We start from the raw sequence: 576,716 nt of genomic DNA, 5'->3' as shown, positions 1-576,716 counted from the left end.
TCCACTGGCCTTTCAAATGAAAGCAAGTCAAACTCCATAATGTTATTTAATCACGTCTTTAACAGCCCATCTCTTATAAGTAGAAAAATTATTGTCTGTATACACAGTGGGGATAGAAACAGCGTCATTTGCACCTATATGGTTTGAGTTCAGGTTTGAACTATTATTAATTCAAAGCTGCACTAAACCTCAAACAACCTTTGAAATAAATACAAGCAGGAGCCATTCTTTCTACCTGTGCTATTAACAAATTTAAGGTAAAAGTCTGCGCTTTATATAGTGGAAATTCCTCTTTTAGCAGCAAAGATACTTTGTGAACCAAAGAGAATCAGCCCTTTGGGCAATGACAAGTACTAGGAGACACCTTTGACAAAACTCTCCATTATTATTCATTTCATTAAAATGGACTTTGCATCTTTAGCAGAAGAAACAGCTATTGAAGTAAGTATTGTATACAGCACATAAAAAGAGTTTCTACCTTTCCTGGATAAATATTTATAAACAGGGCAAAAGGAAAGCAACTGCCTTGCCAAAAGTTACATGGGAGGGCACTGGTATAGCAGACATAGAAACACAAGAGTTCTGACTCCTGAATTACCCATGGGTGCTCATGGTGTTCCAAACCCTGTAGTCAAAATTTACATTTTTTGCTGTATCACTCCCACCAATTAATTTCTCAGGTGCAAGAAGGTGGACTCAGCATGAGACCATGAAAATTACAGATTAACAGATTTGACTGTTCATGGCAACATGATGCATTTAGACTCTTTTTGTATCTTTTTCCCTATCAAAATACTTGTACCTCTTACCTGCAGCTATCTCTGACTTGCTTGCTGTCACTAGGCATTTTCACGATACCAAGCCTGATTCTTTGCACCATGACTCAGTGCATGCCAAGCTGCAAGAGAAAGAGATCTCAGTTCTCTATACACTTACAGGGGTACATAGCAAGCTCTCGCCCAGCAGACAGGTCAGTGTCTGACCTTCTGGTGGAGCCAGTCAGTCTCCATTTACTCTTCTTCCAGCCTAATGTGAACAGTTTCACAGTAGACAAAAAACCTCTTCCCTCCACCTAATCTCTTCTTATTTTCCCTAGTGGAGTCCATCTAGCTTACATCAAAGAACTGGTCTCGTTAAGCCATTGTTTTATAAATCTGCTAATATTTTTCCTATCTATAATACAGAAGACACTGCTGATAGAAATATGTCAACAGGAAAACGAACAGGCAGCATTTGACATGCTATTAGTCTAAGTCTGGGTGGATAAATAAATCATAGATCACATATTCATAAAGGGGAAAGCACTGTTTATTTCCACTGGATTTATTACGCACACATCTCCCATACAGCACGGTGATAAAACACACCCCACAAAAAGGGATGTCACAATGTACCCAAGAAAGGACTGGTTGATGCAACCAGGACAATGTATTCTCTCCTCAGAAAGGGCTTCAGTCCCTTGGGAATATATCACACTGGTCATACAAAACAAAGCCAGCTGGAAGTGTCATTTAGCTATATCACTGTATACGGCAGGGTAATTCATCAAGACTGAATCATTCCTAAAGACTGGATGTTTCTCTGAAAGTAATTTGTTGTATAAGTGCAATAAATATCAAGTATTTCACCCCTTTCCTTAAAATATTGAAAATTCCCACACTGTTTTTAGATGAAAACTATATCCTAATCCTAGTTTGATTCTGAATCAGGCCTACCCATCAGTGTATCCCACCATCTCCTAACTGAGAAAATGTAAAATTACTTATAATAACGATGTTGTTAGCCATCTACATATATTTCGGTTCACCATGCTCTCCATAATAAATGATACTGATACAGCAAAACTGAACCCAATTTATTTTGGTGACACTTCCTAATTAAGAACAGCACTAAAGAAACCACCTTGGCAATTGTTTCAGATGCAACCTTAACTAAAAAAAGCCAGGATGCTTAAAAAGGGCACTTTGCAATCAGGTCACCCAAACTCTAAGGAATAAAACACATACAGATGTGGAGCCTTCAGTTAAAAGAACTTCATAGCTGGAGTCTTTACTGGTGTAATGGACCATCAAAAGAGAATACTTTGGGTTAGAAGTTTGTCATTACACAGATGCCTGTAACCCACTGGTGCCATCCACTTTCAGACAGTGGGGAACGATTAAAAAAAAATCAAGAGCTATTTTTTATTTTTTCAGAAGAAGCTACTTCAGAGGAAGTGTCTCAGATAGGTAAAACTTTACCTTGATCTCTAGATAAATGCTGTGGGGAAGTATTCAGAGACAGAAGGTCATTTTGTTTAAAGGGCAAAGGTGCCTCTGTGCCTAATGTACCACGTTCCAAAAGCGACCTACAGCTCAGAGGACCAAGTATCAATAAAATATATTTTCAGTCTGTTTCTTCAGAAAACACAGCCCAGCTAAGCACAGGGCACAAAGATGTTGTGATAGAAGAGGAGAAAATCCCTATTAAATCCATTTTAATTGTGAAAATAAGCTCTCTGGAGTACCTAAGCACAGGACTGGTAGGAAAGCACAAACCTCTCTTCGTCCACTGCTTTCCTAGAGCAAACAAAGACTGATGAAAAGCCAAGCATCCTTCACAATCCTGGCGGAAGAACAACTTTTGTCCTGGTAATTAGGCAACTACAGCCAGAGGCACAGACAGCAGAGCAGCACGGCACAGTCTCATTTGCTCACAGGAGAAAGCCAAGTCATTTCCAGTCAGCACTGCTATGGGGATAAGGAAAGGGGTTTGCCAGCCAGTGCAGCGAATCCCAAGCATTTTCTGTGCAGAGCCTCACTTATGTACAAGGAAGCTCATCTGGTTTCTATGGCACAGTCCCACACTGAGCTGGGTATTGCTACCGAGGCTCGCTGCTGGCTCACCAGGCAGCTCTGGGTGTGTTGGCTTTTTTCCAAAAACGGCAACTTGTGTTCAGCTCTTTCATTATTCAAGGCTGGGTGAGGGAGCACTGCCATGGTGCCATATTTTGCTCTGACCTCCTCTTGCTTACAGGCTGCTGCTGTAACTAGTCAGTGTTCATCACCATACTCATTACAACTTTGGGTTCTCATTAATTGATAAATGGTTCAAAAGCCAGGGCTGCTGATCTCCGAATCCACTCATCACAAGAGTGTATCTAATGAATAACTTTTATGAACTCATCCAGCCCTGGTTTACACCACAGACTGTCTTCCACAGCTTCAGCCTTACTTACCCGTTTTGCCACATAGCTGCAATCACATATTCAGTCAAGCCAACCTTGACTGAATAAATTATTTTAAAAGATCCCACACCACCCCCCTCCAAAAAAAAAAGAAAAGGAAATATAAACCACTAACCTGAACCACAGCCTTCTAGGAAATTTTAATGCTCTTCCAGGAATATTAATGCTAAAATCAATGTAACTTTAGTTGCATAATTATGTCACTCAATGTCTGACCATTAGTAAACTGATGCTTTCTCAGAAGCAGATTAAATGAGACCTTCTCACTTTGGGAAAAGGTATCCCTCATTTGTTTGTTTTGGATATCATTAAACAACCCCGAAACTAAACTTCATCCCTCTAGGGAAAAGTTAAAGGTGATTTTTTATATCTATTACAAGCAAATGCTCACCATTACAAATGAATGTGTGGGTTTTTCCTAAGAAACTCTAGATAAAATAATACATTATGTTATCAGTATCATTCCCTTACTGCAATTCAGTAAAGCCTGCATTCCCAACACAAGATAACATAGCAAATTTTAACAAATTCAGCAAACTTCAAGGAAGATTCAAAGAATGGCTGCTTCATTCCTGCAAAAGGAACCAATTAAAGACCCAGCACAAAAAGAATTTTGAATGTATTGCTCTTGAATGAAACAATGTTTGAAGAAGGAAATGAATTTGTTTATGAGATGCATTGTTGGCTTTGCTGAGTTTTACTGCCACAGTTTTCCTCCAAGAGGAAATACATTATTAAACAAGAAAGAAAAAAGCCTCTATCAATCTCAGTAAAGCAGCCTAGTGTTAATGTCAGCAATGACATGACAAGGCTTCTACCAAAGTTTAATTTGGTATTTTTAATTATAAATTCTCCAGAGTTTCCAAGACCCAATTTATATCCAAATTCCTTCCAAAAGTTGGGATTTTGATGTAAGCTTATTGCATATACTTACCTGATTATTTTTTTTAAACTTGAATTCTTTAGGGTTTGGATTGGCCTTTATTTTGGGTATTTTACAGAGCCTAAAACAACAGAGGCCAAACCTCACAAAAATAAAAATAATAATCTATTTGGTGCCAAAATGTGACCTTTTCATGTACATTTTTGGAAGCTGCATTATCAGGCAGATCTGCCAAGAAACAGAACCCAGAAAATAGGACCTACAAACTGTATACCAGAATCAGATAATTACATTGTATGATAATGAACTAGCACAGTTAAGGAAGCATCAGTACTGCCTTAGTGGTTGCTAAAAGTAAAAAACTGAATTACTGTGCCATCAGAGCTGTGCTATTATACCACAGAAACACAGCACAAAGCTTCCAGCACTTCTCTGTTCCTGGCCTCAGACTCGTTCCAGTAAGAAGACTGTGCCCTGCTGCTGCCTCTGTAGCTCTGACCCATTTTCTCCTTCTCCCTGTAGGGTCTGGAACAAAGTTTTGCTGAGATCAACTCAGAAAAGAGAAGAAAGAATGAAGATAAGAGAAAATAGGGAAAAGTATAAGATAAATAATATGGGAGCCATCAGTGGTCAATGTTAATTATTAATTGATTGAGAAACAGAATGCTGAAGTGCTGTTGCTGCATTAAACCCTGCTTATGCCTCCTTACAGACATAAATCAAGAGCTGTGGGGGATGAAGCCCATAGGAAAGGGGGTGTTGGAGACAACTGCAGCAATTCTGTACCAAGAAAAAGCAGACAAACTATTCACTGACCTAGATGTTGTAAAATATGGATAGTTCTGCTTTCAGAAGCCCTCTCCCTGATGAAATTATTGACCATACCAACTTCATTTGATTCTATCTTATTTTTTCTCTTCTTGATAAGTCAGCATGTACTGGCATAACTGTGTACACAATATTCCTTCAACGTAGAGTTCACCTTACAATTTTGACTTAGGGTATCCTAGAGCACAGCACCGATGAAGAAAAAAACTATGTAGGAAGAAGCCTCCCACTCTCAAACAACTCATCCTCCCATCCTCAAACTCTGCCACAATTTCCTCCCTACTTTTTAATTTCTTCAAAGGGCTCCTGTGCTAACTGGAGATCAGAGCCCAGCATATACACAGTATCATGTCTAACATGCTGCTTAATGTTCTGATATCACTACTATTCCAGTACAAAAACAAAAACTTAAGGTTTGTCTGGCCAAAGCAACATCATATCTTTTAATTACATAATTTTATGTTTAGACATTTCTATGGTTATATTTTCTGAGATGCAAGAAAAATACTTTGATTAAGAGCAGCTTGAAAACTAAATAATCACAGCAAGGAAGGATAACTGCATGTTTACCTGCTGCTTTATTACATCTCAGCTCATTTATTTGAAATTAAGTAAGAAACAACTGATTCTTCAAATCTATGTCTAGCTTCAAAATCAGAATATTCATTCCCCTTTGTTTTACATCAAAGATTCCTACCTGCTGAGGAGAAGACATAACCAGGCAAAATTTGGTGATAGCTTCAGCAGATCTGAAATAGTATGGCAATAGTAGGTCAGGAAAGTTTCAGTTCCTGGAGGTGGCAATGATGCCTGATGGGTTTTTTGTCCTTTTTCTTTATACTTTTTATACCCTTTTATATATTTTACACCCTTTCCCATTCCCTGTACCTATTATTCCCTATATCTCAGCCCTACATGTTTATAACCCTTGCACTCTGATCTTTAGCCCACTTCGGGGTTCTCCAGGGAAGATAAAACATCCCTGCTATCTCAAAACATGAAGCTCCAAACTGTCGGATGGAGCATCCTCTCTGGAACATGTTTTTGTAAACTAGATTGTAGTCTCAGTTGGGGAGGGGCGGTAATTAGAATAGGGGGACAATTACTTCATTTGTTAAGTTTCTTATTGGGGGAATTTTAGATATGCTAATTTGTGAGGTCCATAAAATTGTATATGTGTTGTACCCGGGGGGCTTCATTGGTGTGGTTCCACCTTTGACGAGGGAGCACCTGGGATCCTACCAAACCAAGGGAATACCCTTTTTCCCTATACTTTAGTGTCTGCTTCTTATTTTTACCAGCTTTTAAGGCATCAGCAGAGACAGATGTCTGGTGTGCAAGGGGCTGTGAGGGGAATGTCAGAGCTCAGAGATTTAATATCAGCTTTTCTATTCGTTTGTGCCACAGCAAGATCTTGACTAAAACATTATCCTAACAACATTTCCTAAACTTTGACTGCTTGACTTTGCATTCAGGACTGACCCTTAGCATTGCTATTCCCAGGTCTCAAATATATGCTTTGCTGCACCATTAAGGAAGCTTGGATCTTCCTCATTTTCCAAGCAGGTGTCTTTAATTTATGTAGAAAGTTCCTGAGCTCTTTTGTAGTCTTTTTTTGGAGTCTTTTTGGAGGCCTACAGCATTAGACTGGAAGGAGAGCCCAGGCCCGGCCCGGCCCGGCTCCCCTCACGGCTGTCCCGCACCCAGCGCGGCCCGAGCGCTCCGCTCGCCGCCCAGGCTCGGGAAGGATATCCAGCAGATGGAGCTTTAGGGCAATCCAAAGGCCTCTCTCCTTCCCTGCCGCACACCCATGGAAAGCTGCTCTCGCTCATCCCCTCAGACAGACAGCCGGGCAAGGCTTCCTGCCCGGAGCGCAGAGCGCTCAGCGCCGGGCAGTTCTCTCCCTGGACAGCGCAGCAAAGCCAGGCTGGGCACACACAGCTCCCGGGGCTCCTGTCCTGCGGGACACGGTGACACACCCTGCTGCAGCAGCCCCGGCGGGGCAGAGCTGCTCTGCCGCCCCGTGTGCCACCTGCCCGGGCTCCAGGGCTGTGCAAGAACATCTCCATTTAATACATTCACACCCAAAGCGTAAGAGTCGTGCAAGTTTCCGTTCACTTTCCTAGAGGTGCACTCAAAGCAATAATTCAATTTTTTTTTTAATATATCTTGTAATTCTTTGCAAAACAAGGTTAATTCCTAATGAAACCACTTGTGCTTAGCCCGGAAACTGAGAAATGGAATTAGGAGTTAAGTGAGTAACAACAGGGAAATCCTGTCTTCTACTACCCTTTAGTATTTCCAGCTACATTAAATACATCCACAATTTTATTTGAAGTTGCTCTCACCCGGTAAAGTTTGCCTCTGACTTTTCAAAGAACACATTTAACTAGAAAATTATGTTGTTCTTCATTTTACAGCCTCCTGCTCCAGTACCTCTGCATTTGCTAGTGTTCAGGTACTGGGTGTCTCCAGAAGGTGTTTCCTGTCCCCTACATTACTGGCCAACATCTTGGGCTTACCTGCTTCTTTTAACACACATGCACACACACACTGTAGTCCAAAAGCCTCATCTGCTCTGTGTAATGTGGTTGCTGTGATGCAGCCTTCCCTCTGAATCCTTGCTCTGAACAGCAGTGACACATACAGGTACATGTGAGTGAGCCCTGTGGGTCACCTGTGGTTTCCAGTGATGGATGACTGTAGTTGCATAAATTAACACAGAGGTGGCTAACTGTAATTTTCTGTTTCTCACATAGAAAATGCAACCCCTCCTTCACCTCCCCCAACACTCCCCAGGGTTTTGCTGATTTGGAAATTCATAGCCACTGTACTTAGAGAAAGAAAGTGTCCATAGTCCCTACCATATTTAGGACCTAAAAGTTAACTTGTTTCACCCAGAGTTGCTTTTTTCCAAGTCCACCTTCCTTCAATTCAGCTTCTTGCTTCTAACCTTTCAGCTTATCAGCATTGATTTATTTAATATAAAGTAGTGAGGTTACCTTAGATCAATTATACCTTTTTTTCTGTGCAATTTCCAATGCTTAATACATCTGTTACTGCTCAGCCGCAGGGACAACTTGTCCAGCTGGATCCTAAATTATTTCAATCCTTAATTCAATTGTATTTTTGCCACAGCCCAGCCAATGAGCATAATTCTTTTATGGCTAAGAAGCCTCTTTAGAAATAATCCAATAGCCCATATTAAAATATAGGTCATTGTGAAAACTGCCAAGTGCCTGACTTGTCATAACTTTGAAGACAGGCTCTGAGTCTCCTTTGGCATTGCTGATTCTTTCAGTGCTTGGAGGCTTAATTTTAAAACAATCAGCTCAACAAAAACAATTTACTTAGAACTGTCCAAACTACTCAATGTTAGCTGGGAAGCTAATTTGCTACTTGGTGCTGCACTTGGATAAATGCTACAACTAAGGGCAACTGGAGGTTTCCAAGTACTAAATCAGTTCACAACTTGATGTGCCTGTTGCTATAGAATTGCAAAGGTTTTGGACAGTAAAAGCAAGTAAAACCCATTCAAACCTACACACAAGGTGAAGACACCTGTAAGATGAATGTGTAAACTTTCATGAGGTAACATACAAAAAGTTCTTAAACTTTGAGGAGAAACTATTTTTCAGTCTGCAACTAATACCCATTATGTGACTTGAATCCTTTCAAAAGTTTGTATTTTTAGAGATTCACTTTCTCCTTAAAAGAAAGCTCAGATCGGCTTTGAATGTTCAACGATCAGTATAGCATACAACAGACTCAAGATCAGTAACCTGTATTAAGGTACCCTAATTAAGCAAGATATCAGGCTCCTTCTCAGTCTTTTTTCACAGCCTGCACAATTGGACATATTTTACTTGCTGTACAAGCAGAGATATCAGCAAGAGACTGGCACCAAGAGAAAGGACAGGTCCTCCCAGCAAGCAAGAACAGATTGCTTCTGGCTTTTTTGTTTAATCTTTTCAACAGAAGGAAAATAATACCCAGCACCTTGCCATCAGCAGTGCAGTAAAAAAAAATCATTTTAGGATTATATGAAATTCAGTGAATTTTTTTATTATTAGATATTTTGGGTCATCTCTCAGTCTAGCTTTGGAAATCATGCAAAGTGTCTTTTTTAGGGTCTGCAGATGACAGAAATGATGAAGTATCTTACAAAAACCTTTATTTAGGCAGATGCAAGTAATGCTATGACCACACAGAGTTCCCAAGTTAAAACAGTTTTCATTAATTCTATCCTGAGGTGTATAAGCACAGAAAACTCCTACATGCTAAAGGAGCTTCCCAAAGGAAGACAGATTAATCTGGTACCTTGTTCTCATAACTGCCTTTTATAAAAGCAAGGAAAATGAGGTAGATATTAATCTATCACGACGTTACAAAAGTAACTGTTACAATGACATTTGTAATTGTTAGTCTGAGCAGAAGACATGGAGATAAATAGAACTGTTAAGACAGGAAAGGAACTGACTAAAGAGAATATAATACTATGTTGTGCTATAAGGATAATTACAGGCTTGGAGTGAAATTACCCATCTTGAAAGATCTGTTAGTAGGAATGATCTTATTAAATATTTGCATTAATAATATGCTCCCAAAAGTTTGTGTTTGCTAATGAAATTTGAAGGTAATGAAGTTAGCAAGCAACATTTAATCAGTGAAGAACGGGACTCAAGATAAAAAAGGAAACCTAGCATAACAGAAATGGGATGGAAGCAAACAATAAAATTATAAACCTGGTCTTTAAGAATTGTGTGAGAAGTGAAAGAGCAGAATGACTTAGGCATTTATAACCTGTCTGTGGACAACATTTAGGACAGGTGTGAAAAAGGCAAGTGAGATCCCCTTCTCAATAAAGTCTTGGCTAGTAGCCCTGGGAATTACTACTATTTTACTTCATCTAAAATCTGGGCCATTTTTGCTCAAGAAAGGTTTATTCCAAGAAGAAAAGAGAACGTTTACACGGACAAATGACCTGGTGAACCCAGAGGAAGGACTACAGCACACCCAAGTACACTGGTCCTCCTACTGTTCAAAGTAGAGACAAGGTCAGTGTGTGCCCTTGCTCCCTTTTGGACCTTTTAGACCTTTGCAAGCTTTGGACTATGCACCAACTTCTCTCTTGCACAAGCCAGGGTGAAGGGAGGAAGATGGAGTACACCTCATGCACAGTCTGACTGAAATTGGGAATGCTCCCACTTCCACCCCACTTATGTGCAACTTTGTAAATTGCTCTCATACAACTGTCTCTGAGAAAGAACAAGCCTGATATTAAAGCAACAGCAGGAGCTAGTGATCCAAAACAGGTGGCAAGAAAAAATCTATTGAGGCTGAAACTTAACTACTGTGTGAAGCGTTCCAAAGGAGATTTAAATCTTTAAAAGACACTAAGTGCTAGTAAACTGGAAAGAGGCCAAAGGGAGGTGAAGAGGCTGTGCCTACAGAGAAGGGGCAATGGTGAAAATTGCGAGGGATAAAACTCCTAAACTTCAGCATCATCCTCTCCACACATGCATATTCTATACATTATAAAATTATAAAAATGCCCTGGGATAGCTTGCTTGGGTGACACTCATGGTTCTAATGAAGAAGGTCATCTGATGCCAAAGGTAGCAGATACCAGGTAGAATGAGCTTTGAAGGTGTGTTTTTGTGACAAACTCAAGCAATTTGATAAGGAAGTTACAAAAGCTGCTGTCATGAGAAACAGGGAGAGGCCTTGTCTTCCCCTAGAACTTGGCATTCTTGCATAAACAGAATACTAAACTGTGAAGTGTTTCTGTAATATTTATTTTCAGTCTGAACACAGTTTGTAACGTGACAGACACTGTCAAAATGCAGTGTTGGACCAACCCAAACAGGCCCTTCTCAGTGAAAGAGATGCATTTTTTTAGCTGTAGGGAAGAGATACTCCGAAAACAGCCTGCTAACAACACAATACAGAACTTTTAAATACTAAGTAAACACTACATTTGGAATGGCATTGTGATTTTAGAGACACTATGAAGCAAACCTGCCCAGCCCACTCGTAAAAATCAAGGGAGCTGGGGCTGATATATCTGCTGTCATTGAAAGATGTCCAATACAGTCTATGGCATGGCATCCTTTACCTGCTAACCTAGAAAGATGGGCACCCCAGCCAAAGCCATGTTCCTATCACTGTGAAATCCTTTTAACATTGATTTAGTCAGGAGGCTTTGTTCCCAGTTCCCGCAGCAACTGGCTATTCCCCAAGTTTGTTTTGTCACAGAATAACCAAACCTAACTTCATTCAGCTTATGCACTTTGTTTGAAAAATGTTTAGCCTTTCAGTGCTGGTGAGCCTCAAGGCCAGAATGAGTTTCTGTGGATGTACCAAGACATGAAATTAAATACTTGGTGTATATATCCATTGCCCCTTTTTTTCTCTTTTCTTTGTATCTTGGATTATAATAAGAAACTGATGTCCCAAGTCTTCAAGTCTGAAACAACTTTGTCATACAAACCTACTTATAAAAAAAAATCTGAAACCCCAGGTCTTTAGTTCCCTCTGCATTCACTGCTTTGCTAGTTAGAACTTTTCATTTTCCCACTAAATTTGTCGTGATTCCTTTGGTTTAAATTGTGGTGGGTTTTTCTCTCAGTGACATTTACCTCAATTTACTTATAAAGCAATCATATCCCCTCTCAGTCACTGTTTTGTTTGGCTCAACTGCCAAGCCCTTGCACCACATGTATCAGACACTTCATGAAGCAAGACTCTTTCAGATGCACCAACAGTAAAGTGCAAGTTCTATCAGTATTTGAACACTGATATCACCCTTCTCAGAAGATGTTCACAGGTTCATAGGAAGGATAGTAGGCAGCACCTGTAGTTCTGTGGTATCAGTGGAAGAGGGCTGTGCTGCCAGCACTGGAGAATTCAAACCCTGCCAACAAGCACAGTGAGCCTTCACACCACCAGCAAATGGAGCTCTGAAAGCACACACAGAATTATTGTTCATTGGGTTGTTTTTTTCCTAGACACTAATGTGTGACAGCCTCAGTTTACTGTTACAGCACACGGTATATTCCCCTATACATTGCAAAGAATGACAGACAAGAATTTGAATAATTATGACTAACCTAGCAATACCTGACTATTTTCTGAAGTAAATTACAGCCTATTTCCCAGCCAACAGTGGTATATCACTAACACCCTGCCATCTTGCCTGGCCCCACTGAGATTTTTAAATACAATATTCCCTTCCCTGACTTCAACTCTACCCACTGTCAGGCTCCATTAGGCATAACAAGATCCAGACAGATTCAAGATTAAGCAACTTTTTTATAAAATCCAATTGAGGACTTTCTTACCTTGAGGGTGCAGCAGATATTACATTAACCAGATTGTGCACACTTTCCATGCAAGAACTAAAGGCATATATATATATATGCAGAGTGACTTAATTCTCTTAAGAAATAAGCGGGGGCTTTCTAGATTCCTCCCACCATAGACATCATGATCAAGCTCAGCTAATTGAGACCTTGTGAGGAAAAGGGTGTTCCTTAGCAAGGCCTTATTTTTCCAGAAGCAATATGGGAGTGCCGCTGTCTAGCGTAGGAAGTCTGTGCAGATCATTAAGGCAGTAATAGTCACGTGGAGAGAGGGGAACCAGGTTTAAAAAGCTCTTTACTGGCTAGGCTACATCTTCAGCTCCCAGAGAGACTGCAGCCCCTGAGTGGTGGAACCAAGAAGAAGAAATCCCCCTTCAGTCATCTTCCCCCTCCCCATTGGTACCAGGGAATGGGACAGAGACACCCCCAGTGCTTTCTGGTGAGTTTGTCAACAAGATGCCTTCAGGGCTCTGCAGCTGAGAGCAGAGGCTGCCTTTATGTCTGAAACAGACCGTGTCCTTTATTTGCTGTGGGAGAATGGAGGTGCAGACTCACTGAAACGCAGGAGCACCGGGTGTATTTGGGGGCACTGCGTGGTACACGGTTGGTATTTGGTGTATTTGGTGCATGTGGTGGAGTGACTGATGGGTGGGACGAGGAGGAGGTAGCAGTGCAGCTGCGCACCAGCATGATCCCGTGGGCTGCACTGCACAGCAAAACAGCAACTGCTCTTAGGGCACTGTGGTATGACTAAAGACTTAGAGCACGTATGGCATGGAGTGTCAAAAAGAAGAGAAAAAGGTCTTATGTGGTGTATTTGAAAGAGATGAGGACAGGAAATCACAGAGCGACCAAAAGAGATCATATGAGCTGTGTGGTCTAAGCACTCAAGTGCTCTGGAACAGTATAGCCACTGCTCAAATACTTCACCCAGATGAGGGCTTTAGTATCCAAGTTACAGCTTGGATGTTGGAGCTTGAACCAAGAGTTTTTTTGTGAAGGCATAAAATCTATAAATTTTCAACAGCTGTCTTACTAACATCTTTTTAGTCTTTGGCCTAAACAGAGGAGGGGAGGATGCCAATATGTGAACTTTAACTCTGAGGTGGTATTCTTTTTCACTTTCCAAGTTTGCAGAGAAATCTGTTATTCTTTATGAACTCTGACTTGCACCTCTTTATATATTACAATATATGTAATATCGTTTTATCAGCCCTAGCAGAATGAACAAGAATGGTAGGCTTTAGCACCTTCGAGAATCCTCTCTGGCTTGCCCTGGCTCTTACCAATGCCAGGCAGAAGGGAAGCTATCTAGTGCCGGGGAGGGAGAGCTGGTTTCTGCCTCTGTGGTCAAATTTTGTTCCCTTAACTGACACTGAATGTAGAGTTACTGTTCACAGCTGTAATAAGAAGAGTCCCTGAAAATCCTATTCTGCAGCTGTATTTAGCCAGCTTCTGGCACCAATCACTGTTCTGCCTGATAATTCTTTGCCCATTTTACATGTTAAATACTCAGGTTCCGTTTGGAATAGCAGCAAATAGTTAGTGTCCCACAAACATCTCAACCTGACAACTGAATTCTACCAGCCTCACTCTTGCCATGAAAGAAAAAGCTGGGCATCCATCAGTCCTGGCGTAGGAGCATTAGCAGTGTCCAGCTCTGTCTGCCATCCAGCCTGCATCCCACCGGGCTCTGATGTCAAGAGCCAAATTCTGCTGTCTAACTAAAGCCACACTAGCGGACAGGGGAGATCAGCCGAGAAAGAAGGGAAGTGGGCAATCCAAGCAGGCTCTACCTGTTGCCTGCTAACGGCACTTTCAGCTGGCCGGAGCCGGGATGCGTGCTCTGCCTGGCAGGAAGGAGCCGCTCCGAGCGCGCCGTAGTCTGCGGCAGGACGGAGCCGACCTGTGCAACTCGGCGGGGAGCCGGGGGCGGTGCGGGGCTCGGGGCTGTGCGGACTCCGGGCGCTCCGGGGCTCGGGGCTGTGCGGTTCCCGGCAGCGCGCACTCCGGGCGGGCGAGGTTCGGGGCTGTGCGGGGCTCCCGGCGGTGCGGGGCGCGGGTCGGAGCTGGCGGGGCCGGGGCGGCGGCCCCAGGTGCGGCCGCTCCCCGCGGAGGAAGGCGCGGGCAGCCCCGCTCCCCGGGGGCGCCTCGGCGGGCGCGGGCGCCGCGGTCCCCCCTCTCCCGCCTCATTTGCATGGCTCTTATTACGGCCGTGCCTCGCTCCCGCCGCGCTGACACCGCCGGGCTGAGCGCGGAGTCGCCTCCAGCGGGAAGCGCACTTCCGTTATCTGTGCGCCCGCGCCCCCTCCTCAGCTCGCTCTCTCTGGATGTTTAAGGCGAGGATGAACAAACAGATCCAGCCCGAGCGCAAAGTGTCGGTGGTGGCCCCCTTGCCGGACCGCGCGGGGCCGCCGCCACCGCCGAAGAAGGACGTGGAGCTGATCCTGGTGAAGGAGCACAACGGGGTGCAGTACACCAGCAGCAGCCTCCTGCCCGCCGCCCCCGCGCCGCGCTACGGCACCCAGGACAGGGAGACCTGGGGCAAGAAGATCGACTTCCTCCTCTCCGTCATCGGCTTCGCCGTGGACCTGGCCAACGTCTGGCGATTTCCATACCTCTGCTACAAAAATGGAGGGGGTAAGAGCACCGCTTGCGAGGTCTTTTTCCCCGGCCCCACAGCCCTAAGCCGCACCGCCGCGAGGGCGGCATCCTCCTCTGGTTAGCGGAGTTTCTGGGGAGAAGCCGAGAGCCGGGGCTCAGCCCGCGGTGCCCGGGCGCGGTGCCGGATGGCGAAGGGAGGAGCGGCGGCACCGCCGCGCTGCCCCAGCGCTCCCCGCTGCTCCCTTCGCCTCCCGGGCAGCGGGAACTCGCCGCAGCCCCACGGCACCGGGGACACCGCTCAGCCCCTTCCCGGGAACGATTGCTCGCACACCCCTCGAAGTTTAACTTAGTTTTTGAGTACAGGCGTATTTGCCTTCTGCTGCCACTCCAGGCTGCTTAACGCTTTTTTTCGTTCGCAAAAAATAGCACCAAAAGAGGGGAATAAGAAAAAAAAAGCCCAAACCAGAAACACTCGAGCAGAAAAACAGCATCTAGAAGAGCTAGCGCCAGATTCCTGAAAGGTTTCGTGGGGGCAGCTTTAATGTGGGATCGGGATTTCTGCCCTCTCTTTTGCAGTGTGGGGGTTCTCCCCTCCTCCAAAGTAGGTAGGAGACTTGTTACAAACAAAACCTCACCTCCTGCACAGTTTGGCAATGACAGCAACAAAAAATTACACACAGTAACTATATTTGGCTCAGATTGTCTGGCATGTCTTCAGTAAGACCTTAACTCCATCATCGTCTTTCATCTCCCTGAAGTACGCTGTGTTGTCAGTGATGACTCCAGACTGTGATGGAGTAACACCATCTGCAAGCCGGGCAGGTGCCTGGGGTGCTTTCAAATCACACATAGAAAGAACAGACCCTGCCTGGCAGATGGAGAACTGTGTGTGAACGGTGAACCACACAGATAGAACTGATAGATAGAAAGCACACTCTGTAAGATATGGATGTATACAGTGATAGTGTGGTTGCCTGGTGATAAAGGGTAATGGTTCACACTTGTAGCATAAAATAATTGCTTCCTGTGAAAACAGGAATGCAGGATGGATGGGAAAATCCCTATCAAATAATACGGAATTATACCTGTCCTTGGAACTTAATAGGAGACTGGTGCTAATGAAACAGTAGGTCGAGTTCGGTACCTACAAAACTTCTGACAAGAGTCAGAAAACTTCTCTGCTCACCACCCAGACAGGCTGAAGAAAGTAGTTAGTACTGAAAAATAAATTCCATCTTTATTTCGTTATGTCCAAAAATAGTTCTAGCCATTCACACTACAGCAGCACAATGCATCATGAACCCAGCAGGCTCTCACCATGTCAGGTGCAGGTGTGGCAGCAGCATCATTCATACCACTCAGAACATATGCACCATTGCCACATCTCCAGCTCATCTGGCAATTTTTAGGAAAAGAGATATATTCCCCTATCTCACATTGCACAAGGTGACACCCAGAGTGCCTGAACTCTTTTCTATTGTAATTTGGGTCACTTCATTTCCTAACCTGCTTCCTTTATAATTTATTGCCAGCTCAGGCGGTAACAGTCTGCAACTCTCTTACATTTTGTTTAGCCACCATGTATTATCTCATGTCAGTTCAGCTAGAGAAACCTGGGTCTTCATTAGCATCTTCTGATTCAAATACTTCCAAATGGCAGTGAAGAGAAAGCCAACACAGCTACAAGAGGCACCTTTCAGTGAAAAGTTTGCAGTAATTCTTTGATGTCATCAAAGTAAAATCAGACCTTTACAAGAAAAGGTGGAGAGGCCCTATGATACCAAAAACTACGGAATGACTGAGAACTGTTTACTGGTACAGAGATCAAACACTCTGGTGTCTTAAAAATTTTCTATCCATTGCCTCTCATGTTGGACATACATATCAATTTTATTCAGTAGAAACTCTTGTAAGAGATTCAGGCTCTAAAAGAACTTTACGAAGTTTCAAGCCAACTCAGTCCTTTCTTTCTTTCAAACTGTGTTCGGGAGTTTTGTTTGCTTTTTGAGTAAATTTTCCTACAAGACCAAAAAACATAAGTCAGTGGGCAGAGCTGTGGGATATCATTGGATTTCATTGATATCTTTCCTGTCATAAACCATAGATATTCTTAAATAACTTTTTTTTCCCCCACACTGCTATTGCATGAGGGAAGCTTTCTAGCACTAATTTAACTTTTGCTGCCTCAAAAGGATAACACAATGGGTTTCTTATAATTGCTGTGTATCCCCATGCAGAAGTTGGTACATGGATATCGACATGGGAAACACCTAATTTCACTATCTTAGTAGTTTTTCTGGATTACTGAGCAAATTAAAGGGTTGAAATCAAAAGCTGTTTTTATACTTGTATAGCATGTTCAGACTTACCCTATTAAAAAATTATAGGATGGTCATAATAGGATTACATTTTTGCTTTTTGATATTTACAAGGAACTACTAGGTAAAGAAAAAGCCAACACAACAGATTAAACTTGAATTGGATGGTATGTATAAAGTAAAGCACTGGAAGGTAAAATGTTGCCTTTCCTCTTCCTCCCGCAGTTTCTCTTTATTCTGAAAGCCTCAGCAATTACTCAGCCTCAGTGACTTAACTAGAGCTGACTTTAGACAGTCAGATGTGTGGGTTATGAACATGTATTTCTTCAACAGATTGATACAAAATACTCAGTGAAATGGAAGCACATTGCAATGCCCTAAGTCCTGGGTCAGCATAGCTTGCGCTACATAGCAAAAAGAAATTCTGCTATCCTACCAAAAGCTACACACACAGAGGTTCTACAAACGTTCTTACAAGTTGAACAACAATGTCAAGGACATGGAAGTGGTAGGAAATGGCATCTCCCTTTACACTGGAAAAAGGTTAGGTGGTTGACATATGGACTATGTCCTAAAGCTAACTATGATTAATTCAAGATGCCTGCAGACACACTAAGGGCCATTCCATATCTGTAATAGGAGGTGGCTCTCAAGAAAGCATGGAAATTCACCAGAACTCAGAAGGAAACTATAAATACAGACTGTATTCCCCTATTCAAAGTTGAATTTTACACGGTCAGGGATGTATATACATCCCCTTCTTTTTACTAGCCAAGTTCCTTGAGTTTCTTTATTTGATAAACTCTAGGGAAGTTTTCTAGCAAAAACAGACCTAGAAGCTCTGCGGTTAGAAATGGAAGTTCCATTTATACAAAACTCTGATAGCTTACTTTAGTGAGTTTTCCTTCCACAAGGCATACACCACCCAGTGGCAGCTATACAGACATTTTCTTGTTAGATTACTTCGGAGAAAGCACTGGTGATAACAAAAAGAAACATTTATATTTTAACAAGCTCCCAGTAACAAAAACCCAGAGAGTAGGAAGCCTCCAGCAGAACTAAAACACTGAATGAATAGCCAGAAACATCTGTGTTTTGGGAGTAGCCTGCTGAGAGACCCCAATGGGACTTCTGCACAAAGATAGATGGCAGAATGTAACCCTTCTCTAAACAACTGTAATTTTTGGAATCATTCTCCTGCTATTAAAAAAATCCCCGGTCTTTAGTAAGATCTAAAAATCCAGAGTATTTATTTTTCTATATCAGTTACCTACTTTCATAGGACTTGCCTGCCTTACAAGGGCAGAGACAGATCCAGTGGCTGTATGGTAATATGAAACGGGCCACAGAAAGCTTACAGGACAGTTTAGTATGAACTGACTGGGTGAGTTCTTACCCTCACTGACTTCTTGGAAGCAGGATATATCCACTGAGTGCTCTAAAGTATTTATCAGGTGATAGGTTAGGCTCTGTACAGCTCGGAAAAATCTGCAGGCTCCCATTAAGCAGATAAGGCAATACTCCAAAAGGGGGAATTCTCAAACATCACCTTGTCAGTCCAGTTGATCAAAAAACCCCCACAACTTTCATGTATTTGACTTTGCTCACAGCACAAAGGAAAAGCACTGTTTGCAGCAAATGGAATACTTTTTGTGCAGTACATTTGTGAGAGTTGCAAGGAGCAGGGCTTGTCACTGGAGAAATCATCAACTGTGGTCATTTCTACTAGCTAATCTTACAAGAGCTATATCCTCATTATAACTTACTTCTGGCAAGAGTGCTTTTTTTCCTTTTTTTTTTCTTTTTTTTTTCCTTTAAAAAAAAAGATTGCCTAGCTGTATAACTCTCTCTATAAGTGGTCAACATCAATATACTCCAAAGAATTTTTATAACCCAGCCAACCTTCTAATTGTTCCCCAGCTCTACAAAAGAATATGGTGAATTGAAGAAGAAGACTACTATTAAAATTATACACTCATCAACTTAGGGAAAGATTGACCCTGCTATTTAGATTACATCTAAAATTTTACTGATGCCAAATGAAGTTGAGTAATGCCTACGATGATTAACTGATGTGCTCACAGTGGGGGAGGATGATGCTTAGTCTTAGTTAAGCTATTGTAGTTTTTGTACAGGACACTTTTAGTATTAATATTCATTTTTGTTTCCGGTTCCTGCATATTCATAGGCAGAATTAATACTTCCCCCTTAAATCTGGGGAAAAAGAATTTACCAACATAAAGTACGTTTTGTGAGCCAAAGTATTTGCAAGGTCAGTCATGTTCAGACTACTCATTAGGAAGCATATAATTGTCAGATTAGTCACTGGAGACTTACTGTATCATAAGAATCAGATTAAGTTTTTAATGAATTTAAGAACAGCGGCAGATAAATATTTTAACAGTACTGTAGCTATCATAATACACACTTTTAATCTCCCCTGCAGCATTATTTTTAAGTATTTTTAGACCACAGTATTTCCCAAAGAAGTTGTTTGCTTCAACAGATTGCCAGCAATCAATACACTTCAGAAATATCTTACAATTTGTCCTAATGCTCCCTGTCCTGTTCATACTTCCATCAGCTGTAATGCAGGACTGAGCAATCCACAGCACAGGTACCAAAGACAGCATAAACCAGATCCAAATATCCCTGAACTGGCCCAGCACGAAGTCAGGAGCCAAGAGTTGTCACACATCGAAAATGACACTATGGAGCTGTCACCTCCCACAGAGCTGGGAGCCTGGCCACTGCACCACTTCACTGAGAGCAAACCGTGGTGCTGACAGCACCACCTCATCTTTCTAGTACACCCTGCCTCCTCAGTTTTGCAACATGTCTGCCACCAAATTCAATCACTTATTTTGGAGAAGAATATAACCTGGCACTTTACAGTTCAAAGGTGGATGACCTTTGCCTTACAATGTCAGAGTTTATATTTCAAAATAGCATTGATGATGATAATAATAAATCAACTTTGAAGTAATCTCACTGCAAAGCCTACGCCAAGAGTTTGACTCATCAGTCAATCAAAGCTCAGATGCAAATCTAGTGATTTTGGTTTCCTAAAAAGGGGTTTTCAATTCCCATTAGCACATCAAACCACTGACCTCAGATAGGTTAACCTGTTATGCTCATCTCCTTGCTATGGCCATGAGCTCTGGGTTCTCAGCCATAGTGTGACACTGGGGACAATGTTCAGCTGTGTGGTGTGGCAGCACCTCCTTTCCCAGGGCCAGAGTCAGTGTCCAGCTCTCAGCTGCTCACTTCCCTTTCCCACTTCATCTATTTTCTTTCCCTTCCTTGATCAGCCACTAATCACCTGGTGCATGCAGGCCATGGGGTCAGCCAGGCTCTTCAGCACTGAAGCTCACATGCCAGTTGCCATCTGCTTCTCTGAAATTCCCTATCCTGCTCTACACGTCTTGTTGGCTCCACAAAATAAATCTTCAGAACAGGAACGTCTGCAGGGTTATAAGCTACTGCATCATACACCTACTACCTGTGATGCATTGAGAACAGCTGAGAGGGAAGAACTAAATCTCTCACCCAAATCTTTAATCAATTCTGAAGTTCTTGTTTCTGACTCTGATGTATGATACCATGAAATAGTGTATAAGTGGCACACTGTATAGACTGTCAGCTAAATACCTGCCTGTGCAGAGAAGTTATTTGTCTCTGAACAATTCTAGCAAATCTTAGCTTCACAATTTTACAAAGGTCTAAAGATACACCAGGATAGAAAGGTTCTAGACAGGATCCATAGCATTTAGCTTGCTCTTACACCTTAAGAGGACCATGCTGTGGCTGATGCAGGGCAAGTATTCAGAACTGATCTGAAGGATGCTCCAATCAATCACCAAAACTGATTTTCCAGCATTATTGACAACAAGAGAGGTGGTGTGAACAAGCTGACAAAAGCAAAGATACCTCTTTCTAAGTACAGTGGATGCATATTTTGATTACCACTTGAAGCACTTCCTAAACTAAGAGGCAGAAAAGACATCAAGTACTAAACTTAGTTCTGTTTTTGGAAATTTAAAATCTCTGCTTAAGGTGCTCCCATCCCCTGCCTCCTCCCCCAGCCCCTCTTCATTCCTGTACACCCTTCTCAATTCTGCCAAGGAATGGAAGTACTGAAATATCCCTAGAAAGCCATTCCTGCACAAGTAAATTCTGCAAGTCACATTAGGGAGACTTCAAAGCTCATATTAAGTCCTATTGAAACAAATACAGGACTTTCTTACAGTTTGACTAGGGGTCCTGGGTTTGGATACCCATTCAAGCTGAAATAGTGTCTGCTTTCTCACTCACATTGTCTTAAGCTCTGGGAGCAGTGGAAAATAGAAAGGCCACGTTAGGAGTGTATCAGCCAACAGCCCTTCTTTACTGAAGAAACCAAAATATCTCTAAAGAGATTGAGGCATGGTCTACATGGTTTGGGGGCAGAATTTCCCTTTCATCTTTAGGCCAAATACCACAAACCTGTCTGTTCAGTGAATATGTGAGTACAGCTCCAGCAGTTTCAAGGTATTATTTCCACACAGATACTTCCTCCCCATACTTAGATCAGTATGAAACAGAATGTTAATACAACTACTTAGACAGAAGATCAGGGGGAACATAGGTTTAGTGAGTCTTTAGATATGCTATGAGGGCAATGATGGATTAAAATCAGTCCATAAATTACTGAACTTCTTGCTGTGCATTAAAATGGAAATGAATAGTTTAAAGAAATTTGAGCAGTTCTGAGAAGCAACATCAAATAGCCCATGTCTTCATTTTTGCTATGTCTAATGGTAAGCACATCAGCAACTCCCAGCTGAAGAGCCTTTGTCCCAGTTTAACCAATTGATCAAATATTTAAGAACTGTAGTGTGGTTCTCTGGCATCAGTCTGCACTGAAATGTCCACAGCATTTACATACATTGCAGTTCTTTCATGTAGTTACTAAATGATGTTGTACCTAACTGCTCTCAACATTATTACAAAATAGAAAACCATAACCAGCATATAATTATACTAATATATTGGAGATACAGTTATACTAAAATATTGTAATTCAGAAGTCAAGAGACAAATTTAAATGATGTGTCTTTGTAAAACAGTTCTTTCACTACTACCTCACTCTTAGTACTTTCCATTTTCTTTGTAAAGATAGAATCATTTATTTATTTGGGTTGGGAGGGACCTTAGGGATTGTCCCACCCCCTTGGAATCTTGCAACTGACTCTCAACTTCTTGACTTGAAATGTGACAACAAGAAAAAAATCATTATTGTTGTTGTTACTATTATTATTATCATCATCATCATCATTAAAATTGAAATAAATTGTATTCAGGACAAATCCACTGTCCCAATCCATTTTCAATGAAGAGTATTTAAGGAATCCAGGAATATCACACTGGTTATAAACCCTGAGTTTTCCTTCCTCAGACTTTTGGAGACAAAGGATTCATGTTAGCAGCCCATTACCCATGTCTTGACAACCTGTAATTGCCTCCTCCAACTACAATTCCTTCATCTTCCACTTTCCTTCTCCCTAACTCTGTATTAAGCCTTGAACCTTTGATGGAAAGATTCCATCCCAGTTGTGCAGATCTTATATACTGCTGCAAAGTCACAATACTTTCAAATGAAAGGCTTTATCGACATTCAATACTTGACTTCCTCATTTGACTTGACTTCAGATGGATATCTGAGTCCTTCAGGAAATCAGCACCAAAAATGCCTAAATTCCCAGTACTGCTGAATAATTCTTGTTCTCATGGAAATTCTGGATAAATGTAGTATAATTCAGCATTTTAGCTTCTATATAGATTCAACATACTTAATTTTAGCTACAGAGGTTTTGAAACCTTTAATCCATAAAGAAGGAGACAGGAGGTGGGAGAAATGGAAGGCAAACAGTTAATTTCCTTGCCTTGTGACATATTCTTCAAGAAAACCATAGGCGAGAACCTCTAAACCACTTATCAAAACTATCCTTTGTTTTATTTTCATTCTTCCTTCTCCTTTCCCCTATTCTCTATTCAAACAAGTTTTGCAATCTGTCCTGAAGCATGACAAAGGTGACAGCACAGAGTCTACCATTCAGAAGCAGAAACTGCCAGCATGGAGGTCTGGCTGCATCAGCCACATACTTCTCTGCACTCATATTCATCCAAAGCACAGTACCAACTTTCCAGTGAACAGAATTCTGTGATTACACATTACTAAGCAAAACCCAGGCAGGATTGGGCAGGCAGTTGTCTGTTGCCAGTCCATAAATGTTTTTTACGACGAGCGTTCCGACTGCTGGTATGTAGTAAGACAAGCTGCCCGTGTTATACAATAAGTCTTTTTATAGAAGATGGTAATTTTTCCAGTGCTCCTACTCCTTAAGGCTTTATCAACACAACCACTCACTTCCAAAAGCACAAGTGATTGCAGAAGCTGTGCTTTTAATGTAGGTATTAACTGGTTGCTACAGTTTGGCTATTATAATTGCCTAAGATTATATACTAAGTGTCCAAAATAAGGTCCAACACTCCCAGACTGGTGGTGTTAGACTACAAAAACAGAAAGACTTTTTAAGAATGCTTTGTTATAAATTGCTTTCCTAGAACAAACCCAGCATCAGAAGAGCAGTGCTGGTTTTATCCCACCCCACTGAGGTACATAGGAATTTTGATTTCAACAGCAGAAGACTATTACTCCTTTGCAGTCTTCATTTCAGAGCTGGAGAAAGTTACTGCATGATTTCCAAGCACTTGGGTGTCCTGTCTTGCTACAACATTCTTGCTAGTTTGAGAAGCAGCTTTGTGGCATTGATGTAGAGGAAGGATTGTGGCTGGGCAATTGCACAGCATTCATCTTTACTGAGGACTGCAGGACTGTGGGAATGAGCTGATTTTCCAGCCCATCAGCAGCATGGAAGAATGCACCCTCTGCAATTGCTTCACTGACCAACCAAACAAGTGTTTCCTTGAGCCCAGTGTATGTACAGAACTAAGTGGCTGAGTATTGTGCATCTTCTTTTTTGCTAGCTATTTTTAATTTATTCTGCACCTCCTGAACTATGTGGGTATTTGTGTACAGCACTCTTCACTGGTATTTTAATTTCTATTTTTCTCTTGTGTAATGAAAGACCTCTTGCAATGTCTATCCTGAAGCAAGTCAAAGGTGACAGCACGTTACTTGCCCTTAAGATCCATATCTCAAGGGAAAGTATACTGATTCCAGTCAAATTCCAATTAAATATAAAAGGGGGAAGAGGCTGGACGTTTTTCTGGCACAGCACTCTACAGAATAGAATAACGGGAAGCGTTTTTCAGACCACAAGGTGGAGCAGTAGATCCTCACAGGTCTTGGGAGATGGCAACCTGATAATTAATGTCACAACATTTATGGAAAAAAAAGAATTTCAGGGTGGCTCACTACTTTTATATACAGAGATGCCCAGTACTAACAAAGATTGTTCCAAGCAGACAATTCTTGGATTTCCCAATTTATTTTATTTATTAGTTTGTTATTTAGTGGTGCTAATTTACGTATAGAACCTCACTTGTCAGCATGGCCACAATAACAGCAAGAGACAATCAATTGATAACAAGAGGTTACCCCTGAACGCACCCTTTTTTAATAGAGTGCAACATTAAAATGGAGATACAGTCTCTTCCCCCCAAGGATTGATACAGCAGGAAATAATTTCTCAAATCCTAAATTTAGAAGGTTGTGCTCCAAATACCCTCAAAAGACTTGCCTTTGGAAAAGAAAAACAAGCTCCACACAGACTTTCATGGTTACATTCTACAGCTGAAAGATTTCTTTTTTCTTCTTCAATGTTAATGTAACCCACGTTTCAGGAGGTCTCAACACCTTTCCTTCTTGGCTGAGGAATTTCACAACACAGTAATTTCACAATTAAGTGTATTGGACTTACTATGATATTAGAATAAGTTCAAGGTCAAATGTTACCAAAACATCAAATTCACAGCTTAGAAGCCTCTCAAGAGTATGTTTGCCAAATGACCCGTCATCAGCGTGCAGGGCTGTATCTGCCTGCTGACGAACACCAAGACTGATGCTTGAAGAAAGCTCACAAGTTCACACCCTCAAACTGAGGGGTGATCAGAGCTGTACACAGACATCTGACTTCTACAGTTCATCACAAAACTAAGCACAAAAACACAGTTTGTGCTCTGCAGTGCTTTGTCTCCTTTCGGAAGAGAAATTCAGATGTGTAAATGGGATTATGAGACAGGTGGTGGTGAGATCAAAAACAGTCCAGGACTTTGTTTTGGGGAAGAGTTTGATCATTTGCTCCTTTTCTGAAGTTTGTTTCTCATGTATGTATGGCTCTACAGCCTTAGTTAAAACCAATAGATTCATAAACCACATGGGAGAAATCCTGACCCAGCTGAAGTCAATGGGTGATTTTTTTCCATTGACGTCACCAGAGCCAGGATTTAAACCCAAATAACAGACATCTCTCTCTTAAGGACTCCTAAGTAGACAGAATTTCCAGACTAAGAATTATGTGAGAAGAAAAACAGAGTAAAGTAATAAAAAAATGTTCAGACTAAACTAATATAGAAGACTTCCACTGAGTAGTAACTGATCCTCACTCAGTACAATAGCTCAGTACTTTACCTAATAAGCAAACTGTCAGGATTACATAGATGAAGGTCATTATTGCACAAAATACATTTATTCTGTGAGAGTTATACTATGACCTCAGCATTCTCCTATGTCAGGCTCAAGCAGTGAAAAAAAGTACTATTTTAAGAAGTGCCTTTTACTCTTACAGTTTCATAGGGAGAAATGATTCGGCAAAAGAATATCTTTCTAGCTTTCAAGGCTAAAGAGAAAAGCTGGGAAAGCACAAAGTAAATTCAAAATTAAAAGCCAGTAGGCAAATAAAATTATTGTAGTAGAAGATCATGCATTTTAAAGTATTCTGGGGCCTGCTCCATGGTTTTTGAACTTTTGAAATTGGTGGTTGTAAGGGTACAGCTGGCATCAGTTACTCTCTTGACTCTACCCTAAAAGAAAGAGACAGAAAACAGTTACCAGGCTCTTCCTAAACAGCCAGTTAATCCTCCATTCACTCATACAGAAGCTGATGACACAACCTCTGTCTCTAACCCTAAATTAAGAGATATTGCAATCTTCAACATCACCTACATTTTTCTTTCTAAATACTGTTTTACAGTCATGATGTAGTATGTGTTTAAAACTGTTTAGAAATACAAAAAAACCCCTGCTGTGTGAGAAGCTGAAAACACCAAACCCAGCCGCACTGATTTATCATAAGGTCTGAGTAATCAGTGACCAAAAATGCCCCACAATCTGCCCAAGCAAAAGTTTGCACTGTGATGAAACAAGAAGGATTTTGCTTCAAACTGTTAATAGGCCTCTACTTCATCTTGGCAGGGAGCTATGATGGGCCCTGGGGTAATTTTCACATTCTTCCATGGCATTTCAAGCTAGGAGGCCCTGTGCAGAATGGCAGTGACAAAGTATGTACTGGACAGCTTGGACTGAGGGGAAGATTATATTGCTTGAAGCCTATTAGGCAAACAATCCACTAAGAACAAACATAAGGCTCAAGTTGCAAACTTAAATAAAAACTTCTGTCTTATTAATTCCCACAGAAGGAGATGAGTAGTTGGAGAACAGAAAATGAAAGAAGGGTGTTGCTAGCCAGTACAGGTAGATTTGTGCAGTACTGTTGTGATTTCATAGTGGTCTAAATGAGACTCAGTTTACCCTTTCAAGAAAATTATGTCAAGAGAAGTAGTTCTCACAGTCCTCCTGCTGCAGGAGGGATTATACTGAGAAGTTTCACTTTGTGCTCACAATGCCCAGATCCTCAGAGACCCCACCTAATGGCTGGCACACAAAATATTACCAGCATTACCCTATGGCAAATACAGATTTTTTTTCCAAAAGGAAAACTTTTCGATTAAGAACCCTGTGACAGTTTTTGTGAAATTCCTGTGCTCGGTGCTAACAGAAAGGTACAAAATAAAGAAACCACATCCATTTGGAAATTACCCTTGCTCAGACCTTCCAAAATATTAGCACAATCCAATAGTAACTATAATCTTTGATAAGAGTACAGGATTTTCAATTTTTCTAGGCAATTATGCAAATAGTAGCCATGACTGTAATGGTAAATTTGCCAAAACCATTGTTAATAGCACCATGCACAGCCATTAAAACTTACAAATAAATTAAATTGATGCAACATTTGTCTTCAATATACAAAAATATTCTTTATAGCTAGATAGCATACTATTAATTTCAAATATGTGTGAAATCTGTACTTTGTAGTTTATAAAGCATGTCTAAGAAATACCAGAAAAGTGGACAGAAAGAGTACTTCCCGGTACTACTGACAGAAACCACAGATGGGTTTTACTAAAACATGGAGAATGGCTTTATAGGATGTGTAACTTTTTGCCTTCTGCTTTAAAGCCCTGTTGAACCTGCATTATATGTAGTTTACAGTACAGTTACTGTGCTGCCTTTAGTGGTGTCAGAAAGAACATTCATCTGGAAGGCTTCATGTATAATGACTGAAAGTAAAGGTTAGATTTACTAGAATTCTTATAGATAGGAACAATGACTGTCTCACGCTTCTGTCATAGAAATAACCCTTATTGAGAGGAGGAACTTTGGGAGTCTGTTGGGCAAGAGTTTGTCAAGACTAAGATAGTAAGAAAGTATCACACTATTAAAAATAAATCTCTAATAAAGACTGGAAAGAAAAGGAATGTTTTGCTTTAGTCATTGAGTCCAAAAATCGAAGTTACAAGTTAGAACTGGATTAATCACTAAACGGTAAGGCAAGTTTTAAGAGGACCTCAGATTGTTGTACTTGTTTCTTCTCTAGCAGAATTTCAAGGCATTTACCTCCTATTGGTTTGGACATTAATCCTCTTGAAAGCTGCTTGGCACTTGCCTGGAGCTGATTTAATATGTCTTGGGCACTTTGTTTTACCCTGGCACAGTTATGAATCTCATGCTGCCTAAAATGGGTACTGCATCCTCCCCAGAGGGTGCTTAACTTGGAGGCTAGAGGCTGGTTTTTATTTTGACAGCGTGCAAAAGAAAAGCAGTTCTTAAGAGAAACACCCTCCATCCAAAGTCGTTGAGAACCAGGAATTGCCCTGTTACATGTGCAGAACAAAGCAAGGACTGCCTAAATGAGGGGCTGAACTCCAGAGGATTCATCCTGGGCTCTTTTAATTAAGGTGGAAAAATGTTTCAGGGATATAAACTTGGCATTCCTGAAGTATCAAATGTGCAGCTCAGAAATTGGGTATCGTAACTTAATGTAGGTAGCAAAAGTGTCTACATAGCTCCTCAGCCTGCCAATCTATGAACATGCTGCACCAAGAAATACCTGTAGGGTGGCAATTTCAGCAATTTCAGATAGAAAAGCAGGTATCACTTTTGCACTGTAATTAATTAGTTTAGGTCACTCAGTGTCTAAAGATTATAAAAAGAAGGCTGAAACAATTGATTCAAAAACAAAACACAAAAAAGCCAAACCAAACAGCAACAACAAAAACCACAAAACAAAACAAAACCAACCAAAAAGCAAAGCATCTGCCTAGTACCTTCTGAACAGGTTTGTAGGTTTTTCTCTCTGAAACTCTGATTTATGTTAAACAGCAAGTTAGATCAAAGTATCTAACAAGCCATTCTGGCATCAAAGTCAGATTAATCCATGAATTTTGAAAACATTCATTTTTGTTTACAGCTGACTGAGGAAAAAAAGCCCCAACTCAAATGAACATACAAGTTCTCTGAGAAGGGAAAACAATGACTAACAGTCTGTGTCTGAACCAAAGTAAAACTGTAGTTGCCAAAATCTCCCTGGCACCAAGTCTCCCTACATTTAAGAGACTGCTAAGCTGATAAAGTAGTATTTCCTTTTGTGTACATGATGATATTCTGTGTATCACAGAAAATACCTTTTCAGCACTTAACAATTCAAGGCAAACTTATCACATGAGGCTATCCTATTATGGATCTAGTGCTGGAATCCAGGAAAACTTGATTATCTTGATCCACAAGCTCACAGAAAATAACCTTCTAATGTCTTCATTCAAAAATATTTTTAGCCATGGATGTTCTGCCACCAATAAATCAGGGTACATTTTGACAGGCACCTTGCTCTTGTACATCTGAAGTACAGCCTACACCTTACATGGGTGGTTTTGTTGATATGCAATTGCAGGTGAATATATCCTTGTGTCACCCCCAATAATTGTAAGGCTGGGGGGAAAAACCACGAATAGAACATTCGTGTTAATAAAATGCTAGAATAGTATTTTTTCCTGTTGATTTATTATCTTTTTAGCTTCCAGTCATGTCTGTTGTGAAGCAACAGTGTTCTCCAGGGAGGCATCTGCATGCTGACCAGCAGTCCAGTACTACACATCTCCCCTGACTAGAACCTTCTGAAGAGTTTGTGAACTAGAAAATTTGCTGGTTTGTTCCCAACAGTGTTATCTGTCCAGGAAAGGATACTACTACTCCTACAACCCCTGTCCTATTGAACATTAGCAACAGGGACATCGTAAATAACAGAACAATCTACAAACTGGCTCCACAGTCCAGCTCACTTACTCTCTCTTTTCTTGTTTAAACCAGCCAGGTAGTTAAAAAAGAAGAAGGCACAAAATCAAGATGGTGGATTTGGGCAGGAATGTATGTAGCTAGGCTTTCATATTGTTACAAACTCCAAGTATTTATTTATTTAACTATAGGTAAAACTCGCCTTGTTGCATTGATTTAGAAACAAAAGCTCCAATTCCAATAGTACCTCTGCTATAGAGTCACAATGTTAAAAGCTATCATTGCAACTTGTAAAGCAGATTTTTGGACTTTCTATGGTCACAGTCATGGCAAATTATGGGAATTCTTTTCCTAAGCCAGACACAGCAAGTGTTCTGAAGGTCAGCAGCAGGAAGCCCCTGCAAAATTCCAGAGCTCCCACTGCCACACTGTCCATCTTAGATCAACCTGATTTATATTCACTCAAACCCACCATGTTTTTTCATTTATTCTTTAATTTCCTATCCAATAACACAGGCCAGAGTCCTGTTCTTGTATGTGCCTGCAATTATCTTTAAACTACACATTGTTGTAAATGTGATCGTTTCATTAATTTATGTAAATAGGACCTTGGCCAATGACTTGGCTGTTATTTATGAATGAATCATGCTGCTCTGAGTGGCTGGATATATTTAACTCTCATTAATTTGTTCAAAATAGCTACTAATGGGTTTCTTTAGCTCATGACTCTCGAAACAAAAGGCAAGAGGATGATTGGATTCGCATGGGGAGGGCCTAGGTAACCCTTTCTGTTACTATCCAGTGACCAGATTATAAACACACTGCTCTTCAAGTTACTTCAAGTGATTTTAAGGCAGTAGCAGGTTAACAGCTCAAATGCAGGCTTCAGCTGGCCTCAGCCAACAGCACTGAACCATTTCTGGAAACTATTTGTTTTCACTTTCTTTTGAGTGAAAGGAATGCTGTTAAAATTGCAATTCTGAAAAAACTGAAGGCTCTGAGCCCAAATTGAGAGTAGTAATATAAATAGGTTCAAATCTAGCAACGGTTTGTTAGAGGGAGTAGCTAAATATAAAGGCTTCAAGAGAAACATGCCACTCACCATGGTATAGATCCACTGGTTTTATGATTCAGAAATACTTTCCATGAAAAAGGTTGCATACTTGGAAGATTTTATTGTATACTTAGAGAATTTTATATGTGTAAAGTGCTGCTGACGTTTTTATAGTATGCCATGCAATCTGTTTTGCAGAAAAATGTTATTTTTGACAACTGTAACCTCTTGCTAGCTTTGCTCAACATCATCATACAGCTGCTGTTATCATCATCTTGTCTTTGACCTGAGGTTACATCACGCTCCTTTGTCTCTCTGACTTCTCTTTGCTGTACCCCACAGACCCTTATTGCTTTTAATCTCAGGTCAGTGAGGTCTTAGTGTTTCATGCCCAGGCATCAGCATCAGGCTCAGCTCCCCTCCTTCCTTGGTGGCTGTGCAAGCTTGGTGGCCTTTCTGCTGAAGAGCCAGATAACATCCATGTACTAGATACACCTGCCTTTCCAAGTACCTAGTTTTCTACCCAAGACGGTCTTGTACAATGTAGATTTCAAGATCTCTGCATCAGTGACTTCATTTTTCATTCACAAGAGTGTGCACACATTAGATTTTCCACCCATTTTCCTTGTTGCCCAAGCAAATGTACTACATTCTAGCATCTGTTCATTGATATTGTTTGGGGTATTATTTATTCTGTATGAAAAAAAAGGCAGTGTTGATAGAGATATTACCTTGTATTTCAATTCACCAGTTGGGAGATCTCTGCTTTAAACTTCTCCTGCAAAAATACTGGAAACACTCCTATTGGAAAATATACTGCAATATTTGCTCAAAGTTTGTTGTTTTAGCAGACACCCCTGCCAGTATAACATTTTGACTAGAAATAACCATGGTAACAAATGCAGAAGGCTAACAAGCACAAAGAGTTCAAAATTGTTTCAACTAGCCCTATTCTGGCCTACTTCTTGCATGTGCATAAAAAAATCCTTTTAGGATAACCACAGCTGTTTAAATTATCTTTTTTCAGTCATTAGTAAATTAATGCTTCTTTCTGTCTGGGATTTAAAAGTGAGATGAAACCTCCTGGTAGGATTGTGAGGAATATTTAGAGCTTTTGCTTCCCACCCCTTAGGATGTTGGAAATGCTGATAAAGAGAGGAAACCCCCCATGTGGATTCTGGTATACCAAAATCAAGAAGTTGTTTTGGCACTGAACACAGGAATGTGAAGTGTGTCTTGTATTTTGTCCTTAATTAATGAAATGTAGTAGTTTTTAAAAATACTTCTATGTAAGTTTCCACTTGAAGTTTCACACAGATGGTTCTTGTAGAAGCTGAGGGTTTGACCTAACCTAGTTTTGCATAAGACATAAGGCTGTCTTAACCCCATGTTTGCACTGGTACCCTAAAGGGACATGTATGGATCTTGTGAAATCTGTCAGGAGGGAGATGTAGCAGTTCACAACAGTCTAAGGCCAAGCTGTGGCTTCCGAGCTGCATGTGACTTCTACTGAGTCAAATATGGCTCTTGTGCCAGAGCTGTATTACAGATGTTAATTGCTTCAGATTTCTAGCTGCAGAGGGAAATTAGGAACCATTATGGGTTGCTGAAGCTAGTGTTGCCTTGTGGGATGCAGCTGTGTGCTCACACCGTGGGGGAGTGGAATCCCCTCGAGTGCTATCAGCGTGTTACTGCCAAAGCAGCGATTGCACAGATTGTGTTCCCTCAGCTCGCTGAGGTAGGTAGATCTTGGCAAGCTCGTCTGAAGCGTTAGCCAAGCTCTGCTTCCCAAGAGTTCAGCTGTCTGGCTACAGGAATCTGACACTGGATTCATGCAGTTACAGCACTGCAGTTTCTGTGGCCAGTGGCATGGGCAGGAGTGACAGGGCTGACATCGTGCCACCCTTCCTCGCACACTCTAAATCCCTAGACAGGGCAGGAATTAACAGCCAGTGCTCCTGCAGAGGAGTCTGGTCTGATGCTCCAATTCACACCAGTGGATCTAAAGCAAGAGGCCCACCAGGACTGCTTTGCCTCTTCCCTGGCCAACAGGATCTTCACACATACAAGACTGTAAGAAGTCTTCCAAACAACACCTCTTGCTCACAGGATGCTGTTCCAAAGCAGCCCTTGATGGAGCCCCCGTGCAATCCCAGAGTGACACTGGTTAGCTCTCACACACATGCTGTTTACAAGCATTTGCAGACCATTCTAATCTGTATCTACTTCATGCGGAAATTTGAATGATACTTTGACCATCATGTATTTTTCTTTGAAGTAGTCTTGATCCCAGAAAGTGTTGAGTGAACACCATGAAAATTGATGCTGGATATTGGCGAGGAATATAAGAGCAAATATAAAGATACTTACAAATTACCTGACTTTTTGTTATTTTTTACCTAATCAGAAGCTGCTAAACAAGAAGTTTCCAGAAGACTCCAAAACATTTAGTCAAACTAATATGACTAAGCACCCTTACTTTGGTATTTATCTCAATTTCAAAATACTTCAATCATTTAGCACCTGAAAAGTAACCCAGCTATGAAACCCTGCCATACTGTGTAACTGCTCTTTGATGAAAATTACACCACACCTTATTAATCCCTTGCGGGGGCAGGGCGGGGGAAGAAAAAAAAGAAAGAAACCTCCTTTAACTAAAGCCTGGAATGACTCGCAGCCAAATAGATGACACTTAAGCAAGTATGCCTAAGTACCATACACTTCACAGTTCATCTTGGTATTAGTCATACTTAAAAACTGCGTATTTTAAACGAGCATTTAATACGTATGTCCACTACACATCTCCAGGATTAATCTGCTCACATACAAATTTCCCTGAAGAGGCATCATATTTTCCACAGTCTCATGACATTAATCAAACATCACTCTGTGCAAACTCCATACCTCCCAAATGCAAGCCAGGTTTGTGAGTCAGCTCCACACACTGTAATACTATCAAAGGAAGACAAGTATGGCACTTCAAAAGCTCATTTGCAGGAAATCTGACAGTAAAACCACCTAAAATATTTTTTGCAGATACTAGATATAGCAAAAGCAGTATGTAGTATCCCAGATTGATTTTGCTGAGTATGTTTCAACATTGAACAGAGCTCAGAATTGCAGGGTATCAAATATCTGTTGAATACAAATATTTTTTTCTGTACAGTATTCAAACATAAAACAGTTCAACATGACAATCATAGAAAACAAATTACAAACAGTACTAAAATATTACCAAAACATGTATCACTGATACTGTAGTAGCTTATGCAAATGCAGGTTGCATTTACATTACACTCCATCGTGTAGAAAATTCTTGCCCCCATACTGATACAACCAATATATTTGAGTTTTTAGTATGCATTCTCAAAGGTTTAAGCTGTTCTTTCTTTCTGTTGATATACCTTGTCTCTGTTTCATTGCAAGGTTTCAATTTTCAAATGACTAAACTTATGACTGAATGCTGAATACATTGTCCTTACCATTATGTTACAGCACGTTACTTTTAGAAGTAGATTGGTGGTATGACTAAGAGAGCAGAGTTTGTTTTTCCATTCTTATTCTCCAGTATAGAGTCAAAATTCGCTTTCTGAGCAGTCATTCTAGGCAGCTTACACCAGTAATAGCTGTGAAAAGCAAGCACAAAAGGTAAAGGAACAACTATATGGACTTAAAGCACAACAGTAGTTTCACACATACTTTTTAAATATGCAATTCAGTCTGCTTACTGGTATGTTTTAGAAAGCTACCTTCATGCTTTCAGCTTTTTACCTTCTGTAAGTTTATAAATTTAGAAGCAATACAAACTTACTTCCTTTTGCAAAGGAAGTTTTCAAATTACTAAACCAGAACAGATTTTAAAGGTTTGCAAAAGTTCATACTACTTGCTATTGGGAGAAATAGACAAGCTGCTGTTGTTTTTCCTTTGGCTGAAAAATTGAACCAGGATATTCACAATCTAGTTTCCTTTCATATGTAATTCCTAAGGACAGCAGTCAGTTACTCGGGATGTGTAATTACTGTCAGCTCTCTAGTTATTAAAGCAATCTAATAATGTTTTTAATACAGGCACATTTCATATTAATTGAACTGTTCTTGACCAAGCAAGCTACACAATATAATAAAAGTTACCCTTTGCATGTACCACAAAGCAGAGAACTGACAGAGCACACAGTTATTAAACATGACACCAGCAAGAATTGCTTTATAGTAACACATGTAGTCATGCACTGGGGGAATCTTCTTTCTGTGACCTGGATCATATAAAATAGCTACAAAATTTTCAGATAGTTTCTACGTTAGATGATCATTTTGCATTTCAGTTGGCAATACTTTTTCTGCTACAGTAGCTGTCACACCAGGATTTTTCCCTCAGCACCAGTTTCTCAGTGACAGTACAAACTCACAGGAGATCCTCAGCCTTGTGAAGTGCTGTGTTCCAGGAAGGTGCAGCACTGTCCTGCTGCCATATCAAGATGCTGTACTGGGGCCAAGCAGGGACTGCACATCCTCCACAGCAAGGGCCAGGTTGGAAAGTGCTGTGTTTAACCCATTCCATAAGAATAAGGGAATTTATTATAGCAAAGCCCAAAACACGTCATGGAAGCCCAAATTCTGTGTAAATTAACCAGTAGTAATTAATGTTCATGCCAGAGGTTCCTGCAGACACTTCACACAGTATGGTTTAAGCTGCACTTACAGGATCTCACATTTTTGTCCTCTGTTGCTGGCTCCATGCTTCCTTCTGAACATACTACAGTAAAAAAAACAATAAAATTTTTCATAGTCCCTTTCCCTTTCCGCTGTGCAAGTGTGTTCAGCATCTTTTCTTCTTCAGTTAGGAATAAATTTTCAGGGACACATTTTTCCCTTCAAAGCTAAAAAGCAGAGGAGAAGCATTAGGGGGAAATAGGAGTTACAGCCTACAGCTTTCCTTTAGACAGGAAAAGGATGAGAAAACAAGGGGTTTTCCTTCCTGATGTTTCCTTTCTACTTCCCAAAAGCAGTGGTTTTGTCTTTAGCCAGTAAAAGTAAGCAACAAAGAAAAATGCAACTAATACAAAGACTACAATGTCTACTTACTGTCTTTCCAGGTGCTTTTCTTATTCCCTACATCCTCTTCTTAATCATTGCTGGAATGCCCCTCTTCTATATGGAATTAGCCCTGGGACAATATAACCGAGAAGGGGCTGCCACTGTGTGGAAAATCTGTCCAGTTTTCAAAGGTAAGTGTCCCTCTGCTCTCTTGAACAGCACCTGAGGGTGCCACATGTGTGTGATCACAAACAACACAAAGATCTCTCATCTTTGACTGACAACATGGTATTTGGTGACCTTTCCCCAGCCCTTGAAGTCAGAAGTCTTTTTATTATCACAGGCGAAGCAAAAATTGGGAAAAGTCACAGAAATAATCTTCAGGGTGATTTCTGGGTGAGAGTAACAGAGGGGAATGAGCAGGAGCAGTTCAGCCCTTGCCCTCCCTTTCCCCTGAGTACTAGGGAGTGGGAGGATCTGGGTATCTCTAGGTGGAGGGAGGAGTTTGCCAACTCCAATCCAAACATTGCTAACCAAATCCCATCCAGGTCAGTTCAGCCCTGTCTTCCCCATTGACTAAAATAACCTCTGCACCATTCAGGATGTGGAGCTTCCTCTGCAGAAGTCAGCATACCACAGTGGCTGCAGCACTAAAAAGGAGTTCTAAAGACTGTAGGTTCAGCCACTAGACTTGTAACATCACAGAAGTTTTCTGTGGTGTCTCTGTACCTCAGTTTTCCTGCCTATGAAGTGGAAGCAATGATTCTGCTAGTCTTTGTAAAGTGGTTTTCAGATTTAGCAACGAAAAACACTTATTAAAATCTGAACATTATTATTATTGAGTGTTTTCCACTACGATTAACTCTCCAGCAGCACTGAACAAAAGGCTGTGGAGTGTTGTTTGTGCACTGAGCTACAAGCATTCTTCAGCAAGGAAAAAATAGGTTAGGTGTTTCAGGGTGTTTGGCTTTGATCAGGAAGTGATCAATGTGTGAAAGAAACCATGTGTTCTGCACGTGAAACAAGTATTGGTTAAGGAACCTCAAGAATCTTTCTAAGCACTGCTTGCCAGCAAAAAATGTGAGATCCTTTGTATCTATACCAGATTGTATCTAAAATCTTATGCAAAAGCCTTTTCAACCCAGAGATGTCTGAAATTAAACCAGGCAAGCTCAGCTGACCTTAGAACCTTAAAATTCAGATCATGTTCATCCTGGGACTGACAAAAGCTGAGGAGCTTAACAGTAGCAATCCAAACTTGATGGATCCGCTGCTTGGATATAGGTTACACTGAGTAAATGTTAGTCTTCTTTCTCAAAATACAGCTTTCCTCTTCAAGCAGTCTAGTGCCACACAATAAGAATAGTGAAGGGGGTTTTTCTTACCAGTCAAACCCAAAACTCGCATCAAAATCAGAGATATGACAAAAAATAAATAAGCAAGCTAATAAAATAATGTGCCTCAAAATTTTAAAATCAATTCATATAGCTTTACCTAGCCCTTCTATAATCCTGTCATGGGAGACAAAATTCATCCCAGCACCCAGGAACCTGAATACCCTTGCTCAACCAAATTTCCTGTTGATATTATCTATATACATTTGTATGACAATGAGGATTTTGAAAACCTAAATGGAAAAATTAGACCTTCAGGATCTCAAAGCATTTGAGCCAAATACCACTGTGCTCAGACATACTCTGTGTTGACTTCAGGATTGAAAAGATTATGAGAAAGGAAAATAGAACTTATTTCATGTATATTCTTGTTGACATTCCTGCTGTGTTTCTAAGCTGACATTTTCAAGGTGGACTAAACATACATTACTGTTGGTTTTTAAGGTCTCTTATTACAAGGATATAGTATAGCATAAGTTATTTGATTCTCAAAAAGTAATAAGCATTGAGACGTATTTGCACCTTAGTATAAACACAGAACTTTTAAAGTTTTGACTAAAACTTCTGATGACATGCAAAGACATTTTACTGCTAGTGCTTTGGAGTTGTTTCTGGGACAACTCAAATCTCTCACTCAGAGGAGAGGTACACAGTCTACACAAATTTATAACAGCTTCTCTAAATGAACAGCACTATAGTACTAATTTTAGCTATGAATATTATTGCCATGAACTCTAAGCACTCTACTTCTAATGAGATGCTATCATAACACATGCAATTACAAATATACCCTGTAACCTTTGTAACACAGTCTGTTTTCATCTCTGCATTTTTTTCCAGAGCCTATTTTAGACTGTGGGTGGTGCAGCATTACTTATAAGAAAACCTAGAAACACAAAAGCAAATTCATTCCTGAATATTCTTAAGATTTCAGAGAAGAGACATTTAAAACACATTTGATCCCCTTTTTTTTTTTTTTTAATCTTGATATTCAACATCTGTCATTGTCCTCCTGAATTGGAGGGATTTCAGGAAGAGTTTTTTTAAACAGCAATTTTAGCACTACATATATTATCCATGCTTAGTATTTTAACATTCACCCTAATACTTAAGAATTATCCCTTTGGGGGATTCCTCCCACCACTCCATTTTATTGATCACAGTGTATCACTAGAATTTGAGTGTTCATGTACTAGATTCATTTAAGCACCAAGGATTTGAAAATAAAGTTTCATCTTTACTTTCACAATAATTTCCCCTTTGTTAGGGATGAGCAGACTGGTCTATGGATTAAAAGCCTCCTGCAGAGCAAAGAGTAACTTTTGTACATGCAGCAGTCTTTGAACTGCCAACTCCTTCAGGGTCAGCATCTGTTCCTTATGCAAATTTTAAACCAAGGATTAATACTCTCACTGTTCGCTATTTCTTTTCTTTATAAAGAAATAAGAAAGCCTAATAATCTCCAACTGCTAGGCCTCCAATACAAAAAACAAAGAAAATTAGAAGTAAAGGTCTGTACTAAGTGCTGTGACAGTACAGACATGACATTCATAAAATAGCTGTAGTCTCTACCTGTTATATGCAGTACATACAACTTTGAGGGAGGATTCAGAGAATAAAGCTGCACACACAGTAAAGGAAGAATGATTGAAGTCAAGGCAAAGCAAGCTTCCTGAACAATTCTGCCCACCAGCTTTTGTTGGGTTCTAACATCAGTACCAAACCTTCCTCCCAAACCATTGGAAAATGTCCATTTTCATGAGGAGAACATGCCCTTTCTGGGGCCCTCATGCTAAAGAGACCCTCCATCCACACTTCACAAGATGCAAAAATACAAAGCAAATGTTCAAAGTCAAAAGAGAAAGCTTACACTGGGAATTCTGTGATCCTGGAGAGACGGTAAAAAGGGTTGAATGTCACACACAGTTCAGGCCCAACCTGATATTCACCAAGATTTACTGGCATGCCCAAAAACCACCTGGAAAGCCCCAGTGGAGCAGCACAGACTGTTTCATGCATGATTTGGACCCATTTGCTTGCTGATGAAAGCCAATCTAGGGAGTAGTGATGGGAAAGAAGCAAGAGAGGGTTCAGTGTCTGTTCCAAACTCGTTCAGGGTGGGAACGTGAGGCATAGGGAAACTTCATTTAAGTGCCGAGCTTTACTTTTCCAAGAGAAGTTGCCAAGGTCTCTGACATCATGAAGATGAAGTGAGTTTCGCTCCTAACATGGGCTTGCAGTCTTCTGCATTGGAAGCAAATCAGCAATGGAATTGTACAAGGACAAATTTTGACATTGCACTGCTTAATTTCTTTTTCTGACAAACTACTGGATTTGATAAAAGCCAGTCATTTTCCAAACCATTTCTGTGATTTTGTGTTTAGAGGTCAGGGACATTGTGTCTACATGTGTGTATGCAAATGTCAAAAATTCCTTTTATTGGTGTGAAGACCTAAAATGAATTCGCAATCATGTATGGGCTGAGTTTAACTCCAGTGTTTGTGTATACTGTTCAAGTCAAATGCAATGTATAATCTAGTTTTCCTTTGTCTTTAGGTGTAGGCTATGCAGTGATACTCATAGCTCTTTACGTGGGTTTCTACTACAACGTTATCATAGCTTGGTCTCTGTATTATCTATTTTCATCATTCACATTTGAGCTTCCCTGGACAAACTGCCACAACAGCTGGAACAGCCCAAACTGTACAGATCCCAAACTCTTCAATGCATCAGTGCTTGGCAATGGTACTAAATACTCGAAGTACAAGCTCACGCCTGCAGCTGAATTTTATGAGTAAGTGTTGACTTGCCTTTGCTATTTATTCAAAATTCTATGTCTAAGCGAGTTTCCTCTTGTAGGTAAAATAGTTTGTATCCAGCCTTTAGAATGACCATGAGGTTAAGGTTAAAATGAAATTGTAATGTTGGTCTGTATTCTGAAGTAACTAAAACTTTTGCCTCTGTGAGCTTTGGTTTCTCCTGTACCTAATGCAGTACTTGCTACTGAGCTGAACAGAATTGGACAAGACATAAATCTCCTCTCATGTGCCACTTTTGCTTGCACCAGTTTTGCCAGGGCATGGAAACACAGCAATATTCTGACAGAGATGACTACATGCCAAACTGAGCTGAGTTTAAGGTTTTAAAATAACCATTTGTTCAACAGATTTGGACTGTTTCTCTACTTGCAGAATATTTCAGAGCAGGCAGCAGAGCTCTGTTTGCTCCACTGCTTCAACAGTTCAATGAAGTGAGACGAAACACGGAGCAGGAGGAAAGAGCCAGGTTATAGAAAGACAGGCTTTTACCGATTCCTAAGCAAAAGAGTGTTCTCTGACATGGGCCAAGACAGGCAAAGGTACACTCAAATCAAACAGCTAGAATCAAACCCAAAAAGGTATATGAATTAACAACTGAACTATAAAACAAAGATTTCAATCTCCATTTAAATATTTTCGTTATGGACTTCTAGGGGAAGATGGGATTTGATTAGGAGGAGAAAGAAAGGGCAGTGAGCATCAGACTATTGAATCAGCTGTTGAATTAATCTGAATAATCAATTAATTAATATTTCTGTGTTGGGAATAGAAGGATATCAGGGCACATACCTGCTGAGCAGTTAGTCCAACCCTGTAGAAACAAAGGGAAAACACTGTTACCATAATTAACCTAGTGTGTGTTACACGATGCCTGGCTACAGTAGGGATCTTGGGGTCTCTGTTTATAGCTCTTTAACATTTGTGGCCACCTTTTCTTCTTGGGAGACAGCACAGTGAAAAATCAGCAGTGATACACAAACTGCTGGCAGGGGTTTGGGTAAACTAAACTCAGTGCTCTGAAAACAAGATGGGGGGTTGAGTTCAAAGGAGCTCACTAAAATGGCAAATAATGACAGCTGTGAGATCCACTGCCCTTACAACCTATTATATGTTCACAGCACAAATGCAAAGACAGATCATTCATAGCAAAAGGTTATATATGGATTTAGTCAACGAACCTGATTTTGAAGTGAACTAGAAGAAATTATTCATTCAGCATTTTAAGGCAAAGAACTGCATTTTTACAGAACTTTTATTTGAACAGCATTGTTAAAAGGGTTTCTTTAATTTTCTTGTGCTTAAACCTTAGTAAAGTAACATGCAATTCCTGTAATCTTGCTTTGCCTGTCTATGATTTAAAATGGTTCTGTCTAAATTCTTCCATCACACCACACTTGGGGAATGATTTTGACTTTGTAGTGGGTGAGGTTGTGGTAGAATCAATTCATGGTGTTTTGGTTTAGTTCCACTGATCTGGGGAACAGGTCAATTAATGATTGTCTGTACACTGAAACTTGAAATATGGTTCTTTCCTCACCTTGAAGTAGATTCAAAGTGCAGTGTAGAGAAGGTAAGAATAAAAAGGGAATTTGACATTTCATTATACTTTGATCCCTGAATTTTGGGGCAGTAATTAAGTCACTCGGCTTTGTACTTATTAGTGTCTAGATTACATTGCAAAACTGAGAAGAGTAACCACTTAAGTAAAACAGTCTACAACATCTGTTTTCCCAGCTGTAAAAACAGGGAATCACAAGGGGCATTATGTTCACTTATCCAGTATTTGGATGAGCTCATCAGGTCCAGCTGTACAGCTCAGGTGTGAACCCAAACTTGTACAAAGTCCTAGTGTATTTAGATCCAACCTAATAAACCAAATCAGAAAACAGTTTCTTTTCTTATATCAAATAACCTAGTCCATGCCCATGGTCTTCTTACAACAAGGGAGAGTTGAATCTTCTGATTCTAAAGTTTCATATTTTGTGCCTAGGTGGGAAATGGGAAGTGATACAGCTTAACCTTGGTTCTCGAGGTGGTGTAGTTCCATCAGAACACTCACACACAAACCTTTGGCCTCTGGTGGGCAGGCTGAGGGGGAAGCAGCGAGACCAGAAACACCAAACATTTATTTTGCATTTGGAAAAGTGACTGAAAAGAGGTACTTCCAAGACAGGCCTCAAGCAGAGAGCTGGTGTGATTACCCTGAAAAGAAACAGACACTTCTCTTTGGCACATGATTCCTTCACACTAAGCTGGCCTGACCATGAATTTAGAGTTGATTACTTCCTAAAGCCCTGTAGCTGCCAGAGCTGACTGCCTCAATCTCCACCAGCACAGGAATAAACTGTAGGAGGAAGTGGGAGTACTGTGATGTGACAGTTCATCAAATACTACAAGAAAGGTACCTCAAATCCAGCAGAAATACGCTGGTTGTCACTACTTACATTGAGTGAGAAAAGGGAAAACTTGCAGTCTAGGCCAGACCTATCAGCTGTCCGGTATCTGACCAGGAGGAAAAGCAGAGAAACCTCTAAGCCTCAGACTTAGGAGAAATCATCCCAAGTTACAAATTTCATGCCGAGGAAATGACAGGAGAACTTTGAAAAACATATCTGGCTTTTGTTTTCAAACCTCAAGAGCTGGGCAGAGCTTAAGGTTGAAGTGCTTCTACACTGAAGCCTTCTAGAGAGTTTCACTTTACTGGGTCTGGTTTCAGTTGTTGAGGCTTAATTCAGGCCAAGGTGCCACTGATGTCATGGGCACAGCTTCTTAAACAGCAAGGAGCATGACTTCTACAATCCTTTATTAGAGATGGTTAAAATCAACCATAAAGTATTTGTACACTGTGAACGTAGAAAACCAAGCTAAAATGTAATAACAACTGGTGCCTTTCTGCTAGCAATAGCAAGACATAAGAGAAATCTAGTTAGGAATAAAATGCCAATTCTGCATTTTTTTAAAGACACATATTAATTCTTTCCCTCTTCAGTGGTTTGGAATTAAATACACAAAATCCAAAGAAGCTTTTATCATTTCCACACATGTTAAAATACTTCAATAGAAACCCTTTTCTAGAAGAACAGAAGTACGTCACTGCAAATAAAGTTCCCCTATCTACTCTATATTGCTCCTATTTAAATACTTTATCTGAACACAGGCTTTATATCTGAACAAATACTTTATATTTGTTCTCTCCATTCTTGTGTCTAGGAAAAGTCTGTTACCATCTTGTTTTCATTTATGCTGACAGTGAAAAAAATACCAGTTTGGAGGAACAAAAGCACTATTCTTCTCACAAGGTACTTGCCTGCAAAAAATCACAATCTGTTGTAGGAACAAATCTTGGCAATTTTTTTGACAAAACAGTGAAATTGTCAACAAACATGTTGGGCTACAGCTATTTCCCCCTGACAGTACTTTTTCTCAGGGCTATAATCCATTCTTTCCTCATGAGAAATTTTACAGGGAAATTTTCATGCCAGATTCAGTAAAGGAAATTCACAGAATTCAAAAGTCTGCCCAGCTATGAGCAATTGCAAAAACCTACCTAAGAACAAGGAATAAAACCAAGATTCAGTCATGGCAGTCTACATTTATCATATACATGAATATCATATTTATGAAATTTATGAGGAGTGTGTGAACCAAGAATGTCCTGAAAAAACCCCTCACCCTATACAACAAAAGTCACTTTATAGACCAATAGGTTTGTGCTTTGGGGTACAAGTTTTCACTGAAGTGCCACCCCAGGCAAAGGGTCCACATAGTTCAATATCATGTCAAATGGAGTGATCAATGCTGTGTGCTCCAAAGATGCAGGAACCTGTCCCCATTAAACAATTGTGAAGCAACTTCTCCCAAAAGAGAAAACACCAATTCAAAATCAGCATAAGCAATTCTGCCTATAAATGCTTATAAAAACTGAATCAGGCAACAAGAACTAATGAGAGTGGATAGCCCTATACTCTGCTAATCACATCTGGTCTTTCTATGAAGCTCTTATGAAAAAGTCCAGTTTGGAGAGCCGTGAATGTGCTGAAGTGGGGCACAGCCTGGAGAGGAGGACACTGAGGGGAGACCTCATTGAAGTTACAACTTCCTTGTGAAGGGAAGAGGAGGGGCAGACACTGATCATTTCTCTGTAGTGACTCAAGAAGTGTTGGGACAATGCTCTCAGGCATGGGAGATGTGGACATCTCTTGGAGACGTTCTGTGCAGATGTAACAGTTGGACTCAACAATCCTTCCAGCTCAGTAAATTCTGTGATTCTGTGATCAAGCAGAAATAATAACTTATGTGCCATTTAGGGTGCCACTGGTGAATTATGTGATTTCCAAAATCTGTCTTGCAGTCCATTACACAGCTCCATTCTCCAACACAAGAGGGAGCTGAAATATCTAGAGAAAAAACCAGATTTTTCTGCATCCCCCTGGCATCCACTTGGATTGTACCCAGCACTCCAGGGTGAGGCACCTCAGATGAGTTGTACATATCTCCATGGCATAGGGAAGTGGGACAATCCTGGAACTTGTGTAGGAAACCTAAAATCAGGAATGAATGTTGGCCATGTTGCATTATTCTGCTCTAATATCAAAGAATGAAAATTCAGGTGTTTTCACCTCAGAGCTTCCTGAGCAGAGAATCTTGTAGTATCTCTTACTTCCCATTTTCCTCTTTGCAGCCAATATAAGGGAAGCAACTGAGTAAAATCTACAAGACCCAGTCAGGGATTTGTCACACAACCTGCCTTAACATAGACAGGCTAAAACAGCCTCTGCTGTTCCTGAAATAAGCAATCCTTGATGTGAAATAACTGTAGCATCATTGATGTATGCTAACTTGGAAAAAGACAATGAATGCAAAGTTCTCTTCAAATTTGCAAAGTTCTCAGAAAAAATACTGTTTTTCCAAGAACATTACAGAGCTGTACTCTTTAAGTCAAGAAAGCTTAGTCTATCTTACACTTTGGCCGCTGCTTCTTTCCTGCAGATGTCAGCACATTTTAACCTAAATCACACTCTAGCACTAGATCTTTGATACTTGGTGCTGCTGGAACAGAAATGTAAGTTCTAGCAGGTAAACATTCATGAGCTATTTACCAGCAATCCTCTAAAAGGGCATCTTTTGGAAAGCTTTTATAGCTTATCTTCAGAGGTCACAAAAACAAAGAAGAAAAAATCTGAAAAAGGAAAAGGTAGGAAAATTAGAGCTTCAAAACAGCAGCTGTCTGTAAAGATTTCCTTGTTTATCTGCCCTGTTACACAGCTGTTTTGACTGGCTAAAAGTATTTTTCTCTTCCTATTTTATGATCTCTTACTCTGATTAAGAGAGCAGAAGTCTTCACATGGAGATTCTCCTGAAAATCCTGGGAATCCCACATTTGAAAGGCAGCTCTGACAAGTGTTCCAAACAGTAAGACACATTGCTAGCTGCTTCTTGGAAAGCAAGCACACAAGGAAGCAGCTTCTTTACAAATCCGGAAAAAAAGGGCAAGAAGAATAATATGTTAAATGGGCAGAAAGAATGCAAGTTCAGATTCTGGTTTTCTGAGTAGATTCATCATACTCCAAAGGACTTGGTTTACAATGCCAAGCTCTGATGGCATTCGCAGTGTAACTGTGATAGCACAGATTGCCAAAACCCTCCCAAGATCCTGGCCAGATGTTCTAATCAGACACTTTCCTGGCTGTACTTATCACTGCCCGAGAGGATAAGTTTAGGATGGAATCAAGAATTCCTGCCCAGGATCCATTAATATGTGTGGATTCCCTGTTAATTATACTTTTTAGCAGAAATTCAAGTAGCTTTTTTTCACACTCTAAGCAAAAATTGAGTGCAACTTATCCTTTTTTTTTGCATTTAATTAAAGATAATAGGTTTTTAGATTAAATATCAATAAGTCTGCCTCTATGTTTTACTGCTTCCATGGGTAACAGCTATATTGTTAAATAGCTGTGTTGTTGTATGATAAGAGTTAAACTCACCTCATCTTTTCTATATAGGATCATTCTTAAATACATGTCACAAACACATGGTCACTATCCTGTTAATGCCTCACTTGTTGTTAGCCTCACAAAACAACAGAAACAGATCAGCTGCTTAATTTAGGAGGATGCTTCCTACAAATATCTTTTATCCAACCAGGAATTAGTCACAGAAACAGTTCAAAAATACAGCATTTCCTATTAAATATGAGAAACTACAGAAGCAGGAAGTCAACTGTTTGCTGATCTAGAATCACAAAATAATATCAGTTGAAAGACATCTCTCCAGGTCATCTAATACAACTCCTTAACCAAAATCAAGGCTATCTTAAAAAGCAAATCAGTCTGCTTGAGGCCTTTACTGGCCAGGTTTTAAGATCTCTAAGGACAGAGATCCTTCAGTCCCTCTGGACATCTGCTCAGTGCTCAAGTAAGAATCAAGCAATGGTATTTCCGAACTCCCCAAACACTTCAGGTGAAGGAAAGGGAGTTGTCATGATGGCACTGTGGTGTAAACAGATAGCAATGGGCCTGTGAGACCACCCAGGGAGAGAAGCACCACACAAGGATTCACAAAACCCCTTCACTGCCTGCCAGGGATGCCACAGGGCAGCTATTGCTGCAGTGCAGCACCCCTTCCTGCTGCCCCCAGCATGAGAAGTGCAAAAGCCTTTTTCCCCCAGTGACTTTGCTCTGTTTCTGTGTATCTGGTGTGTAGGCGAGGAGTTCTGCACCTGCACGAAAGCCGTGGGATCCATGACCTTGGCTTGCCTCGCTGGCAACTTTCCCTCTGCCTCTTGGTGGTGGTAATCATTCTTTTCTTTAGTCTGTGGAAAGGCGTGAAGACTTCAGGAAAGGTAGAGCTAATATTGTCCTTCTCTCTCGACTACATTCTTTGCCTACTTTAAGAAGTCTCCTAATTTTAGAAAGCAAGAAGATAAATCACTGATTCTGAGGGATTTTCAGGGACCAAACTATGTGAGAGGCTTTCACATATGTACAATGGAAATACACAGTTCATCCTTTATTTTATTTACAAGTTTTGCTTGTGTGATATTGCAACTGGAAATGTTGTTAATGTAATATTTTCAATTCAATGTTAGTGGTTTTATCCAGAAAATACTTTTAAATAACCAAAATTGTCTTAAATGTGCATCCTATTCTTAGCCAAATGTACTAATGTTTCAATGGTATAAGAGGCTATGGGATTATTGTGTAAACTGCCATGTCATGAGAAATATCTGATGAAAGTAATTTGAAATTATTCTTTGACATCCCTCAGAAAATGCCTCAATAGAAATTCTAGAGTTGGATACATCTGGGATACATCATGAAAGTATCACCTAACATCAGGCAATGACTGCAATTTTTAGTAAACATAGAGATTAAGAGCTAATCAACAGTCTAATCACACTGACAATGTTGTCTGTTTGTCAAAACTGTCTCTGACTGATATCTGTAAACTTATATATTAAAAGATTCATGATACATAACAGCATTTTCTCCCATGTCCTAAAAAGAGCTTCTCCATCAAACTGAATGGACTAAACCAAGAAAATGCCAGCTGTACTTATTACATATTCTTAAATCTTCTGTAACAGCTGATTAACCCTTGGGATCTCTGTTGTCTGCAGGTTGTTTGGATAACAGCCACTTTGCCTTATGTTGTATTATTTGTCTTATTAATACATGGAATAACCCTGCCAGGTGCATACAATGGAATAAATGCATACCTGCACATAGATTTCAGAAGATTAAAAGAAGCCACAGTAAGTGTACTCTTCTGTTCTCATTCCCTAATTATTAAACCTGTTGGCCTTGTTGCTGAAACTGAAAATATTACAGCTAACTTCTGAAATTAAATAGCCACACTTCTCCTTCTGCCTAAGCACTAGTCCACTGTCTCTGACAGTCTAACTTTCCAATACTCTCCAAAACAGGACTATCTGACACTGAACCCGAACAATTCAGATTACAAAACACCTGTGTGAAGGCACTTACAGGGGTGGCAGACCCTTAAAAATCGTCCATGCTTTGTATGTGGACCCAGCAAACTGCAATATCCTTTATACAGGAAAGTGGAGTCATGCAAAAATTTAGTTCTCAAAAGGCTAAGAATTCCCTCAAGAAGAAAATCTTGCTTTCTGAATTGTTAGCTTAAATATTAACCTAGTAAACAAAAATCCTGGCCTATGCAAACCTTGCTAAACATATAAAGTCAGGATTAGCTCACCTAATCAAACCATAGTCCTTCATACAAATAAGATTTTCACTAGTATGGTGTCCTTATCTTACTGCTGAAAGTAATGCACATTTCACTGTATCATTGAACAATATTAACAACATTAAGTATATCCAAACCAACCCAATTTGTGGAGTAACTTGGAACTAAGACTTATTTCATACATCGTAAAGCAAGTATAGTCACTCATACATGAAATTAGCAGCATTTCAGACCTACAAAGAACAAAACCTACAGAGATATTTTACCCCTCTACTATTCTAAGAGTAGCATAAATCATTTTTAAGACAGTAGTATCTCTATGGATGGGACACAAGGCTATTCAAATGGTTATAAATCTGAAAAGAGACAACATCATTTTACTAGAAGGAAATGTATCATCTTGAAAAATTACAGCTTTCAGAAATGTCTGCAGTCTGTCCATAGTTGCACTGTACCTTTCCTATGAATCCTGTCTTGATTTTTCCTGAATGATTAAAAAATACCTCAAGTGTTAGAATACAGACATATTTTTAATATTCTTAACGAAAAATAAATACTTACCTGGCTTTTTAATGCTAAATTTGAAAACGGGCATGTCTTCAAAAAGAGACCCAGACCCCATGTCTATTTTGAAATAGTCAAATCAAGCTTCAGATATGGGATTTTCATCCACCTTTGTCACAAGGCACTATCCACCCTAGTAATTCACATTTATGCATACACATAAATACACAGATGCAAAGATGAACAGAGCAGGTGCTTATATTTTTCTTATATATTTTAAGTGCTGTTTGGAAATAAACATCACAGTTCAAACTAGATGTCTATGGAGCTTGCAATAGCTCAGGATCCAGGCCTCCATAATCGTATCTGCCTTGTGCTTCTCAAAGGATATTCTCTTTGCTGCTCTTTCTTGGCTTAATATTTCTGCAGCTGCTATTTAGATGACCCTAAAGTTATTTGTTTCTAAGAATAAATTTTTCAGACAACAACAACAACAACAAAATTTACTCTAGAATAATAAAAGACTAAAGATCACTTATGCTGAGAAGGGTCACTGACTGCTTTGTCATGTTAGCATTTCCCTTCTTGGAGACTGGGATCCCTGCTGCTGCAATAGCCTTGTGTGTTTAATCTTTGGCCTCAGGCTCCAAAGAATAGAACCTGCTTCATTTCTATCTCAGTGCCCCCCTGGATGTGATTTATGTTTTTTTTGTTTCTTCCAAATGAAGAATCTAACAAAGAAACCTCCTCAGTCACAAACAGTAATGACCCACAGAGGGCTCTACCAATGCTCTTCTAAAAGCCTTTAGAGCACCCTGACCACTGTCAAGGTGGAGCCACAAACTGCTCTGCACTCAATATGCACAAAAGGTAAAATGGTATAAACCCTGAAGAAAGCTGGAAAGACTGGTGACTACCTACTGGAAAATGTTTCTATTTGTTTCATTTTTAATACATATAAAACCAACATCCTATCATAAAATGTATTAGACTTTGCATCAATCAGAAGCTGTGAAAATGAGAAACACAAGTATGAACAGCAGAATGAGCCCTGCTGTCTTACACCCTGCTTGGTTAGAACAAAGGGAATGTTTTGTATTTAATCTTAGTTGTAAAGGAATTTCTGATTTCTGCTCTTCTTTGCCTTCACCTTGATCTTCTTGATTTGTTTCCTAATCAGATGCTATGAGGTTCTTACTCAACAGATACTTCAGCATGTGCTTAAAATCTTTGGCAAATGCTAATCTCTTACTTGAGTCAACAGGACTTAAGCACATGCTTTAGGGTGCTTGAATAGTGAGAAAGGGTGAGTACAACTGCACTGGCAAGATACAAAAGAGACACAGAACCACTAAAAACAAGTGTCTTATGGTGGCAGTATGCAGATCTAGTTAGAGTTTAAATGAAGCTGATGTTAAAAATTTGCAGGAATGTTGTTAACAACAAAAGTTATCTGAATATTTTTAAGAACAAGAACAAATATAAGAGGCTTTGCATCCCTCTTTCTGTATTCTTATCCACATAAATGCTTTTCAGAGAGTTCAACCCTATTTGGTCTCAATCTTTGTGTGAAAATAGAATATTGAGATACTGGTATATATAAGGAATGAGCAAGGAATTAAGGTCATCAGGATTGTTTTGTTATTCATTGAAAGAAATCCATGATACCTAAGAACACCGTATGAACTACAATTTGAGAAAATCATATCCTCCTATCCACTGGTTTGAATAAACACTTCACAGAGTGCTTTTCATATTATCTTTCAAGTAATCAACTCTCCACATAAAATTAAGTTTTTCTAGAAACCCAGAGTACCATAAGTGGTTCACAGTTTCCAGCAGGCAGCAGTTGAAAGCATCTATCATCTATGTAGAGAAAAAAAGTGATCAGCAGTCTAAGTGCTTTCTTTTATCATGTCAGCATGGAATAAGACACCCTCTTCCTTTCCACTAGGCCACATATGAAAGTTTAGTACTAAAATCCCCATGCAGATACGGTTCATAAGCTGCTTAGATCTGCTAACAGATACATTAGATTCACTGCTGAATAGATACGTTAGATCTAATTTTGTAGAGATGGATGAATGATGAAAACCAGTGCTTTTCATAGTTGTTTCACAGATTTTCACAGTTCTTGGCAGATTTAATCAAACACTGCAGATCTCATTTTGAGAAATGTTGAGTATCATTCACACCACTGACTTTACTACCTCTGATGAAGATATTTGTTTAAATATCTCTGTGTAACTTAACAGAAAAGGGGAAACCCTTCTTAACCAAGATAGGCTATTTTCAGGTTTCTGGTTCAGGGAACCAGGACTGTGGCATTGTTCCTGGCTGCTGTCTACCAATCTTGAATGGATGTATGGTATGGAGGGACACTTTAGAAAATGTTATAGCTTTAAAAGCATATTTTCCCTAGTGGACAGTCCTTAAAACTATCAAGCTGCATCTAAACTGAAATTTAATGACTATCACAGAAATAACTCTTTCTCCAAGTGAGTGAGAAAGCTGAGAGATAACCTGCATGGTTCTGTTCACAGCACATCAGTCATGCTTCAGCTCCTGAATCAAGAACGCATCGTATGAAGTGCACTAATAGTCACACAGAGGAGGGTCTCTTATGGGAAAGAAAATGTCCTATAACTCTTGACCCATTAAATATTTTTAGTTTTCTGGTTTTACATTCCAAACTAACTTTGAACAAGAACTATTGGAAGTGTACTTCTGTCAACCAGGAGAAAAACCCTGCAATCCTTTCAGCACTGGCTAAAATCTCAGAAGTGCATGTGCAGCTGCACAGCCCACCAGGGCAGCAGTGTGTGTGCACTGAGGAGCTGCCCACTGCTCCAGCCTCACCACCTCAGGCTAAGCCATCCCAGACCAGGGCCATGCTCCAGGTGACACAGTCCCATTAGCATGAATGCCAATTGTTTTCCAAAACCCAGTTGTCTTGCTTTTCTGCTGCGTATCCTTGTGGACTGAACTGACACTGGCAATGTTGGTGTCATTCTGCAGGTATGGATTGATGCAGCTACTCAGATATTTTACTCCTTAGGAGCTGGGTTTGGAGTTTTAATTGCATTTGCCAGTTACAATAAGTTTGACAACAACTGCTACAGGTAAGAGCCTCTTCTTCCATTACTGCTGCAGAATTTTGCTATTTTACTCTGACCACCTGAAATAAGTATTAAGCTGTTTTTTTATCTTCCATCATATATTAATGATGGTGAGTGTAGACATAGTAACCAACCCAAATCTTGAAACACTGTCTTCCTTACCGAAATTTTAGTAACAGGAACTTGCCAAGATATCTGCTGCACTGCAAAGCAGAACAGGATTAGGTTTGGACTTTAGACAGCTGTGTAAACTGTGCTGATGTTTGCCTTTCAAAAGTACCATTAAGCGCAACAGTGAGCACAGGATGAAATCTCATTGGTCCAGGAACTAAAAGCAGAAAGATTCCAGCTTCCAGAAGGGTTTCTGTGCTTTGGGATTACATTTCTGATATTTTATATTGCACTCCATTTTAGGAATGCACTTTAAATCAAGTCAGTTTGTAAGTGTTTTGCTGAATCACCACCGTGGAAATTCACCCAGAATCACTCTGCGCCTTCTGAGAAATTCCAACATTTAGATGTTTTTGTTAACATTCCATTTTGGAATGAAAACAAGCATCACTTTTCCCATGAAATATAGATTCAGAAAGTAGATGTATTATAAATGCATTGTGAACTGAAGGATGGGGGAGGGGGAAAGTTAAGTGTTAAAGACAATTCCCGTCTAGTTCTTAAAGTTTTTTCTCACTGGCCTGTTCTTCTCTCCATGCTTAGGGATGCTTTGCTGACTAGCACCATTAACTGTGTCACAAGCTTCATCTCTGGATTTGCAATTTTCTCCATATTGGGCTACATGGCTCATGAGCACAAAGTTAAAATTGAGGATGTAGCTACTGAAGGTAGGAAGTTAATTTTATATTAATTTTGCTCCTTTTTGTCCATCATTTCTTTGCAAATATGTTGATGTTTGTTTCCAACAAGTGTGAATGTGTGAAAATCTCTTGGAAGTGAACTGAATTAACTTACTTGGAGCTAGAACTCTGTGTTTGAATGCCTGGTAGAGATGTGAACTCTAAATGGTATTGATTCACCTCATCTCTACTGAATTGAGGTTCCCCAACATCCTCTCCCCACAGCTTTTGCCCATTCAACAAACAGATATTTACCACTGGATTATAAATACCAACCTTACAAAAGTATTGCTGTTCAGTGGCACAGGTGACTGGTTTTGGTGGCTCAGCTCTATAGTCCTTTCTCTGGGAACACCCATGGTCTCAGCTCTGTACCTCTCATCACATCCAAGAGTTCTCTTGCCAAACAGTGGAGTCCACATCTACATAATTCCTTCTCCACTACATAGCTGACAAATCACTAGTAAGATTGCAAATCCCATAAAAGTCTATTTGAAGTGGAAAGAATGAGATAGGGATTTTTTAATACCAAACTATCATGAGTAAATAATTAAAGTATTTTAGATATAATTTGGTATAATGCAAACTTTGTTTTAATAAATACTCAGAGTGTGACAAGGACTGAAGTACAAGTCAACTTAGTCATAATTTATCTTATTAAAATGAACATTTTTGTGAAGATAAGAAACATCATTTGTGACACCTTTTTTCCTCCCTTTCTATTTCAGGAGCTGGTTTAGTTTTCATCCTATACCCAGAGGCAATTTCAACTCTTTCAGGATCTACATTTTGGGCTGTGGTGTTCTTCATCATGCTCCTTACTCTTGGCATCGACAGTTCTGTGAGTATTTTTTCCTTATAGCCTTGACATTGTTCTTTTACTGTTATATTTTGTAACCAGAGAGGCATCAGCCTTAAGCAGGGGGTTACATTTCAAATAAACATTCTGTATATTCCTTAAATCTGTTTTCACAGTCATAGACAACATAGCAATAGTATTACTCCATGTATTAGAAAGAATCTCAATCATTAAGAGGTTTAGAAAAAGATTAAATTTTTTTACAAACCAGTAAATATTTACTCTCTGATACTTTTTCATGACCTTACAGAGGGGCTGTTCATCAACAGCTAATACTATTTAAAGGTAGGACCCAGCAACAGTACTATTAACTATTACCACTATGAACCTTTCTGGAGCCCTGCTGGCAAAAGACAAGACATTGAGTAGAGTAGTTTCTAGAAGGGATTATTATATGTGCTGAAATCCACTAACCTGTTCAGGACAGACAATGTCTGAGGGTAGTCCCATTGTTTTTCTACAAGTCCTGGTACAGAATTTCCTGCAAATTAAATCACAATTTTTAAATCACACCAGAATATTTCCACAGTGATTTCCTTTTGTTATAATCTTACTGTAAAATGTCTAACAAGTGTATTTGCTCTTTCCATGATGTGATAAGCTTTACCACACCATGATATTCAGGATCACAGAAACCATCTCAGAAAATATTCCAAGTCCCCAAAGAATTTTGTACTGCTTTGTCTTCCAAAGAGGCCTCAAGACATTCTGTTATATTTAACTTAAAGGGTGATTCATTTCTGGGAAACCAAATAGAGCCTATAAGGGATAGTGAACCATGGACAAACTTTCATACTCTTTTGTAGGGTAGGGGTTTCTTACTATTCCAAAGCACAGGAGTCTCTTCTGAAGTTCAGAATGTACAAAGTTGATCTAGGAATTTCTTGCTGGAAATGGTAAAATACAGTGTTTCCATTACTTACAACTTCAGGAAAATTCATTCCTTTTCAAGAACAAGAAAGTGAAAGAATGAATTGACATGGAGAAGAGCAAAACTATTAAAAAAATGGGGTTGCAGCAGGAAGCTTGAAAAACCATTGGCAAATAGCTGAATGAGATCTTGTGGAGTGACAGATGAGATGTAAAGGTCAGATTCAGGTCTAAATATTTCTGAAGTGTTTGGATTTTTGGATTCCACCTGAGGTTTAATGAAGTTTGTCTTTATAGACTAAGATCTGGATCCTTAGATAAAAGTTTGAGGGAAGATTATATCTGGGATTGTAGCTTGGCCATTTTTCAACTGTAAGCAAATATGAGGGTTTGAAATGAAAGGTTTAGCACAGTGAAAGATCATGAGTGACCAGTAGGAAAAGGGCAGAATGAAGAAGACAATTCATTCTCAGAAGTGTCTAGATCCAAAACAGTTACCTTTGCAATGACAGTAAATGTAAGGCAATGTAAAGAAACAAGAGTGACAAAGACATGAGGCTTTAGGTTGAATAACACACTTTTCCTACAAGTGAAGAAAAGTCTTTCTTCTGGAGCTAATTAAAATACTGTGAACTAGTGAACTGTGGCCAAGTTTAGTTCTTCCCTTCTAAAAGGGGAAGGATTTACTGGTTCAAGGTTTGCCATAATTTCCCAAAGAAAACTCAGGTCATGAGTACTTTTTATGGTGATCTCAACTCTCCCCCCACATCTGACTGAGGGGAAAATGAAAACTTTTAAAGCTAAAAGTCAAGTGACCCCAGAGCTGGAGAGGAATAATTGTATATGGCTACATTTATTCATGCACATAAGTCTGCACTGGCACAGAAGTACAGATGTCTGTATAAAAATGAAACTGTCACAATGTTTAAGGAAAGGAAAAATCTGACCATACAAGTTTAAGCAAGCAACAATGAAAAGGACAGAAAATGGAACAGAAGTTTGCAAACATTTTTTGGAGTAGATTTCTAGCTTGGTATAGGGAATTAACAAGGGGAATAAATCATGATACATTAAGAAGTGGTCCTTTGCAAAAATAATCCAAGCTGTCTCTGTCCATTTTCAATTTCCCCCAAGTGCCAGCACAGTACCATCTTCTGAGAAAATCAGATATTAACCCATCCTAACTGCAGGGCACTCAGTGAGACCACCCAGACATTAGGATATACAAGTCTACACTGGGTTTTTGGGACATTTTACTTGTAAACATTAGGTACCTTTAAAGAAAAACTAGGTCCACTACCCCCAGCTATATGGCTCTAAACAGGAATAATTCAAATTCTAGACAGATAATTCTATGTTACTGGTTTCAACCAGAAATATTTTAATCAAATGCTTATAGAAAAGGAACAGGCTATGTCAGCACCTGCTAACAAGCTATTGTATTGCACCAAGCACTCCAGATCTTGCCTTGGTCTTTTAGCATCACAAAAAGCATAGAACCAAGCCTGTCCAAAATATTAAATAAATTTATTTACTATGACAAAAGATTGAAATTTATTTTCATAGTTTTTTGTTGGAATGGGGGCAGAATGTTTTCATTAATGGAAAGAAATTAAAATTCATAACCACCTACATAATCCAGAAATTCAAATGAAAACTTGGAAAGTACTTTTCCTGTATTGCAAAACAATGGCTAATGTTGAGCATTAACTTCTTGAAAGCAAGGTAAAATTATTTCATGTTTTCAACAAAAGAAAATTATATCAAACTTCCTTTGTAGTAATTCTTCCAGATCTGTAAAAATTTCTTTCAAACTGGATTTCATTAATTAATGGGTAAAGTGAATCTTTCTTCAGTACATTTCTTTAGATGATTACTGTGCCTGTCTTTATTTAAGAAATATCTTAAGGAGCTTAGTTACTTAAGCTACCTGCCTTTTCCCCAAAGTATATTAAAAATGTATATTATTTTCCTCAAAGTACTGTCTACTTATTGTTCTATTGAGTTGGCAAAGAGTCCTCAGAGGATGTGGCCATAGAGGCAACAACCATCCCTCTAGATGTCCAGTTCCCTGAGTCAGTCCTTTACCACAAAAAAGCCTCATTTCACCAGTGATTTACAGCTGAAATGTCAGAAATCACAGAGTGGTTGGGTATTAATTCCACAAACTGCTTTGCATTCTTCAGTCTGTGTTTCCTCCAGTCAGCAGTGTTTAACCAGAGCTCTTGCCTTGCCTTGCTCAGATGGGTGGGATGGAGGCTGTCATCACCGGCCTGGCAGATGATTTCCACCTTCTGAAGCAGCACAGAAAGCTCTTCACCTTTGGTGTTTCTTTTGGCACTTTCCTACTTGCCCTTTTTTGCATCACCAATGTAAGTACAACTGAAGTTTCCATCAAAATGTTGCCTTAAAAATGCCATTAACCTTTCCAGGGGAAATATTAATGGGTTCAGATTACTATTTTTGTGACAAATTTTAGTTCTTAAACAACTTCTGTTCAGAACATAACTTTTAATCTTATATACATTAAGTTTCTCTGATTTTTGGCACAAGGTCATTAGCTATCAACCAAGCCTACAAGGCTTTGTTCCAAAGAACTGTATTTGCTACTGCTGGGTCTGTTTGGTTCTGTGTGCTTTCTTTTGTGGCTTTTTTTGTTTGGTTTGGTTTTGGAGTTTTTAATCACATTGAATGGAACTGTGTAGAGTGCTTATTCCTCTGTGAGGAACTAAGAATTTCAAGTGACCAGACCCTTAGTCATCTGGCTGTTCTCTTCTTCAAGAATGTAAGAGACTTCTTGTGAAAGAGTGTGGAATAATGATCTCCTCTCCCCACCTTGTTTCTTAATGTTCCATTGTGTACCTAAGTACACAGAAAACTTACCCTGAACATCTAGTAACCTGTATTTATCACTACCATCAGGCTGAGTGTTTTGCCTCATCTGGCTTTTGATAAATACTTAACGAATGAGAATCCCAGTATTCTAGGCTGGAGAGAACTTTCTGTTTTGGTTTTTTTTTTACCATAAAGAAAGCAAAAAGACCAGTTAGTAAAGATGCCAAAACTGTCAGAAAACAACTGAAATTTGAGGTAGCCACAACAAAAGCATATGTGCTGAACCTCTCTGCATCCCTAGAAATGGTTTCCAAATTTATTATTAAGATGATTGAAATGGCATAAGTTTATAAATAGCTAGGTTCTTTTTACATTAAAAGAATACCCCAATATTTTCATTCCAGCTTCCTCCAACTGAGAAACATTTCAGACTCTAAAAATAGCTATATAATTTAAAATACATATTTCTGTGATAACTAAAATTGAACATGCTGTTGTGTGTTTAAGGTTTCAACTGGAAAAAATTTCCTGAACTACAATATCAGAAGAAATTTAGTGTTAAGAAACTGAACAGGTGCCAGTGGGTGCAATTCCACTGCCTCCAAGTGAGCTAAAGCTGCTCTAGATAATGACCTAACTCTAGCTTTTAAATAGTGGCACCTCTTTAGACTTAAGTTCACCCCTCCAGCTGGAATTCACAAAACTGTCCAGACGTGTCCAAATATATTGGTTCACATAACTAAAGAATAATATTTCTAATGTGTAAAAAATATTTTTTTTAAAAAACCTTGTGAAAGCATCACATGAAATTAATATTTGATTTTGCCCTCTGAATTTTTAAGGCTGTATTTTCAAAAGTAGCTGTTTCTGAAACAAATGTGTTTCTTACAAAATCATAACAATAATTCACTTTGCTAAGTTTGTTTGCAATGGCATTCATTTGGAGCAGGTGTAGAGCAAAAACAAGAGGTCAAACTCAAATGTCATTCAATAAGCAACATTTTCTAGCACAACAACCAAAGTTCATTCCATTTCCGGACAAGTCCCTACAGAATTAAAAACCTAGACATGGCCTAAGTACGGCTCTCCCTATTTTTGTAAATATGTGCAGCTGTTTCAGAAAAACATCTTTAAGAAAAAAAAAAAGCAACTCATTACAGAGACTAAAATCACCTACAGATCTAAACAGTACAAGTGATATTTATGCCATTGGAGGTAAAAACACAGAAGATAATTCCTTTGTTCCTCCCCTTCTGAGCAGGCATAACTAGATTAAGTTTGGTTGTGAAAAGATATTTTAACAAAAATATACTGCAACTGCAATCATTTCAGTTGTTTACATGTGACAGAGTTTCCTGAAACACTATCTGGGTTCATTTAGAAACAAATCTGTATCCAATGGTCATCCATTCCTCTTTAGCCCACTCAGTAACATAACCAGTAATTTACACAAATACACACCACATTGTAAAACAAGGCAAAAAGCAGTCAAATTGAAACTAAAAATCTATCAGTGAAGCGAGACTTTAGTAAATGTATTTCCAGTTCTCAGTCATGAACAACTGAAGCACAAAATGTGCTGTTGTGAAGGAAGATGATCTGGTTTGCTCTCTCCACGGAGCAAAGGTTTGCAAATACCTCAGTCCAGAGACTCAACAGGGCACAGCAGCCTCTTGCTGTGCTGGGGACAGACTTAGCATCATCTTCTGCCTTTGGAGGAGCAATGGGCGAGAGAGATGCAGGCAGGCAGGAGAAAGGGGATATCAGAGCAGCACTGCAGCTTCACTGGCCTACAGAGCAAGTGGCCTTAGGAACAAACAGACTGATAATGGCCTGTGGAAATTCTTGGAGTGTTCCATTCCTTGCCATTAATTTAGGAAGTCCTTCATTCACTGCTGTACTCAGGCCCTGCCCTACAAGCTGCTGATCATTTCCCCAAACTTCCACTGAACAGGAGTGTGGAGAGAACTCATTAATCTAAGCTGAGGCTTCTGTGACCCAGTCAAGTGAGGACATGGGTGAAAAGAAGTCTCTTTAGAAGAGTTGCAAGTCTGATTCCACTATTTTGTATGCAAATACAAACTTGTGTTTGCAGCATCTGATCCACATTAAAATACTTGGGTTAAGATAATGCTTCAAGTGAAGCAGATTTCTGTAAAGTAGATACTAAACTACTGAGATGATTCTATTTGTAATTTTGCTTTGTTGCATCTTTTAACTCCCCATTGCAGGGTGGAATTTATGTGCTCACACTTCTGGACACATTTGCAGCTGGGACTTCAATATTGTTTGCTGTTCTCATGGAGGCAATTGGAGTTTCCTGGTTTTATGGTAAGCACTTCCCTTTGCATGTGCAAAAGCTTTTCTGAAATTCCAAGTGTTCTTGACAGTCTTACACATTGTTTTAAGGGAAAACAGCATAGCCTTGTACACATAAAACTATGACAAGCCAGGTTTCATAGAGTGATTTTCACCTGATTTATGAGCAGTGAGAGGAATGCAGACATTCAGTGGGCCAAGCTTTGAAACCCTGCACAAAGCCAAAGCAAACAGCCTTGTGAAAGGGACTGTCATGCGATGAAAAAGTTACTACTTTTCCCAGTATTTTACAACTCTTAATATTGCTGATGACTTGCAGTAGCATGTTTAGACCTGATACTTTCAAAGCAAGTAGATTAGCCTAAATATCACCTGTTCTCCCTTTTCTTTATTCCCCCAGGGACCAATCTCAAGCACTCCTCATACAATACAAATAAAGGCAGTGTTTAGAGAGTTATAATAATTCCTACATTAGTCCCTTTTGTTTGAGAAAATATTCTACTTAACTGTAAAACACTAGTGGTTTATTTATCTTATTTCATAGTATGGCATGAAATGCCCAACATACTAGATACCAGAAATTCTATTAGTACCATTTGATACTAATTTATTCCACAAAAAGGGAGTAATGATTTACTTTATCCCAAATATGGCAAACTTTAGGAGTATTCAGTTGATCTCTGTCACTAGGCTGGAATCACTGTGTGCCAACCAGAGTGCAGTGGTGTGCTACCCTCACCTAAAAAAATACAACCTCTTCTTTTCCTTCCTAATCTCTTCTTTATTCTCATGCTATGCTTCCTGATTGATCACAACTCCTTTCACTATTACCAGGTTTCAATGTCATAGCAGTCTGCAAATCTTGTTCCCTTTAAGTCTGTATTGAATTAGTTGCCCCACTTCCCAATAAGATTGTTCTTCACCTGAAAGCCACCTTCATTTTTATTCAGACATGGTGTTTATAGCTAATATGTGATTCAGAGGCTTCTTAGACATTATGATTCTCATTGCTATTTAGCTCACTCAGTCACATTTATCCATCCATCCTGCCTTACCATGTTCTTCCAATCAAACAAACTTTATTTTGCAGTTAAAAACTGTTGAAGAGTGAATGAAGTGAAAGAATGACATTCATGCATAAAGCTGTTCAGTCTACTAAAGGAATAGTTTCTTGCCTTAATGCACTAATTCTGTCACCCAACATCAGCATGGTGCAAGCAGAACATGCTATTGTCTCTCAAAATACTGGAGGCACTTTGTTTCACAGACAACTGTCTTTAATCCCTGTAAAAGAGCTGAATATGGATGGGTGATCACAGCTTAGCTTGGAAGCAGAGGCTTTTTCAGTTACTAAGGGCAAGTTATCTTCTGCTACTATTAAAACAGGATTTACTGCACTTTACAATAGCTAAGCTTTGTGTGTGATTCACAAACCACAGGCCAAAGTTAGTCAAGTTTTATTTTACACCCGCTGTTCTTGATGATCTTTTCCTTTCTTCATTCTACCTCTCCATAAGCAGGAAAATAACTATTCATTTTTCTTAAGCACCTGACAGATGTTTCTACTGACACAGTATGACCTGTTGCTTTATAAAGAACTTATTACAGCCCCAGGTGCTATTTAAACTTATTAAATGTGGCATGATCTTGTCTGCCTCTTTTTTCTGATAGACCCCAGTTGCCTTAATGACCCAGCTGAATATTAAGCCAGCCTAAAGGCAAGCAGTGACATTTTGGCACAGACTAAAACCATGGAAATTTAGTTCAAATTATACCTATGACTGTTTACTGTGAAGTTTCTTCTTGCAAAGGCTAACTGTATATGTAAGAGAAGGGAGAGCTAGTTTGCTTTACCATGCATACTTTAGTTATGACTGCTAACTTGTTACCAATTTTCCTCATGTGCAACCCTCATATAATCTTTCTGATGAATAGTCTAAAAAAAGTCAGACACCTCTGCCACTGGCACGAAACTGGTCTTTGGTTTCACTTGCAGGAAAATCTCTGTTCAGTCAGATTTTACTGTGAACATCTCCCTGAATGAACAAAGCATGAGCAACTAGAACAACCTCAGTATGAGCTTAGAATTATATTCACCCATACCTGCAATCTTATTGCTTTCATTTATTTAAATAATTTTTTTAAAATCCCCTTAGACTGAAATTTCAGGCCAAAAGCAGAATTTATTTGGGAAAAAACCCAAAACAGCCAAAACCCAAAGAAACCCCAAACAACAAACAAACCAACCACCCCAACCAAAGATCAGCAGCTTGATTTTGCAGAAGGGAAAGAACTTAACCAAGCACTGACTGCTGTTACTCATCTTTGCTCACAGAGGTGTTTATGTGGATGTGTGCCTGGCCTGAGAGAGGATGAATGCTCACATTTCCACAGAATGGAAATACAAATGGGGCAAACCAGCTTAGAGAGCTTATTGCACTGCCATGCTGGGGAAATGTTTTCTACAGTCCTGATTGCTTTCTCACTAGCAGAATGACTTACAAAGCTCCAGCAGGCAGCACATTCAGGACTTAGCAGTGACATGTAGACTTCCATTCTGTCTGAACTCTCATCTCTGCATCAGATGAAAGATAGTTGTCCCAATGTGAGGAGGCTAACTTGTATTTACAGCTAAATCTATTTTTATTTTCTTCCTAATCTGTTCTTTTCTGCATATTGATTTACTTCCCTTGACAAGACATTATGTACAAATTTTCTGTGCCATTTAATAGAACATTACATGATGCAATGGTGACATTCTCAGGCAGTTGCAGTGTTTATTGGTTCAGAAATTACAGTGAAAATCTTTTTGGGTATTTAACTAGGATTTGATAAAAAATTTGAAGCATCTCTCAAACCAACCCCTACAGGTACCATCATCTGTAGCTATAGCTGTGTTCTGCTTAAAGGTTGATCTTGGAACAGTTATTTGAAGGCATCTAGTACTGAAAAAGCACATTGTTGAAAAGTGGAGTCTGAGAGCATGGCCTACTCATTCCCCATTTTCAGCAGAAATTGAATACCAAGCATTGTCTGAGCTCCAAGTGCATCTGTCTGGAAACATATGAATAAAACTTTGATATACGTAGTCCTTGTCTTTGACCTTCTACACAATGATAAATTTCAGTCAGTGTTCATAGCAGTTAAAATTCAGTCACTTTAAAGTTCACAGAAAGCACTGCAAATAGAATCAGATTAAGTTTAAAGAGCATTTGCAGATCCTTTTTGGCTATTTCTCATCACGTGGACATAATATTGGGTCTGGAAATTTTTTTGAGACATTTACACTCAAGTGTTCAGACCCTGAAAATATTTTGCATCCACATTGCATATAATGGACTATATATTAGCTGTCTCAATTATTTACATTAAATAAATTAAATAAATTGTACTGAACTGATCCATATGAAGAGAAATAATCCTTATGGAAATCTATACATCCTCTCTAATAAACAGTCATGGTAAAAAGTTGCATTTCTTCTGTTTACCTAATGGCTTCAGTATTAAAAGTAAACTTCCTGAACACATCAAGTGTGATAAAATGTAAACAGATAATCTGACATAACAGAATGCACAGAGCCAATGTCTCTAAGGTGTAAAGTCACCAATTGTTTTCTTTTTACAGAAAACAGAGAAGAATACTTTCCCCACCCCACCCCCAATTTTATATCAGTGGTAATCATCCCAAAGTGATGCGGTTTTGTACATATTTACACTAAACAGGAGAATAATTGGCTGAGTTTCCTGGAAAAGTGATAAATATCAAATTATATTTGTAATAGCTATGAAGCACATTCTGTGGTATTCAGTGAAGTTGAAAGGTAAATATGCCTTTAAGCGGAACAAAGAAATTTCCTTTAATAAGTTAAGAATCATATTAATCTAATTCATTATCAGCAAGCATCTTGTGTGAGTAAGGTGCAGTGTACTCATAAGAGCATGGAGCTACAATACTGGGTTACAAGAATCCATAATGATTTTAAAAATTGCATCCCATTTACAACTTAAATTCTAGATATTTGTGAAATGCCTCTTTTCAGTGGTGGTGCTCCTGTCTGCAACAGGTTTTAAGTGCTCACAGGCATTCAAGTCTTGGATACAGTGATGTCAAAGACATGTCTAGACATTGAAAGGAGATTCATGTTGTTATTTCTTATGTCTTCTGATTTAGAAGTCATTCATGTCTGCTTTCTGAAAAAGATGTTTTGGGTATGCCAGGTTCTCATCAGTTTAGACTGAAGTCAGTCTCATGTTCACATCTGTTCACATCCATTCTAGGTGTCGACAGATTCAGTGAAGATATCCAACAAATGATGGGCTTCAAACCAGGCCTCTACTGGAGATTGTGCTGGAAATTTGTTAGTCCTGCCTTTTTATTGGTAAGTGTTGAGAATTATTTCATCTTGGAAAGAATACTAGTGGGTTGCTTTCCAGAATATACAGTAGATACCAAGAGCAAGATACCTATTGCTGTGCCAGATATTGTCAGGATTAACAGAAAACACTCCAATTTAATTCTTTTTTCTCCTTGGAATTATATGCTGGTTAGATTTTGTATAATACATTTCAGTTGTGAAAGAAAAGTTAATGGTAGTTATGGTCTTCTTCTGTTCCTTCATTTTAGGATGATTTTAAGAAGGTATCTTTTCTTAGGGAACACTGAACACTTAGGCAGTGTCCTCCCTGTCCCTGCAGCACCTCTGCATATTAAACACAAACCATTCCCTTGTGAAAATAAACTAGCCAGGGGTAAGAGATTGTGTTAGCAAGAATGTGTTTTTCATTCAAGGATGCCAAGGTCCCAGAATTGTGGAATGACACCTTAGAAAAATGAATATACAACTACACCAGTAATTAGCTGTGTGAAACACTGAAGACTTGTATAAAATATATACAAGTCTTGGAAGCTGCCTGTTGGAAAAAACAACTGTTCCATTGCATTAGGGAAAAAAATCCCAAAGTGTGAATTTGGTTGTATTGTGTAAAGGTTAGATTCAGCACTAATCTACAGTTTTATATTGCAATCTCTTCCTATGCATATGTGTAAACCAAAAGGTCAGGAGGATAATAATGTTGAAATCTGACCTTGCTATGATTTTAAGAAAAAATTAATTGCATTAAAGCTGTGTATTCTTAAAGTAGTACTGGTATTGAAAATACACATCGGGTAGGCTTTTAGGACAGGTTCATTTTTTCTTTAAATATAAAAGCTTATGACCCCAGTTCATCCACAAGCATCTACCAAGCCTGTATTAATTATCCATTAAACACAATTCTATAAAGGAAACAAGTTCGTTGTATGTAACTATATCAAGAAGGCTGACTCAAGCAGAATGGAAAAATGCTGGAGCAAGCATCCTTAGGTTTTGCACACAAACAGGCCGCTGAAAATTTAAATTTTGTAATGAGAGTTGTAGCAATCTAGCTAAAGGTGAAGAGCCTATCAGTCTAACCTTCAGGTAGCTTAAGATGGACAGAAGTAGGTAGTACTCCACTCTTTCTTTCTTGCATCTAGCACAGGAAGAAAAAAACAACTTTGTTTTCCAGGCTGTAAGGCTGCTCTGCCTTTACCCAGTAAATGTATCATGCTGGAGTTTGCTTTATGCCTCCCACTGAAAAATGGGTACAAAGTTTCTAAATTAAATCTAATGTCCCTGGAAAACAAAGAAGGTAAAAACAATGAATTCTGCAGAGTTTTTTCTTGACTACAGGATCCCTTTTTTACACCTGAAATGCTTGTTTAAATGAGGCAGTAGCAGACAGTCACCTGATCGGTCCATCAAAATTTCAAGTAATCTGTGTTTAGAGTAGCTAAAATGACCTGTTAATACTAGTAAACACATCAAGAACTTTAACAGCTTAAGCAGTAAGAGGCACAAAGTAAACAGGCTGAAGATAAAGAGGAAAGCTGGTTTGAAATATACCTTAGCATAACAGAACACTTGGAATCAGTTTTCCAGTAAGGTTCTTCATCTTAAAATTGTGGTTCATTTTATACTTTCTTCTCTAGTTTGTCGTGATAGTCAGCATAATAAATTTCAAGCCTCTGACCTATGATGACTACACCTTCCCTCTGTGGGCAAACCGCATTGGCTGGGGAATAGCATTGTCCTCAATGATCCTTGTGCCTGCCTATATCATCTATAAATTTATGAATGTGCGTGGGACCTTTAAAGAAGTAAGTGGAACACTAATCAAATGTCATGAAATGTTGCTGTGAAATGAAATGGCTGGATCTAAGTTGGCAGTTTATTTCTCGAACTCTCGAAACTTATTACTTATGAGTGACCTTTTGAATCTATCTGTCAGGTGGATCAGTGGTTTGAGGTAGGATTACTGCATTCTGTTTGAGTTTCTACATGGAAATTAGCTTTCCAGAAAGCACCATAATAATTGTGAAAAAATCTTTTTGATGCATGTAATTAATCCAATTGATGAGATTAGATTTTTGTTATTAACAAAGAATGTACAAATTATACCTTCATATTCAGTTCTGAGGTGTGGTCTTCACATAGTTCTGTACTTTTCTTTATTTGTCAATTCAAAATGGCACAGGATTAAGGTTCATTAACCATATCATTTTTGCCATCCTATTAATTTTACTTTCACTGCCTATATACCCTTACTATTATCTATAACCTTAAATCCCCTAATGGTGGCCAGAAGCGTGCTCACCATTGTACAGCACCATTTTTTTCCCCATCACATGTCATAATTTTATAACCTAATCTAGACCCACTGATTTACACCTGGTTCTGCTGCTCTCCTTTCCTACACCTACATTCACACAATGGTGTAGCAGGATATTGATGCTCCTAGGCAAATCACTGAACCAACACCACACACAGAATTAAGCAGAAAATAGGATCTCAGCCTTTACATAGATAGATCACATCCTGCTCACATTGACCTGACAGACTCAAAGGAACAAAGCTCTTGTTTCTGAAACATTACAGTCATCTCATGTAATTTTCACCTCAGAAAGACACCCCAAAGTGGGAGCTCCTCTTCAGCTGCGCTGTTTTCATCAGCTCTAGCATCTCAATGTTGTGCACTATTTCTAGATCTCATTCCCAGCAGTTCTATAAGCCTTTTTTTCATTCTGTCCTTGGGGGGTTAAAAATCCATTTTCTAGAAGCATTTAAAACTCAAAGAATAATTTGCTCAAGTTTACTGATAGGGGTATGCAGAAGCCTTTGGCCAAAACCACATTCTCTCATTCATTTCATAGTGTTAGCCAGTTCTGATTTGTCTGTTACTGCTCCTGTAAACAGCAACTCTCCAGTCTCCCCACAAGCATTATGGCAAAAAGCTAATGTATTACATCCAAGTAACTAGCACAAGATATGATGCCCCAAATTATGACTCTTAAAAGTATGGGGAGTGGCATGATCTTAGTCTAATGGGAACTCTTAAAGTTGGCTGAAAGCTCCTAATAAACCAAAATCTACATGTGATCTCAAAGGGCAAAGCATGGGGTAGACAAGGGAGATGAGATGGGAAATACCAATGCCTCCTTCCTCTCCCACTCTGGGACTGGCCAACCCTCTCACAGCACTAACAGAAAAGCATGAACTTAAGGGATGAAAGGTCTGTGATCCCAACTTGTTCCTGATGTTCTGTTCTATATGCACTTGCTAAATATTTGGATTTAGTATTTGCATAAACTTTCTACTGTTGTTTCTTATATTAAAAGCTAACACCCAAGGGCTTATAATAGGCTTCTTCTCTCAGTGACTGAGTAAAGGCACATGATGCAGTGATATTAAAGATTTAAGTTACCATTTTAAATAAAGTTCATGCTACTTCTCCACTATAGATTGGGGATTACATACATAATCCCACTTCATATGCCTGACTTTTTCCTCTTCTTCCTTTCTGATTTAGAGACTAGCTTACTGCATCACACCTGAAAATGAGCACCAACTCGTGGCCCAAGGAAATGTCAGGCAGTTTAAGGTTTGTACAGCTTTCACATACTTCTCTCCTGATACCAACCCTTTCCAGTCTTTAGCAACAATTACAAGTTTGCACCAATCTCCTTATAGTGAATGCCTTTTCAGGTCTGTAGTTCTTTATTTTTGCCAGCATGACAAGACACAGAAGGCTCAGTACCATATGCATCAACTTTTTGGAAGGCTTTTGGGACCTTCCTTTTTTGACTAAGGAGAGCCCTCAATTTTACAGATCACCTGAATCCAGTATTTTAGGTTGTATTTGAATACAGTGAGATCTCACCAAGAAACAGAGGTGTTTCTAAACTATCATGAGCATTTGAAGGTGGCATGGCATCTCACTCAGTTACTGCACAGCAATCTGAAGTCATGTTTCCAAAACTGCAATTATGTCCCACAATACAGGGTAAACAGCAAAACAAATATCCAGTGTCAGAACTTACCTAAAATGTCATGAAATGATGTACCAGGTCACACGGAATTGGCTTTCCCCACAGGTCTAGAGTTGATTGAAAACACTGCTGGAGACTTCATAAGCCATGAAAAATACACTATAGGTTTCCAAATACTGCTTTCCTTTTAGCAAATAAAATGAGCTTATTGAAATAAACTCCTTTCTGTAGAAGATAAAAAGGATGCAAATGTGAAGCTTGTTACATTTATCAGCATTCATGCTGGACCCCTTTCTGTCTGCAAAGTTGAAAGAAACTAGAATTATGCACACCTCCACAAAATGTGACCCAGATTCTGTAGTAGTGGTTTGTATGTTGATATTGAAAAAATAAATCTGGCTTTTGTTTATTCTGAAAGATATTGTTTAAAGTAAATTTTGGCTTTTAAAGGAAATAATCTGTGTAGATTTATGTGATGCAGAATGAAAGCACAAATAGGTTTCCTGTTTCATGACCACAATTTATTTGATGTGGCCAAGAATATGTAATAGCACAGCACCCCTTCCTGCCTTCTCTTTCTCCTGTTTCTGTCCTCAGTTGTCAGATGATTTACTGTTCCTGCTGTAACTCAGTGTTTCCAGGGGCAAATGTTTCTGTGTCAAAGGGCTGTAAGCAGCCATTCCTACACAGGACTGGTCTTCTGAACCCAGATCTATAATGACCAAAAATTTTTAAAAAATGAGAAAAGATTTTCCTCAGAAGTAAACTCCTAAAGTTAACTCAAACCATGCCAAACATGAGAGCATTTTAATTTGTTGCCATCTTCAATGAACAGCTAGGAATGGCTTTGTTAGTGTGAAAGGTTAGTGTTTTGTTCACAGTGTTTAAGTTTGTAAACAAAACACTGCCTACTGTAACCAGTACATCTGGCAGCTCTGAATTTTAAAACTGAATTGAGAGCTGACTAAGTAGCGTTTATATTCAGTGCGTTTCTCACTGCAAAGTGGAATGCACAGAAATTTATAAAGTGGATAATCTATCCATTCTTTTGAAACCTCTTTGTAACTCTAGATTTGTCAAACAATGTATCTATCAGCACTGTCATTTGAATCAATGATGTCATTTAACAACTACTTCTGTTTCCTTACAGCTCCAGCACTGGCTAACAATATGACAACCGAGAGGTCAAGGAAAAAGCCCACGTTCAGCTAAACTGAGAATACAGAAAAGTCAAGTTCAAAGCTCCCTCACTTAATGCTTGGACCAGGCTGGCTCAGAGCTTATCTACTGACTCTTTGAGGGAAGACATGTGCTCTCTGTCGTCAATGCCTCCCTTCTATTACTTGGCTTAAAATGATCTTTAAAGACTCCATTTAATTTTTCTTGCATCCTTTGGTGCCATGAGATCCCTACATGACCAAAACTTGTGAGTTTTGCTATTGGCAGAAGTGGAGGAGGGGGGAGCAGAGGAAAAAAGCAATCAGCATAAGTTAAGTGCTTTTTTATTGTGAAGAAGTGAATTAAACTTTTCTGACAGTAATAATTACTTCAGATATTCATGCCACAACCTATTTTAAACCAACAATACCTGAGTATTCTTAGATCTAAGGAAAGAGTACACCTCAGTTATGACAAAAGAGGAATTTTAACTGTGTACTCATGTTGTTAGCTTTCTTGCCATATTGTCCTTTGGGATGTGAATGTGCATCCTTCTGAAGTGAAGATTTGGTGCTTCATTTTCAGTGGTTTGTTTTTAGTTTCTTCTCTTGGTGAAGAGCATTGTCTTTGCTGTACGTCCATGCTGTTTTCTGACCAGTTTCATTGCACAAGCTGAGGAGCAGCAGGAAGAGAATTCCTGTTACAGTTACTAGTGCAGAACACAGATTAATATCACAGTGTACTTAATAAGAGAGATATTCCCTTATATCAACAATGTAAATGGCTTTATCATAGGATCCACACTCTGCAGACTTTTCCAGCTAAGTATGAAAGTTACATCCAATTAGACAGACTCTCATCTTTTTGTTGTATTTTGTTCCAAAAAAAGAATGTAAAATACGTAGGAAGAGATGATTTTTAGAATTATATAATTACCAAGTGGCACAAAAATACAAACTGGCTTTATTCTCCTGCTGTGAACATGCTATTATTATAATTTAACCAGGATTCACCTACCAAAACGTAGTAAGATTTTGCTGAGTAATTTAAAAGGATATTTTAGGGGCACTCAGATCTCTAAGCCTATTCCAGCTCTATTCTCTAGTAGTATTATGCAAAGTAGAAGATACAGAACAAACTCTGCATTTGGGTGCTGTTCTTATTCTGTGGTCACTTGTCACTGTAGTACCTTTCAAGTGATCACTACAGTCAGTAGCTTTGAGTTAGTTCTTGTAGTTATTTTTCACTAGGTCTATAGTAATTTTCAGAGGCAGTAGCTTCTCAGATGGATCCAACCCAGGGTTTACCTCTGGACATTACCTCTGATTTTTTTTGGTCTCTATACGTTCATTTCGTCTTTTAAATGTATGTAGTGCTTCCTCTTTTTAAAAAATACCTTTTAAATGGATGGGCCTTTTTTATTTATAAAACAATTTTTGTTGAGTTGTTTTCTTTTTTAAAATATCCAAATTTAAATGTGCCAAGTGCTTTTGGGCTTTTTCTATTTAACATTGATTTCTGTTCAAAATAATGAAAGGGAAATTTCTCTCCTTATTCATTCTTTTCCTCCAACATATTCAATACTTCAGAAAGAATCAAGTGTTGTCCTTCTCTTGAAGAGTCTCTGTGACAAACAGTAGTTTTATTTAAACAGGGTTTTAAACCCAAAGAATACTTTCTTCTAATTATAAAGAAAGTCTTGTTTTCTGGCCCAGCTGATGGCCAACAGCTGCTTAAACCCTGTTATTAAATATATTTCAATAATAAAGGAATCCCAAATGTTGCATTTCTAAGGCTGTAATTACACAAGAGGCTAAACAGTGAAAATATGTTGAAGGCTTCAAAAAAGTCATCCCACCAACTTCCCAACTAATCTCATTTTTATTGTCTGCTGAACTACATAAGAATCTTTTCATTGTTTTAAAGCCTACTTTTCAACAATACAGCTGCTTCAGTCACTGGCTTGGCATGGCTCAAAAGCTTCTTAGCATAGATGTAATTACCAAGTTTTGAAACCCCAAGTGGCTGTTTAACGTGGAGCTTTAATAAGTTGTCACGTTACAGATTGTTTGGTTGGCTCATGATTGGAAATGCTAAAAACCTACAGCAATGTTCACTCCTGACACACCCCATCACCACCAACCCTGCAGCAACAAGCCACACAGGAAAAGTTACATTTCCTCACCACTCTGCTCAGAAATAGGAGCAAAGCTACCCATGGGAGTGAAGTCAGCTTTACCCAGCATGTTTGGGTTTGATTGTATTTTTAATACCAACTCCCAAGGCAATTACCAACTGCATTTTTTTTCTGTTACTGTATTACTTCTTAGGTTTAGTGTAGTATTTATAGCTCAGGACTACATTGCACTATTGCCACCTTGTTCTGAGGTTTTATAGGTAAAGAGCTTGCAATCTATACAGAAGACAGAAGTCATATCAAAGAAAGTAGGAATCTTACTACCAGAATAAGCCTGAATGACAAAGACAATACACAGAGCATGACTGCATAGGTAGACTCTAAATTCAAGATGTTCCCCAAAGAAAGTCTCCCCCCCAAATAATATGACTTCTGTCCTAGAGACAAATGTCTTCACTTCTCCACAGAATAAGATGATGAACTACCTCATGCCTCTTGGATGATGAATGATGGCATTAGAAACAAACTAGCATCTATTGAAATGACAAATACTTTTGTGCAGACCAGGTGATGTTCATTTCCTCCACTCAGTCATATGGTACAGACAATCCAATAAGAAGCCATAGCATGGGCACCCACCTCCTCTTAGGCATCTGCTTTGGGCTCCCAAATACATTTTCAATATGGAAAATATCAAATACCACAAAGATATTCATCTCCCTTCAGTTATAACATTTGTAGTTTAAAAAAAAAAAGACCAAAACATCCAGTCAGGTCCTTATCATCCATGTCACTTAACTGCAAGTTTTCCCCTAACTCTGTCTTGACTTTTCAGCCCAGCAGCTCACCCTTTCCCTCACCCTTTCCCTCAGCTGTACCTATTTCAGGAACAGACCCTCTCTGGGAATGCTGCTGTCCCAGATATCCCCGTGGGATGGCAAGCATATGCTGACTGAGTAGGCAGCCCACTTTTAAAAGAAGAAAATTATTTTGGTACAAGCTGACTTTACACACAGAATCATCCGCTTGCTAATTATGTTGGCTGTTTGGGTAACAAGCCCGTGGGAAGAATTCAGTGAAGCAATTAAAGAGCTCATTTGACAGGTCTAGAAAATATTTCCTCGAAAGCCTTTTCTTAATCTTATAAAGGAAGCAGCTGTCATATATCTGTATCTCTCTTCTAACCTTTCTTTTGACCAGGGAAAAAGACCTGCCTGTGATCCATGTTTCATCAATCCCCAGAAAGTTAGTTAGAGAAGAGAGCCTCCTTTATCTCTTTGTACTCCTCCCTGCCATCGTTCAGCCAGATAATTCTTCACATCCATGGAACTATTCTAAAGCTATATTACTAAAACTCCACAGATTTAGAATTCTGGAAGAAACAGTGGGCCTTTCAAGGCAATAGTCCAAAAAGCACTAGTGTTATTATTGGGCCCCTGTTTGACCTGTATCTTTTTTGTCAGTCGTTCTTGTGTTCCATCATGTCCTGAGACACACCCTGGCAACACTTGAAAGACATCTTACCATAGTGAGGGATTCTGCAGGATGTCCAGGATCAAACACAATATTTTAAATATAGAGTGTAGGAGAATGACTTGGCTGTTACTACTGTGCATGTTCTCTAACTGCACGTGCAGTGTATGTTGTACGTACTTTTCCCAGAGGAAATTTCCTGTACTTGGTCATTTCTTCTCAGCAAAATACCATTTAAGTGTTATTATTTAAAAGGGTCAAGGCAAAACATTTTGTATATATATTCACTTCTTATGCTATTGTTTTGACATGAATTAAGTTTATTTTGTACTGTTAGGTGGTAGGAGGCCACATCAAAAGTTCTTTTGCTGTTAATGTCAGTTTTGCAGTTCTTCCCATTCATACAGATTTAATTAGCAGATACTTGCTTTTATGGGAGTAGATAGCTTTCACTCATGTCCTGGACTGCTTCACTAAGTTTCATGAGGAACTGGCAAGTGTTTAAGAATTTCTTTCCTAAGAACCAAATCAAAACTGCAGTTTCAAAAGAAGTGAGACTTAAAAATGCTTTATTTGCAGTGCCATCTTAAAACATTTTAAAATGAGCCTGAAGGAGTCAGACATTAGAAAGCTATCACAGTTCAACAAATGACAATATATACCCCAACCTGCAAAAATTATGTGTGAACTCCAAGCCTCTTGGAGCAGTGAAATAGGATTTTCTCATTTTAACACACTTTATTTTCTCAGTACTAGGAATATTTATTGTCCACAGATCGCCTCGGGTAAGAACTCAGTTTTCTTAATGTAAAGGCTAACATGATGTTTGAACAACTTGGGAGGCTTTTTCAGCCACCTTCCTCTGACTCCTGCCCATGCTCCTGCTGGTAACTGTGGGCTTACCTAGCTAATCAGTGGGAAATTATTCATTTGTACAGTGGTACTGGTCAAACTTAGACTGAATCCAGGTGCATCTAAATTATTAAGAGACTACTATAGAGAGCTACCTGGGCAATAAAAACATTTCAATCGGTAAAAGAGCGTAACAGGGTAATACAGTTGTTTTTAAGTACAGCATTTGATTGGTTTTCCTTCACAGAATGTGCTTAGACAGATTGCAATCCCTGTATGACTGACGAGAAGAAGCAGGCAGAGAAACTGAAGACCACCAGGAGAACATAAATGACACAGATGATTGTGTTCAGTGAAATTGAGCTCTTAGAAGGCCATGGAGAGGTCTAGGTGTGAGTGGTTCAGGAGAGCAGGGGAGAAATGGAGAAGTTTAAGCCTCAGTCCAGCAGTGCAACCCTCGTGTACATTAACCATGACTGCATTCATTTCCATGAGAACAGGAGGCTTTCCTGCACTCACAGCAGGATTGAGTCTCCTGTGTGCTTTGCTTTCCTCCTTTCTTAAGGTGTTTCTTTAGCTGCTGCACTAAACATGAGTTGCCTAATTTCATTATAAAGAAGCAGAATAAATTCAGTGAATTAAGAGAATTACTAAGCCTTAAGCTGGCTTTCTTTTGAAGGTGTCATGTTGTTTCTTGGTCACTGCCAAGAGGCATCAAACTTGCAGGTGACCTGCATTTGTAATTCACCTTGCACTCTCTGTGAACCTTTCTGCAAGACGTAGCTCTCGTTTGCTATGGGCAATATCAGTTACAAAGGGAGAACCTCCAAACAGTACATTTTGAAAATAAATCCTAATAGGTCTGATGAAGATTTGCCTTACAAATAAAAGCTTTACAGTGAGCATTTACTTGGTTTACACCAGTGTTTTACTTAATTTTTAATGCCTTTTTATAGCAGTGACTAGAATTTACCTTAGATAAGGGTACCTCTGTATAGGAAATATTTTAATATTTTTACCAGTTTTTTTAATTTTCATAGAATATATGTATATTGTAAGGCGAGAAATTCAACTTTGATGTAACAAGGTTATCACACAAGACCTATCTCTCCATTATAAGGTTTTGTAGTAAGCCAGTCTAGTTCAATAATATGTTGGCCTTTGATTATAAATGTAAAAACGTGATAAAGGAGAATAGAACATTACCTACAGCTAATGCACATTGTAGCACAATATTCTCCATTGCTGCCTTAATCTCATAAAATGTAGTCATGTGTTTTTCATTTATATTCTTTTAAAAACCAAAAAAATCCAGAGTATCCTTTGGCTGCAATTTTGTGTTTTGAGATGACTCAACATTAAACCAAATGTGTTAGTGTCCAATAGATCTACTTCCAAAGCAAGAGAACACATTGCAGTTTTCAGGAATAAGTCTTCATAGGAGCTCAAAACTTGCCACTAGTAAAAATACTCTCCAAAGTGCCCCAGTGACCAGAAGTGTCCAAATACAGCCACCACGTTTCCATGCCTGATTCCATTAATTGTGCAATCTGCAGGTCAATTTTGCCTTTTTTTTTATTGTTTATTTTTTTAAGTCTTTGGTTATCTGGGGGAAATGGCATTTCAAATTTTTTTCAATAGTTTTTTCTTTTTTTCAAAGGGAGACACCTACATTCCCATGTGTGTAATTAGAAACAACTACATTTCTTATAAATATGGATATGGATGTGTGTGATGTGTGCTGGTTAACTATACTTAAAATGCTGATAAAGATGGTGAATGTAAAGTATTTGTCCTCATACCTCTGTCTTTCTGTGATCAGTGTAAATAAGAACTGTTTTAAGCTGTGCATTAATGTAACAGATTATCCCAATATTGTGTATAAAATTATTTAAATAAAATCTGACAAATATGCACATTAAAAGACCATAAAGAAAAGGCTTATGTACTGAGAATTTACTTCTGACAGTCAATTAAAAGCTGAAATGAAAATTTTGGTTTTTGTCAATACTATCCAAAGCTTCACAGGGGCAGCTGGTCCTTTGGTTGGCAGAGAGCTAAAAACAAAATCTTAAAAGCAGGACACCTATATAGCTCTCAGCCTTCAGCAGGTTGTTCACATCCTTTCAGTGTCCACTGGATGCAGTGAGCAGATTAATTTCTGCATTTGAACTCATTCCAGCAAAGTAATTACAGTAATGCAGTGAAGTTTTCACAACAACACATTGAAAGGAAACAATCAAGACCTTCTAGGAACATGAATCAAAATGCATAGCACAGATGCCCTAATTCCCCAAGGCTACACTGTTCTCCTTTCTACAAGAAATTCCTTTTGCTTTATTAATTTTGCCATAAATAGTAATAGGCATAAGCACATTATTCTTAATTTACAGATCAGCCAGGAAATAGTGACTCTTACCCAACATAAACAAAGAATAGATAACGACTTTATTTTTTTTTACTGTAACATAAACCATTTTTTTATATTTCCACATCAATTTCTTATATTTCCACATCAGTAATGAAAAGCCCTATTTCCAAAGGTATCTTGTGTTAGACTATTACACTTGCCTCCATACAATTTTATACTTGGGATATACAGAAGCTAATGACCTTCCTCAGTGCTTTTGTTTTAAGCAGGTCTCAATATTATTAAGCTACAACCTTCAATTGTTTATATTTCTCTACTGCCTTCAAGTAAGAAAAGCATGGTTTAAATTATTTTAATACATGTGAAAAACTTAATAACAAAATTTTTATGTCAGTTTTTAATAATTTCAAACATTTAAACCAACAAATTAGTATTAAAACAACTAAAAGTCAATTAATTTCAAGATACTTCAAAACAAATTTCTGTGAAACACAGAATCTATTTTGCTGTTCAACAGCAGCCTGTTTACAAAATTTTCATTTTACCACTACTCTTCATTCTCCTATCAACTGTTTTAACCAAGCTTCAGTCAATTGGCAAATCTTTGAGACTCAACATTAACAGATTATTATGGAAGTAAAACTAGGTAGGGATTACTGAAAAAATTGAATCCTTTTGCCCTGCTGTCAGTATTACTGAAACCAAATTTCCTATCTGTTTTTGGATATCTATGACACCTCTTCTGATATCCCTCTACTTTACTCTAAAAGCAGGAATTTAAGTAGCATCCCATTTCAACACCCAAGACAGAAGAGGCAGATGAGGTACAGGATGCTACCAGGAGCACCAACAACTGTGTCAGCATCCCTGATTCTTCAGCATCTCAGATTTGTACAAGTAAACATGGAATTTCAATTTGGTCTCTTACCTAAGCTAATATTTATAACCTAAGTTAATTTATAATGCAGAAGCACAACAAAAAATTATCTTTGAAAAGAAAATTGCTGGTTTGGAAAAGTCAGAAAACATCTGGTTCTTTTTTCATTATAAGACAAATTAACATTGCTGCCATAAAGCTGAAATAGTACAATCTTGTACATGCAAGGAGAACAAAGAGAGAACTGATATGACATGTTTAAAAGTACTAACTAAAGTAACAAGGACCTTTTTTTAAAAGTTCAACAAGAAACCAGTTTTAAAAACTGAGTGAACTGCTAGAATTGAAAGAGATCCAGAAATGCCTACTTGCATAATCCACCAATATGTAATCCCAGCAATAAATCAAAAGCGATTCCTAGAGAACAGAAAGGCCCTCTCCTTTCTCAGCTGTAAAAACAGTGATAATACTGCTTATCTCCACCAAGTTTTGAAATCTCTTGGGCAGACCAGAGCAATGACATTACAAAAGCCAGATATTAGAACCCTTCACTCCTAATGTTATTAAAACTCTTTCAAGCACATACTAAAACAGCTTCTCCTCTTTGTGGGCTTTGCAATAAAGAACTAAAATAATATTCTTCCCAGATGTCTAAAAAGTGTGTATGGAAATATTTACACATTTTAATGAACAGTTGTTCCACATTACGTAAATCATCATCATTGAACCAAACTGGAAAGCTCAACATCTACTGGTCTTAATTTCTCCTTATCCATACATGCAGGCTCAAAGTTCAGCCACCCATTAATTATTTTTCTTCAGTGTCATGTTAAAATCAAATTGTGAAATTTACTGTTGTTTCAGGCAAAAATGTATGGTCAAACCATTGATTTCCATTCCAGCAAATATTTAGTTCTCAAATTACCCAGACAGAAATCTACTTTAACCAAAATATATGACACTGCATACATTTTCAGAAGGGACCAATATCTGGGGTTTATTACTTTAGTCACTGAGACTCAGAAAAAAAAAACCAACATAATTTAAGATACTTACATACCACTGAAACATTTCAAAATGAAAATCCATTTTTTAATTTCCTTTCTCTGCCAAAGCCAGAAAACAATCAAGCAGGGAATATGGTTGGTCAATACTGTTTTTCTAAATCCCTGATCACAAATTTCCCAAGACAGGCTTGGGAAACACTTGAAACTCAAGCTGTCTTACCTAATTGACACACAGTATTCTGATAAATTCATGAGATTAATGTTCAGAATTGTGTGTTCAGTTTTATTAAAAAAAAAAAAAAGCACTTACTTTCCACAAATATCAACATGAACATTATTGTTTCTGTATAAATTTCTGTAAGCAGCACTTGGCAACAATATTAACCTATGTGAGCATGACAGTTCACAGAGAACAAAACTGCCATTTTGGTCTGGGTGATATTTACTTGTTACCTTTTACCAAAGCCTTCCCAAACAGCTACAGCAAAAATAAAGCACATGTAGGCAGCAAAAAAGAAATTATAATTTGTGGCAGAAGAAAAGTTCTACCACCTTTCAAAGAAGAGATACTTGATGCTTCATTCAGTGCTGCTCATGACAGCAAATCTTTGAAGAAATTTGATATTTTTGATATTGAATATGATCAGAAATTATTGCAGTTACAGCTATTGAATTGCAAAATTGAAAGTATCATAATCGATACTCCATATTTTTACCCATTTCTTTAATTTGTAAAAGAAAAAAAAAATCATAGACGGGAAACAGGAAAAACGTCACAAAATGCAGGTGTTTCTAGTCTTTCTATCCCAGCCATAGCAGAATCCCCTGGCAGTGCTGACACAGAATGACTCCTGTGGAAAGGGAGCACAGGGAGTCATCCAGCTGTGTTCAGGTGGAACTTCCTGTCCGTCACTTTCTGTCCATTTCTTCCTGACCTCCTGCTCAGCCCCACCCAGCAGAGACCTCCTGCAGGTCCTGACAGACATCAACAAGGTCCCCTCAGTCACCTCCTAAAATAACTAAGGCTAACTCCTCTCTCCCCAAGAAGGGAAGCTTATCCTAAATCAAGGTTTAAGGTAAATATGGGTGATTTGTTTGCAACCAAATACACATTTATCTAAACTATTTCCTGACTTCTTTCCAGAACACACATTAAAGGAACCACAGACCAGAATTTTGAGCCTGAGGTGAAACAGACACTGACTGCCAGATAATGGATGTTGTCCTGGATTTACTTCCTAGAACTGATTTATCTCTCTGTCACCTACTGTCTTCATTAGAACTCTGGTCCCGAGAGCTGAACAATTTTCAATCTTCCATGTTCTGCTGAGGTCACTGATAGCTTCCCTTAAGCTTCTGCTTTCAAACCTTGAAGTTAATTAAGCCTGATTGTAAAGAGTATATTGACTGAACTTTACAGCCAATTTTGAATTTGTCTCTATCATTAAGCTTTCACCATCAGTAATGACAAATCTGAGGGGAAAAAGGCATTGTTGGGCTGATAGGCAAAGGCATTATTGTGGTGATAAACGGAGATCACCAGGAATTTCACAAAGTGAAAGGAGGGCACTCTAAAGGAGCTCACAGTGTTCATGAAGTGAGGCCATGGCACACGTGGGTTGGCATCAGCTCTGCCAGGTGACTCTAATACTGTCCCCAAGCACACATTCCAGGTCACTGCCTTGCCTCGAGTTTGCCAGCTATGCAACCTGTGCATGGCTTTCTTTCCTGGTCCTCTTTACTCAAAACAATTCAAGTCAGCTACAGTATTGAAACCACCTGCTGCTCATTTGGTCTAGGCTAAATAATAGAAATACAGGAGTTGCATGAGAAATCAGAAACCTGCAATCCTTTTAAAGGAGAATGAAGGAAGCATTACATTTTGCATAAAACCTTCTCTAATCTAAGAAAACATAGATAAGTGTCTGCAGTTGAAGACTGTAAAATTTTAATGTTAGAAAGAGCTGATTTTATTTTATTTTATTTATTTTGCAAATACTACATTTTCCTTCCTGTTTTGCGGGTCTTCAATGGCCCCATTCTTATTGGGATAGCAAATAAGGCTGAGAATTAACAGTATGAGCACTTTGATTTCCCATTTTTGGAAAAGAACAAACTAGCTTTCAATTTATAGTTGTCTCATCCAAAACAATGGCAAGAAAACCTTGGGTGCAACTACCTAGAAGACAGAAGCCCCTATTAGCCTTACTCTGGTTTGAAATACTTAGGCAGCCCAGGAATTTCAAAATCTATTTTTAAATTACTATTTTACTCTTTTGCTTTTTGTTGAGCATGTTGCATTTACCTACTGAACTGACTCTGAAACCCTTGAACTATTTTGTTCTTTGTTTTTAAATCTGTTTTATTTAAAAATTAAACCTGAAATATTAATCTCCCTCCTAGGCATATAGAATACTCTTTGTTATTCAAGAACAAAATGACCTGTTTTCTACTCATCTGATTTGATGTTTTTGTCCTTGTAATATGCCAGTTCAGTAGTTCACATTTTCCATTGACTTTTCAATGCTTTCTGAAGCCAAAATGACATTACCCTTTAAGTACATGAGGCTGTTGTCATCAAGAAAGAGGTAACACAGAAGAGTCACTGTACACAAAGCTAAGATACAATTAAGCAACTAAAAAGAAAAAGAATAATGATCAACCATTTCTGCTCCCATTCACCCTTTCCATGCAGAGCCCACTTGGGGATACATCAGCTCTGACATTCCTCACAATACAAATAAAGGTAGCAGGCAAGTTCAGGTCAGGAAGAGTTCAGTTCAGGCTTCATGCTGTGGTTTGCTCTTTAATTTTGGGGTTTTTAGGTGGAGTGATTGAGACACAGGAATCCCATGTTTGACAAAACCTAAAAGATAAGACACCTCACCACCTCTTCTAGATGTCTTGGTCTAATTAATAGCCTCTGAAAGACCTTTTCAGGCACTCTGCAGGGCCTGACCTAAAGAATTCTGAGACATTTCAGTTTCCAATATTCAAGAAACATGGTTCGTGTTCCCCTGATTTGTGCTCTAGTCCATGACAAATGAATGATCATTTGCAATGGTCTAATGATTGCCATCATTATCACCTGTCAGCAATACCAGCCTGATTTACAAGAATATTTCCAACCCCCCTACACCTACTGTGCCTGCAGTAGACAAAAAAGAACAGACTTTTTCGACTGTTTTGTTAGCAACCTCAGTGTACATAAGATTAATATTAGAATTGACCAAATGAGGATCTCAATCTAACAAAAAGCTTATGAGCTAAATATTTTGTAAAACAGACTGTATTTTTAGGCAAGAAGTTAGAATTTCTGTCAAAAAAACTAAGCTAACTCTCCCAATATTTTGTTTCAGAAGATTTATTTTTACAAAGCAGGGGAGAGATTATTTGCTGCTTTGTTCTTCATAACACTTGCCTACAATTTCAGGAGGAAAATCCTTTTATGTATATTGAATGGCTAACTTTTGTTCAGTTATTTGCTAAGACCAGAATGTGTTTTACAGAATAAATGCAGATGATAGAGAAAGTTAGACAATCCTGACTGGATCCTAAGTAGCAAAGTACTTGGAATAACAATTACCACCCAGTATTTCTTCATTTCCAAGACCTCATTTCCAACACAGCAATTAAAAAAACCTGATGTGAACTAAACACTAAAAATCAGAAAAACATCCCTTAGAATTATTCAAGAGATTTTAAAGATCTTCTGCAGTTTTAATACAATCCATTCTCAATAATGATCATATGCTTGAGCAAATCTGGCTTTTCAACAGTCCTTTAGCCAGCTGATTTCCTTCCAAACACCTGCTGCTATCTGATGTGACAAAAGGTCAAACTTACAAAATTCCTTAAAATTTATTTCAATAATAGAAGTCAGTAAACTTCCCATAAACCACAAAATAATTGCTATGACTATGACAGTTTAATCCAATTCAAGAGGAAAAAAGACACTTTGGTTAGATGTCTGGTAACAAACTCATTCAGACAATTTGGACTCTAATCTAATTCACAAAACATTAATCTGTCTGGTTCCTGATCTAAAAGCTACCATTCTCAAAACCTTCCATCTGCTCTTATTTGAAAGTTTTCAAGATGTATAAAAAACATGTCAAACACCTCCCAGCAGGAAAAATTATGTGCAATCACACTATTTTGACCCTTGTAAAAGTCCTTGCTGTGATTTATAAACATTAAACATTACATACCACACCAAATTAAAGGCAGTTGAGAAATATTCAAGCAAGAAAAGTAATTCCTGATGCTAAAGTTCCAGCTGTGTTTTTCCTTTAGATAATTATTAATAGAGCTTATACAACACACCAAAAAACAAGAGTATCCTGATGTCAAGCACTGCAATGTGCTGATTTATTAAAAACTTCTTTATGAGAGGAATTCCACGAAAAAAACTTTGTAAATAACTCTCAGCTGCTCCTCCAACTATCTCCAGCTCTCAGAAGACATTTTATTCCAATTCTATCTCTATTGTGATTCAAGTGTGTAGAGTAACACATGCCTCTTTAGTTCTTGTTTATTTACTTTCTGTGCCAAACCAGTGCCAATTAGATTGATGCATGTTTATGCCAAGAGAAAACTCTCATATTAAACCTGGCTGAAATAAATTATAAACTCAAATCCATTGATCGTAGTTACTATAATCCCCAGAGAGGACACTTCCATCACACAGCAGCAATAATTTCATTTACTATCACCCCAGGAATATAACTGGATTCAACTGTGTGAGCATACCTGGATATGTCTAGTAAAGGCATTCAGAAAGATCTGCAGAAAATCCTCAGTTTGGCCATTCACCAAACAGCCAATCTCCACTGAAGTGGCCACAAAGACAAATAAAGATGGGCAGAGGAAATCTAGGGAAACATCTTGCATAAATACCCATTGGAATTCAACATGAAAATTTTTGACTGACAAACCTCTGCAAAAATGAAAGCTGGGGGGGCTTTGGCTCAAAGACTGGAAGAAGCTCCTGAGAGTGAATTTCCATTCTCCAATGGCATTTGTGAAACTCCTACAGAAAAAGTTATGACCACCAAAGAAAAAGCACACACAAAATCCCAGAAAATGTCTCCTGGTCTGTATAAGCACCAGGTTATTGACATGTAATTGTGGTAACAAGCAGATGAAAGTTTTTCATTAGTTGCTGCTAGAGTGACTTTTTGTGGGTTTTCCCCCCTTTTTTAAAAATCTAGAACAGCATTATTAGAATTCTAAAAGGAAGATTTCTTTTCCCTATCTTAGTAATATTAGACTGCATTCTCTAAGAAAAAAGCCTCAACCATTTATAAATAAGGTTCACAATGAACAATGCACTTTTCTTGTCAAATATCTATCAAAATTTATTACCAAAACATTATTAATTGCTCCCAAGTCAACAGATTAAAATGTTTAAAGGCTTTAGAAACACAGAAAGAAAATGTCCTCCTGCTATACATGGGCAAAGAATTTCAAGCCTCTGACCTGGCATGCAAATCTGAAACACAAGAACAACTATAACCTGTAAAAGTGACCAATCTCTTCTGGATAAATAAAATTTGTATGCAGACATGAAGACAACTGAACTACTAAGGGCTGCACTGGGCTGCAGAATGGTTTTACTGCCCCAAAAAGGAGCACTGGCAGTGATCCTGTCTTTGAAATCAGACACTGCCACAAGCTCTTGTGGGGCACAGCTGGCATGGCCAGAAGGAAGAAAAGCAGAAACTCAGAACTGCTACTAAAACCAGGTTCACAACACCTCTTTGGCACTTTGTGTTGACATGCAAGGTACACAAATATTGCGACTTCTGCCTGCTGAGACACAGCAGCACAGGTGTGTCAGAGACACATCCACCCAGCAAAAATAACACCAGAGACAGCTTTACTTGAACTCACACTTTTTTCTCCACATTTTGCCAACTATATGTAAGCCAGGCCACATGTTATTTCTTACACAGCAAAATTTTTTTAAAAGTTGCAGCTGCACCACAGAGTAGGATTCCCAAAATACAAACCATTGCTGGAAAGCTGGTGTTTGCTCTTGGTTGTGCTAGCTGATAGGCACATGCTTTTGGTTCATAATGTGACAATAAACAAAGCCTGCTCTATATATTTTCTGGCTCAGAGACAAATACCATGCAATTAAATGTCAAATTAAGTTGTGCAGCAACTGCTAATAGTTTTCACATATTTGGAAAATAGAGCATTGGTTATTTAAGGCTGACTCATTTTCAAGGTTCCTAAGCACCATAGGGCTCCACAGCTTTTTGTGACACTGGCTGGCTTTCATAAAAATAACACCAAAGAAATTTTAGGAGTAATGATAATAAACAAGCCTGACATGACCTACTGGGGTTCTTTATTACAAAAACTATTTAGACAACAATATCTAGAGGCAAAGACTTCTTGAGCAATAAAAAATAAGTACTTTTTGCCCTCAGGAAGCACTCCTTTCTAGCATATCCCACCCATACCAAAATTTGGTGGTAGAGAAGACTCTGAAATATCTAAGAGTACAAAGGGTTTTGTTTTGTTTTTTTCCTTTTTAACATGGAGTAATTATTATACAATTTTTAGTCCACATCACCACAGTCCAAAATGTTACTAGAAGGTACATTCAGACTCATGGTATAGCTTTAGGTAATCCTGCCATGTCTTATTCTTCACTTATGAAGCAAATTTTGTGGTATTTAGATCCCTCACAGATATCAGCTTATTCATAGAAGGTCCATGAAATCTCCAAAGAAAAAACAGTGAATTTAATGCAACTTCTTAGCTTTTCTGATCAATATGCTGTACACAGCTGCTATTCTTGCTTCATTTCAGTTGCAGCCTTCTATTTGGGTAATACTGCTCTTCTCTCACATACAATTGAAGCTGATAAACTTAATATTTTCCATACAATTGCAAATATATTAACCTATATTAAATTTGTTAAGCTCATTCAAATTCCAAAGGTTAAAAAGGAAAAGGATGTACACACTCGATGTCTCAGAACATAGAAGTGTTTAGTAAAGAATTAGTGTATATCACCCCTCCCAGATCTAACATTCCTACAGCACACCACAGCTTCCTCTTCTGTGCACAAACCTCAATTGCTCAGTATTGTCCCGTGGTGAGCCTGAAACAGGGGAGAGTTTGATTTATTTAAAAGATGGAACTATAAATCGTTTCTCCCAGTGATTCAGACATTTCACTTAAGCTATAAATGAGGCACAAAATGTGTGTGTGTGTACAAATAAATAATTCTTTTGTTGAAAGTTGCCATAGAGACACATTGCTTACTGATGACCAGAATGACAGCCCCTGTTGAAGTAAACAGAGCTGAAAAGACAAGAAGATAATGGACCATGAGATTTAAAAACTAAAGTCACATTAATCTACCTCTTTAATAAAACTCGTTAGTTACACAGAAATTAATTTTGTGCTGAATATTCCTGTGGGCTGTTGTAACTCACTGACTTCAATGAAGTCAACTCGTGGATGAATTTGCCTCTCAGTTATACTGAGGTTCTCAACCCCTGATAAAGCTTATCTGCCAGTGTGGAGCTGAACAGGAGGATTGGGTCAATACCAAATTATCTTCCAACTTAAACGATGGTAACAACTCTCCTGGCCTTAACAGGGCCTCAGAATATGTCCCCACAAACCTCATTGTCAGAGCTGCTAAAAAAAGTGGGTGTCAGAGCTCACATGGGTTCTGACATTTTAAATGTCCCTTGCAATTCAGCAGAAAATTTTGTGTTCAAACATACAAGGTTTTTCACAAGCTTTAACCTCCTAGTTCTTCACTATGCCTTCACTGCCAATTCTGATGGTCACCTATTTATCAGGTTATTTACACAGGATTATTCTCATACCTTATTAGTGCCTTTTTGAGATCTTGCTATAGGAATTTCCTCCCATCCCCCAAGATTTTTAAGTCTTCACAGCTAAATGTGTGTTTTATCTATCAGAAAAATTCTCATATTTTGCTGTCATCAAGAAAAGAAGCCACGGCACCAGTCACAAAAGGTCAATATTTAGTTTTGAAAAGAACTTTAAAGCTATATCCGTAAAGGCAGACAAAATCTAATCAAGTGACATTATAAGATTTGCAGACACATGATGTGTTTAAATGGAAACAATCTGTATCCTTCAAATGTTTTGCAATATTTTTTTGAATGAAGAAAATATTTAAAAACAAATAAGGCTAATTTTAATGTGGAGATAAGCACTTTTGCACCAAACAAACAAGATGGCAATAAAAATGCACATAAAACTAAGAAAAAACCTTCCTACTTCAGACTGACTATATTCAAACTGAAGTAAAAAAAGTGAATAATGCAAAAAAAATATAGCTTTAAAGAAGACAGAGGTGTGCTCAGAAATGAAAACTCTTTTTCAGCATTCAGTCCCTTCATACTTTTCCTCAGTTTTATGAGTCTTTATAAGCGAAGTTTGGCTCTAGAGGCTTTGGTCTGAATCAGGTTTTTTGAAAATATAAGAAGAATCCATTACAGCTGCTGTATTCACTTCCTGGCTGGGGGAATAGGTTGATTCTCCCTTTTCCCTGTTATCAGGAGGTCATGTAGGTGTTAATGTCACCAGGAACTTTGCTTCAAGGTCTTTTTGTTCTCCTTCTAGGTTTTAGAACGAGAGACAAAAAGGAGCCTTGCCTGTGTGATCCACCATAGCAGTGGCAATAGTTATCCAACACAAAGTCCCTACTGAAAACTGCCTCAATCGAAGACATTACCATAAAAGGAACCATTTTAGCCCCTCTGCATTGCTGAGAAGTCATTGCACTATTTGCAGGATCCTGCAAGAAGATAATAGCTCATTAAAAACAAGAAAGCTGGAGAACAAGCTTATCTACCAATTCCAAAAGTCATCATGGGGCACTTGAGGTCAGCTTATACCCTTATGTCATGAGTCTCACAGCATTAATCTTTCCATGACACAGACTGAAGCTGCTGGGAAAACCTGCAGGCACCACAGCATCTCCAGCAGCATTTCAAGGCCACTGACACAGCACAGTTTATCAGAGTGTGCAAAAGCACGTTCCATTAATGTTATTCAGCTCCATCTGCATCTGTGCCCCTTATAATGATATACTCACACCACAGCACAGCACAATGGCACTGTCTTCCCAGGAGTTGGGAAAGGTGAGGGATACTATCATCAAGGGAGAAATAGAATTAATAGATAGCTTTTTCCTTGGGAAATGGTTGTGAATGACCTTCCTCCCCAGACATTGTACATCCAGAGCAGAGACAGCCCCTTGCCTGAGTGTCTCTGCCAGCTGCTCTTCCCCTGCAGTGTGTCCAGGGGCCAAGCCACAAGCTCTTCTTTTCCTTTAAGGAAGGGCCAGACTAATTGGGTTTGCCAGAAAGACACACAGAAGTTACACAGCTTTCACTTCAGGGATCCTATGGCCAGTTACAGACAATTTCAACCAGAACTAGAATTATGACATGGCACGAGAATATATCTACAGACTTTTGGGATCATTTTAGAGCCAGAGGCCATAGTGTTTATTGTTGCGTGGAAAGGTAGTGAAGGTACAAACCCTGCTTCCCTTCTCTTCCAAAGAAATTGAAGAATGGATGCCAAGATTTGCTTCTGATGCCTTACACTGATTTCACTCAGAGAGGTGGCTCACCCTCAGTGTATATTCTACCCTGCACATCCAGCTGGCCAAATCAGACTCATCTGCCACTCTCATCTAATGCTCACATAGATCTTCCCAGTAATCCCTTCTGAGGAAGATGGGATACTGGTGCCCCACTTCAGTTCTCACCTCACTTTCCTCAGCCCTTTCAAGATTTGTGTATAAATACCAGCTACTTGCCCACTGCTATACCAATCTTGTTTTCCCATTCAGATCTCTCCATTACATTTTTCATTTCATCTTCCACATTCTACCATACACAGACACTTCTGGTTTGCCTGTCACTTTTAGCACACTTGTGATGCAAAGTCCTGAAATATTCAACTTCCATAGATTCATTTTCTTTCTATTCCCTCTGTCTCAAGACAATAATTCTGGCACCAGAGTACTTCTGCTATGAGATCATTTAGCAAGACCTATGGGACATACCTAGTTTTGATCCCAGTTACGTCAATGGCAAGCTTCACATCACTGAACATGGGATTTTGGTCACCAAAGCATAACATTTCATACTGAACTATTTATATCAGAAAGTCACAAACCCTTTTATATAATTGGTGCTGGGAACCAGCTACATGCCCATTTGTAATAGTACAGCTTCCTATTCCAACAACAGCTAAGACAAAGAATTTTTAACTCTTATCTTGTAATTTACCAGACAAAACCAAGAAGTCTTCAAAACACAGATATTCATCTGTGGATCAAAGCTTGGTAAATACTGCTTTAAAAATATCATCACAGCTGAGTCAGAGATAATAGCCTTTCATGTGGTGTCTCAAGTCATAAAAGATTATTTGAAGAACTATGCCCACAAATATGCACATATATCTAATTAATGCCTACTGAAATTATACTTGGGGAATACAGAGCAGATATTTGAATATTTAATCTTGAATCAAAATTACAATTAATATGTTTAATAAGATTATTTAAAAGAAAATCTTAATGCATTTAATTTCGCAGAACAGTAAAGACAGAAATAAAATACCAAACTGGGTTTTGGTAAGGTCTTTCATTTCACATAGCCGCTGTCTATGTCAGGATAAGATCACAGTGAAGTAAGCCAAACTTTTTCTTGCTCTTTTCATACATAATCCTCACACACCGCAGCTGGTATTTTGCAGGGGCAAAATCCTCAGAAATTATTAATTTTATTAACATTCTGCCATAGACTAGGCATTTGGGTTCAGTAGAATTTTTGTCACTGATGACAGGAAAGAAAAAAAGATCTCAAAACAAATGGGTGGTATTGCTCAGACTAGTCCAGGTTTCAGAAGTACATTTCTTCCACTTTCCTTAGCAGCTCCTCTATGTGGAAGTGGCAGAAGAGAGGAGGCTGACTGAATCTTCCATGGCAATGAATAGAATCAAGGAACTGGTTTGACATTTTGGATTGCAAGAGCTTCTGTTGAGTCTGAGTAGCAAAACAGGCACAGCTGCTGCCCTTCAATATTTCCTCACATTTGCTAGCAGTATTTAAGTAGTGAAATTGAATCAGCATGTTTATTTCATCATTCACACACCTTTTAATTCAAGTTATTCTTGCAATATTTAAGATATGCAATGAACTGATATGACAGAGAATAGAAACCAGGATAAATCCTTCTGTTCATGGAAACAGAGATGATTGGCACAGGCCCCTTACTGAATAGTTTTTACCTCATAGGGAAAAGAGGATCATCTTAAATTTCATGGGGGATTTCCTTCTGAAGATTGAAATATTGCAAGAGCCAATATAAACCTATTTGTTGAGCACAGCTAAAGAACCTTACTCATCTCTGCAGGTACAGAAGCAAGAAAATCCCCACCAAATATTACACTTAGGAGAAGCAAATTAGTTAGTCTGGCAATGTCCCAGTAAGGAATCCCAATGCCTTAGCAAGCTCTGAATAAAACTCTAAATTTTAACAAAAGTGATAAAACCTCCCAAACATGTTTTTAAAAAATCATATATAAGAGAAAACACTAACACTTATATTTAGCATTTTGGAAGTTGTGAGAGGAATCTAATTGTTTTCTTATACTAGTTCTACATCAATGAACTTCAATAGGCATTTTTAAATTAAAGGCAGAGTTGCCATTATCAGCTTTTGTCTAGCTGTAATGATAAATTTTTGAATTAAAAACTCTTCAACACAATGGCATAGGGTCACAAAATACTTTTATAAATAGCAGTAATAGCTTATGTTGTTTCTTTTATGAAGAAAGCCAAGAATAGCAACAACCAAAATATACTATGCATTCACAAAAATTTGTCATTCTACAGAAAAAGCTGCAAGCCAGCAGAATTTCATGGAGAATAAGTATACTTTGGCAAGCCTTGATTTGTAGTTTTCTTCAGCCAAAAAGCATTCACATGTACTTTGCTTCACTTCCCCTGTGAAACTGGGGATGGGGATTCCTCTTACTGTGCATATGGTGGCGATATGAAACTGTGGAATGGATCCTCACAGCAAACATTTCACTTTGTTGAGCTATAAGCACAAAGGTGCCCATGAGATACTGCAGAAACTGTATTAGAAGTATATGCAAAACAAGTATATGCACAGGAAGTGAGAATGGCACCAAATTAATTATTTTAGCGTCTTCCAAACAGAAGTGTTAGTTCAGTGTCAATTACATTAAAAATTATAATACAGAAAAACCTTCAATATGAGTCCTTCATTAGTAGTCATAAAACACTGAATAACTGAGTATAGATTGAGTTCTCAATAGGGAAACCATAACTGTCATATTTTAAAATAGTTTGAGAATCCTCTACAGTCTCCATAAACACCATTAAATTAATTTCTCCCTAACACTGATATCAAAATGCATTTTAAAGATCATTAGAGATCATTAAGGATCATTATGACCTAACTTCTTAAACCTTGAAAACTAAGGCACAGAGAGGGAAGGAATTTGCAAAAGGCAGGCAGCCAGCCAAATTCAGAAAGGAATGGGATCTCCCAAGGCTTAGCCTACTACTTTTGACCATTAAAGAAACATTTTCATTCACATCACATTTTTAGAGGGGGAAAAAAAAGAAAAAAGAAAAAAAATTACCCTTGCTTGCTCATTTCTCCTTCCTGTCTAACGCAAAATGCAAATGCAAGCAGTAGGAAATAAGTGTCCATCTTTGGCTGACCTTTTTTCACTGAGTGTAACCACCAAAATTAAGAGCTCTGCTTCCTCAATAGTTTTAGTCCTAAAAGAGGATGCCATTTTTCAGGGATGACCAGATTACCAATAACTTGCTAAAAGAATTTAAGTGAGGCATTTACAACAAATAAAAGCTCAAATGGTCACTATTAAAATGTCAGAAATCCTTTGGTAAACACCAAAGCTATTGACATTTTAAATGTCAACTATTTTGTATTTCCAACCGTATAGATGAAGTGTCTTCTGCTTATTTCCAGTCTTTTGCAAGTAGTGCTGGATTGTATTCAAAGTGTGGAAGGCTGTGAGTTATGTTTCAAATGTTTCACCTCTCAGAGCTGAGGGATCTACAGCTGAAAGAAGGAAAACTAGCCTTTTTGTGGTCACCAGAAGTAAACCTGCTGTGTTTCAGCAGAAAATATTCAAAAGATCACAGAATCATAGAATGCTTTGGGCTGGAATGGACCTTTGAAGCTCATCTAGCACCAAGCCCCCTGCAATGAGCAGGAATATCTTCAACTAGATCAGTTTGCTCAGAGCCCCATCCAACCTGACTTTGAATTTTTCCAGCTACAACCTGTGGCTAGCAAAGGCTTTTCTCATGAGAATTCTTCTTGTGTTTTATAAATAAAGATAAAGTTTGGATGTTATTGGAACAGTGTCCCAGAACTTGGACGGTGCAAGCCTGGCCAATCAGGCCTGGGGGAAGGCTTCTGACTGACCAATCTGGGTGACTTTTGAAAACTCTATATATATGATGAAATCAAAACAATAAAGGTCATTCCTTCTTGCCACTGAAAACTGGTGCTTTCTTTACTCTGCTAGCTGCTCAACAGCAACAACAACCTCTCTGAAGAGCCTGTAAAGACCCCTTGATGCAAGTCAGCAGGCATTAGTTCTTCTTCCTGGGCACAAGCAGCAATGGTTAATTCCCAAAGAGCTTTCTCTAGGAAGGCAACACAAGTACAGATCTTTTATATTTTTTGATAAATCTCTAAGGAATTTTTATTGAACCTCTTTCAGGCTAACTGTTTCCTATTACAGAGAAACATACAGACAGCTGCAGGATTCTGTGACTATTTTGTGTGTTCCTATAGACAAAATTTGAGTTTTACTTAACTAGCAGGGTCTCGTAAGTAACTTCTGGTTTTCAGTCAAGCAAGGGAACAGTAGGCAAACCTTCATTATTTGCAATAGAATCAGCCATCCCAGTTGCCACCACCCCTGGTCATCATGAAGTTCTGCAGTTTCAAATTAAATACAACACAAATCTTAAATGGAGGCCAAACATGCACAGCCTGACCACATTTGGTACTGGATCTGACAAGGTCTGAAGTGAGTGAAAGGGTAAATTCTCAAGCTTGCAGTGCTGGACTGGCACCAGAGCCAGGAAACACTTTCAGATCTCACTGTCACTGTCCCCTTCTGACCTCCAAATGACTATAAAAGGAGAGCTTTCCAGTAGGCCAGCTTCCATATAGGAACTCCCATTGTAAGAGGACAGATTTTCAAGAGATGATAAACATGATTAGATGCTGGCTCGAAATCTCTGGTTGTCGATCTGCTTGCATAAAATTAAATATCATCTCCCTGTCAAAATACCATTTCCCTGCCAGGTCTGGTTTGTCAGAATGCCTCATGCTGTAAATTTCAGACGTTCTCATTACGCATTTGTAGCTTTGCATAGCACAATGGACCTAAGATTTATTAGGGCTTCTGGTCATAACACACAGAAAGATTCCAAATAAACTCCCTTTCCCCCCTCAAGTGGCTCTTTTACTTCACTCACTGACAATACAACCCCAGGAGAGAGGTAACAGACAAAGGAGAACAAACACAAAAATATTTGCCTTACTCTTTCAAAGCAGTAACCAGTGTCCCACTGTTTTCATAATCTTTGCTATGTCAAAGGCCACTTATGTTTAACTAATTAAAAATAAAGCCAAGAAAGAACAAACCAGCAGGGTAAAAGAAAATGAGAAAAAATAAAATAGATTTGGGAAGTACAAATAAAATAGACTAAATGTGAAAAAGGAAAAGGCTAACATGACTCAACAGTAGAACTCCCAGATGGTCTGAAGAGACATTTTTGGATGTAAACGTATGAATGAAATCACATTAAACAAATACTACCCTTGACATTTTTCACTCATTATTTTACACCTTTTCCTGGAATTTTCCATGGTAGCTACAATTCAGTCTGCAGCCAAAGCATACCAGCATCTGAAAAATATTTAAATTTTTTTAGAAGTAAAATATGCTCCTGGTCAGAGTAACTAATTTCCCAGTTGATTGTTTTTAGTAATTTAATTTCTAAGTAAATATTATTTCTCCATGTCCAAATATGAACTTAAACATTTAAAGAAGTTTGAGAGACTTTTAAAGAACAACCAACTCCTTTGCTGGATCATGATCAGTATTAGAAAATCTATTACTGCCAACAGAAACTATTGATGCCACTTGAGAGAGAGCAGAGAATGCAGGAGATTCATTTATTCCAATAAAATGCTTTCCAGCTGAAATGTTGACAGAGTAGTCAACACAGTAAGTAGTGTCATAGACCAATGCATATAGCCTGCAATGGGAATACACAAAAAAAAAGCTAACACTGCTTGAAATACCACTCTGCAGCAGAAGATGCCAACACTCCTCGTAATTCCAGACATCCCAGCAGTCTGACCCATGGCTAAACCAGCCAGCAACATCTCACAGGCAGTTAGGATTTATTTCTTCCCACTAACCTCTACCATCTTTTATAATCTTTTTGCTGCAAGAGGATTTCTATTTTGTTGTAACCATCTAATTCACAGCTTCTGACCACACTGCAGTTCAGAGGAGTGCTTTCCTCTAAACCAGATTTCTGCACTTTACTGCTTTGAGTTCCACAGACAGGGAAGACTTTAACTCCACTTCCACAGGGAGTTAAAGTATTTGCTTGTTTGGATAGAGAACAAGTGACACCCTTTGGAGGCTTTGCTGTGCCTTCTTGCTATAGCTGCAGTCATAACAAGGATAACCTTATTGAGTGCCTTAGAACAAATGAAAAAGCTGCCCTGCAAGCATCTCCGTCAGTGCCCAGCAGGGAATCCAGGCCACATTCCAGCATTTGTTATTTCTGTAAAGGCAGCTTGCGGGTCATTGTCTCACGCATCCTCCACAGACTGCAGCACTCCAACAATTTCAGGGCTTTTTAACTCTGATGACTTTAGCGATCTGGCTTCAAGGGTGTTTCCAGAAGAATAGCCTCAATGGAAAACTACAGCAGTAGGGACATGCAGGGGTGGGAAATGGCAGCATGTAAGGGGGGTAAGGCACTGCAGTATTTCACCATCTACTTCTCTGAGCTATTGAGACACAACAGGAATTTATGAAAAATTAATCCAAGCCACTAAAAGAAGCTTGTGATTCTTCTGATTAATCTGGTCACTGCGGAAATCACTTTAAAGCACCAAGGATAGCACACTGTAATATAAGCTATTTAATGTAACTCTTTCCCAGCACACAGCTTGTGTTTGAAGCCTTAAGTTTGAATTACTTAATATTTGAAATGAGCCTATCTGGAATTGTTGTGCCATAACAAATGATAGATGAGCTCAACTATTCAAATGTGGTGAAACTTTCAAACCCTGGTATTAGCTAAATAAAGGCCTACAGACAGAAGCCACAAGCTTTGTGCATTGTCAACACACAGAACACATGGGGGCACCCATGTTCAAGCTGACACAAAACGCTCTCCTCAAAGAGCTTCTTTGGTAGCAGAACTTGAGCCTCTCCAACCCTTCTTGAGGGAAACACACATTACTTTGCTTCATTTTGTAATTTTATCACATCTTCAAAGGCTTTATAGTTAAGCAAAGTCACTACAAGGACTTTTTCTATAAAACATAATATTGTCACAATGTCATGCTTAAAACCTTTTAGAGCCAGATTTAAAAGCAATTAAATAGTCAGGAAAATAAGAGCTGAGACCATTAACAGCACCCCCTATACAGTCTTCTTAGGGCAATAAATTAAATAGTTCAAAACAATGTCAAAAAGTCTTATTAGCCAACAACTTCATAGACAACTAGCTATGATTTCAGCAGAGCTCCTTACATTCCAGAAATGGTCGAAGAATGGTTTCAGAAAAGCCACCATGTTGCAATAAATAAAATACCTGATAATTTCATGTTATTGTACTAGTAAAATCATTCAGGCTATCAGAACAGGGCACATAATTGCAAGAAACAAATATTTTTTTTAAAAAGGCATTAAATCCAAGTCACCCTTAAGATTGGTTTCTGTAGTATCAGCTGTAGGTGTTTTATTTGAGTTTTAGGCTTACCTTGATGATGCTTGTTGTAGGAAGTTCCAATTCTGTGAGCTCATAAGATGCTTCTTGAGTAGTCTGAAAATTTTTCTTTGGGCCATTTTGCGAAGTTCTCAGCAGTAAAACTGAAAAAAACCCAAAAAAACAGTTTACATGTCTCATTTTTATGGGTGAACAGCCTATGTAAAAAGATAACAGTCTCAAATACACTATCTCCTAATGGATCATAGGAATTTTAAAAAATACACATGACACACAACTTTTGACTGGAATTATGTAGAAAGTTGGTTCTTGTTCTCACACATAATTTCAAATACAAGGGGGAAAATTATTTCAACCCACTACACAGCCAACATCTTGCTATACCAAGTTTTTAGAATTTACTTGCCCAGGTTCTAATCTCAATGTCTCATCTATTAAAGGTAACATAAGCTATATATGATTTGTTAACTAGAAAGATCTAAAAGGCTTTTTAGAAGTAGAAGTAGAAGTGAGATTTAAAAAAAAAAAAATTCTGTTTCTCTCAAAATAAAAGGCTCTTCTCACTGCAACAGAAAGTAACTGGAGTACTGGCCAGTTCAGTAACAGCTATCAGTAGTTGTAGCTCAAGTCCTATTACATGCCATTGTTTTCCCACCAATTCTCTTTAGTTGCCACAGAAGAATCCTTTGAAGGGCCACAAAGGTGTCCTGATTGAAAATCAAGTCCTTAAATTCTAGTTATTCCTATGAATCTCTATTTAGACAGTATCTGGTTCTTCCCCTCTGACCACCTGTGAAAAGCAATAGTCAGTGAACAAAGGAGAAAAGAGGGCAAAGCATTAAGAGATCCAGGTCCCAGCAGTCAGTGTTGTTTTCCTAAATGTTCCTGTCTAACCAGCTGCCTGAAGTAACTAGAAGTCAATGTCTACCATCCATTTAAATATCTGGAATTAGATTCACAGGTAACATGCCTATAGCAAATGCCATTTGTCAGTGCAAAAGAATACTGAAAGGCAGGAGCAATTGCCTCCACCTTCTCTTTTAATGCCTACAGGCCTGCTTGAGTATCAGCTTTTGAGTATCATTTAAGGTAGAGGGAAGATGAGAAGTAGCCACTTGCTATTGCATATTCATCAGTAACAGTAGCACCATTGTCTAACATTACCTGTTATGTCTATATGAACAAATAGAACTGAGATGGCCTTTGCATTTGCTGGGGAGTTTTGTGCTTAGTCTCAAAATATATTTTGTGATAAAACACGACAGGTGTTCTCAAAGAATGAGCACTGCAAGAAAAATTGAGGTTGTATTTATTCCTACACAAGTACCTTTTAATTTGGTTGTTCTTTAGACAAGGTTTTTAAGAAAGTCTGCAGCCAGCAGAGCCACAGCTACATGCAAGCTGTCAGAGTGATTAAAGCTCAGTGCTCCAAGAGCACCATTTAACACCTACACATGGATAATCCTTTTTACAGTGTCACAAGGATATTTGTACTGACTTGCTCAAGTGAGCTACACCCAAACTCAAACATTGCTTTCTGACACTGACAACTTGTTGTCCTCTTCTGAAACTATGGAACAATTTTACTTTCACAAATCACTGTAGGAAATACTTTGTCAATGCAATAAGCAGCAGAAACAAGGTGAGTGCTCTGGGCATGGCCTGTAGCCTGAATGCACCACATTCAGGAGTCCATAGCTTACCATTTTTATTAATCTTGAGATTAGCTTTCTGATTGCTGGAAAATTTCATAAAGTGTAGTTGTGTTGGATTCTTCTAGAATTTACATTCAGTTGATGAGATTTACTGTGTCGAAGTGTTTAAAATAGAGATTAAAGTCCCTTTAACTCAGCATGAATAGAGAATACGACATCGTAAGAGGAAGTAATACCAAGTTATAACTGATATATTCTCCAGTTTCTCCTTTTCTTGCAGGCTGTACAGCACAGTAAAAAGCTTGAGTCTTCTACCACTGAAGGAGATCCCTCCCTGTGCTTTTCATCTGGTCTGATTCAGCTGAGGGAATTCAGCTACATTTTCTTTTAATCACATGCACAAGGGACAAACAAGACTGTTTATACAGTTTACTCACTGTTGGAAAAACAATTGATGCTTGTTTGTTGTTGCAGTGTTTTTAAGACAAACTAGAAGTTGAGTATTTAACCAGAAGTTGCCGCCTTTTATTTCCTTAGTGTTGCACATGGTCTAACAAGGGAGCAGATTATGCAATAACTGTTTGGAAGTTAGTCAAGCCAAGGACTGCTGGTTACTACATTATCAAATGATAGGGCCTGCTGTAGGAAATTAAACCTGCAATTTTCTGTTCCACGTTTGTTTCCTTCCAGACTTGCTGTTAAATCATCTTTAACTCAGCAGATATTTCTTGTGATCCTGCCTGCTCAACAAGTCACAAAAAAGTCAGCTAGATAACTGACAGCACATCTCTAAGCAGCAGCTGTCAGCTGAAGGCACTGTTAGTAGTATCCAGAGGGCTACCTGGAGGCTGCACTGTGAGCCTTGGTATCCCAGAAAGAGTCCAAACATACAATATGGAGAAGGTGCTGGAGGTCTAACAAGGGATAGTGTGGAGTAAAGTTACTTCATTCCACTCATGAATGGCCAGTACTGTACTGGAGCCAGAGACTTTTTTTGCTAAGAGTAGAAATGAGAAAACTCAGCTTTTCCCTGAGTGTGTGCATGGCTCATCAGGCAATAATGGGGGCAATTTTTATTTCACATTCCTGGTACAGCAACAAACTTAATATATTTTAACTGTTCTTTGAAAAGAATGTTATTTGAACACAGGACTATGGGACCTGCTGACTGAAATATAATATGGGTTTATATACCGTTACTGTCTGCTTTATTTTAAACTGAATATCAAATGTTCTTTTTAAAACCAAACATTTAACTGAAAAATTGGCCCAGACTAGGATGATTACATCTGAGACTTGTTTCCTGAGGAGTTCAACAACTTCTGTGAACTGTCTCTGAGAAATGTACAGATGTCACAGACCAGGTATCCAAATGCAGCAGGTTTGCAGCTGGAGTCTCTCTGTAAGTGTTTGACAGGGGTTTCTTTGATGATGCCAGTATACAAAATGACTTGGTCATCTGGGGTTGAAGAATGTCTAATTCTTTAGTTACAAAGGTGAGATCAATTTCCTGCCTAATTTTGGTACCTCAAAGCGAAAGAAATGTCAGCATCAACAGAAGGTCAACCTTGCTAAAATATGTGAACTTTTTCCTCTGTGCCTTTTATCTGTAGGAATATCGACGTCTCTTTTTTTTTTTTTTAAAGTTGCCTTCTCCTCTTCTTAGAAGATTTGCCACTGTGTGCCCAATTTAAAGACATTATTGAGTTTCCCTAAAAATACTGACAGGCAAGTTGCAGTACCCTGGATTTGATTGTGGGCATATGGTTAGTAATGACATTCTAATTAGATTTTCATACTTAAGCCTGGTGTGAGGAGGGTCAGTCTCTTAATCGTGTTAGACTTTGAAGAGATTATGAGTGACTTTTTCCTCCTTACAGACTCTGCACTAAAAGCTGCCTCTCTTTAACTAGATTGCAACACAAAATATAACTTGATAAAACATTATCACATTGCTGTATTAGCTATAAAATCACACAGGCAAATTTAGTCATTTCATCACCCCACGGCACTGAATTGCTATATGAAAAAGACACCCCACACATAGTCCTGCTGGAATAGTCAGCATAATCACAGATGTCCAATTAAGCAACTACTGTGAAGTCTAACAGGATTTGTTCTCTTTGCAGACTTCACTGACAGAGGTGAATTAACACAGAAATAAGACTGCCTCTAACTTCAGTCTCCCAATAAGTTTTCTGTAATTTGTTCCTTCTGTGTAGCTAAGAAATAATAGTAAAGAGCATCTCTGTCACTTCCACTGTCATTTTTGTTCTAACGCTGTGTAAAATTGGTTTTTCAGGAGAACAAACACCAGTCTTGGTATTAGAGGAAAGATAAAGGGGAGGGGAAAATGTGGGAATATAAATGCAATGCCTTAGAGGGCACATGGTCTAAAACTTATGACTTGGTATTCTCATATCACATACCCATCCTTCCTTCACTTCCTCTCCAGAAGTACTCATCTTTACAGACACATTTCAAGCTGTCTGACGCATTATTCAACAGCAATAAAATGTATTTATGCACATTAAAAGCTAGTATGATCAGAGTCTGTTCTTGGAATTAATCTCCCTGATTTTACACATAAGTTTATACCCATAGGAGTCAAGATGCCTTCAGAGTGAAAAATCTCGTAACTGTTACTGAAACAATAAGCTCTTTTCTCCAAAGCCACCATTCTTGGCTGCCATAGTACCCAAGGTACACCTATACAGGAGGTCAGAAGGAATTTTGTGCATGAAACAGCAGAAGATGCAAACATCAGAATTGGAATTAGCCACCTAAGGATGTACTGGCTTCCAAGGCAATGTTATGCACACTCAGAGTGCATTCTGAGGATGTATGGCCTGACTGAGATATAATACTTCTGTTTTGTCCAGTGATGTGGGGTTTATGCCAGTTTCCTTAATTACTGACCAAACAGCTGGCAGAAAGAAAAAAGTAGATGAAGAGTGGGTTCTGCCTCCAAACACAAGAAGTAAATCAGGCTTATTTGAAGGAGTTGATCTTAAAATCTGAGAACAAATTTAAAAAACCAGCATTGTAGAAATTGTCCGCTGCTCTGGTACTAATATAGTTGCTGAGCTTTGCTCACAGCAAAATTTTAGACAGCTTTAACTTTAGTGTGTGAAAAACTGGGCATGAGAGTTAAACTGAATCACTTGAGACAGGAGTAAAGCCAATCTCTCTCTGTTTCTGCTTTTTATTTTTATTTTCAGTATGTTCATTTTAGTTCACAGGCCTGGATGACCACTTCAGTAGGCTCTTGTGAGAAATATCTCCATAAATGCAAGCAAGTTGTTGAAAATGGTAATGAGTAGAGCCCAACTAAACACACTGTTATGAAAAACAGAGCTGAAACCACTCTGACAAGACAAGGGTTGTTCTAGTTTGAAGTCCATAAACAATAAGCAGGGCCACACTTCACCCCAGCCCAGCTGGCCTCTGAGGAAGCTGATTGTACTTGTCCTTGAAAGAGAAAAGAGCAGATAAGCCACAAAGAGTTATATTGTGGGGACAGCTTGTGTGGATCCTGGTGAAGGACATGAAAGGAGCCAAATAAAAATACATTCAGTCCTGATTGTAGCCAGCTTATTTTGATGGGAACTATTTACATACTCCACTTAGATCTTTAATGTTCCTTTAGCGAATTTCTTTTTCTTTTTTTAAGCTTCAGCAATTGATTCCTTAATAAACAGTTTGGGTTTGGTTGTTTTGGTTTTTTTCATCTAATAGCAAATCAAAATATTTAATCATGACTGTAAATTTACAAGCAGGATCAAATTAATTGCTACACTTAGGAAACAGTTTCAGACATATAACAGGAAAATCCTGTATATTTGGATATGTAGAGGAGGCAAGTTTGACAAATGCTGCATTCCTATGACTTGCTACCTTGTTACCGGTAAAAAGTCTTGAATTCAGAATTTATGTCTCTCAGATTTAAACTGTAATTCTTATAATCTTTGTTGGTTGCAGAATGAAAGTGGATCTTCTGTATAAGAAACTGCCTGACCCAACCAGAACTGAGTTCTCACAAACCAATTACGAGAAAGTGAGGAGCAATAACAGACAGCAGTTCATGAGCTTCTTGACTTTGGTTTCTTTGGTTTTTTCCCATTTCTACAAACTATTTTATATTCACATGCTCTGCTGCCTACTGGCTTTTCCGCTTGTTTACACAGAGTGCAGAGGACTAAGTTGTCAGAGAGGAACCACACATCTCTAGTACTGACAACATCAAATACCTCATAAGCATGTGTGATGTAACTCACAGTCTGTACAGCATGGACACTCCTGTATGAGGTCACATGGAAATCAGCATTTGTTGAGGAAGACTCACCTCAGCTGTTATGCTTCAGTTTCCTGAAGAGAAGACTTTTTCAATGGTATCACTTTTGAAACCCAAATGTCTGGGTTGTGTTAACTTAGATTCACAGCCCTGGCCTCCAGCAGAAGTACCAAGGACAGGCCAATCCCATCTCACAAAATGTGAAGCTGGTGTTTCACTTGAATCCTCCCCCAAAGAGTGAGTTTGATCCATTCCCTCCACTATGACAGCTGTGGCTCAGATCCCTCCAATACTTTGCTGTGTTTGAACCATGGACACTTCCTTATGTCTGGAAGTGTATGGACCATATTTTGTCCTCCTGGCAGTAGTATTTCACTGGCAAGAGAAGAAGCTACATTAAAAGGACATGCCCCAGCTTGGAGCTGGCAGGGGGAAAGAACATCAGGCCTGCCAGGAGTAAGCAGTGTCTGCCCAGCTGGCAGGCATCTTCCCTGGCTGGAGGAAGAGATGTACCCATAATGATGCTGCTCCCAACAGCAAGAGGTCTGTCACATTATTTCAAGAGTGGAGAGAGAATTTTGGACAGATATTGCTAACTGCAGACTCCATTTTAATCAACTGTCCACTGGCAGGGTGTGCTCTGTTCAGAGAGCTTGGAATACAGACTGTGACTCAGATGGGGAATTTTCTTCCAAAACCCACCACCTGCTGTGGGTCTGACTATGCTGTCTGATATGGGAAATCCAGAGCAGTGGGGAAGCACTGCCCAGGGCAAAGCAGCACTTTGTGTTGGCAGCATCTGCCTACAGATGCCCTATTTGACCCGGGCCAGCAACTGTGCGGAGGGATAATTACTCCAGAATGGAATGAGAACTTTCGACCTCCCAAGCACAGCATGAGGCAGTTTTTCCCTTCCCAGGGGAACTACTCAAGAAGCAAACATTGTTATGGATGACGCAGATAAGAAAATGCGAAACTGGGACAGGGGAGGGGTAGGTATTGTTGAAGTGGAAATCTTTTAATTTAGCACTTTCCGTTGGCTATCAGTGCATCTAGAAGGCAGGGAATCTCCGGAGATGAGCAGCGGGAAGGATCCCGGCTGGACAACACTGCCGGCAAGGCGGGAGCGACACAGGAGGGGCGCGGCGCCCCCTGGTGGGCCCGGCGGGCACGGCCGCGAACAGCGGCAAAGCAGCTTCGCATGTCCCCTCGGACTGAGAGCTCTGCGCAGAGCCCTCTCTGTGAAAGAGACAGCAAAGTGAGCTCTGCGCTTCCAGAGGAATAGTTTTTAGTAACTCACTAATTATTAAAAGTGCGCCGTTGATGTTTTAAATGTTATTCTCTATACCCACATGTTAAGCGTTTAATTCAACTCTGTCATACTGTATTTTAGTTGCTATGTACTCATCTCCTCACCAAAAAGGGTCTTAGCATAGGGACAAGAATGGAAGATGACCATTCAGGTACACTCACAGATGACTCAGATAGAAATTACTTTTTTTTCACTGATCTTTTCTTACACAAACTTTGTTTTCAGTGCTGTGAACAAGCAAGTCTCAGAGGAACTTATTAAGAACCTTCTGGATGTACTGAGGGCTTACATAATTGGAACCTATAAAATCCTTAGGGTCCACACAGTGCTGAATTAGGGTGGGGGCTTTTAATCCCCATGGCACATAATCACCTCTGAAAACATAATCCACTGTATCTGTAAAGAGGTTCACTTGGTTGCTTTGATGTTAAAAACACAATAAAGCCACTAACAGGTTACTTGGGTCAGGTCACAGATGGCCCTGAAATCCTTTTATGAGGTGGAGTCATCCTCCAATTACACAGGATTTCATAAGGAGAAAGTGTATGTATTTCTCAGAGTGCTTGAGGTTCTCAGCCTCACATTTGGCAAAAGTGAGGAACAAACATTTTCATAAACTTTTTGTATTACTCCTATAAAAGAATGTTTGCAAATAGGTGTTAACTATCAAAATTGCTGTACACTTGCACTCCATTATTCAGTGCCCTGAAGATGTAAAAATAATCTCTATAAATAGCACATTATTTGCAAATATGAAAGCTTTATTCTTTCCACTGGTTTGAAAGCGTGAGTGACTTTAATTTTGGCTTTCGAAACCGAAAAAGCAAATACTGTTAAAATAAAAAAATACCAAATAGAGAGAGCACATCCCAGAGGTATTTCCTGGCTGTTGTCTTGAAGGGATCTTGGCATAGATTAATACCATCCTGTTTCCATGAGGTATGCCCCTTACAGAGAGAACAACCAGCCTTTAACTATAAAATTCTTATGAACAGCCTTTTTTTTTATTAAGTTATTCAAGATTAAAGCCTGGAATATTTCTCATATTTGTCTCTCTTAGACACATTGTCATACTGTGATCAGTGAAACACTCGGGCATACCACCACAACAGGGATCACAGAACTAGCACACCACCTAGCAAGAGCACATGGGACAGAAATGTGTCAATCCCCACCTTTCTTCCAGTACCACTAATGCATCCCAGGGAGGTTAGTTCTCACCTGTCCATGGCATGGGATTACCACTTTCCCAGACAGCCAGAAATCTTGAGAGGGTATGAGCCTGTGTGTGTTTAATAGTCTGCAGATGCAGAGTTTTACGTGGCTGGTGGCTCTGGCAGTGCTGTACTCCCTCAGACACACACCCAGCTGCTCTGAAGTGTAAGCTGGCAGCTCCCCTGGGCAGGACTGGTGCCATCTGGGTGAACACCAACACACAGCCCCAGCCCCTTGGCCCTCACCTGGTGGGTCCAGCGGTGCTGATGTCAGACCAGGGCAGGGCAGAGGCTCCTGCACAATCCACCCTCACACACAGAACAGAGAGCAGGTTCAAAGTGTATGCAACATTTTATTGAAAAAATACGAATGTTCTGTACATAAAGTACAACTGAATGGGCTTGATAAAATCTCCAGAGACTTATCGGTTAATATAGGTCTTCTTTTTTTCTTTTCCCTCTAAGGGCATAAAGCACAGAATGAAGCAGCAGGTCCCCTGTACTTGTGCAAGTGCAATCCCATCGCTGTGCGTGCAGCATAGCACCTGGCTCTACACGGGACTCCAACATGCTCAAGGTACTTTGATGGATGGTCTGCAAGAAATTTAAAGCATGGAAGAACTGCCCAGGACTGGTCCTTCAATCCACTGGTGATTCAGAATTTATTGTGAGATCTCTGTTCTCCTAAACAGCCTGCATCTGCATATCCAATATTTCTGACAAATAAATACAAAAATAAATAGGGATCTGGCCTCACAGAACCTGAAGTCTCAGAAGCAACAAAACTCATAGCAAGCTACATACATAATTTCAACTATATCAACATAATTTATTTAAATCTCTATCAATAAATGTATTAAAAGTATAAATTCTTACCCAATACTGAGAGTTCTGGAAATAAACCCAGAAAAGGAAAGCTTTTTCAGTCCTCTCTTACAATTTAGTGTGCTCTTAGAAAATGCTTTATAGCTGAACTTCAGCAGAAACTAGCTGCTATATAATGCACTTCTATCCCCCAAACCTAATATAAAAAGCTTTTTAAATCTTTTTACAGTAACTGGCTTTCATGTCCTAACTTTACATACAGTTACTAAAAATACTGCACGTAGCAGTGCTGACTAAAAATAGGTTTAGTGTTAAAACTACATGCACAAATGCTGGGGTACCAAAGCAGAAACTGAATAATGTGGCAGCTTCACAATTAATTTCTGTTGCTAATTGGATGGTGTAACAAATACTGCAATCCCAAAAGATATGTATGTTGCAAATGGAAAAACAATGAACAGGACTGGATGAGCAGAAAGGCAAAAAACCTTTTTTCTTCCCTGTTTAAAACTGGAATGTCCGTTATGGCCAAGAAGGTAACTAAAGACCAGGGTTAGAAGCTTCTAAATCAGGAGTAAATGGTGATGACTTCTCGGCCGCCGCCTCTGACAAGTAATACCCTCTCCAGACCCTCAGTCAAGACTTCGAGAAACTCCATGTCTGTTTCAGTAAAGTCAAGGACAGAAAGTATCAAACCCAAAATGCACAGGGATTAGACCAGGCGAGTTTACAGCCCTCACCTCTGGCCTGACTTAGGGGCAGAGTGCAAGTATCCCTGTAAGTACCAAAATACTGTGAGTTTGTGGCACATTTTCCTTTAAGCAAGTACTACCTTACAGCCACAAGCCAGTACCCTCCACTCAGGGGATACTTTGTCACATATTACAGTTCAACAGCAAAATGAATTCAAGGGAACAGATTAAAGAAAAACCTTCAGTGTGGCCCAGGCTTTGCCTGAAAGGATACAGTTTTCATCTCCATCAGTATTCTTTGGAGGACCAGGCATGTTGAGGAGCACAAGTCTGGCATCATGGGATCTATTTACAATGACTTCATTTAGCTTCACTGCTGTGTGCATCCTTCGGACATTAGAGTGGTTCCTGTAGAAGAAGCACATTCAGATTCACTGTTAGAAACATGCCTCTGAACACTAAAAAGGTCCTTAAAAGCATACTCAAATCTCCTAAATACCCTCTTAAATGTCACCTCAACACACAGTGATTTTTTTCAAAGTTCATGATGAAGAGACAAAAGAGATTTCACAGAGTTACTCAGGTACGCCTAGTCCACTGGTTTTAAGATCTCTGGAGTCAAGTCTCCAGTTTGGAAAGTTACACTGCTCTTCAAAAAGTGTGTTTTATAAAGATGATTCAGTGTTGCATAAGCAATTAAAACACAATTGCATGAGGGGATGTGCTCTTTGACTTGTGCCTGCAGGGCCTTCCCTCATGCCCACAGCAGCACAAGCCTTGTGCCTTTCCAGCCTCCGCACCACAGAACTCTCCCAAAGAGATGGAAACCGAGCAGGACACTGGCACCATCATCCTCAGCCCTCACTTCCCAGGAGCACACTGCCCTCTTTGTGTTGGACAGCAGTTGGCATCTCCAGAGAAAGCCTGCTTTGCAATCACATATGGGGAAATACGGACTGGCGGCCTACAACAGGCTGGGGGAATGGGGCTTTTCTAGAGTGTGATAAGGATGTTAACCTCTCCTTCAGAACACTAACCAACCTCTCTGCCTGGCTATTTACAAGAAACACTTTCACCCAGGTGTCTTTAAAATCTCAATCGCACTTTCAAACTTAAGTAGCCACTTGGCTCAAAATTTATGGGAGAAAAGGGAATAGGGACAGCATAATCTCATAAGCCTCTGCTCCTTAAGAATCCAGGCTAAGAGAGGTAAAAGCATGAATTATTTGGAATATATTAACACAAAATGACATCGATTCATGCAGGAACAAAACTCAAAAGTAACCTCTGGGGATTGCAAGCCAGGGAATGTTTCCTTCTTACAGGAAACCAATCACTATTTTGGTAACATAAAAGGAAATACAGTACTGAAATAAACTTATCAAAAGGAGAATATATTTACACTTCTGAGGCTTTTCCACTTGGGTTTTTGTCCTAATTTTAATATATGAAAAATAAGTATTAGTAGAAACAAAATATGAATCTGTGGTTTCATTGATTCAGCTTTTCATTATATGAGTGGAAGTCTTTAGTAACCTTGCTGCTCTTCTGAGTATACAGATTTGCAAAGAAATAATTAATAAACACAGAAAAAAGAAGATGCAGTGGGAAGAATCATGTTTATTATGCTAACACAATATTTAACCCACTGTGAATTACCTCTGTTACTTCATGTTCTTATTTAATTTGGAGCAAGGACACCCTCTGTCTTCACCACATCAGCTTCAGAAAACAAGGGACAACACTGAGGCCAGATTATGTTTACAAGAAGTGAGGAAGAAACCAGCAGCAGGAACAGACAGTTGTTAGCTATGTATAGTTTTGGAAAGGTAATTGAAAACTAAAGGTTTAGTTTTCTCTAAAGTGATATTTAAAATTGGCATCTCCCCAGTGATTTGAAGGTGTAGGCTACAAGAAAGGGCTTGTTTAGTGCCCAGAAACTGCCAGAAATAACATCCTAGCAGTGTTGTGAATGAGAGCTTCTCCAAATGGGTAATGTTTCCCCCTGCTTGTGTCATACTCCACTTAGGAAAATAAGTTCAGACTGGAATTGTTTTCTATCCTTAGTTCCCGTCAGGACAACTCTTGTAGTTTGTTACATCCTATTTATAATGATACTTAGCTTAAGTAGCTAATCCTGCTCCCTTTAAAACATTGCTAAGACTGCTCAACCCTAGTGCCTTTTCTTCCATGAGTAACCAGAGTTTTTCTACTTTTAGGTGACAAAATTAAGTCTTTCCTCTCAACCATCTTAATGTACTTCTAATTTAAATAACAAACTTACAAGTTTTCCCACTGTCTGAAAGCATGGAAGAGGAAAAAGTACAGGTAGTTAACACCAAATTCAGCAGAATTTCTACAGTATGAATCAGCCTAAAACAGATTTGAACTCTGACTTATGAAGAAGAGAAATCTGGAACTTTGCCAAGTATGCAAAATTGACTGACTGAGCTCTTCATGTGAGATGTAGGACATCAAAGAAGTCACAGGAGACTCACACATTTTTACACAAAGCCAAATTAGACCTTCACTTCTCACTCTTCAGGGGACACACACATGGCAGTACTACAGCTGTTGTTACATGTCAGTGTTCCTGCAGCAGCAAGTCTGTCTCAGAAGGTTTATCACACACAGATGCTATTCCAAGTCATTCATCACCATCTCCATAGCTTCTTGCTTTAAGCGTTAAACATCCACACTACACAGTGAAATTATCATCTGCTTTTTAAAATTCTGATTAGATCAGTGAAATTATCAGTGTGTTTTATTGAGGTATTTGGGAGACAAGGAGGGAAGTTGTCACAGGCAGCTCCAATTTAGAATTTGACTATACCAAGTGAAATACTGAGGGATGTGTGCACATTTAACTGGTTAAAGATTTCTGGGGAGGCTAACTGCTGTCTTTTCATAGCCAGGTCTCAGTGTTTACAGCACAAGTCCAAACCGAGGATTAGCAAACAAAAGATAATACAAGTACAGCACATGTAGAGTTTCAGGAGATGCAAAGTGTAGACTTAGACAAGACTCACGGCTTAATGCTGATGAGATCTCTAAAGCTTCCCACAGCACCGCCTCGGTTCCGCTTCTCAGCATCACATTTTTCTTTCGTCCAGGTCATCTGGATATTCTCAGGAACAGGGTCTCCCTCATCTTCTTCATCTGAGTAGAGGCTCTCCAGACGTGTTATTGAATGTCTGTCCTTTACCAGCTGAGCCTGGAGGGTGCATGAGTGACAAGGTGAACTCAGAGACTTTATTTTATGCTCTCTGGTTCTCTTTAAGCAATGGTAAGATTTTTTGTTCCATTGTATCTTTTATTTTTCTCAGTCAATTTAGCCTTTAGGAGAGCTCTGATACCAGGCATCTGCGCTAGCCAAAAGTCTTACATACCAAACTGACTTTAAACAGTTTTGATGGGTGTAAGCCGAGCAGAATTTGGACTGACAGAGGCCTGTATCTATACAAGAAAAAAAAGTCAGTCTAGCTCACATCATGACATGGTCAGAAACAACAGACAAGACCGACCCAAAACTGACAAATAAAAAAAAAAAGCTTGACAAACACATGCAGCAAAGATGGATCATCTTTCATAGCTACACGTCACAGACACTTTTCATAGCCATGTGTCCTGTTAGTCCAAACTGGAATGACATCTTCAGAAGGAAAACAGGATATGCTATAAATTGAGACAAATACCGGATATCCCATATAAAGAAAAAACAAGAACTACACACTATTTGGGGAAACAAAAATAGCTACACTAAAAGTATTTCCTTACATCTTTAGAACACAGGAGGTGAGTTTAAGCAGCAGCTACATAACACACTACTAGGAAGGCACTTCATGTCACCCCCCTCAGCAGCCCATAGAGAACAACCACAAATGACATACCTCCCTTTCCCTCTCAGTTTTTGTCAGCCTCATTTGCCTCAGCATCTGAGATCTCTGCTCCATCATAAGAGTTCTCTCATAAGTGTATGCTGAGATATCACTATTGTGCTGCAGAAATAAGGACAAATATTGTGCTTGTAATCAAGTCATAACCAAACATTGCCACTTGCATAATGAAGTGAAAAATGGGCTCAATTGCCTTACCATTTCTACCACTTCTACCTCTGCCTCTATTCGGAGTTGATACAGGAAAGTAGCCAAATCCTTCTTCATCTGGATGCTGTTGTCATCCATCTGAGCTACAGTGAAAATTCTCATTTTGCATTTTCTCCAAACCTGGTGAGGGAATACAAACTCTCAGTTATGAGAGCCAATAATATTTTGCACTACAAAATAGAAACGCAGCAACATATCCACTCTCATTTATCGTAACAGGCTCTACAACTGGACCTTGTTTCTATAAACTAATGTATGCAGAAGTAAGTGTGGAGCTGCTTACTTTGTGCTGTTTCAGAAGAAAAGGAAGCAACATCAACATGCCTCCATCATGCACAATCCACCACACATCAATGTTGCCTTCATTGTAACGCTCATGGTTGCTTGGGTAGAAAGAAACATTTTTGGGAACCAGCAGAGCCAGATGAGCTGCAGTTGTGCAGCGAACAGTACCTGCCCAGGAGGGGAAGAACACGGTTACTTCCAATTCTGCAAGAGTCATCTATGGTTAGAAAAATGCTACTCACTGAGCAAATGTCAGCAAACCATAGAAGTCATCATTTAAATAAAGAAAAGTATGTACAACAAGGCTTGCACAGACAGGTCAGTCCAAATGACAAAGCCAGGGTAAAGCAGATTCGCAGGAACACAAGCCCTATTTCACATTTGAAATAAAAGCAGCAACCTTCAAAGCTAAGTATGAGGAGACAGCATCTGCTCTCTTCTAATTTGATTAAGTAACTGGACCATAGGAGGAGAGGGATAGAGGCAAGGAGAGTGTTATCCAGTACTGAAAGATGGGTTAGAAGCAGTGACAAGACAGAGATTATCTAGGAAACAAATTATAGTTTGCCATAAAATCAGCATTTAAGTCCGTAATTTTTTAAACGTTTGTTAGATGCATGAGTTTTAGCTGCTAGATTAATCTTTGAAGATCTTTCTTAAGTCTTTTACCTACAGGAAGTGGTATTTCAAACAGAGCAGTTTTGTAAGAAAATACCTACTTCCCCATCAATGCCTGAAAAACAGACTACAACCCAAACCAAATTTCACAAGGATTCTGTTAAAACCCCGTGTGTACCATGTATGTAATAAACATCTCTGTTCACAATGTCTGATCATACAGAACCTTTAAAGCTCACCTATAAATGTCTTCCAAGACCTTGGATCTTCACTCTGTCTCCAGCCATAGGGCCACCCCAAAACCACAGTGTTGTGCTTCATGCCACCAAGTCCACAGGACTGGATCAAGTGAGCAATTCCTTCTCGAACCTTATTGGCTACAACTACTTGACAAAAGCCTTTCACCTTCTCAATTTCCATCATATTCTTAATAGTCTGCAAGACAGACAAGGAAAAATCTCAGTTTTCCTTTCCAAAAGGAACTCCTAAAATTTCTCTATCATGGCATTACAATGTAAATTCCTGGGTCACATGTCCATAGGTAAAGCACATTTCAATGCAAAGCTCTGTACATCAAATTTCCTTAATAAAACAAAAGAGAAAACACCCACTTGTTTAGAACAGTCTCCTCCCAAACATAATAATTTCTAACAGATTAAGGTAAGGGGTTTTTGGTTTGTGCTATCATCTCTTATTCATAATAGTAGTTAGTGACATCAGTGTTACTATTTCACTTTCCATTTTCTCGTCCTGTAACACTCACCTTTTTAAACCCAAGGCAAACTGACTTCATTTGCATTTCCAGTTTCAGATTCCCATGTTAACATGTTGAGTTATATTAAATTTATAAATATAAGCACCAAATCCCACACACCTATCAAGTATACCTTTTATTTGTTTAAAAACTAAATAAACTTGATCAACACATGGCTCATGAATTAGTTTTCCCTTTGTAATAATTCTCCTATATGTAAAGCCTCTGGGGAAGAAAACAAATATGCTGATGCTCTACAGATATAACCAGGGCTATGATGTCACGTTTACACAATGAGAAAGACTAATTTGAAGGACCATCCTTCAATGCTTTTTGTAATAAATTTATCAATACACTGAAAAAGAACACATTTGCTAAGTTTGACAGTTACTGAAATGCTACTATCAATATTCAGAAAACTAAACAGTCCTCTTCCCTCCATTAAGCAGCATACAGAAAACTTAACAGTAATTCTTTCCTATAAATGAAGACAGTTTCATGCAGCAAGGCTGTTCGCACACGTTGTGAGCATTGATCTTGCATTCCCAAAGGCACAACTGGCAGCTGAAACATGTATGCAAGTCCTTCACTGAACAGCTGTAGTACTGCTCAACTAGTCCTGTATTTCATGGAAGCCTTATTAAGATGCTTTTTCCCATGTATGATTAGGAAACAAAATTTCACATTACCTGCCCACTCACCCCTTTTTATTTCAGGTACTTAAGACACTGACCTGCTCAGCAGCCTGGGCTTCTCCATAAGTTTCCAAGAAATTCCCCTGGATGACTGATCCTATGATAGTCAAACCTTTACCAGCTTTCAGCTGGGATGCAAATGTTAACAGTCTAGGGTATTTTACATGCAAATCTTCATCAAGTTTCAGAAGCACCAGCAACTGAGGCCTGGAGAAAATAAAAAAGACAATGTATTTTTTAACTAAAGCTTTAACAAAAACACATGTAAAAACTGCCTCTCATCACTTATATTGTGCTTGAATATTAACTCTGAAACATTTTTTCTGTATGTCACACATTCGAGGGGTTTTACTTAATATTTTGTTTCTCTTGATTAAAAGCAGAAACTGTGGGAATTCTGCTGCTGCATTGGTTTGACAGTAATAAAACCTGCTGATACACTCAGCTTAAGAGGCTTGCATAAAAACACTTGTTTTTCAAGGTTCTTTTAAGTACTATTAGAGTGCACAGTGTTCATACTGTACTGGATACTTGTGCCAAGAAAGTATCTGTATTCTGTATCCAGAAACCTGGCACATGGAAAACACACATTTTCATCTAAATGCACACCCCACTTGCTTTTTGTTCTTCAAGGTATTGCTACCTATAATTTAGTCATTTTCTGACTGGCTGAGCAAGTATAAAAAGATCTATAAAACTCTGTCTTTGATAGATTCCTAGTCCTCTTATCCAGAGCCCAAGGACTGTACAATGCCCAACCAAGAGGACGGCTCTTGCCCACTTAATCTGTTTTCAACACCAAGAAGGGATGACATCAGATGGAATAATGTTGGCCACTATTCATTTCCTGACCTCTACACCTCTGTACTCACAGACTTTCCATTTCCCTAGGTTCCACTCCTGAATTCACCAATTTGGAGTCCAGTTAAAGACCAAAAGGCACCAAAGGTCTGCCCATACAGGGTCCACACAGCAGGGCTTGGCAGTGGCAGGAAAGCTTACTGCAAACTCAACACTTCTTTTTTTTAATATGCTAGGCATTTAAACTCATTCATACAGATCAAAAGCATCTTGTTCAGAGTCCAGTTTAACTCCTTTAGTGTAAGCAGATAACCATGCCAGTCATTTGATTAGTCCAAGATGAGTACCTCCAGTTCTTGGTGTGTGGAGGGCCCTCCTCCAGCCTGAGTAAGGCGTATCTCGCTGCGCTGAGTGACAGGCCCCGGATGCCATCACCCCATTCCTTCTCTGCACTGTGAAGGACAAACAGTTCAGCCAACATATGGCTCCATGAGCACTTAATTGTGCACTTATAGTGAGCCTATAGAGGTTTGAGCACCTTACAATAAATTTAATAACATGACACATAGCATGGGTCATATCTACATTTATAATTTGTACCTGAATGTCTGTGATATCCCAGACCACATAAGAAAAATGCAAATGTTTCAGACAAACACATGTGATGACACCACCATTCTGGGCTTAATTTGTAATCAACACAACAGAGAAGGCTTCCCAAGCATACACAAACATCTGACATTTCAATATCTGATTCAGTTATTAAGCCAAATTAACTTATACAGCCACACTACAGCCTGACTCCATTCAACGTCAACAATCTCCAGCAATCCATTCTACAGATTCAACTTGTCAAGGACTGTTCTAAACAGGCCTTTATGCCATATAAATTGGAATAACACAGCTGGCATCAGCTGTTCTGGGCCTGAAGTAATCATGTGCAGCACACAGCAGATACACCCCAAAAAGTTTTCTACTTCCTGTGACTCAAATTTCACCAAACACCTTTAGAGGCTCAACAACAAAGCACTTCAGGGGCTTTTGTTTAGCACTGACATAATAAAATAATGCAAATAAATTAACTAATAAGGAAAGCCCTCCAAGTCATCCCTGGACAGTTCCATTTCCAAATGTTAAGACTGGAGATAATTCATTAAAAATAGACCCAACCTCCCTCTTACCCTTTTTTATTCAGTTAATACTTACCCTTGGTATTCGATGTACTTGTAAATCATGCCTGCAATAAGCATAGCTACCAAAGCATAGTACCAAGATGAAATGAACATCAGTGCCAGGCAAATACTCATGCCTAAAAATGAGAGGGCCCTAAAACAAAAAGCAAAGGTTTTAATAAGTAGTGGGGCAGAAAAGCTAAAAAAAACTAGTCGATTACACTCCTGCTCCTTCTTCTCTAAACTGTCTATTCTGACCTGGCAGTGAAAGTAAAGCCTCCAATGGATCTCTCCAGTCCCACCAGTTTTAGTATCCTGTTGTTAAAATGAAACTCCCATGCCATTACATATATGAGTCTAGCTCACTAGGAATATCACATTCATGTACTCTTGTTAGAACTGATACCCAGAGAAGTAAAAGATGGCCCCAGCCCTCATGCAGAGGGTTCTCAAGTGCAGACTGCAGGCTCAGTGAGGTGCCAGCCTTTCACTCACCAGTGGTAGTATTTAAAGCGAGGCCGCCAGTTTGGAGTTCGCAGAAGTGTCTGGACTGCACATGCAAGATTCACAAAGAGGTAACACATCAAGAAAAACCTGCAAAAGCAAAAAAACAACCCCAAAGTGCAAAACCTTTTAGCATGCACATTTATAGATTCTGGCATATATTATAATTACACGATTGATTTCAAGTCAAAATGCCTTGTCACACGTGCACACCCCTCTGATTTTTATTAGCCTGAACTATCAGCATAACGTAGCTAGAACAATTTTTTAATTGGATCGAGTTAGATCTATTCACAACATAATGCTGTCTTTGTTCGGTAATCAAAATGTTTTCCCAAACCAAATAAAAACATAACAAAAATTGCTTATTCACAGAATACTCCAGAGCAGAAACAAATAGATTTATATGTAGAGCCAGAAGTCAGAGGACTCATAGAAATTACAGAAGTGGAATTCAAGCTTCTAGGAATTTCTTTACTTTTAAGATATAGTTCTGAAAGACAATCAAACTAGCAAACTCAAAAAACTCAAGAGTGTTTCTATTCCCTCCCTGGAACAGCAACCAGCCTGTTTCTTACATTGAGAGAATTGGAGCCACCATGTCAAGTGAAGCAATAAGGATTCCCAGCTCAGCAATTAGTGCTGTTAACAGAAGAGCCCATGTCGGTTCACCATTTGCTTTCCCATGACCAAAGATCTGAAGAAACAGAAACATTATGCATACCATACAAGTATTTTATACAGTTGTAATGGGAAAAAAGCAAATTACATTTTTAACAACAAAAGTAATTCTTCTATACACTTCCTTTTCTAGAGCAAGGAGTCAAATTATTCTAATGGCTTTCTGTGCTTCACTGAATTAGATTCGACTTCTTGATAAAATTACCATTTATGTCTAGTTAAACTCCTTGAAGTATTCCTTGTTTTTAACAAAAGAAAAAAAAAATCAAAATAAACAACATTGACCCTCACTTCAGTGCTGGGCAAACTGGGGAGAATACATTTGATTTCAAGAGCATGAAGTCAGAGAGCTGGCTAGGCAGTATGAGCAGAAAGCCTTTTGCAGGCGTACGAACCCAGAGGAAAGGGATGATGTTGTCCTTGGCTATGGCCTGCAGCAGCCGGGGCGCTCCGGTGAGGCTCTGCAGACCTGCTCCACACGTGGAGAAGAAGGAGCCGATGACAATGACCCACGGCGAGGGCCAGGACAGCGTGCCCACCACCAGGTTCTTGCTCACCGCATCACCGTACCTGCAGGCAGCAACACACTCGGGCATTCAGACTCTGAGGACTATTTTGAGACTCACGTTTGGGGTTTTTGGGTCAGTTTTAACATGTCATTTGAATGCTATTATTAATAATACCATATTATTAATATACTAGACTATATTATTAATAATACTATATTATTTTCTTAACTAGAAAACATGGAAAGTAGCAAAAATTCTGAGTTACTTCTGATACACAGACTGGAAGGGTCTGCAACTTGATTTCAACAATTCAAAAACTTTCTTTTCATTATATATATGTTTAAATTCTTGTATTATTATCACAACACAATTTCTCACTATCACCAAAAAAAGGCACGAATTAAGACACAGGATGAAAAATCTGAGGGAGCCATGCCAGAAAATATCAAATCAAATACAAGAAGATTCCAAACCAAATGTTTACAATTCACATACAAATATGGTTCAAAAGGCACCCAGAAGTAAAATAAAAATAAAATAAAATAAAAATTAAAAAAAATAAAATAAAATAAGGGGGAGGAGTGGGGCATGCAGACAAGACGGGCAAGAACACACCTACACTGCAAAAAAAAGAAGAACAAAGGAGAGCATTAAAGCAGTAAAACTTACTTATCTCTCAGGACAACACCTTCTATGCAGGCTCCAAATAATAACACACAGCTGAAGTCTGGAGGACAGAATGTGCTAAGGAAGTAGAACTTATTTAGACATGGCACATCAAAGTATTGCGGGAAGGACAGAACGTGCCTCCATCCCATGGCATTTGCACTCCAGCATCTCCACAAGTATGTGGTAAAGCTGGCAAGTAAATTAATGTCTCACTGCTCACATATACCTTCTAATGTCACAGAGAAAAAGTTTTTCTAAGTTTCAGTTTTTAAAAAATACAGGTTTAAATGTTATGATAAAGAAGAAAAAAATCAAATTAAGTATTTTTACACTGAAATGTCAATTTCATCTTTGGCTAGTACAGGAGCTGATATTAAAATCTTTCTTTTCTCACTCCTTCTCCTGTGTCTGAAGATATTTTGAACATATGGCAAACCATTACCTTGCATGTTATTTTTTTTGTACTCTCTGCTGGCATTCACATCAACAGTAAGTCTTTGACTATCAGGTTTGTTATTAAACTATACTGCTTCTGCACTGGGGAGCACAAAATACCTCAGGCTTTTTGGATCTGGCATTCCAGTAAAGTTTTTGATCTTGTGAATTAAGTTCACACAAATAGTTAAATCTTAAATTCTATCTCTGAAATGCAACTCTAAGTTATGAACTGTAATAAAATGAGAAACATTGCTCCTTAAAGTGACAGTGTCAGCCTCTCCCAGGGTGGCCTATGAACATGGACACATCCAGTGACCCACTGAGTGAGGCCTGAGATGCCAACAGAGATGGGGGTTATGGCTGGGACCTGCTTTAATATTTATTATGTCCACAGCAAATGCTGACTCCTTGATCCAGGGTCAGTTCCCAAAGTGACAGCTGGGAAAGGCTGCGCTCCTGAAGAGCTGGGATCATGATTTACAGCTTGGCAAGTTTTGACAAAAAACAGGAATGAAACAGCAGAATTTCCAGGAGAGTCACCATCTCAGCCAACTGTCCTTTGGGTGAGATTGATTCAGAAAGCTCTTTTGACTGTTTTTTTATCTTTTATGTTGACAAATTGTCCTTTAGGACACCAAGAGCTAGATAACGGTGAAAGATCTTGGCTCATCTCTTCTTTAGCAGAAGAGCAGGGATGAAGAGTCTTTCCTAAGCACAGCTCCTGTCATCTTAAACCCTGAAGAACTGAAAAAACACTTGGGAACATTTAGTCTAGTTTCTAACTCCAGTTAACCTTGTCCTAAAATGTTCAAGAAAACCCATACTCCTTACAGTCACTCTAAATAAAAGGCTTTTTTTTAAAGAAAGGAACTGATGTATGAGCAAATTCAAAAGGAAATCTATGAACTTTCCGATTAAAGCCTCCTCTCATCTTAATGTTTCACTGCAACCCAAAAAAATAAAAATATCTCCAAGTACACCACCAGCCTGAAAAGCTACAGATCACTGTGTGGCAAAGAACAGCAATGGGAATGCAAAAGAACAGAACCCACCACAAAAAGGGGGATGGAAAATAACAGGATAATAATTACAATTCTTTCAGTTCAAGGACTGATGTTCTGCTACTTTTGGCTTTTTTTCCACCAGCCAATCATACTTGCACTGACAATTTGGTGACCCAAAAGCAGTCCCACAAATCAAGCACAATGTACCAGCACTGCAGTCATTTTAAAAGGATACAGACTAATGACGTGGTAACAATGGCAAGAATTGTTCCAACAGGGATGGATTTCTGTGCATCTTTGAGGTCCCCTGATCTGTTTGAACCAGCCATGATACCTGAAAGTACATTTTTGTAAGATCACAGGGTGGGAGGAAGCTCAGAAGCCCAGGAAGCCCCTTCATCCCAGCACTCTCACCAGTCACTGAAGGGAAGAAGATGCCAACCAGCACCATGAACGACGTGGCAATATCTGAAAGCACGTACAGGTGCAGGTTGTTCTTCTGGCCTGCTACATCCACAGAGGGCTGATGTGCTCTCTCCAGTATCTCTCCTTTTTCCAAGTAATTGCTCCATAAGTTGTCTTCAAGGTTATTATCACACCACAGAAAAGAAAAGCATGTTTTCAGTTCAAAACTGTTCTCATTATAATGGGTTTACAACTGAGGATTAAAAATGCAGTTCAGTGATCAACACAAAAAAACCACAAATATCAATAACTTACAGAAGTCTAAGCAACTTACCCTTTATTACTACTAAATGTAACATTCTTTTAACCTCATACCTATTTTAATCCAAGGAAATACACTGAATATTTTATGAGCTACCATGCCACAGAGTAGCTCAAAGAATGCAAAGCAGCAATATTGACCAGATTTCTAGACAGAAATGAGTTTGCTCTTCAGTCAGTGGAAGACTTACAGAATTATATGTTTGGCATTTGAAATTTCACTAACAAATGCTGAGTCTTCTTGTAATCTCAGAAACTAGATTGCTGGTTTCTGTGAAAATGGGAATCTTCAGCACTCAGCACCTGCACGAAGCAGCTGTTCTCTAGTGTTCATTTCAATAATGAACACTTTTCAATTATACTTTATTCAGGAGTGGGCAAAGAAGGAGACACACTATTTCTATGCAAGATAAGCACTCTTATCTTTCAGGGCATAATCTTAACCTGTCTAAAGTGGAGAGCTGTCACCGCAGAGTTCTGAAAAATGTTAATAACTCATTCATGTTAGTATAATTTATAATTATAGCTGACTTCATGCTGAAATTATGAGATGAACAAGGCAAATTTAATCAATTTTACAGCACACAAGTACTATATCAGGACAAAAGTGCCATCTCTTTTTTTTAAAGGTTATATGACTTGACTTTCTTTACTGAAGATAATTTTCTTCACTGTAATTACATTTCTTGAGTCCCCCTTTCTTAACCAGCAGGGAGGAGTTTGACCCATATCAACTGCTCAACATGCCTCCTCTTTAAGGGAAAAAAAATATTCTATCATACCTATTAAAATGCCACTAGCAGCTCCTGGAATTCCTGCTATCTCAGTGACATTGTTCATTAGGAAATATTCATCACAGTGTTCAGTGGTTAAGTTTGTGGTGTGGCAGAAGAGCTCCCAAAGCTTAGAGGCCACAGTTATGTTATCCTTAACTACAGTTTTGGCACAAACGTCAAAGTGCTCTCTTGACAAAGTCCTGTTGCCCAACATGCAAATCCTGGAAGGGAAACATGAACATCAGTGTTATTGGGTTTTACTGAGAAAATGAAATCCACCCTTCCCCATATTTATTCTTTTATACCATGTGAGAACTGCAAGTGGCTCTGGTCTGCTACATCATTTCCCACCTTCAAAAGGATGGTGGTAGCACGACAAAGACTGTACCTGTTCCCTTTAAGGGCCAGAAGTATAAAGCTACTTTTTGGGAGAGGTATAAAAAGCCATGTCAATGTGATTCATGGAATTTGATCAATTTATCTTAAACAATGAAAGGGAAAAATTAGGACACTTTTTTTTTCCTTTTTTGTTGTTTGGGTTTGTTTGGCTTTTTGTTAAAGAGAACTACTGGAGTAGAAGAAATGTGAAGAGTGCTAGAATTCAAATTATTAGATACTTAGAATATCTAAAGATATTTGGAATCTCATTAACCCAGTTTCTACATGGCAACACTTGAATGACCCCTGACATTTTAGCTTCAGAATTAGAAACATATATTTCAAGCACAATAAGCAGATTCTTCTTGTCAGAAGATACTGTGCTTAATTCCTAAAATCCTCCACTGCCTGTTGTGTTTGGTCTAACCACAAACATCATTTATTCCAGCACTTAAAAAAATTTTAATCCACTTGTCCAAAGAGAATTCCACAAGACAGTGATCTAATGTAACAGCTTGCTGCTACTGAAAGTTCATTCAGCTTTTCTTCCCACTGTCAGAAAACACCCACAGGAAAACAAACTTTCTTGCATTTTAATTGTTTCATAGGTCTTACTGATCACTGAAGACAGGAAAATGGAAGACACAGGGCCATTTTTGCAGGGTTTGCAGGCCTGTGAATTTAACTTCCAAGAAGCCTTCCCCTCCAAAATTAAAAATAAATCCACTATCTTGTTACCTCAGAAAGAAAAAAATAAAAAAGAGGAAACAGTCCAAGAAGAAAGATAGGGAAAACATTCAAGAACAACCTAAGAGGTAATGAGTGGGTGTAGAGACATTGCTTTACTGCTGTAAACCTTCACTGTTGTAAATATTATAATCATTGGGCCTTAAATATCCAAAGGGAACACTTGAGGGCTGCAAGTGCTTAGTTATGGTCAGAGCATTCCAAGATGTGAATAATTATGCAGATGCAACTCCTCTATTTCCATTCCATTCATCTCTTGTTGGCAGTATCAGAAAATACAGTTTGCATTCTCGGTAAAACACATGCATCCACATTATTGCTGCTCCAGCTCTGGGTTCAAGAGGCTGATTTCATGTTTGGCTGCCAACATGCCAAGGAGTTTGTTTTGGGTCCAGGGCAGGCTCCTCACAGACCAAGGGAAGGTTTTCTGGAGCCTCAGCACTGCCCCACATCACACTCCCAAGAGGTGCCCAGTTCCTCAGCAAGGAGTTGACCAAACCACAAATTTCCAACCACAAAGGCAGTGTGTCATGTCTGACTGGCCTGGGGAAAAGGGATCTGCCAAACTGCTCCCTGAGAACTGCACAAATAACCAGCACCACTGCCACTCAAACTTTAACAGCCATGGGCCAAGAGATTGGGTTGTCTTTGCAGGAAGCAGAGCAGTGTCAGCCTCCAGCAACCTCACCATGAGACTTCCTTCTACCAAAACAGTTTAAAAAATGTAATTATGTGGTCATTTCACCCTAAGAAACTTCTGTTCCATAAGCTGCACTCACTGTCATTATATACAGCTAAAAATATTTCAAGTAATTCACAAAAAAAGGTAGCTTCAACAATGCGTCAGGCACAAGTTTTAAGTAACCTACATTAAACCCCAACTTCCAGACCCACAAGCAAAGCTATAATCCCATCCAGAAACATTACTCACGGAAAAACAGGTGGATCAAAGATGGACTTGATAGCTCCAGCATAAATGGACAGTATGGATATTACTACGCAGGCCAAGAAGAGGGAAGCAAATTTGTTCACATACTTCACCCCCACGAAAACCACCACTGCCATGAGGATGAGGAACACAGTGCCATATACCCTCATGTTGTTCAGCATGGCACTGGATGCATCGTGGGCACCAGATGGATGAAAAATTGCTGCTTGTGGCACAATGTATGTCTGAAACAAGAGAACGCAAAAGTGAGCAGAGGGAACACCAGCACAGAACTCTGTCTGGAGTCATGTACCCATACAAGAAATGTAAATCACTTTCCATTCTGCAACAAGCTCTTCACTAGGAACCTTTTACAGGAAAAGTCAAGAGGTAACAGCTCATTCTATGTCAACAGTACAACTGAGCCAACCTTATCAAAGATGAGCATGTCTTGGATTAAGTCATACTTTGATATGTTTTGTCAGAAGAGCTCCCAGTCTGGATACTCACAGAGTGTGCAGCTTCCAATGGGAAGCACTAGTGGTAAAGAATTGGACACCAAGGAACTGGAGACCTTCTAGTCTCTTCCTGTAAATGTGTATACAAACATAGGACAAGAACACTGTGGTACTTTCTATGTGTTATTTGTCTTTAAAGCAGGATTACTCTGGTACTACTCACCAATAAAATCTCAATGGCACCAAGGATATACATGGCTCCTGCAAATGTTGTTCCCAAATAAAAACACAGCCCTACAGCTCCACCAAACTCTGGGCCCAATGACCTAGATATCATGAAATAGGAGCCACCAGCTGTGAAACAAGAAAAGTGAGAGTAAAATTAAAATTTATTCTTATTTATTTTTTAATATTCACAAAAAGAATACAACAGAATTATACAGGGTGTATCTGCTACTTTGAGGTTCAGCTGAAGTATCTTTTTTGTTAGCACAGGGGTAAAAACCAAATAAAATTATCTTTGGCCTGACTGATACGAAGAAGAAACACTAGATACGAATTCAGGCTTTGTATCCTGGATTAAGCAAATTTCTCTGGAATAAATCATGCTAACATCTTATAGCAACTTAAGTTTTGGGGTTTTTTATTTCCTTTTTAACACAATTGAGATATTTGCTAACCACACTTACCTGGAACAACACCGTTTGTGGCAATTGCACTCATTGATATGGTTGTCAACATAGTCTGGGGAAAACAGGGGAAAGGAAGAAATTGTGTCAACAACATTTTTTAAAACATAACTTATTTCTTGATAAAATAAAGCTGCCACTGCACATACGATACAGTATTTCTATTTATTCCGCCTGTCATTATCTAAAAGAAAACAAGGGCAGCAGGAATTTAATCACTGAGCTGTTGAGACTTCTGTTTGAGAGATGGCCTCTGCTTTATCAGGTCAAACAGTGGGTGTCTGCAGACAAAGCAAGATAAGAGAATGCAGGTGTCCCTCCATCTGCAGAGCTGCAATTCCAACAAAGGCTGGTGCAGCAGAGTAGGCAGCCCTCACCTGGGGCAGGCACGGAAAACAGCTATTTGCTGAACAAACACTATTTTGAAGATTGTGTTTACACTAGATACAGTTTGCCAGTTTAGAAGTAGCAATAAAAAAAAAATCCCACAGCTACGATCATGGCAGAGTGCCTGGCATAAATCTGACTTTTCTTTACACAAGCACCTACAATGTTGCCTCTCCAAGTGTCTCAGCAGTTTCACAGAGGTTATGTCACATGCATTATTGTACCCAAATACTTACACAACAGCAGCAAAGCAATACAATCAGGAAGGACTGAAGAACTCCAGCCATTCCCACCATCCAGGTCAGCCGAAGAAAGAGAATAACCCCGAAGATATTCTGCATGCATGGCAAATACACCCCCATCAGGGTGCCCATGCTGGGTGACTGAAAAAAACAAAATTGATATTCATTAATTGAAGTTATTCAAAGCAGAGATAACCAAAAAACCTAGAAGTTGATTTCTTTTAATGGCTTTCTACCTGGGAAACATTAGGTAGACATACTCAAAATACTGTTGTGCTGGACTTCCAAAAACACAACAAATTCCAGAATCATGAATTTCTGACCAAAATTATGACCCTGCTACATACTGAAGTAATTATCTTCAGTATTTAACAATTATTACTAAGAACAGGATATATATTTTTTTTGTTTTTTCTAGATCCAGAGAGTTTCTAGTGTGAAACATGTTGAGCGCTGCACACCTCAAATAAGATAGAACCTTACCCTACTGCCTAGAGTTCACAAATTAGTTTCAAGGAAAACATATTTTTGTCATGTTACAACTAGAACAGATTTGGAAGCAATCTGGAGACATGCATAATGTATTTTCTTCCATTTTATATATTCCATGCAAAACTAATGGTTCTACCCTTTCTTATGCTCAATGTCAGCATCAGACGCTGAATTACTTTTGACAGCAACTGAGAAAATACAAGTTATGTGACTTCACAGGCACGTGACTGGCCTTCAACACAGCATCCTGCAGAATAATTATATAAAATAATGGCATCAAAGTGCCACTGGTAAGGGCTTTATTCCAAGGAATATAAAAGTGTTTGCAGCATTGGCACACCTGGCACTAGCAGCATTTCAGAGTCCCAAATCTCTGTGGTTTCCTGCCAAGACATTTCATTGCTTTTGCTTTCTGAGGTTTCCTTTTGCATTTAAAATTATACTGAATTCTAAAACACAAGGGGAATAGAGAGTGTCACTTCTGAAAGGCTCATCCCTTTTCATACTCCCTTCTAAAAATAAACATGAATTCCAAAACACATTAGATAGACAGCATTTAAAGAAACCCTTGAACGATCATTCAAATGAGAAGGATATTAAAGGGAGATGACAAATCTTGTTCAAACTTGACTCCACATAACATTAACTAGATGCAAAAATAGATAGGACCTTTATAGATAAATTAAGTCATGAACCCAAAGCAATAGTACTTAAGACAAGCAATAAAACATCTGCCAAAAACTTTACATAAGGTAATTCAAGAGTATATTTCACTACACAAAGCAAAATCTAGAAGAATCATGTTTGTAAGACCATCAGGTCAAAAGCAACCAAGGAATTTAGTGCTTCAATGTGCAATTACATGTTACAATCCAGAATTTCCTCACCTCCACTAGAAACCTGCCCTGCCAGACATGAAACAAAAATAAATTGTTGTCTTCTGATAGTAACAGAAATGACACTTGTTACGTAAGTGTCCTGATCAGGGCAAGGTACGGATTTTTTACTGAGTTAGTCCAGTGTTGTAGTTGAGGTGGATCTTCATGGAGTATTATTTACAGTGTACTGGTTTCCTCAGGGAAGGGAAGGTTTAGATACTTTTGATTCCAGCTGCCTTTAACTGCACAAACATTAGCTGAGAAAGGACTAAATAATGTTGCCAGGCACTGGGCAGACTGTGCCCAGCACAGGGGCTTCCCACTGTCTCATTAATGCATACTCTGCCTCTCAAGGACACATTCCACATAATTTTATCATCATCTATCTGACCATTCATCCATCAGTCACTCCCTCACAACATCTCTGAACTCACAAAGTGAATTTATCAGACATGTGGGTATCTCAGGATAAAAGAGTTAAAGAATTTGTCAAAACTGGCATCTGGGAAAAGAAAAGAAGCCCAACCTGTTGCTCCTAAACAGGAGAAGCAAGTGGACCACAGTTATTGTGTTTTCTACGTGACAATCCTCCACACACTATGAAAGCAGGTGAGATTTCAGCCTGCCCTTTACACACCTCCCAAAACCTGCTTCCTTTGGATAAGAATCCACTTTAGCTCAGCTCTTTCCTATCTTCTGCCCTATGTGGTCCCTGCAGCTTTGCTCCACTATTCCATCATCTTCTCCCCCTCCCTCCTAAGTGGCCCCTTAAGCCTATCAAGTTACAAGCTCACTTTGACCACAGAGGAAGAGAAATTGTGCATTAGCTGTGCACTTGTGAGACCACTGCAGAGCACAGCAGCCTAGGAAATGCCCAAGTCCTGCCCACAGCCAAAACCCAAGCCACAGTATTACTGAGTGTATCTCAGGCATAACAGTTTAGTCTAGATTTTCTTACTCTGTGGGAAAAAAATACTCATAAGAATATTACCTGAAATATTACTTGAACCAGCTTGTTCACAGAAATATTTAACACCAGTAATCTGCACTGACTTCACCCTTTTTTATAGCATCTAATCATCACTAAGTGATAGTAAACCAGTGCTAAGTCTCAACAGAATGTGACCTGAAACAAGGGTATTATTATGATCAGCCTCAACAGCAACCACATGAAAAAATGTAACATCCCGTGCTGCATAAAGGAAATAAAAGACAGATATTTTGAAGAACACTGTTTTAGAACAACCAAGAAGGGACAGAAAAATCTCGAAAACAGTCTCAATTTCAGGGATGCAGATCATGTTTCTGCTCACTCTCATCAGCTGCAGACACATAATTTATGTAAATATTGATCTGAGTCTGAAGGACACTATTTCCATTGTGCCAGTGTGATGGGTTATTAAAGCACTTGGCTGCAGGGCTCAGGGACATTGATCATCAATGACAGCTCTTACAGTTGCTCCGTAGCATGAGGACAGACAGCAGCAAAGAAACAAACTGCCTTGTTAAAGATACATGAACTAAAACAGTTTATCTAATTTTTTCCATCATGAGAAGGGGATATTTCTACAGCACAGTGACTGTTAAGTGTTTTCTTGAAAGACTGCATGTAGAAAAGAAAAAGCAACCCAATTTCTACTTTATTACATTGGAGTTGTGTCAATTTTACCTGATGTACACCTAACACAGAATGCTACTACCAAAAGTATTTAGTGGGGTTGCTGAAACAAGATAATATGTTCATATTAAGATGTTTTCCACTGAAATGAAATTAATTTGAAAGGATATGATTTGGCAGGCAGGGCTGTGCTAGGTCACAAAAAGGTACTCTCAGTGAGACCTGCCTTACCTGCTCAGAGAATTACAGTCACTTACTGAAAGGTCGCTTTCCTCAGTTCATTTTTGAATTTCAGATCTAGAGCCTCCTCACCTGCCTTGCTCCAGATCCTGTCTATGAGATGGCAATCCCAGCAAGTGACAGGCAGGGCTACTTTTTGTCACACCAGCTGAGCACACCCAGTGCAGCACTCACAAACAGGTGGGTTAACAGTGGTTTAGCCACTTAAAACAGACCTGCTGGTGCTGGGGTAGACTGCCAGCCTTCTGTTCTCATGCTCAGGTGGGAAGGAGAAGGTAACAGCAGCACAGTGATATATGCTTCAAAGATGATTAAAAACAAACATGTAGAAGAATCCCATTTGCACTGTTTCTGAATACCTTCAATCCATGTCCTTGTCCAGTTACTGCTTTTGAATTTCCTTGGTTTGATGGTTATAATTATTGGCCAAGTTTTTCAATCGTCTTATATTCTGCAAGATGTTTAAAATTTTATATTGTTCATGGCAAGACAGGGAGAAGAAATTCAACCTGCAGTTATGATATTGCAGCTGATGTAATTTATCCCAGAGACAGACATGCAAAGGTTGGCTTAAGGAAACTGCAGTGTTTACACAGAAAACACTGAGACATTAATACAGGATGATACTGTCACTTTTGGAAAGGTTACCAAACCCCTTTTACAGAAAACATCTGAGAAGTCTGTGAACACACATTTCTGGGACATGGGAAAGCATAATGGAGGAAAACCCAGTTATTAAGTCTGAACTCCATTTTGCCACAGAAGCAAAGCTTTAATGAAGATAATAGTCCTTTCTAATGGCAGTAAATAACTTAAAAATTCACAAGCATGAATCATACCTGGATGTAGAAATATTACCACCACACCATGCATGGTACTCCACCAGGGATTGAAAACAAATTCTCAGTTTTCTGCTATTTGCCCCATTTTTACCTTGTGAAGTTTTATACACATTTGCTTTAAATAACTTTATACTACAGTCTCATTGCCAAATTCTCCCAATCGTTTTTCCAGCAGGGAAGCAAAGGATTAGCTTCAAGATTGGTCTGCACCTCACGCTGGTATTCTGCTCAGGCAATTAATAAGGAAATAAACAACAAAAGTGATCAGAACTTTCCCAAAAATCACAAGGACTCTATCTATTGTATCCACCACCATTCTACTTTCATTAGGGAAATAATCAATCTGCTTCTGATAGCAAGAGGATAAAAATTGTTTTAGATTATGCAATAATACCATATTAACAGCTGATGCCTAACATTATTCCCACCAAAACCATGCTAAAACAGACATTCCTTATTAGTAATGTGAGGGTAAAAACTTTGGACAAGACTCAGCAATTAGTAAAATAGCAAGTACCACACAAAAGAAAATCATAATTAAAATGTTTAAATTACTTTTTTAATGTCAGCTTACAGGACCAGAATGCAGCTACTTCACCCAGATGACCTTAGCTCAGTCCTGTAATGATGTCACATTAACCACAATGTTGCAGCACTTTAGTGCACGTGGTCTCAAATAAAACTGAATTTTAAGCTTCACACTGACAAAACAACTTTGTTATCCCCAGCACAAAACTGCAGAGTAAGGAACTGGAGTGTGAGCAAGGCTGTTCAGCATGGGATAACAGGCATGCTCCTTGAGAGCACTGCTGGTTTTCAACATTATCACTGCCATCTCTCTGAAATGGCTCAAACTCTGCAGGGCAGTGCTATAAAACCTGCAGAATTCAAGTGCTATCTTAGCTTCTAGGAAGCCTTTCTTTTAACAGAATTTGCAAGCAAAATGACAGGGCTGCAAGCCATAAAATGCACCCAGAGCACTTGCAGGTGCAGCAATAACCAAAGCACCTGCAGCACTGCCAGAGGAGAGTGGAGCAGTTAAACACTGCTCTCCTGATGGAAATCTAACTACCAACAATCAAACCTCACCTGCTACAGTCATTCCAAGGCCAGCCCAAATGGGCTAACCATCTAAATGCAGATCCTTTGGGGCAGAATTCAGTTGCCTAAGTGCCTGACACCAGAATGACTCCTGAGCTGCCCCAGGGTGTCCAATCTGACCTCCACCCATCTCTCTAGACAGATGTTGTCTCCTGCAAACCCTGTGTCATTACCTACCAGGCTTGTAGAGATGTGCCAGATACCACTGGGCAGCTAAAACAGCATTAGGAAAAAGCTGGGGGTTGTTCAGTTTCTATTTGTACCCCACTAAAAGCCTATCCCCTTCTCTAAATCTATACCAAGTGTAAGGAATTGCACTGTAGTGCCCAGTTTTAACCACATCTGCCCCAATTCTCAGGTAACAGCTGGTTCCCTACAGGTTCTATGTCATTTCTTTGCAACATTGTCATGGCTCCTGAGAAAGGCTAAGAAAAAGCAGAAAGGAGGCCAGCTCCCCAAAAGTCACATAAGAGATCATCCCATTCATCAGTTGGCCATGGAGAGAATCTTTACTTACTTTTGATACTTTCTTCTTCGATCCTTCACTATTTTCTGCTTCTTCATGTTCCTTGACACCTTGAGTAAGATTTGTGTAGTTGACCAACTTGCCAAGCAGAGATGACACTTTTGGTCGTATATCAAGTTCTTCCTGTTGAAGAAGACAACAACTCAACTTCTGCAGTTCACAGTATTTCTGACGACTGGCTGGGATCATGCCTTCCTGGGCATGCCTGAGGCTACCAGAGAACACACCAGGAAAATCATCCAGGGAATGACAGAGTATTTCATTGTGCCTGAACTACTGATGAGAGATTTTAATTTTCTTAAAGGAGGGCAACTCTGATAAGAAAAGGCTATGCCAAAATGTCTGCACCATGAAGATTATCCTACTTAGGTGCTGAAAAGTATAATTACAGCAATAATGAAGTCTGAGCCTTGGAACGGTAAGAAAATGAATGTGTACCTTGCATGTATCTCTAATGTCAACTTACATCAACAGATACACTTTTAAAAAGGTCAAGTTGCCAAACAAATCAGAGATTTAGTGATTAAACTCTACTCATTGTAGACATGCATGCACTCTGACAATTTTATTACATTTTTCAAACTGTGTTATCTAATTCATGTGGATCTAGACAAAACTCCCAAAAGCCACACGTATGGAGGGCCTCCCACCTTTATATTCATCCCATCCAATTTCTGTTTCTGAAAGTTCAGGGGCAAGAGGGGAATAAAAAAGCCCGAGAACAAATCTTTCCCTTTCTCTTTGAAATTAGAAAGTTTTACACGTCTGATAGCACAGTAAGGAATGCATGGTAAAGAGTAACAACTTCCACACAGGAAATAAAAACCAATTGAGAAAGACTTCACTGTCTGCATCTTTATAATATCTTTAGGTATCACCTTGAACAGTTTCTGGTAGGATCAGTAGCATATATGCTTTGTACATGATGCAGAAACTGACCCCAAACAGGATCAACCCTAAAGGAATGCCATGAGCCAAGCACTCCTTTTCTTATTCTTTCCTCTGATCTGACCTGCAGTTCACATGTTTAAAAACCTGTTTACAATTCCTTCCAGAAAGGGGTTGAGACAACATGTACCTCCTGTTCAGCAGAGCAGCATGGCCTTTGGGCTTCTCCTCCCTCTACTGAGTCCCACAGAAGAGCCTGCACACCTGGTGTGCTCCTGTGTCATCACTTACAGTAAAGTCCCTCCATACTTTCCAAAGGATACAGTTATAGTTCTGCCTCAGACCCAGCTGCTCACCACATCTGAGCTCTGCCACCACACAGCAGCTCCCTGCCTATGGCACCTCTGACAACAGACAGACACCCACAAAACAGCCACAAAATGTGGGGGAGAAAGATGTGCTCAATCACCCCCATCATGGATGAGCACAAAGCACATTAGAAGTATAAAAAAGCTAGAAATTACCTCAAACAAGGCCAGATTTCTGTCATAGTAATCACCTCCCTTGACAGCTTCTGTACTATTGAGGAAAGGACTGTTTTCTTTATGGTTGCCATGACCTGCAAAGAAAAAAAGAAACAGGTTTTGATAAGCAGAGAAAGAGACTTTGTGACCTTAACAAATACATAGGGAATAAACTAATTTGGTTAATTTAATGTTTCTTTTTAGTATCTCAAGTTATACAATGTAAGCAATATCAAAGGTTTTACACTTAAGGTAGAGTTATTTCTATTTCTACTCCTCCCTTTCATTAAAATAGGATAAAAAGTCACCTCAAAGTAAAATTTACAAGCAGGGTCACAGCTACAATGCCTTTATTCTCTAGTGCTCACTTCTGTAACTGTTTCCTGTATAGGGCAGTGACAAGGACTGGGACAGTTCCTGTGCATTTAGAAATCACTGCTAATGATAACAGCAACTTTTGAGCTGTATATCCAAACCAATTAGATACATATTGTAAGACTGAACACTTCAAAGATTAGGTTCTCTAATGACCATACAGGTAAACAGTCCCCAAAGCACCCCCTCCTTTTTATTTTTAATTGCTTTTTTTTCCACTATGCCCACTAATCCCAGACATTAAAAACCCTCGTGCCTTTACCCACACTGTGTTTTAAACATTTAAGCTGTGCAGTCTTCAGGCTCCTCTTATACTTTTAAATTAAAACCTAATATCAGGTACATTAAAACCAGAGCATTCACATATGCAATGAACAATGTTTAAAATAAGATAGCATGGAAGATCAGTAAAGCTTTCTGCAGCAAGTAGTAACTAAAAAAGAAAAGAGAAAGAAAAAAAAAATGTCAAGGGTACTATAGTTTAAAATAACCTCTGAAGGAAAAAAAAAACTAAAAAAACCCAAGATTAAATTGATTTCCATCTTCAAAAGTTCTTGGACTTATGTCTCCCATTACCCTCTGCTCAACAAACAAAACTTCTTTTCTTTTGTCTGTACCTCTTCACTCCCTGCTCTTTCAGCCAATACAAACGAATGATTTCCAAGAGCATCTCCTTAAGAAAGGATTCATCCAAGGAATACTTTTTTCTATTTACAAAAGAAGTAACCGCTATAGCAATTAAAAATTAAATAAAAATAAATTATTATTTCAAATTAAAATACTCCAAGTTAAAATACTGTACACTGAATGCACCAAAAGCAGGAGATTAAACAGCTGGATTTTTTTGTGCATATTTTCAATGATTAAGGTAATCAATTCAACAAGGCTACACTAAATTACTCTGATATAAGTGAAGTGAAAATATCTCTGCATTTTGAAATTTGAATCAACTTACAAAATGAACCTAACCAGCAAAGAGAAGAGTCCTCCCCTACACACACAGTGATCAGCACATAATGCACTGTTACAAAAGTAATTGTTATAAGCCAAAAAATTATGATAACATTCAGTCCTACTCTTACTGAGGAGAAGGGATGCATGGAAAGCAGCACAGTTTTCTGGAAATTGCTGACAGGTGCTTTGAACAAAACTATTAGAAAGACAATATTCACAGAGAACAGAGGAATTTTAAAGCCTCTGGAAGTAAATACTTAGTTGACCAAACACATATGTAGAGAGCAGTCTGCTGTGTTTATATGCCTACTGCCTTTCTCACAGCTCTGACAACTAACCCCAAAATGTTCATGAGCAGCTGCCTTGAACAAGTGGGCTCAGTTTATCTGCTGGCCCCACCTACACATAAGACATGCTCACATTGCTGTAACTGTATAATTTTTTACACTAGAAATACATCAGTAAGCTTAACAACACAGCATCAAAATCAAATGGTTATTATTAAGCTCAGCAAAGGTAAAAATCTGCAAAAACTGCTAGCTTGCTGTATTTGTTATGCCTATACTGGAATATACCAGATCAATTTTGCTGCAGTGTGTGCTGCAGTCTCCCCATCCTGTTGTGGTTCAAGTAGATTTGCAATTTTTGCTGAGGAAATGGAGTTATCTGCCATATACCTTTTACTCATTAAATTGGACACAAATGATGGTGCAAATTATTACATCAACAGAAATACTGTCTGCTTGATTCTTCAGGACCCTGGTCTCTGCAGTATCTTCTCACCAATACACTTATCAAACACAGCAACTTTGGTCTGTTTCCTCAATTCCTACATACTATTCAGAAAATCCTATATACTAGCTCTGGTGACTGAATGCTTGAAAAATCAGACTGATTTTTTTTTAATCACTGAGTGAGTTTTAAAGTAATTCTTTGCTGTCTTAGTGCTTGTTCTTCCACCAGGAACCCTACCTGATCACTCAAGTCAGTACAATGGACGTTCTTTTACTTGTAATGCTTACAGAAACTCTTAATCTTTTTAGGTATAAAATCCCGCTGTTGCCAAGATAATTCATATATTTAATCTCAGTTTTTTGAACAATAATTGTTTTGTTCTTTCAAAACGCCCTTGTTACCATAATCCACATAATCTATCCTTACTTAAGAAAGATTACTTCAAACTATCTCCCTAAGCCTGACAAAGCCCAGTGACCTAAGATGAATCTTCAACTTAACTGGTATTTTTTAGATGCATCTTCATTTTATCATCAGTGAATTTTTCACAATTGGTCTCTTCAGAAGATCTCTCTCTCTTTCTCTAGGAGCTTCCATCTTCTCTCTCATTCTCCATTTACATGTCCAAGCATCACCCAAATCCTTCCCATTAAACTCTCCTTCCAAATTTGACCCCTTTGCACACTGGCTTTATACATCTCCCTTTGCCCAGGAAATCCAAACAATAGAAAATTCAGTAGAACTAGTGGCTGGAAATATAGGATTGATTTTGCAATTGCTAGGGCACATTTTCCTCTTGTGGCTTTTCAACATATTCACAGCACTAGCTCCATTATCCTGAAATAACATACAGATTAATTACTGCAGACAATGCAAAAATAAAAGTGAACTTTCCTACTGATCTAATGAAGTGCCACCTCAAGTCCCTCTCAAACAGAATATACTTTCAACAGGAAGTGAAGGAGTGTAAATTTATAAGCAAGTTCTTTACAATGACATCTTAGTGCCACTTCATCAATAAGCAGAATTGGCTGCTGCAGAGATGTGTGCTAACTCAAGATTACTACACTGCTAACTTAAATACAGCTAATTAAATCATAGTCAAAAATCACTTTCACCATTGCTGCATGTTCATTGCAATCTCTGCCTTTACAGACATGTTCTAGATAATTTCTCTCACTTTCTCTCTTCTCATATTGTGTCTCCCTTTCATGAGTAAAACCTCCAGCAAATGACCATTTCCTCAACAAGAATCACAACTGTAATTTGACAAAACAGACCAGACTGCAGCACAGGACAGAAACCACACTGCAAGAAAAAATTTGTCTGGTATATTCTGTCTGCCAGTGAGCAACAGCAGCAGCTTCAAAGAGACTTACTTGCATGGGAAGAGTGTGTTATCTCCATCAGTTTTGGAAGAGAGCAGATGTGACCTCGGAAAGCTACCCTGGGGAATTCTTGCCCCAGCTTCACCCGAGGACAGTTTACATTCTGAAGCATGAAGTCTCCTGGGCAAGCACCATCCCGTGACATGCGCACAGTTTTCCACATTCTTAGTTATCAAGTCTTTGGTCCTGGCCAGTAGCTATGTGGTGTTAGTTTTCATCATGCAAGACTGCTTTGCAAGGAACATTTCTTAAAGAGGGAGCTAAATACTCTGCAACAGAGAATAATTTATTTGCCTTAGTCCCTAATTGATCTCAAATTTTGAGGCATTCAAGCTGTATTCCAAGTAGGCTAATGTTTCCTCTTCACTTGTTTCATTGCTTCTCAGTCTTCATTATCTTTCAGTAATTAAGGCATTTTATTTCTGAGTGCTACCAGTTCTCTTCCAAACCAAACCAAAGATAATTCTATTTGCAGCCACCACTTCAACTACACAGTTCATCTAAACATCTCCACCATAGTCCCCTGAACATTCTAGAGCTCCCCAACTCAGATATGGCACTGGTCCATAGAACAAGTTTCTCATCCTGTGGATCACCTGAGTTCCTTAAAACATCAAAGATGTTCCACGGAACAAAACCTAAAAACCTGACATGTGCTTACTCCCACACATGCAAACACACAAACTCAGAAGACAGAACAAAAGCAATAAATGGATGTCCAAACTTTTGCTTCATAGCCAAGAAAAAACACTGTGACTAAACTGTAGCAGATATTCTACTGAATGGTTTTATTTTGATCTTCTCCAAAAGGTTAATTTTGTCTTTATATAAAAAAAATAAAAATAAATGAAGGATTAAGAACATGGAGGACAGTATTCATGTTACTGCTTTCCTTCTGGAAGAGGATTAGGCCAGACAGACACAGTTTCACTGCTTGAGCATGCTGAATGCAAGTCTTTCATGCAAGCCATTGTGTTTTCTTTAGTAACCAAGGGACGAAAACCAGAATTTAGAGAGAATTACAAAAAAAAGACCTATATGGAAGTAACTAAAAGACAGATTAGCAAGGATAAATGAAAGCTGAACAATTAGACACAGTGAGACTATTGTAAAGACCAGGAAGCTTCACAATGATAAGGTCTACTCAGCCAGACTAAGATACCCATTGAGAAGGTGGCATGACTTGACCTGTCAAGGTTTTATTCTTCTCTACTGCCAGTTTCTAAACTCCCTTACAAAAAACCACCACTCCCCTACTCCATCACATTCAGGTAAAGAAGCAGAAATTAGTACATCTTTCTAGAACTACAGATTTTTCCATGAGGACATGACCAACTCAGAGACGCTCACCTACTTCTAAGGGAAACTTTATCCATCTGGCAAGTTAAGACATGCTGAGGGGAGAGACAGAGTCTGACCAGCTTTAGTCTGGCCCACACAGCAAAAGAGAACAGAACAATGCCAATTAAGCTACTGCAAGGTTAAAACATGAAAGAAAAAGCATGTTTTCTTCTGAAGAGGGCTGAGCTTTGATAAGAAACTTCTGCCACTTTGCTTCTACAGGCACACAGCTGAGCACATGCCAGGTGGCAGAGGCACGAACACCTCAGGAGGAGCACAGCCTCAGACATGCCCTGCAAGCAGGCAAGCAGGACAAAGCTCCAGACACTGCTGTGACCTGTGAGGATGGCATGCAGGGCTGCCAGAATCCTCCCTGCCCCAAATACCAAGAGTTAAGTGATAAGGCTAAATTTCTTCAAATAATTTCAGTTGAAATCAGAGTACAAGTCAGAGTTGGAACTGAAATGCTCGGCTTGACAAAGAAACACACCAGTTTATTTACCCCTTTAACTAACAAACAGCAGATATTTCCTAGAAAACCAGCTCAAAGGACTGCCCAACACTCCTCCCCTCCATGTAATTTAATTTCTGGAGCAGCGTAAGAGTTAATATCTCACCTATAATTGTACTATGCATGTACAGACTCCTTCGTGTACACCACAGTAAAAAACATGGTGATGAAACAGCCTGTCTAGCAGCTAACACCACATTTTGCTGTTATTCAGACACTATTTCACAAGTATTACTGGCCACAAAGCCTGTTATAGTTAAGGGCACAAAGTTTCATGTACAGAGAATGCTACTTGATCTGACTTTTTTTTTTAAATTACAAAAACAAAACAAAAAAAACCCCATTCATACTTCTAATATTTCTACCAGTAACACTGGAATCGAAGATGAGAAATCAGAGCTGATACCCAAGGCAGTGCTTTGGGTTTCCCTTAGTAAAAGCAATCTAAACAGCAAGCAGTTATAGCCAACTAATCACACAGGCTCCATTAGCTGATCCCTGGAGTGCCTCTGCTGTACATGCACCCTGACATGCTGCAAATTACCTCTGAAGAGAGTCTAACCTAAATAAAACCCTAGTTTACAGATGTTTAAGGTAGGAAAAATGTATCCCACTTTGGAAAGCAAGTTAGTTCTGTTCTGATTTATTTATGCTTTCTCACATTTTCATGTGTCAGTATGTTCTGCAAATTTCTACACAACTGGTAGTTAACACAGCATTTAGTTTGGTTTTTGACCACAAAATCAAAATAGGTTTGCTACACTTAACTGTTCTCACAAGACCTAGAAGCAAATGAATACACCCAGCTTAGGTATTCTACTGAAAAAAAAAAAAAAAATTAGAGAAACAATGGGATTGCTCCAAACAGAAATTATTGCACAATCAGGTTTTATTAGTCACATTATTTTGAGGGCATTTGTTCACAGCCTTATGGATAAAATTTTAATATAAAAAGCTGTCCATGTCCATTTTTATCACACTTTGGGGTTTTGGTTTGTTTTTAACACAGTTCTTGAGAAAGCACTTTCAAGATGTCAATAACACTCGCACTGTTCCTCCCAAAGGCTGTGTGATGTTCAGAGTGTTCTGCTTATCACCCACAGGCTGTCAAGACCTGCAGCTCTGAGTATTGCTGAGAAACAGAAAAACCTCAACAATCTTCCTGGACTCGGCCAGCAGTCCAAGAACCCTTGTATCTCCACATTTCAGCAGCCAAGCACTCTAGAGTACTGCTGAAGTATATCAAGAGCCTGTCATTTTAGGATAACCTAAGAAACATGCAGATGACAATTTGATTTCAAATACATTCCAAATCTGCTTCTTTTTATGTGGTTCCTTACATGTGGCTGGACTAAACAAAACTCTTATTCATTCCCAGAACTGTTATGGAACATTTCTCTTGGTTCATTCGCAAGACCAAATAATTCAATGCACAATTATACTTTTGCAGATATCATTACCTTGAAATTTCATTAACAGAAATTAGACATTGCTTCTTTTCTTAAATTACTTTCAACAATTTAGCAAAAATCCTAATCCAATGTCAGCAGCAGTCCGAAGTAAAGATAACTTTAAACAACAATAAAAAAAAGACAGCCTATTAGAAATACTTCTTTCTCCATGGACAACACACATACAGTCTTAAGACTCATTACATGCTACACTGCAGTACACATTTATCAATAACAGTTATGGCACCTACAAAAGTGACACAAAGCATAACTGTACCAAAAAAATGAAACAAAAAGCTGTATTATTGATAATACATTCATTCCTCTGAACCAGTTCAGAGTTCAAAAGATGGCATTTGCTTTTGCTCTGCTTGAAAGAGCAAAGAAACAGCAGAAACTTTCCCAGACAACAACTTATGCAATAGTTAGGCTGCATCAGAGTACAAAATTAGGAGTGCAATTAAGCACAGATCTTGGATTTACTAGATCTGGGATTTACACTAGATAAACATGGGTGAAGTTACTATCAGAATTCTACTGTACTTTGCAAAACTAGATTAGAGAACAGTCTCACCAATCGAGTTGGCTGATTCTCTGCAACTCGAAGGATTTAACAATTTAATAATCCAGTGTTTCAGAGCACCTTGACTTTATTCTTCAGTCAAGATACACTGATAGTTTCAGAACACCACAATTCTTTTAGGTGCTAATATCAACACAAAGTACTTACCCTTCAGCAATAGCTCTTTGACATTTTCAGTAACTTGGTTTACCATTATTCTTCTTCCTGCTCTTAGCACATGCTTTAGTAAATCCCTCCTCTGTGAAGTCCTGAGGATTGCACAACTTTAATAAGATTGTATTCCCAAAAGAACTTTTTCTACCTGCTCTGAAAAAGTGCTGGCTGCAATGTTCAATTGGACTGATCTCTTCCAGGAAGCAAGAGTTTCTTACAGAAAGCTAAGCCAACACTGATATAATCCTGACATTACAATCTTTTCAACACCAAGAAAATATACAAATATCAGGATCTTATAGAAAATGCTACTTGTCAAATCCAAGCCCAGCCACGTTTAAGAGGCACACTGCCTGCTGTTTGCACACTTACTCAGAAATGTGCCACAAATCTGCCGCTTGCTGAGTGTGGAATCAGACAGGGATTTAAACCTGCTAATGCCACCAAAAGTGTAGCTCTGTGACGTTAGCCCTGCAGGCATTTCAGCTTTCAAGTGAAAGCAGTGATCTATTTCTTTCCATCTTCAATACGTTAGAATATGATGACCCATTAATGGATGAACCATATACAAGACCACAAAAAATAAAAAGGCAACAGCAGGATGAAGTGGGAGGTTTATATGATACACAAGGAAATACTAACTTAATGATTCTAAGCACTTTGTAATTACCAGCACCCCCATCATTCTGCCCATTCACAGGGAGGTCCTCTGGATAGCAGCACAGACCACACTGAGACTTATCTACATGATGGGGCAGGTGCAGTCACCGGGAATACCTGTGTAATTAAACATGCCAAGTCACTTTTGAGAAATTGGATTTAGGAACTCACATCACCTAAAAGCTTTCATAATATAACTTGTCATTGCCAGATGAGAAAAAACCACTATAAAAACAACCTTTGTATTTCACTGTAATCCACTTCAGAGGTTCTTTCATGTGGAACAACTCCAAACCATTTCTCATGACTATCCTCCCTGAAACTCCATCCCTTCACATGCATGAGGGCACCTCAGATACAGCACACCCTCGACCAAAATATAGGGAGCAGCATTCTGGCATTTTCCTTGCCTCAGGAAACACCTCTTATCTTGCCATAAAACATTCTCACTTTCTCTGAAAGACTGCAACATATACATCTATGAGGCCAGCATGCAGATTCCATGTGATATTCAATTCAAAGTCACCTTTCTCTCTGACACCAAACACAGAAAATTGTTTTCATGGCTTCACAGTACAAAAGAGAAGAAAAAAACCCAAAGAAGTCCAAAAGACACACACTACAATTTTGAACACACCTGCCCCCTGCTCCAGCTCAACAGAGGCCAAAGAAACAACTGCACAGGCACAAATCACGGAGGGAGAGAAGGCAGATGGGAACAGCAAAAAAGCCAGTATTGCCACCAGCTCAAACTTCCTACAGGGAACAAGTGGAAAGAAATAAGGTGAGAGCCAGGATGCTAGATATGCTCCAAACTTACAGAAAATAACAAAAAAAAAAAAAAAAAAAAGAGGTTTAATTACTGTTATGTACATTCTATGCATTGCATACTACACAATGTACATTCACAGACATCTTTCCTGGAAGACTGCAAAAAGACCTTGGTAACCCATTGCAGCTTATTGTGAAACCCTGATTGTCATTAGTTTTCAGTCAGTTAACTCATACAGAAAGTGCTGAATATCAGATATTTCTTAAATTTGAGAAGTACTGTGTTCCATGTGGAAACAAAGTTCATGAGAGATTTTTTTCAAGCCAAGGAAGAAAGAAAAGCATGAGGGTTTTTTAAGGAGGAAGGGGTGGGGGGTGGGGAGAAGAGTTAAGCCTGTATATGGTCCAAGGCTGAAATCCAAGGATGACATTTCAGTATGAAGTGCTATAAACAGTGAAAACTCACTGTAAGCTCTGGTCATAGTACTTACAGAAAGTACAAGTCAGCATGAGACTTCTCCAAGGAAAGGGAGTCACTCCTTCCCACTGCGCTGAACATTTTAGAGGGTGGAGAGAGCTCTGACATTGCACATGATAAACAACCACTGCACTTCTAAAACACAAATACTTTAACACACATTTACAAAGAGTCCACAAGTCTTCCAAAATAGCACAACACGTTTCACACAGTGCAACTCAGCACAGACCAAAATAAAGTCGGATATCTGGAGAAGTCACAGTGGCTTCTATCATCATTTTAGAAAAGGTTCATCTGTTTGCAAGAGCATCAGAGCAAAGTGAGTATAACACATTAGCTTAGAGCAACTCCCCAAGGAGCAGTCGGCAACATTAGATCACTTTTCTGCTCCACCAGTCAGGAATTAGGCAGCTGGAGCACAATCTAAGTCAGAAAAACTCCAAGATGTATAATAGTCAGTTTGCTCCTGCTAAATATATGCTTCTACCACAAAGTCTACAAGACAGTGTCTTAAAAGGGCAAAGGCAAAAAGGAAAGAATAAATCATTCTCTCTGTGTTGCTGTGAGTTACTGCTTTAAAGCTCCTTGCATCTGTGCTAAAAAGCATCTTGACACAAGGCAGAAAATCATCCCACTGTCTAGTTAGATGGAATTGGGATTTACCAAACATGGCCCAACTGTGCCTCCTTTCACGTTTGGCTACCATGTCCCAGAAATTAACACCTGACATTGTCAATGAATTTCCTGCAATACAGAGACACATCAAAAGTGAGTGGTTTGTGTTGACCTAGGCAAAGAGGTCCATGTGGGATCTGAAGCAAGGGTTGGCTTGTGATGCTCTCAAAACAGCTGTGCCCCAATACAGGGTGCAGAACACAAACAGGAATCCAGGGAAAGGAAGAGATCCTTTTGAGGGGAGATGGTCAAGTGGTACTACTGCCGAACACTTCACACTGCAAAATCACAGACTGGACAGTTAAAACCTTAGCATAACAAAGCCAAAAATATCCAGGAGCAGTAGGTTCTAAAATCAGACCTGCAAGACTTTTAACAAACTTCTACCTTTGTGTCAGCTCTGGACACAAATAGATACTACAGCAAGTAGTAGGAAAAGTAAGATCAATTATACTATTTGGAAGAGAATCAGGAAGACAAAGCTCCTGAATGCAAAGGTAGAAGGAGAAAGAGTAATGAGTAATCCACCAGAGACAGCAACAGCTATGTCATCCTCTTGAATTACCCTTAGTCCTGACTCAGATCTGACCTCCTACATGGAAATCCAGAGGTGGACTTCGCACACAGTAACTAAGCTCAGGGCTACTCAGCTTGCAGGCAGAGACAGGGTCATAAAACAAAGTAGCATTGCCATAGATAATTTTATGGAAAACAATTATACTCCAGGGCATTAAAACTGTGTTTTACTGCAGCAATCAGCAATTTAAAGTATGCAAGAGCAAGTCTCAACAAGCTTGCCCTTCTTAACTCAGCAAATGAGCAGCTTCTAATGGCACACCATAAAAATCTTCTTTTCCTTTTGACATGGAAGTGAAAGTCAGAAGTTTGTGTGGTCTAACCTGCTTCATGATAAGAGGGTAAATGCAGTGACTGAATGATGTTCTAAATCCCTCAGATAAACAGAAGAAATTGCTGGCTCCTGGGAGGAGATGAAAATGAAGGTTGGTAATTAGACTGTAGGGAAAAAAACCACGTAGTTTTGTTGAGGCATAATTACCTCAAACCTATCCATAGTGCAGCATGCCTCTGCCCTACACACAGCTCTGCGTCATCCTCCTCTGCCAGCATCTTGTTATACAATCCCTGCCACAGATCCCTGCCAGCCAGCCTCCACCAGCAGCTCACAGCTTTGATTCTCATTTTCAGAGTAATCGATGGATTGCATCCTCATGACAGTACAGACCACGTGCCAATCAATGAAAGACTTGAGCTTCTAGGACAGTGCAGGTCACTCGAGTGGAGTGGAGAGAAAGGGCAAAATTTGGCATTCTGGATTCCAGAGGATGGACCTGTGGAAATGCTGGCACACTTGCTCACAAAGGAGCTCCCAGGCTTCCTGGAGCAGCACTGTGACCACCAATACAGGTGGGATGCTGACCATCCCTTCACCAGCACCAGCCATCTCCTCCCTCACCCTGTGCCCAGCCCTGCCTGGCACTGGCTTCTCATCTGCTCAGCAAAATGCTATTTCATTTACATTTCCAACAAGTCTAAAGCTGTCTCCAGTCAGCAAAGCATAACTGCCAAGTTATCAAACTTCCCCATTCATCCATAAGCTAATTGAGGAAAAGCTTTTTTGGGGCAATTAGCACTTTATTCTGCATGTCAAATTCCATCTCTCTGTCCCACAGAGCACTAAGAAGATCAAAAGATGATTGAGAAAGAACTCTACCAGGTACCTTTAACAGCAACAAAAATTTTTAAAAAAATGCATCCCCAGAACTGTTCTAACATATACCTCTCCTGCTCAGACATGAATTAAGACTGCTGGAAAGTAAACAAACTTCTTTTCCAGGCCATACCTAGAACCCACCACAAAATCTAAAGTCCTATTAAAAGCCTGTTATGAAAAATTGCCACTCCATTAACTCCAGGAACTTCTTTATATGGTTCAGAAGTGACAGGTTGAAACTTGTGAAACAATGTTTAAAATAAAAGCTACTGGAGACAATTAGGCAGTAAACAGGTTACAAAATAACCTCCAGATACAGTTGCATAAGTATATATGTACATATATGTGCAGTTACAGTATACAAAATGCTGTCATATTCAAAATCCAGAGAGGTTTACACTACACGCTTTACAAGAGCTGTATTTTTCCTGGTTGAGTAGACTTTTTAAATTTACAGACAGACATATTAACTGTGAAGTATTTGAGTCTGTGAAAAGGCTAATTTTTTTTGTGTATGTATTTTGTCATTTTGCTTGCTTAAAACAAAGATATTGTTTGCTTGGCAATCGCTACAGCAGCCACTGTGAAAGATGCACAGTCCTCCATGCATGACAAAATCCAAGTATGCTGAAAGAAATCATCCAAAGCAGCTCAACTGAAAGAACAAGAACAGTACTACTCATTGCTAAGGGATCACTTGGCAGCATTTAAACAGTTGCCTATTGAAAACTAATAATTAAGAAAGAGGTTTTACTAAATCAAACAAAAAAAAATGAAACTTTATTATCTGAGAATAAAAATCAGCTTAGTGCAATTAAGAGATAAAAAATTTCTGATTCAGAGGTTACTGAAGACAAAGGAAAAACCCCTAAAATGTAATTCAAATAGGCTTTAAACCATGTCTTAAAATTGTGCGTTTTTTTCTCTCTGTAATTCAGGTCACAGAACAAAGTATTTAAAGAACAACCTTGAACCAACAAGTTGAAGACACAGACCCTTCGATCAAAGAAATCTTGTTCCACATATTGGTGCTAATAGCAATTTTTTTGTAATTTAAAGCAGTCTGCATATCATTTGTTGCATCACAATCAAAACCGGATGTAAATCCTTAGCTTGGTCTAGGAAGGGGAAACTCACCAAATGCAGCTTCCCTCTCCCTGTGGCCCTGGGGATCCCCATCCTGGTACATACACTTAAAAATAAGGCAGTGATCACTAACTCTGATCTTTCTCAAGGTGGCTGGTGCCAACCTCAGCCAACAGCATTTATTATGTTTGGCTACATTTCCAAGTCAAGGAGACTGCAAACTACCTTAATCTTCATTCTACACAGAACTTCACAGCAAAAGCCAAAATTAAATTTTACTTTGAAAAGCATGCAAAAACTTACGCTTTAATTCTGCTGCAGCAGGGAAAAGAAAGCAGATGTCACTATTTGCTTTGAGGAAGTGAAACACTGAAGAAATTTGTAAGGGGAAATTGAATAACACACACATTAATTTTATACATGAGAGAGAGGTGTAATACAAACACAAGACACCCAAAAATGTACTTTAACTCTTTAGAAAAGTTCAGAGATTGTATAGAAGATATAGCTTCAGCATTATTAAAATATTCCCAAACTTAGTCTCAAGTTTGAAATAGCTGCTTAGCAAGCATTGGCAGACAAAATTAGACAGAAAATCCACGTATTTTCACGTACAACTGCTTAGCCTTCTAATGCAGGTGTTCTCCAAAACACAAAACATCTGCAGCTGCAGAAGACCAACAGAGGGTTGTTTGGGATTTTTTTTTTAGCAATCTTCTCTTAGTTTTGTGCAGCAGGCAGACCCACGCACCCACGGGTACGGGAGCTGCTTTCACATCCCTTAGACATATCACAAAGATTCTTCCCAGAGCTTTCTCAAATAACTGAAATACCAGAGAACCCACAAAAAGGCCCATGTTTTCCTATATTTAGCTAAGTCTCCTGTTCACCAGCAGCTGGCACCACGATCCCCTTGGTACTGGACAGCTGCAGCCTCTCCAGCTCTGTCCTAATCACTGAACAAATTAGAAGTATGAGACTTGCTTAGCAAAAGTAGCAGTTTATGCAGCAACAAGAACTTTTTTGTTTTCCTAGACAAGCATTCTAACAAATTAAACCTTACTACACTACAAGCTGATAAAAGAAACTAGGGGTATCAACCATGGCCTCCAGGAAAATGAGCTTCTCAGAAAAATTCCTTTGCTTACAGGGTAAGCAAAGCTTACAGGTGGTAAGTATATACCATGTCCTTCCCCCACCCAGCTATTATAAACAGCTAATTATGTCACAAAGCACTTTTCCACTCTCATTTTTCACATGCCGAACTCTTATCTTTCCTTATCTGAAGTGAGAGTCCACTTCTCTATGCACCTGTATTGTTGAGAAAAGCATTCTGGAATTTAGCACTGCAATCAGTGCTATGCTAATTGCTGATTGCTCAAACAGAAAGAAAAAGAATTTAAAAATAAAAAGAAAAAAGGAAAGAAAAGGAAAAAACCCTAACAAAAAATACCTCCCAGGACTTCTACAGTATGACCTTGCTGCTAAGACCCCTTTCAGGATCTGCACTGAAAACCATAATCATTGCTGTGCATCCCACAAGTACCCTTTATGAAACAGAAACAAATACTGACATATTTAGCACTGACAGGACACCTGCAACTGACAGGAAAGCTGCAACTGCATCGAACAAGATGCAGCCTCCACCCCATTTTCAGCAAGCGAATAGTTAAAAAATCACCAGAAGAGATAGTTCACTGACATCAGTATTGCTATTCTCAGGTTACTTTCTTTTCTCTGAAACAATTCAGAGGTTCTGCCTCAACTCCACCCTAGGCTGCCTCCTCTATGACTTCTTTCTGCACTTTTGAGGCCTGACACAAAAAAAAGGCTGAAGACACTTTTGCTCCAGAGGTTATGCAAAAATATTCCACTATGGCCACCATACCAGTGTTATTTACCCACACTGCTGCCTGCAGCAGTTCTTAAGATAACTTAAACGCTATTTGAACATGTTTCTGTCGGTCCCATTTAGCTGTAGCATCTAATTTATTACATGACTAATTTTATCTTATCTCTGGACTTTGCCAAAACACCTACATGTAGAAATTATGCACTTTGAAGAAGAATTTTTGAATGATTTATGTGTCCCCATTAAAGGTATCTTCAGACACGCTTTATGGGAGTTTAGCTTCTTGCAAAAGACTAATCTTTACTAGTAAGTTACTGCATCTTAAAGCAGAGAACCAGGAAGACACCTGAAGTAAAAGCACACTGCTCTCACACCAGAGCTGTACCCACATTTTCAAAGAGCTCACAAAGAGCTTTCAAATGAGCAGCAAAATCTGCTGCTGCACAAGAGCCCTGAACACACTGATACAGAATGTCAACTTGAGGTAAAGGTCCCAAGTCTAGTTAGAGAACTCTGGGCTTGGAGGAAGCCATGTGATAACTGGAACATAAGCAGAGCAATTCCTTGGCAAAAACCAAGGGTGGCAGCTGACCAAAGCTGGTTAGTGACACCAAGCTGATTAGTGTCTCATTTCCACAAACAAAAGTCAAGGGAAGATAAATAACTTCCCACAGGACACATGACATTGCCACACTTTGGTTAACTGGGTGCACAATCACTGTGGAGCTGAGATTCCTATTAAAGCAAAGTGTATTTGATTTTTAAACACTATTCAGACTCCACTGTCCCTCTTTTTGCCCTGTGTACCCAACCTAACATGCTGGCTTTATTTCAAAGACTGAGGGGATGCCAAATTCACATTTCTCATCCCTGACGATCCATAAAGAAGGGCTCACGTGTTTATCATAGGATCACAGGATAATTCTTTGTACTTCTTTTTCTAAATGAAAGATGTCAAAGTCTATTACAAGCAGTGGCAGTCAGTGGAACCTACTTAGAAATAAAAGGCTGATTTGATTCATAAGCAAGCACTGGAACTATCTGACAAGGCTAAATTATTGCACACTGACTAACGTCTTCTTATGGAAATGGTTGACAAGAAATTCTGTTGCAGAATGGCTTCATGTCTGTAGAGTCTACATGACACCCCATCACTTGATGTCCTAAAAAAAGCAAAATTCAGGGAGAAAAAAAAAAACTTCAAAAACCGAGATATGACAATATGGGGTGGAAAGATCAAACTGAAAAAAGAATCCACCAGAATCATAAGCAACAGCCCTAAGATATTGTGCAAGGAGTACTGGACAACGCAGACACTACTCTGCAGACTGTTAGAGAGCAGCTATAAACAGTTACAGTGCCATGACCACACTCTGGAAGGGCCCTGAGTCACCTTAACCCATCCAATCAGACCGAGCAATCCAAACAAGTCTTGAAATCAGGTTCTGAATAGCAAGCTGACAAAACAAAATCTTCCCAGCAGAGGTTCACCACAACAACTGCAACCAGTTTCTCACACTGACTGTGGTGGAGCTACTTGATGGCACGGAGAGCCTAGACCATGGGCATTGTGAGAATCTGTGCAGGGCCAGCATCAACTGTGAGCATTTCAGTAACACCACAGCCCAAAACTTGAACTCTGCACTCAGGTCAAACAGTTCACCTTATCTGGAATCAGAGGCAACACCAACACCAACAAATCCCTCCATGAGCCCTGTAATCAGCTGCCACAGAAGGCTCTGGAGGGTCCCTCTCTTCCCTCCCTGGTCTGCAGGCTCCAGCCAGAGCTAAACAGCTCTGAGATACTCTGCCTTCAAGAGGAGCTTCCACCTCTGCTGTGTCATATCAACACCCCCTGTATGAGAGGCCAGGGCACTCTGCACAGGATGTAGAAACCAGCACCAAAACCGAAAGGAGTAACACAAGAGAGTTCAGAGTCCCCTCTGCAGAGCTACAAACCCAAGCAACTTAGGAAAAGACAGAAAAGGCTAGTGGGGAAGAACATGCTTGTCAGCACAGGCAGGCAAGACACATATCTTTATATGCACACCCTGAGGATATGAAACAATACTTAATTACTGTGAAAGTAAATTAAAAAATAGAAGGCAGTTAGAGTTCAAACAGAAACAGAACTAGCTACCATATATTAGTAGAGAAGTTACTAGATATTTATCAGCTTTAAAATAAAGCTCAGCTAACTTCCAGCAGCGTGGCTGTGCACTGCAGTTGGGACAGCAGCACATTAGAGACCACAGCTTGCCAGTGACAGATGGACTGTGAGAGGGAGCAGAGTGGGTATCCTGAGGTGTGCTGGTTGCACACATCCTACAAGCAGTCTCATACCCAAATGGGAGGTGGTTTGAGTCGATCTTCCTTTATCCACCATGGCAGCAGCTTCCACAAGCCACACTCACCAACCCATGGCCAAAGCTAGCTACTGGAAAAAGCATTCCATGAGGTCTCCACCTCGACCTGCTGAGATTGGTAAAAAACACCTGTTACTTTCATACACACATGGACCACACGGTAAGTAGCCTGAGAGCAAAACAGACCTATTTTACAAAACAAATTAAAGGCCCTGCACAGCCTAAGGGCTAGTGCCTCAAATTGCCTGTGGTAATAGACAGCTTGGGAAAAGCACCTACCTTTCATCATCCTAAAATACCCACACTAGCTGTGGAAAGAATGGGCACTGGGGCTATGTAAGCTACTTGATACACGAAATCTAAAATTTCTTTGAAAATGATGCAAAGAGAGAAAGAAAAAGAAAGAAAGAAAGAAACTCCCAACGCGCACATATTGGAGATTGAAGCACATATTCTCAGAGAAATGAGCAAGGTAACAAGGCAGGAAATGAACTTTGTTCTTATGACAGTTGAATATCACTTAGCAAAATAATCCTGTTGCCTTCCTTAAGCACAGGCCTGAGCAGTGCAGGTTCCTTTCAGGGATTACTGTACAGTCAATAATATTTGCAGTCTGAAAGTTTGACTGCACGGGCAAGGAAGAACAGGTCAGGTGTTTACTGCTTTTTCTTTTGTTGCCTAGAGTCACGCATGATTCACAGAGGGTAAGTCAGATTCACCAGATGAGCCCATGGGAAGATCCTCTTCCTAAAGGTTACAGAAAGCTAAACATAACCAAGGCAGAAGAAAAAAACAGACTGCACAAAGAGCTAAAATAACCTCGTAGCAGAACTACACTGCTGTCCAAATCTAAGCGTCCTTCACATTCCCACTAGAAACCCGCACTGTATTTAAAGTGATTTATATCTAAAAGTCACAGCAAAACACCAAGAGAAGCTGAGCACTGGTATTAGCTGCCTAGTTAAAGAATGTACTTCTCACCACCCAAAATCCCCTCCTACTTACGTGATCTTCTTCTGTAATTGGAATAAATTAACCCCTAACAAAAAGCAGCTCTGCCTGGCAGGAGCAGTTGTGAGAGGCACACAGGCACAAAGCACTTGCTGTAGTATTCAAGGGCCCGGTTTGCGAGAGAGAGACCTTGCTGGGCAGCGGTTTTTATGATGAAATAAACAAGTAAAGCAGCCACCCAAGATTCGGCTATTTTAACTGAATTTTCTATCACTCGTTTATTCTGGCGGTGGGGCACCGAAAACATCTGAGCCTATCTCCATATTCTCTTATCACCTCTGGAAACGGCAGCGTGTGCGAGCACCGATAAGAGCGGAACCCCGCGGCGGCCCCGCTCCCTCCCGCACCCCGGGCTATCGCCGAGCGCCTGGGGGGGCGGAGGGAAGCCCGGGCTGGCTGCCGGGGAACCCCGCGGCGAGGGCATCCCCGGGGCAGCCGGGCGGGCTGGCCGCCACCGCCCGGCCCGGCGCGGCGGGCTGACATGGGCGACAGCGCTGCCCGGCGCGCTGGACTCCGCGTCCCGGCCCTGGCAACAGCGGAGCCGCCGCCCGCTCGGCACCCGGGGGGCTCCTCCTCCTCCTCCTCCCGGCGCGGCGCCCCGAGCCGCCCCGCCACCGCCGCCCCCGTCTTTGTCTCCGCCGCGGCCGGCGGCAGCGGGGCGGCGAGCCGGGCTCGCCCGAGCCCCCGGAGCGTGGGCACCGCCGCCCCCCGCCCCGGCCGTGCCCGCTCACCGTCCGAGCTGACGGTGTCGTAGGAGTCGCCGGGGGCGGGCGCCGCGGCCGGCTCCCGGTAGTCCACCCAGCTGAGCCCTTCCACGCTGTCATACTCGGCGCGGGGCTTGTCCTCCACCGGCACCACGGTGAAGTGCGGCATGGCTGGCGGGGCGGAGAGGGCTCCCCGCGGCACCGCGGCGAAGCAGGCGGGACGCGGCGCGGAGCCGGCGGCGCATTCCTGCCCCGTGCGGTCACTTCCTCTCAGGAAACCGCGCTCCTCAACTCCACCCATTCCACTGCGAGCGCCGGGGCGGTGCGGATCCCGCCGCCCCCGGGGCCGCCGGGCGAGCACCGGGAGCGGGGGCGGGGGTCGCTCGGCCGGACGGCCGCGCTCAGCAGCGGGGGCGCGGAGGAGGGGCCGGAGGCGGCGAGGCGGCGAGGGGAAGGGGGAGCCTTCCTCCCGCATTCATCGTGACAGGAGCCGGGCCCGGGGGCGGCGGGAGCGGGGCGGGGCGGGGCGGCAGCCCTCCGCCCGCCGCCCTCCCTTGCGGGCTCCGCCGGGCCGCCTCGGGGAGGAAATTTCCCCTCCGCCGTGCCCCGGGCTCCCTCCCCCGCCGTCGCCATTTGCTGGGCAGGAGCGATGCGCGGGGAGCGGCGGCGGGGATGGGGGGCGAGCCCCGGAGATGGGGCAGAGTGGTCCCGAATCGCCCGGAGGAGCGGGGTGGTGCGGGGCAAGCGGCAGCAAGTGAGCCGCGGGCAGGGAGCCCGGGAGCCCCGCCGGGCCGGGGCAGCGAGAGCGCCGGTGATGGATGTCACGGCTCGCAGCAGCTCGCAGCCCGGCGTGGGGCGGCGGAACGGGCGGAAGGCGCTGTGGCACCCGCAGAGCCGGCTGTGGCAGGGTGCCGGTACCGGGCCATGTGCGGCTGTGGCAGGGTGCCGGTACCGGGCCGTGGGCACTGTGGGCAGGGTGCCGGTACCGGGCCGTGGGCACTGTGGGCAGGGTGCCGGTACCGAGCCGTGGGCAGCTGTCCCCGCTTCCCGTGCCTGCGGTGGCAGCGCCGCGGCTTCCCCTGTGCTCGCTCTGGGCTCTGGCGGCACAAGCCCACGGGACACGGGGCCATGGCAGCGCTAAGAAGCGGGAGCAAGGCGCTCTCCTGGGCAGATTTGCATGCGGGCTGGGGCCGAGGGTGCTGTGGCTCTATGCAAAGCGCTCAGTTGCTAAGGCAGCAGCCTGCCCGATGCGCTGTGGCCCTGCTGCTCACACAGGGACCACCATTGTTCGGTGCCACTCACAGAGGCACAGCAGTGACATCCCCTCCGTAAAGCTCGTGGCGCGCCAGCCGCCAGACTTCTTGTCTGCAGGGGAGCAAAATTCGATTTTGCCTTCACATTTGAAAAAGCTGGCGCCAGTGATGGGTATCTTGGCCTTCCTTCCGTGTGTGGTAGCCTTCACAAGGAGTTAATAATGCTATTTATGGTCTGTGTTTGAAAGGTAGCCTTGACAGTAGGATCTCTTTTTAATGTGTTGTGCAATTTTCAGAAAAAAACTCTAGAAAACACTTTCGTATGTATCAAGAAGTCGGTGTACAGTGACAAGACATTCCAGCATGGATGTAAGTTTTGTCTTTGGATCACACAGGATTCTACAGGAGGATACAAAGGTTAGAGCCAAGGAAGAGGCTAAGATTGGACCTTTCCTGTGCTCAGAACCACCTTATCCCCAGCTTTCTGAGTATGTCCTCCCGTTTTGACAAAGCAGCCCACAGGTCACTGGGAGAAAGAAAAATTTGTAATGAGCAGAAGAGGGACAAACATGAGGGAGAATGCTTTGTTCACGAGAACTGAGTAATAAGTCTACTTTTAATTAGTTGGGGTTTGAAATAAGCATGAAGTATCCATGCTGTGGAGTGACTGCTGCCAAGGGGGTAGAGGTCTCTCAGTTCACTTAACACAAAGTTGCTGGTAGACCACCTCTGGGGAAAGTCAGAGCAATTACACCCCTTGTATTGATCAGACAGGTGGAAAGACTTCTAAGACTCCTATGCTTTCATATAACCTACATTTTACTTTTGTCTCTTTGCTCTGTTGGGGGGCACAACAAGTGTCTTCATGTGGCCATGTGTACCTCTATAACATCCTCATCAGTTTTGAAGGAGATTTGAAAAAAAAAGACCACCAGAATGTCCTCAGTTGGAAACTCCTAGTGTCTTGAAGACCTAGGGTGAGATATTTTTTCCAGTAACCCTAAAATGAGCACATTTGTAATTGTGGTCCCCTGAGATTTATAAAGTTTTACTTGCGATTTCTCTGGGCAAGCAATAATTTCTCCCTCTCCAGAGGAAAGTAGAACAATGGGCCAAAAAGTAGTATTTTCTGGTTTACCCTCTATGGTTGAGTTATGTTTCTTTAGTATTCGTTAAAGGTATGGCCTAATAAGCTAAACCCCACCAAGAGAACAAGAAAATTAATTGATAGGGGACAAATAGTTTTATATAGAAAAGGGGGCCTTCCTTCTCATCGCACTTTTGAAAGTGGATGTGGCAAGGAAACACCATTCTTTAGGCACCAAAAATGCATCTATGCCATCACAAAACATTTTAGTATCATAAAATCAGTGGTACCAAAATTGTAACCCATGAGCAGAAAAAGTTAAAAAAAGGAAGGCTCATGCACATCTACCAGCAACTCCCTTCTCTGGAATGGAAACTGAATCCAAATGTCTTAGGAGGGAATTGAGCCCTAGGAAACCATTCAAGTCTACTGAAGCAAAAATATTTCTTTTGTCTAAGTACAATGGTTCTTTGCTGACTTGCAGAATGACCATATTTAAAGCTAAGAAGTTATCTACCCCTATCAACTTTGTTTAGTATCTGGCTTGTAAGAGAACAGAATTTCAACCTGGATGATTAACAATTTTTTCTGAGGATAATAAGTGTTACTCTGCATGGTATCAGTGGCCATCATAAGCTCAGAAGTTGTCTGATATGAATATGATGCTGGAATGAAACTGGATTATCTACAGCATTTGCCTGAGAAAACACTGTTAGCCTCTCATTAAATAACAGGGATGAAAATAACCCATTTTTTTACAAAGCTAACTAGAATTTGGGATGGTGGTTTTACATGGGTACAGACTGGTCAGTGAAAACAAAAAACAGAGACAATAATTTTAAAATCCTCTTTTTTTCATCTCTCTCTACACACCCCAATCCAATATCAACAGAGAAAAACTGCACTTCAGAGAAGAACTGCACTTCTAAGAAAGTCTGGTGGTTTCACAGCAAAAAACTGAGTTCAGCTCAGCAGAATCAAGGCTTATTAGAAAAGGTCTGTATTTTCGGTACTTTAGTGTACCTTTAAAGCATCAGTGAAATCAGCAGCCTAGACATCAGCAAATCCATCGTCTCCCCTCTGATACACAACCAAGAACTGCTTTTTAAATTGTTATTTGCTACAAATCATATAATCAAAGACACAGTTCAGTTCTTAATTAGTAAGCCACTGGGTATTTGTGAAGTACCTTAAGTAGGTAAAACTTCTGGCCGAAAGATCAGTACATTTCCTCAGTAGACAACTATGTTGTTCAACTTAAAGAAAAGACTCTGAGTCTTCCAGAAGGTTTGGTAAACTGCTGTAGAGCCTGACATAAACCCTCAGGGCAGGCAAGTGAGGTCCAGTTTGCCTTGAACACTTTAGTTGCAGGTGACACCTGTGCAGCATTAAAAAAGGAGCTTGGCTTTCAGAGCCCAGCATGAGACAGTGGCTGCACATCCTCAGCTGTCAGACAGGCCTGGCTGACCTGTGCAGGGAGTTTCATCCCTTCCCTGGCAGACAGCACTCAGAGGTGCCCTTGTGGTGCTCATCCAGCCACCCTGGGACAGCATGAGCACAGAATTCCAACCAGTGTTAGTTATCACCTGCAAGGACTCAGCCCTCATGGAGGGATGTGGTGACATGTTGGAAGGACCTGGTACCTGAGCTCTGGAGTACTGTTAGCTTCTGGACTTGCAACATGTGATGTTAACCTCCATCAAACAAAAGCAGCATCATTTCAGCTCCTTCTCAAAGCAAATGATTTGCCATTTAAGGATAGGAAGACCCAGCATCTGAAACTGTGTTTGAGGAGCTTTTCTTATCTTCCCTTATTCCTGAATTTTAGGGGGACATGTCTAATTTTAAATAGCTTGTTTTCTAACTAGGAGAATCAAGGCCAAGTAAAAAGTATCATCTGTAGAAATAAATAAGTGATAATATTGCAATTCAGATAATTTTTTTAAATTCATCTCTAAAGTTATGTTGCCCCTAACATTATTTTGGTGTGTTCTATAATAACATGATACCTCAAAAGATTAGTAGAAAGTTTAAATTAGTTTTCTGTCAATGAAGCTTTGAAATATCTCATTGGTGGAGTAACCTTCCCAGTTATTGCTGTCTTTGTTGACTATAATGTTTATGTCCCCAGGGAGAATGAATAGATATCCTGCTTGGAGGTATAGGCACAGGATGCACTGCCCTAGAAGCCTCAGGGGTAACATCCATTACTCTGTTTTTCCAAAATACGTAGAACTTCTTGAGTGGAATACCTGTATTCTGGCATTTTGCATAATAATCATATTGCATCTCTGTTAACAGAGCAGTATAATGATTACTCTTTGTCAGTGGGGCAATCCATGAAATTATGCTTTAAAACCATTGGAAATTTCTAAACCATATGACTTGAAAAGTATTTATGAAATATCCTGGATCATACATTTAGTAGCAGGGTAGTGACCCAGAAAAGAAAATACATTGTGCTGGAACAGAAATAGGGTGGTTGGCTAAAGGAGAGGTTTGCAGATTTATAGACAGCACAGAAAGAACAGTAAAATAATCTGTGAAAGTGAAAACCTGCTCAGTTAGCTGCCATACAATTGGGAGAAAAGCCCTGATATCTGGAATTATGAAATGCTTGCAAGTTTTGAAGCCAACCTTTTTTTACAAAGCATAGGGATATTTAAAACTGTAAAGGCTGAGATACACACTGCAGGGAATCTGTAACTGTTATTTATTGTTTTGAAAGATTTTTCCTACCAGAGAGGAACCTGGGTGACAAACAGCCAAGAGCTGACCATCAGAAATAAAATAACAAAACAAAATTTGCCACTGCCAAGGTAGTGTTTCCCTGGACATGAGGCTTGGCAGGAGTTCTGCAAGTTCATGGCCAGCATTTCAGCATAGTGAACTTTGGTTTTCAGCACATTCCTGCTTCTCCACATCCGAGGATCACACCAGCCTTGTGGACAGAGCAGGCTGGAACTGGCAAACTGGCTGTAAAGGTTTCTCATTCACAGAGCCAGGATCCAGTTCCCATGGCAAGGACAGGCAGTGGCTGGAAGAGATCCTTTGGAGAGGACCATGACATGTGCATCATGTAGTAATGGGAGATGCAACGTGCAATCCTCCACAGGCCATTTCCAGGAGAAAAGAAAGGCGAGGAAAGAGCACTTTGTAGCAAGATGGGAGCTCTTCTGCTAATGACAATTGAAAATTTTGCTGTTCTGCTAGAAAACATATCACAGTTTAAACATTAAAAGACCACAAGAGGACACTATGGTGCCACTTACCTTCAAAATTTATTTACTTTAAGGAATTTCTGCTTCACTTGTAAAATTACTTATAACTGTATTTGATACATGCAATAGCCATTTCTACAAAGATACCTTGATCTCATCTTTTGAAACTGAAAAGTTACTTGGTCTTTGAGTTACCTTTTTTCTTCCTACTCTACCAGGTTCTGTACATTCAAGTAAGAAGAACTGTATCAAGGTTTTCTACCACAAACTTGTTAAACATAGCAGTAATTTTTAGTGTGGAATTAAGATGCTGGAAAAGTACTACTCAGTGTTTTGGTGTGGTTTTTCCTTTTATCCTTTTTTAAGAGGATCAATTTTCAGATCAGTTACATTTTTAGCATGGGTAGTTTTGTCAGGGTCTATTTAATTTTTAATAAAGGGCTCAGAGAAGAAACAGAGCACAAGCCTAGACAAGATTCTTGAGATGCTGAGTTTAGCTACAGGAGGAAACTCAGGAAGATCAATCCAAATGGACTTTTCAAAGCTGTATTAAACTTTTTTCAAATGTTTGTATTCCAGACTAAAGGGACCCTCTTTTGAATTGTCTGATGAAACTTGTATTAGCTTCAGTTTTAATCCCACTTCATGGGATCTTTATTTTGTTTCTCAGAAGCAGCCCTCAGGGGAATTTGAGTTCTTGTTTCCTGGGCTTTATGCTTTCCTTTCATTGCAGAATTGACAAAATAAATGTTTTATGAAAACAATTAGACCAGATTCTGAGAAAGGGCTTCAGAGGAAAAGAGCCATTATATAGAGGAAAGAATCTTCTTAATGGAGTTTTAAAAACAGTTTGGGGAGAAGCAGCAGCAAAAGAGCAAAATTAAGTGCACTTATTTGAGTTCTGATTGTTGAGGCCAGAGCCTTGATTAGAAGCAGCAACATTTCTCTGTTGTAAGATAAATGGTCAACTTTGTTTACTTTGCTTGCTTTTTTTTCCCCTCTACTATTTGTTGTCTCATGACAGAAGCAACTGAACCAAGTCCAGTATCTCTCTGAGGTCACAGTTTTTGGAAAGATGAGTTGCTTGTTGCTTTTGCTTTGCAAAAAAAAAAAGTTATAATGAAGTTATAAATAAGCATGAAGGTTAGTGAAATCTTTTCCATTTCTCTGGTTTCAGGAGATAAAAAAAAAGAAGATAATTATAGTAACATCAAGTAACAATTCCCATGTCAAGTTGTTCTGTGTAGATGTAAGGCTTGTAGGTAAGATAGCAAGACAAAAATCAAGACCAGTTTAAAAAAAAAAGAAAAAGAAGAGAAAAATATAATTATTATAACACTGAATCAAACCTTCCAGAACAGTCCAAGTAGGGTTATCCAGGATCACAGTCTGTCCTGAAAACAAGTCAGATCAACTAAAATACTGCTCTGGTCTGCAAATTAAATCCAGCAAATCTTATGAGCAAATGACAGCCACTATTAGTGGGAAGACTCTTCTGTTATTTAATATTCTTGTCGTTTACATTATGGTTGCAGAATTTGAAGCAATTTGATCATGTCCATATGGATAAATCCAGAGAAGAGCAAACAAAACTGCTGTTTCCAATAGCAAGTGGAAGAAATCCAAGTTGCAGTGTCACTCTGCTGTTTCACTCCTTCCCTCCCCTAACAGTGAGCATGGTTAACCCAATCACTGACACGATCATCAGGAAACTCATCCCTTGAAGGAGGAAAACAGTTTTGAGCTAGCCCAGCTTCCTGAACAGCTCACACAAACAGCAGTGCTGTCTCAAGGGAGACAAGGTGCAGGACCAGAGCAGTGCAGCAGCCACAGCTGACCCTGCCATGGACTGCTATGGCACTGCTCCTCACTCCAGAACAGGAGGAGGATGCAATCAAACCTGGCTTTTCAAACTTGATTCTGTGGTGCAGGTGCCCACTGAACCTTAGGTGTAAAATCAAACAAAGTTAATAAACATATTATATAGGTGGTTAGACTTTAATGCACAATGTTTGCTGACCGTGAAACAGAGAAATGTGCTGGCATGCTGCTTGAGCAGCTCAATGCCATGCAAGCAGGAATGCAGATGTTCAACACTGGCACAGCTGAGTAGTCTATATCCAATGTAAAACATGCAGGAGTCCTTCCACAGCCCAAACAAGTCACCTGCTGGATGGCAGATGGATTCAGGAATGGAGCTACTCAGATTTTAGGTGGCAGAACTGTTGTGTGTGTCAGAGCAGCAGCAGAATTTGGAGGTTTGGTTTCTAGCATCACTGTTTGCCCAGATGAGACAACTGGGAACTGAAGTTATTTATTTCTGTGGATGCTAAGGTCCATTAGTCTGGAAAAGGATAGTACTGGGGAAGGGCCCTGGCATCAACCTTTTAGAATCAAATCAATAGCCTGCATCAATATTATGCCTGTAGTTTTTGGCTGTTCATATCACACATGTAAAAGCATGAGCCTTCAATTGTTTAAACTGCCTTCAACTTTGGGTCTTTTGCGAATCAACCTGTGGTACTTCACAGTACATAGATTTTGAGTTTTACAGAAATAGTAATAAATATTTTCAGAATTCATGTTAGCACAACTCATTATTTAGAACAGGTAAATCATGACTTGCATTCTTCCATTTGGCAGCCAGCAAAGCTTATTCCAAAGTTTGTATCTCAGTTATATCTGGTACTTCACTGATACCAGCAGCCATAATAGAATCTGTCAGCTGAACTTGAATGCGTTCGAATTACCAATGCAAATGGCTGTTATTAATTGGGGCAGGGCAAAGGCATTCAATTGCAGCATGAATCATCCTCCCATTGGGAGGCAGAAAACAGAGTGCAATCATTTTATGCTTGAGTTGTTACAAATGCAGTGTTGTGACCACTAGTACGAGTTGCTGTCAGGGCTGGAGACACTGGCACCAAAGTGAAGGGTCACTAGTTTTCCTGAGAGCAGTCACAGCTGTATCTTGCATGACTTTACTTTTGAAATTAATTTATAGTGAGATGCCTTTCTGCCATGTTTCTAGCTATGTGCTTCTGATCACTTAAGAAAAACAAATTTAATGCATCTATTAAATAAGCTGGATAACACATATATAACCAGTGCACAAGATTCCATGTGTTGATTTTGCATTCTGGTTTTGTTCCACATGAGCAGCTTATTTGAAGCATTGTGAATTAACATTGTAACTGGTAATGGAAAAGGGACTTCTAGACCATGACACACCTGTGAGAAGGGCTGTGAGGGAGAGGTTATCCTAACTGTGGTGCAGCTGACCCAGCTGGTTCCCCAAATGCCTTTTCTCTGTGCCTTCACAGCCTGACAGGGGATTTGCTGCAGGTAACTCTGTCATCATGAGCTCACTGCAGTGCCTGATCCCTTTCCATGGGCACTTGCTTGGACAGGCTCAGCAGTATCTGAGTTTGGATGAGGCTGACTGCCTACATCCAGGATGCTCTAGGATTAAACCTACTCGAATTTCTCCTGCCTGCCATGGAAAGGGCAACCCTGCCCTCTGATATTGACCCAGAGACCTCAGGATACCCTGGCCTTCTTTCTGCCACAGAGGTGCAGGGTTCTTTCTGGGCCTCACGGCCCTCTGAACATCTGCATTGTTTTGTGAGATCACACCAGTGTCCTTACAAAATTTTAATCAATATTTTATTGAAATTTCATGTCTGTGTTTTGCCACAAGGTTACAAATTACTCATTTGCATAAGCAGTCAACAAATAAGTGCAATACATTATAGATAAGACAAGTCATATAAAAGTATTATCTCTGTCTTTAATAAAAGGAATATATATTTTTAGTCCATTTCTGTAGTATGGGAAAATAAAAAAGTAAGAATTAGCAGGCAGTAAAGTGACAACACAGTACAAAGAAAACAGCTGGAAGGAATAAGGAAGCATCTTACATTTCAAGTATGTAATGAAACAACCATCAGAGTACTAGTTCTGAGAAAAGAGACCATGGATGGCAGTTTTGCAATGACTTATGAGCCTATTAGAAGAAATACTGATGGGAAACAAACATTTGCCCTATTGAATTCATTGTTTTACCAGTAAAACATGTTCTGATGCCAGTCAAGCAAAATCAGGGAGGCAAGACTTCTGAGTCAGTGCAGTAATTCCCTTTTATACAATCATAAATAGGATCAGTATTTTTTGAGAAACTATTCTTAAAAACTTGGCTTGTACACAACTAGATTGTTCCACAGGTTTTCTAAAGTATCTGGTAACATACAGGAGTATAATTAGAATATATTTATCAAGGAGACCATCTTATCAAAAGATAATAATGAAGCTTAATTTAGAAGCTATAAAAGAACAGGGTCCTTCCAGAAACCCTACTTGTACATGGAATACAGAAATTGATGCTAGGAACAGTCTCAAATGGCTCTAGAAAAACATTATCTTGCTTTTTTTCCATTCTGTTCATGCCCAGCCTTCTCTTTCAGTTGTTAAATAATTTGTGTGTTTACAAATGCTTCCCTTAGATCAATTACAGATCTTTTATTCTACACTAAGGCTAAATTCTATAGAAGTCATATCAGTACATAAAAACTGGTATCATAAAATTATCAGCAAGTATCGTGGGAAAGCATTTACAAGCAAGCACTGGGAACTGGCCCTACAAAAATGTAGTGCTGCCATCTTGTAATTTCATCATGAATCTCAGTACATTTCACTAAAATGTCTATTCTGAGCCTATCAGGAACAGGCCTATCTCAATATATGCTATTTTCTGCAAAAGTAGCTTCTAACCTCACAAACCTTGTGTATTTCAAAATGTATTCTAAAGGCCGAAACAGCAGATTTATAATGAAAAGGTCTCTGTCTAATCTCATGTCTATGTCCATTTGCCATGGTCTGACTTTAGCCAGCTAGAACAAAAATGGAATAATAAAACATGTTACTGATGAGGATAACTGTTTAAATGTCAAAAAGATTTCCACAACCCTCTTACCAGCCAGAATTCCTGCTTTGTCCTGGCTTGTTCTTGCTCCCATCTTCATGAATATGCTGCAAACAGCTGTCCCCAAATTATAGAAAACTATCTACAGTGTTGCCTGGTCACCTGCACCTGAATGCAAGAGATCTACCTCCACTCTTGAGTAACTGTTTGGTTGCCCACTGTCCTGGTCAGGGCTCAAAAATAAGATTTAGAACTTCCAGATGGGTCTCTAAAGCTAGTGGTAAACATGCAGTCCAAACTGCAATAGGCTTGTCATCAATCTTGTCATCTTAAAAAAAAACCAAAACTCCAAGAAAACCAAAAAAGCACTCTTCTCCATATGGCAGCCATCAACTATTGATGAAAATTGTGTGATTTAACAGGAGGTAATATTTGAAAATGTATTGGCACAGATGTCTTAACCATAATCTCTAGTTCCTGTGTGGAACTGCTGGTTCTAGACTCCAATATGTATGCCACAATATTAGTACCAAAACCAATATCAAGTATTGCAGAATTTCATTAGATGTGAATATTTTCTTTTAACAATGTTGGTCCTGGTCTACCTGAGACAATACAGATTTTATCACTTCAAATTCTAAAGGCTTTTGCTACATCATTTATAATTTCCATGAATTTTCAAGTATGCAGGTGAATTTATAGAAATTATATTTAAAATTTATTATAGTTTTCCATTAACAAAACACAAAAAGTTAAGTAGTTGCATTGCAGAGTACTTGATAAATCTCTCTCTAGACTCCATAGATGTTATGATACATAATACAGCATTAAACATGATACAAGTGTCAGACTAACAGGTTGTGACACAGAAGGAAATCCAAGGGACCTGGCTGGCTGAAGCTGAGGCTTACGTAGGTCCAGGCGACAGGAATGTTGAACTTCTGGCAGAATTTCACTTTCACCCACGTCCTTGTCTCCAAAACTGTTCCGCACCTACAAAAATTCAGAAGGTTGTCCCTGAAAGGCAGACTGGCACAACAGCCAAAGCTTTATGCAGCTGGCAAATTCAGTGCTATTTCAAGTTACCCAACTCAAACTGTATTGCAAAATCACATCTGAATGTGAGGAAATCAACATCATTATTGTGCTGTTTGCATTCCTATGAACCACTTCCCAGAATTCAGCACAAATGCATTACAGGCGAGAGTCACAGATCTGGCTGTTCTTTGGGCTCTCTCCACATATGGAGCAAACAAAATCATGAGCCTTCTTCCCTGAAGTGAGCTCACACTCTCAAAACAGAATTTTGACATCTCAAATTTAGAAGGAAAAAAATATTACTAAATCCCACAGATTGGTTAGGTGTGATAAATTTGAGCCTCTTCATAATGCCAGCCTGCCACATGATGAAGTTGGCATTTTGCAGGTATTTTGGCAGATTAACTGGAATAGTGCAAATTTCCCTGATTTCTGTTCATCCCACACAGCCAAAAAGGCAAGCAAAAGAAAATGAATGAAGACAGTGAAATTACAGTGAAATATATGTTGTCTATAAGGCTTTGTGTATAATGTCTGCGAATTATCCCTGTAAATAAAAACAGTAGGAGGCAAGCAGTCTGGAAGTTTCAACAGAGGCATTTGTAAAAGTTGCCATTGAGGGGGCCTTACTCTTATACAGTCTCTTCCTCTCCCTCTCCCTCTCCCTCTCCCTCTCCCTCTCCCTCTCCCTCTCCTCTCTCACCCTTCTGGATTAGCTTCTACCATTGACTCTTAAAGCTCGTTGTGATCTCGTTGTTATGTTTATGGCTGGTTAGTGATCTGGTCATGGCAGAAGCCTTTTGAATAGCAGCCCAATCCCATGACAAGAATTAAATTGATTTGCAGGAGTCAACATTCCTTCCTGCCCCAGCGAACACAGCCAGACTGTGATGCTGGTACATCCGCAGTTTCTCCAAACCATGAAGTGATTCCATTTAGAAGTCACTGATGTGTGCTTATCAGATTACTGCAGAGAGAAAAAGTTCCAAAGAGCTTTGTCTGCTCTCTCTCATATTCCTTTATTCTGCTAACACTGTCTTGCCATCTTGGTTTCTTTCCCAGCATTTGGAATTACTGAATTAGGTGCTTACATTCCCTCCTATCTCTCTCATTGAACAAAAAAAGAAACCCCAAAACAAAACACAAAAATCAAAGGAAAAAACCCACCCAAAAAATAAGCAACAAAGCATCAACAGCTCCTCTTTCTCTCTTAGTAATAATCAAGATTCACTTTGGATTTTTGATCTTACATTTTCCACTTCCCTGAAGACACGGAGAAAGTTCTCCCTTAAGATCCCTTTCAGTTCAGTTTCATTCCATCCTCTTCTAAGGAGCTCCTCTATCAATGAAGGGTATTTAGAGACATCTTCCAATCCCTCAGGGAAGCTGTTGGCAAGAGTCACACAAGGTCATTCAACACACATCAGTGAAAAATTGGAAAAAAAGGTTTTTAATTAGTCTTTTGCACATATTGACTTTTGGAGGGAGCTCACTTTAGACCCAGCTCTTCCTCTGGGAATTTGACTGGCAAACAAAAACAGGACTGGGACACAACAAAAGGCTTTTTCTTCACATAGGACCCAATAAACAGAACACAACTGGAATGAAGATGCACTTCTACAGAGGCAAAACAACAGCATGGGAAGATATTAGAACAAAAGGGAAAAAAATAACCAGAAATGCATGTATTTGTTAATCCATGCTTTCCATCTGGCCTTTAGAGTAAGAGGAAACAGCTGCACCACAGACGAAGTTGGTGCAATCCACTCATGTAACTGAGAACAAAAGGAAACCTGCAAACACATGATGAGCTCTGGAGCTGCAGGCAATTTTGTGAACTCTACTGTTTGCAAAGTATTTAAAAAAATACAATTAGAATAATAATATTGGTTTGAATTAAGCCAGTTGTTTAGGCAGTGGAAAGAAACCTATTCAGACACCTCTACTGAAGAAATTAAAATAAGCAAAACTGATCTATGTCTTATACTAATTCTTGTCAGTAGAAAAATAATTTAGAAATAAGAAGCTGCAAAACCTCCATTAAACAGCTGTTTTGAATTGCATTTCTGTGAGACTTTGACGTTGTTTTGAGATAACTAATATGTTTTTCTTTTTCTGTTTCATGAAGGTGTAATGATAAGCATATCTCAAGAAATCTGTGGCATTACTGCCAGGAATTAGGACCTTAACAAGTCTACCACCAACTTAACTGGTGGTCTTTGAGAAAATGCATGTGATGAAATGTGTCCTTCTGCTGCAAACTGTTTTTATTTTGAACATTATAATTTCAGAGCTATGATATCATGGGACCTGACACAGTGGCTCTGTGTTTGTACTTCATAGATGGGAGCCTGATTCTGACTTTCATTCCCAGGCAGGTCTGACTCCAGGAGAAAAAGAAAAAAGAAAAAGGAGGTGATGGTTGAACAGAAAGATAAAATGAAAAAAAAAGTTTAGGGTTACAGCTGCAAATGCCACCTAATCTGCATTTATTTCCTGTGCTGTAACAGCAGTAGCCCAAGAGTGAGAAGAAGTTATGTGCTGGGCTGTTCACCAGGCTCTGCTTGCCTCAAACACTTCCCAAGCCCCAAAAGCAGCAGTGGCTTCACAGCACCAAAACACTTTGGGTTTTCCCCGAGGGTAGTGCAGGAAAGAGTTTTGCAGCTTCTCTCCAGGCTGAACCATTTACCATATCAGGGTTGAGGCAGCATTTCTGTCATTCAGCTGTGGCTTTTGGAGAAGAACAACCCCTATCACTGGTTTTGTATACACAAACCACCATCTACAAAACGTGATTGCAGAGTTCACAGGGCATGAGGAGCCATGTTTACATTTGTAGCACTGCTTCATACAGTTCTAAAAAGAAAACATTGTGCCCCTTTAAATGAATGAAAACCTGCATAATTTAAGAAGCACAGGTCAATGTATGTACACCTTTACTAACCGTTCCACTCCGTCATAGTCACCACCAATTCCTATAGACTCTGAGCCTGCAATTTTCTTTATATGGTCAAAGTGATCTGAAAATAAATACAAAGAGAACAACATCTAAGCATCCAGCAAAAAAGAAATATTACAGTTCACACATATTGGCACTGGGTGACAGCTCTCCTTAACATGGATTCTTGATCAAATCCTTTTTTAAAAAGTCAAAAGACACCTCATCAGGCAGCAATCTTCAATGTAACAACTACGCTGATTAAATGTAAATGAGGAAAGAGACACGATCATCACAGCACATTCATTCCTAGTAAGTAGTCCAATTATACCAATAAAATTTTCATTATCCAATTCATACCTATGTTTTCCACTCTTAATTACATAGGCTTAAGGTGCTCTCCAGAAAGTAACAACTACTTGGGGATTAATGGTTGTTGGCTCCATTTGAGAGCATCATGTCCTCCAGCTACACACACCTTGCACCTTTCGTTATTGTTTAATGAGTGTAATCCCAAAAAGTACCTAGAGCTGGGCGAGGGTGTGGATGGAATAAACAAGCAGTATAACCTACATGACCTTGAAAATGATGCATGGGCCAGGAAATTCATAAAATTTATATAAATTCATAGAACTCACAAAACCTGTAATATATTAACATCAAACCTGCAAGGGTAGAAATATTAACAACTTTTCTGCCACAGGCCAGTACATCTGCATTGAAAGTCACCATGATAATTCCCTTGTTCTTTTTCTGAAAGATATGAAGAGACAGGTGATGAGTGAGCATTTGTGTCCTGCAAACTTCATGGGCATCTTCTACAGAACCTTCTACACCCATCCATCAGTGAGAACAGCAACACTAAGTCAAAGTTCAGACGGCAACACAAGGCTTTGCCTCCCTGTCTTTTCCCCTGGGTTCATTTTACTTTCATGTAGACTGAATCAGCAGAAGTGCAGTGACTACATCAAACAAACTCAACCACAATTTCAAAGTATTTGCAAACACTTCTTTTTTGTAGTCAAAGACTAAACACAACCCAAAGAAAATATCTCAGAAGCAAATGTAAGCTGCTGCTCAGGGATCTGCTTCTAAATTAAATTCAGAGATGAGGAGGTGGAAAGTAAGCATCATGATTTGAATGCACAAGTTTTCTGCAACCTAGGCAAACATTGCCATCAAAACAAAAAACAAAACCCCCAACAAGCAAAACCAACAAATTCTTTCCTCCAAACAACAAACCCAAGGACCACATCACTCACCAGTTGCTGGAGGATATCATCAGGAACATTTCTTGAGTGATTACAAACAGAAAATGCTGACGAGTGGCTGAAAATTACTGGTGCTTTTGAGATATTGAGTGCAGCTTTTACTGTAGAATATGAGGTATGAGATAAATCTATCAGCATACCCAGGCGATTCATCTCCTTTACCACTTCCTGAAACAGATGTACAGACAACAGTGTCAGTATTGAGTTTCCTGAAAGGAAGCTGTTTAATTGATAGATGTAAACAGATAGATTAATTCTGCAACTGTCAGCCACTCATAAACATGCTGTGCCTGTATTGGTTTCCATGTACCTATTAATTTAATAGTAAGTTACTCACTCAAAATTAGCTAGCACACCACAACATGCTCAAAACTTAGAATACTTAGTCAATCTAAGATAAGTAATTTGAAGTGTTATTCTCATCTAACTGCTTGCAAATATGAATTAATACATCTAATCTGTATTAAAACAATTGTAATTAAATCTAACACTTCTTCTACCTTAAGAAACATCACAGGGGATTTGGTTTGACTAAGTCCTGATCACCTCCTAACTATCAAGGACTTCCAGTAATTAATTTTTAATGACAATTTGCTTCTGAGAAGATAAAGCCAGAAGTTATTAGTTGCATGACAGATTGCCCAGGTTAGCATTTGAAAGAGATCCTTACTTGGCCAAATGCAGTCAGACCAATAACATTAGGATAAAAGTTGTGTATTCCTTTAGATGATGATTCAGACCTTAAAAATGGGAGCGAGGGAGGAGAAACATCATATTATTCTGGAGAAGGCATTATCAGCAGCTGAAACCTTTTACACTACACACAATAAAAATTATTATCATGTCACATAGCCAAATGTGGGCATAATGAGCCACACAATAGGTATCTTGTTCAGGCCATGCCTTTTATGTTCATAACTGGTTTTAGGTTCACTTATGTTGATGTTTGTGAAGGAGTTTAAGACAAGCAGAGAGGTGATTGTCAGCAATTTTCTGATTTAGCAAACTTCCATGAGAGAACAGAGGCACTGCAATGTCAGTTCCCTGCCAGGCAAAAAACCTGCTTTTCAGCCCCTTGTACAGAATTCCCTTTCCCCTCTGCCACTGCAAGAAGGTATTTTGTCAGTCCAGCAAAGAGAAGTTGCTAAGATTCTGATACAGGAACTAAATACCCATCTCTGTAGCTCCATATGGGAGCTGCACTTTTGAGCTGGCCAGAGAGGAGTGTTGAAGGCTGCTGACTGCTGAGTTCTTACATAGCCTTTACCCTCTTTTATCTACATCATATGCATTTTCAGTACTTTTCTTTTTGTCTGTTTTGCCCTATGTAGCTTTCTTAATACAGCAAAGGAGATAGCAATTTTACCATCTTTGTGTTGTTAAAGAGTTTTAAAGTGTGCAGATTGTGAATATAACAAGCACTACAAAATAGATGTAGTGTCCCACTGTACACATGGCAAATCATTTACCCCCAAAACCTATCACCTTGACTTAGTCACAGGCTAAGGTTTTGTCTGAATCCATATTTCTCCCATCAAGCAGCTGCCACTCCAGGGCATTAGACAGTCACACAAAAATATTCACATTGGTTACCAAGGAGTGTTGCAGGAATGTGTCAAAGTCATGTAACGAACACCCAGGTCATAGTACATCCTCAGTGTTGCCAAACTGCTGTCAATGGAGTGGCCACCTTCTATTCCAATCAAACATGCAATCCTTCTACTGTCAGAGATACCTGGAAAACACAAAGAAAGGTAATTCCAAAGTAATTCCATGACAGATAGGAAGCCAGCACTACTGAGCAGCAATTGTTTGTGTAAATTGCAAGCAATAATACAGGCATTTTCATAGAATAGGAGCTTACAGAGTACATGTTTATATGGCAAATTTTCTCATGACTGCAGTGGGCCAGGACTCTTCACAGAGTCCGTGGCTGCAGTTCAGAGGAAAAGCTGAAGTTGCTCTTTAAAGCAGGATAAGTTGCCTGCTTGCATCTCTTTCCCGCAATACATTTTTAAAAATTCTTTTACAAGAAGGAGCATCACCTTGGGAAGTCACCACAAGCTCCAGCTCTTCATAACTGTTACACATCCTCTTGACAACATCGATTTGCTCTAAGGTCAGGCGCACAGCATCCTTGTTCTGAGCGCTGCAAAGAACATACACTGACCAAAACTGAAAGAGACATTGACAGGTAAACCAGATAACTTGTGTTTTGGCTCAGAAACTTTCATTTGCTCATAGTTCAGGAGCACAGACCAAAATAACTTCCTGCAGTTTACAAGGGAGTTGCCACTATAGCTTTTCCCCCAAAGAAAGAGTTATGATGCAAGGCAAAAGCACCCATTACAGACATGGTTAAAGCCTCCTGACACACTCAGCTACTCCACAGTACATGCAGGAAAGCAGGTGTAATCTTCCTTTAAATTATATATCAGAAAACAAATGCTTCTGGTTTGACTAAGGGTACCTGAATTATAAAACCCAAACTTTTGAAACACAAATGTTATGAAACAGTGTCTGTGGCTTTTCAGTTTTATTATTTTTTCTTTTTCAACATAAGGAGCAAAAATCAGGGCTAGGAGTACTTTTGTGGTTGGATGTCGCTGTTGAGCAGCTAGCAGAGTAATGAATGCATCAGTTCTCAGTGGCAAGAAGGAATGATCTTTATTGTTTTGATTTCATCACATATATAGAGTTCTCAAAAGTCACCCAGATTGGTCAGTCAGAAGCCTTCCCCCAGGCCTGATTGGCCAGGCCTGCACTGCCCAAGTTCTGGGACACTGTTCCAAAAACATCCAAACTTTATTTATAAAACACAAGAAAATTTCTCATGGGAAAAACCTGTGCTAGCCACAGTTGGGAAGAAAGCAAATGTAAAAATATGGTCTCAGACTCACCACCATGGCAGTACATACCTGAGCTCCCACATAACCAGCCTGAAGTTTCACAAGGTTTGTGTGGGTCTGGTTGAGCTCTCTTAAGTTGACTCTACTGAGTCGATTTTGGTAAAGTATTCTCAGCTGCAGTACAAAGTCATTGTGGCTAGAATGGAAAACAAATTGGGCTTGTAACAGAAGTAATCCATTCCCTTTCTAACCCAAATGTAATTTCTTCCACCATTCATAGTCCCTTAGACCATTAATTGCCAATAATTCTTGCAGCAATAGATGCCTAAAAGTCTCTCTTTTCTGCCTTTTCTGCTTCTCACCCCATCCCACCAGCAAGCAGGTTGGGGGTGTACAATAATTTGGGAGTGGACATAGCTGAGACAGCTGACCCCAGGATATTCCAGACCATATGGGTCATGCTCATAAAGCTGGGGAGAAGAAGGAAGGCGTGGGACATTCATCATGATGTTTGTATTTCCAAGAAAACATTATGTGTGATGAAGCCTTGCTCCCTGGGGGTGGCTGAACAGCTTAGTCATGGAAACTAGTGCATTAATTCCTTATTTTGCTTTGTTTGTGCATGGCTTTTGCTTTCCTTATTAAGCTGTCTTTATCTCAACCCACGTTTTCTCACTTTTCTGGTTCTCTCCCTCATCCCACCAGAGAGACAAGTGAGCAAGGGCTGTGTGAGGACCAGTTGCCAGTCGGGATTGAACCATGACACCTGACCAGAAAATCACAGAGGTGTTTAGAGCAACAGAATCCTACATTAAGTACCCTCTGAACCAAAATTCCTTCCCCATACATCACTGCAGCAGTACCTCAGTGCTGTGTGCTCAGAACAACCTGTGTCTCTGCTAATCTAACACAGTTCAGCATTTCTTCACTCACAGAGAGGGAGTAGTCAAACATATTTTATATACCCATCGATTAAACGTGCATCTTGCATCAGCTCAACAGCTCTTTCTCTCATTGATTTCTCACAGCTGAATGGCACAATACCAGAAAAGAACATCAACAGCCACAACAACTTTGCTGTGTTTCTCTTCATTTCCATTTTCCAGTTTGCTGAAGCAAAGAGATGCCACAATTGTTCTATGATGACAACGAAACTGCAAAATTTCCAGTCTGCAGAGGTTGTAGGCTTAACAGTACAGGAAGCTGAATGCCTCTCCTTCTGATAAGGCTGGCATGAATTCTGTAGGAGAAAAGAAAAAAACCCAAAGAAATAATAGTGAACAGAGGGGAAGGTAGCATTGGAAACTCTGAAAATGCTACATTTTCCCAAAGATTTTAAGGTCCATGGCTATGGTGCTCTTGCCCATCTGACCACTCAAACGCTGCTGCCACCAGCTCACTGCTGAAGAGAACCAAACACTCAGTCCAAGCTGACAGGCTGAGCCTGCCACACCCTGGCCTCACACCTCCCAAAAAGCAGCTTCCAAAACAGCTTAAGAAGATAGCTTTTTCATTATGTCAACAAGATTGGTTTTTTTATGTGGGAAACCTCAAACGAACACTGAAACTGTTTTCTGAGAAAGTCCAGAAATGAACTGCTTCTGAGTCCATTGCCTTGTTAAAACACACAGAACACCAGATTGTTTCCAGAGGAAAGCTATTGAAATCCAGCAATTCTCCAAACCTTGGCAAGCACAATATGTGCCAAGGTTGAAAGAGTCACTTCATGATGGAATGTGTATGACAACAACTTCAAGAGTAACCGGAGCACCTCCTGCACATTTGTAAATGCAGTGCTCAAACACTTGGGCAAATCTTTCACATGTCAATCAAAAAACATTTTTACAAACAGACTAGAAATAACTCCTGCTCTCTGTAAAGTAAATGTAAGATCTACCAGGAGGTAAAAATACCTTTACAGATAAAAGATTGGGTTCACCTACACCCCACCAGAGTTATTGGCAGCATTACCTATAAAGCTGAGGAGCACTGGCTGCCTTACTGCTGGGAGTGACATCCTGGTTGGAGGCACATGGCCTCAGTAGGGACAGAGCCATAGTGCAGCAGCTTGGCCATAGCTGCCACAGAAGGATGCAACAAAATCTTTTAAAATAGACAGATTTAAAAGGAAATTTCACAGTAGAAAAAGGAAGGCTTTCTGTATGCTTCTGTCATTTACCATCTTTGGAAATTTGGGCAAGCTGTCTGGCCCCTCCTCTCCTTTCCAGCAGGCAGACCATGCCTCAGCACAGAAGGTTCAGTAAACAGCTGTTATTTAGGTGAAGCAAATCTCAATTAGGAATGGCATTCCTTTCATCCCATCTGGAGTCCTTATTTTCCATTTTATTTTTTTATAGACACACTTAACGGCCATTACATTAATCCTCGAATCTGTTGAATTGTTGTGCCAAATCAAATATACAAAGTGCATTAAAATAGATCCTGTTGCTCAAAATAGTAACATATCCTGAAAAATTAAGAAGGTTCATCCCCTCCACAGTCCAGTGATACTGAGATCTTGTTTAGATAATCCTGCTTCAGATCATGGCAGCAGCTTAGTTGTAACAGACAACACAAGGTGACCAGAACCTTAGGTAAGAACTTTCTTGCTGACCACTGGCAAAAACATGGATTTTCCTTATTCTTTAAATAATAATTAAATACAATTAGTAAAACATAAATCTTAAGCATGCTTGTAGGAGCAGAACACATGTCGTACTAAGCATGTTTTTAAGAAAAGAGTGATCTCTCTGAAATTCACTTTGTTATCAGGGCAGTCTTTCAAATCTTTCTTAGTTCTTCTTGAAATTCCTTCTGCCATCACCTGCTCTAAGTCATGATTCCTGACATGTCAAGTTTACCTCTTCAGCTTGGTAACCCCCTTAATGCTGTGTTACAATTCATCATTTCCAATCTGCTGTTGCTTCACTGCCCATGCAAAGATGCAATCAAGTTCCACCAAGTTCCACCACAGTGAGAAAACACAGTGCTTATTGCTTAAAAAGGGGATGAAAGGGAATAAATACAGTGATGTTTGGAAGGCATTTCAGGACAGCTTGTCCCAAACCTCTTGGGATAAAGAAATCCACTAGAGGTGATTTCAGTGCTTCCATACACACAGAAAGGGCTCTGCCCACATTTTTCCAATCTAAAGAGAGCACTTTGTGTTATTCTGGTCATGGCATGCAAATGAAAGATTTCGAGGAACAGTAATTCCTAGAAACACAACCATCTTCAAAATCCTTCCTCCAATAGCAGTGTAGTCTCAGAATTGAAGGTTTTTTTCCATAAATATGCACCAGAAATACACATACATCGTGAGACCCAAAATCTTCAGTGGAACAGCACTTCTACAGAACTGTAAAGGTTAGAGAGCAATCAGAAGTTGTTTCTGTGGCAACCATAGAGATTTCCCTCAAATGTCAAAGCACAAATACAGACTTAACATTTTATCACAAATGCAGACTTTGTCACCACAGGGGAAAAAATCTTTGTATCTCTAATCTAGAAAATGTTACATTTGTTTGTGGCAGCTCAGCATGCAAAATGTTAAAAAGAAAAGGTTAAAAAACTGCCCAAGCAGCAGAATTCTGACAACTTAGTACCACAAAGGCATGTTTCTGTAGGCATGTTTTGGTTGCAAATTCCTCAAGCCAAAATACACATCAGATCTGCAGCCTGAATCTCTAGAACTCTGCCAGATTCTGGCAAAATTACTCTACAGGAAAAAACAAAGGTTTTATAGCTTATTTTCTGCTCTGTTCTGATAGACATAGAGAAGTCCATATAATTTGTCAGTTCAAAATGCTTGATGAGAAAGTAGCAAACTTGGTTCACACAATAAAACTGTTCTGATGATATAAAAACTGATACACATTGTGGATTTTGGTCCAAATATTTACTATTTTTTCGTGAAGTCAACAACATTTTTGAGGAAGATTTTTAAGCAGGAACTGTATCTGTGTGTTCCTCAAGTGGTTTGACTGCTAAAATAAATTACTCTTGTCTATTCATTACAAAATCTCCATTCTCCATTTGTATGCGTACAAAAATGCAATTCCTTTTAGCTATAAGAATTTTCTGTAGATTTACTATATCAAAGCATCTTCTCTGTTTCATGCAAAATATTCTTTATGCTTCAATATGAGACTCACTTGTCTTTGAAACTGTTTAGGTTAAAAAAACCCCACATAATTATACCATCATTCAGAGATCAGTTCTTGAAAATTGAAGGGATATTGCAAGCACTACACAAAATTAAGAACATGGCGTATTAGCATCCCTGTTTAAACAACATTTAAAATACAAAACCCACACAGCTTTTCCCCATGCTGACTGAACAGAGTTGAGAAGTGGAAGCTGACGTGAGATTTATAGCTTTTCTTTGGTTTATCTAAAGGCTCCTTGGAGCAGTTACCTTCTTCAGATAATGCAGCAGAGTCGAAATCCACATTCCGCTGTGTTGGACACAACAGCTCAAGCTTGGCACCGGATCTGCTTGGCATCACAGCAGCAGCCAGGAAACATCCCCTATTCCTTTAGCTCGTGTCACAGGCTGCACACACCACAGACATTTGGAAATTACCACTTTGTGAGATGCAAGGTCTGTGAGCAAGCTTGCAGCTCAGCTGCACCCTCGTGGCAGCCAACAAGCCTTTTGCTGTGCCTGGTTGAAAACCCAGCACTTCCTCCCTCTCGTGGCAGCCTGGCTGTGCAGCCCACAGTGCAGATGATGCAGTTCTCTAGCAGATGATGTGTTAAAATCACTGTTTGTATTGTTCAGAAATAAGTTCCTCTCAGCCCAGAATAATTTAGGTTGGAAGGGATTTCTAGTGGGATGTCACCTAGTCCAGCCACCTGATTTGGTGATGTAACCCCAAAGTTGGATCAGGTTGCTCAGGGTCTCATCCAGTGGAAGTTTTGATATCTTCAATGAAAAAGGTTATACAAACTTTCCAGCCTCCTGTTCTAGCACTTTCTTATTCATATTGACTACACTTAAGCCAATTAATATCCACCTCTTGTTACTACACCTGCTGTATTTTTGCGGGACTTACAGTGCCATTGTATTATATTTGTAAAAGCCAAAATAGTCACAAGGTACAGGTGACCTTTCCAAGAATAATTACATCTCTGAACCTGCTGTGACTTTTCACTCCCTTTCTGGGACATGAAAGTTTTGAAGCAAAGAAATTTATGCAAGACCATGATGCTAGAGTTTCACAAAAAGTAAGCTTTGCTTAGTGTGATTTTTATTTCACACCATATTTTGTACTGGAAACCAAAAGGGCATTTTGGTTTTATTTATGATTCCACTGTGGAGAAATTACTAAGTCTCATGATCAAATCTCCCACAGACTTGTTGTGCAAGTCCAGTCTTAAGTGGACATTTGTCATCAATCCTCCAGTTCCTATTAACTGGAAAACTTGAACAGGAATCCCCACATCCCTGGGAATTCTGCTGTACATTGCTAATTTGGTGAACTTCACTTATAAACATTTATCATCCACTTCTGTGGACTAGAGAACCTTAAACAATACAAATGAAGTAACAAGAGAAAAGAAAAATATTTTATCTTTCTAATCTGAAGTTTGATCCAGGCAGAGCCATTATTATGCCTATGACAGGAAATTATCTTTCATCTTTAATTTAAAGCAGCAATTACATAGCCATCATTGCTTGCAATTTATTTTTCCCATTTTATGAATTTTCTCTTATTGCAAAGTCAAGTTTAATCTCTGATCTGATTTCTACCTAAAACTCTGTTTCTGCATGCCTCCAGAAAAACTAAACTCACCAACTCCTTGTTCAACAACAGTTTTTGCTGAGCAATTAAGCACCTTCTTGAGCTTTTAAGAACTCACCTTTTTGCAGATTCAGAACATAACTGATTTTTAAAGCTGCTAAAGGCCAAATGGTTCCTTTGGCTCACAGCGAGATTTCTTCTATAATTTTATTCCAATAGCCCTGGATTACTGTGAGCAGCTGTCTGCGTGTAATTCCTACAATGTGGCATTTGTGATGTACATCCTTCCTGCAGAGTTCATCTGGCAGGACTGGACTCTTAATAAATGTCCCAAGAGCTATCTTTATTGTCCAGAATGTTGTTACACAACTGTCTCTCCCTGATAATAGCTATCTCTATGTTTATATCATGTTATATTCACCTCACACATATTTTGGAGCAAGCTGAGGAGCTATAAAATAACTGCAGCACTTAAATCAGCTGCTGTCAGGAGACAGAGAGATAACATTATGTGTTGGAACTAATTCTCATGCTAGGAAGGCTTATTTCATCCCAGAGCATCTTCATTAATTTCAGTCCTTTCACATCCAAACCACTTGTGCTCTCACTACCAGTACAGATTAAACTATAGATGACTACAGGTGGGAAAGTAGGACTTTGTACCTGCAGATGTCTATTGAAGCAGCCATTTTCAACTGCAATTTGGTTTTCCATAAAAGTCTTCTATTCTACCAGCTCCTGGCATCAACCACACTACATAATAGCACTTCAGCATTTGTCATGGATATAGTTTTGTGTGTGAATCAGCTTTAAAAAGACATTGCAATTGCTTAGGGACAAACCATTTTAACATAGTATTATAAGTCCTGCTTATCAAGTATTCAAACCTGCTGTCTTACTTCTGTGTGAAGATTGCAATCTCCAGGGCTGTCAATTTGGCATTTCTTGAGTGCACATACCATTTTTTAATTAGAAACTGTTACAACATGTTAGGAAGAGGAAATCTTGTGTACCAGGATTTCTGTTTGCATTAAAATAGCAATACAAACAGACTTAACTTTTGCAAACTGAGTTCCATCTGTTTCTTCTACTCATCTCAGCATTAGTTTCAGGCCCTAAAATGAAGTGAATTCACACTTGGAGGGGGTGGTGATGGGAGGTCCTTTGGTAATTTTAATCTGTTTAAATCAGCATGGTTGCAACATATTTCTCAGATAAGACCTTATGAGAAATGTTACTCTAAACATGGGTGGTCAAAGAGGTTAAGAACCGAGTCAGTAAAAAACTTCTTTTTCCCATGTTGCTCTGCTCTGTGGGTGCCTGAAGCTGCCCCAATTTCGTGGCTGATTTGAGCAGCTCTCCCAGGTCAGTTCAGAGGCTGCCATACACTCCCAGGATGTGAACACACAGAACCACATCAACTCACACCAATCACCAAACACAAAAGAAACAGGAAGTACAAAGATAGGTTTTTCTCTCCACGGAGTAAAGATTTCACAAAGCACATCAAGATATCACTAAAGCTCCTGAGAAGGAAGTTAGAGCTGAATGTTGCCTATGGCTGAAAGCAAATAGTTCATGATGAATCCAGCTTCATTTTTGCTACCTAATAATGGCTTGATTTTTTTTTTCTTTGTGTTTCAAAGACTTTGCTTTGAGTTTTGTGGGGATGCCTAAAAATTGTCATCTGTGCCTGATCTGCAGATGGTATCCATGTAATCCTTGAGCAGGGCCTGATTTCCTGTTCATTCCTATACTTATGAGGAGAATATCCCAACCACCTTTAACTACAAGCTTGTCAGCACATGCTAGGATATTGGAAGAATGTAGGTTCATCTACCAGCTTTCTAAATAATCAGATGTGTGCCAGAATCTTCATTAGCTATTCTGAAAGGCTGAAGCAATGGCTTCTCTTTGCTGTGTATCTGCAAACAGCTGTACTGAGCACACATAAAAGTAGTGTTCATTTTCCTACCTCAGAAGCATTATGAACCTGAATGCAGCATGGAAATAAACTTGCTGGTTGTGTCTCTTGTGCAGATTACATTGAACAAACTAGAAACTAAGTAAAAAATTGCTCTTTCAGTCTGTCAGAAACTTTCAGAAAAATCTAGAATTTGCTGCAATTATTTTAAGTTAGCTGCCTCAGAATCTGACACAAAGCACAATCCTGTGCTCTTGAATACCCAGAGCTGTGTGCTAATAAAAAATCCTAAATATAATTTTTTTAACGTAAGTATTAAGAGACTTACAAGTACTTTTGTCTTGGGATGTTTTTGCTAGACCAGAAAATTTATCCACCTAGGATCCATTATTTCTGAGGTACTTTACACAACATATTGTGATGTTTAAGAAGAGGTTTCTTTAACTGAGGAATTTGGCAGTAATTTGAATGAGGCAGTAGATAGAAATTGGCTGTGGTTCTATTGGACAGAGAGCTCCCTTGCAGGAATGAGATCAAATCACCATGGAAACCTTTTGCTAAGATAGTATTAAAGTGCAGCTTGTACACTTACATCTCTCCTTTTGTAATAAGCAGCATTTTGTGATAGAGTCTGGAGTGACAGAGTAAAAGGGTTATTTGTAGAGAGAAGAGACCAGGACTTTCTCAGAACTGTTGCAGAATTTTGTTATGCTCCAGAGCTGGCCAGTTGACAGTACATCTTGTTACAGATAGAAAAGTTATGAGAGGAATGAACAAGTGATCTTCCCCAAACAGTTTGGTAAAGTCAAATTTATACATACACAGGAAAAACAGATTTGCAAATTGGCCTCAAACTAGGTTCTCACCATGACAAACTAACCTTGTGTTCTCATGTTGTCATAGAATGATCTGGTTTTCAAATCAGGGTACATCAAGCTCACACACTCCACTGAAGCTGTAGGATCTTCTAACCTTCTTTCATGCAAACACCAGGTCTGGTATTGAACAGGAGAGCAGTGCCTCTCCAGGGTGAGGTTGTGCTTCTGTCTTTCACAATCTGTCTCAGGCTCTGCACTCTGTTGCCCTTTCTATAGAGGCACATATGTATTAACAAATATATCACATTAGGACCCAGATAAAGACATCTTGCTCTTCTGTGTTAAGGCCAACCTGTGAGAGATCACTCACATCACTTTGTCTCCTGTCCCTTTACAGAAGAGCTGAGCACAAAACCACAGGAGCACACAGGAAGAGATACATTACCTTGACTCTGGTGACATAAGCCAAAACATGTTCCTTATTCTCTACAGAATACTAAACAAATATCAACAAGCATCCTGTTTTGAAATTTATGGTTTTAAAATATTCTTGTCCTAGTTTTATAAGTATCTGCCAACACTGTATGCTGAAGAGTCTTCTCTTGCTGTAGCTTTATTCCAACATAATTTCTGTTAGAGCCAAAATCATGATTTTTTACTCAGTTGGTTATAAATGAATAACAAACTTCATTAAACAACTTTAGCTGCCTTATGAAAACTTAACCTGCAGAAGAAATTTTGCAAACAGTGTGGATATAATGCTTTTCTCTGTTTAAATGATGCTGTTTTATCTTTATTATAAATTGAGGGCATCACAGGAGCTGCCTGAATGCAGCAAAGGAGGCGAAATGTCAGTAGATGGCACTCGGGCTGCAGCACAGCCCCAGAGCTGGCACGGTCCCCACTGAGATCCCAGCAAACAGAAAAAGCATTTGGGAACTGGAGCACTTAAAGGTGTTCGGGGTCCTGTGCCACAGCACGAGAGGCAGCCAGGCCATGGAAGACCCAGAGAGATGCAGGTGGCATCAGGGAGCTGGTTCAGCCATGGTGATCTGCTCACCACGAGGGGAGATCATTTTTTCCACTGCAGCTTAGACATTTTTGCCTCCCTGGTAGCTTCCTGCCTCATGCCATAACTATGGGGGAACACAGGATTTAGCTCCAGCTCAGTTTTTAAGCAAGGGTATAATCAGAGCAGGCTGAGGAAGGCAGTATTGTCACCTTTCAACAAGTTCTTAGAAGAAAATTGCAAGGCAGGACAACTCTCAGTTCTGAACTTGGTTTCTAAAATTAAGGGGCTCCCCCAGCCCAAGCCTCCCATTCAGAGAGCTAGTGGTGCCCCTCTGAAGTGGCTGAAGTTGTACCCACTGAGAATAGAGGTGGGCACTCTTCTCTGCAGGCAGCTGTCCTGCATCCATAAATCACTGTATGCAGGTACTGTTAATGTTTGCCTAAACTTTGTTCCCTCCTCACTGCCTGCAGGGTTTGCAGAATCCCTTAAGAGATGTGAGGAAATAAACCATTAAAACTAACCTGCTTAGTACCTTCTAAAACATATGTTCTGTTTCTATAAGTAAGCATTAAAACCACAGTAAGTAAGCCATTAATCTTTAATAAAACTTTTGTTAAAAAAAGCATATTTCTGTTCCCTGGCAGGGAATATTACAGCTGCTCACAGCTACTGAGACTGAACATTTCCTTTTCCAGTGCAGATGCTGTTGGCACTGCTGGGCTGAGCCCAAAATGTCTTCGAAGCTGGATCAACAAGGTCCATGAATATTCAGGCATTGAGGAATTTGGGCAGATATCCCAGAAGTGGCAGGACCTAGTGCTGAGTTTAAACCTCTCCCAGCTTTTTGTGCTGGAAACACAGCTATTCATATGGCTTTGTGCTCTAATGGGAGCATTGAAGACTGTGAAGCAAATAAACAAATAAAACGCTCCTTTGTTGATTTTAAAAAGGTATTTTAGCTTTTTTCCCTTCTTATGCAGCTAGTAACAGTGCTGCCCCTCACAGAGCCACACACACTATTGTTCAGCAGCTGCTGCTTGTCCATCCCTTTGGATGAGAACTGTTGCTTTGCTCTTCCCCCTCGAGAGTAGTAATGCATGGGGACAAAGCTGGCCAGGGGTTATTTTCTGAAGGGCTCAGGTCACAGCATTTGTTCTCTCTGCCACAGCTCGGCGTGGAGCTGGGAAAGCAGGTATGACAGCCACACATCCAGGGAGTGTGGCAGGGAAGCAGAGGAGGAGGGGCATGAGGAAGCCGAGCTGCTGCTGCTGCTCTGCCGCTGCTCCAAGCTCCCAGGACAGCCTCAACCTCTGCTCTCCTGGCACAGAGTTTTTCTGTGCTACAACAGCATCAACTGCCAAACTGGATGCCACCTCCTGGATGACACAAACTCCTCAACCCCCTTTTTTGCCAGTCCTTGGAATAATCTGCACCAGAGACAGAGAGAACTTGGAAGAATCATCTGAAGAAAATTGCTCCTCAAAGGAAAGACACAGCATTGGAAAAGGCAAAAGTTCACCTCTGGCCACCCCTAACAAGCACAGAAGTATCTGCCAGCAGTCAGGGCTGCAGTGACTGCTCCTTGCCTGGCTCCATGGAGGAGCAGGAAGACAAATTTGTGCTTTCCCTTGGAGCCAACGCCAGCAAGTGCGGCCTTGAGACCAACCAAACAGAGGCCCCAACATTCTGGGCAGGAGCAGCCAGGGGTGGCCCGGAGGTGGTGATTGTACCAGTGCTTTTTGGGTTGATTTTTCTTCTGGGAATGGTGGGAAACACGTTAGTGTTGGTTGTTTTGGGGCGTCTCCGGCCCGGTGGCCGTCCATCGCGCAGTGCCACCAACATCTTCATCCTGAACTTGAGCATTGCAGACTTCTCCTTTCTGCTCTTCTGCGTTCCCTTCCAGGCCACCATCTACTCCCTGCCAGAGTGGATCTTCGGGGCCTTCTTTTGTAAGTGGGTTCACTACTTGGCCATGGCAACCATGCTGGTCAGCATCTTCACCCTGGTGGCCATGTCAGTGGACAGGTACATCGCCGTGGTGCACGCCAGGCGCTCGCCCTGCATCCGCAGCAAGCGCAACGCTGCCCTGGGCGTGGCTGTCATTTGGCTGCTGTCCCTGCTCATTGCTGTCCCCGTGGCTCAGCACCAGGCCCTCATGAGTGGCCATCAGCAGGCACCCAACAGCTCTTTCTGCTGGGAGCACTGGGCAAACGGCTCCACAGCCAAGCAGATGTACAAGATTACAATCCTGCTGGTGGGATACCTCCTGCCCCTGCTGCTCATCACCTGCTGCTACGCCAAGGTGGGTGTGAGGGATGGGAATGAGGTTTAAATGGAGGGAAAGATCCCAGACTCTTGGTGGCTTGTGTGTGTACACAGCTACACAGCCACACAGCCAAATAACTGATCCAACCCTTTGCACATTCTCTCCTGGTGCAGAATAATTTTTTGAGTCAGGGGGAGGGAAGGAAAGCAGAGAATGAAATTACACCAGCTCACATAAAGGATTATAACTACTAAGATGACATCCAGCCTGACACCCAAACCCCCTAAAGACTCTTGCTGTTTTTCATATTTTTCATTTTGTTCTTTCTGAGCAACAAATGTTTGCTCCCAGCCAGAGAAAAAACCTATGGGGGAATAAATATTTCCAGGTTATTGCTGTGCTGTAATCAGGTTTCAAAAGCTAGATCTAGATGTTTTTAAATGAGATTTGCCTTCAGAGCTCCAACACTCCTTATGACTCTCCCTCTGAAGGGTGAGCCCACTCCGCATTTGTCTGTGCTGCCTTCAGGAGCAGCAGGACAGCCCCACCAGGGTCCAGGACTGGCAGCCTGCTCTCTGCCCGTGTATATCATCAGCCTAGGGAATAAATGAAGACAACCTGAGGCACAATATAAAATTCAAAGCCCATGTGAAAACTCCTGTGGGTTTCAGTATAGTGCCAGCTGAGCTCTTAATATGTGCTGAACTACTGGAAGCTTAGCGGTTTTAATGCTCTTTCCAAACCTTGTTTCTTGAAAGAGAAAGTGGAGAGTTTAGAATTAAAAGTCTGAAAGCATCAAATTCATCTTTGAAGTCATGTTAAACAAATTATTTTAAATTTTTGGTGCTTTTTTGAGTAGTTCAAGTATTAATATACTAAATGCAATTTCCCATTCAATATATTGCTCCTTTTTCCCCCCGAGGTTTTATACCATCTCCATACGAAAGTAAAGAACATTTCCAAGAAGTCAGAGAGATCAAAGAAGAAGGTAAGTATCTTTGGTTTACAGTAAATTGACTGTAATATAATAGATATGTCAGTTTTATAAAGCAATCTGCCTGGTCTGTGCTGATTCCAGTTGATTTAGAGCTGTTACAGTTTCTTCCACACTGATGTGGAAAACAAAGTGTCATATTGATATAAAAGAGTATAGTCTGAAACTAAGACCACTCAGTTCCTGCTTCATTCCTGTAATTTCAAGAAAACTTGAGCTATTATCCTCCTCCCATCCCTAGGAGAAGAGTGTTTGGGTTTGCTCTGTTTTGGTTTTCCCACTTGGGGCTTGGGGACTTTTTGCCAGTTTGTTTTGTGGGGCTTTTTTGTTTTTGAACAGGTAAGTAGTAAATTTTGCAAACAGCTGTTTGTTCAGCTCTCACTACACTCATTTAGGCTACATAAGTGAGTAAAGGTCTCAAAAGAATCAAATTGCAGACTCAGAGTCCTTGTTGAACAAGATTTTCCAGTGAAACGGTTGCCAACATTACCACTGCAAACAGTTTGCTTTGCCATTCAGCATTTCAGAAGCTATAAGAACTTTCCTCAAATCTGAACACTTCAAGGTAAAACATAGTTAAGAAAGAAAGAAAATTCCATGGAGCTCAGGGAATGCTCTTGCCATAAGCAGCATCCCACATGCTGGCCAGAAACACATTGTTATTGTTCTCCATAGGCTGCTTCTGAAAAAAATACTGTTACCAGGTAAGAGTTTTAAATGTCAAGACAGACTTATTTCTGGATCTATAGCTTTCATTGACTTTGCTGGAGCCTTGGTGTAGTACCAGTCCCTCCAATCCCAGATCCTGTAACACTGATAACAGGCAGAATAGACATCATTCTTTCTCATATAGTGTGAGCCACAAAACACAGAAATACAGTGGGAAGCATTACTGGGACAAATCCAAATTAAAGCCACCTGAAAGGTCATAGAGAGCTGGAATTTATCTGCTATTAGTACATCCTGGAATCTGGAAACAGCATGTGAACCTCAATAAGACAAACATTTACAGAACAAGTGGGACACTGCTGGATCCAGACCTAGGGTCTGGCCAAATGAACAGTCCCAGTGTTGTGCAAGTATATGCCTGACTTTCCTAGCTGCATTGCTGCAGCAAAGAAAGCAAAATAATCCCGGATTTAACTGACTCTGAGTATGCAATGTGATGTGGAGCCCAGGTACTTGGTACTGCAGTTCAATCTCCCCCCTTAAAGATGGTATTTTATCAGTAATTACCATTACTAGTGATCTTTCTGCTGTCTGTCATAGTCCCATTTGCCACAACATTGTACTCAAAGTCTGTGTTATTTGAAGATATGTGAGGGCTAGAAGGACAGCTTAAGAGAGCCCTGTTTTCTTAGGACAAACTGCTCATGGGTAATGTTTAAATACACTATTGTAAAGTTGGTTACAACCACCTTTTGTTTGAATGGGTCCAGTTCACGAATAATCCAGAGAGCTCTGACAGCTGCCATCCCCCCAAGTCAGTGTTCAAACACCTGCTGAAAAGAACAAGTTTGTCTTTAGCAGAATCCTACGAAGGACAGATAGGCACATATCACCAGAAAAAGGAAGGGTTTGTGCTTGGTTTGTGATCTATAAGCTTTTAAGTTACTGGATGATTATGTTCAAACTACAGCAACCTTTTCAATTTATGCACACATGAAACTGCAAAAATTTCCCTTGTACAAAGTTTGTTGCATCCTGACTACATATTCTGTTATCAAGAGAGTTTGACCTTTATTCAGATTCCCACTTTGAAATTTTTATATAAGTTTGCCATCTACATGCCAAAGTTGGACATGCTCAATTTAATGTGCTTTTCCATTTATATGTAACACTGTGCATTAGATCAAGGAAGACATTTAGAACTTTTTGCAAGCCTAGGCTGAAATTCTGCATGATGAACTAAGACTGTGCCTGCAGAAGAGACACATGCCTGGCTGTTTCCCCATTTAATGCCATACCACCTGCACAAGTTTGCCAGTCTTGGAAATCAGACAGTGTGATGCCACAGGATTCCACTTTGAAGTTTTAGACAATCATTTTTTGAGGCCAGCCAGCAAGACCACATACTAAGAAATTCTGTGCACCCCTTTACCACAAATAAAGTATGTTTTAGTTCTGTTACTTCTTTTCTGAACTATGTACAGCAAGCCCGTAATTTGGCTCAGAGGAAAGTTAACAATTCCCTTCCTGACAGTGTTGCAAAGTGTTTCATAAGAGCCCAGCCCCAGGAACTCTGATTGTACATCTGCCTTAAATAAGGTGATTTAATGATGGAAATTAATGCAAACCAAGATCTATCATGGCCCTGTGGTGTTTCACTGGCCTCCTCACTGGAGCACACCAGGGTTCCCTCAGTGTTTATTCAGTTCTGTTTTGTACATCTTTAAAGAACAAATAAGCCTTGCAAACTTAACAATCTGAAATGCTTTTTCAAGTTTAAGAATATTTCTTGGGGTGTGAATTTCACAGCTGTTTTGCAAGATCACTTGAAAGGACAGTAGGAGTTGTGGGACCTTGAGGCCTAAAGCTTCAATTAACAGACCAAATGAGCCATTTAAAGACAACAAATTATTACTATGCTTTTCTATTGGTTAGCTCCAATAGAAAGGTGAGCTGTGCTCACCTGGTTGGTAAGCAAATCAGCTGTTCATTGCTTCCAGAGCTAAGTAAATACAAAGTCATACAGAGTTTATTTGGGACACTCCCTGGTGTGCAGCATTTTGAAGGTCATTCAACAGCTTGAGGTAAAACACACAGAACTCCTTCAAGGTATATGGTATTCCTGAACATCTTGGCCAAGAGAGGCAGATAAAAGTTGCACTGTAACTGCTTTCCTACATGCTAAACTAATTATTTGGCTATTGTTCATGCAAATTGAAGGTTTTCATGTAGACAATGAATGTGATGTTCAAGGCCTTGGCATTTTAGCAACAGTAAATACAGCAAAGGAGCTTGGAACATCCTGGGACCCACTGTGCAAAAGAATATAATTCAGAAGTGAAATCCTGCACGTTGTTTGGTTAACAGGAGCCCAGGGCAGCAGGAATTAAGAGCATCATTACCAATTAGGGGATAATGGAAAAATCACGATGCTCATACGCATTTATGAATATCAAGTGAATAAGTTTCAAGGGCATCAAGGGTGGAGATTAGTGGCATGATGACAGAATGAGAGATGTACAGATGAGCAGTTTGAACAGTGCAAGCAAGCTGCTGGGAAATGAAGAGTCCCTCTTTGCACATAAAGCAAGTAACCGAAATTAACTGATAATGTCTGAAAATATATTTACTTCGATCCCTCCTCTTCTTCATCTGCTATCTCTGACTCCAAGAAAGAATACACAGAACAATGAAAAAGAATCATTTGAGTGATTTCAGACCACTGAAAAATTACACTCAAGTGTAATAAAAAAAAGACCAAAGGGCAGTGAGAAGTGCTTTAGAAGTAATTAACAGATGTGTGCACTACTTGAGAGTCAGTATGGCATTTTTTGAACCAGCTGGCTGAAACATTCTGCATTTATCATTATAAGCATGTTTCTGGAGATCAGATCATGCTTGGAACCTTTGTGTTAGAACTTTATGGGTAAAAAGGAAAAGAATGTTTGCAAAGGCATCAGGGGGAGTTAGATTTGCAAACAAAGCAAACAAGAATGTGGCACCAGGAGTGGAGAACCTGGCAGTTTTCACTTTGCATGTTGACTCAAAGATGGCCTCAGAGCAAAAGGGATGTTCTTGGTTGAGTATCCTGGAATCTAAAGCCACAAAACTGTTTTCCTCAGAGGTTGGTAAGTACCTCCAGCAGTACAGTGGTATATTGCACTAAGCCACATGTCTTTCCTGGGCACTGACATAGGGTACCTGCAGTATTTAAAACAAAAGCTTTAGGCACCATGGGTCACTACATTTTTTCCACGTCTTCACTACAATAAATTACAATATATAGTGAAGTCTGTAACTCTGTAGCTTACCATAATCAAGTCTGGGGCAGTCAAAACATGTGCCAATTTTCTCTCAAACTTTAAGGAAAAAAGATAAAGTTAGAATGAGCATAACAGGAGAAAATATTTATTAGTAAATCACATAATCAGATATCAGACATCTTCCTACAGAGCAGTAATAAAGGAAGTGTTAGTCGTTATTTGCTGATAAGACTGTGTGGAAGAACAGGCATAGGATTCTTTATGCTTCTTCATTTAGAATTAAGGAAGAAAAAAAGAGGGAACACCATATTCAGGAAACAGCAGGTGCCTCACTAATGAAGCCCAGTTTTTCTGCAAGCCAGTACTGTTTAATAAAAACCTAATTGAATGTTCTTTCCCATTTCTGTGTGGCTGAGGTACACAGTAGAAATGGATGGTCTGATCAGCTCTGAAAAATTATGTGCAGCTGGGCTGTCTCCAACTGGCACTAAATTAGGAAAGTGACAAGCCCTCTACCCCTCTAGACTGTTCTGTCCACTCTATGTTTTAATCTCAGGACTGTTTATTCATCTAACATTCAGGTAGTTCTTCCTAAAATAGGTAAATCCATGGAATACTTGAAGCATTGAACTCATTACAGAACAATCTTAATTTTGCCCTTGACAAGATGCCTGACAATTTGAGGCAACTTCATTAGAAGCTTATCAAGGACAACAGTTCTAAATGCAATTAAATGTTAAAGACTTCATCATCCTCCAGAATGCAGTATCTCTTCCAAAGTGTTTTTTAAACACATTTCCCATTGCTTTTTGAAGGACGGGGCAAGGCTAATAGTGAGAAATAGACTGTCAAGGGCCTGACAAAAAAATAACCAAAGGGCAAAACAGACAAGGAAAGGCAGGAAAGCATAAATAAGAGGCAGACGACCTACAAATGCAACAAAAGAATAAGTAAGTAAATTCAAGACAATCTGCACATGACAGAAACAAGGTGGGGGGAGGAATAAGAGAGAAGCTTATCTCATTATCTGACAAACAAAAATATCTCCTTGTCTTTGTTTGTCACCATGCTATTGATTCATTGTACAGCTTGAACACATTTACTTTGCCTGTTCAACAAATAACACAGTAATTTATTTTCTGGAGCAGCTTGAAAGGCTTCTAGGAGTATTTAGACAGAATTAAAGAACCCAGTAGTAGCCATTGCATATGTCTATTATGGACCCACCAAAACTTGGGAGTTGGAGCTGAAGGTTTGCATTAAGTGGAACAGCTTGACCAACAGTAATGCAGGAACTGTGCAAACTGTCACAGCCTGTGGAAGAAGCTTAAACAGTACACAAGCTATCAGTCCTCCATGGCTGGTCACAGCCTATAGTAACAGTAGTTTAAGCTACAGCAAAGTTACCACATAAAAAGCCAAACAGTGTTTTGTTTCAGTTTCCTCTATCTTAACTAATGTTTCCTAACTTGAAAAAACAGACACAAGTTCCATTTCCAAAACCTGTTTCTTGAGTCATGAATTATGTGCATTATTGTTCTAGTATTGCCTGCGTTTTCCATCTGCAAAACCCCAAAAGCTGGACCCCAGAAACAGCCTTGTGATATTACATAGCAACTGGAAACCCGTTTTGTAATACTCAGCCCTATGTTAAATGCACAGTTTGTTATTTCACAATAAAAAGGAAAAAAAAGCTAGGTATATAAGCCTTATTCAAAAGAGTATTTCAGTGCTTGTAGCCCCCTAATTTAAGCAGATGGATGCTATGAAAGGTTGCCAGGGTAACAAGCCTCAGCTACTTAACATTGCTAGAGGGTAAAGAAGTAGCACCATTATTGCTGGTGAAAGCTAATGATGGGACCTGTTTATTAATCATTTCTTTGGTACCCATCATACCACAGTAGGTAAGCTAGATCCCACAAGACCACTAGGTCTGTGTCTTTCAGTCTCATCAACTTCCAATCATACCAGCCTATTTTTAAGGATATCATCTGGCTCCCAGCATGGTCATTTGAGGATGTTCGGTGCTTTATTTTGCTTAGTCTTAGGGGAACATCTTTGCTGTCAGGCAGCATTCTAGTAGGTGAGACAAGGAAGTACCTGGAGTATGCCAGGTACACAATGAACAGACAAAGTAAATGTGTTTTTTAAAACAAACTTATTTGAGAGACCTATTTGACAGAAATCCCCTTTTTTTCAAACTTATATTGTAGTCTTGATCTGATGCAATAACATCATTCTGAGGGTTAATGGGTGTAACTAAATGCAGCCATGATAACCATTACTGCCTTTACTACTGACAGAGGAAAACAAACTCATTCTTTCCACAGACTCACTTGACCGCTGTGACCATTTAATCCACGATCTTGTCTTTTGCAGACAGCTCAGACAGTGCTTCTCGTGGTTGCTGTGTTCCTGCTCTCCTGGCTGCCACACCACATCATCACCATGTGGGCAGAGTTCGGGCACTTTCCCCTGAACAACATCTCCTTCACCTTCCGCATCATCTCTCACTGCTTGGCCTACGGGAACTCTTGCATCAACCCCATCCTCTACGCTTTCCTCTCGGAGAATTTCCGCAAGGCCTGCCGACAAGTCTTCACCTGCAAGTTCTTCCTGCGGCCGCTCTCCACTGAGAAACTGGCCAGAGTGCGCATGGAGAACTTCTCTACCACACACTCCACCACTAACGTGTAAATCGGGCTCACAAATGTGTGTCAGAAGGAAGAGGAGGGAAGAGGGTCCTGTCTGGGGAGAACATACATACAAATGCATTCCAGGGAGCAGTGGAGTCTGCAAAAATGTGGACTTTGCCAGATTTCTGGAGTGGTAGGAGACATTTCCCTCTGGCAGTGATGACATGTGACAGAGCTAGTCCTAGGGCACCTTGCTAGGCACTGGGCTATGTGCAACAGAAGTACCTGAATGACCATAGGAGAGTGCCCAAATGCAGTTGTAGTTGTGCCCATAGGATATAAAATGAGGTTTACACAGAAGGTGGAATATGCACAGAGAAGAAGAGAGCAGTTAACAGTCTGTAGACAGTCATTTAGATGTGAACAATGAGTGATGCAATGTTCAGAGAATAGTTTGGGAGAAGTCAGACTAAAGTCTTTGGATGTCTTTGTTTCAACAAATTTGACTGTATGTGAGCTACATACACATTTAGCTTACTACCTGGGGTAGGGTCTCTAAATCTCCTTGAAGGCTTTGCTGTAGCATTCACATATTGGGCAGTTACAGCTTTCACATGACGTGTCAGAGACATTGGCTGTCTGCATTTGGTGGCTCTGCATTAGCTCTGTGTCCCAGGCTCTCAACGTCTGCGTGCTCCTGTGTATTAATTACTGCTGCTAATCACTGGCTGCAGCAACTCTCTCTTGGTGAGCAACAGTAGGAAAGTGATATTTCTCAATGTATGCTTAAAAGAACTGTGATTTTGTTTGAAAGTAGTCTGCAAAAAGTTTTGTTGGTAAATATAGTGTTCTCTACCTAGCCAAGGCTTTTATTAGCCACTTTAGTATATAAATGCCTGAAATTTTGTGATGGGGTTTTTTTTGTTTGTGGTTTTTTGACAAACTGTTGTGATCAACAGTGCTCTAGCAACAGTTAAGGGCATTTGTACCAAGTTCAAGGTTACTACTTGTAACTATATAAAGTGTGTATTACTTCAAAAGTAGGGAACAGATGGCTGAAAGAACGTCATTATTTCACTGTGTTGTCTAATTTAGTATTTGTGTGTGCACAATCCAGATTGACCTGTTCATGGATTGTAAAAATGTGACTTACAGGAGTTAGTTAAACTACAAATTAATTGCCATCCATGCAATGAACAGGTTTCCAGTCTCTAAAATGGATCACTCTTTCACTGCATTTCTAAAACTTGGAAGCCTTTGTATTAAACAATTTTACTGCAGTTTGTAACTTCCTTTAAGAGCCCCTTAAGTATGCAATATGAACAGAGGACATGTGTACAACAGGATAAGGTCATATTGCCTATCTTTGGGTGATTATCTGTGCAAGTTTTCGTTCTTTAGCTTTGACACTCAGTGTACTATGAGTAGCTCCAGCACATTATTTCCTCAGGAACTAATGATTTAGATCCAATGCTATGATCTTCTCATTTACCATAATGTAGAAATCTACTATTTCTATATTCCAAATAATAGCACAGCCCAAAGTGGATAGCATGGGGAAAACAGCAGCTAAAAGAAAAGGTTGTGGTTTTCACTGCAAAAGAAATCACAGCTCAAATGCTTATTTGTGTGATTACTTACCATGGAGACAAACTAGCAGCTAGATATGAAATAGCCTCACTTCAATTCTCTAGGTTCGAAGCAAAATAGGACAATGGCACAACATTCAAAAGAAATCCTGCACTCACTGTTACCTGAGAGTCATTAGAACCTCTGAGCCAACACACTTCTTTCATTTAACAGGAGACATGTTTTGGTGTGTGGAGGTTAGGGTTTTTTGGGATTTTTAGTCAGCTCAGAAACTGGATATGTCACTAAAGTATGCAGAAAAAAATGTGCAGGAAACACTTTGGGGCTTTTAAAATTTTATTTAATACAGCATGAAGAAGCAAGATTCCATTTTTCAGTGAAAGGTAACCATAAAATAACAAATTAAGGCCCTAAAAGAGCCTCAAGCATTATTGTGCCTTCTCGTTCCCACTGAACTTTACAGGTATCTGGTCTAGAATTCTCTGAATGAACAGCTACATCACAAGAAAATCAAGCATCATTTGTCCTTTAGTTCTTCTACTTCTATCTCTAACTGGTCAAAGGTATATCAGGGTTTCCTTCCTGCCACAGTAGCAATTTCTAAGTTTTAATAACGCATGTTAGCTGATGGTGGTGGGCAGCAGTGAAACGCAACAGAGCTGTATATCATATAGACATACTTTCTTTTTGATTTGAATTTAAATTATTAAGTCTCAAAATAAGTAAACCAAATCAACTGATGAAGTAATTCTTCAATCTTCTCCAAAAGCATTCTGTTACTCACTTTCTAGTTTCCTTTGGGAAAGCCATGTGTTGTGATGGCCATGGAAATGACTACTGCAGCTTCCAGAACAGTGCACAAAGTTAACCTCATCACCTTGTTCCAAAACTCAACTCTATTCTTTTCACTCTTCCTTACACACAGCACTCATTCCACATATTCACTCTGCCTTAATCACTTCCCGGTAAGCCCCTACCAGGGACTGCCTGGCAACCTGAATCAACCTCCTTTAGGTGGAGGTTTACTAATAGAGGAGTCCATTCCTGGGAGACCTGTCCTTTTCCGGGCTGCAGTCTCTATTTTCCGTACCAGGTCCACATCCCACCGATGGGTGACAAAACTAACCACAGCTCCAGGTGCCTTGCTCCCAACCCGGCCAGCTCTCCCTGCGCGGTGCAGGTAGTCCTGCAGGGTGTCTGGGAAGTCATAGTTGACCACCAGCTGCACACTGCTGGTGTCCAGCCCCCGCGAGGCAAGGTCAGTGCACACCAAGACAGACACATCACCCTTCTGGAAGGAGGCAAAGATGCCAGCTCTTGCAGCTGCCGACATCTGTCCCTGCAGCCTCAGGTGCTTGATTTTGTGGTCGTCCAGGATATAGCCCAGCCAGTTGACAGTGCCGGCACTGTTGCAGAAGATGAGAACAGCCCCACCAGATGAGTGGCGCTCTTAGAGCAGCTGCAGCAGCTCGGGCAGCTTGTCCTGGCCTTTGAGGCGAACAAACTTCTGCTGGACGTGAGGCGGCAGGCGGTGCAGGCTCTGGGTGCTGAGGGTGACAAACCGGCCCACATCGGTGAACCTCGCCAGCGTCTCGCTGAGCCCCGCGGGGAAGGTGGCTCCGACCACCACCACCTGCGTCCTCTCCTCGTCGGGAACGGCGGGACCGGCAGCGCCGGCGGCCAGGGGCGCGTGTGCCAGGATCTCCTCGAGCAGCTCCGTGAAGGACTCGTCCATCAGCGAGTCCGCCTCGTCCAGCACCATCCAGCGCAGCCTCTCCAGGGCCAGGAAGCGCCGGCGCAGCGCCTCCCGCAGCGCTCCGGGGGTGCCCAGCAGCACGGCGGGGCCCGGCGGCGGAGCCCGCAGTTGTCTCCGCAGCCCGCCCGCGGCCCCGCCGCCCGTCACCCCGCGCACCGCCAGCCCCGCGGGCGCGCACAGCGCCGCCGCCACCGCGCCCACCTGCGCCGCCAGCTCCCGCGACGGCAGCACCACCAGCCCGCGGGGCGCCGCCGGCCCCGCCGCCTCCGCTGCCGCCTCGGGGTGGCCGAGCAGCCGCTCCAGCAGCGGCAGCAGGTACGCCAGCGTCTTCCCGCTGCCCGTCTCGGCGGCGCACAGGGCGCTGCGGCCGCGGCGCAACGCGGGGATGGCGAGGCGCTGCACGGCCGTGGGCCGGCCGATGGAGAGCCGCTCCAGGCCGGCCAGCAGCGCCGGCTGCAGCCCCATCTCGGCGAAGGTCGGGCCCTGTCCCGCCTCAGCCGGCGGCGCCTGCAGGGCGGGAGCAGCCTCCTGCGAGGGCTCCAGCTGGAAGTAATCCCCGTACGCCTTCCGGTGCTTCCAGCCCGCCGACACCAGCGGCGGCTGCTCCCAGCGCCCCACCGTCTGCCAGCGGGGCTGGCTCAGCTCCGGCCGCCGGCTCCGCAGCAGCAGCTTCCCGGGACGCGGCGGTGCCGCCTCCCCCTGCCCGCGCCGCCGGCGCTGCGCGCCCCGCTGCAGGCGCAGCCGCAGGGCCCAGGGAACGCGCACCACGGCCTCGGGGGGGTGCGGGCTCCCCGCCGCCGCCGTCCCGCTGCCCGCCGGCCGCCGCGGCAGCAATAGCGGGAGGGCGAGTGCCGGCCCAGCCCGGCCCAGCGCCATCGCGGCTCCCACGTGGGGCGGCGGCGCTGCCCGATGACGCCTGAAACAGGCGCTGGCCCCGTTCTGCCCGCCCCGCCGAGCCGCGGCACAGTCACGCGAGGGGTGAGTGCGGCGGGCGGTGCCGGTCCATGTCCCTGTCCCTGTCCCTGTCCCTTCTCGTTCGCCTTTCCTCGCTGCCGGCTGAGCGCTGTCCCCGCGGGACAGACACGGCCCTGGGGGCTCTGGCAGGGGCGGCCCGGCGCCCCTCGCCCGGGGAAGGAGCCGTGTGGCGGGAAGCATCGCCCGGCGCCCTGGGCTCCCTCACGGCTGGCTCAGCCGGACCGCGCTGCCGGGGAGCTCCGACACACCGCAGGGACACCGCCGCCCCTTCCCGGCACAGGACACGTCTGTGCTTGCGCTAGGAAATGACACTCCACGGCAGTCCCCCTGGGCTTTCTCTTCCAGGTGGTACAGCGACAGGAATGACGGTGAACACCCCGCTGTGTTTCAGAGGAAAGAAGATCCTGGCTCCGATGGTGCGGGTGGGAACACTGCCCATGCGTCTGCTGGCTCTGGACTATGGAGCCGATATCGTGTACTGCGAGGTATGCAGGATGAGCAGATGAAGCGTTTATGTGATAACATTGTTATTAAGAAAAGGACGAATGTACTTTTTTCACTATGTGACTTGTTCTTTTTACACATAGTTTTCCATTAAAAATGAGGAAAGAAGAATCTCTGTGGCTTAAGGCATTTCTCCGGGCAGTTCTCAAGTTATGGCAAATCCATGTTTTAAGGCTGTTCACTAACTTCGAATAATTTACACCATAACAATTTCCTCAACTTGTACTTTCATTTGTGGGTTTTTTTTTTGCGGGGGGGGGATAGTAGTATTTTTCTTTTGGTTTTTTGGGTTTTTTTGGTTGGGTTTTTTGGTTTTTTTGTGGACTCAGAACTTTGAAGGAACTTTGAAGACTGACTGTCTCATCTGATTAGTTCTGCTGTGCATCCATATATTTCTACTCACAACACTGCTGTCCTTGTTTCTTAACCACTCCTTTTAAAGCTGTCTGAAATTGGGGTCTGGGTCCTCAGCACAAGAAAGATGTGGACCTGTTAGAGTGGATCCAGAGGAGGTCACAGTGATGATCATGGTGCTGGAGCACTTCTCTTACAAACACAGGCTGAGAGAACTGGGATTGTTCTCTCTGGAGAAGAGAAGGCTCTGAGGAGAGCTCGTTGGGCTCTTCCTGTACTTAAAGGGGCTTTTAAAAAAGAGGGACAGCAACTTCTTACAAGGACAGATAGTGATAGGACAAGGGGGAAGAGTTTTGAACTAAAGAGAGGAGAGCTTTAGATTAGGTGTTAGTAAGAAGTTCCTTACCCAGAGGGTGCTGAGGTACTGGAACAGGTTGCTCAGAGAAGTTGATGTCTCTAGATAATTATTTAATAAAATGGACAACTGTTGAGAGCTGACTGGGTGAAACAATTCAACTCACTGAGACTTTATCCTTTCTTCTCAGGAGCTGATTGACATAAAGATGCTGCAGTGTAAGAGGGTTATAAATGGCAAGTATGGCATTTCTTTTGATATTCCCTGTAAGCAGTCTCTTTTCTAGTTAAGAAAAAAGGTAATTACTTCTCTGAAGCATTTTTTTAGTGATCATAATGATGTATCAGTACTTATAATCTCACTAAACTGTATCCAGAGACTTACAGTAAGCTTTTTAAGTGCTACCCTAGACCTGTTTGTTGCTATACAGTTTCATACTTTCAGTTTGTATGGACTGCAGTAGAAACAGTTTCCAGTCATAAGTCTTTTTAAATGTAAGCTGTTTGTGACATGATAATATACACACCTTTTAGTCTACTGCAATAAGGAAGCAACACATACAAGATCTCACTGTTTGTCATTCATTTATTAACTTGAGGTCCATGAGCTGGACTTGGTCTAACAGGATTGTCTCTGCCTGTTCTTAAAAAGATATCTTTAAGACCTGGCCCTACCTGAGTGGCATAGAAACAGTTATTTGCAGTGTTCCTGCTGGGAAACAGAAGTTCACTACAAATCTCCTCTCTCCTCCTGCCCCTTCCCAAAAATAGTACTGTTTATTCTGGCTGAGTCATCATTGGACTGGTTCTGGTGTTGATGTCCAAGGAAAAGGTTGTGGGGTTATGAAGGAGCACTGTGGGAGGGAATTAGCAATGTGTAAGAAATGTACTGCAAGGACATACAGAGCCATTAGCTCTGCTGTTTGTGGAAAACTTTGTCAGCATTTCATTTATATACAAATTACAGTCATATTATAGTCATATGACTTTTAAAATTTTTACATCTGTCTAGAATTTTTGTCTGTTCTGTTTTTCATTTCGTACAGAAGTACTTGAAACGGTGGACTTTGTTGCACCTAATGAAAGAGTTGTTTTCAGAACTTGTGAAAGGGAGAGGCACCGTGTTGTCTTCCAAATGGTAAGAAACCAGATACTCTTCTAACAACAGAGTTAAATGAGGTAGCACTGCTAACATGTTGTTGTCAGTCTAAAGCAGCTCTCTGTATTGCAGACTGTCAATTTCTTGGTGCTTCAGGTGGAGGTGAAGTTTCATACCAAATGTGTTGCAGAATTTCGAAGCTGTTGGTAGAAGTCAAGATGCTACATTGTAAGCTCTCCTTACAGCTGTTTTCAGGAGAGGTGATTCAGATGAATTCTGTGCTCACTGATAGCGGCTTGTTTTTGTAATAGGTGTCTTAGATATATTTTGGAACTTATAGATGCCAAAAAGAAATTGTGGTGATGTCTGATCACAAATTGAAGTTTTGCACTGTCCTGTAAACAGTCCCACTAGAAAGACTGAAAGAAATGGCATTGTTTGGTATAGAAAAGAGGTGATTAATGTGTACATGAGCATTGCACAAGTGGATTAAAGGCTGCTGGAGAGAAAAAGGTAGCAATTTGCTCTTAGAGACCACTTTGTGTAGGACAAAAGACAATGGGGCTCGGAGGGAGAGAGTGCATGAGAGCACTGCATTAGATACTGAAAAGACCTTTTGCAGTGGTAATATAGCCCTGAATTAGGTTGCAGGTAGAGGCTGTAGAATTGTTATTAGTAGAGCTTCTTAGAACATTAAAATAGGTATCTGTTGCTGATGGGCTAAGAATATTTGATATTGGTGTAGGTAAAGAGGGCAGACTAACCTCCTTGGATTCCTTTTTGTATCACCTTTTATCATTCAGTGGCTGACTCTAGTACATGCTGTAGCTAAATATTTTAACTATCCACTGCCTCTGAGTGGATCTCTGTCTATACTAAATGTTCAGAGCAAATAAAGTTTTACACACACGCAAGTAAGCACCTTTTTTTAAAATTAATGTGATGATACTTTGTAACTATAAATTCTCTTCTTTTACCAACAGGGTTCATCAGATGCTGAAAGAGCCCTGGCAGTAGCTAAGCTTGTGTAAGTCATCTTCTCTCACCCCCTTTCCACCATGGATTTGTTTGGGGGTTTTGTACAGAGGAATTGTTGTTGAAGACAGTCTTTTGTGATTGAGAAGATCAAGGTAGCTCTTGATAGAACCAGGAAAAGTTCAGCTGCATAAATTCTGGGGTTGATGCATTTTTGCTGGTGCAAGTGTGTGCTTGATCTCTCTAGTTTGAATTTCCCTGGGTATTGCACAGCTGCAAGACCAATGCCCCTGAAAATGTCTCTTACTGTTTGTGGTTTAAAGCCTCCAATAATGTATTGTGCAGAATCTAAAAGTGGCTCTCAGAAGGGTGCTTCTAAACCTCCGCTTAAATAGATGGAAGTTTCCCTAGGACTTGATGCAGTGAGAGTGGTGAATTTAGTGGTGGATATACTTTAATAGAGGATTAAGTATAAATAAGGTGTTTAAGATGAGTACTTGCAGCTTCTGCCCAGCACTGGTTATTGAAACCTGTAGACAGAGTGATCTTCAGACCACCATTAAGATTTATGTATTTAACTTAAATAAGAGAGAAGCTAAACATTCAGAAGTTCAAATAAACTTTACCTTAAGTTTTCATTTAAGCCTTAATGATGATGGAACAAATTACCTGGAAAGATATCTATTTCTTGATTCTTGTTCTAATATGCTAAAAATATTCTAATTTTTCCTTCTCTTTCAGAGAGAGTGATGTGGCTGGTATTGATATCAACATGGGATGCCCAAAAGAATATTCTACTAAGGCAAGTGGATTTTGATTACTGCTAAATGAACATTTTCTGTCTTGGAGGTATGGAATGTGGGATATATGGTCTGGTCTTCAAATTTAAGCAGTAAAATTCTGGTGCAGAGAAAAATTGTAATAGACAGAAGATTCTCAAAAGTGTCATGGCCTTAATACAGTAAAATACCATAGGCTGTTAGAAAAGTAAATTCTATATGGCTGGAAAAAATGAAGTGACTTTTTTAGGGTTTTTTAATGTTTCTCCGAGGTCAATAATTTGTTAGGTGAATGAAATATGTTCTGCCTTGCTTTAAAAAAATTGAAAAAAAAAAGTCATCTGAGCAAGTGAACAGTCACAACTTAGCAATGCTTAATTCACTTATTTGTCAGTTTTAACTGGGAGGACAAGGGATCAGTTAAAACTTGATTTTTTTGCAGTAAAACACATGCAGTTCTAAATTAGTCCTGTATCTGTGGCTAGAACAAATCATGCAAACTGGTTGTGAGGGATGTTAAGCCACTTGGTGTAGAGATAAAGGATCAATATATTGGACCATGGCACTCCATTTTGATGTCAAATGCTCCACAGAACCATAATTAAGAACAAAACACAAAAATATCTACCTTGTACTAGGGTGAAAGATCAAAAGTTCAACTGCTGGTGAATGGTTATTCTCCAACAATAGTTCTGGGTCAAAAAAGTTTGTACAAAAAAGTTGTTGGTCAGTGCATCTATGTCTGAAGATTAAATAGTACAGGAAGAACAACTAAAATATTAAATTGTTCAGAATTATGTTAAATGTTCATTATTTCTGTTCAGTACTGGCACTTACTTTGTCTTAGTCTCTTATTTTAAATGTAGTGTGTAGACAGAAACTACTGACATAAAGACCTCTCAAATGTGGTGTGTAATGTTAAAACAATAAATCTGTTCAGCTGTCACTTAATAAGGAGAAACTGGATGATTATATTTGCTAAAAATAACTGTTTGAAATCCTGTCTGCTCCATAAAGTAATGAGAGCAAGCTGATGCCCTGAATTACTGCTTAATTATTCTGATGTATTTCTAGAAAATGTTGCACCAAAGCGTTCACTAATGCTCCTGTATTTTAAATTTTGCCATTTTTTCCTTAATACAACATTGTGCTTTTTTTGTGGTCTGCTATTAGGCAAAATAGAGTAGAAAAATATGCTTGCCTAGTGCATAATGGCTTCTGTCTATTTTCCCAGGGAGGTATGGGAGCAGCACTGCTGTCTGATCCTGACAAAATAGAGTCTGTAAGTACTGCCTGGTGGGGTTTGAGCTGCCTTGGAAAGAATTGTGCACTGTGCACTACTGAAAGCAGGCATGAGTTGAATAATGACAAATTTGTAATAGCTAGAGTGGAATACTCAGTTTAGAACACTGGAATTAAGGTTATAGATCAATATTCCTAATTTAGTTCTCCTTGCCATTGTCTGGACTATAAAATTGCTACCTTCTTTCATTTCAGTTTAAAAACTTCCAGTGTGATGCTGTATTTGTAAGTTTTACATGCTTATGCATGTAATTTGAAATTGTCAGAGTTCACTGGTCACCTCATATTAAAAGCAGTGTTGGAACTCCAGCAGCAGTTAATTGCTCTGTAAAAATCCAGGTGAAATGAAAAAGAAGTAAAAGTAAAAATGTCTTAGACTAGAAATAGGTTTGTGTATCTACTGGATAAAATTGTATATTCAGTTACAGATTGCATGTGTCTGTCTAGCATGTAAGATTCTTTATAGAGGAATAGTTAACAGTGTTACATTATTCTAATTCATCTTCAGGAGAGAAAGGAGGAGGGTTTTAGTAACCTCACTGTTGTGATCAGGTTTTTGTCTTTTTTTTTTCTTTTTCTAGATCTTGACCACCCTTGTTAAAGGAATTTGTAAACCAGTAACCTGCAAAATCCGCATTTTGCCCTCAGTAAGAGCATAAATCGTTGTGCTGAAGTGTTCAGCTGTTATTTCTCTGATTTACTATCAGTTAAAATATAAGATGTTCTAGGATGTTGTCATTGTATGCCTGTTGCTGTGAAATAGCACTTGGAATTACAATTTCTGCTTGGGATGCTGTCCCAGGCTGAAGGGTTATCTGACCTGCAGGTGCACAGAGATCATGATCGTGGGCTTGTCAGATTCCATGATATGCAAGGACACAGAGGCTTTTTTCCTCTAAATTTCTCAGCTAAGTAATTTTTCTGTCACAGAGGTACAAAAGGGTGTAGGACACCACCCCCTGAGCAGCCAGTTGATGCTGTTAATTTCTAGTTTTCACATGGGGCAGCCAATAGATGATTTCTGTTCTTTGAGACTGATTTTTCTTCCAAACAGTTCTCCTGTTCTTGCAGTTAGAACAGCTAGTGAAGTTACAGGTTCTGTCTTTTTCCAGACTTTTTTTACAGCTGTTGTAGCATCCTTACTGCTTTTTTTTTTTTGCAGATGAATTCTCCACATATTTTTAAACCTCCAAGAGATGATGATGATGTCTCTTTTAAAACTGATTATTTTGCAACTGTGTGTTTAATTACCTGCCTAGATACTGTGATTGCATATTACCTAAATAGATATTTCAGTAGATGAATGAACTTTACCTGAGCCAGCTTTGTTCAGAAGTCATTTATGTGTTCAGATAAACAAGTGAAGCTTGTGTGAAAAGAATCAGTAACCCAATCTAAGATAATTTTGGTTCTGAAGTACTGAAGTATTAAATCAGAGAACTGGCAACTTTCCTTTTTATTTTCTACAAATATCCTAGAGCCTCTTCCTTTTTATTTCAAGCTGGTTTTGCATAATGTCATCCATCAGAACAGCAGGTGAACTTCTGTCTCTGTGTCCATGCCAGCTGGGACATGTTGCAGTTTTCAGAGACTGAATCTGATTTGTTTGGGATGAGCCACAGACCTCCAGCATTTGAAAAGAAAATTAGTCTTATCTTTTTTTCATTCTCCCTTTCCCTAAAGCTGCATAAGACAGGCTAATGCAGCAATGTGTCAGTTTTGTTCCTGCCTTTTAAGAGCATCCTACCTCTTTGAAGATCCACTGGGAGCTTCCCCTTTTTCCTACTGGGCCTTTTGATTCACTGGTCATATATGAATATCCTTAGAATTTTTTAGATGCTGGTTAGCATTTTTAAGACACATCTGAGAGGAATATTTATAGCTGTGTGATTGCATGCTATGTTGATTTCAGAAGGCATCATCTTACTGAAAAGCATTTTAATTATAATTTACAGGATAGTCATTAGAGAGGACTTGCTAATCAAGTGTTTCAATCATTTTCAATTGACAGTCTGAAAACCTGTTGGAAAATATTCTCATGCTACAGAGTATTATGTTACCTGGTTTGAGAAACTTTGCAGTCTATAGTTTCAAGGAAGCATTGAAAATAGATTCTTATTTTTGCCGTAGTATGCTTTAATTGAAGTAGATATGAAATGGTTATACGTGTTGGGCTTTATTGATAAAATACAGGAATCACGTGGACACATGATAGTTATTCCTTTTGCTTTGAATTAAAATCATGTCAGTCTGTCTTATCCCTCAGGTTGAGGATACTGTGAATCTGGTGAAGAGAATAGAAAAAACTGGCATTGCTGCCATTGCAGTCCATGGAAGGTAAATTGATTTTGGGCAAGAAAGACTTAGATTTTTTTAGTTTGTTGATGGAGCGCAGTATGATATGACTGATACAAGTATACTCTATAGTCTAAATGTAATATATGGTTCTGATTTCAACTGTAAACAAAATTGGTGTTCTGGGAAATCCAGCTGGTAATTAGGGAATGGAATTGCTTGCTGCTCTTTTCCTAAATATTTTTTCTCAAAGACCAAGTAAAACAAAAATTATCTTGCATGCTTTGTCTCTAAAAAATCAAACATGTAAAATAAATAAGTGGAAACAAGCATATCCCAATAATCCTTGTGTCATGTCTGCTGTGATTTAGAGATCTATAAATTCCACAGGAAATCTTTGGTCTTGTCTTTTTTTGTTTGTTGGAAAGGAAGAAGGAGGAGAGGCCTCAGCACCCTGTGCACTGTGATGTGATCAAGGCCATATCTGAAGCTGTCTCCATTCCAGTAATAGCAAAGTAAGTTGGACTAATTAGCTCGTTGTGGTCACGTGCCTGTACCTAACTTAGGATTTGCAAGTGCAGGAAAAAGAACTGTGACTAATTATGTTAGTGCTAATTTTTAGTGGAGGATCTCATGACTTCATCAAAGAATATGCAGACATTGAGACCTTCCAGGAAGCAACAGCTGCCTCATCAGTGATGATTGCTCGTGCTGCCATGTGGAACCCCTCTATCTTCAGAAAAGAGGGGTTTTGCCCCTTGAAGGATGTTATGCAAGATTACATCAAATATGTATGTTTTTTTTAAGCTCTTACTTGTCATAAACATTGTTTAAAATTGTTAATCGAAATCTTACTGCAGTATCTTAACTCCTCATTTAAAAGGCTCGGGTCTGGGGATATTTTTAGCATAGTTCATGTGACATGAGTCTTGCATCACAACCACTGCTTCCTCTGTTTGATTTTGTTCAGAAATCTGTATTTGTGCATTTTAGCCCTAGTTTCTTGGGAACATTTATGAGGCTTACAAGGCTATCTAAAAATGTCCAGAAATTAGTCCATTTCTTTCGAAGTCACAGTTATACAAATTGAACAGAGTATTACATACAGTATACAACATTGAATATACCATATTTAACAGAAAAGTGAAGGAATATTAAATAGTTGCTTCTAGATTCCGTTTTAGAAATTAATTACTTTTCACAAGTACTGTCAAGAAGTATTCACAGCAGGGAAGCAAAGGGAACGATTTACCAATAAAGCAATTCTGTGTTTGAAGTACTGTAGCTCCATTAGCTGAGTCATTTAATAATAAAGTTCTATCCATTATTCAAAAGACACAATTTTAATGACAGCATAGGAAATCAGTCAGAAATCTGTAGCTTTGATTATGTCATCAATTAAAATTTGTTTTTTAATTTGATCTTGTTATTAACTAGTTACTTACTAAAATATCAGTGCATTGCTAGTCAATGATGTTAAACTGGTCAACTTTTTCTTCTGAAGTATGTGAGTCAGTTGAACTTTAGTTCATGAAGTCATTCCAAAATAATCAGATTATAGTCACATTCATGAGTAGTGTTGAGTATGTTATTGAGGAAACTGCACTGTGGTTTGCCTTACAAAAATCACTTTGAAAGTCATCAAGAGATATTGCACAGTACATACGATAAATTTATTTGGTGTGTTTTTAATTACTTTTGTCTCTTTCCATCAGGCAGTGAGATATGATAATCACTACACCAACACAAAATACTGTTTGTGTCAGATGTTAAGAGAACAGTTGGAAACTACTCAGGGTAAGAAGCTGCACGCTGCACAGTCCACACAGGAGATCTGGTAAGCATGGACTTCAGGGATTTTACTCTGGCAAACTTGCACAGCACTTCTCTGTCTAGGACTACCTGGTATTTCACACCATCAGAAGAAGTTGCAAAAAACCCCCAAAGCAACCCAAACAAACTCCCAGCTGGGGAGATTTGAAATAACATAGTAACCTTTTCCAGGTTTCCTCCATGCTCAGGTGTTAAATGTTTAACCCTAAAACTTTCTATATTCAGCATACTAATTTGGAGTGGTGCTTTACTGAGTGACAGGAATTTATCCATTATTTGCATGAACTGATTAAGAAAAATTTCAGCTTGTCTGAAATTTTGTGGAGTTTGTCTTCTTCCACAGATATTTATTTAATTTAGCTTTTCCTCTTGCATGTGGGTCTTTTATGTTACTGGAATATTTATAACATATTTGTTTTAAAATGAACACTTACGAATTCAAAACCATGTATCAGGGTTGTATATATGGTACTGAAATACATTTCTTTGTGCTGCTTTTCATACCTGAAATCTCCTGATGCACCAGTTTATCTTCAGACAAAAATGGTACATAATTCTGCTGTCTCCTGGTGGTGAGGACATGTTACAGCTTTAACCTCAGTGCTGGCCTGCTGCTCTTCCCACAAAACATTTACATAGCAGTGCATAATAAATTGCCTTTCCTTAGAAGCATAAGTTAGCACTGTTCAGCTTCACTGCTTTTTTTGCTTAGAGCACTGGAGATGGTTTTGAGCCGTCCCATATCACCCAGCATGCTCATAAGAGAAAGTGAAAGTTTTCTTATGCTGCAGGTTTGATTGTCATTATCATCTGCAGAAAATTAATAGTTTCAGTTTTTCAAAGTAGATCCAGCCTGCCATGGATCTGAAATTTAAAAGGATTTGAGGCTTTGACTAAATTTCTGGTTTCTTTACTTGGGCTTGTGAATAATACTCTGAAGTCAGAAAATCTGAGATTTTGAGGGCTTTGGATGCTATAGTGTTTATTGCATATAGTATTTTTAATCACTATAATTAGAAGAATACTTTTGGCTCATATTGCCCTTGTGGAGCTGATGCACCAGGAGTCACTCAGAGATGTTTTGTCTCTGATTCATCCAACTGCAAGTTATTAAATGAACTAATAACTTGAGCATTTCAGGACCTGTATTTCTGACTGATTCTGCCTGGTCTTCCAGGCTACAAATTGCATATGTAGGGTGGAAATCAGAACATTATTTTTCTACTTGTAGCTCAACAACGTTTGGTAAGAATTGAAAGAGAAACAATATAATGTCACTCTGCAGAATATAGCCACACTTCCACTTTATTCTCTGTACTCTAGCATATACTCTAAACAAAATTGATTTCTAGACTTACTTTCTTTATCACAATGTGATACAAAAGTTTCTAAACTGATCTCTAATACAAAGGAATTCTGTTTGAATAGTGAAGTCTTTGAAATGGGTGACTTCTATGAAGAAACAACAGCTATTTTTGAAGCTAAGAAAACATCTTTAGAAACCAAGACACAAGATGAAGATGACCAGATGGAAGATCCAGATGTAATAAAAATGGCTGTTAGATTTGACAAGTAAGCATGCAAATCAAGTTTTTCACTCTTTTGCATCTCTGAATAATAACTGTGAGGTTGAGAATGTCCTAACAGTTTTTGGGAAATTATGATTTGCAAAACAGCACTTACTGAGTGAATTCTTATGATGCATTAAGTGAATATCATTGCATAATCACCACTCTTCCTGTGCCATTTGGATGTTGTAAGATATTCTTTAGTTCCATGCTTCCTGAGACTGCATGTAGAAAAATGCATTACTGAGATATGGAATTCAGTTATTTTTAGTGAAACCTGACTAAAACATAATAATTTTTCTCTAAAATGTTCTGAACAAATTTCGTTATACTCTTCTAAGCAGATAACATGCTCATCTGAAGCCTTCTAAATGTGTTTCACTCATAAGCTATTCTTTGAAAAATTAATTCATGGAGTTGGGTACATTATTATTTTATATAATGTATAATTATAATCTGTGAAGCCTATGGAATTGCTGTTAACTTTCAATGTGAAACTCACATTTGCTGGTTTTGCTAATAAGCCTATGAAACAGCTCAAGAAGAGTGTGATGTGTAAAATGCTCCATAAATCCAGTCATAGTGCTTTAATATTTACAGGATATTTATTTACCTGACTGCTTGGGAGCTGAATACAGATTTTAAAGTGTGTTTTTGTTTTGCCATATCCAAGGGGCTGCAATTCTGCGTCAGTAACTGAATCAAAGCCTGTATTTCCTACCTTTTTTTCATTTGATAACTCTACTGCTTCATAATGGAAGCATCTTCTCCTTTATTCTACTAGTATTTAATTGGTGCTTATAATAAGCAGCGCCAAACTGTATCTCTTTTCTGTGTCACATATTTAGATAGAATCTCCTTTCTGGTAAGTATCTTTTCTTTAGCTGTGTTAATACAGGATGTGAATGTTTGGGAAGATATAACAGACAAGTTTAGTTTTTATTTAAGATGTTTTGTCAGACCTATTACTTGAGTTACCTAATGACGAACAAACATCTTTCTCATAATTTGAGCTATAAAATTAAACCTTAAATAACTGATAGAAGTAATACAACAAGCAGCATTGTCTGTTTTAAAATAGAACTTTTGCACAGTTGTTGACCACAAATTTTTCTGTCTAGGCGAGAATATCCACCACAGATCACTCCAAAAATGTACCTTCTGGAATGGTGTAGGAAAGAAAAGCATCCTCAGCCTGTTTATGAAACTGTGAGTCAATGAAAAAACCCTTTCAAACCTCTTCCTCTGCCTTGTACATGAAATTAAGTATTTTAGGACTCAAGGTAGAGAAATTCTGCTTCCCAGTCTGGCATAGCTCTTTCAGAAAGCAGCTGCAGGAATGGTAATACACAAAGGTATGAAAATAGCAGCTTATTTCATTAGAAAATAAAAAAATTAAAAGTCAGACCTTCAGTCTGCTTTTGGTTCATGTGTGAAAGAAGTTGCTTTAACTTCTTGGTCATTATATAGGAGCCCATGACTGACTTTCTTTTACTACTTCTGTGAAGTAAACAAGTAACTCCTGGATTGTTGTCTTTGTTGTTGCACGCTGTTATGGATAGGAACTGTATGGCATAGGAGTACCTGTTTGGTTAGATGGGGTCATTATTTGTTTATTTTTTATATTTGTAAAGCAAAAATATTTGCAGGTTGGACAATTCTTTCTTTTTTTTTTTTATGTTAAGTATCTATGGTTACATTTGTGGTATGAAATACAGTAATTTTAAACTTACGTTGTTATTCATGTCCTTACACCTGTCAAGGAATATTGATGATGTTGTTTCTTCTGTAAATTACATGATTGATTTTTGACAGCTCGTTCCCTTTTAATTCTTTTTATTCTACAGGTTCAAAGACCACTGGATAGATTATTCTGTTCGGTAGTGACAGTAGCTGAGCAAAAATACCGATCGACTCTGTGGTAAGCCATCCTTAATGGGTTTTTCAGCTGGATTTTTATTTCTGAAATGTAGCTTAAAAACTTGCATTAAAAGGGTACTCCAGTTTATTCCAGTTGACTTTGATAATGGTCATCTAAAAGCTGCCTCCTAAAGCTACCTCTAGGGGGAAAAAGGATTAAAAATTTCTGAGAATTGAATGTGACAAGAGGAAATCAGCTTTGGCGTATTCAAGTAAATTGTCACAGATTTTAATTCACTTTGTGTTGGTCCATAAGTTGTATGGGAAGGGCAGCAAATAAGTGACCCAATTCCATTCTGTGAGTGATGAGTTCAGAAAGAAGCCAAGAGAGGCAGAGGGGAATGTTGGAGGAGGTTTTGTCTTCAGCCACTACAGTAGATCAATCCCAATAAGAAGTCAGGACTAAGTGTCTATATACGGTGAAGCACAGGAGAGTGCAGTGACTTCTTGGAGATCACAGTTAGTTGGCAGCTACACCCAGGGCTGCTCTAAAGTTTTACTATGGTATTTTATACAATCATCTATTAATACTGGAGTTGACTTGAGGCATTTTCACCTAAGTTGATCTTGATTTAACTGCAAAGCTAGAGCTCAGCATTGAACATTTTAAACAGGACAAGTGCACACAACTGCTTTGCAGCCTTCCTGTTCAGAGACTTTAGGAAGTTATGCTCAGCTGATATGAAATTTTGAGAAGAAAATGTTTTCAAATACTGACTTTCACAAATGTGTGATGTGCACTCTCTCTCAGAAATGACAGAATTTTTATTGTTATGGAACAGTTCCTGCTTTTGTCAGCATCAATGAACTTGTACACCTGCCAGAGACTATATTTAAGTCTGAGTCTCTTTGAAGAAAAGTGATCCTTCATAACTCAGTTTTGTTTAGTGATCAAATTTGTAAAAGTTACTTTCTGAGAATTGCTACCACTTGGGCCAAACACACATTGACTTTGTCCCTTTGAAATGAAGAGTGTTTGAGAGACAAGACCTAATAGAGACAGATTTTCTAGGAATATTGCATCAGGAGTGATGCATCAACACTTGTCACCTAGCAAGATGGAAATAATTTCTGGAACTGGCCTGTTTTGTTCCTCTGCTGTGAGATGACTACAAATGCTGTTTGTTTCATGATGTTGCATCAGAGGCAGGAAATTGTCCCTTGGCAGTGTAGAGACTTCAGTTTCTACTTTTACCTGTGCTCTGTCTGCTTGCTCTTCAGGGACAAGTCCAAGAAACTAGCAGAACAAGCTGCAGCTATTGTCTGCCTGAGAACATTGGGTGTCCCAGAGGGAAAGCTCTGTGAGGGAGAAAATCACCTGATTAACAAACGCAAGAGGGAAGAGCAGGAGCGCTTGATTAACAAAGACCATGGAGAAGACCTTGCTGAGCCTTCCCATAAAAAGGCTAATTTTATTGAAGAAACTTCTGACATGAATCTGCCTAAGATGCCACGATAGCGTGGAAATTAGAGGTTTCATGCCTATGAAGCTACAAGTTCACTTCTATTTGTATATCTTGCTGTTCACATTTCATTTGGATTCTCTCAAAGGTGAATTTCCCAGTTGTGAAAAATGCCACTGAGATGTTTACTGTTCACCACTCACTGTCCCTATGGTGCCTTTCAGATGATAATTAGGAACTTGATTTTAAAGAACGTGGAGAAGATAATCCCAAATAATAAATTTTTTAAAAATATCAGGTATTTTCAAAGCAATTTTGTCATTGGTTTTATTACTTGTTTTTTATTTTTATGAAGCCTACAGTGTGCTGGTAAGAGATGCATTAATACATCATCCACAAGCAGAGGAATTCCTTATGGAATAGTGTAGTTAATCAGAAAAATTAATGTAGAAAAATATTAATAGCTATGTAGACATGATTGTGTCAACTGAGTTTTATGCATGTCTTGCAAGCTTTGCTTACACCCCTCATATATCAAGAAAAAGTTTTTTGCAGAGAGAAGGACCAAAAAATTGTAATACAAGCATTAAAATAGCATTCTTCCATGGTAATTTGTACTATATTTTTCCCTTCAGAAGTATGACAGTAGAATTAACCATCCTTTCCTGGTCTTAGGTATTAACAATTGTGTCTTTCCAGTAATGAATTCCGGGCATGCCAAGCATGGTAGCAATGACTTTGCTGAATGAAAGCACTTTGAGCTGTGTTTTTACTTTTGAACTTGAAAGTCCTTGTAAATGTCTACAAGTAGAATACTTGCAATAATATGCATCCAAATATGGCCTTGTATGTTCTTGAAATGTGACCTTGTTTTTCTCAGTAATCAGCTGTTGGTGATACTGGGGGTCTCAATCAAAGGCTCATGTTTTCTTCTTTGTTTTCCATCATCACAACTTCCTATTAAAGTAAACTGTAAGTAAATGCTATATGGCAAGAGAGGATACAGACCATGTTGGATTCATGGCAATACAGCTGAGTATGATTTAAATTAGAGTTCTGAATCCTCAAAAGAATGCCAAAAGAATTCAGGGATTTCAGTTATTACCAGTTTAATGAAATGGTGGTTTAGTTTCCCTCAACAGTGCAAAGGATCTTGAGATTATCAGCTCTGGTTTGAAACCAAAATGATGGGGATATATCATGCCATGATCTCTAAAGTACTTTGTATGAAGAAGGTACAAGATACAATTAATTTGGTTGTAATTCATAAAAAGTTCCTATTTTAAAATTTTAATATTTTCCTAACATGACAGTGCCAAATTAAACCATCCTTTTAAAAAGGAAGAATAATATCTCACCAGATAATATTCAGGGTTGTGAAGTTAAAATGTCTGCTGTTCAGATTAGTGTAATTTACAGTAGGTCTATATAGTCTAGGAAGAAGGAAGTTTTTCTTGTTCATTCTGTACATTGCAGTAAATGCTGTTAAATATGCTTAGATCTGATATCATTTTAGTGCTACAATTTTACTACAAAGCACTAAAAAAATTGCAGTATTAATCATAAATTTCAGAAGTAGCCCTTTTCCTATTGTCAGTTCTGTCTGGGTATCTTACTTTTGTCAGAACTATTTGGAGTGATAATAATAAAGAAAAAGTCATTTTTAGGTCCTGCTACCAGTGTGGTTTGCAAGGTCTAATGTAATAGAATCATGTGATAATTAAGATTAATATAATAATTTATAATTATAATTTATATTTTATGTATATAATATATAGTATATATAGTATATATAATATAATAATATATAATATGTAATATATATTATATATAATTATATATACTATATATTTTATATAATTATATATAATTATATATAATATATATATAATATATAATATATATATTATAATTTATAATTATAATCCTATAATAATAGGATGTTTGAGTGTGGAAAGGACCTGTGGAGATCATCTGGTCCAAATCTCCTGCTCAAAGCAGGGTGAGCTAGGGCAGGTTACCCAGGACTGTGTCTAACTGGGTTTTGCACATCTTCAGGGATTGAGACTCCACAACCTTTCTTGGCAACCTGTTCCAGTGTTTGAGCACCTTTAAGGTGTAAACAAAAGTGGGGTTTTTCTTTCTTCGTCTACATGGAATATCCTGTATTTCAGTTTGTGCCCATAGCCTCTTGTCCTGCCACATAGAAGGATCTGGCTTAGTCTCTTGTCATTATTGTCTGTCTAAAAGGAAAATTGAACTTTTGGGTAACACAGGTGGTGGTGCCTAAGTACTGTGTGGACTTGTATGGCAGCAGCTACTATGGATCAGTGGAAATTACAGTGGATTGGGATGAGTTTATAGATAAGTCAGTAATGAGAAGCATGTTATTTCTCTTTTAACTCAGAAAAAACCCCAAAAAATTACTCAGGAGAAAGTGTGCCACTGCTGCCTTGAACTTCTTACAGAAGTGAGATAGGATCATTCAATTTAGGAGCCAAGGCCTTCATAACAATATTTGTACCTTGTGGTTTTTTATTTCTGGTATTTTTTCATGTAAATGTGCATTGTCCTGCCTACTTAGTGACGTACAGCCCATGCAGGCTTCTGATATTGTTTCCTTCCAGCCAGTGAGTCCATTCAGTTCAGAGCACAGCTTTGTGGTGAGGGGAGGATGTTCTAGTGGTGCTTGAGAATGTGTAAATCTTGGGTTCATCTGAACAGCTGAGCAGATTTCTGCAGGATGCTGTCAAAAATTCACATGGGACTGTAGTTGGAGATAGATACCTTAAGAAAGGTTGTACGAGTACCAGCCTGGAGGTGCTTTACTACTCATCTTCTATTACAGAATATGTGCCTTGGCCTGGTTGATGGAGAGGGTTGGATAATACTGGCTGCATAGTTTGTTATGAGTGAAACAAACACTATGTTAACACTAGTTTGCAAAGTGTATATATTAAATAAAAGGGGTCCTGAAACTTGGGGGGATGTTTCTCTTTTCTAATAAGTGCAAGTTTTCAAATCCTTCCTGAAATTACTACATTACCAATGTTACACTTGCCCCTCTTAGCTCTCTGCACTGGTTGTACACATTAATGGGGTTGTCTGGGCTGTAGTTATGGATAGGCAAAGCAGAGCCTGTGAAAATGAGAGTGAGGAGTCACTCTGTTGGAATGAGCTTTTAGTGCTAAATATAGAAGGACTGTAATTCTCAGAAATGGCTAGAAAGTGTAACATTTGACACCTTTGATCAGATTCAGAAAGAACCAAAGAAAAGTTGTAGTTGTACGTATATGTGGGTGAATGTCCAAATGTTGTCATTTAATGACTTTCTGGTACATACTTTCATTCCTCATAACTCTGTTACAACTGATGTGTGACAACTTACCCTGCTTGGATTATTAAATTCTTCCAAACCAGTTCTACAGATAGGATGATTGTATTTATCATGTATGTTCCCTTTTTAGCACTGGTGTTAAAGTAGTTACTTCAGTGACCAGTGCTTTCCTCCTAGAAATCACTGCATTCACATTACTTTTAAAGAGCAAACAATACTGGTTAGTCTGAGTTTCTCCTGTGCTTCTCTTCCCTGCTGTACCTTCTAGAAACAGAAGGTGGCAGATTTTTTTCTTGTCTTCAGAAAAATATGCAAACTTCTGCAGTATTTAACAGTCCAGCCATTGCACTTCTGCATTCTTGCATAGGGTGGCAATTGAGACCACAGTTGGGTTGGAGGATATGTAGCCTCACTTTTCAGATTTTTTTTCCTTTTTTTTTAAATTTTAATATGGTGTGAATATGATACTTGGTCCATACTGATAAAAGCTGTGCTCTATTTTAAGTATTTGCTTAGTGAAATGTTTCACTATTAATGCTATGGAAGTCCGTGAAGCAACTGGAGGGATTTTTGTGCCAGGGGTACAGTCAGCCAACAAAAAAACACTTGTATTTTTTTTACTTGACAGTGATGCTGCAGAGAGTATCTGTAATGATACCTGCCAGAGTGTGGTCCATGGGTATGGGGAGATCTGTAACTTCTCCCCACTGTGTTCTGCCTACTAGAAATGTGAATGGGAATGCAGGGATATTTTTACCAGTCTTTGGTGTGGATGCACTCACTGTGGGTCTACCTCCAGGGCCTTGCTGGCTGGAATGCTTTTTGGAATGTCCCAGGCTCTGAGCCCAACCCCGCCCTGGAATGTGAGGTTAAATGTTGGCGGTACAAATACAGAGTTTGAATATCAAAATCCTAGAGCTCCCCAGCACTGCAATTTCTGAAACTGGCAAGTGAGCCACATGTCAGCTCAGCTGCTCTCCAATTCAAAGAATAAGCATGCCTTGGGTTGCTGGGGAAGGAGGGGGAGGTGAGAAGGTTTTTGTTTTGGTTTGATTTTCGCTTACCCATTATGACACACAGAAGAACGTGTTTTTCAAACAATGTCAACTGGCAAAATTGTGAGAGGTCCCAGACAGGTGTTAGCAGTCTTCATTCACAAAAGCATTTTACTGCCATTCTTTAATCAAAACTAGGAGCTCAGCATAATGAGAGCTGTTGCCTTATTAAACAGGAGCCTGCTTATATTTGGACTCTGAGGCAAGAAGTGATGAGGTGGCCTGTAAGGCTTAAGTTCCATCTGTACCACAGTGCGGGAGGCTGACGTTTGAAGCTTTGAGTCAGAGGTGCTGATGACAAACCTGATGAAAAACATTAAAAGCTAAACGTGAAAAGCAAGGCTTTGGTGAGGAGGGAGTGCATCATGTATTGTTAAAAAACAGTTGCCTGGGTCAGTTAGGGAGAACTGCTGAGCTCCAGGGGGAGTCTGGTTCAGCCACCCATATTCCAAGGAGTTTTAATCTCAGGGGGCTTTTTGAGAGGAGGCTTAAAAGTATACTGCACTTGTGGTGTTCACTTAGCTCCCAAATGAAACTGTGTTGCAGGAGCTAATGGAAATCAGCTGTTAAATATCTATTAGTTAAACAAATAAATACTTTTCCCTTGCCCTGGCATGGTGGAAGAGTGTGTTTTCAGAAAATTGTTGTCTGAGAGATATCCTCTTGTGAGAGTTTACAGAGCACTCTAGTACAAATCTGATGCTTTACTCGTTTCAACTTAATTTCGCTTGATAAACTCCATACATTTGCTAATCCTTCAGTATGTAATTGTGTTTGACATGAAAAATTCTTGTTCAACTGCCTTTAAAAATTATTGCTTGGTGATTGGAACAGAAATTGATATAATCCATGGATAGTTGTGAACATGGATTTTTTGATTAGTATTCTGCTGCATAGAGCTGACAGAACTGGATTTGAATACAGATCTTCAACCTACTTTTTAGCTGGTTTAAATCAGTATAAACATGTTTCCTTTTCTAATACAGTTTTTTGTTGATTTGCAAACTTCTCTGTGCAGTGTTAGGCTGCTGTGTGTGCCTGTGTGCTTGCCACTGCCTGTGCACAGGTGTTAGTGAGGATTGTCAGCAGCTGGTCATGGGCCTTTGTGTTAAACTTCTTAAGCAAAAACTGTTAAAGTGGTTTCCATCATTGTGGTCAAAGAAAAGTGAGTGTTATGAAGATATTTAACTAAAGCTAGTACATTTTTACCTTTTCTATCCCAAGTGTTGGAAAATATTACCTTTTTGAGTTAAAAAAAATCAGGCTCTAAATTGAACCTTATTGGGAAACTTCTCAGTGATTTACCTGGTTTCATTCAGTGTATGCTTATTTACTTAAGAAATGGACTATTGCAGTTTTCTTTAAGTTTTTCAGGCAGGAAAAGTGCTTTTGATTTTTTTTTAATGGTTTGCCATTTCATTAGCTCCCCAAATTGCTATAAAATTTAAAGCAAACTGTCTGCCCATCTGTTTATCTGTTTGAGTTACATACTCATACTAAATCCCAAGCCACAAAAGGTTTGAAAGCTGGAACCATTGTTTTCTTTTGTGCTGAAATAGAGTCAAATCCTGGACACCAGACAGAACACAAGTAAACATGCGTGGGTAGAAGTACCTGTAGGAGCCACAAAACCATGAGATCTGAAGAGTGTTAAAAACAGTATGGGGCCATTTCACTTAAGCAGAAGTGTGCATTTATTTTCCATGTATGGCATACAAAAGGGGTGTTTTTAAGTTTTTTTGGGGTTTTTTTTTTAAGTTAATTGAACATTGTGTGTTCAGATCTGTAGGTGGAAGGGAATGGAAGATGGGAGTGTTCACAAGGGCATCAGAATGATATGATTCCAGAGAGGTGCAATATTGAGACTGCAGGATTCAGGCAGTAAATCACTGTACAGTTGGACCATGATGCCTACCTGTCACATCAGTGGCATGGTAATTATAGTTTACTGTCATGCTGCCCTGTGACATTCTCTTATTACAGCTAATAGCAGCTTTCATATTTCACTGTGCCTGAACATGGAAAACAATTGTAGTTCTCAGAAAGTTTATAGCCTGTAGGCCATAGAAATACTGCATTATAAATGCTGAATTAGTAGCTATTTAATAAATTACCTTCTCTCCCATTAACTTTTATCAGCATGCCAAGTGTTGCAGTGTAGACTGTAAATTCAGTGGTAGTTTGCTCACTGGTATGGGTAACATGCATGACCATGCAGCATGACCTCAGTGTGAATATCCCATAATGGCAGCAATGCTGGGTAAAGGGTTAGAGAGAGAGGAAAAAAAAAAATTGTCACTACTGTCTTTCTGCACAGTAGTACTGATACAGCATTTACCCATAGATTCAGTATTTACCCATTTTTCTTGTGTTCATATTCAGTATTTAAACTCTTGTGAGTTTGTTGTAGGTTTCTCCGTTCTTTGTTAGGGACAAAATATGTAATGCAGCACATTTATTTAAAGTGATGCCTTATGCCACAGAAGCAAACACAGCTCATAGTAGGATGGAGGAAAGAGTTTCCATTCAACTTTGTTTGTCTTCAGTGTGTTTCTCTACAGACTTGATCCACCCACACTTTGCTATTTTCTTCATACTTAATTGAAAAAAAATCAATTTAGATGAAAAGGAGATTTTACAGAAAAGGTTGATATATTTTCATGAAAGGAAGAGCTAACCTCATCCTGTTAGAAAACATCTTGTGTCTTCACCTATCACTGCCTGACTGCCACTGTGTACTGTTTTCCTTTCAGCCCAGCCTGTGAATTCACCAGATCACCTGGTTGGAGAGAACATTTCACCCACACAGCTCCCTCCTCTCACTTCCCCTGTGCTTTAGAGCCCCCCGTGCACACTGTCACTGTGCTGGCTCTGCAGACTCACGGAAAGCAGCTAATTGTATTCCTTCTTGCATTAGGAATTTTTATTGGCTCTTCTAGGACTGTGATTTAAACTCCTTTTCTCTAAATACAACTCAGCCCTTAGAGAAGAAGCTGTGTGCAACTTTTTAACAGATTTTGGGACAGTGACAAAAGCTAATCTTAGCATATTGATGCTACTCTTCACTCAGGTCTGTGTGGGTTGGGAAGAAGGTTTTCAAATGGTAATTCAGGATAGTTTCTGCTCAGTTGTTTTCTCAGCCTCACTAAGCTAAAGTTAGCTTTTGTAAACACCTTTCTTTTCTTCTACTTCAGTATTTAGAGTAGGCATGTCAAGCTGACTGGTCTTTTTATCTAAACATAAGTAGTCACCTTGTTAATCCCTAAATTTCCATTGCAAGCCTTTCTCACATCCCTGGGTGAACTAAAATGAATTTGGGATTCAGCTGTTACACCTCAATGGTATTGTGCAGGTATTGACTTCCATTCAAGAAGGTTTTTAGTTGGGGTGACAAAAAAGTGAGTCGGTTGTTTTCTGGTCTTCGGTCTGCAGAGGTTGTTTCTGTAGCAGAGATCATTACACAGCTTTTTCCTTGAGGTTTGTAGGGCACAGTTGGCAGCATTCAACTGGTGCCAGTGTTGGTCTTCCTTACATTATTTACTCAGACTGCAGCTGGGATCCTCAAGAGCATTTGCATACAAAACATCCTGTTGACAACCTCAGCACACACATCAGTGGCAGACAAAGAAAAGGGCAATTAAAATACGTTTTAGTCTTTTCAAGTACAGTATCTCCAGCTCTCTAGGGTCAGTGATAAGGGCATCTGTGGAGTTTGTACAGTTGCTGTCTGTAAAGTAACTGATCTCCTAAGAAAAAGTAATAATTTTCATTCTTCTGTGCAAATTAGCAGAGAAATTAGTGCCAGCAGGAGATACAGACCAACAGATGCACTTTTCTATTATGCTTCCTTGTGATTGAAGAGACAGAACTGGGAAATGCCTGGAATATTTCTATCCAGCATACTTCCCATTTATTGACTGCTCAATATTTTGCAGACAAGTTCATAAGCTTTGCATAGGTATTAAATTTTTTCTGTTCATTTGTATGGATTAACCCATTAATGAAAAATATAGAGTATTGAGCTCTGTCAACAACTTGTGGGTCTATAACAGAAATACACCCCCAGTACATGGTGAAGTTGTAAAGCTGTAGTTTAACACAAAACTCACATCGAGAGGATCTTCCTTGGTAAGTGAGGAAGTGGCATGATCTGTCATTAGTTTCCTTCTAACGAGAAACAGGTATCTGCAACCACATCTTTAGACTCCCACGCCACTGTGGATATCAAGATGTTAAACTTGGTTTATTTTAAAGGTCATCATGTGAGATCTCATGCGCAATTTCTAAGCCATAAACAAAACATAGCTCCACAAAAGGAAAATGCAGATTATCAAAAGTGAGTGAAACTTAACACAGTGTCTAAAAATAGACTCCGACATTAGTTTTCTGACTCAAAAACATTAGCAATTATGCACAGGGTTTGAGTTTTTATGGTTGATATGAGACAAAGTTCAGGTCTGTGTGGAATATAATTTTATTCTCTATGTGATAACAAAATCTGAAATAGGCCAAGTGTTATGAGTACGTGGAGCATCTGCAGTGAAGAATTTACCATCCAAGAGAACAAAGCTGAACAGTAGAGCAGACAGGATATAACTATACAAAGGGTGAAAGGTAAGGAGGAGCACAGAGCTGACTGACCTATTTTTCACAAGAGGAGAGGAGAAGCTGGAGTACATATTTTTAGACTTTTTGTGCTCTCTGTGACAGACAAGGATGGATGTGCTAGAGGAGGGGGAAGCTGAGGGATTCTGAATGGACTCACGGTATCATCAAGACAAAGGAGAGAGAAAAACTTTATACAAAGCAGCTTAAAGAATGTGTTGTGGATGAAATGGTGAGCAGAAAGTTAGAACAGTCAGGATCTGTAACTGGGGGTACATGAAGCAATGTTACTGTCAGGGCAAAATTATTTACCATCTCCATGAGTGCTTTTATTGGTGATTTAGGTATGAATCCAAGATCCCGGATGATGTCCTGAATTGAGATCTACCCACCACATACACGGGAAGTATTGATGTACTTTCTTATATGTGATTGTTGACAAGAGATTGTTCAAAATGGAGATCAGTATTCAAGTTTTCACTAGTTGAGTATAAAGCTTTAGACTGAATTACTTATTCAGACAGCATTTTATCCTTTATTAGATAGATTAAAGCAACATACTTTGGATCTAAGTTCTCACAAACTTAAAAGCTATTTAGCCAAGGAATTTTGCCCCAAGCTCTTTTCTGTTTGAAATTTAATTGTGTGCTTAAGAAGAAGGAACTGATGTCCAATAATTCATAGGGACTGCATGAGATTTCTTGTGAAATGTATTATATTTAACTAAAATGGGAGGTGAACTGAAAAATGCCAAAAAAAGGTATTGAATGACCATCAGCTAAGGAGGTTGCTGCCTCTCTTTGGGTCTCATAAGAGCACTGGAATGACATTGTGTTTGAACTGTGTTGCCAGTATATTCTTGGACGAATTATTCTAGAAACAACACACACTTCTCAGAGATGCTCAAAGCTGCTAAATAAACTAATGTAGCATTGAATTCAAGCATGTTAAACACTTTATTTCTAGAAAGGGGAAGTGAAGATATACCTCAGGCAAAGAAATGTAAAGGCTGATTTGACATCTGTTCTGAGCTCTTTCATTGACCTTTTCACACTCACCAGTAATTTCATCCCTTTACAGTTCCAGATCCTCTGTTGGAATGGACGCACTGTGTTATCAAAGCTCTCATGATAAGCTGCAGTTCGAACGAAGGCATCAAGTCCTTGCCTTCTGCTTCTTGTTGCAGCCTTTTTTGCTTATTACCTCCTCCCTTTTGCCAACACAGATGCTTGTGGTTGCTTTTATTTTTCAGCTGAATCAATTCCCTGATTTAGTGGTGGCACAACAGCAAGGATGACACCTCAGTGAGAAAGGGTACCTGGGAATGGAGGGTGCCTAAGGAGGCAAAATGGGGACTGCTAAAGCCAGTATTAGTCACCTAGGAAAGGTCAGTACAGCCAAAGCCTGATTAGCTTCAGGCCCAGAGAAATACCTCCTGGCAGCCTAACCTTTGCATTTGTGGATCTTGTTTATGGGAAGCATTCATATTAGTCAAATGAGGCGTGTAATTTTTTTGCATTAAATTCTCTCTACAAATAATGAGAGTCATGGCAAAGGAGCCATCCTGAACAAGGATATGGTACATTGGGAGACAGTTTGCTTTGTAAATTCTGTGATTTCTGGGAGCAGTTAAGACAAATGTTATTTCCATGTAATTGAAGTTGTATTGTTAAAATACTAGTTAAAATGACTGGCTACTGGCAGAAAAGCCAGACTGAAACAGATCTTGGAGTTGGCTGAACTTCTCAAGTATTTGTTCAGTTTTGTGGAACATCATGCACCCCTACAATGAAATCTGTGCTGCAAGGGTTCTGCTAACAACAGCAGCTTTACAGCCAGGCTGGCTGTGCTTTCATGAGCTGTAGCTCTAAAAATGCCTATAGTGGCCATACACGCTCAGACACAGTGGGGAATTGTTGGACCGGTATCTGCATTATTGAATGGCTACAGTAGTTGTAATTCAGGTGGGCTTCCCATTGATTTTGATGTATATGGCAGTAATGTGAGTTTGTGATGGAAATGTCCATTTATGAGCCTAGACTATGCTTTTAGAGAAGGCTTTATCTTTTAAGCCCTAGACATTTTATTGCTTCTTGCTAGTTCTCAGTAGGGCTTATGGCAGCTGATAAACAATTCAGTCAGTGTAGAATCCAAAGTTAAATATCGTGTTCTACCTCCTTTATCCTCCCACTATTGTTTCCTGAAAACAAACATTTTGAAATAATTATTGAATCCACAGCCTACTTGTATTTTCCTGGTGTATTAGTCCTATGGAAGAGGTGTGAATTAGTGTCTGTGTCCACTGAATTTCTCTGTCTATGATTTGAATGCACAGTGGTCAAGTCAGTTTTACAACTGTCAAGTGAAGTCATAGTACAGTGGGAATCTTCTCCTGCCCCTGAATCACACCCTGAGCTCTGCAAGTGCAACTGTGTGTACAACTATCTGGCCAACTTGACTGGGGAACTGATGCAGGGTAAAAACAAGCCTGCAGAAGAAAGTGGTTTCGTCAAGGTGTAATTTTTTGATAAACAAGGGCCACTGCTGCCAGAAGAACCACTCAGGAGCCTCTTTTATTCCCATCTAGGATGCCTTTGAACCAGGTTATATAGTTCCTGGGCTACCTAGGGCCCCACAGTTCACATTACCAGATGCTTTGGGCAATGTCTCAGTCCTAAATGAAAGATGAAAACAGATACCTTTTCAACACAGAAGTGGCAGCTGGAAGTGTTTAAAGGATATATATTGGCAACTACAAATGAGCTGAAATGGAAGCTAAGTGGATTCTTGTATGTCTAACAGACAAATAGCATTCTTGTACAAAGTGAGTTGTCTTTTCTGGCAGTAAGGCACTCAGACTTGTTTCTTGACTGGGTAACAGATGCTGTGCCTCTTCTCTGTGTATGCAAGATAACAGCATTTGGAGGGGAGTTAATCTGCAGCAAAGAAAAGTTGTGCCAATTCAAACTGTGGACAAGAGAACAAATATATTTCTTCTTGCAGCAGTTTTTGAGTTAACTGGTTTTAATTGTAAGAGATTATTTTTAAAATAGGACTGCCAGAGGCTAAACTTTGCAGGTCATAAAAATATAAATACTTTTTTCCAAATGGCCATCAGTTCCTCTTTTTAAAGAAACTGCTGTACAGTTGCCTACTCCTATGATATTCCTAGGGTTTCCTAGTGAGATTTAACTCTTTTCTTCTAAATCATGGTATTCATTCACTTTCTATCAGGGTATTAATAGCCATGGTAACCAACTGTCAGTAAGAACCTTGTCCAGTCCCTGGAGTAACAAGAGCCAACAAAAAGCAGTATTTTTCTTTCATTCCTTTCTATGGTTCTCTGATAATTTGCCACAACATGCAGATTATTTTAACAGAACCAGGTTAAGGAGTGGCTCCATGTGTAGTCAGACTGGCAGATCTGAGAGGACTGGTAGCTAGAGGTGGTGTGGAGTTCATCTCTTAATCCAGACCAGCTGCACAAGTCTGACCATGTCCTCAAGTTCAGTAATGCTTTTTCTCAGATCAAAGGAAGAAACTCCATTCTCAAAGTCCCTTGTGATACAGAGGCCAAATAAATGCTTAGCTTATTGTCTGTATGATTTCTGAATGATAAACTTGAAGTTCTGATTGCTCTAGACAGGCAGATGAGTCTGATCCTTTGCTTTACTTGGCTGTGAATGAAGCCAAGGTTTGCAGAGTGATCCTCCATACTGAACTTGTCCCAAAGAGCATAAGGGATGGAAAAAGGCAAGGGGAAGGGAGAGGTCCGGGGGGAAGAACTGCATGAAAAGTTGTTCCAGGATCCACATTTACCTTTCTTCACTCCTCTTTGATGGTGCTCCAGAGAATTTATTATTTTCTAAATGGACAAGGTGATAACATTTTGAACAATATGTCTTCCTGAGGAGTACAGGTATTTCTCACAGCTGCTGGGATAGGTGACAGACAGAAAAGACAGTTATCTGTGAACCATATATATATCTGGGAAAGCATATAAACTTTTGGGACATTATTCCCACTTCAAGGCAGATTGGCAAAAATAATACAGTTGGCTCCAGTCTCCACGTTCCTACCACATCTACATAAGCCTAGATAAGATAGAAGCTCTTTTAAAAGGATTTATGCATTTGAGTTTTCTTCTGACTTCTGGCTCCAGATTTTTGTCTATAGATTAAAAAACCACAAGCATGATGGATTACCAAGCGTCGTTTCTGAAGGAAAAGATTTGGGAGGGAAGGAGCAAAACAAAAATGTGCCTCTGTTCCCTAAAACAAAAGCATATTCTTTGGAATCTCTTTACAGAGGTTCTAAATAGGGAGCATATACCCTGGTCAGTATGTGAAAGGTACTTAGTCTAGTCCCACTGCCCTTCAGAAAATTTACCAGGCCCTAGAAGAACTGGGGAGGCAGATATGACCTGTAAACAGACTAAGTGTTAGGGATTACCTCCTGCCTCATGGCAAAACAAGTACTCTATTATATAGACTAATAACTCAGCCCTCTATTCATAAAAGTGGGGAATGAGCAGCTGCTAAACAGCTCTTTTTTGTGTGTTATAGAGCCTTTAAAATTCTGTCTATGAATTTTTACATACAAATACCTGTATTGTGTGTCTGGTTTGGGGACATGCAAACATACTGGATCTTGGAAGTTTGTGCATTCATGTGGGGTTATAAAATAGTCTGCATATTTTAATTCTTAATTTTCCAATAAACTGCAAGAGTCAAGTAACAACAAGCTTGTTCATACAAAAGCGGTGTGAAATTGCAACCTTATCCAGGGTGGGAGAGAGAAGGAGAGACCCCCATGGAGGGCTGTGTGATCCTTTTTAGGTAGGTATCTCCTTGCTCCTCATAGTGCAAGTCTGGTTTTTAGGTGGATGAGGGAGCTTATGCAGGTTAAAACTTGTATTCTCCACACCACTTCCACCCGCCATCCAAACAGTTCTTTGGGGCAACAAGGCAGAAAGAAAAGGAAGGAACAAGGAGCCTGGAGACAAGGATGGTTTAAGACAGAACTGCTGGCAAAAGCAGCATGTCGTGTAGATGCCAGCTAGATTTGTTGATGTGGATGTCCATGACATTAGAAATAGTAAAGGCTTCCCAGTATAGCTAGTCCAAGAAAATATAAACCAAACCCATTTGTTTCAGGAAAAAAAACCAAAAAAACAACTGTCCAAAGGGAGAATTGCCATTGTGGAAGAGATGTGATGTTTCTTCAGCTGCCCTTGGTGAGGCAGAGCACTCAGAATTTGCACTTACGTGTATTTGTCACATAAAACTGTTGGTAGAAAAATTTCAACAAGTCTAAGTAATTTAAAAGTTCAAGTTTCATTTTCATTACTAATATTAAAAGCTACATCCCACTGCTTAAAATAAAAAATGATAAATTTCTAAGGCATTTTGGAAATGAAATGTAGTTTTTGGAGGTAATTTATCAATGGTAGAGTACTCCATTCATTGCTAAGACCCAAGTTCTACTGCTGTGTATGGTCAAGCTTCATTTCTAGGCACTGTCATAAGAACTTGGTGGATGTCAGAGTTACGGTTCAAGTCAACTGAGAGGCATTTTTGATTTTGAGCCATGTAACAAAAATCAGAACAGAAGTTGTCTTTCTAGTTGTGTATATGGGGACTTTTTATTTAATCTTGTAAAATGAAAACAATTATCTCTTCTTTAACTGCATGCAACTTTTTGGTAATAATAAAAATTTTACATTACTATCCCATTGTCTCTTTTAGGAACAAGAAGCAGAGTGTGTTTACATAGGATAAAAGTCTCACCATAATCTTCTATTTTTAGAACTGAACTTTTTCCCCACAACTCTTGAAGACAAAACACCATGTGCGAGGTTGACTACTCTCATCATATTCCAGCTGAGAGCAGAAATAAAAGTGCCAGCAACATCACAAATAAGCCTTTTTCTCACGAGACTTACAGCACATTTTTTTCTGACAGAAAGCATTCAGATGAATTTCCAAACTCTTAGATGTTTATCTAAACTATACCCACATTTTTTAACCTTTTGTAGCTTTCCTTATATCTGAGACTAAAAAATATATTCATCAGGGCTGAGGCTTAGAACAACAATCATCCCTAGTGGATAGATTGTTTGTTTTTTAGAGTTACTGGTATGAATTGTGGGGAGGGGAAAAATTTATTAATTGTTGTCTAAGTGTTTTAAGGATCCTCTCTTATTTGAAATAAGTTTTAGTCTGTTTTTCCTGGTTTGCTCTTTAATATACTTCTTTCTGACAATGATCCTTTAAAGCGATTATCCTTTTCTTTACTGAATACAAAATGTCTTTAAAACTATGGTTGACAAGAGAAAATACTATAGCAAATAATTCAATAACCCTGTACTTATCATTTGCAATAAGCCTCATTATTCAGAGTCACTTTCTCCAAGTTTCACTACTGATCAGCCTCATCACAGCTTCTCTTCTAAAGTCACTGTACAGCAATGTATTCACAGCATTCATCCTCGAAATCCCATCTGCTCACTCATATGGTCGTTCACAGGGGTTTTTCCCTGCTCGTGGGGTGCGTGGATGTGACTCAGGGCTGGAGTGTTCCTCTCGGGCTGCTGCCTGCCGTGGGCATGCCCAGTGACCAGGGCTGCTCCTGTGGTTTTGTCTCATGACACACAGCACTTGGCAGCACTACTAACTTTAGATATCCTTGGTCTGTGTTCTCTGCAGCCACTGCACCATCCCTGTGTGGCTGTGCTGACACAGCTCTTTGTGGGGCCACGCTGTGGGTCAGACTGGGGGGAGCTCACCGACCTGAACAATCCTCCCCCTCTGCCCCAGATGAAGCTGGGTCAGTTCCCTTGGCCTGGCTCACAGGGTGGTCTCACAAATGGTTCTGCTGAGCCAGCTGAGCAGATGGGAGGCATCCAGGGCACAGAGGGAAGGAGCAAACCATTACGCTGGCATTGCCTAACACCATATTCTTATAAGCCCCACGTACAAAGAGTTGCAAAAATTAAATTTATTTCCTAATACTTGTTGTTATAACTGCAATTTACCTTAATGGCTGAGTTTAAATGTGTAAGGGAGGAGGTTTTGGGACTTAGGTGTTATAACTTATCATGTAGCCTAAATTAATTTATTTATTCAAATTGATTAAAATGTTGTTAGAGAAAAATCTGTACTTAATATACCCCAGTTGGCATTAATGGCAGTCTAAGTAACTGGTACAGATCAAAGTATTGCTTCTTTTCCTAATTATTCTTTAATTGCTAGGTTAATATAATCTTTGATTTGTTATCTGGTGCAGTAAAGATATATGTTTAAAACAGCAACAAAGGTCCTGCAAATGGGGTCAGGTCTGGCTCTGTTCCCTGGATTAGAGTGTGCTCTGGCATTTGGTCAAATTGAACCGATTCCAGTGATTTCTGTACTGTACCTGACTTGGGCTGGGTTTTCCTTCAAGTCTTGTAGGCCAAAAACCTGTGAATGTGCCTTTGCTGCCTTGCATTCATTCATTCTCCACAGATTGTTCTTTGATCCAACCTTCAGCTGTCTCATGGTTTTGAAGCTTCCCCCCCCACTCTCTGCACTTTGTCACAAGGCAAAGCAACTGATAATTTCTGTTGAAGCAACAGGTTGATCCTTATTAGTACCTTATTTTTGAAAGTGGGTGTGTTCAGTTGATACAAATTGCTCTTTTTGTTTTAATTTTATGGAGAAGGTGTGGAGACATGACAGTTGAGGAACAGGAAAGGGTTATATGCAAAGCCCTGTCTTTTACATGTTTGTTGTGGCCTCATTGCAAAATATGTGCATAATGAGAGAGCTCTGGTGCACACCCAGCAAATACCTCTGAGAACTGGCTCTGGGGCATAGGCAGGTGGGCTGCTGGTGAAGAAAACTGAGGTGATAAAGTTATGACCAAGATACAGGTTCCATCCTGGTTTCCACAGGGAAAAGATCTGCTGTTTAAGCTGTGTGGGCTAATGTGGCTTATTTGAACTGTGAGTGGAAGGGAGTGTCACTGCAGGTGCCTGGGAGAGAGGTCACCACTTCCCTGAGCCCAGCAGCCATCCCGGCAGAACATGTATCCCCAGCCTGAGAGGGAGCAGCCACAGGCTGAGCTGAGCTGAAAAAACCTGCTTCCCAAAGAACATGGCTCCATTCCCACCTTGTTCTGCCCCAGGCAGGAAATTAACACAGCAAAAGTGAGACAGACATCTCCATCCAGTTTAGTGAGTTGGGGCAGTTCTCAACCGAGGGGATCATAGGGGAGAAAGCGTTTGGAAATTCCCCTTTCCATGACTGGAGCAGCAATCCCACTGCACCTTTACCTTACAAACGAGGCATGCTGGGCCATTGCTGCTGAAAGATGTTACTGTTCCCATGTTGGAAGTATCAGATCTGGTGAAGTTACCTGTTTAGTTTACTACCTCCCTAAAGCTAACTCTAGTTGCTGTCCCTCTTGGGCTCTGAGGCTCCCAGAAGGGTGGTTAACCACGGAGTGTTGGAACGCTGAGGGTCCCAGGGCTTCTCCAGGACCTCCTATCAAACCAGCCTGAAACCGAGCTGGCTGAGGTCCCTCCCTTGTGCCACTCATGCTACTGTATAATGAGCCAGTTCAGGGAACTGAGACAAAAAGCTGCTTTCTTTGGAGCACGAGTCTTGACCTGGCTCGGGTCCCTGCGCTGCCTCAGTGCGCAGTGCTCACATCAGCACACACCAGCCAAGGGCAGGGTGGAGGGCCAGGCGGTGGCAACTGTAAATTAGCTTGGCTTAAGGTGTTAGAGAAATACACCCTGAATGGAAGCAGAAAAAATAGAAAAACTTCCTTTCCAGAATACTGTTTTTCTTGAGCGATTGAGCCACTACTGGGAAATGCAGGGATATTAAGTACAAAGGAATTTAAATCCTACATAATTCTAATTTGATTTTTAATTGTGACCCATATTTGGGCCAGTTAAGTTATAAATATTGAAGTAGATTTCCCAAAAAAGGAATAATTTCCACCCTTTCCCTTTTGTTTAAATACCTGTCATTCTGGTGATATTATGGGTTAATTAGTTTATTTTCTGAAATGTATTTCTGGATTATTTTCCCTTTAACTACTTCAACCCATAACCTCATGTTCTGAGAGTTACTTAACCTTTGGTCTTGTACAGTTTACTGGCAACCATTCCTTTCCTTTTAGGATTTCTTATTTGTGATTCCCTCAGCAATATAAACCACATATAGCTACTATTTCCGAACATGAAGCCTCACACAGAGAATTGACATTACAGTTAATTAAACAGAAGAGTTTTAGATATTTCACAAAGTTATTGGCACCAGAAATGCTGTACATCAATACCAAACTTTTGACATCATTTACTGTAAGAAGAGATTGTAATTTCAGTTTAAAATCATATTAAAAAGTAGATCAAACTCATTTTCCAACTAAAGGAACTACTATAGGAAAGAGTTAACATTGCTTGGATATCCTATGTGTAGTTCTATGCCTTAAAAAGTTTGGATTTCTTTCAAGTTCTGCTCTGACATTTCTTGGCTTACAAATGTTTTCTACACTAATTTTAAAGCTTAATTTTGAACTCTCACAATCAATTTTATTACAGCCTCAATATAATTTGTTAGGGAATTCCCAAGGAGAAAAAGTCCAAGAAATCCAGTAAGACTGTCTGAAGATATATAAATACCAATGTTGAAACTATTTTTAGTTTGATCTTTTGTCTGATTCACTGGTTCATACCAATTGTTTTGTACCAAGCACAGTCAGAGCCTGGTAGCCAGTTGAACTGGGTTTACAACTTTGGAAGCTGCTTAGACGAATAACTTTCATGTACTGTCTTGACTGGAAAAGATTCATTTTCAGTGTATGGTCATACTGGAGCAGACACACCCCTCCCTTTGAGATAACAAATACAAAACTGCATTCTGTGATATGGATTGTTAATACATTGGCTAGTTTTGGAAGGTGCTACTGTAAAAAATTTTAGAGTATAAAATATAATTTTTCTTAACATAGATAAAACTTGGAGCAAGCAATGTCCCATTTGGTGCCTCTGGTGCTTTAGAAGGCTTTTCATTTTAATGTTTCTTGAACAACTGTATAAACCCAGAGGATTAGAGTCTGCTACAGGAGAGCACCAAGAAGGGCAGCTGTTGTTCTCTTCAGCATTTTTTTGCTGAGCCATCAAGACAGCTTAATGCTACTACATGCTAAAAAAGTCATGCTTTACAATGACTGTGGGTACATACAGTCCTGCTGAATCCCTGCCCAGCTGAAACCACTCCATGGCTGATGGATTGTTTCTTCTTTTTTAATTGTGCAAAACTGGAGAAGATGTGTGTGTTTTAATTCAAGTGGAAATCTAAGTAGCAGATTCCAGACACCATTTCTTGTCTGAGAGTATATTTAGTTCAGCAAAACAGTCTATTAAGTTACAGCAAAAATTCCCATAACATTGCTAGCACCTCCCTGTCTGTATTTTACCCATCATCGTGGAGGTAACCAGTTTCCATTATCTTACATTCTTTGCCTTCCAAATGTTACTACCTGGATGTAACTACTATTATGATATTTTTGCCTAATAATCACAGAAACTAGAAGTAAATGACAAAATTAGAGAGTAGTCTCAACACTGAGCAATTTTCTAATGACAGATTTTGCAATTGTTGTCTGCTTTCTGATTAATCAACAGATTGTGAACCTTGGCATCAAAAAATGCTTTATAAAAGAAGTCAGACTGAATAAAAATAAAACTGAATAGTTAATTGTTTTTCCCAGGAGCCAGTGCAGCCTTGAACACTTTAAATGTTAACTAACCAACAAGTTAAGTGATAAAGGCACATGACATTTTGTACAGATAATCGTATTTTCAGTCTGTCAAAGTCCAGCAATTATAATTCCTCAAAAAAACATTATGCAATGAAATACATGAGAAAAAAGATTTTGATCACTCTACAGTATGTATCACATTCTAGAATGGATGTATTCTATATTTTTACATGAATCACTGTTAATGTCATGGTTTACACAATTATTTTAGACAAATTCCATTTTGAATGGGAAGGTAATCTATATGAGTTTGGTAAGGAGGTCATAGAATTATTTACTGATCGAATAATGTTGTAGTGTTGCATTTAATAAGTTTACCCTTTTCTCTTATTTTCTCTTCTTAATGGAAAAATATTTCTAGTTTATTGGTATTATTTCTTCTTAACATACGGGAGCACCAGATCCTGGTCTCCAAAGGAATAAGCAGCAGGTCAAACATTTTATTTTGTATTTGTGGACAGATGATTTGTGCATATTCAGGCATCTGTTTCCTTTCTGATAATGAAAGCAAATGGACTGATCATATGATTTGATTTTGCTCAATGATTAAGTGACATGAACCCTTGCAATAAGATTTCTAGTTTGAATACGTTAAAAATCCATTTTATGTGAGCATTCATTGAAACTCTGCTGTTTTGTTCAATATAAATTAACAGCCAAACCATTCTTTAGATGCATATCTGGTGAATTAATATATAGGATCTGCAAATACAGCAAAACTAAATTAATTTTAAATGGGTGGACCTTTACTGAGTAATATTCTTCCAGAGCTGACTGGGATCACTTTATTAATTGAATAGCTCATTCTCCAGCTAGGAAAAAACTGAGATAATATTTAATCAGTTATTCCTTTCTGTGTTGTGTCTTTTCTACTTTTCATAATTTTTTAATATACAGCACTACCTTTATCCCAATCCACTCTGCCTAACACATAAGGAGCTAGAGGATGCAGGTAAACTTATTCTTGGGAAGGGGTTGGGGTAGAAAGATAAGGATCAGGACCAGCAGCATAATATCAGATGACTGACTATAATGAGGATTGATTCTGTGACCAAATCGAATAGTTAAAGCTCCCAGCCCTTGCTCTGTCAAAGAAGAATCAACCCTTCTACATGCTGCAATCTGGACATCAAGCCAGGCGGAAACTCAATCAACTGAAAAATGGAGAGGCAAGAGCAGCTAATGAAAACCATCTCTATTCCAATGCAAAGGCAAAAATAAACGTAAACCACCTGGCTGGCCTGTTTGACTTTAGACTGGGATGGATTACAGCAAAAGACACATAAGCACCTGCAACAGCTGGGATATGGCAGTCGTGTTCCACATGTTACCTCTCATTTGAAACCTGTTGTATCCAAATTAAGATCTTGAGTCAAAAAGCTCATTAGGCACAGCCTAAGGAAGCGGTGTGAGCATATGTGATCTAAGGACTGCAAAATGGATCCCCCTCCACAGAGGAAAGGTGGAAGTCCAAGATCCAAACTGCCAGGGAGCCTTTAAAGTTTTCCGCACCATTGGAAGCTATTGTTTTGTGTTGGCTCAGCCTGATCTAAGTCAAGGACATGAGGGTGCTTTGCACAAGGCTGACAGTCCTGCTCACTGAAGAGTGAGCCCATTAGGCTTCCTATGGAAACCTGGCAATAGGCACATCAAGAAAAGTTAAGTAATACATTTATTCTAGTTGCTTATTCAGAATTATGGTGAAAAGCTGTACTGAGGGGAAATACTCTTTTTCTACCCCTGAAGATAATTAAAATACGGATGAAGAAATATTAATTTATTGATAAGCAAAGTCTATGTATCATTTATTAAATTAAAATATATAAGGAGGGATGACTTAAGCTCATGAGATTGTGGTTATACCTAAGCTCATCAAAGGCCATCAAGTGTATATATGAAATACGTAAAAACCATTGCACCTCAAACGGCACATGCATTACACTTGAACAAAACAGAACTGTTCCACAGAAGGACCATAGTATTTATAGATCCTAGGATAGAATAGCTAAAGGGTCAGGGACTCGGGTTCCATTTTGCCACAACAGTTGTGTGATGCATTTTGTCCAGTACAAAGAGAAATACCAGCCCAAATCATCTGGCCAGGCGACTTGACTGCTCCAATGGAGTGTATAAGTATTCCAGACTTGAGAGTCCTTACTCAGATGCATTTGCAATCTAAGTGAAAAGAGGAACAGAAGTTGTATTGCCCTCACCTTAGAGGGAAACTAAGGCAGTGTTTAGTGTCTATGTAAATAGCAAGTTTCTCTGAAGTCTGAAAATTAGACTGCAGGAAAGGGGCAGCTTGGAACAGAGCCCATACTTTCTATATCCCAGCACTGTACAAGAGGACTGTATGCTGGCTAGTGAACAGTGAAAAAAGAAAGTTAAAATATGGAAAAGTAAGTAAAATGCCATTTTAGTCTTTTTATCAAGCCTAAGAGCTTTTATGAAACCTCATTTGAGTTTCCACAAATATTTATCTTATGCAAACATCACTGTGCATTAGAGTTTGTTCTTGTTCTGGTAGAAATCTCGGTTGTCATCTGATTTCACTCAGAAACCACTTTAGGCTTTGTAATAAGACTCTAAGGTATCTGTAAAAGCAATCATTTCAGAAGCAAGTATTTGTGCCTGGAGTGTCCTTATGTACTGGTATCAGTAATAATGCAGCTGATAATTTTACTTTGCTTTCACTTGATGATCTGAGAGCAGAATACTGAATATAAAGTCTGTGAGGAGAGCCATGCAATTCAGTGCCAGATTTCTAGACCCTCTAGTCTTTTTTACAAGTGTGAAGGTAACCTCCCAATGGGAGGATTCCAACCTGCTCTGTAAAACTATAGAAATATAAAGCAGCAGCAAACTTTATGAAGTAATGTCTGCTTTACATGGCATGTTAAACAAACAATAAAGCAAAGCAATGATTGTTTAATGTAAAAGTATATTGAAGAGAAATATATTAAAGTGTATTTTATATGACTGCAGTAGGTTTAGGAGAGTGATGAAACTTCTCGGGAAAAACTGTAAAATGGTTAAATGAGACTGTGACCTCATTAAGTTTTTATGTGGGTATGTTTTTGTCAACACACACCATGTAGGCAATATTTTTTTTTACCTTTGTAATCTCGTTATTACAAATGCTCCATTGATCAAACACTGAGCTCAGGATCTAGATAGGAGTGTTGTAATTAAGTCATGGCATAGCAAATCTTAAAAGGATGACTGTAGATTTTCACTGAGAATTTATCAAAGTTCAGTCAAATTACTGTCTTTTACGCTATTTTTTGCTACCATGTATTCTAATGCCTGAATTAGCACAACTCCTAATTTTGCTATAAAACTTTCCAATGCTATGCAATCTACTTTTGTTTTTGTTTTGCTTTTAATTCCCCAACGGCAGAAGTTTCATATTTCGCCCAGGCACTGGTAATTAGCCAAGGAAATTATTTAAAATGCCAGATGTCACATATTAAATATAAATAACCTATGGCCTTGTGTGCAGAATGCAAGCACCTTTCCTATATGACTGCAGAATTTAACTTTCTTCAGCATAGGCTCTGTACTGAAATATTATCTTCCTCCTACATGACACCATTCTGCCTGCTTAAACAGTGGATGTGCCTTGTTAGCTATAAGAGACATGAAGGCTGTGATAATTTTGTTTGTTTGCCATTTGCAAATGGGTTTAAGAGTATTAAGTATACACATTGATCAAGAAATTTCCCTTGTTGTACTCATACTTTCTTCAATAGCAGCTGTAAAAGGCATAACCATTGCTGCAGCCAAGGAACACTATCTGCTCATTCCAGGAGTCTTTCTCTGTGCTTTCCCATCTGCCCTTTCTATGCCACGCTGGTGTGTGTGGCTGCTAAACAGGTCCAGATTCAACCACAAATGGGAATGAGATCAAGCACTTGAAATGCAACCTTCTGCGTTATATTCCTAATTCGAGGCTGTTTGGTTGATTGAATCATGCAGAACGAATGCCTGACCATGCGTCTTCCAAAGCCTATTCTGGCGACAATTGCACAGCTGGCTTTGATTTGCTGCCCATAGGAAGGGGGGAGGAATCCCTGTTACTCCAACACAAATACAGATCTGGGATGTGGCTGCAGATCCAGAATTCCTAGCTATCCAGCATCGGATGATGTGTGGAAAATAAAACACAGCACAATGTAGCCCTCAGGTTTTTGGAGCCGAAAGTCACAACACGCCTAAAAAATAGCCGCGGTTTGGAAGGGATTCAAATACCACAGGAAGCGCGTTCCTTCCTTCTCAAGGCACATGCAATAACTCCAGCTCCTGACCAGATCAAGGTGTATCCCCATCTGGATGCAATAACGCAGCCTAGAAGCAGCTAGGACAGAAACCACCTATGCATATTAAATAAATGAATAAATAAAAGTAACTTCTCCTCACAAAACCACAAGTGAAATAAAGTTGCTTTTGTTACTGCCACCGTTTCATTTCTCAGTAGCTAACAAAAGCCAAATCAGCCATCCATGCCCTGGACCTCAAGCACAGAGGTTGACATAATTCCCTGGAAATTGATGTGAGCTCACTCACGTCAGTTGTTTTACCAACTCACAGTCACACCCCAATTATTCTTTAGCTGTGTAGAAGAGGTTTGAAGGCGTATTTCTTTTTACAGTTTCATGTGCAGAAACGATGTACTTTTTGGTGCAGTAGAACAGAGTCAGCGAAATGAAAACTGTGGTGAAGACAAGACAAAAAGAAAAGATAATGTTGGCAATGGAATTACTGTACTCAAAGACATGTATCAGCTTTTGAAGTAAAAGGTTTCTAAAGTTTTCTGTAAATGACTCACAACACTACCTTAACTTTTAAATATTCTCTAAATTCTTACCTTCTTGGCTAGGTGGTCGTGTCAAAACCAATTACTCTGTTTTGTTTTAGGACATACAGTCTACTTCCTTTTTCAATTGACAGCAGTGGGTAGGACTAAAAGCACTACCTAATGTCCTGCATGTATTATAGCTTTCTGAATGAATAGTGGAGACAAGAAACATTTTACAGTTAAGGGAAAGGAACAAGTCTTTAATATTAATATCTTTAATTTAGCATATTCATTAGAAATATACTCTGAGCATCTTATCTACAAACATGAATCAAATACTTGTGTTCAAATCCCCCCTCAGGAAGAGAACCAGTTTGATTGTATTTTGTACCAGGGACATGCATAGTGAATAATCTACTGGTATAACAGAACAGGAAACTGCTGTGGTTGCTCCATTTGCTGTAATCTGACACAACAATTATTTAACAATAAGACGAAGTCTAATACAGCTGCTCTGAAAAGCAAAAGATTACCCAAAAGTTTTTAGAGAAAAATTAGCTGTTAAACTTCATTTTATGTATAGTGTGTTTTACTGAATCGTTCCTCTTAGATCTGTTTTCATTCAAGAATGTATGAGGATTTTTCTTAACCACAGTTAATCCAATTACATATACTTTTCCAGCTTGTCTTGCTACGTGACCTTGGATTTAGAGATAAAAAGAGGCTATAGGCCAGCTGGGTGTGATCTCCTTATAGAGGTTTGGGCTTCGTTCAGGAGAGGGAACTGTCTCCCCTAACAAGAGCATCAATCTTTGGTTTAAGTGTTGTAGGAACAGTAGCTGTAGTTGCTCATGTATTTTCAGTAAAGAAGTAGCTAGTGGTGTGTGGGAAGTGACAATGGCAAGGACAGTGCTTTTTACAAGATAAGGAAAAAACATATGTCTGCTTTTGCACTAGAAGCAACTTCCCATTTTGGGCAAACTTGAGCAAACTCCTGCTGTCCCAAGTTCTGCAAAGTATTTTTTAATATTATGCATTCTGTTTCCACTAGAATTGCAATGCCACAAAGTAGCTTTTCATTTAGGCTTTCTTTCTTCAGCATAGATTACTGACCTTCCTCAGAAGTGCACAGAGAGAATTGCCTGCACTCTTTTAAGAGTCACTGGACTGAAGATTATTCACTGTAGCCAATTCCTCTTCACATGAACATTCTTTTCTCACTTCACAGGCTCTAACAAGAACATCCAGGTACAAATGCATGCCTGGGATCACGAAATGCCTGTTTGGATCTGTCTAAACAGCAACAAACACGGAAAGACACTGCACAGAAACAATCAGAATAATTTAAGAATCAAACAATATTCATTTCCAGATGGCCATTGAGTCGCAGCACACTAACTAGTTCAGCTGATTTTTCAACTAAGTAATGAAAACTTAGAGATAGCAATGATATTCCTGGTTCATAAGAATTTCACATTCCATAACAAATTAAACTGTAAATATTACATAACTGTCTGTAAGCAGACTTGGCTACTGGTGAGTTGTAGTTTAAATCCTATCAATGCCCAAGTTACAGCATAAACCTAAAATCTTCCCCAGATCACATGTATTAAGGATTAATATTTTACAAATTCCACAGCACACAGTGACTGTTTCATTAAATTAGAACCATAGAATAGAATCACAGAACCGTTTAGGTTGGAAAAGACCTCCAAGATGATTGAGTCCAACCTTTGACCAATCCCCACCTTGTCAACCAGACCAGAGCACTGAGAGCCATGTCCAGTCATTCCTTGACCACCTCCAGGGCTGGGGACTCCACCATCTCCCTTCCAATGCCTGACACCCCTTCCTGAAGAAGAAATTCTTCCTGATGTCCAACCCGAACCTCCCCAGGCACGGCTGAAGACCATATCATCTCGTGTTGCTGACTGCCTGGGAGAAGAGGCTGATCCACAGCAGGCTACACAGCCTCCTGTCAGTAGAGAGTGAAAAGGTCAGCTCTGAGCCTCCTTTTCTCCAGGCTACACACCCCCAGCTAAATCTTCAGCCGCTCCTCGTAAGACTTGTGCTCCAGACCTTTCACCAGTTCTGTTGCCCTTCTCTGGACATGCTCCAGCACCTCAATGTCTTTATTGAAGTGAGGGACACAGGACTCAAGTACTCATATTAAGCTTCCCTCAAATTGCTCCATGATTTCTTAAGACTGCAAATTCCAGCTACATCAGGACAGTTACAGTTTCCCTACTGCCATCTCCTGCAGGGAACAGATGCTGCTGCTGCAAAAGCAACTTAAATTCTGCATTTTGCCCTTTTGTCTTTCCACCTTAGTACAAGGCAAAACTACAGATTATGGTATATTATCATGCAGGAAGAGTATCCTGAAGCTTCTGTGCTCTTCCTACTGACTGCTGGGCTCCCTTAATTGATTACATACTTTGCTAAGGAATATTTTAATTAGTCTCCGTATGGTTAAAAACTTTTAGATGTGGATCTCACAAGTGCAAGACTGTGAATACACCTTCCATGCTTTAAAATTCTTTCTGGAATTCGTTTCGGAGGGGAATTCCCCACAGTTCTAACCCTTGGTGCAGCAGTTGGAGTGACCAGAGAGTGAAGTGCATGAGAAACTGCCCCAGTGCAAGCCGGGGTTGTGCACTTAACGGGCTCCCTAAGGAAGTGGTCACAGCACCAAACCTGCCAGAGCCTAAGGAATGCTTGGACAACTCTCAGGAACATGGTGGGATTCTTGGGGTGTCCTGTGCAGCCGAGGGGTTGGGGGATCCTTGTGGGTCCCTTCCTGCTCACTATTCTGTGGTTCTGTTTGCTTCATTGCCACTGTTCTCACTGAGCCGGAAGGCAAGTAGCTAACAGCTTAGAGTCCTGGAGCCAGCATTCGTTACCCAAGCGACATTCCTCAGCTTACGCCATCCCACCTAATTACTCGAGTCATTAACTGGTGCCAAGAGCACCACCTATTCACATGGGGTGTTTCAGAAAGTAACCCTGCGCACGCCGCAAGGGGTTCCGCGCCGTTGGTGTCACACGGGAGCGCCGGCGCTCCGCAGGAAGGCTCGCACACCGGGAGCAGCACCAGCATCGGGCTGGGGCTCGCTCGGCGCCGGGCAGCAGCAGGGCCGGAGCCGCTGGGCGGCGGGGCGACACGTGGCACCGCTCCCCGCGCGGCCCCGCCCCCCGCGCGCCGCTGGCCGCGCCCGATTGGCGCGCACAGCCGACTACAACTCCCGGCGGGCCCCGCGGCGCGGGGGGCGGGGCGAGGGGCTGCTCCGTCAGTGCCTCCGCGGCGCGGGCGGCGGTCACGGGGCGCTGTCGGTGACGCGACGTCACGGCGGGAGGGGCGGCCGGGCGGGCAGGGAGGGAGGGAGGCGGTGGGAGGGGCCGGCGGGCCGGGGCGGGCCGGGCGGGGGGCGCTGCCCGGGGCGCGGCGCGGGGGCGGGTCCAGCCGCAGCCCGGGGCAGGCGCCCGCCCCCCTGAGTGACAGAAGCGCCCGGGCACCGGAGCTCGCGCTGGGGCCGCAGCCGCCGCTCCGCCGCCGCCCCCCCTCCGGCCCCTCCGCCGCCCGGTGTTATGCGGCGGCCCTGAGGGGCGAGCGCAGCCCGGCAGGACCCGGCGCGGCCCTCAGGGGCGACGGGGTCTCGCTGCGCCTCGCCGGCCAAACCCATGACTACGGCAAACTGCGGCGCCACCGATGAGTTCGACTTCAGGCTGATCTTCGGCGAGGACGGGCAGCCCGGCCCCGGACCGCCGCTGGGGCCCGCAGGTGCGCCCCGGGGCCGGGGAGGGGGGGCGGTCGGGTTCCTGTTTTCCTCCAGGCGAGGCGGGGAGGGCAGCGGGGGCTGCGCCAGCCCCTCCGCCGCGGGAGGCGGCAGCCCGGGGGGAGCGGCGCCGGCCGGCCGTCTGTCTGTCCCTCAGGCCGCCGCCGCTTCACGGCGCCGCTCCCGTGCCGCCCTCGGCCCGTGGGACCCGGGGGCTCGGGGGGCGACGGGCCGGGCCTCTCCCCGCCGTAACAACTTTCTTTGGGAAAAGAAACCCAAGAACTCGCGTCGTGCGGGAGGAGCCGCCCCGGGCGCGGTGGCTCCCGGGGGAAAAGGCCCCGGGTTGAATCCGGTGGCCCCACGTTCCCCGAGCCCCGGAGCGCGGTGGGGTCCGGTCAGGGACAGGGCAGAGAGCAGCAAGAGTGTTAACAGGGCTGGGCCAGAGCCGTGTTCGAGCTCTTGCGATGAAAAGTTTCAAGCGAAGTGTTCCCCGTATATAAAACATCCCAGTTACTCCAGTGTGTTCCTCCAGACTTTGTGTACGTGTGGATGGGCGAGCACCGCGTGCCGAGATGTGATGGCTCGTTGGGTCTGTGGCTACACATACACGCACGCAGCTCAGAGTGCTTCCATTTTACTCTGTTTTGTTCTATTGGAGCCTTAAAATCCGCTTTTAAAAAGCTCGTATATCTTTAAACTGCAGGGAAAAAGTGTTCCCTGCGAATTACGGAGTGAAGAATCAGTAAGGGCCAGCTGTGCCTTGTGTAGCTGTAGCAGAGTTTGATGGCTGCGTGCTTTATTTTCTAACCTACTTGAAATAAGTATTAATTGGTAATGGGCTGTCTTATGTCTAAGTGTTAGGTGATAAGATAGCTCTGAAACATGACTGTATCCAGGCTAAATGATGCAGCCATGTTGTTTAGTTCCCTGACTCCGTTGTCTGCCTAAGTTAATTACAAAAAAATTTGTTTGATACAGTCTGTGTGCGAACACTCGGGATTAACTTCTTAGAAAATCCCTAACTTTCTTGATGCTCAGATTTAATTTGCAGATTCGTTCACATAAGGGAAGATGTTCTTTGCCTATTTTCCATCTTGGTGGTATAGCAGATGGTGTGCATTGTGAAGGGGGCCTGACTTCTGCCAGCTAGATAAATGCATTACAGTACCATATGAAAACAATGGAAAACATGTTAACAAATGACAACAAAAATAATTATGACACCCCCGTTTCTATTATTTTGACATAAAACTGGTAGTCTAAACTATGTTCCTTTGTTGATGATAGATGAGAAGGAGAAAACAAGTTGCTCAGAAAACTGGAAATACTAGTGTGTATCAATTCCCTGTTATGATATTTGTATTTGGGTAGCATTCCTTAACAAGGAGTTAATATTACTCTGAATACAGAGAATTTTCCATGCTTGGTAAGTCAAAACTATTCTTATGTCAAGTTTGAAAATGTGGTATTTGGACCATGAACTAATTTGTTTGTAGCTTTCAGTAAGAAATTCGGCATTTGAAACTCAAGTAATGTTACTGTTTTGTAGAATTCTGGAGATGATCTCGCCTGCTGTGCACAGATGTGGCCTTCGGGGGAAAGGGTTAGAGTAGGTCTCTGCCTTCATGTGTTCTGTTAAAAGTATTGCCAGAGCTCATCTGTTCATTCTGCCCATGTATTTTACATATGAAGAACTAGAATTCATACGAGAGGTCGCATATTGGAAATCTATTTTTTTTCCTTGCCCCTCTTCCATATATATTAGTTAGATGACCCCTCCCCCCAAAAAAAAACCCACCAAAAAAAACCCACCGAACCAAGTTCTTGGAGCTCCCTGAAGCATCTATTTCATAATCCTGTATCACTTCCTTCAATGGTGGTGTCCGTTGTGGTGCAAAGTAAGAATAAGGGTATTTTTTTTTCAAATGTATGCTGATAATAAAACACGTAGGTCACAGGGAAAGTTGCTTAATTTGAAATAAATAATACTAAAATTACTACATTTTTCACAATCCTGGAGAACACCTAAAAACACATTCTGCTCCTTTATGCTTTATCTCTAGAAGTTTGAGACTGGCATTCTGATGAAAAAGGTGTCTGGTACTAAGTTCTTGTGCAAATAACATGAAAATCTGTGTTAATGCTGTCTTTTATGCTAAGACTGCTGTAGAGTTGTGAGGATTTTGTTCTTTTATATATGTACACATATAACAGTTACATGTTTATATTTAACTGTATTTGTAATCAAAAGCAAGGAAAAGTGAGCTGTTCCTTTATTTCCTTGAAATGCTTTTGATATTTGAACTACTAAGAAAGTGCTAGTGCCAGGCAGTAGATTACCCTTTTTATGATGTTAAAAGAACAGTAAGAGAAATGAAATCAGCTGGGATTTTTGGTTATTGCACAGAAGAATTTCAGTGGGTTGCAGGACAGTAGGAGTAACATTCATATTTTGTGCTAAGTGGCAGGAATTGAGACTTCTGTTCTGCAGTAGTGCTTGTTTGCTTGATCTGAAAGTTGTAGTTGCTGCTGGAGAGGAGAATGCATGAAAGATGCTGTGAAGATGCTTGAAATCCCTGGTGAAATACTGCAATCTTTGCAGCATACTTGGCTTGAAATTAAAGGGGTAGCCCATTTTATGTAGTTTTTGAGTGGAGATAAAAATCTGCTCAGGTAATTGCTGAATTAAAGGTTCTCAAAAGCTCTGCAGCTTCTTTCAAGTGGATGTTAAGGACTGAGCAAAATCTTGCCTTCTGTTTCTCTGATTGTTTAGTGTCCTTGTCCCAAAGAATAAAGAAATTGTCACTTTGGTTTTGTACCATTATGCACTAAAAATATTTGGTACAGTTCTTGGTACTAATGAGCTTCATCTTTTTCTGACCAAGAAATTCAAGTTTCTGGTGTCTAAAAATAATGCTATAGATCACTCTGAAGTGAACCAAATCTCTTTGGTGTGCTCTTTGTTGCAAAATTTTGTGTAGCTGCAGTAGCATCGGATTGCATCGTGCTACCTTACCAGTTGCATTTGAAATGTGTAAGTCAGCGTGTGCATTACAGTATGTTCAGGTCCTCCACAGTCTGCTAAAATAGATTGGCATGCAAATGTCAGTGACAATATTTGATGTGCCACCTTGTTTGGTCTTTTTGGTGAAGAGATTTTTGGGATGTAATATGTGACACTTGAAAAATTGAATGCTTTTCTAATGATGCCCCCATTCCTTTCACCACCACCAATTTTGCAATACTATTCAGTATAATTTTGGAAAGTTTAGAATTCATTAAGCAATTAAGCTGCATTAAGTTTTTCACACTACTGAGGACATGTTATACTGTGTAAATGCCAAACTTTGCAAAATGGAAGCAGATATGAGTTGCTATGATATTTTCTTTAGCTGAAGTTTTATTTTAGGGGTTCATCTTCTCTTTTCAAGAACAAGCTTTTACAAGGTAAAAGCTGTGCTTGGAGTATATAGTACTAAGCTGGGAATTTGGGATCTTGTAAGGTTCTGTATCATGCAAAACTATTTCTTATTGGTACGTGAAATTAGGACTAACCTAAAATTAGAGGCTGCAAACTGTTCAGTATCCAGAAAATAAATTATTTAATTACTTAGAAAATTCTGACAGATGCTGCTGTTCAGAATCCTGTCTAAAACGTTCCTGTTATTTCTGATGAAGTATTCAGAGCTAAAGAGTGGTTCATGTTTTATTATGCAGTGAAACAGAGTAATATGTGAGTTTTCCACCTTTGTTCTTATGAACATGGGTTATGAAGTAGAGAAGAAGAAATTAATAGTTCCATGTAAGTAATCGTTCTTGGTTGATTTTATTTATTTTATTTATTTTCCTCAAGTGCTTTGAAAGAGCTGATCAAACTACCCTACTTGGACTTCAGGTTCATAGTATTTGTTATATTTTCTTGGAGACCATGAAACAAGCTTAAAAGGGGTTCTCCATATTTCCTGTGACTTAACATTTGGTTAAGTTATACAGTTTAGTAATCTTGTTACAAATGAATCTTACAATCTCTTTTACTTTCCTCCTGAAGAATATGAAAAATATCGCAGTTCTGTGATGACTTTAGTGACAGTTCAAAACATCTTTGTGAGCTGCAGCCTCACTCTGGCTAAGGACACTATGTTTGGATTTGGCTCTTTCATTGATTTGAAAAATTTTTCCTCCTGTTCTCCTTTGAGATTTTTTTCCTTTATCTTAGAGCTATTTGATTACTGGTTATTTGATATCATGACTTAAATGCACATTTTACTGTAGTGACCGTCAGAGTAATACCTGATCTTTTCTTTTGAAAGTTTCCATGTCAGGCCTTTCTCTGTGAGCATCCTCGAGCTGCTTAGGCTGCTCAGCAGTTGTGTCCTGCCCACATACCAAGTGCTCTGAAGTGATGATGGGTGCTGAATTTTCCCTCAGCTAGGCAGAGTTCTCTTATAGCAAAAACTGGCACTATGTATGTGTCATTTTTAGATATGCCGTACAAGTCTTAAAACCACTGATTGTACTGAAACACCACACAATACTAGCCTTTATAGCTTTGCCTTGATCATTAATATGTAAAGTATCCTTTTTCTCTTCCCAATTGTGTATTCATGACTGGTATTGCTGTCAGAGATTGTTGGTAGAGAGCAGAAAACAGCCAAAGCTGTTGACGGGAGTTTGCAGCGTGGTTGAACTTTTTGTTCTTTTCCCCAAGATTGTGATTAAGGTAAGTAATCCCAAGAAAGTCAAGTTGTGGTAGAAAAAAAGACTAGTCTTGTAATTAGATTGAGTGGAAAATTAAGGGCTGGATGCTGGCAGTAGCTGTGAACTTGAGGTGTGAATTGACTGAGGATTGCTCTTGATGAAATTTGTTTTCGCATTCACGTAGTGCTGGTCCAGAACTGTTGCAAAGCTTGCTTTCCTTAGCTGAGTCAGAGAAACTTGTGGGACATCCTTGGAAGACTTTTTAACAGGCTGTCTTGCACACCTGTATGGTTCACTTGAAGTGTTATTATTTTTAAAAATATTTTGATTCTTTTCAGATTTGGTTGTCTATGTAAATGGATAGTCTTTGCACAAGATGGTAACTGTGGTTAATATGTATCATTTGAGACATCCGTATAAATACAGCTGTCTGTGCTGGTCTGTTAACATTTGCTATACAAGAGAGGGTTCATGTGGCTTAAGAATAGGATCAGCTGGTGCAACTTTAGCAAAGGAATGAATGGATAAGTTACTTGAATCCATTTTTTTTTTCTCTCTTAAACATAAATGATACTTTCTGACAGAAATATTTGTTTATTTATTAGATAGCTGAGCATTAAATGTATTGTGATAAACCACCACTTGTGGGAAATTGAGTTACTATCGTTTTATTTTACAAGCTAGTGGATGCTGGTATCTGCATGTAAAAGATTGACACACAGGGACACAATGCAAATCAGTCATATAGGCTGTGGTTATATAATCTGCTGATGGGGGGGGAGGAGGGAAAACCAAACAGCTGCATCTGACCAAAAACAGAGTGTCTTGTGACTTCAAGATAACTTAGAGAAACACTGAGGAAGAACGAAAGGAAAATGTGTTCTAAAGTGGTATCAGTGGAGTCAAGAATTGCCTGGCAATTAAGAGTAAGAGATTAAGATGGCAATCCTGGCCAGCTGACATGTTTGTATATATTGTGATTTTTCACAGTATTCTGGTTAAATGAAATCTTGCCTATTTGAATGAAGCTTGACCAGGATGATACCATTCAGGGAAAATGCCAAAGTCTTTTTTGTGTGGTGTTGCAAAGCAGTGGTAGTTGCAGCTAATGTAATTTAATAACTTCACTGTTTTGGCAGTATGGTTCTTTGATAACTACATAGTGCATCGAGAGTCACTACATAGTGAGTCACTATGTAGTGCACGCATTTGAAAAAGGTCCCCAGTTTGACAAAATTGTCACTTATTTTCTTCGTGAATTCATAGTTGCCCATCAGTCTCTGTCCCCTTTCCTCCCATCTGAATTGTGGGCAGAGTGTAAATGAAAACAAATCCTGAGATTTGAGACCTGGGAGATGGTCAGGGTACAAAAGCATTTGGGCTAATGCTTTTGTCTTACATATTTCTGAAAATTAGAAATAAGCTTGTTCTTTCTTCAGAGTAAAAAGTAGCCTTGTGCTTAAAACATGACAGTCTCATTGCTTTGGTCTCTATTGTGCAACTGGAAGCAGTTTGTCTTATCCCACCTGAAGTATAGCCAGCTCAGTAATGTTGCTGTGAATGAGAGAATAAATTTGAGTAGATGGGGCCTGGGTCAATAGTAAGCAGCAGTTTGGCTGTTCACAGCAATAACGTAAATACGGGAGTTGTTGCCTCAAGCTGCCCTAGTGGGCCAGGGAAGTACGTGGAGCAGACTTGGCAGTGAGCCCAGCCAGTAAAACAACATCCAAGTCCTTGCATTTGTCCAGGCATGCCATGTGGGGTTCGAATGACAGTGGAATTTAAGATGAGTGAAATGATCAGTAAGGCTAAGTAAAACTGCAAGGCAGGAGCAAGCTTACTAACAAGCCAGCATTCTCTTCTACCTTTAGTACACCCATCTGTGATTATCCATGTGAAATTCTGGCAAAAGAGAACAAAAAAATCACAGAACTGTTCAAAGTCATTCAGGGAAGATGAATTTGAATCTGAAACACTGCAGGTCTGGTGGAAGGAGAGAAGAATGAACTTTCATGACTACAAACCCATGATCTTTCAGCAGATAATTCATGAAAATAGAACTCTGTATGGTTCGAGTTAGTGTTGCGTGATTATTTTGGTGGTTTCTTTTAAAGCAGAAACAAAAACTTCATTTGAGGTTGCATGAAAGATGTTTGTAGGTGAAAACACGAGCAGATACTTGCCGCTAATTTATTAATACCAGAAATGTAGAGTGATATTATTCATATTAATATTTAGATTAATAGGAATTGCTTGCTTAACGATGTCTTTTCAGGCTGTACTTTGAAGATTAGTCATCACTGCTAAAAATGAGAAGTATTTTTAATATAGAAAAAATTCTTGAATGAAGTTGAATATTTCTGGTAGTTTGTTGGGGTTTTTTAGCAGGTTGGTGGAGAGGGTTAATGAGAGTCTCCATATTTTAGTGGCTGCTAACATTGCTTTTTTGGGAAAAAATGGTGTGAAAAATATTTTTTTAATCCCATATTTTAATTTTTTATGGTTTTAGAAAAAATGGAAAGACGACTTAAACATGCTTTCAGAGAAGCAGTGTTTGTTCTGTGCTGGAGAGAGAATGGAATTATGACTGATTGTAGCAGGGCCAAGGCACAAACTGTTACCTTCTAACTAAAGTTGTTTTACAGTGTAGCCCTCTGTATCCTCATAGCCAGAATGAAAGTGTGACAGAATGACAAACTGCTAATCCAGTCATGTTGCATTTATTAACCGTTGGTGACAATGATTCATTGCTTTGATGGCTGCATAATGGGCTGTAATAATATCTGCAGTGATGTATAGCTACTCATGTGTATCTTTAGATGCTTTCTAGAAGTTGTTCCCTAAGTCAAGGACACAAAGGAAATGAGGAGATGAAGTAACTATAATTACAAAAGTCTTTAATGGAGTCGTTTGGGATAACTGTACTCAAATGACAAGGCCACAAGGAAATACATAGTTTAATCCAAAGAACTACTAAGAAAATCTGTCAACATTTTGTACTTTGCATAGCTTCTTTAAATTAGGTAAGAGTCTCTGTGTTTCATCAGTGGAATTTGTCAAGTTTAGTCTTTTGAGAGTGAATGCTGCTATCTTTCAAATTGCCGAGCTTTTCGTGTTGGGGGCAGGAGGTTAGGCTGATGTACAGTATGTGGTGATACCTCCACTCCTGCTGGAATAAACACAGGCTATTTGGGACTCTGGGAAGAGATGCAAAGTTGTATGTTGCACAGTCATGAGGCATGCTGATATGATCAACTCAGTATTTTGAAGTGTCATTCTGTACCTTGCTGAAAAAAATTGCATTTGTGCTCATCTTCAGACTCCTCTTTTTTGTTTGGCTGATTTCTGTTTCTGCCTTTTACTGTATTGATCTAACAAAGTGAATTCAAGGTGTTTCTGATTCTACATTCATGTGAGCAGGTGGGAAAATAAGGCAATTTCGGTTTATTATTCTGGCTCATTACAGTTCTTTGATGTACAGAGCCTTTTGAGTTTCATGCACCTGAAGTTCACATTTAAGGTGCATTATAAAATAGTAGTGAAAAGCTGTCATAATTAATGGTTTGAAATACTGAGTTAACTATTATGGTGGGATTTCCTGCTGTGGAATGGTTTGCCCTCTGTCATGTAGGCCAGCTGCAGAAGGACAGTGTAATTTGGCTAAGGTGTGAAGAGTTCCCAAACCAGTTTGTTCAGATATTATTGATACCAGTTCTCAGTCTCTGTGTTGTGCTCTGTTTGATAATCAGAAAGGGGATGCCCTATTTCAGTCTCCCCTGTTTATTGTGTAAATGCTCCCCACTTGGCAAGAGTAAGCCACTCTTGCCTTGGCTTACTACTTTCCTTTCCTACCAATTTTCATAAAGTCCCAGGTCTGTGTTACCATACTCTCCTGTAAACTAAAATACGTATTTTCTTGCACACTCCTGTGTGTTTTCTTTGACATGGCCCTACTTATACCTTCTGATCTTGAAATCTTGGCTTCTACTCAGTGCTTGCTTCAGGACTGGAGCAGTAAACTGGCAGTGTCTCTGTATAGTGCAGCAGGTCACTGTGAGCAAGGTCGTTGAGTTAGAAGTCAGTTGGTGGTAAAGGCATCCATATAGGAGTTAGGTGAGGATTTCAGTTCATTCTGTTTCAAAGACTGAAGAGCTTTTTGATGGAATCTGTTGGTTTTGCCACCACAAAGGAATAATTGTGCATGGTAAATTGGCCCACAATACCAAGAATACCAGGCAAACCTGGCCTGCTGGCAACCACAGCACATGATTAATTTCCTTGTTCCCTTCACTCAGTATTTGCTTAATCTTCTCACTTACCTTTTTGCTGAGTCTACTTCCAGTGGGTCAGGCACAGCACACCACTTCTGGAGTGACCAGGCTTCTCAGTTCCCATGTCTACACATATGCTGCAGTCCATTTGCAGACACTAACAGCTGATTATATGGAATAATATAGTTCATCTTCAGAAGAGCAGTATCAAAAGGCTGTTCATACTGTGTGATAGTATCTACTGTGCCAATGTATTGTGCTGTTTCAAGAATCTTCTGAAAGGCTGTACTAATACCTCTGAACTACTGGGTCATGTTAAGCTGACTTTTGACCTGACAGTGAATGACAAATGAGGCTTCATCAAACTGCACGGCAGCAGCTTCTGTTTTGTCTACAAGGCTATTACACAGTGAAATACTGTGTCTTCTCAAATGATATAGCCACAGATTAAAAAAAGGAACCAAAGAGGAGCCCACAGAACTTGGAGGCTTTTAAAGCAAGAAGTAGACTTTTTTTTAAACCTGTTATGAGTATTAATGAATAATCCTTAAATACTGAACCAAAAGCTTTAGAAAACTATCGTTTAAAGACAGGCTTCATAATCAACCAGCAATAGCAGGAGAGCTGGAGAAGGCACAGGTATAAACACTGCTTAGCGCTTCCGGTTCCTATTTTCTGTTTTGTAACTGAACTTAGAATGACTAATTCTTGTTGAATCTTACAGTTACAAGTTGAGTTCTTTACCTGCTCTGTACATCACTTTTTATCAATGTATCTCAAAGCTGTTCTTTCCCTATTTGAAACTTAATTTCATTACTTCAGTGTGAAGCTAGATGTGCACTAAGACAGCAGTTCTAGTTTAAATGTGTACCAGGCTGTGGCCTAAGGGTGTATTTAGTTGCATGTTCCGTTTTTATTTGATAGTGAACACTAGTGAACACCTGCAGTTCCTGTCCTGGTTGCTCGTTTTCCCCCATGTCCTAAAGCTTGCCATTCTGTCAGTTGTGTGTATACAGGTGTCAGTGCAATGTAAATATGATTGCCAAAATCATCTGTGTTAAAAGAATGTCTCTTCTGATTTCCCCTCCCCCTTTGTGTATGAAGGTGTGTGGGAGGGTGGTTGCTGCTGAAAAAACCTTAGTGTAGTTACACCCCAAGAGCCAGAATGTTCTTATTTTAGTCAGTGTCAGTTGTAAACATTTGATATGCTGGATTATTCCCTTGCTTAAACTAATGCAGCTTCTTTATTCTTCTGTATTTCTACCAAGGATAATGAAGTGTTATCCAGACTAGAATTTGGAAAAGACTCACTGATGAGCTTCCACTCTTGAGAAGATTATTTTTCTTCTATATTTCCAGTATTCTTGTTTAACAAAAGAAAATGAGTGAAATTGTGACTGGCACAACAGAGCTGCCTCTGGCATACATGATTGACAAAAGTAAAATTTATTTTTATCCTTTTTTGCATAATCCAATATGACCATGAAACAGCACAAAACCATCGAAGAGAGTGAACTGCTTCGTAAAAAGAGACTTGTCATAAATCATCACTCTCTGAAAGCTTGAACTTGCATTACTGTTTCATGTGTTTCTAAGTTTGGTCTAGAAGGATGTGTTTCCCCTTACTCCACCCTGCTACCTTTAATTTTTTTGCTGTCTATTCTTTTTCAATACCATATTTGGCTTACTAGTCAGTTGTACTCCTTCTAAACTAATATATTGCTGTATTTCAGTTGTGGGGTTTGTTTAAGCTGGTGTTTAAGCTTGTAGGAATTTTTGGAGAACCTATAGCTTGTAATGGAAAACTGGAGTTAAATATGCAATTATAGAGCTTTAGTGTGATAGAGTACCAAGAGGAACTCTGATCAATTGTGTTTTTAAGGGCACAAAAGGAAAACTGATTATTGGTTATTTTGTGTTCTGGGTGAAGATTAAAACTCCTCTTTCATCCCAAGAAATACATAAACTGCTGCAAACCTGCAGAATAATAAAAAAACAGCCGCATATGCTTTTTGTACTTATTTACAAATATTTTTGTAACCATTGTGTTCAGAAAGAGATCATGGTAACTGTCATGACAGAACTGGAAAACTGAAGAGTTTGTCATTCTTTTTAAAGCTCGTCTGTGAGACAGATAATATGACTTGCCTGAGTACACACATGATGTCTGTGTCAATGTTCAGGTCTTTCCTCATGCTATTTAAAGGACTTGATTACTGATCCTGTTTTCACAGTAGTATTTTTATAAGACCTAGGTCATGTTGCACTTTCTTAGTACCTTATAGCAACTCCTTTTGTCAGAAAATGTTTGTTTCTGGGCTTATAAACTTAGAATAATAAAGTAGCTCGGATAATTCTGGCACGGGGCTTGTGTTCAGACATTTGATAGGAACTGACCTTCCTCCTCTGGAGAAATCTGTCTGAGTGCACAGCTGCACACGTGCATGTGCCAGTACACCATTGAGGAGTGAACAACTGGTGGTGGGCAAGCATTACTAGTCCTGAATGTGCAAGCAAAATGTACTTTAGAAGCAGTTGCTCTGGATATTATTTAATTATATTCCCCAGTTAGACAGCTTATGTTGAAGTGTAGTTAGCAGCTTAGTAAGGGATGAGCCAGCGTTGTTTTAATACTGAACAGGAGCTTCTGTACACGAGCCTGTTTCCAGGCAGTAGCAAATGTACATTCAAAATGAGCAACCTTCTGGTTCTCATTGACAATGGATGACACAGACGCCTGATGTAGGACTGCAATGGAAGTCTGCAGCTTTATTTAGCTTATACACTGTGAATATAGAGCATCTGCTCATTTTTGTGATCCCTTAGTAGTGAACCTGATCTCAGCAGGGTGAGGAAGAAGGCTTCAGTAAATTTCTAAAGACTGATGGTTTCTCTGTGCATGGTAGCATTAAAGGTCTTAGTAAGTAAAAACAAAGCTGAGTTTCTTTCTCTGCCATTTATCCAGAAGATCTCCTTTGATCATAAAACAAAATTGGTTTGACGTGGTTTGTTCTTAGCAAACAGTGGCTTGTTTTGTTCCTTTGTCTCCTTTAAAATGCTTACTGGAACAAATAAACTATTAATACTACTTCTAAATCTGAAGCTGAACTTATTGGCCCATAATTATCCAGTATTTTTTAACCTTTTATTAGTCCAGTTTTCTTTACTCTGTATTGCTGTTACCTTTGTTAGCAATTTACTCTGTTGTCCTTGCTAAAAAAAAAGCATTTCACACACCTGTCTTTTCAGGGTTATGAAGGGCTTTTGATGTGAATGGCACTACTTCTCTTGGTCTTTGTGTTTTGCTGTGTCTGTCCTGTGTTAGCATCTTGCCCTCGTGTTTGTGGTGGTTTTTATGCTCTACCTTAGTAATCTGCCCTAGTTTCTGTGTCTTGAGTGCTTTCTTGTATTTTATGGTCAGTGAAGGCCTCATGACTTGGCCAACTTTACTTCTTTATTGTCTTTCCTCCCCCAGTAGGATTGTTTGGATGTAATAGGTCTCCTATTAAATAACCAGATTTCCATAACTCCATTTTTTCCCCTTGGGCTTCTCCATAACTCTTTTTTGCCTCACACTTGCCTATTGTGAGATTTCCCTTTGTTTACCCTCTGCTGCTTGAAGCCCTGTGTTGAATTTTTTTTTGTGCTATTCTCACTGCTTTCCATTTTAAGGGTTATCACTTAAGGTTTTTTCATTCTTTCTTTTTTCTCCAATTTCTTTCACCGAAGTTTGTGTTTGTATGTTTACTAGTTCTTTAAGATGGGTTAGAGGGCTCTTCCAGATTGGGTTCTCCCTGCAATCTTTAATAGGACAAAAATAATCACTGGTAAATAATCCAGTAGAATTAATGACATGATTTGTAAATGTCTTATCCTTTTTTATGAGCAACTAATAGGCTATTTTAACACATGAACTATAAGGGGGAGGATTTGTGTGTTCAGACTGAAATAGATCTACATGTTTATCAATTGTGTCTGAAAATTGAGTGATGTAGTCTTCAAACTCTGTTGTGTTCACAGGGTTAAGTGTGCTTTTGGGATTGGATATTCATTAGGTTTCTGGCTTCCTGGTTTTTGTGTGTGTGTGTGCTGGGGAGGGGTAACGGGAGAGCTCAGTGCCAAACTCGTGAGAGGCTGTTTGTCAGGAGGGGGACCAAAGAAGCCTGAGTCAGAAAACTGCTGTCTCCTGTCTGCTCCAGCTCTTCTCCAGCTCGTCCCAGCTGGTGTTGATAATTCTGTGCTAGTCTGATCTCTGCACCTCAGCCACGTGAAACTTAAATTTTGAATGTACATCTGCTTTTTGTAAATCCCTGTGACACGGAAAGTAGAGAAATTGTCTTAAATATTTTAAGATTTCTTGATTATTGGTGCAAGAGAAATAAGCCTCTCTGCAATGGTGAGAGTTTTGGTCCAAACAATGTGCTGCTACTGTTCCTGAAACCATTAATGACAGTAAATGGTTACACATAGGGCTTGAAGACTTCCAACTGCTGTTTTTCTAAAACGCTCTTCTTATTAAAATTCTGTGGCTGTAACTGTTTTATTTCTAAGTTTTGATAAGCTGGATAATAGCTTTTAACAGGATTACCCTTTTCTTCCCTTGATCTATGCTTTTACTAATACTGGGTTAGGAAACAAAGACAACTGTGATCTTGCACATTAATACCCCACTAGATGTGGAAAACCTGCAACCAACTACTGTCTGCATTTCATGTTCTGTGATGGAAAACAGCAAAAAGAAAGACTCTCCATTAATGTTTTTAAAAATGTTTGTTACCCTAGTGAAGGGACAGGGAAATGCAGTTTTGATAGTGCTCAGCATAGTGAGCTTGTGTTAATTGTTTGTGTGATATGTACAATAGTCCTTCCTGGGAATCCTGTGTGCATATATAGAAATCAACCTATACTGATTTTTTTTGTGCTCTTAACACATAATAGTAGTTAATGATATAATTATATAATATGGATCATTGTCATACATGACCATAATATATATAAAATCACACAGTGTTTATATTATTACTAGGTACTCCTTAAATGCAATTTATGCCTCCTTTAATGGATTTCTTATAGAGTTGTTCCCTGCCCATGAACTTCCAGCCTTTTGTGTCTGGGTTTTTTTTTTTTTAATGAGGTCTGAGGAACATAGTCCATTGCTTGGTAACAATATGCTTTCTCTTCATTTGAAAATGCTTCCCTGTCTCTGAGGAGCTCATGTTTTGTTTTGTTTCTGTTTTAGTTAATTTTAAGCTGATTGCTGTTAATGAAACTGATAATAGACTGACTTCATTAACAAACTAGTTTTTTCATCATGGAAAGGTCTAAAATATATAGCTTCCTGTCTGGATATTTTAACTGATTGTGAGAGAGACTACATTTACTTTAAAACAAATATTAAAAGTCTGAGGATACTCAGGATGAAAATAATTTTTAAAAAAGAGCTAATATCCAGAGATGCAATTAATGTCATCTAGCCTGGATTTATGGAAGATTAAAGAGTGATGGCCCTATTTTACAAGTGGAAAGAAACGAGAGTGGAATCACAATGGCTACAAAACATGAAAAAAAGCTGTGGGTTCTTTTCTACTTTCATTTCAGACAAATGTTCAATATTGAGAAGTAGGCAAGAAAATCTGCTTCAGTTTTGTGAGACAAAATTGCTGATTTTGTTAACAGGACTTGTATTCCCTCTCAATTGCTTGTTTTTCTTTGGAATATTTCCTGTGTTTTGGATAAGTTAGTGAGATCTGAGGATATTTTGTTTTGCCTTATTTTGCTGAACAATTTGTGCTCAAACTTCATGCGACTGCACCAAGAAATGCTGTTTTGTGGGATAGGCATTTGAGAGTTCTAAGCTACAAAAAGAAAATCTTTGAAATATGATTCTTCATAATTTCTTTAGTAATATTCTTTGTTAGGCCTCTTTTGATTGAATGTTTTCAGCGCTTCATAATCTTCATTCAAGTCTGAGTCACTGTGAGGTGCTTTCTACTGTTAAAGTAGATAAATATTATGTGATATTCTGGTGCTTGTAAGTATTGACAGGGCTTGCAGAAAGTACCTTAGTCCTATTTGTGTCAAAAAGATGATTTTTTAATGATTTCTGATTTAAAATGTTTAATTATAAGTGGAATACAATTATGAAACATGAAGTTTGAATTGAGTGTTCAAACTTAGATTCTTTCATGATATCAACCCATTTTTCTGTTCATATTATATTTTCAATGACTGAAGATTTGTATAAACTTTGAGATCTGATTGAAAATGGGATTTATGATAGAAAACCATACTGTAGTCATATTGAGCTGTAAAATTGACTGGGGAAAATTTAAAATTAGGAATTAGATTTATTTTGTGTAACTAGTATAATGGGAAATGTCTAGGATGTTGATAACAGTCCATATCTGGAAAGCAAAAGATTTTGGTTTTGGCATTTTTCCATGTATTGCGTTCTGACTCTTACAACTTTTTTTCTTTTTAAATTTTGTTTCAGATCTTGAGTCAGATGACTGTGCATCCATATACATCTTTAATGTAGATCAGCCATCCTCCTCTGTCAATCAGCCAATTTGTATTCCTCGCCATGGACTGCAGTCTCACTCCTCTCCTCTGACGCCTCCTACAAGACTTCAGAGCCACAAGAACTATGAAGGCACTTGTGAGGTACCAGAATCCAAGTACAGTCCACTAGGTGGACCCAAACCCTTTGAGTGCCCCAGTATTCAAATCACATCGATTTCACCCAACTGTCACCAGGGGATTGAGGCCAGTGAAGATGAATTACACACAAATGGCACAGAAAATGAGTATATGGAAAGGCCTTCCCGGGACCATCTCTATCTTCCTCTTGAGCCATCGTATAGGGAGTCATCCCTTAGTCCAAGCCCTGCCAGCAGCATTTCGTCCAGGAGTTGGTTTTCAGATGCTTCCTCTTGTGAATCCATTTCCCATGTTTATGATGATGTAGACTCAGAGCTAAATGAAGCAGCTGCTCGATTTACCCTTGGCTCTCCTTTGGCATCACCTGGTGGTTCTCCAAGAGGTCCCAGTGATGAGTCGTGGCAGCAGCCTTATGGATTTGGGCATGCCTTGTCACCTAGACAGTCTCCCTGTCATTCTCCTAGAACTAGTATTACAGATGAAAATTGGCTAAGCCCTAGACCAACATCAAGGCCCTCATCCAGACCTACATCCCCCTGTGGGAAACGACGACACTCCAGTGCTGAGATTTGCTATGCTGGTTCTCTCTCCCCTCACCATTCTCCAACTCCATCACCTGGCCATTCTCCCAGAGGAAGCATAACAGAAGACACGTGGCTAAACACTTCCATCCATAATGTACAAGGCCTTAATTCTGGCCTTTCGCCATTTCAGTGTTGTACAGAGACTGATATTCCTCTAAAAACAAGAAAGACCTCAGAGGATCAGACTGCCACTTTATCTGGAAAAATAGATATCTGTCCTGAAGAGCAAGGTAACTTGTCATCATCCCTTGAAACTGCAGTAGATGATTGCTCTGGATCTCAGCACACCTTGAAAAAAGACTTGCCTGGAGACCAATTTCTTTCTGTTCCTTCGCACTTTACTTGGAACAAACCAAAGCCTGGTCACACTCCTATATTCCGGTAAGTGATTAGGAAGTACTTCCTTCCTCTTTTTCCCTTCCTGTGCATCTTAAATAGACATATAAATGTTCTTGTATTTCAGTGATGCATTAAGACTTAAAGAAAACTTGTTGAAGGCAGGTAAATATTATAATTAGGAAAAAACAAGCTGAGATACCAAATACTTATCATCTTTTAAAAATACGGTAATACAATACTGTATTTTTAATACTATATATTGTAATACAATACATTGTAAATAGAATTTGTTTTATTTATTTAAAGTTTGTTTGTGTATATGCACAGTGCCAAGCTGAATTAAATGTCTGTGGATTTTGTACATTTTTGTACAAACTCCTTTGCAGTTCCATCTAATCTGAGAACTTGACATTTTTAATATAGCTAGAGAAACCTGCCTTACATGATTTTATACAACTGGGAGACCACAAAAGAGGTAGGGAGTTTTTTTTTGCTTTTGTGTCTACTTGCTTCTTTGGGCTCATATAATTCTAGAAATAAAGAAAAAAATTGTATGCCATGCTGAAAGTAATCCAGGTGAAGGATGGATGTCTGGGCTGTAGTTCCAAGCTATTTCCACTGTCCATGAGAGAATTAAATAGGTCTTTTCCTTTTGCAGTCCAGGCATGTCTAGCAGGATGATTTGTGGAGACTCAGAAGAGGGAACTGGTTCAACAGGGGGAAAAAGTCCCTGTCCTTTCCAGTCTGTTACTTTTTAGATGGATCAGTTCTGTGATTTTTTTAAGTCATAAAGCTTGTATAAATTCTTCAGAAGTTGTCACCTGGCTTGGCTTGTTAATAGCTAAATATATTTAAATAATACATTTTCAGCCATTTTGTTATTTTTTGCCTAATTGTATAACCACAGATTTTAGTTTCTCTCTACAGAATTGTACTGATTTTACTAAATAGAAGGGATTTTTTTCCCTCCTCCTTTAATGTTCTTCCATATAACTGTTTATGGATGTAAAATTTAACAGTAAAACCACAAAGCTGCTGTCTGGAAAAATCTGTTCTAGCAGGTCTGAAACTACTGTGTTAACAGATAAGTTAACTGTCTTCAAGTCTGGGGTTTTTTTAAATTCCATTGCCATCTGTTAATAATAGGTGTTCAATCTGTCACTAGAATCTTTTCATTTGAACTAAAACAATGATGACTGTTTTAACTTTGTTGTGTATTTTGGAGTTGTATTATATTTCTGTAGGATACTAAGCAGTCCTAACTTGGCATTTTTGTTAGCTTGCAGGCTAACATTATTCATAAAAGGTGAGCATTACTATAGGGTTAGAGGCCGTGAACATACAGGCAGGTGGCAAGATGGGGTGTGGAGCCTCACTTTTGGTGAGGAGTTCACTCTTTGTTCTTCTGTGGGATGAACAAAGTAGTTTAAAAAACAAACAACTCATACCGGTTTCCTCGTGTACTGTGGAGAACTGAGAACAACTGAATAAAAAGCAATTTTAATGTTTTCATTAAAAAGTAAAAATATTTTTTTTAAATGTCAGACTTTATTTACAAGCTAGCACGGAAGAATTTCTGTAAATATAAAGTGGGCAAACAGGCAGAAGACAATGAAGACTACACCTATACACAAGTAAACTACATAAATCTATTAAGCTGTGTACATTTGCTGCCAAAAATGTCAGCTGACTATTGAATTAGTGGAAATGGCTGCACTGGCAGCTGTATCCTCAGTGAAATGTTGAATTACTTAGCAGTTGTAGCCTGTTCAACAGGATCTATGGCAGTGTGCATCTTCAGTATGTTAAACATTCCATTCTGTCATACAATATTTAATAATTTTGATTCTCATAAACCAGGGTAGCTAAGTTGGCCCTTGCATTTTATGAATAAAAATGAAATGCAAGAAGATGCACTGTTTCTAAGTAGTTGATGATGGTGACCAAAAGTGAGCATCTTAGTTGTCATATAGAATTATAGAATTGCTATTTATGTATTTATTTTATGTTGTATGTTCAATTATATTAATGGTAGTATAAATGACAAGGTATAGTAAAAATATTACTCTTTTCAATGTACTGATTGTATTGTCAAGCACAAAGTAGTGCATGAAGTAAACTGGAGTACTGATGCCAAGCAGATGAAGTGCACACCCAACTGCAATAACTGACCCCTGGTAGAAGGGGGGATTATTTGCCTCACATGTTCCATGGTGTGAAATACATAGGTAGCACCTTCTTCTCTGAATGCTCTCTAAAGTTTTGTAAATCTGTTATCTACTTTATTTGTCATGTCCTGACCATGATTCCCTTCTTTCTTCTGTGATCAGTAAGTGAGCAATGCTTAACAAAATCTAAAAATGTAACATGCTTTTGAGCATGTTAGTCATATTTCAGATGCCATCCAAACTGTTTTGTTAGGTGGCAGCTTGTTATTTGGTCACAGAAACCCATGTTCTGCTGGTCTGTGGCATATGAAAAATGTCTGTGTATTACATGCCCTGAGTCCCATTTCTCCTCCCTTGTCAAAGATAAGTGTAGGCAAGTGACTGGGCAGGGCCACTGCAACAATTCCTACAAGGTGAAAGAACTGGGCAGTGCCTTCTGTGCAGGGAACGGTGGAGGTGTCTGTTGCTGATGTCACTCACCAGGTATGATAGCAAATTCCATTGGTCATTTTACGGAATATTCAGCAATTAAGTTACTTGATAATTTTATTCATTGCATAGTTACGCTCGTTACTGTTTAACATACCTTTTTCTTCCACCCCCAGCCTCCCCAGGGTGATGAAAAAGAAATGTTTTCACCTGTGTCTCATGTTTTTCTTTCCCTCCACTTAGAAGAGCCCCTTCTTTTTGGGATCTTAATGCGGTGATAGTAGATCTAACCTCCCCACTTGCATTTAACCTCAACATTCTACTAATAAGCTGATTTTATGACTTTCTTGCACATTTGCTGTTAGAGTTTGAGTTGTAAGGTTTCCAGAAAGTGCAAAAGAGAAAAATCAGGTCTGTTTTACAATACTTTCTTTATTTGAACAGGGGAAATAAAGAGTCTGGAGGTGACCTAGAAATCTGTACTGTGCAGGTGATATAATTCAATACCTTTGGTGAGGACTTCACTCTATAAGTACAATTCATAAAAGATCTGCAGCATTGCTGGTGCTAGCCTTGGTTATGGTGTTATGGAGTTCAGAATCATCACAGACATGGCCAGCACCAGTGTAGATAGCATTTTTTTAGTGTAGAGGCTGTTTTTTAGCAGAGTGGTCGCTGATGATGCAATTGAAAATCATGGGAGTTGTTACTCTTGCTTTTAGGCTTGATTTTTTTTATCTTTTGCTTTAAACTTAGTTTTAATGTGAATGACTAGTGGAACAGTAAGCTTTAGGTTTGGTAAAGTGGATCTTGAGAATGTAATTTGCGTCTCAAGCAATCAGGCACTTTGCAGGGTAGTAAACTTTTTAAAGAGTCATTAATTTTTTCTTTCTTTCTTTAGTGCCACAGGATTTGATGGCAACAAATGGTGTTTTGTGTCTGGAAGATAACCAGGCAGTATTCATTAGTAGTCAAAAATCTTGAAGTAAAACCTAGTTTCTCTTACTTCCCTCATGGAATTCATAAAGACTTACACGTTGATTTAAAAACTGCTACATAAGTTGGTGTTTGTCTCCAGACTGTGTCATAAATTTAATGTATGACACTGAGAAGTGATGGAACATCAAGTAGTTGCTTTGTTCCAGTGATGATAAACAAACAGGCTTTGACAGATGTATTTACAGCTCAGAAGTCTTTTTAGTGGTGGATATGTAAGGGAACTTGAGAGTATTTTACTGCTGAAAACTAGGATGTCTGATAATGTAATTTATTTATTCAGAAAAAAAATAGCTTAAATAAAGTGGTAGATAGTGGAATACTTGGAAAAGTTTCTTCTCCTGTCTGAATCCTTCTCTTGGAAGTCTAAAGAATAGAGAGGAATAGAATTATGTCCTATTTTTACCATAACTATATTGGGACTTTGGTCTTAATTTTAAGAAGTCCACTCACATGGAAAGATTTCTACAGACAAAGTTAGCCTGGTAAGTATTTATCACCTTATTCTGATAAATAGAAATAACACCAGCAATTCTACTAGCAAAACTTTAAAGTGAAAATGTTTGCAAATTACTGACTTTGAAGATAAGGACCCACTTAAGTGCGACAAGCAAAGGAACTTTGAACCTCTTAGGTTTTTAATAAGCGAGGCTATCGCTGTAATGTTTACACATCATTAATGAATCCAGGGAAATTCAGGTAGTGTTTAATACAGGACCTCTGTTCTGTACCTGTTTTTCAGCTCTCCACTTCGTTCTGGGATGATGGAACAGAGATTTCCATGTGGCAATACACTGTGCCAATACTCTGAAAACATCATTAGCTGTGGTTCTGCTAGGAACAGAATGATGGTGGTCTGAATATAAACAGTATTTATAAAGTCTATTGATAAGCCACTGTGGCAACTGGAATGGCTCCAAACTTCTTAACTTCAGAATTCCTCCTCCAGGGAGAATATTGCTTGGTTCTAGGCAGTGAAGAGCAGCCACAGAAGTATTTTGGCTCTACGAGAGTTCTTGAAAACCATAGTATTGGATCATAGTTACGATTTGAGATTCTCAGGGGGTTGCTGCATTGCAACATTGATTTGTCACAGAATATGCTGTGGGTTCATCTCTGCAAAAACTTGGGATGAGTTAAAAATGTGGAATAGCCATTGTATGGTCAGTGAGCTTTTTCCCGTTTGAAGTGTTGGGAGGAGCTGTAAATGGAAAATTATCTTTGCTGCAACTAAAAATAAAAGTATCTCTCTAGGAGATCTTGTTTTCTTCATTGGTTAAGGTTCCCAGAACTTTCACAACTATCTCAAGATACTACTGGGTATCTTGTTGCTAGAATTAGTGGCTGCAAAGAGGCAGGAACATTCATACAGAGTGGCTAAAATGAATTTTTACATCAGTTGCACCTGTATTCAAAACCAGTGCTACAAGTGGAAGGTAACTGGTTTAAGTTTTTAACTGGATTATTTTAATGTGTCCCATAGGCTTTGTTCTTCCTTCTGTCCCACACATACTGCTCTGGGGCCACAGTTAAACGCAAATGAGCAGTCCTGTTTCTGCCCTAAACTTCTTCCTGTGTGAGAGGGGTGTAGTCAGCCCACGAGGTGTGCCCTGGCTTTTACAGGTCTGAATACTGAAGTCTTTATGGACACATTTGGCTGTTCTTATGCTGAACATCAGTTGTTTCCTCATCAATTAGTTCTGTTTTGGAGATAATGTTTGCAGAGAAGAAGGTATCTGTTAAATTAATATTGATAAAATCAATGAAGTGATAGCTTTAAATGCTGTTGCTTCTGTTGAGAATGCTCCCGAAGGGTTCTTTTTTTACCTCTGAGTTCTCTTTAATAGCTGCTGTTCTCTCAAGTCTTTAGTCTTTATGTGATAGGAGTATGAGCTTTTGGAGGCTTGCAATAATAAGATTATAAAGCTTACTTGGTATTTCCAGAACATTTGTAGGTTTACAGATTGGTGCAGTTTCAGCAACGTGCTAAGATTTGATTTAATGAAGGTATTAGAGTGACTCTCACTCATTACTTCCGTATCCTGACATGTGATTTGGTCCTTTACTAGAAGCATTTGTCTCAAAAATGTGTAAGGGTGATGTGGAAGCAAAAATACATAAAACTGATACCCATATAGGTCAGAGAGGTGCTTGACAGAGTACCCTAAAACCTTTGAAGAATCCACTGCTGCTGTGAAGTTCAGGTGATAGAGACAACAAGAAAAATACTCAGAGAGAAACAACAGTTTAGATATTGAACATCAAAAGGGAAGCAGCTGTAACTCTCAAGACACCTACATCCATAAAACATCTGTTTGATGCAGTACAACCTCAAAAGCTGTGTCATTTACTGGGGGATCTGTGTTTTGAAAACAATTTTTTGATGTTTTAGGCATCTGCACGTGCATAGTGCACTTCCTTGCTCTCTCATGCTGTTATTTTCTACTTGTTTTTAAAGAATTACAAAATCTTGAGACTTGGTTATTTTCTTGTCTCCATGTTTGTTCTATAGTATGCCAAATATTTTTTTAAAGATAATGTGAGTCTGATACAACTTGTGCCACGTTATTGTTGGTTAATTGCAGGAGGTATAAATCTCTCTGAGGCACTGTATGGAGAGTGGTAATGAGCAACAAATACTTTCTTCATGACTGAATTTATCATTCAACTTTCAGTTATAACGTCCCAATAATTGGTATGTAACCAATTGCATACCAGTGTGTGTGCATTAACAGAGATTTCTCAGGTACCATATTCAGTGTATACCAGCTATTTTGACACAGAAATTTGGTTATATGTGGGATAAAGATTTTCAGAAACACTATTAAAAATTCTCACATGTTACATTTCTTTTAAAACCCTTTTTAGTATCTTCTAATCCTGACATTTTCTTTCATTTTCAGACTCAAGACTTGAACCCTTCTCCCTCAGTAACTATGAAAGGGAATGGCAAGGTGTAGTTGATAGCCAGTAGTAACATATAGGTAGTACATCTTGGCCTGTGTTGAGTATCTGGAAGGATTGGGCTTATACTGCATTCCTGGCAGTTCCCTCTTCTATTGTTGGCATCACCACCCTCTCCTACCTAGTGAATGCGATTGCTGTGGGAGGACCAATCATCAGACCTCCTTATGGAGGGCAAAAGCCTCTTTGCTGTACACTGAGTGCTTGTGGAGATGATTTATTTCTCACATTTCTGCCTTTCAGTAAGAAGAAAGGGAAATACTCATATTCTTCCTCCCATTGCTCTCAAAGAGGTGCTTCAGGAGAGAAGGTTTATGTTCTAATGCCAGGTCTCTCCTGAAGCGCACAGTACAGGTATCCATGAAACAGCAGATCAATAGCTTGAGGTTGTTCTCCTGATGAGGAGGCCAGCAAGTGGTACCATTTCTTCTCTCACTTTTCCTTTCTTAATGACAGACATTTCTGCAGTAAAATGTAGGTATGTGCTGCTGCAGGCTGAGCCCAAGTCCCTCCAGATACTTCCTAAAGAAAGAGATATCTTTCTTTTTTTGTTCAGTCCAAACATTCATCTTCTTTCTCAGCTGTGGATATGTTTTTATATGCCTTAGCTAAACTCACCAAAAGGTATCGTTTATCTTTCATGAACCTGTCGCTGTTCATGTTTGTGGAAATTTGCACTGATTGGTGATGGGGTTTTACCTGACTTCCTGTAAAGGGGAAAGAAATTTAATTGAGCTTTATCACATGATGATACAAAACAATATTTGTCCATCACTTTAAAACCTATTTACTTTCCTTGTTGGTCAGAGTAAGGTAGTACAAAACTATTTTAATAGAAACTTATCTTTATTATAAATGGTTTTGTTTAATAAACAGTTATGTAAATACTCACTTCCAAACGGTCATAATTTAATTTAACAGATAATTACTGACTTAAATCTGTTCATCTTATTAGAATCTTAAGTTTATAAATCTGTGCAGATTAAAGGGTAGGTATGAAAATATTGGTTTGAGGTTCTTCCATGTTACTTCTATTATTGTATTTTGTTCTTCTTCCCTGGAGTGCCTTTGCTATGGTGTGTAAGGGTGTGTCTGTGGATGAGCTGAACACAACTTTAGGTGTCTGTTGCCTGTTGTAATAAGTCTTTATGCTTAGATAGCACAACTAGCTTTTTAAAACTTGTGATCACGTAGTGTTCATTTTAATGATCGTTAACAGGGTGCAGTGCTTGCCAAAGAAAAACAAAAACAGCAAGCTGGAAGATAATAATGCAGAAAGTTAAACTTAATGACTGGCAGATTGAATTTAGGCTGTTCCCTCCAAACCACATTTGAATTTGCTTGCTGATATACTTAAGGTTAAAAGTTAATATAAAGGCATTGTGGAGTAGCACTGGCAGTGTGGGGCTGGGGGTCATACAGTACCTTTCTTATATTCAGGTGTTGGAAAGAAGAAATTCCATTTTAATTGAAAATTTTAATGCACCAGCAAAACTTTGGAATTTTCCTGTTTTAGGCTAATAGCTATATTCATTTGGTTGTAATTTGTTAGGAAAGTGACATCATTGTCTGTATTTTACAGCGAACACTTTGTTTGTGCTGTGGCCAGATGGCACAGTTCATGTAACCACAGTGTGCTTGTCTTGATTGCAGCACATCTTCATTGCCACCTCTGGACTGGCCTTTACCAAGCCATTATGGGCAGTGTGAACTGAAAATAGAAGTCCAGCCTAAAACTCATCACAGAGCTCACTATGAAACAGAAGGAAGCAGAGGAGCAGTAAAAGCATCTACTGGAGGACACCCTGTAGTGAAGGTAGGAAGCTTGGCTTTCTTGAATAGAAGATAATTTTTTAACTACAGTTATTGCTATTTACACTGCTGTGAGTTGTTACCTTTTGTGAAGCTTACAGCCTTTCCTGAGCAAGATTTTACATTTAAGAATGTAATGATAACTATTTTGAAAACACTGACTGATTACTGTTAAGCTCAGAATTAGATGTAAGGTCCTGGTAAATTAACCTTCACTTCAGCATCATACTCTCTTTGAAGAGAAAGGTATGTGGGTTTGGTCTAGTTGGCGAAACTGTGTGCACGAGATGTGATGTGCCCCTCTCTGACTTCAGACATTCAGGTGTGTACACAAACACCTTGCTTTGTGCTGGGAAGACTTCTGGATTGGTTAGGGATAGTCACTGATGTCTTTGTTAATATCTGTGGGGTCAGCTGGCTCACACAGCTTGAAAGGGAATCCACCCTCATTCTTTGAACGTAGGCAAAGCAGTGCTGAGGAGCTGTGGGACTTCTTAAGATGCCTTGGTTTATGTTTGCTACATCAATAGGTGAAAGCAGTGTCTCTTTACTTACCTCAATATTGCTTAATGGTCTTTATCTTAGTTCAAAGCCAGGTTAAGACAAAATTTAACTGCTTGATTATGAGTCAAATCAGACAAAAGTTGCAAAATCTTTATAAAACAAAGATGGTGGAAAAAATCTGATTACATCAAGGTTACAGCAGAGTTTGTGTTTTCCTCCAAATCCAGGATATTTCATGTTCTTTTCCAATAAAATTAGTCTCTGTTTCAGTCTGAAATGTTTTGCTATAGTCTATACATTAAAAATGTATTTGATATATTTATTCTCTTCCAGTAGTTGGAAGTAACTCATTACTGTTGGAGACCAGAAGCAAAGTGCTAACAGGATTGGCATAATCAGTCCCCATTCTTTCTCCTACTCTTACTGTAGTATAACCATGTTATCATTTTTTCTCCTTATAGTATATTCCTCCACTTTGGCAAGTGAATTCTGTCACACTGTAATTACATCATTACATTTTATCTATATAAATGAAGATATACAGGAGAATTTAAATGTATTGGACTACCTGCTGTTCTTAATTTGTCTAAGCAACTTCCTCTTTCCAGACTCTTCATCTGATGAATTTCTGTGTCAGCTTGACTCCTAATCACATTCCTTGGTTTGTTTATCAAACTGTTTCTTCTCTGATACCTTACCTTGAACTTTTTCATTACATCTGTTTTCCTCTTAAGGCTTTGTACCTTTCCTTTCTCTCCTTCTAAAAAGGGTTGGTTATCTGCATCCCATCTTCTGTCTTGAATGTCTTTGTTTTTCCAGTTCTATTCTTAAGCTGAGCTTTTCATCCAACTTCCATGTACCCTGCAAAGTTGCTCAGTGTTTTTCTTCTCCTCACAATACTGTGGCTTAACCAGCTCCAGCTCTGCTGTCAGACCTACTGGATTTCTTAGCATAGTAGAGGCAAGGATCAAGTGCTTATTAGAGAAATGTATGCTGCAAACTAGAGAAAACTGAGGATGCCTGGACTAGGCTGGAATCTGAAAGCTGGCAAGACACATTCCCTCATGTGGAGTATTGTGTTGCTTTAGTCAGTGGAGGACAAGTAGACACAACTTTCACATGCCAAGGTGCTAGCAGTGGAATTTAACACATCATTAATGAAGGCAGAAACTTAAAAGATTTTAGCTGATAAAATAAATCTTTTTAGCTGATAAATTTTTAGCTGATAAAATAAATCTTTCTTGAACTTCTGTGAGCTGCATTCAATATTTTTTTTTCATTTTTTTGGGTGCTTATGTTTTGCACAAATATTTGCATTAAGGGAATTTATGCTAATATTTGTAAGATTTGACAAATACGTAGGCTTTCTTTTGCTTACAGAGCTAGATGCTTCTAAACTGCAGCACTGGATTCAAGTTAGAGGAAACAGATTTGTAGTGTGTGTGACTTACACCAATGATTTTAAAAGCTATTTATTTGCATTGAAATTGTGAAATACCTTTCTATACAAGAATGCTGTCTTAAAAAAGAGGATTGTATTTGTGTCTGACAGTCTCATGCTTCAACACATGCACTGTACTATGCCTCTCTAAATTAAAATGAATACAAATGCAGATCAATATTCTACTTTGCAATTTGGTCTCTTCAAGCTGGATTGGAAATTAATTGTTGTGTTTGATGGGAGATAGGAAGTTGTTATGAAACAAAGCATTGATTTGTATTTACTTTTTACTCAATGCTGGGAAAAACAGTATGGGAAGGGCCGGGTTTGGAAAAGGTAATACTAAATATATGTAAGCAGGCAAATATTACTTTACTTCAATACAAACGGAAAAGTTTTCCAGTACTTCAGGAAGCTTCTTACACAAATCCATGTCACTGTTTCTGACTTTTCTTTTTGGTGCTCTTAGCTTTAGAGCAGTCACCTTCATGTGTGTAAACATTGCAAAAAAGTACTCAGCATTTTACTGTGTAAAATAACTGTGTGTTAACCAGTGTCAGTGATGAAAAAGGAGGTGGGTAAATAGAATTGAGTCTTTTCATTGGAACAGACCTACAGTGGTTGTCAAGTCCAACTGCTACACCTTTGGGTGCCTGAAGGCCTATATGCTTTTGCTTCTTACACAATTAGTTTTGCTTTTGAAAATTATTTTATAGAAAGCTGGAGTATTTAATTTCCAAACAGTGAAGCCTCTCTAGTTCTGCATGTGCACTTGATGTATTATTTAAAATAAAGATTTTTAAGATAGTACATGGCTTTAAGCCATTAATGTACTAGTGCATGTCATTAATCTATTACTAATACTGTACCATACCTGTTGCTAGGACACAAAGCTTCTGACAAATTTGGCATCATCTGTTGTGAGTACATTTAATCAGCTTATTTCCAAATGGGAGGAAATTAAATAAGTGGAGCATCATGCTTTGCTTTGTGCATCTCTTAACTTTAAGAAAGCTAATTCTGCAATAATGTTCCCTTGTTTTTAGGGTTTTTGTTTTAAAGCAAAATGTTCTAAGTAGCGGATACGTTTCATTTTAAGCTCTGCTTTCTTGGGAGTATGTTCCAGCTAATCCATGTCATCTGGAACAGTTTCTTTTACCTTGGTAGAGAATCTGCAAGATAATGCTGACAGTTTTCACCAGGAAGGAATAAATATAGCAGAATGGTTTGCAAGGAGAAAGGTGGCATGTTGAGCTTTTGTCATCCAAATTATGTGGAAATTTTGTATTGCATTGCCAGGAGACAGCCTCTGAGCACTCCCTACCTTTACCATTCTAATTTGTAGGTTACAGTCTTCAATGCACCCATCTACAAAGCGTTTTAAAGAAGTAGCTGTCACATCCAACTCTAAATGAACAGTCATTATTGCTTGAATTTCCACCTGTCCCATGGGTCCAATTGTACATAAAACAGTGTTTGCACTTAAAATTTGCTAGAACGAGCTTTTACTGCTGTCTAAACTGGTTAGGGTTCTTCATGAGGATTCTTCACTTGGATAATGCCTATGATCAAAAACAGAAACGCCTTAAACGCCTTTTAGAGCAGGTGGGCACATGATAAGAATCTTTCAGAGATAGTTTGGATGTTTTTTACTGTTGTGTCTCAGTTTTCTGATCTAAAATGAATTTTTCTTTTTAATAGAAGCAAACTTGTTTTATATATTGTGTTCCTGCAGCTCGTGTAATTTTCTGCAATTTTCTGAGCTCAAGTATTTTAAATTTAATGACATCTTTTGGTAGTAAATTATAAAGTCTGTGTTGTGCAACCAGAAGTATTTCCTTTTATCTTTTGTCCTGTTTCTAAGGAAGAAGGTGGTCTCCATGATGTTCATCTTGTAACCATGTAGTGTGATGCACTCAGGGACTGTTGAGCTCACAGTTACTCCCTGGCACCATTCTGTATGCGAGGAGTGTCTGTCCTGGGGCCATTGACCACTGTGGGAGTCAATTGTAAATATGAACTATGATAGGGGAAATTTGGTCTGCAATTGTTGATGTGTCTGCAACAGACACTGTATAGAATCCACTTGCACTCCAGGTATGTACGATAGATTTGGAGTGGTGAAAGCTATTAAGAATTTGCCTGGACCAGAAGTGTCTTTTTCCTATACTGTGAAGGGTTTGAGGATAGAATAATTCTGTTTCTCTACCATAAGCAAAATTATTCCTGTAGCTGATTCACAGTAACGGAGAGGAAGCATCATGTAATCCATATGGACAACTCAGCAGTACTGCAGCTGAAAAAATATGTAAGATCAAAAATTAAAGCAATATTAAATAGAAGTCAGTTTATTTAGATGGCTATGCACTGCTACTCACTGACAAGCAAATAGTTATCTTCTGTTGGGGTTTAATGGAGACCTGTAAAAGAGGGACTCAGTGTCAGCTCTGTTTGACGTGATGGCAGAGCTTGAAGTCATGACTGAAGCGCTGCAGTGGAAGAAAAAAGTAAACTAATTGAGCAAAAGTAAACTCACTTTGAACTGCTTTGAAAGTTCTGAGACAGGAATGTGTTCTCAAAAAGCCTATCTAATGCTGCCTCAGTCCTTAGGGAAGAAACTGCAGCTGACAAGAGAAGACCTATCCGAGCAATGTCAGAAATGATCTGATAAAAAAAAATTACAAAGGGTTGTCTAAATGAGTGTATGTTTCCTGGCCTGTAATTCTGTGGCTGTCACCTTTTTCCAGCTGTTCTCTCGCGCCAATGCATGTAACTACTTGAAGAGCAGGTATAATATTGGAATTCTCCCTGTTCTCTATGCCCAATAAACACTTTTTCTGTGTTATGCGACCCTTCCCATTCTTCCTGCCTTTCACTCTTTAATTTTCATTTGTGGCTTGAATTTTTTCCTAGTTTGTCCATCACCAGAAGGCAGGCTGTATCCTAGCTCTAGTTGCCTGCCGCTGATTGGTGACATCATTCTGCCAATAAATCTAAAAGGCAGACAGTAAGTCAGCATGTGTGAACTGTGTAATGGGCTGTACTGGGAAAAACATTGACCTTTGGATGAGATTCTAAAATTATGTATCTTTCAAGAACAATTTGATGACTAAGTTTAGATAGCTTCTGCTTCAGAATCCCAAAAATAGATAGCAAACGTGATGCATCTACTCTAGAAAATGCAGTAATTGATATACAAAACAATAAAAACAGTCATCTGCTTTTTGTATCATAGGTTTACTAATTTTTTTTTACAGGTTATGTGGGAATAACCTCTTCCTATCCCAGCAATGCTTGTCCAAAAACTCTCCATAGCCATAATTAGTATTTGGAGTTGGTATTTCAAGAATAGCACCCATTTTTGTCAAGAGTGTAGTAGAGCTGAGTGCAGATGGATGGTTTGATGGCTGGTTATATGCAACTGGCAATTCTGCACTGTGTGTTAGCCTAACACTATTTTAGCTATCAAATTGCATCCTTTTTTGCACAGTGTAAAATGGGACAGGATTGAGCTAAAACACCTCAGAAATGCCTGAAGTCAGTATTTAAACCACTTTCAATCCTGCCTTCAAGCAGTGAGTGTGTAAAAGTGTGAGGTTTCAGAAATAGAAATCCAAGTCTTTAAACCTTGAAGAATGACCTGTACATGTGTAAACACATGGTACCATGACCAATAATGAACTGATATTTGCCATTACTTGTTTGCTTTAGTCCTTTGAAGGATCTGTGTGTTTTTGTGATGACCTTTAAAATGTTTTTAATTGGACTTGTGTCCCTACCTAATAGTTTATTAAAGTTTGTTCCTTTTATTTGTCACTATTTTGTTTTTTTCAGAATTGCAAAGGTCTGTACTATTTTAAAGTCTTCAAGTCAATCTACTCAATAAGTTTATTTAACAAAAGACAGGTACTTTTTTTGATGTGCATGCTTTTCCTTCTCAGTTGATGGAAAGGTGCATCAAATAATCAAGTAATAGAAAATAGTAGTGCACTCCACGAAGGGATTGAAATAGATGTTTTGCTTTAACATATTTAACTTTAAAATCAGACATTTAACTTTCTGTAATGTTATAACCTCTGCAGAATCAGAATGAAATTGTAAAGAAAATTCTAATGTGCTGTTAGGACTTTCTGAGCCAGTGGTTGGGATATTATATAATAGATCTGAATGGAGTTTTCTTCCATTAATTTCTGCAGTCTCTTTTAAGCAGTCTGTTGGAGATTAAAGGTCAGCACTCATTGCACCCCTGCAAGGGGTGACTGGGGTCAGTCTGACTTTCAGTAGCTTCCCTGAACTTTGGTTGCTTCGTTTCATGCATATGGTTTGCTTCAAGATTCTCAAAATGCAACTGTTGATAAATTCATCATAAATTGCACCACTGGTGTTAGTCACCAGTCAAACTGGTGTTTTTGGTTTCACATTATGTTCATGCCCTTGGATCCTTGTCATCCCTTACTTGTCACCCCAAGTCATGGTTGATAGATGTGCTGTTCAGCTTGGCAGATAGCCCTTCAGCTTTTAAACCCAGCAATCTTCACAGTTCTTTAGGAAGGTCACTGCGCACCACTCAAAAGGGAAATTTTTGTGGAGAAATGTCTGTAGAAAAAAGGGTCTGTTGTTCAAAGCCATGCACTGGTACCTCTCTGATACCACTGTCCAAATGATTCCAGGCTTGTGGGTCACATCTCCCTTTTCCCGGAGGGTAAAACACTTAGAAGGTTCATTTAGATGGTTCATATTTTTCTTTAAGTTAATTTTTTTTAAGAAATAATACTTTACTCTTGAAGTGGACTGAAATTTAAGCAGTGAAGGCTCTTTTGCTTTAGGATTGTTTGGGTTTTGTGGTGAACTATACCATATTTTGCTGAGAGAGTCTTCCAAAGTAAAAGGGAAAAGTACCTGGTTCAAGGGAGCAGCTCTTTCTTTTCACCCTCATTCTTCTCTTTTGCCTGCATTCTTCTCTTTTGCCCTCCTTACCTTGTCACTTTGGGGGGTTTCTGAGGAATACAGAAATCACTGAAATGCATCAAGCTGCTGTGAGTCTGTCAGTGAGGCAATAACTGGTTACAGCATGCTTTTCATATCAAGGTGTTGAAAAGCCTTGGAAATCTACATTTGAAGTAAATGCTTAGTAAATGCTTGTGGTTCTTTACACAGCTGAGTTTCCTTCCCTGTTCTTCATGACTGAATTGAGGATTTTTATATAGACACTGGTGAATTTGTTGAAGATAGATGGTTAACTTTAGGGTCTTGATTATCCCAAACTTGCCTTGTATTTCAAGACTATGCCCTATTTTTAGGGAGGCCTATTTGTATGTAAAAGCTTTCTTTCTAATCAGCCTAATTCACCAATCCAGTAATGCCATAAGCAGTGAATTAATTGCGCAAAGGAGCACTGAAGTGTTGATCAAATCTTCATCTTCAATTAGCAAGCAAGAAAAGGCACATAAAAGATAAAACATGATTATTAAGCCCCAAGTTTGGTTAAGCATGTCAATTTCCTAATAAATGCTGGGAAACTTTCCAGAAAAAATACTTTATAAATACAATCAAATAGTTTTGAAACCATCTGAATGTTGTTGGTATCAATAGTATTGCTTGATAGCTCAGCATGAAACCTAGCTGATGAAATTATCTTTCCCCTACCACCACCACACCACACACACTCACCCCCAGTTCCATATTTCCTCTTAAATTCCAAGACTGAAAGTGTAGGCATGTGAAATGCTGACATTATTTCTGGATTCAGTGACCCTATTAGGTATTTGAGGTTTTGGATACTTTGGTTCAAAAACCCAGACTATTTCCAAGTATACTAGTCTTGTCTGTAAGTACCTGGTTACTGTGAAGTATATATTTTTGTTGCATATTTTTCCCCAAGTCTTATTGTTCATCTTAAGAAATGATACTTTTATGCTTGAGTAGAGAGTGGTAAGACTTAGCCTGCAACAATAAATGCAAAACATTGACAGAACCTTCTTCATTTTAAAAAAAAAAATGGGATGAGGAGGTCAAAATTTTAAGTATTAGAGACTAAAAAGAGTCTTCTCACAAGCTTTTTGAGTGTTGCAAGGTTTTCTTTAGATCAGAGCATGGAACCAGTGACATGTGAGCCAGCTATGGCCTGAATATAATCTGCATGTAATGTGGAAAAATGCTAACTTCTTTTTTCCAGGTTGATGCCTCTTAATTGATGTGACCTCTTTGTTTTCCTTTTCAGCAAGAAAAGGTCCTCACCACTGCCACAAAATTGCAAGTTTAAATACTACTTTCTTCAGTGATCAAATTACTCCCTATACTCTGTCTAGTGTGACACTTTTTTAAAGGATTTTCCATGTGTGTATTAAGAGCATATGAGTGTTTTTTCACATAAAATACAACCTCTTGATGATCCAAAACTTCTCTCATGAACTGCCTGCCTTTGTAGTTGCTTGGTCAAAGCTCTGAACTCGCAGTGCCATGCAGGGGTTTCGTGTGTGCACTGTAGTAATACGGCTGGGACTGCTTTGGCGTGAAGCCCTTGTGGCTTATCCTGTAGTGACCTTCAGTCTTTAGCCTTCCAGCTTTAGTTTAACTTACGCAGGCACTGACCTTTGCTATGGAAACGATATAGAAACACAAAAACAACTTGGCTGAGTTTCCTCGGCAGAGCAGTGGGTGGTGTATCAGGATTCTGTTACAGAGGAGGGTTTCTAGAGGTCAGTAGTGACACAGTGCAGTAACTTACTGCTTGTCTGCCACACGCTGCTGCTCCTGGGAAAGTGCTGTATCTTTTTAAAGTAAAATTAGCGATTTTTTGTTTGTAGTGAGCAGCTCTAGGACTGCACATTAATGGAGTAAGTGCTGGAAGGTGTGCCTGAAAGCCTACCTAGGGCTCAACCGGTAGTTCAGGTTACTGTTCCTCTGTAAGTGACCCATGACTGAATCTTGGGCACACTGATGCTGTGGTGCCTTACTGTAATGCTGCTTCATTGTGCTGATTCTGTAGCACTTGCCAGTAAGTTGTAAAATGCTGTTTATTTAAATACCTATGGTCTGTATAAAGACACCGTGTTCTTATTTGTGTATGTTGTGTATTCTTTACTAAGGTGAACTAAAGGTTCAGATACTCTGGCTTCATTATGTATTTGAACAAAATACAGTATTTTTCTCTCAAGTTAATTATGTAGTTATTTTTGTTGAAGAACAATTAGCAGGTTGGTTTTTTTTTACTGACTTAAATGTTTGGGCTGTTCTATATACAGAATTGTGCATAAAGCAGACGAGGTGGTAACAAAGTGCCACCCTACTGTCAATGAAATTAGGTACAATCAACATTTTTTTGAATGAGAACAAAACTGTATTTAAAAGGAAAGCATTTTAAATGCCTAAATAAGTAATTTTTCCCGATTTTACGTTGATTTGGAGTAGTATGTCTCCTTCATTATTCACACGGTAGATATTACATTAATAATGGCAAGTCAGAATCCAAATACCATCTTTCCTTTGGAGTAGAGATGACAGCATTCCAAGGAGACAGAAGGTGGTGCAGATTCTGTGATAATTCAGTCTCCAGTGGGGACCAAGTGTGGTGGACAGAAAGTTCTGCTTTGCAGAAACCTGGTTCTGTGCAGGTTTCATGTAGGGAGAGACAGCCAAGGCTTGCTTTCACCAGGATTAGCTGTAGAATGGACTCCAGAATACTTTGGTGCTCTTCAGCAAAGTGCTGACTGCACCTGCAGATATGGTGGGGGTCCTTCAACTGAATTAGCAGAGTAATCCAGCATTGTCCCCTGTCCTCAGGGATGCTGTGACATGGGCTGTCTCTACTACGGTGGTGCTGTGCACAGTGTGTTGGTTTCTGTGGGACCTTTGAGTGATTTTGTAACAGAAACTTCAGGGAATGTGCAGCCATCCTCTGCACAAGATAGCAGATCATTTTCTACTGAAACTTTGGCTCACGAGCACCCACAGACTCTTATCTTTGATTACAGACATTGTAAATTTTTCATTGTACTTCTGCAGAATCCATTGCATGCCTGGACTTGCCAGCTTGTTCATTACACAAGATTTACGGGGAAAATGTTCATTCTAAAGCACAGATTTGTATCATAAAGGTTAGGTTTTTTCTATCCACAATCTCTCCAGCTGTCTGAGTTTCGCTAGCACATCAGGCTATCTCATTAGCATCCACAGCCTATTGAGCTTACTGGGTAGGTCTGTTGGGAGCACGGGGACACTGCAGCCTGTCCATTGCTTGCTTAGGCTGGGATGTTTCCTTTTAATGAGACCACTTAGTGCAGTCAGACCCTGAATTACACCCTGTGCTGGGCGAGATGGGGGTTATTCTTTCTTTCCCACTCTCTGGCTTAATTGCCAAAGGCATTGCACACATTGGTTATATTTATGGCTTTACATTGTGGGTTTTTTTTCTCTTTTTTATTTTAACCTTTAATAAAAGCAATAAGCTGTCTGTCAATACCAAATATACATATATGTGTGTATATATATATATATGTCTGCTACCTTGCCAGTGTATATGGCCATAGAGTCTCCCAGGCAGTAGCAGGGTGATGGCTAGCATGGGGGATGTTTTACTCGCCTAAATTGAGCTCCTGCTGTGTGTAGGCTTCTGTAGAAGATGGTCTTCATGGACTGCAGACAGAGCAGCTTAATTTGACAAGCATCCCCCCACCCTTCCTTATCTCTGATATCAGCAGTATCTCTAGAACTGCTGTGTACATGTCCATTGTTTGGGAAGGGAAAGATTAACCTTAATTGGAAATTAGCTTTGTCACAGTGACCGCATTTGGAAGTCAGTCAAATTTTTGAATAGGTCTGGCTTGTAATTTTTATAATTCCCAGTAATAGAGTGAACACATTTAACTAACGTCACATTTTAGGCTAGATTCCATTGTGTTAAGATTTAATTTTAACTCTGAGGAAAATGGATGGTGGAGTCACAGTGTTGAGAACTTGTGACAAGATGGCTGCTGTAAATGCTAAACTAACATGTGTCCTAATTTTCTTTAAACTCCTAAAATAATTTAGACTAATAGAAAAAATTAAAATACCCCTTTGGTATTTAACCAAAATGGAAAGACAGGGGAGTCCTGCATCAAGTATATACAGGAACTTACACATGTGTATCTGTTTAATTGATGTGACAGACCCTGTGCTCCACTGTCATTGCAACACTAAGAGGAAAGTCCCTTGTGGTCCAGTTGTGTTCCTGTAGTTTATAGTTGACTTCTGACAGATGAAGGGTGAGAAACCTGTCAGTGCACTGATTGTCACAGGAGGTTCTTTACTGTAACATTTGTAAATGCCTGTTTATCACATTTATTTACGTGGGAAGCAACTCTGACAATCTAGACTGTCTCTGCTCAGTGGCTGAAGGGATATTTTGGCTTGGTTTGGGTGTTTTTAGCTGGATTTAGCTTTGTACTGAGAATTCCAGGGAGAACAAAAAGACGTTACACATTTAGCAAAACAAAAGACTTTCCAGACTTTCATTGGAACCTAAATTTCTGTTCTTGATTGAGAAAGCTCTGATAAAAGTGACCGGGCTGGTAGGTGCTGCCATAGCTGTGACATGAATAAAGAAACCAGGAGTTCATTTGGTCCATAAAACTCTCTGCCAGGAGTGATGCACTGGCAGTGGGACTTCTGACTGCTGGGTGTGGGTGTGCTTTGGGCTTTTGTGCCGCTGACTACTGGCTTAAATTACTCTTCTAAGTAGGTTAAATTGACATGTTTTGTTTGGTTTTTAAGTGTTAGGTCTGTAAAGAGCTTGGACAATATTGTTGTGTGACCAAATAACTCTCCCTAGAGACAAAAATATTGACGTGACAAAACCACGTTTAAAGAATGACTGTCTGGCCCTCCCTCCCGTTTGAACATAAGTTGATGTCAAAGTCAATGAAACGTAAATTTGCTCCAATGCCGTTTAGCAATTATATAACTTGCAGCCTGCATCAATCTGCCAATTGCAGGAAGGTGAAGGAAAATGGATTTGTAAGAAACACTTCATAGGCTTCACATTTATAATTGCAGTGGTTAAAGGCAACTTTGGTGTTTCTGTTGTATTCATTTTTTCCTTAAGTCTTCTGTTGGTTAATATTACCCATGTACCATGTTTTTCTTTTAGATTCAATTAATTATTTTTTCTGATGTTTCAGTGTGTTGTGCCAGAATTGCTGCAGTTAGCTCAAGCAACAGGTGGTTTTATGACAACTGAGTGCATTGGGGGTTAGATGTGTATTTGAGAAAAGGAAAGATGTGTAAATTAACATTTGCAAAATTTGGGGGTTTGAAGTATTTTCATTGCCAAAAATAAACCACAATTGATTTTCTACATATGAATTGAATCTTCTTGTCCTAACTAGATACATTTGCATTCACAAAATTTATTAAGTTTAATAAAAGTTGCTATTCCATTTGATATTAGAAAAACTAAAGTATTTTAGTACTTCTAGAATCTAGGTGGATCTTAGTAAAATTACTGTTTTGGCTTTGATTGAAAACAATACCAGAAACAGACTTATGGCATAGCATGGCTTTGATGTAGAAGTTCTGTAGATAGAAAAATTCTCTTTGAGAGATTCAAAAATAATAATGCTATCTTGACATCCATTTATTCCAGTAATTGTTGGCTGTACTTGTGTTTGGGGATAGATACCTGTACTCAGTTTTCTGCTTGTTGAATAGTTAGAAGAAGTTTATGATGAAATACTACAGACTGTTAACTCTTTGGCCTAGCTGTGTGTTTGTGCTGTGCACACACAGCTGCAGGAGGACTCAACTAACATGTTCCTATTCATGTGCTGCTCCCTCAGCTGCTGGGCTACAGCGAGAAGCCAGTGAACCTGCAGATGTTCATCGGCACGGCCGACGATCGCTACCTGCGGCCCCACGCCTTCTACCAGGTGCACCGCATCACCGGCAAGACTGTCGCCACCGCCAGCCAGGAGATCATCATTGCCAGCACTAAAGTCTTGGAAATCCCACTTCTTCCCGAAAATAATATGTCAGCCAGGTACATCACAGCATGAGTCAGCCATTCGGTTGCTATGTGTTGTTTCTGTTTCCTTTGTGCAAAAGTGAAAGAAAAATCTTGTAAAATTAGCAAATCTGGGTCATGATGAAGGGAGACATCTCTTAAAGCAAGGCAGTGTGTAGCCAGTCAGAAGTAAAGGAGCAGAGAGGCTGGGAAGGTCTTGTGCATACATGTTATTTGATTGAGGTTGTGTGTCTCATATGAGTAATTGAACACTGTGTGTAATGGCAGCTGTGGTTTGATGGGTACACTTTGTCTTTCTCTAGTCCTTCCTAAGCCAGAACTAAATATTGGTCTCTTGCTTCTTGTAAATGATGTTTACTATGTTAAATAACTCACTTTGGAGGTTAAACAGTGTGAAATAACAAATAATCTTTTAAAGGTTCAAAAAAAGCAGCAGCTGGACATTTACAAGACAAAACGTTTCACCAGTACTTGCTGCTGTTTCCACACTAAGAGTTCTTTTAATCTCAGACATTTAAAATAGCACTTAAAATACCATAATGTGGGGAAAAAATAGAAGAGCTTAATTCTTTAACAAAAGAAAGGCTGTAGATTGTGTACTTTGGCAGTAGTTTGACTGATTTTCATCCATTTCTCTTGTGATCCATCCGTCCATCCTCTCCTATCTCAGTATCGATTGTGCTGGTATTTTGAAACTGCGCAATTCAGACATAGAGCTCCGGAAAGGAGAGACAGATATTGGAAGAAAGAACACCAGAGTGCGCCTTGTGTTCCGTGTTCACATCCCACAGCCCAGTGGAAAAGTCTTATCTCTGCAGACTGCTTCCATACCTGTAGAATGCTGTAAGATTGCTTTAACTATACATCATTTATACTCATGTTGCCTGCATGTGTCAGCAGTAGTGTCATTCTGACAACATTTATTGCCAGAATTATATATAATGTGCGTAAAAAGCATTGTATGTGAAGAGTTCAGTTACTAAAAATTAATGAATCTTTATATAAAGATGTACTTGCCAAGTGGCAGCCTGGAGGTTTAAAGGAAAAACAATGTTTTAGGCTTTAACCTCACAGTGCAGTCACAGAGCAGCTTCAGTAGTGCCTGTGTATGAGCAGAGGCAGCTGATAATATTCATTATAGATAAAGCTAATCAATTTTGTTGACAAGAGTGTGTACCATGACTTGTCTCTCTACAGTATTATCTAGTGAACAGCTGAACTTCTAGGGAGTTCATTTGTTAAATACTGGCACTCAGGAATCAAAACGTGACCTTAATCTCAGTTTCTCCTAGAATTCATTTTGTCTAGAAGCTACTAAATTAATTTTAAAAGCAGTACTCCTAAACTAAAAACTTCATTTGCTGTAACACTAGAGACTGTTGGCATTCATGTCTTCTTGGTGTTTCTTTTCTGTAATTACGTAATTTCAAAATAATTTTAAAAGCAAAGATAAATCATACACAAATATGATTTGTGTATGTAAACAGATGGTCATTTTACTTTCACCCTGATTCTTCAAGTTAGAACCATAAAACAAATGACACTATGATTAAAATTGTGAATAATAATTATTCCCTTAATATTTCTAAAGCTCAGCGATCTGCACAAGAACTTCCTCAGATTGAGAAGTACAGCATCAACAGCTGCTCAGTAAATGGAGGCCATGAAATGGTGGTGACAGGATCCAATTTTCTTCCAGAATCCAAAATTATATTTTTTGAAAAAGGACAAGGTAAATACTGTCTTACTGGGTTTTTTTTCAAAGCAAACACACTACTTGAGCTTGATTTTAAGAAGTAAGGATGTTTTAAAAGGGGAAAAAATAAAATTCCTGGGTAATAATTGGAAAGTTCGTTTGGGTATTGATCTGTGTGCTGGTTGGCAATTGTTAATGAAATAGTACTTCTGGTTCAGGAAGACAGTTAGAGGGTAACTAACTTGGAATTGTGTGTGTTTGAAAGATGCTGTTAACAGGTTATACCATGTAATTTCTCCTTCTTATTATAAAAAAATGAAAACGTGAAAATGGGAACTAATTGAACTGTACTATTTGGCATTGATGCCATGTTACGTCTGATTTAATCATTGTATAGGAACTGACTTCTAAGGTAATGAAATAAATACTAGTTGGAAAACAATAAAACATAAAATTTGAACAGCTTAAATTATCATTGTCATCACTTAAGTGCCTGATTTGCACTTTTGGGAAAACAGTAGCAAAAGAAATTACAAAAAATTTGCAAAGAGGGTCCTATTCTGCATCTTACTACTTCATTACATGTGTAAATAAGAGTTGTGTTATTTTTATTAGCAAATACAGTATATGTTATGTAACAGTGTGTTTTGCCACACAACCTGAACCCCTTTGGAAGAAGCACAGCTGCTGCTGTAGTTCCCTGGTTACCTGCAGCAACTCGCAGAGACAGAGAGAGCCAAGTGCTCAGTTCAGGGCGTGGTTATGGCAGGGCAGAGCTGAGGCTGCCCAGGTGACTGACCTCTCCCAGCACAGCCAGCTCGGCCAGCAATTGCACATGGGGTCTGTGGGTTCAGGGCAGCAAGGCTGTGGGCAGAGTGTGACCCGTGGGGCAGGGCAGGAAGGAGTGGCCTGGGTTATCTCGTGTGCTGACTCAGCCATCAGCATGTTTGTTTGAATAACCACAAGTGGTAGTAGTTTAACTGCCCTTCAGCAATGTTGTCAGAAAAATGAGGGGAAAATCCCTCTGTGCACTTGACAGCACACACAGCCTCCTGTGGAGCTCAGTCTGCCTGCATGGGATCAGCACTCGGGGTTCAAATGCAGAGTCCTGCACAGCAGGCAACTGCCAATGCATGTTGAGTTGAACCTGCTAAAGCATCTCTATCCTTTGTTTACAATGTGTGTCTGTCAGTTTAACAGCCTCTTTGTGACTGAAAATAAATCCAGCTTTATATTAAGTATTTAAGTATGTTTAAGGTGAATTATTAAAGTGTTAAGAAAATGCTTTTTGCTTGAATTATTTTTAAATTTCTCTCAACAGATGGACGACCTCAGTGGGAGGTAGAAGGGAAAATAATTAGGGAAAAGTGTCAAGGGGTGAGAAACAATTTTTCTTACTTTAGAAAGTTTATTTTTTTAAAAATGTGAAAATAGACATTTTCATTGTTGCTCTGAAATTTAGACTTCATTTATTAAAGTAATTAGATGACTAGCTAATTCAGACAGACAATTGTAGTCTTCTAAATTGGCTTAACACTATAAAGTAGCCATTAAGATGATGCTTTGAAGGAACTGGAAATAGCATGCTTGTGGTGAAAGCAATGAAAAAATAACTTTAAAATCAAAAAAAGGAAACTTAAGATAATTTTGCTAACATGACAAACTACTTCCAGTGCATTAATTTTTTTTAAAAAAGCTTAATGATCCAAAATGCATTTCTTTGACTGCTAGAGGGTTTTTTGTGCTCTGGCAGATAAGCAAAGCATCCTTCAGATGATATGTCTAATTAATTAAAGCATTATCTTCAGAGCACTTGTGTTTAAAATAAGATAAAATTCTCCAAGTAAAAGCTTGCATGTAGTACTGTTTTACTGTGTAATGTGCATAAACTTGAAGTTTGCCAATTTCAAAATATTAGGGTGCTTTAGTTTTACAGTAAGTGTTTTAGTTTTTCTGTAATTAATAGTTTAATTTGCATTTCATGTGTAAAACTTCTTTGTTTCAACTTTTCTACAGGCAAACATCATACTTGAAGTTCCTCCATACCATAACAAAACCATCACAGCTGCAGTTCAGGTGCAGTTTTATCTCTGCAATGGCAAGAGGAAAAAAAGCCAATCTCAACGTTTTACTTATACACCAGGTATCAAATTAAAAACACAAAAGTGGCTTTTGTTTTTTTATTTTAATAGATGTACAAAAGTCTATTTGTGTGTCCAGACAGTCTTGTCCCTTTGACAGGTACATAAGATTAGCTTTGAATCGTTTGTAAAACAGTTATTAAAGTTTGGTTAATTCAAAAGCTGAAATATAGAGTAATAAGCTCCAGCACTGTGCCTACAGGCTGTTATTTCATCATTACACTTTCTACTGAGTAATTTTTGCATTCTGCCTTTTTTTGAGAATGATGATGAATCACAGAAACTGCTCTTTAAATGACCCTGGTGATGACACGGAGGATAGTGAGATAGAAGAATAGATTTATGCATTTTTCCCACTCTCAAATGTACAAAAAAGCCCCAAACAAACAGGTTTATATACAAGGAAGCTCAAAATATTTTTTCCCCCACTCTGGACACATTGCAGCTTAGTGAGACAAATCAGTTTGTAGCTTAGGCAGAAGTAAAAATGGGACACTTTAACTGTAGATGTAATTAAAACAGCCTATACCCTCCCATTTGGTGTGAGGGAGAGCTTACCCAAGACATGCAATGCCTGCTCCTTTCCTGCCACTTTCTCTTCCTTTAAGAGCTGCGTGCTCCTTTGGAGCAGTCAGAATTCCCAAGGTACCAGTGACGGTGAAGACCATTTGGTACTGCTTGGAGCATTTGAAGTCAGATATCTGAAGGATTCAGATAGGGATATTAATATAAATTTCTTAAAACTTATGTATATGCTGACAAAGCCAACTTCCATTAGTTAACACAATTTAAAATAAGCTGTGTTCACTTGTTGTGCTCTAAAATTACCTACTTTTTAAATTTAGGCAGTGTTACCGAAGTGTCTGGTATGCCAAGTACACATTAACTGTGTTATCAGATTTCTGTGGTATTTGTCAACTGTTTTTCAAGAATATCAGCTCCTAAGATAGTTACACATCTTAAACTATATTTTCATTTGAAATATTTCTATTTAAATTATTTAAATGGTGGAATGAAGCAATGACAGTTGCTACTTAAATATGAAGCAAGTTTAATTGTAACTGCAGCTGTTATTACACAAGCACTTAAAACACTGTATGTATTACAGCTCATTTGACTGTAGTATTTAGTTAACTGTATTTTATAAAGTAGTAATCAAACATTTAAGTGTTAGCATTTTTCTACTACTTGTACTTAAGATCAGTATCTTTTCCTGAGCCTACCGGTAGTTTAAAAAAATGAACATGTAACTGAAAGTGTGTCAGTTTGTAACTCTGTTATAAGAGCAGTTGTTGCATGACTGAAACTAGGGGATGTGCTTAAAGAGCTGTAATTAAAACAAAGTGCACTACTCAAACTAGTGTATGTGTTGCCAAAGTTCAGCTGTCTTTGTGATCAGAGGCTAAGAAAAGCCTGAAGCTTGCTAAAAATTTCCTTCACCTTTTCCTAGTGGATGATACTGAGCTCATATCTGCCTATTTTCAGTGGAGCCCAGCTGCAGCTCCCCCACTCTGGTGATGAGAACATCCTTTAGATGAACTGGACTTTCTCTGGCTGAGTTGCAAATTGTGTGCTGGAGGGGAAGATACTTGCCCTTGAATACCTGCTGGGAGAGATGTTCTGGCTTTTCAGGGTTGATATACCGGGCATAAAATCAAAGAAGCAGAGCAAAAGAAGGGAAATTGGAACAACACTAACAGTGCCATTGTGGTTGTTAAACAGCAATTGGTGTGTAATTGTCACAGGAGACAGATGGGCTGGAATTGTAAAACTGTTTTATTTTTTCTAGTGATAATGAAGCAAGAGCACAGAGATGAGGTGGATTTGTCTGCTGTTCCATCCTTGGCCCTGCCGCACCCAGGCACCGTGCAGGGCCTGCACTCGATGCGAACCCAGCTGCCTTCGCCAGAGCAAGGCCATCCCCATGACAGTTTGCTCTCCACGTCACCCAGGAGCCTCGTGTGTCCCGTTCAGCCACCCTACACGGCCATGGTGACCTCAGCAGTGTCACACCTGCCACATATGCAGGGCAGAAACCTTAGTCCAAGTGAAGAGTGTCATGTTTTGCCTCCTGCTGTGGCTCAGTCTTTTCAGGTAACATCAGCACCTCCCGTGAGGCCTTCCTACCAGCCTATGCAGTCTAACGATGTGTACAATGGACAGCCTGGTCTTCCTATGAACTCTGCCTCCAGCCAAGCGTTCGATGCGATTTCATTTCCGCAAGACACAGCTGTACCTCATTTGATAAATCTTAACTGCCAAGCTCTACCACCGATGCAGTTCCATTCTTCAAATCCAGGTTCTGTGTCTGCGTCGAGCCCAGCAGGACACCCGCTGGCACACGCAGCTCATTCAGGACAGTCACCCGCTCACCTGCCATCGCTGGGGTACCACTGCCCCGCCGCCGGGCAGGGCTCCATCCCCTCTGCCATCAGTCGCTCCCTCGGCCAGCCTTCTCCCCAGCTGCAGCAGGTCCCGTACCACTCTCCAAACCCAGCGGCCGCTTCCTCCCCGTCCCCGACAGCTTCCCACCCGCTGGGCCACTCGCCGCTGTCCGGCCCCTCTTCCCCGCAGCTCCAGCCTCTGCCTTACCAATCTCCGAGCTCAGGACCCGCCCCGTCGCCGCCGCCCGGGAGCCGCTCCGGGCAGCACTCGCCGCAGGCCGCCAGCCCCGCGCTGGGAGCCCTGGGCACGGTGTCACCCCTGGGGCCTCACCCCGGGTGTGACTCGTCTCCCTTTGCACCTGAGGGGGCAGCTGTTCACATCAAACCAGAGCCTGAAGACCGGGAACTGAATTTTCAAACTATAGGACTACAGGACATCACACTAGATGATGGTAAGTGGATGTAATATTTCAATAGTGGGGTATAATCTGCATTAAACTACAAAGTGGGTGTGGGAAGGTTGTTTTGTTTAGAACACACTGCTCTTCACAGAGGGAAATTTATATCATCGGAATGGAGTCATATTTTTGTGTCCAATGCAACAACTTATTTAAAACTAATTGTATTAACTGTTAATTGGTAGTTATACAATGCAAGCATTATAGTCTAATTTGCCCATGGATTTTGGGTTTGTCATAAAACAAGGCTTGAGGATCAACTCCTCCACATTGACTTCATATATTCAAGAAAGTAATTTGAAGCCCTTTCTGATTGTCTCATTGATGTTTCAGTGAAAATCATAATATCTAAGTTGAACAGATGTACTGTGGAGTCTTGTTTCTTGGAGTTGTCACAGTTTTGAAGGGCAGGCTGGTGTTTTGATAATCTATCACATGCATTTTGGCACTGTCTTGGTCTCCTCACAGACATTCTGTAGACACTTGTCATCATTCAGCACCTCTGCTCACAGTGGCTGTTTGCTTTCTCCACTCTGGCTGCCTTTTTGAGAAATTCACTTGTTTAACATAAACAGAACAAGGGTATTCTAATGCTAAAAGCCAGACTATAAAGGACTGTACTTTAAATACTTAGTGTAATTTATAAAATTTTCCAACCAAGTGAGGAAATAAAAATATCAGATCCTAAACACCAGACTATTTAAGTTGTAGATGAAAAAGCAATTCAAAGAACATGTCAGGCTAATAAGACTGGAAGAACAGAAGGCCTCGCCTTTAAAGTTGTGTAAAATGTGGTTTGTTTTGATGAAGGGAATCGTATCAGTGTCTCTTTTCTAAAGTAGCCTTAAATGTTGTGGTTTGGGGTTTTTTAAACTAACCCTGGTAATTACTTAATTGCATCAGCAGTAGTGTAAAGACTTAAGTGTAGGCCATCTGTTGAATATCCGTGTCAGTCCAGCTCCTTGCATAAATGGAGTTTTGCTATTGTTACCTCCAGACAGTAGTAATAAAAATTAGTAAGAAATGCCTTTAAAGACATGGCATAGTAGGAAGAAAATGAGAAACCAATCTAGTTGGGCTTTCAGTCCAATGGCCACCTTAATTAAACAAAGCTCTCTTTTTAGAAACACTGTTTATCAATCAACTTAAGTTTATTTAGAAAGGAAGGAAGAGACTGATTCTGTCAAGGACTTGCTGAGGGGAGAAAAAAAGAGAGGTTTATGAAACGGTGTGCAGCAAAAAAATAGCATTTTCTACTTCTATATAGAGGAATGAGAAAGAAATCTCATGTTTCAAGAAGTGTCAGGTTAGAACATACCTTTTTCTCATCCTTCTTCCCTCCACACCCACAAAAAAAGATGTAGAAACAAATAAAATGTAACTAAATACTGTAGTTAGATTGTTCACAATGTAGGCAGAGGTGTTTAGCATTTATAAGCATCTTGGCAGTTTGTTTATAATTGTTCAGAAATTAAAATGGATTTACAGTATTAAGAAAGTCAGGGTTTTTCTCTACTTCACAAATATTTGTTGCTTTTCAGTACTATTTCCTTTGCTTAATACTGAAATTACTGACTTGTTTCTGTGCTGACAAAGACATGGAATCACAGGAAAAGCTGTCAGAGCCCCACTGAAAGCATGGCCACTTGCTGATGGCTTAGAGTACAATGGACATGGGAGTCAAATGGCCACAGCTTTATTAACTTCTTTTTTTAAATGATTGTTACAGAAAATTAAAGAAGTTCTGATAACTGCAGATTAAACAACACACTTCATATATGGAAAATTGAACATGGATTTAAATGCTGAACTTGCCCTTGGCAGTAGCACTGGGTTTGGGAGCAGATTCCTGCCTTCCCCTTCCATGTTGCTGCTGTGCAATGATTTCCTGGGGCTTGGGTTTGGGGTTTGTTTGAATTTCCCATCTGCAAATACAAATCAGATGTCGAGCATGAAACCTGCTGTTCCAAAAGTCTGGAAGGGCACAGTGACAAGAAGCAAAGCTGCTCAGTTCTCTCAATGTGAGTGAATACTTCCTTTGCTTAATCAGCTTTCAGGGAAAAAAAAGCCAAAAACATGTTTAGACAGGAACACTTTTTTCAATAATTTAGCTAACATATTCCTCTGGTTTAAAAAACAATTTTAAAATTTCTCTTTCATGTATAATTGAATTTTAGTTTCTGTATAAATAGAGTCAGGCACATATAGCAAATAGGTTATTCTACAATAATGTTATAACAATTAAGGAAAAAATCCAAACATAATTACATACATAAAACGAGTGTTGATACAGTATGTTCTCCTAGCTAATACATCAAACCTGAAAGCTTTTCTTAGTTGGAAAATAGGTTTTTGAGGGTTACCAATTAAGGCAAATAAACCTCTCAAAATAAAACACTAAGGCAAAGCCAATTGAAAATGCTTTAAATCATGTCTGGATTACTGGCCTTAAATATTTAAATTGGTAGTCTTAAAATAAGCAAAAAACTCTGAGAGCATAAATTATCTTCTTTTAAGTAATGTGCACTGTTTCAAAATTAAAATAGTAGATATTTTCTTTGCCAAGAAAATAAAATATTTCAAGAAATATTTTACAGAATTTCAGTGTAGTATAGATGTGCTACCCCATGGCAAAGCTAATCCCGGAATTACTGTGTAGCTTGACAGAATAGAATTTAAAATTCTTTAAAAACAAAATCCCAACTAAAAAAACATCACAGAACTGGGAAATCCCCACCCCACCTGCAAAAGTGGCAGTCTGGATAATAGTTATACAAACTCATTTAAGTAAGACCTCTAGAAGTGAATCTTATTGCCTCTTCAGCCAACATTCAGGTATTTTCTTAAAAACACACTAAAAACCCTCTAAATCCAGTACATAATACAAAACTGCTTCATCCATCAGTGCTCAAGCCAAGAGCATCTGGATTAGTCTTGATCCAGCATCTCCTGGAAAGTGTAACACATTTCCAGCTTCCCAGCAAAGTCCAAGGTGTTTGCCAATGACCAGATGGAGAATCTTTAATTTTGTTGTATTCCTTTGCCCTTAGCTGGACTCTCTTCTGCCTGGGACTGAACACAGGTTACACAATGCAAAGGCAGATTCTGCCCCTGCTTGTCTGAACAAAGGACACTTCTTTCCTTTCCCCCCCCCATACTAAAGTTTGTGTGACTCTTCATTACCTTGGTTTTCAGCAGGATCTTGTTGATATCCTTAGACTTTTCTAATCTCCACCTTAAATTTGCTTTTATGTTTTGTTTTCCCTCTTCCCATCCTTCCTTCCCTGCAGGAAACACTTTCTAATTCACTTGAAACAAGGGATGAAGATGCATGGGGACACATAGATATGAAATTCAAATTATATTACAAAAAATATTTGAAACATAACACAAATTCAAAGTAATATTGTATGCTACTACTTCAAAAGTGTTCTGAAAAATTTCTCTTTTCTGCTTAGGTTTTTGCAATAGTCAGACTGCACAAGCTCCTAAACTTTCAGGCTGGGATTAAGTAAAAGCAACCTCTTGCACTTTTATTTGTCCCTTCTACATTCCCTCCCACCCTGAGGTGTTGGACCCTTTTTTTCCTTAACATCTTTCAGCAAGTCAGCCCTCTGGCCAGCATGTCAGGTTAACATTTCCCTGGATAGACAGTGGAATGTTTAGGGCTGCAAATAGATGTAAACAAGGCTGCTGAAGTGACAGGAAACAGGCAGCTGGTCATTTCTGTCCTTTCCCATATCCATCATCCATACTGTGCTCTGCTGCACACTCATCTAAAAAGTTTCTTCCCCACTTGAAAGAAAAGCTGCTTGAAGGTAGACTCAGTCTGGTTATATGATGAGGCCTTATTAATTTCCACCCCCTCTGTTTTTAATAAGTGCTCCTAATGTGGTGGTTTACCTATTCCCACTGTCAAGTTTTAGGTTTAAAACTGTTCTAATACTGTTGATCTCAAATTTAATCTTTTGTGGTTCGCACTTTAGGAGGGAGTTTACCTTGGATTTCATGGCTTTCTGCAGTAATGAGATTTCTAACACGTACACCTGTATTTAACCATTTTAAAGGTATTATGTTTGGCTGTATTCAGCAAATCAGGATGACCTTCTACTAATCCTCTTACATTTTGTTGCTCATTGCATCTCCATTACATAAAGCTGGAGATTAGAAAATCCAGTGTGTGCATTTACTGTAAATCATAACTAGAAATCCCCTAAGCACTTTGTGTATATAAAGTAATAAATCTGCTTTGTCAGACACATTCCATGTACAATTCTAAGCCATTAGCATTCATTCATTTTAATGGTTCTGTGATAACTCCCTAGCTGATAAATTCTCTTGCTGAGAAGCTCAGATTATTCTGATCTTGGCTAGATGACTTGTACATCTCTGCAGGCAGCTTTTTTAACTGTAGCTTCAGTTTAATTTCTGGAGAATCCAAATAGTGACAAATAAGAAAGCATTGGAGAAAGACTATACTTTGTATTTCTGTCTGTATTTAAAACTTACTCATGAACAGATCAATGTTAAGATCTGCAGAAGCACAGAAAGTACAGAATGTTGGAGTCTGGTGTAGTGTGGAGGAGAGCAGCTCAAAAATCTCTTGTCTTGCTGGTGCAGCTCAAACTTGAGATGTACATCTCAAATCCAAGGTGTTTTTATTGTCTCATGAGTAGAGAACAAAATGTTGCACCTTGCAGTGTGCCCAGCAAGGCTAAGGACTCTAACCTGCATTGCACCTGGAACTCTCAGAACAATCCTGCTGATAAAAGGCATTCTGAAAACTATGCTAGTATAAATTGTTTAGTAAAGCTGTGTTCAAACTCCTCCATCCTTAGTATTCTGATTATTAAATCTGTATTGTCAAGTAGTATAAGACAGCAGTAAAAAGTAGTCCTGCAGTGAGGTGTTGAGGTGATATAGCAGAACCTGAAATGTATTGAAAGAGTATGGAAATCTGCTTTGAGAAATGTGTGTTATGAACGAAATAAATATCCAGACTGAGCAGTAATTTAAAAGCTGAAGAGTGGAGCATTGAGCAAAGGTGAAATGTTATGCATGAAAGGTTGTCAGCATGGCCTGACGTGTGACTGGCTTGGTCTCAAACCAGCACAATCAACTGGCTGCTCCAGCACAGCAGACTGAGGGTTAATTGTAGCCTGGCAGCTTCCTTTTTTTTTTTTTTTTTTAAGGGAAAGTTGACACTGTATTACTTTCTGGTCATGTGGAGTCAAAACCAGGCTAAATATACTAAGCAATGTGAAATGTGACGTATAAATTCAGCTGGTAGAGCTCAGTCTGGAGCTGACAGAAGAAGGTGTGTGTCTGAGGAAGTGTGTGCTGCAGTCTGTCCATAGTGCTCCTTGAGGTTTACTGATCCTTGTTGCCTCTGTCAGGAGAACAATTCACTCATCTGTCCTCTAAAACACACAAATTGTATCAAACTTCTTTTTGAAAAGCATATTAAAACAACTCCCCTCTGTGCTACTCACTGAAGCAACACTGCAGGCAGTCATGCATTCTAGAATATTTTGGGAGATCTACTTTTCTAAAACCAGTTCATCTAGGTTATGTCCCCCAGCCCACACATCCTGCTTCAGTTCAGCAGCAGTAAAGGATACACAGGCTAAACTTTTAATCAGATAGTTCTATAAAAACAGGAAGTTAACTGACTCCTGTAGGAAGAGATCCTGAAAACCAAATTGAATGACTCCAGTAGCTCTCTGGTCTGCCTAATTTTAAGTTGACTTCTTGCTTTCACCCAAACCAGTGCTGATAATTGAGGGTTTAAAGCTTTTCTCAACCTTTCTTTACTTAAAGACGGAGTCAGGACAAAGAGGTCATTCAAAAAAGTATGAATTTTTGATCAGTTAAACAGATCTACTGGGTGTCATTTTTCTTGATTTTTGTTTCAACTGAATGGTTTTCATTTTGGCTTTATATTCTTTGGTTACAAGAATGCATTGTAGTAGTACTTGAGAGAGTAAAAAGCTTTCTCAAATGTTTAGGAACTTACAAAGTAGAAAGGTGTTTTTGATGTATATTTTTCTGGTACCTGAAGTTCTGTCTGATGTGTGTGTTGAACAAAATCTCTCTTCTGTGTCACACACTTGGCAAGGCTGTTGCTTTATGTCCCACATTTCCCAAACAAGAAGCAGTGTGTGCCCGGGGCAGTGCATGCTCTGTCCCAGGAGGTGCTGGCTGCAGACATTGTGTGTGCTGTGCATGACACAGTTTGTCAGGGATTGATAAAAGCAAACACTCACCGCTGTCAGCAGCTTTGGTAGCACATGTGAGAACCGCAGGATCTTGCTAGGTATGAAACTAATTAGAAAGATTGCTCAGAATCATATTTCCCTTCCAGAGTGACATAGAATCCTTACTGTATAAGCTGTGCTATCTTTATGGTGCAGAGGCTGTTGCTTTATGAACTAATGAACTCCACTATTCTCTCTGGAGGCTTTTTGTCAGTGTTTGTTGTCTGGTCTTTTGAAAGCTTCACCTTTTTAAAGAGGGTTGTTGATAAAAATTAATTTGTTTCATCACGAGGCAATTTCCTGCCCATCTCCCTGGATTCAGTAGATCTTTATTTAAATATCACTTTCTTGCTGTTTCTACTACAATTGATGGGTAAGAGTGTTCTTTCCTTATCTCCTATTATTTGACAAGAATTTGTCCTTAATTTACTCCCTTCCTTCACAATGGCAGCAGACATTTTCATTGAAAGCCAGATAATGCTTTCCACTTCCCATTTAAACACATGTAACTTTACACTGTGAACAATTAAGCATAAGAAGTCACCCAAAGAGGTAATTTGAGCTGTTTGAATTTCAGGAGGAAGTAAGAGTAGATTCCATTGTTGTCCCAGGAGTCATCGCTAAGCAGGGCTTAGAAACCATGCTGGCAAAATAAGTGTGTGCCTCTCTCCAGAAGGCACAAATTAGCCAGGGTCCAGAGTGATTTTGTTAATTGTGTTCAAACCCAATTTACTAAACTTGCAACCCTGTCTTTGAGGAAGAAAAGAACCCAAATCCAACCCTGTTGTAAACTCTGCATAGCCAGTGATCCCAACCGAATAAACACACACTTGTTGGTTAAAGTAACGAATACACTGTTTGACATGGATTTTTCCTTCAGGAAAAGCAGTTCCATGAAATGCAGCTCTGCACTACCTGCAGGGCTCCTCACATGGCTTTGGTCTGAGGGAGCCACCTGTGCCAAGGTAGCACTTGGTGCTCTGCCCCTTGGAGCTGTGTGTGGCCTGAGTGCAGAGCAGGGCTTTGGGCAAAGTGCAGGGGGACAGGCCAAGGGGGGAGCAGCTGTGAACAGCAACAGCTCCACTTTGGGGAGAGGGAAAGTGGCAGTCAAGGCTGGTGCAATAGGGACTCTTTTGCCTACCCTGGAGATGCTGTCAAGGGCCACAAGCACTTCTAATTGACCACAGTAAGTAAAGCAAATTCAGAAAACTGCAGGAGGAATGTTCTAAACTAACACAAATACTAAAATTAAATTTAAGTAATGTAAATTCACGATGATACAACTAGGCAGACATGCAAAAATATTAACCATTACCTTTATGGGTCTGGCTGCTAACTGAAAAGTAACTAAATATATAAGATAAGTGATACTGGTTTTAATAGGCACTCTGATAACTTAAAAATAGTTACTTATGTCACATACACAGTCGTCATGAATGAAACTGGGTATTTAAATTTAGTGCTATTAAAAGAAAAATGAAAATCACTTCCTGGTTGAGTGAACTGTAACTTCTTGGTTTAGTCCAGTCAGTAGTTATGTCTGTCTTCTTCTCTGACACAGACAGTTTTATCTCTGACCTGGAATACCAGCCATCAGGTTCAACAGAGAAATGGACTCAACATTCAGCACTCATGTCCAACTCCTATGTGGAAAATCTAGAGGGTGAGTCTGCTTACTGAAATGCTTCAATGTTGGAAATTGGAGCACGAAGGAAAGGGGAAAGTGTTCTAAGAGCTACAAGTGAAAAGCACTGTGTAATACTGAAGTATTGCTATAATTGGACACCTGTGTATTCTGAAATAGTTGGAAATTCAGCATTTGTGAACCAGGTGTACACTCATTCAGTAAAAACCTCCACTGAAAGTATACAGAGCTGCCACAGAACTTCCTGAGTGCTGTAGAATCTAGTAAAACAGCAAAAGAGGATATGAAAATCTTTAGCCAAATATGGGCAAGGTAGAAGAGTGGCCAGATCAGTTAACTGAGAAATTTGGAATGTTTCTCTTTTTTAAAAAGATGAAGCAATGTCAATTTAGATGGAATGCAGTGATGTGCACTAGCAGTCTAAGTATTAGGAATACAGGTTCATAACTAGATTTAGTGTTGAATGTGCACTATAATTGGGAAAGAACATCTGAATTTATTATTTCAGCTTCTTTATTTCACATTATAAGCAAGATAATTATGCACTATGACTCTTCTAAATACTAACGATATTAGAAATTGTTGCATGGTATATTGGTCTTGTTTGTGTTTAGACTTTAGTGGTTTTCACTTTATTACAAACATACCTAAAATGCCACATAAACTATACTGTCCCTTTTTTGCAATATATATATACATATACACATATATTATAAACACTTTTAACACATTTTACTTTCTCCATAGATATTTTAACGGTACTACCTGTAAATGTATGGTAGATTTGGTAACAGTAAAATAACCAAGCTCTTCATAAAACTTTCACACAATTAGTGTGTAGACTGATCTTAAGTTTGCCTGTGAAATTGAAATAAATCACACTGGTCTTTTGCCATCTTCCAAGAAACTTAAATCTGCTTTCCTTACATATCAAAATGTTATTAGTAAGGTAAGTAGGACCTATTCAGAATGGCAAAGCCAGGGAAAGGACTGTACACCAAGCTAACATTCCTGTGTCTTGAAACAGCAAATCAATTAATAAAATACAAGTTATAACTTAGATTATTTCGGTCTTCTACACTATATCCTGTGCAGCTCAGAATCTGGTACATTCAGAATAATTGCTGAAGAGTGGGAGTTCTTGCAAAATGAAAATTCAGGCTAATGATAAAATAACCCCCAAATACCAGTATCAGCAAGTAAAAAATAACACACAGGATGAGAACCCCCAAACTTAGAATTGTGAAATGTACACTGGCAGGTCCCTCTTAAAAAGGGCACATGAACAGAAACCCAGATCCAGGGAGAAACATGCTTACACACAAATGTTAGCATGTGACAAATGCAATTGAGAAGCATGACACTTTTTAAAATTAAAATAATGGATATTTTATGCATTTGGCATAATGGAGTGTGGTATTAATACAAGAGAGGTTTACACAGGAAAGTAGGATGGTTTTGTACCTTGAAGAATGCTTAGTGTCAAATCAGACAAGCTAACTGTATCCACTGCTAGTACAGCAGACTTAAATTAGGAAGAGCACAGCTTCTAAATTATAGTGCTGAAGAGGAGAGCAACTGTGACTGTAGTGTGAGCAGGAGATCAGAGCATCTACAAAGGCAGGAAATAACTAATGGAATACTTGAGTCATCCTTTGTACAAGGGATAAGTGTGATGACTGCTTCGGGGAGTATCAAGCCATGAGGAGAACCCACAAAGGGAAATATCTCTTTATTTGGTTGAAAGGAGCATACAGAAACTGCTTGAAAAAATAAAATCCTTGTTTTGTAGCAGTTTCAGCATTACAGGCTGTGACAAACTTGAAAAGACAAACTGTAGGAAATAATCATGCCTATGAAGATATAATAGGTGGTCAGAAGGGTCAAATAGTTGCAAGCAGTCTGCAGACTATCTGTGAAGGTTCATAGTAAGGTGCAATTCCTCTGCAGTGAGAGTGACTAGAAGCTGCTTCCAAATGCAGAAAACAGAAAAAACCATAAAAGTTATTAAGTTAAATGGGAAATGTGACCAACAGGTGACAAGTCAGTTACAATTAGGTAAGTGATCTTAGAAAGTTCTGAGTATTGATGTTGGCAGTTGAGGAACTAGAGATTCTCATGCTCCAAGTCCTTTAACAGAGAGACATTTTGCAGGACCTGTCCCAAGGAGAGGTGTGAGTAAAAAGGTTTCAAAGCAGATATTGACAGTGTCTGAAAGAGTAAGCAACAGCTAACTATCTAATGTGTAACCTGATGTAGGGCCTGGGTAAATGTGACACTGCTGCTGCTCAGCTATTCAGAAAGGTGAAAACAAAAAACTGTCTAGAAACCTCTACAGGAATATCTTGTGATTAAAGAAAATCAGGTGGTGAAAGAAAAAGTGGAAATTAGAGTAAGGAAAAGAATAAAACCTGCACTCATCATACATACAACAGCCTCTCTGTTAACTATTCTCATTTAAAGCTGCCTTGAATTTAAAATGGACAGTTCTATGAAAATCTGCTCAGTAGTGTTAAAAGTAGTCTTGAAAGGGTGAATAAACTAGGAATGTCTGGGGAACAACAGAGAGTAAGAAAATGCTACTCTATAGATCTGTTTTTGTCCCTGATGCCACAAAAGAATTAGATGAATGCCTGTTGTTGGATCCGCTAAAACTCTGCAGCCAGAGAAAGGAATGAGGAGAAAACACCAAGTATAAAAAAATGAGTGGGGGGCACAGAAAAGGTAATGAGAGATACATCCTGGGAAAGAAACCAGGAAATGACCACCAAGTAATCCTGGGCAAGTTCAGCACATCTAGAAGGCATTGCTGCAAGTATAGGTGTTAAGCTTTGGAATCTGCTGTCACAGAACGTTACAGAATTGACAGAATTTTTCACAGACCTTGAAAGACCCCAGGGACAAAAATCCAAATGGGACCATTTGGTGCAAAAGATACTGTCTGTAACTCAGGAATTCCCTGGGAAAAACACATTTTGGAGGCTGGTGGAACACCCTGGGGAAGCATCCTTGTGTTTTGCATACATGTTCTGCTCTTGTCCATTGCAGACCTAGTGGTCTATAATCTGAACTGATTTGCTTGTAGCTCTTCATGGACGTTTTCAGGCAGTGTTTTTCACTTAGAAAAACCTAAAATGCTTGGTAACTGCCTATTAAAGAGATTTGCTTGTCCTGTAGAAAGTACAGATGCTGACTGTAGATTAGCAGCTTCCTGAAAGGGAGAAGAGATTACTTGCATTATTCCCTGACAGGCCTGTAGGTTCAGGGAATAATTTCCTTTTCTTATGTTCTTATATAAAATATATATATATATACTTAGATATACTTCTATTTTCCTTTGTGCTCCATTACAAAATATTTGTCTCTTAGCACAGTAAGAGGGGAAGTTAAATACAGAGCAATCCAGAAGCATGCTGGTATTTGGTTGGCATATGATTAAAAAAGATAATCCCTTTACTTTTGATATTAGAACTTCAAACACCTTAAAAACACTCTTAAGAGAGCTTGTTATTCTAAATTCATAGTTGGTTTTTTTTTAATTTATTCAAAACAGTTGGGAATTTATTATTAGAAGCACCAGCTTTCATGATGAGATGTCATGCTTTATAATACAAGCTTTGTTCTGTTCAAGTCAGTGAACATGGCTCACTTTCTGTAGGTGGGAGTTTCTCTGGAGGGGTTGGTCAGTACTGGAACAGCTGATAAGATCAGCACCCACAGCTCTGGGTGTCACTCACTGCACAAATGGCTGAGCTGTTCAACCTAATTTTAGTTTATCTGAGAACTCTGGCTTGCAAATTGCAAAGTTTGAAGAGCTCGTCCTGACCAGTCTGGCTGTCAGGCACAAGCAGCTGGAGTGTGGCTTTGTCAGCTGTCCAGTGCAAGCCTTCAGTGGCCCAGAGGCAAAGCCCTCAGCCCCAGGGGTAGGGGAGGCCTCAGAGCTTGGGCTGCTTCCACTTGTGCAGTGAGCAGGGGCTGCAAATAGGCACACAGAGCACAGTGGGAAATGAAAACCATGGGAAGAACCCAGTAAAACAGAATAAGTGGGTGCTCTTATTCTGCAGCTTGACAGCAGGTCCAAAAGTCAGAGCTACTTCTACTCTGTTCCCATATTGATGTTAGAATGCTGCTTCATTTTTTCGCAGTTTTTAATTTTGCAGGCTGAATCCTCCATCTGACATATCATGCTTTCGTAATGCAGTGTGTTTTTCCGTTTTCAATGCAGCACAGAGGAGGAAGAACAAACAAAAAAAAATCACAAAAATGTTTACAATGCAATATTGCAATATCACCAGTATTGATCAGGCCAGTCTAATCTGTCTGTAGCAGATTTTTTCCCCACCAAGTTAACTTCTGTTCTGCGCAGTCTATTTTTATAAACTGTTAGTATAAATTTGCCAGCCAGCTTACATTCTAGATAAATACTAAGGGAGGAAAAGGTGAGACTGTTGCAAATAAAGTAACAGCTGAAATTCCGAAATCTGGGAAAACTGCCAAAGAGGTCAATTAAATAGACAGAGAAAAGTTGTTAAAATAACTTCCATTTCACAGCCCAATTAAAAAAAAAAAACAACAAACTAAAAAGCTATGTCACATTTTGATCTGTGTCATATCTGACAACCAAGTGCAGTTTCAAAGTGCAGTTATCAGTGTTGTATGGAGGAATATGCCATGTGTGTAGTGTGTGCACCCCTCTGTCTTTTCATCTGGTTCAGTCATTATTTCAGGATTAGTGACCTGCAGTGTTAGCATAGGAAACATTTTGTAACATTTTTTATGTCATCCACTCTGTTGACTCTGATCATCCAGAATGATTTTAGGTATCAGTAGGTACCAAATAACTATTAAATATTAGCGAGGCCTCTGTAATGATTTAGTAAGACATTTCTGGTTCCTCAGGACCTGAGGGGTGAGCAGAGGTCCAGGCTGTGGGATTGTCAGTCAACACCTGGCACCACAGGTACCAAACAGGCAGGGATTTAACTGGAGGGGACAGTGGACTGAAATTGGCTCTCCAAAGAGACAACAGAAGTGTAAACTACACAACACACTGGCATGAACCTGGCAGACAGAGCACAGAGCACCTGAAAAACATCCTCAAGATCTGTGTCACTGAATTCCAAACAAGCTCTGCAGCCTTCCCCTGCAAACTTGTGCAGGAGGAAGGAAATGGTATCAAAGCAAGGCTTAACAAAGCTATGCATGCTGCTTTTCCAGTGTCTTAGTTGCTAATGGGATGACTTTAAAAAAGTTAAGCAAAAGGGAATATGCAATCTTCCTAGCTATAATTTTAGGACAGAGTAGCTCTTGCAGCCCACAGTCAAAGCTAGGAGAGGTGGGATAAAGTGTTTATTTAAAAGTAAAGAAATGTTCTTTTGTTTGTAAAGCATCAGCAGTAGAGCCTGAGCTTGTCCTTTCTCAGAATTGTTGAAATTTTTTCCTCTTCCAGTTTGTCACATGAAGAACTTGAGTTTTGCTAGACAATATTACAGAAAACCTGTATTTTCACTCAAGAATTACATTTTCAGTTTTAATCACAGACTAGTACATGTTGTGTGCTTGCCACTCAGTGGAAGAAGGTGACATGTCATGCATTCAAATAGTGACCTTTAGATTTCTGATTTAGTCTTTAATACAAAAAAGAAAATACTGTATGATTTCACCTCCAGCCTTGTACATTTCTGTGCAGGATTTTATCTCTTCTTACCAACTACATGATTTACATTTTAAACTGCTTTAATTTATGCCATTCCCCATCAAAAAGACAAGTTCTGATAATGCTGGTATTACATGAATATTATGTGTGCCATGAAAGATTAGAGACTGATCTGAGCTGCTTCCCTCTGCAAGTTCTGCTTTCTTTGAAGCATTTATTTTTACCATCATCTGTACCTCATCTAATCAATGGATAATCTGCTGGAGTTTGCAAGCTCCCCACATTCCATTTGTTGGATACAGAGTTCCAGACAGCTGAAATGGACATTCCTGGAAAGTACAAAATAGGAAGATGTGTTAGTTGAGGGGCCAAGGTCTGTGAAAAAGCACCTTGGCCAGACACAGCAGGAAAAGCATTTTGGCCTTTTCTTGACGCCTGCAAGGTGCTCTGGCACAACACTGATTTACATACTTATTTTTTTAAACGGCACTTGAATACTGATTGGGTTTATAAATTAGCAATTCCTACAAAGTCACTGGGACAAGTGCGCTATTCTCCACTAGAATTCTCTGTTGGAATGAAGACATGGTCCTGCATTTGTCTAAGAAATGGTAGATGTTTCTAATGAAAATCCATGTAAACCAGATGAATCTGGACTCACCACATGCTAAAAGTGTTGCAAAAAAGAAAAAAGAGCACTGAGCTACAAAACAGCTTATAAATAAATCAATGATTATTTAGAACAAAGCAACACAAACTAACCTGTAGCTTTAATTCTCTACATCTACATAATGACTTATGCAGAAGTTTGCCAAATAAAACCCCATGTGACCAGCTATTGTATTCAGTGTAATGTGTTTTAAGGAAAATGCAGTGCCAATGGCTACGTGCTGTTCAGTTAAACTCCTCTGCCTGTGGGAACTACAAAACATTGCAGGGTAGACCAGTTTGTGCTGATGGTGCTTACTGCAGATACAGATCAGCCATGAAAAGTTAAGGGAAGTAACTGCCTAATAATTTCAAAATACTGAACTTCAAAAAGTCATTTTAAATGTTTTTATTGTACCACTCATGAAAGTTTTAGGCAGTACTGAACAGCTGGGATACTGTTCAGCATTGTGCAGTAGATAGAGCTGTTGGAGGCCCTTTGAGCAAGCTAATGAATGCCCTGACAGAAGCTGGTGGAGCACAGTTCTTATAAATGATCATCTATATTTTGTTTAAAAAATAAAAAATCATGGGTTTTTTTTTAGCAGATGTTTACTTATGCATTGTGTTTGCCTAATTAAAATATTTGGGAAAGTGGCCTCCCTACAGTCACACGATTTTCAGTGTAGTAGTGCAGTTCATTGTTGAATGACAGGTTTTTTTGAAGCCAAATAAATTGCAAATCTTGCAATGTGTGAGGCTTTTCCATAGCAATGCTCAGGCAGTGCTATCAACACAAAGAGCAATTTACACTTACCTGTAAATTGATTTTGTTATGCTTCAACCAGACAGGAATGGTTAGTAGGAAGCTAAATCCTGATATGGAAAAGTAAGGAAGCATTAAGAAGGGTGGTGAAGTGCATGAACACTGTTCTGTAAAGTTACCCAGCAGAGAACAAAGTAGCAAAAGCCCAGGTTCCAAATCTGTTAAGATTTTCAATAGAAGCAGCTTATTAACAGAACAAAACACTCTAAACATAAGAATGATCCTTAGTCAACAAAAGGATCCCATTAAATGGCTGTTTATAGAATGTCCAAGCAAACTCATGCCAATGATTAAGGAAAAGCCTCTGTAATTCAGCACATTCAAAGTCTTGCTGAGTAAGAGATACTGTAACTTATTGCCACTCAGTCCTGGAAAACAACAGGACTGACTGCCTCGGTGAAATAATAATTTAGATTTTGGTCATAATCTAATATTGTTCTAAAATTTGTCATTATTATTTAATGTGATATTTTTCATTGCTATGTAGAATGTTATTCAGTTTTCTTTGATAACATTGCCAAGGTCCATTTTTGTAAAACAGGTATTTCTATCACTGCTTTTACACTTAGCCATTAGAATAATAATATTTGTTGTCTTCCAACCTTGATTGTCCTGCAATCAATTATCTAGGATTTAGAGTAAGACTCCAGAATTGTCATTTATTGATAACTCAGGTTAACTTTAATTCGCAGAGGTGTCCCTCACTTTTAAATAGTGCAAGTTTACTAAACTTGGCTGAAGTTGACAGCCATACACACACAAACCAACCTGCGTATTAGTTCATCCTAAGTCTTTATTATAGAAAAATTGACTGGGAAGATGTAGTTAGTGTGGTTTCAGAAATGTAAGTATTCAGAAAACTGACCCATTATAATAGGTATGTAGTATTTTGAAAGAACATTCTGTTAACCCAAATCCAAGTTCTGAGGAAGTTCTGTAAGTAGCTTGAAAGAGCCAGGAGTTGTTAGAGTTATTTGTTGTGCCTGTAACACTCCTGAACAGAATGAGTTCTGTGGGGAAATCTATATTAACGTGACCTGTGCTGTGCCTTTCAGTTACCTGCTTGTCATGAATACTCATGTGGTTATTTTCTTCAAGGGGCTTAGGGAGTCTCCAGCACGGATTATGGCAGGACTCTTTTCCCCCTCCTCGCTTAACTGTTGCTGAAGCCAGGCTCCTCATTCATCTTCTGTTACGTAACAGTATCAAGGCTTAGCACTGAAAGTGTTTATTTTTAAAAGGGTTATACTGATGAGTTCTGCCTTTTGGAAAGCATAAAAACTGTCACTTTTTAATATTTCTTCTTTTTTTATAGTGAATGAGATCATAGGAAGAGATATGTCACAGATCTCAGTGTCACATGGAGCAGTGGCCAGCCAGTCTGCACGTACGTGTCCTGGATCTCTGGAGACAAGAATATCAGATGGAATCCAGTAACGGATAAGCTAACGACTCAACATCCATGAAAACTTCACCATTTCTCTGAATACTTCATCCTCTTCCTCTTTAGACTTACTGTGCTTCCAACTCTGTGGCCTTTATGAACTGGAACAGTGGATCCTTGCAAAGCCCTTTTAGTGGGTTACATTTTTGATGTAGAGACAGAGCATTTTAATTATAGTTCCTCAGATGCTGTAAAGAGACTTCTTAAAATGGACACACAGAATCTACACCTGCTATTTTAACTGTTTTAAAGTTACAAACAAGCTTTGCTTTTTGCATTTAAATAGAATACTTTTATATTGTAAGTGCTTCAGATGTGTGAAGATGTTAGTTTGCTCTTATAATATTCAAAGTCCTGAATGTGGAAAAAGATTTAATGCACATCTTCAGTGTGCTGCTTTCCCTTAGAGGTAGTATAGTTTGTGACTGATGATTTGTAACACCTTTTGGTCATTTTGGAAAGCCTTTAAAGCTTCTATTGTTTAATTTTTTTCTTAATAAGATCTTCCAGTGGCAAATCCTACCTGTCATCTGAAGCCAATGCCACGGAAGCCATTGTGTATATGAATACTGTAGTGTTTTCTTTCTTAGATTCATAGGAAGCAAAGCCAAATGTAGATCTGCACTTGTTTATAAACTGAAAATGTTACTTGATAGGCTGCAAAAAGACCATTCCATCATGAAAGTGTTGGGATAGAAATGACATTCCAAAATTTAACTTTTATAACTTCGTGGATAATCTTCCTGATCTTTATTAGCACAGGCTCCTTCTTGAAATTGTTTTTTTCTTAGAAAGTTACATTTGTAATCAAATTTGAGCAGTAGGATTTTAGATTAAAGAACAGCAACATCAAAGCCATGTTAGATACAGGAGAAAATTTAATATTTGCTGAGGATCTGAATATTCCCATTATCCCTGCAGAATATGGTTTTGAAATCACCAATTCAGTGGCATTCAAGTTTTCAATGCAATAAATCATTTGATCACATCTGTATCTTTTATATGCTGTACACCTGACCATGCCACTTAGAAGTCCTAAGGAAATGACAGTTACAGTTCCTTCAATTCAGGCTGTTTTTAAATGTCAGTTTGCTGAAAAGTAATTTACTGTGAATTAGTGGTTAGGCAGTTTAATGTGCCCATGTTTAATTGTAAAGGTGTGAGCAAGAGCTACCAAAGAACTAACAAGATTCATTGCAGCAGCAGTGAACTGTGCTGTGCCCTGAGGATGCATCTCCCTTATCCACATAACCTGATGAATTTGAAACAATCTGTTTACATGGTTACATAAAAATCTCTGGCCTTTACAATTAGACACCGTGGAGAGGATCCCACACTGCCTGTGGATGCCACACATTTCCCTCCCCCAGGAATCCCTGGTTTACAGAGCTTCCCTCCATGGAACAGACAGGGTACAACAGTCATGGCAAAGGAGGGTCAGCAGTACCTGGAACCTCAAAAAATCCAAGATGTTCATTTTAGTTGCTCATTTGGGTGAGGCGTGACAGTCTAATGAAAATTAAGAGTGAATTGACTCAAAGAATTAGAAAATTGGAAAATATATTTGCATTGGCTCCAGTTCAGACAAGTGCTCCCCATTTTAGCAGTTTAGCACATGGGGAGCACATGCCTTGTTGTGTAGACTTCAAATGGATGAAGTGGTCTGACAGTTGTAACACCTGGGAGAGTAAACACAGCTTCTGCTGATGTTGCATTTTGGCCAACAGTCATGGGGAAAACTTTCCATTGAGCCTTTTGCAGGCAAAACCTTACACCTGAAATCAGTGCTCAAGCAATACTAATTCAGTAGCTGTAATCTCATCTCTGTAACAGCTGAATCATGAACCTTAAAGACCATATATTAAGTGGGTAAAATTGTAATTTTATCATGTACTTCCTTTTAAGAGTGCAGCCTGAGGCTACTAACTTGATGTTTCATAGTTATTTCAGACAACTTAATGCAAGGCCACTGTGTACCTGCTGGGAATCTTAAGCATCCTTTTTTGTGAATGTACTGTTCAGCGGTGCAAATCTTGACATTTGCAGGAAATAATTGGCAGGGCTGGAATCTGAAAAGTGTGATATTGTAATTGTCCCTCAGCAATGGTGCTTTACTCTGTCCTCTACTCATTTATGTTAAAGATCCTAGAAAGGACTCACATGCTCAGAAATGCATCTACTTATGTTTTTAACACCTTCAAAACAAAACAAACCACACAATGCTGTAAACTATGTAATTGTCTTCAGAGTGTGTGCTGGTGGCAAGGCATGTTCCAGTTTTCATTCATGTATTGGGTCTTTTGCATTAACCATTGTTTGTAGGAGAATTCTGACTTAAAAGCTTTTCATACTGTATGGGATTTTTGCTCCTTTATCCTGCTGGTACAGACTCTCCTTGCAAGTTCTCCAAGTAGCTGGAATTCACACTGTACCTAAAATATAGGAGCCCAAACAATCCGGAGTTGCTATGCACTAAATTTTCTGATGCCTTTAAATACCTTGATGCCTGTAGACATAGAAACGCTTTCCTATTTAAAAATGAAATTTAAAAAATATAGCTTTGGATACTAAAGCAGTTTTGTATTTGCCTTGTAAAAGCTTCAATACAAGGGTCTTAATTTTATTTTAGCTTGTGTGATAACGTAGATAAAGACTGTTAATCTTGTATAATTTTAGTGGTATAAAAAGCACACTATCTCTATTGGACTATGCAAATTTAATTAAACAACAGAACCCGGCAACTGTTAATATTTTGTTGGCATCCACTTCCTTGCCCTTAAGTCCTGTCTTCTCCCTGAGTACTTTTCCAAAAATTTTTAATAACTTAGATTATCCTGAAGGAAAGCCTTAATGATGTGGTAGCTTTTCTATAAGGAGGGTCAAAGATCAATGTTTAGGAAAAGAAGATAAAGGGGTAGCATATTAATCCAGGGGGACAGGGGTGAGTTCTGAAATTACCACAAACTAGCAATCTGAATTTCTGTAGTAAAATTTACCTGTTATCAGGGGAACTGCCACCCTTTTTAAACCAAAGAATGAAAATAACAGTTTTGTTCTGATACAAAGTTTTGAAACTCTATTTTTGATACTCATAATGGATGTCATTCCTTGAGGTTCGGAAATCGTTCAAATTGAAGTTTTATATTTAAAAATGTGGGACAATAAAGATTAAGTTCTAGATGTTTACAGAGCCTTGCATTGTAATTTCATGTACATTTTGTATTTTAAACATTTTTGTAAGTTATGATTGCAGTGCTACTTGCAGAAATAAAGGGAAAAACTTGCATTTAGGCTCTTAAATCATAGTGTTCAAATAAATAAAAATAATGCAAATGCATTGTCATTTATTTAAAATGCAGACCCAGATGTAATGGGAAGAAACTCCCTGTTTGCAATGCAGTGGTAACCAGCTGTGCCAGGTTGTAACACAGGAAGTGAGGGACACTGGATATTTCCCCTGGAAGAGTGGTGATTTTGAACAATCTGATAAAGAGTTTGGGGCTCAGATTAGAGCCAGCAACAGTGAACCTCCACCTACATAAGAAGCGATCAGCAGTGCTGGCAGAGTATCAGTCTGCACAATACTGCTGCTCCCTATTTGCAAATGTCATTGTTTCAATTAGAAAATCACAAGATTATTTTGACAAGTTATTCTAGAAATTATTATTCAAGCGACTTCACCATAAACAGTAATTTCCATTCCTGAAAGGATACTGTCATAGGCAAGATGCAGTTAAACTGTTCCTGAAATAAATGTGAAATTCCTACAAAGTCAAAATTATTTGCCAAATCCTGGCTGATCAAGCAGTACTGAGGAATGTGCCATCGGGCAAAGTCAGGCCTTATAATTTGTATCTCATCTCAGTGATCTTGGTGCAGCTGAAAAGGTTTTTATTTCCCTTACAGTTTTGTTACCGGGCCCTTTACTTACCCGTGGAGCCCCACAGTGACATGTGTGAGCGTTCCAAACTGAACACGGAAGCAAAAGCTCTTGCTTTGGCTGCCGAAGCTCACCTGGCCGGGAGAGAAGAGGAGCAGGATGGCAGGGAGAGTAGGGCCAGGGCGGGATTAGCCTCTCCTTTGAGTGCGTGTCCCAGCCCATTACCTTCAGCGGTGCTTTCAGCTATAAATACACCAGAAAGGGGATGTTAAAGTGCCACCAACTGAATGCACAGTAAATATAGCCGAGGTTTAGTAAAAATAGCACCGGCAGTTTGAAAGCTGTTCACATGTTTTCTAGGGTGATTACCCAGGGTATAATTAGCACACACCGACACCAGCAATAAGCCATTGACTGCGTCTGCTTGACTGTCGGTTCAAGTCGCCTTTCAGATGCAAATAGGCTGGAGGCTGATTCGCTCGGACTGATGAGGTGCGAGAGGAGAGGATCTGCAGTCACGCCAGCGCCGGTAAAGCTGAGCACTGAACACATGCGGCTGTTAGTGCAGAGACGAGACTTTATTCTTGGCAGGGTGAAAACCTCGCTTCTACCTTGCAAAAGTCTGTTTTGGTATTTCAGGTAATCAGAGAGAAGGAATGTCCTGTTAAAGTCAATTCTTTAGAAGAATAACCAGAAGTTTGTTCACAAACCCAAAGGAAATGCTGACAGAAATCAAGGCTTTCTAATTCTCATACTGTAGCCAGTATTTCCTTACAATATTCCACAGCATTACTTGTGCTGTCTCCTTCTGCTGCTTGTTTCTGGACTTCTCTCTCTCCTTCCCTAGCCCAAAATACCACTGTGTGCTCTGCATTCACCATGTGCTCCACTGCACTGAGTAAGGTGAGGATTAAGCTGTTTTCTCCATACTTTTTTTCTTTGCCCTTTGGCTTCAATTAATTTACAATAATAGTATTCAGGAACTAGCCACTGCTGTATTGAATGAAGTATTAAGGCCATGGAAAAGAAAAAGTATTTCCAATGTATTGAAATTCATGCTTAGTTTTGCATACAGGCTCCTCTGCTAAAGAAAGTTAACTCTGAACTGTTATTCTGCCTGGTAAAAAGATAATGTTTATCAATCAATCATTCTTAACACCTAAAAAGCATTGTCATTTGCAGATATCGTCTAAGAAATTATTTTACAATAACCTACTGTCACCTTTGTTAACATCTGCTACATGCAAAAGAGAACAGAAGGAAAAAAATAATCAAACTAAGATACAGAAGTAATATAAACAGGATATTTACTTTGCAAAGACCTGGACGCTCCATGAATCTTGTTTTAGAAGAGATTGATCCACTAGAAAAGCCAGGCTATACAAGTTCTCAAGCTGTTTCTGCAAATTCAAAGGTTTTGTTGATTTTTTTAATTACTAGGAACTGAAAGAAAATACTTACCTTTTCCTTACTGTCATTGCTGTGACACCTGCTGGTAAGAGCTGGAAGAATGTTTGTAGTCGGTGCTTGTTCTTTTCTGTAATTTTTGACCAAAGAAAAGCAATGCATCTAAAGAGGACTCAGTATGAAAATCTTGCTTGGGAATGTAGTGCTGGATAATCAGGGGATCACATAAAATAAGTTGTAGGGGAAATGGAACAACTAGTCTTACCAGCTCTTGTGACAATGGAATGATAAATGACTGATGACTTAGAAAGGTCCTTCTTGTAATAAAAAACAGGAAAGTAAGACAAGGAAGCAACCTGCTGGAAATCCTGACAGTTGGGAAGGGCAAATATTTTCTAGAGAATAGGCAATTTTAAAAAACAATAACCACCCTATACATTAACAACTGCAGCATCTCTCAATAAACACCTCTACACATTAGCAACAACAGAGTCTGGTATCAAAGACACAAGTTCCTAAGCCCAACTTCTCCACATACCAGAGGTGCTGGCTGTAACCAGCATCAAGGATTTAGGCTGGCACAGGGTATTTTTTAGGACAAGGTGTGAAATGGCAGGGTTGCCGTCCTAAATTTACTAGAGCTTGGTACAAAAGGTGTGATGGAGTCTCCTCTGCTAAGGTGTGGCAACAAACACACAGAGTAGCTGAGTGTTGTCCTACGTGCATCATACATTTTTTTCTCACTGCAATAAAAGGATCTGTTTGTAAATGTCCCATGAACTCCCTGGTGTATCCACAAGCCAAGCCATTCTTGCAATGTGTTGGAAAAGGACAAGACAAGCTTTTAGCAGTCAGTTTGTCACTGTTTTGAAGTAGGAAATTCTCTAAGTATGATGCAAGAATAGATTTGTCCAGTCTTCTGTCATTTGAACAAGTGCCTCCAGAGCTGCTGCGCAGCCTGTCCAAAGCACTGGTTTTCTATGATTTAATGAATTAAGGTTTATTTTCAAGGTCTGCCATTGTAAGAATTGCATCATAGTAAAGGTGCAACAGCCATTTACAGGTCAGAAACAGCTGCAGTTGACAGCAGGTGTGCAGATTTCCAGTTTAACTGCTGTTGGTTCAACTTCACCCTGTGTGTTTTCTAGGCAGGGTCTCCATGTGGAAAGGTTGCTCATAGGACATTAATCCTCACAGCTGCCTGTCACAGCAGTTCATGCTCAGCTCTGTGCTGTGTGATCAGGTCCTGCTGGAATTGTTTCTGTCTCTAGCTGCACATGCTGTTTTGCCAATACATGCATTTCTGCATTTCCATATTCCCACCATTTCTTCCCTTACCAGGAATAAAAATTTGCTAATAAAATCTTCAACAGAAAGCAAATATGAGAGGTCAAGGAAAACTTTATTCAAGTAACAGCAAATACCACCCTGTGACATTTGCCTGGCTGTAGTCACAGTAGCTGGAGGAGGAGTACAAGCCATCAAGCCAATAGGACAAATAAGGCAATACTGAAACTGAATTAAGTGCTACTATGGGATTATTTTTTTCTAAGGATATGAAAAAAGAAGCTATGCCAAGAATGTCATCATTGCCATCTGACCTCACCACTGACAAAGTTATAATGGAAAAGTTGCACAAACAATGAAGGATAACAAGCAATCCAACACTGGCCAAATCCTGGGCTGAATGACATCGTGGCTTGGAGAGGCACAGCCATACATTTTGTGCCTGTCAGCAGAGTTTGCCGAGAGACTCAAATGCTGCTTGCCTGAGCCTAAAACCCTTTGGAACTAATCCAGCTGCTAAAATGACACTGGAGACCAATAAGGTTTCCTTAGCTAGAAAAAGGAATACGAAACATACAAAGGACAGAGAAAAGGGGGAAAAGAAAACAGATAAACTATTTTGGTTACCGAGCAGGTCTGTCTCCAATTACAGCTTCCACTGCCACAAAAGGGTGACCTCAACTACTTCATAGCAGAAAGCAGGAAAATCTCTCACAAAGTCGTTTTAGATATACTTTTTAGATAGCAGCAAAGCTGCAAAAAAAATCTTTTAGATAAGCAACAGTTAAAAATATCACTGGCTAAGCAGGGCATGTCCTAATGTTAATCGTTCAGGTTTTTTGTGCCCTCCCTCCCAGACCCTCCCCCACCACAGGGACTGTGCCTTCTTGACTTTGTATCATTTTCACATATATAACACTAAGCTCAATATTTTTTCCAACAGCACATGAACTCTTAGCAGGTCAAACACCATCTGGACCAGATGAGTAAAATGGAATTCTATCACTTATAAGAAAAAAAAATCCTGTTTGGTTGTAAGGACACAGCCTACACAGTACAATTCTGAGTGACATTAAACATTGTATTTAAACAGTGACTCAGTCTTTCATATTCAAATTAGAAAAAATTTAGAAAGTAACTAAATGCTGTCTTTACATTCAGCTTGTAAGATTGTTTTCAAGCTACCTGGTGTTTCTTTCATCCAAAATACACTCAAGTAGCTTATGCATCACTGAAGGCCACTTTGCAGACAGTAGAGTGCTGCAGATGGCCCCAGCAAGTAGAATCAGAACTGGCTCCATGCAACATAAAATATCCTCAGGGGTGAAGTTAGAAAAAAATTACATTATTGAGATCCAAGGATCTCACGTGTTCAGCTGTTCTGCAACTGTCCCCAAAGCTCTCAAATTTGTTTTAACAAGCAAGCAACTCCAAACCTTCATCCAGTGTTACTGGCACTGAGCTGCATAGACACCATCGGGATCCTGCTCTCAAGAGCAAAAAGACAGTTTTTAGGATTACTTTTTTTTTTCAGAAGGCAAATTGCAACTTGGGGGTGGAGCCAGCATTGTTACAGTATTTAATTCATGCAGAGATCCTGCAGTTCTAATTCCCCCCAAGAAAAGTCAGGGGTAAGAAGAAAGCTGACAAAGGACAGTTCTCTGGAGTCTCTTTTTCTGGCAAATGAAGTGCGAATGTCACAAAACACACACCTGAATCCAGGTTAGGCTTTATGAGCTCCCCAAAGGCACAGACATTGGGCTGAAAGCAAGAAGTTAATGGCAAACCAGCTTTAGCTTTCTATTTGCAACTGAGAAGGAAGTTTAAGATCACATGCAGTTTGAATTATTTCTCTCCATTTGTGTATTTTGAGTCACTTTATTCTCAGTAGGACTCCCACAAAACAAACATAAGCAAGCAGGAATAGAAGATGAAATCTTACATGCAGAAAGGTCACTGAGGGAAACAGCTTTGGTCAGCCTGCACTAAACCAAACAGGGCTCGTCAGGAGGTTCACAGCCTCTACAGCATCCCTCTGTGCCAAACTCCAGTGAAGTCCCTGCTGCTTCTACTTGTAATTAATGACGGGACTACCCAGAAGAGGGGAATGGCCGGCAGCTAACCAAACTGGACATTCAGTTCTTGAAAATATACCAAGGCTCACACAGGGCAGAACATCACAGCACTAAACAAGCTTTGGTAAAATACACAAAGATGTCTTAGGATGTACTAATAATTCAGTCTCACTGTATCATAGACAGTTTGTGCTGTTATTTTGTTTTAACCCACTATCTATCATGATGTACTTCAAATAAATGCAAAAAAAAATCATGTTGGTTACCAAGAAGAAGACAGCCTCCACTCATCTGGAATGCAGCAAGCATGTAATATTTATAGTAAAAAAAGTCCAGTTTTAAGAAATATCACTGCCAGCTGAAATAAAGGTGAGTTTCAAGTAGGTATTATGTAATTATCCTGGGGTTGTGCAGGCCACTAAGGTAAATGTTTTCTTAAGCAATCATCATTTGAATTCCGAGTTATTTTCTACTATGTCCCACAGAGATAACATAAAATCTCTGTTAAGTACTGTGATCTCCAGTTCCCAGAACTCAATATATGCTTTGGTGGACATTTCAGGTCACATTTAGAAAGCATTTTTAGAGTTACTGGTTACAAAGTGCACCTTTTAGTCCCCGTCTTTGCAAACATATTGATCGTGAGCTGTTCCATCACCGATCTTTCCCATAACTCAAACTTTCAATAATTCACAGTTTTAGCAGCGATTTCCCTCCCTACCCCCAGAAAAGACTATCTAAAGGCAGCCCCAAACCAAAGGAAATTTAAGGTGCATTGCTTCTTGCCCCCTCCACGCTACTTAGTGAGTCCACATCAGATTCCACTTGGGAGGAGAAGGACCAATTTCCATTTAGGATCAGGTGGGTTTGGGTGCTGCACTCACACCCAGCCCTCCCTGTACACCCAGAGGGAGAAAACATGTGGGGAGGGGGCAGGACAGAGCTATTCAAGGGCTTTTCTTATCTGCACCTCACATCTGCAATGGCAGCAATGCCCCCTGCCAGCTCTTGGTTATCTCACTCCATTCTGCTGCTATTATTTCATATTTATGGTCCTCCTTTCCAGCTCCAGAATTCTGCTGTTATGAAAAGATACTCAGGTTCACCTAATGCCTTATTTATGCCCCAACATCACATTCACTTAACTAACAGATGGTGGTTGATGAGCCCTAGAAATTTTTAGCCCATGCTTCTAGTTTTATTAATTTAAAAGTAATGAATAATTTATATATAAACAATTAATCTGATGTCCCTCTCTTGTTCCAACAGCAGTAGAGAAGCATCCAAACCACATAAAACAATTGCTTCCAACACCAGCTGTGCACAACTCCCCAGAATGTCTTCCATCTGCCCCTGCCACAAAAGGTACTACCTGACAGACAGTATTGCCCACCTGGTGGTTTCCACAAAACAGATGCAAAACTAAAGAAAAGGACACATGAAGGTGTATTTAAGAAAGGCAGCATTAATTCACACAGAACAGATTCCTGCTATCCCACACCAGATGTCTCAATTAAGTGAGAAGAAAAAAAATAGAACAACCCTCTATCGACTTACTTTCTAAAAAGGAGTGCAGAATTTTGCACAGAAAAATGTCCTTTGTAAGAAAGGAGATCCCTGGCAAAAGAGGCTGGATTCACAGGCATGGCCAGGTAGGACTGCTGATCCAGTGAAGGCTTTCAGGCAGAGGAGCCATTTTGGAAGTAAAGAAATGTGTCCTTCAGCAAATAGGTGTTCCTGCTATAGTAGGGTTAAGAGGAAATCTTTGTTGTTTGCTCAGTGTTGGGAACATTTAAATTATTTTCTCTTTTTTGTCTGCATAATTAAGGCTGGCCTTGGTTGGCCTTCCAGCAACTACTGCAGCCACTGCAGTGGCTTCACACAGCTGGAGCAATGTTTACAAGGGTTGCAGAGCCGAGCTGTTCTCAGAACAGGCTGGGTGGGCTGGGAACAGGAGGCACAGAGTGTGCTCACCCTGCACAGCAGAGCTGTCTGCTCACCAGCATCGACACTGAGCTCTGCTCCCTGCTCCCCTTAAAAGCCAAACCATCCACCTCACTTTGTCAGCCACCCCTTGATACTTCCTATAAATACCTTCCCATCAGCCTGTCCTCCCAGAAATGTCCATTAAATTACTTTTACAGCAGTGCAGAAAGGATTATTTATAAAGCTCCACCTTAGCAATCTTTTAGGGAATGCTGCAATATGATAAATGCAAAGGCATTTCTGAAAGAGAGGAATGCTTTCCCATCATGAAGTATTATCAAGAGAACATTATCTTCAATACTTTAATAGAGTTGAGACAAAAGGCTGTATGTGTGGTTTGATTATTGGTCTGAAGTGAACTGCATTTACTGTGTTCACAAAAAATTACTTAAAAGATCCCAACTTTCTTTTTGCTTCAGAGTGAAAGTCTGAACAATGTATGTGAGGGGGAGGGGGTGAGTTAAAAAGAAATCACAAGTTGCTGATCTTATTCACTGTTGAGATACTATGTGGAAAACAAAGATAATTTTAGACTAAATATTAACATGATTCAAATGTACTCACATGTGGCCAAAACCAGATGAGCTCATTCCACAAACAAAATCTATACTTGGGGCATATCAGAGCAAACCGGGGCCATTGCTCTGGGCAGATTGCTGGCCCAGCCTGTGTGTGCAATCCATGCAGGGAGAGGTTCAAGGGAACTCCAGAGCAGATAATGCCCCTGTGCAGAGCTTACAGAGCTTACAGAGTACAGACAAAATCCAGTGTGAGTCCTGCATGTGGAACACAGCCTGGGCCATGCCACAAAGGTGCTCTGGAAGCACAATCTGAGCAGCTGCTCATGAGCATCACAAGGCAGGACAAAAGCTTTCCTTTCACACATATTATTGTGACATCCTTACTATAAATTGCCACTTTGTTTTCATATTTAAAAACCCTGAAAGCCTGCCATGCTTTACTCCTTTTAGCACTACAGAGCTACCACAGTGACAGGTAGCAGTCTGGATTGTTTTCCATATTACTGATGTTTAGTTATTTGCAAACCTCACCATTGGTGGAGAAGTGAAGTTGAGTTTCAGATCTTAGGTTTTGTTTGCCATTCATGAAAAGCATTTTGTTGTAAATCTATCGAGTTCGGAGTGATTGATCAAGAAGGGCAGCAAACATGAGAGGTTTTTATGTAATTTCTAAAGCACAACAGCAGAACCCATTTAGGAGAGAAGAGAGAGTAACTGGTGTCCTCTCCACCATCTCCCAGTGAAGGGGATTGTCACAGCAGTTACCATTCTGCACAGCTGCTCTCTCACACACTATCTTAACAGAGATCTGCAAAGCACTGCATGTTCAAAAGGTACTTAAAACCAAAGGTACTGAAAAACTAATCCCTTGGGTTTTGGTGTTCCACTGTTGATTTAGGGAACTAACGATGGAGTGTTTGTAATACGAAAATTCAAAAAACACCCTATGGTTTATGTGGGTAAAAAATAAAAATGAATTATAAACCACAGAATCTTATTTTTCCTGGGTACACTGAACAATAGAGAAAACCATTCAAGTGGGGGTGGGGATGGCAGTGGTTTTGAGCATTCAGGAAAAAATGCAAGTTCTCTTACACAAAGAGTTTGCAGAGTTCAGTTTTGAGTGGCATAGTCTGCTGAAGTAGTATTTTTTCCCTGTATACTTCTCAAATTTTATATCTAAAGCAAATATGAAACTCAGTATTTCTGAAATCAATAGCAATACATAGGAATGAGAAGAATTTCTGAAGAGACATGCTGTGCTTGCTAAATAGAATTCAAAAGTTACTCTAATTCTATAAGAGCTCCTCTGAAGAATTTCTGACTCAAATGCCAGAGTTACAAATTCAAGAGTTCCAAGAGCCAGGGGTGTCTGCTTCTTTACCAGCTCCATAATTACTACTCAAGTTATGTGCTTTTTACAGTGACATCAACACAAATATTGCATGTCCCCCCTTGCCGAGCCTTGTTTAAAAGGATGAAAATTGAGGTGCTGGCATAGGAAAAATTGTTCCTTGGCTCTTCCTTCTGATTTCAAATCCAATTTCCTATTCTGCATCTAGAGGCTAAACCCTCATTTATGCTCAATGACAGACATGCAATGAACAAACTTCAATTGTATCCAGCAACACCCCCTTTCCCCCAGTTTGGTTTATCCTAATTGTCTCAAAAAATTCTAGAGTCTATAACTTATAATCAGTTGTGACTACAGTTCATGAGCCCAGCAACACGAGCAGAGCTGTGCTGGAAAATGCATTCCTGCTTGTGCAGCATCCTGATGGAGCTGCACTCGGTGCTGAGCCAGCAGTTCTGGAGCTGCCCAGCCCAAAGCTGGTTTAGTGCCATCTACAATGCTCTTTGACTGATTTTTCTGTTTCTGGCTTCCCAGAGTTACCCCAAGAGCAGTCTGCCAGCAGTGCTGTCCTTTGCCTCCAGCTCATCCCAGCCCAGCAGCAGTGTGGGCTGCTGCTGCCTCCTCAGCACATTTGCAACCTGCTTTTCCTGTTCAAAACAGGGCAGAAAATCATCCCATCTCCTAAACCCTTACAAGAGTCATTACAAACCCTCTGAAAACCACAGTATCCAACGCTGAACTTGCCCTGTGACTGGAAGATCTTTAGGCCACTTCAGCAGTCCCTACACTGCAGCAGCACTGTGCTGTTTTCTCTGAGTAGCTGTATCTGAAAAGGAACCACTGGTGGAACTTGGGGCAAGAGAACAGAATAAAAAAAACCCAACAATGTACAAACCCAAAATATTGCCTTTGCTGCATTCTCGATTTCCCCCGTTGCTAGCACACTCTCTGGGATGGATCATCAGTGTCTAGGCCCATGGCCTTACAATTTTCTTTCTTCCCCAAATCATCTCCAAAACAGTCCTCATAAGCTCAAAATTTGGAATCCTTTCTTTTCTTTACTTCTTACAAGGTAAGATCAGGTCACCTAAAAAAAAAACCACTGACATGCTGTTATCAGTCACCAATATCTTTTAGCTGAGAAAAAAGATTAGAGACAGCAGAAGTCACATTTAATTGAAAATACGGAAGCTGCCATTCTCAAAAGCCTTCTCCTCCTCACAAGCAAGACAAATGGCCCATTACTGTCATGAGCACTACCAGGTATAACTCCAATTCTAAATGCTCATGAATTGCAGTTCATTATCCAATCTGTGCTCTAGATCCCATCATGGATATGATGCACTGGACTTCTGATAAAACACTTCAGAACAATTTAAAATATTCTAAAATTTAAAAGGTAAACACCGCACACAAAATACATAGCATTGTAAGCAATCGGATAGTTTGTATTCCCAGGCATAGATTGCTTGTTAGTAAAAACTAAGAAAAATTGATTGTTTTGCTAAGTTTTTGCATTGCTTTTCAAAACAAACAAACAAAGCAAAACAAAAAAAACACCAAACCAAACAAAAAAATCCCACCCCAAAACCAAAAAAAGTCTTGACCTTTTCAAGGATATTTTAATTTAATGCTATTACTACAATAAATATTCAATGTAGCTTGTGTGCACTGTCACAGTAAAGTTCACAGTTGCACAAGGACTGCTTTGCATCAAACAAAAGAAAGACACACCTAATCCAATGGGAATGAGTCCCACATTTTCAGAGCATGTTTAACTAAGAATTCCTTGGGCTAAGTTGTAGTGACAAATGTTCCACTCCAGATAAGGCTCAGACGGTCCTTTCCTCACTTAACCTCTCATGCCCCGAGCAGAGATGAGGAAGCACCTGCTCCTTGCCAACTCCACTCCTGACCGTGCAGTTCCACCGCACCTTTGCATTTCTCCCACAGCTGCCTGCTATCCCTGCTGAAAGCAGTCCCAGAGAGATCCCCAACACTGAATTAGCTCAGAAAGCAGCAGGAAAAGATCTTGTTCTTCCTGGCAAATCCACAAGTTTTTATTCAATGCAGCAAAGAAAACTAAATTGTAATGCTATTCTGTTGCATACAACAGAGATTTTTCCAACAAACCACCTAGAATTTTTTGGAGCTTCTGGCAGAAAATTCCTGTCAGACTCCCCCTCCCCAAAATACTTCATTTTTCTCTCCTCTGTTGTTGTTTTGTTCTTTCCTTCCACCTTTCACCTGTTCTTGTGGATAGTGTTGAAGAGAAATATAACAATATTTCCTTCATTTTCTTCTTGCATATTTTAAAATATTATTATTTTAAATGTACCCAGAGTAAAGATTTGAATATTTTTGCACATGTATACAAATTTTAAAAGTTACGTTTGCATGAAACTCAAACATCTTAAGTTATTTTTAAAAGGAATATTCACACACAAGTAATCCATAGCAGTAGCATATTAACTTTTCCCCTAACTCCAGCAAGCGAAAAATCAAGTGCTGATAATGGGGAATGATTAAAACCAAATAATAACAACAAAAAAACCTTTCAAAAGTTACATGTTGTAACAGCCAAGCTGGAAGGTAGGGACCAGTACAGGAGATTGGTATAAACCAGAACAATTGCATGTTCATCAGGTCTATTGTAAAAGCTTCTTTTCCCAAATGAAAAGCAACACAACATATTCTTCTTATTTTCACTTATTGCTCAATGAGAGAAGAATGTCTTAGAAGGTCTAGGAGCAGTAGAAGACCCTGTTTAATATTCCCAGACTTCAAAGCAATAGAAATTTACAAAGACAATTCCTGTGTTAGAGGGTTAAGTGTTGTGGGTGAGAGTGTTTGTTCATTTTTTAAATAGTGGAACTATTGATAACACAACCCTCCACATGTCCTCAGTCACTGCTAATTTCACAGAATTTTCTCTTGAAAAAGTTAGGTAGTCTCAAAATATGGGGGTACTGGAGCAACTCAAGATCTAATACTAAACATTAAAAACCTCTCCCCATTTTTACACTTCTTTCTAACCCATCTAAACACTATAGTGTGAGTGATTAACATGCACAGGATCCTCTACAAGGAGAATTCCCAAAGACTCTCAGTTTATGGTGCCCAACACAACCAAAGAAAGGACCTGAGAGATGAGGATTAAAACCAACAAGAACAACAAACTTACTCTCTGCCAACAGTAGTTTACAACCCCCAGCAGTGAGGAGCTGAACAAACAGCCTGAGAAAGCCACCACCTCTTTGAGAGGAGCCCTGCCAATATCGAGGCCATTTTACCACACACGGAAACCAGGAGCCAACCACAAGGCCAAGAGCAACTAAATCAATCAGCAGAGCAAAACCACCACCCTGGGCTCTGCCAGCTGGGTGCAGAGAGCCATCACAACCAAAGGCTGGCCCAGCTGAGGCTGCAATCCTGTTTGCTGCTACCAGATTTAATCGAGTGTAAAGCCTTGACATAATGTTGCTGGATTATGGTTTTCTTTCTCAGAGCCAGAAGACTTTATAAAGAGACATTTTGTTTTCATATTTGGCCTAACACAGTATGTTGACATTGGGGTGACAATTAAAGCACTCCTTTTGTCCAGTCATTGCCACTGGACTTCTAGCAAACAATTTATGGATTACTTTTTGTAGGGCAGTTTGTAGAAGTTTATTTTTTCTGACTAAACACAGTCAGATACAACTGTGATTTTCACAGCTTGAAGTCAATTTGTACATTTCAAAGCATTTGTACATTTCAAGCGTATCAAATATCAATGAACACGTAGAAAACATTTAGAATGGAGACAAAGAGTGAAAGAAATCAGGAACAAAATTGAAAAAAAGAAAATAAGAAGAAAAAAAAGAGGAAAAAAACAACGAAAAATTAACACAAGAAACTTAAGTCAATAATTTTATGGGCAGCAGAATGACCTCCGATTTTAAGGCTAAGAGGCCCCAGAGAGCTCCCGGATTTTGAAGCTCTTGCTGCAGTTGGTCACAAGGAACTCCCGGCTCCAAACCACTTGTGTTTCACGCCCTTTCCTTGCCAACTCCGATGGAAAGGGGACATCTACTGGCAGCAAAAGACATTCCCTCAAAGACAAAGCTAACAAATCGACAAAAATAGAGCAGTACCTTGTAATGTTTACAGACAGGAAGGCGCTTTATTTAAACTCTACTTTTATCAGCAAACACACAGAAAGCGACGAACAACTGCTTTTTTTTTAAAATAGAAGTAATGCATTTAAAGTAAAATGAATATAATAACACCAGCACTAGAAGAAATGGCAATTAGCAACTCTAAATTAACATGCTGTCATCTTTATTTGAATATTTGCATTTCAACTGCATATCCAGCTAAACAATACAGTAGCTCTCACCTGATTTTATAAAAAGAAAAAAAAAAGGAAAAAAAATCAGGTTTCTGGTTTAGTTTGGATTTTCTTTTTAAAAAATTTTACAACAAGTAGATCTAGAAAAGCAAAATTTTTAATTGAGTACAGGCAAACCTTGGCACATCATTTTCTGCTTTAGACTATTTCAAGTTATCCTTAGATACAATTGGCTTTTAGAAGACACTCTTAGTGGTAGACTCAAAATATATTATGACAGACTTTGTCAAATGCAGTTCTATATAAGACAGAACCCAACAGGTTAAACTGCCAGCCTCGCAGTTCATTTTAACTGACTGAAATAAAATAAGCACTATTTCAAAAATGAAGGTGCTGGAAAGGTTTTTTTTCTTTAAAAAATGAGGAATTGAATTTCACTAGCAAAATATTTGTTGAAAATAATAAACAAACAACCAAAACTTATAAACCTGTCTTGGGCCAGTGTGCTCTGCAAATAATCAGGAACACCTGATCTGGATGCACAGCTGCAACTATTGAAACAGAGAACGGTAATTTCAAACTCTTCAGTCTTATTTCACCTTAAACAAAAGTAATAAGAATAAACTATCTTCACTCTAAGCTAGGCAGGAACATCCCATGTGATGGGCCAACACAGAAATAATTTCTAAGTAAAATAATCAGTATCAAGAGCACGGGAGCAGAAATGACTACATGAAGCAGCTCTAAAGCAGCACTATCAGAAGTGTGAAACCAGGAGAAATACAAACAATGGTAATTCTGTTCCTCAGTTATACAACATAGCAATGCAAAAGCAGGCAGGGGGTTTGCTGATTGTGAGCATAGAAGATTCTCATTTTGAGAATCAAGTTTTGGGGCTGAGTGTGAGGATCTTTTCTTTAACAACAGTAAAACTCAAATCACGGCTCTTGGCCAAACTTCACTTCTTCTTTGGTGAAACAGTTAAAGCTGGATGCTTTTTAAATTTTTCTGTTAAACTACATGCATGTAAAGACAGCAATTCTTCTGATAAGGCTTTGCAATACAGCATAGCCTAAAACTTCAATCACAAGGAGTAAATGCATTCATCAAAGAGTAAAAAGTACTCAGGCCTTACCGCGCGTTCCCAGCCTTCTCCAGCGATGGAAGCCATCATCCCAACTGTGCTGCAAGGGTTTATCTCCCGTTTGTGAAGGAGAGCTCTTGCACTTGGCCAGCCCAGCAGCTGTAAAGCGTTTGCAGCACAATCCCAGGTGAGCAGCGCCAAAGGGACACGTTGTGGCTCCTGCTGCTGCACAGGTGAGGCTGAGGGTCACTGTGAGCACCGCTGAGCTCCCGGCTGTTCCCTCCTCACCTGAGGCTCGGCACAGCCCCGGCCCGGGACAGCAAACTCCTGAGGCCGAGTGCGGCCCAGCCCAGCCCACCCCGCCCCTCTGCCCCTGGAGCGAGAACAGAGCCGCTCCGGCACAGCCGTGCCGCTTCTCCCGAGCTCAAGCGAACAAAGGGGCGGCTGGCCCGGCAGGACTGTCCCCTGACGGCACGGGTTACCCACAGCGCCCAGGCCGCGGCTGCCATCCCTCACGGGCACTCCACGGAACGCCAGGAGTTGATGATCAGTGTGTGTCCTTCCCTACTCGGAATATTCTGTGATCCTAACAGGCCTGCCCCATCCACCGCCCTGGGCCAGCAGCACTTTGTTTTTTACCGTTTTAGACAAGACCCCACAGTGTTCAGTAGGAGCAATAAAGTTCAAGTTCAGAGCAGATGCAGCCCCAGAGTCAGAGGACTCTGCTTTACCCAAAATGCTGTCACTGCCCTCGCAGCCATTTTACACAGACAACTGCTAACAATTATATGCTGCTCCCACGTCCCACAGATTAGGTCTCACACATTAAACACACAGCCTGAAACGTTCAAGTTCACTTTCTAGAGCTGGTTTCCACCATCTCATGCTAGACAGGGATTAAAAAGTAGTCAGGGACAGACAGGTAGGTACAGGATTGCAGTGTGTGGTGTGGGCATGGGACTGCACTCGAGCAGAACTGTGATTATTGTCAACCAAGCCATAAAGGTGTTAAATGAGCAGCTGCAGTGTTCACATCCAAATCATGGCTGATGAGACTGAGGTTCTCCATCCCAGCCCTGCCTCAGCTTGCCAAGGAAGCAGAAAACCACAAGTTCCATATGGGATTTTTAGGAGGAAAAATAAGAATGTTTCAACAGCCTGCAAAGCCGTGGCCAGGTGGACTGTGGCAGACTGCAAGTGCATAATAAATGGACTACATAGCTACCAAATTTTCCTCCAAGGCACAATGAGAATGGTAATTACCATTGTGCAATCCTTTCTACCGCTCAAATTACTTTGAAAGTAAGATTTTTTGGTAGACTTCATCAAGACAAATCTTGGAAACAGATTAATGCAAACACTCCCACTTCAAAATAATGAAAAATCTTTCCCTCCAGTCCCACCTGATATGCTGAAACTTAATTTGGGAGGTTTTGATGATGAAATGGCATCTGGCATGAGATGCTTCTTACTAGACAGAAACAAACCTTCTTATCTTAGCATGATTTTCTCCCCTTTTTTCATTTTCACTACATGAAAAGGCTGCCTGGCTCTATGCTGACTTAAATGTAGCATTTTGGGTCGCACGGAAAAGCAAGTGACCCATTAGGTCAATTAAACGCAAACACGAACACAATTTCAAGTTCAATACTTTGTTTCCTCTGGCAACAGAAAGAGAACACTAAGCATGTAAACAGTTACATCATGTTGCCTAAGAAGTGTTGCACTACAAGAGAAACATGCATTACACATATTTCTGGCTTACCAGAATATGCAAAAAGACCAAAAAAACCCCAGAAAAGTCACACCACTTGCACAATGTACAAATGCTCATCTAAATCTAGGAGAGGAGAAAAATGTGTAAGGCTATTTATCAAAGACTGATGCTCTGTAAAAATACATGAAACCAAAGCGTAAGTTACTTTCAAAAGGCAATGCACATTGTAAGCATCTCTTATTTATTGTAATATAAAGAAGCATACATCATTCAGTTCTTTAAAGTACAACTCAAATTGTACACTAACAAAAAAGATCAATTCAGACATCCGTGAACATGTCAACAACAGAATTCATTACATTTTGCTCCGCTGGTATTGCACTTGGAATGGTTTTGAAGTAAGGCACAGTAAAAACAAAGTCATTTAGTGCTTCTACAGCAGATGTCTTTTTTTAAACACATGCTACATGACGTAAAAGTACTTCTAGCTTATGTATATACACACAGGGAAAAAGAAAAAAAGCATGCACTAGAGAATTCAGATTTCAATGTATCTTGTTTCACAATATACAAATAAAGTAGTTTAAAGATGTAAACAAATTGCATGCACATAAACTAGAGCAAAATCTTTAATACAGTATCTGAAAGCTATTATGCTTAAATAAAAAAATATAACTTATTAGTACTCAGGTTTATGTGCCATTTTTGTCCTGTAGAGATTAAATGTTTGGGGCTGGGGGCAGGGAGTTACGGGTGGGCAGAGGATTTTTCTGGTTTTGCTGTTGGTTTTGATTTTTTGCTTTACATGTTGGCAGCAGTACACTGAAAAGAAGGTCAAATATGGCTTTTGCAAAATGATGTCTAATGAAAACATGAAAAAGCACTATTGTGTTTGGCATCCAGCATCCTGATATTTTCCAGTCAAGAACAAAACAAAAATCAGTATGATCTACGTGCTGAACTGGGTAAGCCGTGCATTCCAAAAGACCTTTCTAAAGACATTTAAACTCTACAAAAGTGAGACACTTTGTTAAGTGTAAACTCTTAAAAACTAAACACAGAAGAATCTGAATGACTCAAGCATCGCTTTCCACTTCAAATACTACTGAGGAAGTTTTGCCCATGGCTGCAGTAGCTGAAGTGCTATTGGGCTGTCTCCAGAATTAACTACACACTAGTAGTGGGTTGGCTTCTTTTTACACAGGTACAATAGAAATTAAGTAAATTAACTGCATAATTTTTGGTTTTGCTTTATCTTTGGCATAGGATACGCCATTTTGCAAATTAAATACAGGACTTGCACCACTCTGCATTCCAACATGTTATGCTGAAAAGGCACATTTGTTGCTGCCTGGGTGGCAAGGGAAGACTTCTTATTTTCCAAAAGGCATGGTGTTGAGTGCAACATCCTTTCCTCATCCTCCAGAGAGTGTTCAGTTAGACCAGGTGCAATTGTACACAGCGGCTTCCCAGGAGCTGTCCGTTTTTCTCAGCCACTGCTTTCTTAGCTAGATCCAGGCTTGGAAAAGTCACCAATGCCTCGCCACTGGGCTGGCCACTAAAGTTGTAAAGCATGAGGATGGAATCTGCTTGGAGCTGCAATGGTACAAGAAGACAAAAGAAAAAAGTTTTTAAGACCAGAGATCACACCTGGAAATGCTGGTTTTAATGCTGGTCCATTTTTTAGTGCATCTGGTTCACTCCACGCCAGTGTCTGTGGTGAAAATATTCTGGATGTTGAGAATGGGAAGGAGAATGAATCAAAGATTAAAGGAAATCCAGCTTTTAGCTTGGCAAACAGCAGCAGCTCTTATTCTGCTGCTGTGATGAATACAGAAATGTAGACACAATTCTGTGCAACAATTTTGCTAGAGAAGCAATTGAGATTAAAGGCTGGTAAGAAAAGAGAGTTAGATGTTAATTGGAGGTGAATGGAGCAAGAAATCCAGGCATTCAATGAATAATTCTTGTCCTATGTGGACTACTGGCCAAGTGACAAAGGCTATTAAAGCATGTCAATACCCCCATACAAAGCTAAAGAAACCCCAACACATGCAAAAAATAAAAAAGGTGTATGAGTTCTCTCTTGGGAGGATGAGCTGAACTCAATGCAGGTATACAGTGCAAGGAAGATTTTTCAGAGAACTTCAGCAAAATTTGGTGCAGTCCAACTGAATTAAATTAAGGCTAAGAAAAACCACGTTAGCAGATGAGATTATTTAGTCATTGGAGTTGATTTACTTCAGAGGGCATTTGCTCTCATAAAGTCTTAAAAGGCAGTTCCAAAATGCTGAGTTCAAGGCAGACATTACTGTCAGCCCTCTTATACCCCATTCATTTTCCATAACATGCAGGAAATCCTTCCAAGCCAAGTTTGGAACTCCTGTTTGTTGGATAGAAATGAATCTCAGTGAAGTTGCAAAACCAGAGACTGAAGGATCAAAAGCTCAGCATACAAGGTTCTCTTTTTGGAGAAAACATTGTCAGACAGCTATGCTGGAAAACCAACTAGTTTTATGAATATCAACCCAATTCAAGTGTAGCTCATATGACATATGTCCTCTTGAATTTATAAAAGGTTAAAATACTTAAGTGTTTCATTTCTGTAGAATTTAAGCGTGCCTGGTGTACTACAAGAAATAGCAGAGTTCTCAGTTATTACCAATGGCATTTCATTCATATATCATATCATCTATCAGCTTTACATTCAAACATACGAAAATAAAGCAAGTACATGCCAGAGCTTCACTCACCCAAACACTGAGCAGGCAGTGAAAATATTTTTAAGCTATAACCAACAATACACTTTAGAAACTAAAAGCATGCATAAGACTGTTAGTACAACTTTCTATCATTTCTTTTCAGAGAACTAAAGTTAGTAAAGAAACAGCATGCAGAAAGAAATCTTTTTAAAAAATTAAAAAATCATGTCTAAAACCCACTTCAAGTTTGGAAGTAATCTTGGTTGATTTTGGAGTAACACTCTCTCAAAGAGAAAAGCTGTACGCAATTTGGGTTGAGCTCCAAATCTGAGCTAAAAGTTCTGCTCTAAACAGCTCGTTGCTGTTAATCCTTATGGGATCAAGTCATTTACCATCAGTCCAGAGCAGAACTTTATTATTGCAGCTTGGAGTCACCTGAAAACACACATGGAGCACAGTTAGACCTCTGAGCACAAAGGATTGTTTTAAAATCATTTTTTGAATAGCAGTTGGTGTAATACCAATGTAAGCATCTGGAAATTCATGTTTTAAGAGTTGCATAGAAAGCTAGCAGAGAAGTCTACACATTCTGCGAGCAACATAGACTGTTTCCATGTTATACTCAGTAGAAACCTATTGCTGATCTAGTTTTCCAGTTAATCACCAGACCATGCAGCCTCCAGTCTGTCTGCTCCCTACAGATCCAACACAAGAAAACAATTAATTTGAAAACAACTGAGTTGATGGTGTTTAGTGAAAGAAATAATTATCTGAGAAGGTAATTCTCTCGAGGCCCATTATCTGATTGCCATATTTAAACTGAAAGATTGTTCTGTTTTTTTCTTAAGGAAAAAAAAAAGTACTAACTAACCAGTAGCCTTTTGAATCAAATACAGTAGTACTGGGGCATCATGTACTCCAAATAGGCCACAACAAAATTTCTCTAAGAATTAAGCGTTAGTGCCAAAAATGCAAATTTACTGTTAGCAAATCCAGCTGGTTGCGTTAGAAAGTCACTATACCCAAAAAATCTCTTCAGAAAAAAAAAAATATAATCATTCACATTACATTAGGGAGATCAAGAAAGAGAGATACTAATCTCTAGCCAATTATATGGTACAGGAAAGACAAAGCCAGAGGTCTGGGGAGTTTTGCACACACATTGCTTTGTTGCAATATCAGGGGGAAAAAAACATCTTCTACCACTCAACTAAAAGGAAAATATTGGACTAAAAGCTTTCACACAAGAAACAGGCACTAACAAAGCCTTCTGGAAATTTAACACACCATCTGAGCAGAACCAGGCACTGACACTACCACCACCACTGCTGCCCCACATCAGCTACAGATCACAGCTGGCCCATTTCCTTAGGTTAGTTGATTTTTGAAGCAGAAAAACTAACACCAGGATCCCAATGCAAGCTACTACGGGGGAAAAGCCATAAGCAAAGATGTCTGCATCACCAAGCCCTTCCTTCCCTTCCCATGCACTTCTGGAGACCCAGGCTCTGGCAGTCACATCTTACCTTCTTCAGAAGTTACAAAGAGTTACAAACAGACCCACTCTTTCGGTGCTTGTAACACACTCCTGGCTTGATCGCTCAGCTGAATTAGGCCATTGTAGTCATCAGGTGCATACTACAGTACAAGTGTGACATGGGACAATCAGCAAGAGAAGGAACAGTCTGGCACAGCAAGCCACACAGACCATCATTTGAAACCATAAATAAGAGCATCAGTCAGCTATAATAACTGGCAGGAGACACTGAATTGGACAGAAACTATTTTTATGTAAGACGAAAAATACATCAATTGTATTACTGGCTGTAGAAATAGATATACTGTAAATGCTTGTGGGAATATTCTAAACTGTGTATTTGAACTGCTCTTTATCAAAGAAAGGAAATATCTCAGACCATGAAGTGCTCCTTTTTTCCTTCAACTCATGAGATGGCAGCATCAGGTAACCGAAATCTTAAGTTTTCGTAAGCACAATCACACACCCAGCAATGGCTCTCACTGCGACAGATGAGCATCTTCCAGTCTGTGCACTGAAGTGGGGGATTAGAATAAGTGTATGGATCTCATTCAGATAATTTATGCACTCATGGAAATAAGGTGCAGCTTCTCTAGGGCAGACTGACAAACACTTGAGCTGCAGATAACACTTGTACTACACAGACTCCACCAATGTAACGAAAGAAAATCAGTGCCCTGGTACCAATGCATTCACAAGGTAAAATAGCATTTATACTTGCATAGTATATTTCTACATTGGAAAAAGAAATTAACTACACAGTGTAACTGCATCATGATAGATTTGTGGAAGTAGTATATTAAAATTAAAATAGTGACTATAAAGAAATGTCACACCAACAAATCAGAACAAAAACCGCATAGGTGAATCAGATCTAAGAAGTATTTGAGATCCTGAATCTGAACAGTAATCATTCATACTACTGGCCTGGTACAAATATGACATCTATAGTCCAAAAATACATCTTGGGGAATATGAAACATTGTTCTTAGCACATAATCTTTCCAAATCACATACCCTGGAAAGGGACTGAGCATTCTTACATATGCTGCAAAGACTACTTGAGTGGCTCCTGTGATGCAGAAGACAAGAGTGTTTAGCATAACCTGAGTTGTAGAACATGATTTCAGTGGCAAGAAGAGTTTCCTGCGTCCACAAAATGGACCAACACTAATGATTTTGCACTAAACATTTTAGATGATTGCCAAAAGCACACAATGTAGATGTACTGTGCTGACTTTCCTTCGATATTTCTATAATACAAAAAGTCTCCTGCCAGCTTAGGGATAAAAAGGTAAGATATTTGGGCATACAGGACATGTATCCATCCAAAGGGAAGTAGAAAAGAAAAATACCAACCATCACAGTACACACCTTCCACAGAAAACAATAACCAAGAGCACAGAGAACATAAAAGAAAAGAAACCCCCAGAATTTTTACTAGTGAATTCTAGCCACCTTCACATCTAAACCCATGCCATTAAGTAAAAGACAAATATAAGAAGTATTTTCTAGATAGTCTCTGCCAGGGCAACCAGACCGTGCAAATATTAGATTTATCAATTCCCAGACCTGCCCTTGAAACAAATCTACAAAATGTAAGTTTACTCTTTGGAAGGAATGTCTCAAGATAGTACATACTTTAGATTATCAGTAGATGTACAGTAGGCAAAGTTCTACAGTCTTACTCTTGTAAGGGACAGTATTTCAAAGGTTACACTTGAAATGCAAAAACCAGTGTGACAAACACGAAAGTTGGGAAAATACCCTGCGGAGAAATGTCAAAGTTGTCAGAACTTAGGCAAAGACCTAAAGAAAGTGAGAAAGAAAGAAGAAAAATAAATTCATCGAAAGACTTTGGAAATAGTACCTTCTAATCACAAGAAGGATAGGTAAGTGACTGCAGTTAATTGAAACAGAAGCTGTAGAACAGTAAAATCTTCAAATGAAATGAAAACTACTTTAACTTGCCTAAGTACATGATTGTGAATCCTTCTGATTCTGTCTGCGTTTTGGAACCCATAAGAACAAAACAAAAACATCCAACCACACAGAACCAAACCAAGGGCCAACTGGTCAATAAAGATATAGTACACTATACTTCCTTCTTGAATTTTCTTTTTCTTCAAACTATTTTATTTCTTTCTTCTGTGCTGAGAGAAATATGTGACTGCCTTCCCCTCACAGACTGTGCACAGGTTTAACCAGGTCACTAACCAGTAAGTCATTGATTTCCATTTCATTTTTGCAGTTCCTATAGTGAACACTCAAAGCTCAGTCTAAAAACAGCACATACAAAGCAATCTAGAGAAAATAACCCAGTGCTAAAAAAAAACCAACTCAACGTTAAAACTGGAAAGTATATTTAGACATACTCCAACTGGGAAAAAACAGGAGCAAATAAAAGCAAAGGAAAACATAGGCAAAATGTCCACTTCTGGATGGCAGCTACAATTCTAGCCCAAACTACCCATAAACTTTATCGCAGAACAGTTCCCAAAGTAAATTTTTAGACTTTGGAAAAAAGCCTAGCTAGGCTAAGCCTGGAATACAGAATTGGATTTGATGGTAGGTAACTCTAACCTTTAGAACAAGAGTTAGGAGAAATACCCTAAATTGGTTTTGCCCCTCAAAGTACATCCATTGCACCTTAAGACTGCCAATACAAACACCCACAAGCATCTGAATGCTCTGTGCAAGAGATACCACCTGAATGTTTTGTGTGTCTGTGACTGAAACAGGTAATGCCTGTTCCCAAAAATACAGAGGGTGCCACTTTAGTCTTCTGCTTCAAGCGTGGGAGGCAACAGACAGAAACTGTAACCACTAATTTACTAGTCCTAGTCTCACAGATGCTTTCTCCACACAGGCACCATTTCCAGGTGGGAGATAAATTTAGGACTAAAAGCAAAACAAACAGTATGTTCTATTCTGAGAGTGTGGGGGTGAGCATGTAACAGTGTCTGTATTGCCAGCTGACTTCAAATACCAGTAAGTGAGAATTCTTCATCTACCACATCCCCTTTCCCTTCCCTAGTCAGAGAATGCTGTGCCTAGGATTGGCACACAGATGATGGGGTACTCGCCTCTCAGACTACAGAGAATCATATTTCAAAAGGAACCCAAAAGGAAACAGAGACTATTTCTTTGTTCAAACTTGCCTCTCAGGGAAAAAAACCCTAATCCCTAAAAAGTCAGTAACAATGAAGTCTGCTGTCCTGACACAAGAGAGAAATGTCCTTAATGCCCTTGGAATTCAGCCATCCATCCACTTCCCTTCTCTTCCTTACTACTGTTTCAAGCACAGTCACCCTCCTTTCCTCCACCAGCAAGCCTTGAATTCTGCGTCTCTGAAGCCTTGGAGGATTAATATACTGCAAAAGCTCTTTATAGCTGCAGACAAAAGACACTTAAGCCTAGTACAGGTTTAAAGAACGTTATTTATTTTAAGCTTTTCTAATGTAGAGAAACATGTACACAAAAAAGTCTCTACATTTCCATCCTAGCCTTTTTCAGCAAATGCAGGGGGCTTTAAATAAAGTTCATATGGTGACCATGGCCCCTAAATCTTAGTCATCTCCTAGGCTGGTTTTTTTTTACTACTATTCTTACACACAACCTACCTAAATAGCAAGTTTGCCTTCTAAGAACTAATCCACAGGGTCTTTTTCAGGCAGGCATGAGCTCACATTCATGCCAACCTCCAAGAAACTGGGCAAGTACTACTAAATGCAAGCTGAATCCTAGCCAAGACAACAGCTGAGAACTAGTTTTTGGTCAGCTAAAACCGCAGGCACAGCTAAATTGCATCTGCTTTTACATTAACCTAACAGTTCTTGTCATGATTCCAACTCTGTCAGTATTTGCATGCTCATTAAAAAACAAAAAACCCAAACAAACAAGTAAAAAAAAAAAAACCAACCAACCAAAAAAGTAAGAAAGTATTTGGAGACTAAAATATTTCTCATTGATTCATTTAGTGGCTAAATAGTAACTCATAAAGTATTTAGCCACTAAATAAAGAAAAATAAAAATACTTTGGTGGAAAATTTTGTTCTGCTATGCACCATCTTCACATAAATCCATGACAACTACTACCCTTGTTTGTTCATTATTTACTGGAGTTCTCTTGCTGCTTCTTCAACTGCTCAGAGTGAACACTGTCACTAAAGTAACAACTGAGGAGTTTTCCTCTATGTTATTACTATATTTGCACCTCTTCCTCAAACTTTACCCCATAGGAGATCAAATAAGAGTTATTTTTCTGAATTTCTGAAGTCTCCTCACCGTCCCATCCATAGATCCCTTACTTCAACATAATGCCCAGAGACCAGGATCTGCTGAGCAGCTGGTGAACTGAATGGTGATGGTTTTGTTGCTGTTTTGGTTTTTTTGGGTTTTGTTGTTTTTCCAGTGTGGGTTTAGTTGTCTTGGGTTTCGTTGCTGTTTTTTTAGCTACCCTTTATCTATGTAGCCAGTATGTGATTGGACTTAAATCAATGGCCCTATTGCTTTACAATACAACTAAAAAGCAGTTTAACATGAATTACTGAATCAGACAGTATTAATATTAGCTCTTTTGAAGATTATAGTACACTACAGTATTATACAGAAAGGCGATGGTGAAAATCACCATCTCCCTGATTTACTATTAAAATTCTTCCTGAGTTTTTCAATTTCTAAATCCAAGTTATAATAAATACATGCAAGCTGGAAGGAATCTTCAACAATAAACACAAGAAAACAGAACTACAAGAAGAAATCAAGCTGCTGAAACACTAAACAAGTGGCTAATTCTAATAAAATTAAATGAGAATTAAAATGCTGGTCTGCAGACTTTTAAATTATTTGGTTTTAGAAGCATGTACTGATGTTGAGACCAGCTTGTTGAAGGCCATGATAGGCAAAGTCTATCTCTTAAGAGGCAGGTCTGGTATGAAGTGCTTTCACTTAAGCAGCAACATGTGCACACATGCAATGTACAGAGCCCATGAAGACTGAAGGAAAAAACCAGAAAAGAATAAAGCAAGAACAAAAACTTAAACCCTGCTCCTTTCAGACAAGGATGCACACAGACAAAAATCACCCTTCAATCTCAGCATCTCTGATCTGGTTCCCAGAATACCAACACTGAAGTCCATTGAATACCAACATCAATTAGTTCTACAGAGATTAACACCATGCCCAAACCACTGATGATTATTAAGGGCTCACTTTATGAACAAGCAGAAGCATCGTGCAATAAATCCTTGGGCAGCAGCAGAAAACGAAAACACAATGTGAGGAAAGGGAAGGAAAAAAGAAAAAAAAATTAGTTATTGCTCCAGATATGTAATATTGTCCCATTACAGTAAGTCACCATCTCCTTCTCCCCTGAAGGCATGAATGAGTATAAAACTAGCATTACCACATGTGGGATTCCAAGAACAATTCAAAAGAATTCCTTGGCTCCTTTATAGGATTTTGAACCCGATCTCATTTGGACAACATCTTCTAAAGAAATCAAAAAGGTGACCAATTTAATAACAGTAACGGATGATGACAGGAGGTTGCAGCAGCAGAATATAGTTTTCACCTTGTGGCAAAATTTCTGTTCCTCTAACCATTTAATTGTGCAATACAAACACCCAGAACTGCTCTCCAAATGCAGAAATGAGGAAAAGGGCAAACGGAGCACCAGACACAAAGTCCAGATTCACTAAACTGAAGATTTAGTAAAAGGTAGAGATGCTAGAGATTGTCACTGACCTGTTCCATGCACAAACAGGTTCACCTCACATTTTTCAAAGGTGCAGTTACACTTCAAGCTGAATTTCAATTTAGCAAATAAGCTTCCCCACCTAAAGTTTTAATACCTCCACCATCTATCCACCAAAACCCCCAGTCAGTAGAAAAAAACTAAAAGGCAAAATACTGATGCCTAAACAATCAGAAGGATGATTGTTACGGTTTGTCTGGGCATCCTGAAAGCCACAAATAACTGAACTTGGTTTGAACTCTGGAAATATCTGTGGAAGAAAAAGCCCTAAACTACAACAACATTCAGTTTCTTTTTACTGCTTGTCAAAATTCACCGTAGTTTTTATGTGATGATTTTTTTCCACAGAAAAACTGAGTATGCAAAACTGCTTTCAAAACATAAATGTAACCTTCAAAAAGAAGACACAAAAGGTAGAGCACCGCATCTTCCAAATACTGAAAACTTGGAACATGCACATTTAAGCATCTGTTCTTAGTCTACATTCATTTGCATACGAGACATCTGGCTCAACAAATTAAAGCTCATTGTCCTTTAAGACTCTTTAAAAAAAAAAAAAAAATTCGTATCATGCCTGAATGTTTCCTGTTAACTCCAGCAATACCACTATTATCAAACTTACAGAATTTTGAAGGACAAACATGCAAAAACTGTTGTCTTTTGACACAAGTCACTTGCAGTAGTTTGACACTTGCTCACTTGCAGTGGTTTAAGGGTCACAAAGAGGATTTTAGGTCAGGGCTTCCAAGCAGTACTCAAAAAGGCAGAGCTGGTAGCTGTGTAAGTGCTCTTACCCACAGGAGTTCAATACTTACCAGAGTATACCATACTAAATTATCTTTCCTTTTAGCAAACATGTCATGACAAAACATGCATGTAGATACAATATCCTCTGAGACAAAAGGCAGAAGACATGGAAAGAGCCATTCAATGAATTCAAATGAGTGCTACTGGGAAACAATGGTTGTAGACAGTGCCTTTTTTTTTAACTTAGCAAGAAGTTTCTATGGGTTTGCTCACTTGAGAGCATTCCATCAGTCCATACAGACTGAAGCTACGTATAGTATATTTGCTATCAATACAGACAGCTTGGATAATACAGATTTCCTTTAGTTTGCAATGTAATATAGCTTTAATAAAAGATGTTCCTGCCTGTAACCAAAATAATTAGGACTTGAAACAGTGTTTGATGGAGACATCTGTCTCTCTCATTTTGCAAGTCACCACACCCAGCCCACAGCTCTCTGTATTAGCAATTTGCACTCAGCAAACTTTAAGTCGTGAAGGTCAAACACTGACTCTACCAAAAGGCTCCCACCACCAAGTGGCCAGGACTGAAAACTTGTGGCAGTCCCCACTTTCCTGTGGCAGCCTCTTTGCAGCCCCACTCACTCTGGGGCTCTGAGCTTTCTTGCTCTTCAAACTCAAACCCCAAACCTAGACACCAAATCACTGCTTTCAAATTAGGATTTGCTTATTTAATAAGAAATAAGGCAAATCATGTGTTACACTTCAGCCTGCCAGTTAAATACATGGCATGCAGCTTGCACGCTTGTTTGGCAATTTCCTAAAGCACTCACTTGTTCAGTTTGAGCTCCACTGAGGTCCAAATATGATCTCAAGGAGAGGGATTGCACACTAACCTGGTACCCCTGGAAGAAACTGAGTATCTCCTTCATTCCTGTGTTATATGGCAAGCCCTGCATCCGGACCAAGGCTCCAGGCTGGGGCAGAAGCGGAGTGTGGGTGGCAGTGGCAGCAGCAGCCACTGCTCCTGGAGGAGCTGCAATGTACCCCACTGTGGTAGGAGATACTGGAGGGCTGAAAGAGAAAGAGGGAGCAAAATTGTTATGAAAACCAATAATTGATTCTACTACTCAGAGCAGGCAGAGATGAAACTGAAAATTTAGATTTGCAAAGAAACCCAAATGTCACAGGGAAACAAACTGCCCTGATGTGGATTGTTTTGTGGCCTTTCCTAATTTCTCTTTAGCATCTTAAGCTGTTTTTTGAGAAGTGAGGGAAAGGAAGATAGCTAACATTTGTTGTTAGAGACATAAAGAGTGGCATTTGCCATTCCACAGGGGAGTAGAAAAAAAGTAGCTGCAGATGACTTGTTTTAAGATCATTAATAAAAACACAAAGAAATAAAGGAGAGGGGCATGTCATAGAATGAAAAGGAGGAAAACCCCCAAATCTGACATTTCTGAGCCACAAAATAGTGAGTAATTAGCATCTCCATCTCTTGTCAGGGCCTATCTAGCAAATTACCAGCTACTCAAGTTAGCAAGTGTCACAAGCCTAGGAACTATCAGTGAACAAGCTATTCCTTACAACCCAAGGACCAGAGCTCAGTGACTCATGCCGATACCATCTGTGGGAAGGGAAAAGGTGGAGATCTACCTTGCTTTCACATGTAAAAATGTTCTTTGGTCTCATTGATATACAAGATCAAACCTAGTACACACCTATGATGAGTCGTTCAGTATGAAAACAGTATTATAAGTAAAACAACAAACTAAGAGGTGAGGGTAGAGGCATGTATTGACACAGCTTCTCTTTTGGCCATGAAATGGAACTGCCTTGATGACAGTGCCCCAGTGCCAAAAAACCCCTGTTAAATATTAGGCCAACATTATAATGAGATTCAGCAGAACCTGCAGAGATGAACCTCATTAAAAAGCCACAGAGAAACAGTTAAAATGGTTTCTGCCTCTGTTGCTGAACATCAAATTCCCAGGATTACCTACACCAGAAGTACAAATGTAAGAGCTGTTCACAGGTGAGCACACAGTCACCTGCTCCACTGGGATGAAAGGTCAAGAGAAGCAGTTAATTCGGGGTTACCTGGGATAGTAAGCTGTGTAATTCATGTAAAGCTGAGCAGCCTGGGCTGGGTAGTAGGTAACAGCTGGAGGAGCAGCTGCAGAGGCCTGGGGCGTCCTGGTGGTTGGCAAGAGGGCTTGTGGCTGGTAAAGAGCTGCTGCCTCTGCTGGGATCACAGCTGCTGTTTGGAAAGCAGCATAAGCTGGCGGAGAAAGACCTAAAACCAAACCAGAACACAGCAACAAAATGCAATCAGAACGGAGAACTCTAGGATGAGTAATGCCTCTCCTACAGCAATGTGATTAAAACTATCAGGGCCTGATTGATGAACACTTGAGCAAAGACTGCTCTCTAGCCTCTCCCCTGGAGACCTTTGCCACATCGCCAGGAATGACAACTGGGGCGTTCAGAATGAGTAATTCCTAACAGTTCACAACTCCTAGAGCTGAGCAGCCATGTCTATATGTAAATGGAAAGTAGGGAACTTCAGAGTTATTAAAAGAAAGCATAAAGCCATGTGCATAGAGAAAGCAGGCGTGCACAGCAACACACCCTCATGTTTTTCTAACAGAAGTTGTACTCTGTGGGACAAAAGTACCATAATTGTAGCTACACATGGGCATCCATAACTGCTGACCATGAGACTTCATGTATAAGCTTCCTGTGACTTCAAAAAGTATTTTTAGGATACAGCAAATGGAAGGGAGAATACCCCATTAGATCTCTAGTCTGATGCATTTTGATGAAAAAATACCAACACTAAACTTGGCTTGGTGTGCAGTCAAATTGGTTTTATATACTATATTCGGCAGCTTTTTACTATTTTGCAAATACACATCAGTATCTGCACTGTGATTTGGTAGTGAGACTAATGGAATTTTACTGTATTGTTCTAATCATAGTTCCTCAGTAAAGTTCACTGTAATCTTAAAATAAAAAAATTAAAATCCATCTAACTTCACCACTCTATGGTTGGTTAGTAGGTCATCCCAGTGGGTGTTTTCCTTCAAAAATAAGCCCAAAGAGTACCTTCTCAATGCTCTGAGGCAAGATAGCAAGAGCACTCATCGGCAGCTGGAATACAGAACTTCTCCCCATTTTAAAAATCCCTCTCATTCCAAGTAGCTTTCACTACAGGCAAGTCTACTGCAGAGCTCAGAAGAACAGTACACCCATAAAAAGCAAAGTGTGCAACAATTTGACTGGCAAGGCCTTGCTGCCCTCTACTCACCACCGAAAATACAATAAAAATGCCTCTGATCAGCCCCATTATCGCCCAAAGGGAACAATTCCAATCTTAGCATGTACACAGATGGATGATTATTGATCATGGCAAAACCCAAGTCAAAAGGTGAAAGGCCACAAAGCTTCAGCACCTACCACATATCAGCCTTTAGCAGCAGAGAGCAGAAGAATTGGAGACTTACATGGTAACTTACATGGCGGTGGGGATAAGCCACTACGATTTAAAGTGCCACCCATTAAAACAAAGTTCATCTCCTCTCCTGAACACTGGAATACTTCCACATAACGGTCCTTCATCATTTTTTTGTGACATTTTTGAGCCACCATAAAGGCTTTGTCAGCAGATTTCATTTGGATAAAAGCATCACCTGACGGTCGTCCCTAGGGGAGGCAGGGAAATAATTGTAGGTCAATCTGTTATTAAATCACCCAGATCACAAGAAATGCAGAAAGGACTAAGATCAAACATCTACTGAAAGCCTGTATCCTTACTTTTTCTCTGGCACTATTGACTAACAACTCAACAATTCTTTTTAGGAGCAGAAAATTCAAGACTCATGCAACAAGTGCCCAGTTAACACAATGCTACTTCAGTCCTCTGCAGAAAGAAACAGAGAATCATGTAGCATGGAAAAAAATTCGAAGGTCTCATGCAAAAGCTGTTCAAAGCAGGACTAACTTTCAAGTTACATCAGCCCACTCATGGCCTTCTCCACTTGAAACCTGAGCATCTCCAGGGGTGGAGATTCCATGTCATTCTGGGAACCTGTTCAGGTGCTTAGCTAATTTCTCTTTGTGACATTATTTTTCCCTTTTCACCCAACTGGATTTTTTTTTTTAATGCAGTTTATTCACACTATCTCTTATTCTTTTCCTATGAAGCTCTAGGAAGAGCCTGGCTTTGCCTTCCCTGTAACTACTTTTGAGGTAATAGTACGACAGCATAAAGTTCCAAATCCTTTAGTAATCAGAAAGTGGTTTCCAGGTCTGATTTTCTGCAGTCCGACAGATATACCTGTTTGTATAAAATATGAAAAAATTCCTTAACAAACAAAAAAAATTCTAAACAAATATAGATCTCTTTCATTTGTTTTCTTTAATACCTCAGTGTTTCTGTTGTTAAGAGTTTATTTTTAACACAAGACAACAAGGAAAATATGCCTCTATGATCATGTCATTAAAATATACCAAAACATATTTTTTAATTATCAACTTCCTTTAAAGCCTGAGCAACTGATAATCAAGTTAGAAATACCTAATTTTGACACAAAGACCACTCAAATAACACAGCAGGAACCCTGCAGCTGACAGAGCAACTATGCCATCTAACAAGAGGCATTTCTGTCATGTGTATCTCCAGCCTCTGACTGAAACATGAGGGCTTATTTAAACAGCCTCCAGGAAAAGTTATCATTCAAAGAAAAAGCTTCATCTTCCCCAGGCTGATGCATACATACATACACAGAGAGAAAAGCAAGGGTGTATGTAAAAAGGGAAGAGAAATGAGGCAAAGACAGACAAGAGAACATTGTATTTTCCCAAGGTTAGAGAAGACTAAAGCACAGCCAAGATCAGGTAAGCTGCCCTGACTTCCAACCTATTCCATCACTGCAAAGTTACTCCTCCCACGCCAAATGCTGTTACCTGCTGATTAAGGACCATGTGAACTCCATGGGGCTTGATATCCCCGGTGGCATCTCCCATAAATTCCAAGATGTCATCAATGCCAGCAGTGTAAGGAAGACCTCTGAGCCGGACACAGTCCCGGATGCTGCCTGTGGCAATGGTGTATGGTGGAGGTATCACTGGGATGATGGGAGTTGGAAGAGTTGGAATAAGAGGTGTTGACATGTATCGATTAAGTACCTGTTGGCAAAAAACCCACAGCAATGGAGATTAACAACCATCTGTCTGAGCATACAGCAGTTCTCAAAGTACTGTTTCCAACATCAGCGAGAAACCCCCTTTTTACACCAAATTATTGCAGTTAGTTTCCTGTTGGACATTTGAAAGTTTCAAACTCCAAAGGGGAGATGGGAAGGCTAACAAATTCAATTTGCTAGACCCTAATAACAATTTTCTAATGTCAGTATAAAAAAAGTTAAAAGCCAACTACAATTTATAGTATCTCAAAAAGGAACATCTGAAATCACATCTGTGCTAATAAACTGGTATTGCCACATCCAGTTCTTTGTTAAATCAGGGTAAATTAAAAACAGTCATTTTAAAAGAACTGAGACCTGGAATAACTAGTAAGTAAAAGCACTAGTTCTAATTTAGTCAAAAACCTGACTGGTTAAGTGAGGGTCCTTATTTGTTTAACCCAGTGCTCATCTCGAAGTACAGAGTTTCTGAGGAAAAATTAAAGATAAGAATATAGGAGACTTTGATCTCAACATTGTCTCTTGACTCATTTCCAAATGACAAAGGGAACATATGACACATGTTGGGCCTTACTGCTGAAAAATATTTTTAGTGATGATTATCACAAATGAACACATTCTACTGACAGAGGTACTAAAACACAGGTTTAAAAGCTTTAGTTTTGTCAAAACCAATTCGTCTTAGGGAGTTTGTTTCAAGAATCTCCTTGTAATGCATTTCAGGTCAGAAATCTCCCTCAGCTGTGTGGAGAATATTGCAATTACTTTTTACTAACACTAAGTAGATGAGAGCTGGCTTTATTTCTTGTAATTACTCAAACAAGTAGTCTGTAATTCCCTAAGAAATCATCTCTTGTCCAAGCAGCAGAAAAATTAGGGTGTCAGCCTAGACAGCTGTCATAGAGGAAGAAGTAATGACATAATGACATAGTGGTAGAATGTAAGTTTTATCCAGGTCTCCCTAAAAAAAAAAAAAAAAAAAAAAAAAAAAAAAAAAAACAGAGCCTTGGTCACTGTGACACAGTGATTTTTGTTCCTTAGAGGATTTTGCCTCATTCTCTGTCAGGAGGGACATTGTGGGGGAAGAGGAAATGCCATTTCCCAATCTTCACAACATGTATGTGTGCAAGAGTTAGAAGAAATGTTCTAACAGTTAAGTTTTGATTCTCACAACCAAGAGCTACAACCTGTTGGACTTCTGCTGCTGTGCTCCTGAAGAGTTCAATGTAACGTTTTCCAAGTATTTCTTTGTGCTTTTTAAGTGCATTCTGTGCATATTCTTCACAGGAAAATAACACAAATGCATCTCCTGTGGGTCTGCCGTCTGGGTACTTGACAAACAGAAGTCCCTCCTTCCCTCCTGTCACTGGGCACTCCGGGCCCAGGAAGCCCAGGACATCTTCCTGAGTAGCAGTGAATGGAAGGCCTCTCATCCGGATGATAACTTGATTCTCCTTGGATAAGAACTGGGCCACTTCATTGGAGGTGCCTGGTAGAGAGATAACAGCACAAGGTCAGCCAAGAGCATCTGGTCAAAGCTGGGCAGGCAACTCCAGAGGATGCAGCAGAGGCAAAGCACTAAGGAAGAATACGGAGGTGAGTAGCCAGCAGCAAGCCAGAGAAGACTGAGACACTACTAACTCTCAGCAATCTATTTGGAAGGGAAAATCTCTGACTCTGCAAGTGTTTCATAGCATACTGAAACTGGAACAAAGATGAGATTGATGTGAATTTATACAGAAACATGGATGCTTCCACTGCAAAGGCTGGTCTCCTCCCAAGACCTGTCTGTGAACACCACAGCTCAAATGTTCACAGCCCAGTTTCAATCACGTGAAAACAGAACTTGACAGGGTCAAATATTCTTGGAAGGCAAAACAGGAAAAGCTACTTCATTATCCATTTGCATCCTCAGTCAAGGAAAAAAAAAAACCTAGAACAACATTCCTATGAACTTAAGTAATCACACTGAACTCCAGCATCACTTACCTCCTGCAATTTTTAAGAATTCTTCCCCAGTTGCTTTGTAAACCTTAAAAAGAAAGAACAAAAAAACCCACATGAAAATCACAATGTTCAGCTCTAAACCACACACACTTTCACAAGCGAGAGAATTTTATTTTGGTACTTTGAGCAAAACAGAAGTGCAGTTTGGTTTTAAATGACAACACAGCCTGAAACATTCACGTTTCTCTCCAAAGATTTGTTTAAAGTCACAACTTTTTACCTCGATGTATCTGCTGCCCATGTGATGCTTGTGCCTTTCCAGGGCCAGGTCTCTCTGTTCAGAATTGACAAACCGAACCAAAGCCTCCCCGTTTCTTCTTCCTTGAGAATTCAGACAAAGAGCCACACCACCTCTGCAAGGTAACGCCAACAAACATAAGCTTAGTCTGAATCTTTAATACATTTAATAAATAATTCGGTAAGAATGGTATAGGAATCAGGCTTTAACATGAAGGTTATAGATTGAAAAAGAAATTGCTACTAGCCACAATTTAATTTCATTTTTGTCGTAACGAAATTATATTTAAAATCCACTTAATTGAGATTGTGGATTTCATGGTGTTCACCACTTTCTCAATTCCTGTGAAGATACAATTTTGTCCTTAGATTTGAATTTCCTCGTAACTCTAAACAAAAAATTGTATTTTCTCAATGTTGAGGATCTGGAATATATATATATTAAGTGACAGGTATTCTGAATTAAACTCACTCTCTTTTCTTATATATGTGTAGACATACATTTATACAGAGGTATACAAAAAAGTCATATGAAAATTTCTTCCAGTCAGCACTTGGAAGTTTCTGAATGTTGCCTGTTTAGGAGGTATAGAAGAACAGTAAAGAGTTGGCACAAAATTAAAGCTTTTTTAATATCTTGGCCTCTGCTTTGATTAATGCAATAGGAGTTATTCCCTTTAGATACTACCAATAAATGAATGTCTATTGGTTTTCAATTGGTAAGTCTCTTCTTCACACATTTCAAACCTCTTTCTTGCACACCTAAGGCTGGTAAACCTGTTCAGTTGTCATGACCACAGTGTGGGAAGGGGTCAAGTGGGGCAAGGACTCTAGTGGGGAGTGTGGGGGATGTGTGTTAAACAAATATTAAAGGAACTTGCTATTAAAGGCAGAGTGATAAAGCAAGGCAAATTCTCCTTATCTTACTTGGCAATGTTGAGTCCTTTGAAAAAGCGAGCGATATCCTGGTCTGAAGACTGCCATGGCAAACCTCTGGCACGTATTACTGTCTCACTGTCCACAGTTTCAGATTTACTACTGCACAGAAGGAAAAAAAAAAGCAAGTCAAAATGAGCTTTAATCCTTTAATCTAAGTTTTTCAATATTTTACCAAATTTCAGATTGCAACTAATTGAACTGTAAATTGGGAGTATATTTTCTGTTTAGATTCTTCTATCTCCATTATTCCTTTCAATAAAGAAAGGGAAGATAACTTGGACAATTGCTGTGTATCTGCTACGCTGAAGATGCATTATATTGTCACCACACTGCAGTTCTTTAAATGAAAAAATAGGAAAACTCTCTCAGTGTAAAGTAACCAGAAACTGGATAAATTTTATTTGAAAGATCCAACAGTCCAAGCAATACAAATTACTTATGCCTCATATATTTCATTGTCTTGTCACTGAAATGCATTTATAAAAAATGAGCCATCCTGTTCCTTCCTCCCTAAACCCAACACCCTGTTCAGCACATAAACCCACTTTGGGAAGCACCACACAGCTCAGCTCATATAGGGTGCACTGGCCATCAGCCCTGTTGACTTAGGGAAAGTTCACAAATATTTCTTCACCCTGGGTAAGATAAGCCAGCCTCGCTGCCATGCAAAACAGAAGCAAGAGAACAAAGAGCATTTAAGTTGCAGTGACTTTAAAGAGATGGACTAAAGTACAGCATTCAACGTGCCAGCCCCAGTCTGTCTGCACTGAGTGACTGCTGAGCACATTGTTACTGTTCTCAGGAGCCAACCTGCTTTCACATGACCATGGGGAAATATTCACAAGCTTTCCTTGCTGTACACAAGACTCATCTTTGCTTGTAAACAACCGTGACAAGGGCACTTACCAAGGACCTGTTTCATACTTGTATTTCACAGTTTCAGGCTCAGAAAATACGTGATCTGTGACAAAACAGGAAGTTTAAATATAACCAGAGTCAGAGATTACTTAAGAATGACAGTACCACTGCCAATTCTTTCAGAAAAGAAAGATTTCAGCATTTGGTATAAATAGTTAACTTACTACAACCTTCAGAGAGCATGCTGAAAATGATAGCCACCATGGTCTTCACTTGCCACACACCAAAGTCCTCCTCTGCTTCATCTGTCCCTAAGCCTAGATCTAAACAGGTGATTATAGAAAATAACAGACCTGCACAATCATTTGTAAACAAGTCATAAGGCTTTTCTGATATTAACACAGAACTGTAATCAAATGTACTGGTCTTAGTGGGGACATGTGACTATTAGACGTTACTCTGCTCATAAAGTGGTTAATATTCACTTTAACAGTCAACCGTTTGAAAACTATGGAGAGCTTACATAATTTCAGTGTTAACAGTTCAAAAAAGAAACAGCTGAAGAAGTTTCTATCACTTTAAACATAACTGAACTTCAGTCCTATTCAGATGGGCCACAACAATCCTCCCAATGTGCATTTAGATAAAGAGTATTGTTTGGGTTTTGTTTTTGCTTTGTTTTAAACTAAGTTCAGTCAGGATCATGCAAGATAACTACTATTATCTGCAAACAGTAGAAACTTGCAGGCCAGCTGGTGCTAAAAAGGCCCACTGACAACTCAGCTTTTCCTTTAAGAACAAATATCAATGCAAGTGATGTTTTTCTTTGTCAGATTTACTAAATATGGTTTAGAAAACAACTGGACTCAACTTCAGGAAAAAAAATTATAAGCAGAGCCACTCCCCCAACACACACTTAAGTAGATATTCCTTTCATTTTGAGTTTTTAAAACCCACATCTTGTTTTATTCTTCTAAACTCTGTAACTATCACAGAGATAAAATTTAAGGAAGTTTAATTGTTGTGTAAAAGCTGCAGCAAAAGGATACATTCTGCCATGGTCTTGATAGTCTGATCCTTCACGGCGGCTGAACTAGGGTAGCAAGTGTGAAATTCCTTGCGCAGATCAAAAAAGGAATAGAAGCAGTCTGACAGCAAGAAGTTCTATAAGGAAGGCAAAAATGTTTGTTTTGTACACACCATCCCTTTAAATTTCAATTAATACTTTTGAACTGAAAGAGGCACTCTCAAAAATCACATAGCTGCACATCACCAGCTTGTCTGTGATGGAGCAGTTTGGTTCCTTTGTAACACAGTTCAAATTCCATAACTGTACAGAATTGGATCTCTACATGAACGAAGTCAAATAGCCTCTGGGAGGCAGACCCATACAAAACAGCTGGAGAGGATGGCTGGGAAAAAATATTTAAATATATCTAGGTTTTGCTGCTTAATTCCCATTTTGGACATTCTATTTTCTCCTTTGTGGCTACACTGAAAAGCAGAATTATACCAAACCATGGTGACAAATTTTAAATAACTATTGTTACAGAATACAAAATATTTTTCAGCACCTTAAGGATATTTAGTCATTACTACTGTGTATTGGAAAAGAGCTTTGATTGTATAATATTATTAAACAAACAGTTAAGCAACCCTTTACTCAGATATAAGCCTATTTTTTCAAGGAATAAAACAAATAACTTGGTCTAATTCACTACTGTCTCTCCCACACTCTCCAACTGCTTTACTATACAAAAGTTTAACTTCAATCTAGTCAAACAGCACCCACCTTTGTAAATAAAGAATTACAAGAAGTCACAAGGTAATGCTTCCTAGAATGGTGGGAATAGCAAGAGCTAAGGTCTGAAGCTTAGTAACCATTCATGTGCACAGAGAAATAAACTTTCACAAATGAAAAAGTATTGAAGGAAAAAAAAAAAGAACAGAAAAAAATGCAGTATTAAGAGACTGAGCATTTGCTACCAGATTGACACCTTTTGCTCATACCAGATCCATTCCTTGACCTGGTACGGACAATTATTTCTTCCACAACATCAGTTTGTTTTGGTTTAGTCCATTTGTTTCAAGAGGAAAGTATAAAGAATTACCCCCACAAAAAAAAAAATAGTAGTGTGCTTGAATGATAAATATAATTCCTTCCTCCTTATTTATCTCATCCCTACAGAAACATGCACTTTTCACAAAGAGTCACAGTGTTACGTTTTAATAAAACACGAACAGCAAATGAATATTTGTAGAAATTCAGCTCTTGTTCTTGTGGGGCTCCTGCAGACCCTGCTAAGCCAGCAAACTCAAGAGCCACTGCCTTGCACAAAGGCAAGGCTCTCCTCCCTGTGCATGACAGGCTGCTCTGAACCCCCCAGGAACTTGGAGTAGAAACTGCTGCTTCATGTGGGAGTAGCAAATAAGCTGCAGCTCTGCTTCCCACTGAATGAATGCAGATGGGGAACCACTGTCAGGCCACATCACTGCCTGTGTGCTTACCCTCCACAGGACACTGTTTTAACAGCAAAGCAACAGCTCTCCATCACTTCTGCGGAGGTTCAACCTGTACTTCTGTTTCCACTCCAGACACAGAATTCAAAGTACTTGTATTGTTCTTGCCTCTACCCTGTTTTTCCTAATTTTCCTCTTCCTTATGCTCACCTGGGAGTCCAAGTAGTGCGGCTGACTTTCAAAAGCAAGTGCCTAAAATAACTATTCTACTACTCAGGGCTCAGGCAGGGAGGGGATCATCTTCAATAGTCATGGAACACTCCAGTTTCCAAGGTGTCACTCCCCTCCCCAGTGCTGCCCCTCAGCACCAGTTCTGATCTCATACCTTCTTAGATGTTTCTGGGTGGAGAACTTGTCGAATGAGCAATTGGCCATCACTGCAGAGTGTGTAAGAGCTCCTTCCAAGTACTTTCAAGTCACTGGATACCAGCTGACTAAACTGGAAAATAAAGTGATAAATTTCTTTGTACTGACCAATAATTTCATGAAACAAGCACTTAACGTTATTCCAGCACTTTTTTTAAGGAGATAAAGTAACTCAGTATTTTGTGAAAGTTTTTGAAAGAAACACAATGGAGAGCAGACACAGGTTCCTGATAAAAGTAAGCAAATAAACTGTATGCATTTGTGGAATAGAAAACAAGAACACACAGAATATAGTAAAATGACTAATTAGGAAAATATGGCAGAATTAGGAGTTCATATGAAAGGTCACCATATTACACTGGTAATGTACAAAACCTGGACTAATTATAATTTAATTTATTAAATATTTGAAAGAACTTTGAAGATCACTCATAATACTGAATTTGCAATACCCTTTCTTCAACTATGGCACCTTTGACTTTGGTTATTTCCTTAAAATTTTTTTTAAACTTCAAAAAGAAAAAAGCTACCCATCAGGATTTACTAATGTTTCAAAAGCAACATATTAAGAAGAACCAAACAAATACTGATCTAATACCTTCAAAAGTGAACTTATAATCAAGTCACCTCCAAGGTAATTAAATTCTTGGTAGAGATACAGTGTTACAAATACTAAATTAAAAAAATTTATACCCAGCTCTAGGATGGATAACCCCCAAAGGATGATTCTCAAGAGGAAAGAGCTCCAGCTGTTTTGTTCAGTGTTATTTTCCATCCTTAGATAACAGTTTCCAGCCTTTTATCACTCCATACCAGTGTTAAATTCCTAGCTCATAACAGTCAACTAATATATTATAGGACCCACATGTATCATATCAGCAAGCAGCAGTTTGTTAACTAACTTCCAAGGGGAGAAATATAATTATTCTAAGCGTCCCTCTTGATGCTACTCCCTCTCAGGAAAGCATCACCTCACAAACAAAGCAATAATTACAATCACCATGCAGTAGCCACCCACTGCTCTCAGCAACATCTTGTAACTGCAAAACAACCACCCCCAAAGGCAAATTACAAGTTGACTTGAAATTCAGACAATATCTTTGTGCTGCCTTTTAATCTGTGTATGGGGAGAAAAGAGTTGGTTTGTTTTACCGTAACACGTGTGACACTTTACTTCATTGCAGTCTCTGCTCTGGAAAGGTGATGTCCTAATGACCTGATCCCACAGCTACACAGAACTCACAGTGTGAACAAGTGTTGCAGCACCTGCAGCCCAAAGGTAAGGCTCCACAAGGGAGAAATCATGTGTTGAACATAATTTAGAAGGAGAAAGAACATGATTACCCAAGCTTTATTTCAAAATTACTGCTCAAACCAATCCAGGCTCTTTCCTAAGCTTGGGCAGCTGACCAGAGTTCCACTACCATTTTGAGCTCAGAATCCTGTAGTAGTGAGAACTACATATAACAGGGAACTGAGGGGCAGAGCTGGCTAAGGAGAGGCACCTATCTCAGCACCTTGTGTTTTCATTTGCAGATATATTTACAGATATAGATAGGAATTATCTATAAAGTGAAGTTATTTAATAGCTGAGAACATATTCAAAACTATAAGAAGGGTAAATATCCCCTCAAAACAAAAACCTTCATAGTGCAATTCTCCGCACACTACCAAAACACACAAAAAGAGCAAACACACCACGCACAGACATATAAAAATCAACCAACCCAAACTCCTGCAGATTGACAAAGCCCATTTCCTCCAAATTGCTAGTACAGGCTGTGATCCTACCACAAATTGAAGACTTGAAGAATCTGAGGCTTTAAAGCAAGTTATTGTTCAAGGATGATTTAAAGTCAGAAAATTGAGATCTGAGAATGCTCAAAATACCTCAGTTGACGTGTAAACATCAGAAAAAGAGGAAAATTCCAGTGGACTCCAGAGGAACCACTTCAGAAAAGTAGTTCTGTGGACTGCCACAGTCACACATCAACAACAAATATTCTCACCACAATAACACACATGAGGAGAATTGCCTTCTTACTAAATGCAGCAACTTATTTGTTTCTTTTTTAACTACTGGGCACAGTAAAGAGCAAATATTTGTAAAAAGGGATTGGAAATGGTGATAGGAATCAGCCTCCAGAGGGTGCACAGGGATCCTTGCCAAAAGGAAGCAGAGTCTTACTGATGAACAGTAATAAAACACTCCGCAAACTTTCAACTTTGTACCCTGTGCTTCTGAAGATGCTCAAAAGCCAATATAGAGAGTGCAATTAAGGAGCTATTTTGATCAGATACAAGAAGAAATACAACCCACACAATTTGAAGGAAGCAGCAAATATAAGCAGCCTCCTGCTGTACACATAAAACATAAGAGCTGTTGTTCAAAAAGACTTCATCAAGTTAGAAAAGGAGAAAAATGTTTGTACAAGGAAGGAAATACTCATGTCAAATGGTGTAATCAAGTTAGTGAAAATCAAGACTGTTGCACTGAAATATTCACTTTTTTTCCCAGGTGGTGTTTCCCACACAACCTACAGCTGAAAAGACAACACAGATATTTTCAGAAGCCTGTACTGAGAAGCCAGAGGAGTAAAATACTGCATAAGGACACTGATAAGCCCAGTATTCCAAGTGTACTAAGATTTAAAGAACTCCCAAGAATCAGCATATGTTCTTATTTTTTACCAAGCCTAAATATTTGCAGCGCATATTTATTAAAAGTCAGTGATAACACTGAACATTGCAAACTCCTTTCTGATGGAACAATCAACAAGGCAAAACAATTCTCTACTTTTCTTACCAGATGCCAGCAGCTTAAAGTGCCTTAGATAAACTACCACAAGGTTGGCAGCCCTTGCTGAGGAGCTTATTTAGAACCTTCTATTTTAAAAACAGCCTTTTCCAAACTTTGGGGTGTACTGCTCTGGAAGAGGGCAAAAAGACTGTGGGAAGAATAGTCAGGAGACATAAGCAATCCTTCCTTATCCAAAACAGTTTAACTATGGCATGGGTTAACAGAGGAGAGGAGGGGGATAGCAGAGTGTGAATGGGAAGATTCACCCAGGAGCAGAGCATGGCGCAAAACAGACCCAGAGGAATGACAGATACTTGAGATTAGCCTGAAGTAGCTTCTTTCATCCATATGAGATGTCTTCAAATTTTGCAAAGGTTGAGCATGAAAGGCATAGCTGTGGACCAGCTCTTGTTGCTACAGATTACACTGGACCCTCAAGACTTTCCAGCAATAGATACACATAACACATGTGCCAAACATGTGAAAAGAGTCGGGGCAGATGTGTTTGTAAAGCCACACTGTTCAGCATAAGAAGCCACATCAGTTAAGCAATTCCGCATTCCCAAGAAAAAGCCATCTTCAGCCTCCTTTCTTGCACCACAGATTTCAGGCAGCATTTCAAAAGACAGCCTTGAACCAGCACCCACCCAAATGTAGCAAGCTAAGGACAAGTTAAGACCAGCATCAGATTTACATTACGTTTTTCTGCCTCACATGTTGAACAACCTGTCCACAACTCTGTCATTTCGTAAATTCCATCCCCATCTCCCTCACTCCGCCAATAAAAACCATCTCAGCAATTTCCCTCCTGTCACTCACCTCCATGCTGCCCTCCAAGCACGCCCCCACTCCAGCAGGCAAAGCGGCCCCACCTTAATGCTTCCCCCACCAAGCTCACACACCCTGTCTGCCCTGTTCATCTGCTCCTTCCACAGCAGTTACACACTGGTAATTACCTGCTTGCACCTTGCAGACAGCCCTCATTTCGACTGCAAGAACCGGTCTATTAGCATCACCCTCCACCTTTATTGCTTGTTCCACCAGATCAGTCTCTCCCGTAAAGCTCTGATGAGTCATTCCATATTTAAAGGAATATGTTCAATAATTCCACACAGAGATTAAAAACTCAACAGAGAGAAGAGGAAGAATCAAACAAGCCGCTCTGTATATTTGCCTCCACGAAACCTAAAACAGTTCTTGGAGAAAAGGTTGTGAGAGGGAAGGACAGACTTTGAACACGAGTTTGAAAAACTGGCTGAACAGGATTTTAGTCATGTAGCTGAGAGTACAAAGAGACTGAAGAGACATGTTTTGCCAGCAGCAAAGCTGGATGAAAGCCAGCACAAGCTGCTGTGTTTTTTACAAATGAATCCCAAGGGACTAAAATAACAGCCCCCTTCGTGTTGCCTTAAATATAGCTGAACAAAGATGTGGATGTTAGAGAAACAAGAAGATTCTTCATTAAGCTTTTTCTACTGTTATGATGCACGAAACACTAAAATAAACATCTGTCTATTTAGATATTCTCATTTCCCTTACTAAAAATAGCTCTCATCCTTGAGAAAGGCCACTGCATCTGTGCTGTATCTGTGCCTGGCATGGTAATGAAATACTCAGATAATTCAGTCACAGAATACACCCATGCTGTCAAGCAGAACCTGTCAAACAAACTTGGTGTTTCCTAAAACACCAAGGTACTCTGGGGAATTCTCTCTTTAAATCTCCTCTGAGAAATAACAGAAAATTCAGCTACCTCTGACTCATCAGATTTCTAGCAGCTCCCAGTGAATCTGTCAAACAGGACCCTTTCCTTTAGTCATGCACAAAATTTGTTTTGCTTCCTTTGCTTCTTTTGGCCCTACTGACCCATTACAGCTAAGACAAGACAAAATCATTCACAGATATTCAGAATTAAAGGCATACTTGCAGTTTGACCAGGTCTGGGATGTTATGCTAAAGTATAACATAAAAAAAAACCAAAACAAAACAACAGTTTAGCTTGTAGTCCACACTTAAGCTAGATGTGAATCTATTTTCAAGTAGAAAGGTGAATTATTATATTTATCAATGTTTTTTGCACAAAGAATAGTCCTCACAGTGTAGGGATCTGGTTTCAAATCAGTAGTATAAACAGGATGTTACTAAACTGCCCAGAGTTTACAACTTGGTGATTGAAGATCAATACATGGTCTACTTTCTGCCAAATCATCATATCAAAAAGCACTTATTTTTACTTCCATGCCATCTTTATAGTTGAGTGGGGGAATAGATCACATCTGGTCAAGTCAAAACTAGAGACATGAGACAGAGAGCTGATATTTGATTTGGCTTAAAGCCTGTCAAAAGACTTTGAACAGAAACCAGTTCTAGCATTCTACATCAGTGTTTTGCAAAAAGGACCGAAGCAAACAAAACAAAACAAAAGCCACTGAAACAAACCAACCCCACATACTAAAACTTTTTCAGGAGTGATATCTTTTGGTCATTATTAAAAGGAAAACTCTCAGGAAGAAAATTAGAAGAAATGTTGTTTTGTCTCACTTAGGCCCATACCTTTGGATACATTCCCTTGAGCTTAAAAACCTCTCACATTACTAAAATGGAACTGTCATAGAGAAAGTGAAAATAAGACTCCACAGATCTGTAAAGTACCCTGAGATGAAAAAAGTTTTATCTGAGTGCACATAAACGTGCACTGCTTACATCTCCTTTGCGCAAACCTATGACTAATGCCATACTGCTTATAACCATGGATGTTTTCCAGTCTTACTTCTATTAAAAAGAAAAAAATCATCATCACTTATTAGACATTACTGCAATTCACAACATTAGAGCTTTAGACTCTCTTTTAGGCCTTTGGTGTGAGTCATTCTTTGCTTGTAGCACAGACCATGTAACAATGATGAGTGCCCTTTCAGCTAAGAGCAGCATGGAAAACAAAGGATAATCTTCAAAAAGATTTCTCTGAAGGTTTTCTACTCCCAGTTCTGTTTCAACAGGCAAAGGTACTGCAGTTGTTGCCTCAAAACCTGACTTCATGCTAAGTCCTCTACAACTGATTGCCAGAGAACACCCAAACCCAATTATACAGGTGCAGGTGCGGCTCCTGAAAGAAGATTTCCAGGAGTTGAACAATGAAAGAGGCTGCTGAGAGAAGATGTAGATTCTTCATCATTGAAGATACTCAAGACCCAAGGGGACATGGTCCTTGGCAGCCTGCTCAAGTGTCCCTACTTTCAGGGCTCGGGCTAGATAACATCTACAGGTGCCTTCCAGCCTCAGCTGCTGTGTGACTCTCACCTCTCTGGATTCTGTTTTGCCTGCTCTGCTGCTCCACTAAAGGTCAGGACACCAATGCCAGCATGGTGTGTACATGAGGGGCAGGGGGGATGTTTGGGAAAGGACATGTTTCTGGGATGGGAGGAAGTGAAAGAGATCAAGAGATGAGATGCAGCCAAATCTCATTAATAGAACCTGTGTGCCACCAAAACAGAAGCAAGAATGGAGCACCACCGAGAAACAACATCCAACAAACCCTGAAGTCTGTCTGAAGACCTAAAGGATCTAATTCAGCATGAGAAAACTCAAAAGTAACAAGCCATGGCTTTGTATACAAAGCTTGCACACACACAAAACATACCATGACATGTCAGCCTAGGGAAGTATTTTCACTTGGACTTTGTGCCTCAGCTCCTACACCCATGAGGGTTTCACGTTTATTTACAATACTCTCCATGGGCAGTTTTCTGCTCCTTCACTCTTCAAACCCTGGTGATAATGTCAGCCTTATCCATGCAATGGAGGAATTTAAAGCATGTCAATACTACTGGGAGGTGTACAGACTGCATTTCAGCACTATTTACAAGTATGATAACCTTTTATTGTGCTGGGTAACTTTTTAAACAGAGAATCCTATAGTAAGCCCTTGCCTTTGTTCATCTGTTAACTGATATTCCACATGGCTGATAATGGATACATGGTGACCTTGTACTGAAATTGCTGTATGGAAAAAAAAAGTAAAAAGTATAAGTCTCAGTGTAGACACAAGCTACAAATAATTTTTTTCCCCTTCTAGCTAAATAGGGAAAAAAATTACTGTATTTAGACACCATTCACACATAAACATGAAAAAAACATTACCCCTGGGTTTTATTTTTTTGCAGGGCAAACATGCAGGAAATGACAGAGGCAGCCCAGATCCATTCACTAGAAATGTTCAAAAATAATATTGCCAGTTGATTTCTCCAATTAGGAGGAAGGCAATTATTTGCTCTACTGAACACTAATGTCTGAGATTATTTAGTGACTGCAGACTAGGCTGGACAAAAGCATGGGTTTCATTTCCATCTTGCCAGAGAATCTAATTTTGCTGAATATGACCAGTCAAGTTACAGATCACCTTATGCCTCTTAATGGCCTATAACCTGCATTAAATAACAGAATGAGTAATCAGTCACAAAGGCCACCATAAATGTACTCAAGAGACACATCTACATAGTAGCCAAAACCAGTTAAGAGTTTCCATCCATCTTTGGAATTTGCAAGTGTAAGAGCAAGTTTGCCCTACTAAGTCTCAAGGAGGGCAGGATGTGGCACTGAGCTTCAGGCACTGTAGACTGCCTTGTCACCAAGTAAATTACGCTGCTTTTTACTACCTCTTAATCTGCTGTCTCTGCATTCTTTCCTGAACAGAGGTCCAGACCAGGTACTGCACATCCTGCTGCTTCTCTAGATGTTCCAAAGCAGTTTCCTCCACACCAGCTGCTCATATAGACAAATTCCTGTTATTGCCTCTCTCTTAAAGAACAGAACTAATCCTTTTCCACCCATGGCATGAGCCAAAGGTGACAACAGAGTCTCAACTATCCTATGCCTGGAGTTCTGCCATGAAATTCCAATCAGAAATCTTAAAAAGAAGCAGCAGTTGAAAAACACAGAACTGTATTTTTAAATGTATTTCTGATATTCACTTTTATTTTTTACTTTGTTGGGAAGCTGAAGTTACAGGAAATAATACCACCTTGTCCTCCTCTATGCTGTCATCTCCCAGGTTACCACAAGTCTCTCAAGACAGAAAGGCACACAGCCTACAGACACTTCTTATAATTACCTTCTTATACTGCAAGACTTCAAGGGAGAAAAATGGAAGGTATTCTTCAAGTTTATTGCATCCTTCCAATCAACAAAATAAAGTCCTTTAAAATTCATTATACTCCTTCAGAATTAATAGAGGGACTGGAAACTTTAAACTTACATGGTGAGAGTAGCCTACAGCTAATTTCCTGCATAAAAATAGGTTTGTTAAGCGCTGTTCAGCAACAGGTAGAACATGAAATACAGAAACAGAGCAACAATTGCCATGGTTTGTCTGTCCAGTGACCGTCTGTGGGAGCACAGAAAACAGACCATCATGACTCAGGGCTGTGATAAACTGTCTTAAAGATGAAACTTCCACATTATTTCTTTCTGTGGTTCATTTTCTTTGGGACTGGGTCTTTGTGGGACAAAGTAAACAATAGCTAACTAACTGTTTTAATTCTTCCTAGGAAAGAATGCAAACATCTAACCTTCTGCCATGACAAAGATCTGTCCCAGCCATGCCACTTGAGCATTTTATGACCATTTTTGATTAATTATTTCTTAGATGGAAGTTTGCAACATCAGATTATTTGCATGCTTTCCAGCTATGGTATCTACAGCATCTAATTCAGGTAATGCATTAAGCATAGAAGGCAAGACCATGGCTCAGGCCATCTGAATGTCACAGCAATCAGATCACAGGCTTTTATCTTCAAAAGCACAACCTGATTTAATAAGAGAGTGTTGAAATATGCAGAGTACTCCACAAATAAGCTACTTGAAGTAAGCCTTGTGTAAGATAAAGCGCCCCAGTCCAGCAACATAAGAATTTCAGAGTTTGTAGACTTACTTTACTACTACATTTTGTGTCAGGAATCTGCTAAATAAAGAAACACTTACTGAGATAAACTAAGTTTTCACTTTAAATTAATTTGTGTGAAAGAGGCCATAGCTATCAAAACCAATAAAATAATGCAAAAATATGCATATCTTGCAAAACATTTTATCATTTGTTAGCAGAGACTACTCATGAGTCTGAATTTAAACAAAAAGAAAATTGTGAATACTACTAATACAAAAAAAAAATCCCTACTCTGTCAACCTTTTACCTACATTTCAAGCAGGATTACAATGGTGCCTCACACTCCTCACAGACTGCTTGCTATCAGCTCAACTCACAGAGCAAGTCATTACAGCCTGAAAGACAAGGTTGAACATACTTTCCAAACTCTAGGTTTTAATTAATGCCATGACTGCAATATTTCCCAAAGTCTTGATATAAGCACAAGCTCTCTCTCAGTGCTCTATACCTCCCCCACTCCCACTTACCTCTGTTTCAAGGACAAACTTTCATTAGCAATGTGATCTTTAGCACTGGCTCTATTGACTGTAATGCTTGGTACTGTTCTATTTACTCAACACTACCTCATTGTTTGTAGTGCAAGCTTAACCAGTTGTAGGAGAATAGCCAATGCCTGCAAAATTAAAGCTTTTTTTTTCCCAGTAGGTTGTTTCTCAAGTTGTTTTTGTAGTAATATGCAGGGAAAGTAAAAAGATGAGGCAACATCAAAAGAATGAAGAGACACCCATCATCCACAATCCAGTTTCCTGCATGATTTTCTCATACTCCTACCTCTCCATTAAACTTACACTGTAAGAATATCATAGGCATAGACTTTCCTGAATAACAGCCTTGAGATCTATGAAGTATCTTTGCTTATATAAGAATCCAAGTGATTCTTGATCAAATCCTTACAAATATCAGCAAAAGAAAGTCAAACTTTCTTAAATTCACTTTGCTTTGCTCCCTAAATGGGGGAGTGTTCCCTTTCTTGTCACAAATACATAAGGGACAAGTGGAATTAGATCCCTAAATCAGTGTTCCTTCAATCTCTTAAACTTCCAAGTCACAGATTAGGGCAAGCATCAAGAATTGGTTATGACTGATCTAAGGAAAAACGAGAATAAGAAATTAATAGAGAAATTATGATTTTAGCAGTTCACAACTGAGTAAGATCAAAACTTACACTTGGCTTTCCAAGGGATTCAGACCTCCCCAACACAGAACAAGGACATTAATGGCAACACTATTTACATGTTGTTTCCTCTTACAGACCTATGTCCTCCCTTTCAAGTAACTTATTGTTTCCAAAGCAAGTTCATTGTGACAGAAAAGACTTGACATGAGTTTGTCTGAATGTGAAGCAAATTGCAGCTTTGTGTGATCAAACCTTAGCATGAGACTTGTAGAGAAAGGGTGTTGATTTATATTTTCTTTTGTTTCTTTAAGCACACCAGAACAGCACTTTTCTTTTGCACTTCATATTTACAGGATGCCATTTCACATGCCTTACAATAAGCTAGTCCATCCTGTGTAAGTTTAACTCTATTGTAAGAAATACATTAAGACACTCAAGTCATCAATTAAGCAAAGAGCAAAACTCTGTCACAGTCATATTCTTGTGACAACTCTGTCTTTCCAGTTCTAAATCTCAAGATCCCCTTCCTATCCAAGGGTATTTCATTCAAAAGGTTTGGTGTGTTATTTAGTGTCTTGTGTATTTCCTAAGATGCAAAGGAAACTTAAATTAACTTTCAGCTACAATAAGACCTAGCTACACAGCAAAACTTCCACAGGCTTTTTTTTTTTCACTTTTATTTTTCAAATTGCATTGCTATAGTTCTACTTCCCTTTTAGTGCAATTCACTGCAACAGACTTACTTATCAGGAAAACAAACACCTTTACAGAAATTACAGCAGAATTAATTTCACACACTGCCAATGTCTACACAGCTCATTATAATGTTAAAGCAATTCTTATATTTCTCCAGAATAAGAGCCAGAGAATGGAAACCCAGTAGTTAAGTCCTTTCATTTTAAGCTAGCAGGTGTCCAAAATCACCAGAGGAGCCAAGTTTTTGCAAAAAGGAATACAACTGTCCCTTAATCTTAAGTTTCTTACCAATATTTTAGTGCTAACAAAATATCCCTTTCTCAATACCTTTTGCCACACTCTGCCCACTGCACCTCTACAAAGAAAGGTAGCAGGAGGAAAGAGAAACTAAAATATTTTGAAATGGAAGTTTGGGGGAAGTGGGAGAGTTGGTTTTACTTGTTTTGTCACTCATCACAAGGGGTGAGCATTTGAATTTCAATTCCCAATACCTTTTGCATAATATTTATCCCATAATTCACAGCTACCTCCACAGCATGTGGATTTGATGAATGAGGGACAAATTAGTAAAGCAGCTGTTAATAAATGAAGCAAGAACAAAGGCTATTGTATAGAATTACTCTGGAGTAAGTTGTCAACAGTGTAAAGAACATCACCACAGATTTACCAGAGCAAAGCACTGAAATGTGGATTGTAGAACAAACATGACTTCTGACTCAGTACTCTCTTAGGACACTTCAAGTTGTCTTTCAGAGTATCCAATTTTCCCCCCTACTATTGGAATAAGGTTGCAGCTAACAGAAATGGATCAGGCAGGAAAACAACGTGGTATCTCTGGAGGTTTTTTGCAAAGCAGCAACTATTATGAAGAAAAAAGCTTTTCCAGAGCAGACAGGAGATGGAAAGACATGAATGTGAGGGAGAATTACTGTTTATGTTTCTAATTAAGAGACACAACATTTCCAATTTTAACCATAGAAATGATAAAACAAGATAGGGCTGACATGATGCTCCTAAAAAACTAATATTCAATCAGCACTTTTAGTTTTGGCCACAACACTGCTTTACTAGCAGTATCAATTCTAGAATCTGTGCATCACTGTGGAACCCAACTGCTCAGCAAAGTGCTGCAACACTTTGACAGAGACCTTGCCCTCATTTGGCAGCACTCAGCTACCCAAGAACTTCTGCATATAACTTAAGAGCATTGGTTTATGAAAAAGGGGGGAAAAAAATCAAGTAAACCAACATATAGATTGAGGAAGTGTGCAACCCTTTCAAAATGCTACCAGAGGAAGCAAAAAACAGCACAGGTTTGCAGACAATGCAGAGTATCCACAGAGTTTTCTAAGCTGCTTCCATGTTAACAGCAAGAACAGAAACAAGAACTGCAGATATAATTACTGTCAAAATAGTAGAATACAAATCATAAACTCATTTAGGTTGGAGAAGATCTTCAAGATCATTGAGTCCTACCATTAACAGTGCCAAGCTGAACACTAAACCATGTCCCTAAGTGCCACATCTACACATTAAAATCCTTTATGCTTCATTTATTCCTCAGCCATTTTGGAAAACCCTGACAATAACTCATTAACATGTTTCTAGTGATTTTTTTCAGTAGCTACTTAGAGCAAGTTAGAGGAAAGAAGTTCAAAGTCTCTAACGATCATGCAATCCACCAATCTTTGTAATAAAATGCTTCTATCCTCTGTTTTGCTGTCTTTCAAAGACTTAAAAAAAAAAGAAGCTGCAAGAACAATTTCAAGACAAATTAAAGTATTCAGATATAATATTATAGCTGTGGAAATATCCAAATGTGTTAGTGACACAGTGTTCAAACACAGCACAACATCAATCCCTGTGAAGACAGGTACCTCAAGCTATTCTCTAAGGTCATAGTAAAGTTTATTTGTCCATATATGCTAATTCACCCAGACTTGGTAATTTAATGTTACTGTTCAACTTCACCAGGAAAAGTAGCAACACCTGCTATATTAAAAAGCCTACTCATCCTCAAACCACTGGGCCAAATTATTCACTCCTCATGAATATTGGCACTTCTAGTTTTAAGAGAAGACAGCCCAGGTAGCCAATACTACCACATTTTTATACCTATAAGGAAAAAAATATGCAGCTTTAGACCAACTTCTTTATGTAATTCTCAGTTCATTCTCAAGTGAAATGTACCTAAATACTGGAACAAAGCAAAGGAACCTTCCTATTTCCTAAAGAGAATACTTGAGGAATTCAGATAAAAAGTTTTGCAGCCTTTGGAGAAGGTAAGGTTGCTGCTTTTCCACACAACCCAACAGAACATAAAGGTTGCCAGTAACAAATAGATTTACATGATCCACATATGTATATTTCTGTATACATATATACATATATAATATACATAACAGAGGCACTGTTTGTGCTATCAAGTCTTTTCTGGGTTTTTTAGAGGGAACAGATTTGAGTGTTTGAATAATAATGCAGTGGGACACAGAGCTGGGTAGCACTGAGGATTTGCAAAGGGAAAAATAGTTTACCTATACCATCAACAACAGAATTACAACTATGGTTCTGGAACAAGAGTTAGCTATAGCGAAAAAAACCCCAAAAATCTACACTGTAACATCCTACAGCTACAGGAAGCATTAGCACATCCTTAATTCCCCACAGTAAATACTGATGATATTCCAATATTAAGTGTGCCACATAATTTAACCAATGCTCATCTAATTTTGTCAATGAAAATAGGGAGTTATTCCATGTTAATAGATGTAAAAACTCCACATAAGGCAACATGTATACAGGACACTCAGCTGTCCTTTAAGAGCAGGAATTTATCACTTACCTGCCCTGACAACCTGAAGGCCCTTGTGTGTATCAGGAAATCCCCATCACTCACTGCTGATGCCAAACCAAGGCCACAGTTTTACATAAACTGCTCAGTGCCCTAACTGTCTTAAAATGCTACCCTCCTTTCACCCACACCTTAGTGCTACAGCTGCCCTCAGGAAAACTTCCTAATCTGCCACATGTGCATGTGCATGCAGACAGTACCACTCCAAACCAGAGCTGGCTTCAGCTCAGAACAGTGTCCTGCTCCAGTTCAATTTGCAGCCCCAAAAACTTTTGTACTGGCAGAGTGCAGGTGAGGGAGGTCCATGTAGCAGCACCTGCCTAAGTGAAAGGTGCCACTGGAGTTTTCATACAACAGCAGCTTGAGCACAGAAATAGCTTCAGCTGGTATCACCATCAAACATGTTGGATCATGAAAACACAACCAAAGGGTGTAGTTTCACAGGACGTGAGCTTGGACAGCAAAGCAGTTTAGAAGATCCCACCCCACCTGCTCGTTTCAGTGATCCTGTTTACAGCACAGCTTCACAAAGGGTTTTACTGACACAACAAAAGATGGCAAAGTCTGGCGTAGGGGCAGGAGGGAAGCTGGCTTCACTGCTGAAGCCAAATCTTGTGAAATGACACCCCAGGTATTTGTTGTGGAAAGAACAGCCTGTCTAGTAACATTTGCCAAAGGTTTACCAAACACCTGCTCCAAAATGTCAGAACTCATACCCAGCAAATACTCCGAACTACAAACTCTGTTAGGAGTTTTACTGAGGGGATGCAGTCACCAAATAATCTGAAGTTGGAAGACCAACCATAAGACTCAAAAAAAAAACCCAAAATCACCCTGCATGTTCAGGTTTTTTTCTGCATTTTGAAGCCTGAGAAATATATTAAAATTAAATTCAAAAAATCACTCATGCAAAATGAAGGTGTGACAGCTGGCAAGAGAGCCAAGAAGACTTTCTGCTAGCACTTTGTGAAGAAGAAGCTGCAGAACAAGTTTCTCTTAAAAAAAGGCTTGTAACCGGTTTATCAGGTTAGAAGAATTCACGGGTTCTTCCGCCTCTCCCCCCATCCCATTTGTTTCCAAATGCTTATTTAGCCAGCTTGTTTCTTGCTGAATTTGCTGGAAATAAATTGCACCTGCAGCTCAGCTGGATAATCAATAGGCATCCAAACATGCTTGAGGCAACTGGCAATTTGCTATCACCTGATAAAGTGGCAGCCACTCAGTATTTTCAATTTGAACATTATTTATGGGAGTGGGGTGGGGGGAAAGGCCCAGCTTTGTCTTTCTCTATTTAAGAATATGAATCAAAATATTTACTGATATATTTGATCCAATATATTCAATCAGCAAGATTATGACAGTCTTGTAAAGAAATTTTTAATACTTAAATGTGAATCCATAGATTAAATTTGAATGTTTTCAATAGGTCCAAAAGCAAAGCCAGGTCTCACATGACAACCTCTCCCTTTTTATGTATATCATTCAAAGAAAGATGGTAATTACAGCTAAATACTGCAAACAGTTCTCCAAAATTATTAGCTCTTCCTAGACTTATCCTTTGTCAAGAAGACATGCAAATATTGCCTTGCAAAAGGAAAGTAACATGTCTTAAGGCAAGTCATGCTGATTCAGCCAGGTTTTCTGTATGAGAAGAATTAAGAAATCCACAACACTTTCAACTTCATATGGGAGCTTTAGCTTAGAACCCCCATGGCTACAATCATAGAAGCACATGAGGATGTCAGCTTTTTGATGACAGAGTAATGGGGCTGAGAAAAAGGCAAAGTTCATTTTGGTTTTGCTCTTTAAAAGTAAGGTTCCATTACTGCAAGGTTTCAGAGAGCAACCTGAAAATAATTACTCTCCCTTAAATGTTTGGAAACTGGGAAACTACAAAGCTACAGAAGTTAACTAGAAAAATATAAATAACATGCTAAATAAGCCAGTCCTGTGATTTGAGGATCTGAACAATGAAACCTGGCAAAAATGTTCCAGTAATGCAGGAAGAAAACTATTTCCCTTGGTAAGTGGTGTAGCTGATGCATGTTTAGAGGCTTAGATCACAGACTCAAGACAGTTCCAAACACTGGAACAAGAGATCTCCCACTTACTTTGTTAAATAAAAATCCTCACATTTTTGTACTCAGTAGCATTCTACAACATCTCAGTCAGCAGCTGTGAGTTTTCCATTACTGGCCCCACATCAGAGATAAGATTTTAATGCCATTTTGAACTAAATACATCAAGCAGGCTGCTCCCAAAAGATACACGTTTTACGACTTCAGGTAACTATTTCCCTGACATTTGTACGTATTTCCCCCCTGCAAAAGGAAATCACAACATTGCACATCACCTGTCAGAAAATACAGATGGATCCCATTACTGCAGTATTACCTATGGAATCAAATACTTGTAATCCTGGACAAGCACAGTATTTAAACACTTGCAACAAAACATATAGAACATACACTGCAGCAAACAGCTCGGTTACTGGGGGGCACTGTGCTTCAGAACCTTACCTTGTCAAATTACAACAACCAAAACTTATTGATAAGGAACCCTATTTTAGGATCTTTCTTAACACAAACTCAAGTAGTAAGCTGCGCAATATGCAACACTTGAAGAATATGAATTAAAATTGAAATGATGCTTAATTTGTTGAAGTGCCTGGTTAAAAGCAGAGTAAAGACTTGACCACAGATTACAGGCCTTTGGTAGACCCCATCATTGCTGGAAAAGTGAACTACACAGCAAAAGGAGACTCTCTGTGGTCAGGGAAATAACTCCAAACCCACAGTAGCTGATCTACTGTTTACCAGCCACAAATCACTGATTCAGAACCACAAAATGTTTGAAGTTGAAAGAGGCCTCTGAAGCATGGATAAAAGTTACAATGGATTTGTGCTCAGTGATTCTCACTTCCCTCTACGTGTAGAGACTAAGAACCCAAGTCAAAAGCCAGAAGCAGGCACCGAGACTTTCATTTACATGATTGAGATACGTGCTAAAGTGAGCGATTTTCAGCTGCATCATCAATTTTCCACCACAATCCAGGCAGGGTGTGGAAAGCTAATTTCACATGCTCTGTAACATTATCTCAAATCAAGGTACAAGTCTACTTCCTTTTCCTCCTCCTTTTCAAATAACCACTTCACCTACCTGTGCTTTTGCTAATCAAAATGCTTAACTGAAAAGAAAAAGAAAAGCCCTGTATGCGTTGTCACATACCTGACTCATCTTTAAAATACATGACGCAATTAAAATATTCAGTGGACTTGCCTTCAAAAATGCAGAAAAGGATCTACTATTAAAGAATATGGAATTTTTTTTGCAACCATTGCAAGTGGGAAGTTGAATTAATTCTCTTCTAATTCCCACAGGAATCAAGACACAGAGGGGAAGGGAGAAGAGTTTAGGTAAGGTGCGTTCCAAAAGACTTATGATGGAACTGGCCACATCACAACTGGCATCCAACAATTAACAGCAAAATCATTATTTAGTTGCAAAGATATGCAAACAAAAAGGAAAAAAATTGTTGTTTTTCAAGAGTCTCTACCCACCTACACACAAAGGTAGTATTTCTTTTTATTTGCTAAAGCAGACCCACCTACAGTGCAATTTACGGCAATAAGATACAATCTCTCATAAAGTACTGAGTATAATTAAAGTGTGTCTGTTATAAAGGTAAACAGTGTGTACTAGGCTAAGCTGTTCCAGATGTCTTTAGTGCAAGATCTGGGACAAGATCAAACCTGCAGCTGCACATTTTCTCAGGGGTTATTATGGAGCTTTAAAAAAAAAAAAAAAAAAAAAGGAAAAGCAAAGAAAAGAAAGAAAATCACCTCTCGGTCCTGGACTCCAGCAAAACAAATGCAAGTACAACAAATGCCGCTGCACCCAATGGTGACAGATCTTAAACCACACAGAAGTTACATGTTCAAAGATATTCACTCCAGAGTGTAGTGTTAAACATGTAGTATCAAAGAGGGTTAGGACCAAGTCTGCCAAGTTATCTGTGTCACCAGAAGTTACAGCAACATGAACCTGTTCTACTGCCTAAGCAAGTTTCTTGCTGAAACACACCTACGAATGATTCAGACAAGGTGTGGAAAGCCAGGTTTATATGTTACACAAAAATGCACTATTGTATTTTTCCATTCAAGCACATTTTGTGCATAGAAAGGACAATCAAAGCAAGCAAACTTTCGGGAACTGCATTACGTGTACACTATTTGCACTAAATTTTTTTGAAGTAACTTAAATCCTCTTGAGCTGTAAGTATCATACAAACTTATAGATTTACTGTCTCAGTGTCATATTAAATGAGCCAAAGAGCAAAATTACAGAAATCAGAAAAAATTCAAACCAAACCACTTAATAATCCACTAATTAGGCTCATCTGGAAAAGACTGATACACAACAAGCATATCTGATGTTACATGAAAGACTTTGAAGACTTCAGCTGACTTTAAGAATAACAAATGAGAAAAAGCAGTGAACCTGTAGATTAAAACATACCACGTGAAGCTTGAAAATTTGATTAGCTCTGCTTTATTAAGGAGTATTCTTACAGGCCTACACTTTCAAGGTTTAAGTCAAGCTTGGAATAAAAGCAGACCCATCAAAACAACCAGAGGTCAGATCTTCCAAGGATTTACAGCATCAGCTCAAATACTCTGGTATTGTACACAGGCGTTTCAGAATTATGGGAGTCCCATTTCAAATGGTTCAGGTCTCTTTTGGGTTAGCTTAAAAACAAGCTTGAAAACTTACTAGTGACTGTAAAGTGAAAGACAAAATTAAAATCTATTTCCTTTTTCAAATCCATTAAATCTCGTTCACAGGCTTCACCCTGAAGAGCCCCTGCTGCCAAAAGCAGCACCTCACCTGTTGAAGAACCCGGTCCAGTGGTTCAGCTTTGCCCAGTCCCTCTGGTGTTAAGCCACTGACTTCGCGACACTGGTCACTTAAATCCAAGTTGTCTGCTTTCACCAGGGATTTGTGTAGTGTCCCTACCTAAAAACATTTAAGAAATTATGGACAAAAGTGAGGAACAATCGAATTAGCTCTTTACAACAATGTGTTGAGACTGCAGAAAAATCAGAAAGGCGCAGTATCACCTCCCGATAAACGCCAGGAGAAAAGGCATTTGTCTATTTCACAAATCGAAACCTTTGGCCGCGGTTTCTCTCCCTCCCACCCAGGAGAGCCACGCTCTCTGCTTCGGACTATCCGAGTTCATTTTCATGGGAGGCCTTTTGCAGTTAGCACCAACTTTTGTGGGAGTTGTTAACTGCAAAGGGAAGATCACTCAACATTAAGGCAGTTTCATGAATCCACTAATGAAATTCATAGCCCTGGTTGTTTTATCAAAGCCCTTCATCTCTAGGGGGTTATTTATGATAGGGCTTTTGGGGAGAAAAAAAAATTAGAGATGACTTTTAGGTTGGCCCGAAAATTAAAAGAAGTCAATATTCTCTTAAAGGTTATCCAAACATTGGTTAAACAAACAAAAAGCAGGCCCAAAGGGTCCAACGGTGACCATGAGCCGCTCCCAGGGAAGCGAGCACGCTCGGAGCCACCCGGGGCAGCTTTTTCTTTTAAAGCTTCAAAAGTCCGTAGACATCCTCGAAGCTACACATGATTTAAGGCGGACGGGGCAGCGGGGTGTGGAAGCGGCCAAACTTTGTTTAAAAGCGCCTTCTTCCCTCCAGCCGGAACAAAAAGGAGCTTCCCGAGCGAGCGGCCGGGGCAGGCAGTGACCCCCGAGCCCCGCGCCTCCCTCCCTCGGTGCATTTGTGAAATGAACAAACGGCCGCGGGCAGGCGGCGAGTGGCCCGGAGAGCCTGCTCGCCCCGCGCCGGGAACGCGCCCTCGCCCCGGATATCGAAGCCATACCTTCTTGCTGTGTAGATCCACAACTTGCCACACCAAGAGAATTAGTTCCCTCTCATCCGAACCCAGTTTAGCCCCATATGCACCAGCTGTTGCCCCAAACAACACCACCAAAGAGTCACTGTGCGAAGCCGTCATGACCACAGGGGGAAACAACTACAATCAAAAGCAGAGGTCAAAAAAAAAAAAAGGAGAGAAAAAGAAAGACACACTAACAAACGAAAAAAAGAACAAAAAAAATCCCACGAGGCTCACCCCCTACCTCTAAGTAATCAAAGGGGAAAGGAGCGAACGAGGAGTCACAATATAAAGAGGAGAGAAAGAGCTATTTAGGAGGTTGGGTGTTTCAGAAAAAGAAACATGGAGAAAGCTAGCTCCCATCTCTACCTGTTCCCGGTGATTTCCTTCCCGGGGCCGATTGGGAGGTGAAATTAGCAAGCTGTGGGTTTCTTTCCCTCTGACATCATGGCAGAAGCTCAGCCTGGGCTTGGGCTTTTTTTTTTTTTTTTTCCCTCTCTCGTTTTTTTTCCCTTCCCTCTTCCCCTTCCCCTCTCCTGAGTTACCTGCCCTTGGTGCAGCTCATGTGACTCTAGTCAATCTCCCAAAGGGACAAGGCCATTGGGCCTCTGGAAAAGGTGTAGGAGGGACGGAGGGAGAATCAACGCCTGGCTGATCTGGCCTGATTGGTTTTTGAAGGAGATCAGAGGCAAACTCCCTTTCTCTCTTTAATTCTGCCTGCAGGAAGTGCCTGTACCTGCTTTCATTTCTGCGGGATCCGCCCGGCGCTGGGTGCGGGCACTGCGCGCTCCAGCCCGGCGTGCGGGGGCACAGGGCTCTGTGCGAGAGACCCGCTCCCATTGCGGGGGAAACCTGAAGAATATACGTGTACAGTTGCTAAAACAATGTTTGTGACGTAGCATTGAATTCCACGGAAGAAAAGCCTTTACCTGCTTCTCATTAATTGCCTTTTGTGCAAGTTGCCGTGGTGTATCCAGCTACCGATGCCAAGGTTAATGTGTAATGGAAGTGTAGTATTCCTCAGGGATTTTTAAGAGATATTACAGGCAGAGAGTACTTGGCATTTTAGGCCCTGTTCTTCATGTAGTTTGTAAAGGTGGGTCCCAGTAAAACTTTTTTTGTTGTTGTTTTGAGAAAGGAAGCATCAAAGAAGTTATGCAAAATAGCAATATAAAGCCATGCATTTTCTACTCTATAGCTGCTCAGTAAGGAACTGTCTCCTGGGTATTAACTGCAGTCCAAGAGGGACAGCTTTTCTTCACTCTTCTGTTTCACTGAGGAGACTACAATGGGAAATCACCACTTAGTTTAGCTGCTATGAAAACACTCCTCCTGCTCAACAGCAGCAGCACTAATACTTGTAACATTGTGGACTGAGACAATTTGCAGAGATACTGTCGAACTCAAATTGATTTTAAAGCAGAAAAGAAGATCAAAAGGCCTTTAAACTCTGGAAAATTATTATTTTTCCTGTTGCCACCACTGATGAGTTGCTAATGATTTTAAAGGCCAAATGCTGCACATTAGACTAGTCATAATTTTTCTTTTGTTTAATTAAGTCTTCAGTTTATACTTCAATATTAGTGTTGTATTGAAATAGCATTTTCACTGAATGAAAATTGGTGTTGCTATTTAGCTACTAATGTCTATCCTGGGAAAATGCAGAGCTGGGCACTTAGCTGTGAATATCTGATTGCTTAAATTATTAAATCACATTTTCTCATCTTCTTTTAACATTCTAATTTTATAATTGATTAATTATAGCAGTTATTGTGGACCTCCTTCTGGCAAACACTTGGTTCCCATGCTAACATCACCAGCAAGACTAATTCAATTTATTTCAGTGAAAATAAACTACATTTCAAGGATGCTGTCCCATGTGAAGTATCTTAGAATTAATGTGTTACAAGTATTTACCTGACAGAGGCCATACAGGAAATTTTGCACAGCTGCATCTCACTGAATATCACCAGATGGTTGCTAAACCCCTCTCAGCTGTTGTCTCTGCAGCTCAGGCAGCTGCCTGAGAAGCAATCCTGAAAATACATTGTTACAGAAAGGACAAATTCCTGAACATTAGAGATGAAAACTTTAATCTGTAACATGTATATATTAATATATTGAAACATTTTCAGCGTTATATTTTCTAGCATTGGTGAATTTATGCCACAGCTATATTTTCCTCTGCCAATGCATTTCTAGAAGTCCTTGGTAGAATAAAAACCAATTTCTATTCCTTTTGGTTACTTCTATCCTTTGGATATAGTGGTAATGAAACAGTGCAACAGACTGTTACTGAGTATGGGATTATTCTTATCCCTGAAGTCTGTAGTAAGAACCTTAAAAATGCATTTACTGCAACTGTGAGAACTGTTCCTCTTATCCCAACCCATTCCTTCCCTCCCAAACACACACATATATACGGGAGTGTTTGGAGGGAGGCAGTGTTTGCACATATAAGTGTAAACATAGATTTTTACTGTAGCTATGTTCACAGAAGAAAGTACCAGGCTGTTGCAATTCAGCTGCCCTCACGAGGATGCCATTTTGTAGCCCTAACATGTGAGTACTTCACACATAATGGGATTTTAATTAGCAGATTTCTATAGAAGATCATACACATGGTAAATTCTTGGCCAGGCTGACACATATGTTCACAGGTTCCAGTGACTTGGCACAGAGAATGCCAATACATATGTACTTGTCTTTAGGATCTATCTAAAGTGAAAGAAAAAGGATTGTAATTCTCTTAGAACAACATGTCAGATTAAAGTCCTCCTCAAATCAATGCCAAAGACCCTTAAAACTTACTTGAAATCTACACATGTTATCAAAGGTTGGTGAGCCCAAAAGCTTCTACACTTTTTACAATTACATTAGTTCATCTCATAAATTGTAGCCTCTCTGCCTAGAAAGCCCATCTGGTTTCTACTTGTAGACTATCTTGACTTATATAATTCTACTGTAACTAATTTAGCTGAACTGTTACACTAAATGAACTTAAAACATATTCTAAAATTTTTAAAAAAAATCCATAAATGCATGCTGGTCTTCCTGCGATATCACACATTTCAAAGTATCAGATTATGCAACTGGTTCCTCACTCACCTTCCATGCATAACCCTCCCATTCTCTGCCCTGAATTACACCAGCATTGTTATAAATTTAAAAAACATAAAGGAATGACATAATATGTCTCAACAGAACAGCAACAGGATACAGTTCCTGAAAAACACGTGGGACAAGCCCCTATACACTGAGCATAGCAAAGTTAATTTGTAACCAAGATCTTGCTGAAATAAAGAATCATTGCTCACCTTTAGCTTTAATCCTGGCAGGCATATTTATAGAGGTACTTATTTGTAGGCTCCATATGATGATAATGTCTCATAAATGTAACTGGGTGGAGAATAAAAGTTTTAAGATGGACATTCATTGTTATGCAAGCTCAGTACTGTGATTATTTTGTTTGTTTCTCATTAATCAAGCAATTAAAATTGCAAAATAAATCTGTTTTACAGTTAGATCACATGAGAACACTGAAGAGACTCAAAAGCATTTTGCTTTCAATGGATAAATCTGTAATGACATTTTCATTCTTACTATACAGGGAAGGGAAGGGAAGGGAAGGGAAGGGAAGGGAAGGGAAGGGAAGGGAAGGGAAGGGAAGGGAAGGGAAGGGAAGGGAAGGGAAGGGAAGGGAAGGGAAGGGAAGGGAAGGGAAGGGAAGGGAAGGGAAGGGAAGGGAAGGGAAGGGAAGGGAAAAGACAAGACCACCTCTTTTACTACATTATTATTAAAAATTCCTTATCACTGAAGTCCTTTTGTTAAAGCCTTATAAAAGGAGTATGAAACTTTGAGACATGAGATCTGGAGTAAAATCCTGACTGCATTTTAATCACAGAAATACCTCAATTACCTTTCAGGGAACCTAGAAGTCAATCTTCTGTTCTGAACAGATAATATTGAGAAGTTATTTGTCCTCATGAATATTTTACTCATCAGTTAAAAGGAGGGATATTATGATGATATTTAACCCTGCAAAATGGTTTGAAATATCCTGAGAAAAGTGAATTAACTTTGAAGTTGGTTCTAATTTCAAAATTTACCATGGTGGCAGGACAAGGACTTTGGACCAAAAGAGCTCTAGAGGTCTCTTCTAGACAAATTTTTTCTGTGATTCTGAAAAACAGAGATATTAAATTGAATAAGTATGGAGCCTTGGTGTTTATTTCCACAGTAGGGATAGTAGTAAGGTCTCTGCATGCCTCAGCATCTCCAAACTGAACTGGCACTAGAAGTTAAAGATCTGTAAGTGATCTGTAAGCAAATGTGAGAAGACATTTAGATTTCATACCCATTCAGACGTTTGCTCATGCATTGGATTACAAGGTGCTGCAGCAATATTTGCTGAAGGAGGAGTTTAGTGTAACCCCTGAAACATAAACCCATATGTAAAGAATTTTCTGGCATCCTTTCTTTAACAGCAAATGAGTGGGAAAAGGCATGGGAACAAGAGCTTAGCAGTGTTCTTTGATTGCTGTCCAGATGTTTGGAGAGATCTGATTTTTTGGTCTGCCAGGTAGGTCTGCCATGATTAAAATGTGCTGCAGAAGCCTTGAAATAATTTCCATTGAGATATCCACAAAAGCTCAGAAATATGCAGAAGAGCTTCAGAACTGTGGTTCTGATGGATTGTTACCCTGCAGATACCAGCACTATCCAGCCACACCGGCAGCATTCACCTAGAATCCTGTATCAGTTGGAATTTATTTCTGTTGACTTAAAGGTAAGTTAAAGCACAAAATCGGTGACTAGGCAAGATAAATTACTTCCCCTATTATTTTACATAGGTTCTCTTCTTTATGGGATGACAATCAGACCAGTGGTTAATCCTCAAAGGTTTTATACATGCTCAGCTCCTATTGGAGTATAGGTGTGAGCTGTTTAGCCAGTTTTGTCCAGATTACGCTTATTGGGCTTTGGAAAATTTAACCATTACTTTTATATCAAATATGTGAACAGATCAAGCATGCATGCATTGTAGTGTCTTTCATAAATATTATAGATTTACATCAAAGTTAACAGTTTATGAGCGATAAATTGGATTTCATTTTTCTTCCATTGGAAATAATGCTGTCTATCAAATAATTTACTAAAGAATTTTCTGGATTTAGAATCACTGAAATGATTGCTGACAGGGACTTCTGCAGATCCTTTTGTCCAACACCAGATTATTGCCAGCACTACACTGAAACTACCAGCGTTTTGTCCAGCTGTGTCTTGGAAACGTCCATGGATGACCTGTTCCAGTGCTGCACTGCATTGCTGATGAGAAACTTTCTCTCATTGCCAATCTGATCTCACTGCTAAATTTTTAAATAATTCACTGCAACTAGTTGAGACAGGATCTTTAAGCTGTGGTAAGTTAGACAAGCCATGTGATACCATTTATGTTACCTAATGAGATGAATATGCAAGTACTTCCTGACCCTTCCAATCTACCTTACCTGTGATTGAAAATTCACTTTGTGTGAAGCTTTGTTTCCCCTACAACCTGCCCAACTAAATTTTCATTGCAACTTGTTACTTTTTTTACTAGTCTCAGGTATAGTATAATGTAAGAAAGGAAGTTCAATGGAAAATAATCGTTTTGTGGCAGGTTTTTAAGCAAGACTGATGTTCAGTCTTAGCTCAAAACACTTCTATATACTAACCCATCCTCTCTTTGTACATTGAAAGGATACAGCAGTTTACAAGTCTGTCAGTGTGGCAGAATATCCAACAGTAAAAAATCTGCCTTTTAATGATAAAGTTAATTTAGTGAGTTACACAAGCTATAAAGGAAAAAAATTCTATTACTACCATCCTTGCTACCATCACTATCACCCCAGTGAATAGAGTAAAAATAGAAATTGATAACATAATCCACTGCAATAGCTAAAAGCCAAACTGCTCTCTATTATTCACTGGTATTTACATGCAATTAAATAGAATCATCTTCTTCATTAATAAAAAATAAAACTTATAATTACATATTTAAGGTTCAACAGGAAGAAGTTATATCCTCTTGTGAAAAGATCAATAGTTCAAGTCCTTATAATGGTAAATGAGAATGACCCAATGTCTACATAAAGCATTTAATTTGGGCCATTTTATACTTTATATTTAACAGAGCAACTCAGACACTTCCAGTCATAGGAGCAGCAAGCAGGAAATTCAGTGGTCCTTTACCCTTTTAGAAAACTTTTGTAACACTCCTTCAATGAATCTATGATATTCAACCTGCCATATTCCCACACAGGACTGCATTCACACTGTACAGCTAGAAAGTTCTCAGAAGTTCACCAGACCACAAAATCACTGATGTTTCAGAGTGAGAAGTGGCAACAGCCATCTGGAACATGGGATACCCAACTCCAGTCACCTGTGCATGTAAACATAAAAAACAAATAGACAACACAAGAAATGCAAAGGCCATTATCTACATCAAAAGATCTGCATTCTCTACACTGCTCTCACTTACTGAGAGTTGATAATCAGTGCTGCAATACAGCAGTGATGAAAGAACTGATCATCAAATACAAAGGACTGTATATTGGAAGTCCAAGTTATTCAAAGAAAAACAACTGTAAAATGTACACAATTAATGACGAATTTATGCAAGTGATATCTTCTCAAGCTTTCCTGAAAACTGATTGATACTGGCCTCATGAGATCATCTTGGCAGAAATGACTAATCTCTGTCTGTTTATTCAGATTGTACCACAAGCTCTCAGCTGACATAAAAACCTTGATAAAAAAGGAGGGTGTGTTCCTATAATATTTCATTCCCATTTGATTTAACTGTTCTGATATTTAACTTGTTTCTCCATTAGAATTTAATTAAACTTCTTTCACATACAGATATGCTAATATACTTCTTTTTCTCACCACAGTATAAACAGAAGTAAAATACAAATGCAAAATGTAAGCAAAACTTAACCACCTGTTGAAGTACTTAGGCTTTAAAAACATTTCATTGAAGCATTTTGTAAAATCAATTGATGAATGCAATTATGTGCATTCAAAACAGGCATGATAGGACCTATCATTCAATGATTTCCTGACCTTTCATCTTGATTATAATAATTTTGCTCCACTTCACTTCCACCACCAATTGTTACATACCTAGGACCTGACAGGGGGATTTCGAATGCACCCTATTGTCTTATTCTGTCCAACACAATGGTGGGATACTTTCCCCAAAGAAGCAGCAGACCTCTGATACAACTATTTTTTTTATTTTTCTTTTCACTGTTTTGTTTTAAAAGTACAAGTTCTTTAAAAAGTCTTGTCTGACTCATTGTTACCAGCCTCTAGCAGAATTTATATGCTGATTTCTAGGAAGATTAGATGACCTTATTTTCTACTCTACCATTTGTAGCTTGAAAAGACAACTAAAGATTTTGCAAAAATAATCTGATTTTTTCTACAGCACCTTTAGATGCAATTGCTTGCATGGAAGACTCTGGTTTGCACTGCACTGTATTATATAGTTACAGTCATGTCAGTAAAGTCATCAGATCCTTGCTCAAATTTCCCTGTTCTATTCAACAAATGCTCTTTTCACTTTAACCTCTGAGCATGATTAAACAAATACTTTTCTTCCTTTGTCTTGATACTGTATCTTACATGCTGTGGAAAATACAGTGGAAATAAGACAGAAGTAGCATCCTTACAAATGCATCTGGCTGCTACAGGAGAGTGATATGGTTCCCTGAGAATAAACATTCTCAAAGAAGCATATTGCACAGTCAGTAAATGTATTCAGACAGAAAAAGGACAGGTATACCTAGATTATTACTTCTGGCATACTGTAGAAATTTTAAATTTAAGATGCCACATGATGCACTTCAGTGCATTTTACCACTTAACTGCTAGAAAATTGCTTTGTAAACACAGGTAATAACTCAGCACATGGCAAGCAGGTGCAATTCCCTTCTCAGTAAGTTGGAGTTGTGATAATATACCCTGATAGAGCTGCTTCTTAAGTGCCAGTAGTACCTCACCTCCTTTCCACAACCCTCTGCTAATGTGACACACCCTTGTTTGACAGGAAATGTCACCTTATGTTCAGTCATTCCCTGTTTTCCTCAAGTAATTATTTCAATCATGGTGTGACACAGTTAACATACATTAACATACATTAAGATTTTGCCATTTCTACACTGAAATACATGGTGGTGAGGAAAAGAAAAAGAGCCCTGTGGCACACGAGAAAAAGTTGCTTGGCACATTCTGGGAGTGGCCCTGCAGTGACTTGGGTGAATTACCGGTAATGCTCTGGGTGAAGTAGATGTCTAGGACCTGACTTTAGCTTTTAACCATGCTCTAGTGCTCCGCTTTGTGCGAGCAGGGAGACTGAGGAGTCTGATCTGCTCCTCAGTATTCCTTAAAGTGGGGTCATTCCCTCATTTGGTTCAGTTATCCTGGCAAGACACAGTTATCCTGGCAAAACACAGTTATCCGGGCAAAAACGAGTGACTCGTGGGAATGGACCAACAAGAGGTACTTCTGCCTGATAGTGTCGTGAATCCATGGCTTTAGGGCACATCGAGTTCTTCTAGGGCCAGCGAGTTGCTCCCGCTGAACACCTGCAGCCTCAGTAAGGGCAGTCAGGCTGGCTGTCACTGTCACACATGAGTCACGATGGGCAGCATTTACACCTACTTTGTACAGACATAAGATGTAAGACTGTGAGATCAGGTCTTCCTGTCTCCTCAAAACTCCGGATTACATTCTATCTATGCAGGAATCCCTGTCAGAGGATGCATCTGTAATAGGGGGAAAAAAAAAAAGCATGCTTTTGCCATGTAGATTGCTGGCAAGGGGAACACTGTCTATAAATTAAATTGGTGCTAGTTAGATGAAAGTATCAGCAACCTGCTTTACCTTGTACAAGAGTTGAACTTGTCCTGGACTAATTCTGGTAAGAACACATACCTTCCCTTGGGGAAGAGAAGGTAAAAGGACTCAAAAACAAAGGGTGAGGGTTTTTTTCAGTATTATGGGTTCTGCTCTGCACTTCTCAGTGTAAGATAAGCCATTTTATGTAGGGTGATGAGACTTTAATGAGTGATACATCAAAACCATCAAGTTTTTGATAAATGAATGCATAAATGTCTCCTTTTCTCACAACACATCTTGCAAAAATGACTTAGAAAACATTTAATATTTTGCACTGTTTTCAAAAGCACTAGACTTATCTATCCAAACCTTGTGAATCTGTTTGGTTTAGGGGAACAAGGTGGAGCCCATCACTTTCCATCAAAGATTGGCTGCTTTAATCAAAGAGATGTGAACAGCTTGCATTCTCAACTTTTGATTTCCACAAAGCCTATTTGTTTGACTTAAGGCTAGCAGTCCCTGTTGCCAAGGAATTGCTAGGGAGTTAAGCCACACCTTTATGAACATACTTAGCACTTCCTGCTCTGTGCAGCCTTAAAAGCAGTCTCCTATACTCCAGAGAGATAATTGGAGGTTAAAGAAACATAAACATCTACATCTTAAGATCTTGCCTGGCTGGCAAAGCCACCTGTCTTTGTGCTCTTGTTAGATAGTTCACACGAGGTCTTGGGGAAGTGTTTACCATGAGATGTATTTTTCAGAAGAATTCGATGTTTGGGGTGGTGATAATATGTTTCTTACCCTTTCATCTGTTTGAATCCAGAGCTTCCATTGGTGCCTGCTTTGTGACTAGAAGAAAACGAATTGGTGGGTTCCTCTGAAATCCCTCTGGGCTGGTACAGATGCTGCAGGCTGACTGGTAGCTCCAACACAGAGGGTAAGGGTTCATTATTTGTAATATATGTAAACAACCCTCTCAGTGCTCTGAGGCAGCATCATGGTATAATTGCTAGATCACTTGCATCCTCATTTTTCTGCTTCTTAATTATTATATAAAAGGATTTGTCAGTCCTGTTAATGCTCAGTATTTACATGAATCTCAGGAAGTTGTGTTTGCTGTTTGTTTGGGGTTTTTACCATAGTTTACTTAAAGAAACAAATTTTAAACACACACAGTCAGAACTATAAAACAAATTCAAGCACAGAACTCATTGCTGAAACTTAAGGTGTCTAAAAATGCCTAAAGCACACTGAACATTCACATCAGGAACCTTCTTACCGATGAATCAGTCCCATAATTTCATAGATTTGCCCCTTTATCCTGACTTCTGATGCAGAATATAAATTTATCTTTTGTTTTATTGCCACTGCATACTGCAATTAGGACTGCAGGTTAGCACTAGACATTTCTTACAGTTTTTGTGACATGTTACAAATGACAGGAGCTTCTAATGCTTGGGTGGATAGTAGGGATGATTAATAAGATATGGTTACTGGCACAGCAGTGAGGTGGAGTAGGTGTGAAGAATTGTATTCTGTGGGAACTTAATCAGAATCATCTGGTTCACAGCCATGAAAGTATTTTGTATTCTCAGCATTTATAAGAGAGGACAGAAAATCAACAGCATTTTAGTGCAAGTTTCCTTCAGGATTTCTATGCAGAAGAAAGTACAGGCAACTATAAAATATTCAAAATTTGGGATCATTTACTTCATTGTCACTTTTTTTTTTCTGAGAACGAAATCTGCAGCACACATTAGAATGATGTAGACTCAAATGTAATGGAAAAGGATTCACACTTAAAGACTTACAACTTGTTGCACAGGCCTAAAAAGTACAGGGGACATACAGTGCATTTGAGGATGCAGCTTCATTGCTTCATAGGAACACCAGTCTCCGTAATAGTCCCAATATATTACTGAGAGGCAGAGAAGGAGGTTGTGAGCATGCACATAATGAAACAAAACTCGTGGGTGTAAAATAACAGCCAGTTTCATTTATTTGCACAGTTTATCTATAGTAGCAACCAAAGCCCCAGTAGGCAAACAGCCTGGGCAACTAGGGTGGAGGAATGGATTCCACAACTCTGCAAAGATTTCATAAGAAGCAATACCTTCTTGCTGGGATTAGTTGCCTTACTCAAGACCAGGCTCAAAGGGATTTACAAAACCACTATACAGCCTCATTCAGAGTCATACAGTAACTTCTTCATTGTTGTGTGGACAATATACTGCATAAGAGAGACTTGTTTTCTTCTGTTATGTAGAAGAGAAAACACCCCTTCTTTAGAAAAATCATAGAGGGCAGGTAATATGGGGATTAAGCAGGCAGGATTACACAGTCTCAACTGAAAAGGAATAGTGTGTGACAACGAGAAAAAGTGTTAAGTTCCTTACAGGAAAAGGGATTATGAAGCCAAGAGTTCTGCAAGTCAGGCCTACAGTTCCTAGTTCTTGGACAACATATATTCATTGTTAAATGCTGCTCTTTAATATAAAATGTGCTCTCTTCAGTCTTCATTTGCCTTTCCACAGTACAATCAAGGCTAGATGACAAAAACCACTTGTCACATTTCGACAGGGAACTTGGTTTGGCATTGGGCATGCTGGTTTGCACAATGGCTTTGGAATACTGATAGAAAGGATGTGCATTGGAACTCTCTTAAACTCATAAAGCCACAGTTGCTACCTTCATTTTTAATATGAAACCAGAAAATTTATGTATCAAGATGTTGTAGTGTATCAAGAAAAATAAATATGGAGTGAAACACTGGGTTTATGTGATCTACTGTCCTTGAGTGAGACAAAATACAGGAATTTCAAGAGCTTTGTTAATACATGAAGGAAAAACAGAGCTCAGGGATCTATTTTTTTTCTTTAGCCCCTTACAGAATAAAGAAAGACTGCTTGAACTGTTTCAATGACTTCAACATCAAATTTCAAAGAATCAAAATACAAAAGTTCAGTTTCCTAACCAGTTTTGTAAATAAAAATACATCTTTTAAACAAGACAACATTAGCATTTGGATAGCAAGCTCATCAAGACACATGATTCCACATGACAGAAAAATCTGTATGTATGTCTACATGCACATAGACATAGCTCCTTTGTTACATATTCATTTTCATTCCTCACCTTTCTGTTCCCTCAGAGTTTTCATGTTTGGGCCAAAGGCATATACTTGATCTGTTCCCGTTCAGCATTTCTGACTTCTTTAATCTTCTTTTAGTTCATATTTTTCTATCCCTTCTCTCAAGTATCTGAAAATGCAGAACTTTAGCTGAGTATATAGCAATGCAGAATAATCAAATGTCTGTAGAGATCACAGGTTTCCCACAATAGTATTACAAGTATCAATTGAATGTATATTTCACACATCATTCACAACATAGTTATTAATGTCTCCCCCTGCTCCCCAGTGAAAGGAAGCAACATTTCAAAGAAAAACTGCCTAAGTAGTGTGAAATTCACATCTGCTATAAGGCCATTATGCGCTTAATTTCACATTTGATTTGAGTGTGACTCCATCACTTTCCTACCAGCAGTATATATGACCATTTTTAGAAATGACTGCACAGGAGAAATACACTCCTTTCACATAAGTGATTTTATATACCTTTCGTCCACCCCTCCCAGCAGTGCCTTCATGTTTAAGCAGCTTCATTCTGCAGTTACTACAGCTATGCAACTGTTGCTCATTGTGTAGCCCTTTATAATTGCTTTCCATTTGGATAATGCTGTTGTCACATACTCTGCATAAGTCTACACCTTAAACACCTAATAAAATGAAGTTAATGTCAGAACAGCAAGGATTACTTCTGAACTGCTTGACTCAACGCAATTTTATATATGACAAGTAGTGCATAGGTGGGATGTATAAGCTCTTCTCTATTCCTCTTCATTACTCCCTGCTCTATGTACACACATGCCAATATATGGCCACAGCTGCAGTCCATGTGCCTCAGTTTGATATCCTTGATATAACAAAAGGCATGACTGGCAGAATTCTCTCTGAGGATTCAGAAACTCAGGATGTCTGCTCCCATTTGAAAATAGAATGAAATTATATTTTAGCCATAATTCAGAAGACATCTTCTCAACAGGGTCTTTGGAAAGGGATGAGGATTATGCTACCATTGATTAAGAACATACAAACCAATTCAAGTGTACTCCAACATCAAGCTTAAGTCTGAAGCTGGATCATGACTGAACTTTTCCTAGGTCATGCAAAGATTCCAAATGTGATGTAAACTGCATTCCTGCAAAAGACCCTGTATTTCTTAGTAATTGCAGTTTCTCAAGAAGTTTCACTGGGACATGACAGGTATCAAATGTGAAGGCTGCATTCAGCATAGAGCTAACTTGTTTCACTCAAGTTCAGCTATTGCTTCCTGTTAACCAGACTTAATAGAAGTCAGCAAATAAAAGACTCCTGTGGGCCTCGTAAAAATTCAGACTAGTCCTGAGTAGAACATGGGTGAATTCCTGTAGTAAGTTAAAGCAAAATCGTTTTTTGTCATTACTTTTTATATCAATTAGCTATATCATACTTCCTGGTCTCTGGACCCATTCTGAATAAAGACTGCATTGCTAGTGTCACATTTAATGTAACCTACTTCTTTGCAATATTTAGATGTATTTTATTCCACCACAGAACGCTATGCAGTGATTTCAGGTTTTAAGGATATTTGCAATATTTCCCTTCATTTTCATTTTGAACATTCCAAAACTGTGTCTTTTACCCATTGCAAAAGGGGTAGAATTATATTAATGGAACATAACTGTCCTTTAATCTCTGGAAAGCCACACACTGGGTTAGGTATGCAGCCAAATATGCTCTAGAAAGCTGCTTTTCTGTTCAGCTGTGTAACTATGAGCCTCTCACATGAGATTCTGTAGAAGATGGGAGACACAATCTCCCACTGCAGTGCTCTGCAGTTACTGTCTCACCTCCAAATCAAATGGTGCTATCAACTGAACCAACACCTCATAATGAATTTGCTCCTATGTACTCAATTCAAAAAATAATCCTAATCTGTATGTTGTTCAAGAAATAGTAAAGTAACATTAAGCTGTACCTTGATTACTTTTATGGCTGGACCACTGTGCTAACACCATTTGGATTTGCAATCTTATTTGGCTGACTTCATGGGAAGAGACTTTAGCTTTTGTTTGGTTTACAAAGTGTTATAAAAGAAATCTCTGCTCACAGTTGCACAACATTTTTGCCTCCTCTTTCTCTTTGCTTCCTTCAACTTAATTCTCATAATTCTCCTTAATGTCTTGGGAAGATGACAGTCAAATATAACCCAATGATTAGAGTCTTCCCTCCAGATTTGTGTTCTCTGGGCTAATTTGAATTTTTTACCCTGGAGAGAAATATCAAAACAAGTATATGTATCTAAAACGTCCAGTAGGCATGTTCAAACAGTAAGAAGTCTCACACTTCTTTTGCACTACAAAGAAAACCACAGGAAAATAAACTCATCCAATTTTAAGTTTAAAATATGTATGTTTATGTACATATAATAATGACATGTGGGAATCTGATACAAGACTTTCATAATATAGAGGTGATAGACAAAAGCCTCAAAGAGCCCTTGGATATTCTTTCCCTTTCCCTTTTTAAACAGCCATTTTTCTTTATAGCCCACCCAGAACTAGGTCATCATTGAAAATATTCTTGGGCAATGACTGCGAGATAAGCCCAAGGCAAGAGGACAAACACACTCCTGCTGCTGTTGCACTGCTGTACAGTTTTTCTCAACGAGGCAGTTGGAACAAAACAATATTTCAATTTGTTGGAAAAGAAAAAAAAAGGAGGAAAATTTACAGTCCATAAGAACATTCAGCAGTAGCACTATCTGTTAATAAAAACACATCCTGTGTCTTAAATTGTAAATGTCCTTTTATTTGTTCAATTTAGCTTTCATCATCACTACATTAATTCTCACAGCTCAGTAATAGAGCATCCTCTGCTTGAACATTTTCTATTATATAGAGCATGTAGTCAAGCTATGATCCAGAAGGAAAATACAATTCAGCTCTCATGCAGCCTACAGCTAACAATTTTTCATATTTTGTGTGACTTGTAAGTGGCTAACACAGAAGTTTGTTTTAATAGTTGGCCTGGCAAAGACCTATTCAGCCTCAGAACAAGGAAAACATTTCCAAACCTTGTTTTTTATTGATCTACAGGTTATGTGTGACAGCAATATTCAATAGTCTCAGCAGCACTGCTAAGAGAATGCTGTACTAGAGTATATGAAACTGCTAAACTCATAGTAAACTGATGTACCCCTCTGCCACTTTTCCTTTTAGTGGGCATGATGACTGCAAAACTGGCTGGGGGTATTTAAGTCTCTTTGTGTTTTATTTCCTTGTACTGTAGAACCAAGGGAAATTTTAAAAACTTCGTTATTGAGATGAAACATAAATCTAAAACTTTAATGGTCTGAGTAGTTAACAGACAACAGGCTCACATGACCACCTGCAAATCTGAGTTGAATTCAGAACTTGACACATGCCTTTTCAGGTAGACCTTCTGAACACAACTTTTGAAGTTAAACACTACAGCTAAGCTGGTTTAACAGCTTGGCATTGCCAAAAGTGGGAAGCCCTTGTTGTTTCCCCACACTTCTTTTTCCCAGCTTCATGCATCCCATCTCTTTGTACCTGCTGTAGTTGTGGTCAGACTCTAGCTGAGCCAAAACCACTTGTTAATTCACCAGTAAAACCCCTTTTAATCACCAACTAGGCTGACTTAGTTCTATAGAGGCTGTTCCTGCAAGAGCCTATGTAAACACAGGGGCACCCAGTCAGGAGGGAGAAAAAAGTCTCCTTTTGGCAAACCATAGGACTGGCCAAAGCCTTGATACAGCCTCCATCTCGTTACTTACACAACATAAAAAGTTGATTTTATGTTTGTAACAAGGGGTTTAGAACTCGTTTTGGCAAGTAAATTTTTTTGATACTTTTCAGAAGCTTTGACACCCTAGCCATTCTTCAGATAAACGGAGTTGCAGTTTCACAACTTTTTCCTTATGACAGTTGTTTGGGGCCAGAAATTCCATTTGAACTATAAGCTGCTTTCACAAGTACTGCTGTGAAGAGGAATCATCATGATATCATGCCCTTACAGGGTCCTTCAAACAAGTACTTTAGAGTGACAGTAATGTAATCACAGACTTCCTCAAGGAAATTCCTCGACTAAAGTGCTATGGCATACACTCTAGTCAGTTTAGTACAGACCATATTGATCTAAAGACAGAACAGTAATTTACTTCAGATGCATGTACAGAAGGAGGCAAAGCAATAAAGTGACAATAAACCGTAAGCAGCCAAATTCTTCATTAGTTAATGGGTCATGAACTCATAGCTACTTAGTTTTATTTTGAAATACCTGCAGCAACTACTTCAGCCGCTGGGCCTCTCAAATTACTTTTGGAATTTTAACATTTTCAAATCTTTTGAGAGTGACAGCACAGAAGAAAAAAAAAAGCTGAGGAAAAAGAATAGTATAGCACTATCCTTAAACTTTTTATGCCATCAATGCCTGAGATAGGAACTGATCTTGAACAACGTCAGTGTTCGTTTCCCAGAGTATCACAAAAATCTGATGGTATGAAGGACACATCTTTTCAATGCACCAGATGCACAACCATTAGTGTTTTGAGTGCCCCTTTCAGATAGTTCTGAACATGCATCTATGGCAGTATGCACACACATACCCTTTTAAACAGGTCTTTTTTAAAGTATAACTTCAGTCTGCTACGAAGTGGTTCAGGTTTTCAAGAAAAGACTAGAATCTGATGGCTGGAACAGTAATTTGATAAACACACTGTCCCTGTTTGTTAACCAGCTTTGCTCATGAATAAATACCACGCAGCATTTTTCCTCCCCATCCCCACCTTTTAAGAACAAAAGCAGCCTCAGGCCATCGAGTCTTCCCCATCACCTCTTAATCTCTGAGAAACAGCTTCTTTCTCAATTGTTGTTGCTTAAGTAATGCAACATTTAACACCCCAGATGAATCAGCACTGAGCTACAAGTAACCTTCTGACTACTGATCCTCCAGCTCCACGATACTAAATTTACTGATGAAAGCATCTGACTCAGTGAGCTCCATTTTGGGAGCTCATGCTAGAGCCCACATTCGCCTATGATACTTTCTCACCTTTTGTTCCTTAGAGTCTCTAGATTCCAGTATACGTGATTAATTTCTGTGATGTGGTGCATTCTAATTATCAGAACTCGTGACATCTACATAGTTTTTGTTCTTATCTGGACAGATCCAAGATGATGTTTGAGGTTTAGGGGTTCAGGGTTTAGTACAATACTTTCAGAAATTCTTTATATGACCTCGCCAAAGATCAAAAGGAAGCATTGTGTTGGTTGAGCTATTGAAGAAACAGCAGATCCAGTCAGCAAAAAGTTTCTCATCCGAACTAAACAAGAAACTCAAGTGGATGATGGAAACCAGAGGACAGGTTTGTTATGAAATCTTTCCTCAACAACATGAATATGTATTTATATGTACACGCATATTTAAAATGTAAATTATGCACGTATATATTTATACACACCATTTTTTCCCCAGCAGTTATTTATTAGCGTGGGCAAGGACGAAATCCTTCGATATTTTTGCTGGAGTTCTAATTTTTTCCTGTGCATAAATGTTCTGTTTTTCTACCCCTCAGTTTCATTCGAGCAGAATGGCCTATGTGTAATAGAAACAGCATCAGTCAGCAAGATCTTGTCTTCAAGCATTAACCATTTTCACAAGCAAATAAAATGACCCAGAAATCAGAATTTTAAAAAAAAATATTTTCTTTTATCCCATCCAGGAAGGACATGTTGCCTTTTAGGCAAGTGCTCTGTGAATATTTTTCTTCAGTCGTACACATGATCTCATCCACCCTCCCCAAGAGGCGAAGGTGGGGCTGTGTTTATTGAGCAGCCTCTAGTGGTTCCTCAAGGAGCCACCCAAGGCTGTAACTGTGTGTGCTGCAGAGGCAGCAGGTACTGCTCACACCTTGCACAGAGAGTAGCTCAGAGGAATGCTCTGAAATTGTCATCTCGCCTAGAACACTGAGAAAACTGTTGGGCCTTTCTTTCCCCATCTCTAGTTTAACAGAGAAATTCTTCTAGCAATGAAAACTCTTTATTAGAAACCAATAATTGGAATAAAACTTCCTATTACTGAGAGATTCCTGCTTAGGCTAATAAAATCTTTTTCATTCACAAAAGAGGTGGTCTTTGGGCAGCAGCAGTGGAGCCTCCAGCTCCAGGGTTTGGTTCAGGGAGAGGTTGTGGTGGATGGGGAGAGGATGTGGACAGCAGGGGATGGAAGGGATGAAGCTACCACTTATGTTGGCAAAGTTCATCCTGGTCATCTTACACCGTTGTGGAACTGCCCCTGACCCAGCACAGCCCAGGCTACCTGAGAGAGCTGGACCTGACCCAGAGGAAATAGTCATCTGGGGAAGATGGGCATCTCAATCAGTGTCTTACCAAAAAATGAGTCATAGACTATATACAGCACAGTTACTATAATATAAAAGATATTCAGCATATGAAAGACTGCATATATGTTAGTAATACAAAATATAAGATTGATTACAAAGGATTTGAAATTGTTACCATTGTTTATAAGTATAAAATTGATTATAAAGGATTTCTAATTGTTGCCACTGTTTATGTTTAAATCCATAAACGGTGCTCTAATATTCTGTTAGCTTGAAAATGTAATGTAAAGAACCAAACTTACACAGAAATTTTGGGCTCTGAAATTTACATGCCCATATCTAACTACTTTGTGATGATAGACTGATATTGACTTTTTTCCAACATTTAGTACCAGTGTTTTTTCACTAAATATAAAGAAAATAAGATTGAGCACTATAAGTGTTAGTTCACATGTAAAAACTAGCAATTATCACAGTAAAACCCAGAAACTATATTTCAAGTACCCACTTAATAATTCCTCTGACAACCTAAAACTTTAAACTCCAAAAAGCTCCAACCATTCTTTTCAGACTGGTCAGGATTCTGAGATAAGATTTTTCAGCTGATTCTCTCTATTTGCATCCTAAGCTGACACAAAAGGAAGCCCTCATTGCTCCCCTGGCTAAAACTACTGTTGAAGCTCTTCCCGCCAGGAATTAATTACTCACTGCAACGGGCATGTTTTCACTCCCAGCCTGAGATTCACCAGCCCTGCCCCGAGGGGAGAACAGCTGCCCCACCTGTCAGCATGCAAATATGTTTGGTATGCCCAGTCACATTCACGGCAAAACTTTCGATCCCACTAACAGAAAGATTAAGGTTTCCTATTTGAGGCACATTGCCAGCAGATCAAAACAATGGATTGAAGGGATACTCTGAAACTGGGAAACCAAATTTGCGAGATTTCACACTTCTACCAAAGATACTCTGAACCTCTTAAAAAAAAAATCTTCTTTTTTAGTTTATGAAACCCAGTACAGCCTGGGTTTTGATTTCTTTTTTTTTTTTTTTCCTTCAAAATGCAGAATTGCTTTTGGGTGACAAAAGCTTCATGATTTTAGATCATTTAATAATGTTCTGAAATTATATCTCATAAATCCAGAATCATTAAATAATTTCAGAAGTCTTATTTTGCTAAGTTAAAGAATATTTCTGTAGTCATTGCTTTGTTCTTATTTCTTGATATGTCAGGCTGGTAGTCCGGGATATTCCCACAAGGTGGGAAGTGCTAGGAAAGTTTGTCATCCAAGATCTTAGAAACAAAATTATTAAATAGCTGGACTCTCAAGAAATTGTGGGATGCAAATGGGATTGTGGAACAAAAAACTCTTTAATAGTCTCTTCTCTACAAGGTGGTGTCAAGGTTTTGCATCCTTCTAATTTGGGCAACACCAGAGTTCACCCTCTAGAACTTTGCGGTTTGGAGCCAAAACCCAAATGAGCTTGATAAGCTTGATGTTAATTTATCAGTTAGATTTATGATTGAACACCCCTGAAATATCTGCTGCTCTCTAGTGGCTTCCACAGAAACAATAAAGCACATTTTTACACTCAAAAACTGTGAAAAACAAAAATCTGCATTTCAAATACTTGAAGGAAGGGATTGTCTTCCTATTTTGTGTTTTCTGTAGCAAAGTCTGTTTAAGGAGATCCCTCTCCCCATTCTGGGCTTTGATATAATGGTTCATACTACTGCTTGTGGGGGTGCATAATGAAACATGCCAAGTAACTGATCAGTGTTAAAAATCTTAAGATATTAAGGGTTATTAACCCCCAGAAAAAGGTTTCTTTTAAAATCAGATAATTTCCCTGATGTGCTGAAGAGATGCACCATCACCACTAAGGACCATGCAAGAGGATAGAGGTACAAAGTGAGCAAACTTTGTAAACTGTCCTTGTCACTGAGAAGAAAAACTGCACCCGTAGTGCAAATTCCTGATTTCTTAAACATTTCTGCAGAATGGCTGTGCACAATGAGGTCTTGCTTTGGCAGCAATGAGAACACTACCAAAATTAATCAGAATGGTACTAAACCAATTTATACACTAGTCATACACACATTTTAAACTAAACTAAATATTTCAAAAACGCTGTTAAAATCAGTCAGAGGTTCTGCTGACATCTTTCATTTTTGCCCCCACCCCATTCTTACATTTACAGGCCTCAATGAGGTTGGTACTCCACAGTAATTTTTCACCTGTCATCCAATGCTTCCAGCTAGATGCCAGTTTTTGCTGCCTGATTCTTTCAAATCCAACCTCAAGACATGTTTATACTTTGATGTTTACAGTAAACTGCCAGTTAAGGTGGAGAGGAAGGTTGTATGCAGGGAATTCTGATACCATAAACACTGTTTACTTCCAGCTTCAGGAAGTCTACTAAGTATGCAAAAAACCAGACTTGTTTCTCTGTATTATTTCTTATTTCTTTCACTAATAGCTGCTGCAGCTATTGCAATTTACTGACTGAAATAAATCTCCATGCATTGTTTGAAGGTAATGGGACAGAAAACTGACAATTGCTGTATCTCTTCTGTTTGATACCGTGGTTATATTAGGTAATTTCCATGTGTCAGGAGCAAAGCTTCCTAATCAACATTTATACTCAGAGTAGCACTGTGCTCAATTCACCTTTTTTTATTATTTTAGACTCAAACTGATTTTAACAGTATTTAGAAGCAAAGATGTGATTTCCTTAAAGCCTTTAGTAAGATACAGTAAGATTTACATCTATCTGCCTTACTTTGGCAAAGGACTTGAAGGACTAAGGCTTGCTCTCTTACTTCAATCCTCATTCCATATCCCAAGGGAAAAATTCAGTCATCTGTAAAACAGGAAAGGAAATTAAATAGACCAAACTGTATCAGATCAAATAAGCTTCACTGTAACAAACCAATCTGATTCTTTATTATACTGTGGAGAAAAGAAAATCACGAATCCCTGAATTTTGTAAGCAGAAAGTCAGTTTATTCATGATTTCTAATATATTTTCTGTGCATAGACATCCACACACACACACACACACACACACATTGGAAAAGGGCTGCTCCTAGCAGCATTGAATATATGACATTTTTGCATATTTTCTGGGGAATCTGTAGACTTGCAGAGTCTCACACATTGGCAAATGACAGCTCATCTGAGTGTTCATAGACCAAAACAATTCTCTTAGTGTTACTGTGTTAATGATTTACACTGGAAGTATTATCTGTGTACATTGGCCCAGAAGAGAAAGTAACTCTTTATGGCTTGTTATATCAATAATACTTTGATAAATAGTTTGTTGGGAGATGCTTTAGAATTCCTATCTTAGTATGCCAGGGATGTGCAGGGTCAATAGATGTGAAAGCTTCCATAACTTTTCCAAAAGCACTTACAGTCTACTCAGCAAGGGTTAAGAGATAATTTACAAACAACAAACTTCATTATTGCACTAGTAGCTCTCACAATGTTAAAGGGCAATTCACAGACAGTCACAAAATAAATTCATTATGTGTTTAGAAAAACTATTCAATTTGTGCATGATGTCATGCATTTATGAAGACAAGAGTCAAGAAAATAGACATACAAAATACTGAACAGAATCAGCTCTCTCATGGTGTAGCCTCTGTTGTCAAATACCATGTGAGGCTGTTTTCATTTACAAGTTTGAGTTAAGACAAGGAAAATTCCTGGGATAGTTTTACAAGACACAGGGTTAGCAAGACTTGTGTTAATGCCTCACTGATACAGTACCCATCTTTCTTCCAATATTTGGTATTGTGAGTTTCCTTCCTTTAGCACCAATATGACAAAGGTGCTGTAAAACCTCTCGCAGAGGGGACTTGAATGACTGAAAGATGTGGCTAAAGAAACAAGGGAAAAGGGAAACAAGAAGATGGATGTAGGAAGAAAAAGGTTTCAAACCCATTATGAATGTTATAATAGTCAGGAGAGAGATATAAAAAGAACAAGTACACCAAAAATGTCTGAGAAAGACAATCTAATGTGGAAAGAACTGCCTGTGTTTCCAAAAAATCATGCAGAGGTTACTTAATCTACTACATTCTCTGTCTGTAAAATCAGAGAGAATGCTTATCTGATAGGTAATTTGGGTATAGAAAAATCTGTAAGTAATCTTCAGACCTATCAAGTTTCATGCACTAAAAATGAGATTTACACAACTGCTTCCAAACACACATTCCCTACAGCCAGCCCTCCATACCTCTGCTGGGCAGTGCCACAGCTTCCCTTTCCTTCCCACCTCTCAGTCCCAGGCTCCCTCCAGCCTCCAGTCCCAGCACTTTTCCCACACATCTGTTCCAAGGCACCTGTGCTATGTGACCTGTGGGCAGGAAGGCACACAGTTTGTTTCAGGGGGTCTCCTGTTTGTGCAGCTACAGATCTAAGAACTGGAGAGAGTCCAATCCCTTGGGTGATAGAAGCACCTTCTGAAACAAATATTTGGCTAGCTCCATAACACCAGGAAAAAGTCAAACCTCTGACTCAGCCTATTTGACAGGGGTTAAACAAATGGGTGAATAAGTTTGATGTGATAAAAAGTGTTGTCTCTAACATTTCCTGAGGCTTTTTTCCTATTTGCTAGTGAAGTCTTGCTCCTTAAAATTTTGTTTTGTTTTGTTTTCTGGGGAAAAAAACTAAAATAGAAAAGAATACGTAATTGGAAAAATACCCCAAATTAAATGTTACATAGGAAGAAAGCAATTGTAAAGAGAACTATGTTGCCAAATAGCAAGCAGCATTCACAGAAGAAAATTCAAACAGATGTAACCAAAGCAACTACAGAAGAATGCAAACATGATTTTTTAGCTAGAAGAGGACTAATAATGAGAACAAAAGATATCTTGTTAATACAAATGATAGAATGAGAAGGACTATAAACAAAGTCATTCACTGAAAGAAAACATCAAATTAAGTATTGAGTGAATAAGTTAAATAAAAAATAAAACCGATTTTTTACAAAAAAGCCCCACACCTGGAAATGTAAACAAAAAGAGTACTGAGAGAGAGATGCCAAACAGAAAAGATTAACAATGGGGAAAAAAGTAATTGAAAGCCATAGAGTATTCTCTGGCTTGCTGTGAAGGTTGGGCTTAGAGTAAGGAAGATGAAGGCAGGGTATTCATATCACATAAAGTTAAACCTTTAGTTTAAGAAAATAAATTGGGTAAGTATTTTCCTTATTTTTAAGTACAGTTGATAAATAAATAAGACCTTCCCCTAAATTGCTTCAGGAACTACTTACTTCTTTCTACAGGTTAAACAGGGAGTCCAGAGAGTGACAAGTGGCTAAGCCAAATTAACAGTTCTTGGAGGGAACGCATTGAGTCCTGCTCCTCCTTTCCAGCTTCTCTTTCTTTTCTCCCACAGCTTTCTTGCATTGCCTCTGAAGTTTATCTGATTCATCTCAAGGTCAGGCAACAAAACTCACTAACTTGGCAAAAATGTACACTTTGGAAGGTGGGCAAAGGTAACTTGTGTTGTTTTATCAGGTTGAACAACCTGCAGCCAGATGAGCTCCAGAGGTGGTTCAGGGCAAGCAGAGGGATCACGTAGCCAAGAGCAGAGAGGGTTACAGAAGGGCAGAGGGAAAAGGTAAGTGCTTTTTGGACAATTAGCTTTTACCTGAAGTCACAGCCAGTTTTGTAACTTAAACACCTTAGTAAAATACATTCAGTTAGATGGAGGGAACTGTGTCATTTCCATCCTTTATGTGCACAGAGGAGGTGCTATTACTACTCTTGAACTTCTATCTTCACATTCTTACATCTCTCATTCATGGTGTCCAAAGCATCTGCCCAGAAGTTTAATTAAAGCTGAATTAGGAGTATCCTCCACTGCCAACCTCTCCTGTGCTATTTTGCTCCATAGCACTGCTTTTTGATTATAGTACTGGAAGTATGACACTCTTTCAAGAGGAAGCTAGTATTAGATTTACAACACTTGTAGGTTTTATTGCAAATCTCATTATGCTTGTTGGGTTTTATTTTTAGCCTCAAAACCTTACATTGTGGAAATGGATGACAATCTGCATTTTCAAATTTTCTTTTCTCAGTGGTGTTCACTGTTTTCTTGTTTATAAAACTTTGGTTATATATTAAAAAATCCCTGATTCATTAATATACCTTACATATACTTTGATATACCTTAGCCAGGAAGCCTTTACATGGTATTCAGACTAAATTTAGCTAATTTACTATTTTTTTCTATTTCTAATAGCCAGGCTGCTTGCCCCTATTAAATGAAGTTTAAGGAAAAGGTGAAACAAGGATTCTACTGCCTGTAGGCACAGATGTATAAAAAAGCTACTACAGGGCATGCTAGGGTGTGAACACACAGCACATCACATGCTCTGCAGCAGCTCTGCAACCTGTAAGGCGCTCTACGCCTGCAAGGCGCTCGGCTCAGGTAATTAACTAGGGCTAGGGTTAGGGTTACGGCTAGGGTTAGGGTTGAGAGATCTAAAGGGCCTCCAGCTGCAGGCACACTGCCGCTGGAAAGAGCCTCCCAAGGCCATTGCGAGAAGGCCCTAAGGTGGCTGCTCCGCCATCTTTTTCAACTTGCGAACACAGGCGCTCGGCTCAGGTAATTAGCTAGTTCGTTCTCTAGTTTGTTATGTGCTCTCACTGCACAAAACTGGATTTCATGATATCTTGATAGTCAGCAGGAATTTGTGTACAATATATACTTACTCAGGCTAGCTGACCATGCTGGGCCCTTTGTTCTTCATATACAAAATCCTTTTCTTCTAGGAGTTACAACTTTTCAATATCTTTAGATAGCAGATGCATCACATATTTCAATCATGTACATGGTGACCGAATACATGCATAAAGAAACTTTTGTAGACATCAGAAATCTCAACAGGATGGGTAAATACACCTTAGGAAACCTGTCCAAAAGATAAACAACCCTGAAACTAGCTCTCTTTTGGGGAAGATTTTTATACTCTGTTCCTTTGAAAATCTAAACATTCAGCACATACTTCATTTTAAGCTTGGGAGTGGTCATATTAAAGTCAATGAGGGGAAATAATGCGTGCAACAGTTATGCAGCAACAAACTCCTTGCACCATTAGAGATTTTCCTTGCTTTTATAACAAATTTATTTGATCGACTTTAGTAAAACAATCTATTTATACTCTGAAAATTTGACACCCTTAGTATACCAGTCTCTGTCTATATACCCCAGGGTTTGTCCATGCACACAGATGTTTGCACACAAACATAAACTGTTCCTGTGTGCTGACTGGCTCCCTGTGTTGCTTGAGCAAAAGGTTAAATGATGATTTGTTAGCTCATCAAACCTTTTCTGAATAGGTATCATTTTTCTCTGTGTTCTGTGGATATGTAAACATTGTAGATTCTAAAAGAAACAAATGCCAGAGGCACTGAGGTAGATGTGTTACATAAAAGTGAAGCTCAGTGAAAAGTCATGCGTCACATGCAGCACCCGCCCAGCCCAACATGCTGAGTAAGCTGAAGAAATGTTAATTTTTAAATTTTAATGTATTATTTTAATGTAACTTTCTCTTTTATTATTTCTGCCTTATTCCCAATCCAGGGAGCTACTTGGAAAACCCTACTAAGTAAAACTCATGACTAGTTTAAGAAGTCTACCTTCCTTAAGAAGTCTACCCACATACCTACATAAGTAGTGTAAATTCCTAAAGAATTTATATCAATTCGACTAAAAAAATTAGTCTTTTGGTAATAAAAGTTTTGAAGTGTTTTGCCCACCTGTGCTGTGATGGAATATGACTACACTTATCTAACTGTTACCCTGACATTTATTGTGTAGCCTTGGGTACCTTCCTTCACCTTCTGTTTTCCTGACTGTAAGCCAGGAATAATTACAGCACAGCCAGGAGTCACTCACAGCCTCTGTCAGCTGTGCAGAGGGGCTTTGCTGGCAGTCAGGTCATCACAGCAGCACCTCTAACCCATTCTCACCTTTGGCTTTCATTTTTAGCCAGGATGGAATTTCTACAGGAATTTTTTATATTAAATACAAAACTGAACTCCTTGTTCAGTATCACCAACCATCTGATTTTTCTACAATTGTGAGTTCTACTCAGAAAAAAACACAAACAAAATTCTTCTGAGATGCAGGTAATGTTGGGGCATTAAAAGGAGTGCCCTCGTGACCCCTGCTCATATCCTCAGGCAGTAGATTGGGTTACTTGGTGTCATTGCCTTGGCTGGGATAACTGCTCATAAAATTACAGAGTTTTAAAATTCCTGCAACACCACTTATTTCCAGGAACACCTGCAGCTCTGGTTTCTATAGGCCAGTTTTAAATTTAGTAGAAAAATATTTCTTAACTTTTACTGCTTTTGTTACAAAGGCAGCCCCCTAATTTATTGTGGGCTGAATGGAGTCCTACCAATTCTGTTAACCACTGCAAAGAAGCAATTTTCCATTTCCTGAACCTCTTTTTGTACAGATTAAAATACTTCTTCCCTGAATAATAATAAAAAAAAATAATGCTGTATTATTTATCGGCTGTCATGTAATAATTAATTACACATCCAGAGTTAAAGCAACAGATTTCAGAGAAAATTAACTGTTCAAAGCACGATGCTACAGAAAAAGAGGTAAGTCCTTACGTTTTTCTGTCATTGGATTTTTTAGGTATCACTATTCATTTAATACAGCTCTTTGAAAAATAGAATACACTACAATATTAATCAAAATAAAGGAAGTTGCTTAAGAGGCTTATCTCTATCTTCTGATAAGACAAATCAAATGTGGTTTCCTGTGGGATTTTTTTCTTGTTTGTTTGTTCACTTTACAGCAAAGAGCTGATCTAAGGCACCAGTGACCAGAGACACATCATACTTCTCCTTAAACAGGAACGATGGTGAGCTACTTCATGGATGGAAAGGGGAACAAGCAGAAAGAAAAGGAAGTGGTTTTGCCTCAAGCAGGCAAGGTGAAATGTGTGTTTACACTTAGCCTGAAAGTACAAAACCTCACTTCCCAAGCTTAGCAATGCCACATTCTGTGTGTTTATTTTTGCCTGTACACATAGGAAATGAGCAGGGATTTCCTTGGCACACAAAAAGCAGTGGCAAGGTGGGAATCTGGAGGTGTATCTATTCACTGTTGTCTCACTGTGCTGCTCTGACATGCCAAAACAGAGCTGGCAGTCAGCAGACCTGACACGGAACTGCTGTGCGGCTGGCAGGTCTGGCACAGGGAGAAGCCATGAGCACCCAGCTCCTTCGGAAATGGTGTTTCCAAGCTGCCACACACATTTAGGAACTAAGCAACTCTGAAAGGGGTGTTATCTGCCCTACTGTAAGGAAGAAAGTGTTTGTGAGGAAAGCATAGGGCAGACTGCAGTGCCATAGGTCAGCTGGGAAAAACCACAGCAAAATGCTCCTTCAGTTCTTAAACAGTTTCATTCCTTTTAATACATTTTAGTACTTGTGGGTAACACCAGTAATTTAAAAGATTAAATTACACCACCACCCCTCTGTGAAACTATCAGTGTGCCTAAAACTGTTTACCTGTGTTAAATTATATAGCAACAAGGAAACAAGTACTCTCTAGCCAATCCAATATTAATTTGGTGCTTGGGAAATGCATAATTATGTTTTTAAACACATACCAAGCATTTTTCCTTTTTTTGTTGTTGTGCTCAGGATGCTAAATATTTAACTTTATTCAGCCAATGGTATTATCTAAATTAAATGAAAGATCCTATCACATGGCCAATCCAACATTTACACTGGGGTATTTAATTGTCTGGTTAACTCAAGCCAAAGTTCAGTGACCCACAGCAGGTGAAATTCTCAGTGCAGAGTGTGATAATATCTTTGTGATCAGAACACCGTATGCTTTCCTAGCTCCTGTGCTCATAGAATTCCTATGTATTTCCAGTGGTGAAAAGTTAAAGACATAATTTTCCATGTCTTGGAGGGAGCAAAGTATCTTTCTGTGTATCTAAAACAGAAAAACTGTGATGAGACCTGAAGAATTAAGGGAAGAAAAAGGGTTTGATGTAGGAAAAATAGTCTGAAATTCTTATATTATAATCCTTCATTTGTAATATTAAAGTTAAGGGAATGTAAATATAAATGAAAAAGTCCTTAAAATGTTAAAGAGTAAAACAACATTTTTTTTCTAAGAGGCTTCCCCACTTTTTACAAAGTTGCCTAACTTTAGCCATTACACAAAATGGCAGTTGTGGCTTATAACCTGATCTGATTCTGACCTTGATATACAGATTGGTTCCTTGGCTTCATCCTTGGGCCACCCCATCTGCCCAAAACCAAAAAACAGGAGCTTGGGGTGAACCCAGAGACAGAGGATCTTCAATTTTCATTTTAGTTTAGTTGTCACAGAACAAAATAAGGTGTGTAATGTAAAATGGCTGGGTTTTAGTGTAATATACCATGCAAATCTTTGTATTGTAGAGTGAATATTTAGGGAAATGGTTATTGGGTAGAAACCTTTAATTCATGAGCTCTTCTTCTAGAAGTGCAATGAGAAGTTCTTCAGCAAAATCAGTTTCTTCTGATAATTTTAAAAGTAGGATTAATCAATTAGTGCAATACTATTCAACATGACAAATATAAGAGGATTAAGCCAAGCCTTGTTCATAGACACTAAAAGCATTACATACAGAAACTAAACATTGCAATAAAGGGAATTTGAACCCAAGTCCATTGATTCTGTTTTCTGCTTTACTCCTAATACTTCTCTTACTTTCTTAAAGGCAAAGCTTTTTTGATTTCTTGTCATGGACATCTATAGGACTGCATGAGTTTTCCTAATTTTAACTACAAGGAAGTCAAGACCTTTTGAAACTATTTGAGAACATCTCAAAACTACCAACAGCCTAGAAATCAATAATATCACTTGGCAGGAGATATGAGCTACTCAAATTCGAGTCAAGGTCCAGTTCAACGTGCTTATTGATAGTTTTGTTGGGGGTGGGGGGGAAGTTGTTTCCAGTATAGACTTTTTACAAACTGGCATGAGGCTATTATATTCTGTGAAACATTCTCAACTTGCCTAATTTATGCAATATTTGAAACAATGTGGGCTTGAGCTCTTGAAGAGTGAGAAAAAGACCTACTAGATCACTCTGAAATGAATAGAAGTTGAATGCTTAATATATTGTTGTGTTTTTTGTGGACATTTCTGTCTCAATGGCCTGAACCTTAAATATGGTTCACAACTGAAACACTGAACAAAGTACTTCACTACTTGTTTCAGGGACTTCCAGGGTATTAAAAATGAGGCCCAACTTTTTAAAATGGAAAAGCCACACGGTGGCAGGAGAGAACAAGGCATGTCAAAAACCTGCCCTGCTAAATGCTTTCCTCGGTTTTAATTATGTAATGTTCCCTTCTACAGCACAGCTGAAGGTCTGTGGCTGTATTTTTAATTCTAACAGGCACTAATATAATTTGTTAGTTGGAATGTTTAAAAAAGTGTCCAGAACTTCTAAGTTTCTGATACTACTCACCAAGTTCAGCAGGATTTATACAGTCAATGTTAATATTATAGTAACTTTTGAAATTACATAGTAGAGTTAAGATATGAAATCTGCAACTTGTTTTCAGATTGTTGACACTGCCATAGATTCCCATAGCATCAGTGATGCAATGACTAGAAGTGATCTTCACACAGCTATTTTCCTATTGTGGCTATTATGGTGATACTACCAAGTTAATGACAGGCCATAAATAGTGCTTTAAATTTACAATTCTCCAAAAAAGAAATATTTAGCCTTTAATTTTTCATGTAATGTGCTACACCATGAACAGGTCTGCTATGCAAAAATGAAAAGTCTGATTTTTCAGTTTAAGATGTAGTAAGAGCAGTCTAAACTTCTGATCCTCTGATTTAAAACCACCCAGACATACCCTTTAATTACAATACACTGTTTGTAGATTTCTCAGTGCAGTTCACACTGTTTTCTAATTAATAGGCAGGGGAAATAGTGATGCACTTAGCTGCACACACTGTTAGTACGTACACAGCTGCAGCCAAAACTGAAGACTAACCAGTCACTTTTGCAATCAAGATATAGTCCTGATAGCTGACTTCTATTAAAGAATAAGTTGATTTTGCAGTTGAGCTGATGTATAATCAAGATTCCTAATTTAGGAGCTATGACTCTTTAACCTGTATTTGAAGACTTCATGGCATCTTTTTCATTCATTGCATCATTTAAATCACTGACTTGACACATTCCATAAAAATAATTTTCTTCTAATTTTAAGATTTCTTCAACTTAAATCTATTTTAAAATGCTAAATCTTACTAAGACCCATCCACATGATTTTTAGCGTAATTGATTTAAGGGGAAAGAAAACACAAAGGAATCCAATAGTATATGATTCTCTTATCTCCATACCTATCAGTGCAAGAACTTTCTTAGGACTGTAAACAGTGTTGTAAAGTTTCTGAAATCCTGGTGTCCCTCATCATAGTCCTGGTCACACCCAGCTCTTATTGCTAACACAAGCAGCATAAGTTATTCACCCTCTCAGAGGACAGGGTGATGTCTCTCTAAACTCTGTTTTATTGGATTTTTTTGCTTTAACCTATTGACTACCAACAGAGATCACACTGAGAAGTTTTCTAATAAAGAGCTATTTTAGTGATTAACTGATCTGACAAGAAAGCATTTACAAAAATCTGAAACTGTCTTGCAGCTGAATAGTTTTCACTTCCCTGTCTGTTCTCTTTCTATACTCAGCTTTCATAGCTGAACTTCTCAGTTTCATTCTAAGTCCATATGAATCTTAATAACCTTGACTAACTTATTTCTTATGTTTTTCCACTCAAAAAAGCCAATAACTTTTCCTTTGTCTCCCCCTTCCCCAATATATGCAGAAAAGGGAGTCATAAAAGAAGTACAGACTAACCTATAGAGAAAACCTTCACCACTGTTAATATTTGCTAATTCTGCATCTTCTAAAATATTTCTTATTTATCAGACTCTTGCTTGAAAGTGAAAGAATTTGCATTCCTATGTTGTTTCTGTGCCATCTGTTAGCTTCCAGGTTCTTTTATTCCTTTCACCCAAGCACTGCAGGCAACTCTTTCTTTTAGTGCCGTTAATGGTAACTAAGAGTTCCATAACTGCAGCCTTAACTGTTGTTAAAACACCTATTAACTTTTGCTGTACATCTTCCTAGAAAATGTTATGGTGGTTTAAATTTTTTTCTTTAGTATAATGCAGTTGCTCTGTTTCTGCTTGCAAATAAGGATCTCTGGTTTTTCTTGTGCTACTCCTTAAATTATGAGTTGCCTGTAAATATTCACAAAGCTCCATTGTTTTAATCCAGATACCTGTTAAAACTCTTTTACCATGAAACATTTTGATGTCAACAGGCAACAAAAAGTGTAAGGCTGATACTTTCTCTTTATGTTCTTTTCTATCCTTCTTGTATATTGGCTGTATGAACTAAAAATTCATCCTTCAATCCTGTTAATACAGCATGAACTCACTTTGAGCAGTAAATGTGAAAAAATCCTGATGTAACCCATGGAAGGTTCACAGCAAGTTTCAGGCTGGGAAATACTGAAATGTTAAGAGATAAATGTTAGAAGATTATTAATTTTTACAAATGTGAGAAATTCAAACTATCTGGTCACCTCCTAGTACTCAGTGTTCTAAGCAGTGTTGCACTGACTCCACATCATGTTCCCTGTACTTCAGTGTAGTCTGAGGTGATTTGACTCAGGTGACTGAAGTCCCTCTCTCTTAGCTCGGCTTTCTGCCTTGCTGTGTCATGAGAAATAGCTGGATACTGAAACCACAGAGCAGACTTCATAAACAAGGGTAGAAAGGTTAGGAAGTAAAACAAAAAAATAGGAACTCAAACAACACAAAGCCTCAATTTTCTGCGGAGAATCTGAGTGTGTCAAGAGTTACAAGGAAGACTGATCTCACCTCCAAGTCCCTATTTTGAACTAGCTTGAACAGCAGATAGATGTGAGAGCACATTAGCACTGATGAAGTGGTAAAGCTGGCTATATTGCTAGGCCTGCTGTGTACCTGCTCAAGGAAGCAGCAGTCAGCCAAGTCATCAGCTTGTATTTTTTTGTTGACACTTATGGTCCCAGTTACATGACTGTTGTCTTGACAAAATATTAAATCAATGGGGGTTTCCACTCTGCATACCAATATTTGCAAGAATTAACTCTATTTACAAAAAAGTGATATTAGTTAAGGTTGCTGTTTTAGGACATCTTACTACTTCTCAAATAGCCTTCAAAAGAAACACAATTCTTAGAGATGACTGTCTACTGGATGCAGAACCAAGGCCATTAATGATAACTTCAGAGGGACAGCTCTAGCTCCTTGATGGACCCTATGTTTTACAAGGACTTCAGTACTGCAGTTGTGAGTAAAAAGCAGTGTCTCACATGTTTTTAATTTGTTTCACATTTTCTCAAATGTGAAAAATTAATATTGAGGCAGAAGATTCATGTGCAGACTGATATAATGGAAAATACTGGTCAGGCAGCTTGTTCTGAAGTTTGTCTGGGTGTTTTCTCACCCTGCAAGTTGTGAAATACTTGACTCCTTGTGGACTAGAAGTTCAGCTGCAGGGCTCATGTGCTCATGAGATAGTAAATCTCCTCATCTGTTCTGTGTTGTTGTTCAATAGTGAGTGATTCCTATCTCAAGAACATATTGGGAAATACAGCTTCACTTTTTATGAGTAGATAACTGAAGTTGCTGCTTTTTTGTGAGATAATGTCACATTGCTATACTGAATGTGACTATATAGCAATTAAAGGGCTGTTAGGGTAGACAAAGAGTGGTAACTGGGTGGGGTAAAATCTAAAGGGTTTCATCTGTTCCTTACTATGTGCTGCAAAACAAAATCTTGCTAAAGTTTTCTCTAATTTCAGTGAAGGAGTCCTATTGAAGGAAAAAACCCTCTGTGCTGTGGACTTTTCTCCTATTCAGGAGAAAAAAATACTTTTTGATAACAAGCAGTAATAACAAATACATATGCAAAGTTTAGAGAAACATTCTTCTTCCATTAACAGCTAAGGATTTTATTTCCCCATGTTTATTTCAGTTTACAAGCTAAATTAATACAACTCAAATATCCTTCACTGTGACACAATCAGACTTCAAAAATTAACTTCTAGTTAGTATTTGTAATTTCTTTGTAAGGATGTGTAATGTAGCTATTAAGCAGCTGTCCAGAACAAGGAATACAAATTACAATATGCTTCTTAATCAGTAGTTATCTTAATCTTATTACAAATTATTGACTTGAAAAGTAACAAAAGTAAGCATAAAAAATATTAGGCACAATTGAAATAAATTAAACTTCAAAAGCAAACACTTAATGCCATGCAGTTTTTCACAGTGATTTTGCATACACTCACAAACCTAAAGCCCTTGCAAATACTAATTGTATTGGTTTCTTATGGCAAAGTCCACTATTCTATATGAGAAGAAAAAGAAAAATTCTTTTATTTGCAAGGTGAAGTTCTTATGATATTAGACACTTTGCACTGCTACCATAATTTTCTTAGGCATAAAAAATAATATCAAGGATCTCTCCTTTCTTCTCACCTAAGCCTGATCCAATTCTTCCATAATTTAATAGACATCTTGGAAGCTTAACTTCTTTGAATCAAAATTTTTGAGGATATTGCGAATATATATATTTAATACATCAATAATTTAATTGCCACTGGAGTATGCAATGTGTTTGACATCAAATACAGCATGCAGTCTGCAATGGTGTTTGTCACACAACACAGTTCTCATACCTCCTGTTTCTTCTGGAAGGATGTCACACTTCACATTTGACTTGTTCAAACCTATTACCACAGGATAATGCAGCAAATGAGCTTGACTGTGTAAACAACCCTAATTACTTTCAAATCTAAATAAAGTAATGAATAAAAACAGCTTTAGACTTTCCATTGACCCAGAAGAGTTTTGTGTCATTAGTACACTTTAAAAGCATTCTTACCCATATGAAGTATTTAACTTCTTAAAACTTTATGTAATATAACGATTTTTGAACACGTAAATTTTTTTCTGAAGAAAAACTTAGTTTTAAGCTTTCAAAGTCTCTCTTTTCCACATGCAGTTCTTTTCTGTTTTCTGCACACAGACTTTCTAGAAATCAGAAGTAATTTAAATGGAAAATAAAAATGCTGTATTCCTTACAATTTGAGCTTTTAGCCACCTTGCTGAGGTTCTCAGCAACAGTGAAATAGTGCTCATTTCATGATGGGAATATTAACTTACAAATAAAACTAGGTTGTCAATGCCAATTCTTATGAAACACACAAGAAAAAAACTTAAAAAAACTTTTATCTCTCTCTAGCTTTCCCTGGACTGCTCAATAAATGAAACTGAGAGTATGAGGAGAAAAGACTGCTGAGGAATAACACAGATTATTCACTGAGTTCCTTGTTAGAGATTTTCTGTGCCTGCCAAAGGATCTTTGTGCTTAGCTACAACCAGATTTCTTTTCCTGTCTTCCTCTGTTACAGTCTGACTGATCTGTTCAAACAACTTTGACATCTTGGAAAACCTCAGGTGGTTCTGAAACCTTCGTGCAGCAAAAGCATAAAGCAGAGGGTTAATACAGCTGCTGATGAATACAAGTGCTCCAGAGATGTACACTCCTTTGTCTACAATTTCGTCCAGTGCCAAAGATATCTCCTCATTAGAGAGTTCTATCTCAATTGAAATAACATCCAGGATGTTAAAGAGATGGTGAGGGAACCAGCACAGGATGAATGCCACCACAACGCTGGCAATGAGACGTTCCGATCGCTGCTTGGATTGGTAAGTCATTCTGCTTATTCTTTTTGCAACACACACATAACAGGTGCAAATAATGAAGAAAGGAATTACAAAACCTGCAAGGGTCTCCAGCAGAAGATATGACACTTTCTGTCTGTTAGAAGAGTAGTTGCGACATGCGCATAGAAGTCGACCGTTCATTTCTTCTGTCTCTTGAAATGGAATGACAGAAATGCCGAAGGCAATAGACAGGAACCAAATGAGGAACATGATCAAAAAAATTTTTTCTTTACTTTTGTATCTTTGAATTGTGAAAGGGTAAAACACAGCCATTAGCCGCTCCAAGCTGAGTGCTGTAATTAGAAATATACTGGCATACATGCTGCAGTAAATAATGAAAACCAGCGTTTTGCAGAAGACGACTCCAAAAACCCACGAGTCAGCAAAGGAGTAAATCCAAATGGGTAAAGTGATCAGTACAAGGACATCAGCAATGGCCAGGTTCAAGATCAGCAGGACTGAAAGAGACACTTGCTTCATTTTGGTACAAACAATCCAGATGACGATGCAGTTTCCAGGGGTGCCAATAATAAATGACAAGCTCAGTATTATGCAGACTACTGACCTCACAATATTCCATGTTGAGTTGACACTGCTTTCCTCAGCTGGACTCATTCTGGAAATTTTTCAGTTCTTGGTTGCTCTGTGCTGTGCTTTTATTCTGAAGATGTTGGTGAACTACCCGAAAATTCTCCTCTAACTGATGTTCTGAAGGCTGATACAGACTGTGAGCTCACATCCTGATGCTCTACAGATGTCTGACCACATATGGCAGTTCCTGTTGTTTAGGAGGATGGGCATTTTTGCACACAAAGCAAAACCAAAAATACAGTGCTGCACATACTTTGCTTTCAGTTGCACATCCATTGTGCTTCAGCAGATTTTAAAGTATGTTGGTGGTCTTTCTAAAGTGTCCCTATTTAAAGAAATTTGCTACTGTGTTGCTGTTACTGATCTAATCAACAGCTGCCAGGAGAAAGAAACCCTTTTTATACGGTTCTGCTCTTGCTCCTGTGAATTACTCAGCACTTTATTTTATAAAATCTAAAAAAAGTGGGGTGGCAGGTAAACTACAAATGTGCATTAGATGTTTGACATGAATTTTAAAGCCCAAGAAATTGTGCTTACTGCCTTCATATAATCTTTTTTTAATTCAGCAGAAAATAGTCAATCATACTTTAGAAATATGCTGGCATAAAGAAAATCGAGATTTCTCCTATTTGTACTGTACTGGTACAATAAATTGGATGGGAGCTATATTTTTAATTCTCTGGTAAATTGCAGTTCTTTACCAAACAATAACCATCAGAATATTCAGTCTGTATACAGAGTTATAGGAGGAAATGCTCCATGTCAGAGAGAAAATATATGATTACATTATTGTCCTGCTGTGCCAGCAGTGGGCTATGACTTTTATGACTTTTCCTAGGAAACTTGGTAGTCAGTGCAGTATTCAAATCCTAAATGAATCGTAAGTTCTTCAGAGTCTGGCCAAAAAGTATGAAACTATTTTGTTATCCTAATCTCAAAAACATCTTTAAAAGTTCTTTAGTAAAATGTTAAAGGGGGAACTAGAACAGCAGAGCCAACAGAATGTTTAAGAAGTGAAACTGGAAGGGTATTTACCACAAAAAAAGATTCACAGAAACAAAGGACTTATTCATAGCTTTCTTAAATTTAAAAACGTGATACAGACAATTTCCCTAATTTTACAAATCTGGCAAATGTAGTGCATAGTAATAAGTCAAAAGTATTTTTCACCATGGAAAAAGGATTGTAACATCACCACCCCCAAAGCAGCTTAGCTGGTTTTGCTCTCATAAGAGTATAATGAGATCAAAAGCAAATCCAGAATAACCCCGCTGAAGTTAAGTATTATATCTTCAAAATACTATTTGTGTAATAAAGATTTTAATCAGGATTTAATCTGACACATGATTCCAGTTCCTTTCATTTTTAACTACATTTAAGGAAGATTGGGTAGGGGGAAATCCAAAACAAGTTGTTTGTATTCTGAAGGGAATTTCTGAAAACCACTTGTGAAAACTAACTAATGGGAGGAAGTGCTGGGCAGCGTCTCTTCTTCTAATGAAATCACCTCTATAAACATTATTTCTCCAGAAGTACCTTTGAAGACTATTTTTAATTTATTGCCAGTGGCACATCTAGATTGAACTAAGTTGCAGATTTTTATTGGGAAATAGTCAAGAAGAGATGACCAGTACCTCTTGTCACCCAGTGCTACAGGGAGTGCCAGCTTCTTTAGGTAAAGTCAATCTAGATTATTATTATTGTATCACATGCTGATTATCAAGACTTTGACCTGAATTACAGAGGGCCCAGGTGACAAAAAACCTACAGAACCAAAGACTCTAGATAGTATAGAAAGTTACACTGATTACTAGAAATTCTGCTTAACGGAAAGCTGGGCTTTCTAATTGCTAAAATCCTGTAGTAAATTATATATAGTAAATATATATATAGTAAATATATATATAGTAAATATATATATAGTAAATTATATGTAGTAAATTATATTATATATAAAATCCTTAGTAAATTATACTAACTGCTAGAAATTGTAGATAACAAGCTATGCTGATAAGTAAATTTTTATGTCACACTAAAGCTCTAACTGTAGTACAAGCTTGTGGCCAGTCCAGCAATAATCCCTAAAAGGACCTACATGTTCTGTACCATTGTGTGACATGTCTGCAAGATTTTCTTCTGTAAAGCTTTACTTTCGGTGAAAAAGAGCTGTTGTCTGAACAACCATCGCTATGAGTATAGTTCTAATCCAGTGGTGTATGGATCTGGATGAATTTCTGAAGCATCTGGCCATAATTTTTTCAGAAACACATCTCTCCACTTGAGTTGAAGTTTGCTTGCCAGATGGCCTCCGCCTCTGGCTGTCTCTTTCAATTAAACAAGAAAACAGATGAATCTCTGAGTTGTAGGCACAGCCTGGAATTTCAGTTTCAAAAAAGATCCCAGAGAAGTGTTGAAATGCTAAGATTTCCTTGAGTAAGACTCTGAAGCCACGTTACAAGACTAAATATCTCAGACATCAGAGTTAACATTAGCTCAGGAGTACGTTTGTGAGCAGCTCTTAGTGACTGCCGGATCACTATGAAAACTTCAGACTGTAAGCTGTCTTTAATATTCTCTAAAAGTGTCTGACTGTTATTAATCAAATTTATATTAGGAGTACACAAACTTTTTGGGAAGTTCAGCAAATATTTCCATTAACAGGGAGAGCAATGAAGTGTAGTCAACAATATGCCAAACACAACAGTGGCTAAACAATTCAGTATCTTTACTCACTCTAGTCACCACGTGTGGGTAGGACTTCAGTGTGTGACCATGCATTTGGACTTTAGACCAAAGAAGCTCTGGTCTCCCTCATGACAGCAGTGAAATTAGGCTGCACCTGTGTGTTTAAAGAAAAAAAAATTAAGTTTTTTGTGTGCATGCATATTATATGCAGTGCAACAACTCAGCCATCAATACAGGAAATTTTCTGCAAGTCTGTTACACTTAGATTGGCAAATAACTTCTGAAATCTTTCCAAGCTTAAAAAGTCTCTGCCACTGCTATGAAACACTTTGAATAGAATTTGCTTCAGCTTAAGTATCAGGTATGTGCTTCCCTCATCCTTAAAATTATTTACGCTGAATGAGTAAAGCATGAGCTTCCCTCTGGTGGATGCTCTGTAATTTGCACTACCACTGAGCATTTTCAAAGAACGGTGTCTGCACCCCTAAATGTAAATTATAATTGAAATTTCCACCTTTTGTGTATTTATGAGAATCAGAGTTTCACTTCAAAATACTGAGAGTCTGTCAGCTAAGAGCCTCTGCTCAAAGTGTATCCATCCCTCCATGCAGTGAGAGCATCCCTGTAAGGATTTACAGAGCAGCTGATGCATGGCAAATCCAGAATCTTGTAAAACTTGTATCTAGAACTCTACCAAGAAGACTTTCAAAATCCTCTCTAAATTTTGTCTTCAGAAGGATCGCCTGGATGTTTGTCTAGTAAGTGATTGTAGAATAATGATTATCAAGTATCATGTATCTGCTGAGATGCTGCAAATTGATGTTATAACCTCATTTGTCTGTTAATGTGCAAGGGAAGAACTTATTAGCCTGAACCCCTTAGTTCTTCAGCCATTGAATTGAGGTGTATTTGCAGGATTTGTACAAATGTCTTATAACAAACTCAGTTCCATGCTGCTACTGAGGACAGCATGAAAGTGCCTCCCCTTGCCTTGATCAGAGAACTATGGGCTAGTTCTCAGCTGATCTAAAAGTTGCTTTCTTGATTTCAGGAGGGTCTCCTATATAAGTGGGATTTCATAAGGGTATGCAGCAGCCAATAATCTCTCTGCTCTGCAATTACTGCAAAACGAAGTGCAGTGTAGGAAAAGACAGTCACCAGACATTTCTAAGGTCTTGCAAACACTGTTTGTGACAGCAGCCCATGGGGCAGCAAGTACAAATAAGAACACTCCCAGTGCTGCTTTATCAGAGAGAAAATAACTTAGGGAAGAACTTGGGATCAGTTCTAGAATGTAATAAGAGATGTGTACTTTGCATTATAATTCTAATGATATTTAAAAATTGTATTCCTTACCCAGCGCATTGGCAAATAACAATAGTTTTATATGACTGATTAGAGAAAAGATTTCCTGTTATGTTCAGGGGAAACTGCTTTAGGACTTGTGAGAGGGAAGTGCTTCCAAGGCACCTGTTGTGTGTGCATCAGACATGCTTACATATTGGTACCTTTCTTGCCCTAGCAGGCTGATCACTGACAATCAGAGTATGTTTCCATGGTGAAAACCACGGAGAAATATTTTCCTTGTACAGACATAGCAGGTGCATTAAATTAGAGGTGTTAATTAAGATAGTGGAGAACTGCATTCATAATTCTGACTATAAGCAGGAATATGAATAACAATTATGCAGAGATTATGGAAAAACTTACAGATAGCTTTTCTTGACATTATGAATGTATGCATTTTTAGTGTCCTGTTACAGTACAAGCTTTTGAACAGTGAATGTATAGATTGGTTACAATTTAAGGCAAGACTGGCCTGTTCTGTATCAGCTACCACTAAGTAGCTATTTGTCTACAAATTGTTGTTAGCCAAAATCCTTAACTATACAAGCATATCAGGCACCACAGTTGCTGCTGGGTAAATCAAATACACTGTTTGCATGCTCTTTCTTTTGAGTAATAAGTTACTGATGACAAATACTGCTTGGACGATTTGCTGCCAAACTTTTTTTTTTTTTAAATTTTTAATTATTTAGCTAAACCCACTGACATTTCTACCTTGTTTACTGCGATTGCATGTAAATATTATTTTGCTATATGATTAATATCTCTTTTTGTTATTCAGCAGTGGTGAAATAAAGTCTTTCGCAGTGCCTCTCTTAGTGAAGGAGCTGTGATTAAAAACCCACAACAGATACTTTGCAGTGGCTGAGCAGCAGCACCAGACGGCAGCTGTTCTGCCCACGGGGAAGGGGCTGTCCCTGCACTTCTGTGTTTGCAACGCAGGGCGGCACTGGGAAACTATCTCTGGGTTTTTGGCTGAGCCTGCAGGCCGGAGGTGCTGCCTTTCTCTGCACCGGGTACTCGGCGTTCAAAGCCATGGGTCTGCACAGAACTGATTCTTTTGCGTAAGAAGGTCTGGTGATTGTGACTAAAATTTCAATAAATTTATAGAGAAAAACGACAATGTCTTTTTTTTTGTCCTGTACATCACATTATTTTCTAAATACTCATATTTCTAGCTATCTCAGTTCTGTTTTGATACATATACATTTCCAATGCTACATTCTGTTTTAACTGATACAGTAAGGACAGCTCCCTCTGTGGAAAAGAAAAAAGAAAAGCTAATTTTAATCAAATAAATTTAATTTTCTACGCCTCTGAAGGAACAAAGTTTGGAAAGTTTGGTAATTATATAAACAATTGGTCCATCAGTGTAGTTTCCATTAGCGTGTTGTTTTTGAAAAGCAGATCAAACTGCGATTTCGCAGGGTTGTGAAACAACCCCGTTCAGCAGATTTGAGCATCTTTGAAGACTTCTTTAATTCCTTTATTACATAAGCATTAAGCTTAGGTCCTAGTGTGACATGAAGTCTTGATTTTGTGACCTTGTATCAGGGCACTGGTTAATTGTGCTGAAATTAGAAAGACTGTACTGATTTTATGGGGAATACAAAGATCTTTCTCCTGCCCTGTAGCAGCCACCTGTAGCAGTGTGTGTCAGGAATGTCTGTGTCCTCAGCCACTTAGTAATTAACATACCTGACATTCTGTTCTGCATAGCCAGAGAATTGAGCACATTGTGCCATGCTGCTTTTCAGAATGGTCTTGTCCAAACATTCTTAATCTGAAACAAAACATAGTCAGGATTGACTCTGAGATGCTATACAGAACAACACTAACAGATATTTAGTAAATACACACATAATACATTGCATAGAAAAAGTGTAAGATATGCAATCTTCAGGCAAAGATAATTTTTTATCATTCTGTAAGGTGACCCATTGTTTCTGTAGAACTTTTATATAATATTAGAAATTACTGTGAACAATGATAACTACTCCATTAAATGAAGCCAATGTTTTCACTGGCAGAAAGTGGTAGCACCATTTTCTTAGTTAAAAAATATAAATATTTATGGAATTTAATGTACTCTGAAGCTAATAGACTCTGAAATAATCTCATGTCATACTTTTCCTATATTTTACTCTTGAGTCTAATAAAATGATCTGGTTTTACGCAGACTTATTTCTTATGTCCTAGTGTTGAGTCAGATCAAAAAGTACTTTTAGCCCATATCTTGTCTGGTAGCAGCCACAAGCAGGTGCTTAGACAAGAATATAAGGACAAGCCATGTGTGTCTATACTTGCCCCACACATTCTCTGGCATTCATTCAATTACAGCTGAGGAGTTTCCTGAATCAGGGATGGTTTCTGTGTATTTAATAAAGCTTTGTGAACATTTATTCTGTAGACTTCCTAAGCCTATCCTTGAACTCACATGAACTTTTAGCACTGCAGCTTTGATCCATGCTGTGTGAAGAATCACCTCTTTTTGTCTGTTTGCTGGCCTCCTGTTGGCTTCAGCTGGCTCCCCACAGTTCACATGTTGGAAAAACAGCAAGCAGCACATCCACGTTCATCCTTTCCAGAGTCCTTCTTTGATTAACCCTACATCTGTCAGTCATTTTTAGTCATTTGCAGACTGAAGAATTCTTCCATACATGAATGCACCTATACCCTGTGTAGAAATTGTCCCATGCTTTTCATCATCCCTTCATTCTTCTCATTGTTTCTTCATTCAGGTCTTACATGTTTCTTTCAGACTGAGGAACAGACTAGCTCTGAAAGTCAATAGTTCAATTAAACCACAGTGTGCTGATGGGGGAAAATGAAAGAAATCAAAACACACAGAGGTCAAAATACCCTCATCTCCAGTCTGTTTGTCTCACTCTGCTGAAGTAACACGGTTGGCCATACTGCACCCAAACATGTTTGGTTTTTTTTTTTCTAATTGGGGATTAGTTTAGTTTACATTCAAACCACAAAAATAATAATTAGCTTTTGTCTTTCTCAATGTCAGCCTGTGCTCTAGGATTTAGAAGACTTTGTTCCAAAGGTCACTGTGTCATTCTTCCTTCCTTTACTCCAGATGCTCCACAATCATAGAAATCCTCATGTGATGCAATTACCTTGTAATCCTTAAACCATAGGTTATCCTCTTTGTAGCTCTGCTGAGTGTTCTATTCTGTGCTTAAACCACTAAAAGTCAAGTTTATTTTAAAATTGCCATTATTTGGCATTGTACGAAAGGCAGCTTTAATTGCATCTTTTACTTTTTTCTCGGTAGCTTTGTGTCTTGTTATGCCTGGCTGTGTGGGAAACATTTAATCCTTCATGGTATTGAACCGAATGTCTTTAGTATCTCTTTTCTGACACAGCAAATGTGTGACTCCTCTTTCTCTCATGATTGCTGTTTTCCTGTCTTTTGAGTTTGTGACTATTCACCAAGGCTTGTGGTATCTGACCACAGTGTCACTGAAACTCTCGCTAGAGCTCTGCTGCCCTGGGTCCACTCTGTGTTAGCTGCATGTACCTCATGTTGGCCCAGCAAAGTGTTTGCTATCTGCAATATACCCTGATACCCAGGGCTGGGATTTGGCACATTCTGCGATCTGTTAGTGAGTGAAAAACAGACTACAAAGTATGGAAAACATGGCTAAGGCTCCTGGTAGACACTACTGATGAGTATCCATTGATCACATTACTAGGGATGCCCCTTGGCATGACAAATCACAGATCAAGTAACAACCTTCATCCACATTCTAGTCCTCTGATTGAGGTTTTGAACAGTGCTAGGCTGAATTTATAATTAATGAGATCTGTTAGGTTGTTGTCGTCATGTAATGCTAACTTCCATAAAAGTTTATACAGATATCAAGAAGACAACTATAAAGGATATAAAACCAGATTTTAAACACACATTTATAAAGAATTCACATTTAAGACTATTAGTCTCCTGTATTATCTGAAAACAATCATCTTTTGTAAACACAAAAGAAAAAAACAGCACTGTCAAGTAGATTGCCAAAATGAGGAAATATCCAATAAAATAGAGGAAGAGACAAGCTTTGAGAGAACTGTTTTCTGCAGCCAATCAACGCATCTTTGCAGCACACAAACACAGCAGAACTGTTTTCACAAGTTATGTTAGGATGAAGTCCAAGTAGAAGAGTTGAAATTGCCTCATAATCATATAACCTTTTACAGGAAATCATGACCAATTTATCCACCACATGAAAACTCATGTATTTCTTGCTTTCAGCAGAAAACTTGCTTTTATGTCACATGATAGGAGTACACATTTTTTACTGCTTCTTTGGCTTGTAATCTGAGCAGCTTCACTTCCAGCTGCCAAGCACTGATAGTCAAATTAATTTCACCATACCATGAAGAAACTCCTATGTGTGTTAGTCTATTGTCAGCATAGCATGGCAACAATATTGACAACATCTCAAGCTGTCTTTAGCATACTAATTAAAGAAAAAAAAAATTTCCACTAAATCCATCCTTTCAAAGTGCTATGTCTAGATAGCTTGGCAGGCTTCCCCTTTCTAGTATGTCCACAGGTGTCTCTAAAATATCATTATGCAGGTTAAAATATCACAGGTCAGTTTACTGCTGCCTGTTTAAAAGATCTTTCATTCAGTGTTAATACCAGGAATGTGTAAAAGGAAATGGTGGATTTTTACAGAGTTTTCATTTTATATCCACTTACTTGTTCAATAGAAGTATCGGAATAACTGTCCTGATCCAAATTTGATCATAGCTATGATTTGAACACAAGGATTAAAATAATGACCTTCAAAAGTCCCTTCCAACCCTAATTTCCCTGTAACTGTATTTTTGCACTGACATGTTTCACAGAGCCTCACACGATGTTACTCATGCTGCTGATTAAGCCATTTCCTCATGATTAACTGTTCCCAGCTCCTTGTGTCTCTCAGTCTAGAAGGGAACTATGTCCTTACAGGAATCATCAAGCAATACTTCATAACTTCATATACACAAAGGATGGGACAGTAAGTGCCTGTGCATTTGTAGCATATTTGTCTCTTACTCTTTTTGATACCAGCCAAACAGCAGAGGAGGCATTCACTTTCACATTCAGTGACAGCTGAAACTCAGATATGAGCAACTACTTTTATTAATCTTGTTAATTTTGTTTGGTTTTAATGTTAATCAAAAAACTTGGTTAAAATGTTGGTCTGTCCCATTTGGTTCTTACGTGTAGTCAGTTTTCCTACTCATATCTAGTTTTTAATGTGATAATCTGGGTTTAAAGGATAGAAAAAAAAAAGAGTGGGCTATGTACAGATCTTCACATCTAAGGTGACATTTGCTTTACAGATGCATCTTTTAGTGGGATTGCATACCCATTTCGGAGCCAGAGACATAATTATAAAATAAAGGAAAAAATTCTACTTATCCTTTAAACTCAGGTAAACTCTCATTTTTTAATGTACCCACTAAAGAGGAACTTTCGGATTGTTTTTCATAGGTTGAAGGGAAGTCTCTCAACAAATGTGATCAGGATCAGATGTTTTTCCATCCTTCAGTGTTGGAACAATTTAGCACTAAAAATGAGTGAGTGAAACCTTAAGGAGACTAGACAAAGACCAACATCCCCTTCAATACATGACTGAATTACTGACACCAGTTTCAGTTCTTCTGGACACACTTGTGTTTCCAGAGATGGATTCACTTTTTGCAGTAATCCATTGGATTCAGTAGCAGCAGTGTTGTGTCTCTTCAGAAGCAGCTCTGAGCTAGCAGATTTCCTAAGCCCTATATTTCTCTGTGACTTCCCTGGCACCCTGTCCAGCTAGGACACCAAACAGGTGTGACATTGGATGCAACTGCTTATTAAACAGTGGACTCTTGCCTTTTCATTATATGTGGACAAGAATCCTGAAATGCTCTGCTTGACTCGTGTCACCATGTCCTCTCTAACCACCCTCAGTCTTGTAAGACATGCTAAGCCTTACAATGACAGCATGCCGAATTCTGCTTTTTCTCCAAATCTTCTCTTCCCAGAAAAAAGTACCTTGTCTGCAGATTACAACCACCTTGTCAGCTTTCTACCTCAGAGGGCCCAAGTTTCTCTGCACAGCAAAAGGGGTCAGGTTCTACCACTCTCGCAATGTGCTGGGAAGTTGCTGTAATTTGTGGGAACTTGTGCAAGACATAAACTGTCCCTGAGGGTTCAACCTACTCAGTTTTCATCACATCATGCATTACATTTTCAACACTTTTCCCCACATATTCATCCTACACAAAATTGTATCTCCCCATTTAATCTTCCCATGCCACCTTTTATTTTTTAATTGTTTTAAAATTCCATATATTGCCTAGCTTCAATTTCAAAATTTTTCAATGGTGCAACTCAGAATACCAACTCTGAGTAAATCTTGAGTAAAACTTCCACTATTTAAGTCTGAGGATTATTGCTAAAAATTGCTCAGTCCCAGATTCTAACAAAATTCTCTTTGAGCAGGAATTCTGAAATTCAGCTTGTTAGTAATTAAATCCTCACAATTTACTATGAACCTCTTTTACATGGATGGTTTAAACGGACAAATTGTTTTGCTTTAGCAAAACGTGACCCAAGGGAGTAATATGATCTCTATTATATGGACTAAAGGTTTGAAGACAGATGAGATGACAGTGACTGTTAATCTGTTAACTGTGGTTATCCTACCTTGGCTCTGAGTTTGTGGGTTGATGCTTAGTAAGCCTGCATTTCTGTACTCCCACTACCCAACTGCCCACTACCTGTTTTTCCAGTCCCTGTTTGACATTGTAACCAAATTTAGCCTGAAAGACAATGAGGAACACAAGTCTTGTTTACTGTCCTAATGCTACTGAGCAGCACCATGGGGTATGGAAGTGGATGTGAAGTGTGGAGGAAGCAGGGAGAAGTGAAAGAAGTGTCTTTGCGGCCCTGGTTCAAACACATGTCAGACTGTGTCCTGGGACTGTCCCACTGTGCTGAGGTGCAAGGACAGAGTAGATTTGTGACAACACTTTGGTTGTCTTCACATCTTTCTTTGAAAGTGGCTGTCTTCTACTCATGTGTGTAACTCAGCACAATCGTGTTTGAGGGTATTTGAGCCAATGCAAACACCACTTAAATGGCAAGGATCAGAAGCAAACAGAGAATTCTGTTAAATCAAATAAAAGACATTTAAGCAAACAGTAGATTTCTGGAAAGGATTGTTTCTTTAAATAACCAGTGTGCAAACTCATATCCAGTTCACAGTTTTTGTCAAGTTGCCAGTGCAAGTCCTCAAAGCATCTAAAACAAAGATAATGCTACTGACACTGTAGTTTCTGGTGTTTAATATAATGTATTTCTATGGTGTGGGTTTTTTGGAAGAAGTAAAGAATATTTTCTTAGAAGATGGATTATGCACATGAAAATTCTACAGTGGTAACAAACTGGTCTCTGAAGCATAGATAATGATTTTCTTTTCACTTCATACATAAGTGAAAAAGATGTGGTACTTCTTTTATCAGTAGTTCAACTGTAACAATCTAATTTTCCATTTCTAGCCAGTTTTGGATACAAAACATGTGAAGGAAGCACTATATAGCATGTATTTTATAAAATAATAAGCTGGCTGGCATTTTACTGGTAGTTCAGATGTGTAGTTTGTTCTGTTATTTTTTGAATCTGCTTTGGATGATGAGTGGTAGATTTCTGTGTGGCTACACATGGTCATGTTCCTGAACTGCTGTTACTCTACAAATGTCCTGATGTCAACTCATTCTCTGTGAAGAAAGAGCTGGATTGCTCTTGTAACAAAACAGCCCTTGGAAATAGTGACACTGACTCAATTAATAGTAGGGTATCATCAGCTGTAGAGCAATGCCGTGTGTCCAGGTTCCTGGATTTGTTGGTTTGAGTGACAACAGCACCAGGCACTCGGTGTGAAAACAGAAATTTGCTGTGCATATTTACACCTTACAAAGGCAAAGAGGATTATTCACGTTGTGTTTAAAAGCAAATGGTTCTGATCTCACAAAAGGAGACAATAAAAGAAACAACTAATATTCATGACTTGATTCACGAGCTGAAAGACCGTTATCTAAAGAGGCTGGGCTTGCAGGAATAGCAATTACGTGCTTAGAAGACTTTTCCTGGAAGAGAATTAGATGGAAAGTACTTTACTGAAGGGTGAAGACATTCTCAGCTGTCAAAACAGCACAGAGATTTCTAAAGGAAATATTAAGATTAGCTGGAAGACATCTTGAGTAGAATCAATGAGGAAATGGTTACAGAAGTGATACATATGTGATAATCAGTAGGAGTTATACTTGTAAATGCTGACAAATGCAATGTGTACATCGAGCCCAAAAGGCCTTTGCTCTGAGAGGCTTACAGCAAAGGCTGTAGAAAAATCTGTCCCAAAATGATGCTTTGATGCCACCCAAGGGAACCCACAAGATGTAGAGGACTTGACAGGTGTCATTCCTTGAACCTTGCGTCATAGCACAAGTGATCCCAGCCAGGCTATTTGGACATGTGCGTTTTGGGGCTTTTGAGTATGAGAGAAAACTGATTTCAGACAGTCATTCTTTTAAATACTGTTTTACTCTCCCATAAAGTATTTTGCTGCATTTTGTAGCTTTTAATTCGTACACCGGGTTCACTGTTGCAATCAGTTTTAGTCAGTCATACTTGCACACCCTGTAGTTTGTTTTAGTAGGAGGTCATTTCATGTCAACACTTGCACGGTGACTAAGCACCTGCCTTTGATTTTATTGGATGTAAACATGCAAGGTGTGGCTGCTGCCTAGAAAAAGGCAAGTCCAGATTTAGATTTAGCCTTACCTTCCTTGAATGATTTTTCTTCCTCTTTTTAAGGAGGAAGTTGTATCCTTCTCCTTCCATGTCAATGCCAAGACAACGTTTCTTCTAAACTCCTTATAGTAGGCTGCATATCTGATTTACCAGATTCTGCCTTCACACACAAATCTCTAACATGTCGCTCTTCATGAATTACAGAAGTTGTTAAATACTGAATTCAGTGAGGCAAGAAGTTTCAATTTCATACCTTAGTTGGTAGAGCTACCAAGTCACTGAGTAGTTTTCTACTTCTACTTGTCTTTCACTCACATCTTCACTTGCTCATGCTAGTGTATTAACCATTGAAGGTAGGAATATACCTGAAAATTGGTAGATCCACTGGGGGATGTAGGAATCTGTGAAGCAGACACTGTAATGCCCTTGTTGCAAAGTAACCTTATCAGAAATAGCTTCATCCTGAGCACGAATTGATAACATCTGTCTCACAAAGTGTATTTCCACAACAGGAGTAGATATATGAGTGAATCAAGGAACCCTTGTCCTGCCCATCAGCAAAATCATTACTGATCATGAGCTGAGATTAAACTGGTTGCAAGTACCTTTTATTTCTCTTTTTAGTTTCTGCTTGTGTGGCTATCCTTCCTCGTTCCTCTCCACAGACAGACACCCACCAAACGACCGGCACACCGAACACAGCACGTAGCCCCTACTAACTGGCATTGCTGAAGCACAAAGGCTTATAACCCTTCTGGTTCCAAATTACTCTAATTACAGGTCTGCCTGCTGTTGTTACATGTATAAAGGTCTAATGATTTTTTTTTCCTCTCAGTATTGCCAAACGCCTGATCTCAGGGATCCTCTGCACCAATCAGCCCTCACGTTAGTCAGGTGCTGCCCGAAGTGCAGGTATGCCCATGAGCTTCTCTATCAGATGCCCAGTGCTTTGACCGTGTAATATTACAATTCCCAGCTCTTCCAAACACCTTTGCTTTCCCTTGAACCATTCTGACCACGCCCCTTATGCGCTACTTATTTTTAGACATATTTGCAGCAAACGCCCATGACTTCGCTGTTAGGAATTATCACGGCCACACAACCGCAGACGTAGCAATGCGAGACAAACGCGCTCCTCCCTCAGCACGTCTCTCTGCTCAGAGCGTTCTGCCGGCCCGGGGCTCGGGCTGCCCTCCGTACCTGTCCGGGGCAGCGGCCGGGGCTGCCACAGGCACACGCACAGGGCTGTCCGCGGGTCTGCCACAGCCGGGGCTGAGGGCAGCCGCCCGGGCCCTCCGCGCTCGGCGGTGACGCGCTCGGGGGCGGGCCCGGCGGGGCGGGCGGCCCTTTTCTGGCCGTGCCGGGCGGCGGGGCCGCACTCCGGCCGGGCCGCGGCAGCCCCGGCGTAGCGGTGGCGGCTCCCGGCCCCGGGGTTATGCGCTGGGGCGATGTTCCTGCCGGCCGGCGCTAGGCTCCTCCCGTGCTCCGCACGGAGCTCCCTCCTCAGCCTCCTGCTGTTGCTGCTGCTGTGCCCCGGCGGCGGGAGCGCACCGCGCCGCCGGCCCGCCGGCCCGCCCGTGGTGCTGGGTAAGAGCCGGGGGACGGCGGGGCGGGCGCTGCGGGGCCGGGCTGAGCGGAGCCGAGCCCGCTGGCCCCGTTACCCACCCCTGGCGGGACGGCGCGGGGGCTCGGGGCGCTGCGGGCTCGGCACGGCCGCGGGGAGCGCACCCCGGCAGTGCCCAAGCTCCGCGGGGCTGCGGGCAGCGGGGTGCAGAGCTCCGCGGCTGTCCCGGCGCTGGCAGCTCGGCCCGGGCCGCGGCGCAAGGTCCAGGCCGGGGCAGCGCTCGGGACGCGGCGTGCCCGGAGCATTGGCTGCCTTGGCCTGGCAGCGGGCGGGGAGACAGCAGGCTCGCTTTAATATACTTCGAGCTCATTAACTAACGCCAGAGCATCGCTGCTTAAGTCTTTCCTCTGCATGAGCCCTTCGTGAAAGAGGTTGGAGTCAGATGTGGAAAGAGGTGTGATTGGGTGTTCCAGCTGTCGAGCTACAAAACTCAAAAAGAATAGGCTTATTTCATCATATAAGATGAAAAATGAGTATTTGTTACTGGCCCGTGGTTTCACCTGTTAACACAAAATAGTTTGTAGTGAATATGCAGACAATATTCATATAGTAGTTAATGAGTAATATTTTCTAGTTGTTTTTTGTATCCATTTATAAGAAGACATAAATAAATTTTAAGTATTTTAATAACTTGTCTACTGAAACTGTAATTCTTCAGCATCCCTAGACAGCAAGTGCATCTGGTGACAGTAATGTCAGTAGGCAGTCCTGTGAATACATTCAACATGCTGCATGTTCTTATTATTGATTAACCTTGATGGTCACAAGGGAAGAAAAACTAAGAAGATGGGAAAAATGGTGGGAAAAGGATAATCAGTGGCATGTTGTTCATTTCAAGCTCCATTGCTTGATAATAATTTAGACTCTGATAGTGACTTTGTTACTACTGTTACAAACTTCTGACTTAGAAGGGCAAACTCTAACACATCTTTAAAAGTGTTATCTCAGGAACAGTGTGTACAAATCTGCAGGTCTTAAAAGGTTACAGAACTGACTGACAGGCTGTGGATTTGGAAGTAGAACCTGCAAAGGGATGTCCTAAGAGGCAGGAGTTGAAACAGGAACAGAAGTTATTTGAATTCTATCTGGGGAGGCTAGGAACAATCTTTTATGCCATCTTTCCACTCTGTAGTGCTGTGATTTAACAATTGGCCTTGGCACTTGCTGCAGTGCAAGCTTCCTGTTGACAAAGATGTTTTAGTTGCTGGTCCAATATTGAACTCTATCTGGGAAGGAATCAAAGATTTAAAAGCAATTGGGAGAAAGGGTTACTGGTTGCGGAAGTGTGGATTTACTCCTGCTGGATCTACTGTAAGTATATATGTTCCCTAAGGATGGTTTTGAGAACTGTGGCTGACCTACATTTTCTTAAGAGATGTTCCAGTAAATACTGTGTGGCTGAGCACACATTCATCCAGAGTGGTTTACAACAGACTCTCTTGCTGTTACAGTAAATTTTCATCAAACACTACAGAACTTGCATCTCTTACTGTTCTAGTCAGTCTGCATTTTAAAATTTGCTGGACTTTTTGCTGTCCAGTCCTCACCCTTCTTGCGTACATGACATGTTAAGATAAGATTTTAGGAATTACTGTGATGAGGATGGTGGAAGGGCTTAGGAGAATCATTTAGGGAAGCATTCTAAGTGCTGGCTTAACACAGGTGTTTGGGGGAAGGGAGAAAAACCCACATCACCTGGATACCCAAATGCAAAGGAGGTGCAAGACTGCATTATACAGGCCTGTACAAGCCTGAGATGAATTTGGAGCTCATACCAGGGGGGAATGCAGAGCTGATTCTCCTGATTTATAAGACTAGCATCTAGACTTCTAATTCCTCATATAAGTTCAGCTTTGAAATACATTTTTATCTTAGCATAAACAGGGTCTCATGATCAAAGCACTCTTGATCTGTTTGGAAGTTAACACACTTCAGTAGAAAGGGGAATTAAGTTTGGTCTTACACTCTGTGTGGTGAGTTGGCCATCTGATCTAAAGGAATAAAGAAAGAAGAAATGCTGTTTAAAGGAATGTTGTCAACATAATGATCACTTCAGAAATGTTTTAGACCAGGGTCAGTCACAAGACCCAGTGTAGCTTACTCTCAAGCCTTTTGTGTAATGACCCCAGTTTGCAGTTGCACTCTGTGCTTACCCAAGTAACGGAGGGGGAAGTGGAGCAAAATCTTGCAAAATATGGAGTGTTGCTCATATATGGGTAACTTTGGTTCTGCTGCCTAGGTACTGACAAAACTACTGCTTCGAGGAATCTCACATCTGGAAACAGCTGAGCTGCATGACTACAACCTTGTAACTCTCGGCCGTAGTTGTGATGACAGCAGCTCTCAGATTTGGAGAGCCCACAACAGGCTCAGGTGAAAGGTGGTTCTGTGGAGCAGCTGTGCCACTCCCACAGCTCACTAGTGCTCACCCAGCTGTCCTTGTACCTGTTTGTTGCCCACTTCGTGGAGTCCTTTGTCTTGCTAAAGCATGAGAAAATAACCCGGTGAGGAAGTAGTGATTGATTTTGTAGCTGAATTACTTTAATGGAGGAGCTAGCACAAAGAATGTGGAGAGTGGCACCTCACCGTTTGGATTAGATTTTTTAACCAAGTCTTTGCATCCTCAAGGTGCCTTAGTAGCAGGAGCTGCTATGCCTGGAGCTCATTTTTGTTCATACCAAGGGAGCAAGACCCAGGACCAAATTGTCATGGGTAGTAAATGACAACAAAATACTGCAGTGCAATATTTCAGTTTTCTCTCAGATTTAAATAAAAAAGCATTGAAGTGTATTCATATAATAGTCAGACTGGAGAAGAAGAAACAGGTAAAAGTTAAAACCTTGCTTGCAAAGCTTGCTTGAAGGCCTGGTACCTGGCACAAAGCTCATTTAAATCTAAGGTGATTGTCTCAGATTACTTCCCCAAGTGTTTTGGGGGAAAACGATGATGCTGCCTTGCTTTTATGCCTTTTCTAAAATGTTTTCTATTTAGCCAGGACAATATAATCATACAGAAAAATCTCCCACTGAATGCTTCTGTTCTACTGACACTATCTACTAAAAATGTATGTTACATATATTCTGTGCAATTACTTCTGTACATCTGCTTCATATTTAGAAGCATTTTAATTTTTCACGCTTCTCTTATCAGTTTAGCAATGTTCAACAGGCTTGTCTTTAATGCTTGTGGCAAGTAGTTTATACTGTGGTTGTTCTTCCTGCTTTGTTTTCTCATATAGTCCATTGATAATCACTTCATACCATCTTATGTCTTAGAAATTTTTGGAGCTGATAACCCATCCTTATAAGATCAGTGTCAGATGCATTGAACTCTTTACCTTTTAGAGCTGACTCAACACAATTACTATATCAATGTTCTGATACCTTCTGCAAACAATTTGTTAGGTACTTGGCTAAAGTTTTCTAGAAAGACACCTAAATGAAGTTTGTTAATAATTGATTTACATGCAAAAGAGCTTTGCCTGTGAATTCCTGCTGACTGCTAATTGAGCTGTGTGTGTTTGTATGGTCAGCTGGCTAGATGTCAGGAGTGATTTAAATGTTTATGCCTCATGTGATCCAAGGTATCTGGAAGTATCATGTGAGACGTTGTTTGCTTTCTTGTTCCTAATTTTAAACACAGGCCTTTTCTGTGGCAGTCTATGGAGCCTATGAGCTACTTCAAGCATTCTTCTTAGAGAACCGTGGTCAGAGTTTAAAATTAATTTTCCAGGAAAGTGTTTCATTTTGAAGGAAGAGTAATTTATAGAACCAACAGGCAACAGTTATTTGAGGAAATAATACTGGTTAAAAAGTTACGATCGTTGATAAATGCCCAAGGGCATTTGAATTTCAGATAAAAGTAGCAAAAAAGTACCAACTGCTGGCCCTCTTTTTTTCCTGTTTTCCCACATAAAACATATCCTGGCTCTCCAGCCTGTTATTAAATAGGTACTTTTTTTTCTTTAGGATCCTCATATTTGGACGTTTGTTGAATGATCTTTTTTCTTTGTTATCTGAGCAGTCTTAAGGCAAGTCACTTCCAGGGTGCAATTTGCTTATTGTCTCTTAGTGGGAACTCTGAATCAGTCATTAAGACTTAAGGACAGTGATACGCAGGAGTATGAATGTATCCTAAAGCTAATTGCTGCAATTCACACTCTGTTACCTCTCTTAAACTCTAATGATATTTCTAAATGTGCATTTCTATAAAGTTTAATCATACAAAAACATCCCAGAGGGAGCTCTACTAGTTTTATCAGGCAGATGAAACAAAAAAATTAGCCAAGGATACTATAAATATTGGAAGTGAATTGGGCTCATCAATGTATTAGAGTGAGTTCTTTTGGGGTTAGAATCTTTATGAAAAATGAGGATGTGCTAGAACTGATAGAACATGAAGTCTTGTGGAAATACTTTTTTCTGCTGAATAAGAAATCTCAGCTTTCCAAATGTTGCAGTTCTGAAATCAGTAGAGGAATTATACAGCTGCAAATTCGGGAAGCAGGGTATTGCTGAAGATCTCTTCTTGGACATCCTGTCTTAACTAGTGCTGCAAAATACATGCAGAACTTCCTAAGCAAGTTATTTTGGGGTCAGTCTGCAGGCATTGAAAAGTAACAACTCTTTAATATTTCCAGCAAAAAGGCTTAGAAACTACAGATATTGGTAGATGAGAGGATGAGGAGAAAAATTGCATACTGTGCCCACAGGTGCTTTCTATGTATGGCCAGAAAGCAAAGGGAAAGATGTTTTACTACTGCTTTCAAATTCCACCGTAGAAAATTTGGAAAGGTGTGTCTTTAACCTACAGAATTTATCTTCAGTGTGATATTTTTTTAACCTGTTACTTATAAAAAAACACTAGGTAGTTCTCCAGCCAAAATGTAAATCATTAACATTGTTAAACTGGGTGGGTTGAGGACTGAAATCTTGCATGGTTTTTTCCATAATCTCAAAACCGAAATTTGTATTTTGTTCCCTATAGGCTCATCATGAGCCATCTTCAGTTTGCAGATTATACTTTAGAAAATGAAAAACCTCCAAGTTGTGAATGATACTGATTAGCAGTTTCACTCTTAATATGGAAATGTAAACATGACAAAACCATTTGTGTTAATCCCTGCTTTCCGAACAAACAGGCATCATACTTGTATATGAGAATTATTTTTTAACTACAGTGTGTGTCTTGGCACAGGTGGAACTTGTTCCTTATCTTTTGTTTAGAATTGAAAAAATTGCAATTTTTTATCTTGTTCCTTATCATCCCTTTAGTAAAAATCAGTCTGTCCTGTTTCTCATCTGAATTGGGCACAAGAGCACAGCTTGAAGATAAAATATCTTAACTAAATGAAACTTGCAGTTAATCTGAGATCATTCCATTAAATCCAAGTGAGACTTTAAACAGTTTCCCGCTTTCAGCACTTTTGTTGATAAATGTATCTTGATTATAATCTTAAACTTCTACAGTCATGAGTTTTCCTACTCTGAGCAGGAGTGCTTATGATTCAATGCAGTTTGGAAACTCAGCAAGTTCTCCAAACTCTAATACTCCAGATGTTTGTCTAAGTCTTTGAAAAGTATCTTTGCTGGAAGAACTTTATTTTTACCCAAGGAAGTGAGATTCCAAGGTAGAACAAAATGTCACTCTTCTTTGTTTTGCACTGAAACTGAAGACAAAATCAACCTGTTCTGTCCTTGGCGGGTCTGCTGGTGAAACTGGCTGGTCATTAAAGATTGATATAAATAGAATTACGTTCTGTTCCTTTTCCAATTAAAAGCACTGATATGGCAGAGGCAAGAGACTGGAACAAGTTGTTGCCTTAGATTTCTAAGCAATAACTAAGTAAGATTTTGTGAGGTTACAAGACTGAACTTCAGTAAACTCTTTCTAGGGTGTGATGCAACACTGTAATCTCCCTTACTATGCTTTCCAGTATATCAGAGTCCTTGAAATATGACCTAAAATAAACCATGGTCAGCTACTGGGCCTTTTAACGTTTCACTTAAGGCTACAAAAATAAAGCCACTAAAAACCTAATGAGAAAGTAAAGGTAGTTAATAAAGAAATCCTGAGGTATATCTTGTGGTAGGATATAACCTTCAGTGGTTGGAGGTTGTAAGAGTGTGGTTGGCTGAAGTTCTGGACTTTTTCAGTTCTGCAATAAGTGTTTCTGGTTTTTCACTTAAATTAGGCATTCCACTGAAAGATTTTCTCTCTTTCCTTATTGCTAAGTATCAGTGTATTATAGAACTTGAACTCTTTCAATTAAATAGTTTCTGGGGAAGGTGGAGAACAAATATATGGGTGGACCTGCATTAATAAACTTCAAAACTAAACATTAAGTAAATAGGATACAACACACCCTAAAAAGGGGGCTTTGTGGAGCTGAAAGGAATGGAGGGAACCCTTAGGAAGTGCCTAACTTCTAAATTTTTCTAATACTGAAAAGCTTTTCAGTTACTGAAATGTTTTTTGCCTTTCTGGTTCTTGAGGAAAAAATGACTAAGCATAACAGAATGTAGAAGCTTCTGTGAAAACTTGCTGCTGAAGATTATAAAAGTGTTTGGTTAAGCTTAATTCTAGTTTGGAAAAATATTCCTGGTTCCATCTAGGGTTTAAAAAATTCCTTAGTTAAAGGAATACTGGGATTTAGCATATACCTTAAGAAGGTGCAAATACCCAAGACCCTTTCCTCCAAGTATTACTATGTGTGTTGCTATACAGTCTGTTCTTTGAAGTTATAACATGTTGATCCAGAATAATTCTACATGATGTTTCTCAGATAATGGTTTTTGAAAATATATAAATATTTTCAATGGAAAATGTACGTGTAGTACCTTGTTATGTAGAATTTTTTAATCCAGTTACAAAACCTAGTGGTGTCTCTGGATGCAGTGATAATGCATATATTGGCTACAGTATTGAGATGAGTATACTACAATATAAAATGTTATATGCTTTAATTAACTCTCCTTTTTATATCTCTCTCTCTCCTTTTTATGTTTTTCAGTTCCAGGAGACTTAGGTAATCAGCTGGAAGCAAAGTTGGATAAGCCATCAGTGGTGCACTATCTCTGCTCTAAGAAGACAGACAGTTATTTTACACTATGGCTGAATCTAGAATTGCTTCTGCCTGTCATCATTGACTGCTGGATTGATAATATCAGGTAAGATCAGAAACATTGCTCTTTGCAGTTACATCCTTTGCTTAGGCTGACATGCAGAATGGCTGCCTTGAAATTCCTTTTCTGGTTCAAGACCAGTGTGAGAAATGACTTGGAATTCTGCTGGGTAGACTGACAGGATGGGTCTGAAGATGTGGCTCTGTTCCATCTGAGGTTGCTGTTATTGCTAATGAGCAGCAGAGACTCTTTTAATTTCTTCTACTTTCTCTTCTACCAGTTACTCAATGTAGGTTTGAGCACTTTTTAGACACCTCTATGGCCTTATCTGAAGAAGGATGTTTTCTGCTCCATATGGAGCCAGGCTTTTAGTGATGCCAAGCTATAGGACAAGAGGAAATGGGCAGAAACTGATGCACAGGAAGTTCCACCTGAAATATTTTGATTTTAAAAATTGCCTGATTTAAAGCTTTCACGCTATTTCATAATTCAATCTGCTTTATTAATGTTCCTGTAAAAATAATACAAATATCTCTATGAAAACAAGAAATAATTAGCTGGTGCATTTAAAACTATTGTATTGGCATGTTGCTCTTTTATGGATGTACTGAGCTGTTGTAAAGCTGTCTGCTTTGTCTTGCTCTATGCCTTATGGATTAGAGATTTTTATTGAGAGAAGATATGTGCATCAGTTTAGACTCTTAGACTCCATCTAGGGCTAAAAACATGCATTCATAAATGGCAATTGTACTGATATGATATTAAAAACAAACCAACCCTCAACTGTAATAATAGTGATGATTTAAAGAAATAAACATCCGAGTCAATGCTCCAGGTGCTTCACATCCTAAGTTGATTTGAAAAGTTTTTACAAAGCACTCAATACCTCAACATGTTTCCTTAGCTGCCAATCATTATTAATCAAGAAAAAGTATTCCCTTATGCTGGTATGGGTGTTTCTAGTTAAACAGAAATTAATTATTTTTAGATAACGTAGTATTTTTGATGTCTGATTTTATAGGTATTTTATATCCTACTGCAACATTCTTATGCTCTTTAAAAGTTTTCTCCATTATGTGGCTTGATGCAAAGTCAAATGGTACAGAACTATATGAAGTGGCTTTTGTTTTAAAGATGAAGTTCAGCCACAGTTCCATATACTCCGTTTTATAGAGATGAAAATCTTAGATTCTGCACATAAAGCATTGAAGTAATTGTTTGCATTGTATAACCTCTTAGCCATGAGAGTACTCTGATCGTGTCTGCTTGAGTTGGGGTTTTTCCTCCTTCTGAGTAACAGCACTTAAAAGTTCTTGTACTGCACTCAGAACATAAGACCCAATGTAGATGAGGGTTGTCATGTGGCAATATAACATGTTTCATGGTTTTTTTCTTTGTTTGTCTTCCCCTCCTCCCCAGGCTGGTATATAATAGAACAAGTAAGGTTACAGAACCACCAGATGGAGTGGATATCAGAGTCCCAGGATTTGGGCAGACATTTTCCTTGGAATTTCTTGACCCAAGTAAAAGGAGTGTTGGTATGTACAAGCTGTGTCTGAAGTGCTTTGTAACTTGGAGGGTTTTTCTAGTTTGTGTTTATGCAACAAGCTACTGAAATGTGATTTCAAATTATACTTCCATGAGTTCACTTTGCTTTTAAGAGTTTTCATTGCATTGTATTGTTTTGTTTGTTGCATGGCCTGATAGACTGAGACAAGAAGATTCCATGTTATTTAGTGTTGTACCAAATTTAAGCTTGCTGGATGAAATTTGAGTAGGCATATTGAGGACAGACACTTTCTGAAAATGAGGTGGGTTGAGTAGAAAATTCTGTGACTGAAGCTTCACAAGCAAAACTGAAATAAAAGCACTTCAGCTTGGTTCTGAATAGGATGTTCTTTGCCCTTAGGAATGGGTTAATGGGGTTGGGAGATACAGTACCACTATCTGTAGCTCCTTGTATTTTGCTGGTGTTTGCAGGGTTTGGGTTTTTTTTTTTTTTTTGGTGTTTTTCTAGAAGTCATGTTTCCAAAAACACTAAGTTTGATAAGCTTTTGCGAGTCGTTGTTAGCGGTGACTGCAGACTGGAGGAGTTGAATAGTCAGTAATGCACTGAGCTTCACAAGCTGCATAACATGGATCTGTTCTTTAAGGGCAGTGATGTGCTTAATGATCTGCACTAGATCACTCTTAAAATTAGAACAGGGCTGTGATTAAATTCTCCACTTGAGGGACTGTGATAAACATTCAAGACTGAGTGATGTTCTGCTTAAAACTTAAATAGGACTCTGATGTTCAGGAGACTGTTGTGACACTGTCACTGGATGCATTTAGTCGTGGTAATACTTAAATCCTATGTGTCAAACCTCGTAGTGTGTAACATCTTTCAATATACAGTCTGCAGCTGTGTTCTTTCTTTGCTGTTAAAGCTTTATGTTCAGTTAAGACTAAGACTTTAAGTCTTAGTCCACTATCCTATAGATGGAAAAATAGTTTTGAGGTAGTTTCCAGAGTGCTGCCCTGAGATACATGATAAACATTTGTTTCCAAGAATAAATGTTGGTGAGGTCCAGGCCAACCTTTATACCCTACCTGAAGTTAATTTGCAATCAGCAAAAGCTGTGACTCTAACGAAAACACCTCAGAAATTATTATGTTGCAGCAAGAGTAAACTTTCCTCTGCTGCATAAAATTTATCCACTTTGTGTATACTACACTTGGCTGCCAAAATGTTTGAGAAATCAGCCAACTAGTAAGAAGTTTTAATAGTGATATTCTCTCAATTTTGGGGGATAGTGAGCATAACTCATTTTATTTAGTATGCATGCAGCTTTCTAGATTGTTAAAGTAAAACTGCAGGTTTAATGTCTGTATATATGGTGTCAGAGATAATGCCTCTGGAAATTTGTTTTGCAGCAGTGTCTGACAGCTGTTTCTAACACTAATCTTGTTACTGTGCTGTTTCTCTCTTATCTGATGTTTACAGGAAGTTACTTTTATATGTTGGTGCAGAGCTTAGTGGATTGGGGCTACAAACGTGACGAAGATGTAAGAGGAGCACCTTATGACTGGAGAAAGGCACCAAGTAAGTAATATACTGTTACTTAAACAAAATTTTGACTCTCCTAGCCAGCAAATAACGTACTGAGTCTCTTCTCTCGTCCTGTACAATTATACCTAAAAGCTTACTTTTAACTAGGTCATGGGGCTTGGGTACTCCAGGATGCAGATGCAAGCTCAGTTTTGTGGTGTCTTTTTTTTTTTTTTTTTTCTTCTTTAAACAACTTGATACTTAAAACTTGCTTAAAAACAGAACAAAACAGAAAAACCCTATTTTATCAAAGCACGCACATACAAAACCCTCACCCCTCCCATTTAAATTGGAATTTCTAAGCTCTGAATTATTAATTCCCCAGGCAGTTCAACACAATTATTTGAAAGCTTATTTTTTTTAAAGCTTAGCATTCACAATTAATAATTATAACTGTGTATTATGTATGTTTTAGATGAGAATGAAGACTATTTTGTGGCACTTCGCAAGATGATAGAGTTACTGTATGAGCAATATGGAAGTCCTGTTGTCCTAATTGCCCACAGTATGGGTAATATGTACACCCTGTACTTCCTGAACCGACAGACCCAGGATTGGAAAGACAAGTACATCAAGGATTATGTGTCATTAGGTGCTCCCTGGGGAGGAGTGGCTAAAACTCTCCGTGTGCTGGCTTCAGGTAGGTAATTTGAGGGTTTGTGCTGTATTTTGGGTGTAGTGCACAATACCAAGGAGACTCTTGACTGTAAGAGACTGCAGGATGAAACTTTAAGGTACCATGAAGATAAAAATATTTTTTGTAAGTGATGACAACTTGATGTTTCAAGCCTTGCAACCCAACTGTTATTTTTCATCATTGTGGGGGTGGACTGAGTTTTTTCACATCCTGTAACCAGGAGCTTTCCCCTTCTTGACCTCTCCTGACCTCTTCTCAGCAGATTGTTGTGTCATCTACTGTTTGGCCTGATGCCTTCTATTTCTGTCCTTTCTGCCACCAGTCTGATTGCTCTCTGTTCAGTTTTGCAAAGCCACCAAGGACTGCAGAGCATTCAGCAGTTTCCTTTGATTAAAGATCACACAACTGCTTGAGGTTAGCTTTAAAGGAAGTTTGTAGACATGGTGGGGCACCAGTGTGCACAGTGTAAATGTCAGGTGAAAGTTACAACTCTGCAGGTTAGGAAAGCGAATCTTTGACATCTTGGGTGTAGCATACTGAATATGCTAGAGACTACAAACCAAAAAAAATTGAATAGAGCAGCATAAAGTACTTCACTAAGTAACTGAAAATGACTGATGGAAAATGTTCACTTACCCCATCACGTGATACCGTAATTACATCGTGTGCTTTGGCACTTAGTGCATGATGTTTCTGGCTTGGTTTTGTGGCTTGTTTTTCTGACTTGCTAGCTTTCGATATCTACTATCTTCTTCCTAATCAAAGCTGACATAAAAAATTGGACTTCATCAAAATGCAAAACACACAGCAAGAGCTAGCCATGCATGGACAGAGCAAAGAATACTTTGCTTAGCAAAGGCATTTGATTCTGAATAGTAGTGCACTACTCCATTACTAATTAGAAAACTTGACTCAATACAAACATTCAATCTACACAGTGTTAAAGCTGTTGAAATGGCACTGTAAAAATTGATTTCCCTTTTCTCACAGGCTTTGTCTGACATATTTGCATGCTACAGAAATGGCAAGAAGTGAACAATGTCAATATCACTTTCATAAAATTCCACTATCCTATATTTCTGTCAGATTAAACTTTTGTGCTTCATACCTTGTCTACCCTTTATAGTGCATCTCAAGCAAAGTGACTAGTTCTATGAATGCATAATGAATAATTAAATTTCTACTGATATGTAGTCAGTCATATTTTAATCTGTGTATCTGTTGTACTAAACTTCATGTTTTTGAGCAGAAATTTAAGAATAATGTAGGAAAGTTAAAAGAGCAAACATTATATCGGAGTATACAGTTTTAGGCTGTTTCTGTCTCAGGTAGCTGTAGTAAAGCACCTCCATCGGCACTTTGATTGCATTCGTTTATTTAAGAGTTTCTAAAATCATCAGGGTTAGTATACAGCAGAATTGTTGCTTTAAAGAAAAATACTGCATTTCTGCAGGAAAGACAAGGCAGTCTATTAATACATTCTTTCTGCTCCCATTCCTGTTTATAATATGTAATGCCTAGGAGCCTCATGTCAAATCCACGTTGTGTTTTCAAAGTGGGAAACAGTCCATGGGTGGAAGAGTTCTGTGATACTTTCAGCTACTTACACACATGCTTTGCTGGATCCTGCTACAGTGAGCAAAGACACAAAGCTCACAGTGGTGCTTTGTTTCTGTTTTTGAAATGTTGAAAGGTTGAAATGTTGTCAGTATCTTCCTAAGACCTAATGTTTTGTGAGTGAGTGTTGTGTGTACTGACTTAAATGTGCTGTTGGCCCTCCAGTACTTCTTCACTTAAGAAAAACGTAAAGGATTTGATAAGCACTTTGTATGAGTTTTGTAAGAGAAGGCTGGAATAGTCAGGTTCTGTGTTTGATTATTCTACTGGAAATAAATGTTGTACACATTCCTTTCATTGTTCTGGTCAGAACTTGGGCTTTCTTTGCTGAAAACTGCCTGGCAGTATTCAGTAGCTTAGTGGTGAGAGTGCATAGTGAAGTGCTTGCACCACACAGCATCATGAAACCCATTTTTCTGGATCTTTGTGATTCTTGCTGTGCTCTTTTGAGTTTTCTTTACCTGTTTCAGACTAGCAATGTCTCCATGTAGTCCTCCTAAAGCTGGCATTACTGTGCTATGTGTCTCCTTGCTGAAGCAATAGTGCCACCCCATGGAACTGAAATAGCACCAGAGCATCTTTTTCAGGAATAGTGGTTTTGGTTGTGACATTTCAGTTTTTATGGCATGGTTGACCTGGACCCACTACATGCTGTAACAACCTGGGTCTAATAATGGAAAATAAAATTCAAAGTTCAGCTGGCAAAAGAATTGAGGTGTGACAGCCACTGTGATAATGAAAACAAACAGGGGATATAAACTCATGTCTGTCTCAGGATTTTGTTGGTGTGGTTTTTTTTTTAAAGTAATCACTATATCAGCCATTTATTATGCAGCTTTTAATTTTGTGAAGATGCAAGAACAATTGTTAAAATATGGAGAAAGATGCATATAAATTATTTCTTAGTCATGTCAGTTTAGGCCATTTTTGTCAGTCATCCATCAACTCATATTTAAATTTTGGAAGTTATTAAAAGTCAGTTTACAGAAGTTAATTAACAAGACAATCATAAATGAGGGAAAACTTATCAGATTGTCACTGTAAGCCAGGGAGCAAACTTATTATTCATGTTATCACCACGAGCGCTAGTGATTGCTGCTGATCAAGACTGATGCTTTGCTTTATGTACAATGAAATTCCACTTTTTTCCTAAGGTGACAACAACAGAATCCCTGTCATCAGTTCACTCAAGATCAGAGACCAGCAGAGAACAGCAGTTTCCACGAACTGGATGCTGCCCTACAACTACACGTGGCCTCCAGACAAGGTGTTTGTGAGCACCCCTACCGCCAACTACACGCTGCGGGACTACCGGCGCTTCTACAGGGACATTAACTTTGAGGACGGCTGGCTGATGCGGCAGGACACCGAGCACCTGGTGTACCGCATGACGCCGCCGGGCGTGCGCATCCACTGTCTGTATGGCACCGGCGTGGAAACCCCCGACTCCTTCCATTATGAGAGCTTTCCTGACAAAGAACCCAAGATTTTCTACAGTGATGGCGATGGTACAGTGAACTTGCAGAGTGCCTTGCAATGTAAAAAGTGGATGGACGTGCAAAAGCAGGAAGTGGTGATGTTTGAGCTTTCAGGAAATGAGCATATTGAAATGCTGTCCAATGATACTACTATCTCCTATGTGAAAAAGCTGCTCTTTGATTTGTGATAACCTTGTGTTGATAGTTACTTTCCTCACCTGTGATGCCTTCCCTTAAATATGGGGAAATGCCTTTTAATCCCTTGATATTTAGATATTTGAATTATTTATTTTGCTTTTTTTAAAAGGTTGTGTTCAAGTTGCTTGGTGTCCTAAATGATCATTTGTCTCTGATTTGTGTTTATGATGCTTCATGGTATTTTCACATTCTGCAAATTTTGTCAAATATGCGTTTTGGTGCCTCTGGTGTTGTGTCCAATGGTCATACAGACTTTTATTTGGAGATTGTGCAGCCCCTTGCACACACTACATGGAGTCATAAATCCCCAAGTTCCTTTGTGTGGTCTTTGCAGGTTTGGAGTGGGAAGGCAAGGAAGGATGGCAATTTTGGATGCCCAAAGGGATGATATTAACAATTTGGGAAACACAGTAAGCTTTTTAAAGGGTCTTGCATATTCTGATCCACAGTACCCAGTGGATGAGTTTGTCAATGTGCATATCTACTAGGTAAGATAGGGAAGAGGTTTGGCCTGGAACTGTGTGACCATTGTTGTAATCCAGACTTTTTTTATTACAGCCTGGGGGGAAAAAAGATAGATGTGTGAGTTACTTGAAGCTTCTTTATTAGGTACCCTACTGGGTTATTTTAGAAGAGCTTGTTTGCTCATCAACTTCTCGAATCCCTGAGTGCATACAGTCTGGAGTCTGAGGAATTGTCACCCTGTGCTTTATCAATGAGGGAATGAAGCTAAACTGTGGCTGGTGCTAGTAATAACTGTAGCAGTGTGGAGTAGCACATGAATCAAAGCTAATTGAATACTGGCACACAATCTATACAGTGTGAAATTGCATTTCTGGGTGAAAAATAGCCTCCTGTAGTGGAAATTATAATGGATGGTGGGCAATATTTGAAAAAGAAAAGTGATCTTCTGGAATGGGGTGGGGAATGGAAACCAGCATAATGTTGCATGGAGTATAAACCTTGTTCTCAGTCAAATACTTTGACTATGGTCCAGTTACCAACTAAGCAGGGATTAGATCAACATTGCATTCCACTGAAAAGAAATTTTTTGTTTTAAGACTAAAAGTAATTTCCCATAGATTGCAAGTTTCATTTTTGCTGTTTCAAGAAGTTGGGATATGTGGTTCCTTAAATATTTCTATGAATTGCTGAACATGCAATTCTGTTAATTTCCTACAGTGTTGTTTTACTCAATGTTAAAATAGAATAATTTCAACTCTGACCTTCACAGCAGTGCTGGCCTAAAGGCCATCATATTTACCACCTTGATTACAGAAGTCCTGTTGGAGAAATAGTTTTACTCAAAAATCCTTTATTGCTTGCTTCAAAACCAGTCAGCCTGTTAGACTGCACTTAGTTTTCTGAAAACACAGTTTTGAATGCTTTCAAAATGCTAGGTTCTCCAAGAAAAATGTTTTAAGAGTTTGGAAAGTCATCAAACTATTAAGGATTCATTACTTAAGAAACAGAATTTGTCTAAACTGTAAAGTTTTAATTATTTTGGTAGCATGCCTAAAATGTTTGCTGCCATTGGACATATCAATAAGACGTGTTGAACTGATAGCTTGAATTCTTGCTGTTGTAGAATGGAACAGGAGGTAGTTTTAGGCTTTAATTCAGAAATCTCTTGTTAATCCAAAACAACTTGAACGAGGGTCCTCATCTCGAGCTAAACATCTCCCTAGGTTTTAACTTCCTTATGTAGCTTTATTTCCCCCTCTGCATTTTTTCCTGTTATGTTGAGGCAGTGTAGACATTTTCCTCATTTTCAAATGGAACACTAATCTTGTCCTAGCTTGCCCAGGACCCTACAGTTCAGCAGCAATATTGCCTAGAGTTTTCCAGAGTAACTACTGAGTTGCCCACAGCCTTTGTAATGTGTAGTTGTTAAAAAAAAACAACCAAAAAACCACAACCAACCTAAACAATCAGTTCCCCCAAGACAAAGAAACCTACAACAAGGGGGAAAAACCCTAAAAACACCACCAAAAATTGCCCTTTAGCCAAGTGATCTATTTTATTCAGGGCTTGTCAGCTGGATAAGCTTCAGGCTTGTGTTCCAAGACTGCTCAAAGATGATAAAGCTCTTCCTTGGTCTGACTCAATTTTTGAATAAATTGGTATTTGAATAAATTACAGAAAACAGCTAATCAAAATCTGTATTTCTTGCTGAAGGAGAATGCCTGTTAGTAAGCACTGGATTGAGTGGAGCTGGAGGCTGTATTGCAGGATATCAACACAGACATCAAGGGCTGAAAAAAGGAGAAAACAATGTAGGCAAACAATTAACCTGATCTGGAGAATGTTTCTAAGCTTCATTTGTATCCTTACCCATTAATCAGTAGCATTTTCAGTCTCATAGCAAGAATTTAGCTGCAGGGGTTTTTGTGATTTTGAAGTTCCTAAATACATGATTTAAAAAGTGCTTGTTCTTTTCCTCTTCTTTTCTTTTAGTACTTTTTATGACCCAAAAGAAGAAAAAAAGCACAACTTTTATTCTTTCTTAATTTTGGCAACCTACTACTGTGTTTCTGAGATTAGTTGACTGTATCTTTTAGCCTAAGATTTACAAATCAATAGTCGACAAGCCCTAGACTGTCTCCTTAAACTTGTGTTAGTTAATGTGGTAAAACAAAGCTGAAGGTTTTTCAAGGCTTTTGTTTGTTATGTTGTCACTATAAAGCCTTGTTCTGAAGACATGTGTGTACCTGAGTCCTGTGTGAGAGCAAGCACAGTGCTCCTGATTGTTCTTTGATTGGATGTGGTGGATCTGCAGGCCATAGTTTTATGTCCAAAAAGTGTGGGTTTGTGTTTGGTTTGTATTTTTTATTTTTTTCCCTACCAGATGATCATCAGCCCTTTCATTTGCAGTTTCTTGCATGTTAGGGTGCAGTTCTCATTGAAAAGTGAATGCATTATTCCAGTTGCTGAAATGGAACCCCTGCACTCTTTATGTGAGGAATGGCTGCTCACTGCAGCTTGATCCTCTGCAAGGACAGTACTGTGCATTAGTGTTACAGACCTGCTGGAGCCATGTGCATTGAGCTTTCTAGATTCTTGTGGGGAGAGAGGTCTGAAAAAGAAATCTTTAAGGAGAATGTGGCACTTCTATAAGAGGGCTAACTCAGGTGCTTTGCCATGCTGCACAGCTAAAATGTTTGAATTCACTGATGTATCTTCGTTATACCTAATGCATTAATTATGTGTCTCCATAATTTTTACTTAGTTTTTTGTTCCAGGATATTTTTAGAAACCAAAACTAGTCTTGAGGACCAAATGTGTTTCTTATTTTTGACAACATGTATAGAAAATGCTGAAGAAGCTTTCTGCTGTCGTTGTAGTACTTCTGAAGCGGTTCAGAGTCACTATGTGATTCTGTATAAAAACAGAAAGCTTCAATAACTAGCAATAATTGCAAAGGATTTGCAGACCAAAGGAAGGAATGTTTGGTATTAAGGTAGTTCTTGGAGCACAGTGTGTTCAAGGCCCTCTTAAATTCAGGGAATGTTTGGCAATGACTTTGCTGCTCTACACTAACCAGTATTTTGTACAGAACATATTCTGAGACCTGGCATTTTATATGTTCTTGTGTATGAATGTGTTCAACAGATTTTGAATATTTTATTGTCAAATTTGATAATATAATAAAGTTGATCTAATACAGACTGTCTCCTGTTGTGAGTAATGTGCTGTCTCTGTTCTCAGACGGAGTGAAAACTTGGTGCTGTTTTTCTTCCCTAAAGATGCTTGGTGTCTCCCACAGTAATTACTTCTTGGTTGGTTAATCGTCCAAATACTCTTTCTTGTGGTACATGTGGAGTTGGAGTTCCCTGTTAATTGTTCTTGAATGTATGGAGGTGTGGGACTGAGACTACTCAATTTCTCTTTTCTTGCATCTTACTTGCTCACCTGGTGTTTTAAAAAAGTTCTCAGGATGCCTTATATTCTGCTCAGGTAATTATTTTGAAATTAGTTCCTCAATCCTGAAGTGTTTTAAACACCTGCAATTGCCTTTATACTTTTACCACAATCCCTTGCATGGTGACAATACAGTTTTATAGTTGTAAAAAACAGTCTTTTTTTTTTTTCAATTAGAAATAGTGCATTGTGGCTATGAAGAAACTTTTTAATGCTAGGCAGTGATTCTGTTAGCAGCTGGGGTTTTTTGTATATGATAAAGGCTGTAATACAAGTTGAGTGTTAGTGACTGCTGTTCCTCTCTGTGTGCCCTAGATGCCAACTCTTTGGATATCATGTCCCAGTACAGGTCTTGTTCACACCTTCCTCAAGGTTCACTGACCCCACATGATTACAGGAAAAAGGGGAATGTGAACTTCCAGTTCCCTGTTAATATGGGGGAAAGTCCTGGACTAAACCCATGTGCCAGTTCTTGTAAGAAGCTGGGAAGGCTGAGAGCACAGGAAAGCAGAGGACAGAATGATAATACGCCTGGTAGAGTGATGCAAAGCCAGGAGAGAGACCTGTGTGGTCTAATGCTAGAGTAACGATGTAACACTGGTGTTAGCACAGAGTGTGCAACCTTTAAATAACAAAATTACAGTTGCAGATTGTCTGATGCTATTTTGCTGTGCTATCTTAAATGATTTCATCAATGATGGGATTACAGTTTTGAGAAATGATGTTGGCTTTCTCTTGCTTAAGTTGCGGTTTTCTTCCAAAGTTCTAGTAGCTTAATAGTTTGCTTTGGTTTAAGTCTAATGTACTTTGTGGTCATTCAGATCAACAAATGAGTTAAGTGGAATATTTAGCTCCCAAATCAGCATCCTTTAGGCAAAACCAGAATATAGCATGAGCCCAGGAAATGCAAGAAATTAATATGCAATGTTTTAGTAAAAATATTGATGTTAAGTTTGTTTTAATGGTTTGTCTATATACGTATATATGCAGTAGAGGGCAGTAGTATGTAATTTACAGAGGATTTTTAGGTAACGTTTAATGGCATCTGTGTTAATTTCACCTGAGAAATACAGGATTGCAAGGAAATGAAGACCCAAGTTTGATATCCACAAAATGTTTCCTGTCCTGAAGCAATTCTACATATGCAGATTCTGCTATTAGAGGAACTTTTTTTCTATCTGATATAAAAAGCAAGAAACTCCAGTTTCATTCAAACTCTTGAGTAAAACAATCTGAGGCATGAATTAGATATCCACTCCCATTTACATGCTCAGATTAAAGCACAAATTGGACATTACAACTACATGGAGTGGATTGGTGTATAGTACTATAATGTTCAAAAGAGACCATGTATTTTTTCAAAAGTGCTGCAAATGCTGTCAGCTCTATTTTTGTATTGCACTGCTGAATAATGGATAAATCTTGTACCTCAAAATTTTCACTTTTCTTGTAACCACTGACTCACACCTAGTAACCTTTCTGGGAATGCAGATTTATTGACCAAGCTGCACTTCTGTGTATAACTAAAAATGTCACCTTATGTAAGTAAAGTCATCAAGACAGAGGGTAAATTTGACTGCATGAAAATACTGTGCCTACAGATTAAGAATTTTCATCACTATTAGTGTTTTTGAGATTGTGTCATGTCTGAGGTAGTCAAAGAAGGATACTAGTACAGGTGTAAGCAGGTTAAGATTAGCCACTGCTGTTATCTTAGGTGTGCTAGCAGAGCCTTTGTACCTGTATAAAAAAGGCAAGACTACATATAGGAATTTCCAATATAGGAAATCTCACAAAGTACTTATCATGCCTGAATACTATTGTGACCAGAGATTAAAGATGACAGTGGAATCTATAATCAGAGCTGGGAGACAAACTGGTAAGGGGGGTAGTAATGAGGGGTCATTGCCTTTCCACATCATGAGAACATACTTTCAATGACCAAGCCAAAACATGTACCTGCAGGTCCCAAAACAGGGATGGGCAAGCCATGCTTTACACAGTTGAGGTGTCTGGAAGGACCTTTGAAAGGTGAAATTTTGTAGTGAATTGTTTAAGAGGTTTTAGTGGGAGTAAAATCAGAAAGCAAAGAATGATATAATCTCTGATATGTGTGAAATCCTCACTTCTGTTGTAACTGCTTCAGCCTTGAGCTCTTGTGATATTTATGGATGAAGGAAGTACTGTTGTCCCTGTTTGACTCAGACATAGGTAACTTGTTCAAATTCCTTTAGGCAGAATCTAATCATACACCTTTAGCTCCAAAGTTGTGCTCTTGTCATTAAACCATCTGCAGTCTACAGATCATTAGCTAGAGAGTAAGGGCCAAGTAGTCATGCTACTCTTGGACAGAATAAAGAATATTTGAGAAAAGTGTAATGTGTGAATTAATGCACTTTCTGTATAACATCTTCCTTGTTAGTAATTCATCTTGCTGAACTAACTCTAGGTTCCAAAAGCAGTTAATGGCTTATGAAGGTGTATCCTTGTTTTTAATTTACTGGTAAGTATAGGTTGCTTCACATTTTCCATATTTCTATTATGTCCATTAATATTTTTATGCCAGGGTCCAATACCATAAAAAAGCCAGAACTAAAATATGACATACAACATGACAGCACAAGGGGGAACAGCTTCAAACTGAAAGACAGTAGGTTTATGTGGAATATTAGAAATTCTTTACTGTGAGAGTGGTGAGGCACTGGCACAGGTTGCCCAGGGAAGCTGTGGATACCCCATCCCTGGAAGTGTTCAAAGCCAGGTTGGATGCAGCTTTGAACAACTTGGTTTAGTGTAAAGTGTCTTTGCCCATTGCAGGGGAGTTGGACAGAGATGACCTTTAGGGTTCCTTTCAACCCAAACCTTTCCATGAACATAATGGAGTGTTTGGTGTTTGTTTTATCTTTTAGAAACTCCCTCAGCTGAGTTTTGGCTTCTAATCCTGTGACACAAGCTCTTTCCTCTTTGCCTTCAATTCAAGCCTTTCCAACCAGGCTTTTGTCACTGAGCCCAATTTTTTCCCGCTGCTTAAATCTCATCACCTTATGCAAAAACAAACCTTCCAAAGCCAAACACAGCATGAAAATCTTCCACACAGACAGAAGCAAATTGTTAACAATCAAATGTTACGTAGAGTTTCTTTTTGGAGAGAGACCAAATGCTTCAATAATGGCAAATTAGCTTAAAGAAACCCATGTTTTCTTAGCAGGGATGCCTATACAAAGATGGCATTTAGCTCAGAGCTTAAGGATGTCAGGAAATCAGAAAAGAGAACTGAAATGTCAGGCAGCAGGAAGAAGTGAGAGGCTGGGGTGGTAAAATGATGTCTGTCAGGCTATGATGTATTTGTGTTTTTAAAATCTACTTCATGAAAGCAAAAGGAAAACTCTGGCTCCATGGGAGAGAAGGAAAAATCATGTAGCTAGCTGGACTGCAGTTACTGGCATTTGACTGTTCTGCATCAAAATCTACATAGCAAGAGCGAATTTAAAGCTCCCTGGGTTCTCCACTGGCCAGCAGAGACTGTTGTTGGATTACTGAACAGTAAAGACTGCAGCTGTCTGGGAATCCTGAAGTTATCAAATATTTGCACAGGATACATGTATAGATCGTGTGTCTTAAGAGCATGTTTGCTGTGAGAAGCAGCAAAGGATCTGGATTTACATGTGGAGATAGAAGATATTGTCTCCTTTTCTCTATCTCCACATAGCTAAAAGTCATTTAGCAGTGCACATTTCAGAGACCCCTACCCCTCATGGTGACTGACTTGCCTAGCTCTGGTCACTCCTAGCTAAGGAGTTGAGACTCACCTAAGGGACCACATGTCTCACTGTATTTTGCCATTTTTTCATGTCTTCCATTTTAAGAACACAGACAATTGTTTACTTTATCTCCCAGTTCAGACCAGCATGTGCAATAAATTCAAGGTCATCATGTTTTTCATGTTTTTGTTATTAACTTTTCCAGCTGTTTTTGTTATTAACTTTCTGGGGATGATCACTAATTTATTACCACTGAGGCAAGGACATAAACATACCAGACAGTAATATACATCTCTAAAACAGGAGTATCACCTAATTTAAACAAGAATTTTTCTCTTTTGCAGCTTGACAGTAGAACAAGACAAGTTTTATTACCTCTGATTCATATGTTTATGATCAGTGTAGAAGGATTCAATTTGTAAAGTAAAATTTATGCCTTTCATGATGTCATCTCATAGAATTTAGGTAAGGAAATAGTTTGGTCTATAGCAAAAGTTAGAGATAGTTTTACTGAGTTTTTAAAAAATTGCCAGAATTTGTTAATCCATAAAATAACTCAATTTTTTCAATATAATAATGACCTTCGTATGCATGCCCAAGTATAACCAACCAAGCGTTTTTTCAGAAGCATAAAACAGTGAGGTGCACAAGAAGAAATCCTGCTGCTATGATTCTTTACTTCTAGCCCCTGTTGAGTATTTATATTCAAAATTTTATTTGGTTTTTCAGATAAATACAGTTTTGGTAATACTTCTTAAGGTGTAACCTAGCCCTATTTCTGTACCACGAAGCAGCCAGGATTTGGGATCAAATCTACTTGAAAAAGTCTTCTTGGACTTAATGTAAGGCTGTTCTTGGGAATAAGTATTTAGCATCAAGCCCTTAAGAAGCAAGATACATTAATGGAATAGAGTAAGATACTATGCACTTACTTCTTTCAGAAAGGATTTTGTAAATCCTAAGTGTACGTTCAGTAAGTATTTTTTCTTGAATGTTTCAGATCAGTAAACAATTTAATTTGTTACTGTTTGTTGTTTGTTTCTATTTCTGGTACTCCAATTAATAAATTGAGAAATTAAACTGATTTGTCTGGTTTCAGTAATGAATAGAAAGTGAATAGAAAGGGCAGGCTCAGACTGACTTTTCAGAAATGTACCAACACGTGATCTGTAGAAATCCTCTCTTCTTGCAAAGAAGTGACAGGTTGAAAACAGGAAATGCTATATTTTTATCTGCTGAAATTAGTCAAGTTGTGATAAATAATAAGAACAGTAGGGGTTAGACCTGACCTTACATTCCATCTGTTTTACTATAACAGTTCTGAGTTCCAGTTGTAACCAGGACCAGCTGACAGCACCAAAACAGGCTGGGAAGCTCTGGCTGCCTTCAGCAAATAGGAGCAGACCATGGAGCTTCCTGTAGGACAGAAAACTGCCTGAAGCAGCCCAAAGCATGTCATTGAAAGCTCGTGAGACTTATCACAAACTTTTACTGATAAGCTGTTAATTACTTCTTTGGGGCTGTTGTGTCATCTTTACTATAATTCTGTTATGAATTGGTTGCAGAGAAAGAGCTAATTTTCTCCCAAGATCTGTGTGTGTCATCAAGGCAAGCAGTGAGTCAACATCAGAGCAAATTCGGCTTCACTGGTATTGTGATTTAACTCTCTGCAAGGTCCTTGATTCAAGATTCAGCATCTACAGCTTTCCAGTCCTCAGCACAAGACCACCACTCTCCATTATCAACTGCTCAGAGTTGGTGCACAAACTTGTCTAAGTAGCAAAGTTAAAAATTATGAAATGCCTCTTAATTCAAAATGGATGTAATGGGTAATTTTCAACCCACTGCACTTGTAGTTTGGGACATAGCTATACGACTCATTTACTTTTCTAAATAAGGGACCCTATTTCAAAAGGTGTGTGGGAAGCTATGCACAAATGCAGTCAAGTAGGAATTTGTATGCTAAACTCCCACATTACATAAAAATGTCCTGCACCACAGGAGGTGGTATGTAGGAGTGGGTGGGCAAACTTCAGAACAGAAGAAGGTACTGAATCACTCAAAAAATTCTCCTTACTCTTTATTTATGTATTCAATTACTTGTTCCAGTTTTTACCTCCTAAGCACTCTTATTTTACAGGGTTATTTCAAGGCTGAATAGAATGCTACATTCTTGATGCAAACCTGTCTTTACTCCCACTTCCTCTTCTCTTTGAATTTGAGATGCAAAATTTTACTGAAACATGATGAACCACCTCCCAGTGCAAGTTCCAAACCTAGCTTGCAGTTGTCAGTTATTATTCAGGACTCCCAAAGATATACCACAATTCTGCTACAGTTGATTTAAATACATTCATATTTTGTAGACAAACAAGTATTGTTGTGTTACAGTTCACATAAAACAGGAGAGATAATGAAGAGCATGAAAGGCTTATGTATTTGAAAGACAAGCAAAAATGAGAAGGTAAGGACCAATGCAGAAAATGTAATTAAAGTTTAAAAAAACAGACATGGCTTTTTTTGGTGTTAAAGCTGGCTGTAACAACTGGAGCTGGAAAATCTCTAATTCTGATGAAGAGAGTTGAAGCAAGCACTACATCAGGAGTGAGTCTTTGAGATGGTAACAAGGACTTAGATTTTTATCAGGGTGTTTTTCTCAAGTATAGGGGTAGGAATGCCATGCAGAGCTTTAAATATCACACCTTTCTCTTAGAAAAGTAGTAACAAATTATCATCATGTATGAAATAGATTGCTCCACACAGCAGCATTATTACAGCCACTCTTCCCTGCTTGTTCCAACTAGTTGCTATTCATATTAATTTATGATGTAATATACAGAGAAGGCTCCAGGGTAACCTAATTGCAGCCTTTCAGTACCTAAAGGAGGCCTACAAGTGAGATGGAGATTGGCTTTTTACAAGGGCATGAACATGAACTGACAGGACAAGGAGGGATGGCTTTAAACTGAAAGGAAGGAGGTTTAGATTAGATGTTAAGAAATTCTTTCCTGTGAGGGTGGTGAGGCCCTGGCACAGTTTGCCCAAAGATGTTGTGGATTCCCCATCCCTGCAAGAGTTCAAGGCCAGGCTGGACAGGGCTTGGAGCACCTGGTCTAGTGAAGGTGTCCCTGCCCATGGTTCTAGTCATGCAGTGTTTGAATCCTAACACTGCATGGCTACCAAAGGGACAATGGCTAGGTGTCTGCATGATTCTAGAGCAGCAAAAGCATCAGGACCAGCTGCTTGGACAGACACTAGTTACACCCTTGACCAAAGACTGCATTTTTAAATGGTCACAATTGATTCTAAAGCTGTGTGTTTATGCATTTCTCTTTTAACAGAGAATTCAAACCTGAGCTTATTGCATTTAAAACTCTGCTTAGCTTTACCATCAGTCAGCTTTACCATCAGTCTGCTCTCTAAGTTGGACTTGCTCTGAAAAGTCAGCTATGGAAGAATGCACATCTTCTAATTCATTACTGAATTCTCTATTTCTGGTAATCTACAAAACTTCTGCCTGGAAAAACTACATTTAGTCCAGAGACTTATTATGTGATGCTTTAAAATTAGCTAGTGATTTTAACTGCAGTTGTAGAATGGCAGGGTTTCATTAGAGATGTTTCCAAAACTAGTAATTACCCTCTTACTGAGCCCTTGATGATATTGTTTGTATTTGTAATTAGATTTACAGGGGACACTCAATCAATTCAAACACAGCTGGGTGCATGATGCTGGCTGAGACAGTCAATCCACTGGCCTGTCCAGTCAGACACAATTGCCTTTTGACAAAGATCACTGAGCACCAAGAACTGGCACCCTGCAATCTGCAGAGCTAATGAAAATACTGCTGCTTTGCATATTCCACTATAAAAATGGTGATTCTCGGCTAGAGGGAAGTTTTTGATTTTTGAAATTTTTTAATCAAGCTTACTCTCAGTTTTATGCTCCCAATATTTGTGGATACTTGGGATTTTGTGAGGGGGGGAAAGTGGTGTCTCATTCACTGAGATGCTCAGCTCAAGGACAAGGGGGAATGGTTTCAAGCTGAAAGTGAGCAGGTTTAGATTAGATATTAAGATGAATTTTATTTACTCCTATTCCTTAAGTCAGAATTGCTAGAACAAGATATATGAGTACATGATCTCATGGAAACTTTCTTAACCTGCATGTCATGGCTAGTCCAGAAATAATGGGGCACAGCACAGCACCAACTAAACAGAAATCTACAAATCAGAAATTACAGGAATTCCTAATGTTTTATTATGTTGTTTATAACAAGCAATATTTTTTACTCTTTAAAACCCAGAAATGTTAAGAAGAGAAAAATATTTATGTACCTGTCAAGGTGATCTTATGACTTGTAGAAGTATTTACCTGTGAAGTGCCTAATGTTAATTATTCTTTACTGTGTAATTTCTTTCTTCCTCAATATCTTTTTACTTTGCCTTTCTGTGTTCCATTTATTTCAGTGCTTTTTCTACCCACAGTACAGTTCTAACCTACAAACATGCCCATGAAGACTAGAGGAGCTCCATGGAAACTAAGGTATTCCTTTTCAAACTGACTAATTTTCCTTACATAACTTCCAGCTAGAAGATAATCTGGCAGAGCTAATGCATTGATGAAGATGAGTTGAATATACAGGCAATAATGTATTTCCTCAGATTGCTGTTTGCTACTTTGCTTTAAAAATTGTTTTCTGTAGTTAAGTGCTACTATTGACTTCCGCAGTTGCAAACTAAACCAGGAAAGCTGTATATTCCATTTTCTCTATTAGAGTGAACATGCTCCTCAAGCACACCAGCTACAGAATAGAAAGCAAAGTTATAAAGTTGTTAGTAGCATCCTAATTTAGTTTAGAAGTTTACATGGGGCTACTAAGGCTGACTGATGATAAAATTTTCCTCTTAGTTTTCAAATAAAAATTAATTTAAAAATTAGGCTTCATCTCTGTCACCCAGCTGGAGCAGCATGTTCACACTCAATAGTCTCCATTGCCATAGCAACACATGCTTGTCAGATCAGGGCTGAATTGATGCAGGAACCTCCGTACAGATATCTGCTAACCCTTAGATATGCAACTCTAGAATCCATTAGGATTTCTTCTTTCTTTTAGAAAAGTAATATTGTTTTACAATAGAAGATAAACATCTCAACCCATCTGATCTGAGTCTGTGCAACTTGCTTTCTAATAAAGCAAAGTTCTGAAGTGCTTAATGCAGCTAGAAAGGAAAGTAGATGTTTCAAGTGACAGGTTTTTCATGTAGGAAATTGTAAATGAAAATAGAATCATAGCATATGCTGAGTTGGAAGGGACCCACAGAGGTCATTGAGTCCAACTCCTGGCCCTGCACAGGACACCCCAAGAATGACACCATGTGCCTGAGAGCATCATCCAAACACTCCTTGAGCTCTGTCAGGCTTGGTGCTGTGATCACTGCCCTGGGGAGCCTGTATTGGTGCTCAAGCACGCTCCTGGTGAAGAACCTTTTCCTAATATCCAACCTAATTCCCCCTGGCACAACTCCAGCCTCGGTCCTGTCACAGAGAGCAGAGATGGAAGTTGTCCCTCCACTGATCCTTCTGAGCTGCAGCCCACAGTGAGCTCTGCCCTCTGTCTCTTCTGCAGGCTGAACAAGCCAAGTGACCTCAGCAGTCAAGTGACCAGTGACCTCCTCGTATGGTTTCCCCTCTATTTATCACTTAAATAATAGCACAAAAACACTGGATATCATCCCGTTCCCTTTGGAGTGAGCAGAGAATCCTTCCCCCTTTTATTTTTTGCAGAAAAATGTTTATTCACCTTTTACCTACAGTCAGTTGTAAGACACTCAAGTTCCACTGTCATCAAACACAGCTGGATTAAGCAAGGTAGGGGTGCAGAGATGAGTGATTTATGCAAGTTTCCCTAAGAAGCTGGCATGAGAAATACTGTTTTGCAGCTCTGGATCATTATTACTGCATTTGTCATTATTACACATGCTTCCATTTATACTTTCATCATTAGCTGATTAAAAGGACAAAAAAAAGCAATAATAAAATCTCTCAGCCAATGTTGAGCATTTCATCTGGTTCTGGGAATTCACCACATAGATTGCTAGGCTTGGTTTTCACTCCAACAATCTGTGGTTTAGAGCCTTGGTACATTTTTAATCAATCAAGTATTGCTACATTCAAAACCATATGCAGATTGAAATGTTGATGTCCCTATAAACTGAGAACTGGAAAATGCTGAAGTGTAACCACAAGTTATACTCAATGCTGCATTATTCATGCTCTCTGGTTTTACTTTTTTCCACCATAGCTGGGCAGACTCCCTTAGTGCAGGGCAATTAAAGAGATTTCTATGGAAATGTTGCCTCAGACATACAAGTATATCTTGGAGAATTGCTAGAATCAACTTACATGTACTTGTTTATTCTGTATCGGTAGAGTAAATTATTCAGAGGAGCAGGTAATTTATTTCTAATAATTTATGTAGCAATGTGGCTCATGCAGTTAGAGTTCAGACATTGGTAGGTTAAGAAAACCCCACTTCCTGTTGCAGGTTTTTTCTGAACCACCACTGTACATTTGTTGAGAGACAATTACAGTCTAAACCATATTGCATAGAGAGTGGCAAACAGCAAGTAACTCAGTCACAGTGTCTGGTAGGTTCTTTTAACTTCATATTAAATAGTACAGTTTGCTTTCTATAGATTTTAATTATTATAAGGTTCATGATGTGCTTGGATTTAGAATTACTTTAAAAAATTGCCAATGTTTTTTCATATCAGGTGCTTTACAGAGTCTCCTAAGTGTTGGGTACTCAGGGTAATGTTAGATCAAAAAAGATTCTAGAAAGATGAGAGTAATTCCACACATATCCACTGTTTTCTGCATCACACTTCAATAAAATCTGCCAACTGTATATTTTTTTGTTTTTTAAATAAGGCACTAGACAGAAGCAGAATTCAAACCAACCATGCTTTTAAATCTAATTAACTTTCCAAAACTCTAGGATAATATTTAGAATAGCTGCTCTTCAAATATTTCAGCCTGTGACCCAGCTGCAATAACTGAAAATGTCAGATTTACAAATCTAGTTGACAATAACATATTTTTCAGAAAAGCTGATACATTACCTTGAAAAGGTTTTGCAATACATCAATGAGTTTCTCTTCCTTTATTCATATTTCTGATATGTTTCATCTCATGTTTTATTTTTCTTTGTCAATGTCTGGAAAAAAAATTATATATACAGTGAAATACCACTACAGAATTCTTTTGGATCAAGTAATTCTTTCTAGAAAAGAAAAAGTTATTAAAAAATTATTATCTCCCTAATTTGAAGAAAAGCACTATATTACAGAGGAGTATTACATCAGCAGCTATTATGGTCGGCACAAAAGCTAAAGTCTAAAACTGCATTTCAGGAAACATGCCAAAATAATGAAAACCAGGAAAGGGTCAGGAAATATTCCTCTACATTCCATTAGCAATGAAGCTACACCACATCCACCTAAACTATCTGTGACAGTTAATCATGTAATTTGGGGGTTTTAAGCCTATCAGTATAGGTTCTGGTTGTTTAAAAGTCTGTTAAAATGTTTAACTACAAAGACAGAAAAAGCTTTACACCCAACTGATTCCATAATCACCACAGGAGCTGTCTTCTCCTCAGCAGGTCCATAAAACCCAACTCTCTTGCCTTGTACATACCCAAAGAATGTCAGCACATCATCCACAGCTTGAAGCAAAGGACAGTTGTTTCCTACATCACCAGCTTTCTTTGTGTCAGGACAGCTTCTTAAACAATACTGATGATGGGAAAAAAGAGTAGGAGGAGTATTAATCAGGGAGCCCCTTAATCTGCTGAATGTGTATTAGCATGACTGCTATCAATCATAAATCAGCAATGATTAGAACCAGAAAGCCCTAAGACTTAATAAATTTACACATTCCATGATTTTGTAATATTATGTTATCCGTCTACAAATGTAATAGCATATTTCAAAGTTCTGTGGGAAGTATGGAATATTTAAAGCATCCCAAGGTGTTACATAAGATCACCTCAAAGGCACATTAATGATTAGCCAATTACTCCTCTAAGAAGATAATGCACTTTTTCTACTGCAGCTGCTAAAAAACAACTGTCTCTTCTGCATAGTAAAACTGAGAGAGAATTCCTGGGCAGCTGCTCTGCTTCCATGAAAACACTCAGTAGCTTTTTGTAAGAGCTGGAGAAAGATGTAGAAATACAGCTGCACTGTATTCAAGTGAATTCAAGTATGAGATGGCTACAGCACCCAACACTTCCTACTACTGCACACTACCATCATGTCTCCCAACAATAAATGAAGGAAAATTATTTTTCTTCTGGTATTCTTTCTTCTTTCATTCAGCTGGTAAATTATTTTTGTCTTTTAAGACTACGGTCTATTTTATTTTAGTACTTTCTCGCTTGTCAGTTTTGCATCCCAGAATTTGGACCAGGAATTGTTAAATACATTTTGCATTCTCAGTAACACCAAAACCTCTCATTAGAATTCTGGCTCCATAACCCAATCACTCTAATTACCTTCTCAAATACCTAATTTAACTCTCTTAGCTAGGTAAAATGACAATGGTTTCCATATCCACCATAGAAGGAATGCTGATTAGAAACAAGCACAATTAGAGTGTTTTCAAGGCATGATCACAGAGCAGAGCAGTTCTGCATTAAAACAATCCAATGTGTAGAACTGTACAAAGCTGCAACTGGCTTATCATACCATTCCTAATATGTAACATACATACACAACCTAAATGTAAATCTTTAGAACAGATGGAATTTCAGGTTTGCAATTAATAATCTACTTCTACAGAATATTTCCTCTTTTAAAAAGCATGTTTTGAAACCTTTAAAAATACGGAAATAATTATGAACTTATGTATGGTTTTATGTTTTCTAGCCTCAGGGTCTGTGGTATTACTGAAATGTATTTCTTCATTAATTTCTAGTATAAATTTGTATCTGGATCCCAAGCAAGTGTCCTGGGCTCCAAAACATGCACTATGCCATTTGAGTACCCACACAACGTGTGTGTGTTTAGTCAGGCAAGAAAAGGTATGTGCACACATACTAATGTAAATTTAATTTGCCATACTTACATACCTAGGCTGCCATGCCATAGCAATGTTGCTATGGGAACACGTTTTCAAAAAAGTAGGAGATCACACATGACACACATGGATGTTTTTTGTATATATTATGGCAGAGTGGATAGCAAGCATATCAAAGTAAAGGCTAACTTAAAGTCTTATATGCCCTGATCTAAAATGAGATTCCATTGATAATTTTGCATTACATTTTTTTAAGGATTCTACGAACCACTACTTGTTTCCAGGTGTGTAAGAAGTCTTTTCCTTCATCTTTGGATTTATATTTAATTTGTAATTTCCTATCTTCTTACCAAGTCCTCCCCTTTTATTTTGTTTTTCCCTAAATATATTCATAATGTTCATTTGCTCATTCATTATATGCCCATTATATATCTCTTTCCTTCTTCTTTCACTCTTTCTCTCTGGGTATATTTTTTTCAGGACTTTTCAACCTTCTTTTGTGTATTTTGGAGTCTACCTTTACTCACAGTGTTAACCCCAAACAAAACACTCAGCATTTGCTCTGGCACAAAGGCCAACAGACACACAGAGCCACTGTAACAATACTTGGAGTGATATTTTTTCATTCAACAAAACTATATGTGTATTTCTTCCTTCCACTCTCTCAAAAGATAACATAAGAGGAAGAGTCACTTTTGCTTTTTTAAAAATGCATTAAAAGAACTACAGCAAAATAACATATGCTTCATTTGTTCTTTAAAAATCTCTCAATAAATCCCTTTTGCAGTTTATTTCCTACTCTGAATAGTAGCAGGTATGATGTTTTCTGTAAACTGATGATATAACCTTTACATCCTAGTAGAGTTTCAAAAGCTTGTGTCTCCCAAAGCTTTGAAACTGAAAGGTAGCAGCCAACCAGCTGAAGAACAGCTGAAGACAGTGCAAGTGTAGCAGTGTTCAAGAAATCTGTTGCATCAATTCCTTCTTTTTAAATGCCCATGAAAATGTTATTAAAGATTTTTGTAGGTCTTGACATAAAAAATGATATTTTATGTCTTAATGTGACTTAATATGCACCAAAGAAATGTCTAATAACTTGCCTGACTAGCATCCTGTCCCAGGGTATAGAAGCCATATTGTGCTTCATTTGACATTTCGAGCTGTTAGTCAGCCATTGGCAGTGTCAAGAAAACGTCATCTGAAGTGGAAGGTAATATATTCAGATCAGTTCTACTTTTCCAGCTTTCGGATTTCTTCCTGTTCCATGATTATTCTTCGGCATCAACATTTGCAGGAATTTGTAATTCAAATATAGAATTTTTAAACCACCAGCAGCCCAAGTTCCATCTGGGATTTGAACAGTCAAGCTGAGCTCCTTCTGCTGCACACAATACTTACACCACCATTGCCAATAAATATTGTGAAATTAGAATTCTGCAGACAGGCTTTCTAATGAACAGAACAATTTGCTCTTTCACACTCTTACTATGACTCTAATCGAGTCCCATAAAAACTATTTTTGTGAGGTAACATTTTTAAATCTCAGTGAATCAACATGTTTGTAAGACAACCCTAAATTCCTGTGGATACTTAATAAAGTTTTAAAAACTGTGAGTGGCATAGCTATATGAACAAGCACTGAAAGGTGTATAGCACTGATTTCCTTGAGTGATAGTGAATTATGGGAATTGTATGAATCACTTTTTGGCTTTTTTTCTCTTTTTTTCTTTTTTTTGTGGTTTGTTTGTTTGTTTTTTGGCTTCTTGCTGTGTTAGAGAAACAAAGAAAACTCAATATAAGTTTTTACAAAATTTAACATGCAAGAAGAGTAGTGTTATAATTGGCTTATACATATAAAACCAGAAGAGATTTCAGACTCCCTACACTTAATGTATTCAATTTATGAAAAACCCCCAAGATTTACAGTTTTCTCCTGTATTTCAACTGGCATTGATTTTCAAATAAAAATGTGTTGCATTTTTGTAAGAGGTGCCATTTAATCTTTTTCATTTATTGTCTATTACTTCACTGTCTGCTAACTCAGAAATACAGTGATTCTGAAGTTCACCATCATAGTAAAATTACTCACTATAAAAGCCATTTCCCTTCCTCAGCTACAATCAAGAGAAAGTTGTATCTGTCTGGCAAGTACTTTAAATAGTTCCCATTTCAGATGAGATGGCTGCCAGACCACGAAACAAGCTGCTTCTACAGTGCTTTGCTTGAAACTCTTAAAAAATGAGGCTAATTTAGAAAATTGACACAACACAGAAAATAAGTATCAGAAACACAAAGAGCTTGGATATAGTGAGTTTCTCCATTTCTCCTTCTTGTTTTGATGAAAAAGAATGACATATCATTGTGTGAGTTATTGTGTGAGGTGGGAAAAAACCCAGGTATTAATAACTTTGTAAAAGATCTTGAACACCAAAATGGCTTCTAATTATGTTCCAGGATACCAACAGTGGCCTGACATACCCAACTTGCTAAAATTATTTTTTTATCATTGTTCTGAAGATCAGGCCTACTAAGCAAGAAGACATTCCTTTTAAAACACCAAAGCTCTGATTCATTTTCTTAAAATAACAATTTTTGAAAACTTTTTAATTTGTGAATGTTAATAGTATTACTTCAGAAGCTCATTTGAATTAAGTTGTCAACCTAAAAGTTCAAGTTTAATACAGAAACCTTTTTTTCTCAGAAAACCACATTTTTAAGCATGCATAACATACACACTGACTGGATGAAATCCCATCTCTGATTGTAGGATAGAAACAGAGTAAGTCAATACTGACCAATTAAGCTTATTAAAAGAATACATCATTGCATTACAAAACATATTGTATGAGGAATCCTTACAAAATCTCTGTGGCTATTAAAATTTTTCCCTACCCAATTATATGCATTTAGAAGCCCCTGGAAAATTGTTTCTCTTTGTAATTTAATTTCTCTGTAAGTTTAGCATGAAGTGTGCACTCTCCCATAGGATGTTACAGGTATCAACAGTTCCTTAGGCATAAACATCAAAATGTGTGTTTGTAGCTGGGAAAAAGGTTTTAATAGATGTGTATCCACAGACAACAAGGGTTATTGAACAGAGCACTAGGTGGCAAATATTAAATTAAACAGTCAGTAAAAAGAGATGTAAACATTAGCTCTAAAGAGATGTAAACATTAGCTCTTTACTGCTTATACTCAGTATATTCCTGTACACCCAGCATTTTGGAAAATCCACTAACTCTCCATGTGTACTGTTGATGGAGGATTTTGCAGTGTTTTCCTCCTTTTGGGGAATTTGACACTAGATGGCACATCACACCATGAAATGTGCAATGAAGTGTAAGCAAATACTGCACTAGAGCACACCAGGCATTTAAAAAGCTCCTTAAATCAATACAGCAGCACTTCTATATCAGACACGAGGTCTGCTTCTGAAAAAGGTCCTTGAAGGATAAATTTCATACAGTATTCATAGGTAGATGTTTAATTTACTACTAAATTAATCCTAACAGGCTTTATTATATATTAAACTTCTATTACATTAGCTGATGTTAAAATATAATTTAATATCCACAGGAGAGTCATAAGTATTAACTTATGCTTTTCTTTCAAAACCATTTGCAAAATAATACCACCACGGTTTAGTTTCACTGGTGACGCGTTACTGTCTAAACCATTATTTTAATCCACATAGAATTGAGTGTAACTGCCAAAATTGGAATTCAGAACTGATAGCAATTCTCAGAACTCAGAACACAGTGATTTTTTTCATCTTTAAAATTAGTAAGACTATGAAGTTGAGCTGTAGTCTTCCAGACCTTATTTTTTTTGTAAAGTAAGGCTGTATCACTGTGGATCCTATGGTCAAAGCTGTACTGCTCAAGGTCTGGAGCTTTCCAGGCAACCAGAATATTTTATTCATAAGGCAACTATTAAGGGTATTTTTAGACTCGTAAATAAATATCTGTGATTCACCTAGGTATTATATTTGTGATGCATGGTTGCACAAAACCCTTTCAATTAGATCTGTATTTCACATGCCTTGTAACAGCTTGGAAACATTTAAGTAGGAATCTAGCAAGCAGAGTATTTTTAAGCTAGAGTGATGTTTGATGCATGAATCCTGTAACAAAATGCAAAATAATCTCTGAGTAAGAATTGGCATGCACTTCTTCCAAACTCTATGCATAAAAAAAAACAAAGCCTCTCTTTTCAAAATAGGAATAAAGGAAGATCTCATAGGGAAATGATTCAGTCATTGGAAAACAGTGCTTATATTTGCCTTCATATGAAGGCAAGGAAGTGAGAGTTAGAACATAGAACAAAATGTAATTTTTCCTGGAAAAGAAAATAATTTTTAGAACTCACTTTCACATAAACTGAGATCAAAACCTAAAATGTTTTAAATGACAATGTAACTGCAAGACAAAGTTGTTACAGGGTTGCCATGGCCACCTCCAAATGCCTTGATATGCTTTCCTGTCTTTATTTTTCATCCTAACTCTGAACTAACTCGGAATTTATGTCTTTTACTGCCATATCAGCCATTTTTCTTCAGAAGTCTATTCCATTGCCTGGTTTCTTTAACTGGTAAGGCCAGACTAGTCTGGGATAATAAATCCCCCAGTCCAACATTTCAATTCAACATTTTACATGTTAAAAACAAGACAAGAAAAGAATATTTCAATATCTAGTTCCTCTGCATTACAAAAATAACTGTGGTTAAACAGTTACAGCCTTATTTACTTTCTCAGCATGATTTTTCTTGTCTCTGGGTAGATACCCAGCCTAGAATAAGATTCTCTAGCTGTATAATACGATTTGCTCCACTAACATAGGAAAAAGAGCCCGTGCTGCTCTAAGTACAGCTAGGCAACCAGCACACCAACCACAGCTATTTCGGTAGCAACAGCCCTTACAAAGAAGTGGGCTCCACAAAGATAATGTGGTTAAAACTGTATCACTCAAGGTTAAATTGTCAAAAATAGCTTTTCCTCAAACCCAGTAATGAAGCTTGTATTTGTGTGTTGAAATTACAGGCAGTTTTGCATTGCAAACAACTTTGTGGCAAACCAAAAACACAGGGTTTTTTTCCCTTCCCAGGACCCACATGTTGATTTATGTTGTCCATTAGGTAGAACGAAGTTTCCTCTGTCTTTAAAATAAAGCAATCCTTTAATAAAATGAGTTGAGACTTTGAAATGACAAAATAGTAGCTGGGATAATGTAATCTAAAGACAAACTCTCTCCTGTCATAATGCTGTGGCTATAACCACCATAATCCCTTAAATTTCCATTATTTTTGAAGAAAGATGCTGGCTTGTACTACCCATCAATGAGGCTCTGTTTCCAACAGCATTACACTCTAATTCAGAGAGTTTAGAGTATGCCATGCCCTCCCCTGAAACCTAAGGGGCAAAATGGAAGTTGAAGGTCTCAACAATTTCTCCATGAGTAACTGATGCTAACAAATTATTAATGAAAGTACCATGTTTGCTGTTATGCTGTCACAGTGTGAGGGTGCTTCTAACATATTTTATACAGAAATCATGTTTTAATTGCAGCATTATGTAGCACTCTGTCCTAGGATGGATAAATTAAATACAAACAATAAGCATTAGGGAGATCTATATCTAATCTCAGCCTGACAATTATCAGTGGCTTTGGGAAGACTTAATTTTATTTGTGTTATTTTAGTCAGTGATAGTGTAAGAATTAGAAGCAGAAAATCCAAGGATGCAAAAAGATTCAGAGATAATAACACAGCCCTGAACTAATGACATACTCCTGTACTAAGGAGAGCAGTTTAGGCTTTGAGGATAACTACCACTAACTGTTCTAAAGTCACTGCAGGATCATGCAGTATCAGAACCATATGCACAAACTTTATATAGCAAAGAACAAAGAACATGAAACCAAATAACCAGATTAAAAGGCTACTCTTTCAAAAGTCACTGGAACTGCGTGTTTTGTACTTTACCATTTCAAGCCCAGATTTACAGCCTTGTGTTAGCAATCAAAGTCTACAATTAGAGGGAGAGATTCTTCAAAGAAGTCAGCAGTTTCCATTAGTCTCCTAAACTCCTCATCAACCAGCAAGTTCCAATCCGTTTATGTATTTTTAAAATGTCACTGTTTAATTTTGAGGTCTAAATATGAATTCAGAACTTGTTAAATAGGATCCTTGATGCAGTGTGGAGAACAGGTATTTGAAAAACATTTTCCTTTAAAACATAGTTGTGAAAAACCAGAACCACTCTAAGTAAATTGTCATCCAGTCTCTTACTGCAGCCACAGTGTTGCAATGACTGTACTGCAGTGCTATATTATTTGCAGCAACAAAAGCCCTACAGATTTGCCAACATAAAAGCAGAGCTTCGTGGCATGCCAGTTGGGTGCATTCCTTAGCTTTGCATCCTTAATAAACACTAGATAGATAAAAATCTGCTACATTTATCCTGACATTACTGATTTATTTCTTTCGTTGTAAAGGCTATATATTTTTTAACATTCCAAGTCTCTGCATCAGCAAAAAGCAAAAGTTGGAAAGTTGGTTACACTTCAAAGCTGATTAAGGGGGAAATAAAAGAAGACAATGTATATGCTTGGATCAAGAATCTGTTTGCAATGGTAGATAATTTGTACACATCTCCTCTACAGTATCTGAATTTATAGGAAATAAAGCTAAGAGAGAAGACTACTATCACTCAGGAGTGTAGTTCATGAAGCTACAAAATTACTGAGTACTTTCTTTTAGTATTTCAATTTAACTTTACAAATAGCGTTCTTCATTTTTTGCACTCATTGCAAACTACATAATTAAAAGACATCATACTCTGCCACTAAAGAATTCTTTGTTCTCATTCCTCTTCCTAAAATAAATTCAAGTTAAGGTACATTATTATTATGGATGTCTAGGAAAGTAGAACACATCTGAAGCTTTTAAGTGTTCCTTCCCTAATTCAGTTATTCACATTAGGTAAAAAACTTTCACTTAAGAATGTGCAGTTGATATTGCTATGGCAACGTTAGAGGAGTGAATCCAATTTTTGGAAAGATTTGCTATCCAGATTTGTTGCAGTATGACAAGCCATTGGTTCCACTGTGGGATCCAGTGTTTCTCACCACAATCAAGAATGGGGGATTAAAAGAACTAAGCAGGGCCCTCTCCTGGACACTGCAGATGTTCACACATTTAAGGCTGGCCTGGGAAAAAAACTTGAAATCAAAGCTAAAGACTACAACAAGCAGATTACTGATACCTTATCCAAAAAACATCAGTAAATTCCATCAATAACAGACAGCAAGCAATGACAGCAGAAGAGTAAAGTCTTCTAGACATTGAGATGTCACAAATTTATGGCCAACAGAGTAATTCAGGTTGGACTCCTGTTTATTACAAATTGAATTTATTACCAGCAGTAGACATTTGGTATTTTCACTCTGCATAGTAAATTTTCCTAGTAACTCTCTTGAAAGGTTTAAATAAACAGGAACAATTTGTTCAAGAAAAATTATATCTATGACTGTCATAAATGCCCTGTGTCATCTTATCCACAGCATAATGCAAAGGAAGAAATTTAAATACCTAATACCAGAAAGAGACTTTACTTAGACATATGTCAACTATACCAGGCTAAGCCGAATACCATATGCCATGGAGACATGACTTACATCCATATGCATATGCAAGTAATGTGACATTTTGCTCCTATATAAAATTAATATTTTAAAGGATATTGAAGAAATGGTGGAACAAGGGTAAAAATCAGATTATATAGTTAGATTAGCCTTTGGCATGCTCATTGCTTAACTTTAAAATACATTCTTCTTCTATTGGTCTGTATAATTTAAGAATAATTCTTTAAAGAATAGAAGCCAAGATGTATGGAAAATTTTGAAATAGATTCCATTTAATAAAATCTTACCAGATCAAAGCCACCCTAGGCCTAATTTGAAATTCATGTTTAAAATCACTGAATGGAAACTTCCAGTTATATTGAAAGCCATGTCCTGCATATAGCCTTTCCCTTTTGGAAACTGGAACCACAGTCTTGCTCTTTATTTACTGAGCTTTCTCTGTACTTGTTCATCACTGAAGTCTGTCATTACAGACTCTCTGCAGTTCCAGGCCAAAAGGCAAAACTATTTGTGAACCTTCGTAGCAGCAGAGGTTAAATAGGGATACTAATAGGAATTCAAGGCATGTGTTAACATTCAGGATCTTGAGCAGAATTCCTTAGGCAAACAAGAAGGCAAACAAGAATGAACTGCAAATACTGTTTATATTAGTCCTAGGTGAACACATGCAGCAGAATAAAATAAGCTGTCATTCATTCACTTCTATTTTTTTCATTTTCATTTCCACATGGGCACCTAGTTTGAAAAGGATCCTTTTCCCTAATCTTCTCTATGATTTGCCAAAACTAGAAAACTAGCTTGAGGTGTTTTCATGAAGAGAAGTCTAGTTCAGTTTTTTCACTGGTGTTCAGTTTTGAAGGATCAGTGAGTAAAGGGCAACATATATTTGCATATCTATCAATGTGGGGAAAAAATCTGAAATATTTCTTAATGATGACGTAGCTATGCTGATGTAGAGATTAAGACAGAATGATTTTATAGTCTAAAATTTGCATGAACAAACAGAAGCTCAGCAAACAGAAAATTATCACTAAAATATAAAGTCAATCTGGTACATGCTAACTAAAATCAGACATATTTAGCTGTTAATTCTGCCTTATAAAATGCAGTGATTACCTATCCTTACTAAAGCCCTTTTTCAGTTTACTGCTTATTACAACACAGTTTGTTAATGTAATTTTGACATTATAACAGCAATATTTTATTGATGCATGTCTGTGTGGAACAGAATCTACTGGTTAACCATCAGTATGATACTTTGGATTTTTACACACTCACAAGTGTTCACAGACTAACTATTTAATCTAATTTGCTCTTCTAAAGATCTTATCATTAGCTGGAGTTTGATTTGTTAATTCTAAATTTAATTGCAATTGGGAAGATTTATACAGTAGTTGCCCATCAATTGTAAGAGCAACTATCCTCCTTTTGGTGCCACATGTCTTTTTTTTGGTGGTCACCTGAAGACCTTTAACATAAAAATAATTGGGAAATTCGACATGGTTTGAGTAGGATATACCAGCTTTTGTAATTATAAAACACCACAAGGAAGTGCAAATGAACAGTTCTACATATTTTACATGAACAAGCAACCTAAAATAAGTGAAATAACTGTGTAACTATGAAACCATAATCTTATAATTGGCATTCCAAGAACAGCATATGTAACCTACATTTCTTTTTCCTCCATTCCACACAAATTCTCTTGATAATCTTCCTTCCATCTAGATATGAACTGTCAAAGGAGTAGAGAACATACATACTTAAGAATCATCAAAATCAAAATGAAGAATGTAAAGCTAGAGTAACCAGACTTCTCTGTTTTTCAGACCACACTTATCTCACAAATTTAGAAAATGAAGTGTCATTATGTGCCTTAAACAGATTTTTTTTATTCCATTCGTGCTCCAGAAGGGAAGCTGTGTGAGGTTGGACTGTTGCTCTTTTTACATGAAAAAAAGCAGTCTTCTTCATTCTTCCTGTTCTATTTAAGTAGTTTCCTTTCTGGCTCTGATGACAGTAGTGTAATCTCCTAATTCACACGTAATGTAAAATCTGGCTAGTAAGTAGCAAGATTTATTTTCATGTAACTGACTACATATTTAATGTGCAAATCTAGATGCTAGAAATACTCAGCATCTTAACTCTTACTTAACTTTTCTGATTTGCTCAGTTGAATCCCCTTAGAAACGGAGATAATATTAGTTGAATATTTTGGACTTTGAACAGAATGCTTGTTTATCATCTAAAATTAAATTATTTACAGTTTTAAAAGAAAAATTACTGTGTTATCACTACAACTGCCAGTTCAGAGAGGACCTGTTTCTAACACTGGGATGCAAAGAAAAAAAAATTAAAACATCCACATGCATTTAAAAAAATGCAATTTAAATCAGCAATCTGAGCCAGGGCTTAAAAAGAGGCATTAGGATAAAATATGGTGTTGTATTTTATGCTCTACTGCAGTGAAATGAAATTTAAAAATGAGCTGGTGGTTAAAAACTTCTCTAAAACACATGGCTATAGATACCCCTGGAATTATGATAAAGGCCAATAATTTATCTTAATTTAAAACAAAAATCTTATAAGTTCAAGATAACAATTAATTACTGCATCTAAAGAAAGAACACCGAGTGACTGAACAGGATGTTTTAGCAAAGAGTTACAATTAAGTCCTCCTTTCTTTATCTGATTGTCTCTGTTACATGCAAGGAAATTCCACCAGCTATGGATTAGTGTCACACTCTGAAGCTGTAGGTAACCTGAAGAGATATTCCATAATCCTTCATTCATAGCAGAGGATCCCAGCTCCAGAGGGGCTCACAGAAACACTCCATATATTTAGCACATAATGAGGAGAGAGGTTTTGGGTGAGACAGATATGTAGGGAGAGGAAAGCTTGTAATTATTAAATGCTTCAAGAACTATGACTATTACTAAATGACAGCACAGTTAAACATGTCATATATTTCATAAAGGAAGGTGATTTTGAAACAAAGCAATATTAAAACAGGATGCTGAAATCAGTATAAAGAACTCAAGAACTTTTTTCTCTTGACGGGTTTATACCATTATATTAAAAAAGTATCTATAAATATAGATTCTTCAACACCTAGACAAATATTTTGCCACAGCATTCTGCTACTAACAAACAAACAATCTAGGTAAATGGTAGCTTGGATAGGCTTAAGAATGTTGCAATATAATAAACATATCCATGAAGTAATCTCTTACAGAGTGTTGATACTTTGATGTGCTTCTGAGAAAGAAAGAGCAGAATATAAAACTGATTTTCATACAATACTTTATGTCAGAGCAGGTGGCAAAACAATTAGAAAATTCTTACTTGCTAAAGTTCTTGCTTTATTTTCACTTACTCTTGATCTTCTGTAAAACTTTCACTTAAAATTATTTGTAATAAACAGAAAAAGAAGAATCCCCTTCAAGCAGCACAAAATTGGGTATGTCTCTACATAACATAATAAAAGTCTACATTCTACATTCCAACTTGAATTCTACATTCCAACTTGAATCTGTGTTGTGCATCTCTTTGTTACTGGTAAAGTACGTCTTACCTTTATCTTTGCCAATTATGTGCATCATCTTAAACATTATTTTCTCTGAGAACTGCTGCTTCTTGTAAAACTGAAAAAAATAGAAGAAATGGTCACAGTCTACTTTCTTTAAGGTCATAAGATAAATTGTCACTCCTGTTACTATAGAAACAGAGTGGATTTCATCATTTTAATGCATGCAGTGATAATTGTTCTTCTTTCAGTCTATGGATAAGCAGTTAATGGTGCCAGTTGTTGTTAGCACAGACACAGACTATTGTCATCTAAGCACAAAGCTGCTGTCTCCTGTTCTGTCACTGTGAGCTTTCCTAACCATCAGCAATTCATAAGGGAACATTCAGGCAGAATGAAGAGCTGTTCACAGGCCTCCATTCTGTGGCTGAAACAGAATTCCCTGCAGGAATTATGTTTTCAAATGAAAACCAAACAAATATGACACAGCACAGAGTGCTTCTTCAGATTGCCCTGTCACATCATTGCAGAAAAACTGTTTTCTGAGTGGTAGCTTATAAAATTTGCATTGTATTGAGAAAAGCTTCAGTTGACATCCTATCTATAGAGCAGGCTTTCACTGGTACAGCCAAATACCATGAGCCTACAACACACATCTCTGTGCAACTGTGTATTTTAACCTTGAGATTATAAACAGATCAATGGGTACTAAGTAAAACCCAGCAGTTCTGGGACATCACAGCTGTTACAAGGGTGCTCAAATCTAGGCTCACTTAGAATGCGCAATAGAAAGTAATGTAAAGCGAAAGCAATATGGGATAAGACAAACACTGTCTAAGATAAACTCCAGCATTATCTTGTCTCGATCCAAAACTTGGTTGCATCAGTTTTAAAACTGATGCACTCTAAAATAAGCAGATAATGGTCCCACAGAGCCTTATGATAAGTAGAAGTCACTGGTGGCTTGGGATGCCATCTCTCCTAACACACAAACACACAGCACTGAGACACCCCACTCCCTTACACTGGGCACTCTCCAGTAGTTCTATCTCCCTCTTGCAGGGGCAGCCCTGAACTGGCCACAGCACTGCAGTGTTGCCCAGAAGGGAAAGGTCACATCCCTGGGCCTGCTGGTAGCACTCCTGATGGAGCCCTGGGTGCCCTCAGTTAGAATGTGCCCTCTTTGCCACAAGGGCACATTCCCAGCTCATTGCCAATTCATTACCACCGTGCCAGCCTTCAGTATTCCCTGACCCTTTTCTGTAAATCTGCTTTCCAGCCAGTCAGCCCTCAGCATGGGCTGGTGCCTATGTCCGTGTACAGTCAATGAGGAATAATCATCGTAGGTGTTACTAAAATTATTGTTACCACTTTTACTCAGGTTTGGCTTGAAACATGAAATATTTATTCCCAATCAGTCCTTCTCAGTTCATGTTAATTTGCCTATAATTAATGGAAGTTATGGGGAATATTATCTCTTTATAAGAGATGCAGCTAATGTGCAGTTTAAATATTAATGAGCTTATTCTTTATAAGGATAACTGCAATGCTTAATATAGATTAGTCAAGCAGACAGATGCTTTTCTTAAAATTGAGATGCTTCAAATCAATAGGGTTACAGGTTAACTATAAAACACTGTTTTCTGTATTTAGCCTTCCTTGCTCAACACCATGAAATACATATATTGTACACAGGATTGTATTTCCCTCTGACATATGTCTGTGCAATTTGGTTCTGAAAGTCTTTCAGAAACCAATACTATATAAAAAGCAATTGGCTTTTCTTGTCAATTTGCCCAGCCTAGAACTGACAAAAATGCTGTAATGAATGAGAACTGTGTATCATCAGAAATAGACATCTATGCAAAGTACAATGACAACTGAATTATGACGGAATTACCCTTGGAAAGGTCTGTTAGAGATCCCATCTGTGAACACATAAAATTATAACAGACAAAATGTTGATGGTGGTATAATTTGTGAATACCAATAATGACATTAGCTGTTGCTGGACAGGTAAAACCACCAAGGCACATAACTCCTGTACAGTTCTTCTATAAATGATTTCCCTTCAGATCCTGAGAATTGTAACATACAGATTCTTACTTATGAAATTTTACACAGTGTATCCCTGCATGTCTCTGACTCCTGAGGTTTCCCCAGTTCCCCTGGGAATCATCACTCTGTTATTCATACATATCTACATACATACCCTACTTATTTTGTATTTAGGTCACATCAGCTGTGTGCACAGAGCAGCACCAAACAGGTCACCATATGTCCAAAAATTCCACATATAGTTGTTATAGATGCATATTATGATAAGTATTTGATTTACTACATGAGCATATACATTTGTTGCGAAAAACAGTAACCACAATTTGAATTTTGGCAATATATCAGCTACACAGTAAACTCAGTCTTTTGGAGAAACATCAGGGTTACTGCATGAGTACTCCATAGTGCACATACACATACAACTTCCTAGCAAATCTCAGGGAAATTTGATAGCCCTGTGTTTTCTGATTTTTTTTTTTGGCAGGGAGCCAGGCTAAAAAGATTCTGCTGGAGCCCTACAAGCCATATTTGGTAATAACTCACTTCCTAGCAAGCATATATAAAACTATGTGAGAGAAGAAACAAGGTTCTAATCCTCACCCATTTGACAAGAGCCCAGTGGAAAGAAAACCATCAGTGTTCTCTGCAAATATGGCTTGCTGCATAAAGCTGGAAATGGCTGTGACCAGGATTCCTGCCCTTCAAGCCCTGGCACATTTGCCCACAGCCTGGCTCTTTTGCTCAGGACAGGCACTGAGCTGGGACTTGGAACAGAAACAAAGTATGATCAGTGAAGTCTTCTTGCCACTTTTTTAAACAAGTTTGCTTTGAGCAAGTTTGCTTTTTTAAACAAGTTTGCTTTGAGCAAGTATAGCTAAAATAAATAGACCACAATAGGAAGAGAGTAATTTAGGCATATTTCAGTAGCTTATTTGACTCCCATTTGCTGCAGACAATATTAAATACTTCACCTTCATTAATGATACTACAGTGTATCACAATATACTGTTTTCTAACCTAAACTGAACCAGAATGCACTGTGTGGCAAAAAGACATTGAAGACTAAGTAAGAACAAATTACATGCAGCGGTATAAAGAACAGCAGTACAATTAAAATTTGGAGAGCAATAGTCCAGCAAAAGTCGCATTCTTTTCATATTCCAAATATCAGGCAGTGAGATCAGTAACTTGTAAGCAGAACTGAAGCATATAAAAAACCTGTAATATTTCAAGACAAATCACCTATGCAATTACAGCATTTTTTATGATGAACAATACAATCATACAAGGCTGAACAAACTCAAAGACAAACCAGTTGGAAAAAGGTCATTGCAAAATATGTCTACAGCTCATTTGCGAGCTACTTAGATGAGATTGCATCTCTTCTTAATTTCAGGGAAAGCAGGGGAGAGAATCTATGTCTGTGATCCAGGTCTTTTTGAAATACAGAAAGATTTTGCACACAGAAGAAAATCAGCTTGCTTTCTTACAGGCATCTTTTGTATGCAGCTGTTAATTTCCTTGATAGCTTTTGTGCTTTCATTGTATTTCCCTATACTTGGCATGGTGGGCAACACCACAACAAACAGAAATATCCTCACATTTACCAAAATCATTTCCACCCAGAAAAACTGGTAGCCTTTAATTTAGAATCTGCTGCAATAGTACTGCTCCTGCCCTTATATCTCCAATGCCTTCTTTCCAGGTTCATAAAAATATTTATTCCTCATTCCAAGTTTGTGTTTTACAATTTTAACCCATTAACACTTAGTGAAGCAATATGAGAATTATTGAATTCAGTACGTTATAATAAATTTTACAGACATTCAAGTCAAAAGATAAAAGTGAGTATTGGGATCTTTTTCTGTAAGGTTGGCAAAACCCAATTAAGACAAAGTATACCTGTTTATATAATCACTCTACACTTCAAAATGGAGGTGGACATTTTTTCACACCATAGAAATAATTGCACCAAAATTATATTTTACACCTCTAAACTCATGTTCACAGGGCCAAACATGATTTTCTATTTGTTCACAGCTTCTGCACTTACAGTCAATGTTTTCAGAATTCTACTGGCAAATCTTCTAAATTATATGAATGCAGAATTTTACCCCCAGGTAATTAAAAGGATTTTTTTTACAATAAAACTTCTACTTGTAAGTGTTCATAAAGAAGTTAGTCAGGATTACAGCATTCCTGCATCAGGTACTATCCCAATTTCGGTCCCCTGTGCATCACACAATTCAGAGAGACATGCTGTCACTAGTAAAGACCACAAGTAGATGTCTTAGGAGATCAAGAAAGAAGAATGTCTGATGCACTGAAGCTGATCAGCCATCAGCTCACCTGAACATACAACACTACCTGCCACAACTCCAGTGCAGACTGCAGGGAGAAACCTTTTGCTCACAGAACTCCGTGAATGGTTGAGATTGGAAGGGACTTCAGGAGGTCACCTTGTCCAACCATCCTGTTCAAGCAGGGTCACCTATAATTGGTTGCCCAGGACTTTTAAGCATTTCCACAGATGGGGACCTCACCTCTAGTCAACTTTTTCAAGTGCTCAGTCACCCGCACAGTAAGAAATAAAAAAAAAAGGGGGGGGAAAAAGAAGAAGAAAAGAGAAAGAAGAAAAATAAGTGTTTCCTTATGTTCAGACAACCTTCTGTGTTTCAGTTTGCACCCACTGCCTCCTGTCCTGTCACTGGGCACCTTGAAAAGGAGCCTGGTTCCATTTCTTTACCCTCCCTGCAGAGATTTATGCACATTGATGAGGTGCCCCCTGAGCCTTCTCTCCTCTAGGCTAACCAGTCCCAGCTCTGCCTTTCCTCACAGGAGAGATGCTCCAGAGCCTTAACTCTCCTCGTGGCTCTTAGCTGGATTCTCTCCAGTAGCTCAATCTCTGTCCAGTACTGGGCAGACCAGAACTGGACAATGCACGAGGTGCTACCTCACCTGTGCTGACTATAGACACTCAGTCATCACTAATTTCTCAACACACAGTTCAATGGAAGATAATTAGGCTAACATTCTTCATGCATTTCTATCCTGTAAGTAAATTTCTAGAGCTCACAATACACTTAATAGAACTTTTTAGACACTAATATGGAGCACTTCCAGGCCACGTTGCCTTTACAGCTATTAGAGTGAGGATTGAAATAGGAAATTACTTATTAACAACATTTTAATGTAGGCTGCTTTGTTCAGCAAAGCAAATTTGGTCTGGGAAGAAACCTTTCCCCACCAGCTCTTCAAATGATTCAGGTAATATTTTGCCTGATCAAAAGACTAACCAATTTCCTCCTGACCACATCCTTCTCTGCTCTGACCGTGAATGCAATGAAATAAAAGCCTGCAGGCACATGCTGGAGTAAAAATATTTTTAGATTTTTAATCCCCTGGCTGGATACAGCCATATTAAATATAGATTACTTTTTATGACTAGAGATAAAACTGGATGAAAATAGGAAAATTGTCATTGAATAAAAAAGTGTGGCAATGGAGGTATATAATATACTGTAGATAACACAGTATAGAGAAAGCTAATGTATTTGTTCATCATATGAAGCAGAACAATGAAGATAGTATTTCTGGTGTACATAATTTCATATGAATAATTTAAAAATATATTCTTACTCTAATTCCATGACTGAACCATCCTTGAATTTACAGGGTCTTGTTTTAAAATGTCCTCTATACAAAATGAGATTCAAGCCCTGCAACATCCATTTACATAGCCATGTCTTGGGACAGAGATGAAATATAATAATTTTCCATTAAAAAATGTTAAAACTCAGTGATATTTTTACTTAATATGCAAAACTTCATTTCCTTCAGCTAGCCTTGCAAAACAAAAAAGTACCATTGTGATGAAGGATTCAAAATACAACATAGTACTATAAATAGTCTGATAAGCTGATCTTTCAACTAGGTTTTCACTGTATTGTTACAGTCAACAAGTTGAACTTTTCCTGTTATAATTAAAAATATGTTGGCTTTCCATTGAGGTTTCAGGATATCTTCTTTTGTTACGGATAAAATTTATATTTTTCTAGTAATACATCTGCCTTTAATACAGAAGTACCAATCAAGCAAACCAATCAATCCTCTCTGTGTAGTTGACCACTCAAATGTCAGAATTTAAGTGAGATGAAAATGTTCAGCTGTGGTGAGCAGTGAAGAAGTGACTGCAGGGAAGGACTACTGGGAAAATTGTTTGACTACACATTGAACAGCTTAGCAGTAAACAGAGAGAAAATGCTTTAAATACTATGTTTTAAAATATTCCTCCCAGTTTATCCTATTTATTGCAAGATTCATATAGCTAATCTTTTCTGTCTGGAGCTGGGTGCATATAGGATGGATTGGGGGAAATGAAGGTGTTCCAAAGAATGGAACATACCATTCATGGTACCTTCAACGGAAGTAGCAAGACTTTCCTGTAAAAATGCTTCTTTGACTACTCCAGATTCCAAATTTACTGAGTTAATCTGGAAGCTTCCTTCCATTTATACATTTAAATCCTTTCTTTGATACATCTTGAGGACATATATTAAAACCCAAGGGCAAAGGAAAAGCAAAAAAACCAACTCCCTACCCTTTGTGCACATTCTTCTGATCTGGTTACATAAACCAGTCATTTATAACAGGAAAAAGAGAACTAAAACCTTCACTTCCAAGACAGGGGGAATAACAAGGTGCCTAACTAGACAGCCAGTGGGGTGGTAAAAGTACTGCATTTTATTAAAAAGAGCATTCTTTGATTTTTTTTTTTTTCCAAAATAGTATAATTCTGTGGGTGGTTTGGTTTTTGGTTTGCTTTTTTTCAGAACTAGCTCTTTTCCCAAAATGGCATGGCAGACTTCTGAAACACAGATCAACTGGGAGAATGGAAAAGTTCTTACAGGACACAGCTCTGGCTAGAGTTTTCACAGAATAAACACCACAACTTAGCAGTGACTGAATTTAAGGGCTCTGCTCCAAAAATAATGCAGAACTCCAGTTTTGCCTATTGCATAGAAGGAAAAACCATTGGAATTCAACATCTTTCTGCTGATGAAAAAGGGTTGTTTGGGTTGAAACTCCATATTAAAGTGTAATGTCCATTTTTGTAAAGTAAGAATCATTAAATGACACTGAAACATCTATTACTGCACAGTGTTTAAAACATTTTGAACTCATATTTCTATTTCTGGATACTTCTTTGTCCCTGTTTGAAATCTGGAAATTGTTCACAGCTCAAAGAGGAAACTGAAGGCAGCCTTTAAATAATTGTCTATACAGACGAAAGATAACTAAATTTTGAAGATCTGAGGAGTCAAGAAGAGCACAGTAAGCACACAAAGCCAGTTTGACTATAGAGGGTCAGACTAGCTTATGTTTCATCAAGTGTTATACATTCTATTTTTACAAACCCTTTAAACTTGTGGAAACTTTAAATACATTACAGTATGTAGAATAGAGAGCATAATCCTTCACCTCTGATACTGAGCTGCCTTTGCAGAATTCCTCTCTCAAAATGTCTTCTGTTAAGACTTCATATTAGCTAAAACAGCATGTTCATAGAATTCTCCTCTTTTCATCATTCTTCTTGACAAACAGGTGTCAGCACACTAAAATTACTGCTGTTTCCAATGGTCCCTGCCCAGCTCTGAGCTCATGATCCATTTTCCAACTTCTGTTATTTTATTTCTTCTCCTATTGTAAGATCATCTTCTAGCAATGGGTGTCTGAAGGCAGGATCATTTGAAAACCTCGCCAGTTATGAGACATAATTGTGCTCAGATTGGACACTGGTATAACCCAGTAGGAGTCAGTAGACAGGCACTGGCTCATTCCAGAGCTGAATTTGATACTTTGTGTTTACATTAATTGTTTCACCATTTGAAACAAATGTTTATTTAAAGCTGATTGAGGTAAGAGCTGACACAGTGTGCCATTTATATCATCAGTGCCTTTGCCACTTCATCTCAGCAGGTTTTACTTTGAAGAAGCAAAAATAGCTTCATCAGACACTGAAAGAAAATCTTAACGTTCTGGTTAATCAGCAGCAGTCTGTGAAGAAAACAGCAAAGTAATGAAATCTCCACTTCTGAATAATTGTACTTGGGAAGCAGTGAGATTCCAGCATAAATTAATTCTGAGCATCCAACTCAGTTTTCAGCTAGCATCAATCAATCAAGTACTGAAACTAAATTCATAGCTCTTCACAGCATACTTTTTAGGGTAGGATGCAGAAAGATTAAAAAATAAAATAAAATTAAGGCACTAAATTATGTTTTTCCTACACAGGAGATCCATTACTTTTACAATAGAAATCAGTTACTGATGTAGGGAATTTTAATAACCTTATGTTCTCAATGTTCCAAATCCAAGTGGTGGATACATTGGGAGGCACATTGAGGTTTACGCCTCAGAATTCTAACTAAATATGATTTATGATCAGAGAAATGTTAGAAACTCTATCCTAACACCCCAACCCCCCAGTCTACTGTTGGTTTATATCACGTGCAATCTTTGCACAAAGTTCATGAACAACTCAAATTTTGAAGAGGAGTCCACATTAACCATGCTTCTCAGACTGAATTTATCATTCCAACAACTTTATAAAAGTATAATGAAAAGAAAGCAGCTAAAGTGCTATTTAAGATATACCATAAAACTTCAGGCCTGCACCATCTTGAGGTGACAGGGAAGGGAAGGAGGCAGGAAAAATGTTACCCACACTAATATCTTGTACATTCTCAAATACCCAGTCACAGAAAATGAGAATCAGGTAAATACAATGCAAGAGGAAGATGTAAAAATGGTATCCTAAGTTAGAAGTGGGCTGTTATGAGTGAGTCAAATGTAGCTCTAAGATCATTCCACCTTAGCTAATCAGAATTTACAACTTGCTCCAATTTAGGTCTCTGAAGTGCTTGAAAACATCTTTTCGTAATTTTATTCCATCACTGCACACATCTGTGTCAAAGAAAAAGTGTCCTTAAATCCGTGAATATAACATATGCTACTCATTCCATTCCTTTGGGTACTTGACCAGTCTTCCAGAGCCCAGTGAAATTTAAAAGCCATTAAAGAAACAGCAGAAATTCTAGACCAATTACAGAGCTGATAAGGGACAAAATTCCAGTGGAAAAATAACTTTTTGTGACTGGAATTAGTTATAAAATATTTCCATTATTCTGTTGTGTCAAATGCCTAAACCTTTAACATCCCTCACAAAGTTTTAGCAATCAAAAACCTGGAATTCTGAGAAACCTTTCTGAAAAGGAAAAATGAAACTATTTTTTTAGTAAGAAACCCATCACTAATTTAAACTGTAACTTGTGTAATCCCTAGAACCTGTAGCATTTTTGTGAAGGGGGAGACTCACTCTCTCTTTAGATAAAAAAAATTAGATTAAAAAAATTGTATTCTCTCTTCAGACTACAATTGAATGGTTTCTGCTGAAGGCCTTGTGACATGGGTGTTGGTCAGTTTCTGTGGTAAGGAAGAGTTCACCCTTGAGGTCAGTAACAACACCAGAATAATTTCAATATATATAACACCAGCCATTAAAAAAGCACCCTGACAAAGGAGCATAAACTGTTCTTTGCCCATCAGGACCATGCTTTCAGCTAGGTGAGAAAGGAATTGAGAGTAGAAGCGTTTAAGTGTTCTAAAAATGTTGTCCTTAAAATTATCAGTATTAGAAAATGCATTCCCCGATATAATATGTCATTTTATATCAGGAAATCATATTATTTCAAATTCTGATCAATTAAGGAATTGTCACTGAGTAGTAATCTCTGCATCTCAAACAATTCATCTCCTCACCAATTACCGAATTACTGAACTAATCCTCATTTGCTTTACAACTGTAAAACAAAGACCTTTGTAAAACTGCGTGTGCAATGCCTGTAGAATTGGCAACCTTTACTCCAGTCTCTTCTCCACTGAGTGAATTTTGTTAACTTGTGCTGGTGGGAAAATTATCTGTATTTCTTCTACCCTTTACTTAAAGAAGAAAACATGCACAATCTTTTGCTCTCTGATATTTTATTCAGTTAGAGATTGTTTAAATGCTTAAAGATATTTTAGAATCTATCTCGGCAAATTACTGACCTGATGTTACAAGAAATCCTTCATTTGCTCTTTTTCCTGTACCTGCACAAAGAACATGCCCTGCAGATGGCCAAGGTGTGCCATAGAGACAAGAAGAACCATAGGACATGACTGTGTATCATCCAGATAGAGACAAAACATGCAAATACCCAATACTAGACGAGATATACCCTTTACTGTAGGTAAAAGAAACTTCTAGGAGTGCTTCCTGAGCTTCCAGTTACTGACACAAACATGGACACAGAAAACTGAAGGTGCCCTTCCAGGCAATGTTAGAGTATCACATTCCAGCCAACCTTTCTGTAGCACTTCTGGAAGAGAGACAGAAGGCAGACATTTTGATGTTATGAAAATATATAAATAAATATTTAAGTAAATAAAGACATTTGCCCACTTGGTTCTGTAACACCACCTTCATTCCCTACTGGTGCAGTAGCCTCAGCAGGGAAAGACTTGAGTTTTGCTAACAGATCTTCTGCTTATTTACAAAGGCAAAGCACAGGACCTTAAACACAACACAATGGTGTCTTCACATGACTTTCTAACACCTTCAACTAAAAAGGAAATAATTAATTAACCTGGGACCAAATCTGAAATTATCAAATCAAAGAAACCGACCTGAGAGTTAACAGTACATTAAACAGTTGTGTTTTCTGCAAAGATATTTGGAATGACTATCAATAAATAAGCGTCTTCTTATGACTTTGGAGAAATAAACCAACTGGAAGATCACCAATAAATGAATACTGCTGGAAAGACAGAACACATAAATCTAAGTATGATGGTTTTGCATCACTGGAACAAGAGTCACGTATGTAAGCTTTCCTCTGCTTGTCTCAATATTGAAAGTCCTGCTGTAACTGTATCTAAACCACATAAACTTAGAAGTTGACCAAGTATCAACTGAGAGTTTAATGTTGTAAAATGAAGTGTAGTTTCCTCATTTCTCATCATTCTCTGAAGGATGATAATTCTTCTTTCCTCTTGGTTCAGAAGCTGAAAGCTCTCTGTTCATTTGTTATGATTTCCCAGATCAAGAGAGACAGAAATTACACTGTCATGACCACAGCTCTCAGCATTTGCTTTGTGACTACAGAATCTCAGATTTCAGTTTTGTTTTTAATGCTTGCTAGTGACCCACATCACTGCAGTTTGAAGACAACATTATTATATAAAAGTCACTACAGAGTCAAAATTAAAGATCTCATAATTGATCTGAATGATGGGTTCTCTCTATAGCAGAAGGCTTGAATTGCAAGGCTAGATTCTACTTAAACTAATGGTAGACTCCTCTGTGGTCTCAGTTTCACTCTTCTTTGCTTAAATTAGAAGACCAAAATACAGTAGTTAGCAAAGATGTTTTGGACCACATTCATCCCTGAAATTACTCCTGCAACTTGATAAAGTAAGAGTAAGAATTTTTCTTTAAAAAAATCACAGTGAATCTAGTGTTTTCTTATGAGAAATGCTAACTGTTATTATACAGACAGGCAGTAAATAAAATGTAAGCAACAGCAAGAAATTAAGGATGAAAAACACTGTCTAGGTAGCTGCTGGCTGCACTGATGCCACAAACCGAAAAACCCAAGTGGCTTAAATTAGTACTTCATGGTCACTAGGCTTTCATTTCCACGGTTTGGGAAAACTTTTAAACTTATTTCTTTGGGACAAAACTCAATATAACTGCAAAGATGGTGAAAAGCATCATGAGCATGGGGAAAGCAGGGCAGTAAAACTATTTTTGCATACTGCAGTAAAATTCTATAAAGTAATGGAGAAATGTCTTCCTCAGCAGTAGTTAACCACAGGTCAGTTTATTTCAAGTGAGATTTTGGTGCCTTGGGTGCAACTCAGCCACTGCAGTTGCTACTCAAACTCTATCCAACATCATTGTAAAAGTGATTTTACAAGCTGGAATTAATCAATGTCATAAACTAAGCACAACTTTGGCCCTTCTACTTTAATCAATAATGGACCACATATCACAAGAAGAAAGATGTTAGCATATCACAGCTGCTATGAGAACAACTAGCAAAATCCTGGGAATGAGCAAGGTTGGCAGACTGTAGCAGCCAGCCCTGTGATGCTGCTACACCAGACAAGAACACAAACTTCTTACTGAAATACTTGGCATTATCAAAAAATGTAAAAATATTGATTCCACCTTAACAAACCAGCTCAGCAAGAAAATGTCCCCCAGCCGAGGTTATCCATGCCCCTTGATTGATTTCTGACGTCCTCTAGGATTCAAAGCGCATTATATCTACATAAACCAATGCAGTATAATCCTAAAACATCTCATCTATACCAGTTATTTCAAGCTAGGGATGTTTCAGGGATTCTGAAGGAGAATGCCATGGTAATGCAGCTCAACAGCTGTCAGTATCCAGCCAGTGAAACAGACCTAGCACCTGGACCCAAGGAAAGCTGCCTCTCATGTTATGATTTGAACAGAACACAAATGCATAATCCCTGAACTGACAAGGAAATGCACCCTCAGAGTGAGTTACATATGGGCTCCTGCATTCCTGCTTTCTCACTTTTGTAAGGATATTGATTTCACCCTCCTTCCCTTCCATCAGCACAAACATGTACAGTCAACAAATCTGGGAGTGGAAAAACACATTTTCATCAAAGACCTATTTTCTGAAAAGCACAATCACAGCACCACATATGCACCAGTGTCAGACCAGCAGCTGGTTGAAAATTTCTGATCACAGATGGCTGAGCTTGGCTTCAATCTCCTAGGAACTATAGCCTAAGTTCTTACTGGTTTGTGTATTTTGCAGTCCACTTGTAGGTCAGTAAAACTAAAACCCATTTCTATGTAATGCTCTCCACAGTTTTAAAGTGTATTAGTGAATTCCACAGATTCTATGGGAGGAGATCAGTATTGATCCTACCAGAGGGGGGAAAAAAAAAAAAAGCAAGCTTTCAAAAGGTCATGTTTACTATATTTGAAAGGATATGATACTCATTTGCTAAGTGGACAGATCAGGCAAAGTGCTACTATGAAACATAACTGAGCTTTCTTTGGCTACTGAATATTTAGGAACTATCTACAAAAATGCCTTACCATTAACCTCAAGAAAACTGTTACTGCAGTTCTTTCAATCAGAATTCTTGCTAGTACAGCTGCTTCTCTACACATACTTACAGGCCAAGAAATCACTTACTACTGAGTCATTAAAAAGCCTCTTCTGGAAATTACTCTCACTGACAGAAACAAACAAAAGCCTAAACTCAACTCTGTATGTAGTGTCCTCTAAAAAAGAGTCAGCATATAAAGATTAAAAAGTTTCATGTGAATTATGAAAGCTAAGAATTTAATTGATGCCTTATTTTCAGCCTTTTGGTAAACAAAGCTTTCTTCTTTTTATCAAGGATGATTTCATCCTTAGGTCTGTTCTTTGCTATTATATTCAATTTTCATATCAGATACTATATGGAATACACGTCTTCCACCTATAAATTAATCCAGCTAAAGAACTACAACAGTTTTTCATTCTCACATGCAGACAGTTGTGAGATCTAGTTGGTAAAACTGAAAAAATTAAAACAGTCTTGTTATCTTCTGTGGCTTTTTCTAATTTCCATAATATAATGAAAAAGATCCAAATTAGTCCAAGAGATGTAAAGAAAGTGATTCTAATCTCATCCAAAGCCCATACCAATTATGTCTAATACATTTGCTTACAGAGTTCAGAACTGGAAAAAGAAATAGGATGATGCATAGAAATTTTCAACTGGACTTATTCTCTTTCCTTAAGTTATCTTAATCTATTCAGGGTGTCTGATGTTGTAGCAACTTTTATTTTACATTTTTGAGTACTTAAATACTATTAAACTGGTATTTTATACACAGAGGATTGAGTTATCCACTTGAGCAAAATTAGTGCTTTCTGATGATATTTTTACTCTACTGAGCAAGAAGCTAGAAAGACAAAAATTTTTATGTTAGCTTGATTATGCCTATGATTAGCTCAGTCTTGTGCCCAGTGCTGGCCAATATCAGACACTGATTGCAAAAGCATAACAATTTTGAATCCACTTTGTAGGCAAACCAGGGAGTTATTTTGTTAGGCTCTAGGCTTTCTGTACTGGTGAAAGTTGTCTAACAATTCTTAAAACCCCACAACATTGTTGTAGTTAAAAGCATACTTAAGTGTACAAAAAGGCAAAACCTTTTTCTGTATTTAAAACCAGAAAAACTTTAAAAATGCACTTCCTATGTCAGCTTAGAGGTGGCTCTCTTCCAGAGAGCTCTAAAGTCTATTTCTCAACTGTTTAGCAATTCTGCTTCCACATACAGGGAGCAATATTTTGCAGCTCAGAAGATGGCCTGGGACCCTAGTGAAGAGATGAGGTAAAATGCTCTGTTGTATTTTCAGTAGAACAGACTTCACAGGCTCTGCAGAACCCAGTCTGTCAGTAATAATGAACACAGAAATGTCACAGCTGAAAAATAACTAAGGAAGGTTTTAGATAAAACTGTTCAGAGGAAGTACATGTATTAGAAAAGGCAGTCCTTTCTAAACTGAAAGTGAGGATGCAAAACAAAGTCTGAGGTCCTGGGCATGATTTTGATCCTCCTTAGGCTATAACCATGGAGATACAACAGCACCAAGCTCTTGGATTCATCTTATGTGAAAGATATCTACATGATTGTGTTAGTGAAGTCAACACCAGGAGCTTAAATAATGAACTTTTAGAAAAACTGCTCTAAGTGTGAACTTCTGTGAAGACCTTAGGCCTCAGACCTCTTTTTCCATGATTCTTGTAGATTGTTCCCAGTTCCTGCATGTGAATTGCCCAAACCTATGATCCCATTTTAAGACACCAGAGAAACTCAATTTATTTCAGTTTTCTACTTTCAGTTATAGTAAGAGCTAGGCTAGATTTCACATTATGTTGTAGGAACTATACTTGGATATATTTACCATGCTCTATAACTCAGTCTCTCAGCTTGATAAAGCAGGCAGAAGACCACAGAATTGGAGACATGTATTAGTTTGTTATACCAAGTGATTCAGACTGTGTATGAGCAAAGGGAGGGTAAAGAAAAACATGTCAAGGTGAGCATCTTAATAATTTGTAAAAGTTGCTGGTTCTACAAATAATATAACCATTTATGTATTTGAAATTAGGTGTTTCTTGCCAATTCTTGTAGCAGCTGCTAAGATCCCTGCTGCAGGTCATGCATGACAGTACAAGAAGAGTAAACAAAACCAGGCATAGCTTGTCCCAGTGAAAGGAGATGGGAACATTTTGCACAGAAATCGCATTTTTATTTGATTAAAACTTCAGCAGTGCTCATGGCATTAAACCATTTAATTAATTTACTGGAAGATTAGTTTGAATGCTATGCCTTTTAATAGAAACTTACCCTGCAAGCCAGAATTTCTGAAGTGAGTAAGAGAACTAGCATACTTTAAATACCAAGGTAACTCTTATTTAACAAAGTATGTACATAATTCTAAAACAATCCCATAAAGATCTATTGGCAGTAGGAACACTCTGTTTTAGTCAGTGTAAAAAGAGGAGTTGTTGTCAAAAGTGAAGCTGGCAGAGTAATGTTTTTCCTATTCGTCTTCTGACATGAAAAACAAATCCAGTGCAGATCACAATGAAATCAAGGCTTTACGGGTGTTCATGGAAGAGGGGACTGTTGTCCTAGACACGGTATTCACTGTTTAATTCTAATCCAAATCCTTGGTTTAGTTAATTCAAACCTAGCTGCTAGCATCCAAGCTACTGCCCATCCACCCAGACAGCAGTTGCCTCAGTACTTCCTTGTTGAAGGGATTTCATACCTGAACAGATCAACAAAGAAATACTAAGAGCTGCACCGCGAAAGTAAATCATTTAGCAATCAGAGCTCAAACACAAACCAGCAAGTTCAGGAAAGAGATTATATTTCTCAACGTACTGTTGGCAATGGCTGTTATTAATTTTTAGCTTGCAGGTAGTAATTTTCAAGAAATAATGGGAATTTGTTGTGTTCCAGCACAGCTTCTGCACACAGAAGCTATGCAAATACACTGGTGTCAAGTTACACAAAGTAAGATGGAATGAAAAGAAGCATATTTGGCAGAAAGTCACTCTCATTTGCAGGATAAGGTATGTGTCCCCTTCACATTCTCTTTGTTAATAAACACAGATAAAAGGAATTGACAACCATGCAGGGCTCCTTTCCATATGTGGAGAGCATATGAGAACACACATGATTTTTAAATTTCCTGTCTGAAAAAATGTACAGAATATCAAGTATTTGTGCTTGCTAGCTCATTCTTAAATGCAATCCATACCTGGTTATTTTAAAATAGATTGAAAGAAAAAAAAAAGGAAACCACCACCAAACTTTAATGCTGTTCACTACCTGTGACTAAGAAGTGTTTGCAGAGGACTCCAAGAATATTTCAACACTTTTTATATTAGTGTCATGACTGAAAATTTAATTTCTCTTGGTCCTGTGATATCAGACTTAGCAGATGATGCCTAATGGCAACATTCTGATGTTTTAATAACAACACAAATCTTATTCTTATTTTATGACCTGTGATTGGTTCTGCACCTCTTTTGTATTACAGTTAGATTAAATGGTAAGTAAATGTATTTCTTGGCAAGTTTTCATATTAAGTGACACTGGATGGTGCATAAATAAATCCAACAAATGTTAACCAACCAAGCAAACAGTGTTCCAGTGCCACAGCATACAGATATTGGTAATGGTGATTATTATTAATAGTAAAAAAATACAATAATCGATTTCACCAGATTCAGAAAACAGAGAAATGGTTAATGTGTTATGTTTAGTGTCCTAACTGACTGGTTCTTGTAAGAACCACTGTCATTCTCTTGGATGGTAGCTTACCTCAGAAGACCACAGCTCATGTCAGAAGGAAGAGAGAATCAGGTACAAAGAAATTTTTTTTGTTAGATGAGGAAATAAATATAGAAATGAGAATTGATATTGTGTTAAGCTAGTTTAGGTTTGAAATGAAAGTCAGATAATTCAAAGTTATGATTCCCATAATTAGAAATTGCATTTCCCCGTCTCTGCCATGAGACTGCAAAGCAGCTGCTTGCAGGAGCTTCACAGCAAACAGATGAGAATCTTTTGCTCCCAAAACCACTTGTGAACTCCTAAACCAGAAGATAATATTATGACTTTTACTTGCTGAACTTTGCTGGGATGCAGAGGAGACTAAAATGTACTCTTTCAGTATGAGCTGATAGGACTTAACTCAGTTGGAGTATTTACCCCTGTGTAACCTTTTGTTTAGATGAGCTCTTGAAGGCCCAGGCTTCTTTTCTTCCTGGGTGAGTACTGAGCATAAATGTGAAGTGATGGTCTAAAGGAAAGACTGTGGGTGCGTCTGGGATTTGCACAAAGGTCTGTTTGTAGAATGGAAAGGTTCCATACTGCCTTTCTTTTCTCTGAATCTACGCTTTGTTCAGTCCCAAGGAAGTGACCTGGAAAAAATGAACTTGCAAGATGTGGGAAATAAAGTTTTTAAAATGCAAAGCACATTTCATTAACAAAAGCAGAACTGACAGGTGGTAAATAAGCTCAATGAAGAAACCATACATACCTTGACAAAAATCTTCTGGACAAAATGTACAAAAATAAACAATGAAAATCCCAACAGTCGATCCACCTCTTTTGGTTAATACTGAGCCTGCCCTCATTAAGAACAAACTTTTAAGGTAAACCTTACACTAAAAGTTTTAAAGTTTTGTTATATGAGCTAATGCTTTTTTCAGTTCTCGTTTCTTATCCTTTAAATAAATCAAGCGAAATTATCTTCATGCTGCATTCAACAAATATGCATAAGCATGATCAAAAGAGTATATTTTATTTATTTCTACATAAATTGCAGAATTCTCTTGCTTACTTGGGCACTCTAAGCATTTGAAAATGAAAGACATTTCACTCATCTTCCAAAATAGGTGAAAGAACCATTGACACCAACAATCTAGGGGGATGCACAACCTAACTTAGGCAAGCCTGCTGCAATAAACTGACAAATTGCTTTTACTAAACTGCCCAGCCCCAAATGGTCTATAGGAATTAACATAAGAGGTTCTTGGCACCTCATCAACATGTGGAAATCCAACTTTGGATGTCACTGCCCATGGCTGGGGGGTTGGACTAGATGACCTTTAAATGCCCCTTTCAACCCAAACTATTCTATGAGTCTGTAAGTAAACACTTCTTCTAAAATTGCAGTCTTGTATAATAAAAATGTCTACATTTTAAATATACAACTTGACTATTGGAAAGCTTGCTTTTAAAAGAAAATATTCTAATGGCAATGGTGATTAAAAAGCTTAAAATTTCTGGCACTTCTACCATCATATCCCTTGAACTGCTAACTTGCGACTTTTCCAGAGCATCCATCCTTATGGAAGCCATTAGTGATGGATTGGGCAAAATTATCCTTGGAGTAAATTGTGCTCCACTCCTCCTTCCCCTCGCTCCCTCAGCCCCTCAATTCAATTCTTGATTCCAATTTCAGTGAAGATACAATTTTAAAAATGAAAAATTAGTTGAGAAGGAGAAATGAAGAGTTATTTAAATGGCTTTAAACAAAACCACATTTCTGTTCATTCTCAATTTCACATCTAAATGGCTTGTGGCAAATGCTCAGCATAGATAAAAGTTCATAATCCTTTTAATAACAATTTGCCTGCTGTTAAAATCCATTTTATTTTTTGTTTCAGTGAAGATATTTTGGAAAGTATCATAAAATCATAAGAAACCAATCACATTGTTTTGTTGGTACAATCAATTTTTATGCCACAGGGTGTGAAACTGCTAAAATGCTAAAACTGGAAGCTCAAGGACAAAGCCACACAGAAAAAGAACTCTTGAGAAATAAATTAGGGTGTTCAATGTCATCTTCATATTCTTTCAGTTAGCATTGGAGAAAGGAAGTATTTAGCACAGAAATCCAGTCTGAAGCAAGTCTTCAGCCTTCAGTTAGCATCCAACCTGAACAATGTTCTGAGCTGAGATGATCTTGCACCTACCGTACAGTTTGAGGTAGTTCTGCACCTACCACAGTGAAGTTTCAAAAAATGCACTCAAGTGCCTGCCAGAGATAAAGGCAAGGAGCTTGGCAGTCTATCACTTGAAAAACAAATCTCTCTGATAGTAGAGACCAAAAATATTTCACTGGAGAAGAATACTATGTCCTATCAGAAGAAATGTTAACCTCTCTCACATTCTGAGTCAGCAAGTCACCGAGATTTCTACCAAATTAATGTGTTCAGGTTCACTCTCCCTCCTGATTCACTTGTTGAATTGTCCTTAGAAGAATTAAAAATTTAAGCAATCAGTCAGTTTTTAAAAGCAACTATCTATTGGGAATATTTTAAATCAAAAAAATTGTAGAACATATAGCTTTAAATGCTAAAATCTTTCTTTCAAATCCAGAAATAATCATACGATAGAGTCAACTAGCAAGATTACCCCAAGCAGCCACAAATCTCTTCAAATGCTTGTTTGGGGATTTTTTTTTTCTGTTTGGTTTGGTTTTTTGTTTGTTAGATTTTGTTTTCCACTAACAAAATTAGAAGGGCATAGAGAAGCTGTTTAATTCTAGACTTTGGACTGATTTTTTGATTTGTTTTATTATACAATGTGTTAATTTTGTCTCATTTCTCTAATATTATTTTCTCAGAGGTCTTCTGTTTCAGTAGAAAATGAAGTCTGTTTCATAAATCTTGCTAGACTTTTTCCTAACTTTTTATTACAGTAATTTTTTACCAGATAGGCAGTATATACCTTCAGTATGGTCTAATACTTAATGAATGTTGTTTAATCATCTTAATTCTTTCTCTCCTCTCTGTACTACCTAATGATCTATATTCAGATCAAATTTTCTTGAAATAATCTGTTATTCAATGTTAATCTGAGAATCAAAGTCAATTTTTTTACTAGAACTTAATAAGGCGAACTGTTTATGGCAATTATTCAATATCAAACTAATTTGAATTACAAAGCATTCTGAAATTTCCTAACTTGGATGTCCAAATGCAGGCCACTTGATCTATGCTTAGGAATCTAAATTAATGGCTTGGCTTTTCAATATACTAAGCAATTTTTTTTTCCTAATAAGGCTTAACTAATTAAATCTTGCACAAACTTAGTATTTTTGAAGGATTATGAAAGGGGCAAATACTTGGTTTTCATTTCACAAATAGCTTACAAAAAGACCAATGGTATTTTAATGTTTTTATACTAAAAAGTAACATGATAAGTGGCTTTCTACTCCAACATAAATAAAACATTAAACAAAACAGTACAATCATACATAACATCAATGGAGTAGTCTTCTAAAAACCAAAACATCCAATTCAAATGAATAATGAAAGGCTTCAGCACAGTTTTTATGCTTACAGTATTTACTTATAGATCATCTAATTTCCTCCTAAGGCTAATGTGGAAACTGGAAGCTGCTACCATACACAATCAATAATCCTCTTAGAAGCTTAGTGTGAGATACAGGAGACATTGCCAAAAGTAGTCAGCCAGAAATTAAATTCATTTGGGTTTTGTTGTCGCTGTTGTTTTAAGGAGAAAGCAACTCAATCATTTCCCAGCATCTCTCATTTAGCTTACTGACTTTGCCTTGCAAAGGGTGATGTTCAAATCCTCTAAGCTTTGTTTGACTGGTTGCACCTTATTAACACAATTTGAACTTGGAGGAAAAGCAACAAAACATTTTCTAGTTCTTAATTTCTGTGAAATGTTGGACACAACATAGAGGGCAAATTCAGCTAGTCAGTCTTTACTGCTATTAAACATGCCTTGGGTCCTGAAGAAGTCTGAGTCACTTTGTGGGGGAAGAAATTATCTGGTTGCATTAGAAAGTGGAATTCCAATAAAAGATCACATCTGATGAAAGGTACACACATTCTTCCCAGGAACAGCAAGAAGCAGAACCAAGTAAACTCAAATATACAAGATGTTGCACATTTTAACTAATGCTGTTCTCTAACAACATCAAATATCCCAATTCTCTGTGTGGATCAGCCTCTTGCACACCAGGTGAAAGAACCCATTTTAGGCCAACAATATGACAAACATCCAATTATGAAGAGCAACTTAACCGAACCTCTGAAATATTAACTGTAGGGTCCAGCAATATTTCCCAGTTTGTGTTCTTGAAGCCAAGCCTAGAGAGTTACTCCTCTAGAAATGATCCAGCCTAACTCATTAAAATGATAACATTTTTAGCGAATGATCAGAATGGTCCACCATTAAATAGCTGCATCATGCACTCCCAAGGAATAAAGCATTCAAAAGAATTTTCTACTTCCTCTATAGTCACTTAAATTTTTAAGTTATTAGAATATATATCCTAAGTGTTGAGTGATAGATCTGTAGGCACATTTAAGTTTCCCCACCACCGGGCTATCCGGAAAAATAAACATTAAGCATGATTTGGAGAGCTTTCAAGTCAAACATAAGAACAAATTCTTACATTTGCTGACAAATTCTTGCTTTAATGTTATTTTTTCAAGCTTTGAACAGAACCTCTGCAAACCCCTTGTCTCCACAAGGGAAATTCAGACACTAAAAAGTGAAGGGAAATAATCAATACAATGCCAGTTGTAAGGAGAAGGTAGTCTATTATTTTGAAATGTCTACAATCCTCAACAGTTGGCAATACTATGCAATGGGAGAGAACTGCCAAAAATCAAGTTAGGAGATTGCAACTACTACTTGGTATTAACTTCAATTCTGATTAAATGGCAAGCCCAAAAACCAAGAAAGGACAAGCATTTCAAAAAAATCAGCATAAACTAGTAATCACTCAAAGTACAAAGGACTAACCAGAAAAATCCTTAAATTCAGTAACTCAAGTGTAAGAGCATTTTGTGCACTGAGCATGTGCCGACTCTGGTCTGCTTTTGTATTTTAAATAAAGGTCCCCCTTTACTGGGGACCTTTATAAGTTATGAGGGGATATATGTTAATGAAGGGATCTGTCTCCCTTCCCAAGGATGGACTGAACAAGAAGGAATACAGATGAGTGTACAGCTCTGAACAGAAAGATCAAAAATTGGAGACATTTTTATTTGCCCAGAGAAATCAGGTTTGTAGTGTCTATTACATGTCATTAAAACTGTTCACAGGGCAAGCGCTTGAGAAGCCCTGATGTTTCTGGTTATTAGGACAAGACTAAAAGCAATCATCATCTTCTATTGCTCACTTGGAAGCTACAATTATCCCTGGCCAGCAGGACTTGAAAAAGGATACCCATTCTTCCAGAAATCTGAACCATAGTCTACTAGTCTGGATAATTACACTGCTTAAATTGCAGATCCAACCATAATTATTCAATTTGCTGAGCAACAAAGAGATCTGAAGCTGGAAATAAACCTTTGGCTCTTGCTTTACTGTCTTTTGTATATTCTACCTAGGAGCATAATAATGCATTGTGTGCCTTCAACCCAAGCTTATGCATTTTTCTGAGTGACTGTCTAATTTTAATCCTTCTCTTTTAAATTTTTTTTCCACTAGGACCTTTCTAGATCTCAAGATATTTGTCAGATGGGCTTTAAAATAAGATTTCTTAGATTTCTAATGAACAAATAAGTGAAATAAAGGTCAAGAGAGAGAAAAAAAGAGATTTCAGACTGCTTTCCAATCCTGATGAGGTAAAAACAACCTATCTACAAACTTCAGAACATCTTGTTCCCTAAAGGTGTCCAGATACTGGATAAATCACCCACCCTCATTACCTTATATCAAAACCTCTTATGATTTTGAACTCAATAAATGTTTTCAGCACCAGGTATATGATGATAGCTAACTAAGTGCAATGCTGAGGTCTTGAATTTAAACTCTAAGAGTTGAGAGAAATATTAAGTGAAAAAAAGTACATGAAAGTTGCTTTAATTATGCTATTTTTAGCTCTCAACATTTTCTAAATGCAATCTGCTCTATCCAGTTGATTTGACTACAATTTATATTAATGAAACATTTCAACAGCATACTTCTCTGCAATAAAAAGCCTGTAGTTAAGAGCACAACACTGATTAAAATTAAGGTTTTGGTGGTGGTCTGAAGAAAGCTTTGTTGGATTGCACCTAGTAACTGAGTGGGATTGTGGCACCCCCCCCCCCCCCCCGGAAATAGAAATAACCCATCATGGTCAAAAATGCTCTTAGATTAAAAGTATTGCATTTTTTTTCCCTGTTAGAGGAAGATAATTCTCACCCATATCCATATAAAATTCCATCCATAAGTTATGGGCAGCCTTAAGTTAACTCATGTACCATAAATACCAAAAGAGAATACTCACTGTCAGCTACCAGATGTCTTCATGTCTTAACCCATGGTAACTTGCCTTCTGGTTGTGTGGTCCAACAGGCAATTTAAAACCAATTTTGTAAGGCTGCAATAGTGGTTTTGTACACTATAGGCCTTCAGCTCTTGATGGTAAGCTGAATTTAGAAGTAATTGCTACTCTCTTGTCAAGCAAATCCAAGTAATTTTGAAAGCCAGGGATTATGTGCATTATTCTGATTTATTTAGGATGATGAGTTAAATAATTTTATTTTTAAGGATCAATATTTAATGAGCACACACCTCTTACTAAATTCAGTTGTAGAGACATACCATGTTTGCTGGCCTTTTAGAAACTGAGACTTGAAATGCTATTCTGCTAAAGAAGTTAAACTAAAAATGCAGCAGGAGATTAAGCAAACTTGCTTTTGAGGGACCACGTCAGTAAAATATTTTTCATTATCCATACAACACTATTAATGGAAAACCTACCCAACTTTATTCTCTGGATCAACTTTTACTGTCTTCTACCTTCAGATATAGTTCAGTCATTATGAGACCCCTTATCCTTCCTTGTTGACAGCAGGACAGTCAATATAATTCATTCTCTTTTCTTTACACAAAGCACAGCTGCCTTATGATGAACAAGACATAGATTTTTTCCCTCTTGGCAAAAAATATTCCTCCTTCAAGTATTTTTCTCTTCATGTAGGCTCCACAGTGAGGGTGTCAGAAGCCACAGCATAAAGTTAGACTGGAAAAATTCATTTCCCACTGTGGATACTAATAAATGGAAGCATACAATTAAATCATATCATAACTAAAGAATATCTCTTCATAGCAGTAACAGAACAAAACTTGCTGGCAGCAATTCTAATACCTACTCCATTGCCTTGCTGTTCACTATACCTTGCTTTCTCTGCTTTTTTCATTCTCTACTTTTATTCCTTTACCTGACTTGCTCCCAAAAATACAGCCCAATTAGAGGTGGTTCATTGTGCTCCATTTCTTTTCTGCAAACATGACAATGTTGTCACCTTCTGTGAAGCCAACTTGATCACCTCCTTGGATTCTCCAAATCTTGGGGAACTGTGGCAAAAGACTGGACTGTCTAATTAATGTTTTTTAGCATTATTGTCTGACAGTTCCCTGTCATAATTCTGAAGTCTTGCACATTTACAACTATTTCACACTTTTTTTCTCCTGGTTTGTTAACTGATGCTCTAAAATCAACTGCTTTCTCAGTTCAGTCTATTCTGTCTGCACATTTGACATCTACACTTAAGCAGTGATAAACAAGCCATTACAACTCCATACATAGAATATTGTGCCTGGTATTTCTGCCAGATAAAACATTGAACCTCCAACGGCAGAATCATAAAAGACTTATGCAAGATATATCAAATCAGTTTGCAGTACTCTCTATGTGAACTGGAAGGTCTAAAAATAATTTCAAAGCCCTATTTAGACAGTGACTACTTTTGGCCTGATCAAGGCTGTATCTATGAATTTTTTAAATAGTTGTATTTTTGAGCAAATATCTTGAATTTCTTCCTCTATATATCCTTTCAATTCTATGAGACTCTAACTGTGCCATTTATTTTAGCTATAACATTTGGCACAATCTCAACTTTTCTATTCTGTTAACAACTTAAGGCAAATTATTCTTACTTTATTCTAATTTGTCCGTTTATTTCTTTGCAAGGCAAAGAAAATGTTGACCCTGTATGGTCATAATTTACTGCAGATGAGAAAATGGAGGTAGTGAGGGTGAATCATCACATCTGCTGTTCTTTCACTTAATAAGAACAAACCTTCGAAAGCATAATTGGGCAGTCCTTAGACAGAATGATCAGTGATCCTTCAGTCTAATTAAATGTTTACTAAGACCATCAATAAGAATTTGGATGTACAAAACCTGAAAAGAAGAAACACATTGTGGTATGTGTTGAAAATAACAGTAATTTTTTCTTGCTTTCCTTCATAAGATAGATGACCTACTGAGATTAATGCAGGGATTTCATTGAAATTGGGAAGGAATTTAATCTTCTATCTGGGTTTCCCTGAATCTATTTTATGTGTGCAGGAAAATGGGAGTCACTGTCTCCAGGGTAAGCAGATTGGTTGCTGCTGACAACAGCACACTACAGCTGCTGTTAGCAGAAACCAGGATCCATGAATCCAGTGATTCAGCTGTACTTGAATGGCTGATGGCTGCTTGTGTAAGATCTCAAAGAACTTTTCATGTTTGATTTGATGAAGACATTCCACTTTTACTTCTGTCTGGAATCAAGAGTAGCTATAAAATACTCAACCTAGGCAGGCCTAATTCCAGATTCAAAGGTAGTTCTCAGGAATTTCTATGTGAGCTTGGAAGCAAAGCGATATTTGTTCTTCTATTTTGGTGCCCAGAAAATTATAGTTTAGAACTGGGGTATGAAAGAGGAGAGAAGAAATGATGTGAGCTCTGATTAACTTAGTTACCTTGTATTAAAGCAACTTGCATTAAATTGTTCCAGTCACTAAATCCTTTAATTAAAGATAAGTTGAACTGTATTACTGTTGGAATTGATGTATTTAGATTATTCACAACTATTTTAAAAGTATTTTGAATGTGTCTATTTCTCTGCAAAGCAGAAAATTGTTAGTGTTTTAGCAGGACCCTTTCAGCTAACAAAAGAATAAACTTGGCTTCCTTAAGATTAATGGGGTGGGAAAACAAAAAGCAATGAGCAGGGAATACTGGTGTCTGCCCTCCACATTAGCACTAAAAGGTTTGCTTAATTGCAGTCTTGTAATTTGTGAGTGCCCCATAGCTGCCTATGCTCCTGACGGTTTTCCTCAGCCCTCGTGTTTACTTCAGCCAGGCTCTTTGTCAAGGCAGATTTCCCACTGCCTCAGAGTTTCAGGCAGCCTTCTGGAGGGGGAGACCCCATTGCACACTAAAGCCCCAGCCTTGGGGAAGTACATTCTATTGTTGCTTGAATGTGAAGGGAATGACAAATGGGAGAAATTGTTTTTCCCTAATTTGTTCTTTACTATATCAAACCCACATTTTTAATAATCTCAAGAGTCATCATTCAAAGTGAAGCATTTGCCATTATATTTTCATAAATACTTTCCACGTCTACAATGTGTTTCAGTCAAATGAAAGTTGTAATAAGGTAAATGATGCTTTAAACTTGTCTATAATACTTTGCTACAACTTTTTAATGCTGAAAAGTTCAGCAAGGTAGGGAACTGAGAATACATAATTCTGATCTGAGTGAGTCTTGTGAAAACACTGGGGAAGGTACTTCAGGAAGCAATTTAGCAGTCAGCATGTAGCAAAGATGAGAATAATTATCAAACAGCTGTATATATTCCAAAGACTTATGCTGTGATCAGTTAGCATGCTGGTGGCATAGAATGTCATATCATATCAGGCACCCATTACAACACAAATCTGAGAGTACTTCAATTCCATGAACCACTATGCAAAATATAACATCAGTGTCAACTTCTCACATTTTTAGGATAGCTGCAGAAGTGATCTTGCTCAGTAGGGTGTGACTGTGTGATCCAGTTGCTATCTGAGAAACCTATTACATTTAATGGGTATCCAAGAAAGCACACAAAACTGGTTAAGCAATCATTATACTATCTACCTATTGAACAAAAGGCAGTAAATTTAACTTCTGCATCACTAGCTTAGCATAAATCACATGGGGTGAAGACAACCCAAAGGGTTGCCATATTGCTTGAAAGCTGGCAGTACAGTTGCTAAAAACCTTCTAGATGAAGGTAATGTTTGGACAACAGGTTTTCAAAGCATCAAAAGCAAGGACCTTCATGCAGCTGGAACACAGTGGATCCTCCACACAAGCTTTCAGAATCTTTCAACACCACAGAATTCAGGGTGAGATGAGATAGTGCCCAAACACCTGAATTTACTTGTCAACTGCTTTTTTTTAACACTTGAAAGATTCTTCTATTGTTGTCATTAGCAAAAGAATAAATGAACGTCAAATTTAAAACAACACTAAATAATGACTTTTTCTTTTGATGAGCAAGTAAATAGAAAATGCTTGGAAATACTGTACCAGTTCATTTGTCAGTTGACTAATAACACATCCTGCTTCACAAAATGCTTTGTAACTAATGAGAAGCCCTGTATCAACATAGGTATCAGAGACGCCTTTCTAAAAGCCAGCTGCAACTGGATTACAGGGTTTTTTTGCTACATTTTCTGCAGTGTTTTGCTTTTAATGAGGCAGAGTCCTGACTGTTTAGCTGCTCACATGTATCTTCTATCTTCTGAATCTTGGTGGGAGGAAGGGAGACAGCACAGCTTTCAGGACTCTCTCAAAGACCACAAGAACTATACTATCACTTTTTTTTCCTCCCCCAAAAAACCTAACAAAAAAGGACAGTCAGACGTTTTGAAAATGCTCCCCATATTAAACCAGAAAAAGAGTCAGAAAGACAATTGCTGGGAATAGTAAGGCGAGTGTTTAAGTTGATGTGACTTGCATCAGTTTCCATGTTATTAGAGGTTCTCCAGTCTGAATATAATACTTCTTATATTCATCGACCTGGCTTTTCTTTTTTTTTCTTTTTTTTGGTTTTTTTTTTTACTGATGCTTATTGTTCAGGTATGTAATTAATTACCAAGACAGCGTACATTCAATTTGTCCTATGTAGGCTGTGGAGCAACAGATTTTGTGCATTACTGTAATAAAAAGAAGTTTTTTCTCTTCCCTCAAAAACCCCAGAAAATCAAACATTAGGGAAAGTCTGCACACAAAGAGCAGCGCCGCAGTGCCAACACCCCGGTGCGGGGCAGCCGCGGTCCCGCGGGCTCCGGGCGGGCGGAGCTCCCCGCTCGGTGAGGGGATCCCCAGTCCCTCTCCCCGGAGGGCTCCCGGCCGGGCAAAGCAGCTGCGGCCGCCGGGATCAGCCCTCGCTCGGCTCCCGGCACCGCCCAACCGAGCCGGCGCTCTCCGCGCTCCGCCAGCGCCAGGACTACACCTCCCGGCTGTCCCCGGAGCGAAGCCACCGCCTCTCCGCGGGGCGGCTGGGAAGTGTGGTCACCGCCGCCCGTTCCGCTCGGGCGCCGCCCGGGCCGGGTCCCCGCGGAGCGGAGCGGGGCGGGGCGGGGCGGCCGCAGCGCGGCGGGCGGCGGGCGGAGCGCGGCCCCCCCGCGCCCAGGGGCGGGAGCGCGGCGCCGGCCCCGCCCGTGGCGCTCCGTGGAGCTGTTCAGCGCCCAGGTGCTGAGTCTCCCCGCGGCTTACGGAGGCTCCGGCGGCATTCTCTTTCCCCCGCTCCCCGGCGCGGCCATGGCCCCGGCGCTCAGCCGCCTCCGCCAGGCGTTCTGAGCGCCCGCCCGCCCGCCTCGCCCCGGCGTGGATGCAGCAGCTCCAGGCACCCCTGGCTCCGCGGGGGAAGGCGGCAGGTAAAGCTTTTCCCTCTCCGCCCATCCGCATTGCATCCCCGCCCGCCCTCCGCTCGGAGCTGCCGGCTCGAGGGGCTTTTGCCGAGCCGAGAGCCGGAGGCTGCCGGAGGCGCGAGTTGTGTGCGGGGAGCGAGCTCCGCGAGGCGGACCACGGGGAACAAAGCGGTGCGGTCCAGATGCTTTTTGAGTAGTTTCGTTATTTTAATTTCCGGGCAGTGGGGAAGGGAAGAGTGGGATGGCTGGTTAACTGCAAATATCTGTGCTTAGTTAGATGTAGGAAAAAAAACCCCTAAGTACATTTATTTGCTCATGGAATCACATTTCTATTCTCATGGTTTAGGAGGGGAAAAGGTGTGTTTGTCATACAGGTAAGGTAGTGCTATATAGTCAAGACTGCAAAATGGTTTCCTTGAGTACCCTCCTTAACTGTAATGCTTGTATAGATTTTGCACTGCAATAATTTCTTACTTCTTTCTGTGTGGATTACCAGCCCCACTGAAGAGCTAGGACAAGCAGCAGAAGGTCAGAGACAGACTAGCAGCCACAGTGTTTCAGTGACAAGGTGTCAGAAAAAGAGAGGAAAAAATTCCACTGTATTTAAGGCCAAATGACAAGTTGTATCCTACATGAAGTCATTTACAGCCAAGCATTGTGCTGTTATGCTTGATGTTTCAGGCTTCCTCTTAGTGCTGGGTGATGAATAGGGAATTGAGCAAGCATATTAACCATGCATAATCAAGCAGCAAGTGTTCTTCACTACTTGTATGTGTAGTACCTTCTGTGTCACAGGATCAGCAAGTATTCCTTAGCTATCAAAAGACTGTTTCACCCTAAATTGAGTAGGATGCAGCTGTACCCTTTTTGTGTTGTTGGTAATACAGGTTAGCTTACAATTTCTCAGAGTGGCGTGGGAAGGGGGAGCCTGGCAAAACAGAAACTCAGCACTTGGGTGTAGATGGTGAGAAAAGTTTAACCCACGAGACTGCATGCAGCCAGACCAGGAACTAGTACAGTTTCTGTGCTGATTTTCAAAAGAAACTGAAGAACCAAACTAAGACTAAAAATTTGCTTCTTTTAGAAAATCAAATGCAGTCTAATTAGCATACACTTAGCACTTTGCCTTAACTTACTTCTGCCTTGTTTCTAGAATTTCCTTGTGTATTAAGCGTCTCCTGCTCCCCATATTACTATATCATTAAGTCAGAAAAAAAGAGCCAGAAAAACAACTGCAGGGAGCAGTAAGGCAAGTGTTTAAAAACAAAATTATGGCACTCACACAAATTCCCATAATATTAAACATTCTTCAGTCTGGATAGAAACATAGTACTTCTCATTTTCATTGACTTGGCTTTCTTTTTCTATTTTTTTGTACTAATGATTAAGGTTCAGACATGTAATTCATTTCCAAAATAGCATGCATTCAATTTGTCTCATATAGGCTGCAGATAAACAGATTTTGTGCTTTACTGTAATAAAAAGAAGTTGCATAGATTGAGTACTATCTGACAGTCATCTCACATCCAAAAGCTCTCCTTCCAATAGGCACCTTGGGCATGCAGGGGCATAACATCTGGCTCTTAACAGTAGCTTTTTAGGGATCAATTGAGTTAATAATTACAATAGTGCTTTACTGTAAAATTAAAAATCAATTTGTGCACATGACTGTGTGCAAGGCAAGCTTCCCCTCACACCAGCAGAATTAGATTTCCTGACACAGCTCCTCCCTACCTCTGCCTTTTAGTCTGAGCACCATCGAAGCCTCAGAGCACGTGATCAGCTATGTGTGATTTAAGCGATGCTATTGAATTTTTTCCACAGGGAACAATTACTATAGAGTGACAAGTCAACCATTTTGATCTTAACAGATCCAGCTCTGTTTAGTGATGGTAACCATAGCATACTCTGCCTAGCCCAGCCTGGATATCTCACTGTAGCAGTTTGCTTCTAATTTAAAAGGACACTGTTAAACCTCAAAATAGGTTCTCAATTTTGGATAGTAATAGGAGGCTTACTAGCAGAAGGACATTGTAGACACTTCAGCTGTATATTTTCAGTTGCTGCTGCCTGCACCAGCCATCGAGAAGCCACTAAGATATGAGAAAAGCTAAGCAACATGCTCTGACCACACCCCTACACTGCCATAATTTATAAAGTGAGATTCTGTGCTTGCTGCCACATTCAGATTTCTACCTGGTCAGTTAGGACAAAGACAAAGCTGCTTTGTCCTAGTGAAGCCAGTGCAGCATGCTTTTAATGCAACCAATGATCTGGGCTTCCCAAAACATATTAAAAAGGACACTTGTGTTCCCCAACATTGTTTATGCTAAAGGCTATTGCAAATAGAATATTTATGCTAATTACTTGTATGCCAGCTTGGGCAATAAACAATCAATATTTTTCTGATGTAGTATCCACTGCAAGTTTCCATGTCCAGTTATCATGCATTCAGCACAGTAAATTAAATCTCAAGTTGCAATTTCTTTGTGGAAATGTTTATTTTAACTTCTACAGTAACTGCTGAAGTCATGGAAATGTTTCCATTACACTTAAGTCTATTTTTCAAAAAGGCTTGCACAAAAACCTGACCTGGATATATTTTTAATGTTAGAGAAGCTATTGTGATCACATTATACAGCAACCCAGTAAGGATAGGGGTTTTTTAAGGATTAAAAAAAATCCTTATAAGCACAATCTGCACAAAAATGCTATAGTTAAAAATCAACATGTGCTGTTGAAAAAGACAGACTTTTTTACTTCTCTCTGTATGAGGGAGAATGATAGGACACATACCTTTATTGAGGAGAATTGAAGTACTCTGTATTAGCAAAACATCTTTTTAATATTGTTCCCTGTATTTTGGCTGAGATGGCCTATGTATTTTCTACAATTCAAAAAAAACCCCCCAAAAAAAAACCACTTTATCTATGGTATAGTGCCAATATTCTGCTTGAATTCCAGCAATGCTTGGCATTAAACATAACTAGATTTTACTTATCCCCATAAATGCCTGTAAATTGTTACATGGTACTCCCAAGTCTACTCTTCAAAAAAGTTATCTAACTGCACACTGCAATAAGCAATTACTGAACTGCTTCATTTTACAAGAAAGGGCCTGCTAACTCAAAAGGAGCAATCCCACTGGCTTGCTTCAAGTAGCAAGTAATATATTCAGTAATTTTTGAAGGTATAGCTTCTAACTTACAAATATTTGACTGTAGTTTTTACGCATTTGTTTTAAGTTCTCTACAGCACTCAGAACTAAACAGAAAAAAAAACTGTAGCTGCACTCCAGGCATTATTGCTATAATCATGTACTTTTATGTCTCATAGGTCAAAGTCACTCTAAAATCTGGGAAAATGTTAGACTATGGTTGAATTGTGACATTGTTGTAGAAAGGGACAATCCATAATCTGAACTGACAACATAATGCTGACAAAACTTGCAGAAATATTCACTTCCATTTTATTTTGTCTTGGACAAGTAGTTTCTGAGAAATGGGCAGTTTGGGGACAGTATTTATGCTGAATTACAATGAATACAAGATTTTCCTGCTTGATTAAGTACAACAGCTTTGTTTCTACTGCTTGGGATGGGGGCAAGAAGACGAAAACTATGGGACAGAGAGCAAGCCCTGCACTTACAGTTGTATTTATCCATTGGGAAGTCACCAGACATTGGTGATTCCTGACTTGATCATGCACATACTGCCCTTTGATGGCTCTACTGTCAGAGCCACTCAGCTTTTACTCTAAAAGCAGGCAGAATGCTGTCATACTTTAAAGGAGTGACCGGCAAACATCCTCAAGTCAAAGCAGGAGGAAGCAATTTCATGATTATAGAAAATTGCAGTGAAGGTGAGGGAGACTGAGAAATCTCTGTCGAATCTTGTGCTACAAGTTTGAGGTTTAGCAAGTATATTTAAAGAACAGAAAGCTCACGCTGTGTGAGCTGACCCCAGTCTCCTCAGTGGGAGTAGGTGCCTGGGCAGCATGCCTGCTCCTCTGTGAGATTATTCTCTCTGGTCTACTACTTTGTAGTTTTCATTCTCCACTCACCTGCTATTTTGTAGAACAGAGATGATGGACCTGGACTAGCACTTGTTGGCAAGAATTCTACAAAACCATTAATTCTGTTATTTTTCAGATTTCTCTTTTTGCTTTTTTTGAGATGTGTCTGAGGCTGCTCTCAAAAAATTACCCTTTTTTTTTTAAATCTCTTGCTACTTGTCCTCAAAAAATGCAACTTAATAAAATATGCAACTACAGACATCTTAGGTATTCCACATGAAATACACAGGACCAAATTATTTAAAATTTCTGAAACAAACAGAATTTTCATTGGTTTCCACTGAAGATGGTTATATGGTCTTCTTTAGATTCAGAACCAAGATGTCTCAGAAATTATAAAATGTCATGGATGCAAAACCAATATTCCACTCACAAGAAGTTTATCCTCTGCCTCTCCACTTAGCTTTATGCCAGCAGATAAGGATTATTCTTGCTACATTTGCAGTGGAGAGTTGCTCTGGTGACATGGTTTGCTATCTTTGCTTTGGAAGTGCATTAAACTTCAGCACCAAATACAAAGCAGATAAACAAGAAACTGGCATTGTAAAAGTATGGGAAATGATTCTTAAAGTGCTGTTAGTTAACATTCACCCAGCATCTGTTGAAACTTGCACTTTGGAAAGTAGTGTGTGACCTATGACACAGCTCAACTACAGAATAAGATTTAACAATTGGATTCAGTTTTGAGATAATTAAAAATGTGTATTCTTCAGATAATAAGATGATGTTTACTCCAGAAATATATTACCAGAGAACAGGTTACAATTAAACAACATAAGCTGAGAAATTCTGATTTAAATATGAATTACATCATATTAGACCTCTATCACTGTCTTATGGGAAAAAACCCCACAAGATGCACTATGAGTTCAGAGCAAGCTGCAGAAAGCATGTTCTGGGCTCCGTTCTGGGTAGCCGATTGCTGGCTCAAGGAAACACTGCTGTCACTTAAGGAAAGAGTTTAACATGGGTTTACTGTACAATCACACCCCCACCCCCACTCCCTTGTCTTCTAAAAGGCATCAGCTTGAACAGCATTCTATTACTGTTACATAATTTCAAAGTTTAACCATAGGCAGCTGCTTAAATCTGAAAGCTGAAATAATAATTGCAAGGCAAGTATTTTCTCTGAGGTACTTAAGACTTCTGTCAATTACTGTTACTCAAGTACAAGCTATTTCAGTATTAACAATAGCAAATATAACCTCTAAAGTGACAAGCCATATCTGCCACTCAAAAGTACACAAGCTTTAACATATTTTAAAACTGACTCAAGTAAAAGCGATAATAACTGGATTCCATCTGTCCCTCTTGACTATTTCCAAATGAGCTAACATTGATTAACAGTTTTGCTTCAACACAGGTTTTGATGATTTTTTTAGCTCTTTCCCACCTATACTGTGCTTCAAGTACAGTGGAACCTTTTCACTTTTTAGCTGGATGTCTTGTCTTAGTCTCTTCTCTGCCAAAAGAAGAGTTAAACAGTCACTTTATTCCCTTCACTTACTCAAAACATTGGTACAGCCATGTTGGAAAAAGGGGTAAAAATCCATAGATTCATTTAGAGTAATGGCAAAGAGGCTAGTAGAAAAATTCATGCTCAGGAAGCTGTGCAACTTTGTTTTATTTTTTACTAAGCAATTACTGGATGGAGAAAATGCAGAGTTTAACCTTTTCTGGGAAGAAATAGCATTATCGAAGAAAAGTAAGCAGCTATCTGTTATGGGGCTGTAGCTTTCTATACAGGCTACTCCACCCTTCCCGTATTGCTGAGCAGAACTGTCTGTCACTGATATTGAAAACAATGAGAAATTCTGTCTCAGTGAGAAATTACAAGTGAAAATACATCAGAATAGTAAGTGTGCCCTGAAACACTTCAAATATCACAGACTAGAAGAAAAAATACGCAGTTCCTGACTCCTTCATCCCAGTTCCTTCTGTGAAATCAGTACTGCCATACTGATGAGAGATCAAAGTTTCATAGCTTTCCCTATAGGAGTCTTTCACTGAGCTCGAAGCTGAACTCCGTTGATGACCCTACCGGCAGAAGGAAAAGACACGGAGAGTCTAGAAAACACAGCATTGACAGGAGTCTCTTATCCAAGCTAAGGAATTGGCAGGGAAAAATGAAGATAAGAATCTTGTTAAGCTTATTATTTCTTTGTGAACTGGTCTATGTTAGTAGATCTATTCAGAAGATAGAGAGAAGGTGGTGTTCTCTTGTCACCATGAGTGAGAGGAAAGAAGGGTAAAATCCCTACTGGAATCCCTTAGTGCTTCTTTGAGAGAGAAAGAGGGAGGAAGAGACCTTGAAAATCAGCACACATAATGAATTCTTGAGCATGTAGATACAGACTTCACTGGCACAGGCTGGAGATGGGGATCCTTGCTAGTTGCAGAGGATGCACATTCCACCCCTTTTTTCATGGCAGAGCTTTAAGCTGCTGTTACTCTGCAAACATGGCAAGACACTGCAAGTGAAAACGACTCTATAGTCTAAAAACAGCCCTTCATTGTTTCTAGTCCTGGGGAAACTTTTCTTACTCCCACAGCAAAGGTGGAAAAATTACTGAAAAAAGCTTGTCCTGATAAGGTGCAATTATGTAAATTACTCTAGTTACTGCCAGGATATCAGCTATATGATAAACATTCCTGTGAAAGAACAATGGAAATGAAGCACAAGAAGTTGGCTACCATAGCCTGGCAAAGCTGATTCCAATGTATATTGCTGTAAACAGATGGGAATGTCTTGGGTATAAAAGGATTTTTATTCACTGAGAGAAGGCCTGAACTTATCATTTCACCTTCCTTGTTAAACTATTAACTTTAAAATAACATGAATGACAAAAGTAGATATTTGCAACTTTTTAAAAAACAGTGTCCTGATCATTTCTCAGAACCTCCAGCTTTAGCCCAATATTCTCCTCTATATGTCTTCCAAAGCAAAACATAATGTATCCAAGGGACATAAGGTGAAAAAGTACAGGCACAGCTAAATCTTTATTGAACAGAGACATGTTTCCTGAAAGTTTCTCTGATGCCTAGCACACAGGCTGCTGCTGCACGTATTCGAATTGCATTAGTCTGTGTTTTGGTCCTGCAAGAAAAGGCTATGGAACACAGAAAAATTAACATATAGGTACAGAACCCTACTTTACCAGACCACCAGGTCAGCACAAAGAAGTGTCCTTTATGTTCACTCTTTGGACTTCCCAAGACAGTCTTTGCAAGTAACTTAGAGCAAATATGTAACATTCATCTCTGCCAGCTGATAGGATGCTCGCTTTCATTATTTCACAATGCAAGGTCCTTCAAATCTAGCTTATATATTAACCTTGCAGATTTTATGCACTAAACTTTACTCAGCTAAGCTGAGTAACTTTACTCAGTCCTAAAAGAAAGAAATAAACAAAAAAACCCATGTAGATTTCTTTCCGGTCTCTCATTCTCCTCATGTCTTAATGCTTTTGACTGTTGCTTCTCACATTATTTTCTCATGCACAAACAAGTTTCAAATGTCACACCAAAGAGGAGAAAAAGGAATTTTAGTTTGTTTAGTTATTGTAAATAAATACATCCATTATGCCCATTCACTCATTCACCTGGTGATCTGCCAGCAGCTACCTACAATTCTTCAAAAGTGTTCCATAACACAGCCACAAAGAAAGTTTCCTCAATCCAATCTCAGTTTCAAATGTATGTATTTCCTTCCCATAGAAGCTAGGAAAATCCTGACAGATGGAAGAACCAGTAAACAGCTTCAGTCCTGGAATGGCTGCATATTAACTCTATGTCAAGCAGAGATTACAGCTCTAATTTAATAATCTGCCTCTGAAGAGCTACTTCTGAAAACATTGTAAGGTCCAGCTCCAGGTTTCTCCATTCAGAACTTACCTATACACACTCTTTATATCTGTGCCACAACACAGCCATTTTTACAGAATATGAAAAGTCACTTAATCTAATTTCATCTTGAACACATTCTAAGTACATGGTGCAGGATGCCTTGTTTTAAAAAGCATGAAAAGGAATAATAAACTCTACACAATGATGTTCCAATTACTTTAGGATGTTGCAATGAGCATTTCTTGCCAACTGGACTTGCTCAAGTAGTTTTAATAAAATGTAAATCTATTTAATTACAATACAGTGTAAAAACTATGATCAAACTAAAGCCTCTGTATTTGCCATGATGGAAAGATTTTATTAGCCTAATGCAAAAATTAAGTTTTTATTCACTTCACACTTCCTTAACCATATTGGTTGAAATTCCAACTGGTATGTTAGCAGGAATTCTCTTTGGTAACTGAGATTATTTAAAGCATAAAATCTTGAAATCTTGTAATCTGGTGAGGCCTAACTTTTTTTTTTCCACAGGGAGTTAATTGAGATTCCTTTTAGTTAATAGCATGCTAAGTAGTAGCTAGCTCCTTCTAGCCTAGCATGTAAGTAGATTTTGTCTGCTCTTAAAATACCCTTCCAATCACATTCTGGTGTATAGTTTTATTGTTCTGAAGCAAGTTTATATGTTATTTCAAGCAGAGTAAATTAACATAGGCAGTGTGTTTACCTAACAATGATTATCTGCTTTAATGTTCATGGGATAATGCTTAGTTTGAACACAGACTACACAGTATATCCTATAGCAAGAAGGGAAGATAAGTTGTAGCTCACCAGTTTTGTCTGCAGCTTTCTTTGATTTGACTACTTGCTCTTCTTAGCATAAGATATCTGTACCTTCATTTAATGAGAGAAAAAGTATATTAGTTACCAGTTCACTGTTGAAGATTTCTGGACGTTTTCAAATTTCTTTGTCCCTCCTGGTTATATTTAATCATCAGACTTGTCACGATCACACCTGAGTACCTCACTTAATAAGTTTTTGGAGACAACCTCTGCTGCATGAAAGACTAGCACTATGACACCCACCTACTGGAAGTCACATTCTGGGGTTAGGGAATTGATTTGCCTGAGACAAAGACAGAAAAGAAATTAATTCACACTCCCTTCTATGCTGCTTTCTTATTTGACTGTTTTCACTTTCTGTGCACAGAAAAAAAAAAAGGCCTGAGCAATGACAGAAAGGCACTGTGTAACTTTCAGTAAAACTTTTCTGTACCACTGGAATTATTTATTACACTGGCATAAATTCTGTTACCAATATATTAATACAGTTTTACGTTTCTAGCCCAGAAGGGGTGAATGTATTATGAACACACTTCTATCAGCATAAAAGCATCACATTGTGAGAGGACCTGTTTCAGTGGCAATGTTTAGTTTGGAAGCAAACCTTTCTCAGATGGACAGTCCTTCACGAGAGGCATTAAACGACAGGTCTAAATTTATCCTGGAGGTCGTAAGTGCAGGGGGCAATAAAATCCATCTTACTAATTAGTTATTAGTGTAAGCATACTCACTTTCCTTTATCATTAAGAAACACTAAGTGTGGAAGAAATCTAGAAGATTATGAACAATAACATCTAACATGCAAATCAGCTGGGAGTTTTAATCTTCTGGGGCCTTCTTCATGAGGACAGCTGCCAGATACAGTTGCTTGGCTGACTAATTGGCACTAGCAATAAACAATATTTGAGTTTGTCCAGGAAAGGAGCAAAGGGTTTGAGAAAGGATTATCAATATACAAAAAAAAAAAAAAGCTGGTATGTCTGTGTTGAAATTATTATCCATGTGATTAATTTCTGCAACTGAAAATTGCACTAAACCCAAGTAGTGGTTTATAAAGCTCTCAACACTATCTAACTGAATCTTAGCTATTGGAAGATTATAAAGTGGGTATAGAGCACAAAAATAAACCAAACTGCTGCTATAATAAGGAATATTATACTCCTGGGGCTTCATAAAGCAATTTTGCATCCAGGCCTGACTGGCTTACAAGCAAATAGAACTTTTCATCAAAAAGATTGCTAGATTGTTTAGCAATATGCCAGCCCCTGAGCTACAAGACAATCTATCCTATCTGTAAAACTGATACCACCACAAAGAAGTTATTATCTAACTTATTGACAAAAGGTAACAATTTTGCACTTCTCAGGAGCTGCTACCTGGTTTGTGTAATATCTGAAAGTACTTAGATGCTTCTTGCAGTGATTGTAGAGTTACTGTACCACAACAAACAGAACTGCACTAGGCCTTCCTTGCATTCAGACATGCAATCCCCAGAGAGAATTCAGGGACAAGTTGTCAAATTGAAGAAAATTACTCTAAAAATTTCAGGAAAAGAAATGAAGTGACAGACAAATAACTTGCAAAGGAACCTGGAAAAAGAAGAAAGCAACCATTAAGAGCCAAGGATGGAATAAAGACGATTGAAATATAGGATATTTGTGTGCAGCAACAATTGTTTTAAAAGCTTCTGAATAAAAAATTAACAGCTGATGGCATACTCACTGGGACTTACATCTAGTCTGAGAAGGAGAGCTGTTAAGATAGTGAGTGAGCCAGCAAGACAGATGGCTGGTGAAGGAACTGACACTGCAAGAGCTGGAACATTCAGTAGAGAGGAAAAACAACAGCTATACCCATGAAGGAACTGCTGCCAAGCACGTAAGTGAAGTGAGCAGAATCACACAATTTCAACATTCTATAAAAATGTGGATGATGTGCTGAACTGCAGGCAATGTATAGGGCCCCAAGCCTGACAGTTCAGCATCAGCACAGAAGCAAATAGACAAATTAATAATTGAAAGGTCATTACCTGAAAAAACAGCAGCAAATAGCTCAGAGATGTGAAGTTATACAAGTGAGTAAAAAAGAGATTTTACAAATGAGGAAATGCTCAATAGGCTTAAGCACTGAAAAGACAAATGTATCACCTAGAATTCATTTGCAAAAACTAACTATCGGTATTCAATATGAAAAACAGTGTCAGAAGTTAAGAATTGTGATATCACCTCACCCCTCCTCCCTAATTTAAATCTCTCTACTAAGAATAAAATAGTACTTCTCACAGCTACAAATTTACTATCAGTAAGATTCCAGACATTCATAACAGTAAACTCCAACACCTGAATCTCAAAACCTACTAAATATTTGCAATCTAGTTTCCACATACTTTCAAATATTTTTAGTACAATCCACTTCCCTTTACATTGACAAAAAAAAAAAAAGCACCCTGAAAAACCTGGCCATAACATATTGTTGAAATTAGAATGAATTAAACGCAGAGAGTTTAGGGGTTGTAGGAAGAGCAGGTTTGAGAACTGAACAGCTTTGCATGCACAAGGAGGTGCCGTGAGGTCTCATGAAAACTGATCTCCAATTTTGGTACCTCTGTAAGGAGAAATAGTTCTGAAAAAAAGGAAATGTATAATAATACCCCAAATGAGCACCTTATTAAAAAAATAGTTTCTACATTGAATTTCAGTTAGCCAAGTTATTTTTTCCTATTGCTTTGCCTTATTACTTTTCCAGCCCATTGCTGCTGCCAATCATTGAGAACAAGAGGAAAACTGCATCCTTCTTTTAAGTTCTGTGATGGTTTTTCTGTATTTAGCAATACCCCACAGGCGTACACTGAACATGTTGTTTTCATTAAACGTGTACTGTATAATAAGTGTTTAATCTGTACAGTTCAAGAAAAACAGCTTATTGCTGAAGACAGATCTCCAGAAATTCTTCAAGCACTGATGAGTCTTTTACCACTACTGCACTGGAAAAATGGCTATGGCATGGACAAGTAGAATATTAAAAATCATGTCAAATTTCTTACAGAATACGATTATCTTTCTGGTATTTGGAAAATTAAATTAGTTTTCAAGATGCAGAAAGATTTTAATACACAGGCCAGGCAAACTAATTAAATAAAGAGTATGGGATTGCTCCAAAACATTGTAGATCGCACATTAATGCAAAAAGCCAACATAATTATGAAGAACCCAAGTCAGGCAGTTTGGCATCAATAGAGGTGGCAGGGTTTACTCATTGTAATCAATTAAGGCACTTTTCCGCTAGGTTAAGGACTGTGTTGTTAAAAGTTTGTTGCATAGCATTAGAAAGATACAGGTAAGGTGAAGCGAGGCTATTCCTCAAGAGGGCACTGACACGTTATTCTGCGGCCAGCATTAGATGCCTCCGAACAAGTATAACAAGGAGGTGAATAACATACAGATTATACTTCATCTGGAGGAGCACAGCGGCTGAAGTTTCACCCTTCACCAGAGCATCTGGCTGCCGGGAACAGGAGAATCTCTGACCAAATCACCTGAGCGTCGACACCCTCTCAGCGCCCTGAGCGCCGCCGCCCTCACACCGCCCTGCCGCCTTCACACCGCGCCCTGAGCGCCACTGCCCTCACACCGCACCGCCGCCTTCACACCGCGCCCTGAGCCCCACTGCCCTCACACCGCACCGCCGCCCTCACACCGCGCCGCCAATCAGAGTGCGCGCATCTCCAGCCCCTCCGCCCGACAGCCAATCAGAGCGCGCGCGGCGGGAAAGCGGGACCCGGGCGGCAGCGCGTGCGGCAGCGCGTGCGCGGCTGTAGCAGCTGTGGCGGGGCGGGCGAGGCGCCTCAGCACTCAGCCCCGCTCAGCCCCGGGCGCCGCGGCTGTCCTGCCCTCGGGTTGGGCACGGCAGCCTTGCAGAAGGAAGGAAAAAGGGAGAAAAGAGGTGAGGCAAAAGCCTGGAGGAGCGCAGGAGTAGCAGCAGCTGAGAGAGGCCGGTGAGCGGGAGGCTCTCACCGTGTCTTTTGTCAGCTCCCCGGAGCAGGACCTGTGCAGCTCTCGGTTCACTTTCTTCAGTGCTGTCGTTGGAAGTTAACCCTGCTAGGCAGCTTGGAGCGAAAAGGTGTTCCAATGGCAGTAGCTTTATTAAGTAATTAAATGTGTTTTTAAATAATTTGTTATTAAATAAGCATTGTTTTGATAGGTTAACCTTTCTTCTGTCGGTGTGCAGATCCTTCCCCAGGCTGCACCGAGCTGAAATCAAAGCCTAGTTACATTGCTGTTGAAGGGACAGACAAGGCAGATGTAATAAAAAATACCTCTTTTCAGGGCATCTCACAAGGTACCAGCCCAGCGCACAGACGTGGAGTTAGGCAAAAGCAACTACATATGATAAGTAAATCTTGTAGGACAATGTCCTTCTTCTACAATTACAGAGAAGTGATGAAAGCACAGGAAGCACATGGATCTGCCATCCCCCCTCTCAAGTGAGTGAACCTGTCAATTGGGTAAGCACTCTTAATCCTCGAGGGTAGCCTGGGCTGGCTCTTCTGTAAGCTTCCATCAGATTTTATTGAGGCTTTAGGATCTTGGGATCAAATTGATTAGCTATTCTGTGTTGTGTTTGCTCAAGGGACAGGAAGGAAACATTAAATTACACCCACTTGAGGTTACTTGCTAATGAATAATGTAATTACACACCAGGGAATTTCAACATTTTTTACATTAAATCCCTTATGGTTTTGTTTTCTCTTAAGAATCATCTATGTTTAGATAAGCTAGGATTAACATTGCCTCTTTGAAAAGTCTGTATTTGTGGCCACAGTAAAAATAGTTTTTGTTAGGAAAATAACATGTTTAAATTATCAGGGCAGGTGGCAGACGTAAAAAGCCAAGCACTTCATGCATATATTTTAAAGGCAAGAGTTCCTTAACAGATGCTTGGAGACTTCTTATAGCTCTGATCATAGCAGAAAAGGGATGATTCTTTTCCTATGTGGCAGTTCAGGGAACTAATGGAAAGTAACTTGCTAAACTGTACGAATTGGCCAAAACTGTAATTTCAGTTTTACATTTGAACATGGAAATTCTAATGCTAAATTCTAATATCCTCCAAGAAACTCCAGTAATAGAAGCACTTTTATTCATGTTTTTGGGACAAAGCATTGTGCTGAAGGCAGAATTTTGGCCTTGGTATTTAATATATTTTATTAAAGTTCAAAGCTGTGAAAGCTTCAAAATGTATAATTCAATCTCATTTTGCACGACCCTTTCTTTTAGGAAGTGAATTCTGGGGTGTGAGTTACAGCCAAGTGATAACATTCTAGCCCACATAAATAGCAAATGGTTGTGTTCTCTTTCACAACTGTATAAATTTACAGTTGGATGAATGTTCTGGTTTTGTCTTTTTTGACATGATGTGTAACCTGGGATAATTTACATACATTGAACCTGATTTGGTTACAGGAAAAGTAAGGTGTGAGGGATTACTACATTTTCTTTCAGGCCAGCTCATTGTTCTGGCTCTTACCTTCTGTCTCTAGCAACACCTCAGACTGATCTCAGCGAGGAATTGGCAAAAGGAAGATGTGCTCAATTCTGGCTCAGAAAGACTAATACACAAATAAAAAAGGGGCTAAATCTGAAACTGGATGGTGCCAGTAAATGTGGTAGTAGTAGTAGTAAGCTTTGTCTTTTCAAATAGATTTTTTTGGTATATTTAATCTGTCTTTTCTAGGTTGCCTCTTGCCTTGTTCCTCCCCAGTAGAGAAACAGTGTCAGGAGTTCCCTTTAGTGATTGCAGTGTTGGTTTTGAACATACAAAAATGGATTTTTAAGAGCTTGGAGCCAGGTTTTCAAGTACTTGGCATCTATAATTGGGGCAGATTTTCAAAAGAGGTTAGCACTGACTGTTCTGAGCTCTTGTGAAGATTTGTCCATTTTGATTTTGTGCCTAACTGAACTGATTTGTTGAAAATCTGCTCTCTGTAGCTAAGCATTACATTCTTGGAATGCTGTGAGGGCAGTAATAACACTTGCAAGAAAAAAAGAGAGGCTGTACAGCATCCCCCACTCAGTTCAGTACCCCAAAACTGCCACCCAGAGCACAGAGTATGAGTAAGGCAGGGTAGTATGATGGTAAGTCCTGGCCAACAGTTTTCTAGGCTATCACAGGGAAAACAAGTATTGTTTTGCTACTTCTGTTCTGGATGTATTTATTTAAAGTCAAAGCTGCTGTGAAAGGAAGTTATAAATGCTAGTTGTAATAGTGCAAAAATGTCATATGTGTTTGGGAAGCCACGAGAGGAAAATAATTGCTGTAGCTGTCTTTAGTAATATTGTGAGTTCTGAGATACCACCACTGCTTTTAGAGATGTGCTGCCCTCTGACCTAGGGCCTGGGATAATTTTTTTTGTTCTCTATCACTGTAATCAATGGTGTAATCAATCCCTACTGAGTTTGATTTAGTAGTGTTGAGTCCCATGTTAAAATAGTAGCAGTACGAACAAAATGAATGTTTTGTGTTGGAAAAAGCTTATTTAAATCGGCCATCCTTTTTACTGGCAGAGCTATTACAGGCTGTTAATATTGATTTATGTGGTCTTTCTGGCTAGTTATGTCATTTAGTATTGCAGATTACTGCTGAAGATTTTTATTTCTATTTTCAAATAATTCCTTTTATGTGAAATTAATTTGGTGTCCATTTGTACAATGTTTTGGCCTTTGCTTTGGTTTCTTAAAAATCACTGTGTCTGAAGAATGAATTAATTGTTGCAGCTGAAGAAGCAAACCAATAATTTTCTGTGGACTTTTGGACAAAACAAACCAGAACAGAGCTTTATTTTTGCACATATTCTTCTTTTATGCTGTGTTTGCAGAGTTGAAATAAGGACTTTCCATAATCCAGGATAAGCAAACAATAATACTGTAATTTTCATGTAGGAAGTATGGGATACCTGTCTACATGGTAGTGTTACATTTATAGAATAGCTGAGTGACTCTCTGTTAAACAAATGAAAATAAACTGAAAATGGCTACATTTGAGTTGGTAACTCTCAGAGCAGTAAGATTCAGAGACATTCACATAGATGTGATAAAGGGAAGGAGATGAGTTGTTGTTGAGATAGCTGCTTTACAGATCTTTCATAAAATTGAACTGGAGATTAAGGCATCATGCTATTGCTAGCTTGCCACTGTTAGCTGGAATGAATTCTAGGCTTTAAAAAAATTAATAAGTGAGAATAAGATGGTGATGGTAGAGATCTGAAAAAACTTGCATGAAGTGAACTGCCCATAAACACAGTCACTGCTCTGTGAGCTCCATGTACATTCCTATTTTGCTTCCATTTTGTCTAAGTGGTTGAATGGAGGTTATATTTTACCTGTTACTTAACTTTCATGACGTGACATTAATTCTGCCTTGTTGGTGTCAGTTGCAAGTAAGCTTAATATAAAAGATTTTGACCCAGCTTTGAGAAGCATTCTTGTGTTCCTTGTTAGCCATGGGTACAAAGTTCTGGAGTTTGTTGTCCTTTTACTGTACACACTAATAAACACATGCAATCTGTGTTCTGAAGTCAGTGTGCCATACAGATTCTATGCTTATTGATATCAGTTCCATGTAGCAGTTGCTAGTGTTTGATCTCATGGTTCATTTATTGTTTAAATGTGGAACTTGTACTCTGAAATGGCAAAGCAGAGCCTGCCCATATTCTGTGGTTCCAAAAGCTATTTTCCCAGGCACATGGTTGGGTCATAGTGCTTTCTCTCTGTCTTTTTTGGCATGTATTTTGGGGTCACAGTGCTAAATACATGAGGTTGGAAAAGGGTATGTTTTAAAAAACTTTCTTTTTTTACAAATTTTTTAGTATCTTCAGCGTTTGTGCTGAAAGAATCTCAAGGCTAAAGAAGTCTCATAGCAGTCACAAGCCTCATTTTGGACAAAGAATATTTGATGTGCTTAAGATAAGACTGAGCATCCTTTGTCACACTTTTGGAGTGGGTGGATAACTTAACTCTGTTTTACATCTGTATCCCTTGAATGTCCTTCTGCAAATGAAAATTTAATTTGGTGAGGTTAATACACTGAATTTGATTCAGCTTGCACCTCAGTGACATTGTAGCCCATTATGGCATCATTACTCACCAATTACAGGCATGAAGGTGAGAAGTGACCTAGTAAGGAAGGGTACACACCCAGAACGGTGTAGCAAGAATTTAACATGAGGCAAAAGGGAAAAAAAAAAATCTGCTACAGTGATATCTGCCAAAAGGCAGTTTTTTGTAAGTGACTGCTTTGAAAGAGTCCCCAGGAAAGGGTTGTGCTGAATATTACAGCAGTGTGCTGTCACTGGGGTTTGTCTTGGGTGCAGATACCTACAATGTCTATAGTTCTATGTACTGCACAGTACTTGTACAGAAACAAGGTCAAGCAGTTTGGTATCCTAATATTTATTTCACTCATGAGACTAATGTCTAAGCTACAGTTTAAAATAATCTAATATGGAAAAAAATTTTCTGCTTTAGTGCTTAATATTCTTCTGGTTTTGAAAAAAAAAATTGGTGTCAAATGTACTCTAGAAAATGCAGATATTTACTAGCATTGTTATTTAATCTAATAAATTGTATTCTGTGGTTTAAGGTGTTAAAAACTTTGTCTGCCTTTCCAAAATGTGCTTTCTCTTGTGTGAATAGATTTTTGTGAGAGTGACTGTTGTGAAATCGTACAGGATACGTTTTTAGAGAAGCTGCATGTGCTCTAGGATCAGTTTATTGAGACTGTTCTGAGTATGCTGCAGTAAACAGAAGGCTTGAGAGGATGCAGAAGGATAGTAACTCAATAGGAGGTGGAGTCCATATATGTTACATTGTATTGAATAGTTTAAGACAACTTCAGATGGATGAGTGTTTTCTTTCTCAGGGAAGAACAGACCCACAAAGGACTGGTGGCCAGAGAAAATGGAATAAACCTGAGCAGCAAGGAAATAACTTCTGGTACAGCAAAAAGTGAAATGTAAGAAAACTGGTAGAAGCAGAGGCAAAAGCTGTACATTCTTTTCAGAGGATGTGTCTGAAAGTTGAGGTCCTTCTGACGGAGGAAGGGATCCACTGAAATATAAATAGTAACACTGTCATCTGGCAGAGCAGCAAGTAATAGAGAGTTTCATTTAGATTCTCTTTTTGTCCTTTTACCAATTTATCTCCAAGTAGTCACATAAAGATTCCAAAGTCAGCTGCGACGTGGTGTGCTGTGGTGCTATGCAGTACTTTGGGGATGCAGATCCATGCTCAGTTTCAACATGAAGCAAATCAGTGCTGCTACAGTTTTTAGCTGCATCAATTCCTTGGTTTAGTTAACTATGCAGGGCTGCTTGAGGTGCCAGTGACCAGTGCAAAAGATACCATGAAAACACACATAGCAGGCAGAAAGAAGTGCAAACCAATCCTTTCTGGTACAGGTTCAGAATGGCCAAGTCAGAAGATCTGTGAGCAGATGAAAAATGGTCTTGCACATAGTTAGGTACTTCTCACCATTTGGAATAGTTTATTAAATTATTAAATATCATCTTGCATTTAAATTCATCCAGTTTTCTGCTCTGGTTTGCTTTCTGGAAAAAATCACTGAAGTTTTCTAGGTCCTTTGGAGACAGTGCTGATGTCAGAAATGTTTTCAGTGGAGGCCTGGAAAACAGAACCAGATGGCTGCAGTTACTGGTGAACATGGCTAGTTGTTGGTGCATAGCAGAGCAGTGGAGTGCAGTAGAGAACTGCTGAGCTGGCAGAGGCTGTGGGGTGAGTCAGATTCTCAGCTAGGTGGTAGAGCCTGCAGAGAGGCAGAGGCTGTGAGCTCACCCCTGCTGTGGTAACTTTGTGCCCCATTGTTTCCCCACGTGGCTGCACTGGCTTGAATTCATGCCAGCTCAGGTATCTCTCACTTGCAGATTTGGACCAGATTACACTGCCTCTTCAACTCTGGCTTTTTTTCTGTCCCAGTATATTATGAAGCATCTTTCTGCTACTTATGTTGTCTGGACCTTTATTTTCTAGGTGGCTTTTCAACTCAGTGGGGCTTTTATAAGACCTGATGACCCAGGGGTGAATAGACAGTAGAGGTGTTGCTTGAAGTGCCTCTGTTAATGAAATAAATGTTTGGGGCTTTTTAAGTGTTGAACTCTTGCATGATGCTAAATGCTATTGCCTTTAAAAACTTGCCACAGTATCTTGCATTGAACTAGAGCAAAATTGGAAACAGTACCACCAAAACAGCTTTCCCAGTTCCTGACTTCTCCCTCACTCTGAGAAAAACCTCTTCCTCTGTGAACCTTGAATCCAATTTTGTGCAGCTGACATCAATGCAGAGCTCTGCTGCTATGGTCATTTGCTTAGCGCTTGACTTAGCCACTCTGCATGGTTTTCCTGCTTCCCTCTCAAGCACACTAGTGACAGGATCTTGCCAGCTGCTTAGCTGTGGTCTGCTCTGGCTTATCTATTGTGTCACTTGCTTTTAGTTTTTATTCTGAAGTACAAATTAGCAAAGAGTCTTGCTGGTTTATTTATCGAGCTTTCTGACAAGCCCCTTTTGTTTTACGTTTCCTTGTGCTTAGAAGAAGCTGCCTCTAAATACTTCTTGAGGTCACCTTTCTTCCTTTTAAGTCCATCCTTTTGAAACTTATTTGCTGTGATACCTGTGAAGACTTTACAGTGATTAAACAGTGCTTATCATGATGTTCACTTGTATTTTCCAGTCACTCTGTTCAGTTGTCTAAAAATAAAATGAAGTGTTCCGTAAGTTCTTCAGAACAGAGACTAGCTTTTTGTACAAGTGTTTAACACAGCAGGGCCCAGAAATCCAGGCAAGGCCCTATAATAGCACCTCAAGAGAGAAGAAAAAAGAAATTTACCCAGGTATAAATTATTTTTTCATAGGAAGGTAAGCATGAGGTGTGTTCAGAGATCATTTCTTCATAATGAAATGTGCATTAATGCTAAGAATATGCAATGATTTTTAATCAGGCTGACATGTCTACAATGCAAAAGATCAAGATTTTTTTATCAATGGTATTTAGGGCACCAGTAGCATTTATGTGAGTTAGAATGGTCTATGTGACAAAATGATTCTGTGCTGGAAAGCTACAATTATTCTGTAAACTTCAAAATCCAGAATTCAAGATGAGAAGAGGCTGAGAATTTCTGCACTTGATTGGCTCCAGCTGAAAGCTGGAGAAAAAGCAGTTTGCCTTTTATGCATTCTGTCAGCTACAACAATGCTAACCAAAGAAATGTCATCTTCCTAGAGTGTCTTTTCAGACAAAAGTGCTATAGGGCAATAATGAATCTTAAAAGAAATTCATGATTGGAAAAAGCAGTGTTTTGCATATAAATGTTTCTAATGTAGCTATGAGCATCAGTCTTGCGCTCTATTGCTTTAAAAAATACCATGTGAATCCTTGTAGCTTTTAGTAATTCAAGACATGAAAGGTGGTATTTATTTTTATTTGCATCATGTTCCTTATAAAGTATTAAATAATCCTTTGGCCAAAAGTACTATCAGCTCATTGACACTGTACAGAAATATTATTCATAACTTCAGAAGCTTAAGTTGCTAATGGGTGACTTGGATAAACTGATGAGCAGAGAGCAATTCTTACTGATCTCCTAGACAGGAGTACTTACAGGTACATAGATTAAAATTTGTAAGAAATACATACTTCTCCAGTATTGTTGACCTGATGAAATTTTAAAAAACAAAGTTATACTTTAAAGCCCCAAGTGACTTACATTTTAAAAATTTTTCTCTTAATTTTTCTGTCTGTATCATCTGAAATTTTCTTTAGGGCCTGCATAGCACAGATTTCCAGCTCATGGCTTTAGCTGTGGGGAGTAAAGTCCCTGACTGACTATATTTTAATATAAGAGAATTAAGATTCCTGTAATTTGCTGGAACCTTAGAAGAAAAAACTCCTAACTCCAAGTATGTTAGAATTTTTTAATCTAACGTCTATTAGATCAGCATTAAATTTAAAAGAATGTTAGATTTCTGTTTTTCTGTATTGCATCCCCAAACTCTGCCCACAGAGTGTGTCATCAGGAAAATGAAACTGTGCTGAGATTACATTGCCACATGTGATTGAAACAAATTTTGACACTTCTTGGAAATTTCAGAAGCACATATACAAGCTGAATTTTGTGCATAGAGTTTTTGGAGCAAGAAAATATTTTATTGTTTGTACTAGTTGTTTCAAATTCAGCTGTTGCAAAATGCTGCCCTTAATACTTCTTTTTAGTAGAACAGGAATAAATGGTAATCTGCACATGGGTGTTTTTGTTTGTTCTTGTTTCTCCTCCTTGCAGAGCACATCTCCAGGGAATGACTATTACAGGATGATCTGACTGTGGAAGAATTTGTGTTCCATTAAGACTTTGGTAGAAGAAAAAATCCAGCCTATGTAGTAAATAGAAACTTTATCCCATTGTCTTGTCATTGTGTTCCAGTGGTTTTGCCTGAATGATAAAGTGGATTTGGGTCCTAATAAGTGGACAATGTCAATAGATTGTATTCTGGATTCTGGAAAACATTGACAACAAGTAGTATCATTTCTTCTTGGGTGTAACTGTAACCTGGTTGAGTTGTGCACAATAGATATTTTCCCCAGTTAGTTTTTCACTAGAAATAAACTTCTAAAGTGTAAGTCACTGAGGAATCCCTGGCACTTCTTGCAACAGGGAGGGGATGAGAAACTCAAATGAAAAGCTGTAATTGCTTTCTACATTGTGTTTTTCTTTGCTATTAGGAGGTACTGTAGTGATGGCTGCATGTTTCTAAGGCTTGTATGCAGTGATTCTCTTTTCCTGACACAGCTGGGCTCCAGTGGGGACTGCAAATATTTTTGCCTGAAGACAGAGCTGATTGTGATGTGGCTTATGCTGGGCAGTGCTTATTGTGCTAGTGTTTGGCAGCAAACAGTATCTGGTTACTGGCTACAAAAATAGTGTAGAATCCTTTGGGATGATAGTACTGATTTAGAAGTAAGAAGACTCTGATTTCAAGGTTTAATGAAAGTCTGAAATTGGAGGAAGTGCACCTGATGGATAAGATGAGCTGCTGGTTCTGAGTTACTTAAATGTGCAGGCATTATTTGTTTTGCCATATGCAACTAGTTTATCACAGATCTGGATTCCAAAATAGTTTCTTTTTACTAGGTTTTACTCTCCTGGACTATTTTGATGATTTTTTATATGAAATTTTCAATAAAGGAAATAATAAATTAATGTCTCACCTAAATCTGCCTTTTGCTTTTGAAATCAAGTAGTCAGCCAATCAAAACCTCCAAATAAGCTGGTGTTACACTCCAACTTTCAGAGCTAGAAGAATTTGCAAAAGGTTGAAGATTATAAATACTTGTAAAGGTATTTGTTGTTAGACTGTATTTGTGGCCTCTTAAGATTAAGGTGTTCTTTGCAATGTCTGTGAAACTCCTTTTTGTATGACAGATCTTCCATGTTTTTCTCAGAAGCACTGTCAATTGCAAACACTCTAGAGAGGGGGAAGAAAATATGTGGGGAAATAAGACATTCAGTTGGTATGTTGGTAGTAGAGTTTTTTTTGTTTGTTTCTGAGTATTAGATATTTACTTATAATTGTATCAAAGTTCACCAATATTTCCCATTCCTGAATTTTTGCCTGTTAATAATCACCAGTGTATTCTTCATTCTTTACTGCTGGATAATGACAAAGAAAAAATATAGATAACATTACAATGATCCTTATTGATTAAAATGTCTTCAATGTATTGCTTTAGAATGAGAATTGCAAGGGTTTTCTTGTGTCCTTTCACCAGAGGAATACTTTTCCTTTTTTCACTTTAATGCTGAATCTCACAGAACTGGCAGATTAATACTTACTGTTCAATCTCTACAGGAAAGTAGAATTTACATGAGTTTCCTATTTCTAATCCCTATTTGAGATAGTACTCTGTGTAACATGCTTTCTTTTTCTTAGTAAATCCTGTTTGAGAGATCTGGCTGGTTTCAGAAATTTGTTCTGATTCCATTGTTAACTTCACAATTCTTTGTTTTCCTTTGCTGTAAATCTGACTTCCAAAAAAATCTGTTGTTTTTCAGACAAAGGCAAAATAATATCTGCCCCCATTCCCATTTTGAGCATGGAACTTCATTCTTACTCTTCACTGTAAGAAATGGTGGAATTTGAATTTAATTAAGTTTTGAGGGAGTAAAATTTATTTAATTTAGATTGCCTTTATGTTAAACTGTGGTTCTTCAAAAATGCTGAAGAGGTTTACTGTACTGATTGTAAGATGTAGGGACTGGGAGATCTAGAAGATCTGGATTCTTTCCCTGATGTTACTTCATGTTTTTTATGTGTGACATGTTGAAATCTTGTTTCCTCCTTCCTTTAGAAATGCTTACGAATCATCCATGGAAAATGTGATTTATAGATGGTAGTACACACAATGTTTAGATTTGGGTTTAGGTGTTTGAGTTGTGTGATGCCTTGTGCTGTCTCCTTATAGGAAAACTGTTGTCTTTGAATATTCTTAACTACCAGTACTTTCTGAAAATATAGACATTCTTTAGATACCAAGGTGTTTTTCTATTTATGGTTGTTTTTTTCTACAGTTTAATTAGAGCTAAATTTTTGAACTGGCATGGATTTAAGTGACCTTTTCTGCTGGTATCTTCGAGAGAACAAGGACAAAGAAACAGGTGTTCTGGCAGAAAGTTCAAAATAGAATAACTCAAAGTAGTTTCAAAGGCCAAGGGAAATACAGGTGACACTTCAGTGAGGAGTGTTCAGCTTGTGTAGCTTTGTGCAACTACATCATAAAACTGGTGTGTGCACATCATCGGAGTTAATCCTCTGCACTTTTTCTTTTTTTTTCCATTTTCAATGGAAAGACATGAGCACTTCTGTGAGAAGTGTACTTCAGCTTTGTAAGTCTGAGTAAAAATAGTTGCTTTACAGAGGTCAGAGCAGTCTGCCCTGTTATGGCTAGAGCACTTCTTGGATAGATTAGAAGACAAAGAAGAGCACAACACATTTGGCTGTCTTATGTCACTTTGGATGATGTTTAAACTCTGTAAACTCTGTATACTTAAATGTAGAACAGTTTTGCTTGTTGTACGTTTTGTTCACACCTATTTGCTTGTAAGAGATGCAGTTGTTAATGTGTAACACAGCTAAATGACTGCCACCTCCTCACAGGGATTTGTGGCACCAGCAAGATGTGCTTAATTTATCACATGCACTTTATATTACCTTCATTTGACAAGTGGAGCAGTTGGCCATGTCTGTCTATATTTACTCCTTGATGTCAGGTGGATGTTGATGTGCTGTTAACTCTGAGGTTTGTGCTAAAGGCAATAATTAAACAATGAGAACTAAAAGAAAACATATCTGGGGAAAGAGTGCATTGTAGTGTTACTTAAAAACTAAAGCTGACATCTGATACAAATAAAAGTTGCAGTTTCCAAAAGGTTACTCTTGCTTTGTTTGCTCACATGAACTGCAAGAGGAAGTGTAAAATATTATGGAAATGAGTGAGTTTTTTTAATCCTTAAAGACCATTAGAATTATGAATACCAAGTTTTTTGTGGAATGATGGTAAGAAATAATTAGTTTGCCATTCCTATGTCCTGCCTATATGTCTACAGTAAACATTTTACTATGTATTTCTTTACCCTTTATCCAAGAGAAGGTAAACCAACTTTATATACAACCCAGTTTGGATAAGCACTGAAAATGTTACATACTTAGAAATTCCAACACTTAAAAAAAAATTAACTAATGTTAGTATTGCCCTATAACAGAGGGTAACACTGATTAATGAAACTCAACATTTCACATTAGATAGGATGTAGGAAAAATATACATTTAAAGGTATACGTGTATAATCTAGTTGCATAGACTGGACCATCCCATTGATAATAATATGATGTTGATTTTGATGGTTTTGATGTACAGTTGGGGATTTCCCATTGTAAACTTTCCTTTTTATAAGAATCAACAAGTAAGATGGTATGATTTTGCAATTTGTTTTCTCTTTTCAGGGTTGTGGGAGATTGGCACATTCTGTCTAAGTAGTCTGTGTGAGAGACTGATTCATACATGCTTATATGAATTGGGCATATGCAATTAAATACATAACACAGATTAAATTTTAGATTCTTTTTTTCGGTTTTGCTTGTTTGGGTTTTTGTTTTAATTTTTTGTTTTAATCTAAAACCAGTTGTAAATAGTATTGTCAATAGGTAAATGTATCTTCCAGGTGTATTGGTAGACTATCCAGGTGGCTATCCTGGGCAACAAAACACATAAAAAAGAAGTAAAAATCTGCATTAGAAATTTGTATTTTAACACCTTCTGGAGATAGGTGCCATTTTTTTTTTCTGCAGGCCTGCAGTTGAAATAAACTGCATTGAAAAAAATCTTCAGAGAAGTTAAGAAGTGTACTAATTTCTGTAATTACTGTATTACGAAGCAAGTGCTGTCATATCAACTGCAATGAAGTAGTATCTCTTCAGTCTTTTTCATTTAAATCTGCATAGTGTTTATGCCCATGTCATGTACTACTGTTCCTGGGTTTAATGACTTTTGCCCTTAACACTGCAAGGAAGGCACATTTCAGAAGATAGACACAATTCTTTGTGTATATGCAAAATTATTCAATTAGATATGACTAAGACAAAATAACTTGTCAGGTACTTCTGTATATGATATGGCTCAGAAAAGCTACATTAGTGTAGGTTAAAAACAAACAAAAAGGTGTAGTCTAGCTAAGGCTTTGGACTTGTGCTTTCCTATTCCATGTGATGACTCAGTGATATTATGGTGTACTGTGGAAATATGCTCTGACACATGGTTATCCATCACTGTGAGTCTGTGATCCCATAATAAGAAGTACAGAGATTAATGTTTTATTACAGCATGGTAGCTTTTACAATTACATATGTAATGAGAGAGGGAGCAGGGGGATTGCAAAGTGTCCATCTTTCTAGAATTAATATGGAACTCAAATGACCTAAAAATGAAGAACATTATGATCCTGGAAAAATTAGCTGGCTTAAGTTTCATTCTTCCCCCCATCATGGCTCGTTAATGAGGAAAATCCTTTCCATTGCTATTTTGTACAAAATGATATTCAGCAAGAACAGAGAGTGCTCATATCTCCTAGATGACACTAAACCCTCCCAACAGCCATACAGAATAATTTTATCTCTGCAATGAAATTGTAGTTCATGCTATGGTTCTTTCACTATGGGTTGTAGAAGTGAGGTAGCTCCTTTCAATAGTTGTTTCTTTGTGTTGTTCATCTTAGAAATTCCTTATAAGATAGGAAGAATAGCACTCTGGCTACTTGATTCTGCTTTCTGTCCTGCTCTTGTGCTTTCCAAAATTCACAAGCATGGCCTGGTGTAGAAGGTAATTACTCCACAAGTCAATACTGTTTTCCTTAGTAATTTACACTTATGAATGGTGGGAAAGCTTTTATCGTCATCTGTTCGTTCCCTCAAATTGACTAATACTGGCTAGTAAAACCAGGTTTGTCCTGAATATTGGTGAAGAGTAAAGTGAGAAAATCTACCGCTAGTGACTAGAGTCATTCTATTTGCTTGTTTGCTTCTAGTTCAACACCAGTTCTGGATATGATAAACAGAGCTACTGATTTAACTGTGTAGCCTTTAAAATCTGGCAATGGTCACTGAAAGCTACAAGATGGGAATTATATACCTGATTATGCTTGATTTAGTCAGTAACAGAATCATCCATTTCTTAAGATGCAGCAGGACAACTAACAGCTTGCTACACATTCTACAGCTGTCTGCTGAAACATTGAGAGATCAATAGGCCTGTGAGGTCAGGGAGGAGGGCAGGTTAAAAAAACCAAACAAACCTAAGAACAACTTAGATTGAAGAAGGGTCATGGACAGGAGGGAGATGATTATCTACCCAGCATCACAGCTTATCAGGGACACAACACTAATGCAGCTAATCAGTATAAACCTATTATAGATAGCAACTAAAAATGGGGGGAAAGGAAGGCTCCTGAAACCTGGGAGCAAGGAGAAATCCACCTAGTTGTTGGTTTGCTGTGGATGCTACTTGCCAGTGTGAGCATGTCACAGTCAGTGGGTAACCCAGCAGGTACCTTGCTGATTTTATAGCTGGCATCTGGGAGGGTGGGCACAGTGGTAGTAATGCTCCTCATGTCTGCTGTGTGCCATTGTATTGTCACTGTGCAGTGTAATAAGAATGTGATTTAGGGAACAGCCCTAAACTTACTAAAATTGAGAGGTATTTTGTTTATCTGCAACAGTGCACTTAGGGTGAGTCTTTTAATGTCCCATTTTCTAAAGCAATTAAACATTCTTGAGCTGTCTTCAAGCTTGTTGCTTTCCCCTGCTGAACTGTTGTCAGGAGAAAATCAAACATAGCATCTGTTTCTCATGGACAGAATTAATCAAATAGAATGCAGACAGGATACAGAACAAGTGTAATTTCAGCACTGCTGTTATACATTATTCTTCCCCAGCATTGGAAGAGACAAGTTCAACTTGATACCCTGCAACAGCCCTCAAGGTGAATTCCTTTAAGTAAAGCTGTCAATTTCTTCATTACATCTCAAGTTTATATCAGAAGTTCTAATGGAAATATATGTAGCTTCTGTTATCTATTCTCTCACTTTGAGGAGAAGGAAAAAAATGGTGTTTGATGCCAGAGTTGCTAGATTGATGTCAGAATTACCTGTTCCACTTCAGGGACTTCCATACTTGGTTGCCTGCCTGCTGTTAAACTTAACTGGGAACTTTAAAGGGCAGTTAAATTCTGTGGAGGTGCTTGCAGGGTTATACCATCATTTTTCTTCTGTTCACTGCTTTGCTGTATGATGATGGATAAAACATTTAAGACCCTAGTTTGAACCATCTGTTAAATAGGCTTAATATTAAATTATGGAACCGACTGGGTTCTCAAACCAGCAGATAATCTTTTGAATGGACATAGCAGCATGTCCAGACCAAAAAGGAAGAAGTGCAGTATAGAGTTAGAGGCTTTTGAGAGTCTGTCTTTTAATTAAATGACCCCCTCCCAAAAACCATAATATGCAGAATTGAAAATTAAATCAGCTTACGTTCGTTAGTGCCTTACCACTAAATCAGGTTTTTTGGCATCAGAACCAAACACTGTGGGAGATGGACATGAAGCAATTTCCACTTGGAATTTTATTTAGGTAGAGAGTTTGAGATAATTATTACAAAAATACTGTGGATCTTTAGGTGAATGAGTCAATAAAAACTTTAGACTTACTGCTTTTTTATTAATAAAGTGTAATTACTGTCTTGCTATAATAAGATATATTAAAATATTACTTAAAGTATATCTTGTTAACCTCTCAGCAATCCTAGACATTTTTTAGCAGTGAAGTTAACATTTGTTTAGAGAAAATAAAATTTTCAAGTTAGAAAGAGCTTATAGAGAGTTACAAGCTGCGCAGAGTTGTTTTTCATCCATTTTTCTTTTTTACCACAGTAATTAGGCAAGCTGCCAGGCAGCACAGTGGAAAAGACATTTTCTTTAATAGAATATTTTTTTTAGAGGCACTGCTGGACACATACAGACATCTCCTGTATTTTTCTTCCTGGTGATGCTCTCTCTCTGGTTGTATTTTCAATGGGAAAGACTTTATGTCATTAATTAATTTTGTTCTACGTTATCTACAGGCTGTTTGTGGTTTGAGCCATGTCAGTTAGTAAGACAATTACCCATACTGGCCATAATGTTTTTGGGGTTTTTTTCTCTTTGAGATACCATGAGCATACTTGATATAGAGCAGTGTTAATTAGGATGCTGCAAAAAGAACATTTTGGAAGTAACATCACTCTGTCCTGCATGTTTTTAGTAGAGTTCAGCAGAAAGTAGAAAGCAAGAAGAAATGTTTCCAAGCATTTGCATTACTATAAGAATGCTTTTGCAGCTCAGGCACTCACCTCTAGTTCCCTCTGTGTTCCAGCATGATTCTATGTATAGAAAAAAGTACATTACTGCAGTAATTCCATAACTCTTTTACATTGATCTTTTATCATTGTAGGACTGGCAGTGTTCTCAGGCATATTTTCTGAAAATGGAATGTTGAGAGCTTTTTACAAACAATCAAGCTGCAGAGAAGGTTTTTTGTGTTCTGTCTGGTTTAAAAGGCTGTAACACCATTTAACTCCTGTTACTGACCCATGGTACATGAAATTTCTAGAGCCTTCAGTGTGCTTTTATGGTATTTCTGATTTTATTGAAGTCTAGTCTGAATGTTGTGTGGATTTGCTAGTGTCTGTTTTTCATTCAGCTACTGTAGTTCAGCTATTAGAGTATGAATAATCAAATCTGGAGTTGAATTTAAAAATATCTGACTCTTGGCATTAGCAATTCACTTAGTAGTTGGAGGTACATTTATTTTCCTTTAAATGTTTTTAAGGCCTAGGTTTAAGCTTTCAGATATAATATTTGAGTTGTTTGGAATTAAGTTGGTAGTAAACAGATAATTGAGTTTAACCAGATTGCTTTTCATGGGCTTGAAATGCATGACCTTGAAAATATTTTACATTGTGTTGTAGGCTTTTATCAGTACTAGTAAGCTATTTAGCAAAAAGCAACCTCTTCTCTTTCAATGTCTATTCTGAAGTCAAAAGTCCTCTTTTCAGTGCTGTAAATCTTCTTTTTACTATAGTTCAGTGAGTTACTTAGCAAAAATATACCTCTTCTATTGCAGAGGCATCTGTCCTTTATTGTGCCTTTTAATTTAGACTCCAGTCCCAGTTTGTGTTAATGTAGCCTTTTAGGGAGGATAAAACACAGAACGCAAAGATGTGCTAGGTTTTAAGACTTTAAAGGCTTTTGTATTAGGTTTATAGACTTGTTTTGGATGGAGCAAATTCTGCAACTAATTGCGTCCAAAGAATCTGTGAGACTGCTGGTTACTGAGAGAGCTCCTTCTTTACTTTCCATTTCTACAAGTGAAATGTGAACATTTTGCATGATTGCTGCCATCTTCCAGAAAATCTGTGCTTCTTTTTGTTTGTGGGATGAGTCAAGTGGTTTAGACCATTTAATATGAGCTCTACAGCTCTTGAAATCTTTTAGTCATAGCACAGTAATAAGTGCCTGTGGCAGACTTGATTTCTGTGCAGTCTCTGAATAATTGGAGTCTGAACAGTGTATGTGATGTGTCTATAGATGTAATAATACAATAAGTAATAATAATAATATGCAAGCTAGTGCATAACTTGGTCTTGCCAAACTAAAGGAAATTGACTTGAGGATATAGAGGAACCACTTTTCCATGATTCTTAATTGTATATTCAGGTGATACTTCAACTAATACACTTCCATTGCTTGACTGTGGGAGGGGTGTGACCTCATAAAAGATCCACAAAATTACAGTAACAAAATGGAATGGTAGGAACAGGAATGCCTCCATTACAGAGGTTGTGCTTCTTCTGCCCTGTGCTTGCAATTTAACCTCAACCCTTCTGAGTTCCAGCAGAAAATGCTGCTGGGAGAGGATGGGATCTGTAGTTCAGACTGTTTTCTCCCTTAATTTATATTTATAGGCCAATTTCACATGGTAGACTTAGACGTGGGAGAGAGAAGTTAAATACAGGTTTGGTTCAAAACAGTTAAAAATGAATTCCATATAGAAAATGACATTTGAAGTTGTAAGTAAAGAAGATACTTAAGGTTTTGTTCATGGAAAATATAGCACGTCTTCCACTGCTTAGCTTCATGTGTATAACATACTGCCTTACTGGAAGATTTCTGCTGGGATGGAACAATTTCTCCTAGAGTATACAAAGCTTAATATTATTGTCTGGCACACATCCTGCTGAAGGACCTGGGAAGTGTCAGAAGTTTGGTTACTCGGGCTGAATTTTTTTCAGTTTCTTGCTTAGTTTTTATTAGTGATCATATAGCACATGCATGTCTGTGTATGTTATATACCTGCTGACATATTTTTTTTATTTCAGAGTGTCTCCACCGTCTTGATATCAAGTGATCTTATTTATTACAGAAAAGTAAATAAAAATAGCTGTGAGTCATGTTACTCTATTGAAAGGAAAATCCATATGTACTATATTGCAGTCTAATCACAAAGGCTTTTCTTTACAAAAAATAGGACTAACACTTGAATATTTACTCTCTCTTCATTCCTCCCTACCATTTTCCCATGTTTATAAATGTGTTGCAGACCAAGTGTTGTTTTTTCCTAATCAACTTTTGTGATCCTTTCATGGACAACATTCTGTGCTTATAGATGACTAGTAGCACATGGGGAAAATGGGTCACAACCAGTGAAAACTGTTCATAGGCCCCATATACCTAACATGTACTTGTCTGGTTGGTAATTGGTTAGAAGCCAGTGTGGTACTAAATCTGAGCAGAAACTGCATCATTTTCTTCAGTGGTTCCTTCTAAGGAACAGTCTGAGAGCTGATCTATAGCAGCAGCAGCAGCTGCTGCTGTTCTTGTGGCACTCAACACTGATAGAAGTTGTCCACTGTTCTCGTCAATCAATAAAAGATCAGAATAAGTTCTGGTAATAACTTTTTAGCTTGTAGTGACAGCATGTGTGTAGATATTTCATCTAAGAATTAATCTGAAACTGAAGAGAATAAAGTGCTCCATCCCTGTTAGGCAGTTGATGTTCTATTTCTTTCCACTTCTGCCTCTGGCTTTAAAATGCTGCTGGGAAGGCTCAGAAACTGAGTAGTTTTCCAGCCAGTAGGATGAAGTAGTAGCTGCACTGGAGCAGTTCCTTAGCTGTAGTTTCTGAGCCCAAGGTTGGTATATTCTCTTAATTTACAGTATTAGGTGGAAGTTTTGTTCAGATTTAATACAAACAGGAAGGACCTTCCCTATACAGAGAAGCTGCTTCATTATGTAACTTGTTTTATAACTCTTTTCTGATCTATGTGAAACACAATCACTTTTCAAAATTGGCAGTCACCTTAAAAAATTACATACAAAGGCACTTTGTTATTTTAACTATGAAATATACAATTGGATTATTTCAGACACATGCAAACCAATTTAGAATAGAAAACTAATAAGAGATTTTCATTAAATCTGTCGATATTTATTGACTGATATCTATGTGTGAATTCTTACATTTTTAAGTAGAAAAAATTCTTTCATGCTTTCATTTATTAAAAAGGGTTTAATAATCTTCAGTTTGACTCAGAGGTGGCTCTTTTTATTAGAGATTTTCTGTCTCATTTTTGAAAAGCCCATTGTTTGCTTCTGAAAGGTTCTTAATAGAGCTTTAACAGGAGACTAAATTTGAACAGCCAGAAATATTTGAACAAAAAGTTTGCTCATTCTCACTCTGGGTTGTTTAAATTTTAATCTTTAGAACTGCAGCAAGAAGCTTGAAGATCCATCCACTCTGCCTCTGCTGCAACTTTAGTCTTTGAATTTATTTTCTACCAGCAAAATCTTGTATTTGCTACTGATTTTCTATCAACATAATTATTATTTGTGTACTACACACATCAGAATTTTACTTCTGAAATTAGATTTTAGGAACTCTAATTTATTTTGACCTGTAGGGAGGAAAAAGTTATATGCTTAGATATTTTACACACAGACTGTTCTAAAAATGATTGAAATACTAGATTGTTGTGATTCCTGTATTAACTTCTGTTTGATCAAAATTATGTTGAGTTATTCCCCAGTAATTCTGAGTTACATAAACCAAATTTCTGGTTAAGAAAAAATAGTCTTACTTATGCAGAAACAAGAGGGGAATGAAAGAAAGCTTGAAACATCATGCACCAGTCTTACATCCTTTTTAGGCAAGGGCTTTTTCACTCCCTTTCAAGGTCTTGTCTAACAGTGCATGAAGAACCAAGCCTAAGAAACAAGCTCAGTTAACTGGGATTTTTTTCCTGAGGAAACTGCACTTTTGTTTTATTCATAAATGTGAAAAAAATGGCTTAGCACTTTGACCCTAGCTAGTAGTTAGAGTTGCAAACACCCAAGTTCTATCAATGTTTCCTTGTTGGGGACCAGAAATTTGTCATTGCTTAGTGAATTTAATGTGCAGGGAAGTCGTACGCAGTAAAGCAAACTGTATGATTCCATTTGCAACAATGGCACTAATTCCACGTAGTGTGAAAATGGAATTTGGCCAGAGTTGTACAAAACCACAAGAGGCAGTGATGACTTCATAAAAGTTTGTCTTGTCCTTTTGGGTTGGCAAGAACATCCAGCAAGGCAGGGAGATGGTGAGGAGAAAAATGAGCTGTGGAAATCTGAGAGGGCTGTGAGCAAGAGCCACAGACAGAACCAGAATCTAAACATTGGTCTGGAGATGTAAATGAGCAGTTCTGTCTGAGAAATGGCATGGCTTGAAACAAGGAGAGGGGAATAGATCTGCTCTTTCCCACAGGCTTTACAGGGCATGTTTTAGCTCTGCTGTCAGAAGAGAATTCTCTCATCTTCCTTACATCACTTTCTTGGTGCTTATTTCAGTGCACACTCTCTTTTGAAATCTACAGTGAGGTGGTTTTTTGGGGGGGTAAGGATATGTGCATTTGCTTTCTTTGGGAAATGCTCTTGTTTTACAAATTTCTAATTACTTTTTGCATTTAATTTCTCCTACAGCTGGTTTCATTCTGTATTGGGTACTTTTTTTCCTTTTTTTGTCCTATTTTGGCCCAATTTCTTTACCTCCTGTTTGTTTTGCTCATAATTTTGCTGTTGAAGTTTTCCAAGGACCTTCACAATAGGCTCACAATTTTAAAGGGGTTTTTTTTGCGTGTGTTTGGAAACCATAACATTTGTTTATGGGGGGGTCTTTTCATCTCTCAAAAGTTCACCGACGTTTTGGGCTCAAGTTATCAATAATCAGCTCAGCTATACTCACAGTCAGATGTTAAAATTGTATTTGCAAGTGTTGCTTGCATAAAGCCAAATGTAATTGCTAGAGAAGTCAGCAGGAAATGGGATTCACTTGTATGTGTACCAAGCTCACAACTGAGTGCAGTGATGAGCAGCAGGACTTTTGTATGTCCAACTGTTTCCCTGCAGAAAGTCTTAGAATGGTTCTAGAACCATCATGAAGTCATCTAAAATTTGTCCTATTATTGCAAAGGTTGAACTTGTCCCATGTAGAAGAGTACTTAAATCACGGTTGGTAGTCCCAAGCTTCCTATTTTCTTTGAAGTCAGATTTGACCAAAATGTTAGCAACCAGCATGGCTTTTTCCTTTGCTTAACCACAGGGTACAAATCTCAGGTTTTTAACTGCTGCTAATCTGTTGCTGAATCCCACTGAGGAGAAAAGGTTGCTGCATAATGATTTCCAAATAGGTCTTTAAAATTAGAAAGCAATGTGTTTATTGGAAAATTGTACAAAGTTCTTCTTGTCTGGTATTAAATTGGAAAGTTTTGCATTAGAAATGGTTTGTGGAGCATTCATTTGTCCATGCTGCAGTACTCTTCAGACAGAAATTGTTTTCAGGGACCAATAATATGGTCATAGTTTTGTGAAGAAACACTAAACTACTAAGGTTGGGAAAGTAATTTGATTTTGTTTTATTTTACAAATCTTCTCAATGATTTGGTAATGGAATGTGTTCTGGAATGAGAAGAGAAATGGATGTTTGTTATTTTTTTAAGAAGGGTCCTAAAACTTCTGTTATGTTGGTGAATGTTAAACATTATTTAGGCATATGCATATTGAATAAGCTTTGTTTTTTGTGAGGTGTAAATATTGTAAAAAAATGAAGATTTTAAGCCTTTGGGAAGTCAGTGTGTTCAGATACCTGAGGATTTAAGACGCTACACAGTTAACATTTTTCTGTGGTGTTATATGAGATGTTGAATCAGTCAATGCCTCTGAAAACTGATATGGAGAATATGTCTTGCTGTCTGGCTGATTCCAAACAAAGTAGTTCAGAAGCACAATGAAAAGCAGTCATTGTTTTGTCTTATCACTTTTGTGCCATATGTTCATTTACTCAACTAAAATGATGACTGTATGAGACTATCCAGGCTTCTCTACAGGATCATCTGGAACTGTGTAAAGGGTTTCTGACAGGTGTTTGTGGTAACTGTTTAACTTAGGAGTTGGTTGTGCATTTCATTTTGCTTTTGCCGCTGTTTTTACAAGAAGTTTCTAAAGTGATTAGAGCATATTTTGTTTCAGAAATATTAATTATAAGGCCCTGATAACTCAGACTGTGCATGTCGTGCTCAGTAATTCTGAAGAGGATTTGTGGAACTAGATGGTAGAACAAAACCATACAGCTAAATGTCAAGAGTGAGGCACTGATATAAAGTAAAACCTTTCATTATCTGATTACCAAAGCCAGCTTTATGACCATGCTTTGGCACATACCTTTCTCGTGCATTGCTTAACAAAGGTAAATATGTACAACTCTGAAAATGCCATTGTTTGTTGCACAATTCTTTTCCAGCAGAAATCTGCTCTGTTTCCCTTGAAGTTTCCTCTTCAGCAGACATTGCTGAAATTTATGAAAGAATAGTAAATACGTCTCATGTGAAGGAAAGCAAGGCAAGCATACTGATGGTAAAACTGTAGTTTTTGGTTGAGGTCTTTTATTATTGTTATTTTGTGGGCTTGTTTTAAGTATATCGTAACTGGAAGATGCTGAAGTATAGAACATCTCAGTTGTGGCAGAAATTAATGGCAGGGATGAATGATGCAGTTGGAAGTATAAAACAAATATAATGCAATTTATTTGGCTTTGGTGACTTGCACTCATCAGGAAAATCTGAGGTGTCTATTATGTACGACAAATGTGCTGGTGAATCCAGGCTTGGAAACATAACTTTTGATTACTACAGGGAATACTGTACTCAATTTGATGGGCAAGGTTTGCCAAGAACATAATGAGAATTGCTTTGTCACTTAATAGATGCTTAAAAGATGCAGTGAGATTGGATGAGATGTGAGTGATATCTATTAAGGAAGTGGTTACTGTAAACCCCAGTGATGCTAATACCATCTGTCCCTTTGTCTTCTAATTGTCTTATTTGCAAGATTTCTGTTTGCAGAGTTTTAGAAGCTGCAGTGCTTGAATGTGCAGGAATTTGTAGGTATAATAGTTTTCTACAATATGGGTGGGAAAATAATTCATGTACCATTTGCCACCCAACTGTAAAGCATCATAAACAGGGATTATTATTTTTTTTTAGTGCAGACAGTAATGGAACTGTCTGGTGGAACTTTTGATATATATTTACCAACTGGTATGCCTAAATCAATGTCAGCATTTTCTGTTTATATGCATCCCTTCTGAAGGTTTTACAGTTACAAGGCATACAATGTTTGACCGGCTGCTGAGACATATATGCAGGGGATATTTATTTACTTTTGTGTATAAAATTCTGAGGCTTGGTACTGGATTTTTTTCAAACATTGTTGCTTTTTCTTATTTCCAGCACACTGTGTAGTGTGTGTGGCAGTTACCTGTGTTTTTTCTAATAGTATCTAATACACTGTCATGAAGAGACTGCTGCTCAGGAGCACAAATCTTAACAGCAATCCCTAAAAGGCCACCTCTTATTCTTTACCCAAATCTATGTAATTTTTGTTGGTTTGCTAGGAGGGAATTCTCTCATTACAATTCTAAAATACAGTAAGATTGGATATTGTTTTCAGTTTAAAAGGGAAGAGCAGTATTAGAAGGGAGGAGGGCATTTTTTGAAGTCTAAATAATTGTCTGTAAGAAGACTGTCAAATTTCAGGCTTAATAAAAGATATAATTAAGCAAGATTAAAGGAATAAAATATCCAGTGCAAAGGACTGGTGATATCTTTTAGTCATGTTGGCAGTAATAACAAATTTCTTATGGGAAGTCTCAGTCAATTTTAGACATTGACAAATGGTGCTGTTCTTTAAGCAGAATTTGCTGGGTACAGAGAACAAATTAGATTATTTCTGTAAGCCTAGAGGTTTACCAATATGTAAATCACTATACATTTTCTGAGCGATTCCACATCCATGATTCTGTGAGGTGTTAGAATTCTCAAGTGTGGAGATTGAACAAACAAAGTCAGCGTTTGTTCATGAGTGAAAATCACTCTCTCTGTTCTCCAAGTGGCTGATGAGCTGATTAAACTGGTATGGCTTATCGACTTTCACAACAAATACTCTTTTTTTGGAGCAGAAAGATGAAGACACCAGGTGCAGGAGAAAATAGGGCTTCTCTTCTTGCTGTGACTGTTAGCTAATGAATGATGACAGACATAGAAACTCAGATACAAAACTGCCATTGCACCTGTTGCTCTCCTGCTGTGGTATTTCAGTGGCAGAAACACCTTCTTACTGTGTCTGAGAATAATTTTGGAACCATGTGTCTACCTTGCTATCTCAGCATCCCACTCTATTTACTGTGGTACTTTGTTCTCCACTTATGAGGATGGACTTCCTAGGAATGTTGTTTGAGTCAATGCTGTAAATTTTGGAAAAGAGCAGCTCTTTCCAGCATCTTCTACCTGACCTTTCAGAAGCTGAGATTCTAATTTCCTGATCCAGATGGTTGAGGAAATAGAATAAGTCTCTACAGAATCTTTACAGATGCAAACAGTTCATTAATAATTCAAATTGCCTGAATTAAGACAGTCATTCCATTCTTTATTCAGTGTCTGAATTAGTGTAATCTTATTTCCTTTATTTCCTGTACTGCCTTTACCAAATCTTATTTTGATATAGCATATGATTAGGCCATGCTATGAAATAACATGTTGTAAAGAGTTATATTGAATGACTTTGGTCATAATAATTTAGACAGTGATGACTAGCACATATTTGAAAAGAAATCTTTACATACAAGACCCAGAACAAATAGCTTGTAGTATTATATAATTATGTCCAGTCATTTGCAGTTACATCTCAGGGTGACAAGCAGTCTGGTCTAACAGTAATTTGGATAAGAACTTCCAGATATAGCTAGGCTTTCTATTCAGTGTATTCTGTATATCTAGTTTTATGTAATTTTGGTGCTGTTTAAATATTAGCTGGTTTAGCATTCAGTTTTAAAATTGTTCATGGTTGTTTTGTCTTAAAAATGAGATAAAGTTATTACAAATGAGCAGCTCTTTCAGTAATAGGTGTCTTGAAATTAATATTGCTTATCCATTTTGGGCACTAAAGGTGTCCTCCCTCTCTCACACAAAGTGGTGGGAGAATCATTTAAAATGCTAAGTAGGTGATTATATTAGTGTAATAAAAATAAATTTAATAAAATATAAAGGTGTTTCTGGCCAATGGGAACAATATGGAATTGAGGGGTAACACTTAAACTTTATGGAAAAAAAATCTAATTAAAAAATTCTAATGTTCTTTAACTCTCAATGTCCATATAAAAAACGTTCTGTTTAGATGGCAAGTTCATTCTGTACAGCTACTGTACAGAACTCTGTGTCAGTCAGCCAGAAATACTGACAAGCCTGGATTCTCACACTTCAAGAAACAGCAGAGCCCTGCAGAGTGAGGCTCATGAAGCTGAACTGAGCTGAAGTGGAGGTATTGTTCAATCAAGAGGAAAAGCTCTTAAATATATATTTGAGTTCCTGATTATTTTTTGGCTATACCTGCTTTATCAGTATGCTGTCAATAATCTTTATTAGTGAGAACCAGGCTGTCCAGAAAAGTAGGGATTGGAAGTCCTAATCAGAAAAACGTTGCATTTTTTTTCCCTGATAGTAAAAGTGTAAATGCACCAAGCTGCTTCAGTTCTTCATTTCATAAACATTTCTTTGAAACATAGATAATTCCCCTCTCTTTTAGCGTCTTGTTTTTAGTAAAGGGATTTTCTTTGAGAGGGAAAGAATTGCCTGATTTAAAGTATTTACCTTTCTAATAGACAAGCTGTGTAATATTCTGTTCTAGAATTGACTTGCAATTGGTCGCACTTTGAATTCTACAAAATTGAATGGTAAAATAACAGTAACAGCATAACATGAAAGGCCCAGATCAGCCTCTCTCACACCTGCAGTCATTACAAATGCCATTTCTGCAAACATCAGGCACACAGCTCTGGGAGTGACAAGAGCTTCTTTTTGTCAGGTAGCAGTTGTTAGGTTATGTGAATATGAATATGGAAGGATTTCCACTTGTCCACTTGTCCCACTGATGGTGGCCAAAGCATTTGGAATGCATTTGTGAAAGGTCAGCTTTGTGGGTGGGAAGCAAGAAAGGGCAGTGGTTTTAGAGATCTAATGTTAGGGGAGGTGAAGTGGAAGAACTGAGACATGGGAGGGATCTTGCAAGCAGCCAAGACACTTCTGTTAATTATATGGCTTTTAATTTTTTTTTTCTAAAAGCTTGAAGGAACTGGAAAAGAATGAAGTTGCGATTTGATTAATGGTTGCCTAGACTGCAGTTTGAAAGAAATGGATAGAGTGCTTTTGAAATAGATTTGACTTTTAAAAAAGAAAGATAATCTGTTATTGCTCTATTTCTTACATCACCGTCTGGCAAATGAGTTACACTTTGAAAGAACAAAACATAGCTGAGATACCAGAGTGACAGCACATCTAATTCACAATCACAGAAGCTTCCAGAAGGTATCAGAATCATGTTCTCTGTTTGTTTCTGCAAGAAGAGATAGCACTACTCCTACATGGTGCTGCAGAGAGGCATCGCGTACTATAGGTGCCTATAATGCCTGGTGGGTTTTGTTCAAAAATAAACATTTTCTAACCACTGAGTAAACTCATGCACATAGAAAAGAAAAAATTACATAAACCTTTAGATTGACAAGACTACTTAATTCACTCAGTACTTGTCGTGGGATATATCATAGCCCCTGGGCATCTCCATAGCATGTCCACTACAAGCAGTGTCTTGTCTAATGAATTCTTAAGTTATTTGTTGTGCACTACGTGCCTTTGACTGGATCATGTTAGTCTGTATTGTGTAAATGGAATGTAGAAAGGGGCTACATTAATAGGAAATCATTCACTTGGTCACTGGGGGAATCCTAGAGACACAGATAAGGTTTAGCTGTACACATTGGGATATGGACTGTTTTTCTGATAAGTCTTCTAACACCCAGCACTTCATTAGTCTGCAAGTTATTTTTCTGTGATAAAAACAACGGGAAGTATGAGGCACTCTTTTCTTTGTTTTAAAATTTAAACTGCATTTTCCTATATATAAAATTGGATTGACTAAGGTGATGACTATTAAGGTAACTTATTTTAAAACGTTTTCCAATTCTGACCATTCTTCTGCTTTTCCACTGAAATTGATAATGAAGAAATCAGAGTGAAAATGAAATTTAGCCTGTTCTGTCCTTAACATGACTCTGGTCAGATTGACAAAGCTATTGATATATATTTTTACTTGACACTGTTTTGAGGTGTACAGACATGTATAACTTTTCCTTATGAGTTTCCTTTGTTTGTTGTTTTGTTTTGGGTTTTTTGTTTGGTTGGCTTTGTTTTTTTGTTTTTTTAATCGAAGATGTGCTTCAGCTCTTTGCTCTTGCAGGATTGGTTGTATTTTCAGACAAACTCCCTCCTCTTTTTTCCCCCCCAAATAAGCAGTGTTATCGGTCTAAATTTACCTGATCCTGAAGCTAACAAAAAACTCATATGACTGCTAATAGGAAAAAAAGGAAAGACATGGAGCCTGCAGTTACCATGCCAACACTGTTCCCTGGGGTGGGAACACAGAGATGGATGCTGTGAAATTAAGATCTGTGTGATAGGTAGGAGGTGCCTTTGCATGTGACTGTGCACTACTTGAAGCTTTCATGAACATTATATTTTACCATTTGTATTTTTAATGCTATGCACTAATCTGGTCTTTGTTGTTCCCTTCACTCTCTGTGTGCACATTACAGTTTCCTATTTTTGTGGAATGAGAGAATTTTGTGTTTGAAAACATACAGTGTCTATAGTAAGTTCCATGAAAAATGAGTAATAAAATGGATAAGGTTTGATGAAGAAAGAATGGCTTCTGACCTGAATCCTACCTACCATTTAATTGTCTCTGTAAAGCTCTTGGAGTTGTACTCTCACCTCAGATATACACAGTCTATTTGTAGTGGCAATATGCAGATAAGCAAAATATTTCACAAGAAGACCACTAACAAAACTCAGACATGACACTGGTGCAAGACAAAATTTACTTTGTATTTCTCTGCTTATAGGTGATTTTTTCTATGTTTGCTTACAGCTGATCATTAGGTATTTGTCAAATATCAAAGACAAACCTCCTTTTTCTTGAAGTACTTGATGTGTTTACCTAATGCTGCAACGTTTTATGAAGTTACAGCTTGTTTCTCACTATATGAGTACTCCTTCCTTAGATTCAAGAAAAGGACTCTGTTCCATATTCTCTCTCCCACTCTGTGCTTTCTGGGTTAAAGGAATGACAAGAGATTAGGGAGTATAATTCCCAGTCAATATTTAAGAAGCTCATAAATCAATAAGATCTTGATTAGAATTGTATGTTACAATTCTACACTATTTTCCCATTTGAATGTTTTGATTTAGGGACTGCTTTGAAAAGCACTTTTTAATACCTTTTCACACTTACTTCTTGAAGCAAAACCTTTTTGAATTAAACATCTCAATTTATTTTCTTTTTTTCCTGCTGCTTTGTTTCTTCATACTCTGGTCACAAATACATGCAAAGCAGAGGCAGAGCTGTTTATAACATGGTGAGCTTGCCAGGTTGCTTTACTTGAACTCTTTTTGAAGACTGTGGATTGGTTATGTAAGTAGAAATTCTGTGGGATATTTTACTAACACTTTTTCGAGTCTCTGAGAGGTTCCTTTGTGCACTAGAAATGCCAAAAAAAATTGAGACCAAAAATTGAGACCAAAAGCAGCAGAAAGCTCATCAGCTCCTAAATTTAAAGTCTGTTTTGATTTTTTTGTGGGTCATATTAAAGATAACAGTCTTTAACTCCATAGCAGCTAATTAAAATACTTAAATTGCAATGTTTTTGCATACTGATTTTTGCTGAGGTCATAAAGCAGCAAAGTGAAACTCATGGTAACTGCACTTATATAATGTCCCAATGAGGTTTCCTTCCTTCCAGGCCACAGCTACACTAAGAAATGCTCATCACAGCTGCAAGTGCACTTTGTCAGTGTTAATAATTAACATTCAAAAAGCACCTAAAACAAGAACTCAGCCAGAAAGGTAACTAAATCTATTACTGTTAGTTATAAAAGGGATTAATATATGTTGCAATGACATTTAAAAAGCTGGTCTACTACTGGATAGAAACTTATCAAACCAAAATATGTGGCTTGTGGTTTAGATCTATTGAGTGCAGCTGTGTATACCAGGGACTTAGAAATTAAAATTTTAAAGTAACTAAGATACTAACACATCTGAGTCCTGTCAACCAGTGGTTCCTTCTGGGAGAGATTTTTTTTTTTTTTTAGGTGGCAGCTAAAGCTCCACATATTTAATCCTTTATATTGAACCAGGCTCAATGAAGCTGTTCTTGACATCTGCAAGCATCGTGTTAATGAGGCTAAAGTATAGAAAGGTGGATGAGAGCAGAAAATCTAATTATGAGCTGCTGCATAACAGCTGTTACACCAAAACATACCACAGATAAAAAACCAATATACAGATGAGGGACACTAATTTTGTATGATAAATGTATATGTTGTGTGTGATGCACATAATTGCCTGTCTTGGATATATGTCTGATAGATACAGTCTGTCTTGGATTGCCTCCTTTGCATAGTAAACTACTTCCCTGTGACTCCATATTAAGAAGGAATTCTTGAGCAATTGAGGCTGGCTCCTTATTTGTCTACAGAATTTGACTGTGAAAGGCACAGTTGTAATTCTGTTGTAATTCTGACTTTACAAAGATTTTCATAGCCTCAATCCTTTCCTGTAAAACCTATGAATTGATTAAATTGAGGGGAAGGATCTGGAGTAATAAGTTACTGAAACTTACTCTTTCATATTTTTAGAGAATTCCGTTGAACTGATTATATTTTTCAGGTTGTAGACTGTAGCTGTTGTGTATTGAACAAATGTATAAATGTAATGAACTTTCACCTTGAAATATCCCGAATCATGTATCAACTTAGCAGAATTTTTCTTGTAAGCAAAGCAACCTTTACCTCTAGTCTTACATCCTCAGTTGGTGTTCTAGCAACTGAATTACATAATGGCAAATTCTGCAGCTGGAACTCGATTGAACCTTTTGTTGCTACACAGAATGACCACTTGACATTATTCTTGAATGCCTGCCCATACCATATTAAAAAGAACTCTGCCATTATGGTTGTAAGCCAGCTTGGAGGAAAACTCTTTTTCAAAAAAACTTTCATTTGCTTACATTAGCTAATGAACAGAGCAGGCCTCAAATGTAGTAAGTTTGTAAAACAATTGTATACATTTACTTTCTATAGAGAGTAATGTCACTTTTGCTGCTATTTTAATGGGAAGAGCCAGGCAACAGTGGGACGTGACAGGTTGATGAGTCCTGTGTACCTGAAGTTAAACTGAAATTTTTAGCCCTAACTAGTGGTTAAAGCAAAGCTTTTTGATTGTGAATCACAGGAAATCAGCTCACAGAGGACACTTTAATTATGCATTGTCAGGCAGAGCACCTGGAAACATGATTGAAGTGGTAACTCTATGTACTGCATCTACCTACCTTGCACTGCACAGGAAATGAGCTTGGTGTGCTGATGCCTAAGTGAGGACATGCCTCTGAATTAAACCCATCAGGTTGTCTGAATGCGGAAATGAACCACCTGATTGAAAGTGTGCTCATAAATATTAACTCTAACTGCATTGTGAAAATAGCAAGCAGATTACAACATCTAGTTAATAAACAGATGCCTTCTCTTTAGCATGTGTTAGCCCTTATCCCCTCCTGTTTTCTTCAGGAATGTTTTCAGAAGATTGGCACTTGACTTTTCCTGTAGTGGATTAGTTTGTCAAATAAAGACCAGAAGCTTGGAGTTTGCAGCTCGATCGTCGCGTGTGCTCCTGTGCTAATCTTCATAAGCTGAGCTGCTTTCCGGCTTCAGTCCTGAAAGATGTACTTAAAATGGAGATTCTGCGTTCCCAAATAAGCCTTGATTTGCAGAGTGAAAGGGAAAATCGCAGTCAAAGAATGGGCTAAAAAGGAGCTGGGCACAGTTGATCATAATCCAGGGCTGGCAGCAGGGATTATAGTAAAAATGTTACCAGCCATATGAAACTGGCAATGGGGGTCTCTCGTAGGAATATCTTTGAATATTTAAAGTCAGTGCAGCAGAGTTGTGTGATTAGGACTTCCCAAGATGATAGTGAAGTTCCCACGCAATTCTAAAATCTAAGAATAAAATTGACCTTGTTTAATTACTGTCCAAGCAAAAAAGCTAGAGTTGAACTGTATGTCTGAGAAAAAAAATATTAAGACCTCCATAATATTCTAATTCTGATATCAGGGGAAAATGATTCTGAGTTTGCTGTTATACTGCCCGACAGGGCTCAGTGCTGCTTCTTGCCTTGCTTTTGCTATTAGGAAAGCTGGTTGGCTCTGCCCTCCTAGCAGATCTTGACAACAACGAAAAATCCCTAAATTGAATATCTTATATTGATGTTGGTACTGGTAAGGAGGTGGCTGTACTTAATGAAGCACCAAATTTTTGAAATTATTTGTTTCTTTTTGAGAGGCGTTGTCTTAATGCCAGTGCTTAAAATTTCATTTTGGTAATGTTGCTTTTCAGAGTACTTGGAAATTTTATATAATTGTCCCTCTTTAATTGCCCTCTTTAATGTTTAGCTGTGAAGAGTGTAGTGACTTTTAAAAAATTTAAATAATGGTAATGCAGATATGTTGATATACAACAGTCTCGGCATAATCCCTTGACACACTCAGTAGGTTTGGTTCTCACATACAAGTACTTCAGTGTGTTTGGCATTGATAGAATTGTTTATAACATAAATTTATTAAACTGGAGCTTTATATGACAACCTATCAAAATACACGTCAATAGCTAAATTAAATATGAATTATTGTAGAGGAGGAAGAAGAAAAAAATTAAAAAATAGTGACAGAGAAAGCAATATTAAATTTGGATGGGAGAGCTGATGAGTTAAAAGGATGCAGAACACAAGGTGATGAAGGTAAGGAGATGAGCAGTTCAAGTGCACACAGTGTCTTTGCCATAAGAATAACGAATACAGAAAAGATGTTATTAGACATTCTGTGCTTTGTTTAGGGATTTTCTAAAACCCTTCATCATGAATGCACAGCAAGTGGAAGTCTATGCTGGTGACCTTCACAAAAAAAAAAAGAGCAACAACATTTGATCTGAAAACTCATCTCAGAAGGTTTTGTTTCACTGTCTGTTATGGTGTGAACTACCAAGGATAGCTTCTGCTGCCGGGTTTTTCTCCTTTGTGTTCCAGCTTTTATCTTATTCTCTTGTTGTTTTATTTTCCTTGAAGCTTATGCTGTTCAAGTGTTTGCAGGCACAAATGGGCATCCAGGCATGCAGGGTTCAGAAACAACAAGTAATAATGACATTTTACCTCTTTTGTCTGTACTGTGATGGCAACATGTGTTCCATTAGCACTCTGATTGTGGTGCTCTTGTCAAGATTCCTGGTTTTTGCTGCTGGATTCTAAAAGCACTTGATCAATTGATCTTGGAAAGTGCTGAGCTTTTTCCCCAAGTCTTTCATAGTTGCTGTCAGCAGGTGAAATTTTTAGTAGTTTGATTCTCTCTGTAAATAGGGGTGGATGAATCAATAAATGTTTAATGATTTTTATTGAACTAGATAATCAGGGATATATATGTAAAAGGAAGTTAATCTTTCTGCAGTGTTGGTAAGATTAGATGAATAATACAAGGATCACAGTAGGACACTAGGTTTTCCTTGTAGTCAGTAACTAAAAGTATATTTTTCTACCTTCTGGAAAACTTCCTGTACTGTATGCCCTTCACTTACTCAATTTTTAAACCTGTATATGTGTAGGAGTCTTGTAATATGTGAGTCACAATTTGTTTATTTCTTTGTATTTTAAATGCTTGTAATAGCATTCTTTTCCACGAGCCTAATTCTACCTATAGCATCACCTTAATATAAAATATTAAAAAGGAGAACAAATATGATAGGAAAAGCCAGTGAATTTTTTAAAATTTCCAACTAAGAATGTGAAAGGCTATTATTAGATGGTGTGAGACCCTAGTTCAAATCTTGAGTTGCAATGTGACAGTTCCAAACTTAGCAGCTGGTCCTTATCGGTATGTCTGACAGAGCAAAGCTTGGACTTCAGTAACATATACCCTAATAATTCAGTGTTATTTAGTTTATATATGCATTACCAAAGACCCTTTGCAGTTGGAGTCATTACTTTGCAATCCTTTTAAGGAGAACTGTGAGCTTGCTGGTTCTGTGATCTTTATCCTATCCCAGCCTATTAGGGTAAGTGTGGTTGGGTAAGTGACAGCAAAAGCCTGCAAGCAGCCTTAAATAAGAATCACCCCAAATATAAACAGAGAAAAGTTGTGACAAGGGTGTATTTTGAGAACCCTGTTATACCTTTGTTCAGTTTTCCTACAGTTTGGGGATAGGAAGCAGGAATGTCCCATCTCTCTGAGTGCTGCTGCTTTAGTAAACTCTTTATCCAAAATAGGGGATTTTGCGTCCTCCTTGCCTATTTGTCTGAGTGATTTTACTGTCTTCTGTAGTGTTTTGGAATTGTTTAGACTAATATTCTATGGGCAGTGCTGTATTCTGGAGAGATTTGGGTTAAAATTTCCATGATCCTATAAAGGACAAAAGCTAACTGGAAATGTTGATGGATCAGTGAGGGAAGTAGGGAAAGCAAACAAATCATTAGATAAATGACTGTTGTGGGCTGATACAAGAGGATTTAAATAAGAGATGCTTAGAAGAGATCATTTGAAAAGATAATGATGGAACCTTTGTGAACCCTGCAAAGCAAAGATAGAGTCTTATTTGAGCTACTGACTTCTAAGGAGATCAGAAAATCCCACCTTCAATGCTTTGTGCGGGGGGAATTCTTAATTACAAGCAACTTGTTGCTCTTTCTGTAGAGGAGAAACAAAGGACTAGCTTGTAGTGTTGGAAAAGTCAGAGCTGTAACACTAACTCATTTCCCTGGTGGCTTTCTATCAAAGACAATTTTAAAGGCATTTGAGCACCAAACTGTTCTTTGTGCCTCTGAACAATCCCTTGTGAGAAAGCAAGGGCGATTTAGAAAGGCTTATCATTTGGAAAACCTTTGATAACACTTCATACTGGCTTCACAATTTCAGGACAAACAATCTTAATTAATTCTTAATAGCAACCTGCTTACAAATTCACTCGTGCTTTCTCAAATGCATTCTTATTAATAAGAAGGCCATAGTGAATGTTTGGATACCTGCTGTGGGTCCCTGAAAAGGATAAGTTGTAAGCAGTATACCCTGAAAAAGGTGCCTAGCAAAGAGCAGTGCTTCAGATCCTTGTTGACTGTTGCACAAATGAGTATTACATTTTCCAGAGTGCATCTCCATATTTATTGCAAACTGGCTTTGATGCTGGTGCTTTGCTCCATATTTCCTTACTATCTAATTCCTAGCTTCTAAACCATGTTGGCTTGGATCCTTGCTGAAGTTACTTGTTTTCTTGGCATCACACCTTAGTGGTGGTTTTGTGTAGTCAAGGTTGTCTATCAGGTCAAAAGTTCTTATCAGTCCTGAGCTGCACAGTACCACATAACTCCCACAAAGGTTATTCCTTAGAATATGTACAGGAACAAATGCTACTCTTGAGGCACAGACTTAGTTTCCTAGCACAAAATCAGTGGTGTTATTCCCTTACAGTGATACTATGTGAGGGGTCCCTGGAGACCACCCTGATGGGGCTGTAAAAGACAGTTGTTGCTGCAAAAAGGTGTAAAAGCTCTGAGGACAAGATGTAGATCATAACAGTAGTGATGGAGAGTGCTCTTCATGTACTTGTCAAATACCCATCTCCACACATTCCATCCACATCTCCATTGGTGAGTATTTTTAGGATCATCATAACCAATGAAATGTCAGGTTTTTCTGTATTTTCAATAATCATGCATTTGCTGCTGCAGATTGGGGGAGAGATGCTGCATTTATGCCTTTGTTTAACAGTAAAACTAGCTTAATTTTCTGATTTCAGCGCTTGTTAGCACAAGCTGCATTTTAAAATGGTAATTTTCCTTCAGTAAAACTGCATTAATGGGGCTAAAACTTGCTCGGTAGCTGCATGACATTTTAAAGAATTTTGTGATTTTTGTATGCCATGTGGCATCAGTTTACAGTACTCAGTGTCCTTTTTAAGGAATGCAAGACTAGCAGGGACCATCTGGGTTATCAAATACAAAGCCTCACAATTTCAGGCAAACAGAGAAAAACAGACCTGGTGCAGGAAGGCCCACAGAATAGTTTTCTTTCAAGTTTTCTCCCTTGCCAAAGACAATAAAGTCATTCCTAAAACCTTACAACAAAGTAAAAAATATTTTTAATTAAGAAGAAAGAAAACTACTGTGTCAGGTTTTATCAAGGCCAAGAAGAAAAGCTGAAGAGTAATGATTGCATACAAGTTGGAAGAAAAGAGAGAGCACTTAGAATTAACTGAGAACAGGATTCAGAAGACTTGCAAATTTTTTCAGTTTACTTATTGCCAACTGCATTTCTAAAAGCAAAAATGAGCACTGCTTGGCACACAGGTTGTGTATAAACCTCTTACCAATTTGGAAGGGACACCAAAGCTATTGAAGAATGTCTGTCCAAAGCACCACTATGATTCCAAGCTACAAGGAACATTTCATTTCATGGTATAAATTATCTTTATCTTTGAGAGGAATATAAACTAACAATTATGAAAAGATAGTCTAGTAATGCAGCTATTCATTGTAAGCAATTTTTAGTGGGTTGATTTCAAGTTAATTTTGAAAAACAACATCTTTTGTTCAGAGAAAGGAGCTGCATGTGTTACCATAACATTATGCAGATCAGCTCCCATTACAGTAGCATTTATTTTAATAGGAGGAGATTTTCCTGCTGTGAGGGGGGCAGTCAGTTTGGTTCCTTCATGAATCCAAAATAGTGTAATTCTTGTTTCTGTCTTAGTGTCTCTCGAAAGACATATCTTTTTTTCCATATCTGAGACAATGAACAGGTGTATGTATACTTAATGTATTTGGAGTTTCTTAATCCACAGGGGCATGTACTATATTGAATTAATCTCCAGAACAGAGGGAGATTTACACAAGGGAAATTCCTCTTCCCTGGCCCATTCTCCTTCTGTATACACAGAAGAGAGAGATATTCCTGCTGAGTATTAAATATTTTTTATTCTTTGCATATTATCTGTAATTACTTTAAGTTCTTTTTTGTTGCTTTTAGGAAGTTTTTATATCATAAAAATACCCTTGTCTGAAGGAAAGGAATAATTTAATACTATGAAGAAGACTGAACTGGCAGTGTTAAACATGCACCACAGTGAATCCATCAGCTCTTTCCTACAGCTTTTACATGACTGATGATAAAATAGCTTAACAGTTCTGCTGATCAGTATTAATATATGCAAATACATCCAGAAAAGTTGATGCACACCTACATGCTCATCAGTTTGCATAGAAGAAGTCTTCAGTGAGTAAAGTTGGGAGCATGGTTAGCATACTACAGAGTAAGTTCCCCCTTGAGGACAAGTTTTCCAGTGCTGCTGGTTGTTTTTTGACAGGAGTCCCAGCTCCTGCCTGTGACCAACTCCTCCAGCTCTTATTTAGACATAGTTTAGGTAAAACTTTCTTAATTTGATTAGAAATTTTGCCTAGCAGAGATCAAAAGAATGGTTTCCAGTTGTCCTATTTAATTTATTTACTGCCCATATTTATTTAATTTACAATAGTAACAAATTATCTAAAGACTTTTAAAATGCCTTTTTAAATTCCAGTAAAATACAGTTAGAGCAGTAGGATGGAAAGTTATTTAATAACTTCGTCGATGCAAACAAATTTTAATTAAAATAATTTATGTTACTTCATGCTCGCATGAAGTCAGTGTGCAATATAGGAAGTACAGAACACTACATAATACATTCCAGAATATTAGAGGAGGTAGCAATTAAAAAGTAAAGCAGGATTAATAGCAAAAATGAGGGAAAAAAAATCCCTGCCTACTTCTCTAGTGTTTGTGGTGGTCTAATTTTTCCTTCTTTATGCAGAACATTTCTGCCCAGGCCAGTTCTTTCCTAACCCTTGGAAAGAAATAAGTTCAGATACTGTTTCATCTCATGCACTGTGTAACCTCAATAGAGGTAGGGTTTTGTAGCCTGTTACTACCTACATCTGGGTTAAAAACTGTCCTGTTGGAGAAAAAATTCTGGTTAGCATTTCCAGTGCAAGCACATAAAACAAAAAATCTGATAAACAATGCACACTAATGAATATTTTAAAAAATGCTGAAGAGCATTAAACACAGAATTTCTGGGTGACATTTTAACGGCACTGTTCCTGTGAAAGACAGGCAGCAATGTCCTGGTAAATGTAATGCTAAATAAACAGCATTACTGCTTTGTTAGGAGCTTCTTGCATTATTTTAATGAATATAGTATTGCTTGCTTCTATTTTGTTGTTTCTCATTGTTTCATGCTGCTTTGCTCTGTGCATGCAAAGGGTTATCTCTTGCTAAGTTCCCCTCCTCTGTCTGCAGGAGACAAGGAGTAGCTTCCAAGAATCCCTTTGACATAATTTAGTAGATTGTACTGAGTGCTAATGGTGCTTTACATTTTATCTTCAGTATCTCAGGGTGTGATACTAAATATGAGCTGAGGAGTTTCAGCAGACTGAAAGACTGAACAAAGCTCTGGTTAAAAATGAAAACCCCAGAAATGACTGAGAAACACCTTTGAGCAGACAAAGCCCTCTCCCTAGGAGATAATGAGACTGGGATAGGTTAACTCTAACATTTATCTTTTCCCTTATGAAAATAGAGATAGAATTTTGAAGAATTAATTTCTTTTAATTCCTTCTTCTGTTTACTATATTCCCACATGCAATTAGATAGAATTAATTTTGAAAGAGCCATTCTGGATCTCTGCATTTGCACAATGGTCTCAGCTCTTCTGATAGCTGAGCTGCCAGCTGGTTGCCTTTGCTGAGAAATTGGTGAATGAGGGTTCAGTTACCAGGGGCATTATGAATCAAGGGATGATGCAATTCTGCCTCAAGGGTCTGATCTTTCTGGGAATGCATTTCTAAGAAGGCCTTAAAGATTTCAGACTGAAAGGTGATTGCCCTATAAGAGACAAAGCCTAGCTGAAGGAATATGAAAAATAATTGCAGCTCTTACGTAGCAGCAGGTAGCTGCCTGCATAAGTCTGATTTTTCCCTTAGTCCTTAGGTCATTGGAAGTGGTACTCTTTCATGTTTCTAAAGACGATTCACTGGAGGATTCCAATGTGGGTCTTTACAGTGAATAATATTTGGAAGTATTCAGCATGTTCATATTTTTCTTTGGGGTATGTGTATTTATTTGTTTTGTCAGAATTTGTTTTGGGGTGGTGGGATGGGGAAATGAATGCAAAATTAATTTGATAACAGTGTATGTCTTTAACATGAAATAGTTATGGCTGCTATGAGCTGCTGCTCTTGGTATGAGCCTTCTCTTTGATCCAAGCATAGCATCTGTCTTCCCTGTATTCTGCATCTGCACTGCCATAATGATTCTGAACTTAGGATCAATAAGCTGAGACAATTAGTCATTATATATGAGTATTGTGTTCTTTCCCAGGGAATTTAATCAGTATCACCATACTCAATTAATTTGAACAAATCTACGCAGCTTACAATGGGATCAGGAGCAAGAATATATTCTTAACAATGAGGCAACACCTATATTAAGTGTTCAGATTAAAATTAGAATTTGAATTAAAATTCAAGTGATACCCATTTGCCTTTAACGAATTTCTTGAAAATAATCACTGCTGAAGTACATATTAAGCCCTTTCATTAACCTCTAAAAGAATGCCTCTAAGTGTTGCTCCTTGGCTGAGATGTTAATATGCTAGTCATGCTGATGACCTGTTCACAAAAGCTGAATTACCAGCTGCATTTGCATTGATCTACAGATGAAGAGTACAATTTCAGAGCTGTGGTGTTCTTCAGACACAACTGTATGCAGTTATTTGAGTGATAATACAACAAACATTAATTATGTTGATGAAAATGCATCAATTTTTAATGTGATGAGTATAAAATATATTATTTAATATATGTGATGGGAAATCTTACACAATGAATAATAATTTTGCTATCAAAGGCACCAAAATAGACAGTTATTGCACTCATAAAAGCTTATAGTGTGAAGGGGTGAGACACAGGGCAAGAAATTGAGTAATCTCACTGGGGAAAGTCGCTTGACTGGCATTGCACAGCTGATTGCTGCCTCAGAAAATAAAATTGCCTATTTTCAGAGGACAGCTTCTCTTCTGATATGCTGACTAGCTGAGGTTCACAGCTCATGGGGTCCTGATCAGTGAGGAGCCTCCTTAACAAATTGTGCCTAAATGTGAGGTCTGTCAGAGCACAGAACTCAAGAAGCTAAGGCAGCTCGGGCTGGGAAAGGGGGCAGTGAATGACAAAGGGGCACACAGAGGTTCAAAAGCTCCTGCAGGAGCAGGTGACAGATGCAGGAGCAGTAATGCACTTTGCTCTCTGTCTTTGCCCAGCTCCTGCTGCTGGGAAGTTTCTGGATCACTGTGTCTGCTTGTGTTGAGCAGTGAGCAAGGAGGCAAAGGCTGGGTGGGGTTTGGATTGGGACCATCAGTGACACAGATGTCAGAAATGGTGAAGCATATCTCAAAGTTTGTGAATCAGTGCTTTGTGCTGTATTGGCTGCCATAGTCTGGTCCTTACTCTGATCATGAAGTTTATCCTCCTGATAAATTAGAAAAAGATACTGTAACTTCACAAAATTTGCATTATTGAGTTACTGTGGAGAGGTCACCCTTTGTTCTGGTCTGACAGTCCAGTTAGATGGAATTATCTGTCTCTTTGTGATGAAAGCTAGTGACAAGACACATCTCTGGTTCATTCCTGTAATATTTCTCTTCAATTTAGCATGTCTTGAAGGTAGGGTTTTAAGCCTAAAAGCAGGTAGAAGTGCTATGTTGAAAGCAGACATATGCTGTATGAAGATAAATAAGTAGAAACAGGGTGTATTAGCAGTACTCACGTTTGTGTGCATTAAAGGAAAACTGTGAAACAGAAAATGTTAGGCAGGAGTAAAAATAAAGGCATGTTGCAAGATTTGGGTTTCCTTCTGCGTGAAGTATTTTGTTGGTAATTAGCTTTTTCTTGGTATAGTTATACATAACCTGTTCCTCTTGGAATTCCCATAAATGAATAGTATTAATAAGATGAATTCAGTTATACTCCCCCAAATGCAAAGAAATAGAAATAATTCAAAGGATTTTTTTAAGAGAAAAAAGGATGTGGTCATAGCCCATAGGGAAAAAGAAATGGGGACAAATATATCCAACACATAGTAAATCTCTAAAATCTAGGGCCAGTTGGTTTGTATCATAAAGCAGCTGAATTACACATCCTGTGTTATGATTACTTTTAGTATTTGATGGGAAAGTTGCCTAGATTATCCATTTATAAATAAGATTTTCTTTTTCATTGAATTACAACATGAAGTCTGTCTTAGCCTCACCATAGGAAACTGAAATTGCAGTAGTTAAACCTCCTCAGCTTCCAGCCTCCTTGTATGAGGCATAGTATCAAATAATCCTCAACTGTTCCTCATTCAGTATTATTCAAGTCCTTTACTCAGAGGTTATCTTAAAATATAGCACTGGTACTGATGAGTATTAATGTGCTTTTTCAAACATACTGTTTCAAAACATCTGCCAAGATTACAAAAGAATGTTCTTCTTCTGATCCCCAGTGGGGAGGCTGCTTAAGAGGTCCATGCATGGGTAGAAAAAAAATTAACAAATATTTTAAATTACTTTTGGAGCCTTCTCCCCAGAAAGCAAATAAACCTTTCTGTTATTTCAACTTTTCATATATTATACAAAGCACAGCATAGCAGAGAAATGGTTTGGGTTGAGCTCTGTCCTATAAAATAATCAGTGTATGTGCTGCTGGAAGATTTTGGAGTTTGAGGTTTCTGATCTTTTTTTCCTCTACCAAGTTAAGTTTTCCTTTGAAGTCCTTTTTTCACATGGCTGTTGCTACAAATAGATAATGTGAGTTTCTTCAGCGATTGACACTGATTGTAGCTGATTTTGGCATTCTTGAAAAGCCACAGCTACAATCTGAAAAAGGGTTAGACCTGGCTGAATTGCTTGTTGCAAATCTGTTGTGTAGATTTGTGGGTTGGAGCCATTGTAGGTGGACTTGGTGAAGAACTTTCAAAATAGGGTCCTAACTTAACATATACTGGGAACTGTGAAGTATTTTACATAAAAATGTCATGTATAAATACATGTTATATAACCACAGCAAGCAGCTGTGGGGAATGCAAATAGCTTCCGAGGAGCCTAGGACAGGGAATAGCCCACAGCTTGCCTGGAGAGATCAATGTTAATTACAAAAGCAGTTGTTTCCTCGAAATTTGTTTGTCAGAGTTGTTGCAATTGAAAAGAGGGATGAATGTGATAAAACAAGGCAGCTATTTGGTTTCCAAGAACTATTCATAAACATAGAGTTAGTGCTTTTATTTGTTGTTGTTCTGCTTTGTTTGTTTTCAGATAATGCTGCATCACAGAAAATACTGGTTTGTAGAAAATGGAAAATCAGTAAACCTGCATTTAAGTTACAGTTTACTTCAAAGAACACCTTTGATTCTGGAGGAGTAGGTTTGGAACTGAAATGAATTTGCTTTCAATTTACTTAGCTTCTATTCATGCCTTCCTTTCTTCTGTTATAGTTGCTTATAATTTCATTGGTATATCTACCAGTGGTGTATATAAAAACATGGTGTAACAATGACATAGTTAATATGTCAAGCAGCACATGAAAGCACCTTGACAGGTATGTGGGTTACCAGCGCTGGTTTGACAAGGTTAGGCTGGAGCTCTCCAACTGACCTTCGTGAGTTGTTTACTCATCTTCATAATGCTGAAAATCAAGTTGTTATCAGCTGAGTGAGCAGCAAAGTGTTACCATTGTCAATGCTTACCAGTTGGGCTTCTTTGCCTTAGTAAGCCAGTCATAATTTTCAATTAGTTTAAGGATAATAAATTCAGAGAGCAATTTTGATCTCAGCTACACAATTATTTGTTGAAATGCATAAGACAGTTTGAGATACAAAGGAAAAATTATTCACACATGGAAAAAAAGAACCCAGAACACAAACTTTTAAATTTAGTGGAAGAGTTTTTTGTCTTTGGAAGGCTGGAATGGCTGTATCTTGCATATAATGAATTACCTTAGAGCTTTTGCCCAGTAGTACTTCAAGACAGATCAATAATCCTTTTAAGCAGAACGAGCAGTGTAAGCAGCTGGTAGTAACTGTGCTCAGTGTTCTGGGCCAGTTCAGTGATCTCAGCCCTGACCAGCCTGATAACACTTACTTCAAATTGCAGCAGCAATATTTAGGGACTTTGTGGTTGTTTTGGCTGTAGGGCTCGAGAGTGAATGAATGTGGCTTGTAAATGAAAGGAGAAGGTGATTCATTTTAGAGTAACTGTGGAGTGAGTATTGTGCTGCTCCCTGGGTATCTCTGTGATAGCACTCTGCTACTCAGAGCTAAGGCAGTTACATCTCCTGATCATATTGCAAGTTGTTGCTCTTTTGGTGTACAAAGTTTGCTGTTTAATTGCTTAGATAAAAGTGATTTCTCGTCACCTGTAGCCAAGGCACAGTGGAATTGGAAGTTCTGTGTTTGCTGTACTCTGTAGTTTTATGTCACTTACACGAGGCCTCAGGTCTCTTGATTTAGCAGTTTAACACCTGTTACATTCATATAACAAAATCAGAATAAAAATTAATGTTCTCTTTTGTGAATTCCCTTCACTAGAGGTGATCCAAAGGCTTTATTTCTTCAGTTTTGCTGGTGCATTTGCTGCACATAACAATAATTATCTGAGATAAAAATCTACTGTACTTTGACTCCCGTTGATAGTGAAGCTCATTACACCCCCATTATAATTATTACCCTCTTTATGTATACCTCGTTAAACACTTCAAAAGCTGGCATCCAGGGGATGCTGTTTTAAGAAACTATTTAAGTGATCAGGATGAATTATGTAAGATATTAACAGTATGTTCCTTCTACATCACTTCAACTCTTACAAAATTTGGGGCGCATAATCAGAATTATACAAATAATATTCTGTCTAACAGTTCTCTGACACTTTCCCAGTATGCATTTGCTTCACTAATGCAAATTTACCTCTGGGAGTCCTACCAAAGGTACTAGGAGTAAAAGCCATGGCCAACAAAGGGTATCTTACCTCCAATACTCAAGTAAATGTATGTCCTGAAAAGTGTAGCGTAGGCTAGGGGCAGCCAGCAGAAGCAGAAATCTAACTAATAGCTAATAAGGATAATTTAAAAAATACCCCAAACATTTGTGTTTTATCAGTGAAGCTGTACCATTCAAGACATGGACTCTTGGCCTGTGGTATGTGACAACTTCAGCTGTGTATTGGGGATCAGATAACCCAAAGCCACAGAGATTACCAGGATCAGAAACATTGCTTTTCACAGTTTACACCTTTTTCCTTAGCATCTCTTTGACAGCTGTTCTGTGACATGCAGGAGATAATGCAAACTTAGACTGAAATATGATTTTCATTTCAGTGCTGAAGAGCTTCACTTCCAAGAACATAGCATTCAATATATGAAAGCCTGCTTTTCTATTAAAGACAATTGAATTTTTAGAAATGTATTTCTGCTCTGCAAAATGACTCTTAAAAATTGAATTCTGAAGTGAATCATAGGGCAAAATGAGTTTATTTAATAGCAGGACAAGACTATGTTGGTTTGGAAAATGAAGCAAAAGTCTCTTTAGTTTAGGCATTGCTATTGACAATTCTTCTCTGTGAATGCTATACTGTTTAGCAGTTGCATAAACCTAGTAATTTACACAGGTATTTTACATGTCTGAGGATGCTCTTTGACTTGCTCTTTAATGGACTGCACAGTTGGTCCAAGAATGAAACAAACTTGACAAATACATCAGTGCATGTCTCATAAAAACCGAACCCCTATTTAACTTGCTATGGTAGAATTGGTTGTGCAGTGTTTACTAAACCCAACCTTATAAAAAATTTGTAGCTTTGCATCAGAGGTACGGTTAAAAAGAAAAAGCCCTTTTTTTGTTTTTCTGACCATATTTAGACCAAATTGTAATGCACTCCATTTTTTTACCCCCCTGGAATAGCAGTATATATCCATAGTATTTTCTCACTGAACCATTGTAACAGTAAAGCTTACCTGAGTGAGTAAAAGCAGCAATAAGATCCAGGATATTTGCTTTGCATCCTGAAACTAACACTGAGATCAAGCTGTTAATACTGGAGGTAGGCCCAGGTCTATTTTGGAGTAATCACTTCTGTTTCCCTGCAGTTTTGTTATCTGGACTGAGATCTTATTTAACTTGTAGTATATGAAAATATCATGCATGGAATGCCATGCATGAAAATCTAATCTGGAAATACCACGCATTTGTGCACACAGCTTCTGGTTATTTATTAAGGAACAGCTGTTCCAATTAAACTTTCAGTCACAATAAAAAAACTAGTAATAGTTTGATTCAGTAGACATTTTTGAAACCATATTAAATATTGAAACAAATTTTTTCTGCTGATGGCTAAGAGAAACATTAGTGTACCTCATCTGTTGGTGATTGCACAGGAACACTGTCAGAGTTGCTTCACATAGTAGCAAGAATTGGGGGACAGACTCAGTACTTATGTGTTGATTTTTGAGCAGTGCTGACTTTTTTATGATTACCACCATACAGTTAGATCTCTTGGTCCTGGGGAAATACACCTTTGTCAGTAGAGCTGGAAACTGAGTTAAGAATTCTAGTTTTGGGATTTCCATGAAAAATTATCTAAGTTATAAATGCTCTGCTTTTCCAATTTTCCATAAGTAGAACATGAATAAATGTACTTTAATTTTCCTTCTAAGGGTAGCTGTGTTTTAATTCAGTCACACTGCATTTTAATTTCCTTTATGAAGTATTTTGAGAGTTGCAGGTAAGCATTTTTTATAAAGGAACAGATATTTATTGGCAGGAATTTGTCTTGGATTTACTGTAGGTTAAGGTAACTTTTCTTTGGCACCTTTAAGAACAGTTTCAACAGTATAAAAATATCCACTCCGGGGAAAAGTGATTACTTAATACTTCTATTGAGCTGTCTTGGACTAACCAGAAGCCTGGAGGCTCAAAGTGCTGCTTGAGAAAGTACAGCTTTTCATTTTACAGGGAGTCTGTGCCCCCTTGACAATTTATGGACAAGGCATGGCTGTAGTCAGGCCTCTGTAGAATTTAGATGGTGAAAGATGAGTAGGAAAAATTTTATCTCCACTTCTGTCTTGTGCACCTAAAGCCAATATTGTTCCATCTCACTGGGTTTTGTTAAACAAACCATCTACAAAGATCAGATTTATTTAGCCATTATTGAATTACTCCAGCTCCTGTAAAATACGAGGCTAAAGCACACTAAAAGGTGATTTTGTAAATAGAGCCCATTTTGTTTCTATTGTATAAACAGAGCTTAGTGTCACAGATTCTTACTTTTGTAGGCTGCAGTTGTCTCACTACTGAAGTTCACCAAATAAGGTCTCCAAAGAGACAGTGTTTAGCTTTCCAGGTGCTGAGTGAGATCACCAAGTGGTCAGATGAACTATTTTTTTTGTCTAAATCTTGCCTGATAGCAAAGCTTTTCCAAAAACCTAGATCTCTCTGTAGTTGGTGTGATTTTCAGCCATCCATATGCTATTGATTCGACTTCTTACCAGTTTCCAAGACCATAAATAGGAATTGATAATTTGGAAATATATGATTGTCTCCTGTACAAGAAGAGACAGTTCTGCTGATTAGTATCTTTTTTATGAATTCTGAAGTAGTTACTCAAACAATGCACTCAAATTTATGTTTTAAAGTAATGTCCTTGCAGATCAGAACTGACATTGGTTGTTGTTACTTAGTTTGCATAACCATGATATTTTTAGAGGCATTCGTGGCATTGGCCCCTCTAAAATACAACAGAAACTGTCAGTTTGCTTCTATTTCCACCGAAATAAAAATAATTGAAGAAGGTTTATGGAGTCCAGATTTTTAGATGAGTCTTCATGCCCTCCAGTGAAGTAGAACTAAATGCCCTTGTAAAAAGTTCCCACATGGCTTGTGTTTGATTAGTTAGCTGATGTTCACAGGCTGGGACTGGTGAACTCACAGTCAGTAACAGAATGCACAAAGCTTTGGAGGTATGCTTTAGAATTTGGAGTTGGATTGAACTTTTCTGGGTTTGGGACCTCCAGGGAGCAATTAGTACAGCTGGCGTGTAAACACAGCATTCATTCATTGTTGGGAGTGCAGTTTGGGTGGGTAAAGTAAAGAATAAACCTTGAAAGACGTGATGTGTCTCTTCTGCACTTATGACTCTGGAAGTAAGTTTTAAGCAAGTGTAATCTGTTGTGTCAGGGTGGACTCAGTGTTGCTTGCAGGAATGTGAAAGCTGGTTATTTTCTGTGATAATGTATTCAGCTTCAGTTTTTCATCCACTTTGAAAGAAAAAAGGGACAATTGTCATGTTTTTAATGCTTTTCAATGGGTTATAATTGTTTCGATATTTTTTAACCTGTGTTTCTATACATTAACATAATTTAATTTATATTTTTTAAATTAAGTTTAAAATATAATCCAATTTATTTAGGTAGCAGAAGGTGTGTGGGTATGGTTTTTGGCCTAGGAATGCGATCTGGGACTACCAAATTCAGATGATTTGCTTTTGGAAGTGAGAATCTGTTGCCATGGCCCACGTAACTGTAAAGCTCAGAGCAAGTTTTGCAGTGTGATCATGAACAAATTTTCAGTGTTCTGAGAGAAAAGCTCCCATTTGGGGTGAGGAGGTACATAGGGCACCAGGTCAGCCCAGTTTCTCTGCAGCTGCAGCCAATGTTTTGTCAGCTGAAGGGGATGACTCCCACTCCCACTGTCCTTTTGGTGACCAGAGGTACCTTGGTCACTGCTGATCCAGCTCCACCAGGATGGGCTCCAGCACTGAGTGACCAATGGACTCCTAGCCCTGCTTCAGTTCCCTTCAACTGCCCAGGCTGTGGCTAATAACAACACCATGACTCCTTCAGTGTACAGCTTTTACAGAAATTCAGAGGCATCACTGAGATTCCAAGGACTCCTTTCGAAAATTTAGCCCAAGTGCTTTATACCTCCTCATTTTGAGCAGAGGTTGCACCATCACAAGTCTACTCCCTAAAGATGCCAGAGGCTTGAGCAGCTCCCTGAGCTTGTGGGGGTGGTTGGATTTTTTTTCTGCAGACATGTGCTTGACTGCTGACATCACTGGTATTCAGTGACACTTGTAAATTCACACTTGTTAATATTTTGGTTTTTACAGGTGAGTTCAATTAAGTTAGACATCCTGTTTATACTGACTTCTTGCCTTATGGCAGCCTATGGACAGAAGAGACAAGCTGCAGAGCAGCCTGGCAGTATTGGATTACCTTCTTTAGAAAGAAGGGAGAGAGTTTAGGCAGAAACTGGTAAAGGAACATTGCAATGGCAAGTCTGCAAAAACATTTTCCTCCTTCCCTTCTCCTCCTTCCAAATCCTTCGTTTGAATGGGTTCTGCTTTATTCATCACTATCAGTGATTCACCCAATTCAGCTTCTCATACCAAAGAGAATCTATGTTTTTACTAAGTTTTTACAAAGGTTTTCATAAGCTGTGAATTGTTATTGATTCAAGGGGAAGTTAAGGTGAGCCAGCAAGTTCTGCTTCAGTTCTCTTAGCCTGCATTGTGAACTCCTTCATGGAATGAGTCCCAGCCAGGAAGACAGGATTTCAGTTAAAACATCAGGCTATGAAGTGATCACAAGGGAGCAAGAAAACATCTTCATTAGAGCCACTGACCCCTTGAGATGGCAGCATCTCTGTAATTACAGTCAGGTAATCAAGCATGGAAAGCAGTTCATGTGTTTTGGACTTTTGGAGTAGATTTTTTTTCCAGAAGGTTAGTTGGCTGTTGAACTAGACTCTAATTAAAAGCGTGTATAAGAATAATCAGGGGAAAAACACTGAATAAAGGAAAGAAGATTTTATGAAATCTGTCTAGGAGGAAATCCAGATGAGAGCAATGAGGGAAGCAAAAATAAAGTTGTGGTTTGTCTAAAAGCCTGAATGACATGAGAGCCTGAGTGAGAATTCCCTCAGTTACCGCCGATCTTCATTTCACTGATTTTTGCTGTTTCACATGATATTGTGGGAGCATTTTTGGAAGAACTTTTTCTCTGCTTCAAATTACAGTAACAGTAAGGAAATCAAGGTAACAAAAAACACAGCCTAAATAAATTGCTTTTCTAGAATCCATTTTTGGATAAATATAGCTGCAATTTTCACTGCAGACCAATTGTCAGGATTCAAGAAAAACTAGTTGTGATGAATATATGTAAATTATTATGTGAAGTTACCCACAGGGTAACTTTGCAAATCAATTAGTCACTTCAGTAGTTTCATTCTGATTTTAAAGAAATAACTGTTCTGCCAGTGATTTACTTGTATTTTTAAAAATACAGTTGATATTATTATCAACTTTGAAGAAATTTGAGTTGTCTGAATGTGAAAGTGTATTTTAGTTTCTAAGCAAAAGGAAGTTAAAACTTTTCTGACCATTTCTAGACTGTCCTCTTAACCTTATTATTGCAACATTTGTTGTTTTTCTTCTGTTTCTCTTATCACTTGTTGACTTGTATTGTCCTTTATTTAGTTTGCAAGTGATGCTGGAGTTAGAAACATCTCTTTTGATCTATGATGTCTCTAGCATACTTCTGGGCATAATTATAATCATAAAAATCTTTGAAACCTTTCTTCCTGATGTCTTGTTATCACTAAAGTTGAGATGTTCTATACTGCCACCATAAAAAAAATTAAATAAAGTCTATTTTTAGCCTTCAAACACAAAGTAATAAAAACAACCAAACAAGACTGCAGTTTACGTCTTTGTAGCATACAAAAATATCTGTTTCATTGCAATATCTTAAATTCTCCCTTAATCTCTCAAACCCCTATGAATAAAGCATTGGATTACCAAGTAATACCCTTCATCACAAGGAATTAGGCACTTTAGCTTTAGGCTCCATCTAAACCATTGCATTAGGAGAGATGTTACTGACGTCATGTTTTCCAAGTTCCTGTTGACTCACATGGTGCCTTCCCTCACCCTTTAAGATCTTGTTGAGATAAAATCTGTCTCTCATGACCCTCTTAATTCTCTTTTTTTGGGTGGCTTTGAGGCACCAGCATGCATAGGATTTTCTAGCAAGGAACAGGAAACTTAGTTCCTGTTTGTCTGTGTGCCAGTGAGTCTGTAAGAGAGCTTTAGCAAGTTTGGGATTGCCTTCATCTGCAAGTTTAATAAATCAGGATAATAATTTCCTTGCAAGAAGAGTGTTTTTAATCAGGACCTTGATGTGTCGATGTCTTCTGTCTGCAATATGCAAAAATTTAAATCCAGCTAATGATTCCTTCTTCCCTTTTTTTCAGCTATCACAGTTTAAAACTTGCTGTTGTACCAGAGTTTTTGTACTTCTGTGTCATGAGTTGTGAGAGTTCTATTAGAGTTCATGGAATAAAATGCATGGAATACAAGTGTGTACTTAAATCCTTATTGCCTCCTCCTTTCAGGAGGCTGGCAGTGAGGAATGCAGCTGGCACCTGGTTAAAAACTCCTGATTTTGAAAGATACTCTCCCTTTTGAAGGCAGAGGAAGTGTAGCAGTCTCCAGTATGGCCTTGAACCATCATTCAACCATTAGTGTTTACAAAGAATCACATTCTTGCTAAAAGTTGTTGAAACAAACCTCATTCCAAACCAATTTTCTTGATAACGTGCTGTGCCATCTTACCCCATGAAAGGATTTGTGATTGCATTCATATTTCTTGCATTTTTACAAATACACATGATAGTATGTTGGATCTACAGTAAGCATTAATTCCTTTTACATAGTATGTCCCCATAATCTGGATAATTGCTTTTGTGAAGCTATTTTAGTTGGGTATTTCATGGTTTGCTGGACAGCTTTATCTTGTAGATTTATCTTGTAGATTATTGACACTGCACTCCATAACAGAACTGCCAAGAGTTTTGTTGAATTGATTTTTTTTTTCCAGCACATCACCAAACAGGCACTGACTGCTTTATCTACAAAACTGTCACTTGATGTCTTGTTCCCCAGGGAGTTGTAACATCCTGTCATCATGTACTCAAGAAAACACCTATAGAAGACCTAATTAGGCAATTTTTTATGGATCCATTGTGTTTCTGAATTTTTTCTGGTGTGTTATTTTAAAATAGTAAAAGTCAAATTGACCTTATAGTCTGCAACACTACTACACCTTTCACCAGGGAGGTTGTCAGCATGAAAATTGGAATATAAGGTTTGCAGTCCATCCTCACTTCACAGATCCCAACCATAATGTTCTGTTTACCCTTGGCACTGCTGTAAACAAGAATCTTTCTGGTCTGCTGAGTGATTATGTAAATAGGGCTTTTATAAAGCATTTTAAGAATCCAGTAGAACAGAATAACTTCTTTAGTATTTTTTCTTTTTGAATAGTAATTACATAATTGGATAGGTTTTAGGTTATTTTTTTTCTATCTGATATGTAGATGCTGTCTCTTTTGAGCATTTTTACTGAAGAATCCTAAAAATCATTCAGGAAAACAAATCTGCCAGGCTCCCCCCTGTTATCAACATCCCAAAATGCCTTTGGCAATGAGTAAATGCCAAGCATTTGTTATTTGGCACTTGACTTGTCCCTTATTTCTTTGAATTCAAACAAGTTGCATAAGATTGGCAAAGTTATGCTAAGCTAATAATTGAAACAAAACAAAAAACTCCCAAACCCTCCCTTAATCCAACCTTTCCAATTTCCATCTAAATAGTTCCATCAGGGAAAAGCTACAGAAGAACCTGTGTTCCCTTAAATGTAACTGACTGCCTGGTGTTGGCAAAAGGTGCAGGTGAGCAGTGGCAGGAAAGTAGTTCCTTTTTCTTCTATCGTTCTCCCTCCTGACTCCCCTTTTTATTTTTAGTCAGGTTTGGGGCACTTTCTGACTCTTCCTTTCCTATATGATTTGTGTATTAGCTACTTTGTTTTGCTTTTGAAAAAAATTATAATTTTGTCCCCATCCAAACTGATTTTTCTCATTCTATTTTAAAATTTGATTTCTATCTCTAGTCAGTTTTTCTAACAAGGCCCTGTCATGATCTTACTAGGTTTTTCTTTTTATAAGATCAGGCCCCTAACAACTCAATGTCTTTGGTTAATCATGACATTTACTAAGTGCCTCAGGTCAGAATTTCCCAAGTGGTCAGACAACTTTTGAAAGACATGATCGACAGAGGAAAGATGTGAAACTGTTATTTATGTTTGATTAGTATGGCCTTCAAAGCTGAAAAGTGGAATTTAAAACCAGTAATGTTAATTATGATTAATGTATATTTTGCTCAAGTATTCACTATATGTAATAAGACTTTAAAGCAGATTCATTTTTTCTTCCAATAACTGTTACTTAAACTTCCAATATGTTTTGTGTTCTGTTTCTACAGATTTCTGTTTTGCCCCTGGAGAGTTTCGTGATGGCAGCCCCCAGTGAACAATGACATCCTTTGACAAATATAGATGCCAAAAAGCCAAACGAAAACAGTGGCCTTGTTTCATTTTTACTCCAACACAGTGAAATGGTGCTCTTAAGGTTTTGTTATTGACTCTCACTGGAAAAAAACCCAAACTCCTGACCAGATCTTTTTCCCCCCCAGCCCTCTCCCAGTGTTCTTATGGATGCTTGACCCAGTGACATCATGTAGTAGGCCCTGAAGTGTTGTCATAATTGAGTTGCAATGGTTTTATACACTTCTCCATTTCCCAACAGCTTTCTGTCAGTTCTGCATTCTTTTTCCTGGGGCCTGATTTTCCCATGTTACTGGCTAGCAGACAGGCTCGTGGGCTCATTTGTTCCAACCACCTATGAGAAACGTCAAAGAGCAGACGACCCATGCTATTTTCATGCCCTCTGCATCATTATTACCACTCCCATCTACTTGGCCCTCTTGGTAGCCTCTCTTCCTTTTGCTCTGATTGGCTTCTTGCTCTGGTCCCCGCTCCAGTCGGCCAGAAGGCCCTACATCTACTCCAGACTGAAAGACAAGAACCATGCCAACGGAGCCACACTGCTCACTGAATGGAAGGCTGCAGGGAGTGGGAAAAGCTTCTGCTTTGGCAGTGCCAATGTCTGCCTGCTGCCCGATTCTCTGGCAAGATTTAATAATGTTTTCAATACACAGGCCAGGGCGAAAGAGATTGGCAGGAGGATCCGAAATGGGGCGAGCAGGCCACAGATTAAAATATACATAGATTCTCCTACCAACACATCCATCAGCGCAGCAAGTTTCAGCAGCCTGGTCTCCCCCCAGGGTGGAGATAATCGTACTGTTAATGCTGGCATCAAAAGGACAACATCAATGGAGTATAAAGGAGACAACTGTGGCTCGAACAACGGCGAGGAGAGCAGAGAAGATAAAGGTGGAAGTGGAGAGCCACATGAGGGAGAAGAAAACACTTGCATCGTCCGTATCAATGGCGAGGAGAACGGCCACATGTCAGACACAGAAACAGACACCGTCAATGGCCAGGCTCGTGCCAGTGGCCCAACAGAGCCCTCACTGGAAGGTGATGCCGAGATCTCAAAAACACCAAACCACAAGCAGAAGGAAGGAGATTCTGGGAGTTTAGACAGCTACTCTGCCTCACGAGAGTCCCTAGTCAAAGTGCGTGTTGGAGATGGAACAGTGGACCAAAGCACTGTCAACAACAAGCTCCTCTACAAAGCTTCAGTCATGAAGAAGACTTCAGTGCGGAAAAAGAAACACACAGATGAGACCTTTGATCATGAGATCTCTGCTTTCTTCCCTGCCAACCTGGACTTTCTGTGCTTGCAGGAAGTGTTTGACAAAAGAGCTGCGGAGAAATTGAAAGAGCAGCTCCATCACTATTTTGAATACATTGTCTATGATGTTGGGGTCTACAGCTGCCATGGCTGCTGTAGCTTTAAGTTTGTGAACAGTGGTCTACTTTTTGCCAGCCGCTATCCTGTTATGGATGCTGCCTATCACTGTTACCCCAATGGAAGAGGAATGGACTCCTTGGCTTCCAAGGGAGCCTTGTTTCTCAAGGTAAGAGCCTTTTTGAAGCTGTGAATATTGACTCTATCTATGTGCTGTTATAAAGTTACATTATTTTCTCATTTCTGTCAGAACTCAGAGGTAATATTCAGACTTAGATTTCCTGATAGAACCTAATGGGTTATTGCTATAACCTATATGGGTTTTGTGGCCTAAATAGTGTGTTAAAATGCTGGATGTGCATGAAATAATGAGGGACTTCTGGAGGTAAAACTCAAGTATAATTTCAAGAATTAGAAGTTGAAGTAGTTTTCATAATATTTTAGTTTCTTTCTTTACAGAAATCTCTGTAATAAAATGCATTCATTCTAAGCTTAATGTGAATACAGTACAATGGGAATTACTGTTGGAAACAAGCTTTTGCTTGTGTATTTGTCTGGCAGTCAAAAGACAATCAAAAGTCTAAATGTCAGTAAAACAAAACTGAAATAATTGCAGTGAAATGTATGGCTACTCCTCTCTCTTGGCTGCAAAAGAATTAGTAAGGAGAGATATGAAGAAGAATAAACAAGACAAACGTGCCTGGGACACTGGGGAGCACAGAGCTTTTTTGCTTTATTAACACAGTTTACTTAAATTAACTAATGGTAGAGAGAACAGAAAGCCTGGGGTTATATGTCTGTAAATCATGAAAAGCAGAAATAAAAGTCTGTATGCAATGATTTGCTTTTTCAAGACTAGTGGCTGTTCATGCTTGATTCTTGGGAGAATATGGCTGAGCTCTTTCTAATTTGGAAAGTGGGCTCTTCTAATTTTATCAAGAATCAAAACATTTTGCCAGACATCCAAGTCTGTAGACCCAAACTTAGAAAGATCTGAAAATCTCCAGAACATTGAATTTCAGATTCTGTGCTTTAATCACAGTTTGGAATGGGTTTCACTAACTAAAACCTGAACTTCTTTTCTAATATTGGCAAAGTACATCAGATGCTCAAATTATATGTACTTTCTCATCACAAGTCCTCAACAAAAGCCATTAACAGCCATTAAAAATATGGATTGTGAATAAAGATCAGTGGGGGGCTTTGTACTCCCTGTGTGTAGTTCTTAAACAAAGCAAAAACTTTTGGTATTGTAGCTTCTGCAAAAAAATCCCAAATATTAGATTTTTAGTTCTGATAATAGTTTGGTATTTCATGTCCATTTGACATAAGCAAAAGCCAATCCCTATTTGAATATAGGTTTCCAAAAACAGAGTCTAAGCTTTCTAGGGTGCACTCTTACGTGCTTATAAACAGCAACAATTTATTTTTTTTCATCATAAATTGCTGCAAGCTAAAAAGGAACATGGATGTGTAGTATAAATATTCCTGGGGTCACAAGGACTACCCTTGAACATATGCATATATTGGGGATTAAGAGATTATAACCAATCTGTTTTTAACTGCCCATTGCTGAGTCATTGATTTGCCACCCTGCTAGGCAGGCTGCAATGTCTCCATTTCTCTTGCAGAAAATTAAGCCTCTTTTCAATATTCCACTGGGATGATGAACTTAATTATGGATCCAACTTGTTAAATAATGTTACAGTTGAGCAGGGAATAGAGACCAATTATTATGAGGTTCCAAAGACAACTCATTTCTCTTAAATATAACAAAATTCTGCTCAGCCATAAGACTATTCTTCCTCCTGTCTGTGTCATTATGATGTACTGTTCTTCATACCTAAAATATTTTTCATTCTGAGTTAAGTCTATCTTGACATGAATTTACTTTGTCTTAACTGTACATTAAATGACCAGTTGTACATAGGTCATTTCTTTGATGACAACAACATAATGTAATAATAATTACTTAATTTTGTCTTTGAAATAAAGTAGGTTTAGGGGCTGTTTTTCTTGATGTGTTGCTTAATCAGCAGCTGAGTGAGTGGGGACTCCAGAGACAAAAACTGCATACAATAAATAAAAGCCTGGAAGCCTGGTTTATTTTTGAAGTCAGTGAGAATCACTGCAATGGGTAGCAGGGAGCTGGCAGAGGGTATCAGAGCTCTGGTTGGCAGCTGTTGTTCTGGCCAGCACTCTGCCATTCCCAGAGTGCTCATCTCCCTGCTTCCTGCTGGGACTTTTACTGGCTCTTACAGAATGTTGAATGTGTATAATACCAGCCAGTCTTTCAGAGAAAGAATCTGATTCTTGTTCAACAAGTCTGATTGTCTCCTTACTACAAATGTAACTGTTAAGGAGATAAATTAAAGGTCTCAGAATGAAATATTTAAAGGAAGTTGAAATATTTTGAAAAAGGCAAAACTGCTTTGGGGAACTCAGTCACAAACCAGATCCCTTTTGCCCTTGTACAAGTGCTTTGTGCATTTTTTAGTTTCAGAATGGGTTCTGTTTCCAGTGAATAAGAAATTATTTTCCATTGCCCTCATCTTCCCTGCTGTGTCTTCACTATCTAGATTGTAAAGTTCAGGTAGAGATTTGGAAGGATTTGAGAGATTTGCTTAGACATACAAAATTATTTTACCTGAGAGACTTACAGAGCTCAAGGATTATTATTAGTAGCTGTAATAACAATCAGCTCTTACCTACTGCTTTTCATTCCTGTGTCTCAGAGTGCATAATGAAGAAAGGTCAATATCTGCTTAATAAAAGGAGAAACTAAAGTACAGGAAGGTAAAGTGATTTGATTGTGGCTTAACACCTAGGGTGTCACAACCAAGGAGCCAAGTTGGAAGTCAATTACAGAGGCTTTTAGCACTGTTTCATGCTACCTAGCAGCTATCTGGAGACCTGTGCAAAGGAAGTCTGCCTCTGTTCTCCTAAGGATGTCTGCCACAAAAGGTGCTGCTGCTGCTGCTATTTTCCTGACAGAGATCAGACTGGCTTTTCCATCTGTATAGGCTGATGCTTTCCAGGTCAGGATGAAGACCTGAGGATGACGTAGTTGTGAGTAGTATTGGGTGAAGTCTACTTTCTGCAAAGCTGGAGGACTTATTTGCATTTAGCACTTGGAACTCTTCATACTCCACCAGTATTTCTGTCTCCAATCTGAGGGTCTCACTGGGACATAAGAGAAACACAGTCACAAAAAAAATAGCTTATATGAAGGGGGAAAATGTCACATCCAAGTGACAGTTTCATGTCTGAAGTGTTAAACCATTGTTCCTAGTTGCCACTAAAGACTCAGAGGAGAAGTTAGCAAATATATAAATCATCCAATCCATTTTCATACTTTGACAGTCTGGGCCCTTGGGAGACCCTGCCGTGACTCTGTTCTAGTGTTGCATTTCACATTAATTTAAAATGCTGAAGAGAAGAGCCCTTGAGTCACTTGTAGGTTTTATAACTCCCATTGTCTCTGCTGCTGCTCTGCAGCAGATAGAGGTGGGAAGTGGGACTGGCAGAGACTCTGTGCTGGTGACTGGCACTGAAAAGCTGCCTTGGACAGCTCTGTCTGTAGTGTGGTGCAGATTGCAGTAGTCTCAGCTCCTCTGCAGCTGCTGGTTTGACACACACATAATGTTGATGCACCGTGGTTTGGATGGATTTAAAGGGAGCTGTAAAACACACATCCTTTTCAGAAAGTGGATGTTGATTTTGCAAATCAGCATTGTCAAATCGAGTTTAAAAGGTGTCAATGAGTGCTGAGCAGAAATTGTGTAATGCATCACCTGTCTGTAATTTACCAGAAGATTTTAAAATGTCAGCATCCTTCTTGAGACAGGGGATTTAGTGTGGAGCCTTAGCTATGCTCTGCCAGGGATGCTGTGTAAGTTTTGGACAGTAGTGCAACAGTGGAAAGCATCCTTAACTTGACCTGATGAGTTTGTCCATTTTTCTCCAATATGGACAAACTCACCATGTGTATCAATCTAATAAAAACTCACTTCTGCTGACAAATTTTGCCTCTCTTATCCTTAAATGGTAGTAGTTGCAACTGTAATGTAAATCTAAGCTATCCAAGAGATGTAGATGCACAGTCAGAGTCAGGAGGTGAGTGAAAGAGGCATCATTCTCAAAATGGCTGTTAACTGAGGAGAGAGGTTTTGGAGGCTTCTTCCTCCCAGTGAGACAGGGAGAGACAGGAGCATGTTGTGTAGAAGATTGTTCTTCCTTCTGTTCCTAGTAGGAAACTATTCTGGTTTTTGGCATCTGCCACCAGAGTCAATTTTAGCAAAAACAAGAATTCTTAGTTAAAACACAGTATGTGAACATAATGCAAAACTACAGTCTGATGTGGGAAGTTTGAACAGTTAATAGAATTCTTCAAAATCAAAAGAAAAAAAATGCCATGTGGATTTTGCTAAATTTCTGGAAGAACTTGTGTTTAATTAATTCCTCAGGTTATTAACAGATTTACTTTTCAAATTCTCTGAAAATGAAGGCTTTTCTCAGGGAGTACAGTAATTGTGCAGAGAACATGTTATTATTCATTGCTTAAAGGAAACCTAGCAACCTTTGCTTTGTGTGCAAAGCTCAACTTGTTTTCCAAAGAGCTGATATGGTGGTAACAGATGGTAGAAGGAGCAGCAGCTCTGATTGTGAAACTGCTTTGAAGCACAATTTTTACTCTTTTCTCCTCTTGAGGAGCTTGCTTTGTGTGAGAAAATGAGGGTTCCCTGAATTAACCTCTGCGATTCTCCTTTTTGGTATTTCTGATGCAGATGCATTTCGCTTTGGTAATTTAAGCTGCTTTGCTGTCCCAAGCCAACTGGTGTGTGCTGTGCCTGGCAGTGAAGGGGCAGCTGTGGTGGAGGGAAGCTTTTGGACCTCAGCATTGCACAGAAAAGGGGAATGGCTGCTTTCTGACCCAGTAAAAGAACACCTAGAGTTTTCAGTGGTTAGATTTTCTTGTCCTTGATCAGTTGTCCAGTATCTGCAGTTACCCCAAGATGTATGAAAGAAATGTCTAGTGCTGCTCATGAATTTGTTTAGATAACGTTAAAGCTGTGCCATTTAAGGCAGGAGGGTAACCTAAACATTTTCCACATGCTGAGATTCTGCTGTAAAATGTTAATGCAGCAATTGGATGGAGTCCAATAAACTGTCTGAGGCTTTTTAAAAAAAACAAAAAGACCCTACCATGGCACTATACCGTGTTCCTTCACTTTGATATAATTAATGCTATTAATCACAGTCCTTTTCCCCTTCATTAATGGGCACAAATAAAAACTGTTGTGCAGAATGAAATGCAGATTTGAGATGTGAGTTGTGGGCTTTATCCTCTTCAGAAGAGTCCTTCATTCGTGGCACCAATTTGCAGCCACTTTCCCTCACACATAAGCTTAATGAAGCTTTGCCAAATAACTAATTCTCTGAGTTAATGGAACAGTAATTGTCACGTGGCAGGTGGGAAAAAATAGGATTCTGAAATAATCAAGTGCAAATGTAGCTAGAAAGAATTACAGAGCACCAAAAATTTTTGAGCTGACTTCTAGAATATTTTAAACTTTTAAAATTTCATATACATAAATAACATGTTTAAATAATAAATTAGTGATTTAACTAATGTGTCTTCTTTAGAAGCTGCTACATATTTCTGAAGGCAAAAGGCAGAGCTGCTAAAGGACTGAAAATAACATAGATCTTTTTGCACCATGTCTAAGCTAACCAAAAATACATCTTTCTTGGGAGTTATGACTAATCTAAGTCATCTCTGTTGAACAGGAATGTTTGAAGTGGGAATGTGAGTAGCTGCAAGTTCTCCTTGGCATCTTCTCTTAACAGGAACAGGAATGAGGCCTTGGGCACACAGCTGGACTGGCTGTTCCAGGGAGTTTCTTGATGCCAACTCTCCTGCTTGTATTGGAAATTTGCTGAAATGGGAAACAAGTCCAGGAGCAGTTGATACAATTTGGAAGATTACAGAAATGTTGTACTGGAAAGGAAACAAACTGTATTTTCCATTTCTTCCCATCCTCTTGCTCGCTGTTTGCTCATTATACTTACAGTGGGTTACATAATGCCATCCCCACTGCAGTGGAAATAGGGAGGTACAAAGCCTGTTCCCAGCACCTCTCAGAGCCTGAACCTGGAGTGTGAGTGGAAATACCACTCCTCATGCATGTGCAGTTGCTTTATCCACAGTAATTCAGTTGAATCTCAGGCTCTTTTTAAGGGAGTTTCCCTTGAACTTAAACAATATTGGCTACATATGGTAAGATGAATATTTCTGTGGGAGTAAGTCACTGTCATGTCGATTGTAAATTCTGCTTCTGTGCCCTGCACTTGCTCTCTGTCTGGGGTGTTTTATTTCCAACACAAAGAGTTACTCAAGGCCCCTGTGCAGATGATGTTCTTTACAAATGCAATGGTCATGCTTTTATTTTTAGGGAGAGAGGAGTTTTTTCCCAGAGCATGCAGGAGTACTTTCAGCCTGGTTAGTTTTTCTTCATAATATGACCATCCTTAGTGTGGTTCTTGTCATAACTGTGAATTTGCTTCCTGTAGAGCTCTGTACTTTGGTCACTCACCCTCTTCCAAAGAGCAATGCAAGGAGCAGAACTATGGTTCACATTTATTTCAGTGCAAAACTGACAACTTCATGGTCACCTAAGCGGATGAAATGGATGGTTTTGCTTATTTACAGCCCAAGATGTGATTAAACTCTACTGGCTGAAGCTGGAGCTTTGCCATGGAGATCCCATCTCCCTGAAGGAGTCTCAGTGTTACAGGCAGGTTATTTACCTTTCCTAGCTCTGGCTTTATTGGCCACATGTAGATTGTGGAGAACTTTTCCCAGGAGTTCTCAGAATGCCAAAATTCTAGCTCTCATCTGGTTTGCTTACCAGGATTTGCTTCCTCTGAGGGAAAGGGTAATGGCATATGCTTGGGCTTGTATGTAATTAACTCCTTTGTTTTGGAGGGTACACATTCAAAAAACTATCTACTTTAGTTTGGATTTTTTTTTAATGGCTCCCTCCTGGCAATGTGAAGCTTCTAGAAAATGTCACTAAAGATCAAGTTCTCCTCATAACAAATGCTTTGGTTTTGTGTACATGTTATTTGTCAGTATTTGAGACTCTAAATTGGTTCTTTATTCAAGTGAGATTTCTCATGCACAGCTCAAATTTTTAATCATTAAAGAACATTTCCATCCAAGCACTTGATGATTCACTAACACAACAATGACCTGTTTGAAGCTGTTTTTCAAGGTGGTAAAGAAATAGCCCAGTACTGAGGTAGCATTCCTATGGGTTTTGTTTAAGTATCTGTTGGTGCTTCTCTTGATATCCAGATGTGAGAGAATTGTTTTGCACCACTGGAACAGATGTGTGTAAATATAAACTCTTAAAAGACAAGGTATTTGTCAAGTTTGCAGCTCTGTATACTTACCATGCTAGCATATGGGAAACATGAGATGTGCAAGATTTTCCAGTTAGCTCAGGAAATTCCCATGATAGCAAGCAGTGTGATTGAATTTAAAGTTGTTTTCCCTTGCTGTAGCTCTAAAATTTCAGCTCTTCCTACTTGTTAGTTTTTTTTCTTGTCAAGAAAGATCTTTCTACCATAACCTTGTTGGCTTGATTTCTTTCATGAGCAGTTTGTTACCTGATACCACTCTCAGTGAGGACAGACCACTCCTCAAGCTTTTGAAAAACAATTCTAGGAATATATCCAGTTTTGCACAGCACAGTTGCAGCGTGGTCTCTCCAACAGACTGTACTAATGTGCCATGGCATTGAGATGAAATCTTTTAATAAAAAGGACTTTATGTCAAGTACTTTTGTGTGCTTTCTGCAGCAAGTACTTGGAAAACAAAATTTTGGAGTGGTCAGTTTTGCACTTATTTACTTAATTTACAGGTAGGGGACAAATATGAATATGTAGGAGCAGAAACTGGCATTTTGGATTCCAAACACACCCTTAGTAGGCTTTCCCCCTTAAAGGAAAAAGTGTCTTTCCCATCTTGAGCTTTTTATGCCCTCCTCCCAAGAGCAAACAAAATGTAATGATCAGTGGTGTAATAGGGATCTCAATCCCCTCTTAGCTTCTCAGTGTTTGGCTAGTTGGATTATTGCAAATATAGTGAGAGTTGGAGTATATATTGCATATTTCAGGATTTTGAAAAATTTGTTTATGTGAAAATTATATAACTGGGACACTTTACTAAACCACAAATAAGTTTTCTCAGTTTTAATTTTAGCTCTTGCTAACACTAGAGCTTAACAGGTTATCACATGCCTTTTTCCTCCTGTAATAACTACCCTATTTTAAAACATTAGGACTCTATACTTAGATATTACCTTCCTAGACATTTCTATACACATAGAAGAGTGGTTCATGGTACAACCAAGACTGTATGATGATTTTTAGAAAGCAGTATCTGAAGTAGGTCCCTGCAAAAGGGTGATTCAATAAATGTGTTATTGACACACAGCTACCAATATAGAGCAGCTGAGGTGAACTGGAGTCAGGTTTATGGTGACAGAGCCACTCTACCTTATTTGTTTACATATATTTCCTTTCTAAACGTGACTGTAGAAGTTTCTTCTGTGTTAAACAGCTAAAGTTACATTTGTGAAGTGCTGACTTGGCAGTGGTGGAGCCTTCCTGCCATGACCCACGTTGGAGGCTGAGCTGGAGGCTCAGTGTTGTCTCCCTGCAGTGCTGCCACGTCGCTGCCCCAGCCCAGTCATCACCAGAGAATGTGCCCTGGAAAACACAACAGGCTAAAATAGCTACAGTACTTGGCCACATGAAAAAATGCTTTTATGCTGAATTACAGGGCTTGTAATATTTCAGAGGTCAACTAGGTTTCCTGTCTGCACAGCCCGTAGTCCTTGTCCACCTGTGAAATACCAAATTAGACTGAATAAACAGATTTTTCTTCCTATTTTACTTCAGATCGTATTTAATACAGTAGTGCCTCTACTGTAGCTGGGAACTGACTAGGAGGCTGCAAAGATATTTATTTACTGTCCTTGTAGTTATCACAAATATTTGCCTGCATTATGATTATACACCAAATATACTCTGTCTAGTGGTTTCCATCAGTACTGCCACTCAAAAGAAACTGCAAACCCCTACAAGTCAAAAAAGCTGAAGGAAATGTGAAATCTGAGAGAAGAGCTGCTTTGGATGCACTTCCATGCTGGCACTTTCCAAGGAAATTCTAATTATGTTAATGTCTTCAGCTTTTGCTTTTGAGCTTTATTTTGTAAATTAGCAGAGTGTTCATGCAAGCCCCTCTCCTTTCCCCATGGACTGTGTGTTCCAGCAGAGCCCTGGGGCACCACCCCTGGGGGCATTTGCTGCACTCAGCCCCCTCCATGCAGCACAGCCAGCCTTTATCCTGAGACATTTCTTGCCATTCTTTGAGAGCAAAAGATCCCAAGTCCATTTTAGCACAGATCTGTGCACACAGGGATACTGAACAATACATATTTATTTGTGGTTAATGGAAATTAGTATGATCCTCTACATAAGTTGGTTGAGGAGTTCAAGGCCTTCTCAGGCACTCCATTAAGGCTGCACAGGAAATTCTAAAGCCTGTTTGAGCTGACTTCTTTTTTCTCAATTGGGTTATAATTTATGTTTGGATGTTCAGCTTTCAGACTTAAATCTTTTTTGCTTTTTGAATAGAAACGCTGAAATTATTCCATCTGCTTTAGTCAGTAGAGGGATTATAGGGAGCACATTCCTGCTATAAGGCAGAACACTTTATGTGCAGTATTTTCCTTCCAGAGTGCTTGTGGTGGATGACAATTGAAAGGTGTATGACATCCACACTTCTCTGCTGCAGGAGATGCTGCACATTTGCAAACTAGTGGAGACTTTTTTATAGTTGAAGGGTTTCTAAATAGCGTTGGAAAAAAACTGATTTTGTATTACTAAAGTTTAGAAAATGTGGTTCATACATCTGCTTGTCCTAGACAGTAGAGGAAATCAACTGTTTTCCACTTTTCTACTGAAATGGCATATATTGCATAAAAGAGTTGGAGAGAAAGCTCCTTATGATTCAGCAGTGACACTGAGACGTTCAGGCAGCCTGAGGGAGGAGGGAGAGGTGTGTGCAGTGAAGCTCCTGCAGTGAAACCATCCCTGACAGCCACCCAGCAGAGCTGCCCATCCTCTGAGACTGCTGCAATCTTGTGCATTTAGGAGAATCTCCTCCTCTGGGGGTGACTGCACCAGTGATTGCCTGTATTTTCCTTGTCTCCCTCTGCCTCCCTGAAGCAGGTTAGCTGAATGGAAACAGCAATAAGAACACTATCAACATCCATTTGTGAAATCATCTAAAAAAGGGCTGAACAGACTGAGGACAGAATAATGCTGGTTGTTTATTAGCTACTCCCCTGGCTGGCACAAACCCTCAAAGTTAACAAGGCATTGTTAAGTACAAATGACTTCTAAATTCACTTACTGCAAAGCTGTCTTTTGAGTTATAAGATGAATCAGATGGTTCTTGGATAGCTGAGAAACAAGGAAACCAACCAAGCTGACAAAATTGTGTCCATATGAAATGGAACTCTGCTTGTTATTTAGCAGTGTCAGATAAAATTTGAGCCTAGCCTTGTGAAGGAAAGTCATCTGTGGTGGTGTTTTCTGAGCCCTGGGTACAACTTTCCTCTGTGGGCATTTTCTTTAATTCATGCAGTGTTGCTACATGAACTGTCAACAGGAAAATCATACACTCAAACTTGTTTCTTGCCACAATCCAAAATGTGATCCCCTTATCATTGGGAATTTTGATTTGCAGCTAAGTCCTGAACTGCCAAAATGCTCAATAGAGATGAAAACCTAAACCAAAACTTGATCCTAATTTGCTTGTGTGTCTACCTACAAGTACATTTTTAAAAGATTGTACCTAATGATATAGATGAGGAATTATACTACATTCCAGCTTCCCTGGAAGTCCTTCCTCCTTCTGTGTAAGAATAGGAGCCCACAGAGTATTTCGTCTGCTTAGCAGGCATGGGGGTTGTGCACTGAGTTGAAGGATGCAAACACTGCTGAGTACACCAAGGTCCCCAACAGCTTTGTAGAGGAATGTAAAAAATCCATCAAAATCCAAAATTTGCTGTGGAATGGAGAAAACACGATCAAAACCAATATTTATTTCATGTTTCATCCTTTTCCCTAGACACCCTTGGCATTTTTTTCATTTTACATTCTAGTCATACACAGGTACCAAGAATTAGGCTGCTGATAATACTAGTTTTATGAGGCACTGGAGTGGTGGGGCCTAAATCTCACATAGGAACAAGAGCTGGGACAGGGAACCAGTTGGGACTGCAAAGAACAGGAGAAAGTCAAATTTTTGTATGTGCTAGAGATCAAAATCAAAAGATTGAACATGGTAATCTGTAAAGGGTTAGTGTGCTGATAGCAAGCTCCAGCGTGTATCTCTGGTGGTTTTGTGTCTCTGTGTGTTTTCAAAATGGAATTGGCTGGTGAAAATGCTGACACCATGTACAGAGGCTGCACAGACAGGCTTGGAAGTAAGAGCTGAATGAGCTCTTCCATTAATCACCTTTTTGTTTCTTCCCTTCCAGGTGCAAGTGGGAAGTACACCTCAGGACCAAAGAATTGTGGGATACATTTCCTGCACTCACTTGCAAGCTATTGCAGGTACTGCCCTAAGATTCGTATCTTAGTTTGTCACTATTTCCAGGCCTGTGCTGGTATTTTTGTGTACAAGGAGCAAGAGTGTTTCCCCTCCTGTGTTTCTGACAAAGTGCAGCATGTGTTGCAGAGAAAGGTAGACAAGTATGCCCTACCCTTGATGTATTCAGTCTCAGAGTAATTATCAGAGGGCACAAACAAAAAATATCCCCTGAGAACTTCTCTTTGCTCCTTCGTAGCCAAATACTGGTATTTTAGAAATACATTACTATCGTTGTTACTCAGTAGCATTTAACAACCCATACTATGAGTATCAGCATATAACTCAAAATTTCTTTGTACATAACTGGGGGATAATCAGAAGATACATGTTGGGACAGTAATTCTAGCTGCTGATCTCTGGTGGAAAAAGCCAAAATTCTATGGCTTTTGACCTGCGAATTTCATCCATAAATGACTAGCAAGTTAATTCATTGGAAAATTCTCTTGGTCATATTTTTGAATGCAGTTCTATACTTAGAGTATGTGTAGCAATAAAAGCCAAATCTACAAACATTTACTTTGCATATGATCAGCATTTAATTTAGCCAGAGGGCTGGATATCCTTCATTTATTTAACATGACTGTGATTCTTTTGCTGCTGGCTGCTGGAAGCAGGACAGGCCTGTCAGAGGCTGCTGACAGCCCATGTGCTGAGAGCAAGGCAAGGCAGGGCTGCACGTGGCTGCTGGAGCTTTGAACCCGTGTGGCGATGTCCCTGCTGCTCCATCCCTGCCTCACTCACACAGCGAGCTGGGAACAACACTGCCAGTCCCTCAAGTACATTAGAGACTGCATGGGCCTAAAAAAGATTAATGAATTTTTCAACTACTTTTTAACAATGTAACATCCTTTTCTGGTTTTCTATTTTTAACTTATGGTAATGTACTGTGAGATTGCTCTTGTGGAGTGGAGATTTGTTGCTGTTCTAGTTTAGTTTAGTTTTCAGTTTTATGGGTTTTGTTTCTGGTTTTCAGTCTGTTCCTTTTTACTACCTAGTCATGTATTCTCAGTTAGTCCTTGATAACCACATTGTGAAATCCCTGAAATATTAAAAAGAGGGGGGAGGGAAGAAGAATGGGGAAGTAATGTTCTATTTTCAAAGTCAACCTAAAGTTTCTTCAAGGGTAAAACACAACCTTTTATTTTCCTGCTTTGTATTTTTGGGCCTATCTTGTTCAAACTACATTCAAATAGAGCAGACAATGATTTAAGAGTCTGTCCTTAGATATATCATACTTGTTTATGTAATGAAATGGAAAACTGAAGTTCGTAAGTTTGACAGAGCTGTGCTTTCTGATTTGCATCATTTGATTCATAACATTTCACACATCAAACAAATTATCCAAAAAACCAGTTTAACGATGTAAAGATGTGTGTCTATAAAAACAAGGAATGTTTAAAAGGTCAGGCATTTAAATCATTTTGTCATACATGGCTGAGTGCAACCTGGTTTCCCTTCTAGGATATCTAAACTTACACTTGACAGTTCCGATCCTTATGTAAGTATAAAGAGAAATGATGCAACTGCTTATGATCAGGGACCAGCTCCTAATGCTTTTCTCAAGGGATGTGCTGGCTCAACTCTGTTCTGAGAAACTACTGTTTTTCCAGACCTGACCCTCAACTTTTCCAAGAAACTTTAGAATTAGATGTAGCTTTTCCTCTCAGGTCTCTGCTCTGCTGATACTGGTTGCTGCTATGAAGCAGCTCTTCATTTCCACTGTGGAAATAGTTGCATTTCAGTGACAAATGAAAGGATCCTTTAATGAGATTTGATGTAATTATTTTCCATGGGGCTGTTAAGTTCACATGGTTCTTTCATGTCTTTTGATTAGTCAGTGATTAATGTTCTGGACAGGTTTTGCTGCCTTGAATCCACCCACATCCCAAGTCCTGTTGAGTCATGGCTCTCAGGCACCCCACCAAGCCATCAATCCAAAATAAGCCTCAAGCTACTCCAGTCCCAGTCCAAAGGATGTAGCCTGCTGGATGCTCTCTCATAACTTGTTCATATCTCCATTCTGCATTTGGTGTGAATGCATCCATTGGCAGTCCAGCTGCTGGGAACCCACACTTCTCTAGCCTCAGTTTCAGGTTACACACAGCTGAAGCAGAGCTCAGCACTGAGAAAGCTCTCAGTGCTTCAGATTGTGGTGGTGCAATCAGGAGTAGCTGCAGTGCTGAGCAGCCTTAGGCAGTGATTCTACAGGTGTTTCTGAAATAGCAGAGCTGGTGTACTCACACCAGGGTACACCTTCCTCTCCTCTCAGCTGTTGTAGGCTGTGCTGCACGTGACTGGGGACCTGACGAAGCTGAAAAGAAACTCAGCAGAATAAAAGGGGGCTTTGTTCCTTTGGGTTTTCAGGTGGCTTGTTCTTATTTTGATTTATTCTATTTCCTCAGTCTACCCTGGATTAAGTGTTACAAGTGCAGGGGTCTGCACACAAGTCAGATATGACACAGCCTGTCTCACAGCTGAACTGAAGCCTTTGCTTTGTGACTTGGAAACAAGTTTTGCTTGTGACTAGGCTTTACATCCTACACTTTACAAGTTGTTTTTGCTCTTCCTCCCCTCCTGCCAATATATCCCATACTGCAGTGCCTCCACTAGATCTTTTAATTTCCTCTGACTAGGCCTGTAGCTGCTTTGTCCTACCCCCACAGAGCTCCTTCCAATGTCTTTCAGAGTAGTACAGAACAGTCAGTGTACAGTACTTGCCTTAGTTCTAACTGAAGCCAGGGTTTCACTCAAGTGTTTTCAAAGTGAGTGGGAAGGGCAAGTATGATTATTCTACAATGAACAAAGGTGAAGTATTTATTTATGCTGGCTGAAGTTTCCCATATTACCCTTTCATCCTTCCACAAAATTTGAAGCTGAAAGGAGCTTTCAGAGAATTCGGAAATGCTGATTGCAGGAAATAGTCACGACACAATTATGTGCATTTTTCCAGGCCAGTTACTGAAGAAAAGAGTGCAGAGCAATTAACACAAATCTGTATTCTTTGCCTAATCCCTGGTGGCAGTCAGTCAGATCACTGATTCTATCTGAATGTTTAAGAAGTTGAACCTTTGTTGGGAGTTACTACCTAGTTCTCTTCTGTTAATGTTTCCTGATGCTATTTCACTCCAGCAGCAGTTTCTGAAATGTCTGTTCCTCTGAGTGTTCTGGATGCAACTTTGGCTTCTCTTCTACTTGGGTGTCTGATGAGTTCACTTATCTTCATCTCCAAAGCTATTGATCATTGGGGGCTGCTGAGACTCAGGTCTGAGTAGTAGCTTTTGCATGTGGATACGTGCAGTGCCTGCTGAGAGCTGCAGTGAGCTGGTTAATACCAATCTCAGAAAACCGTTACATTCAAGTCATTCATTAGAGGGATCCCATCTTGTGTGCTGGAAAGGTAGCTGACTTCATGCCCCTGCTCCCAGTAGTGCCCTGAAGTGCAATTACTTCTATGACCTCTAGTGGGGATAGTCAGGGATGCTGGGCTGTCACAAGTCCTACACTTTGCTAAAGACAGATGCAAGTCATGTTCCCAGAGCTCCAAGGCTACTGTTTACCTGTCGAGCCCTCAGGTTAAAAGCTGTACAGTGCTGTTGCAAAGGCTCAGCATCCTGAGAGAGATATGTATGTCACTATGCAGCTAATGCTTTTCTAGTAACAACAATGCATCTTACCAGACACAACATCATTTTGCCTGTGTGTCTCTTGTATTTCTCAAGATTTTTTCTGTGTGTTTCAGTCAAGTGGGTTTGCTACATTCTTCACCCTGATCTGGGACAGGTTGCTGCCTGAGTTTTATGCCCATGTGGTAATGGCCCTGTTATTTTATTGCTCACTTGGTGAAGCCATGCCAGATGGATAATTCACAGAAAATGACTAAAAAACCCTTGGTCATTTCTTCGCCATTCAGGAATGTAAAAGCCCATCTTAGAAAATTATTCAATTTATGCAATTGGGACTTTGTGGGGAGCAAGATTTTACTGCATTCTTGTCAACAAGCTTAAAAGTTGTAAGGAAACAATGGCAGCTCAGAAGAAAGTACAGCCTAAGGAGAGGAGACAGGAGAGGAAGATTCAGCTGCTGCAAAAGGAGGACAGTCCATGAATTTGATTAAGCTTCATCAGGAATGAGAAAGCTGGGACAGACAGCTTCAGGAGGAGAAGACTCTTGTTCCAAGTGTGTAAATACCTGATGAGAGGGTGCAAGGAACATGGAGGCAGCCTCTCCTCACTGGAGTCCAGTAGTGGACAAGAGGCACTGGGCACAATCCGAAATGCCATTTAAACAAAGGAAAATTGTTTTATTTGCAAAGATGACAAAGCACCAGAACAGGCTACCCAAGGGTTATGGAGTCTCCAACCACAGAGATTTTCAAAACCTGATTGGACATGGTCCTGAACAACCTGCTGTAGGTGCCCCTGCTTGGGCAGAAGGGTTGGACTGGGTGATCTCCAGAGGTCCCCTTCACAAGCTCATACATTCCATGAATCTGTAATTTCACCCCTATCTTTAGCTCAGCAGAATGGATCTGTTAGTCACGCACACCTTTTGTAGTGAGTGTCACCTGCTCCAGGCTCTATTTATTCCACGTGACCTATTTCCTGTGCCTTTGTTTAGCTCCATCTTCACTCTAGGGCTTTCTTGTGCTCTCATAGCAAGGGGCTTTCCCAAGAGTACTTGGTCTGGATCTGTGTCAAGCTGTGCAAAGAGGGCACGATGTAAACCTGAGGTACAAGTCAATAGAAACCATAGGTTAGGGAATAGATCTGGGAAACACTTGCATCTGCTTTTGTATTGCAGCCCAGCTGGTAAAGGTTTGTTAGGAGTAACACAAGCAGAAGAAAAAATCAGATTATTTGCTGTTGGAATAACCAGCCTGAAGAGATGAGTCAATGTCAGAACCTACTTAAAACCCTCTTTCCCTAGTCGTGGTCTTTTCAATATTTCTTTTAATTACTTAGCATTGCATCAAATCATTCTTGGTTGAACATTTCTGATTCTGTTTTAATTGTTGCTTTAGCACCTTCCTGCTCACCCCTGCCCCAAGCTGATGTTGAAATTGCAGCCCTTCACAGGGTAGTGGTAGGAAGCCCTACTGGCTGGAGCCTGTGTGTGCTCATGCAGTGACACTGCTAATGCTGCAGAGCTCATCTTTAAGAGTCTCTAAAGAGTCCTGGTGACAGCTGCAGTTGAGATGAGTGGTTAATAAACTGTGAGGGTGTCAACTTAAATATTCACCTTCTCCATAGTGGCCTCTGAAAGCAGCTCTGGACATACATAACTGATGTTTTAATAAGGTTTTACAAAGTAGTAAATTATGTTAAAGTAAAATTCTACTCAGACTAAGTAATTTGGGGGTTGCTGCTTTTCCTTCTGATTCTGGCATTTGAAAAGAAATCTTCTGTTTTGAAGAAAAGTAATGTTGTTCTGACTTGATACATCTTCAAAAATCTGAAACAAGCAAAATTGTATCTGTTAACTGCAGGGACAGTGAAAATGAAAGAAAAGGAAAGACAATATGGTAAACAGTTGTTTCTAGAATGTATCTTTCTAATCATTTGCCCACATCAAAATGAATTGCTGTAATCATTTTAAGAGAGGGATGGTAATCATTTTTTATTAGACTTCACGTCACCTAATGTGCTTGAAGTTAAGTGTGGTTAGTTGCTGTAATTAAAGAGCTTTTTTGTGCATCACATGATTCCACAAACAAAACCCATTTGGCAACCAAACAATCTCAGCCCTTTCATGTAAAACAGGGCACATCCTGGTGTAGCTCCCCAGAACTGGTGAAAAGAATCCAGTTCTTTATTTCTGAATTCCTGCCTACCTAGACATGTTTCTAACATGTACCTTTAAAAATATGAAAAAATCCTTCCAGTTTAGGCATTCTTACTTGAACATAAATAGAGCCCTTCCTCAGATGGACTACTGCAGTATAAGTAAGCTGAATTTGCCATTGAAATATATTTACAGTTTACACAGGAAAGTTAAACTCTTCATTTTTAAAAATTAGAAAGCAAAGCAAGATCAAGTGATTTACCCCAGAACATATTGTCTAGTTTGTCTGATGTAGGATTTTAACTCTGAATTCCTTATTATAAATGTAGTGCATCAAATTCTTCTACGGCAAGAGACATCCCTTTGGCTGGTTGTCTGCAACACAAGGTTGTCTTCTTGGCTGGTTGTCTTCTCATTTCTTCAGACGTGCCTGGTTCCAGGAGATACTTAAAACCATCAAAAAGTGTGGTTCCTAATGAACTTCCTAACAGGATAAGCACTAGGAGTGCACTACTGACCACACCATGTCTTATCTTGCAGCCTTTTTCTCAGGATGTCTGCCAATAACTCAGCAACTCCTACGTGGCTGAATAACATTCTAAAAGGAGGTCTTACTCCTTGTTTTGGTTATTTGTTTGCTACAGGAGACACTACTGTTCGATGTGAGCAACTGGATATGCTTCAAGATTGGCTGTCTGAATTCAGAAAATCTACCTCCTCCTCCAGTACAGCCAATCCAGAGGAGCTGGTGGCTTTTGATGTGCTCTGTGGAGATCTCAACTTTGATAACTGCTCCTCTGGTAAGAAAGTTTGCCTTTTCCTGGAGTCCTGAAGAGGAATAGGAATGTACTCCATCCTTGTGGGTTATAGCAGTACATACTAAATTATGACTGGCTTTTGCAAGGAAAAGCTTAATTGCTACAGACACTTCTAAAATAGGTATGAGCTGTGTGAGCAACTCCCCTTGGCTCATCCTATGAGCTCCGTGGAGTTATTAAGCATGATGTGTTTGAAGGCACAAAGAGCAATAATTTGTCACTTGTGGTAGCAATAATGAGGACAGATCCAGTATTTTAGCTTTTCTTGAATTAGGTAGACACTTATTGTCCTACAGTTTTAGTTACTGATGAGGGAAGTGTATGTTATGGGAGTTTTGTGGAGAAAATGTGGTAAATTCATGCAGTTAAAAATTATTTGGTAGTACATATATACAGACGTAGGGAGACTAATGCTGCAGAGAGAATTCAGCATTGCTGAATCAGTCTTGGAAAAAAAATTAACTGGTGCTATGTACTTTTGGGTTTTTTTATTTTAAGAAATGTTTCATTTGTTTTAATTGGATGTTGAGGGTACTAGAAAAAGCACTCCACGAAACCATAATTATTGGGTGGTGAGTTCACAGAGACGGAGGCTTTTTCCAAACATAAATATTATGCTCTGTTAACAGTTAAATTGCCAACATGGAGTGCAGAGTGTTGTATCTGTGTATCCTCTGCAGCATCCAAAGTGGGAGTCAGCAATTCAGATCAGGGTTTGTGGATGAACAAACAGGTGAATTTGTGAACAAGCACTCAGTGGGGATTCTGTAGTCTATAAAAAGTCTCAGGTAACTGACATAGAGAGCAACAGCTGTACCAGAAGCAATTGTAACAAAAAGCAAGCATTGTCTGATCTAAAAAAAAACTATTATCTCTAATCTCATTACTTGTATCAGACACTTGAAATGGAAGATTGTAGCAAAGTTGAAGAAATGTTTAATTGGGTGGAAAAGACCACCAACCCCAACCCCAGCCCTTCTCTCTCTCATTTCTAGCTCACATGTACAAACAGTAAATCCATCACAGCTTAGGATCCAAAGTAAACTCGGAATGGTCTGAGCAGTGCTGGCCAGTGCTCTGACTGGTGGAGGTGAATAGTAATTAGCAATACAGAATTCTGTAGTTAGACAAACATGTCTTAGGGTGAAGTATAATGCAGCAGTGGTAGTGAGTTTTTGAGGGAATATAAGGAAGGAAATGGTCAATAACAGCTCTGCAGATGCCTAAGCTGTCACACAGGCCAAGGAGGCTGCAGCAGTGACAGGCAAGGGAGGCTGAAGCTGGGGACACAAATAGACACATCTGCTGTGATTTGACCATTTCACTTGCAATATTGTTGGATGGATGCAGTGGCCTGGAGGCAAAGGTGTCCATCAAGGAGATAAACAAGCTGCTGCAAAGTAAGTGGGAGAGTGCCCAGTCAGATCACAAATGGAGAGTGAATGGGCTCTGCAGCATGAGCAGAGAGAGATGGGAGTGAAGCTGTGAGGCAGAACATATGGTCAGGACTCTCCACCTGAGAAGTGTTGGCACTCTACCCAAGATCTTGCACAGGAAGCACTGAGCATAATTAATGCAATTCTGAGCTGTCTTTTCAATGAAAAAGTAAAAATAATTATTTGCTTTTGCAAATAGTAGTTGTAAACATTGCAACTGCTGCTAAAGAGGCATGGAAAACAGGTTATAAAATTAATTTTATCTTTGCTATCTCTGACACTTATTTACATCACTCTCCCCTTTAAAATGCACCCAGCCTGGAAACTGGAATTAAGCTGGCTATTAAATTCTTTTATTTTTAGATTGTTTTCTTTCCTTGTGTACTAAGCAAGATTAATGCAATGCTTTAAAGTTCTGTCCTCCGTTTTTACATTACTCATTGTTTTAGGGACATTTGTTAGCATTATAGGTTAATTGAGCATCTTAAGTTTTTTAAAGCAATAATCAGCTTCCTGTAATTCTCTTTATGATTTTCTGTATCCTTTCCCACTCCACAGATTGATACTACAGCTAATTAATGTTTCAGTGAATACCAAGCTTCTATTTTTAGTTATATTGACAGTACAGTTTTCAAAGATCTTCAGATCCATGAGTGACCTTACGCTTATGATAGATTTTCTGCAACTCAGTTTTCCCCTCCAGCCTTACAGAACATTGTGGCAACACTCATACAGGGAATTCACACTTAGTGGGAATGTTATTAGAAAGCCACTTACTGTCATGTTGCTTTGGACTGACTTGTGTAAGTCTATTATGTTTTTAAACCTTTTAGGATAAGAAAAAAAACCTTCCAATGAAATAGGTAAAGTTTTGTGTCATCAGCTGTGATTTGTCATGGTCGGTGCCACAGCTGTAAATGAATAATTTTTAATCTATCTTGGTTTTGAGGGTGATTCTGTAGACATATGATACAGCAAGGGAAAACTTGGAGAAATGAAAAATGGCAAAGATTTCCTCTTCTACTTTTCCATAAACATTAAATAAACCCATTGGTTGCTCAGGCAGAAAGAGCAATTCTTTGCATTGGCCATCTGGCAGAACTTAGGGAGGGTCAGTCCTCCAATCATCTGCTACAACTCCAGGATTCCCTGAAAAATTAGTTTTTCAATCTCCTTGCAGTTCTGAGGATGTTCTCATGGCTGAGAGCTATCTGGAAAGATGTAATGAGACAGATGAACTGTCAGTCACTACTAATGACTGAACAACAAAATGGCAAATGAGCCGACAGCTGTGAGCACAGCACTGCTTCACTCCACCTTTTTGTTCTAATGTAGAGAGATCAGCAGCTTCTTCACTTGGCAAGACCAGCATTTTGCACAAGGAGATTTGATGTGATCCTTGGTGTGTGAACTGGGCTCTAAGAGACACAGCTCATAGTTCAAAGTTGTGATTCTGACTTTCCCATTTTCACTTGTGCTTATGTGCTCTTGGCAATAGGCAGTGACAAATACACGCCAGCAGCAGCAGCTCCAAACTCAGGTGAATATTCTGATGATCCCAAGAGAACCTTCAACTGTTGCTCGGACATTCTAACCTTGTAAAAGGTGTCAGTGCTGGAAGCAAGTTTTCAGGAGCTGTTTGCAGTTTCTTTGCCATTTAACAGTGGAATTGTAGCCGTTGGCATTTTCAGGTCCCAGTTTGTTTCCCGGGTATGGTGACTGCATTGATAAGCAGCATGCACAGAACTGGAACTTGCTGGTTTGTTCAGGGTCTGAAATGCTAGGGTGTGCATTTTTGTGGGATGTCTTACTGAGTGATCCTAGGAGCTTGATGTGCTGTATGCTTTCAATGCAAGGAAGAATTTAATTTTGATAGGTCATGCTGATTATGTTTAGAATGGCTTTAATGCTGTAGGTAATATCCCAAGCAAGTTATCAATTGCCTGTCCTTTTTCTTACCTTTATAGCTTGGAATACATTGTCAGTGAATTCTTCTGAAGTAAAGAAAGCATGAGGTTTTATCTTCAAACTTGCTGAGATGTGTAAATATGCCCACAAACAGCCATTTCCTTTGCCATAGGAAAGCCAGCCCAGCTCTCCTCTGGGTCTTCTATCTCTACAAGAGTTTTGTCCTGTGTAAGCAAAGCAATGGCAATGGCAGGGGGAGGAAATACACAGGAAAACTTTCATTTCAGCTGAGAGCTGAAAACTACCAAAAATATCTTTCATAGAAAAGACTGTAAGAAAGCACAGGAAAGCACTGTTACAGCAAGCATTTTTTGGGATTTCTGACCAACCCAAGATCCTGTTGTGCACTGAAGCTCCGTCTGAACTGATTCAAATCAAACCTAGGTATTTATGCTGAGGAGAAATGAGAGCTTGGTGTTTGTCTTGTGGCAGAACAGCCAGTTGTGCACAGGTTCACAACCAGCAGCTGATGTGCCTTTCTCGGGGCTGTTCTTTCCCTGCAGAGGACAAGCTGGAGCAACAGCATTCTCTGTTTACACACTACAAAGACCCGTGTCGAGTTGGTCCGGGGGAGGATAAACCTTGGGCAATCGGTAAGACCTTCTCTAGCTCTGTGCGTGAACATTTCCTTGTCTGTCACCCACAGGCAGCTCTAAGCAGCAGCTGCTTCAGCTGACCAGCAGTAAGAGTTTGGTGAAGAACAAATATTTATAAGGGGTATTTATATAACAGAGATTTTATAGGCGTTAACAATATCTTGTTGAATGATAATAAGGAACCAAACAAAAATCTTGAACTTTAGTCCATATTCTAGAGCTCATGCATCAAGCTACCTGAATGCCTTATCTCTAGATTATTTGGAGGGGAAGGAAGCCAAATTATTGCTTCTGTACTTTGTGCAGGCAGTGAAAGCCTGCAGCTTCTGATCAGTGTTCCATTTGGTGCTCAATAAATACTGTCAGTGAGGATGTAACAAAGCAAATCAACTCTATGAACTTGTAAGGTTTGTATTATAAAAGATTTCCTGGAACTCTCAGATGTTAATACCTGTTGAGACTCAGCTGAACTTGCTGAAGTTTTAGAACAGGAATTAATACTTTCTCCAGAGGAGCTTTAATAACTGTGAAGACGCTAAATATAAGTGGAACTTTTTAATAACAAGGCTTTATTCTATGGTAGCAGAAACACAATGCAGAGACATGGAGGCTGAGAAAGTGGAAGTGTGGAGACATTTGAAAGGTGGCAGGCAGTAGGGAGGTCTGGAGAGAGGAGAAGTGATCACAGCGTGCTCTCAGTCCCCTCTCTCCCACACACCTGTGCCTCTGGAAGCTCCCTGAGAGGCACATCCCAGGGGCTGTGCTGGGACACTCACAACTCCCTTTCTGTTCACAGGTACCCTGTTGGATCCTGAAGGATTATATGATGATGAAGTGTGCACCCCAGATAACCTACAGAAGTATGTAATTTCTAACCTTTCCACATGTTTTAGACAGTTCTGTAAAAAGCAAGTTCATCGCTTGCTGTTTAACATTTCAGATGTTCAGACTGAGAGGTATTTTATGGACTGAAAACAAAACAATTAAATTTTTACCCAGACATGTTTGGGGAAGAGGATGAAACGGGAAGGAAAAGAGGGCAAAAGGGGAAGGAAAAGAGGCTGATTCTCTAAGTCAAATAGGATTGGCTTCAGTGGGTGAACAGATGAGCTGCAGTGAGTGTCTGTTTGTCTCCAGAGCTGCTCCTACCTGGACAGGCCCACAGCACAAGAAACTCCAAGCACTCCCAAAAAGGGTACATGGACAGCTTGTCTGAAAGTCTTTCTGCAGACAGCCAGTTCCATGGTCACAGCACAGCAAAGGGCAGCAACAAAGGGAAATGTAGTTTTCCCCAAATAAAAAGCCCATAAAGTTTAAAACACCACCCCCAAGTCAACAACTACTTAATTACCTATTAATTGCAGGATTCAATACACCTAAAACAATAGCTCACAAATACAGAGGAATTAAATAGCACATCAGACAGAGCTAGGAATATAGCTCAGGATCTTTCAGTGATACTAGTGCAGCATCACTTCTAAAGAGTGTTTGATATAAGAAACAGTTGTCTTTGGTTTGAGCCAGTGGAGTTACTAGAAATACAAAAAAATCTTAATTAGCAGAAGTCTTATGATAAATTGCTTGAATACCTGTTTGTTAAACAGTGTGCCAGTGGAGAGAAATTAATATGCTTTGTACATTTTTGAGCAGCATTTAATGAAATCCTTCTGTTACCTTCTCTACCATGAGGGCAAGTTTAATGGACTAAATAAATACCTTATCATCATGACTAACTATAAAAGATGCTCTAACTAAGCATTACCAAAATATACTACAGAGGGGAAGTTACTTAAATTAAGAAGTCAAGTTCTGATGTTTCTGTTGACACATAATGGAAATGGTGTTCACTCTGGGCAGTTTGTGTTGTAATTACTCACCATGCACAGTACACTTCATGGCATAGATGGACACTTGGTTGAATGCACTGAGAGCACACCCTGAAGTTTTCTTTCAGTTTTGAACAAAGAAATTGAATTCTAGACCTCAGCTCTGGGTTTAGTTTACATCCAAAATAAAATTTTTTTACAGCAAATTCTGCTTTGCACATTCGAGAACTTACAAAATTCCCAGACATTTCTATTCACATGTTAAAAACATAACTTTAGTACATGTGAAAGGGACTTCTGAAAAGGAAAAATAAGGTAATTTGGCCTTACAATCAAGTTTGCAAATGCAAATCTCTATGTGGGTGTAACATTATATTTTATGCTTCTAAGAGCAGGCTTGGAGCATTAAAAAAAAACCAAAATACCAAAACAAAACCTAACCTCCTCACCCCCCAAGAAAACCAAAACACAGCAAAAACAAACAAACAAACAAAAAGAAACAAACCCCAAACAAACACTGTGTTTTAAAGTGGCCTTTTCAGACAATGTGTCATTAAATTCCTTTTGGGGGTATTATGTTTTATTCCCTGAAGAGTTACTTGTATTCAGCAATTGCATTCCACTGAAAAATACATGACTGATTAAATAGGGAGCCATTAAATGATCAATAAAGAATTAAGAATACTTCTTCTGCAACCTCTGGGTAAGCACAGAACCTCAGGATGTGATAACTGGAAAATAGTCTTGAGTGTTGGGAAGAGAATAGATGTAAGACTTGCCTGCTAAGTGTGGCTTTCAATTTTGTGCAATGTGTTATAATTCTTTTGCACTGATGAAAAACCCTCTATGAGACTGTAATTCCCCCTGGCTCTTTCTGCAGCCCTGCAGGGAAGCAGGGCTCTGCATGAGTCCACTGTGTGGAGGTGCTCATGTTGGAGCAGCCATGGTTTCCTTGAGAGGCCAAGGGAGCCTGTCCTCCTGGCAAACAGGGAATTTGCAGAGAAATTCAGGGAAATTTAAAGCAATTAATGGAATCTGGGCTTTAAAGACATTTAAATGTTAACTAGCACAGTAGCTGTGGGGCACTGTCTAGCTAACAAATATTGTTCATATACACAGCAAACCAGGGGACCACTTAGAATCAATTCATTCTCAAATTTTTTGATAATAAATCTTGATGAAGCTTTCCAGACAAAACTTTAATTGGCAATGTCAGCTATCCAGAGAATTTTTTCTTCATCAGCACTCTTTTCTGGTTTATAAATAAAATTAGGCTGTTGACATTACTAAAATAAATAGGCCATAAAAGCAGCAGAACAACTCATTCTTAACTACCTCTTTTGTGTTAACCTCAGCATACGTAAAACATCTGACTAGAACAACAGAGCTGGTACAAATAATGAGCAAGTCATTTATAATTATCAAACAAATAATTAGCTAGATGTAACAACCTGGGCTCTGCCACAGTCCTGGATGCCACACAAGCTTCTGCTCAGAAAGGCTTCAAGAAATGCACATAAATAATCCCATCTCACAGAGATGATTGTCATCTTCAAGTTAAGCACTGGAATGAGCTCATTTTCATCTCTGAACCCTGACCAGAGGCAGGCCTAGGAGAGCACATTCCAGCACAGCTAAGAAAAAGTTTAAATGTAATTTTTTCCAGTCTCCACTGTGGGACAGGGGTTCACAGTTCTGGGCTAGAGGCTGCAACACCACTGAGAAAGTCTTCCCTAGCTCAGCTGCTTCTGGCTGGAATGAGAGATGGTCCCTCAAGGTTTGGGATGAGGGAGTTTAGCTTTATGGCTCCCTTACATTCACTGCTCCTGGTGCTCCTTTGCTCACTGCAGCTGGGTCAGCACTACACAAACAACCAACACAGGGATGAGGCTTTCACACTCCAGCTCTGGCTTATTTGGGATTGAATCCTGTCAAGGAAAAACAAAGTTCCAATTATTTTATTCTCCACTTCTTTGTATCCTATGAATCAAGCCAATTATTCTGATAAAATTCAGGTGTAGTTGTGCAACTCAGTCATAATTAGAAATGTCCCCCCAAATTGTCAGTGTTTAACTGTCAGCATGGCAGAGCCAGCTGTCCTTTACTTGTGCCTACTTCCTTTGAGACAAACAGCAAAGCTCTGTGCACACAGAGCTACAAGTTCTCAGCAGCAGCACATTTACAATTTGCTTCATTTCAAATACATCCATTTCATGTATTTGAAATTCATATTTCCTGGAATTCCATGAGCTCTTGTGCTGGTTAAGTGAATACCCAGCACTCACAGACTTGTAAAAAGACGTAACTGAAGCTGAAACAAGTTTATCTTTTAAATTAATGCAAATAAGATTTTTTGCAGTAGTACTGCAGAGCTGATCAGCAGTTTCTTCTACTTTGTTACTTAATTAGCTTTGCCAAATATAAATACAATTTTTGAAAGAGGTCAGTACCATCAAAGAACTTGCTTCCTTGAACCTAGAAAATCCTAGGAAGTGAATCATTTGCAAGAGCTTTTTGGAGAATCAAAATGGGGTGCAGACAATAAGTTAATTTAATGTGAGTCATTATTAAAATAACACATAAGAGAAAGCTTACTTTCATAAACTGATTACAATAAGCTCTAAAAACTTTCAATACTAAGTTTAAAGGGGGGTTAAGGAAAGTTCTGATCAAATGACTACATGATCAGAGTTTTGTCATTGCTACCTGCTAAGGCACTTGAAGTGCTTCTGCAATGTATCAATTGAGCCAAATTTAGAGATTATAATGCTACTGTAGCCAGTCCTTACCAGGGATTTGGAGAGAATCTTTGATAACACACAAATGGGCAGGATGAGCAAATATTTAAATATTAAAACTTGTTTTGTTTGTTTTTTTAAATGAAATAGGGTGCTGGAGAGTGAAGAAGGAAGGAAAGGATACTTAGTCTATCCCACCAGCAAGAACCACAGTTCCAGTCAGAAGGGGAGGAAGGCATCACTGAAAGGAAATGGGAGGAGGATTGACTATATGCTCTATACAGAAGAAGGTCTCTACCTGGAATGGAAAGTGGTGAGTTTCAGAGTTGCCAAAAGAGCTGTAACTTGCACCATGAACTTGTCTGAATGGCACTGCAGCCTGTTGTGCTTGGATTAACTCCTGGGAGGACCTGCTGCTTTGCTGCTTTCCACTTCTGCATGCAGGTACCACGTTTGTAAACCTACTACGTAACAAAGTTGAGTTTAAGCATTCTGGCAGCAGCGTGGGTGGATGTGCTGCTCTACAAAACCAACCAACCAACCTTGTTTTCCACTCCTTTTAAGCTTTTTCCAGACTAAGTGTTTACCTGATCAGGCTTTTCCCATGCCTGATGCTTTTCCCATGCCTGCCTGAATATTTTTTTATATTTTCAAATGTCTGGATGTTCTTTTATGCCTATGAGAACCTAAGTTAAAACTCTGTGATATGCAGGCAGAAGCTGACATGAGCTACCCAGAGTGAGCACTTGTAGGGTGCAGCCTGCTTCCTAGTGCAGGACCTTGCCTTGTAGAGAGTTTCATGATCAAATGAGGAGCTCATTCACACAGGTTCACCATACCCTGCACATGCAGCACTGCAGATGAGTCTGTCTGGAGCACCATAGATGTTACTGTAAACAGAAAGAAAAGGTACAAGAGACTTCATCCTGACCAGCTCAGCTGGGTGCTACCAGTAGCTCACCTCATCCCCTGCAGCACTGCCATGCCCTGAGTTCCCCATTAGCCCAGCCAAGCCAGGCTGGTCCCACACCTCTATTAATACACTAAGGTTACACAAAGAGGCTGAGTCCTGATGTGTGGAACAACAGACTGATTTTTGAGCTCCTTTTCTTACTTTTGTTTTCCTTCTGCAGGAAGTGGAAGAGTTCAGCTTTATTACCCAGTTAGCAGGCCTGACAGACCACCTACCAGTAGCAATGCGTCTCATGGTGTCTACAGGAGAGGATGATCCTTAAAACTGACCAGCTCGGAGAGATTAGAAGAGGGAAACATGAATGATATTTCAAAAATATCGGAGGATAAGAACGAACTATTCTGGTGCCACGTTAGGAAAGATGACCAGACCTGACCTGGGCTACTCCCAGAAAGTACCAACAATGTGGATCTAAAAAGGGAAGAATTGGAAGGGGCTGTGGCCAAAAGCCACTGTCTCAAGTGGCTCAGGCAACAGGGCAGGCCTGTCCTACAATGCTTTCACTGTGGACCGAACGGAACCAAGATGGAAGTCCTAATTCCTTCTGAACCAGTGCCATTCTTACTAAAACATGTTTTTATACTAATATATAGCACAATTTAGTTTGTACTTAGTCTGTGAGTTAGTGCTGCTCAATGGTTTTTTGCATCATTTCTTTGTCTAACTACGAAGCTGCAGCTTGTTCTCTTTCTTTAGCCTGTGCCAGTTGTCGTAGCGTGCTTGCAGCAGCCGCATGCGCCCGCACTGCATGCACCGGAGAGAAACCAGCCAGAGGATCCCTGGGAACGGCAGCAGGGAAGGGAGCTCACACACCACACCCAGCCAAAGCGTCCTGGGACTGGCAAACCCTTCTGTCAGCACAGGTAGATCTTAAACCAAACAACTCTCTTCAATTTGCAGACCGAGTATCTTCCTGTCTGATTTAAGGATAATTCAAAGATTTGGAATTGAGACTTTAAGAACACAGTTCCATCCTTATTCCGGCTGTGTTCCCACTGAAATTATGAACTGTTTTGTCTGAATGATGACTCCAGAATCAGGCCTTCAGCTTTCTAAATGCAACTTACTCCCTTAAGAAGAAATAGTTTCCCTGTAATGTCTTTTCTTTCCCATGTGTGGGACAGTTCTGAATTATGGTATGGGATATGTATGTTACAGTAGAGTGAATAGATTCCTGTAGTACCATTGGTAACACCTGAGCCAACATTCTGCCTTAGCTAGAAAGGGTAAGTGGGAAATGAAATGTAAAATGCATGCTAGATATAAAGTAAAAATTAACATAAGTGACATTTGGGGGGGAAAAAGTGTAGAACAGTATGTATGATTGATAAGGCAGAATAACCTAACAATTTTCTAAAGGAATCAGTACACTTAAAGGGGAAGTGGAATGGGCCGGCTGGAGAGTAGAGAACAGAACTGTGACTCTTGGCCTTAGGTATCTGCTTCCCAGGAACAGAGGCTGTTTTGATGTCTGTGAGACATGACTCTCCATTTGTGATGCACTCACAGACATGAATGGGGGTCTTGCCATCTGATTTATAGTTTCTTTCCACTAAAGCTCTTCAAATGTGGAGCTCTCCTCTGCCATCTTGTCCCCCATGACCTGACCTACCCAGCCTCTGTAACCTTAACAAAAGTAATGAAAAACTGAGAATCAGGTCTGTAACGAGACTTGGCATTTTTTAGGGATTTAATTTCAGAGGGTTTGTGTTGTTGGGAGAACAATGAGACCCCTTCTGTTTTAACCATTACTTAGTTTCTTCTGCCTATCTCCTGTTCAAATTTAGTGTTATTTCCTCTTGCATTACATATTCCCTGTGTTAAGAAGAGTTAATCCAGTATTAGATGTACTCCATGAAGTAACCTGTTTTAGTTATGCTGCCCACAAACTCCTGAGGACGCTCTTGTTTTGGTTTAGATTACACCTGCTGTGAATCAGCTTGAGCTAAATCAGAATAGATCTAAATTAGAAATCTCAGTCTGCACAGCCTCCGGTACTTGCTTAGTTAGCTACAGTAAACAACAGAACTTGTACTTAGATCAGCCTGATTTTGCAAATAGCGAAACTCTTAATAGTCATGGGAGTGCAGGAATAACAGTATTGGCTAATTCCAAGGAGGCAGCAAGACCACTGCTGACACTCTCCTTCTGCACCTGGTCTTGACACATTTGATGCCTCATTGTCCAGTCCTGGGGTCCCTTCAGCAGAGACTGCCTCTTAAAAGTGTACTGTGCCAAACTGTGGGGTAGTCTGAAGTGTAACCCATGGGGACCCAAAAATGGAACCAGACTCAGTTCCCCTTTTTATAAAATTAGGAATTCAAGTTTACAGAATCTGAGACTTTAGTGTACTACCCCAGTGCACCACCAGTTTCCCACTTTGTATGTCTGTCTTTATACAGAGGGTGCACATATGTGCAATGTGTTTTTCTGGTTTCTTATTGCTCCACCCAATTCAGAAAAACTTGTACCCAAACCAATGCTTTTTAATCCTGTTTTCTACCTTGCTTGTATTTTATTAACCTTTTTTAAAAAACCCAAACAGAACCAGTAGCAATTTGTGTGCTGTCCAGCAGCTATTTCTCAGTAGTATGACTAACTACAAGGTATGGTATTTTTAATAGTTTTCCTAACACTGTAAATTACAATTTGATATCAATTTCACCAAGTATCAGTTGCAGGAGCTGAATTTGACACTGTGTGGGATACAAACATAAAACTACTGCCAAACAATGTTACATTATTTAAAGTAAAACTAACATGGTCTAAATTACTTTAAAATTTGTTCTGTGGCTTTGTGCTGACTAAAAATCAGCCACTTTCATCAATCTTTCGAGATATGTTGAGAAGTGTTTTTTTCAGATTTGAAGTAAACTGCTTTAGATTTTGATGCTCCTAGTTTCTCAGTGCTCAAGAACTGGCTAGTGGTAAAATGTTCTCTTACACAATACACACACATTTAACCAGTGTCAGTAGATCTTCCTAATTTACTGTCTTAGGGATCTGACTTTGCAAGGGAGTGCTGCTGGCAGGTTCAGCACTGTGGCACCACTGTGCAGATGCTCCTTGGTTTTTTGCATTGATCCTGTGCCTTCTGATGCCTCGGCAATGCTTGCAGGGGTCAGAGAGTGTCTGCAGCAGTGAGCTGGAAAGAACAGGCTTCTCCTTCCAGGACAGCAATCTCCAGGAGAAAAATGAGTTTTGCCTACACCACTCCAACAGCTACAGCTACATGCAACATCCCACAGAGAACCCACTCAGACAGTGCCTGTACTGGCATGGTATCAATCATCACAGGCCTTAGGCAGACACTATAGAATAGAATATTTGCATTAAAAAAAAGGGGGGTGGGGGTGGGGTGAGGAGACCACGCCCAGGAAATCAAACCTGGAAAGCTTTTTCGGATGTCAATCCTACTTTGCTTAGGGATAGCATGACCCAATTTATAAGTAGAATGTTATTTATAAGAAATCAAGTTTAGCTTACTCTACTGTGCTTATCCTACTCTGTACTGGGATTTCAGGCATCTTCAAGAAGTGAGTGATAACACTGTGCTTGGTTTATTACCTGCCCCTCACCAGGGAAACTGCAGACAAAGTGTCATCTTTTTATAAAAGCTAGGTAACACCTTCAGTTTCTCATGTTCAGTTTGCATTTTACAACAGCACTTCTAGCAAAAGTGAACAAAAGACCCAAAGAGGACAGTTGAAAACCAAGCATTTCCAGAAGTTTTGAAGGTGTCAGCTCCTGACAAAGTTGGCAACTTCAGATCACTTCCAAAACACTCCCTCAAGAAAGAGCCACTGAGCACCAGGGAGGTAACACGCAGCCTCATGCTGGGGGAAAAGGCATTTAACTCCAGTTCCAGTGGTGCCCGGTTTTATTCCTTCCCAGCCTGGACACTTGCTAGAAGCTGCCTAAAGCACCCAAACAGAAACTACCAGAGCCTGGCTCCAGGAGAAGCCTGCAGGCTGAGGAGGTGTGTCCTGCTGGCTGCAGAAGGAGTTTACCTGCCTTGTGCCAGTATCATGACAAAGTTTATCCCAGAAATACTCTCAGTCTGGCCAGACCCTCTTGTGGGTAAGACAGTAAGATTCAAGGAACATACAATTCCAATAATGAATATTTTTTTAATGGCCTTTGTTTGGTGGTCCAGACGAAGCTGATCTGACTGTCCCCAGCTTGGTGTCTGAGCTGCCCTGATCACACAGCAGCACAGCAGTGTCACCACATATCATCAGCTCACAAATGAAGCAGTTTTGCCTCCTCCTGGCACTACAGGATGGAGACAGAAATACAATTCAAGCACTTTGAAAACCTCCCAGTTTTATCCATTATGAGGGTCAAATTGTTACTGAAGGTCTCACTTTTCCATGCCATCTTGTTTTAAATATAATCTTGATGCTTTTAAAGACTTGTATTATTGCTGAGGTTTAGAAGTCCTATAATAATAACCTTTTTTTATTTCAATGATTTTTCGGTATTGTATCCTTCTGGAACCTAATGTTTTTATATGGTAAGCACACACCTTCTGACATTTTGTTATAAATGTATTAAAAAAAAAAGGAAAAATTTAAATATTTTCATTGGTTTCTTTACCTGCAAGAAAACCACAATCACCGACCTGATAAAAACAAGGTATTTTAAACAATATGGAGGAGTTTTTGTCCTTTATTGGTGCTGAAAGGAATAACTGGTTGATGCAAACAAGATAATAAAATTTCAAGGCTCAAATGATTCTGTGCAGTCACTTTCTCTGGTTTTGTGATGTGGAGTCTGATGTCACCAAGAGAGATCTGACTCCAAATCACAGTCTGGTGGGTGGGTCAAGTTCTAGTTAACCTGCAGAAAATAAAGGATCAAAGACAAGTCCTTTTAACTCCCCCTCTAGTGCACAACCCCGCCCTGCACAGACACCCCAAGCAGTTTTTCAGCTGTGCAGCCTTCCTGCAGAGCATTCCCTGTGCATCTCACACCAAGACAAGGCTCTAAGGACAAGGCTCTGCCCTGGAGCCTGCCAGTGCTTGGCCCCAGACTGCAGGAACAAGGCAGGATGCAGGTGCACAGCTGGGCACCTCAACAGTTGTCTGGCCCTGAACTCAGGGAGAGCAAGTTTTTATCTCTGTGCTGTCAGTCAAAGATAAAAAACACACATCACACCCCCTGTACAATTGCTGATTTAGCAAAATTTCAAGGGAAAAGAAGCCATTTTACTGGTTTAGTCTTTCTGAACAGTCCTCAA

At 39.0% G+C, this 576,716-nt stretch overlaps 11 protein-coding genes and 9 long non-coding RNA genes across 39 annotated transcripts in view; 10 read left to right on the top strand and 10 right to left on the bottom strand.

Moving 5' to 3' along the window:
- The window catches only part of LOC146432281 (uncharacterized), a 12,414-nt gene extending 11,512 nt beyond the window's left edge, over positions 1–902 (bottom strand). Inside the window, exon 1 of the long non-coding RNA XR_014854521.1 lies at positions 810–902. This is a non-coding gene — a long non-coding RNA (uncharacterized LOC146432281). The remainder of the gene's footprint in view (positions 1–809) is intronic.
- Positions 903–14,516: 13,614 nt separating this feature from the next.
- On the top strand, positions 14,517–75,625 carry SLC6A2 (solute carrier family 6 member 2). The gene is made up of 14 exons (XM_085071837.1): positions 14,517–14,941; positions 35,948–36,079; positions 39,839–40,076; positions 46,804–46,942; positions 47,720–47,854; positions 51,832–51,935; positions 52,647–52,771; positions 53,512–53,624; positions 56,756–56,884; positions 59,579–59,678; positions 63,945–64,045; positions 65,677–65,844; positions 67,554–67,625; positions 69,164–75,625. The coding sequence occupies exons 1-14, from the start codon at positions 14,632–14,634 to the stop codon at positions 69,185–69,187; spliced, it is 1,890 nt and encodes a 629-aa protein (XP_084927963.1). The 5' UTR covers positions 14,517–14,631; the 3' UTR covers positions 69,188–75,625.
- Positions 75,626–103,777: 28,152 nt separating this feature from the next.
- On the bottom strand, positions 103,778–148,916 carry SLC12A4 (solute carrier family 12 member 4). Of its 4 annotated transcripts, none has more exons than XM_085071836.1 (26): positions 147,754–147,889; positions 146,726–146,857; positions 129,638–129,732; positions 128,217–128,348; positions 122,523–122,669; positions 121,900–121,954; positions 121,434–121,564; positions 120,756–120,997; positions 118,706–118,920; positions 117,612–117,776; positions 117,433–117,531; positions 115,756–115,813; positions 114,973–115,147; positions 114,475–114,593; positions 113,888–113,986; positions 113,427–113,546; positions 112,568–112,672; positions 111,458–111,626; positions 110,210–110,405; positions 109,351–109,520; positions 109,056–109,187; positions 108,852–108,959; positions 107,991–108,175; positions 107,246–107,260; positions 105,236–105,369; positions 103,778–104,929 (listed from the first exon to the last, which is right to left on the bottom strand). In XM_085071836.1, exons 2-26 carry the CDS (start codon positions 146,766–146,768, stop codon positions 104,838–104,840), a joined length of 3,201 nt encoding a protein of 1,066 aa, XP_084927962.1. In that variant the 5' UTR covers positions 146,769–146,857; positions 147,754–147,889; the 3' UTR covers positions 103,778–104,837. The 4 variants fall into 4 exon arrangements, with proteins under 4 accessions (XP_084927962.1, XP_084927961.1, XP_084927959.1 ...); XM_085071835.1 differs by lacking the exon at positions 147,754–147,889 and adding an exon at positions 133,081–133,358 and having other exon boundaries at positions 146,726–146,838; XM_085071833.1 differs by lacking the exons at positions 146,726–146,857; positions 147,754–147,889 and adding an exon at positions 148,491–148,916.
- An 8,747-nt stretch (positions 148,917–157,663) lies between these two features.
- Positions 157,664–171,654, bottom strand: LOC146432278 (dipeptidase 2-like). The gene is made up of 11 exons (XM_085071832.1): positions 171,459–171,654; positions 168,007–168,281; positions 167,111–167,237; positions 166,238–166,367; positions 165,786–165,927; positions 164,863–164,932; positions 164,184–164,360; positions 163,587–163,674; positions 162,928–163,003; positions 161,234–161,369; positions 157,664–159,938 (listed from the first exon to the last, which is right to left on the bottom strand). The coding sequence occupies exons 1-11, from the start codon at positions 171,492–171,494 to the stop codon at positions 159,753–159,755; spliced, it is 1,443 nt and encodes a 480-aa protein (XP_084927958.1). The 5' UTR covers positions 171,495–171,654; the 3' UTR covers positions 157,664–159,752.
- A 6,194-nt stretch (positions 171,655–177,848) lies between these two features.
- Positions 177,849–186,746, top strand: LOC146432277 (galanin receptor type 1-like). Of its 2 annotated transcripts, XM_085071204.1 has the most exons (3): positions 177,849–178,844; positions 179,731–179,796; positions 186,114–186,746. In XM_085071204.1, exons 1-3 carry the CDS (start codon positions 178,137–178,139, stop codon positions 186,429–186,431), a joined length of 1,092 nt encoding a protein of 363 aa, XP_084927330.1. In that variant the 5' UTR covers positions 177,849–178,136; the 3' UTR covers positions 186,432–186,746. The 2 variants fall into 2 exon arrangements, 1 of the variants encoding a protein (XP_084927330.1); XR_014854409.1 differs by lacking the exons at positions 177,849–178,844; positions 186,114–186,746 and adding an exon at positions 181,654–181,865.
- Positions 186,747–188,278: 1,532 nt separating this feature from the next.
- DDX28 (DEAD-box helicase 28) lies at positions 188,279–190,624 on the bottom strand. Its single transcript, XM_085071825.1, is given in 1 exon segment — positions 188,279–190,624. A coding segment is annotated over 1 exon segment (1,632 nt). The 5' UTR covers positions 190,593–190,624; the 3' UTR covers positions 188,279–188,960.
- Positions 189,931–230,939, top strand: DUS2 (dihydrouridine synthase 2). Of its 6 annotated transcripts, XR_014854519.1 has the most exons (17): positions 190,567–190,694; positions 191,037–191,176; positions 192,095–192,140; positions 192,950–193,041; positions 193,986–194,029; positions 194,719–194,779; positions 195,991–196,038; positions 196,640–196,705; positions 198,325–198,395; positions 198,782–198,868; positions 198,976–199,144; positions 200,069–200,190; positions 201,615–201,758; positions 202,876–202,963; positions 203,602–203,675; positions 214,180–214,306; positions 214,419–215,011. XR_014854519.1 is itself a non-coding variant. In XM_085071831.1 (16 exons), the coding sequence occupies exons 2-16, from the start codon at positions 191,054–191,056 to the stop codon at positions 205,131–205,133; spliced, it is 1,473 nt and encodes a 490-aa protein (XP_084927957.1). In that variant the 5' UTR covers positions 189,931–190,031; positions 191,037–191,053; the 3' UTR covers positions 205,134–205,371. The 6 variants fall into 6 exon arrangements, 5 of the variants coding, with proteins under 5 accessions (XP_084927957.1, XP_084927955.1, XP_084927954.1 ...); XM_085071831.1 differs by lacking the exons at positions 190,567–190,694; positions 214,180–214,306; positions 214,419–215,011 and adding exons at positions 189,931–190,031; positions 204,896–205,371; XM_085071829.1 differs by lacking the exons at positions 214,180–214,306; positions 214,419–215,011 and adding an exon at positions 230,916–230,939.
- Positions 215,351–229,347, top strand: LOC146432275 (uncharacterized). The gene is made up of 2 exons (XR_014854520.1): positions 215,351–218,912; positions 219,822–229,347. It is a non-coding gene; the product is annotated as an uncharacterized LOC146432275 (long non-coding RNA).
- Positions 230,940–233,149: 2,210 nt separating the features above from the next.
- On the top strand, positions 233,150–297,819 carry NFATC3 (nuclear factor of activated T cells 3). Of its 2 annotated transcripts, XM_085071823.1 has the most exons (11): positions 233,150–233,468; positions 248,926–250,057; positions 258,226–258,388; positions 271,147–271,346; positions 272,002–272,174; positions 272,923–273,063; positions 274,349–274,404; positions 275,044–275,170; positions 276,958–278,004; positions 285,829–285,930; positions 294,358–297,819. In XM_085071823.1, the coding sequence occupies exons 1-11, from the start codon at positions 233,369–233,371 to the stop codon at positions 294,477–294,479; spliced, it is 3,363 nt and encodes a 1,120-aa protein (XP_084927949.1). In that variant the 5' UTR covers positions 233,150–233,368; the 3' UTR covers positions 294,480–297,819. The 2 variants fall into 2 exon arrangements, with proteins under 2 accessions (XP_084927949.1, XP_084927950.1); XM_085071824.1 differs by lacking the exon at positions 285,829–285,930.
- LOC146432271 (uncharacterized) lies at positions 287,677–313,572 on the bottom strand. 2 transcript variants are annotated; one of them, XR_014854518.1, is made up of 3 exons: positions 312,465–313,572; positions 291,805–291,897; positions 287,677–289,123 (listed from the first exon to the last, which is right to left on the bottom strand). It is a non-coding gene; the product is annotated as an uncharacterized LOC146432271 (long non-coding RNA). The 2 variants fall into 2 exon arrangements; XR_014854517.1 differs by lacking the exon at positions 312,465–313,572 and adding an exon at positions 293,034–293,314.
- LOC146432272 (uncharacterized) lies at positions 303,766–307,988 on the top strand. The gene is made up of 3 exons (XR_014854408.1): positions 303,766–303,996; positions 304,405–304,500; positions 307,531–307,988. It is a non-coding gene; the product is annotated as an uncharacterized LOC146432272 (long non-coding RNA).
- Positions 313,573–314,356: 784 nt separating the features above from the next.
- On the bottom strand, positions 314,357–358,342 carry ESRP2 (epithelial splicing regulatory protein 2). 6 transcript variants are annotated; one of them, XM_085071818.1, is made up of 17 exons: positions 356,696–356,846; positions 356,312–356,464; positions 355,301–355,429; positions 336,968–337,081; positions 335,172–335,286; positions 334,347–334,445; positions 334,171–334,225; positions 333,253–333,363; positions 332,309–332,441; positions 332,071–332,113; positions 331,269–331,570; positions 329,843–330,064; positions 328,381–328,579; positions 326,975–327,170; positions 325,771–325,948; positions 318,359–318,470; positions 315,588–315,726 (listed from the first exon to the last, which is right to left on the bottom strand). In XM_085071818.1, the coding sequence occupies exons 2-16, from the start codon at positions 356,444–356,446 to the stop codon at positions 318,381–318,383; spliced, it is 2,121 nt and encodes a 706-aa protein (XP_084927944.1). In that variant the 5' UTR covers positions 356,447–356,464; positions 356,696–356,846; the 3' UTR covers positions 315,588–315,726; positions 318,359–318,380. The 6 variants fall into 6 exon arrangements, with proteins under 6 accessions (XP_084927940.1, XP_084927939.1, XP_084927943.1 ...); XM_085071819.1 differs by having other exon boundaries at positions 328,393–328,579; XM_085071814.1 differs by lacking the exons at positions 318,359–318,470; positions 356,696–356,846 and adding an exon at positions 358,244–358,342 and having other exon boundaries at positions 314,357–315,726.
- On the top strand, positions 354,837–356,225 carry LOC146432270 (uncharacterized). The gene is made up of 2 exons (XR_014854515.1): positions 354,837–355,092; positions 355,258–356,225. It is a non-coding gene; the product is annotated as an uncharacterized LOC146432270 (long non-coding RNA).
- Positions 358,343–365,805: 7,463 nt separating the features above from the next.
- On the top strand, positions 365,806–382,369 carry LOC146432268 (uncharacterized). Its single transcript, XR_014854516.1, has 3 exons — positions 365,806–366,152; positions 380,214–380,316; positions 382,285–382,369. It is a non-coding gene; the product is annotated as an uncharacterized LOC146432268 (long non-coding RNA).
- LOC146432266 (uncharacterized) lies at positions 367,190–406,280 on the bottom strand. 2 transcript variants are annotated; one of them, XR_014854513.1, is made up of 6 exons: positions 406,167–406,280; positions 397,862–397,946; positions 394,865–394,970; positions 377,465–377,545; positions 373,801–373,934; positions 367,190–368,475 (listed from the first exon to the last, which is right to left on the bottom strand). It is a non-coding gene; the product is annotated as an uncharacterized LOC146432266 (long non-coding RNA). The 2 variants fall into 2 exon arrangements; XR_014854514.1 differs by lacking the exons at positions 367,190–368,475; positions 373,801–373,934; positions 377,465–377,545 and adding exons at positions 384,110–384,698; positions 388,198–388,499.
- LOC146432267 (leukotriene B4 receptor 1-like) lies at positions 389,722–393,681 on the bottom strand. The gene has a single exon (XM_085071821.1). The coding sequence runs from the start codon at positions 392,153–392,155 to the stop codon at positions 391,145–391,147; it is 1,011 nt and encodes a 336-aa protein (XP_084927947.1). The 5' UTR covers positions 392,156–393,681; the 3' UTR covers positions 389,722–391,144.
- Positions 406,281–406,317: 37 nt separating the features above from the next.
- Positions 406,318–424,404, top strand: PLA2G15 (phospholipase A2 group XV). Its single transcript, XM_085071820.1, has 6 exons — positions 406,318–406,553; positions 413,603–413,759; positions 415,134–415,252; positions 416,701–416,799; positions 417,221–417,445; positions 420,214–424,404. The coding sequence occupies exons 1-6, from the start codon at positions 406,415–406,417 to the stop codon at positions 420,723–420,725; spliced, it is 1,251 nt and encodes a 416-aa protein (XP_084927946.1). The 5' UTR covers positions 406,318–406,414; the 3' UTR covers positions 420,726–424,404.
- Positions 424,405–446,826: 22,422 nt separating this feature from the next.
- On the bottom strand, positions 446,827–487,650 carry LOC146432263 (uncharacterized). Its single transcript, XR_014854512.1, has 3 exons — positions 486,319–487,650; positions 448,718–448,787; positions 446,827–446,877 (listed from the first exon to the last, which is right to left on the bottom strand). It is a non-coding gene; the product is annotated as an uncharacterized LOC146432263 (long non-coding RNA).
- Positions 467,210–475,785, bottom strand: LOC146432264 (uncharacterized). Its single transcript, XR_014854407.1, has 4 exons — positions 475,650–475,785; positions 473,052–473,155; positions 472,635–472,925; positions 467,210–467,934 (listed from the first exon to the last, which is right to left on the bottom strand). It is a non-coding gene; the product is annotated as an uncharacterized LOC146432264 (long non-coding RNA).
- SMPD3 (sphingomyelin phosphodiesterase 3) lies at positions 477,340–576,212 on the top strand. 3 transcript variants are annotated; one of them, XM_085071799.1, is made up of 8 exons: positions 477,340–477,576; positions 542,151–543,773; positions 555,226–555,301; positions 561,764–561,919; positions 565,845–565,934; positions 566,734–566,797; positions 570,652–570,814; positions 571,635–576,212. In XM_085071799.1, the coding sequence occupies exons 2-8, from the start codon at positions 542,442–542,444 to the stop codon at positions 571,734–571,736; spliced, it is 1,983 nt and encodes a 660-aa protein (XP_084927925.1). In that variant the 5' UTR covers positions 477,340–477,576; positions 542,151–542,441; the 3' UTR covers positions 571,737–576,212. The 3 variants fall into 3 exon arrangements, with proteins under 3 accessions (XP_084927925.1, XP_084927927.1, XP_084927926.1); XM_085071801.1 differs by lacking the exon at positions 477,340–477,576 and adding an exon at positions 490,152–490,272; XM_085071800.1 differs by lacking the exon at positions 477,340–477,576 and adding an exon at positions 538,319–538,489.
- The last annotated feature ends 504 nt before the right edge of the window (positions 576,213–576,716 follow it).

The sequence above is a fragment of the Lichenostomus cassidix genome, chromosome 11 (genome assembly GCF_008360975.1).
Source record: "Lichenostomus cassidix isolate B80296 chromosome 11, HeHo_3.0, whole genome shotgun sequence".
NCBI classification, from domain to species: domain Eukaryota; kingdom Metazoa; phylum Chordata; class Aves; order Passeriformes; family Meliphagidae; genus Lichenostomus; species Lichenostomus cassidix.
This window is presented reverse-complemented; position numbering and strand designations above follow the sequence as displayed.

Bases quoted from the DNA above. Each gene is read 5' to 3' on its own strand.
- LOC146432277 (XM_085071204.1), top strand. From the start codon at position 178,137: ATGGAGGAGCAGGAAGACAAATTTGTGCTTTCCCTTGGAGCCAACGCC. The intron at 178,845-179,730 runs GTGGGTGTGAGG...TTTCCCCCCGAG, and splicing joins TCACCTGCTGCTACGCCAAG to GTTTTATACCATCTCCATAC. The intron at 179,797-186,113 runs GTAAGTATCTTT...TGTCTTTTGCAG, and splicing joins CAGAGAGATCAAAGAAGAAG to ACAGCTCAGACAGTGCTTCT.
- ESRP2 (XM_085071814.1), bottom strand. From the start codon at position 356,446: ATGACGGCTTCGCACAGTGACTCTTTGGTGGTGTTGTTTGGGGCAACA. The intron at 332,442-333,252 runs GTAAGATAAGGA...GTTACCTTGCAG, and splicing joins AAAGGACTCAACATTGCCAA to AGGTGGTGTGGCTCTTTGTC. The intron at 332,114-332,308 runs GTAAAAAGTTGT...TTTCTTTTTAAG, and splicing joins TGGGCAGCAGATACATCGAG to GTTTACAAAGCAACTGGGGA.
- SLC6A2 (XM_085071837.1), top strand. From the start codon at position 14,632: ATGTTTAAGGCGAGGATGAACAAACAGATCCAGCCCGAGCGCAAAGTG. The intron at 40,077-46,803 runs GTAAGTGTTGAC...TCTGGTGTGTAG, and splicing joins CCTGCAGCTGAATTTTATGA to GCGAGGAGTTCTGCACCTGC. The intron at 67,626-69,163 runs GTTTGTACAGCT...GTTTCCTTACAG, and splicing joins GAAATGTCAGGCAGTTTAAG to CTCCAGCACTGGCTAACAAT.
- SLC12A4 (XM_085071833.1), bottom strand. From the start codon at position 148,764: ATGGGTGGAGTTGAGGAGCGCGGTTTCCTGAGAGGAAGTGACCGCACG. The intron at 115,814-117,432 runs GTATCCTTTTAA...TCTGTCCTCCAG, and splicing joins TGTTACCACGTCATTAGTCT to ACTTCAGCTGTGTGTTATTA. The intron at 113,987-114,474 runs GTAAGAAACAGG...TTGCTTTTGCAG, and splicing joins GTGGCTCCAATTCTCTCAAT to GTTTTTCTTGATGTGTTACC.
- DUS2 (XM_085071831.1), top strand. From the start codon at position 191,054: ATGACGGTGAACACCCCGCTGTGTTTCAGAGGAAAGAAGATCCTGGCT. The intron at 191,177-192,094 runs GTATGCAGGATG...CTTTCTTCTCAG, and splicing joins CCGATATCGTGTACTGCGAG to GAGCTGATTGACATAAAGAT. The intron at 192,141-192,949 runs GCAAGTATGGCA...CATTTCGTACAG, and splicing joins GTGTAAGAGGGTTATAAATG to AAGTACTTGAAACGGTGGAC.
- NFATC3 (XM_085071823.1), top strand. From the start codon at position 233,369: ATGACTACGGCAAACTGCGGCGCCACCGATGAGTTCGACTTCAGGCTG. The intron at 275,171-276,957 runs GTATCAAATTAA...TATTTTTTCTAG, and splicing joins ACGTTTTACTTATACACCAG to TGATAATGAAGCAAGAGCAC. The intron at 278,005-285,828 runs GTAAGTGGATGT...TCTCTGACACAG, and splicing joins GGACATCACACTAGATGATG to ACAGTTTTATCTCTGACCTG.
- LOC146432278 (XM_085071832.1), bottom strand. From the start codon at position 171,494: ATGTGGATTTCGACTCTGCTGCATTATCTGAAGAAG. The intron at 167,238-168,006 runs GTATATAAAATA...TTTCCATTCTAG, and splicing joins GATGCACGTTTAATCGATGG to CCACAATGACTTTGTACTGC. The intron at 164,361-164,862 runs GTAAGGATCTCT...CATCTGTTTCAG, and splicing joins GTCTGACTGCATTTGGCCAA to GAAGTGGTAAAGGAGATGAA.
- SMPD3 (XM_085071799.1), top strand. From the start codon at position 542,442: ATGGTTTTATACACTTCTCCATTTCCCAACAGCTTTCTGTCAGTTCTG. The intron at 565,935-566,733 runs GTAAGACCTTCT...TTCTGTTCACAG, and splicing joins GGATAAACCTTGGGCAATCG to GTACCCTGTTGGATCCTGAA. The intron at 570,815-571,634 runs GTGAGTTTCAGA...TTCCTTCTGCAG, and splicing joins TCTACCTGGAATGGAAAGTG to GAAGTGGAAGAGTTCAGCTT.
- PLA2G15 (XM_085071820.1), top strand. From the start codon at position 406,415: ATGTTCCTGCCGGCCGGCGCTAGGCTCCTCCCGTGCTCCGCACGGAGC. The intron at 406,554-413,602 runs GTAAGAGCCGGG...TATGTTTTTCAG, and splicing joins CGGCCCGCCCGTGGTGCTGG to TTCCAGGAGACTTAGGTAAT. The intron at 413,760-415,133 runs GTAAGATCAGAA...CCTCCTCCCCAG, and splicing joins TGCTGGATTGATAATATCAG to GCTGGTATATAATAGAACAA.
- LOC146432267 (XM_085071821.1), bottom strand. From the start codon at position 392,155: ATGAGTCCAGCTGAGGAAAGCAGTGTCAACTCAACATGGAATATTGTG.